The sequence below is a fragment of the Astatotilapia calliptera genome, chromosome 7 (genome assembly GCF_900246225.1).
Source record: "Astatotilapia calliptera chromosome 7, fAstCal1.2, whole genome shotgun sequence".
NCBI classification, from domain to species: Eukaryota; Metazoa; Chordata; class Actinopteri; order Cichliformes; family Cichlidae; genus Astatotilapia; species Astatotilapia calliptera.
This window is the reverse complement of record NC_039308.1, coordinates 7,187,741-7,764,456: the sequence shown is the minus strand read 5'-3', so window position 1 is coordinate 7,764,456 and position 576,716 is coordinate 7,187,741. Positions and strand designations below refer to the sequence as shown.

General features: G+C 40.4%; 19 protein-coding genes, 2 long non-coding RNA genes and 1 pseudogene across 41 annotated transcripts; 11 read left to right on the top strand and 11 right to left on the bottom strand.

Moving 5' to 3' along the window:
* Positions 1 to 2,316: 2,316 nt before the first annotated feature.
* On the top strand, positions 2,317 to 36,166 carry ogdhb (oxoglutarate dehydrogenase b). 6 transcript variants are annotated; one of them, XM_026172805.1, is made up of 24 exons: positions 9,438 to 11,341; positions 12,518 to 12,916; positions 14,488 to 14,676; positions 16,805 to 16,898; positions 19,191 to 19,306; positions 19,518 to 19,672; positions 19,804 to 19,950; positions 23,193 to 23,283; positions 24,143 to 24,322; positions 24,417 to 24,545; positions 24,878 to 25,057; positions 25,947 to 26,099; positions 26,664 to 26,766; positions 26,979 to 27,107; positions 27,205 to 27,355; positions 27,555 to 27,682; positions 27,873 to 28,051; positions 28,471 to 28,542; positions 29,239 to 29,364; positions 33,314 to 33,386; positions 33,467 to 33,630; positions 33,921 to 34,075; positions 34,427 to 34,452; positions 35,625 to 35,684. In XM_026172805.1, exons 2-23 carry the CDS (start codon positions 12,683 to 12,685, stop codon positions 34,440 to 34,442), a joined length of 2,964 nt encoding a protein of 987 aa, XP_026028590.1. In that variant the 5' UTR covers positions 9,438 to 11,341; positions 12,518 to 12,682; the 3' UTR covers positions 34,443 to 34,452; positions 35,625 to 35,684. The 6 variants fall into 6 exon arrangements, with proteins under 6 accessions (XP_026028589.1, XP_026028590.1, XP_026028587.1 ...); XM_026172804.1 differs by lacking the exons at positions 9,438 to 11,341; positions 34,427 to 34,452 and adding an exon at positions 2,317 to 2,333 and having other exon boundaries at positions 35,625 to 36,166; XM_026172802.1 differs by lacking the exon at positions 34,427 to 34,452 and having other exon boundaries at positions 35,625 to 36,166.
* Positions 36,167 to 37,198: 1,032 nt separating this feature from the next.
* On the bottom strand, positions 37,199 to 55,034 carry LOC113025254 (poly(ADP-ribose) glycohydrolase-like). Its single transcript, XM_026172800.1, has 16 exons — positions 54,839 to 55,034; positions 51,733 to 52,049; positions 50,617 to 50,706; positions 46,496 to 46,585; positions 46,249 to 46,320; positions 46,070 to 46,156; positions 44,209 to 44,369; positions 44,046 to 44,125; positions 43,894 to 43,966; positions 43,710 to 43,785; positions 43,470 to 43,617; positions 40,858 to 40,936; positions 40,654 to 40,762; positions 39,208 to 39,307; positions 38,490 to 38,618; positions 37,199 to 37,669 (listed from the first exon to the last, which is right to left on the bottom strand). The coding sequence occupies exons 2-16, from the start codon at positions 52,045 to 52,047 to the stop codon at positions 37,560 to 37,562; spliced, it is 1,719 nt and encodes a 572-aa protein (XP_026028585.1). The 5' UTR covers positions 52,048 to 52,049; positions 54,839 to 55,034; the 3' UTR covers positions 37,199 to 37,559.
* Positions 55,035 to 56,485: 1,451 nt separating this feature from the next.
* On the bottom strand, positions 56,486 to 72,125 carry LOC113025253 (poly(ADP-ribose) glycohydrolase-like). Its single transcript, XM_026172799.1, has 16 exons — positions 71,930 to 72,125; positions 69,874 to 70,190; positions 68,983 to 69,072; positions 65,815 to 65,904; positions 65,568 to 65,639; positions 65,389 to 65,475; positions 63,522 to 63,682; positions 63,359 to 63,438; positions 63,207 to 63,279; positions 63,023 to 63,098; positions 62,783 to 62,930; positions 59,802 to 59,880; positions 59,598 to 59,706; positions 58,847 to 58,946; positions 57,269 to 57,397; positions 56,486 to 56,956 (listed from the first exon to the last, which is right to left on the bottom strand). Exons 2-16 carry the CDS (start codon positions 70,186 to 70,188, stop codon positions 56,847 to 56,849), a joined length of 1,719 nt encoding a protein of 572 aa, XP_026028584.1. The 5' UTR covers positions 70,189 to 70,190; positions 71,930 to 72,125; the 3' UTR covers positions 56,486 to 56,846.
* Positions 72,126 to 77,855: 5,730 nt separating this feature from the next.
* Positions 77,856 to 81,416, top strand: LOC113025251 (uncharacterized). 3 transcript variants are annotated; one of them, XR_003272776.1, is made up of 5 exons: positions 77,856 to 78,486; positions 78,885 to 79,005; positions 79,701 to 79,799; positions 80,498 to 80,681; positions 80,946 to 81,416. XR_003272776.1 is itself a non-coding variant. In XM_026172797.1 (5 exons), exons 1-5 carry the CDS (start codon positions 78,237 to 78,239, stop codon positions 81,063 to 81,065), a joined length of 999 nt encoding a protein of 332 aa, XP_026028582.1. In that variant the 5' UTR covers positions 77,856 to 78,236; the 3' UTR covers positions 81,066 to 81,416. The 3 variants fall into 3 exon arrangements, 2 of the variants coding, with proteins under 2 accessions (XP_026028582.1, XP_026028583.1); XM_026172797.1 differs by having other exon boundaries at positions 77,856 to 78,262; positions 79,701 to 80,248; XM_026172798.1 differs by having other exon boundaries at positions 79,701 to 80,248.
* A 57-nt stretch (positions 81,417 to 81,473) lies between these two features.
* On the bottom strand, positions 81,474 to 83,983 carry LOC113025250 (uncharacterized). Its single transcript, XM_026172796.1, has 3 exons — positions 83,709 to 83,983; positions 83,318 to 83,599; positions 81,474 to 82,825 (listed from the first exon to the last, which is right to left on the bottom strand). Exons 1-3 carry the CDS (start codon positions 83,923 to 83,925, stop codon positions 81,795 to 81,797), a joined length of 1,530 nt encoding a protein of 509 aa, XP_026028581.1. The 5' UTR covers positions 83,926 to 83,983; the 3' UTR covers positions 81,474 to 81,794.
* A 9,967-nt stretch (positions 83,984 to 93,950) lies between these two features.
* Positions 93,951 to 94,869, bottom strand: LOC113027255 (kinesin-like protein KIF1B; annotated as a pseudogene).
* Positions 94,870 to 99,597: 4,728 nt separating this feature from the next.
* On the top strand, positions 99,598 to 102,859 carry LOC113027252 (glutathione synthetase-like). Its single transcript, XM_026176873.1, has 3 exons — positions 99,598 to 99,771; positions 99,915 to 99,996; positions 102,671 to 102,859. The coding sequence occupies exons 1-3, from the start codon at positions 99,598 to 99,600 to the stop codon at positions 102,688 to 102,690; spliced, it is 276 nt and encodes a 91-aa protein (XP_026032658.1). The 3' UTR covers positions 102,691 to 102,859.
* Positions 102,860 to 114,891: 12,032 nt separating this feature from the next.
* Positions 114,892 to 121,581, top strand: LOC113027251 (kinesin-like protein KIF1B). The gene is made up of 5 exons (XM_026176872.1): positions 114,892 to 114,971; positions 117,890 to 117,998; positions 118,117 to 118,183; positions 118,331 to 118,415; positions 121,466 to 121,581. The coding sequence occupies exons 1-5, from the start codon at positions 114,947 to 114,949 to the stop codon at positions 121,579 to 121,581; spliced, it is 402 nt and encodes a 133-aa protein (XP_026032657.1). The 5' UTR covers positions 114,892 to 114,946.
* A 717-nt stretch (positions 121,582 to 122,298) lies between these two features.
* LOC113027249 (kinesin-like protein KIF1B) lies at positions 122,299 to 123,939 on the top strand. Its single transcript, XM_026176870.1, has 6 exons — positions 122,299 to 122,310; positions 123,190 to 123,294; positions 123,393 to 123,526; positions 123,627 to 123,688; positions 123,729 to 123,745; positions 123,904 to 123,939. The coding sequence occupies exons 1-6, from the start codon at positions 122,299 to 122,301 to the stop codon at positions 123,937 to 123,939; spliced, it is 366 nt and encodes a 121-aa protein (XP_026032655.1).
* Positions 123,940 to 125,207: 1,268 nt separating this feature from the next.
* On the top strand, positions 125,208 to 125,976 carry LOC113027360 (uncharacterized). Of its 2 annotated transcripts, none has more exons than XR_003273031.1 (3): positions 125,208 to 125,416; positions 125,487 to 125,592; positions 125,758 to 125,976. It is a non-coding gene; the product is annotated as an uncharacterized LOC113027360 (long non-coding RNA). The 2 variants fall into 2 exon arrangements; XR_003273032.1 differs by having other exon boundaries at positions 125,685 to 125,976.
* Positions 125,977 to 129,522: 3,546 nt separating this feature from the next.
* Positions 129,523 to 139,296, bottom strand: LOC113027242 (probable E3 ubiquitin-protein ligase HERC3). Its single transcript, XM_026176862.1, has 23 exons — positions 139,080 to 139,296; positions 138,872 to 138,992; positions 138,671 to 138,747; positions 138,322 to 138,543; positions 138,071 to 138,162; positions 137,377 to 137,507; positions 137,051 to 137,175; positions 136,303 to 136,361; positions 136,057 to 136,175; positions 135,886 to 135,945; positions 135,687 to 135,792; positions 135,375 to 135,573; positions 133,385 to 133,533; positions 133,161 to 133,268; positions 132,933 to 133,031; positions 132,351 to 132,506; positions 132,114 to 132,254; positions 131,830 to 131,999; positions 131,571 to 131,634; positions 131,411 to 131,481; positions 131,131 to 131,314; positions 130,925 to 131,024; positions 129,523 to 129,740 (listed from the first exon to the last, which is right to left on the bottom strand). Exons 1-23 carry the CDS (start codon positions 139,294 to 139,296, stop codon positions 129,523 to 129,525), a joined length of 2,988 nt encoding a protein of 995 aa, XP_026032647.1.
* A 1,667-nt stretch (positions 139,297 to 140,963) lies between these two features.
* On the bottom strand, positions 140,964 to 150,027 carry LOC113027241 (probable E3 ubiquitin-protein ligase HERC4). The gene is made up of 23 exons (XM_026176861.1): positions 149,766 to 150,027; positions 149,549 to 149,669; positions 148,800 to 148,876; positions 147,750 to 147,971; positions 147,561 to 147,652; positions 147,075 to 147,205; positions 146,382 to 146,506; positions 146,224 to 146,297; positions 146,027 to 146,142; positions 145,841 to 145,900; positions 145,573 to 145,678; positions 145,171 to 145,366; positions 144,909 to 145,057; positions 144,681 to 144,797; positions 144,387 to 144,485; positions 144,120 to 144,290; positions 143,892 to 144,032; positions 143,558 to 143,724; positions 143,387 to 143,453; positions 143,220 to 143,290; positions 142,181 to 142,364; positions 141,950 to 142,052; positions 140,964 to 141,642 (listed from the first exon to the last, which is right to left on the bottom strand). The coding sequence occupies exons 1-23, from the start codon at positions 149,989 to 149,991 to the stop codon at positions 141,425 to 141,427; spliced, it is 3,033 nt and encodes a 1,010-aa protein (XP_026032646.1). The 5' UTR covers positions 149,992 to 150,027; the 3' UTR covers positions 140,964 to 141,424.
* Positions 150,028 to 151,544: 1,517 nt separating this feature from the next.
* On the bottom strand, positions 151,545 to 162,530 carry LOC113025249 (probable E3 ubiquitin-protein ligase HERC3). 2 transcript variants are annotated; one of them, XM_026172794.1, is made up of 23 exons: positions 162,267 to 162,530; positions 162,050 to 162,170; positions 161,742 to 161,818; positions 161,297 to 161,518; positions 161,108 to 161,199; positions 160,626 to 160,756; positions 159,644 to 159,768; positions 159,486 to 159,559; positions 159,289 to 159,404; positions 159,099 to 159,158; positions 158,633 to 158,738; positions 157,804 to 157,999; positions 157,558 to 157,706; positions 157,331 to 157,447; positions 156,240 to 156,341; positions 155,953 to 156,120; positions 155,705 to 155,839; positions 155,399 to 155,571; positions 155,229 to 155,295; positions 155,072 to 155,142; positions 152,786 to 152,969; positions 152,600 to 152,702; positions 151,545 to 152,268 (listed from the first exon to the last, which is right to left on the bottom strand). In XM_026172794.1, exons 1-23 carry the CDS (start codon positions 162,490 to 162,492, stop codon positions 152,051 to 152,053), a joined length of 3,033 nt encoding a protein of 1,010 aa, XP_026028579.1. In that variant the 5' UTR covers positions 162,493 to 162,530; the 3' UTR covers positions 151,545 to 152,050. The 2 variants fall into 2 exon arrangements, with proteins under 2 accessions (XP_026028579.1, XP_026028580.1); XM_026172795.1 differs by having other exon boundaries at positions 155,399 to 155,565.
* Positions 162,531 to 175,906: 13,376 nt separating this feature from the next.
* Positions 175,907 to 199,890, bottom strand: wt1a (WT1 transcription factor a). 4 transcript variants are annotated; one of them, XM_026172791.1, is made up of 9 exons: positions 198,611 to 199,890; positions 195,123 to 195,245; positions 193,973 to 194,075; positions 188,694 to 188,777; positions 182,563 to 182,662; positions 179,557 to 179,701; positions 178,122 to 178,211; positions 177,665 to 177,748; positions 175,907 to 177,410 (listed from the first exon to the last, which is right to left on the bottom strand). In XM_026172791.1, exons 1-9 carry the CDS (start codon positions 199,077 to 199,079, stop codon positions 177,289 to 177,291), a joined length of 1,320 nt encoding a protein of 439 aa, XP_026028576.1. In that variant the 5' UTR covers positions 199,080 to 199,890; the 3' UTR covers positions 175,907 to 177,288. The 4 variants fall into 4 exon arrangements, with proteins under 4 accessions (XP_026028576.1, XP_026028575.1, XP_026028578.1 ...); XM_026172790.1 differs by having other exon boundaries at positions 177,656 to 177,748; positions 198,611 to 199,887; XM_026172793.1 differs by lacking the exon at positions 188,694 to 188,777 and having other exon boundaries at positions 198,611 to 199,885.
* Positions 199,891 to 199,965: 75 nt separating this feature from the next.
* On the bottom strand, positions 199,966 to 253,649 carry ccdc73 (coiled-coil domain containing 73). Of its 5 annotated transcripts, none has more exons than XM_026172785.1 (23): positions 253,638 to 253,649; positions 253,372 to 253,466; positions 249,807 to 249,896; positions 249,515 to 249,655; positions 247,328 to 247,399; positions 247,175 to 247,246; positions 247,048 to 247,083; positions 246,789 to 246,863; positions 245,291 to 245,329; positions 243,898 to 244,033; positions 242,828 to 242,907; positions 242,481 to 242,603; positions 242,159 to 242,218; positions 241,856 to 241,960; positions 237,913 to 238,023; positions 237,597 to 237,737; positions 235,927 to 236,140; positions 234,187 to 235,823; positions 233,863 to 233,959; positions 233,559 to 233,698; positions 230,902 to 230,981; positions 230,167 to 230,382; positions 199,966 to 199,980 (listed from the first exon to the last, which is right to left on the bottom strand). In XM_026172785.1, the coding sequence occupies exons 3-22, from the start codon at positions 249,849 to 249,851 to the stop codon at positions 230,199 to 230,201; spliced, it is 3,588 nt and encodes a 1,195-aa protein (XP_026028570.1). In that variant the 5' UTR covers positions 249,852 to 249,896; positions 253,372 to 253,466; positions 253,638 to 253,649; the 3' UTR covers positions 199,966 to 199,980; positions 230,167 to 230,198. The 5 variants fall into 5 exon arrangements, with proteins under 5 accessions (XP_026028570.1, XP_026028571.1, XP_026028569.1 ...); XM_026172786.1 differs by lacking the exon at positions 199,966 to 199,980 and adding an exon at positions 211,511 to 211,525; XM_026172784.1 differs by lacking the exon at positions 199,966 to 199,980 and having other exon boundaries at positions 229,959 to 230,382.
* Positions 253,650 to 254,020: 371 nt separating this feature from the next.
* On the top strand, positions 254,021 to 262,877 carry LOC113027239 (DEP domain-containing protein 7-like). Its single transcript, XM_026176859.1, has 12 exons — positions 254,021 to 254,128; positions 258,247 to 258,432; positions 258,533 to 258,674; positions 258,771 to 258,866; positions 259,129 to 259,310; positions 259,774 to 259,972; positions 260,063 to 260,214; positions 260,342 to 260,503; positions 260,634 to 260,776; positions 260,862 to 260,987; positions 261,613 to 261,688; positions 262,456 to 262,877. The coding sequence occupies exons 1-12, from the start codon at positions 254,062 to 254,064 to the stop codon at positions 262,665 to 262,667; spliced, it is 1,743 nt and encodes a 580-aa protein (XP_026032644.1). The 5' UTR covers positions 254,021 to 254,061; the 3' UTR covers positions 262,668 to 262,877.
* A 2,528-nt stretch (positions 262,878 to 265,405) lies between these two features.
* tcp11l1 (t-complex 11, testis-specific-like 1) lies at positions 265,406 to 275,003 on the top strand. The gene is made up of 10 exons (XM_026172783.1): positions 265,406 to 265,737; positions 266,107 to 266,256; positions 268,453 to 268,585; positions 268,663 to 268,783; positions 268,878 to 269,098; positions 269,372 to 269,508; positions 270,770 to 270,939; positions 271,044 to 271,225; positions 272,737 to 272,909; positions 273,012 to 275,003. The coding sequence occupies exons 2-10, from the start codon at positions 266,115 to 266,117 to the stop codon at positions 273,233 to 273,235; spliced, it is 1,503 nt and encodes a 500-aa protein (XP_026028568.1). The 5' UTR covers positions 265,406 to 265,737; positions 266,107 to 266,114; the 3' UTR covers positions 273,236 to 275,003.
* Positions 275,004 to 277,254: 2,251 nt separating this feature from the next.
* Positions 277,255 to 315,417, top strand: hipk3a (homeodomain interacting protein kinase 3a). 2 transcript variants are annotated; one of them, XM_026172781.1, is made up of 18 exons: positions 277,255 to 277,647; positions 281,144 to 282,180; positions 282,384 to 282,575; positions 282,734 to 282,915; positions 294,534 to 294,657; positions 296,563 to 296,682; positions 297,247 to 297,333; positions 299,898 to 300,082; positions 300,233 to 300,395; positions 300,746 to 300,869; positions 301,010 to 301,104; positions 301,301 to 301,455; positions 301,751 to 301,912; positions 302,001 to 302,369; positions 302,535 to 302,696; positions 302,821 to 303,095; positions 304,264 to 304,412; positions 312,979 to 315,417. In XM_026172781.1, exons 2-18 carry the CDS (start codon positions 281,146 to 281,148, stop codon positions 313,507 to 313,509), a joined length of 4,110 nt encoding a protein of 1,369 aa, XP_026028566.1. In that variant the 5' UTR covers positions 277,255 to 277,647; positions 281,144 to 281,145; the 3' UTR covers positions 313,510 to 315,417. The 2 variants fall into 2 exon arrangements, with proteins under 2 accessions (XP_026028566.1, XP_026028567.1); XM_026172782.1 differs by lacking the exon at positions 277,255 to 277,647 and adding an exon at positions 278,491 to 279,507.
* Positions 315,418 to 316,002: 585 nt separating this feature from the next.
* Positions 316,003 to 321,741, bottom strand: LOC113025243 (uncharacterized). 2 transcript variants are annotated; one of them, XR_003272775.1, is made up of 3 exons: positions 321,148 to 321,741; positions 317,896 to 321,074; positions 316,003 to 317,823 (listed from the first exon to the last, which is right to left on the bottom strand). XR_003272775.1 is itself a non-coding variant. In XM_026172780.1 (2 exons), the coding sequence occupies exon 2, from the start codon at positions 320,888 to 320,890 to the stop codon at positions 318,161 to 318,163; it is 2,730 nt and encodes a 909-aa protein (XP_026028565.1). In that variant the 5' UTR covers positions 320,891 to 321,074; positions 321,148 to 321,741; the 3' UTR covers positions 317,832 to 318,160. The 2 variants fall into 2 exon arrangements, 1 of the variants encoding a protein (XP_026028565.1); XM_026172780.1 differs by lacking the exon at positions 316,003 to 317,823 and having other exon boundaries at positions 317,832 to 321,074.
* Positions 321,742 to 338,235: 16,494 nt separating this feature from the next.
* Positions 338,236 to 341,031, bottom strand: LOC113027238 (uncharacterized). Its single transcript, XR_003273006.1, has 3 exons — positions 340,974 to 341,031; positions 340,427 to 340,463; positions 338,236 to 338,256 (listed from the first exon to the last, which is right to left on the bottom strand). It is a non-coding gene; the product is annotated as an uncharacterized LOC113027238 (long non-coding RNA).
* Positions 341,032 to 345,186: 4,155 nt separating this feature from the next.
* On the top strand, positions 345,187 to 458,811 carry kiaa1549la (KIAA1549-like a). 3 transcript variants are annotated; one of them, XM_026172779.1, is made up of 24 exons: positions 345,187 to 345,416; positions 389,039 to 389,755; positions 392,411 to 393,226; positions 393,848 to 393,963; positions 397,569 to 397,791; positions 400,919 to 401,052; positions 401,944 to 402,112; positions 410,096 to 410,155; positions 411,113 to 411,273; positions 413,046 to 413,217; positions 416,094 to 416,254; positions 418,018 to 418,053; positions 424,335 to 424,528; positions 432,806 to 432,951; positions 439,414 to 439,538; positions 440,280 to 440,500; positions 442,749 to 442,881; positions 447,437 to 447,678; positions 447,946 to 448,111; positions 450,027 to 450,124; positions 452,311 to 452,456; positions 452,535 to 452,689; positions 452,790 to 452,850; positions 455,226 to 458,811. In XM_026172779.1, the coding sequence occupies exons 1-23, from the start codon at positions 345,305 to 345,307 to the stop codon at positions 452,817 to 452,819; spliced, it is 4,533 nt and encodes a 1,510-aa protein (XP_026028564.1). In that variant the 5' UTR covers positions 345,187 to 345,304; the 3' UTR covers positions 452,820 to 452,850; positions 455,226 to 458,811. The 3 variants fall into 3 exon arrangements, with proteins under 3 accessions (XP_026028564.1, XP_026028562.1, XP_026028563.1); XM_026172777.1 differs by lacking the exon at positions 345,187 to 345,416 and adding an exon at positions 346,699 to 347,269 and having other exon boundaries at positions 389,036 to 389,755; XM_026172778.1 differs by lacking the exons at positions 345,187 to 345,416; positions 418,018 to 418,053 and adding an exon at positions 346,699 to 347,269 and having other exon boundaries at positions 389,036 to 389,755.
* A 47,958-nt stretch (positions 458,812 to 506,769) lies between these two features.
* Positions 506,770 to 509,603, top strand: LOC113027247 (calphotin-like). The gene is made up of 2 exons (XM_026176867.1): positions 506,770 to 508,259; positions 509,594 to 509,603. Exons 1-2 carry the CDS (start codon positions 506,848 to 506,850, stop codon positions 509,601 to 509,603), a joined length of 1,422 nt encoding a protein of 473 aa, XP_026032652.1. The 5' UTR covers positions 506,770 to 506,847.
* Positions 509,604 to 576,716: the final 67,113 nt, after the last annotated feature.

The following is a 576,716-nucleotide window of genomic DNA, read 5'->3' as shown; positions in this document are numbered from 1 at the left end:
GAAACAGCTGAGAAGAGGGACGGGGGAGAAGGGCAAAAACCAAAAACCAACAGAATGAGCAGAAAAAGAAAAAAAAGAAGAAAAAAAGAAAAAAAATGCATATATCAATCACCTGGGTCACCTGCTGAGAAAGAAAAAAGAAAACAAGCAGAAGAGAACAAGAGTAATAGAATAAACAATATCACAATGATATATGGGAATATGACAGTAAATACTAAATATTAAACATTATTGTGCAGCACATAAGATCAACAGAACACAGTGTGCTTTGAGGTAGGAGCCAAAAAGGGTGTAGTTTGTGGGTGTGATCACCCGTGTGTACACCTGTGAGCATGGACGCGCTTGTTTTTTGTTTTTTAAAAGGTTCCTTCATGTAATGATCTGCTAGAGGGTGTGGGGGGGCCACAGCCCCGTCCTCCAGGGCATGAAGCAGGTATGGAGGAGATCAAAACTCCAGACATCCAGAGGCCCCCAGAACACAAGAGACCAAGGAAGACCAACAGAGGGGCAGCCGCGCCACTGGAAGTGGTTTTCAAAGAAAACTATAAAAATTTGCTGGTTCCAGCTTGTCACCTAATGGAGAAAGGAAACCAATTATCATGAAATATTAAAATATACATATATGATTTTATAAAGTAAACTAAAGAAAAATGTATTAGAAAGATAACTTTGTGCTTCTCACAACACTAAGAAATCAAACCTTAGGTACTAAGTGGTGTTGTAAAATACACCATCTACTAGGGTAAATGTATGGGCATACCAGCAATTCACAAGGTAAACTTCTCACCATCCATGCTATTCATGATGTAAAATAAAGAAATATTGCTTTCAAATACTTGTTGCATTGAATCATAAAAGTTAGAAGAAGATTTAAAAACAAAAACACATTAAGCACCTAAATTTGGAGAGACGCATGGTGAACTTGCCAAGCCAAGGCTGCGATTTAGTGTTTCACATTTTGCACGAGTAGTGTCTTCAACACATTATTAACAGTCATTCAAAACAGTCTTTTATTAATTACTAATTATTTACGTTATAAAATGAAATGGGGAATTATGCATCATCAGACACTCTTCAGGTTGTTTTTGTTTTTTTGTTTTTTAAACCATTAGTATCAGTGAAACTCCAGAGCTATGGCTTTAGGATAAAGCCATGAATTTCCCTTCCTGGTCAAACCAAATGTCAATGCTATCAGTACTTTAATTGGATTGGTTACTTAGAATTAGTGTCCCTCTTTGAAAGCTGTACCTTCTTACTTAATAGCTAGGTTTGGGCCTGGGTGTTAATCTTAGGCTTCAGCTATAAAGAAAAATTTAAATGTATTGATAGATCCTTATCATTTCTTCTTCTGTGTTCATGTGAGCAAGTATGATATGAATGATGATGATGGTGATGACTGTATGTGAAACAAAGCTTTTATCATGTACTTTTTGTATTTATTATATGATGATGATCAATATTAAAGTGTGATCAGATGTAATCAGTGTGTAAACTAATAAAATTGTCCACTCTACTATTCCGTCTTATCTCAACTCACAACATTAGAAAGAACCCCGTGTTGTTTCAGTTTTCCTTGTGTTTTTAGTGCTTTAAAATGTTACATGAATAAATGTCAGTATTTCCTCTAAACAGAATATTAGAATATTCCAGCAAGTATTTTTAGAAGGCAAAGTTTGAAGGGTCAGTAAAAACATCTCAACCACCACAGTGATTAAAGGAAAGTTCGAAAAGTAGATTTACTCATGAATGTTTTAAAGGTGTAAAGTTACTTCTCTTTTGTTGCATTTCAGGGTAAATGTCTCACTTATATATTATATATTTATAAATTTATTAATTTTGCAGACAAGGATAGAAAATGTAATCTGTTGTTAAACATTAAACATCATTTTATTTTGCTGGAATTCTTACTCTACCCATTCTCTTCCACTTATCCAATTTAGGGTCACAGTGGGGCGAAACCTATCACAGTTGCCATAGGGCAAGAGGCTAGGTACACCCCTAGTCTGACACAGGGCCAACACAGAGAGACAGACAACAATTCACAACTATGGGCAATTTGGAAATTAACCTAACCTCACTAAAAGCATGTGGTTGGACTATTGAAGACAGCCGGAGAACCCAGAGAGAACCTATGCAAACCCACGGCCAGACAGTGGATTCTAATCGAAGACCTTGCTGTGAGTGTCAGTGCTAGCTACTGTTTCAACATGCCATGGATTTCATATGAGTGTATATTAATGTAAGGTTTTTCAGCTTACAGAGTTAATGTCACGGTCCGGGGCAGCGGCCGTGTGGAGAGTGGAAGGAGGACTCAAAACGCAGCACTTATTCAGGTGTGAGGGTGATTTATTGATAATATCAAATATAAAGTGGGGATGGTAAAACAGAACTAAGGATGAACTAACTGGGAGAAACTACACAAAGAAATAGCAAACCTGAGCATGAAGGGAGAACAGCAGGGAGAGCACGCAGGGGATTACACCAGGTATGAACACAGACGACGCGACCAGGAGCAGAGGAAATCACACACTATAAGTACACGAAGAGACACTGGGAAATCACACACAGGTGGGGGAAACAGCTGGACCTGATTAACCTGACGAGACAGGGGAACACTAACACCAGGGACCAACAGAGGGAGCACAAACCCAGAACCCAGTGTCTAAAATCCCAAACACAAACCATCCCAAAACAGCCATGAATAATAATGAAAGTAATAACAATAGGGGACACAAACACAAAGTCACTCAGTCATGGCCGCAGGACCATGACAGTACCCCCCCCTCAAGGGCAGGCCCCTGACAGCCACAAAAACACACCACCAGACCCGGGCGGGTGCCAGGGGGCCCAGGACGGAGGGACCGGGCCATGACCAAAACGAAGGCACCAGAGTCCCAAACAAACGTTCACAAAACTCACAGGGGAGCAGAGTCCGAAGCACAGTTCAGGCGGCCGGCCACGAAGAAGGCCGTAGAGGCGCACAAAAGGTTCAGGAGGCCGGCCATGCGGAAGGCAACGGCGGCCACTCAGGCGAAGAGGGTCCGGGGGCCGGCCGTGCGGAAGGCAACGGCGGCCGCTCAGGCGAAGAGGGTCCGGGGGCCGGCCGTGCGGAAGGCAACGGCGGCCGCTCAGGCAATGGCGGTCCGGGGGCCGGCCGTGCGGAAGGCAACAGCGGCCAGTCAGGCAACGGCGCCCGGCCAGTAGCCCGGCCAGCGGTCCAGAAAACGGCCGTTTAGCTCCAGACCCAAACGAGGCTGGGCCAGGCGAGGCTGAGGGCACGGAAGCCGGGACCGCAGCAGGCGGAGATGATGATGCAGACACGAAGGCCGGACCAGACGATGATGCAGACACGAAGGCCGGACCAGGCGAGGATGCAGACACGAAGGCCGGACCAGGCGAGGATGCAGACACGAAGGCCGGACCAGGCGATGATGCAGACACGAAGGCCGGACCAGGCGAGGCTGATGAGGATGCAGACACGAAGGCGGACCAGGCGAGGCTGATGAGGATGCAGACACGAAGGCGGACCAGGCGTGGATGAAGCTGGAGATGAAACCGGGCCAGGCGTGGATGAAACCGGGCCAGGCGATGAAGAAGCTGTAGCTGAAGCCGGGCCGGGCGAGGACGAAGCTGTAGCTGAAGCTGGGCCGGGCGAAGCTGACGCTGTAGCTGAAGCTGGGCCAGGTGAGGATGAAGCTGGACCAGAATCAGGCGAGGATGAAGCCGAGGATGAAGCTGGACCAGAATCAGGCGAGGATGAAGCCGAGGATGAAGCCGGGCCAGGCGTGGATGAAACCGGGCCAGGCGAGGATGAAGCCGGGCCAGGCGAGGCTGCGTCCTCAGGCTGAGGCGTGGTAGTAGCAGGTGGTAGCGCTGCAGGTGGTGGTACTGCAGGAGGCGGCGCTGCAGCCACAGGTGGAGAAGCAGCCACAGGTGGAGAAGCAGCCACAGGTGGAGAAGCAGCCACAGGTGGAGAAGCAGCCACAGGAGGCCAGACGGGCTCCTCGAGCCCCCCAGCCGACGTGGCAGTCAGTGTGGCATGAGGCTGGACGGGCTCCTCGGGCCCCCCAGCTAGCGAAGCAGGAGGCTGGACGGGCTCCTCGGGCCCCCCAGCGAAAACAGCCGCAGAACCAGTAGGCACGTGGGCCTCTGGCACACATGAAACAAAACCAGTAGGCACGTGGGCCTCTGGCACATATGAAACAAAACCAGTAGGCACGTGGGCCTCTGGCACGTATGAAACAAAACCAGTAGGCACGTGGGCCTCCGGCACACATAAGGAGGGCTGCAGCTGCGCAGAGCACTGACCCTGCTCAGGCAGTGACAGCCCGGTGCAGTTCCCAGCTGGCATCTTGGCCTCCAGGGGTCCAGAGTAAGCTGAGGGCAGTAACCCAGCCTCTGGGGAAGCCCCGGAGTGAGCAATAGTCTCTAATGTAGCCAGCTTTTGAGGAACAGGTCCGTAGTGAAACAGTTTGTCTCCCTGCTCAGAAACAGCGGTGGAAAAACAGTGCGAAAATTGTGGCTCAGCCATTACCGGAACTGTGGGCTGTAGCGATGCTAGCGGTGGTGGTGGCTGAGTGGCTAACCGGAGCGGCGGCAGAACGGGTAATTGAGCCCTTAGGGAGGCTAACGGTTGAGCCACAGACCTGAGAGCTTGTGGCCGGACACAGAACTGAGCCGGAGAATGGTGATAAAGTCCTGGCTCAGAAGGAGCGGCAGAGAAACAGTCTCTCGGTTTTACAGAGGGTTTGTAGACGCCCACTTGCGAAGGATCCGTTACCACGAAGGTAGGTAAGCTATCTACACTGTCTCTCATCCCGCTCTGAATAGCCCCAGAAAACAGAGTCCCGGAATCTGGGGAAGCCAGAACATGTCGCTCGCTCACCGCCTCAGGCTGCTCGAAAGTAAAAGCAGACGGGGGGTGAAGTCCGAGGTCCAAAAGGAGGAACTCCCGCTCCCACGAACAAAGCGAGCCCAGAAGCCATGGGAGACCGGTCACCAGACGCTGTAGCCGCCTCTCTATAGCGCGCTGGGACGTGCCACCCGGGTTTTCCAGCCACCGGTCGATGAGCTCCTGTGTGGCATCGATGAGATTTTCCCGTAGCTCCCTGGACGGGTTAAGCGCTGCTGGGTCCATGCTGTGGTCGCGTCGTACTGTCACGGTCCGGGGCAGCGGCCGTGTGGAGAGTGGAAGGAGGACTCAAAACGCAGCACTTATTCAGGTGTGAGGGTGATTTATTGATAATATCAAATATAAAGTGGGGATGGTAAAACAGAACTAAGGATGAACTAACTGGGAGAAACTACACAAAGAAATAGCAAACCTGAGCATGAAGGGAGAACAGCAGGGAGAGCACGCAGGGGATTACACCAGGTATGAACACAGACGACGCGACCAGGAGCAGAGGAAATCACACACTATAAGTACACGAAGAGACACTGGGAAATCACACACAGGTGGGGGAAACAGCTGGACCTGATTAACCTGACGAGACAGGGGAACACTAACACCAGTGAAGGAAACGGTTTCCAGGGCCTAATCCGTGGATCGACTTCCTTCGAGGCGTGGACGTCTATCAGCAGAGAATGTACCTTCACCTATCAGCAGAGAATGTCCCTTAGTCTGTAACACAGTCAAATATATTCTCAAGTAATATTCAAGCATGCCATTCGGCGTGTTAGTACGAGCTCGGGAGCAGCTTGGGAGAACAAGAAAACAGAGACTGCTTTAGATTGTCTTCCCAAAGTGACTCAACTTTATTCACAAGTACAACAGTTTATATAGAGGGTAAAATTCATGAGACAGCAGATTTATCAGTTTAAACCAGTACAGACCAAGATAAGGCAGCGTCTTCCTGCCCTTGGGTGAAGAAGCATCCTTTGTGTAGTTTATCAGTTCAGCTACAATTGTGATTATCTCAGCGACATATTTTCAAGGCACAAAACAAAGAGTTCTTACATTAGTGAAATCTGAAACAAACCATTTGGCCTTCAACAGGCGTCTCCTAAAAGATTAAGAAACTAATGTAGCTGAGGGAGTGATCTCTGTGGTATTTCAACCTTGTACCAGCCTGTGATTCTCACACATCAATTCTTGGGTCAAAGAGAAAAATAACTAAAACAAAGGGGCCTTATTGAATGACAGAGTTTTCCTGTATAATGTCACTATAAAACAATATCCAGTAAATGCTACCATGGTACTAAAATACCTAACAACCAGGGACCAACAGAGTGAGCACAAACCCAGAACCCAGTGTCTAAAATCCCAAACACAAACCATCCCAAAACAGCCATGAATAATAATGAAAGTAATAACAATAAGGGACACAAACACAAAGTCACTCAGTCATGGCCGCAGGACCATGACAGTTAAGTTCCCTAATTTGGTTGCTTTTGTAAATTGGAGCTAAATAAATAAATCAAATTGAAATATATTAAATTTAGGGAGATAAAACTCACCTTTTGCAAATACCTTAATGTCACGGATTATAGTGAAATACAGTAGAAACATATTTAAAATTGCAGTAAAAAAAAAGTAGTAATTCACTAGCTGGGATCACATGCTTGTGAAAACCTACAAAAATGTTAGGTTTGCTAACATTTTTGTTGTTAATGGCAGATGGCTTGAGCATAAATTGAGGCTGTGGTTTGGGGACGGCCTCAGAGGGGACTGGTGCCAGTTCCTGGGTCAGGCAGATCCCCATAAGAAGTGAATTATTTGAAAAAGGGAGAGAGGGTGGGTACGAATCTAAGAGGAGACAATAGCGACCTCATTGTACAGGATACAGTAACCATCGCAAGGCAAGTTTATTTGTATAGCACAATTCAACAACAAGGTGATTCAAAGTGCTTTACAGAGACATTAGAAACAAGAACAAATAAAAAGCATGATTTAAAATTGAATAAAACAAGCAAATAAACTAACTGACTAGTTAACAAACAAACAAACAAACAAACAACAGTATATAAAATCAAAACAGATAAAATCAGAACAGTAGATAAAATCAGTAGTTAAATGTAAGTTTTGAAATTTAAGCTTAAAGTGTGGATTTGGTGCTTTATTCAAATGCAGCTGAGAACAGGTGAGTCTTCAACCTGGATTTAAATAAACTGAGTGTTTCAGCTGATCTGAGGCTTTCTGGGAGTTTGTTCCAGATCTAAGGAGCATAAAAGCTGAATGCAGCTTCTCCGTGTCTGGTTCTGACTCTGGGAACTGATAAAAGACCGGATCCAGATGACCTGAGGGATCTGGATGGTTCATACTGGGTCAGGAGGTCATTGATGTATTTTGGTCCTAAACCATTCAGAGCTTTATAGGCCAGCATCAGAACTTTAAAGTCTATCCTCTGACGGACAGGCAGCCAGTGTAAGGACCTCAGAGCTGGACTGATGTGGTCCACTTTTTTGGTCTTAGTGAGGACTCGAGCAGCAGAGTTCTGAATGAGCTGTAGTTGTCTGACTGATTTTTTAGGTAGACCTGTAAAGATGCTGTTACAGTAATCAAGCCTACTAAAGATGAATGCATGGACTAGTTTTTCCAGGTCCTGTTGAGACATCAGATCTTTTATCCTTGATATATTCTTGAGGTGATAGTAAGCTGACTTTGTTATTGTCTTAATGTGTTTTTCTAAGTTTAGGTCTGCATCCATCACTACACCCAAATTTCTCGCCTGGTTTGTGGTTTTTAGATGTATAGATTGAAGTTCTCTGGTGACCTGTAATCGTTTTTCTTTGGCACCAAAGACTATTACCTCAGTTTTGTTTTTGTTTAGCTGGAGAAAATTGTGGCACAACCCCATAGCTGTGATAGTTTATTTTGTTGTTGTTTATAATCTGTGCCAGTGGGAGCATGTAGATGTTAAACAGAAGGGGTCCCAAGATGGAACCTTGGGGAACTCCACATGTGATACTTGTCTGCTCAGATGTGAAGTTACCTATTGATACAAAGTATTTCCTGTTTTCTACGTATGTTTTGAACCAGTTTAGTACAGTTCCTGAAAGACCTGTCCAGTTCTCCAGTCGTTTGAGTAATATGTTGTGGTCAACTGTATCAAATGCTGCACTGAGATCCAATAAAACTAGGACTGACATTTTTCCACTGTCTGTATTCAGACATATGTCATTAAACACTTTGGTCAGAGCGGTTTCAGTGCTGTGGTTCTGTCTAAAACCTGACTGGAAGGCATCGTAGCAATTATTCTGTTTTAAGAAGTAACTGAGCTGTTGAGAAACTGCTTTTTCAATGATCTTACTTAAAAACGGGAGATTTGAGATCGGCCTGTAGTTGTTCATTTGTGTCTTGTCAAGATTGTCCTTTTTCAGTATAGGTTTGATTACAGCAGTTTTTAGTGATTCTGGAAACACACCTGATAATAAAGAAAAGTTGACGATCTGTAACAGGTCTGACTCTAAAGTCTTTGAGACCTTTTTGAAAAAACTTGTTGGCAGGACATCTAAACAGCAGGAGGAGGAGTTCAGTTGACCTAAGATGTCCTCCAGGTCTTTGCTGTTAATAGGTTGAAACTGTTTCATGGTGTTTAAACAGTTTTTTGGTGGACACAGTACATATCCTGGATCTGCTGTTGATGTACCAATTGCTTGTCTAATTTTTTGGATTTTTTCAGTGAAGAATTTGGCAAAGTCATTGCAGGCCATGGTCGAATGAAGTTCAGCTGCCACTGACACAGGAGGGTTTGTTAGCCTGTCAACTGTAGAAAATAAGACCCGAGCATTATGGCTGTTTTTAGTGATGATGTCAGAGAAGTAGGACCTCCTTGCATTCCTCAGTTGTAAATTATAATTGTGAAGTTTCTCTTTATAAATGTCATAATGAACCTGGAGGTTTGTTTTTCTCCATCTGCGCTCAGCTTTCCTACACTCTCTTTTTTCATTTTTCACCAGTGTGGAGTTTCTCCATGGAGACTTTTTCCTTCCAGAGATAACCTTCACCTTAATGGGAGCAATAGTGTCCATTACATTTAACATGTTAGCATTGAAGCTATTGACGAGCTCATTGACTGACCCTCTGGACAATTCAGGTGTTAATAGGAAGACCTGGTTAAAAATTGCACTACTGCGTTCAGTTATACACCGTTTTGTGATCACTGTTGTTGATATATTTGTGTGGGCTGAGATTTTACTTTCAAAGAAAACACAGTAATGATCAGACAGGCCCACATCAGACACAGTAACCTTTGAAATGCTCAGGCCTTTGGAGATCAGTAGGTCAAGAGTGTGTCCTCTATTATGTGTGGCCTCTGTTACATGCTGAGTCAGCCCAAAGTTGCCCAGAGTGTTACTCAGGTCTTTAGTCCCTTTGTCCTGAGGGTTGTCCACATGAATGTTAAAATCCCCAACAATAATTACACAGTCAAAATCAACACAGATCACAGACAGCAGTTCACTGAGGTCATTAAAAAAGTCTGTGCAGTATTTGGGAGGCCTGTAAACATTAAGAAACACAACTTTGGATGTAGTATTTGCAATGTTGCAATGCTGGTTCTGAGAGATTGATCTTGGAGGCTGCTGTTCTCTGCTCTTAGGTACACCAGCATTGATATTGTGTGATGCCTGTTTTCCTCAATGCTCTTCTAGCATTGCTCAATTTCAGCTCAGGATCTGCCCTTGTATTGTTATTCACTTGTAGCTGAAAGCACACCTTGGGATCTTTGCATGGATCTTTGGAAAACAGGCCATTTCTCGTCTTGGCTTCTGCTATGGAAATCTTGTTGCACTTTCTTATTCATCCAGGACCAGGTTTTTCAACCTGAAAAACAAGAAAAAGACTAGCACACCATAAAAAACAACAACAATAACAAAAAATAAAAAATAAAACATCACAAACAGCAGTACAGAACCAGGAACATGTGATCTGTCAGCCTGAAAAGAGATAGAGACACACATGCACACACAAAAAAAGATATTCCCAGCATCCATGGGATAGTACCAAGAAACTGATAAAAGTCATGTTTAATTAAAGACTAGATAAGGAGAATATATTTGCGATTTTTAAGGCTTTGTCGTTTTATTTAGTATTTTGTTTTCTTTACAAAAAAAATTGAGGTGTGAAATGTTCATGTGTTATACCCGGATTTGATTGTTAATGACGTCCATTGTTTTAAAGTACAGAGCCAAACAAGGCAAGAATTCTTCAGAGAAGAGGCAGTCAGCTGTCTGCAGTAGCTTCAGCAAGGCTGAAGAGCGATGATTTTTTATTAAAGGAAAGTTTAAAGGGCAAAACTTCTGTTATGTTTGCAATTCGTTTAATTAAATATTTAATTAAATAAAGCTTTCATGAAATGTAAAACATTTTCTGGCAGTGGTGTAAATGCATTTATTCTATTTTGAATGCAGAGTGGTATTACTATGTTAATTATTTGTGCTGTGAGATCCAAGTTTACATAATGAAGTGGCTGAAAATCTGTGTCACCACCACCTGAAGTATATGTGTGAATGTCTTTCTTGTCTCCTCTGTGTCTGCCTTTAGTGTTGCAAATACTTCATTAGCATCATGAATTAAGCTGTGTTGCCAAAACACCAATTACATGAATACATATTAACATCAAAGTCAGTGGTGCAGAGGTATCGGAGCCTGTCTGAGAACAAATTAATAAGCTGAGGGATAAAATGCTTTTTTACTTAAGGTCTGCTTTGAAGTACTTTGATTATATACTGTGAGCCATATGAATTAACCATCTCAGATTTTAATACAGGTATATTTTTCTTCATGAAACAAGATGCGATAATTAGAAATTCTGCTTTTTTTACCAACCAGACTGACAACATTGTGACTCAAACGGTGATAGTATCAGCCTTCTACACCAACACATAACTTTTAACACCTCTTTTTTCTTAGAGTTATAGTCATCTCTTGAGTGTTTGTATGTGTACTCGTGCGGTTTTCATCAGTAATGAAATTTACTGTAATCAGAAAAATATATATTTCTATGTAATAAAAAAAACACCACAAAAAATGTTTTGGTTTTGTTTAAATGTGACTACATTCGAGATGTAGTTATCCATTCATTACATCTCTGCCCACATTAGGCGCATTTTAAACATGCATATCATTTGAGTTGAACAGACAAAACTAACCCTGCGTTCAGCAAGGCCGAGAACACCAAAGAACGAAAACGTTTTCTTTGTTGCTTGCTTAAACAAGTATTTGTAAAGAGTTCACTATCAGGACGCTTTTCAGCACCAGGAACGAGACAGCGCTCGCGCGCGACACACACGCGCGCGCACAGACTTTAGTCTACGACAGGACCAATGACTTTCACTCATTTACAACACGGGAGCCTCCGGGGAAGGCGTCAAAAGCACCTACGAGACGGTGGAAAAGGTAACAAACTCGATACAAATGAAGTGTTATCCTAAAAGCTTTATTTAACGGGAAACTTTACTTTGAACCTGATTAATGCTTCATAGTGATAGTACGGTTTTTGAAGTGTTCTTGCTTTGTGTTTGGGATTGTATTTACTGAATGCAGATTTTAAGGTTACGAGGCTTGTTGTCTGTGTTTAGGCTTTATGCCTCCCTCAGTGAACTTAATTTTACTTTTTTTCCTGGAAAGACCCGTTAGATGTGTTGTTAACCCGCGCCAGTGTTATTTTTCTGGGTTTTCGTAACTAAATTCCCCTGTGTTGTCTTACTGCTTAACTTGTGCTCACAGAAACATTCAATTAGATTGCCATAAAATGCTAAAAAGTAATGACTAGGAATACACCAAAAGCCATACATTCTCTTTTTCAGTAAAATCTGCTAAAGATTAAAGTCCAGGTTTTAGGAACTACTAAGGTGTCTTTAAAAGTGAAAGCTATTATTTTTGACATGCTTTGTTGCTTGCTGAAATAAACTGCAACATTTTGCAGCCGTTAGAGTTAGGCCTACATTTAATAGGGGTATGTGCATATAGTGTGTGAATAGTGTCCCTATATTGTATAACATAATACTGAAAACCATAACTAAATCTAAGGCTTGAATATAATAGCTAAATGCTGAGTCTTAAACCTTATAACTAAGTCATAGGCCGTATAAACATGGGGCACATCTTGCCTCTAGAGATCCCCCCTAAACCTGCATTTTTCATTAATGGTGAGCAGGGGCCTGGTTGCAAAAGTACTTCTTGTTGTTCACCTTTTAAATATTGACCAAGATTTAGGGGTAAGGAAATCACAAATTGTTAGCCACTTTTCTGTGCTTGTTAGCAACCCTCTGCTTCTTTAGCATGTAATGGTAGTCTTGGACTCCTTCCCCAGTCTTTTCTGAAATAATTGAGGCCTTAGTCCATATGCTGCCTATGGTACATATCACATTTTCAGAATTTTTAAGTAATCTCTGCAGCTACATATGGCAAAATGCATACCTGAATTTACAACTAGCACTTCATTCACATACAAGTACTGAGAAACTGAATAAAAAATTTTTTGGCCCTACCTTGTGTTTTTCCACTAAAATATATTTAATATTAGCCTTATTGGGTTTGCTCAATTACAAAATCTATATTTGGAATCTGCAGGATCCATTGGACAGTTGAGAGAAGAAAAGGGGCAGTGTCTGCAGATAAGCCAATCTCTCCATTTCAGCAAGCCAGATGGATTTGAAGACGGGCAGCTGCTGATTAGCCTGGAGGATCTCCTTGTCCAGGAGAGTGGTCCTGCAGAACTGTGACTCATCTGCTGCTATGCACCGCTTAAGGACTACGGTTGTAAGGCTTTGGCCTTTAACGGCTGTACAAATGGCCCAGAGCCTATCAAAGCCTGTACCGTTGGCAGTTAAACAGGGCTTAAGGACATCTCAGCCCGCAAGGCACCTGAACACACCTCTAGCTAGTGAACCCTTTCTTAATGGCACTAGCTCTAACTATGTGGAGGAGATGTACTACACATGGCTGGAGAATCCAAAGAGTGTACACAAGGTACAGATGAATTTAATTCTGTGTTTGATGTCGTTGTCAATTATATATGTTTAAAATATGAAACTGCATGTAAAACCAACCAAGTGTCTTGGTCGGCAGAGATGACCTAATACATAACAGTGAAAAATAACTCCACCTCCATCAGTTACAGACAGGTATTAGGTTGCCTGGCATGGGACCAAAGTATGATGGTGATTAACCCATAACTGAAAAGGTGACTATGACACAGTGTTTAAATTTGTATAAAGGAGCAGAAATTTATGATGAAATTTAAAAAGATAAACAGAAACAGATTTTGAAAATAAATTGGGATGTTGGTGGTGGCTGGAGGGGAGGTCGAAAAATGGAAAATAATAATAAATAAGTACATAAATAACGACCACTAAATACACATGTAAAGAAAGAAAGTTGACAATTTTACTAAAACTTGAAAATACAAAATTTTCACACATGATCGTCAAGACACAAAATTGTCCACACCTGTACTTCTTGACATGTTGCACAGTGACAATCCACTGAAGACACATTATTAGTGGAAATCCTGGAATTTAGGTGATGGAGCTGCCTGAATAGAGTGTAAAGGATACATGACACACTCAGTGTAAATGCAATAGACAACTACCTGCACTATTCTCACTTAGACATCACACAGAGTGTGCACTATGACACCAGTCTACATGATGAAATGCAAAAAACTGTAGTTCCTGGAGTGGCAACTTGAAGTTGCCTGCATAAATTAGTCAGTTCACATAGAATTCCATGGTTAAGTGGCCAGCCGAACATTAAAAATGTTTATTGTCCAGTCCAGAAAACAATTTTGGTGTCTATTGATAGTTTCCCCCGTTATAAAAACTGCACAGTCTGAGATTTTGTTTTATAACTCATCTTGTCAGTTGAAAGTCAAGTGTGATGTAGTTGTAGCCAATAGCTGGCTCCTAGGCCTTACTGCATCTAATTTGGTCCTGCAGTAAGGTACAGATTATCCAGAAGTTTGTGCTTCCATTGAGGTGAGTACAGTTGTAGTTACTTAACACTAATAAGCAGATATGTGTGGGTGGAGCCATAGTTTCTCAACTTGTTTGGTAGACATGGTACCGTACCCTTGCTTTCCTCTCTGACTCTCCTCCAAAATAAAAGTATAGCAGCAACCAAAATGCTTACATTGATAAATTAAAATGTGGATTCCCTTAGTCAGCCTGGGAGAATCACTGTACGCTTTGCACTAAGTACATGGTGAAAAGCTCGTAATGTAATGACTCACACTAAATTGCAAGAAGTAGTCACTCTCCTGCCCTCACACGGATATTAACTTGGGGTACAATTCATTCTTAATCTCTACAGGAGTGTGAGTAAACTGCCTTCAAAAAGTTATGTGTTTTCATTTTACCTACACTGATTTTTGTAAATCTTGCCTCATTGCCAGTTATGGCAAATGCTCCCGATAACAGTGACTTGACTTGAGTCTTGCTTAGTAATCACTGTTTAACCTAACTACGTTGGTGACAGGCTATTAATTCATGTGACTAGTTAGCATATTGCTGAGTAAACTGTCTCTTTCTTTCTCTATGCAGTCCTGGGATGTGTTTTTCCGTAATGCCAGTGCTGGGGCTCCGCCTGGTGCAGCCTATCAGGGCCCACCACACCTCAGTAGGACTTCAGAAAGACTGTCCAGTGCCCAGGCACTGGTGGGGACTCAACCCAGTGTGGAGAAGCTGGTGGAGGATCATCTAGCCGTACACTCACTTATTCGAGCATACCAGGTTAACTGCAACCACACAGAAAATGTTTTGTCTCTCATTATTGTAGAGTTAGGGTTTTTTTTTTTTCATTTTAGTTTCTGGAAGTGACACAGACTGTGTTACAAAATGCAAAGATAGTAAAACCCACTTCACATATATCATCAGTTCTCTGCTATAATCTGCAGTGAAATGATAAGGAAGCAAAATTAAAGTAAGCCTTTTCAGTTTATTCATAAAGGAAAAAACAAAAGATTAACAACTTTCAGTCTGGTGTTTTACTCTGACACGGTACACTAAAAGTAATTCTACTTTAGTTCCTTTTGCCATTAACTACTGCACAATATTTTCTTTAGTAGATTGTGGAAAGTGCGAGGCAGGTGTTCAATGCCATGGTCAATAATTAAGTTGCTGTTTATAAAACCTTACTCTAAAAAATTCAAGGTGAACGTGAAAACTGACCAAGAGCAGCTATCACCACCAAATGAGGAATAAATGGTATTTGATTTTTCAAAAATTTAGATGACTGATTGTGGACATAATTTCAGCCTTACATCCCGAATTGCCAATGTTGTGACCTCAGATTCATCTGTAAATTGAATGCTTAGTTTCCATTATTAAGAACCCTCAAATAGTCCAAGACTACACCAATGCATTATGCATTATTGGACCATTGTTCATGCAAGTCTGAGTTGATAATGGGATATAAAGAGACAGTTTCTGCCTTTGGAAATTGTGTTAGAAACTCATCAGAATGGGGAGCTGTTGTGTTTTAAAATGACACAAACGTACATACAGGACCTGTGTACGTTTGTGTCATTATTTTTAAAGGTGCTATTGGCATGATATTCTTACCAGATGTCAATAATAATCCATCCAGTCCACACATACAAATAAAAGAAACCATAGACCCATAAACTGTGTATTAGTGAGAAATGACACAAGGAAAAGTATTGAACTGAAATATATTTACTACTTGAAAATGTTCCCTCTAAGCCTGAAGGGAAAAAGAGGGAACAAACACATGTAAGGGAAGCTCTTAAAACATGTGGTTATCCTAAATGGGTTTTCATCAAGTCAGCAAAAATGCACAGAAAAGAAGACACCAACTAGGGAGGATCAGAAAGACAAACGCAACAATATTGTCATCCCCTATGTAGCAGGTTTTTCAGAGAAACTCAGGAGAATCATCTCCAAGCACGACATCCCAGTGTACTTCAGACCCAGCCACACACTCAGACAAAAACGGGTTCATCCCAAAGACAAACTCCTAAACACAAGCTTAACAACATATTATATGCTGTACAGTGTAGTGAGGTTTGCTCAGACCTCTACATCAGAGAGACCAAACAGCCAAAAACACATGGCACAGCACAGAAGAGCCACCTCGATGGGACAAGACTTGGGTGTTCATCTGCATCTAAAGGACAGGTCACTCTTTTGAGGACACCAATGTTCACATCGTGAAAGAAGCCATCTATGTCCACTGCCATGAACAACTGAACAACTGCCATCTATAATCCATTGTTGAGATCCCTTCCCAGACGCCTTAACGCCCACTCACATTCTGGGCCATTTCACCTGAGGAAATCACATGATAGGGTTTCACAGTGGGTTCACCCGAAGCTTTGGCTGATTGTGACCTACACCCGTTTTTACACCTTAGTCTGTGTGATTAGGTAGAGGATCAATAAGGGGTCCATGACCCTCTTGGGGGACTCTAGGGCTTAAAATCTGGGACTCTCCACCAGTTGATCTTAGAACTGAAGAAGAATCTCGGATGAGACGTAAAACATCTTCAAGAAACGTTCTAATTATTGATTCATTTCCGCTGGTGTCATGACTTTCCATGCCTTTTTGCACCTCCCTTTCTTCATGTGTTCAGTACTTTTTGTCTGTGTCTTTTCAATTTACAGTATTATTAATGTTTTATTTATAAACAGATTTATTTATGTAGTTATTTATGTTAAGAATAAAAATAATTAATAAATAAATGGGGAAGAATACACATAGAAATACAAAAAAAAAATCAGTGAATGAAATAGCTGACATATAACCATTATAATTCCAATTTTCCCAGTGCACCAAAAACAGTAATGGACACTTTCAGTATCAATAATCGATGCATTGAGCCATATTCCCTTCTGTGTAGGTAAGAGGGCATCACATAGCCAAGCTGGATCCCCTGGACATCAGTTGTGTAGACTTTGACGATGCCCCCTGTACTATTGGTTTCCAGAACGTCGGTGAGAACAATAATCCTGTTGCATGTTTATTCATTTTCTCTTTTTTCCGCTGGCTTTTCTTTTCCTGTTATTTTTATACTTTGATCCTTTTTGTCATGATATATTTGATACCTTTAATTGTCCCACTGCTCTTTTATCACTGATCCACTCCTTATGTACCTTCACCGACCCATTTACCCTTTCAGTTTTCTTTATCAATGTGACAACCCTGCTTTCTTATCTTTTAGCCTCCCTCCTCTTTTATTTACTATCACAGGCCCACACTTTGTGTGTGTGTGTGTCTGTCAGAGAAAAAACATGAGTGTCAGTGCATGTGCATTTGCCATAAAACATACTTCTTTGATATTATAACTAACTATAACTAATAATAACTGTCTTGCAGCAAGTCACCCATGAAAGAAGGTGTGCTTGTTGGCTCCTGACAACCTTTGCTCAGTGGCCAATGAGGTCAAGCAGGACTTTTACAGGCTTATCTAAGTGTGCTTCAATAAAATGTTACTATGATTAGATTACAGGCAGAAACTACTTGATTATGTTACATCATCAAAGAAAACAAGGCTAGGTTTTTATGTGCAAGGTAGTTCAGAAAGGCAGAAAAGTCTAAAGATCTCCTATGTAACACGCTGACTGGGATGTATTGAATTAATAATCCCCCATGATAAGCAGAGTACTCTGTACTAATTTGCTGACAGAGATGCACAAAAAGACATAGATACAACAAGTTGCCCTGCCCCTTGTCTATCTAGTTTTGTCTTATCACGGTTTGGTGTGACGAGGACATTGCATGCTTAGATAAACACAAGCCACTCTGACGTCTTAGACCGTGTCTCTTCACTACATTGGCGCACCATTTGACCAGTAAACTTAACCTACCTTCAGCTTTAAGTACATTGCTTCTCATTATGTGTGGTTTCTGTGACTATAGATTGGAGCTTTAAAAAAGAAGGAGGGAAAAAAAGCATTAAAAAAATAACAGAGTTATGTATTTATGACAGGTTATCTGTTTCTTTCCAGGCAAGTTATTAGGAAATTACAGACCCATAAAACCAAGCTAAATGAAAAGTTAATATTACATAATGACCATGGTTCAGGAGTTTAAACCATGGATGCTGATATTAAGGGGTGATTTGCCTGACCTTGTTTGGCGAGTTAATTCAGAGCCTTGGGGTTTTGAGAAAGAAAGCTCTGTCATTTTGAGAATGTAATCAGCTGAGATTTGATGCTGCAGCTGCTGTAAAAGAGCTTTGGCCCCTGATGAATTAAAGGATAGAAAGAGAGATTTGAGATTTTAAGCTAAAATGTTCCTTAAAGGAAGACTTGACCAGTTTAATCCACAAAGATCAAACTGCTTTCGCTGCTTGTGAGATTATGTCAAGAGAACTGCATAATGGGAAATAATGGAATCATCTTGTGTTCAGGTCAGGTTGTAAGGACATATGATATGTCAGTCATTTTTAAATCAAATCAAATCCCTGTACAGCTCAATGCAAATATTATAGACAGGGGTTTAAGTTCATATGGATTCACACAGGGTAAAGATAAAAATCTTTGCAAAACTTACTTAAGCATTTTTCAGTCAAAGAAAAATTATTATAGCCACTTAATAAAAAAGATTGCAAACCATTGATGTTTCTTTGTGAATGAATTTAATTCATTTTGTTATAATAGTCAAAATGCCAGAGATAAAAAGCAATTTAAAGGCGTGAAAAGTGGCTTTACCCTGAACCTTTGAGTTAGGCAATTCAAAATGCTGTGTACTTTATAAGACATAAGATGTAAAGAAAACCCACATACATACAAAATTGATAGAACAAAGTGAAACAATTAAAAAATTACCCAAACTAATAAGATCACTAAAAGTTATGTGTAGCTGTTGTTTAACTAACAACTCTTCATGCAGAGTCTTCTACCTTAGTGTTTTAGCTGTCGCATTGTTGGTCTTTTGAAGCCAAAAGTGTTACATTTGGGCCAGAGGGTGGAAGGCTTGGTTAGGAAGCTGCGTTTACAAACTGTACAGATGCATCTTCTACATACACAGTTCTAAGTAACAGGCTAATAACAATTTCACTCACCTAAACTGGAATACTATATCTTGGATGGGCTGTATTGTTAAAATGTCAGAAACACTAACACGATACATACGTTTTCTGTCGACTGTACCATTGTTTGTCTGCCTCATTTTTCTATTCTAGAAGTTGCCATTTGGTTTTGTCCTATCAATTTCACAGCCTACATATATTGTGCGATGATGGGCTGAAAGAAAGATTTTTTATTTCATTGTTTACACTGCAGGCATTTATGGGCTGGCTGAAAGTGACTTAGATAAGGTGTTCCGGCTTCCCACTACCACCTTCATTGGTGGGAATGAAAGTGCTCTGCCTCTCAGAGAGATCATATACCGCCTTGAGGTAAGGATCATATATATAAATGCTTATTTTTTAAACACAGAATGTGATGATCCAACTTGTTTGATTTCCAATGTCTTTGTGGTATAGATACCCATATAGATGCTGATTTAGATACCCATATATCAGCAGATACACACAGCCAAGAAAAGTTGTAACAGGAACCTCTTTTTTATCCAAACTAATACAAACGTAACTTTTTTTTGTCTCTTAGAGAGCTTACTGTCAACACATCGGTGTAGAGTTTATGTTTATTAATGACATGGAACAGTGCCAATGGATCAGACAGAAGTTTGAGACTCCAGGAGTCATGCAGTGCACTCTGGAGGAGAAGAGGACCCTACTGGCCAGAATGATCCAGTCAACCAGGTGTGTCTGTGGTGCTTCACTTTCTTAGTACGCCTCAACAAATAACTAAAAGTTTAAAAGGCCTTTCTCAGTCTGATGGAAGTGTAAAGTTCCGAGCCACAGTGTGAAACACCACAACCAACTTTTTGCAGGTTTGAGGAATTTCTCCAAAGGAAGTGGTCTTCAGAGAAGCGCTTTGGCCTGGAAGGTTGTGAGTCGCTCATTCCAGCCCTGAAGACCATCATTGACAAGTCCAGTCAGAGTGGAGTGGAGAGTGTAATCATGGGAATGCCACACAGGTGCCATGGCTATGAATTTTACCTTTTGCATATCGATGACCAGCAAATTCAGTTCTAATTCAATTCAATTTTATTTATGTAGCAAAAAATCACAAAAACAGCTGCCTCAAGGCACTTTATATTGTAAGATAAAGACCCAACAGTAATAGAGATGAACTAGAGAAAACCCCAACGATCAGATGACCCTCTATGAGTAAACATGTTGGCAACAGTGATAGGGAAAAACTTCCTTTTAACAGGAAGAAATCTCTTCCTATTGCAGGGTAACTAAGGGAAGATCCAGCCCAAATTTTATGCTGTGTTAAAAAGGAAAGTTTTAAGCCTAAAAGTAGAGAGGGTGTCTGTCGCCCAAGTCCAAACTCTGAGCTTATTCCACAGAAGAGAGCCCTGAAAGCTCAAGGCTCTGCCTCCCATTCTACTTTTGAGTACCCAAGGAATCACAAATAAACCAGCAGTCTGAGAGCAAAGTGCTCTTTTAGGGTGATACAGTACTAAAGCAGAGATTTGCAAAGGTGTGCCAATATAAAATTCTGAGGCCTTTTTTGTTGGAGATGGTGTTAGAAGTATAGGAGGGGTAGAAGATGGGCAACAACAAAATTCCAGTGCAATACCTCTAAAATGCAGTAAGGTGGAAGTGTTGCAAGTTCCTCTTCTAAATTCTTGCAGGGTCTGGTTCTGAGTTCCTTGAGGGTTTGATTGATCTTGTTTTTTAGTGTGGGTAATCTAGACTCTTGGGGTAATCAGGACTGTGCAACACCAGGCAGAACACATTCCCTCTTAGGCAGAACGGAAAGAAAGGAAACACACACGCAAAGAAAGCTCTTAAATGCACAAGAAAGAAGGTCAGAAATCAACCAGGGAGAAACAGAATAACAAATGGAACAGCATTGTCATCCCTGCTGCAGCAGGTTTATCAGAGAAATTCAGATAATTTTTCCAAGCACTCCAGACCCAGTCACACCCTCAGATAAAAAGAAAAGGCTTGTTTATCCCATGGATAACGCTCCCCTACATACATAGGTCAGAGTGGTTTTACAAGTAAAATACCCAACAATGCAGTGGTGTAAAGCACACAACCTGTTCACTGAAGTGACGAATCAAGCTTCTCCATCTGGCAATCCAATGGATAAGCGTGGTTTTGTCAGTTGCCAAGAGAACAAAATTTGCCAGACTGCATTGTTCCAAGTGTAAAGTTTCATGGAGGAAGGTTGTTTTTTTTTTTTTTTTTGGCGGGCTCGGCCACTTCCAGTAAATGGAAATCTTAATGCTTCAGCATACTAAGATATTTTGTACAATTTCATGCTTTGTGGGAATAGTTTGAAGGTGCCCCCTTCCTGCTTCAAAATGACTCCATACCACTGGGCAAAGTAAGTTCCATAAAGACATGGAGAGCGGGTTTGGTGCGGAAGAACTTTGGTGGGGACTGGCCTGCACAGAGTACTGACCTTAACTTAATAGAACACCTTTGGAATGAATGCAAACCAGGCCTTTTCGTGCACAGTCAGTGTCTGACCTTAAAAAATATAGTGTGACTGCAAAGGGTGGGTAGACATCATATTAAACCCTGTGGATTAAGGTCTGTGAAGGTTCTCAGTCATCCAGGTCATCGTAGTCAAAGGAGCTTTCAAAGAAAAGCGTCTGGACTTCTTTAAGTTGCTTGAAGACGTTTCACCTCTCATCCGAGAAGCTTCTTCAGTTCTAAGGTCAAATGGTGGAGAGTCCCAGATATAAACCTAGTGGGAGTAACCCCCCACAGAGGGACAAAAGGACCCCCTGATGATCCTCTAATCGCCTGAGCCAAGGTGTGAAACTGGGTGTGGGTCCCAATCAGCCAGAGTTTCGGGTGTGTTCATTGTGAAACCTGGCCCCACCTTATCATGCGAATTCCTGAGGTCAGATGGCCCAGGATGTGAGTGGGCGTTAAGGCGTCTGGGAAGGGATCTCAAAACTGGATTATAGATGGCAGAGAGTTGGTGTCGTAAACCCCCGCCTCTGTTCAAAGATGGTCGCTCACAGTGGACATAGATGGCTTCTTTCACTCCTCTTTCAAACCATCTGTCCTCTCTGTCCAAAATGTGAACATTGGCATCCTCGAAAGAGTGTCCTTTATCCTTAAGATGCAGATGGACTGCTGAGTCTTGTCCTGTGGAGGTGGCTCTTCTGTGTTGTGCCATGCGCTTGTGAAGTGGCTGTTTGGTCTCTCCAATGTAGAGGTCTGGGCATTCCTCGCTGCACTGTACAGCATACACCACATTGTTAAGACTGTGTTTTGGCGTTTTGTCTTTCGGGTGAACCATCGGGCCATCTGACCTCAGGAATTCGCATGATAAGGTGGGGCCAGGTTTCACAATGAACTCACCCGAAACTCTGGCTGATTGGGACCCACACCCAGTTTCACACCTTGGCTCAGGCGATTAGAGGATCATCAGGGGGTCCTTTTGTCCCTCTGTGGGGGGTTACTCCCACTAGGTTTATATCTGGGACTCTCCACCATTTGACCTTAGAACTGAAGAAGCTTCTCGGATGAGAGGTGAAACGTCTTCAAGTAACTTAAAGAAGTCCAGACGCTTTTCTTTGCAAGCTCCTTTGACCTGTGGATTAAGAATATGATTTCACTCAAGTTCATAAAGTTGTGAAGGCAGACAAGCAAATACTTTTGGCAATGTTGTGTAACTCGACAGTTAGCAGCTTGCAGCTACCTACATCATAGTTCTTTCAGCAGGTGTTAAACGCAGAGTACAAGGATGTAGTGTACCATGTCCACATATTGAGAAAGAAAGGCCCCATGCACCAACACCAGAGCTGAACTAAAACTGTCTACAAGCTTCTGAAATTTTTTTCATCCTCAGCAGTTTACACAAATGATCCCCACTCTTACTGGTTGGTATTGTCTTTTGGTCATACTGGGCAAGTTCAAGTACAAAATGACCAGACTGACCACAAAAAAGACAGCTTCAACTTGGTTCTCAGCTGCTATTCCTCAGGTGCTAGTATAGCCTGACTGAGCTGCATTGGCCCCTCAGAATGGCGAACAGAGGAGCTTTAAGTGCTGTGCTGGAAGTGGAAGGCAGGGAGAACCAAAGGGCAGAATCGGGACGGGAACTACAGCCAGAGGAAGGCTGAGACTTGTCGTTCCATTCCTTGTTTTGTTCATATAGGTGATTGTCTACACTAATAGTAAGAGCCACAAATTCATTTTGTATCTTTATTGAAGTGTTTTTATTCCTCTTATGTGTCTTCAGAGGCAGACTGAATGTGCTGGCAAATGTGATCCGGAAGGAGCTGGAGCAAATCTTTTGTCAGTTTGACTCTAAGTTAGAGGCTGCGGATGAGGTTTGAACATTATTTAGTTAGATTTAGTCAAGAGCAATGAAACAGATTTACACAAAAAATATAACTATGACAGTGCTTGTGTTAATGATAACAACTGATGTTTGGAAAATGTGTTTAGGCACATGAATAACTTTAAAAATGATTGACACTCTTTAGCTGAGAAAGCCTCTTTTTTCCAACCAGAAGGTATCAATAGTAACTATGATGGGGTCCAGTTAAAAGTGGGGTACAAATTAGTAGTGCTCCCCATCTGTCACACAGAGACAGCAAAGAGGTGGTACTAACTAAACCCAGAGGTGAGAGGTGAACGATAGCTGTTATTAAGAAAATGTTATGTAATCAAAATCAAACAAAAGTGGAATCAAATCAAATCAAAACCTGAGAAAAAAAACAAAGTAAGACACCCGTTCAGCTTTTCAGCAGTTCTCATTCACTGCAATTATGGCTTACACAAGTACGTTGGTTAGGTTAGCTGTTAAGAACAAGCTAAAAAGCCAATGTCAGTATGCCATGCAATTATTAAAATATGTGACCTGCCACATGTATTTAACTCTAGCATATTAATTCAACTGTAGACTGATGGCTGCAGAATGCAGAGGTATATCTAAAAGGGGAACATGCAGTGGCACAGCACCTTCCTAAAATATAAATTTATTACATTAAGTGCGATATTACTATGTTTTTATAGATCAATAAAAGTAGCAGATTATTATGTTGGGTTATTAAATTCAGGTTAACATTAGCTCCACCTGCAATATTAAAATTGTGTAGGCCGTCTATTGAATAGCACATGTGCACATATGTTATTAATAAAAATAAATAAAGATGAAAGGTTCAGCATCTGACTTTGTGCTCTCAGGGTTCTGGCGATGTGAAATATCACTTGGGGATGTATCACAGGAGGATGAACCGGGTCAGTGACAAGTACATGACATTGTCTCTCGTGGCAAACCCCTCCCACTTGGAGGCCGTTGATCCAGTGGTGCAGGGAAAGACCAAAGCTGAGCAGTTCTACTGTGGGGACACTGAGGGAAAGAGAGTATGTTGAATTTTTTTCTTTACCATATAAACAGAAGACAATGTCTCCGTGGATGTTTTCCAATATGTTTGCATTTTGGTGAATCATTTTGCAGGTGATGTCTATTCTCCTTCATGGCGATGCTGCATTTGCAGGTCAGGGTATAGTGTATGAGACATTCCACCTGTCTGACCTGCCATCCTACACCACACATGGTACAATACACGTGGTGGTCAACAACCAGGTATGGACTGTTCGATTCAGTTTGTTACGTTTAAAATTCTTTCAGCAGTTATCAAGTTTATGGTATGGACAGGTATTTCAACAAATAGATCACTTAATGGTTATAATAATAATAATGGTTTTGTAACTGAATTAGTTTTCCCCAGATAAAACTAGGCTTCTGGAGTATGGATTATTGAATATACACTAAAAGTACTTTTGAATTGACCATAATACTGTGTATTTAACACTGCGTGTGAATTGCTAGAATTGCAGTTCCAGTAGTTAAAATGAGCACAGTGTCATAACTGTAACTGGTTTTAATATACATGTGTGTTACTCTTGCCCACATAGATTGGTTTTACGACAGACCCCAGGGTGGCTCGTTCATCTCCGTACCCAACCGATGTAGCTCGAGTGGTCAATGCACCCATCTTTCACGTTAACGCAGATAATCCAGAGGCTGTGATGTATGTGTGCAAAGTTGCAGCTGAATGGAGGAACACATTCCATAAAGATGTCGTTGTAGACCTGGTAAAAATGCTTGTTATTATAACTTTTTGTTAACCACCAAGTAAAATGACTCTGACTGAAACTGCTGTTATTTAAGAAAAAATACTTTGAAAACAGGAAACACTTTTACTAACTATAACCCGAAATAATGAAAGTAAATCTGTGAACAAAGCATAAAGTAGGAGTAAGCATGTTTCCAACATCTAAAAAGGGCATTAAGCCCCATCTGACCTTAGAAACATGACGGTTTAATTCAATTCAGTCCAATTTTTGATTAATCCAATAAAGGATCATTTGTTAGAAGCAGTCTAGAAAAACACAGACACACACACACACAAATGAACTAAATCAAGGTAAAAACTTTAAAAGTGAGGAGTTTAGAATAATGGGTAGTAGTAGTTTACAGTCAGGTGAAGCATGATGATACCCTAATGGCAACAAAGAATAGAATAGAATAGAATAGAATAGAATAGAATAGAATAGAATAGAATAGAATAGAATAGAATAGCCCTTTATTATCATTGTACATGTACAATGAAATTGTGGAGAATGAAATATTCATTCTCAGGGTGCGTTCAGAAAAGGCTAGAATACCTGTTGCTATCTCAAGGATTAGTTGGTTGCTAAAAGAAGCTACGTCTATTTGCTTCACTTATCTTCCAGTTATCTTAGACTTTAACAATACTGTGTGGATGTGAAATGAGCCAGTAGAAGAAAAAATAATAGAGTCAAAAGACTAATTAAAATGATAGATGGTGGGATCAGCTGTTGTCATTTAAATGGACTGTCACTTTACTGCACTGTGCCAACAAGTGTGCCAGTCAGTACTGACATACTAAATTTTCATACAGCATACAGGGTCAAATAGGTGATCAGAAAAACAAACATAAACATTTGCCTCTTCACTCAGGTGTGTTACAGACGGAACGGACATAATGAGATAGATGAGCCCATGTTCACACAGCCGCTGATGTACAAGCGCATCAAGAAGCAGAAAGGAGTCCTGCAGAAATTTGTTGAAAAACTCATTGATGAAGGAGTCGTCACAACTCAAGAATATGAGGTAAAGCTACCTGCACACCTGTGCTGTAGATGGTTATGAAGCATGCAAATTGTAGACAAAGACACAATATAACTTCTTCTGACCTCCAAGTGGATTTGATTTTTGGCTGCAGTTTTAAACTCTATCACACATTTAGCTTGAGCTTACTCAGTCCGAAGATGATGATCATTGTCAGGATTTTATACCAAATGAAAAAGCTCAGCTAATTCTTTGAGACTGATCAAGTAACACACAGATTTCTCATGTGGACAGCTGTCACTGACAGTCAACTCCAGTCTATATGACGTAATGGACCTTCTCAGCAGGTTGAGTGTTAAAGTGTGAATTTTAGAGAGCCATTCAAGAGAGCTAACCTCAAGTTTTCTGAAAATCTTGTGAATGCTAAAACTCGAGAAGGAAGTCACTTAGGATTTTGTAATTACCATAGGTGTGTCTACTAGGAGGCTGCCACCAGTATTTTACTTATACTGTTGCTATCAGTTACTAGATTAAAAATCACAATGAAGATAAAAAGAAAGACTAAATTTTCTCATTAGATGCCCAACTTGCATTGATCTCTTGCAGGAGGAAGTAGCCAGTTATGACAAAATCTGTGAGGAAGCTTATACTCGCTCCAAAGATGAAAAGATCCTACACATCAAGCACTGGCTAGATTCACCCTGGCCCGGTATGACTACATGTTGTTAATGAAGCTAAACCATTTCTGTGTGTTGTTTTTTTAACTCCCTATTTTGTCAAGAAATTAACATCAAACACAATAAATTAAGACAGAATACAATGAATACAACTGAATACACAGAATATTTTTGAATCTTGGGCAAGAAGGGCATCCCATGCATGCCTCTTGCTTTTAATGCTTTTGTGTGTCTGTGTATTTAGGCTTTTTCACACTGGAGGGTCAGCCTAGAAGTATGACCTGTCCTTCGACTGGCATCAGCGAGCAAGCGCTCAGCCACATTGGCAACATTGCTGCATCTGTCCCAGTGCAGGATTTTGCTATACATGGAGGTGCCCTCACGTCTCTTGTGACAAAAATGAAGATCCACTGAATGTACTTTCAAGCTGTTTTAGACCTGGATTTTCTGCATTGGTGTTCATGTTGTAGGGTTGAGTCGTATCCTAAAGGGACGTGCAAATATGGTGAGCCAGCGACTGTGTGACTGGGCTCTAGGGGAGTATATGGCCTTTGGCTCTCTGCTCAAGGAGGGAATCCATGTGCGTCTCAGTGGTCAGGATGTGGAGAGGGGCACGTTCAGGTAAGAAATAGATGTACTATCTATGTACATATTTATGTAGCCAACTTCCTAAGAATAAAATATCAAGAGGTGATTGCATCTAAATCTCTTTGACCTGTGCTTGTATTAATTTCTTCACCTGCATCTTATCTCTGAATTTAAAAAAAAAAAAGGACAAACTCAGTCATACCACTCATTTTTTTCTGGTTATATTTCACAGCCATCGACACCATGTTCTTCATGACCAAAATACTGACAAAAGGATGTGCATCCCAATGAATTATATCTCCCCTGATCAAGCTCCTTACACTGTGTGTAACAGCTCTCTATCTGAATATGCAGTGCTGGGTAGGTAACATAAACACAATAAAGGCTTCTAAAGTACCAAAATCTGGTGCGTTTTGCATGATTCTTTGCCTACCTCGCTCTCTCCCACAGTACCTGAAGTACAGTATTTCACAGTTGAAGTGTCACTTTTCAATTTGCTGGCATGTTTCAACATCAAGGCTTCCGTTTCATTCTTCTCTCCCATGTGCAGGTTTTGAATTAGGCTTTGCTATGGCCAGTCCCAATGCACTGGTTCTATGGGAGGCCCAGTTTGGAGACTTTCACAATACAGCCCAGTGCATCATCGATCAGTTTATCAGCTCGGGACAGGCCAAGTGGGTCAGACAGAATGGCATAGTGTTGTTGCTTCCTCATGGCATGGAGGGAATGGTAAGAATTTAATCTACCACATTCCACATGTATCTCAATTTGATTTGTCTCACCATCAGAGTTTGGGATTGTATTACCACCTTATAATGCAACGCCTGCCTTGTATCGATGTCTTCTTGATTTTACGAAATGTTATATTTTTAATACTATTCTACGGGGTTGCACTGTCAGAGCACAAATCACTTATGTCTCTGTGTGAAACTGTGGGGTACTGTGTTGTACTGGAACAAAATGTTTATTCTGTCCATGGTAGTAAAATTATTTTGATGCAAATGAAAGGACATATATGGATACATAGTGCCTTATGTGTTACTAATAAACTTGAGATCTGCAATATCACATATAAACAAACCTTAAATACACTACAGGAAAGAAAACTGCATCAAATTTGTACTGCTTCCATTTCGTTTTCATCACAGGGTCCAGAGCACTCATCTGCACGCCCTGAAAGATTTCTACAGATGTGCAATGATGACCCAGATGTATTCCCTGTGAGTTTGTGTCAGAATGTCATTAAGGAATCATAGTCTGTCAAGTAAATGATTTTCAAGTCTGAAAAGAGAAGGAATTTCAGAAGTTAAATCAGCATTCTTTTTAATGGCCAGCAGGGGGAACTCTACAGCCAAAAACAATCTGTCTATCTAGGGAATCTATGACCTAAGTAAACATACAACATTATCTTCATTTTGTGCATTTTGAGCATGCTTTAGTGTAAGCCTGTGTCATGGTTGATATGTTTCTCAGTTATATCAGTCCTTAATCAGCCCATCTGGTTTTAAAAAACTTAGTTCAGCTAGAGGCTTCAACAGCAAAAACAATGGGTGGCATCACAGTAACTACGTATGTTAAGGACAGAGTGGAACATGCAGTGCAGGTTGGATTCGTATTTTGCCACAATTAAAAGTATCTTTCTGTTTTTCTTTGGACTCATTAGTAATTTTCCGTTCTCTTCTGTCTTTGTCAGAGTCATATTTTTTATTTGATTAATTTACCTTAGTACCTAAACAAATTAAATAATTGGAACAAATAATTCTGTTCTTTTGAATTTTTGAATTAAATAATTGTATTGTGTACATTTTGTCATCAGGTTGACTAAACTTTTCTTATCTTTTTTAATCTTCCACGTAAAATTTTGTATGTTGTATTGTAATTTCTGTTTGTTTTTTTACTTCATTGTATGTTGGCAGAAACTGTCTGAAGACTTTGCCATGCATCAGCTTTATGACTGTAACTGGATTGTTGTGAACTGCTCTACTCCTGCAAACTACTTCCACGTTCTCCGCAGACAGATCCTGCTGCCTTTCAGGAAGCCCGTAAGACATATATACCAAAACATGCAAGATAAGAGTCAATTGAAACTAGAAAAATTTGCATTTCCTGCGAAAATGCAGTGTGGATGCTTTAAAGCTGAAGCTGTATGCAAAACCTAGCTGAAAAAGCTGAAAAGTTGCAGAAATTGTAAAAACTTTGCAGAAGCAAAAGAACTTTGCTAAAATGTAATAACTTTGCAGAACTGCAATATCTTAGAGGAAACATAATACCTGGCAGAAATACAATAGCATAGCAGAACTTAGCAGAAATATTGTAACTTGCCAGAAACATGATAACTTCTCAAAAATACAAGAATTTAGGAGAAATAGTATAAGATAACAGAAAGAATATATATTTAGCCAAAAATACTTAAACATTACAGAAACACTATGATTTAGAAAAATAGTACAACATAGCAGAAATACTGTGATTTACCAGAGACACTGTGATGAACTATGAATATTGTAATTTTAAATTAATACTATGTTTCAGCACAAATACTCTAGTTTAGCAAAAATATTACAACATAGCAGAAATACAATTATATAGCAGAAATGCTATATTTAGAAAGAAAAATATAATATAGTAGAAATACTATGATTTAGCAGAAATACTACAATATAGCATAATAACAATGATTTAGAACAAATACTATGATTGAGCAGAACAGTAATAACTTAAGTGAAAATACTGGAAAAGTAAAATGACAAGAAATAAAAAAAAAGAAAAGAAAAAAAAGAAATTCAGAAATGTAAAGAGAGAGACACACACACAGGGTCTATGCCAGTCAGCCATTCTGAATATATTATATTTTTATCAAACTATGAGATGCTGCCCTAAAGAGGGTCTTTCTCTCTCTCTCTCTCTCTCACTCACTCACTCACACACACACACACACACACACACACACACACACACACACACACACACAGGGAGAGAGAAGCAAGTTTCTAGGTCAGTGAAGCAGCCTCGGAGCTGCTGAATTTGAATCCACCAATCAGAGAGGCTGTGTACTTTTCCCCGCCAAAACAGGTGTACACACGCAGCACAGAGAAACAGGATTTTTGTAGTCTATTTCTCATAGTGAGGATTCCCCTCAAACAAATGGCCATAATTACCTAACCGTAGGGGTTAGAGCGGTCGTTCTTAGATCGTTTTGTTCAGAAGAGATGGGGAAATTGTCAAGTGTTGACAATTTATCATTAAAATATGAATTTTTAGAGATATATGACATGGATGACGGGTTGGTTTAGAAGCCACGAAGACCCCAATATGCAAATCTGAATGCCTCAGCCCACATATATGATTGGCTGGCTGGGAAGCCGTGCAGGCCCTGATTTGTAAATTTGAATGTCTCATCCCTAAGATATGATTGGCTGGCTGGGAAGCCGTGCACGCCCTGATATGTAAATTTGAATGTCTCAGGCCTCACAGAGGATTGGCTGCCTGGGGACCTGGCAGTAATATATAGAAATAGTATGATTAAGCATAAATACTACATTTACTAGAAATACTATGTTTTAGCACAAATACTATAAAAAGCAGAAATACTATATTAAGCAATATAAATATCCTATAAAAATCCTATAAAAAGCAAAAATACTATACTATGATTTGGTAGAAAAACTATAATTATTCAGAAATACTATATTTGGCAGAAATACTATATTTAGCACAAATCTTATAAAATAGCAGAAATAGTATGATTTAGCACAACAGTAATAACTTAAACAGAAAAATTGGAAAAGCAAAATGGACAGCTGAAAAAATGCTGAACATGCTGAGGGTCCCTCAAATATACTTGTTAAATGAAAAAAATCAGCAAAAAAAAAATATAACAGCCACACAATCACAAATATGTACACATAAGGAAACACTCATGCACAGAGACACACTAGAAAGTGTGTGTACATTATTGTACTTTATTGAGCCCCGTGGGGAAATTGCTCTCTGCATTTAACCCATTCACTCAGTGAAGCAGTGGGCAGCCATTGGGCGCCCGGGGAGCAGTGTGTAGGGACGGTACCTTGCTCAGGGGTACCTCAGGGTAGCTGATAAGGGGAATTGAACCCCCGACCTTCCGATCATGGGGCAACCACTCTACCTACTGAGCTATCCCTGCCCTATTGGTCCCCGTGGGGAAATCCCTCTCTGCATTTAACCCATTCACTCAGTGAAGCAGTGGGCAGCCATTGGGCGCCCGGGGAGCAGTGTGTAGGGACGGTACCTTGCTCAGGGGTGCCTCAGGGTAGCTGTTCAGGGGAATCGAACCCCCGACCTTCCGATCATGGGGCCACCACTCTACCTACTGAGCTATCCCTGCCCTGCCCTGCACACACAAGATCCAATTCAGTCAACCAGTCTACATATATTGAATTTAAATCTTACAATGAGATCATCCCATTAAAAGGCTTTCTCTCTCTCTCTCTCTCTCTCTCTCTCACACACACACACACACACACACACACACACACACACACACACACACACACACACACACACACACACACACAGGGAGAGAGAAGTGAGTTTCTAGGTCAGCCTGGGAGCTGCTGAATTTGAATCCACCAATTAGAGAGGCTGTGTACTTTTTCCCGCCAAAACAGGTGCATGCAGCACAGAGAGACAGGATTTTTGCAGTCTATTTCTCATAGTGAGGACTCCCCTCAAACAAATGACTATAATTTCCTAACCGTAGGGGCTAAAGCGGTCATTCTTACACCGTTTTGTTCAGAAGAGATGGGGGAATCTTCCAGTGTTGACAATTTATCATTGAAATATGAATTATTAAAGATATTTGACTTCTAATGCACCATAACTGAGTAGAGCGAAGCAAAAACTGCCTTGACTTGCCCTCAAAAAACGCTTTGTAACTCTAAATCTATTTGGAGTATCGATATCATTCTTTCACCGTAAGAGACAGCAGGCTTTGGTGAACAGTCATGAAAATTTTCAGGTCGCTGTGGAAATCCAACAAAAAGTTATGATGAAAGAAAAAAGTGGTTCATTTCCAGAGTTTGAAATCTGAGCGAAGGACGAATTTCCTACTCTCAAACAAGTCCAACTCATTTCAGAACGGTAATAGGTGAGAAAGAAATTCTTGAATTGTGAGCGTCAGGAGTGTCTGAAGATATACCGGGACAAGCCTCATGTTTTAACTTCGCTTCGTTAAGGAGATATGACGATTCGAAAATGCCTCTCATTACAGAAATGCAGCGGTGATTTTGAACAAACTCCATTGACTTTATATGGAGAGTTTTCCGACTTTGTGTTGGTCTGAGGAGATTTGCCAAAATTCTATAAATCCCACAACAATGATAGTGACATTTTCTGAAAGCCAGCAAAAATACCTACTTTTTGATGTATAATTTGTGGAAGTTGAGTGAAAATTGAGCAAGTAGCAAACAGTTGTTCGGACATGAAGAGAAGACTGCAAAACCTTCAGTGGCACACTGGAAGCCAAGAGCATAGCAACCATAACAACACATGTATTTTGTGAAAAATCACAATTTTGCAACTCAAGACTTTAAGAGGCATAAAAGTAAAATGGTAAAAGATTTGAAAAAGCTGATTTATACCTGAATAGCCCAATAATTTGAGAACATTTTAAAGTTTGAATGGTTGTTCTAGGTGAAAATATGAGGAAGTAGTTATATTTCAAAAACAAGAAAATTTTACCAGAATTGCAGAAGTTTCCCATTCATTTCAAATTAAAGGAAAAAAGCTTAATATTTTAAAAAGTATAATAGTGAAAAATACCAAAAGACATAGCCGTCATTAGCAGAAATAGCAGAATAGTTTAAAATTTGAACGGTGAAAATAGCACAAAAATTGTGGAAGTAGATCCACGGCGAAAAGTGTACGGAAACATCAAGAAGGAACTCAATAGTGTGGATGCTTAAAGCATCCACACAATTATGAACATGTTCTATGCTCTGTCTTTAATCGCAGCTCATAGTACTAACTCCAAAGTCGCTGTTGCGCCACCCTGAGGTTAAGTCCAGCTTTGATGATATGCTTCCAGGTGAGTACAGATCAGAAAAGTGCACAAGAACTTTTAAAAATATTTGGTTATTTTCTGTTTTTATGAATTCTGTCATGCAGGCACACATTTCAGGCGTCTAATCCCAGATAATGGGCATACAGCCACCAACCCTGAGAAGGTGAAGAGACTAATTTTCTGCACCGGCAAGATTTACTATGAACTGACCCGGGAACGCAAGAACAGAGGCATGGACGAAGCTATTGCTGTTGTACGCATCGAGCAGGTAATCAGTGTTTTGGTAAAACTGTTGTGTAAGTCTGTAAAAAGCTGAAACTGAATCTGAGACTGTGGAGTGACTCGTTTAGTCTAATGTCAAGGCAATTTCACACTTCACATACTTCACTGCTGTACAGGTAAAACAATGGTGGCATGGCCTTATAGTGTGCAGTATTTGTCTGCCTTAAGTCAATCACAGCACCTTGTTAGGCAACACCGCACAGACTTCCACACCAAAAGTAGCAGAAACTTGAGTGTTCATTCCAACCACATTGTGGCATCTTTCTTTTTTGGCAGCTGTCACCATTCCCCTTTGATCTGGTGAAAGAAGAGGCTGATCACTATCCAAATGCAGATTTGGTTTGGTGTCAAGAAGAGCACAAAAACCACGGCTACTATGACTATGTCAAGCCCCGCATCAGCACCACCATCGGTCACACACGCCCCATCTGGTAAGTTTGACTTTAGCTGACTGTACACCTGAAGACAGGGCAGTATACCAGTCCATTTACCAATATGTTCACTATTGTTCGTCTCCACATGTCTAAACCACCATGCTTGTCTCACTAACTATGTCTTTAAACCCTCAATCTAAACTGTCCCTCTGATATATCTAATCGAGTCCATTCTGGTCTTTTTGGTTGTCCCAAACCATACATCATAACAGGTCTTACTAGTCTTGTAAAACTTCCCTTTCATTTGTGCTGCCATTCTTCTGTCACATATCATACCTGATTTATCGTCCCTCTGATATAATCATTTCTAATCCTGTTCAACTCTGCCTTTTGTTTTTGTTTTTTTAGTGCCACCCAACTATAAAACTTAGCAGGTCTGTCTGCCATCTATTAAACATTTCCTTTCATTCTTACTGCTATCCTTCTGTCATACATCACCCCTGACACTTGCCTCCACTCACTGCACCCCACGTGCACTCCTATCTTCACCAGTCTTGCTTTGGATGGTTTACCCCAGATATTTAAACTCATCCACCTTCACTGTTACACTTGTCTCTTTCTAATTCACACACATGTATTCTTCATGTACCTTCTTCTCCCCAGTGCATACCTCTGCAGACCCTCGTTTCCCTGATGCCTACTTTCACTACAGGCTATAATGTCAAACATCATAGTAGACACAGCCTGACCTCATCTGTCAACCTGTCCAAGACCAATACAAAAAGGAAGGCGCTCAGTGCCAATCCCTGATGTAATCTCAGTCCCACCATGAACCCATCTGCATCTTCTACCACACACCTCACCACTGTCTTGCATGTCCTGCACTTGCCTCACATATTTCTCTGCTATTCCTGACTTTGTAGTACAGTATCACATTTCCTCTTGGCACTTATATGCTTTATCTAGTGCTACAAAGACACCGTGCAACTCCTTCTGACCTTCACTCTTTTGTAGCACACTGCTGCTCACTGATAGTCACCTGTCTTTGTCTTCATGGTCATCAGTTTTTATTTATTTGCACATTTATCGAATGCTTTAAAAAAAAAAAAACATTCACACACACTATCATTATACTTGGGCACATGGACAGGAGGATCCAGGGTTTGATCCCCTGACATTTTGACTGGTAAATGGATCACCCTACCACCTAAGCTACAGCCATCCTGCAGGACACATTGAATTGCATCATGAGCAGTGATATTATAGTAAACAGGAGTGAGAACTCATACATCATTTAGAGGCCATGTCAGTACACAAACACACAGCAGACGTTTAATGTTGTGACTTTTAAATGTTGAATAAACTCACAGCCTCATTCCACTGTTCTTCACTCATATTTTGTGTTTAATTTACTCCCAAAAAGAGGAAAAGGCATCTGTAAACAAAAAAGAAAGACCTGTAAACCAGGTTAAAGGTGATTGTTATTGGCAGTATTGTTCTTTTTTTTTTAATGTGTGTGTGTGTGTGTGTGTGTGTGTGTGTGTGTGTGTGTGTGTGTGTGTGTGTGTGTGTGTGTGTGTGTGTGTGTGTGTGTGTGTGTGTGTAGCTATGCTGGTCGTGAGGCTGCAGCAGCTCCAGCCACTGGAAACAAGCACACTCACAAGATGGAGCTGCAATATTTGCTGGACACAGCACTGAACTGAATCTACATTGATACTAAGGGCTGATGATCTCCCACCACTCTGGGATCTAGCCTATCTGCAGAGCTTCAGAGAATCCAGACCGGCTTCACCATTTTCCAGAAATTTTACGTCATTGTGTTTTTACTTCAGTATTTTTACAGATTAGAATTGTAAACAGATGTAATCTCAAAACACACAATGACTTTTAACACTATTACCAACTATTACAATCTCATGTTTACAGTGAAGGACGCCACTAGAGAAAACTCTGATGATATGACTGTAATCCATCTGTGAATTTAGACAAATTACAGTTTTAAGACTGTAATATTTTATTTTTCTTATATTCAGTCAGATAATTAATCCAGATCAAATCTTCAAATAATATTATTGATGTGTGGTATACTGTTTTGGGTCAAACAATCAGAAACATTCCCCAAAAGTTGATTCTGTTCATCTGGACCTAGTGTTTTCAGTGGGAGATGCATTTCCTTCGGTGGTGCTAGTTTCAGTCATTATGCAAATGTACTGTTTATAAAATTGGGGAAACCTGCAGTCAGCTGAGACTGAAGAAGTCACTTGACGAAACGTTTCTCCCACCAAAAACGCTTCGTCCAGATGAACAGAATCAACCTTTGGAGAATTACAAAATCAGAAACATTAATGATGTTCATATTTTAAGGAAGAAAACGAGGATAGTTCTTTTCTGGCATTTTAGTACACTTTGCTCCAGAGTGGCTCCAACAGATTTCAGAAACAACATCACAGGTCTGTGGTCCAGAAAAGTGCAGTCCTAAGTATAAAGAACTAACTTGTATTTTTATTATTATTATACACATTCTGTTTTCATTGATCTTGGCAAATAAAGCTTTTTGAATAGTCCTGCTTTTGCTCTTCAATATTTCACAAATATATAATTTACAATTTTGCACTTTTTCTTTTATACATGTAATCAAGAAGCTGCAGAGAAGTCAGTCACCATTGTAACCAAAGATCTTCTAAATACTCAAGATCTCCCAATCATGCTCACGAGAAAGCCCCGAATAGAATTTGTAGATTAACCTCATTTTTCTTTTGGACATTTTCTTTATACTTTCACTTCTTTCTAAAGAGTAGAGATAAGAATTCACAATGAGTCACTTTAGAATGCAAGGAGCTGCCTCTTGATCACTGTCATCTTCACCCACCACAACCAGCATACATGGCATACAAGATGGCTCAGGTGCAATTGTAGTCCTGCAGCAACATTAATATGATGTTGCAGGATCAACACAGTCCTATCACATACACCACATGGACAAACAGAGGCAAAAGAATGTAGTGGACATGGAATGGAGTACTCTGAAAAATATATCCCAGTCTTATCGTGCAAATAGTGTTTTATTAAGGTAACTATCCATGTGTATTTTGTGTATTTGTTAACAAATGTATGCAGCATCTCAAATACTGAAAGTTTCTTTCAGTCTAGTATTAAATAAAATTCCACACAAACTGGCAATAAATTGTCATATAAGTAATTTAATGAGATTGCAGAATTACAAGAAATTTCAAGAATTATGTCTTCAGAATGTTTTCTGACCACAACTCCTGGTGTATGGCAATGACCTCAAACCTCAGACCTCAAATGTAAATTTTAGCATAAAGCAGATTAGACCACTGTGCTAACTCTCAAAGCACACACCCAAATTATGCTATTTGGATGTTTATTTTGTTCCTGGCTGCTACTGTATAGTTAATTATCACGTAAACAAAGCACTTCAAAATAATTATCTTCTCAAAATGATTAAGTAGCTCAGTATTTTCTTCTGTTATAAAAACTACCCTCCAAGATTTTAGTGCAAATGTGGATACAGACTCCTTTACAGATGACTCTTGGAGTTTCTGTTTTTTTCGATGAAGTCAAACAGATCCACATGTGAATCACAGTGTTTGGCAGGGCTAAAGTCACGCAGAAGTTTGTACAGTGTCCCTGTCAAAAAGGAATAAAAAGGTATATTAGAAAAATTAAAGAAACACCACTTTTTACAGCCAAATTCTGAAAAGTTATATCTTAAAAAATTGGCATTCAGCTCTAAATAATTAAAGAACACAACATAGTTTCATTCTGATTATAGGGGTGTGGTTCTGGGAGAGGTAGAACAGAGGGCTCTAGGGACATGGGCATTATTAGAAGAAGCTGGTTTTCTTTACCTAGCAACCAAATGTAACAGGTCAGTAAAGCCAACATGTGGCAGGCGTGTGGCCTCTGGCTCTGCTGCAATGGGGGGGGGGTTACGGTAAACTCACAGGGTGGTGCCGGGAGGTCGGAGGGCACAGGTGACCCCTTTTAGTTTCTGGAGTCAGGAAGGGAGCGGTGTGTGGTGTGGGAAGTAGCTAGAAAGCTGCTGTGACCAACAATCGAAAACTGTATGGGTCCTAATCACTTCACATGACACTAACAAAATGCTATGTGCTTACTGTCAATGCGGAAAGTGAAGGCATTAAGGCAAGCATTCAGACACAAGTGTGATCATCCTTTGAACTTTACGAAAAAAAATTGCATCCTTCAAATAAAAATCACTGTCCAGGCTGTTAAAGGCATTCAAGAAGTAAGTAAAGGTCTCCATTTCGATTATATTAAAGGCCAGTGTCTGCAGGTTTTTAGAAATACCGCTTTCAGTCAGACACCAGCTAACCCTTTAAAGAAATTATTAGGTGTTCAGTAAATTAGCTGGAAAATATACAAGCTTTAAAGTAATGCGATGTTAGAAACTGGAGAAAAGAAAACTGCATGTCTTGGGAACACTCACCTACTGTAATCCCTTCTGCGAACATCAAGTCATATATGCGCTGTAGGCGTTGCTTCAGATTTTCATCCCCAAAGGTGAAGAAAGCCAAACCCCTCTTAGCCTTTGCTGCTGCCATCAGCTGGATCAGAGCTGCACATGAACAGATAAGAACTTACATACATTTATTTCATGTTGCACTGTGACAGACTTTCCAAGATCCTACTGTTGTGATTCAGTGCTATATAAATTAACCTGAAGTGAACTGAATTGTCCTGTTTTCTGTCTCGACCAATAAGACATGATTACTCTGTTTGCTAAATATATCCTCTTAATCTGTGTTAATCTGTGTATGGTAAGTGTATTTCTGTCTGACAACAGGGTAATAAAGATGTGGTGAGACCCTGTATAAATAGATTTCCTCTGGTTCTGTGAATTCCTCATTACACTGCTGTATGGACTAAATTCCTTCTTGTAAGAATAAAACTCTCCAGCAGCTGACTTTTTTAAAAAAAAATTTAATACACCATTAATTTCCACAACCAATGTTGCACTCAGTTTGTTCTTAACCATTTGTTTGGTTTGTAGAAATAGGTCACATTTATACATTTAATCAGCTGGCTTTCTTTGATGTCAGAAACTCCAAATCAAAGTGTAATCCTGCATATATGCTCAAGCATATCACTTTAGTCCTTACACTAAATTCAGAGACCTTTGCACTAATGAATATAAAGAAGTTCACCTTTGAGTTGTGGGTCTCCATTAAAGGCGCCACAGCCCCATTTTCCCGTAGCGATATCTGGGTTTTCATGCCCATCGTACCCTTTAAATCCACAGTAAGCCTTCAAAGATACATGAGATTAATTCATTTTAGATTGCAGTCATACATTATAAGCATGGGTTTACTTTTAAGTAGCATTATAAGCTTTACTATAACTTTTAAACAAGCAATATAAATATGTCACAGATGAAAAGTAAAATACAAGTATGCAAATATTAAATAATTAAATTTGTATGTATACATGCCCAGTCAGAGGGTTTGGACAAACCCACTCATTTATTTATTTTTTTAATTTGTTTTTTGTTGTTTTGTTTTATAATCATGAGATTAGGTTTTCAGTTCTTTGTAGAATTGCATTCATGTCTCATTTCCTGTTTACAATACAGCATGGTTACACACAAAAAGTTGTGTGTAACACAAAAGTTTTGTTAAGGCACAGTTATTCACTTATTCACATAGTTTTTCCCAATTGCTGTTACGGCCCTGGCCTGGGGAGCTGATTTGGACTAAGCACACAATCTTGCCACCATGCACACTGCAGCAACTCTGTTTTGTTGTGAAATTTCCTCACAAGTTGAATTCTGCTCACATGCTCTTCTAACTAATATCCAACCTGTGGGACATAGGCACTGGTAACATTTAACATCGACGTTTTTATTTCTAGCTTTAAACTCATGATGCTGTTTGACATTCTCATCACCTACACAACACTATTTACATTAAAGCGCTCATAAAAGACACTTAAAGCAAGACACGTGCTTCAATACCTAGGAGGAAGGGCATCTGGTGTAAAAAAAAAAGATCTGCCAAATCAGTTGAAATAGCTTTCAGCTAGTTGAAAGGTTGAAGATGAAGTTGAAAATTATTTACTTCAGAGAATTAGTTCATTAAAATTACCCCCCCCCCCCCCCCCCCCCCCCCTAGAAACTACCACCCAGCAAATTAGAGTATAAAACCACATTAGCAATTTGTAGGAGATTGCCTGAATCAGACTTTCATAGTGGAACTACCACAAATCAGGGACGCCTATAAGAAGAGAACTGCTGGGACCAAGACAAAAATTTAGACATTTAGCTATTTATTTAACCCTGGACTTTGGTTTGGTGTGTCCAAATGTGAGACTTTTGTGTCCATCCACCAAGAGAATGTAATGGTGATGGATCTCTTGTGTCAGTGATGGAGTTCTGCAAAATAGGATCAAGGCATCACTATCTGCCAGTAGTAACCCAGCAGAAATGGTTTGAGATTATCCAATCCTACATTGAGTAGTAAACAGTGTAGTATATGCTTCCACGTGTGTGTAAATGGAATACACAACTCAAGATGAGACTTTTCCTTCGTGCTTCTTTATTTTCTGCCAACAAAGAACAACCAAAGGAACAATAAATAACACATAATAAACTTCACCTTGTTCAGTTCTCGGGTAATATGTCTCATTCTGTACTGATCCACGCTGTGTCTGAAGTTCATAGCATCAATGGCCAGGATCTTTGTCTTACGCCGAGCCCATTCATCCCTAAAAATTGGATCAAAATGCATCAGAAAACTCAATAAAAAGTTCTAAAAAGAAACAAAAGTTCTAAAGGCAAATAATGAATGACCCCCTCAGACCTTTCAGACTGATCTTCATAAGGACCTGCCCACTCAAAGGAGTCTCCAAAACCTGAATAGGAGCTGAACTGCTGTGAGCCTGAGAAACAGACAACAAAAGTTGTACATTAATACAAATATTGATGCATATTCATTTTTAGTGAATAGATTTATCATGAATTTCTGTACTATATTCATTTTCCCCATTTTTAATTTCCTAGAGCTATTTATCTTAGCATTATCTTTGTATTCAAGTGGAGGCACTTCCAATGTTTCTGTGTGTATTTTATGTGTAATATCTTTACGTATGTTGGTAAACAGACTTCAGTGAACAGGGTTTACAAGTTGTTATATTTAAAATTGAAAAATTACTTGTTTTCAACTATCTTTATAACTCTGTGTTATTATACTTACATTATAACCAATCCGCTCCTTTTTGTCCACTTAAAATATGTTTACAGAACTATCGTTATATTTGTTGCAATTTCCACTGTCCTCTTGGCCAGATTACTCTTAAAAAAACATTTTAATGTCAATGAGATTTTTTTTAACTGGATAAGTAAAACATATATAAAAGTCACTGCCAAAAACTGATTGCGGCTTCTACCTTGTCACAGGAATGTTGTTTGTGGCTCAAGATGATTTGATATCATTTATGAAGCATACATTTGACATATGCTTCACATATTATACACCAGCAAGTTATTTATAGCGTTTTAAATCAGTTTTTGGCAAATACCGAAAAGAAGTTATTGGCAGACAGTCACTTTTTGGACACAACATCAGCATCTCACAGATTCTGAAGCTGCAGGTTTCGTCACTTAGACCAAAATTGACTGAAACAGCAGAAGAAGATCAAAACTACACTTCACTTCCACCACAGCTGCATTATTCACTTGCTTATTACGCACCAGTCTACCGCTGTGTACAGTGCTGCTGGTTTTTGTTGTTGTTGGGGTTTTTTGGTTTTTTTTTTCAAAATTGACCTCCGACAAGAAAACATTTTTGATCTTCTACAGAATATTTTTTAAGTTATAAAAAGCCAGGCCAGGAAAATTTCCTTCATGTTTTTCTGTGTTTTATCCTCAGTTACTTTGACACAACAAGCTGTGATGCTTATACCTTTGAAGTCTCATGATTGTAGCTGAAGAAGTAGAGCAGGTCATCTGCTGATTGGAAAGTTTGTGGTTCAATCCCTGGCTCCCCCAGTCTGCATGCCAAATATCCTTGGGTAAGATACTAACCCCAATGCTCCAAAGCATCCATCAGAGTATGAATGTGTGTGAATGGTAGTTAAAAAGCACTGAAAAGCATAGAAATTAGTGCTGGTGTGAACGAGTGAATGTAGCGTGTTGTATAAAGTACTTTTAGTGCTCGAGGAGTAGAAAAGTGCTATAGGAATCAGTCCTTTCCATGTATCTAACCAATATCTCATTTAAAAACATGAGGACTTACAGGTAAGCTTTAAATTTCTAGTTTATCAAATACCACTGAGCAGAACTTTAATTTAAATATGACCTCTCTTCCTCCTCTCCTGTCCTGTCTTTCTCAACTTTCTCCATCTCTGAATGAGAGAAAAGGTATCTAATATCCAAAGAAAAACTTTCAAACACTTTCACGAATCCTGGAGAAATGCTGTTACTAAGACTAATTGGAACAAGATAGAAAGAAATGAGGGATGGCTCGAGACTCTTGCACAGTATTTTGATTGTTGATTATCCATCCATCCATCCATTCGCTACCGCTTTTTCCTTTTCAGGGTCGCGGGGGGCGCTGGAGCCAATCCCAGCTATCGTAGGGCGAGAGGCGGGGTACACCCTGGACAGGTCGCCAGTCTGTCACAGGGCCAACACACAAGGACAGACAACCATTCATACTCACATTCACACCTAGTGACAATTTGGATTTTTCCAATTAACCTATCCCCACAAACTGCATGTCTTTGGACGGTGGGAGGAAGCCGGAGTACCCGGAGGGAACCCACGCAAACACGGGGAGAACATTGAAAAATTAATCAATTGATTGTTGATTAATCTGTCATTTTGCCTCAAGTGAAAGAAAATAGTTATAGTGAACTGTAATTTGCCAGAACTCAAAGCATCATCCTTACACTGCATTTAAGTAATTATTGTAAAATAACTATGACAGGATTAATTCACATCCCTTGATCTCCCTGTTTCTGACTTTCCATGTATACACACAAAAAGCTAGAAAGGTCCCAACACAAAGCTATGCTGCAATGCTATGATTTATTTGGTAACATGGTCCTAACTGAATTAGATTCTTTTTGTTGTTTTTTGATGATTATTTTAATTTCAAAATTGAAATATAACATATAATTGTTAATTTTATTTTCTTTATCCATCCTTACTATTTTTTTGTCTTAAATTCATGTTATAGTTGATTTTTTTTAAATAACCATTTATGTTTTCTGACATATGAGTGTGTCATTCACTTATTAAAATAGCTATGAATTTAAAAAAGAAATCTTTATAGTAGAAAAGATGGAACCAGTTGTTATTTGATATTTTGGCTTCAAAAATTAACTTAATTAATCATTTTAATCATTCAGGCAATTTTTGTATGAAATCAGCCTAATTTTTGTGAGATGATTAATCCATTTATGAACAAACCTGTAATGATCAGACACTCATTGTCTTCAAGTTTCTCTGTGAAGAGGCGAGCTACAATCAGTTCTGGATTTATAACGAACAGGATCTCCTCCTGCAACAGACCAGAGCCCAGCACACCTCCACCTATCAAGCTGTTAGCGAAGTCTACCTGCACATAGACATACATAGACACACAAATAACCAAATCCCAAACAAAAAATATGAAACTGTAAATCATTATTCATGTGGGACAGTTCTTACCTGAAGCATGCCTTTACCTTCAAGCTCAATCTGACCTTCTGAGGTGATATGAAGTTTAGACAGATTCGCCTTACAGCTATCACATGAACAACAACATGATTTAGAGAAAATCAAGGTAGTAAATCAAGGTGGTAACACAGCTGCTGCTTTACCACAGCAGATCTATCAATCTATCAGTTATTACCTTTCCCATGTGGGCATGTCCGTGTAGCTGAGGCACTCCCTCTCAAATGTCACCAGTCCTTTAGGTCGGGTACCTGCAATGACATTGATAAACACCAATGGACTCTTACTGAGATGTCTCACAAACGGGCAGAATGGGAGGATTCAACTTACTTTCATCTGTAACTTCTTTAAAATAATGCATGATGGCCCTCAACTTTTCTATCTTCCTCCTTGACAAGTTTCCAAATAGACTGTGTGGAGAATGATTATTAACAATTAACATACATTAGGCACACAAAATGAGAGACTACAGTGAAGGGATTTTTTTTTCAACCTGTTGAAGTTGATGCTGGGGTAACCAGAGTACTCTGCGTTGGGACTGGAGGTGTTACGGTGAGGGAAGGTGCAAAAAAAAGCATTGGCAAGTAGGCAGGATATCTGAACCTGAGACATTGTGATGGCTGCACTCTGTCCCTTTCGTAGAAGCGGGATAGCCTGAGAACATGGAAACGCATTTTGTCAGTCAGATTATTTATTTTCAGGAGAACTTAATTTTAGTTTTCTCATCGAAAACTATTCGTTTTAGAATACAAATGTCCCTAATAATTAATAATTGTTTCAAGTTAATTGGCATTAATTTGTCCAAAGGTGTCATGGTACTGAGTTAATTATATGAAGTGCTCTGCAGACCCACATATACATAACAGCTTAGTGTAACATTATAACGTTAACAACTAGCACCAACCAGGAATGATGTCTACTTTTGTTCATATTTATGTTCATTTTGATCATCATGCATACAACAAAAAGGCGTTAAAAGTAAACTTTTTTAAACCTTTTCACAGTAAGCTTTGCTGTTCTTCCCTGTTGTTTTAGACAATCAGCAGTCTACCTACTTACAGTATAGGATGAAAAGGTTCCTATTTTTACTGGAACCTTTTTGCCTTGAGGTGGCTGCTATTGTGATTTGGCACTATGTAAATAAAACTGAATTGAACTGTTATTTTGCAGAACTGCGCACAAATGTGTCTGTAGTCTCTGTGTTGTCCCACAGTCCCTATATTAAGAGACTTTACACCCAGAGACTTCGCAAACCAGTGGACTACAGCCTACTTTTATATCTATTGTTGAAAAAATAAGTACCTTTCAGATACTGAAAACATAAATGTGTCGGCTTTAGGTCTAAATAAGCATCCTGATCACAATCTAATTAAAGTCACCAAGGCATTCTTAATAGGTTATGTATCAGTGCCGCACGATTAGATATATTTTAATATCAGTCGCAATTTTGGCTTCCTACAACAGATGAATATGATTGAATGATACTGTAAATTTCTGAGGGGCCAGTGGAATACAAACCAAAAGCAAATCAAACACTGACCACACGCCTGCATGTTCTAATCACACACATGACAATCACAGTTGACTTTAGTTTGCTTCTCGGAGATGTGCTGAATGAGCACCTTACTGATCTTCAAATGAATGAACTTAAATGTAAAGGCGAAAGTAATGTCCTAATGACTTTGTGTTAAGATTTTGCACATTTTAAAATTTTATGTATTCTTTGAATTTTTCTCCAAAAGAGGGACTGAATTCAGGTGAACAAGGAGGAGCATTTTTATTTTAATCCAATAATTTGTACATTTGCAGGAATGCAGCAAAGCATTAATGTTGTATTGTTTAAATGACAGCACACCAAAAAGATTTTTGTCAATAAAATCAATGAATAATGATGATAACTTGAAGACTAGATGTAAGTGCAGGAGGCACAAAACAAGAGATGTTTATAGATAGATGCTTTTTAACCGCTTCCACCAACACCAGGTGCTTATTTCTTCATTCCTTTTCAGCATATTGTCATTCATGTAGTCTGAGAAGAAACTAGGGTCCTGCACCTTTTGCGCCCTAAGAAATATATTCGATTTCTGTTTAATTTAAAGAACTTTCCTTTTAGTGACATTTCAAGATAGTGACTCAGTATTTGGGGATACTTCAAAGAGACTTGGAGCATTTTCAACTGTTCAAGTTTCAATTTTACAATTTTTGGCAATTCATTGCTTATATGAAAATGCTATTCTCTTGATTTTAAGTTATAAGTCTTTTGGAGGGTTTTGTATTTCTTAGATTTTCCAAGAAGATAATTTATTTCAATAGTCAACACAATATTACTTGTAGAAGATAACTGGAAATGATACCTTATTCACAAAGCTAGGGAGCTTCAAGGCCAATGCAGCAATCTTTGGAAACAGTGTCTTGTAGTAGTTTTCTGTATCATGGGTATTCTGAAAAGAAAATATGTTCATTGCTTATTATCGCTCATTTAAATAGTCAAGTCACAAAACTAATAATTCAATTACCAAATGTGGGCATTCACCTTATCCAATGTGTGGAGGGCATCAAATGACCACTGATCTTTATATTTGGGGTTATACTTGATGATAGCTTCCTGATGAGAGAAGTTTTAAGACCACCTAATATGCTTATATAACAGTCATAGAAATTCACATTAAGCATGGTCAAAGAATAGCACCCGTTTAACTTTTCATGTGTCCTTGGGAACAAATTTCACATTATCAGTGTAAAAATGAACAATGATTCAATGTCCACTCTTGCCAACATACCTCTACATCTTTGACACTGGCTGTTTTCTTACTGGCCAGAGATTTCAGCTTTTTGGATATCACATCCCACCTTGACTTCTGATGTGCTACCTGAAATGACAATTACATTTATGTGCTCTGTTCCATTTGAGACAACATATAAAATCTGTATTACTTTTATATAAGCCTAAATGAAATACAATTAAAACACATTTAAAATGTGCTTCATGTTAGTCTCTGTCAGTGGGGGAAAATTTGTAAAACTAGCACACAACTGGAGACTGTGAGTCATAGTCCTGGGCTCCCAGCTTTTTGTGTTTTCAACTAATGGTACTTAACATTTAAGTATGAGTTATTGAGTTAGTCCAATTTTTGGTTATGGTTTTACGTTTTGTGGTTTTCCGATTGCTCACTGAGGTTAAGATGCCTCAGTTTTTAGTCCTATCTTTCAAAATACAATTCAATTTCATTTATATAGCGCCAAATGGGGCACAATTTGGGGCAGGGATAGCTCAGTAGGTAGAGTGGTGGCCCCATGATTGGCAGGTCGGGGGTTTGAATCCACTGAACGGCCACCCTGAGGTACCCCCTAAGCAAGGTACCGTCCCCGGGCACCCAGTGGCTGCCCACTGCTTCACTGAGTGAATGGGTTAAATGCAGAGAGGAATTTCCCCACAGGGATCAATGAAGTATACATTATTATTAAATCATCACAATAGTTGCCTCATTCTGCTTTATGTTGTAAGATAAAGACTTTACAATTGCAAAGAGAAACCCAACAAAGATATGACCCCTGTGAGCAAGCACTTGGGAAAGTAAAAATTCCCTTTTAACAGGAAGAAACATCTGGCAGAACCAGGGTCAGGGAGGGCAGCCTTCTGCCGCAACCGTGTGGGGTTAAGGGAAGGGAGATGGGGCAAAAAACACAAGTGAAGAGAGCATATTGAGAAGATGGGAACAAGTACTTTGAGAAGCTGATGAATGCAGAATGCAGTGGAGGATAGAAGGGGACAGTTAGTGAATTAGGTGGAGCACTGTGAATGAAGTAAATAGAAAAAAAATGGAATCAAAGGGATATGAAAAGATTATAAAAGATTATTTAAAAAAAGAAAAATAAGGAAACAAGCAGAGGACAAGGACCACATGATCTGTCAGCCCCAGATGAGAAATTCACTGCAATAAAAAATTAAAAATCCAGACTTTCCAGGATCCATGGGATAGTGCCAAGAACTTATACTGTGAGTGATGACATCCAGCAATGGTAAATGGTCTGTATTTGTAAAGCGCTTTACTAGTCCCTAAGGACCCCAAAGCGCTTTACACATCCAGTCATCCACCCATTCACACACTGGTGATGGTAGGGCTGTTCGATATAACGATATATATCGGATGACGATATAAAAACATCTATCGTTTCATTTTACACTATCATTTGTTTTGTGGTGTCGCAAAATAAACTGTTTACGGCAATATTTTTCATTGTTTTGATGGTCACTGTAGTTGCTACATTAATTTCTTAAAGTTCTCTCTTTCTCTTATATTTTATATAACCACACTATGGACGGAAAAGCGCCTGTTTTTATGCTTTGTGGTTAGCAACAACGACGGTAACACCATCGCCTGTCCGCTCGTTTATTTTCCACATAAACCTTTCACAATAAAGCTCAAAATCCTGTTGAGACTTTTCAAAATAAACTGAATGACGTGAAAGAGCTAATTATTTACGGATGAGAATTAAAAAAACCGCCGCCAGGTGCTAAAAAATAAACCTTAGACTTAAACGTTAGAACAGGCTTTTCCCGCAGCACGCCGTGTAATAAATACTCACAAAGAAAACGGTGGCCTTTACGACTTATGTCTAAAAATGTATAGTTTCATGCATCGGTTAAAACACTCGACTCCAGCTACATGACGCGCAGCTGGAAACACTTCCCACAAGACGAGCTGCCCGAGATTCACAGAAAATGTTATATTTTTGTGATTTATATCGTTATCGGACGATAGAATTCTTATATCGGGATATGAGATTTTGGTCATATCGCACAGCCCTAGGTGATGGCAAGCTACATTGCAGCCACAGGCACTCCGGGGAGCACTGACAGAGGCGAGGCTGCCGAACACTGGCGCCACCGGGCCCTCTGACCACCACCAGTAGGCAACAGGTGAACTGTCTTGCCCAAGGACACAACAACCGAGACTGTCCAAGCAGGGGCTTGAACCGGCAACGTTCCGATTACAAGGCAAACTCCCAACTCTTGAGCCACGATCGCCCGATAGCCGCAATCACCTGATGACAGAATGACAGAACTCATTTTTAATGAACCATTTGAAAGATATTTAAGATGAGATAAGAGATAATGGAATATGTTTAAATTAACAGGACGCAGAGATATACATGTTGTACTGCTGTCCACCTTGCTGAGGACACAGCTGTCTCTAAAAATGAAACTGTTGATTTACCAGTCGATCTAGGTCCCTCTCCTCACTTGTGGGCATAAACTGTGAGTAGTGACCGAAAGAATGAGATCATGGATACTAGCGACTAGTGACAGTTATTTTAATACATATATTTCAGTACCCTGTGGCTTGCTCATTAGTTTGAATTACTGTGTGAACAACATGCACGTCACTGTACATCAACACCAACTTCTTGCAGTCTTCTTATCTGGCTTTTCTCCTACCTAGATAATACACCTCTTGCAACCTACACAAAGCAATTCTTAGCCTCCAGTGGCTCTTGAATGCCTAAAAACCTGTATAACATGTCTCGTAGGTTTGAAAAACCTCTGACAGTGAACTTATCTCTGTGCCTGTCCTGCTAGACCTCAGTGCTGCATTCGATACTGCTGACAGTAATATTTTATTACAGCGATTAGAGCATGCTGTTGGTATTAAATTAATGGGCTGCAGTGGTTTGAATCATATATATCTAATAGACTTCAGTTTGTTCATGTAAATGGAGAGTCCTCTTTACACACTAAGGTTAATTATGGAGCTCCACCAGGTTCAGTGCTAGGACCAATTCTGTTTATTTTGTAAATGGTACACTTAGGCAGTATCATTAGAACGCAAAGCAAACATTTTCACATCTATGCAGATGACACCCAACTTTATCTGAAGTCATATAACACACACCAATTGCAGGAATGTCTTAAAGACATAAAGACCTGGATGACCTCTAATTTTCTGTTTCTAAATTCTGATAAAACTGAGGTTATTGTATTCGTCTTAGAAATATGGTATCTAACCAGATCCTTACTCTGGATGGCATTTGCTTGCCCTGCATAAACACTGTGTGGAATCTTGGCGTCATTGTTTTTTTTTTGTTGTTGTTTTGTTTTGTTTTTTACCAGGATATGTCCATCAATGCACATATTAAACAAATATGCAGGACTTCTTTCTTTCATTTGCACAATATCTCTATAACATCCTGTCTCAGGGATGCTGAAAAACGTCATACATATATTACTTCTGGCCTGGACTGCTGTAATTCATTAGTATCATGTCACAAAAACTCCCTGAACAGCCCTTAGTTGCTCCAAAATGCTGCAGCAAGAGTACTGACAGGGACTAGAAAGAGAGAGCATATTTCTCCTATACTAGCTTCTCTTCATCTTCTCTTCTTCCCTGTTAATCCAGCATTGAATTTAAAATCCTTCTCCTAACATGCAAGGTCTTGAATAATCAGGTTCCATCTTATCTTAAAGAACTTATAGTACTGTATCACCCCATTAGAGTGCATCGCTTTCAGACAGCTGGTCAACTTGGCTCCTAAAATATCAGAAAGTAGAATGGGAGGCAGAGCCTTGAATCTTTCAGGCCCCTCCTCTGTGGAGCCAGCTTCCAGTTTGGATCTCTACTTTTAAGATTAGGCTTAAATGGGCTTGCTGTGTGGCAGGAGGAGCAGGATCCAAATGTAAAACTCTTCTTGTAAAACACATCTGCTCATGGTCTTGAATCACAGTCTTGTGTCTTAAATTGACTTAATATTGCTATTAATGGCAGTTTAATTTTCTGAGGTCTTTATTTCTTTTAGTCACTTTGAGTTCTGGTTTGTGACAGCCACTAAACTTTACTTGGTTACTTACTTATTTCTCCTGAATAATAAGTGAATCCTTTTGCAATGAGGAAGCCATACTTGCCTGTGAACAAGGCATCTTCACAAAGTCGCTGTGCCATAGATCTCTCCCTTTCTGAGTTAAAATTTTCCGTTGAGAGTTGAAAGTATCCACCTGGAAGATAAAAAGTATAATTTCAAGAACACAACCAATACCTCTTTTCCAATAAATCATCCAATGGTTCTCCGTGGTTCTTTGACCATGGGGACTCTGTCTGGAGCCTCCCTCTTCCTTATGCAGGGATGGGCATGCAGTTATCATCATGACATCTGGCCTCAGGTCTTCACTGCTCTTGAGGGGCTGTGGACAGTGGGTCTCCTGGGCCTTTCTCTGTCTGCCGCTGACTTCCAGAGGACATTGTTGCAGTTTCTCATCAATTATGTTTCATGACTAACACACATGCAGAGACACTCATGGTCTCATACAAACAACATAGCAAGATTTGATTTTTGTGTATCAGTTTTTTTAACGTTTTGTTACGCAGGCAGTAGTTGGTGACCAATTGTGATTTTTCCTTTATTTCTATGTTTTTGTCTTTGCATCCTTTGTTCTCTTTATGGTAAATGGACTAGTTCTTATAAAGAATTCAAAGCGCTTTATACAACATACATCACTCACACAAACACTTTTTTCTATCTGGCATTCATCCATCCATCCATTCGCTTCCGCTTCTCCTTTTCAGGGTCGCGGGGGGTGCTGGAGCCTATCCCAGCTGTCATAGGGCGAGAGGCGGGGTACACTCTGGACAGGTCGCCAGTCTGTCACAGGGCCAACACACAGAGACAGACAACCATTCGCGCTCACATTCACTCGCACATTCACACCTAATGACAATTTGGATTTTCCAATTAACCTATCCCCTCAAGCTGCATGGATATTTATTCTTTACCTGCATTAGAGAGCAACTTGGGGTTATTGTTGTGATCAAGGTTATTTGGTATGCAGACTGGAGGAGCCAGGGATCAAACTACCAACCTTCCAATTTGTAGATAACCTTCTCTACCTCCTGAGTTAAACTTTTCCAGTATCACTTTGCCTTTGTCTTTGCAAATTTGTACCTGCCCACCTATCAGCTCTGGCACTGTAAAACTACATCAATACTAATAGGAATTAATAAATAAATAAATAACTTGGTCTTACATCTATGAGGACTGTGTGTCTCTTGTTGAATCTTAGGGGACCCAGCTTCATGTCTCCATGTTGAAGTCGCCTCATATCCTTCAGCTGACAGCAAGATGAAGTCCGTTCCTTCTGTTGACACTCTGCTTGTCCGTCTTTTACATTCTCTGCACTGCAAATTCTTGAAGAGGATGGCAAGAAGCTGTCTTGATTTGTGCTATCATTGCTGTGCTGTTCTTTTTCATGCTTTTCTTTCTCCTTTTGAGGATTTTGCTGTGTATCATGCTGGAGGGCTTCTTTCATCTGAGAGCTGTCATTGTGTTTCTGGCTCTTCATGTCTGGGATATTTAAAGACAAGACATGACATCAGGATATCAAGAAGAACTTTTGTTTTAACTCCAGGACTGAAGAAAAAAAAGATCCCGGATAAGTACTTTGAAGAAACAGGCAACCAAATACTTGTCCAACACCTAGTTGGTAAAATCACAAACCCTACAGTCTACAAGACACGATTAGACACACTATCATGTCCCGATTTAAAGAAAGAAGCACAGTAAAAAAGAAAGACAGAAGAAAAAAAACATTACTAGAAATTTGTGTGCAGATTAGTCTTTAGGTTCAATGAAACACTAAACCATCCATCCATCCATCGGCTTCCACTTATCCTTTTCAGGGTCGCAGGGGGCACTGGAGCCTATCCCAGCTGTCTCAGGGCGAGAGGCAGGGTACACCCTGGACAGGTCACCAGTCTGTCACAGGGCTAACACATATACACAGACCACCATTCGCACTCACATTCACTCCCACATTCACACCAAAACATTAACATTAAACATTAAACATTCTTTTAAAATGATATCCACTGACTTTGTTTTCTCCTGCCATATAGATTTACTGTTTTAACCTACATAAAGGTGCATTTAACTCTATGTTAAATCCATCTAATTCTGCATTGTTCTCAAGTCCTGACAGAATGGCATGACCACACAGTGGATCCAACAGACTGGGTGCTGCTGGGTGGGAAGCTGTAGAAGGACTTTCTGAGATTGTCTAAAATTTAAAAAAAAAAAAGACATTGTTATATCAGTGAGATTTTTTCTGACATGAAGGCTATTCTCATCATGCATCTTTGACTGCTTTACTATTCAAACATCTCTGATATTTTTGATTGAATATACCACATGGAATTGTTTAAAGAGATAAAGAAATCACAGCTTGCCCATTCTTCCCATGCCACACACAGCTCAACCTTTATCTCCAGCTCTTCATCCTCAGTGCTGCAGTCGCTCTCAAGCCACTATGCCATAGCTGCTCAACAGCTGCACCACCTCAAACTGAGGCTCCAGTGATAACTGGGAGATGGCTTAGCCTTTCAAGGCCATCCACCTACTGGACTTATGACCAGTAAGTGGACCCCATGCTCCCTGCGGTGGACGCAGCCATGATCCTTCTTACTGGACCTGGGACTGCCTGAGTGTGAGTGTTCTCTGCCGACACTACCCAGCTTTCGAACCCTGGCACTGCTCCAGACTGGCTAGTCTGAGATTACACTACCAGGGGATGCGTTCGGCTCCACCCTGGGTCCAGCATTCTTCCTCGCTGCTCCAATTCCTACACTTTTTTTTATACAAAATTATGATTCTCCCTTGCCTTGTTCTTGGTCCCCTCATGCCACACATAGACAACTCACTGCCACGGCAATCCCCAAGCCCATGTGGCCAGTGGGAGTCCTTGGTGTTAAGGTTTGTGTACAGTATCACTGTATTTAAAATACTGGCGTACGGAGACTTTGAAATCGTAATATGATCATAGAATTGTTTGAATGTTTTGTTAGGTAAGGACTTAGGCTAAAGATCACATGTCAGCTGTCCGATAGTCAGCATAGATAAAAGCATGGACAGACTATGCGGGAAGATTGCACTCTAGACTGCAAAGCAATAATCTTCAAAATGGTAGAGATTATATATTGGTGAAACCAATAATCCCATGTTCTTCAGTCTAAGTAACAATACTACAATGAAATTACATATAGCCAGACATAGGTTTATCTAAGTGTTAATATTCTACAAGGCCTGTAGTGAAAATGCCAATATTCATAGAAAAACTTTGAAAGACTGTCAAAGCCTGGAGATCTGTTGCTCAAGACCAATTAAAAAAAAAAATACAAGAAAGCCTTGGTCCTCAGAAGCAAAATATTGTAATGCTCTAATCATTAAATTTTTTCTCTTTGAGTAATCACTTGGGTTCTGTGGCTGGGAACCCCTGCAAACTGCACATTGCTTACTGAAGGACAGGTTGAATTTCTAATAAGGATTTATATATATATACATATAAATTCGAATGAATTTTATTCCAAGTAAATATCATTGTTTTAAAGTGTCTTGATGCATTCTCAATCATCCAGGAAAGTAAATCTCCAAAAGCTGATTCTGTTCATCTCTACGTAGCGTTTTGTCCAGATGAACAGAATCAGCTTTTGGAGATTGTTTTAAAGTATCAGGTTGCTTGATGGTCCGTCCTTGTCCTCTGCACACTTGACCAGATCTATTTAACAAAAGGTGCAGGCAGTAGTACCCCTCTTTCTGCGGCACTGTTCAAAATAATGCATGCTGTTGCAACATGCCTTGTGCTATTGTGCAGACTAACTCTGTGTGCTTAGGGAGGCCAAATACAGCGATTACTCTTTCCATGAGAAGGTAGTTGGGCTAGTTTGTTTCCAAACTGCTACAACGCTGGAAAAGTGTGGATAATAGAAACGGAAACGCTCTTGATCTCACGCGATTGGCTCCGAACTAATGATCTCATGTTCACTTTTTAAACTACGTATCCTCATAAATCATAATTCACACTCACAATTTAGCAGAAAGAAGTTCAGAATGAAACAATTTAACACTAAGAAAACCCCAGGGCTGCCTGGAGGGGGACATTAGGAAGCAGCTTAAGAACCTGTGTATGTGGTTTTATGGTAAGTATTGTCATTTACAGTCAAGACTGTGAGGATATTGGTTGCAGTCTGTAAAAAACAGTGTTTAAAAGCAAAACTAGCGACGTTCAAATCATATAGGCTACAAGACGAATATGCGAGGGTTAAAGGCTGAAGTCCTGTCATTACACACGGAACACTCACCTTTCAACGCAGACTTCTCCGAAGGTGTTCACATTTAATGTATTTTAACTGCAATGTTAACTGTTGGCTTTATGGGTTTAAAAACAGTCGTCACCAAACCAGACACGCTCAGCGTATGTGCCTTTTAGTTCACTTTCACTTTGACACGAAAACGAAAGTAAGGTTCAGGGAGCAGCTATTGGTTAAACTGCTACTACTTTCATTACTCAAGAAACGGCCGATGGTCAGTTTCCACAATGCATATTTTGAATACTTTGCTATTATAAGGTACAGTATTACCGTGTTCACTGAATGAAAAAATTATTACGGAGTTAACATGTAACGAGTTCCCTAATGCCTTAATGATTGTACTGTAGAACTCCAAATGTAAAACAAAAGGATGAAATGAGCTTAAACCATTCCCCTGATGATCCTGCCACAAGATCGTTATTACACCGTCATTTACATCGTTTTCCTTTTAAAGTATTCTTTTTTCGGTTTTTTTTCTACTAAGGTGATGAGATCTACAGTGATTAGGGAGTGCCATAGGTATTAAAAGTACTGCTGTGCAGAGACTGGAAGTATATCTAGGCTATCTAATAGACTCCAATTTGTGAATGGGGAGTCCTTTCTTTACAAAATAAGGTTAAGTATGGAGTTCTGCAGGGTTCTGTGCCAGGACCAATTCTGTTTATAATGTAAATGGTACCCTTTGGTAGTATTATTTAAAGGCATATGTAGCTCTATAGCCAGCCCTTATCTGAAAGCCAGATAACACACACCAATTAGTTAAACAATAAGAATTTCTTAAAGACATGAAGACCTGGATGACCTGCTTCTAAAGTCAGATAAAACTGAAGTTATTGTACTTGTTGCCCCCCCCCCAGTCCATAGACATGCAATTAGTGGGGTCACATTAATCAGTGATTCTAAATTGACCTATGGGCAATTTAAAAATTCGGTCTATTTGTGTTGGGCTTGTGGTCCAGCCAATCATGCATTCCAGATGCAAGAATCCATTTGAACTAGCCACTCAGCAGTCTAAAAACAACACATATTTACACCTTGGAGGGACGAGAGAGAAAAAACACACTCTGATGGAAGAAGCCAAACATAAAAACAACAGACATTGATTTTTGATCATAACAGCATGTTAAGCATGTAAACATGTTACTTGTTTAGGAGGCCACAGTGTCCAATTAACATATATTATATATGACCATGTGATAGGATGTTAGGTTGACTTTCTGACTTTACATCATGAAGTCATCGGTTTGTCTGCTTCATCTCCTTCTCTGCATGTATAAATCTTTGTTGGCAACAAATCTTATAGTGTTGAAAAGCCTGTTTGTTTACCTTGAAATGATGCCACAATTGTGAAGAAAATGCATTTGTGGGTTGAGCAGCAGTGCAACATATATGTGTGTGTGGCAGGATCAACACAGTCCTATCACATACACCACATGGACAAACAGAGGCAAAAGAATGTAGTGGACATGGAATGGAGTACTCTGAAAAATATATCCCAGTCTTATCGTGCAAATAGTGTTTTATTAAGGTAACTATCCATGTGTATTTTGTGTATTTGTTAACAAATGTATGCAGCATCTCAAATACTGAAAGTTTCTTTCAGTCTAGTATTAAATAAAATTCCACACAAACTGGCAATAAATTGTCATATAAGTAATTTAATGAGATTGCAGAATTACAAGAAATTTCAAGAATTATGTCTTCAGAATGTTTTCTGACCACAACTCCTGGTGTATGGCAATGACCTCAAACCTCAGACCTCAAATGTAAATTTTAGCATAAAGCAGATTATACCACTGTGCTAACTCTCAAAGCACACACCCAAATTATGCTATTTGGATGTTTATTTTGTTCCTGGCTGCTACTGTATAGTTAATTATCACGTAAACAAAGCACTTCAAAATAATTATCTTCTCAAAATGATTAAGTAGCTCAGTATTTTCTTCTGTTATAAAAACTACCCTCCAAGATTTTAGTGCAAATGTGGATACAGACTCCTTTACAGATGACTCTTGGAGTTTCTGTTTTTTTCGATGAAGTCAAACAGATCCACATGTGAATCACAGTGTTTGGCAGGGCTAAAGTCACGCAGAAGTTTGTACAGTGTCCCTGTCAAAAAGGAATAAAAAGGTATATTAGAAAAATTAAAGAAACACCACTTTTTACAGCCAAATTCTGAAAAGTTATATCTTAGTCCAGGCTGTTAAAGGCATTCAAGAAGTAAGTAAAGGTCTCCATTTCGATTATATTAAAGGCCAGTGTCTGCAGGTTTTTAGAAATACCGCTTTCAGTCAGACACCAGCTAACCCTTTAAAGAAATTATTAGGTGTTCAGTAAATTAGCTGGAAAATATACAAGCTTTAAAGTAATGCGATGTTAGAAACTGGAGAAAAGAAAACTGCATGTCTTGGGAACACTCACCTACTGTAATCCCTTCTGCGAACATCAAGTCATATATGCGCTGTAGGCGTTGCTTCAGATTTTCATCCCCAAAGGTGAAGAAAGCCAAACCCCTCTTAGCCTTTGCTGCTGCCATCAGCTGGATCAGAGCTGCACATGAACAGATAAGAACTTACATACATTTATTTCATGTTGCACTGTGACAGACTTTCCTAGATCCTAACCCTTCAACTGTTGTGATTCAGTGCTATCCGGTTGTTCAGTGATGACGCGACGAATCCTACTTCCGGGTCTAAAGTAGTCTGCGTTTAATATGGCTTTTGTGTTGTTAACATGTTTAATGTTATGTATTTTCTTCTATTTGATCTCAAAAAGCTCCTAAAACAGTCAGTGATCACTGTTGACCTCCCTCGGCTTTTATTACCGCTAATCATTTATTTAAGCTCAGTTTTTAAAACCTTAGGATGTAACTACAGCCCAGCCCATGCAGCAGTATATGAATGACTAACTTCGTATTGTGGATGGATTATCTCAGTTGTTCTCCTGGCTGAAGTTTGGTCCTTTTACAGCATCCTGCCATGCGATTACATTTGTTCCTGACCACCGAGAACACTCACGGTAACTTTTATCGAGTGGAAAAAAAGTTAGCTTGTTTATATTATGCTAACATAGCTGTGTCGCTAGCGGTCACGTAGCACAACATTATATACCAGGTAGCTCAACTTCAGTAACCCTACAAACGTCACTGCTGTTTAGTTTTCTGTCTTCATTTATGCTGGAAGTGATAACAGAGCTGTACGTTTTCATTTGTTTCCAAAACCCCGCAGTCAGGACATGCTATATTGTATTTAGATAGAAGCTAGCGAGCTAACTCCCTGCTAACTTCTAACTCCGTTAAATGTCACAAATTCCGTTTTCATGGATGCCTGAATGTTAAACTCAATTGTTACACCTGGTAAAGCAGATCGCTGATCATTTTATTAAAGATGAAAGACTTTAGACAGTTTTTCAACTCTCAGTAATGCCATAGTGATCGTTTGATATATGGACCTGCAGCGGAGTTTAGACCCAGACACGGCTAGTGACGTCAGACTGAACAACCGGATATAAATTAAACTGAAGTGAACTGAATTGTCCTGTTTTCTGTCTCGACCAATAAGACATGATTACTCTGTTTGCTAAATATATCCTCTTAATCTGTGTTAATCTGTGTATGGTAAGTGTATTTCTGTCTGACAACAGGGTAATAAAGATGTGGTGAGACCCTGTATAAATAGATTTCCTCTGGTTCTGTGAATTCCTCATTACACTGCTGTATGGACTAAATTCCTTCTTGTAAGAATAAAACTCTCCAGCAGCTGACTTTTTAAAAAAAATTTAATACACCATCAATTTCCACAACAAATGTTGCACTCAGTTTGTTCTTAACCATTTGTTTGGTTTGTAGAAATAGGTCACATTTATACATTTAATCAGCTGGCTTTCTTTGATGTCAGAAACTCCAAATCAAGGTGTAATCCTGCATATATTTTCAAGCTTTAGTCCTTACACTAAACTTAGAGACCTTTGCACTAAACTAATGAATATAAAGAAGTTCACCTTTGAGCTGTGGGTCTCCATTAAAGGCTTCACAGCCCCATTTTCCCGTAGCGATATCTGGGTTTTCATGCCCATCGTACCCTTTAAATCCACAGTAAGCCTTCAAAGATACATGAGATTAATTCATTTTAGATGGCAGTCATACATTATAAGCATGGGTTTACTTTTAAGTAGCATTATAAACTTTACTATAACTTTTAAACAAGCAATATAAATATGTCACAGATGAAAAGTAAAATACAAGTATGCAAATATTAAATAATTAAATTTGTATGTATACATGCCCAGTCAGAGGGTTTGGACAAACCCACTCATTTATTTATTTTTTTAATTTGTTTTTTTGTTGTTTTGTTTTATAATCATGAGATTAGGTTTTCAGTTCTTTGTAGAATTGCATTCATGTCTCATTTCCTGTTTACAATACAGCATGGTTACACACAAAAAGTTGTGTGTCCAAATGTGAGACTTTTGTGTCCATCCACCAAGAGAATGTAATGGTGATGGATCTCTTGTGTCAGTGATGGAGTTCTGCAAAATAGGATCAAGGCATCACTATCTGCCAGTAGTAACCCAGCAGAAATGGTTTGAGATTATCCAATCCTACATTGGGTAGTAAACAGTGTAGTATATGCTTCCACGTGTGTGTAAATGGAATACACAACTCAAGATGAGACTTTTCCTTCGTGCTTCTTTATTTTCTGCCAACAAAGAACAACCAAAGGAACAATAAATAACACATAATAAACTTCACCTTGTTCAGTTCTCGGGTAATATGTCTCATTCTGTACTGATCCACGCTGTGTCTGAAGTTCATAGCATCAATGGCCAGGATCTTTGTCTTACGCCGAGCCCATTCATCCCTAAAAATTGGATCAAAATGCATCAGAAAACTCAATAAAAAGTTCTAAAAAAAAACAAAAGTTCTAAAGGCAAATAATGAATGACCCCCTCAGACCTTTCAGACTGATCTTCATAAGGACCTGCCCACTCAAAGGAGTCTCCAAAACCTGAATAGTAGCTGAACTGCTGTGAGCCTGAGAAACAGACAACAAAAGTTGTACATTAATACAAATATTGATGCACATTCATTTTTAGTGAATAGATTTATCATGAATTTCTGTACTATATTCATTTTCCCCATTTTTAATTTCCTAGAGCTATTTATCTTAGCATTATCTTTGTATTCGAGTGGAGGCACTTCTGTGTTTTTTATGTGTAATATCTTTACGTATGGGTGGCACGGTGGTTAGCACTGTTGCCGCACAGCAAGAAGGTCCTGAGTTCAATTCCAACATCAGGCCGGGGTCTTTCTGTGTGGAGTTTGCATGTTCTCCCCGTGTTTGCGTGGGTTCTCTCCGGGTACTCCGGCTTCCTCCCACCGTCCAAAGACATGCAACTTGTGGGGATAGGTTAATTGAATAATCCAAATTGTCACTAGGTGTGAATGTGCGAGTGAATGTGAGTGTGAATGGTTGTCTGTCCCTGTGTGTTGGCCCTGCGACAGACTGGCGACCTGTCCAGGGTGTACCCCGCCTTTCGCCCTATGACAGCTGGGATAGGCTCCAGTACCCCCCGCGACCCTGAAAAGGATAAGCGGAAGCGAATGGATGGATCTTTACGTATGTTGGTAAACGGACTTCAGTGAACAGGGTTTACAAGTTGTTATATTTAAAATTGAAAAATTACTTGTTTTCAACTATCTTTATAACTCTGTGTTATTATACTTACATTATAACCAATCCGCTCCTTTTTGTCCACTTAAAATATGTTTACAGAACTATCGTTATATTTGTTGCAATTTCCACTGTCCTCTTGGCCAGATTACTCTTAAAAAAACATTTTAATGTCAATGAGATTTTTTTTAACTGGATAAGTAAAACATATATAAAAGTCACTGCCAAAAACTGATTGCGGCTTCTACCTTGTCACAGGAATGTTGTTTGTGGCTCAAGATGATTTGATATCATTTATGAGGCATACATTTGACATATGCTTCACATATTATACACCAGCAAGTTATTTATAGCGTTTTAAATCAGTTTTTGGCAAATACCGAAAAGAAGTTATTGGCAGACAGTCACTTTTTGGACACAACATCAGCATCTCACACATTCTGAAGCTGCAGGTTTCGTCACTTAGACCAAAATTGACTGAAACAGCAGAAGAAAATCAAAACTACACTTCACTTCCACCACAGCTGCATTATTCACTTGCTTATTACGCACCAGTCTACCGCTGTGTACAGTGCTGCTGGTTTTTGTTGTTGTTGGGGTTTTTTGGTTTTTTTTTTTCAAAATTGACCTCCGACAAGAAAACATTTTTGATCTTCTACAGAATATTTTTTAAGTTATAAAAAGCCAGGCCAGGAAAATTTCCTTCATGTTTTTCTGTGTTTTATCCTCAGTTACTTTGACACAACAAGCTGTGATGCTTATACCTTTGAAGTCTCATAATTGTAGCTGAAGAAGTAGAGCAGGTCATCTGCTGATTGGAAAGTTTGTGGTTCAATCCCTGGCTCCCCCAGTCTGCATGCCAAATATCCTTGGGTAAGATACTAACCCCAATGCTCCAATGCATCCATCAGAGTATGAATGTGTGTGAATGGTAGTTAAAAAGCACTGAAAAGCATAGAAATTAGTGCTGGTGTGAACGAGTGAATGTAGCGTGTTGTATAAAGTACTTTGAGTGCTCGAGGAGTAGAAAAGTGCTATAGGAATCAGTCCTTTCCATGTATCTAACCAATATCTCATTTAAAAACATGAGGACTTACAGGTAAGCTTTAAATTTCTAGTTTATCAAATACCACTGAGCAGAACTTTAATTTAAATATGACCTCTCTTCCTCCTCTCCTGTCCTGTCTTTCTCAACTTTCTCCATCTCTGAATGAGAGAAAAGGTATCTAATATCCAAAGAAAAACTTTCAAACACTTTCACGAATCCTGGAGAAATGCTGTTACTAAGACTAATTGGAACAAGATAGAAAGAAATGAGGGATGGCTCGAGACTCTTGCACAGTATTTTGATTGTTGATTATCCATCCATCCATCCATTCGCTACCGCTTTTTCCTTTTCAGGGTCGCGGAGCCAATCCCAGCTATCGTAGGGCGAGAGGCGGGGTACACCCTGGACAGGTCGCCAGTCTGTCACAGGGCTAACACACAAGGACAGACAACCATTCATACTCACATTCACACCTAGTGACAATTTGGATTATTCAATTAACCTATCCCCACAAACTGCATGTCTTTGGACGGTGGGAGGAAGCCGGAGTACCCGGAGGGAACCCACGCAAACACGGGGAGAACATTGCAAATTAATCAATTGATTGTTGATTAATCTGTCATTTTGCCTCAAGTGAAAGAAAATAGTTATAGTGAACTGTAATTTGCCAGAACTCAAAGCATCATCCTTACACTGCATTTAAGTAATTATTGTAAAATAACTATGACAGGATTAATTCACATCCCTTGATCTCCCTGTTTCTGACTTTCCATGTATACACACAAAAAGCTAGAAAGGTCCCAACACAAAGCTATGCTGCAATGCTATGATTTATTTGGTAACATGGTCCTAACTGAATTAGATTCTTTTTGTTGTTTTTTGATGATTATTTTAATTTCAAAATTGAAATATAACATATAATTGTTAATTTTATTTTCTTTATCCATCCTTACTATTTTTTTGTCTTAAATTCATGTTATAGTTGATTTTTTTTAAATAACCATTTATGTTTTCTGACATATGAGTGTGTCATTCACTTATTAAAATAGCTATGAATTTAAAAAAGAAATCTTTATAGTAGAAAAGATGGAACCAGTTGTTATTTGATATTTTGGCTTCAAAAATTAACTTAATTAATCATTTTAATCATTCAGGCAATTTTTGTATGAAATCAGCCTAATTTTTGTGAGATGATGAATCCATTTATGAACAAACCTGTAATGATCAGACACTCATTGTCTTCAAGTTTCTCTGTGAAGAGGCGAGCTACAATCAGTTCTGGATTTATAACGAACAGGATCTCCTCCTGCAACAGACCAGAGCCCAGCACACCTCCACCTATCAAGCTGTTAGCGAAGTCTACCTGCACATAGACATACATAGACACACAAATAACCAAATCCCAAACAAAAAATATGAAACTGTAAATCATTATTCATGTGGGACAGTTCTTACCTGAAGCATGCCTTTACCTTCAAGCTCAATCTGACCTTCTGAGGTGATATGAAGTTTAGACAGATTCGCCTTACAGCTATCACATGAACAACAACATGATTTAGAGAAACTCAAGGTAGTAAATCAAGGTGGTAACACAGCTGCTGCTTTACCACAACAGATCTATCAATCTATCAGTTATTACCTTTCCCATGTGGGCATGTCCGTGTAGCTGAGGCACTCCCTCTCAAATGTCACCAGTCCTTTAGGTCGGGTACCTGCAATGACATTGCTAAACACCAATGGACTCTTACTGAGATGTCTCACAAACGGGCAGAATGGGAGGATTCAACTTACTTTCATCTGTAACTTCTTTAAAATAATGCATGATGGCCCTCAACTTTTCTATCTTCCTCCTTGAAAAGTTTCCAAATAGACTGTGTGGAGAATGATTATTAACAATTAACATACATTAGGCACACAAAATGAGAGACTACAGTGAAGGGATTTTTTTTTCAACCTGTTGAAGTTGATGCTGGGGTAACCAGAGTACTCTGCGTTGGGACTGGAGGTGTTACGGTGAGGGAAGGTGCAAAAAAAAGCATTGGCAAGTAGGCAGGATATCTGAACCTGAGACATTGTGATGGCTGCACTCTGTCCCTTTCGTAGAAGCGGGATAGCCTGAGAACATGGAAACGCATTTTGTCAGTCAGATTATTTATTTTCAGGAGAACTTAATTTTAGTTTTCTCATCGAAAACTATTCGTTTTAGAATACAAATGTCCCTAATAATTAATAATTGTTTCAAGTTAATTGGCATTAATTTGTCCAAAGGTGTCATGGTACTGAGTTAATTATATGAAGTGCTCTGCAGACCCACATATACATAACAGCTTAGTGTAACATTATAACGTTAACAACTAGCACCAACCAGGAATGCTGTCTACTTTTGTTCATATTTATGTTCATTTTGATCATCATGCATACAACAAAAAGGCGTTAAAAGTAAACTTTTTTAAACCTTTTCACAGTAAGCTTTGCTGTTCTTCCCTGTTGTTTTAGACAATCAGCAGTCTACCTACTTACAGTATAGGATGAAAAGGTTCCTATTTTTACTGGAACCTTTTTGCCTTGAGGTGGCTGCTATTGTGATTTGGCACTATGTAAATAAAACTGAATTGAACTGTTATTTTGCAGAACTGCGCACAAATGTGTCTGTAGTCTCTGTGTTGTCTCACAGTCCCTATATTAAGAGACTTTACACCCAGAGACTTCGCAAACCAGTGGACTACAGCCTACTTTTATATCTATTTTTGGAGTTGAAAAAATAAGTACCTTTCAGATACTGAAAACATAAATGTGTCGGCTTTAGGTCTAAATAAGCATCCTGATCACAATCTAATTAAAGTCACCAAGGCATTCTTAATAGGTTATGTATCAGTGCCGCACGATTAGATATATTTTAATATCAGTCGCAATTTTGGCTTCCTACAACAGATGAATATGATTGAATGATACTGTAAATTTCTGAGGGGCCAGTGGAATACAAACCAAAAGCAAATCAAACACTGACCACACGCCTGCATGTTCTAATCACACACATGACAATCACAGTTGACTTTAGTTTGCTTCTCGGAGATGTGCTGAATGAGCACCTTACTGATCTTCAAATGAATGAACTTAAATGTAAAGGCGAAAGTAATGTCCTAATGACTTTGTGTTAAGATTTTGCACATTTTAAAATTTTATGTATTCTTTGAATTTTTCTCCAAAAGAGGGACTGAATTCAGGTGAACAAGGAGGAGCATTTTTATTTTAATCCAATAATTTGTACATTTGCAGGAATGCAGCAAAGCATTAATGTTGTATTGTTTAAATGACAGCACACCAAAAAGATTTTTGTCAATAAAATCAATGAATAATGATGATAACTTGAAGACTAGATGTAAGTGCAGGAGGCACAAAACAAGAGATGTTTATAGATAGATGCTTTTTAACCGCTTCCACCAACACCAGGTGCTTATTTCTTCATTCCTTTTCAGCATATTGTCATTCATGTAGTCTGAGAAGAAACTAGGGTCCGACACCGTTTGCGCCCTAAGAAATATATTCGATTTCTGTTTAATTTAAAGAACTTTCCTTTTAGTGACATTTCAAGATAGTGACTCAGTATTTGGGGCTACTTCAAAGAGACTTGGAGCATTTTCAACTGTTCAAGTTTCAATTTTACAATTTTTGGCAATTCATTGCTTATATGAAAATGCTATTCTCTTGATTTTAAGTCATAAGTCTTTTGGAGGGTTTTGTATTTCTTCGATTTTCCAAGAAGATAATTTATTTCAATAGTCAACACAATATTACTTGTAGAAGATAACTGGAAATGATACCTTATTCACAAAGCTAGGGAGCTTCAAGGCCAATGCAGCAATCTTTGGAAACAGTGTCTTGTAGTAGTTTTCTGTATCTGGGGTATTCTGAAAAGAAAATATGTTCATTGCTTATTATCGCTCATTTAAATAGTCAAGTCACAAAACTAATAATTCAATTACCAAATGTGGGCATTCACCTGATACAATGTGTGGAGGGCATCAAATGACCACTGATCTTTATATTTGGGGTTATACTTGATGATAGCTTCCTGATGAGAGAAGTTTTAAGACCACCTAATATGCTTATATAACAGTCATAGAAATTCACATTAAGCATGGTCAAAGAATAGCACCCGTTTAACTTTTCATGTGTCCTTGGGAACAAATTTCACATTATCAGTGTAAAAATGAACAATGATTCAATGTCCACTCTTGCCAACATACCTCTACATCTTTGACACTGGCTGTTTTCTTACTGGCCAGAGATTTCAGCTTTTTGGATATCACATCCCACCTTGACTTCTGATGTGCTACCTGAAATGACAATTACATTTATGTGCTCTGTTCCATTTGAGACAACATATAAAATCTGTATTACTTTTATATAAGCCTAAATGAAATAAAATGTGCTTCATGTTAGTCTCTGTCAGTGGGGGCAAATTTGTAAAACTAGCACACAACTGGAGACTGTGAGTCATAGTCCTGGGCTCCCAGCTTTTTGTGTTTTCAACTAATGGTACTTAACATTTAAGTATGAGTTATTGACTTAGTCCAATTTTTGGTTATGGTTTTAAGTTTTGTGGTTTTCTGATTGCTCACTGAGGTTAAGATGCCTCAGTTTTTAGTGCTATCTTTCAAAATACAATTCAATTTCATTTATATAGCGCTAAATGGGGCGCAATTTGGGGCAGGGATAGCTCAGTAGGTAGAGTGGTGGCCCCATGATTGGCAGGTCGGGGGTTTGAATTCACTGAACGGCCACCCTGAGGTACCCCTAAGCAAGGTGCCGTCCCCGGGCACCCAGTGGCTGCCCACTGCTTCACTGAGTGAATGGGTTAAATGCAGAGAGGAATTTCCCCACGGGGATCAATGAAGTATACATTATTATTAAATCATCACAATAGTTGCCTCATTCTGCTTTATGTTGTAAGATAAAGACTTTACAATTGCAAAGAGAAACCCAACAAAGATATGACCCCTGTGAGCAAGCACTTGGGAAAGTAAAAATTCCCTTTTAACAGGAAGAAACATCTGGCAGAACCAGGGTCAGGGAGGGCAGCCTTCTGCCGCAACCGTGTGGGGTTAAGGGAAGGGAGATGGGGCAAAAAACACAAGTGAAGAGAGCATATTGAGAAGATGGGAACAAGTACTTTGAGAAGCTGATGAATGCAGAATGCAGTGGTGGATAGAAGGGGACAGTTAGTGAATTAGGTGGAGCACTGTGAATGAAGTAAATAGAAAAAAAACTGGAATCAAAGGGATATGAAAAGATTATAAAAGATTATTTAAAAAAAAAAAGTAAGGAAACAAGCAGAGGACAAGGACCACATGATCTGTCAGCCCCAGATGAGAAATTCACTGCAATAAAAAATTAAAAATCCAGACTTTCCAGGATCCATGGGATAGTGCCAAGAACTTATACTGTGAGTGATGACATCCAGCAATGGTAAATGGTCTGTATTTGTAAAGCGCTTTACTAGTCCCTAAGGACCCCAAAGCGCTTTACACATCCAGTCATCCACCCATTCACACACTGGTGATGGTAGGGCTGTTCGATATAACGATATATATCGGATGACGATATAAAAACATCTATCGTTTCATTTTACACTATCATTTGTTTTGTGGTGTCGCAAAATAAACTGTTTACGGCAATATTTTTCATTGTTTTGATGGTCACTGTAGTTGCTACATTAAAGTTCTCTCTTTCTCTTATATTTTATATAACCACACTATGGACGGACAAGCGCCTGTTTTTATGCTTTGTGGTTAGCAACAACGACGGTAACACCATCGCCTGTCCGCTCGTTTATTTTCCACATAAACCTTTCACAATAAAGCTCAAAATCCTGTTGAGACTTTTCAAAATAAACTGAATGACGTGAAAGAGCAGATTATTTACAGATGAGAATTAAAAAAGAGCTGCCAGGTGCTAAAAAATAAACCTTAGACTCAAACGTTAGAACAGGCTTTTCCCGCAGCACGCCGTGTAATAAATAACACAAAGAAAACGGCGGCTGTTACAACTTATGTCTAAAAATGTATCGTTTCATGCATCAGTTAAAACACTCGACTCCAGCTACATGACGCGCAGCTGGAAACACTTCCCGCAAGACGAGCTGCCCGAGATTCACAGAAAATGTTATATTTTTGTGATTTATATCGTTATCGGACGATAGAATTCTTATATCGGGATATGAGATTTTGGTCATATCGCACAGCCCTAGGTGATGGCAAGCTACACTGCAGCCACAGGCACCCTGGGGAGCACTGACAGAGGCGAGGCTGCCGAACACTGGCGCCACCGGGCCCTCTGACCACCACCAGTAGGCAACAGGTGAACTGTCTTGCCCAAGGACACAACAACCAAGACTGTCCAAGCAGGGGCTTGAACCGGCAACGTTCCGATTACAAGGCAAACTCCCAACTCTTGAGCCACGATCGCCCGATGACAGAATGACAGAACTCATTTTTAATGAACCATTTGAAAGATATTTAAGATGAGATAAGAGATAATGGAATATGTTTAAATTAACAGGACGCAGAGATATACATGTTGTACTGCTGTCCACCTTGCTGAGGACACAGCTGTCTCTAAAAATGAAACTGTTGATTTACCAGTCGATCTAGGTCCCTCTCCTCACTTGTGGGCATAAACTGTGAGTAGTGACTGAAAGAATGAGATCATGGATACTAGCGACTAGTGACAGTTATTTTAATACATATATTTCAGTACCCTGTGGCTTGCTCATTAGTTTGAATTACTACTGTGTGAACAACATGCACGTCACTGTACATCAACACCAACTTCTTGCAGTCTGCTTTTCTCCAGCTACCTAGATAATACACCTCTTGCAACCTACACAAAGCAATTCTTAGCCTCCAGTGGCTCTTGAATGCCTAAAAACCTGTATAACATGTCTCGCAGGTTTGAAAAACCTCTGACAGTGAACTTATCTCTGTGCCTGTCCTGCTAGACCTCAGTGCTGCATTCGATACTGCTGACAGTAATATTTTATTACAGCGATTAGAGCATGCTGTTGGTATTACATTTTTCAGTGATGCTGAAAAACGTCATACATATATTACTTCTGGCCTCGACTGCTGTAATTCATTAGTATCATGTCACAAAAACTCCCTGAACAGCCCTTAGTTGCTCCAAAACTCCAAAACTCTTCTTGTAAAACACATCTGCTCATGGTCTTGAATCACAGGCTTGTGTCTTAAATTGACTTAATATTGCTATTAATGGCAGTTTAATTTTCTGAGGTTTTTATTTCTTTTGGTCACTTTGAGTTCTGGGTTGTGACAGCCACTGAACCTTACATGGTTACTTAATTATTTCTCCTGAATAATAAGTGAATCCTTTTGCAATGAGGAAGCCATACTTGCCTGTGAACAAGGCATCTTCACAAAGTCGCTGTGCCATAGATCTCTCCCTTTCTGAGATACAAATATCCGTTGAGAGTTGAAAGTATCCACCTGAAAGATAAAAAGTATAATTTCAAGAACACAACCAATACCTCTTTTCCAATAAATCATCCAATGGTTCTCCATGGTTCTTTGACCATGGGGACTCTGTCTGGAGCCTCCCTCTTCCTTATGCAGGGATGGGCATGCAGTTATCATCATGACATCTGGCCTCAGGTCTTCACTGCTCTTGAGGGGCTGTGGACAGTGGGTCTCCTGGGCCTTTCTCTGTCTGCCGCTGACTTCCAGAGGACATTGTTGCAGTTTCTCATCAATTATGTTTCATGACTAACACACATGCAGAGACACTCATGGTCTCATACAAACAACATAGCAAGATTTGATTTTTGTGTATCAGTTTTTTTAACGTTTTGTTACGCAGGCAGTAGTTGGTGACCAATTGTGATTTTTCCTTTATTTCTATGTTTTTGTCTTTGCATCCTTTGTTCTCTTTATGGTAAATGGACTAGTTCTTATAAAGAATTCAAAGCGCTTTATACAACATACATCACTCACACAAACACTTTTTTCTATCTGGCATTCATGTATATTTATTCTTTACCTGCATTAGAGAGCAACTTGGGGTTATTGTTGTGATCAAGGTTATTTGGTATGCAGACTGGAGGAGCCAGGGATCAAACTACCAACCTTCCAATTTGTAGATAACCTTCTCTACCTCCTGAGTTAAACTTTTCCAGTATCACTTTGCCTTTGTCTTTGCAAATTTGTACCTGCCCACCTATCAGCTCTGGCACTGTAAAACTACATCAATACTAATAGGAATTAATAAATAAATAAATAACTTGGTCTTACATCTATGAGGACTGTGTGTCTCTTGTCGAATCTTAGGGGACCCAGCTTCATGTCTCCATGTTGAAGTCGCCTCATATCCTTCAGCTGACAGCAAGATGAAGTCCGTTCCTTCTGTTGACACTCTGCTTGTCCGTCTTTTACATTCTCTGCACTGCAAATTCTTGAAGAGGATGGCAAGAAGCTGTCTTGATTTGTGCTATCATTGCTGTGCTGTTCTTTTTCATGCTTTTCTTTCTCCTTTTGAGGATTTTGCTGTGTATCATGCTGGAGGGCTTCTTTCATCTGAGAGCTGTCATTGTGTTTCTGGCTCTTCATGTCTGGGATATTTAAAGACAAGACATGACATCAGGATATCAAGAAGAACTTTTGTTTTAACTCCAGGACTGAAGAAAAAAAAGATCCCGGATAAGTACTTTGAAGAAACAGGCAACCAAATACTTGTCCAACACCTAGTTGGTAAAATCACAAACCCTACAGTCTACAAGACACGATTAGACACACTATCATGTCCCGATTTAAAGAAAGAAACACAGTAAAAAAGAAAGACAGAAGAAAAAAAAATTACTAGAAATTTGTGTGCAGATTAGTCTTTAGGTTCAATGAAACACTAAACCCTCCATCCATCCATTGGCTGGCCCGTGTGGCCAGTAGGAGTCCTTGGTGTTAAGGTTTGTGTACAGTATCAGTGTATTTAAAATACTGGCGTACGGAGACTTTGAAATCGTAATATGATCATAGAATTGTTTGAATGTTTTGTTAGGTAAGGACTTAGTCTAAAGATCACATGTCAGCTGTCCGACAGTCAGCATAGAAAAAAGCATGGACAGACTATGCGGGAAGATTGCACTCTAGACTGCAAAGCAATAATCTTCAAAATGGTAGAGATTATATATTGGTGAAACCAATAATCCCATGTTCTTCAGTCTAAGTAACAATACTACAATGAAATTACATATAGCCAGACATAGGTTTATCTAAGTGTTAATATTCTACAAGGCCTGTAGTGAAAATGCCAATATTCATAGAAAAACTTTGAAAGACTGTCAAAGCCTGGAGATCTGTTGCTCAAGACCAATTAAAAAAAAAAAAAATACAAGAAAGCCTTGGTCCTCAGAAGCAAAATATTGTAATGCTCTAATCATTAAATTTTTTCTCTTTGAGTAATCACTTGGGTTCTGTGGCTGGGAACCCCTGCAAACTGCACATTGCTTACTGAAGGACAGGTTGAATTTCTAATAAGGATTTATATATATATACATATAAATTCGAATGAATTTTATTCCAAGTAAATATCATTGTTTTAAAGTGTCTTGATGCATTCTCAATCATCCAGGAAAGTAAATCTCCAAAAGCTGATTCTGTTCATCTCTACGTAGCGTTTTGTCCAGATGAACAGAATCAGCTTTTGGAGATTGTTTTAAAGTATCAGGTTGCTTGATGGTCCGTCCTTGTCCTCTGCACACTTGACCAGATCTATTTAACAAAAGGTGCAGGCAGTAGTACCCCTCTTTCTGCGGCACTGTTCAAAATAATGCATGCTGTTGCAACATGCCTTGTGCTATTGTGCAGACTAACTCTGTGTGCTTAGGGAGGCCAAATACAGCGATTACTCTTTCCATGAGAAGGTAGTTGGGCTAGTTTGTTTCCAAACTGCTACAACGCTGGAAAAGTGTGGATAATAGAAACGGAAACGCTCTTGATCTCACGCGATTGGCTCCGAACTAATGATCTCATGTTCACTTTTTAAACTACGTATCCTCATAAATCATAATTCACACTCACAATTTAGCAGAAAGAAGCTCAGAATGAAACAATTTAACACTAAGAAAACCCCAGGGCTGCCTGGAGGGGGACATTAGGAAGCAGCTTAAGAACCTGTGTATGTGGTTTTACGGTAAGTATTGTCATTTACAGTCAAGACTGTGAGGATATTGGTTGCAGTCTGTAAAAAACAGTGTTTAAAAGCAAAACTAGCAACGTTCAAATTATATAGGCTACAAGACGAATATGCGAGGGTTAAAGGCTGAAGTCCTGTCATTACACACGGAACACTCACCTTTCAACGCAGACTTCTCCGAAGGTGTTCACATTTAATGTATTTTAACTGCAATGTTAACTGTTGGCTTTATGGGTTTAAAAACAGTCGTCACCAAACCAGACACACTCAGCGTATGTGCCTTTTAGTTCACTTTCACTTTGACACGAAAACGAAAGTAAGGTTCAGGGAGCAGCTATTGGTTAAACTGCTACTACTTTCATTACTCAAGAAACTAGTGATGGGATTTCCGGCTCTTTTTAGAGAACCGGCACTTTCGGCTCGACTCACTAAAAAGACCCGAATCTTTCGGCTGCGACTGACTCTTCAGGTTGTTTTGTTGCTTTAAACTTTTTAGCTGTAGCGTACATTGCAGTGAGAGTCCATGGTTTTTGATTATAGCAGATGATGTAGGAGTACCAGGACAGGGACAGACTGTTAAGAATGTATAGAAGTATGAGGACAGAGAGACACTGTTAAAAAGTTATGAGCTGTCTTGATGCAGAGAAAGTGGAGTTTGTCATCCGGGAGCTGTTGCCAAGATTGAACGATGCTCTGGCTCTGTGGTCAAGTTCAGACATAGGCTTTAAGCAACCATGAGCCACTGATAAGCGTGATAGATTAATAAGCATGTATAAAGTGGACTTGTTAAACAGTTCTGATAGGAGAAAGTCAATGAGCACGCAATAAAGTGGATTTGTTAGGGACAATTTACCATCAGCCTTGATAAAGTTTAACTTATTTTGTATTGAAAGACAGACTTTAAAGAAGATTCTTATTTGAAACTGGTGATAAAATCCAGGTCAGATACAGTTACATACAAGCATACAGTACACACTACTGCTCAAAGGTCAGAGGTCAGCTAGAAAAGACCCTGATTTTAATAGAAAATTGGCTTTAATGTAACATCACATGAAGTTTATCAGTAATGTTTCACAGCTTTAATCAAATCATTCATCATCCATAAGTTGTGATGGAAAAATGTCTGCAAGTGTGCAAGAGCCCATTTTTAGAGACAATCATTCCTGTGTTATAATGCTCATTGAAGTTTATCAGGTCAGACGACCAACAGATGATAAGAAATATAATCTTACTAATTATTAGAGTTGAAAAGTACTTTGCTAAGCAAAATTCAATGAGGTTAGGCTGGAGATTGAGACGTTAACATAAAAGGTTCAGTTGGTGATGCATGAAAGAAAATAATTTTCTTCTAAAAATCTATTGGAGAATTCTGATTGTAAGAAATGAAAAATATTCAAAGAGTGAAACTGTTTCACACAGTAGAAATTTGTATTCATCGTTTATATTGGGGTTTTTTCTGATTTTAGTGTTTATTTGTGAGTGTAGTTTTTATTTGCATGATTTTATTCTGTTTGTATCACATTGTTTCAGTGTGTTATTTTACATTGTTTTAATCCACTGTGGATTGGCTGGCAATGGGACAAATTAGCTGATAGAGATCACATGTTGAGGCATGGGTGTGTCCATAGGTGTCCTTTCAGCTTTTTAAAAGTCGTATTAAAAGGAAGCAAGCTGAGCACTGGAAGGAGACAGGCCCTAGATTGGAAGAGGAACGCATGAAGGCCAGGTGGAAAAGAGGGCGCGATGCGTGATCGTGGGGGGTGCGATGCCTCGTCTGGAGACCGGTCAGCGTGATGTGGTGACCCAGTCCCGACAGCAGGAACGGCGACAGTAGGAGACAACGCATGTGATTGACATCAGGGCAGATGTACACCACTGCCTGCATTTGTCAGTAGTGTCTCATTGTTGTTCACTGGGTGCAGCCATGTTGGGAGAGGGTCGCCATGGCTATAAGCCAGGGCCTCGCAAACGGAGGGCGCCCTTACTCCCAGCAAATGGGTGATAGAAAACCGATCGGTGCCTGTACCATTCCCAATATGCGCTGGCTGACGTCGGGGCAGCATGAGTACGAGCAATTTTTTTTTTTTTTTCTCGCCGATGCCCATGATGCCGCCCCCCACCAAGATGCCGCCCCGGGCAACCGCCCGTGTCGCCCGTTTAAAGAACCGCTACTGGCCGCGGTGGTATCGAGCGACGGACTCCAATGCAGAATGCGAACTGGGCTGGGATGTGATGGGCCCAGTGGTGGGATTTTTGTGCATGAAGAGAATTGTATTTTTTGCCAGTTTTAGAATAATCTTATCCAGTCTCAGTGGGAATTTTAGCATATCGAGAATATTTCATTATATACTTTTTTTCTTAGTATCTGGTTTGTTCTATTCCTGCTGTCCACCTCGTGGAATAAAAATGAATGAAACAATACTTTCCTGTCAAAAACAATATTTTAGTCAGGGCTAGCGGAAAGTTTCATATATATCATGAACATCTTTCCTCTTTGTCTTCCTATAGTTTAGTTTCATTTTCTTACCCCAACCGGTGGAGGCAGATGGCCCCTCCCTGATTCTGATTCTGCCGAAAATGGAGCTTTTCCTTCCCACTGTTGCCAAGTTCTTGCTCATAGGGGATCATTTGATTGGGGCTTTCTCTGTATTATTGCACAACCTTTATCTTACCATATATTTCAAGTTTATATGTTGTGAATTGGCTTGATTTAAATCAAATTAAACTCATTCAATTAAAACCAAATATAACTTGTAATCGAATCTATTCAAATGTAAAGTCCTCTTACTCAATTTGGACAACTAGCACTGAAAAATACACTGACATCCTCTGTTTCCCAATTAGCAGATCAGAGGTTGCTGTTTTATTCATGACTCAATACTTGAATGGTTTTAATAAACATTTAAAAAGGACATTGCTTCATTGTCTGATTCATTCTTTGTCTGTGTCAGTCCTTAATACACACACGTATACAATAATTCTAGTTGCCATAGTCTCCGGAGACGTGCTCTGTTTTCTCATACTTCACTGTTTACCTCATTCTGCCCAATAAAATGTACTAATTTTTGTAAACAATGACTTGTTTTATGCCATTAAAAAAAACTGTCTCCATATGAGGACGTACTTGAAAAGTAAAAGTCACCACTTTGCATTTTACAAATCAAGTAAACAAACACGGGGCTATTTATCATATAACTAACTTTTAGGTATGTGGGACAGAAGGATAGGAGCTTTAAATGTGCCTCCATAATTATTCTAGAGTCTTTACAGTGTTCAGCGCCTGCTGTGATTTGGTGCTACATACATAAACTTGAAGTGAATTAATCCACCTGTTCACAGGAGATCACAGGAAGATGACACCAAACATCAGAAGATCTTATTGTGCGCCACAGTAAAAGGCTGGTTTCTTGGGGCTAAAAGCACATAATAAACTACAGCAGAAGCTCACATAAAGCAGGAAATAAGCAGGCACCACTTGATCTGCTAATGCACGTTTCCCACTTTTATTGTTGCCTCATTCACTAACAGTTTAATGGTGCAAGATTACCATACACAGAATTAGGATATCTGCATGAGACATCTGGGGTTAACTGATATTAATTGTCAGAGGAGGAAGGTGGAAAATATCATGGCTAGTTTTGTTTGAAAGGCATCAACAGAAAAACACACACAGAAAAAAGTGATGAGGTGAAGAAAGACACAATAAGTGTGCTGTCGTTTTAGATGTCAGCAGCTACTTTGTATAGTCCTATATCTCTGGTATTAGAAACAATTTAAATGAGTTAAAATACACCTTTATTTTGATAGAGTTCAGATGGATGCCTAGCATGACTAATGAGTATATCCTCCAAAAAAAACAAGACTTCTAATTCACTCAAACCGCTTTCTAATAAAGAGGAAGCACTAATGTAACTCACCTCCTCAGTCGAGCTGCAGGGGTTACATTTTAGGTCTCCTTTTCCTCCCCCCCCCTCTCTTACATTCAAACCCTCTCTCAGTTCACACTAGAACAGGCCGCCACACCATCATTTGGTTTAATATGAGTGGAACAACTAAACCGCACAGACTTTATTTGATCAGTTAGGTCAACCTTTTATTAATATCAGGGTTCATGCACATCTTTCAGGGTCAAATTCAAGCACTGTTTAAGCACATTCAAGGTCCATTTTCAAGCTTTTCCAGCACATTACCAAAAAAGAAGAAAGCATGTTTCACTTTGCATCACCTCAGTAAGACCATGTAGAAATTTAAACAAATCATCTTAGGTCGACTTAAATGTCTTTTATGTCTGTTTTTTGTTAAAACAGAGAAAAATGCACCTCACAAAATACTGAAAAAGGAAACGGTTGCCTTACATGCATATAGTGTACAAACTCAACAAACACGTTCCTCTTAAAAATTAAGATGTGCAAATGTGAACAAATCAACTTGTTAGAGATCTTCATCTCCCCTGTAAATAAACAACAACCCAGAAAACAAGAAAACTGCACCAAACACCACAAACACCAACAAATTAATGTCTTCTCATCAGATATTGAAGCTTCTTTCCTGTGTGACATAAAAAATAGGAGACAGATGTTTGTTTGTTTGTGTTCTTTTTAACTAGTTAAGCACCCACGCCCAGAAAAATGGGGACATTTCATTTTCGAGCAGGAAGCTCCCCCTTTTTGTTACCCTTTAGATGAATAGAGTTTTTTAATTAAATGCATATTCTTTCCTAAATGTTATCTTTTATAAAAAGTAGGATAATTAAAACAAACTTGTATTGTAGTTCTATTGCGTAGAAAAAAAACTGTCTTGTTTTCTGTTGTCTGTTATATAATATTGGGGATGTTTGTGACAATTAATTTCTTAATTAATCAACTCCAACATGTTTCCAAGAAAAAAAACAACCAATTCAAAAAGATTACGCCGCCTCTCCTTCCTGGCGTGGCCGGCCAATTTCCCCAAATGGCGTCGTCTCATCCTTCCAAAGGGCATTAGAGGAGAGTAGGAAGGAAAACTACCATCTCCAGAAAAAAATGCAACAAATTGGAGAAGAGAAACTTCAACTGGAGGACAAGTGTAAGGCAAGGCAAGGCAAGTTTATTTGTATAGCACAATTCAACAACAAGGTGATTCAAAGTGCTTTACAGAGACATTAGAAACAAAAACAAATAAAAAGCATGATTTAAAATTGATTAAAACAATCAAACAAACAAACAAACTAATTAACAAACAAACAAACAAAACAGTATATAAAATCAAAACAGATAAAATCAGAACAGTAGATAAAATCAGTAGTTAAAATGTTAGTTTTGAAATTTAAGCTTAAAAGTGTGGATTTGGTGCTTTATTCAAATGCAGCTGAGAACAGGTGAGTCTTCAACCTGGATTTAAATAAACTGAGTGTTTCAGCTGATCTGAGGTTTTCTGGGAGTTTGTTCCAGATATAAGGAGCATAAAAGCTGAATGCAGCTTCTCCGTGTCTGGTTCTGACTCTGGGAACTGATAAAAGACCGGATCCAGATGACCTGAGGGATCTGGAAGGTTCATACTGGGTCAGGAGGTCACTGATGTATTTTGGTCCTAAACCATTCAGAGCTTTATAGGCCAGCATCAGAACTTTAAAGTCTATCCTCTGACGGACAGGCAGCCAGTGTAAAGACCTCAGAGCTGGACTGATGTGGTCCACTTTTTTGGTCTTAGTGAGGACTCGAGCAGCAGAGTTCTGAATGAGCTGTAGTTGTCTGACTGATTTTTTAGGTAGACCTGTAAAGATGCTGTTACAGTAATCAAGCCTACTAAAGATGAATGCATGGACTAGTTTTTCCAGGTCCTGTTGAGACATCAGATCTTTTATCCTTGAAATATTCTTGAGGTGATAGTAAGCTGATTTTGTTATTGTCTTAATGTGTTTTTCTAAGTTTAGGTCTGCATCCATCACTACACCCAAATTTCTCGCCTGGTTTGTGGTTTTTAGGTGTATAGATTGAAGTTATCTGGTGACCTGTAATCGTTTTTCTTTGGCGCCAAAGACTATTACTTCAGTTTTGTTTTTGTTTAGCTGGAGAAAACTGTGGCACAACCAGTCATTAATTTCCTCAATAGTTGGGTTGCGGTCACGTGGTTCTGATGACGTGCGGAGGCAGCGCGATTTTTGAGTGGAGGGCGGAAGTAAACATGGAGGACACTGTGGAGAGTCAGGAGAGCAGCTATTGTGCAACTTTAGACCCCGTTTCTCGGGAGAGATATAAACAGATAGTTAAAAAATATATCGGACGTGATCCGTATTCTTTGAAAATGTCCGAATACACCACAGAAGTAAAGGATTTGCCTACTATCGAGGCTGTGGATATCACCAACTACTTGGTCCTCCAGACTTCTTACTACACTAGGCAGCAAATGAAAGCTTTCAAGAGTCTGGAGGCGTACAATTTTTTTGTCAGCGGGTGGGTCCACAACCTTGGAACAAAACGTCTCCGTGATGGATACAGTTTGGTGTTTGCAAGGGTGAGTGTTTGTTCTTATATTGCTTTATCTTAAACACGCTAACAGTTAGCGGTAGCGGCTTTAACGTCAACAAACATGCCACATCCTTAGGACTTCGTTAGAGTGACAGTTGTTTGTTTCAAGGTAAACCATTCTCAGCGGTCTAACGAGACACCTCTGAAGACTTGGGTAATTGCAAAGGAGGATGGAGAAGTGATTGCAGCTCATTGCAATTGTATGGCAGGGTTAGTAGCCTAATTAAGTAGGATGTTATTGCAATGAGAACACACACATACACACACACATACGCATAGGGCACTGCTAGCATTTTGCAGGTGTACTTCAGTAGTAGTGGGGAGAGAGTGTTTTCTTTTAGCTAAGAATTCATCAGCTAAGAATTTGTGTGATTGCCTTAGATCCCTCATGACACTCAGATGCATTTTTCAGATAGAGGGTAGAACTATTCAGTCATGTCATCACCTAGATAATGATTTCTCTATAGGCTGTTGAGAAAGAGTTAATGAATAAACATGTTACTTCAAATAAAGTGCCATTGCACATTAGTATTAGTAAGCTATGCATCATCAAAATGTACTGTAAATATTGCATTTCATGTTAAAAAGATTATGTGCTCTATTTCCAGACTATCAGAATCATGCTCGCACGTTGGAGCTGTTCTTTTTGCAGTTGAAGCTGGGGTGAAAATGAGAGCGACATGCACATCAGAGCAGTGCAAGTGGCTGATGCCATCTCATGTTAAAAAGGTAAGCCAAAAAGCAAAATGTAGGATAAAGAATGTTATATTGGGACTTCATGTGACAGTAGGATAAAATATCTTCCCCTATACTGCTACCTTGTCGTGGTGGGGAAGCTTGAGTGCCTCAATGACCCTGTAGGCTATACCGGCGGGGGCTTCAAGCTCCTGGTAGATCTAATCAAGCCGGGCAGGTTGCAGGTGAGGGGTCAGACAAAAGGCAGTACTTTAATAAATGAAGAGTTCTATTCCAAAACGCTATAACAGCATTTAAAAGCCATTTCCTTTTTCATGACTAACATAACCATGACTGCAGAACCGTATACTGTATATCACACCCTTCTCATGCATGCCTCAACACCCTAGCACTTGTTTTCTGCGCACACACACACCTGACTGCAGCACTTTATATATTCACATTTCTCATGCATTCCTCAATACTCACAACTCCTCACACCACATTTTCATCAACATGGAACTGCTTACTTTCCACTCCTTTTATACCCAGCACATGGCACCTCCATCCCCACCCAACATACACACACACACTTCACTGCCAACCAACCACTATACCCAGCCTAAAACACACATACTCACTCCACTGCCATCACTGTTCAATTTCGAATATTTTTGGAAACGAATATATAGCGTTTTGGAAAAGAGCTTTTTAAATTTTAATGATCTTCTTTGGCTTAATTTTTCCAGATTCCTGCTTGCCCAGTAACTCTGATTGACTTCTCTTCAGCAAAGTCAAAAAAACGAAAGCTTGAGTGTTCCATTGATGGCTGCACAAGTACACAAAAGGTTGGGAAATCACTTCCATGCCCAAGAGTGCAGAGAGATTCAGAGACATACTGTAGGTTTTTTGAGAGTTTAAGCAAAAACTGTCCAAGGAATGCAGCACTGATGTCTAGGGAACCTTACCACAAAGAATTTGTCCCCCAGTCTAGCATGCTTCCTAAAACTGTGCCTGAGTACAGAACACCAGAGACACTGCAGCTCCCCCCCAAAGACCTTGAAGAGCTATGCCTGGACTTCCAGCTTGAAGAGCTCACCCTGTCCCAAGTCCAGGCTGTAGAGAGGGCGACTCGAAGTCAGAGTGCAAGCAGTATTTGGTTTAGGCAAAGAGCTGGACGCGTAACTGCCTCTAAGCTGAAACAAGTTCTTAAGACCAACCCCCAGCAACCATCAAAGAGCTTGATCAAGGCCATATGCTATCCAGAGGCATATAGGTTCACCACAGCTGCTACAAGGTATTTAGGGTTTGATGTAGGGTAAGGCAGAGTTAAGATTTGGGGTATGAAACTGTCCATAACTGTAACTAAAAAAGTGTTATGAAGATGGAGGTTAGTTATAGGCTTATACGGCTAGGGTTATACAGGGTAAGAACTAAGTATAGTTTAGGGTAATGGCATATTGTATAATACATCACTTTACTGTTTTACACATCCAATACTAAGTAATAATTTCCTTTTCATGTTTGGCATGTGTACTGTTTATAGTTATGGATGCAAACATGAAGCACAAGCCAGAGGAGCATATGAGAAGCTTATGAGCCAGGAGCATGCAGGCTTCTCATGTATGGACAGCGGTCTCTGGCTGAACCCCAAGTGGCCATACATGGGGTCCTCCCCTGATGGGATAGTCACTTGTGACTGTCATGGAACTGGCATCTGCGAGATTAAGGTATTGACTCTGTTGTAGTCAAGGCCATAGGTGTGACATCTTTCCATAAGAATCAGTGAACTGAGTAAAAATGCAGGAAATACCTTTTCTAATTTCTAATCTATTGTTCAATTAAGATAAGATGAGGCTTTATTGTCTGTGTCAAATAGACATTTGTTTTGGGCAATGAGAGATTATGATAACACAGACCACACCCATCATCTTTGCTTCTTCACTGTTTCATCAGATAAATCTTGATTGTTGTTCTCATCACTGTGATTTTAGTGCCCACACTCTCAGAAAGATGCGGTCAACCTGCGCATGCGTGCTGGGGAGAAGGGCTTCTGCCTCATCAGTGACGGGGATAATGTCACACTGGACCCAACTCATGACTACTACTCATGACTACTACTATTACCAAATTCAGGCACAGCTTCACATTGCAAATGCAGAGTACTGTGACTTTGTTGTGTGGAACCGCAATGACATATTTGTTGAAAGGATTTTGCCTGACCTTGAGTTTTGGGATGATGCGATTCCTAAAGTTGAGTGTTTTTTTAGAAACAGTATACTCCCAGAAATACTGGGACAGCAAGTTACAAACATACATGTGTAATGTGATAAAAGGACGACAACATAATGACATTTTGAATATTGTTATGACCTGATGGTAGTCATTATGAGTTCTGGCTATTGTATTTGCTCTGACGTAGCATTAGAGCACAAATTGTCATTTAATTTTATTGTACATTTAATTGTGTCATTTAAGTGTTGTGTAACACTACACAATGATTAAATGCTATTGAGGCAGCATAATAATACATTGGTGGTTTATTTACAAGATTAGACTTTTAAACAAATAAACAAAATAGATTGCAATCCATCTCACAGTATAATACTGTACAAACTGCCAGCACAATATGACAGTTGGAGAAAAATATTTCATTTGAAAACATTTACAGACTAATCAGGAGTCAGGACTTAGGTACTACTATTACTCTACCCTGTTCTACTTATCACCAGAGCCAAGCAGCAGATACTGGACACTACTCTTCCTCTCCACCCCCTTCTGTGAGCCGTGACAGTGACAAGACATTTAATTTTTTTTAACTGATTGATTACCACCCACCCCCCTTACTCCAGTGGGACAACAGACTCGGAGAGATTTGATAAGGCACAACAAATTACCCCAATCTTGTCGATCAATGCATGTGTCTCACCTGGCTTTGTGGACATGTTCTCTATTGGCATAGCCCTGCTCTGCAGAATTTGATATTTCCTCCTGACTAAACCTATGACTCGCTCAACATGGATACGCAAATTGGCTATTTTCCTTGTCTCTGCCACTTCATAGGCTGACAGCTGTTTTCTCCCTTTAGTGAATGCCGGTGTCTGTAGTGAAGCACAGTAAAACCCCACATTATCGCCAATATTGAACCCACGATCTGCAAGGACAATATCTCCAGGTAACAAGTTCTTTAGGAGGCCACTCTCTATTGTGATCTGCTTATCGCTAACTCTCCCTCCCCAGGCAGAAGATATGTAAGTGACGTAGCCTTGGGGGGCAACACCAATCAAAAATTTTACAGTGTGATGGTGCTTGTAGTTGGACCAAGTTTGAGCTTGTGCAAGAAGATTAGATGGTCTCTCAATAAAGACTTCAAAGCAATCAACAATCACAGCCACTTTACATCCAAATGCCTGTCTGAAACTCAGTGGCATCGTAGCTTGAAGAACATGTCGCTCTGGCCACTCAATTAGGAACTCTAACCTTTTATGAAGTATGTCAATTACTTTATGCCAAACTCTAGAAGCAGTGGACAGAGAAATATTGAACCTGAAAGCTAAATCTTTCAGGGGCAGATTTAGTCTCAGCCTCAGCAAAACTAGTATGAATTGTTCAAATTTGGACAACAAAGACATAGGTCCCGAGGTGATATAGGGCTCGCACAGTTCAAAAATCTGAATTAAAACTAAGAAGTTGGGGAGCCCTGTGTAGAACTTTGTCTTGTCTTCATTTTTTTCAAAAGCCTCCTGGCTGAACTGTGTGTCCAGAGCCTTGCTCCGAAGATCAACCAGCTCTGCTGTGTTCTGTCTCAAAACATCCTCCATCTTCTCGATGTCATCCATCGTCAGCTCTGTCTGGCATCCAGCATCCGCACAGCCTGCAATATAACAGTGGGGGAGCATAATCAGCATAATAGAGGCAACCTCAATTTTTACTCATTTTCACTGTAGGAGTTTTTTAGTGGGCTATTAGAATCTGGTGTAATGTGTTTAATTCACTATGTTAATTTAATGTAATTATTTTTTTTAATCAACAAAAAAACATGTTGCGTCTAAACAAAAAATATATTTATAGGTTTCTCACCACAGAAACCTTACATTACGGATATCTTTACTTATCTGTGAAAGGAGACTGTCTGGAATCTGGCAATATAAGAACCATAGCAGTGTACAAAAACCTGTGGTGTGTGCCTGACGGTAATAAGTGCCACTTTTTCTTTTTTTCTGAATAAAATGGTATGGATTTACTCTGTGATTAAAAAATCACAAACATGTAATATGTAACTTGGACCATAATCATTACAGATAATGGCATCTTTTTCTCTTTGACATGATTCTTGTTTGTTTTACATCTCAGCACAATATCTTACCTGGATAAGTGAATGTCTCATTCACACTGAAGTCTTCTGGTTGTGGATTCTCAGCTGGAAGCTGCAGTTCGGGGTTCTCCACTGTCACTAGGCTCAAATCCGGGCTCTCAGCCGTCTGTTGCATATCCAAAATCGCCTCTGCACATCGATGCTGTTCTGCCTTAAGCTTCATTCTTTTCTCTCGTTTGAGAACTGATTCCGATCTGGGTTTTCGTTCGTAGCCGAGATTGACCGTCGGAGCCCAGTCCTCCGACTCTTCGTCATCCAAAGCACTTGGGCAGCCTATAGTCCCAATCAAGTCAATATTAGACTACTAACTTAAAAGCACTAAGTAAACGAGAATTTAACGACAACCTAATGCTAATAAGTTCGTTTGCAAACATAACATTACCTCTGACGAAGTGGTCGCTGCAGACACGGGCATTGGCAGACTCTGCTCCTCCCGACTGTAAACGTAAATTTAAAATCCATTTTTTCCTACGTTTTTCGGTTAGAATTTTCCATTTTTCTCCTCTTCGTTGGGCTATTTTTGGTACCCTAAAATACCGTTTATCAGTTTCTCTGGTCGACCTACTGGAGCATCCGTAAACACAACAGGACATAGGCATTTTGCGTACTGTCTGTCTGTGATTTTGCGCTTATCTTTTTCACTTCCGACCGCCAGTCAAATTTAGCGCTTTACGTCGACGTCACGTCTACGTCAAATGAAACCTAGCTATACATTTACCAAGAGCCTGTACAGGGCCTCGGTCTCCTGGTGACATTGTGATATATATTTGTGTGTCATCTGCATAGCTGTGGTAGTTTATTTTGTTGTTCTTTATAATCTGTGCTAGTGGGAGCATGTAAATGTTAAACAGAGGGGGTCCCAAGATGGAACCTTGGGGAACTCCACATGTGATACTTGTCTGCTCAGATGTGAAGTTACCTATTGATACAAAGTATTTCCTGTTTTCTAAGTATGTTTTGAACCAGTTTAGTACAGTTCCTGAGAGACCTGCCCAGTTCTCCAGTCGTTTGAGTAATATGTTGTGGTCAACTGTATCAAATGCTGCATTGAGATCCAGTAAAACTAAGACTGACATTTTTCCACTGTCTGTATTCAGACATATGTCATTAAACACTTTGGTCAGAGCGTAGCAATTATTCTGTTTTAAGAAGTAACTGAGCTGTTGAGAAACTGCTTTTTCAATGATCTTACTTAAAAATGGGAGATTTGAGATCGGCCTGTAGTTGTTCATTTGTGTCTTGTCAAGATTGTCCTTTTTCAGTATAGGTTTGATTACAGCAGTTTTTAGTGATTCCGGAAACACACCTGACATTAAGGAAAAGTTGACGATCTGTAACAGGTCTGACTCTAAAGTCTTTGAGACCTTTTTGAAAAAACTTGTTGGCAGGACATCTAAACAGCAAGAGGAGGAGTTCAGTTGACCTAAGATGTCCTCCAGGTCTTTGCTGTTAATAGGGTCAAACTGTTTCATGGTGTTTAAACAGTTTTTCGGTGGACACAGTACATATCCTGGATCTGCTGTTGATGTACCAATTGCTTGTCTAATCTTTTGGATTTTTTCTGTGAAGAATTTGGCAAAGTCATTGCAGGCCATGGTCGACTGAAGTTCAGCTGCCACTGGCACAGGAGGGTTTGTTAGCCTGTCAACTGTAGAAAATAAGACCCGAGCATTATGACTGTTTTTAGTGATGATGTCAGAGAAGTAGGACCTCCTTGCACTCCTCAGTTGTAAATTATAATTGTGAAGTTTCTCTTTATAGATGTCATAGTGAACCTGGAGGTTTGTTTTTCTCCATCTACGCTCAGCTTTCCTACACTCTCTTTTTTCATTTTTCACTAGTGTGGAGTTTCTCCATGGAGACTTTTTCCTTCCAGAGATAACGTTCACCTTAATGGGAGCAATTGTATCCATTACATTTAACATTTTTGCATTGAAGCTATTGACGAGCTCATTGACTGACCCTCTGGACAGATCAGGTGTTACCTGGTTAAAGATCTCACAACTGTCTTCAGTTATACACCGTTTTGTTATCACTGCTGTTGATATATTTGTGTGGGCTGAGATTTTACTTTCAAAGAAAACACAGTAATGATCAGACACGCCCACATCAGACACAGTAATGTGTGAAATGCTCAGGCTCTTGGAGATCAGTAGGTCAAGAGTGTGTCCTCTATTATGTGTGGCCTCTGTTACATGCTGAGTCAGCCCAAAGTTGCCCAGAGTGTTACTCAGGTCTTTAGTCCCTTTGTCCTGAGGGTTGTCCACATGGATGTTAAAATCCCCAACAATAATTACACAGTCAAAATCAACACAGATCACAGACAGCAGTTCACGGAGGTCATTAAAAAAGTCTGTGCAGTATTTGGGAGGCCTGTAAACATTAAGAAACACAACTTTGGATGGGGCCTTCAGCTGTAAAGCCACATATTCAAAAGACTGAAAACTTCCAGGAGATAGCTGCTTACATTGAAATGATTCATTAAATAAGACAGCGACCCCTCCTCCTCTCCTGCTCACCCTGGCCTCACTGATAAAACTGTAGTTAGGAGGGGTCGTCTCGATAAGAACAGCTCCACTGTTACTTTGGTCCAACCAAGTTTCAGTTAAAAACATAAAATCAAGGCTGTGCTCAGTGATTAAATCATTAATTAAAAATGTTTTCCCAGCTAGAGATCTAATGTTTAATAAAGCCAACTTAAGTGTTTTAGAGGCATTACTTGTCCCCTCGTGTTTGGGAGCAGTCTGTGGCACACAAGGTATGTTTACTATATTTAAAGATCTTTTAGAGTGTAGCTCTCTGTGTTTTGACCAGGCCACATGTCTCCTTCCGTCACCTGAAAGTACAGAGATTTTAAAACCTTCTAGTAAACAGGGTCCCAGCTTCTCCTGGGAAAAGTCACCACTGCCATAATCTTCGCAGCCCGGACCCTCCACACATCACACATCAGACTGCAGGGACAGAGCACGAAGGTGGTAAGGAGGAACTAAGGGGGGCGAGGCTGGGCAATGTGGCTTCGATTGCTCTGTTGAGGGTGGGGCTCGATGGTGAACCTTTGGTTGCTCTGGTGGGGGGTTTATGGGGGACAAAAAGGGATTGGGCCGGGGGGTAGATCTGAGCCCAGCATTGACCCGCTCCATCATCTCCTCAGTGAATTTCAGGTGTGGGGAGGAGGGAGAAAGGGAGGGGGAGGAGGGTGATGGGGGTGATGGCCTGTCAGGGGTTTGGGGGACTGGGGAAGATCGTGGTCCCTGGTCCTGGTCGTTGGTGTTGTTGAGAGAGTTGGAGGCAAATAGGGACCCCTCTTCTAGTCTCAGATGTGTCTCCTTTCTGAGGCTCTTCCCGGGTGGGGGCAGATGGAGCTCCTCCTCAAGGTTTCTGCTGGGCTTTGTCTGTTGTTGGAGTACTGTTTGTTCCTCTTTATGAGATAACTCCTCGTTTATCTCAGCCTTGGCACCAAGCACAGATGGATGACGTATGGAATAAAACAAGTTGGACAGTTTCACCCCTGACTTGTTAAAATTAAATCCATTTTCTTTAAACAGATGCCTGCGTTCCCAAAAAATATTAAAGTTGTTGATAAAAAGCACTGAGTGGTCAGCACATGCTGATATAAGCCATTTATTCAGTGTAAACAACCTGCTGAATCTCTCGTCTCCTCCTCTGACCGGCGGTACAGGTCCACTGATGAATACAGCTGCATTCAGAGAGTTTACAGTATTTAATAATCCAGTAAAGTCCCGTTTCAGAACCTCTGACTGTTGTTTGGACACATCGTTTGACCCTGTATGCAGAACAATGTTTGTCACAGTTGGATATTCATCTGCAATTAGAAGAAGAATTCTCTCCTTCAGGTTGTTGACCATATCGTTAGGAAAGCAGAGGACTTTAGTGTTCTTAACGCACATCCTTTGTACATCCTTTACGGCAGAGTCACCCACAATCAGAGTTTCAGGCCTAGCCTTGAGCTTTCCCTGTGGCCTTTTACTGAAAAGTAAAGATTTTCGGACCTTACTTCGCTACTTTTAGATGGATGGTTGTCCGATAGAGATCCAGGGTCCTTTGATAGTGGAGCAAATCTGTTGTGCAGTTTCACATTCAGTTGTTTTGGAGGTTTGTTGTTAACCTTCCTATTCAAGTGTAGACGAATGGAAGCCCAAAATAAAGAGCTGGAAGACAGACAACAGCGCCAGCCGGACATAAAAATTATTAATGAGGGCTGGGGAATCAAGTTTGCTCAGACCCGAGAGCAAATTGTGCACCTCATTAAAGAAAACAAGCAATAGAGTGCAGAACTAAAACAAATGACCAACCAGCTCCAAGACAAGAAAACGATGACTGATAAGATACAATGGGATCTCCAATACATGGACCGAAGGAATCAGCTCCTCCAAAGACAGCTCCATGAAGCTGTGGAAGAAAAGAAAGAAATCCTCCAACAGAAGGAAGAGCATGACAAAAAGCAAAGAGACATGCAGCACAAACTGAAGAGCATGCAGGAAAAATACCGAATGCTGAAAGAAAGCCTGGATGAAACACTGCGCCAACATAAAGACCTTCTTCAACAGAAAGAGCAACAACAAGAAAGACTGAAAGAAGGAAAACATATTGTCCAGGACTTTGAGTCTAAAAATCTAAAACTGCAAGAGTTTTGTAATCAGCTGGAGGACAAAGCAACTAAAGTGGAAGAAGAAAAGGACAAGTTGGAGAAACGCTGCTCACAGATGCTCACAGGGATTTTGGTGGAATTCAATAACTTGAAGCGTGAAAACACTCAAATGCAGGCACAAAAACAACAACAAGACAAAATACGTGAAGACTTGCAGCTCACGCTCCAAGAAATCCAGAAAAGAAACGAGCAGTTAGAAGACAAGCACAAAGAGGTCCAACAGAGAAATGCAGACATGCACAAGGACAAGCTGATACAGGAGGCAACATCCAAACAACTCAATGACAAGCTTGAAGAACAACAAGCAACCTTAGAAGAGGTGGAACAAAGATGTGAGAAACTTGAAAAACAAAACACAGAAACAATCGATGAGTTGAGAAATCTCATCCTGGAGAAAAAAGCGCTCGTGGAAAAGTGAATGAAAAAAAAGAAAAAATGGTTCCACTTGTTCCGGAGGAGAGACGCTGAGGACGCTACTGCTTCCTCACCTGATGTAGCCTCGTCTTGCTCCACCTCTGTTAACCCCCCCCCCAACCAGTCCCGGCAGTTGACTGTCCCCTCCTGAGCTGGTTCTGCCGGAGGTTTCTGCCCGTTTAAAGGCAGTTTTTCCTCCCCACTGTCGCCTAGTGCTTGCTCAGAGGGGATTGTTGGGATTTTCTCTCCTCTGCCTTTTTTCTTCATTTACTTGTTTAACTTTTTTCATTATTACTTCGTTTTACCTTGTTTCTTTATTTACTTGCTTGTTTAACTTTTTTTTTCAACTTATCTAAAAAATAAACCAATTGAATTTATGCTTTGAGTATTTTTCATCTCATCTTTACAGAATTTTTCCAAATAATTTTCAAACATTCAGATCTGTCTTTTATTTTCTTCTTGAAACCTCTTAAATGGTGAACTAAAAACCCCGGAATATGGTTTGAAACATTGTTTCAGCTGAAACTGGCATAACATGCTTGAGTGAGAGTGTGTGTGTGTGTGTGTGTGTGTGTGTGTGTGTGTGTGTGTGTGTGTGTGTGTGTGTGTGTGTGTGTGTGTGTGTGAGTGAGACAGGTGCCAGGGTATCACTAGTTAGGTCATCATGTTTAGGCTCATTCACTCCAAAATTATTTAGGCTAAATCTTTAAAACAGTGTCATTGCATACACATTTTCAATTCACTCCAATCGCACAAATGCAGAAATAATTATTTGCAGTATCTTATTTATTATGAGATTATGTCATGACTGATCATTTGCACCCACACCACCAAAAATGGGAGCAAATCGAGGAGATCATGTTTAATCGGTTATAAGAAAAGGTCAGAAATATAAGTGCCAACATGAGCAGTGTCCACAGAAACCTCTGAATCTCAGCTCAAAGCTCAAATAAACCATTTCTACAACCACCAAACACAGCAAAGACACCAAACAGTTAAAAGAGCAGTGACGTCACCACGAATCTGTGGTCAGGTAATATCCATATTTTGATTGATGATTTTCTGGAGTTAAATGTGAACCGAAGCATATTTTCAAAGGTGTTATATGCTATAAAATACTTTTAAATAAAATAATCTCTAATTAATTAGGTGTGGGAAAAAAAAAAAATCTCATTTTTCTATGTTTGAGTCACAGTAACTTCACTGGGCTCACATTTTACTGATTCCATTCTTTACTCGCATGTTTTAAACGCTTACAGCACTTTCACAGGTTTTTATATTCTTTTGAAAATTCATGTGAACTCAAGCTGTCAGAATTGTAATGTAAGCTTTGATAATTGTCCACATTTGTCATTTTGACGATTATCCCTTTATTTTAATGAATACAGCAAACAGAAAAAAAACTAACAAATTAACAAACGCGGCTCCTAATAAGACAAAACCTGATGATGCTGCAAAACACAGTTAAGTGAGAGGAGGCTGTAAAATGGAATAACTGAAAAAGTGGCAGTGTACAGAGGTGGCGTTCCTCACCCTCTGGGTATCCGTAGAGGTTGTCAACAAAGTTGGAGATGGTGTAGTCGAACTCCGCAGCTGAGATGCCGTCGTTGTCCTCACTGTCGTCCACAAACTTCAGCCCCTCTCCCTGGTTCACTCCTATCAGGATGTCATAGTTTAGGAACTCCCCCTGGTGGAGAAAATAAGGAAGAACATGCTGAGTGCTGGAACAGAGCCTGTGTGCATCACAAGTCTACAACAGGAAGTGCAGCTGAAACACAGCTTTGGGAATTGGCAGCATTTCATTTCCCAGTAAACAAAAAAAAAAACATTAGCTGTTGGCTAAAATCCCTACTATAAACTGTAAATACTACAAATATGTGCAAAGAGCTGCAAACTAATATATATACATTGCAAACAATAAATACACATTCCAAAATAAAAACACCTCTGCACATGAAGTGGAAACGTTTGCTTTTGCAGCGCTTCGCATCAACATGTATATGAGGTACTTTTGAGATTTGATCTGTGCATAGGTGCATCTTTGATGTGCAGCTCAGAGATCCACAATCCAGCACGTTTCTGTTTCTCCGACCGCCAGGCTGCTGACCCGAGGTCACGTAAGAGCTTTATTTTTTATCTAAATGTAACAGACAGTTGGTAGCTCTCCTTCCACGCATTTCATACCACACAGCAGGCATACTTCTGGTTGGTTGACCAGAGTTTTTCAATGCCTGTCTGCATTAACACATCTCGAGAGGCATACGTGCCAAAGAGCGGAATGTAGCAGCTTCAGCACGGCACACAGAGCAAATATTTTCATGGGGTAGTATCAGAAATAAGACCTTTGAATATGTAGTCCCTTTAACTTCTTTCCTTCTATTAAACCCTTTGACAAACAGCCATCCAGTGTCCTCTGACATGTGCTCTTATCATTTGTTCCTGATGCTCAGATACAATCCTGGACTCAACATATGTGGCTGTGTCTCTGTCCTTGCTATAGATATGTGTTAATGTGCAAAATAAGGTTAAAAAACTTAAGAAATAAATGCCCTCTGTTACATTTCATAGAAACCTTCATGGTGGAATGATCAAAAGCATAAGAAAAAAATAACAATGTTAAAATAAAAAATATGAACACAATGAGAGTTAGATGAAGTTTTGATTCAAGAATAAGAATAAAAAAATGAACACATGGTTCCCTGTGATGCTGCTGAACACGAGTACTTCACTTCAGAGATTTCAGTCAACACTGGTGTGACAGCGAAGGGAGTCATGGGACTACATCGTAATCTGTCCTGTGGGCCATTTAAAAGCAGATTTGCTGGCTAACCACTGCTGTCAAAGTAAAACTAAAGAAACATTGCACCTTCATTCCTTTTTCCTTACGTCCTTCTAACCTTTTCACCGTGTTTTCTTTGAGTCTTAACAACAAGAGTGTAAAGTTAATAGCAGTAAATGTCAAGGCTTTCTGATTCTCAGTGAGATAGAGCGAGCTAGAGGAGCAGAGAGGAATGTGTTAAATGAGGGTTAACTACCACACTGATCCCAGAACAGACCGCATGTACAAATCAAGTTCTCTCTTTAGTTCGTTTTCATCCTCCTAGTCCTCCTCATCTCCTTGTAACCCTGTTTTTATTCCTTGGGATGAAAAAGCAAAAAGGGGCCCGAATCTAATCCTGCAGGAACAATCGGTCATTGTTTGTTTTTCAAACTGCTGAGATATGAAGCGATCCTCGCTTGTTTGTCTCTAGTTAGTCTGCAGTTTTTATGTTAACACAAATGCATGAGTATTTTACTGACTCACTAACTGACACTGGCACTATCGGCGGTTTAGAGATGGCGTATGTACACAGATTGAGGAGGATCTAAGTATGACGTGGATGACAGAGGAAATCGGGCATGGCCCTCCTGTCAAAGTTCATTCCCACTTTGAGTTTTTGTTTCAGAGACGGTTCAGCCTGATGTAAATTCACTGCCAGAAGAAAAATACCCTATAAATCTATTAGCAGCTATGGTTTAGGCAGCAGAGCGTAAACTAACACGTCACTTGGAGATAACTGTAGATTTTTCCTTCATGGTTTCAAATGTAAGCTGGCTGATTTGATTCATTTTTGTTTTTGTTTTAAACTGAGCAAACCTGGTCTTCTCCTAAGGACTGCTGCAGGTATCATGCAAGCATCTTAATTTAATAAAAAACCAACAACAACAAAAAAAACCCCAAAATAGAATGAAACTCATTTCCGGAGACAAATAACACTGATAGAGACATTTTTTTGTACAGATGATTGGCAAACGGAAAGTTTCTAAAGAGTCGTGCACACACAAGTAGACTACTACAACATGCTACTTAGTTAGGGGAGTTTGGGAATGACAACCAAGCGGAACAAAATTAGACCCAAACATTGTCATCGAAACAAAAACACAAAAAGCTGAGGGGAGGGAATAGAGAGGAGGAAAGCTGAGCTGGAGGCGGGGTTGCTGGAGGGAGGCGGGGAGGCAAAACTTAAACGTTTGAGTCGCATGAAAAGAGACTTAAGCCACAAGTCTACTTACAACAGAAAACTGTCAAGAATCACAATGATTAATAAGTTTTAACACTTGGTATTTTCGGTATTTTCAAAGGCTTTTCAGAAAGTCTATGACGTGTTCAGCAGGCCATCAGACTGCTGAACACGTCATAGACACCTCTATGGGCTCAAAATGTGGTCATAAATATTTTGTACTTGTAAATCGGTTTTGTACTTGTAAAAAAGATTTGTATGTGTAAAAAAAATTTGTGCGTGCGTAAAAAAGATTTGTATGTGTAAAAAAGATTTGTGTGTGGACTTAGCCAAAAACCCCTGCAAGTTACAACTACGAATTTTGACCCTATTTTTCTTCCTTTCATCTGATTGGTCAATGTCATGTCAATCACAAATGTAACAATCCAATCAGAGAACAGATGGGTTTGGCTGTCGGAGGGGCGCTTTTTTGAACTGCAGGTCCTTGAAGGGTAATCTCTATATAAATATCCGATAGTAGTTAGGTCCCCTTACTTTCAGCAGCTGTTGAAAGGATAAAGTTGTGGTATGTCAGTGGTTAGAAATACCATTATTACTTTAGGATTAGTGTAACACAAAGTCAGGGCTGACCCAGGACCATTGCTGTGAGTCACAGTGCGCAGCATAAAAGTCCTTTCACATCGGACGCAGGATGTGCTGCTAATGCTAATTGCTAACTAAAAGCAAAGGATCCAGAATTTGTTGCTGGCTGCTGGGCTCTGTGGGTTTTTGCAGCAGCTCTACCTGTACTAGATGCACCTGCTCCTTGTCGTTTTTATCTCTGACTTTATGTGAACTACAAGAGTTTGTGGGTTTTTTTGCTAGTTCTTCAAATGTTCAATAAAAACATGTATGCTAATTCATAACGAAGAAAGCTTTGTAATGAAGACTGTCATTTCCAAAACACTGCCCCCCCCCCCCCCCCGGCCGGCAAACAACCACAAAATGCTTCCCCCATGAGTTAGAGCGAGGCTCCACGAAGCTTAGAAAACCCTTCTTGGACACAACAGATCTGAAAAGAAGAGATTTTATTCATTTATTTATTTTTTAAGAGAGCGCTTGTTTTTCTGAGGAAGAAGCAGAGTTGGTTTGTTTCCAGCTGAAATCATCCAGGCTCAGGAATTTGAATCGATCCACATCATTTCTGCTTGAACTAGAGAACATGAGTGTCGACTTACATTTGGTCTGTGAGACACATGTCATAGTGACAGTATTTGGGTTAATATGGCATTAATCACCCTGGTCGCATTTCTTCAATATCAGGCACAAAGTTCAGGAACTCGTTCTTTGCAGCCCGCGCAAGGTAGGAGGTCTCCAGAGTGGGAACCATCGGGAAGTTTTCATAGTCTGAGCAGGAGGGACTGGAGGCACGTGAGCTGTTCTTAGGGGTCCTTTAACACAAATCACACCAAGTTAGAATCAAATAGATAACCTGTCAATAACCGTTTGCAGATCGAGGTCAATGTTCCTAAAAATATGTTTACTTCTGGCCCATTGAGCCTCAGCGGGAGTTCGACAGAGAGGGGCAGGTAGAGGAAGGGGTGAGGGTGGCACTGCTGAAGCTCGTCACGGATGGATCATGTCCGGTCGGTGAGATGAGAGAAAGCTGAAGTGAAACAACAGCAGGACGAGGTAGACGTTAATATATCAACTCCCTGATGTGACACAGAAAGGCTATTTTTTTTAATTTATTTGTATTATTTCTCACCTTGCAGTCACTGATGCTGTTCACCAGCTGGTTGTATTCACTATTGAAGGTGTGTGTCAGAAGGCGCAGGCACTACAACACAACAGGAACAAGACCGATCAGCTCCAAGCAGAGAAGGCAGCAACAAGAACGCCCACTAAGCCGACGTTTTTCTCACCTTGGTGGCCAGCTCCTTCTCACGATCCACCAGCTCTCGATGTCGGCGGAATCGTAGCCGCTGCTCTCGCTCGGCCTGATGGCGCTTTCAAAGGTGGTGCTGGAGATCTGCGAGGAGACGGAGGTGGACGTGGACAGAGTGCTGGAGCTCACGCTGGGGGACAGAGACTCACTCAGGGACTTGGTGGTGGGAGCTGTTCCCACGGGAGCCGCCTCTCCCAGAAGGTGACGGGTCTTTTCCACCTGGAAAAAAGATGGGGGCGAATGTGAGGTGGAGAGAAGAGGGGAGGGTTAAAACTTTTTAGAATAGCACTTTGGTCTTCGAGTTGAAAAGTAATTTTTCCCTCTACGATATTAAACAGAGATTTATTTCTTTATGAATCTTTTAAGGCCCCACCTCCTGCAGCTGCTCCATCTTCTCTAGCTCCCACTGGTGCTCTAGGATGAGGATATCTCCTCTGGGCCTCCAGCCAGCGAGGCTCTCCTCTCCACGCACGTAAGCCACTGATGTGTCCAGGAGCTTCCTCCTCCTCCTCTGCATCCCTGCTCAGGACATGAGCCCTAATGTTTCATGGCCGCTCACCTGGGCTTCCAGTGTCAGACGTCTTACACAAGCTCAGCTCGTAGATCCCAGTCACTCGGTTGCTATAATGAAGCAGAAGTTATGAAGAAGGAAACTTTGTAACAGGGCAGATATCTTTGATTGTGAAACAGAGATGGCCACAGTGCAGCAGCCCAGATTTACCAGTCAGGAGTTTTGGAGTATCCAGTCCCAAAGAGGTTCTTGAGAGAACGGGGTGGGGAAATCTTGGCGTCTCGGGAGTAAAAGACCGTGCAGTTTGGTGATAATGGCAGGCTGGATGCAATGATCCAACTGCAGAGAGGCGATAAAGGGTGTGTGTTAGACACGATGACATCAAGAGACTTAAAAACACGTACAAACAGGTACAACACGGCGGAGCAGCGGCTGACAAAGCAAAGGAAAGGAACCCAGGGCAGCACAGAGTTGGGCACGAGGGATTTTACTGTTGAACACCACAATCTCAGTCTATAGTGAGAAACAGCTGAGGGGGAAAACACTGATCTGGAAACGTCTGAGTGTTACAGAGGATATACATAGCACTGTGGTTCAGTGTCACACAATCACAAACAAATACAGAAAAGTACTAAAAAGGGTGTTGCCTCCAAAGATCGCTTTTACTGGTTTGGAGCTTAGGAGGCTTAATAACGACAGGCATGAATGAAGACAGATCAGAACAGCTGTTTTATCACAGCATCCAGTACCAACACAATCTGAATCGCAGCTGAATGTCTAAAATATCAAATGTCATTTTTTGGTCCATCAGCTACAGCATGAACTGCTTAAAGTGAGAAGCAGCCTAAAGCCCGACAGATTCATCTTTCCAGACTGAAAATATCAGTGAACCAAGTGTTGCGTTTTCAGTGTGATCTCACAAAGTCAAATCCCTTTAATGATGTTCTGTCCTGTCTTCCTCTATCAAAAGCACACAAACACTATAAAACATTGTTTCTGTGCTTTGGGGTTTTTGTTTTCTGTAGGCTGCTCACCTACAACCACCTCATGAACATCTTTCCAATGGAGCTCGCTGCCCTTCTCGTGGATGAGGGTCACTCTGATCCTCCGCTGGATCTCCTGCAGCAAACATAACAGGAGCTCAGGATCACAGTGAGCACAGCTAGAGCAACATTACACTTTAAAAGAAGATATTCAACTGTGTACAAAGGAAGCAGTTACCACTGTGTGAGTAGCTCAAGTAGTAGCTCGTGGCTCAAGAGTTGGGAGTTCGCCTTGTAATCGGAAGGTTGCCGGTTCGAGCCCCGGCTTGGACAGTCCCGGTCGTTGTGTCCTTGGGCAAGACACTTCACCCGTTGCCTACTGGGGGTGGTCAGAGGGCCCGGTGGCGCCAGTGTCCGGCAGCCTCGCCTCTGTCAGTGCGCCCCAGGGTGGCTGTGGCTACATTGTAGCTTGCCATCACCAGTGTGTGAATGGGTGGACGACAGGTTGTGTAAAGCGCTTTGGGGTCCTTAGGGACTAGAAAAGCGCTATACAAATACAGGCCATTTACCATTTACCATTAATAAGAAAACAACATGTGCAGCAGGTAGGTACCATGACAGGGCAGGCCTCCACTGTGATCCACGATGGCTGGGATGTACCTGTGCATGGAGGGAGGAGGTGACACAACATCCCAACTTATAATATTCTTCCTGGAGATAATTTTTATGGTTCCTTTAAAGCTTGTGCGTGAATATAACACTCATCACACACATTTGGTGATGGTGTTCAACTTGGTGGCTGCAACTGGCGCACACACGCACACACACACACACACACACACACACAAGCTCAATGTTATCAAGCTGGAATTTGTCTGAATTTAAGAGAAGATGAATAAAGGTGAGGAGTATTTTCTACATGCTTTGGGTGACTAAATGGAGGATGGATAGGTGATGTGAAAACACTACTGACCCTTTATACTGAGCCAATAGCTCACACACTTCTATTAAATCTGTCTAAAGAGCCAGTAATCACAGAGGATAGATACTGGAAACAAACTGAAATGTTAGGAGGAACTAAATCACACATTACAACACCAGTGGCAGCACCCTGCTGTCTCACACATCGGGATCACGGTCCTGTTGAAATGGGCTAATCGCTAAAGCTCACAGTTGCATTCGTCTATACTCAATATGATCGAGAGGAATATTATTACACTTGAAAACTGCTCTATTCACGTCTTCTTTTGCTGTGAATGATATGTCAGCAAGGTGCAGCACTCATAACCACAGCAGAGCTTTACCGTGCTACCGCCTGCAGACACAGAGCACTATAAGAGCACAGCACGACTCTAATCACTACAGCACCAGCATCAAATGTCTGGCTCATTAGCTACAACAGAGTCCACTGTACCAACCATGATGCTTGGGGACAGTTAGCACAGGGTCACTGGCCACTGGGAGGAAGGGGAAGTGAGAGAGCTGGTCAGCCTCGTCCTCCAGACTGGCCACAGCAGAGGACGCCAGGGAGTTGGTGTGCTCGGACAGCGTGTCCAGCACTTTGCCGTTCACATAGCCGCTCACAAGCTAGCGGATCAACTCCATCTTACGGGTATAGTCTGGATGTGCGATATTGATGAACGGTGAGAGCGATTGAAGGAGAAAAGAAGAGGAAGGAGGACAGAGTTGGGTAAGAGGATTATATAAATAAGAGATACATACATACATATCCAAAGGAGGTGAGAAATGACAAGGGGAAAAAAGTGGAAGGTCACACGAGGCATGCTTATGTAAAAAAAAATCAACATAAAATTATTGATGGCAAAGAACACATTGAAGTGACATGGAAACACTCGCCTGGTTTGGACAGAGGCATGGGAATAGGATAGTACTTCCTGGATGCTGTTGGAGGACTGTTGACATAATAAAAATACCTTTTATCTATATATGCATATAGAATTAGCCAATGTGATTAGAATACAATCGTTTACAAAATCTGCTGCATTAAATATGAATTATCACTGCACGACTGGATCTGCTGTTTGACCCCCACCAACCTGGTCCCGTCCTGATATTCTAACTCTGTAATATGCAACTTCTGTCAGTGTCCTGATACTGGAAACTGAATTTCCCAGAGGAACCACCCGAGAGATTAATAAAGTTCTATCTAATCTACATCGACAACAGAAAAAGAAAACCTGCTGCTTGCAACAGCATTGTGTTAGAAGCATTTTTACTGGAGTGAATGCATTTAACTGTACTTGCATCATCTGTTAAAAGTACTTATATATTGCAATAAGACTGCAAAAAGCAAAGGGGACTGAATTCTATAGTATGTGGTATGTGTATAAGGTGACACATGTATGCAGTTTCCTGCCATAATGTAAACTTGGAATCATCACATATCTACAGGTATTTGTACTGAATGGAATGAGCTGTGGTGATTAAAAGCATTAGCAAAAGCATACTTACTAGTAGTGGCCTTTTCTTCTTAGGTCTGGATCTCGATGCCTCTGGGACTGAAGATCACAGCCAAGTCACCAGTTTCATAAACAATAAACAAACAAAAAGCAAATAAACAAAACACTTTCAGAGATCGCACAACTTTGGTTTTCATCTTCATATGATAATGTTCCTTGAATCAAATCTTCCATACACACTCTACTACAGTGTATCAGACTATTCTAAATACTTCCACAAACAATGACATACCCATCTTTGTCTTTTTGTGGCTTTCACCAAAAACTCTCCCCCTGCTGGATCCTGTGTTGACGTACGTGATTTTGGGAGAAAAACAAAAACAAAATCATTTTAAATGGTTACATTAAATGTAATAATATCAACATTCAATAGATTTGACTGTACATGTATCAAGTGGTGTAAAATACATGTTCCTTGATCCTTGGTCAGGGAACATAAATTACTGTTGTTTCAGCCATCAGGTACTCCTCTAAAATTCAGCCTGGACTCCAAATATAAAGCATACAATACATACAAACATACAAATTACCTTTGCTGGTCTTGTTGCCTGCGTGCTCCACTTGCCCCTCTGAAGTGCTCAGTGGGTCATCCTGTCCCTTGTTGAGCTCAATCTTCTCCATCACATTCCTCACTTCCTCCACCTGCGTGGTCCTCCCCTCCCGTGCCTCCATAATCGTTGCCTCCTCCTGGTTGTTGATCATTCAAGTTAGTTTACACAATGGGTCAAACTTTTAACTTTATCCTGCTTTACGCCTCCTGGTTTGTAGCAGACTAAGCCTGGCAGGAACAGGAAACAAGTGAAAGAAAACTGGCGAGCATCCTGGAAGGAAAACTTAATCGGACATAACAAGTTAAAACAGTTTGCAAGTTTCAAGCCAAACTGCTGAATCTACCGTCCAGCTTCTCCTTGATAGCGTGACTCTGTGTTGTTCTCCTTCATTCTTCTGTCTCTGTCTGTCAAATCTCAGCGTATTATAAACCAACTGTTGTCACCCTCTGCTGGTCAGTGTGCTGGCTGTTTTCTCGGGAATCTCAACCACAAGAAAGTTTATGCGAACGAAGCTAAAAAACCTGTGACAGTTTGTGAAACGTCATTAGCAGCAGTGAAATAAGATTCCAAAAGTTAGTGAAATGATAGAGGCTGTCTTATGCTGGAAAAATGCTTCTAGCACAAAGTGGCCCAATAAACTGAATTTTTTAATACAGAAATACATCTAATGATAAAAAGACAAGCAGAGAATTCATTGTCTATTTTCAGTTGCAGAGCTGGGATGCTCGTCTCCTCATGGAGCGCTTTCGAGCTGTGAAGTGTCCAGATATCAGCGCTCACCTGGCTGGTACCAAGAAGGTTCAGCAAGTGCTCCCCAGACCTGGAGTCCTGGACAGATTCTTCCCAGACCAGCCTCAAGCTGTGCAGCAGATCCGAGCGACATTGGCTGACCTCTACACTCTAGACATGGTGAGAAAAAGGGCACGGTTTTTTCATTGTTTGGAAAATTTGGCATTAGATAATCCTCACCTGGGTGTTGCTGTTCAGTGTAAGCAATATCATTTGCATTTTATTCCTCTGATTTATTTCTCTGTGGTTGCGCTCGTCTACAGGGTCCAGAGAGGGACAAAACAGTATCAGTGGCCTTGTCAGCAGCAGAACGGTTTGTCTTGAAGTCTCAGCGAGAAGGAGGAGGTACAGCGGGGGGATAGAAGCGTCTTTAAAAATGTTGAAAACTTCTGTTTGTTGCTCACCATTTGTTAAACTAGGGAAGTTTAAGCAGTGCATGTGTGGATCTGCACACACATGCAGCATTTTCTTGCATTCCATGTATGAGCTAGCCTCAGTCAAAACAGTGACGACACATACATGACTGCCTGCTGTTTTGCATTACTGTGTATCTACTGTGATTCATGCATGCTGTACTGTGACTGAGATAATAGTGTATATGAGACACACTTGACAACAACATTGATCAGGATGTGAAAAAGCTACCAGATACAAGTTGTCAGCAGGGCCCTATTTCAGGAAGCCGGTTTAGAGCTAAATCTGAGTAAGTATACCCTGAGTTAACGAAAACTCTGGGTTTTCGGTTTCACAAAGCGAGTTTAGATTAATTCTGAGCGAGTTACTATGACAACACACTCCGTGAAGCTAACCTGCCCCCTAGCAGGTTTACTTCAACTAACCCTAACTTTCTCCGCCTCTTTGTCGGAAACCTGACTGTAGGAAGTGTCAGACATGACGTGCTCCTTCCTTGAAGAGCCAGTAGATGTTGAAGCCCAAATTCTCCGCAGAGCTCTCCGCCGGGAGAGAGTGATTAGAGCGCGTTTGGACATTTTATCATTTCCTGATGATTTCCTGTGTGAACGTTACCGTTTTTCAGCACAATCTATAATTTATTTGAATAACATCCTCAGGCCTAATATTGCTCATGTGACACATCGCGGACATTCTCTCAGTTCTGTACATATTATTCGTATTGCACTTCGGTTTTTTGCAAACGGGAGCTTTCTGTATAATATTGGTGACGCTGAGCACGTTTCCAAGGCTACCGTCTGTCGGGCAGTCAGGAATGTTACAGTTGCACTGAAACGTCTCCTGTACTCGTTTGTGATGTTCCCCGGTCATAGACCCACAAGATTTATCAAAGAGGGATGCCACAAAATTGCAGGTATCAGGATGAACAAAACTTAATTCATGATGTGGTGATATTTGAACTACTACTTAAATTTTACATTTATTCTCACGGTTCCCAGGCGTGATTGGCTGTATAGATGGCACTCACATTCCAATCATTGCTCCTTCAGTAAATGAAGGAGACTATGTGAACAGGAAGTCTTTCCACAGCATTAATGTACAGGTACATAGTTCCCTGTAGCATTTCAAACTAACAAATTATTTCATTATAGTAATGGATGCTAATTTGTGTTCTCTGCACTGTGAAGATCATATGTGATGCTGCCAACATTATCACAAATGTGGAAGCCAACTGCTCAGCCTCTGTGAGTGGTGGTGGTGGAGGACCCCCACCTGTTTTTCAGGCCTCCGCTTTTTTTCTGTTGGCTATAACGGGTCACATTTGAGCATACAGAGTAAGCAAATATGTACTTGTAATGTGCTCAGATAATTTCAATAAGTGCTTACAGAGGGGAAATTAATGTAGCCTCTAACTGCAATTGATTTATAGGACAAACAGACCAAGCACTATGGCTCATAATACAATTACACCTTACCTGTTTGGACTATATTTTTATATTTCATTTTTACTTGCTGCCAGGAACGTTTGGGGCCTGTTGGGTTGCACCTGCGCTCAAATCACATCACAAAATCAAATGTATGAAATAAAAAATAAAATAAAATATAATAAAATAACGTGTTAAATGGGTGGAAATCCCTAGATCAATGTTTAAATTAACACTCACGCATTGACTCTGTCGGCCATGTTTTGCCATGCATGCTCCCTTTCTTTTGCAGCTGAGGCTGTGTTACTTTTTTTCCGCAAAATTTGCATGTTATCGCCCACCCCCGTGACATCACGCTCCAAAGCCCTATACTGCCATCAGAATTTCGGCCTCAAGCGCTGTAAGATACATTGACCGCACCTTCTTTCCCTCCGTCTCCATGGTGACTCGCTTAATCTGTGCTCCACTAATCTAAACCGGCTTCCTGAAATAGGGCCCAGGTTATGGCTGACTAACCACCCTGCCTTACATCACTCTGGGTTAATACTGTAAAAAGCAATCATTAGTTTGTAATATCAGATCATTTGTTTTGATAAATACATAGTCCAGTATCAGGGTTCATATGAGCTATTTTAGCAGTAATTTTACACCTCCACTATGATAGTATTTAGCTGTTAATCATGTTAGCAAGGAAGCTCGGGTTTGTAATTCATTCATAATTTAGCCACGCTGCATGAATTTGGATGATACGATTTTTGAAAATGGCAGTTTCATTTATGGGGCGTTTATGAACTCGTATTTCTTAGGCTGGCTTTTAAGGAAGGAGAAAAGGTATGTATCAGTTGGCTGGGAAGAAAGATGGAGGTGGAAAGGATGTGCAAGCTATGGGACAAAGTTGCTGAGACTAGGTTAAAAAGAGGTGAGGATCAGTGAGCAGGAGTGTGGCTTTGTGCTGAAAAGAGCACAACAGATTGTTTGGAGAGAAGGTGAAGGAAAGTCAGCTGAAGCAAGACAGTTTGTGGAGTTTGTGTTGGACTGTATGTTATGCTGGGAGCCTGGGGATTAGTGCACTTTGATTCCAAGTTAATACTAGCTAGTGTTTCTCACTGGTTTTTGGGTGGTGGAGTAAAAGGGATTGGTTGGTGGCTGTTTCTAATGTTAGCCTTTTCTTGGTTTTCTTACAGGCAGGGTAAAGACATGGTGATGAATGAGTGTGTGGGCCGTCTGCTGAGGACCAAGAGCTCAGGACAGTCAGACGGGGGCGTCGCAGCAGGAGTCACCATGCTCCACAATCCTCTGCTGTTCTGAGATGTCACACTCCTGCCTGCACATACAAACCACAGTGAAGTCAAAGTTCCACCTGCGCCTCAACCTGTTCTTGCAAAAGCATGAAAACTGACAGAGGTGAGACAGCAGAAAAGTTTTTGTTTATTTTTTTTTTACTAAGTTAAGGAATTAAGTTAAGAAGAGTGATTAAATAAATTGTTTCTTGCATTTTTGGTTTAATGATTGTGTTTAGGATTATTTCAGAAACATGTTTAGAGGATCTTTGTAAGCCTGTATTTACTTTGAAAGAAGGGAAGCACTTCTTCATTCTACAGAAAAGGTGACACATTACAGATGAGTTCATAAAAAGTGTCACTGTCACTCTTTCAGGGCTCTGTCACTTTTTCTTTTTTACTGGAACAGCATGGTAAAGTAGGCCTAGGCTGCCATCTTGTGGCAGTGTGTTGTTACTACAACATATGAAATTGTGTTTCTATTGGAAATATAATTCAGCACCACCGAGCCGCTCTCTCAGTTACAAACTGAACCTGTTTTTTAGACATAAATTACTAAGTACAGTGAAGCTTTTGGTTTTGTAAAAGTGTTTCTTATTCTAAATGCATGTTGATTTTTATAAGGGTGAAGAGCAGTTAGCAGTGCATTCACGGACATCTTTAAACTATTAAACGAAGAATCTTTGGTCATGGTCAGATACCAAGGGCACAAAGATGAAGCAGGTCTGATCGGAAACCGTTTATTTCCAGGCCAGGGAGCACAAATAAAAACACCCTTAAAAAACGTACACAATAAAATGTTATCAATAACTAAAATCCCCCAGGAATAAACAAACCCGATTCTAAAACTAGTAAAAATACAATTTTCTATGTTTACTAAAATCCCCTGGTCTAATTATGCCACATGTTTATTATGGGTCCACCAGCAGGCCAGGAATTCCTTTTTTAGAGCGGAGTCAACGCCAGCCTCGTCCCCGGCAGACGAGGAGAAGCCTCCAATCCTCCTCTTGTCCCTTCACTGGGTCCATCGCATCCCAGCCCAGCTCGCGTTCTGCATCGGAGTCCGTCATGCGATGCCACCACGGCTGCTCTCGCGTCAGGGCCCTGTAAAATAACAAACAGGGGCCAGAACGGTCTGAGATCATGGTGGTAGGCTTGTGATGGACACACTTTTCATCCCTGGAAGACCAACATGCAAGATAAATACAAAGTTCCACTGTGTGACATACATATGCTAACACAAGCTACTGTAACTTAGAGAAGCTCAGTGAGAAGAGTGAGAATGTTCAAAAATACAGCCGCATCAACAACATGAACAAATATATTACCAGGTCACAATTACAGTGAGTCCGCAAAACGTTCAGCTTCAGTAGGAGACTTGAACGTGTTAGTGATGCTGTTGTGAACTACCCGAAGCTGGGCCGGGTAGTGCAGACTGCACGTCGCTCCGGAGGCGCTAAGCTTTTTCCTGACCGTATTGAAGGCCATCCGCTGCGCAAGGACCTAGTCGGGGAAGATGGACAGATTCTCTCCATCGCAGCTCAACGGTGCACGTTGGCGTGCCAGACGCAGGACATGCCACACGTCTTTGTCATGATGCAACTTGGCTATGATAGCCCTCGGTCGCTGGCCAGCCGTTGGTTTTGGTCTAAGGGTGCGGTGTGCCCTCTCCACTTTTATCGGCTTAATAAAGTTGTCTTTCCCCAACACATCCAGCAGCAGGGATGAAACAAAGTCCGCCCTTACCGCCCTCAGCACCTTCCTTCACTCCAACAATCCTAATGTTGGCCCGACGCGAGCGCGCCTCCATCTGGCCTAGCTTGCCACGCAGGTTATCGGTGGCCGCCATTAGTTTCTTGCATGTAGCTTCCAGCATACAAACACGGCAGTCCAATGTAGTAAGCGACTCATCGATAACATCTAGACGTTGTTCGGATGACCGGATATCTGCCTGGAGCTTAGACAGAATAGACTCAATTGTGTCAAGGCGGGTCTCCATAGAAGTTTTTAGGCTAGCGATAGCTGCTAATATGGCGTCGGTGCTCGCAGAATTTTCAGCTACTGCTTTCTGGCAGTGTGTTGCGTCTTTTTAGGCGGCATGTCGTCCAGTATTTATCGTAGTCGATGCAAGGCAGTAGTGCTGTTGACCAGTTAAGTAAAGATGCAGGGTGTCGCGTTAAATTGTTGGAAAATAAGAAGAAAAGTGCGGAGCTGAGAAGAGTGCGTCCTACTCCATCAGTGTACACGAGCGCCCCCATGAAGTTTAACTTTTAAAACACTAACCGAGGCCTGTAGTGTATATGGTTTTTCGTCGTTTCTCTGAGCATCGTATCGCCTGATCTTGGGAATTTCTCAGGACATCCACCTCTGGGAAGACAGGCAGCGGTCTTAAATGTTGTCGCTGTAGATCTGGATGTCAAATTGTTTGGAAATTACTTTATAACACTTTCGAGGTAGAGAGGCAGCGATAGTTGTGTCTGATATCTCCGGCGCACACCTGAATGCTCCAGACAAGCAAAGACTTTGCTTTTATAGAGCTCACTCTTACTGATAATCAGTTTGATTTGATTAGCAGCACCTGGCTGTTACTTACCCTCTGATACTCTATAGAAGCACTAAGTAAATAATGACATGGTGTAATATGTCATGTGTCATTCTTGATCTGAAGTTTTATTTACCTAATTTTAAGTCCTGATGAGGACCGGACACCTTCCCATCATGTTGTGTGTACCTCGATTGCTTTGCAGAGATGTCCAAAATGCACTGAAGCATCAAATTTGTGGGTCGATGATGCCAATTTGTGTGAGTAACTGGCCTAGCTGTGAGTCTATCTCGACCTGATGTGGATGGTTTCGCTGAGGTGGAAGAGTATTTGTTGACTGGACTATGTGACAGCTTAATGCAGCGCTTATATATCTCCTGGTGACATAAGAGAAAGAAAGTTAGCAATAGAAAAGAAGGGGAGGCAAGAGGTTTGTAATTAGAGCTGTGTATTCATGTTTTACTTTTAAAGTATAGAAGGATTCTGTGGCGTCTCTAGGACGCCTCTTTTCTCCACCCTGTTCTCCCTACATTACCTCCAGGTTCATCGTACCAGGCTCAGCTGTGCTCATGCACCACATCACTTCCTCATAAAGTGTTCATCATTCAAGATGCCTCAATGTCAACAGGTCGGGTTAAAAACAAAAAGCATGTCGCTGATTGTGATCCCGTTCTTGTGATCATCTCTCTGCTGTCCACGGCAGGCTGCGTGCCTGAGGTGTTCACTGTTTCAGGCAACCTGTCAAACCTCATGTCAAGGCTGCATCATCATTCTTATGTTCCTGCATGTGCAAACAGATGACTCATTGAAGCGCTGCATGGCAGTGTCTCTATACACTGGTTACTTGCTGTACCCGGGATACAGTGAATATGCCATACTAAAATACATAACGGAGACTCAAGGAGAACTCCCAGAGGAAATGTTAAACTATGGGCAAAAGACTGCAAAGTATTTCTGCAGGGAGTTCAATTCCGACAACATCTACCACTGGAAACTCAAGACAACTGAACAATATTTCCAGGAGTTTGGGATTGAGTTTGTTGACAAAAGAGTTAAAAAAAATTGAAGTCTCTGGATGAACTCTTATATACCGAGATCATTGAAGATGAGGATTATGCAGATGCAACTGCAAAAAGGTGTGATATCCTGATGTTTGTAGAAATGGTAAAGCACTTGCTTCACCTCAATCCCCAAAATAGAATGACACCCAATCAGGTCCTTGAGCATGCCTTTTCAAAACTGAGCCACCTTGCATGGATACGCCAGAGTAGCTCCTATGTTGAGTCCTGCTATGAGCACATCAACTACTTAAGGACAAAGAAGAAAGAGACGCCAGGACAGAGTCTCCATACCAGCAGGACAGAGTCTGCACACAAGCCCACCTCTGACACCAGACAATCTGCTCAAAGGAACTTCCCTCCCTCTGCAGCAGAGAGAAAAACACTAGTGATCCCCCACAGCCAAAACGGTTCTCCCCATTCAACTCAGAGGAACAGCCACAATTTAGTCAGGTGCTAATACATAAAACAGCAGGAAACTGTTCCAGTCAGAGTGAAAATTCTGAGACAATTCCAAAGAAAGCACAGTGTAAAAGAAAGCATCTGCAGGAAAATGAAAAGGATACGAGTGACCCAGATCTTAAAAGAAAAAAGACTAATTGGAAAGATGTGCGCAGAGAAACACTGTACCAACATGAAAGGTCAGATCATGACCAGCAGAAATGCCACGATTCTATGGCTCCATCCTGCGCAACCACTAGCTACAGGACACAAAATTCCATCTTGCCAATTAAGAGGAAGCCAGATGAAAACATCTTTGCGACATCAAATAAGAGGGCCAGAACCAACTGCGAAAACGGCAAGAGCCAAACCTTTAACCACAGCTGGGCCGAGGACCACCGCTAGAGAATTATTTTTTTGAAATAAAAACGAAGACATCTACATCAGAAAGCAAAATAAATAAATGAATAAATAAACAAAAGTCTCTTTCAGATTTTTTTGTTTAGATTTGTTTTCTGGAGATTTTAAGGAATTACTGAATTGTGTACACTGATGCTTTAAAGCCAAAGCAGTTCATAATGATTGGCCATGCTTGCCTTAAACTCACAGGGAGATTACAAATATATGATCTAAAGCCAACATATTATTATTTTTACACACAAGTCAGATTTTTGCTGTTATTTGACATGTTTCCATTAAAATAGGTTCAAAAGAATTGCACAGATTCTGAAACCAATATGCTTGAATACATGTGACTACTTGCTTTAAAAGTCTAACATTTCAGCCTGTAAACTCTACCATATGATAAGGCAGTAAACAAGTGTACATATAATGAACTATATACTTTTGTTTACCTCATCATAATACGTTTTATTTTTATTTTTGAGTTCTTTTCACAAAAAGACATCTTGGTATTTAGGATAAGTGTCTATGAGGAGGCAGGTAGCAGCACTAAAAAAATCATTTATTTAACATTTATTTTATTGCAACGCCTCACCTGTTTGATTTTTTTTCCTTTCATTTGAAAACACAAATGTCTGTCCTGCTCTATATAAACTGCACAGAACCTTCAAGCAATATGTTGGCAGCAGCCCTTCACTTAAAAAGCTAGAAAAGTATCATGATACACAGTCATGGACAGAAGGTTTTGGCAGTAGCACAAATGTTGTGTTTCATACAAACTTCACTGATTCTGTTTTTATTAACATGATTAACATGATCTACAGAAGAACACACATTAGCGTGTCATAACTTTCAAAGACTTTTAATGGCAATTAAAAATCAAATATATGTGCATTATGTTGTTGGCCATTGTTCTCGATAACTTGTGCTGGATGTCAGCTTCTTCTGTAAATCCGGACTGATGATCGTGATGGGCCGCCTTATCGGGGCTGAAAGTTGATGACAACCTGTGGGCCGGAAATCCCATCACTAGCCACCGTAAATATACTTTTATTTATTCACTCCACATGAAACGTAATAAATAAATCATAAAATACATAAATCAACTATTCACATTTCAACTTTTAACTATTTAAATTTTCAGCTTTTTCCTTTTACAAATTTAAAGTGAAACAACACAAAACACTGCAAACCACAAATATAAATATATATATATATATAAATATATATATATATAATATATATTTATTTATATATATTTATATATGTATAAATAAATATAAATTATAATGTGAAAACAAAAAGAACATGCACATTCTCTGTCATATAGACCTGCATGAATAAACTTTCTGAATCCTTTATCATCTGCAACTGAAAATAGTTGTGGATGATTACTATCCGATTGTTAAGTGATGACGTGACGAATCCTACTTCTGGGCCTAAAGTAGTCTGCGTTTAATATGGCTTTTGTGTTGTTAACATGTTTAATGTTATGTATTTTCTTCTATTTAATCTCAAAAAGCTCCTAAAACAGTCAGGGATCACTGTTGACCTCCCTCGGCTTTTATTACTGCTAATCATTTATTTAAGCTTAGTTTTTAAAACCTTAGGATGTAACTACAGCCCAGCCCATGCAGCAGTATATGAATGACTAAGCTCATATTGTGGATGGATTATCTCAGTTGTTCTCCTGGCTGAAGTTTGGTCCTTTTACAGCATCCTGCCATGCGATTACATTTGTTCCTGACCACCGAGAACACTCATGTTAACTTTTATCGAGAGGAAAAAAAGTTAGCTTGTTTATGTCTGTGAAGGTTCTCAGTCATCCAGGTCATCGTAGTCAAAGGAGCTTGCAAAGAAAAGCGTCTGGACTTCTTTAGCTTGTTTATATTATGCTAACATAGCTGTGTCGCTAGTGGTCATGTAGCACATCATTATATACCAGCTAGCCCAACTTCAGTAACTCTACAAACGTCACTGCTGTTTAGTTTACTGTCTTCATTTATGTTGGAAGTGATAACAGAGCTGTATGTTTTAATTTGTTTCCAAAACCCCGCAGTTAGGACATGCAATATTGTATTTAGATAGAAGCTAGCGAGCTAACTCCCTGCTAACTTCTAACTCCGTTAAATGTCATAAATTCCGTTTTCATGGATGCCTGGATGTTAAACTCAATTGTTACACCTGGTAGAGCAGAACGCTGATCATTTTATTAAAGATGAAAGACTTTAGACAGTTTTTCAACTCTCAGTAATGCCATAGTGATCGTTTCATATATGGACCTGCAGCGGAGTTTAGGTCCAGACACGGCTAGTGACATCAGACTGAACAACCGGATACCTTTCTAATGTGACGTTGGTGTCCCTGGCTCTTTCTCTCTCTCTCCCTCCCGCTCTGTTCCTGTGCTACTGATTTTAACTACCGCCCCTCCCCCCTCTGCCCAGCGCAAAGCAAGGCTCGCATGCTGAGTGAAGCGGGAAAAAAGTGCGAGAGAGAGGGTGAGAGAAAGAAAAAAACAAAAAAACAAAACAAAAAAAAAATCGGCTCGCGATAAGGAGCCGGCTCGCGTCGTTCGTTCGCAACTGACCCATCACTAACGGTGGCCCCTAGAGACAAAGCACGTACAAACTTCAAATCACGTACAAACCCTGAAGCACGTACAAACTCCAAAACACATAAAAAACACGTAAAAACAAGTAAAAACTCCAAAACACGTACAAACTCCGAAGCACGTACAAACTCAGAAGCACATAAAAACTCAAAACACAACAGAAGTGCTCCAGGATGCTGTTTTGGAAGTTCAGTTCATGCTAGAAATGTGTTTTGGAGTTCGTACGTGTTTTGTCTCTAAGAGCCACCGCATATATTTATATATAAACATATATAAATAAAACCACTTTTTTTTTTACATTAGTAATTCCTTTTGTGCATAATTTTATATTATTGTTAATAATAAATAAATTAAAGCAACAAAACAACCTGAAGAGCCGGTTCGGAGCCGAAAGAGCCGGTTCTCTAAAAAGAGAATACTAATACCTACAATATCAGAGCTGCTTCTAACTGCAATGGCCAGAGGCTCCATAGCTAGAGCAAAGAGCAGTAGAGATAATCAGCAACCCTGCCTAGTCCCCCGGTGAAGTAGAAACGGATGTGATCTATCAAAATTTGTACCGATGATCTTGGCCGTGCATAAAGCATACGTACCAAAGTTGTAAAATTACTACCAACGCCAAATTTCTCAAGTGTAGCAAACAGGTATTTCCACTCAATTTGATCGAAAGCTTGTTGGGAATCTAATGAAATAACAGCTGAATTTGGAGGATTTGTTCCATACAGTACATTCAATAGACAACGGGTATTAGAGAAAGCAAATCTGTCTGGAATAAAACCAGTTTGATCGTGTTGAATTAAAGTGCCCAAAAATTTATTAAGGCGTGAAGACAAGACTTTTGGAATGATTTTTTGATCACAGTTTAATAAACTAAGTGGGCGATATGAAGTCACATTGGTGGGGTCTCTGTCCTTCTTAGGGAGAAGACAAACGTGGGCATCATATATGCTATCAGGGAAAGAGCCCCGTGCAATAGAGCAGTTCACCATTCTGAGTAAAAGTGGAGCGATTATATCAATATGGGCTTTATAAAATTCTATGTTGAACTAGAGCTGGGCAATATAAGATTTTTTCATATCACGATATGTTTTTTTCATTTCAGGCGATAACGATATCTATCACGATATAAGCCAAATAACTATATTTGTAAGATTTAAATGTGCCATTGCTCACAAGTAAAATGTGAAATAATCAGCAGCTTGTTTTATTTAAATATTTATTTCCCATAATAAGTTCAACAGGGTAGATGTACTTAAGGAACATGAGACTTTTTCAGATAGATAAAGGCAAATATTGCAAACTACACAAAAGGCAGCCGCTAAAGCGTTTAAGTTTCAAAATAGAACAAACGAAACAGACTACTAAATTGTCAATTTCACTTAGAAACAAAATATTAATTCTAAAAATAAATCTTAGTTTGTTTTACCGAAGAACAGACAAAATTGACTAACTTTTGTCAATATCAAATAAACTGAGAACTAAAAGGAAATTCTCAATCTCTCCTTGTTGTATAGCTTAGCTTTTCAAACAGTTTTAACAGTTACTTTAGTCTGACAAAAGCCGAATGACGAATTAGTGCTTCCAGTCAGAGACTGAGGCTACGTCCACACGTACACGGGTATTTTTGAAAACGGAGATTTTCCGTTTTCGTTTTAAAAAATAATCCCGTCCACACATAAAGGGAGAAATGAAGGAAAACGCTGCGATGAACATGCAAAAGCAGCAGGTGGCGCTAGATTCCTAACCGTGCAGAAATGTTGGCCAATCAGAAGTCTAGAAGCCTAGAAGTGGGAAAAAGTAAACAAAGCTGGGGCATCGAAGCAGAACAGAGTCGTATGTGTGGAGGGACAGTAACTGTGTGTATATGTAAGCATTTAAACACTGCAGAGAGTAGAATTAACAGTAACATTATTGTAGAAATTCATTTCACTGAAACAATAACGTGGCACACAGTGTGACGTCAAAAAATGCGCACACCTTTGACGCTGCGTTTTCTCAGTTTTTCTGGTCCACACGTAAATGCAAAAACGGAGTTTTCAAAAATCTTCGTTTTCAGTGACCAAAAACGGCATTTACGTGTGGACGAAAGGTGCAAACGCATAGAAAAATCTGCGTTTTCAAAAATACCCGGGTACGTGTGGACGTAGCGCATGCACCAGTTTATTGTATTTCCAGACTTGCTTTCGGCACAATTTACAGTGCACGCTACTCTGTTTTTTGTCAGACTTGAAATAGCCGAAATACCTTCACACTACAGAACTTCTATGGCTCTTCCGTTCGACAATCTCTCCAGCATTGGAACCATCATCTGTTTTCTCTTCGGTAACCTTTGGTCACGCTCTGTTGATTTTTCTAGTCGGCACACTCATTTCCTCCATTACCCGGTGGCTGGCTGCTTCCCAAACAAATACACATGTGCGGCATGGCACTTGTGCTGTACGTAACAAGTCACGTGACGTGACGCTGGGGCTGTGATTGGTTCGGCTCTGCGCTACGTAATTTGGATTGGCTGTTCCTTTTTTTTTTTTTTTTTAAGAGGACAAGAGCGGCGAAGTCTATCGCGATAGTTTAATTTTTCTATCGAGAAAAAGTTATATCGCGATACATATCATTATCGTTCTATCGCCCAGCTCTATGTTGAACTCATCCGGTCCGCAGACTTTACCACTAGGGAAAGAAAGGATAGCAGCTTTGACTTCTGTGATGCTGAAATCAGCATCAAGCACTTGGGTGGCAGATTCTGTAAGGGTTGGAATACTCAGAGAGTTAAGAAAGCTAAAAAGCTCAGAGTGAGTGGCGTTCGATTTAGAAGAATACAGTGTGCTGAAAAACTCAACAAATCTGTCATTAATCAGCTTAGGATCAGTAATTAATTCACCGGTAGAGGAGGCAATTATGTGTATGGTGCGATGGGCTTGCACATCTTTTAATTGTCTGGCAAATAATTTATGGGGTTTATCTCCCAACTCAAAGTGTCTTTGTTTCAATTTAATAATATCGCTACCGACTTGGGTTCCCAAAATATGATTGTATTCGAGTTTTAGTTTCAGAATAGCATTAGATATGTCCTCAGTATCAGATTGGCGAAGTGCCTCCTCTAATGTTGACAATTCAGACTCAATATGGGACAGACGATTTAATGTAGTTCTTTTCGAAAATGTTTGAAAGCAAATGATCTTGCCACGCAATGCTGCCTTAAAAGATTCCCAAAGAGTGGAATCAGAGACCTCACCATTGTCGTTATGTTTTAAGAAATCTGAAATCTCAGTGAAAACATAAGTGGAGAAAGTTTTGTCTGACAGAAGGGTAGAATTGAATTTCCAATTAAAAATTCGAGGCTGTAAATTAAAATCTATTTTCATGGTAAGTGGGGCATGGTCAGAAATCAAGATTTGATGATTAGCAGAGCTGACAATACTGGGTAGTAGTCTAGAATCTGTAACAAAGTAATCTATTCTGGTAAAGCTATGACATACAGATGAAAAAAAGGAATATTGCCTGTCATTTGGATGCTGAAGCCTCCAAACGTCTACCATGTTGTGTGATTTTACCAGATTGTTCAAAACTGCCGTGGATCTAGTAGTAGGGGCTATTTTTGTAGACGATCTACCCAAAACAGGATCAAAATAGCAGTTAAAATCGCCACCAATTATTATACTAGACATATTATATTCAGAAATTAGATAAAATATTTTGGAAAAGAAGTCAGGACAGTCAAAATTAGGGGCATAGATATTTAGCAAGACCAGTGGGAAAGAGTTAATGGACCCAGAGACCAAAACAAATCTCCCACCCGGATCAGTAACGACGGATCCAAATATAAATGGAGTGGTTTTCCGTATGAGTATAGCAACACCTCTGGCCTTAGATGTGAAAGTGGACTGGTAAACCTGCGACACCCAATTTGCTCTTAAACGTCTCTGTTCATTGGAGTGAATATGAGTTTCCTGAAGAAAAACGATATCAGAAGATAAATGCTTCAAATGTGACATAACCTTCCCACGTTTCAAAGCTCTGCCTAAGCCCTTGCAATTCCAGGATGTAAACGTCAAAGGACATGTTCCTAAACCAGTAGCATTGTTACCCCGCATCTAAATGAGAGGTGGTATGACATATGGACTGGTGAAAAATAATACAAAGGACTGGCATAAAAAAGGTTAAAACAAAATTAACACCAAGAACACTGAACCCCACCCCCCAAAAAGAAAAAGGCCGCAAAAAAGAACAAGAACCACTGCGGCCCATCCCAGCGTGCATTAAGGGGACTGCCGGGAAGAAGAGCACAAAACCTTCATATACGGCAGCTCCGCACCAGACTCCATTAATCAAAACTATAGTTACACCCATAAATCGACTGATTGGGTGAAAAAAAAAAAGAAAAGAAAAAAAAGACGCAAACATATAAAATGACTTGTGTATAACCAAAGTTATAATATAAACGTTCTCAGTACTTCACGATAGAGAAAAGTTTTAAGACGTCGTAGCAAAAAAACAAAACAATGATAGAAATCAGATCACCACAGAAGCATTCAAAAAATGATTGAACGAATCGCGACTCTCACTAACAGTTCCAGGTGCTGGACTGTTTGAAGGCCCCACTTTGGATCACGTGAAGGACATTCAGTTTTTTGTTGCAAACTGTTTACAGAAAACGCACTATTGTCACACCACAGTGAGCCAGTTGCATGAACAGCAGCCTAATCAGACTTCTGTAGAGTCTCAGTTTTTTTGGAGTCTGCTTCTTGTGTCCAACAGGAAGAATTCTGTCCATAAACAAAGGATTTTAAAATGTACCATTTCTTTTTTTTCTTTTTACTTTTGTAAAGTAACCTAAAATTATTATTGCCTCAAAGGGATTTATACTCTGAGCTATGTTTTTTTTTGTATTTTAAAAGCAGCCAACGAATTGTTAATGCATGATTAAAGTGAATTGGATTGGAAGGAGGCGTTGTTGGTAAATCTGCTAACTTTGTGGTGGAGGCTGTTGGACACAATGTTGGTACAAGGGGGGTCCTGAAAGCATGTACTGATTAGCTTCAGTTTCTTCTCTGAAGTTGCTCTGTTTCTCTTCAGATGTCTCTCAGACCAAGATTGAATGTGATGACAAGGGTGATGGATGGTGTGACATGTGCTGCTGGCCCACAGAACCAGGTGAGTATGCTGTCCATGTGCTCTGCAACAATGAGGACATCCAACACTCTCAGTTAAGATTAGTTTTCATGATTGTTGCTTCAAGGCCTGAGATTATGGTGGTGGGCTTGTGATGGACACACTTTTCATGGCTGAAACCTCTCCTGTAGAGGCTAAGCCTAGGCTTGAAGCCACTGGGGTGTTCGTTGGCGACGCGATGTCACTGGTATGCATGAAGTTATTAAACTTGATACAGTCCAATAACTTCATCCTTACTCATCTTGTCGCTAATTACGTGTGTCTACCTTAAATATCTTCACAAACTCAAAATGTGACCTCAAGCACCAAACGCTTGCTGCAGTTCTTGGTGTCAGAGGTGACACACAAGGTATCAGGTTTTCGCTGCAATTACTTTTTCATATAGGACCAAGTATGTTTGGATAGCGTTTTGCCCTTGAAAACTGCCGTTTAATATTAGACATTCTGTTATGTGAACGGCTGTGTGCAGGCAGGAAAAGGACCCAAAGGCAACAAAACTAGGAATACAAAATACTAGTGATGGCCCGCTTGAAGCTGAAGCTCCGGTGTGTGTCAAAAAAATCAACACACTGCTTCAGAAGCACTGTGTCGAAGCTTGATTCGTTTGGCCAGAGTCACGTGATCAGTGACGTCCGAAGCTTCATTTAGAACCTAACTGCTTCGGTGTCTGATTCAATGGTTTATAAGGAAATGAATCATTCGTGGGATTTGTGGAGCGTTTTGATGGTGACAGATAGCAAACCACTGATATTTCTACTGAGAGATTTGGAGCCAGCGAGGAATAGAGGGGGTTCTGTTGTGTGGGAGAATTTTGAGTTGATTTTTGTCAATCGGGTGGGTTTTCCAGCTTTGTGTTCTGGCCGTTTGCTTTTGTTTTGTGCCTGTTTATTATATCTGAAAACGGGAAAAAGGTGAAATGTCAAAAATCTGCTTCCATAATATAAATATCATTAAATAACTTTAGAAAAACTTCCACTTGACTCTTTACATGTAATATTGTAAAAATATATATTTTATTGTTTAATTAATCTGAAAATGTTAGTCTGCCAAATGTGCAGCAATTGGATTTATTTATTCTCTTTATCTGATAGTTTGTGGGGCCCAGGTAGACTGTATAACTGCATCTCTACCAGTTTCTCTGCACTCCAGCCTCCTCTGTGCCATGTGAAGGGGTTTCCCTTAAGGCAGGAGAAATTATCTCCATGAAAAGGAACAGGTTCGGCCATCGCAGAGTGAAACAAATTCTCTTCTTAAATAAAAATGAAAAAGGGCTACTTTAAATGCATCATGTTTTTAATTTGCAAGTTCATAAGCATTTTCCTTTTCCATCTCACAATCAATTCTCCCCCCAGGTCAAAAATATGTCTGGGGAAATTTCCCTAATATAATATTATTTATAAATATACCCGTCTAGCGGTTAATTGCATAAGTGCATGGAGACAGGACCTCACAGCGGAAGCATACTCCATAATGTGTTGTACATTATCATATGTATATTATATGTAATGTGGTATTTTTCAATTATTTTATTTACCAACATCAAGAAGTCACAAGCAAAGAAAGACCACACAATGGTGCATGTTTAAACAAGGAGAGTTTACTGGTCAAAATTATTTATTAAACAAATAAACCACATTTTTTTAACCACCCAAAAATACACGTTTAAAGCAACACCGCGGCCCAATATCAGACAGAACTCCACTCTGTCAAGTGGGCAATCATTATGAAGCAACTGGTTTTATTTTGTGGATTCAAGCTGCTCTTAATATTTGTGGCCACCAGATGTCACCAGAGAGGACTGTGTTGAAAAGCTTTGAGTAATGAACCATTTTTCAACACAAGCTTCAGAAAGATTCATTTGGCCATCACTACAAAATACACTTACGCAGACAGAACACACAGCTAGATGGCTCACAGCACAAACACAGGGAAACACAGGGCTTAAATACACAGAGGGAGCAATCAGGGAATGGGTAACAGGAAGGAAACACAGCTAGGGCAAATCAGGCCTAACGAGACAAAGGAAGCAAAACCAGACGCATTTACATGAGACACCGACTTTCAAAGTAAAACAGGAAACAAAACACAGAGACGCGAACTTGACAAGGGGATACAGCTGACAGGGGAGACAGAGCAACTAGAGAACACAGAGACATAAACCATAAGACAGAACTCAAAGAAACCAAAGACTGGAAATGATCAATAATATAATAAACTCAAAACCCTGGGTCAACGACCCAGGCATCCTAACACGTTCTTGTCTAATGTTATAAATGTATTGATCTGAAACGTGTAAGTGTGACAAATATGGAATAAGATACGAAAGCAGAAAGGAGGCAAATACTTGTTCACAGCGCTATAGTCTGTAAATGGTCTTCTTTTGGCTATAGTAGATCTTTTACTTGTTCATTTTTTAATTGTTTGTTAAAATTGTTTTTTTCGATCATATTGAGTATAGAGGAATGCAACTGTGAGCTTTAGCGATTAGGCCGTTTCAACAGGACCATGAGGACCTGATGTGTGAGACAGCAGGGTGCTGCCACTGGTGTTGTAATGTGTGATTTAGTTCCTCCTAACATTTCAGTTTGCTTCCAGTATCTATCCTCTGTGATTACTGGCTCTTTAGACAGATTTAATAGAAGTGTGTGAGCTATTGGCTCAGTATAAAGGGTCAGTAGTGTTTTCATCTCACCTATCCATCCTCCTTTTAGTCACCCAAAGCATGTAGTAAATACTCCTCACTTTTATTCATCTTCTCTTAAATTCAGACAAATTCCAGCTTGATAACATTGAGCTTGTGTGTGTGTGTGTGTGTGTGTGTGTGTGTGTGTGTGTGTGTGTGTGTGTGTGTGTGTGTGTGTGTGTGTGTGTGCGTGCGTGCGTGTGTGTGTGTGTGGCAGTTGCAGCCACCAAGTTGAACACCATCACCAAATCCAACCTGGGTCAGTGTGTCAGCAAGTACGACCTGCTGGTCTGGTTTGAGATCAGCGAGCTGGAGCCCACTGGAGAGTGAGTATCCACCTGGAGTGTTATATTCACGCACAAGCTTTAAAGGAACCATAAAAATTATCTCCACGAAGAATATTATAAGTTGGGATGTTGTGTCACCTCCTCCCTCCATGCACAGGTACATCCCAGCCATCGTGGATCACAGTGGAGGCCTGCCCTGTCATGGTACCTACCTGCTGCACCAGGTACAGGATTGGTGCACATGTTGTTTTCTTATTACTCGCACAGTGGTAACTGCTTCCTTTGTACACAGTTGAATATCTTCTTTTAAAGCGTAATGTTGCTCTAGCTGTGCTCACTGTGATCCTGAGCTCCTGTTATGTTTGCTGCAGGAGATCCAGCGGAGGATCAGAGTGACCCTCATCCACGAGAAGGGCAGCGAGCTCCATTGGAAAGATGTTCATGAGGTGGTTGTAGGTGAGCAGCCTACAGAAAACAAAAACCCCAAAGCACAGAAACAATGTTTTATAGTGTTTGTGTGCTTTTGATAGAGGAAGACAGGACAGAACATCATTAAAGGGATTTGACTTTGTGAGATCACACTGAAAACGCACCACTCGGTTCAGCTGCTGACTCTGAAGCCAACAGGCTCTTGAGTGTGGATGATTGTGTTGGTACTGGATGCTGTGATAAAACAGCTGTTCTGATCTGTCTTCATTCATGCCTGTCGTTATTGAGCCTCCTATTCAATTCAATTCATTTTATTTATATAGCGCCAAATCACAACATAAGTCGCCTCAAGGCGCTTCATAGATACAGAGAAAAACCCAACAATCATATGACCCCCTATGAGCAAGCACTTTGGCAACAGTGGGAAGGAAAAACTCCCTTTTAACAGGAAGAAACCTCCGGCAGAACCAGGCTCAGGGAGGGGCGGCCATCTGCTGCGACCGGTTGGGGTGAGAGAAGGAAGACAGGATAAAAGACATGCTGTGGAAGAGAGACAGAGGTTAATAACATATATGATTCAATGCAGAGAGGTCTGTTAATACATAGTGAGTGAGAAAGGTGACTGGAAAGGAAAAACTCAATGCATCATGGGAATCCCCCGGCAGCCTACGTCTATTGCAGCATAACTAAGGGAGGATTCAGGGTCACCTGGTCCAGCCCTAACTATATGCTTTAGCAAAAAGGAAAGTTTTAAGCCTAATCTTGAAAGTAGAGATAGTGTCTGTCTCCTGAATCCAAACTGGAAGCTGGTTCCACAGAAGAGGGGCCTGAAAACTGAAGGTTCTCCCTCCCATTCTACTTTTAAATACTCTAGGAACAACAAGTAGGCCTGCAGTGCGAGAGCGAAGTGCTCTAATAGGGTGATATGGTACTACAAGGTCATTAAGATAAGATGGGGCCTGATTATTTAAGACCTTGTATGTGAGGAGCAGGATTTTGAATTCAATTCTGGATTTAACAGGAAGCCAATGAAGGGAAGCCAAAACAGGAGAAATATGCTCTCTCTTTCTAGTCCCTGTCAGGACTCTTGCTGCAGCATTTTGGATTAGCTGAAGGCTTTTCAGTGAGTTTTTTGGACATCCTGATAATAATGAATTACAGTAGTCCAGCCTGGAAGTAATAAATGCATGAACTAGTTTTTCAGCGTCACTCTGAGACAGGATATTTCTAATTTTAGAGATGTTGCGCAAATGGAAGAAAGCAGTCTTACATATTTGTTTAATATGTGCATTGAAAGACATGTCCTGGTCAAAAATGACTCCAAGGTTCCTCACAGTGTTACTGGAGGCCAAGGTAATGCCATCCAGAGTAAGAATCTGGTTAGCTACCATATTTCTAGGCTTTTCAGGGCCGAGTACAATAACCTCAGTTTTATCTGAATTAAGAAGCAGAAAGTTAGCGGCCATCCAGGTCTTTATGTCTTTAAGACATTCCTGCAGTTTAACTAATTGGTGTGTATTATCTGGCTTCATAGATAGATAGAGCTGGGTGTCATCTGCATAGCAGTGAAAATCTATGCTATGTCTTCTAATGATACTGCCTAAGGGAAGCATGTATAATGTAAACAGAATTGGTCCTAGCACTGAACCCTGTGGAACTCCATAATTAACCTCAGTGTGTGAAGAGGACTCTCCATTTACATGCACAAATTGGAGTCTATTAGATAGATATGATACAAACCACTGCAGTGCAGTACCTGTAATATCTACAGCATGTTCTAATCGCTCTAATAGGATATTATGGTCGACAGTATCGAATGCTGCACTAAGGTCTAGCAGGACAAGCACAGAGATGAGTCCACTGTCAGAGGCCATAAGAAGATCTTTTATAACCTTCACTAAAGCTGTTTCTGTGCTGTGATGAGCTCTTAAACCTGACTGAAACTCTTCAAATAAACCATTCCTCTGCAGATAATCTGTTAGCTGTTTGACAACTACTCTTTCAAGGATTTTTGATATGAAAGGAAGGTTGGAGATTGGCCTATAATTAGCTGAGACTGCTGGGTCTAGAGATGGCTTTTTGAGTAAAGGTTTAACTACAGCCAGCTTGAAGGCCTGTGGTACATAGCTGATCATTAGAGATAGGTTGATCATATTTAAGATCGAAGAATTAATTAATGGCAGGACTTCTTTGAGCAGTTTTGTAGGAATGGGGTCTAAAAGACACGTTGATGGTTTGGAGGAAGTAATTATTGAAGTTAACTCAGGAAGATCAATTAGAGAAAAAGAGTCTAACTTAACATCAATGGTACTAAGAGTAGCTGTAGATAATATTACATCTGTGGGATGATTACTGGTAATTTTTTCTCTAATGATAAAAATTTTATTTGTGAAGAAGTTCATGAAGTCATTACTAGTTAACATTAAAGGGATTGTTGGCTCAAAAGAGCTCTGACTTTTTGTCAGCCTGGCTACAGTGCTGAAGAGAAACCTGGGGTTGTTCTTATTTTCTTCAATCAGTGATGAATAGTAAGATGTTCTGGCTTTGTGGAGGGCTTTCTTATAAAGCAACAAACTATTTCTCCAGGCTAAATGATGATCCTCTAAATTTGTGACACGCCATTTCCTCTCCAGATTACGAGTCATCTGCTTTAGGCTACGTGTTTGAGAATTATACCACGGAGTCAGGTACTTCTGATTTGAGACCTTAGTTTTCACAGGAGCTATAGTATCCAGAGTCGTACGTAGTGAGGAGGTGAAATTATTAACAAGATAATCGACCTCTGTTGGAGTAGCGTTCAGATAGCTGCTCTGCTCTATGTTGGTACAGGGCATTGAAGATGATAACAGTGGGTGGATTATATTCTTAAACTTAGTTACAGCGCTTTCAGAAAGACATCTACTTTGATAAAGTCTACTCTCCACCGCTGTGTAATCAATTACTGTAAATGTAAATGTAAACTCCAAACCAGTAAAAGCGATATTTGGAGGCAGCACCCTTTTTAGTACTTTGCTGTATTTGTTTGTGATTGTGTGACACTGAACCACAGTGCTATGTATATCCTCTGTAACACTCAGACGTTCCCAGATCAATGTTTCCCCCTCAGCTGTTTCTCACTATAGAGTCTTTCCTCAGTAACAATGAGGCCAATGAGGCACCAGCAGAGCATATCTGGCTCTCAGTCTGTGGCTGATAGTGCCCCCTGCTGTTAATAACAGGAACAGTGTAACTTTGTATGGAGCTCATAGTGCTGGTCTTAAGATTGCTGCTTCAAGGCAGTAATTTGTATCCATGTGTGCTGTCTATTCTGAGCATATGCAGTTATGTGAGCTCTCTGGATTTATGTATCAGGACATAATTAAAAAAAATCAGGTCCTTAGTAGGTCTTAATATGAGGTAAATGCAACCTCAGATGAACAACACATAACACTTTATACCAGGTCATTATTTATTTAACACACACTGAGCTGAAATTCAGATGTTTCAAAAACTAAGTACATCCAAGACTATTTCCATAATTATTTAAGAGGGTCAGTATTAGCCAAGTGCTAATCAAGTGCACTAGATCATCAGTAAGTGTAACCACTACTGTCAGTTTGCTGGTGTGGCGTATTCAGGTAAGTGGTAACATACTGAGGAGGAGAGAAGCAGTTGTTGATACCCATGAATGTGGGAAGGCTTTGAAGTCGATCATTTTGCAGCAAGAAAATTTATTCGCAAGTTAAAAAAATCAAAGACTGTTTCCAATCTTACCAGGAGTGGACGTCCCAGAAAATTCACCCCAGACATCTGAGGCTCTACAGGCATGCTAAATGTTGGAGTTCATGGCAGTGCAATTAGAAACAGACTCAACAAATATGGCCTGTTTGGAAAGACTTCCAGGAGAAACCATTTTCCCTCTAAATACAACATGGCAGCATGGGTTAGGTTTGCAAAGTTGAAAAGCTAAGCCCTAATGCACAGCTTCAACATTGGTGAAAACCAAACACGGCATATCAGCAAAAACACCTCATACCAACGGTTTTGCTCGGGTGATGATTATTTGGGCTTTTTTTGCTGCCAAAGAAGCTGCAAAGTGTCCAGGTCACTGAGTGAGCCATGAAGTATTCTAGAGTCAAAGAGATCATCGTTGGGTCAGTGACTCCAGAGCGCAGCAGCAAAGCAACAACAGAGTGGTGCTGCAGTGGCTCAAAGTTGAGACTTCAACATAATTGAACGTTAAGAAAGCTGTGAATGAATAAATATCTGCAAACTTCAATGAACCGAAGAAACATTGTAAAGACAAACGGGCCAGAAATCCGTCCACACTGCTGTGAAACACTAATAAAAAATGATTACCTCAAGCTTTTGCTGCTAAAGTTGGTTCTATCAGCTGCTGAATCACAGGATGTACTTGGTTATAGTCATTTGTGCATTTTGGGTTGCTTTAAATAAATAATGATGTGTTGTAATCATCCAGATCTAGAACCTTAAACTGCTTTTTCACGTGTCTGTAAATGAATTTCTTTCTTATCATTGGTGTCGGCTGACACTTGACACTCTGTGGCTTCTGATTTGTCTGTTGTCAAGGTCTCACCTCAGTGTGATTCCTCACGTTTTGTCATGATTAAAGGATGAATGTGAACACAGCTTCAGTCACTGTGTTCACTTCCTGATATGTCAGAACTGCGCTCACGTCACTCACTTTTTTTAACAACATGACACACTGCTGTAAACAGAGACCCTGTAATGTTAGCACCAAGTAGGACTTCATAAAAAATAATGCTGTCAAGCTAACTTTTGCTCTTTCTGTCTTTTTCAGGACTTTGAGGCAGTGTGGGACAGCTCCCTGCACAACTCCCTCCTGCTCAACCGCGTCACTCCCTATGGAGAGAAGATCTACATGACCTTATCTGCGTATCTGGAGGTCAGCCGCTGCTCCGCCGTGTTGTACCTGTTTGTACGTGTTTTTAAGTCTCTTGATGTCATCGTGTCTAACACACACCCTTTATCTCCTCTCTGCAGCTGGACCATTGCATCCAGCCTGCCATTATCACCAAAGACATCTGCACGGTCTTTTACTCCCGAGACGCCAAGATTTCCCCACCCCGTTCTCTCAAGAACCTCTTTGGGACTGGATACTCCAAAACTCCTGACTGGTAAATCTGGGCTGCTGCACTGTGGCCATCTCTGTTTCACAATCAAAGATATCTGCCCTGTTACAAAGTTTCCTTGTTCAAAACTTCTGCTTCATTATAGCAACCGAGTGACTGGGATCTACGAGCTGAGCTTGTGTAAGACGTCTGACACTGGAAGCCCAGGTGAGCAGACATGAAACATGAGGGCTCATGTCCTGAGCAGGGATGCAGAGGAGGACGGTCCTGGACACATCATGTTATTTGTCTCCTGAAATGAGTTTCATTCTATTTTTTATTATTTTTTGTTGTTGTTGGTTTTTTATTAAATTAAGATGCTTGCATGATAATTTCCCCCAGGGATCAATAAAGTATTCTGATTCTGATTCTGATACCTGCAGCAGTCCTCAGGAGAAGACCAGGTTTGCTCAGTTTAAAACAAAAAACAAAAATGAACCAAATCAGCCAGCTTACATTTGAAACCATGAAGGAAAAATCTACAGTTATCTCCAAGTGACGTGTTAGTTTACGCTCTGCTGCCTAAACCATAGCTGCTAATAGATTTATAGGGTATTTTTCTTCTGGCAGTGAATTTACATCAGGCTGAACCGTCTGTGAAACAAAAACTCAAAGTGGGAATGAACTTTGACAGGAGGGCCATGCCTGATTTCCTCTGTCATCCACGTCATACTTAGATCCTCCTCAATCTGTGTACATACGCCACCTCTAAACCGCCGATAGTGCCAGTGTCAGTTAGTGAGTCAGTAAAATACTCATGCATTTGTGTTAACATAAAAACTGCAGACTAACTAGAGACAAACAAGCGAGGATCGCTTCATATCTCAGCAGTTTAAAAAACAAACAATGACCGATTGTTCCTGCAGGAGTAGATTCGGGCCCCTTTTTGCTTTTTCATCCCAAGGAATAAAAACAGGGTTACAAGGAGAGGAGGAGGACTAGGAGGATGAAAACGAACTAAAGAGAGAACTTGATTTGTACATGCGGTCTGTTCTGGGATCAGTGTGTGTCACGGACCCGGTTCCAGGGACTCGGGGTCCGTGTGCAGTATGGACTTGTTGTTGTTGTTATTATTATTATTATTATTATTATTATTATATTATATGTATGTGTTCTGTGCTTCTGCTGTCCTGTGTCCATGCTTGTGTTTTGGCAGGTGTGTGGGTGCAGTCATGGCAGGCACTTTCAGCTCTGGTGAGTGTGGCCTTGCCAGCTACCGGTCACACCCAGGAATCTCCACACATACCTGGTGTCATGGTCCTGAGTCTGAGGACTCGATGTTTTGTGTTTCTTTATATTCTTCTATATACTTGTTTATTCTGCCTTGTCTTTTGTTTAGGTTTGCTATGTGTTAGTGTGCTTGTTTCATGCCTGCCTGTGTTCCCTCTGTCTGTCCATGGTGTCACTGTGTCTGCTCGTGAGTCTGCCTGCCAAGTTCAGTGTCCGTTCTGGTTCTGTCTGTTAGTTTCCTGTTTTATTCTGAAAGTTCATGTCTCATATCAATGTGTTCAGTTTTACCTTTCTCCTGTCTCGTTAGCCTAATTTCTCCCAGCTGTGTCTCCCTCCTGTTGCTCATTTCCTAATTACTCCCCTGTGTATTTAAGCCCTGTGTTTTCCTGTGCTCCCTGTCGTGTCGTACCCTCATGCTGTGTGTTTCTACCTGTAGCTCCCTGTGTGTTTTGTTAGAGTCTTCCCAGTTTAGATTTTGTTGTTTTTTGTGTTCAGCAATAAAAGCTGCCATTTTGAGTTTCGTCCTGTCTCCAGTGAGTTTGCGTTTCGGTCCAATTCCTGCCGGCACACAGCCGTACTATGACACCTGGCGCCGATCTAGCTTCATCAGAGGAGCTTCAAAACAGTGTGGCTGAGAGCTCCTCGACGCTGGATCATTGACTTCCCGTCAGTCTCGGTTTATGTGCAAGGTCTGGCGTCAGGTGTTGTACTCACGGCTGCCTTTGTGTTTCCCCAGGAGGAATTGTGGAGACCAGGAAGCAGCACACGGACAGTACACAGGGAACGGGCACGGAGCACGGGTTAAAGGAGAAGACACGGAACAGGAGTCGGGATCGCACAAGGTATTTATTGTTGCTTGGATTTACACCACTGTAAATAAACGCACTGCCTTCATCATCAAGTCCTGCATTTTGGGTCCTCATTCCTCTGACAGCTTCTGAAGTCGTTCAAAGTTGCTTAGCCCTTTGAACGACTTCAGAAGCTGTCTTTTTTATGTTTGTCTTCAGAGTTTAGGAACTGTTTGCCTGTCAAACCATGGACCATGAGCATGGAGCGGGAGTCAGGAGCACGTTCACCAAAACCACTTCTTTCCTTCTGTTTCACGATTGTTCACATTTCTCACTGTAAATAAACACACCGACTCTGATGGGAAAATCCTGCATTTGGTCCCGGTTCTTGCCACACATCTTGACATAAGTAATAAACACTTTGATTTAGAAACTGCATTTTGTGTTCACTTGTGTTATCATTATCTAATATTTAAATTTGTTTAATGATCTGAAACAGTTTTTCACATCACTGTACGTACGTAGAAGTTCTACTCAAACTCTATGAACAGAATCATTCTAACAATGTGAACCAAGCTGTCACTGCATCTGTACTAATACTCAGTTTGTAAGTACAGACATGATGCCTCATGCTACAAAACAACCCTAAGAGATGCGGTTAATATATTGACCAGTTGGGTAAACTTGTCAACACTGTTCTTCAGAGGATAAAGTGCTGGTGCTATGCTCCACCACCAGACTTGCACACAATGTTGCAGAGATGTGCCAAGCAGGAAAGCACAAGAGCCTTAAGGCTAGTTCCAGAACTTTCTTTTTTTAAAATTGTAATTCTAACAATCATTTTATTAAAATACAGATGAATCACTGACTTGTGATGCTATTGTTTCTGTTTCTTCAGTCATATCTCCTCCTGTTTTCCTGCTTTAGTGATGCAGGCGTCTCTCTTACACCATCATCACTTCCTCCACTTCACCTTGAGGATCCGAAGATCCATAATTGGCCTACCTGGGGTTGAAAGTCTCGATAAATGCACGGCGTTTCAGCGGGTACACCGGCTTCCGCGAGTGTGGCGCTTATTTTGAGCGATGAAAAAATAATAAATAATTTTATTTTTATATTTCAATATCACAATAATCTTCCAATGTAGAACTACAAGTTGAAAAAAGAACTAACATAAATAAAATACACTTCAGTTAAATACTTTTAACTTATTTTCCCAAGCCACGCGGAGCCGCTCTATACGGACTAAAGAGCCGCAGGTTGCCGACCCCTGCCCTAACCCATCCAAATCATTGAAATTGAAATTTCCTTGCTATTAAATATTCCATAGTCAGCTGTTAGTGATATTAAAACAAAGTGGAAGTAATTGGAAATGACAGCTAATCAGCTGATTCTAAGGCTCATAGTGCACTTAAGTCACCAATATCTGCAGTCTGCTATTGTTACAGATGTCCAAACTTCATTGGTTTCCATGGCTGAGCAGCTGCATCCCAGCCTTACATTGACAAACACAATGCAAAGCGTCAGATGGAGTGATTTAAGCATCTCAACACGGGACTCTAAAGCAGTGGAGATGTGTTTACTGGAGTGACGAATCACACTTCTCTGACTGGCAATCCGATGGATGTGTCAGGGTTTGGTGGTTGCCAGAAGTACTTGTCTGACTGCACTGTGCCAAGTGTAAAGTGTGGTGGAGGGGCGGTTATGGTGTGGGGCTGTTTATCAGGAGTTGGGTTCGCCCCCTTAGTGCAGATGAAAGGAACTCTTAATGCTTCAGCATATCAAGACAATTTCATGCTTCCAGTTTGGGGATGGCCACTTTCTGTTCCAACATGGCTGGGCACCAGTGCACAAAACAAGGTCCATAAAGACATGGAAGAGCGAGTTTGGTGTAGAAGAACTGGACTAGCCTGCACAGAGTCCTGACCTCACCCTGATAGAACATCTTTGGGATGAATTAGAGCAGCAACTATGAGCCAGGCCTTCTCCTCCAACATCAGTGTCTGACACCACAAATGCACTTCTGGAAGAATAGTCAAAAAATTCCCATAAACACACCTAAACCTTGTGGAAAGCTTTCCCAGAAGAGTCGAAGCAGTTATAGCTGTGAAGGGTGGGCTGACTATTATATTATACTATCATACAAAGGTCTGGATTAAGACTGAGATGTGACTCAAGTTCATATTTGTGTTAAAGCAGCCGACTGAATGCTTTTGACAGTATGCAGTACACAGTTATTGTGCTACAGGACAGCTGTGAAACTACAGCCTGTGTCTGTTTGGCTGAATGTACCTGTTTGAACTTTTCCCAGTCATGCACGTCCTGGCCGACCAGCACTCCCTGCAGCTCCTCTGGTCGAAACAGCCTCACCAAATCCTGCTCACACACCAGGAAGAAGCCTCGCTTGAACTCCTGGAACACACTCTCCACTGATGTGTTGAAGGCATGATTCACATAGGCCTCCACAAACTCCTTCCTGTTTAGGAGGGAAAATGTTAAATTAGCAAATATTTCACAGAGACAAAGGTGCTGCAGATGAACCTCACAAACACTTCATGTTTTATATGCTTACTTATTTTGACTTGTCAGTGGCTTTCCAGGAGTTTGAGGATCCAGGTCAACATATGTTCCATCCCAGTTTATCTGTAAATTAGTTATAAATCAGATGAGTTTAGCTGCAAAACCTGAGAATGAGACAGATTACTGATCATCTTCTATAGTAAAACACATACCCAAAAGTCCATGTAGAGATTATCCAGAACATCATCTTCATAGTTTAAGATGGTCTGCAGACTCCTTTAAAGAAATTAAAACAAAAAGTTGTATCAAAAGAAGTTCAACTATGTACATTTTACAGCAGCCACAAGTTACTGTAACTTTTGACACACCACAACTTAAAATACATCCATCCATACATTTTCTTCTGCTTGTCCGGGGCCAGGCTGTGGGACCAGCAGCAGCATGTGTTACTGAAATGAAATGGATACTTACAGTCCTACAGTCGGGCTGAACTCCTTCATATCCTCCAGTGTCGGCTCTAAACTGAGTAGCTTCTTGAACAGAACCAGTGGGAATGGTAAGTGTATGATACACTGGTTGTACAAGGCCAAGCCACACAGTAGTCCAAACAGGAAGAAGTTTCTCTTGCTCTCCTCTGTTGCCTGCATTAATAAAAATTCACTTTGGTTTATTTTTGGTTCATTATTGCTTATCGTTTAAATTTGAATCTTTTAACCAATTTTATACAGTTGGTGGGTTCAGTTTTAAAGTCTTACATTGGAGGGAAACCATGCCAGGGTTTTGGAGTCATAGCGTGGGCAACGGCCTGAGATACTAATATTATCAAATAAAATCTGCACTTTATTTAAAGTAGAAATCATAATCATGTGAAGGAAACCTCAGACTGCAGTGTTCAGTGATTTATTGACACCAGGTAAGCAATGTTTAGTGTAAAACACACATTTTTATTGTTCAAACACATAACCAATGTTACATTTGTTAAATATTTATAACTGGTAATAATCCAACCCCACTAGGATTAAATAACACACAAAGAATAAAGTGATAAATAATACAGAAGTGATACTTTAGATTGTATTACACATAGTCAGATGTTTATAACAAGTAATAAATTATTCTGTTCATCTTTGTCTGAGCATAAAAATTAGATTTGATTCATTGGAATAATTTAAATTATTGGATAAATTATGACATATTAAGAAACGTTAGATAATTCTAAAGTGCCTTATGATACTGATGCTGTTACACAGCCATCTTATGTAGGAATGTTGAATTTTAAAAAAAAAAGAAATCTTACAAAGTCAAGTTGTGCATTTTCTATAGTGTAATATTATTGTAATACACAGTGTTAATTATCCTGAGGTACCACAGGAAAAAAAAGTTCCAAGAGTAAAAATAAATCTCATCCCTCCTCCTCAGCACAGACACAGTGCACGCTCCTTTAGAGCTGCATACGATCCACCATCACAGTGTGAATTCAGTATCTGCTAGCAGGGCCTCTGTCAGTCTGTCTCGCAGGATCTCCTTAGTTGAGTAAAAAGGCAGATACAGAATAGAGTGACATGTCAGGGCTTCAGGGAAGTGCTGATTACAGGTGCCGCTCTGAATTTGCTTAACCTGAACCTTCATCTTGACCTGGTCGATGCCAAGAATAGGAGCTCTCCTGTAACCAGTCAGGAACCCTGAAGAATAGCAGTGGAAGGAAAATCTTATTACAAACTTAGTGTAACAAATCTTGTTACAATAAGTACATAGGGTTTCTTCTGACCTAGCCACTTCATTCAAATAGACTAGAATGGTTACAGTACAGAACAGAATAGAACAGACTGTAAGCAGAAACGTAAAACTGTTTACAAGATGAGTTTAAATAAATTCAATCTGGTTAGTTGGTAATCAATATCAGTGTTTTGTGACACTGCTAATCAACATCCAAAAGATTCTCAGAATGTATCAAGAAGATGGAGCTGCTCATCATTTTCGTACAGTCTTTGTAAGGCAGTCTTTTTTCATGTTTGTCTCACTTTTATGTAAACTAGTAAATACACAGTTTTTAAATGATGATTTCATTTTTGAGGGAAAAAATTATTCAGACCTACCTGACCCCTATGTGACTGCCCACGAATCCCTTGGCAGCAAGAACTTTGATCAAGTGTTTATGCACTAACTGGCTGCTAGGGTCTTGGCATCTAGGACCCAGAGTTTTGTCTTTTTACAGCATTTTGTGATTTGTTTCTTTGCATTCACAACCCTGCGTTTTGGTTTCACATCTAGTTCTCTTCATTATATATTGTATTTCTTGTGTCCCTCATGTTCCTGTGTCTGAGCTGGTCTATTTGTTTGTCTTGTATCCCTTTGTGTCAAGTTAGTTGTGATTCCTCAGTGTTTATCTGTTTGATTTTGAGAGCCTTAGTTTTCCTCTTAGTTTAGTGTTTCTAGTTTTACACCTTCTTTATTTGCTTATCTGGGTTCTGTTTCCAGTTAAAGTTTGTTGTATTCTAGCTTTCTTTTTAGTTATCGTGCTTCCCCTGTGTTTAGTTACTCGCTTTATGACTTTTTTCATTTTTGTTAGTCCTTTGCCTTGTTTGCACTGTGTCTAGTTTAGATTCCCTTGTCTCTTCCTGCTGTGTCTATGAGCTGTTTTCCCCTTTTCTAAATACCTTGTGTAGAAATTGTCTGGATCTTCCCACGGTCCTTTGTCATGTCTGTTTTAGATCATGTCAAAGATTTAACTTTGACTATGAAGCAGGCAAATACTTTTACACAGCACTGTACATAACACAAGTCCTTAATATTGCCCACATTTTAATAACATATCACAGGGAAGATTTCAACAGTGAAAAGCTGTAGAAATTTGTCAAGTACTTACGAAGGAAATCTTTCCTCTGCTCTTCAGTTAGTTCGTCAAACACCTCCCAAAACATCTTTATGGTGGAATGGCGAACATGCTCCAACTCATAAACTGTGTTCTGTAGACAGTGAAAATTATTTTTTTGCAAATGAGTTGATAAAGTCAGGCACATATACAGTACACAGGTATTCTGTTGCAGCCTGTGTCTGTTTGGCTGAATGTACCTGTTTGAACTTTTCCCAGTCATACACGTCCTGGCCGACCAGCACTCCCTGCAGCTCCTCTGGTCGAAACAGCCTCACCAAATCCTGCTCACACACCAGGAAGAAGCCTCGCTTGAACTCCTGGAACACACTCTCCACTGATGTGTTGAAGGCATGATTCACATAGGCCTCCACAAACTCCTTCCTGTTTAGGAGGGAAAATGTTAAATTAGCAAATATTTCACAGAGACAAAGGTGCTGCAGATGAACCTCACAAGCACGTCATGTTTTATATGCTTACTTATTTTGACTTGTCAGTGGCTTTCCAGGAGTTTGAGGATCCAGGTCAACATATGTTCCATCCCAGTTTATCTGTAAATTAGTTATAAATCAGATGAGTTTAGCTGCAAAACCCGAGAATGAGACAGATTACTGATCATCTTCTATAGTAAAACACATACCCAAAAGTCCATGTAGAGATTATCCAGAACATCATCTTCATAGTTTAAGATAGTCTGCAGACTCCTTTAAAGAAATTAAAACAAAAAGTTGTATCAAAAGAAGTTCAACTCTGTACATTTTACAGCAGCCACAAGTTACTGTAACTTTTGACACACCACAACTTAAAATACATCCATCCATACATTTTCTTCTGCTTGTCCGGGGCCAGGCTGTGGGACCAGCAGCAGCATGTGTTACTGAAATGAAATGGATACTTACAGTCCAACAGTCGGGCTGAACTCCTTCATATCCTCCAGTGTCGGCTCTAAACTGAGTAGCTTCTTGAACAGAACCAGTGGGAATGGTAAGTGTATGATACACTGGTTGTACAAGGCCAAGCCACACAGTAGTCCAAACAGGAAGAAGTTTCTCTTGCTCTCCTCTGTTGCCTGCATTAATAAAAGTTCACTTTGGTTTATTTTTGGTTCATTATTGCTTATCGTTTAAATTTGAATCTTTTAACCAATTTTATACAGTTGGTGGGTTCAGTTTTAAAGTCTTACATTGGAGGGAAACCATGCCAGGGTTTTGGAGTCATTGAGCATGAACATCCCAGATTCTTCTGACACCATTTTAAGAAACAGGTGGTGAAAAAGGTCTCGTTTGTAGACATCTTTGATGTTTGGATCCTCATCAAAATGGACCTGAGAAATATAAATATTAGAGATGCTTCTGGAAAGAACAGTTGCAGAAGAATGGCTATGCATTAATCATCAGGTGAAAATCAATCAAATATTCACCACAAGTGGCTTCTTGAAGTCGCTGTGAGCAGCAGCTGCCAGCTCTCTGAAGGTGCTTTTGAAAAGTGATGCGCGCTGCAGGTGCAGTTTAAAAAATTTGGGTTTTGACTGGGAAATCCATCCGTATTGAAAATCAAAAACCATCTGTGGAGGCGCCTGCTGTTCATTCAAAACAAAGTATCATGATTTTAAAATAAATTCTCTATCTAAATTCCAATTGTGATATATATAAGGCAGCTGGTGAACCAAGTGAGCTAGACTGGCTCTTGCTTCTGTTCTGAGGTTCTGAAACTGACGCCTGCCTGAACTGTGAGTGAAAAGAGTGCTGAGAGAACTAAAACAAATAAAACAACAAAATGTTGGACTCTTCTGCACCACTGAGGGCAGCTGCTGATTTATGATTGTATTCTGTTAGTTTATTTTCTGTTGTGACTCCTTTGTTTTTTATAGATGGTTGTTTTGTCTGTTATATAAAACTGCTGAATAGTGTAGCTTTAAAGTGCGATCACTAATACACACTAATGCAGACTGGAAAATTACAAATTCTGCTATTGTTTTCCTGTAACAGGGTGGTGAAGTTACCTGAGTGAATGCAGAATTCATGTCAAAAACCAGTTTCTTTGATTTCAGATCCATCACAAATGGGTACTTGCAAAGAATCACAGGCAGATCATCTGCATTCTGGAAAAACAAAGAAACAACCCACATAAACAGTTAGTGAGCTTAACAGTGTGTTAACATGAATGAGTCATTTGGTGGGTTGACTGCCATCTTAGCAGGTTCAACGTACTTGTTGTCAGCTGACCTCACCTTGAGTTTTGACTTTGTTCGCCAACGTTTGAGATCCTCCTTTAGAAACATCTGGCTAAGCTCGAGGCAAAAAGTTGTTTCTGGGATTTTCTTGTTTATCTCATTGGTCTTAAAACAAGAAGTGGTAGTATTTGTTATACTGGCTGTGTGAAAATCCAACTTTTTTTGTTGAAAAGCTGAGCAGTAATACATTTAATTAAATTTTGATAATTTGTGATACTGACATAGTACATATGCTGGAGGATTAGCAGTACGTTTCTGGCTTGAGCGTCGCAAGAAACAGACTTAAAGATTGGAATCCACGAGTGGGCCGTCTTCCACACCTGAACATATCTGATCATGTCGGAGGGTGACAGTGAGGACCACCATTCCCCTGAGGATGACAAAGTTACAGTCAGCTCTTCACTGGCTGATATCATGGATTAAGAAGTCTAGAGTGTTCGTTAGAATAAAATGCTATCATTTAATACATTGATGCATTTAAACAGTATATACTAATCCAATAAATACACTTTTAATAGACGTGCTGAAGATTTTAAAGTTGTTAAAGTCTGCCTAAATACACTCAACAAAAATATAAACGCAACACCTTTGTTACTGCTCCCATTCCCCATGGGATAGACGTAGAGACCTAAAATTCATTCCAGATACACAATATAACCATCACTCCCAAACAGTGGTCACAAATCAGTCCAAATGTGTGGTAGTGGGCACATCTGCTATATTGAGATAATCCATCCCACCTCACAGGTGTGCCACATCAGGATGCTGATCTGACATCATGAGTAGTGCACAGGTGTACCTCAGACTGCCCACAACAAAAGGCCACCCTGGAATGTGCAGTTTTGTCTCACAGCAAAATGCCACAGATGCCACAAGCAATGAGGGAGCGTGCAATTGGCATGCTGACAGCAGGAATGTCAACCAGATCTGTCGCCCGTGCATTGAATGTTCATTTCTCAACCATAAGCCGTCTCCACAGGCGTTTCAGAGAATATGGCAGCACATCCAACCGGCCTCACAACCGCAGACCTCGTGTAACCACACCAGCCCAGGACCTCCACATCCAGCAGGTTCACCTCCAAGATCGTCTGAGACCAGCCACCCAGACAGCTGCTGGAACAATTGGTTTGCACAACCAAACAATTTCTGCACCAACTGTCAGAAACCGTCTCAGGGACGCTCAACTGCATGCCCGTCGTCCTCATCGGGGTCTTGACCTGACTCCAGCTCGTCGCCGTAACAGACTTGTGTGGGCAAATGCTCACATCCGATGGCGTCTGGCACGTTGGAGAGGTGTGCGCTTCACGGATGAATCATGGTTCACATTGTTCAGGGCAGATGGCAGCTGAGAATGTCCCAGTTCTTGCATGGCCAGCATACTCACCGGACATGTCACCCATTGAGCATGTTCGGGATGTGCTTGACCGGCGTATACGACAGCGTGTACCAGTTCCCACGAATATCCAACAACCTCGCACAGCCATTGAAGTGGAGTGGACCAACATTCCACAGGCCACAATTGACAATCTGATAGACTCCATGCGACAATGTGTTGCACTGCATGAGGCAAATGGTGGTCACACCAGATACTGACTGGTTCTGGGTCCCCAGACCCCCAATAGCGCAAAAAACTGCACATTCCAGGGTGGCCTTTTGTTGTGGGCAGTCTGAGGTACACCTGTGCACTACTCATGATGTCAGATCAGCATCCTGATGTGGCACACCTGTGAGGTGGGATGGATTATCTCAATATAGCAGATGTGCCCACTACCACACATTTGGACTGATTTGTGACCACTGTTTGGGAGGGATGGTTATATTGTGTATCTGGAATGAATTTTAGGTCTCTACGTCCATCCCATGGGGAATGGGAGCAGTAACAAAGGTGTTGCGTTTATATTTTTGTTGAGTGTATATGCCTGAACAACAGACTTTAAAATTGCTTTAAAAACAATTAAATTACATTAAATAATAATTGAGTTGTGACATAATTATGAGCTCTAAATTGCAAAGCTTCAGCAAGGTTTTGGACTAATTCCTCAGATTTGTTAAATTAGTTGTTAGTTTAGTGTTTTTTGCATAGGTGAGATTGTGTTATGGGAAATGCATTAACTGCTTTGAGAACTGTTGGAGTTGGATAGAATGATGTTGATGTGAGAACTGCACTAAAGTCGGGACAGTCAGTAAGCAAAATAGTAGGTGTCATCGTACCTAAAATCTGGACGCTTTCATTGGGGAGTCGTTGCATGGTAGCAGCAACTGCATCAGCAAGCCTTTTGCTCTGTTGCCATCTGCATTTCTGTATGCATGCATGCAGAAGTTCATTGAGAAGCAGGAAGATCCTCAATCCTTCCACTCCCACAGGGTTCATATCAACAGATGGAAGCAGCTGCAGAACAGCAGTCTCAGCCTGCTGATGCAACTTGTTATTAATTAAAGGTTTAATTAAAGTCCACTTCTTACTTTTTTAGTTAATTACTCATCAGGTTACAAACGTGTGTTAGTCACATTCCAGTTCAATACCTCTGCAAAAACAACATCTTGCATCACCAGCTTCTCAAAACTTTGCCGTGCAAGTGACAAGTCCAAACCGGAGTACGTTGGTGAAGTTTGGAAATGTTTATCTTTGCTGACATGAAGAAAATGACAAATGTGTATCTTCAAATGTTGAATTCAACAGATATAAAGAAGTCATGATCATGCTCATAAATGGTGTTCTTACCTCCTGTCAAGAAAGCTTTGATTCATACAGGATGGAGATGTGAGCATCCTGTGAATTTCCCTGCGAAGAGTTCATGAGGTTAGTCAGTAACACTAAGACTACAGTGTACATGCTGTGCAGCAAACCAGTTACAAACAACAACAATAACAGCTGCTTTTGTGTTAGACTTACTCTTTTAGATTTTTCCACAGCTTTGGATTATATGCAGAGACCCATTTGTCAATCATGTTATCAATAGAGTGTTCTGTCACCTTGTTCTTTGTGCCACTGCCTGACTCGTGATCAGCGCCCTGTGAAAGAAGCAAAGGTTCATGTTTGGTTTAGACACATGACCTCACAAGTAGATATAACTGGTAAAGCCATGTTTACATCCTCCCACAGGTATCCTTACTGCACTGTATACATTTGTGCTGGTACCTCATTAGGCGTGCGTGTTGCAAATGAAGTGTTTCCTCCTGCATAGATGTTAGAAATGTCTAGAATAAAAACAGATGAGAAATTATCTACCTAAGAGTCAACTGTACTGTATGGGATGGTTTTTCAGTTCCAGAAAGAAATATAAGATATAGCGACTTGCTCTTACAGTGGGCTTAATTTGTGACATTTAGTCAATAAACCTTTTTGTTGTTAACTGTGGTTAACTTGGTTATTTGGATCAAATTCAGGTCCAGTTTTATTTGCTTAAATTTTTTTTTCATCAGCACTTTAAAAACATACAGCAGAAAACCTAAAACCTGCCGTGAGTTCATGACATTTATTTTTTGGATTATTTTAAGTTTTCCAGTATTTGATGCGTGGCCAAACATTTTGTCTATGATTATATTCAAGCCCTTATAGTCAGAATTACAAATTATTTTAAACTAAGGCTTTACCCAATTATCTGTTGGGCTATTGGCTCATCCGTGTTACACCTGCAGCAAGTGCAAAGCCCAACAGTGCAGCTCCTCACTGGTTTCAGAAGACTCAGTACCTCTGAGTAGCACTTTTTATTGTTGCATAGTGAATATATGTGTGTGTGTCTTTGTCAGGTTTATAACCTCTATCTATACAGTTGGATGTGACACACCTTAATTATTACTCTAACAATAAAATTATTTAATTGTTACTGTTAGTTTTGTGTAATTGTAAATTGAATCGACTCTTCTGTTCAGATAAATGTATTTACCATGTGGCAGTTGCACAGGTAGTGGCACTGATGCCTGAGTCTCTTCTCCACGTCCCAGCTGCCCTTGTTCATTACACCCAAACGAGTACACCTTCTTGGATTCTGTCAGTACCAGTATGTGGTAGCTGATTGAGAAAAGAGTGCATGAAAAGGAAAGTCCACAATGTAAAACATGCTTTTTCAAAGGTTTTAAACATCTGTGTTGTTGGTGGACCTCAGTATGATCACTCTGAAGATATAAGACAGAAGTTGAAGTTTCCTGTTTGCTCAGCAGTAAACGCTTTTCTTTTTCAATTATTTATGATATAATAATAATTAAATGTTACCTTCCACATGCAACCTTTGTGACCTTTGCCCCCCAGAGCTCTGCAACAAGCCGAGGACGCTGTTCATTTTGTAACGAGTTGTGGCCAAGCTGTCCATATTGACCAGAGCCAAATGTAAACACTGCACCGTCCTGAGAACCAGACAACAGTTCATATTAATTTTTTCCATGTACATATAGTTATCTCAGGAGTTTGTGGAAAAGCAATTAGAAGCCAAAGAATAAGAAACAAAAAGGCGCTTTCATAATTAATGCAAAATGATCAATGATGGCATGAAAGTACTGGAATTTCTTTCAAATTAAAAAACAGACAAATAAAATAAACCTCAATATAAATAACTGGAGTCAACTTTAAACAAAAAAAAATAAAAAAGAACACAGATTGAGTGTATATCAAATATCATGCATTCATCTATTATTTCCTCCTGTAAAGCAACCTTCAAATTAAAGCGTAAAGTAATTTGAAAGATGCGCAAAGAAAACAAAAAACAAAGATTATGGAAATAAACATGGAAACAACGACAAAGACCACAACTGAAATACTGAGTTCAACACTTCACACAACAAAATACATCTTCTGACATCTATCAATGTTTTAATCACAGCTCATTTAAATCATAGTCAGCATTTAATTGTTTCTCTGCTTGTTCTGGTGGTACAATTTTATGTGAGCCTGTTAACTGTTGTTGACTCACCTTTGTCAGAGCAGCAGTGTGGTCCTTCCCACAGGAAATGGAAACAGTTTTCTTCATGTTTAGGTAATGAACCGGAGTCGGTGTATGTCTGTCTACGAGAAAAACAAAATACTGAATATTGCATGTATATTTTGATACCTGCACCTTGAGTACATATACATCAGATTCCTTCTGGGAACCACACTTCAGTGCAATATTGACAGATATTGACAGATACTGAGAGTGAGAGATTTAAACTTTCGTTGTAGTACCTTGTGTGTCACCCAGTCCAAGCTGTCCACAGTCATTTCTGCCCCAGCTAAACACTCCTCCAGAGACAGAGAGGGCGAAGCTCTGCTCTCCACCTGCAGCGACCTGGACCACTGGGATCGCTGACAAAGATCTGACATGCTGGGGTGAATTCACGTATTGCTCGTTTGTGCCCAGACCCAGCTGCCCCCTGGAGTCCTGGCCCCAAGTATACAACTGACCATCTGTGAGGAAAATCAACATAATACTTTTCTATCATATTAAACCCCTAAATCCACTAAACCTGTGAAAAGGATTAGTTTTCATTCAGGTTCACAAGCCTTTTCTTGCTTACTACATACTTCACGCTACCTTTTGTCAAAACGACTGTATGCTGGCTCCCACAAGTCACCTGAGACACCTGTTTGTTGCGCAGTGCTTCTGGTGTGCTGACAGAACACATGCAAGAAGTGATCAAACTCTTCTGTGCTTACAACGGCAGGTTATTGTGAATTCAACTGGAAATTGAAGGACGATCCCTTAAAAGCTGAAGCTGCAAATCTTTGACCTCACCTGGGACTGAAAGGAGGGCGAGCTTGATCCACACAAAAAACGATGCCGCTTTCAGACAGAATCCTCACCACATCTTCACCACAACTCACAGCCTCAATCTTCTCTTCGCATTTCACAATCTCTGCAGATTTACACACAGAGCAGGTCATAGTGGATCAACACAGGCAGAGAAGTGAAATTGAGACAGAGACATAAAGCTGATACTCACTCTGTTTCCCTCTCACTCTTCCCTCATCTTGGCTCTCAACTGTGTGAATGATGTAAACATCCCCATTTCTTTTAATGAAGGCAAGCAGTCTGTGACCTGCTGAAAGATCTGTGACTTGAAAGCTGAGGTTTAAAGAGCGTACTCCATCAGCAGGTGAAATATTTGAGGGTCTTTTCAAGCGAAAGCCCTGCTGCCAGTCCTCTCCCCATGAAAACATGATGCTAAAATGACTGTGCAGTACAAGCAGCTGCTTTTTATGACTCAGGTGGAAGTATGAAACGAAACCTGACTGGTTTATTGAGCAAAGTCAGCTGTGAGAAAACAAAACTTACAAACAATAAAAACACCACACCTAGTGAGTCACTGGCACGTGGTTTATTACCTTAGCTGGAAAACCAAAAACGAAACTGGAGTTGACGTGTGCAGATTTTGCATGACAGCAACATATTTACCTATACTGAGCAAGTCATTCGCATGAGTCACGAAGTTACTCTGCATTTGGTGTTTTCTGAAGGAGGTGTGGCTTTTACCCTAAATAACAAGAAAATGCGTGAGGATGTTAAATGTTAAGTATACCAGGTGTGCAAGATATCATTTATCCTTATCCTTATTTTCTGTCATACATACCATCACAATGATGGATGCTCATATTTAACATGACCTAAGATTCAGACAATGGTGTCATTATACGTACAAGTAATCGGTGTGAGCTAAAAGCTTGTAAGTACTTTGTTCCAGACTGTTTCTTTAAACTCTTGGCTCTGTATGATGTCAGTGAGACCAGGTATTCCAAATATTATCATCTTGGTGTCACGATCCTGGGTCTTATGACCCAGTGTTTTGAGTTTAGTTTATTTGGATGTTTATATGATTAAGCTCATGAGTTTTTCTAGTTCTTTGTTATTAGATTCCCCTTGTGTCTTCCAACCCCTGTTAAGTCTCCCTTGCCCTTCATGTGTTTCATGTCTGTTATGTTGTCAAGTTCATGTAGTCATGTCTGCGTTTCATTATGTTTCCTATTTTATTTTCTAAGAGGTTCTGTGTTTTGTTTTACTCTTTCCCTGTGGCGTTGTTATGTCCACGTTGTGTCTACTGTGCCTTTCTGTCCCATGTTTCAGGTCCCTATGTTCTGTCTTCTCAGTTGCTGTTAAGTTTGCATGTCTAGAGTTCAGTCAGTGTGTTTCCTGTTTTACTTTGAAGGTCCATGTCTCATGTGAGTGTTTCTAGTTTTGCTTCCCTTGTCTCGTCCAGTCTGATTACTCCCAGCTGTGCTCTCCTTCTGTGTCTCATTCCCTCGTTATCCCTCTGTGTATTTAAGCCCTGTGTTTCTCTTTGTCAGTGTTGTGGTCTCGCGCATAGCTGTGTGAGTTGCCATGTGTTTTCACGTATGAGTTAGTTGCAGTTTCCCCCAGTTTAGTTTGTTCTTTGTTTCCTTCCCAAGCCTGCAATAAAGCAGTGTTTTGAGTTCACTTTTGTGTCTGTGAGTTTTGCGTTTGGGTCCTTCTCTTGCCTGCACACAGCCGAAACATGACACTTTGGCACACAGCTGTGGCTGAGGATGGAGACTCCACCCACCTATTGTTCAAATCTTTTGTTTGTGGAAGCAGCCAAACAGAGCGATCCTGGTTTAAAGGGAAGGGGTTGGATTATTCTGAAGCAAGAATAACAATATTGAGAAGGAAATGAGCAAAGTGGGTCACTTTTCAGGTAACTCCAAGTAAAACTTTAATAGTAAATCCACATCTGGAACACAGAACAGTGTAGTTTATGTTGAAAACGAACATTCTTTTTTACATAATGCAAAGTTTTTCATAAAATGTTGCAAATCTTTACTTACATATGTTAACATTGGCAACACTGGCAACATTGTATAAGTGTGGCTGATTATGATTTAGAGAGTGCAGTTTATTTGTGTATTTTCTGAGCTGTAACATTTAGGGGAAAAAACTATGAAATACTGACAGACTTTCTCCAAATTTTATAATCTAATATTACCTATTTACACTTAATAAAAATATACACACAAGCATAGATCCCAACTCATCATCATAAATTTTTTATGTTCCAGAAACTAAACTAACAGGCAGAACACACAGCCCGAGAATGGACGAGATCATGACGCTGCACAGAGGGAGACACAAACAATATATACACACCCAAGAAGGAGGCAAAGATCTCAACCTCAGACTATTAAATAAATCCAAACCAAAAGTCCAAAACGCTGGGTAGAAGACGCAGGATCATGACAGTAACAGTAAGTATGTTTCAGTAACTGCAAATGCTAGACTTGATCAACAATTACTTTTTACTGTTCAATACAGTAAAAAACTGGCGTATAATACTGATCACTTATGGATCCTCTTATTGTTGCTCAGGGCCTCTGTGAGTTTGGTTTGCATGATCTCCTTAGTTGAGTAGAACGGCAGCTCCAAGGTCGAGAAGCACGTGTGTGTCTCAGGATAGTACTGGTCATAGGAGACGTCCTCGACTTCTTTAACTTTGACTTGCATCTTGATTTTGTCCATACCGAGAATAGGCACCCGGTCAAATCCTGTCACAAACCCTAGAAGAGGAAAAAAGCAGAAATCGATGAATGTCGTGAGTTTTTGTTTACTTTTCTGCATGTTGGGGTGCTTTATCCACAACCTCAGCTGCTGTGCAACTGATGTTTCCTACCACATGTTCACTGCATCGATTAGCAAATGTCAAAACATTCCTGAGTGATCAAAACTTTAGTAGTCACTGTGATGAAGCAATGTTGCAAATTTACAATGGTAAATTCCTGCTAATAAAGCAGATTAGTAACGTAACTTCCATTTACATGTTAAAATTTAACTAGCTTTTATGATCAAATCAAATCAAATACTTACAAAGGAAAGCTTTCTTCTGGTTCTCAGTCAGTTCATCAAAAACCTCCCAAAACATCTGTATGGTGGGATGGCCTGCGCTGTATTCACCTTCATAATGTGTGTTCTAATCATAGTGAAAGAGACTGTTAGATATATTGAAAATAATTCATTCAAACTGTAATCAAAGCATGCACAAGGATGTGATAAAAAAAATTGCAGACAAATTACATCTTTGTGTCACTAACGATTTACCTGTTTCAGCTTTTCCCAGTCACTGAAGTCTTTGCCCACCATCACTTCTTGCAGCTCCTTTGGCCTGAAGAGTTTCACCAAATCCCGCTCACACACCAGGAAGAAGCCTCTCTTGAACTCCTGAAACACATTCTCCACTGATGTGTTGAAGGCATGATTCACGTAGGCATCCACAAACTCCTTCCTGTTTGGAAGATAAAAGTAGTGATTAAAAGAAACACATCCACGCTTTGGTCAAATCATGAACTGTTCTGTTCCTTTTTGTTTAAAGAGTGGTCGCTTTATATCTCTGCCATGGTCATTTCCCATTAATTGCTTAAATTACTTGCCTATAAACAGGCAAACTGAGGGTGGTGTATCGCACTGGACCTTGTTACCTTTTCTAACCTTAGTAGTAAAAATAAGGAAATTGGTTGGTTGATTATGTCCTTGTTGTAACTATGCTTCTTGGCAAATAAACTTAGACTATTGGAAAGCCTGATTATTCACCCTCAAATTGTGTCACATTTGCAAGGAAAATGCATTTGTGGGTTGAGCAGCAGAGTTGAGCATGTGACTTTCATCCATGACAAACTTTCCAGATCATCTCTGCTAATGCCAAACAGCTTATTCTGCTATTGGCTCTTGTCTGGTGTTATTTGTTGGATTGATTGGATCATTTGCTGGCATACACCCAACACATCACACTGTTTCCACCAAAACCTAGTTTTATCCGCACTTTGACCCTGTGATCATACAGTAAAATTTTGTGGTGGTGTCTTCTTGATTCACCTGTCTCTGGCTGTTTGGCTTTGGCAGAGAAGATCTGGCATGTTTAAATGGGCGCCACGCACAAATGTGCACAAAAATGACCCAATTTTAGTGGAAAAAAACATTCCAATTCTTTCCAAGAAGTGCTGTTACAACAAAGAAATTATTTACTAAATATAAATATTCTTTTATGTTATGACTTTTTGTTATGTGTAGCTTCTCTCTGGCAGGATAATTCATAGTTTGCTTTTCAAAAACATGTTATAAAAAACACTTTAATTGTCCTCACTTATTTTGACTTGTCACCAATTTTTCCGAATTTTCTGGATCAAGATCGACATCTTTCCCATCCCAGTTGATCTGTTGGAAAAAAAAAGATTTTACTGCTTTAAGAATTGCGTATCCCAAGACCATTTTGAAAACTGTTTTGATTTAAGTTGTGTGGAAAACCCCTACCGAAAAATACATGTCCAGGTTTTCCAAGTCATCATCTTGGTAGTCCTCCAGAATGTACTGCAGACTCCTGTAAACATAATATAGTTTAGGATCATTTGTATAACCAATCAACACCTAAAACTACAAATTTGTGTGAAGTAAATATAACTGTTATTAAATTTTCTGCCTTACTCTCCAACACTTGGGTTGAATTCTATCAAATCCTCCAGTGAAGGCCTTACACCGAGCAGCTTCTTGAACAGCACCAGTGGGAAGGGTAAGTAGATGATGCACTGGTTGTACAAGGCCAATCCACACAGAACTCCGAACAGGAAGAAACGCTGGTCTTCCTGAGTTGCCTGGTGTCAACGGTGAGGACAAATTTAAATCAAAAGTTAGTTGTCAAAGACTGTATTGATGACTATCATCTGTACTAAACTATTGTTAGTTATATTGTATTATAATCAGTTAAAAGAATCAGAAAATTCTGAGTCTAATCTTATTTCCAATCAATAGGAAGGCTTACTTTTGAGGAGAACCATGCCATTGTTTCAGAGTCATTGAACATGAACATCCCAGATTCAGCTGAGACCAAGTCATGAAAGACTTCATAAAAAAAGTCTTTCTTGTAGACCTCATCCATCACACGATTTCCATCAAAGAAAACCTACAAGACACAGGGGCAAAAAAAGTTTAGATCAAAACTGCATGAATGCACGAGTTTTTAATGTTATCTGTGCCTTGCTGTGTTTACCACGAGTGGCCTCTTGTAGTCTCTGGGATTCGTATCAGCCAGTTTTTCAATAGTGTCCTCCAAAACTGACGCTCGCCTTAGCTTCACTACGAACAGAAAGTCTTCCAAAACTGAGGGATAGCAACCGAATGTCCCCCAAAAACTAAAAAAGACTTTTGTCACTTCTGTAAGCTGAAATAAAGTGAATGATGTCAGTTTTACTCTTTCTCAAAGAGAGAGAAATATTCTGTGTCACATAAACACCAGTTTTTGGAAGGTTTTTTTTACCTTGGCATGGTAAGCATTCATGTCAAACACTGTTTTCTTTGATTGCAGATCCATCACAATTGGGAACTTGCACAGGATGAGAGGCTCAGCATGTGAATACTGAAAGGGAAAAACCCATAGAGGTCTTTAAGGTTTGATTGCGCATAAAAACCCCCATAAATTTCTTCATGTTGTTTATTTGAACACTGGGTATTGACTAAAAAGTGACCGAACCAAAGATGAGAAGAATGGAATAACAAAGTATGACACAGTAGATTACACACAGACACACTACTTTAGACCAGAACATTTTACCTTTCGTTGTGACTGTAAAAGCCAATGTTGCAAATCCTCCAAAAGGAAATCTTCATCAGCTGACACACAAAAATCGCTTTCTGGTATCCTTCGAGTTTCTGCAACCCTTCTGTTTGCCTAACAACAGAACATCTCATTATCTATTTATCATCATTTAAAAGGCAGAGAAAGGGTTGCATTTCACTTTAGGAATGAGTGAAATGACTGTTTTAGGATATTTATACTAACATTGTACATATATTGGAGGACTAGCAGCAGATTTCTGACTCCAGAGTTGCGAGGTACAGGTTTAAAGGACAGGATCTCTGATAGGGCCTGCTTCCACACCTTAACATATCGCACCATGGTGGAAGGTGACAGCGAGGACCACCAGTCACCTGAAGAAAAACAGAGAAAAGATAAAAAGGACATGCCATGAAACTTTGAGCACTTTCTCACCTTCCAGATTAAAAAGAGTATTGTGATATCATGTAGACAGCTGTGACAGTACCTATGATCTTAAGACTTTCATTCGACAACCTTGTTACTGCACCAGCTACCGCCTCAGCGAGCTTTATGCTCTGTTGCCGTGTGTGTTTCAGCACTGCATGCAGAAGCTCATTGAGAAGAAGGTAGATTCTCAACCCCTCAACTCCAACTGGTTTCTGGTCGAGGGAAGGAAGCAGGCGTAGCACAGCAGCCTCGATCTGTTAGTTTGGCAAGGATTGCAAGAATCGATCAGCAGCAGTTAGGTCCAGGTACTGTTACATGTGTATTACGTTAGGCAGTAGAACGGGGAATTCATACATTATGGAGAGATGCTGATTCCTCAAATTATTAGTAGGATATTTATAAAATAACAAGCAAACAAGAAGACCTTTTGCTACAGATTGCATGTATTCTAGCAACATACCTCTGCCCAAACATTGTCCTTTGTTAACAGGTTCTTGAAAGCAAGCCGTGCATGTTTTAGGTTCAAGCCGTGGTACTTCAGTGAAGTTTGATAATGTTTATCACCGCTAAGAAGACAATGAACAAAGTCCACATATAAGTATGGCACTTATCCATAAGAAAACATTTACCAGCTAAAACAATATTTCAGTTCTTTCAATCCTGAAACACCAGATCTCCCACCTTTGAAATGAGAAAAAGAATGTTGTGCACAGAAACTGTGTATTTACCTTTGTTGAAGGAAACTTTTATTCAGACAGGATGCAGAGGAAAACGCCCCGTAGATTTCCCTGTGAAGATTTAATATTTTCATCCGATTGCAGAAAAAAATGTTTTCAAAGAAATAATTTGAATGACAGAAACCATACAACACCAGGCAAACCAACAAGCTGTGACTGCCAGTGCATCATACTTACTGTTTAATCTTTTTCCATGACTTTAAATCACATTCAGAGATCCATTTGTCAACCATGTTATCAAGACAGTGTTGTGATGCAAAGCCACAGTCTGTGTTTGAACCCTCGTCAATGTCCTGTGAAGGAAAGTAGTGACTGTTTACATATTCACACATATTCGCACCTCCTCCCATCACTTAATGTGTTAGTGTCAGTACCTCATCAGACGAGCATGTTGCAAATGAACAGTTTTCTCCTGCAAAGATGTTTCTGATTTTGGGCCCATTGGTGCCTTAAATGATAAGTAAACACGTCACTTCTTTCATAGATAAATTAATTGCATCCTCAATTTGTTTATTATCAGAGGTGTAGTTACCCTGTGGCAGTCGAACAGGCAGCGGCACAGATGGATTACTCTCCTCTCGATGTCCCAGCTGCCCTTGATCCTCACAACCAAAGGAGTAGACCCTCTTGGATTCAGTCAGCACTAAAGTGTGATTCCTGTGTAGATGATAATATACTAAATATTTAGACCTCAAACCCACACATACACTTTACTAACTGCTTTACTTTAAGCATTTTTATTTAAGATGCTTGATGTTGTCTCTGATATCTGTTAGTCTCTTCAGTGATAATATAATAACTTAAGGTGTTTTATATTAGCATGCTCATGAAACTGTATAACCAGTGATCTTTAAATTAATCTATTTTTTTTAACTCTATATAAAAACATTCTTCTAAGAGAATAGTGATACATTTAAAATGTATAATTGCTTCACATGGATGTAAAAGCTGAAAAAAATAAACAAAGAAACATTCCTTGTTAAAGGATGAGACTGATTCTGCAGGATCAGATCTCGGGTCAGGATGCATCTTGTTCAGATTAGGTCAGAACAGTCAGTGAAATGTCCTAGCTTTGTTTGTTTTTTTTCTTACTCTATATAAAATAATAAAATAATAATTCCTGGGATACATTTAAAACTTTAACCTCTGTATCTTTGATGTGAAAGCTGAAAAATATTCAAAGTAACCTGAATATTTCATGAATTAAACAGTATGTGTGTTGTACCTTCCACATGTAATCTTGGTGACCTTTGCCCCCCAGAGCTCCGCAACAAGTCGAGGACGCAGTTCGTTGCGTAGTGAGTTGTGACCGAGCTGTCCGTGTTGACCGGAGCCAAATGTAAACACTGCCCCATGCTGAGGAGCCAAACACACAACCACAGTGTAAAGTCCCACAGCCATTTACTTTTACATGACAACTGTTTTAATGTGTTTGCAAAAAATAAAGAATTAAGTTGCTTTTAAAATTTGTGTCCCAGTGGTAAGTACGGCATCAAAATCAAACTCCACAGAGCTTTTCATTCTCTTTCAGCTTTCTTTTTTCATGTTTAGAACTTGTAACTTCTATAGGAAGATGTTTTTGAGACAACATTCAAAATCCTTTTTTTTTTTGCATTCCTTGAATAATTTCATTTTTTTTGTTTAAATCCACACTCTTTACAATAATATATTAGTAAGAAAGGAGAGCATCAAAATGCTCCAGTTGTCTAACCTTTGTCAAAATGGCCGTGTGGTCCTGTCCACAGGAAATGCGCTGAGCTTTCTTCATATTCAAACACTGAACAGGAGCTGGTGTGTGTCTGTCTATAAGGAAAAGGATTGTCAGTGTTATTATGTTACCAGATTATAATGCTCATTAACATACAATAAAGGTAGGACATTTATTGTAAAGCCACAGTACCTTTTGTGTCTCCCAGCCCGAGCTGTCCACAGTCATTTCTCCCCCAGCTGAAAACACCTCCAGAGACAGAGAGGGCGAAACTCTGGTCTCCTCCTGCAGCGACCTGGATCAGGGGGATCGCTGACAGTGATGGCACATGTTGAGGTGATCTGCAGACAGACTTTCTCGTACCCAGACCCAGCTGGCCCCTGCAGTCCTGACCCCACGTATACAGCTGACCATCTGTGGGAGAATCAGCATGTCTCTGTGAAACACTCTCACTCCTGATATCTTCAACTTTTACTCAGAGTTTATGTTTAATGTCATGACCAAATGGAAATAAAATTTCCAATTCAGATTTCATATATAAATGCTTGTATGCACAAAAGATAATGCGTACCTGATGGAGAAAGTGAGACTGAAGTTTAAAATTCACCCGTCCTTCTAGGCTTTAAATGATTAGATCTTATTTTGAGTGCACCAATAAACTGCTTTAACCTGCCCACAGTAGCTAAACACACAGTGGCAAAATATTGTTTGTTCCTACATCTAAAATACTCTAATTACTCATTAGATAGATCGATACCTTTATTTGGTTGTTTACAATTGTACCATGCATGTGTTTTATAATTATACAATTTAAAATATGTGGAGGAATGTATATCTATATAGACATGTATACAAAGACAAATAACATGAACTACACGACAGATGTTGTTAAACTACAACCTTAGGGTCCGTACAATTATGAAGTGCAAGTTGGATAGACTGATTCAGGGTCTCTTAATTATTTTAGCTTGTTTAAATAACAACCTAAGATGAGATGGCTGCTGCTCCCTGACCCTGGTTCTGCTGGAGGTTTTTTCCTGTTAGAAGAGAGTTTTTCCTTCCCACCATCACCAAGTGCTTCCTCAGAGGGGTTCTTTGACTGTTGGGATTTCTCTCTATTATTGTAACGTCTTTACCGTCAAACATAAAGTGCCTTGACGTGACTGTTGTTGTGATATGGTGCTATATAAATAAAACTGAATTGAACTAAAAATCTTTAGCGCTTGCAAAATTCTACTGTACCTTTGGTCAGTGCAACTGAGTGCTGACTCCCACAAGCAACCTGAGAAACCTGCTTGTTAGAAAAAGCTTCCAGTGGCCTGAAAGAGAAAGAGCAGAAGAAGAGAACAGAGCTGAAACAGCCATTTATGACCGCTAACTATGAACCCAAATAAACATGAATCACACTGTATACACTCCTAGGACTACGATGGAGTATTAGGACCACATTAAGAAAAAGAAATTGTGTCAATTTTGAAAATAAAGTTGACACACCCACCCAGCACATCACCCGGGTAACCACAGGAGGGCGGCACAGGACAAAAAAAAAAAGCCAAACCAGACTGAAAATCATCACATATTCCAGGGCTGGAATACATATATACTGTTTATACTGTATCTAATTATTAGAAACTATTTAATATACGATTTTTACATTTTTTGCCTTCTGACCAGATGCAGCTGGTCACACACTGTGTTTATGTAAGGAAAAAATGTCTTGTAACTTAAACCGATTCTGTAACTCATCTACAAAAAGCATTTTGTAAAAGGTAGACTATAGCAGCACTGGCAGTTTGTCTTGAAACAGCTGTCATCTCCACATTATAACACATTTTCGACTTTTTTAAATAATATTTTTTTCTTAACGTGATACTAATACTCCTTCTCACAGGACCAATAATAATAATAATAATAATAATAATAATAATAATAATAATAATAATAATAATAATAATAATAATAATAAATGTTTGCACATCTGTATCTGTTACCTGGGAGTGAAAGGTGGGTGTCTGGTGTCCACACAGAGAACTTTGCCGCTCACAGACAGCAGTGCGACCACATCATTGCCACAACTCACAGCCTCTATCTTCTCTTTGTGTTTCACAAACTCTGCAGATTCACAAGCCACAAACACAGCAGGTGTGAGTGGACACAGTTCGGTTAAATGTAGCAGAGAGTGAACTTGTTAGTGACACCGATACTCACTCTGCCTGCCTCTCACTCTTCTCCCATCCTCGTTCTCGTTTGTGCGGATAATGAACGCGTTTCCATTACTTTTAACGAAAGCCAGCACGTTTCGACCTGCCGACAGATCCGCGATGTGATGGCTGATGTTTAAGTAATGAACTCCATCATCAGTGGTCGTGCTGTCGGTACCGGAGCCGTCTTTCACGTAAAACCCGCGCTGACAGTCCTCTCCCCAGGAAAACATGTTGTCGTGTGTTTAGGGGCAACAGCTGATCCTCACTGTGTCACTCTGCAGTCTGTCAGCCAGAAACGAAACTTAAACTTAAGCATGCCGCTGCACAGCATCCGGAAAGGAAACAATAACACGAGTCAGCTGATCTGTTAAAGTAACGAAACGAAAGTAAAACTGATAAGAGATAATCATAATAACAATAACAAGGAGAGGTCAATTGTGTAGCTTTTCATTTGGTTTCGTTTCACACGCAGGAAGTGGACAAAAATGCATGTTTGTATTGTACAATGTGGGAAATGTTGATACTGCGTTTAGCTGGTATCAACTTTTTATGTAACAAACCTTAAAAAAAAGAGAAAAAACCAACTACTGTATAAATTTAAAGGCTTGGCAAAAATCATGAAGGAGAGGTTTCTAAAAATAACATGATTTATTGATGCATGCAATTGAGATAGAGGTATTTGGCTCATACACTTCAATGGCCCGTCTTGGCATAACAGAACCCCAGATGTGATGGGCATTAGAGCAGGATCCCCCGGAGTCTGGACACTGGTGGTGGAGATAAAGACGGAGGCTTGAATGGAGCCTGAGTAATGATAGGCGGTGATGGGGAGTGGGTGGGTTGCACGAAGGCGTCTGCAAAGGAGAATGACAGATGCGAACTAAGACTTAAAGTGCTTCGTGTGACCTGAGACACGAAGAAGATGATTGGACAGGACCAATGATGTCATAAACAGGTTGACAGCGTGAACAAGTGGAAGTGACGTGAAGAACAGACTGGGAGCAGACAGACATCATAGATCTACCTTACTGAACTTATGTATAAGCTTCATAACAGTTTCAGTCCACCTTCAATGCTCCTGACTTTGCTTCCCTGGCCTCTCCTATGCTAAAAAAATTAATTCATTAAAAATATATATATTAACACTAGTACTACTACTACTAATAATAATAATAAATAACAATAACAGCAGTTACTGTTAAGCTTTGCCTGGCAGTGTGCAATATATCAAATATGCCTGGAAAAAATATATACTGTATATTTCATGTATAATATATATCTTGGCTCTGTATGATGTTGCTGAGAGCAGATATTCCCAATATGATCATCTTAGACCTGCAGCTGTATCAATGAGCTTGGAGCTCCATCCACTTACTGTTTGAATCGTTTGTGGAGGCAGACATCCACAAACTCGGCTTAAAGCCAAAGGATTGTATTTTGAACTCTGAGACTTCCACAGAGTCCAGCATTAACAATTTGGAATTGGAAATGAGCAAAGTGCATCGAATTTCAGTTTTAATTTATTCTAAGCAAAGCTTTAATAAAATTTAATCCACATCTGAAAAACTGAACAGTGAAAGTTTTGTTCAGAACGAAGATTAATTCTTTTATGGTGTAAATACTTTTCATAGAATTTTGATATTTAATAAATATCACACATGTCTACAATGACAACATTGCATAGGCTCAATATGATTTACTGAATGCAGTTATTTTGAATATTATTTGGATATTTGAATATTTTATGAGATGTAACAATAAGGAACACTTCCTCCAAACTATATAAAAGCATGTATCACATTTTTATTTTTAGTAGGTGGGATTTCTTTGGTATACATACATTCCATCTACATCACAATCAGCAGCAGTACAACTAACTACAAATGCTACTCTTTGGTCAGCAATTCACAGAGTGCAGCATTACAATGTTATGTCTTCTGTTCAGTACAGTAAAAAAAATGGCATTTATTGTTGCCAACTCATCATCATAAATTTTTTATGTTCCAGAAACTAAACTAGCAGGCAGAACACACAGCGCGAGAATGGATGAGATCATGACGCTGCACAGAGGGAGACACAAACAATATATACACACCCAAGAGGGAGTCAGGGCAAAGATCTCAACCTCAGACTATTAAATAAATCCAAACCAAAAGTCCAAAACGCTGGGTAGAAGACGCAGGATCATGACAGTAACAGTAAGTATGTTTCAGTAACTGCAAACGCTAGACTTGATCAACAATTACTTTTTACTGTTCAATACAGTAAAAAACTGTCTTATAATACTGATCACTTATGGATCCTCTTATTGTTGCTCAGGGCCTCTGTGAGTTTGGTTTGCATGATCTCCTTAGTTGAGTAGAACGGCAGCTCCAAGGTCGAGAAGCACGTGTGTGTCTCAGGATAGTACTGGTCATAGGAGAGGTCCTCGACTTCTTTAACTTTGACTTGCATCTTGATTTTGTCCATACTGAGAATAGGCACCCGGTCAAATCCTGTCACAAACCCTAGAAGAGGAAAAAAGCAGAAATCGATGAATGTCGTGGAAAAAGTGGAAGTCACTGAGTTTTATTTTGTGCATAACATTATGGCCTGATAGCCCTCTGAAGTCACACTGTCAGTTCATTCATGACTGCTCATCCACCTCAGCAGTTCATCAAATGCTTTTTCCTACTAAAGACCAGATACCAAATGCACAAATTAGGAAATGTAAAAACATTCTGGAAACAAATGAACTCAGCTCATAAAACACGAATATTTTACTTTATTAAATCCTTGCAATTTGTGGCTTTACAAGATTAGCACTCATTGTTTTATATGATCAACTCAAATACTTACAAAGGAAAGCTTTCTTCTGGTTCTCAGTCAGTTCATCAAAAACCTCCCAAAACATCTGTATGGTGGGATGGTCTGCGCTGTATTCACCTTCATAATGTGTGTTCTAATCGTAGTGAAAGAGGCTGTTAGATATACTAAAGATAATTTAAACTATAATAGAACTGCAGACAAATTACAGCAGTTTACCTGTTTCAGCTTTTCCCAGTCACTGAAGTCTTTGCCCACCATCACTTCTTGCAGCTCCTTTGGCCTGAAGAGTTTCACCAAATCCCGCTCACACACCAGGAAGAAGCCTCTCTTGAACTCCTGAAACACATTCTCCACTGATGTGTTGAAGGCATGATTCACGTAGGCATCCACAAACTCCTTCCTGTTTGGAAGATAAAAGTAGTGATTAAAAGAAACACATCCACGCTTTGGTCAAATCATGAACTGTTCTGTTCCATTTTGTTTAAAGAGTGGTCGCTTTATATCTCTGCCATGGACATTTCCCATTAATTACTTGCCAATAAACATGCAAACTTGTGGTGTATCTCAAGGATATCAGGGCTCTAGACTAACTTGTTGCCATGGGCACACCGGCACAAAAGTTAGGCACACTCAAATTTTTCAACCGCATCGCTTAACACCGCAGTTTTACATGTGCATCTTTTTGGGGGGGAAATTGCAGTCCATACATATAACATTCATTTCTAAATTATTAACTAACAATCTTGTGCTTAAAGTGCTTTGTCAATATTGTAGAAAATGTTAAACTTAATCATTATCTCGGCCTCCTCTGATGACCTGTTTGCTGTTGCATGCTGCTGAAAGGCAGTGGGGAGAGGGGACACTTGGGCATTTATCGCAGCATATAATGTGTTTTTCTGGATACACTGTGCTTTTTCAGCATTCAAAGATTGGTGGCAACGTGTCAGAGCACTGGCTATGAATTTCAGACGGATCAGGCCTTAACTTAACAAAAAAGTTATCAATAGTTCTTTTCATCTTTTCTTATTACCCAGAGCTACATCCACTTCTGTCGTGCCTAGGCTGCTCACTAGGGCTGGGTATCATCACTGATTTCTATAATCCATTCGATTCCAGTTCTCAAAGTCCTGATTCGGTTCAATTTAGCCTCAGACAGTCAGAAATATTATAATTCTGATCATTTATCAGTACTGATACATGTGAAACTTCATCAGAATTGTGAACATCACAGCAGATGCCTTTGTGTCAAAGTAACTGAGAATAAAACACCGAAAAACATGAAGGAGATTTTTCTGGCCTGGCTTTTTATAGCAGATAACCTTAAAAACATTCTGCAATATTCTGTAATTTTGCATAATTTTAAAAAGTTTAAATTTCTTCAGTATTGAACAACAGAAAAAACAAAAGGCTTTCTTGTCCGAGGTCATTTAAGTGAAAAAAAGAAAAAGAAAAGAAAAAGACAGCAGCCACAGCGCTGTAAACAACGGTAGACTGGTGGGTAATAAGCGAATGAATAATACAGAAAACAGAGATTGGAGACGGGAAACTGTTCTTGAAGTACAGAGAGAGATAGAGAGAGAGCTAGCTGTGCATGAAGTGTGATTTTAATAGTCGTGGAAGCAAAACAGCAAAATTCATGACAACATTGACCAAATGTGAAGCGCAGTTTGCTGCTTCTTTTGCTGCTGGCTCGGTGGATTTTGGTTGGAGAGACAAAACCTGCAGCTCAGAATCAGCGCAAAAAGACGTAAACACAGAGCGGACCCGATGCATCAGAATCGCTAAGCTCCGACAGCGTGTCCGTCTACGGGCCGTCGGGTGAGAAAGCCGAGAAAGACAAAGCTGATTCTGATGCGTCGGGTCTGTGTTTACGTCTTTGTGTGGAATCCGTGTACCTGCTCTCATTTGCTGTTTGGTTGTTGTTGAAATAGTTTTGTGAGCTTTAACCTGAGATTCTGGCGTTTCTGGTAAAACACATTTATATTTAAAAGTCAATTCAGGATTTAATGAATCGATATCGCTTTATTCAAACTACTCACCTCCCTCTTCCAACTGCACTTTCAACTGGACCAAGGCCAATCAGAGAGGTCCCGACCCCTGACTATCTCTGATTGGTTTAGTGACCACACGGAGAGTTGCAGAGATTTTTTTTTTTTTGTTACCTGAACAGTGCGACCAAATATTTTTTTAGGCGCACCACTGAAAAATTTGCTCGCATTTGCGACCAAATTGGTCGCACTCTAGAGCCCTGGATATACACCGAGTCTTGGTACTTTTTCTAATTAAATGCTTCTGCTTGGTCACAAAACAGTTTAATGTATGTTTCTTTGCAGATGATATCCAGTTATATCTTTCTGTCAGCTCCATTGTCACTGTCACTGTTGGTAGAGTCGTTAGATATTATGTGATGACTTGTTATTATCTCTAGCTTCTCTTTGGCAGGACAATACTATATTTGGTTTTAAAACGCATGTTATGAAAAAATGCTGCCATTGTCCTCACTTATTTTGACTTGTCACCAACTTTTCAGGACCTTCAGGATCAAGGTCAATGTCCTTTCCATCCCAGTTGATCTGTTGGGGAAAAATAGATATTATTGATTAAAGAAGCGAGTTGATATCAAAGCCGTTTTTGACTTAAAGTTGTGTTAAACACCTACCGAAAAATACATGTCCAGGTTTTCCAAGTCATCATCTTTGTAGTCCTCCAGGATGTACTGCAGACTCCTTTAAACACAAAATACTTTGAGATGATTTGTGGAACCAACCAGCACCTAACACTACAAATATTTGCACAATACAGCAAATACAAGGGAACTTTCTCCCTTACTCTCCAACACTTGTGTTGAATTCTATCAAATCCTCCAGTGAAGGCCTTACACCGAGCAGTTTCTTGAACAGCACCAGTGGGAAGGGTAAGTAGATGATGCACTGGTTGTACAAGGCCAATCCACACAGAACTCCGAACAGGAAGAAACGCTGGTCTTCCTGAGTTGCCTGATGCTGACAGTAGAGACATTTGAAATTGTTTTCTTGAATTAAGGAGTAATAAATCAGCAATCACAATTGTTAAATAGTTTTTGAAGTCAGTCTCGGTCTATTTAAATTATATTTTTAGTAACTTAGTAACTCTTACTTTTGAGGAGAACCATGCCAGTGTTTCAGAGTCATTGAACATGAACATCCCAGATTCAGCTGAGATCAAGTCATGAAAGACTTCATAAAAAAAGTCTTTCCTGTAGACGTCATCGATCATTTCATCAAACAAGACCTACAAGACAAAATTATAAAAAGTAAACAAAATTTGTTGTATGCCAAAATATTGTTTATATAACAATGTGTACACAACAATGCAAACATTTTGAGTTGGCTTGTTGTTTTTACCCTAAGTGGCTTCTTGTAGTCTGTGTCACAAGCATCCGCCAGTTGTTCAAAGGTGTCTTCCAAAATGGTTGCTCGCCTCAGGTCCAGTAAAAATACATCTTCATCGTAATCATCAAAAATGTACAAAAAGTCAAAGAAATTCTCCAAGTAGTAACTCATCTGCATTGTCTGGAAAAAAAAGTTCAAGATTCAACGTGTTTTTGTTTTGCCTACCTGATTACTTACTTTAAAGTGTATTTTAAACAGAGTATTGTATCACACCAAATTCATATAAGGATGTCATTTACCAGCTTGGTGTATTCAGAATTAGAGTCAAAAACCAATTTTTTTGATTGCAGGTCCATCACAATTGGGAAGTCACAAAGGAGAAGTGGCTCAGCTTTGGCATTCTAAACACAGAAAAGAAAACATACAGTTCTTTTGAGTTTAATAATGCAATTGTTAGCAATGCAGACATTTTCAGTTGGAACCACTCATTTTTTTATGATATGTTACATGCTGTAATGTGATTGTCATGATTTGGCTGTGCAGCAGGCAGGAAAGGACCCAAATGCAGACTCACGGAGGCGAAAGTAGACTCAGACACAGCTTTTTTTGCTAAATGGCAAAACAACACAAAACTAGACTGGAAAATTATATAAACCGGGCACACGGGGACACGCACAACCATGAGGGACATAAATACACAGGAGGATAACGAGAGAAGTAAGAACACACGGGGAATACAGCTGACACGAATGAACCTGACGCCACAGGGGAAGCACAACTAGACACACAGAACATGGAAATACGAGACTTTCACAATAAAACAGGAAATGTAGAAACATCACACAGGAGCCGACAGGAGGGAGCATGAGAGGGAGAGAGAGAGAGAGGAGACGAGAGAGACAAGACACAAAGGGCGACACAATATTCAAACATGACATGGTGACTGGGAGGACACAACACTCAGAGAAACGAGAAGGTCTAGGAAGACAGATAAACACAATAGATGGAGAAAATATGGAATGACACACAAGGATGGGAACACAGGCACAGAAGAGGGAAATAAGGCACAAAGACTAACACACATAAACACATACTGAACAAAAGCTAACAGAATAAACTCAGGGAACCATAACACAAAATGTCATAAAAACAGAAGAAACTCAGAATGCTGGGACCCAGAACCATGACAGTGACGGTAAATATAATGTCAGGCTGCATAATGGGATGTTAATATGAACAGATGGTGAAGAGTCAATGAATGATCACACCCAAGGCAAATGACAAAAGAAAAAAAGAGAAAACAGCCATCACAAAAGCAGACCCAAACACATGACAGACACATCGCTTTAGCCTAAAACAGAAACAAAAGGCAGGGTTTTGTTTTGTTTACCCCGTTTTCTGAACGTAAATGCCACTGGTCCAGATCCTCATTAAGAAATGCTTCATCCAACAATAAATAAAAACTGCTCTCCGGTATCCTTCGAGATTCCGCAACCCTGCTGTTGGCCTTTAAAAGAAAAATTTTACTTACAATTTATTTTTGTTTTCAGGTTAAAAAAAAGAGGCATTAAGGCTTAAGAAGGAGTAAAATGACTGGTTTAAGATAATAACACTGACGTTGTACATGTATTTGAGGACTAGCAGCAGATTTCTGACCCCGGAGTTGCGGGGAACAGGCACAAAGGACAGGATTTCTGAGAGTGCCTGCTTCCACACGTTAATGTGTCGAATCATGGTGGAGTGCGACAGAGAGGACCACCAGTCACCTGAAGAAAACAATAACGTTAGCAAAAGTAAAAACAGCAGATAGAAGGGCTTTAAAATTTCCATGTATAATAGCGGTGGTGGGTATAGGCAACATACCTATAATCTGGAGGCTTTCATTCGACAACCTTGTTACTGCATTGGCTACCGCCACAGCGAGCTTTATTCTCTGTTGCCGTTTGTGTTTCAGGACTGTGTGCAGAAGCTCAATGAGAAGAAGGTAGATTCTCAACCCCTCCACTCCCAGTGGTTTCTGATCGAGGGAAGGAAGCAGGCGTAGCACTGCAGCCTCGATCTGTTAGTTTGGCAAGGATTGCAAGGATCACTCAGCAGCAGGTAGATCAAAGGTGGACTGTTTTTGTGCAGGGTGGCGTTCAGAGGAAAAATGTTCGGATTATTTAGGTATCTTATAAAAACCAGGATTCTTACCTTGTCACTTAGAGTGTATCCAGTTACTATTAGCAAATATCCCCTAAATGAGTCATATGCAAGTGTTTTTTTAAAGGCGACTGTGCCTGTTCAATATGTGGCCACAGATAACAAGTACATTACAATAATATATACAATATATGAAATGATAATCATGTGTCTGCTTGATTAAGCTATATCAGGTTTTAGACTGTCTCAGTGATACAAATGGGTAGAAACTAGAAGACAGTCTAGACTGAGGCTTTGTTTTAGAGTTATAATTACATGTGAGTGTCTGAGATAGTCTGAGTTTTGTACATATTGCAACAGTCAAAATAACAATTGAAATACTCCCCTCCCCCCCCCTCCAAGTATAAAAAGGATCAAATGAATGATTGTCAACATAGACATAAAAACAAGGAGTCATGAGTCTTGACATTTCTCAAATTATTGGAAAGATTATTTATAAAAACAAAAACAGAGCCTTTTCCTACAGATTACATGTATTCTAGTAACATACCTCTGCAAGAACATTGTCTTTCTTTGCCAAATTTTTGAAAGCATGCCGTGCATGTTTCATGTTCAAACCGGGGTACTTTGGTGAAGTTTGGAAATGTTTATCACCGCTAAGAACACAAAGAAAAAAGTCCACATTAAAGCGTTTCTTCTTCTGCATCAGCAAATATATATAGCAGCTAAAACATTACCGCGATCACCCAGTTAAGTTAAGAGCATGTTCACATTTGCTAATTAATTAACTTTTAACACTGATAGGAATATCATTAGTTTGGCTGCTATTTTGACATCAACCAATGTACCAGACAAACCCACACTGTGTCCTCTTATTCATGCTAATAAGAATCATCGATATCATTACAAATTAGCACAGAATAGCCATAAATGGCAGCGCTAAATTTCTTAAGCCAAAACATATTAGACCTACCACCGACAACCTGCCATGACATGGACATTAACTCTGTATTTACCTTTTTTCAAGGAAACTTTTATTCAGATAGGATGCAGAGGAAAATGCCTCCATGATTTCCCTGTGAAGATTTAATGTTTTCATTCAATTGCAGAAAAAAAAACTTGCTTTCAAACGAATAATTTGAGTCACAAAAGCCATAAATCACCAGGCAAACCAACAAGCTGTGACTGCCAGTGCATCATACTTACTGTTTAATCTTTTTCCATGACTTTAAATCACATTCAGAGATCCATTTGTCAACCATGTTATCAAGACAGTGTTGTGATGCTATGTCACAGTCTGTGATTGAACCCTCGTCAATGTCCTGTGAAGGAAAGCAGTGACTGTTTACATATTCACACATATTCGCACCTCCTCCCATCACTTAATGTGTTAGTGTCAGTACCTCATCAGACCAGCATGTTGCAAATGAACAGTTTTCTCCTGCAAAGATGTTTCTGATTTTGGGCCCATTGGTGCCTTAAATGATAAGTAAACACGTCACTTCTTTCATAGATAAATTAATTGCATCCTCAATTTGTTTATTATCAGAGGTGTAGTTACCCTGTGGCAGTCGAACAGGCAGCGGCACAGATGGATTACTCTCCTCTCGATGTCCCAGCTGCCCTTGATCCCCACAACCAAAGGAGTAGACCCTCTTGGATTCAGTCAGCACTAAAGTGTGATTCCTGTGTAGATGATAATATACTAAATATTTAGACCTCAAACCCACACATACACTTTACTAACTGCTTTACTTTAAGCATTTTTATTTAAGATGCTTGATGTTGTCTCTGATATCTGTTAGTCTCTTCAGTGATAATATAATAACTTAAGGTGTTTTTACATTAGCATGCTCATGTAACTGTATAACCAGTGATCTTTAAATTAATCTATTAAATTTTTTTAAACTCTATATAAAAAATGTATTCTAAAAGAATTGTGATACATTTAAAATGTATAATTGCTTCACATATAATTGCTCCTTTGTCCCACACGCCATCAAACTCTTTAACTCCTCTCTGGAGGGGAGAGGGAGGGGAAACAGGAGGACAAAGGAGGGGGGAACAACTAAGCTGTAGTGCCTCTTCACCTCACTGTACAATACCTTGTGCAATACTTTTTGTAAATAGTCAACAGTGCAATAGACTCAATACTTGAAATGTGCAATTCACTTGTATTTTTATTTTTATTCCTATTTATTCTATTTATCCCCTTCGTATATTTTATTTATATTTGTCTCTGTTGTGTGTGTGTGTGTGTGTGTGTGTGTGTGTGTGTGTGTGTGTGTGTGTGTGTGTGTGTGTGTGTGTGTGTGTGTGTGTGTGTGTGTGTGTGTATATATCATTCTGTAACTCTGTAACTTCTGTCGGTGCTGTGCTTTTTGGAAATCGAATTTCCCAGAGGAACCCACCCGAGGGATTAATAAAGTTCTATCTTATCTTATCTTACATGGATGTGAAAGCTGAGAAAAATAAACAAAGAAACATTCCTTGTTAAAGCTGAAAAAAATTAGATCATGAATTAAACAGTATGTGTGTCGTACCTTCCACATGCAATCTTGGTGACCTTTGCCCCCCAGAGCTCTGCAACAAGTCGAGGACGCAGTTCGTTGCGTAGTGAGTTGTGACCGAGCTGTCCGTGTTGACCGGAGCCAAATGTAAACACTGCCCCATGCTGAGGAGCCAAACACACAACCACAGTGTAAAGTCCCACAGCCATTTACTTTTACATGACAACTGTTTTAATATGTTTGCAAAAAATAAAGAATTAAGTTGCTTTTAAAATTTGTGTCCCAGTGGTAAGTACAGCATCAAAATCAAACTCCACAGAGCTTTTCATTCTCTTTCAGCTTTCTTTTTTCATGTTTAGAACTTGTAACTTCTATAGGAAGATGTTTTTGAGACAACATTCAAAATCCTTTTTTTGCATTCCTTGAATAATTTCATTTTTTTTGTTTAAATCCACACTCTTTACAATAATATATTAGTAAGAAAGGAGAGCATCAAAATGCTCCAGTTGTCTAACCTTTGTCAAAATGGCCGTGTGGTCCTGTCCACAGGAAATGCGCTGAGCTTTCTTCATATTCAAACACTGAACAGGAGCTGGTGTGTGTCTGTCTATAAGGAAAAGGATTGTCAGTGTTATTATGTTACCACATTATAATGCTCATTAACATACAATAAAGGTAGGACATTTATTGTAAAGCCACAGTACCTTTTGTGTCTCCCAGCCCGAGCTGTCCACAGTCATTTCTCCCCCAGCTGAAAACACCTCCAGAGACAGAGAGGGCGAAACTCTGGTCTCCTCCTGCAGCGACCTGGATCAGGGGGATCGCTGACAGTGATGGCACATGTTGAGGTGATCTGCAGACAGACTTTCTCGTACCCAGACCCAGCTGGCCCCTGCAGTCCTGACCCCACGTATACAGCTGACCATCTGTGGGAGAATCAGCTTGTCTCTGTGAAACACTCTCACTCCTGATATCTTCAACTTTTACTCAGAGTTTATGTTTAATGTCATGACATAGACCCTGTGTGGACAATTAGTAAGGCAACCAAACGTGTTTCGTATAAATGTAAGTTGGATGGACTGACTCTGTCTAAATTATTTGAGTTTTTCATTTACATTTGTAGCAGTTTATTGCAGAACTGTACTGTACCTTTGGTCAGTGCAACCGAGTGCTGACTCCCACAAGCAACCTGAGAAACCTGTTTGTTAGAAAAAGCTTCCAGTGGGCTGAAAGAGAAGGAACAGGAAACAGAAGAAAAATCCAAATAAACAGGCTACACACTGCGGGGTTAAAGGCCTAATCATAACAGCCATAATAAATCATTTTGCACATTTCTATTGCCAGTCTATGGAACATACTTTTTTTCTTAATGTGGTACTAATACTCCTTCTCATAGGACCAATAAAAACAACAACAACAACAATAATAATAAAGGTTTGCACATCTGTATCTGTTACCTGGGAGTGAAAGGTGGGTGTCTGGTGTCCACACAGAGAACTTTGCCGCTCACAGACAGCAGTGCGACCACATCATCGCCACAACTCACAGCCTCTATCTTCTCTTTGTGTTTCACAAACTCTGCAGATTCACAAGCCACAAACACAGCAGGTGTGAGTGGACACAGTTCGGTTAAATGTAGCAGAGAGTGAACTTGTTAGTGACACCGATACTCACTCTGCCTGCCTCTCGCTCTTCTCCCATCCTCGTTCTCGTTTGTGCGGATAATGAACGCGTTTCCATTACTTTTAACGAAAGCCAGCACGTTTCGACCTGCCGACAGATCCGCGATGTGATGGCTGATGTTTAAGTAATGAACTCCATCATCAGTGGTCGTGCTGTCGGTACCGGAGCCGTCTTTCACGTAAAACCCGCGCTGACAGTCCTCTCCCCAGGAAAACATGTTGTCGTGTGTTTAGGGGCAACAGCTGATCCTCACTGTGTCACTCTGCAGTCTGTCAACAAGAAACGAAACTTAAACTTAAGCATGCCGCTGAACAGCATGAGGCAACAAAATCACAACAGTCGGGAACACGATAGTGAAACTGATAACAGATAATCATATGAGACAACAAACACCAGCGCAAGACGATTGCGCTGTTTTTCAGATCCATGAGTAATATTGATGGTATTAATGTGGCAACGGTAATGTTTATAGCTTTTATCCCCAATGTTCCATTCCATTCAATTCAATTTTACTTTTTGTAGGGCAAAATTACAACAGCAGTCAACTCAAGTACCCTTTTGAATGACAGCAGGAGAGAAAATGGAGAGAACCCCCCAAATAGACCAACAACGCTGAGACAGAGGAAAAAAAACTATGGCGGAGAGCTGACATTTCATTATCACCAATGATTAAATACTTGGATTACCACAATATGATGTAAGCTGGTATGTTTTGATCAGTGGTTTGAATTTCATTTAAGTTAGATTAATTATATTGTTGACAAAAGAGAAAGCTGATGATAATGAAAACTAAATCAGTTAAAATGTTGAGAGGGTCAGCAGATACATGCGCTTTGACACTGATGAAGCAAAGTGTGTGTGAATATTTCTGTTAACTTTGACAAAATGGCAAAATAGTAAAAAGAAACTTATGGGAACAACAACAGGTTTAGTATTAACCAACCGGCCCATTTAACAGACACAGCAGCGATTACATTCCTGCACTCTATGATACTGGCTCATAGTGAACACTCTATTACAAGTTGGTCCAATACGAGCTTTGCTGCTATTGGGCCAATCGAAGTATGCTACAAAAGAGCATTGAAAATATTAGATAAGAAACCCTTTTCATATCACCATTGTCAACTTTGAGATGAAGTTATACATGGCTGAGGGACACACAAACATGTGATCGTGTTTAATTAATCATGCTTCATGTTGGACGTGAAAAAGAGTTAATGTATTACAAAAAGGGAAACATAGCATAATGTGTCAGTGCAATATCACCACAGTCAGAGCATGTGTAATACTGGGATATGTGCAATATAACTGATGTGTTTCCGTTATTATTATCTATATTGTCCTCTGTTGTCCACTCCTCTTGTCATTGTTTGGTCTAATATGATGTGTTCACTGTTTTTGTCTTTGTCACATGATCTGTAAATATTATCTCTGTATGTTTTTACTAACTTGTGTGTAACACCAACCTGCCAGAGGGTCTGCAGATGAAAACTAGCCCAAGTCTATAATCTGGCATATTTGCATTTGTGTAAAATGCTTATTAATATGTGCTGCCCCTCTTTCTAAAATAAATAAATAAATAAATATATTAAACTGATGAGAAGCTGTGTTCACCCCAGAAAGCTCCCAGAAATTTGGGCAAATGTCTGCTGTGAAATTTTTAGCCAAACCAAATTGCAGGTCAGTTTAAAGCCGAAAAGTAGTCCAAACTCTAAACCGTTCCTGAGATGCAGAAATGTTTTCACATAAAATTCATCGACTGTACTTCCAAACAAATTACACTTACAAATGCTTGTAACACAAACGATGAAAACAGTAACTGCAAAGTTGAGACCGAAAAGTGTTACAGTTAAAGTGATGAGGTGATAGCTGCCATTGGTGATTGTAACAAATGTAGGTTTTATTATAGCAGAGGTTCCGAAAGTGTCCCTAGAGCGGGCCAATAATAAGACCTGGGAATTGCACCACATGGGAACCATTGTCAGCTATAAATCATATCAGACAGATGCTTTAATTTCTTTCATTATTGAAAATTTGATCATTCTACTTAGGGTGCTGATCCAGAAACTGGTGCTTTCAAGTGCTTTCAGCACCTGAACCTCTTGCTTTAAGGAAAGTGTGACCATAACGCCTCTGTTGGCAGATACAAAGAAGAGCCTTCCTATGTATTTGCATGCTGATCGTAACTGTTTTCATAGAGAAACACCTTATAAAAAGCCTTATAATTTAACTTATACCTTTGATTCTTACAAGTGTGGTGTGTATTTGACCTCTGACCTATCTATTTGACTTCTCATCTAGACTATAGTGAGGGTCTAAAAGATCCTAATGTTATTTAGAGCTATATGTTCCTTACTGCCATTGTTTGTTTTGGCAACATTTGGGAGATTATATACCAACATATGTGGATTCTACATATCACAATATAGTTTGCATACAAATATCCTGTCATCCTGTATCAATGTGAGTGATGTGATTTTGAATAGAATGACAAGCACACGTGTTCAGTCTAGGCTGAAAATGTAGACATTTGTGTGACAATGAAACATGCAATATTCACAATATAATCTTTTAGATAATTTTATTAAATTAATAAAATTAATAAAAACATATCTTATTGGGCACTTTAAATTAATAAACTCAATTTACAGTGCCCAATAAGATAAGTTATGTATTAGTTGACAAAAAAGAAAACCCCAATAATCTGACATTTCCCTCTGAGCAAGCACTCGGCGACAGTGGGGAGGAAAAACTTTCTTTTAAAAGCAAGAAACCTCCGGCAGAACCAGGCTCAGTGAGGGACGGCCATCTGCCTCGGCCGGTCCTGGAGTTTTTAAAATGACTTGTTAGCCAATTAAAAAAGTTACTTTGATGTCAACTAATACACTTAAACTGTCTGTCATGGTCCTGGGCCATGTTGGCCCAGTATTCTTAGTTTTCATGTATTTTTGTATTTTATTCCTTATTTAGGCCATGCTTCCTGGGTTGCTCTGTTACGTTGTTCCTTATGTGTTTTCCCCTTGTGACTCTTACCCCCGGGCTGCCCCTCTGTGTATCTGTGAGCCCTCGTCTCTCCTTGTGTTTTATTCCATGTTTTCCCCAGCCTGTTATGTCTGTGTTCTCCCCGTGCTCTCTCTCCTCCTGTCTGAACCTCTGTGTACTTCCTGTTTTACTTTGACAGTCTCCCGTCAGTGTTGCATTTACTCCTGCCGTGTCTTGTCATGATTATCAGTGTCACATGTGTTCCCCGTGTGCTCCCACTTCCCTCGTTAACCCTCTGTGTATTTATGTCTGCGTCTCCCTCAGTTCGGTGTCGCGTTCTCCCTCATTCATGGCTGTGTGTTTCTCCGTGCAATATGTTATAGTTTCCAGTTTAGTTTGTATGGTTTTTCTGTCCAGCAATAGAGCTGTGTTTTGAGTTCAATCCTGCCTCCGTGAGCTTGCGTTTGGGTCCTCATCCTGCCTGCACACAGCCGCAACCATGACACTGTCCTAATAAATTTAAACAAATATTTACAGGCAATCCTGATGGATTGCTTACAGAACATTCATTTTGTTTTGTTTGTGTGCGAACTCCGTATACCTCGACCCACATAGGTTTTAAACATAGGTCTGAATAATTTAATGTGAACACCGGCTTCTGCCTTGAATGTTTTCCACTCGTGAATAATCTCTCTTACTGTAGAATGATGGACTTTAAGTTTTTTGGAATGGTCTTATAACCCTCCCCAGATTGATGTGTAGCAGCATTTGCTTCTTCAAGGCCATCGCTGATGTCTTTCTTCTTTTGAGTTTTGTTAACAAACATAAAGCTTCAGACCAGCAAACTGGAAAACCTTCTGATTTTATTGACATGTTCATTTGCATTAAATTATTAGCAGCAAATGACTGCTTCTTACCCTTTTAACTCCAATGGAAACAGTAAGAGTGTAGTTTTTCACATACTGCTTCTGCATTTTGGCTCACCTTTTGCTAAATAAACATAGATGTAGTGCAATATGTGATGATCTGAGGCTGTGTTTACTCAGTTTAAAACCAGATCACTGATACTAACTCCTGAGCTGACTGTAAGTTAACATGCGCCACAAATAAGGGTCATATTTGGATTTAAAACAATCAAGAAGAAGCTACCACTGAATGCTACTTTCCCCTGCGTGACACTGGAATCAGTAACACATACTAAATAAAAGAAAAGTGAAAGTTACTCCCTCAAATTGAACCCTCCATACCCTGTAGGAAACTCACTTCCTTGGAAAATGGCAGTAATTAATTAACAATATGTGTATCAGTAGTGCTAAAAAGCTATTATATCAAAAAGTAAAGGGAAAACAGTCTGATGAGCTGAAACTGAAACAAAATGAAGCCTATCATTAGGAATGCTGACTTGTTGTAATGTCTGTTTGCTTTTTGCAGCTTCAGTTCTTTTTTCAGTCAGTAGGTGGCAGCAAACTACAAACAATGGTTGCAATTTACACTCATCTGTTTTCATTAGAGGTAGAACCCAGAAGCACATCCACGTTTACGTCTACTGCTTGGTGCTACACAAAAACAGGCTCAACAGACTGAAAATTACTTGTATTTGGATAAATCCAAATCAGACGTCAGTGAAGCTCCATAACCACTTCTGCTTTTTAGTTTTCTCAGAAATGGATTAAGCCTACACCCAAACCTACAGATGTGTTCACTGACTTTTTCTCTTAGTCTGGAAATAGACTTAATCCACCCATTACTCAACTGAATTGATTATCATGACCCTCACTAATAGCCACTTAATAAGTTAAGAGTGATGTGCAAAACCCATTAGCCAGAGTAGTATAAATATTTTAACTTTTAGCAAATCCAGCAGGTTAATTAAGTGATTTCACATCATATTTTCAAACAGCTTGTCCATTATCAGTCAAACAGACAAATTCAGACAAAAGCACTACTGTCAGTGACTCAAACTTTAACTCTCAATCTGGGGCAGACAACACTTGGATTGTATGCCAGATTTACACAAATCCTCAAGTTAAAAGAAGACAGATTATGTTCTCAGATAAAGCAAGCAAAGAGGGCGAAGCAGCGAAAGTACCTGCACAATACATCCACATAAATCATAATGGAATTTCTTTTTTAGAACGCAGGAACATCAGGGGAGTAAACATCTGTTTCAATGTCTAATCACAGATTGTGCTTTCTGTTGTAAACGTTTTTAGTAAGGCATAATTAACAAAAAGGCTAGAGAGATGAAAGGATGCCAAGCTGATATCAGGCCTCAGTCACATGCATTGTTTCTTAAATTCTGAAATTAAGTGGCCAAAACTGCTGATGATGTAGCCCATCAGCTTTCATTGGCATTACATGATTTACAAAAATGGCTGAATGACTCATGCCTTAATGTAAAAAAGACTGTATCCTTGTTTTTTAGTAAACCTAAAACAACTGTGGCTGCAGTAAAAGTTTTCTTGGGTGCACAAGAACTAGTTAATGTTGAGGAATTTAAGTATTTGGGAATGCTACTAGACTATAAATGATCCTTTAAAAAACACATTGAAAAAGTAGTGAAAACCGTAAATGTTAATATACAGAACTCTAGACATATCCGCACATCATTAAAGGGACCACAATAGCCTTATGATCCACTCAGACGTGTTACATTCAGATGGTTTCAGCCTAAAAAGAAACAATGACATTGATCAACCACAAGTGGGAGGTAGAGTTCCTCCAATGTCCACACATTGAACGCAGAGATACCAACAAACACAAACGCACACTTTCAAAATGTTACTTGGCCTTGACCTTCCTGAAACTCATGAAGCATCTGTCACTTTTACAAAGTGACTTATTTGTTTCCAAGAAAAGACTGAGGAGATAAATCTGATAAAATGCTGACTAAAAGGTGAAAAACTGACAGAAAGAGCCAAGATCAATGTGCTTCTGTTTAGCCCAGTGGAAGCTAAAAATGCAAAAGGTTATCTTGAGGACATTATTCGCTTTAAAAACAACAAGCCCCATCTGAAATGTTAGCTTTGGAAAATGCTCACACTGAGACAGAGGGCACAAGCTATCTTGGAATTCATTTCCTTATAGGAAAAAGATCCACTGACAGTGGCTCAGAGCATGTTTTTTTTTTTTTTTTTTAATCTTTACAGTGTCTTAAAGAGATACATGTTCCAAAGTAGCTGACAACAAAGAGGGAATTCAGGTGTTCGTGGACAGTGTCACTGCATCACATCCCTCTACTGAAACTCCCGCTCTCAGCAAAGAATGTAATATTCTCTAATAGTATCTATAAATATTAAATATTCTTTATTTATTTATAGACAACATGAGTATTTTTCCAGTTATTCCATAAGTTGCACAATTTGCATAAGTTTATGCAAATTGTGTGTGCAATTGCAGAAAGTCAAAGACACCAAATACCTCTTAACGTATTATTTCTTTATGTATTGAAATGTATTTGTATGCTTCTAAATGAAAGGAATTTGATCTATTTTCATTTTATTTTCAGTGAACTTCTTGCTGTACATGTAACTGGTGCAAAGGGTTGTGGATCAGATAGCCTGGACAGGAAAGCTGGTTTGCATGCTTGAAAAATTAAATGGGAACCACCAGGAAAGCCAAATGAAACAAGTTGCACACTTATGGCTGGTTCCATAGACTCCCATGATAAAATGGTTCAGCTATAAAAACAACATGTTCAGAAAACAGTTTTAGATCCGTGTGGATTTTGTTTTTATGCTTAAAGTTGGGGATGTGGCTTACTTTGATTGGCAGATGTCCTCCCAAAGACCGTTGAAGCTGCTAGCTATCTGCGAAACATGATCTCGGTTAATCTGAGTGACTGAACAGCCTCTCTCCACAGTGTTTGTGTTGCTGGTGCCTTTAGGTGCATTTTAATGGCATGCTGTGAGGTCCAGCCTGTCCAAGAAGTTTGTGCTCCACCTTTGGTGAGTCGCCACTAAAAAGCAGCTGAGGGTTGCACATAACGCCCATTATTACTTCACTTTGCTGAAGTTTGTCAGAGCTGCTTGGTGATTAGGGGTTTTGACTTCTACCTGTTATTATTTTTTTAGTCTGTGACTGTGCTTTTTGGGTTGTATTGCTTAAACTTTTACACTTTAATGATTAACCCTGGAGAAACCATGGGGTCAAATTTGACCCCATGGTTTCCCTAGAAAACCAATGGGGTCGGCTCTGACCCCATGGGTTCTCCAGGGTTAAATCAAGTGAGGTGATTTTTAATATGTGGATTTAGGTGCTAAATCCAGGGTGCTAAAAAATATTCTCAATCAGATGTATTGTCTTGTGTTACATTCATACACAGCAATCGATACACCTTGATAACCAAGCTAGCAAGCAATAGCTGAAATCTTAAAACCCCTTCTTCTGGTCTAAATATGGCCATTTCGCTAATATAATGGCTGTGAATCCAGACTAACTTGTGATGTTATGGTGGCTACATTATTCTTCTATATACAGTCTATGTGCAAAAAACAACAACTTGATTTTTTTTTTGAGTAATACACATACCAACTTTAACATTTCTCTTCAGTTTATAAAGAAATATATATAAAACAAAAATAATGCATTTCACCAGCTTTAAAGACAAAAATCTCAAAATTTTGACCCTCTTAGTCAGCCTAGACTGCAGTCCATTTCTTGTTTACACCATTTCTTGAAACGACTTTGTTGTTCACTTGGCTTCACTGGAGAGGATAACCAAGCTGGAAGTGATTTTACTCCTCTGGACGACCACTGCCAGAAACTGTCAAAAGCTTTAGCTCAGTCTGAGCTGGAGGAACATCATCTTCTTCCTGTTTTGTGCCATGAAGCAATAAAACAGATTCCCCTTTAAATCCTACCCAGAGGCACAAAATGTAAAAGACAGAGTAGATCTGCTGGTAGAATCTGACAAACATCACTTCATGAAGTCATTATTAATGTAGAAATGAACACGCTAAAATTCACCAGCGTGCAAAACAATAAGACAAGTAGCAACGGCGTGATAAGTGACTGTTTTTCTCCTGTTTATTCAGCACTTACGCTGCACTTTTTGATATTCATCTCTCCTGTGCCTGCAGCTTTGCTGTACTCATGTCAGGATTTTTATCCTCCTGAAGCAACTTGAATCTCTGACAGTAAGTGAAGGAGTGCAGCCTCTTGAGAAACAAACTGCACTGAGTACTTCCAGTACTGTGTGCATGCACGCATGTGTGTGCGTCTGTGTGCATGTACACGTGTGCTTTTCAGGGCTGTGCTGAGCCGTACCAGGACCTAAACAGTCACGGTATCGTCTCTGCTTCTTTGCTTCCACAAAATACGGAGCAACATGACCGCAGAGGATGCTATTTGTCCTATTTTTCCTCTTACTCCCGCTTTCTTTCTTCTTTCTGTTTCTTTCACAACATTGCTGCTTCTTTTTCCTTCAGCTCCAGAATAAGCGCTGCTCTCCGCTCTTATCTTCAGACACGAAATATGATTTAAAAACAATTTTCTTAAGTGAGAAAGACCCACGGGGCTGTGAATAAGACAATCAGTGCACTGTCAGCACCATGACTGGATTAACTCAAAAGAGGGCAAAAGTTTACTTTCTCAACACTTTATCACAAGCAGGGTCCTCATGTATGCACCCGATGTTTTAAATGAGATCAATGGTATGCTATTTAGGACAAACAGAAGAAGTCATAATTTTAAAGTGAGATTTAAATTGGATTTGCAAAATGCTCAAATATTCTCGTGCGCTTGGCAATAAAGTTCTGAAATATTTTATGTTTGTTTTTCTGGAAAGAAAAAGAAGGGGGGGGGGAGAGATATTTGTGTAATATGCAAATGGGTCTGGGATAGTCGTGGTAACAAGAAAGTACACCCTCTGTCAATTCTAAAGTTTTACATATCAGGACCTAATAAAAGATTATCTTGTCCTTACCAGCTCTGAAAATTAGGTAAATAATTTGGTGCACAGAGAAGTTCATGTTCAACTCAATAACTGCGAGGTATCCAGGTCCTGTGTCTTCAAAACAAGCCCAAATCATCACCACTCCACCACTGTGCCTGACACTCGGTATGAGGTGTTTGTGCTGATATGCTGTGTTTGCCATCCATTCGCTTCCGCTTATCCTTTTCAGGGTCGCGGGGGGCGCTGGAGCCTATCCCAGCTGTCATAGGGCGAAAGGCGGGGTACACCCTGGACAGGTCGCCAGTCTGTCGCAGGGCTAACACACAGGGACAGACAACCATTCACACTCACTCACACATTCACACCTAGTGGCAATTTGGATCATCCAATTAACCTATCCCCACAAGCTGCATGTCTTTGGACGGTGGGAGGAAGCCGGAGTACCCGGAGAGAACCCACGCAAACACGGGGAGAACATGCAAACTCCACACAGAAAGACCCCGGCCTGATGGTGGAATTGAACTCAGGACCTTCTTGCTGTGAGGCAACAGTGCTAACCACCGTGCCACCGTGCTGCCCATGTTGTGTTTGGTTTTTTTCAAATATGCCGCTGTGCATTATAGCCAGACATCTCCACTTTGGTTTCATCTGTCTGTTTGTTCAGATGAAAGTTTGCAAACCTAAGCTGTGTTATTTTTAGGGAAGATGCTTTCTCCTTGCAACCCTACCAAACAAGCCATACTTGTTCAGTTTTCTTCTAATTGTGCTTTTATGAACTTTAACCATTGCTAACTGAGGTTTGTAGAGTCTGAGATGTAGCTCCTGGTTTTTTTTGGGGGGGGGGGTTAAGTTTTTCTGAGTATTGGACAGTCTGACCTTGGGGTGAATTTGCTAGAACAGCCACTCTTAGGAAGACTGTGGCATTATGTTGATACACAGCTGAAAGCTCTGGTTTTATAGAGGCGCTCACACTTGCTGATGCAAACGCCTCTATAAACATGCACATGGCTGCTACTCAGCCTTTTAATTCCTAAAAGGAATTAAAAGTAGTAAGTGTGTACTTAGTTTTCCACACACTGCATCTGCGTTTTGGCTTAATATTTTTTAAATAATGATACACAGTAATATGTCATGTTTTGTAGTCAATCTGACGTTGTATTGTGCCTAATCTTCCTGCTAAGGACCAGATGTCCTGACACATAAAACCTCATAACCTTATTAAAGAGGATGAATTGCTTATTTGGAAACTAAATGGAACTTTGCCATCATCAAAGTTATTATTTCCACTTGTGTTTTTGCTGATATTAAAGGGCAAAACATTTCATGAGATCAGGGTATTTCTACTAATGTGTAAGATCACTTGTCCATAACACCTTTAACCTTTGTATCCTCCAGTATGTGATGTTTTTCTAAACAATGCTGATTTAAGCCATAGACTGTATATAAAAGATGGATGTAGCTACTGTGATGTTTAAAAATATATAAAAGAAGAAAAGAAGAACTACCACATTTGAATAAAAGGGCAGAGTTTGCAGTGTTACCAGCTAATACTAATGGTAGATCTGGTGACGTCCCATTTACACCCTTTGCAGAAGAAATCAGCTACAGAGACGTCGGCTGCATTTTGTTCTCATTGTCACTCATTGGCCAAGAACTTGGGACAGACAAGCTGCTAGCCAATGAGTGTTCCCTGGAAAATCATCCTTTATAAAATGTAGAATGACCAAAATGTAAAAAGTAGATTTAATGTTTTATTCATTAAGATCTGAGACAACAAACTCATCAGGAGAATGTCTACAAAAGTCTGCAACCAGGAAGATCCGTGTTTGACTCACTTTTCAGTGAATCAAAAACATCCATCTTTTATACGTTTTCTATGTTTTCTTGAAGCCTGATGTGGTCATTGCAGGGACTACAGTTGTCCAAAAGGACGAAGAGACTCGTTGTGCCATGACTAATGCTGTAACGCAAAACATTTACATCTCCACAATACAGCACCTAAATAGCTTGGACTAATACAACTTCTAGATTAAAATATCTGACTCTTTGATTACTCTGGATATATAGAAAACAAATAGTTTATCTTTTTTCTTTTTCAGTTAAAAGCATCAGTCTGCGGCAGCTCTACAGGCGGTGGCAGTCAGAGAGCAGTGAAATTAAACTAGAACAGTTTTTGCACCCTAAAATCAAAACTAGCATAAAAAACTGGTTGACTTGACCTCAGAAGCAACTCATTGCTTGACACTGAGCAGAACATTAGCTCAAACTGAGTAAAGACGTGTTTGCCATTAAGGAGCTAAAATGTAAAGCGCTTTACGTTTGAGAAGCACCGCGAGGCATGTTTTTCTTCTCCACCTCTAATGGGCCCAATCCCTGTTTTTTGCTAGGACATTTAGATATAGCATCGAATGTGGCTACTGCAAGTGGACACAAGTTGTTACACTGACCAGCTTTGTTACTTCAAAGGGCCTTAGCGGCATGAACGAACACACACACTCACACACACACACACACACACACACACACGCAGTAAGGGTAGAAGGAGAGATGAGAGATGTAGGTCTCGTCCGACAGCTGAGATATAGCACAAGAGCCCTGGGGAGTTTCAGGGGATTTCCACCGAGGGAATCGGACACGTTGTCTGATTTACTCTAACACTTTGGCTAAACTTATGATAAAAGTTCACAAAGGAAGCAGCATTACTCTGTCATTATCCGTCTCTACACTCATCTGTCTGCTTTTTCCTCCATGTTGTTGTTTTTTTCATGTGACTGTTGAGGACTGTCGTCTTTCTTAAATAATAATAAATAATAATAATAATAATACCAAAAAAAAAAAAGAACAAAAGAATGTCTTTTGACCTAAAAGTGAAGCTAATGGTGCACGAGGAAGAATGAGAGGAGTGGAAGCAAAGCAGCAGGAGAGAGGGGCTGAAAGAAAACACGTTCATTTTTATCTGGCTGCTTCTTCTTTTTTTCACTGAGAGTCAAGGAATGCAACCAGGAATCTGGTGAGAGATAAAGAAAGGAAGGTGGATGGTACTGTACTGTACTGTGTGTGTGTTTTCTTATTGTGCAAGTCTGCGTCAGCTGGAGCGCGTACACTCCATAATGTTTCATTCATTAAATTTTAAGTTAAAAAGTGTTGTTTTAGCCACAAACAGGGCAGGATGTATGTAGGGAAGAAGAAACAGGTCTCTTGTGTGCTCTGGGAGGAAACCCCGGTCAAGGTCAGCTAATGTATAGTCTTAGATTTTGCACATATTTCACTTTAAGTCTTTTGGGTCTTTCTACAACTTATTTTCTGTTATCTAATGTTTTAAAAAAAGACTTGTAGATTATTCTCTGTGAGATAATACCACAGCAGAAACTGGACACAAAATGACAAAAAACAACCACAGAGGCCAAATCTTACTGTATCAAAACAGTCACAAGACATTTAAACAGAGAGAAATTTTCAATCTCACACTTTGAGTACAAAATGTTTCACTGACATTTTCTGTTTTATGACTCCAATATTAATACACTTCAAAGAAAAGAAAGAAAAATATAAACAGTTTCTCGATTCATCCAAAGAGAAGTCTAATATATATCAGTTAATTTACATCTTTCCCCCTATGAAAACAGTTCAGTTCCCATGATGAAGAAGTATTATTTACATCTTGACCATAATGTCTCGGCCACAGAGCCAGTGTGACCCGGCAGACATATTTTAAAGCTCGCAGTGCTGAAAACACTGCCAAAGTCCAGCAATATTTACACACCACAGGGACAAGAGACAACTGAGCTCCAAGAAAAAAAAGTCACATTAATCAACAACAACAACAACAAAAAAGTTCAGCTTTTTAAATACAGCCGTAAAGTCATGTTTGTGGCAACGAGATATTTTATGCAGACCAGACAAAACACCAAAAGCTTTCACAGAGCGAGTGCTGCAAAGATGCAAGTTATTCTCTTGATTTGATTCTTTCAGATTAAAAGCAGCTTATTGTTAAAAGGACGACAAAAAAATCTCTCTCTCTGCTTTTAATCCGTCCAGTGAAAGCAGGTTTTATATGCAAAATGGTAACATGTGCGCCTTCTTAAAGTAGTTTTGCAAAAGAAATATTTACAACAGCTGAAAAGGCGCTAGGTTTGTAGGCCGCTGACTATAATCTTTGACCTCACTCTGCAGCATTGAACAGTTAAGATCTGGCGTCCTCTGGAACACATCCTGGGCATGGAAATGTAAAATGAAAGATTTGCATACATTTTTAGAACATTTACACCCAATGTTTGCCTGAAATTATATTTTATGCAGGTGGAAACACGTTTTACTTTCAAGCAAAACTATCAGGTGAAGCTTTTTGTTTTTGTTATCTCCTCTTGGTTCTCCTGAAACATGGGTACAGAGAATCTATATAAAACTGATTATGTATGTTATTTACTGTCAACAAATCCCATAAAAAACACCATCATCTGGGGAAGCAGGCTGCACTCAGACATTACTCCTCTGTGTCACAATAATTAGGCTACAATAATTAAACATACCAGCATTGCACTGACTAGCATGCGCCATAATTAGCGCCCGTTTGGAGAGAGTGCAACACGGGTTATTTTTTTATGGCTACAGTTTACGAACGTCCCCTAAAGGCATCACAGCCATGAAGTTACTGAGAACAGCTACAAGGATACACTCGCTGAAGGTGTGTGTGTGTGTGTGTGTGTGTGTGTGTGTGTGTGTGTGTGTGTGTGTGTGTGTGTGTGTGTGTGTGTGTGTGTGTGTGTGTGTGTGTGAGTGTGGCAGGTTGGAGCTCCTCCTCCAAACACAGAAGTCATCTGTGACTGGAAACCATAGAAAATAGAGCTATCTTTGTGAGAAGCATTTTAAGACCAACAGTGTGATGAAGGATTTTTATTTTTTTGCACCGTTCACACTTTTTCTGAGTCCGAGTTTTAAAGGTATAGTTAGAATTAGGGCAAGGGTTTGGTACTTGACTGTGAAGGCTGGAGGTAAAAGGGCTTTGGATTAGATTTATGTTAGCCATGTATATGTGGCCCTCCTCTTTAGACACCGAGTGGAGCAGGCAGCAACTTTTAGCTAATATATGAGGCTTAAACATCCAAGCAACCTCAAACGTGACACTGCAAATTATCACAGAAAGCAGCTGTCAAGCTATGCGTAGATTGACATACAGAGATTTCTTCATTTTTTAGTAATTTAATTTCATACACTCGCTGCTGAGCCAGATCCTCAACAGACATCAGTCTGAGAACTACGTATTGCTGTTTGAGAAAAACCTGCTAATACTCAGGTGTTTTAGGAAGTTATTCCACCTTAAAGAAAACATACATGGCCAAATGTTGTGAGTTTGGAGCTCAGAATAACATAGATATATTGCAGAAATGATAATATAGAGAGAGCATGAAAATATGTAGACGTGCTGGTGAAAACAGCGCGTTTGAAGTACTTTGTTTAAGATAAAAAACCTCAGTGGGAAATAACCATTGAGTACTCTACCAGGACTATGACTGGCCAAAGTAGCATCTTACCAGATGACATAGCAACTCTGCACGAGGGTGTTTGGGGAGGTCGCTGCGATTTTCACACATTGATGATTTTGTTTTTGGATTTTTTTGCATTTCTTGACAGAAGCAAAAACACATGTCAGTAAAAGAAGATTATCATTTCCATCAGCAGTGATTTATATAAGAAGCATGGCACTGTTCTGAGACACCTCCCTATTTCATGGTCACAGGACACAGCAGGTTTTAAGAACGAAGATGAGATGCTTAAGTCAGATACAGCATAAAAGGTGAAGCACAGTTATAGGTATGTTGCAAGTGGAGAGCTTAAATGAGAGAGTCAGCTGAATGGGTAAGGAAGGTATGAGCTGATCTGAGCTGGCCTTGAGATCAACTGAACTGATGAACTAAGTAATATACTGCAGTTTCCAAGACTACATCCCCTTTGTCAGAATTCTCCTTGATTTTAGACAGATTTGCATTTCACCTCAGAGTGCAGACTGTGGTGTGTAGCTCGTAAAATTTAAGTCCTAAATGTCAGATTAAGACTCCCACGGAGGCTTTTTTGTTTTGGGCTACGCAAAATAACATGTTAATATTTTAGTCTTGGAAACGGGCTGCAGAGACACACTCAGATGGACAGCTGGAGCTTGGTGAGGTTCCTCTGGTGCATATTGTGGTGTCGTACCAGCTCGTCGCTTCGGGCAAACTTCTTCTGACAGTTAGGCCACCGGCAGTTAAACGGCTTCTCACCTGAGAGAGAGGTGGGTGGAGGACGGTGAGGCAACGACAGGAGGGGGAGAATTAGCACCAGAGGGATTTAAAATCTGGGATTTCTTCGAATATTTTGCTGCTATATCTCTTCATGCATAGTAGCACCAGTCTATTAACATTCTTTTTATTTCATAGGAATTAAAATGAACATTTTCAGCTATAATATACATGTATATAAATATTAAATGGATGAAGAAGAAATGAAAAAATAAAAGTTTACGCACTTGTTTTACCTGTATGAGTCCGTGTGTGTGTCTTAAGGTGGTCAGACCGAGAGAACTTTCTCTGACACGTCTCGCATTGGAACGGTTTTACTCCTAAACACATGTACAGTAAGCATGCACACGCATTCAGCACGAGTTCACATAAACACATACGGAAAACACACATTCAACATCACACACACACACACACAGAGGGAGATAGAGAAATACAGTAGAGCAAAGGCTTGCAGAGAAGCCATTCCAAAGTTTGGCCAGCATTTAGCAACTTCATCTGAAGTGAGTTCAGTACAGTGCACCAATGAACACAAAACTTTAAAGACGGCACTGTCTTTAAAAATAAACAAAACAAAAACAAAGCTGTCATGCAAAAAGCAGAGGAGAGCGAGAAGAGAGAGGGAGAGAGCAAAAGGCCAGGAAGAAATAAAAAATGAAGTCAGACAGCCCGCGGGAGTAAAACCAGTCAAACCTGTGTGCCTCCTCTGGTGTCTTTTAAGCTGGTCAGAGCGCGAAAATCTGCGGCCACAGTCTGTGAACTCACACTGGTAGGGTTTCTCCCCTGGACAGAGACAAGAAAAAGAACACAGAGGATTAATTTAGACATCCTTTCAACTTATTTTATCACATACTCACAGCTGGTCACTCTTGCAGTGATGGAAAAAAGCAGGATCTGTACAGATGAAACCAACAGGCCAGTTTATCAGCCCGTCCAGAACATTGTGCAGCAGCTTTGAACCTGATTGTTGCAACGTGATCAGTCATGCAGGAACACCAACACTCATATTACCAAAGATCACTTATAAACATATTTTTCAAAAAAAAAAAATACAATCCAATTAAAACGCGTTGCTCAAAATATGATTTTGCATAGTCGCAGTCACTGTTCAGTCACACTGAATGAATGAGAGGTAGCAGCAAAAGATCCAGGCAGCTGCCTGACATGAAAGCAGAACAACAATATTTAACCACATAAGCAATTAAACAAACAAGCAAATAAACAACAAAAGAAACCAATAAAAGAGTCAATAACTTGATAAATAAAAAAATCAGGATCAGATGAAATTGAGGGAAAAGAATTAAGGAATAAATTTGCTGGTTCTGATCAAACTTTTGACCCGACTATATACAGCATATAAAGATCACCTTGGGCTCTGGGTATTTCCTGAAATCCAACAGACTAAATGAGTAAGTAAGAACACGATTAAAAAATGTATTAATGGGTAATTAACAAAATAATTATTTAAGCTATAAAATGTGTGTGCAAAGGTAACCACAACACAAAAACCAAAGCTTTTAAGATTTATATCAGGGTAAGTTGTGGACAACATTTTTTTAATACATTTTCAAACACACTTTGTAAAAATAAATAAATAAATAATAATAATGAATAGTATTGAAGAGATTAATGGTCTCATTATGGCTGTTTTATTGTTTATAATAACAAAAAAGCATATACTCAGAATAACACTGATTATTTTTAACTAGTGCTATTCTGAGAGTATGCACAGTGACATGTTCTAAAGTTTTAGGTAATTTAGAGATTATATGTAAAATCTGAAGGGCTCACATCTGTTAGTGCATGCACGTTTGGCTTTGTTTTTGACTTTTGAGTCATTGAAAATAAAATCACCACAGTGAAAGGTTCTTTTCTGTGCAACAGACCCAACTGAAAATCTCTTTCTCTATATTTCACCAAACAGGAAATATTTCCTGGCAAGAGGAGACACGGAAATCAGAGCCAATGGAAACTTCATTTGAAGAAGTTTGTCCTCCTGAAGCTCAAAAAACGTAAGCGAAGTAGAAAGCCTTTATTGAAGTTAACAGCACTGCTGGGAAATGTGTGCAGAACGCCGCTGCTGTCGGCAGTCATGTGATGAATGTGTCAGCAGAGCGTGCGTCTTCACCTGTGTGTTTGCGGCTGTGCATCTGCAGATGGGAGAGCTTGAAGTAGCGCTTGTTGCATCCTGGGTAGGCGCACATGAACGGGCGCTTCTCGCTGCTTTCTGACCGCACGATGGCTGGAGCGATGCTGGGCACCCGACGCACGTCCTGCACCCACACCCACACACACACACACACACACACACACACACACACACACACACACACACACACACACACATATTTAAAGCTAAACTGCTCAATGCAGAATTAACAAAAACTCTCCCAGGACATCAATAGCCGAAGCAACAAAAAAAAATTGCCTGTTTTCTAAATTACATTTAGAAAACAGGCAATTAAATCTGTCCTGCATGTAAATGAGTGCATGAGATCTCCATGTTGGGGTTCATTATGATGAAATGGTCATATATTCATTAGATGGGAATTAGCAGTAAAATGACCCCAGGCTGAGTGCAGCCCAAAGGGAGCAGTTAGTCACGCTTTTTAGACCGACCCCCTAACAGTGCCCCCCACTGCATCGCTCACAGCCGGAGGAGAAAACAGGAAAACACACGTGACCAAAGGGACAAATTCAGTGTTTACATTTATTTACACTACCAGACGTCTTGGCGTTTCATTTCACCTGCTGGTTATTTAATCTACATTGACACGGTAGTACACACTCGTCATGTTTCCTTTAGCCGTCCGTCTTCTGTTTCCACTTTACACCCCTCCACCTCATTCTTCCCTTTATCACTTTCTCTTTTCTCCCTCTTTCCCTCCACACTGCCTCCCATCTCTCCTCCTCCTCCCCTGTTTGCAGCATCTGCTCTTCATTTCCTCAGCGTTTAGCATAATGACCAGCGATTAAGAGGTCAGCCCTGTTCTAATTAGAACTGTTAACATTAGAGCTGTTAAGAGTCACCTACCGTGCCCATGTGAACATCGAGGCAACCATGAGCTGTAAACTGATCAGAATCCACAGTGTGTGACACACAATACAAACTCTTTGCACTGATAGTTTATTATGTGTTAATGTAGGGAGTCCTGATGCGTTTAATATTGGATAAATGCTTTAAAAAATATGTATATGGTTAAACATACAGCACTAAATACATTTGTTCGATGAAATCTGACAGCATTTTATGATTCTGCACTGAGATGATGAACATTTAGGATTAAGAATTACAGATCTGATTCTTCATTTTTATTTCGGGTTATAATTTAGTCTCACAACCCTGCATAGCGAGTTACACAGCTAGACAGTTTAAGCTGTCTGTGCAGTGGGTTTATTTACAGCAGTAGCCTCATTAACTTTGGTAAACGTTTTTGCTGTGGCTCAAAGGAGTTACCTGCTTACATTGGGTAGATATTGTTAAATCTTCAGAGATGTAGAGGACATGGCTGATTAAAAGGTAAACTGTCAAGAAAAACTTTTATGCAATAGAAGAGCATGAAAAAAATACACAAATATCAGCATAAAAAAACTATTTTCTTCAAATATTGATAATTAAATATTATTATTCTAGGTGTCTTTCTACCATTTAAGTCATGTATATTACTTTAAAAAATGTGATCTAAAATGACATATCCGTTTAATTAATTTTGACCACACTGGGCCTCCATACGAAATAACCCAGATCTAAGAAGTAACGTGTTTGCTGAAGGTCTGTTTAGCTAAATGGTAAATGGCCTGTATTTATATAGCGCTTTTCTAGTCCCTAAGGACCCCAAAGCGCTTTACATATCCAGTCATCCACCCATTCACGCACACATTCACACACTGGTGATGGCAAGCTACATTGTAGCCACAGCCACCCTGGGGCGCACTGACAGAGGCGAGGCTGCCGGACACTGGCGCCACCGGGCCCTCTGACCACCACCAGTAGGCAACGGGTGAAGTGTCTTGCCCAAGGACACAACGACCGAGACTGTCCAAGCCGGGGCTCGAACCGGCAACCTTCCGATTACAAGGCGAACGCCCAACTCTTGAGCCACGATCGCCCCACATTTTCACTCTGTGAAAATGAACAAAATTCGTATTGAAGTAGCAAATAACCTTTCATCTGATTTAATGTGAGACCAACAACAACGACTTTGTGCGACTAAAGTGTTATAGTTAGCTGATCAGAGGCTTCAGTTTTTAACACTCTGTGTAATAATGACTGCAGGCCATGAGGTAATATTAATGAAGAGTGAAATTCCACGGCTGTCATCTGTATTTCCTTTGGCAGTGACTGGGAATTAGTGTAATCCCTGTAATAAAAATATGGAGCAAAGCATCATTTTGCTGCTCAATCTGTTATCTCACTTTTTAGCAGCTCTTAAATTATACTTTAAAAAGGAACAGGAGTGAGATATTGTTTATTCTTTTGTACCGAGCAAGATCTCAGAGAAGGAAAAGGAACAGAGTGAGTAATGAAGCAGGCCCCAGAAAGAAAGATCTCAAAAAGTCCTGTTGTGGACTAAGAGCAGGTCTGGAGAATCTCCTGCTCCCTGTCCTTTAGAGCAGCTGACAGACAATAATTAAAATCTAATGATTTATTAACATGCTGATCCCTGCATGGAAACTGCATCGTTACCCAGCGTAACCCTGAGTGTGTGTTTCTCCACTGCTAATGGATTTGTGGAAAAAGATTCCTCTTGACTTTTAAAGTCGCCTTATAAGAGCCCCTGAATGTGTGTGTGTGTGTGTGTGTGTGTGTGTGTGTGTGTGTGTGTGTGTGTGTACGCGCAGGTATTTGTGTGTATGGGTTTGTAAATCTGTGCTCTGCTGCATATCAGTCCTCTTCACGTAGCCTGTTCATTGCATCAGACTCTCCACCACTCATCTTCTTTATTCCACCCATTAGAAAAATACGCTCTGGCTCAATCGTCTGTTTTTGCTCTTCCGTTTATCAAAGTGACCTCAGGTGTTTTTCAGTATTGTCAAGCATGTGGCTACACTCTGATCTTAACACATGACCTCAGGGTGACCTCTTGACAAAGAGTTAGGCGCATGCAGGAGAAGCAGTAATGTGGGTTCCTACCTGTAGTCCCCTGAAGACTCCATGTGTGTGTATGCGGTACTGCGTGCTGCAGCTGTATACCATCGGGGTGCTGGGGTCACTGTCATAACTGGCTGCGTGGCTGCAAACACAGATAGAGAAACAGACCGTTTTATTAGCTGCTGCTGTTGTGGTCTCTAAACCCACCAAGTACCAGACGTCTGTGAGACGTGATTTCTGAAGGTCTGTCATGGCCACACGTTTGATCTTAGATATTCGTCTGCATCACACCTCACCAGACAGTTTCCAAAATGCAAATGCAAGTATATTTGGTGTTTTATTGTTCTCTTTGGGAATAAACATGTCCATGTCATTTACATATGCTTATACATATAACCCTGTTTTCCTGGGGTTTCAGTGCATGGTGTGCTTATTAGCACAAGGATCCAGAAAATCAAAACTTACTGTTCTCAAACAGAGCGGCAGGACAGACAGCGGTTAGTTGCATCCCTGTTGCAAAGGAAGAAAGCTCTGGATTTGGATTTGCTGGTCAAATAAGGACCATGCAGAGGTGCTGGAGAGGAAGACCGTTCTTTTTAACCAAGTTTAGATGTAAAGAGTCTTTTTAAAGACCGGAGAAGACATCTGACATCTGATAAAGTCGTCTTCCAGTCAATTCAATCAGCTCCCATGTAGCTAAACTGGCTGGCACTGGTACAGTAAACATACTGGTATATGTGGTGTCCGGCATGGAAGCTGTTTTTTATACAATCGAGTTCATTTAGAAATGGCGTGATCGCAGAATGACTCAGACTGTGGCACAGAGTCAAGCGGTGTCGTTGTGTTAAATTAATGCCTATTTTGGACATTTCAAAATAAATGACAGCTTTATTTTTATTATTAATATAATACTAATATACCGTAAAAGCATAAGGAGCACTATTTCATTACTCCCGAAAAGTTGGCTCCAAAAATCAAGTGTCCACCGTGCTGCAGTATACCGTGCTACTAAATGACGGTAGAAGCTCAAAACCTCTTCAGAGTGAAGTCAGAGAGTCCAAGATGAATGTGAAGTGTACACACACCAGATTTTAAAAATGCAATAGCACGCAAATCTCTGTGTTGGCTGGTAACATTATTACCCTGTCACTGAGAGCCCATAATACAAAACACAGAGTCCACTGTACTGATGTCACCAGTGGTGATGTATGGTGCTGATTTCCTCGTTTGTGCACAGGCCTCTGCTTTTTGGGGAAAATATTTGGCCAAAAACACAAAGTTTTTGCCTCATACAAAATCAGCTGCACTACATGGAAGTGTCACATCTGAAATGATATAATCAAAGAATATACTTGCAACTAAACTTAACTTAGATGGCAAACACACTTCAGAAAAATGAGCGTATTAAATGCTAAACTATTTCTCTAAAGAGACTATTATTATTATATAAATTAAGATTAACCCATTAACACCTAGCATATCATATTAGATACAAATAGTTTTTGTGAGTTTTTCAGGCTTCTACATCATCAGTGTGTTTTTTCCCCACCAAAAAAATCTAATATATATAATATATTTCTAAGTAATAAATTGCAAAAGAAATGCCATATGTAGCAAATATGACACAAATTAAAACACATATGCAAATGAATATCTAGATTGTTGTTTTAATTGTCAGAAGATTCAATAAACACTCGATTTTTTTTAACAAAATTGAATTTTCTAGCAGTAATTTCATGGTTCAGGCTTTAAACGGTTAATATTTTACAGTTGATCAAGGAAAATAATCAAGCAGCTGCTACAGAAACTCTTCCAGTCACGTATTTCACATGACTTAAAGGGCAGAACAAAACCTGCTCTGTTTGACACAGCTGCCTCTCATATCTTCTTATCATAACACCCAGAGACACAGAAAGCTCTTGTCTATGAAATGTGTTATATTTCAGTCTGTCTAACCAAACGAGGAGGATGGGAGTTTGCATCCTGTGCCGCTGCAGTGGAAAACGCACACCGTACAGCCGAGCGCGTATAAGGTGCTCTTTGTCTGCCTCGATTATCCCAAAGACAGGAAGACAGTCACTGCAACTGAGTTTACATTGCACTGCAAGCTCCTTTGCTGCTCCTTATTCATTCATCTTTATGTCTATGCGATTAGTAATAGTGGGTGATGTACTTTACATAATGAGAGACCCAAGTCAGTCAGTCCTCTGACAACCACCTCGCTGTGAGGCTGGACAGCTGTGGATGTGACCGCAGACGTTTGTGGCATTTTACATCACACAGACGTAAAACAGAAGGAGATGACATCTGACAATATAAAAGATATAACTGTGTAATGAAGAGTTGTTTGAAAATATGTAGTTCTGTTAAGAGTGTAAAACCAGAAAACACTACGAGGTCCTTCAAAAGGCAAAATAAGACAAGGCTGTCCATTAACTTCATCTTGTCATGGCGAATGTACTTACAAGCTATCCTTTGGTGTTCACCCTTGAAGCATCAGGCTAGGGTATCGGTATCATGTGTGTCAAAACCAGAATACCTTCCTAACTGCCACATGTACTTTTTCAGAGCCCAAATCTAAGTAGCAAGGTGAAGCAAAAACAAAATCCGCGAGTTAAAAATGGAGAACAGAATGCAAAACACAAATGTCCTGGTGGGACAGAAATCATGGATCACAAACCTGCAACTCATGTCATCCTGTCAAGCTCACGAGGCAGACTCTGTAGGGATGGTTACCTCTTGGCAGCAAGAATGTCTCAAATATAAGTTAAATAAAGGATGTTTCATCTTATATATCTGCAGCTAGAGCAACAAACCACGGATGCTAAAGACCTGTAATGTGTCTAATGAGGAGATGCAGGAGGAATCTGAGAAAACAGCGTTATATTTGCTCAAAATATCAAGGTTACAGCAAAAAGACTGAAAGCAGAGAGAAATAATACTGTAACAAATAAAAGGTATATAAAAAATAGTGTTGTTACCCTACAGTGTTTCTGCAGAAAAGAGTCAGAAATGAGCAGACTAGCAGTTTTTGGGCTAATGCAATCTCACCAACCGGTAGCTCCAGCTTCATTTTTTGCAGCACATATCTGTGCAAACTTTTCATGTCAGGAAAAAGAAAACAAATGCATTTCTTGAATAAAATACTCACATTTAAGGAAACTTTCAAACAGGTTATATAGTTATAGCAATAGCTGGTAAGAGCTACAACTTCAGGCACAACTTTGAAGTTTGATCTGTGATGAATTTCAGATTGATCACATTATGAACGATGAGTGACGACGTGCTTCCACATTTCCATACGGAGTTGTTAGTGAGTGTCAGAAACTCCTGCAAGGACTCTTGTTTATCATTTCTAATCACTTTGATCCAAAAAGTGTTGCAAAGTCTAAAGAGGGTCAGCTATTCAAATTCTTCCTCCTTCATGGTTGTAGGTTGAGCAGACGTTAGTGCACACGCTCATCTGCAGAACCATGAAGGAGATCTTCCAACACGTGCAACCACTGTGTCACTCTCGATCAGGTGTGATGTTTGAATGCAAAAAACTGAAAACACATCTATGACGGGAACTAATGATTTGCTATGATGTGCTAAAACAATAAAACTAATAATAACACCACACATCAGTGCTTTATGATACTGAGAGAGTGTAATGGCAGATAATCAGAGTTGCTGAACCACATTTGAAATACGTGGTCTCATATTTCTACAGAATGTCTCTGGCACTACTGCAGGTCTTCTCCAGCCTTCACTCTTTCACACTGAGCAAACAGCTGATGTGCACTTTATCGTTTTAGTGTTTAGTTTCCAAATCGAAATAATAGGAAGGGAGGAATCTGTACTTCCTGTCTCAGCTCAGCTCAGCTCCCCTACACTTCCACTTCCTCAAATCCTGCTCCTCCCCTTCTTTCTGCTTTCCTTTCTCTTCCTCATCATCCTCATCACTCCTCAACCCTTCATTTCTCCTGCTGTCCATCACAGATGCCACAAAGTCAGAGACAGCCCTCTGAAACAGTAAAAATCACTCAGCTAGCATGAAGCCACAGGCAAAATGAAATATTTTCTATTTCAAAAGTTTATTTAAGTGAATAAAACCACATTAATACCGGCTTTAAAGAGCCTCGGCCCACCACACATACACACCCACACTGCTCTCACAAAACAGCAGTACCACACAGTACCACACCTTTATCCATATACAAATCTCTATTACACACACACACACACACACACACATTCATCTGTTAACCAAGATGAATGCCTCTTGGCTCGGAGCAGAAAGCTATTTGTGAGTCGACACAGATGCTGACCAGCAGTAAGCTATGCAGGTCACAGTGACATACAGCACAGCGCATGCTTTTCGGTGCTTTTAAGATCGTCTGAACAATGCTGACACTTCAGTGATTATTTCTGCATGGTTTCTAATTGGTGTCTGGCAGACAGGAATATAAGAAGCCGTGGGAAAATGTGATAGATACTCGACCCAGGATGAGAACAAAGACAAGCGCTGGCGCCAAAACCCCACTGGTTTTACAACTTTGCAAAAATTATCAGCATGTAAAATTTAGGAGCAAACATTTGCTAATATAGACGTCTTTCACTATATCCGTACTTTGACATTAACAGTATTTCTGTTAATTATCTTTTTGGCTGGTAAACCGCACTGAAAACACTTCTAAGGCATTCTTAAGTTACACTGCTTTCAAAAACTTAATTTAAATCAATTGAATTTTATTTATATAACACCAAATCACAACAACAGTTGCTTCAAGGTCTTTGTACTGTAAGTTAAAGACCCTACAATAATAAATTGATCTATATTTATTGTTCCTACATCCTTTTAGGAATTAAAACCCATGTTTGACCTTTAAAGCTATGCTTGTGTTTTGTTTCAAGGTTCTGTAAGATTATTCTCATTTATCAAACACTCAGTGGCTGTAAAGTTTATCACAGTGCACTAGCATGAGCGAGTCAAAAAACAGAGCAGTTGCAATAAAAAGTACCCATTACAGTATGCTGAGCATGGCTGTCAGTGAAGCAAACTAACAAATGGTGGAATGGCTTTAAACAGACATGTGCCTAAACATCTGTGTGTAACCACCTAAAACAGATCTAACCTCTAAACAACAATCAGCCAACAATCATCTTCTCTAAATATGCATCCATTCGCTTCTGCTTATCAGGGTCGCGGGGGGGGGCTACCACAGGGTAACATCTGTATTAATGTCAAGGCAACAATGCTTTTGAATATTTTGATCTGCAACACAGACAACCCCCACTGAAAAAGAGCACCAGTCTGAAGTACAGTGATCAGATCAATGGTTGCTGAGTTAGGCAAAGAACAGACGGCGATCAATTGACTAATAAGTGATATGAGATGATCAATGTTGCTCACCGGCTTTAATGCTGTGGCTGATCAGTGGTTTAAATGAATGTTCTTATCTGCTCAGTAGTAGATGCACTTCCATTTGGAACAATACTTCTAGTACTATAAGTTATAGTATAGCAAAAAGTAACTATTCCTGCTATTTATATTAGTAATAACAAAGGCAAAGTCCTGACAGAAGCGGGTCTTGCCATTCTGCTGTCATACTGATAAAACCTCCGGGCACTGGGACCTGACAGCAGCATGAACAGAATCACCAGTTAAATTTGAAAACTGCTTAAAAATTTGATAGCAAATCCTATTTAATGGCACATCTCGCTTTTATAATGTCTCTGGTAACAGGAAGAATAGATGTAGCATTTGAATTAAGTAAGGCTGGTGTATGTTGTAGGAACTTATGCTATTTAAACAAACGTCCTACAAAACTGGCATCCTTCTAAATCACAGAGAAAGTGGTTGCTGCGTTGTTTACATGCTAAGATAAAACAAATGAGCACATGAGTTTGAACCCAGTGTCTTGCCGTCCATGCAGCAGTACCTCAAACCTTAAAAACCAAATTGAAGCGTGTGTTTTATCGGCTTGTTCAAACTCTACATCACAGCGACGCAGCAGGTGGGAAAGACTAAAGATGTTCTTTCAGCGCTGAAAACTGCCGCTGCTGTTCCAAAAATAATGAGTCTGCTCACTCTCTTCGACCTAATCTTCCCTTCACATGACCCACTGTCCTATTCAGCCCAAACCTGACAGACTCCTGCTGCTTAAAGAGAGCGATGGATGAGTTCCTACCTCTTTATGGTGGATGCCAGTGTATTGACAGGGTTCCATGCCACACACTCCAACTGAGAGGTCATTTGATATAAATTTTCACCGCTGTGGAGGAAAGACAAAATGTAGAAGAAAAGCTCATGAGCTGTGCAGTGGACTGTCAAGCACCAGGACACGGTTGGGTGTATGTGTGTGTGTATTCACTCGCTTTTGTCGTCCGCTGTAGAAGCACGCTAATGAAAAATGCCAACACACACAAACACCCACACAGTCACAGGTGGAGCTGAGATTAAAAAATGTTCCTCGGACACCAAGAGAGCCAAATTATCTCATTACGGCCATCTTTCATTAAACACGGCAGACTCGAGAATCATTATTCAGAGCTGCCATGCGTTTAAATACCTCACGTGCACGCACACACACACACACACACAATGGATTTATAGCTCTCACCCCTAACACCACAGTCCCTCTATTACACCACCTGCAGGCACATAGCAGTGTGGATGGGGTAGATGTGGTGCCTGGTACCCTGCTCGTTACACAGCTATTATTTTACAGTACAACAGGGGCACACGGCCAGCTGGGCCAAATGGTATATCTGCTGAAATACTGCTGGGATGGAGGTTCAGAGCAAGATTTAAAGCAGCTATCCATGACATTTTCAAATAAATATGTCTGCTTTTCTTCTCTCACTGGATCCATTGCTGACCATCTATTTTATGACCATTATCGGTCCCCTCCCCCTTTTTTTTGTTGTTGCCGTAACACCCAGCGTGTGTTACAGCAGGTGTTTCCTGGAAAAACCCTCCACTTCACAGTTAACCTACAAAAGAATTTGTCTTTTCTTCAGAATAAACGAACAGAGAATTTATCTCAAGAAGTGCCACAGAGGATCAAAAACAGCACAATTACCAAATATCTATAATTTTGATAATAACTATGTAGGCAGGCTTTTTGGATAGGGATGTACAAATCCAACTTTTTCCCACTTCCGACACAATACAGACACTTTGGCTGATTTGTCTAAGCTAAAATAATAAACTGAAGTGACTGGGAATCTAGGTTTTATGTTGAAAAGTAGAAAACAAATGCATCCAAGAAGATAAAATGATCTGAAGGGGTAAATTAATAAAGGTGATCGCAGTTTGAACAACATAGAACTGAACTGTTGAAATGTTGCCTCCATCTCAGTGAAGTGGATGTCAGTGGAACTCAGCATGAAGCACTCAACAAAACATCCACTCATGCTGTCTTCGCAACAATGGCAGTAACCATATCCAACTTCTTAATAGCAATGAACTGGTCTGCATTGGTGCATCATATCTTTATTCTCTTCCCCCTCCTGCCCCCCCCCCCTCTTTCTTAAATAGATAACTATCATATCTGATATCATATCTCACAGTACAATAATATTGAATGGGTGCATTGTTGTATTTTGTCATGTTTCTCAGGTCTTTGTCTGAATTTCTACGAACATTATTGCTAAGGATTGTCTTATTGCATTGGAGTCACACTGGGTTAAATATGTACACTTGGGTTTTAAGGGGTATTTATTATTTTCTTCTTTTTTTGGGTTGTATGGAAGCCCCAAACGCAATTTCATTGTTCTTGACAATGACAATAAAATAAATACTATACTACTTTTCAATGCATATCAAGCCTCTTTAACCATCATAACTAACAGTCAAACCTGGACAGTCATAAAAACCTAACAGTAACTTTAAAAGCATCCATTCATCCCACTAATAATCATATCGGCTTATAATAATAATGGATTGGATTTACATAGCGCTTTTCAAGGCACCCAAAGCGCTTTACAATACCACTATTCATTCACTCTCACATTCACACACTGGTGGAGGCACCTACGGTTGTAGCCACAGCTGCCCTGGGGCAGACTGACAGAAGCGAGGCTGCCATATCGCGCCATCGGCCCCTCTGGCCAACACCAGTAGGCTAAAGTGTCTTGCCCAAGGACACAACGACCAGGACAGAGAGCCCAGGGATCGAACCGGCGACCTTCCGGTTACAGATATGCTTCCCAACCCCCTGAGCCACGGTCGTCCCTTATCAGTGCAACAAATCTGCCTAATGAGACATTGTATTGCAAAAAGCTATACAGATACAAATTGCCATAAACATTTAAGTAACGAGTGCAAAAAGAGCTTGTATTTCAAAGGTGTCAGAAGGAGGGGATTTCCAGACATATTTGAAAATGGTTCAGACAAACTGTGAATCGTGCTTCGGTGAGATGAAAAAACAAAATCTGCCTGAGCAAACCGAATAACTGAATATGCAAAGAGTGGCCCACTGCCACCCCCTCCACATGCACCGACTCCATGTGAGAAGTCAAATGACTCCTGAGGACACAAAAGTTTGGAATTCTGTGCAAATTGCCAAATTTCCTGTGTGTCCAAGAAGAGCCTGAGCATTTGTTTGCAGCTCAAAGATTACAGCAACTGTTCAGAACATGGTGTGCGATTTCATACACCTTGTACTCTTTTTTACTTTGATAAAAACCAGAGTGCCCCCCTGTCTGTATGCATTAATAAGGCCCGTGTTTTTATTTCATGTTGTTCCAGCAGCCTGCAGAGTAAATACAGGCCTGTTGGTACCAGGCTGTGAGATTAGACCACTGACTCATATGAGCCTTCCCAGCTATGAGAGCGCGTTCGAGTGGATATCAGTTATGTTTATGATTAAGACTTCCTCACAGGGAGATTCTGAGGACAGCCTATGACCATACGTCTCTCTCTCACACAACTTTCCCTGCTGTGATATTCACAGAGAATTTATTACGTTGGTCCATCGATGGGGAACACTGAAGCAATGGCATGTGAAGAATGTTATATTTAGAAATCAGAACAAGAAAAACTTTAGCGAGCACACAGCCAGGAGACATACCTACTAAAAATGGTTCATGTATTAACCTCAGAGGAAGCTTATTGCCGCTAGTTTTTAAATGCATCTGTAAAAGAGCTGCACAGGTAGCTCTGTGTGGTGAAGGCTTGTGGAATATTTACATTAACATCCATTTTTTTGTTTTGTTTTTCTGTACTAATCCGACTTACAATAATTGCAGTAAATTATCAGGTACAAAATGGGCACAATGGCTACATTTTTAAGAAACTAGGAAATATTTTTATTTCTGGAATGTGGGTGGAGTGAGGGAGTAAAGGATGGGATTAAAGGTTAAGTTTGGGTGTGGCTGAAGGTGAAATACTTGTTGGTGGAGGAGCAGACTCACTATATGTACATGCAGAAAATTGCACACTTGGTATGTAAAAACATACCAAATAGAGTATTGATATTGGACAGAAAATTTCTAATCTTAGAATTCAGATATTTTCAGTCCCATTGCCACAGCTGTATAAAATCAAACACCTGGCCTCGCAGTCAGCCAAACAACTGTGAATGAATGGGTCGTTCTAAAGAGCTCACTGAATTCAAGTGTGGTACTGAAATAGGAAGTGAGCGTAGCAGCAAGTCAGTTTATGAAGTTTCTTCCCCCTAAATATTATAAGTATTACTGCAAAGTGAAGCGTTTAGCACCCACGGGAACAGCAGTCAACGTTACAGGGTGCGGTCACTGAGCGCTGAGGTGCTCAAACCTCCTCTGGCATTGACATCAGTACAAACACTGCGCACCAGGAGCTTCATGGCAGCAGCCACAGCAAAGTGTAGGTGGCCCAGTGTTTTTATCCATATAGTTGAAGACAAGGTCTCTAAACTCAGAATGTGCTCATGCTTTGTCACGACATGTTGGCAGCACGTTTCTCATTTTCCATCTTCACCACTATAACCAAGATAATCATGGAAGAGCTTGGTTTTTCCCCCAGCTGTTAAGTTTCTTATTTTCTGTCTTTGCTTGGAACATAAGAGCAAGTTTCAACCAATATTCACTTAGACTCGACTGAGTCAGGAGAAGCTACAGAACATTATTACTGACACCCATAAATAACGGGGGGAAAAAGCTTTTTTTCTCTTGGTACTTTTGTCAAATTGATTATGGGTGTGACCACAGTCACCATGGCTATCACAAATACAAAACTTCCAAGTCAAACTACAGTGTGCTGAGACCTGTCAGGGTCCCACAAGGAACTACTGGGTAAAAAAGTCACTGCACCAGTCATGTTTTAGACGTCACACTGGACAGCTCATCTAATCGAAAGTGAAAAGCGAGTCTTGCGCACTGTTGCTAAAAAGTCCTTTCATTAAATGCTGCAAAGCCCACTAGGAAAGCAATGAAAGAAGGTAAACTGGCCATCAACCATCGGTGGAGTTTCATGACAAGAAAACAGGCTTATAGCTTCGGTTCGTCTCAGCGGCTTGTTGAGTGGAAATATTTCTAGTGTTCCAGTCATTCATCTACTGCAGCAAATCACTGCTTTTGGAAAATGGCTTAATGTGATTTAACCTTATGTGAAGCAGTCTGCTGTCAGTGAAGACATTTCCTTTATTTTCTTCATTTTCGTTTTTATTGGATGGAAACAAACAGTTTTAACTTAAATGTAAGCGCTGTATCAACACGAGCTGATTCATATCGTAAAGATTAATGTAGATCACTCTGCAAGGCATTATAAAAGCACAAAGCCCTGCGCTGTTTCAATCAAAAACTCCCGCTAATGTTGCAAAATGATGTCAGAACAGTCGCAAGTTTAGAACCAGAGGATCTTACGAAAGACTCAGTGTGGAAGAAGCTCAGCCTTTTCGCGTCTTGCCACAATGTAACTGCACTTTATGACGAATTCTGCTTGGACGTCATCTGTCCTTCAGAGGAAACACCAGAGTGTCTCACAGCAATTAAAACCCCAGAAAGGTAGACAGTAAATCACTGACAATTATCCTCACAGAATAAGCATAAAGGACTTTCTTTATTTTAAACAATCAGTAAATCAGCCCATGCTTTCCTTCTGAACGTCCTAACACCGTTACTTACGGACTAATCTACACACAAAGTCACGACGATACATACACTGAGGATTTTCACATCACTTGAGGAATACTTAAATACTCTAATGGGTGCACAAAAACTGAAACAACCAAGAAGCTGCTAAAGGAAGCAGAACAAAAGCAAAGAAGGAAACTGCAATGGCAGGCAGACCTGTCCTGAAGGTGAACATCCTGTTAAGAACTGCATCCTGCTACCTTTCACTGAATTTAGTGCAACACAAAAACAATCAACAATGGTTTCTGAAGTATTTCCAGATTTAATTGCTGCTGATAGTTTGGTGTAAAAATAGATTTGATGATTTTGGTGGGTGCGCACTGCAGTGCATGAGGCATGTGAGTGTTACCTGTTGTAAGGATTCCTCAGAAGCAGAGCCTGGCTGCTCGTACAGCTATCTGAAGGTGTGTGACACCCATAGACAGGAGGAGGTACAGGATACTGCTGCTCACCTATAATGCCCACACAGATACACAATACAGTATATAATGTGGGTAGTTATACATTAAAAAAAATATGGCTTTTGCAACAACAAAAAAGACATAATGTGAAGGTTAAATTCCTCAGCAGTGTTTCTTTTGTGGTCTCTCTTTTCCCCCAGATTTCTTCAAATGTTAAGATCTTTCTCTCTCTGTCAACGGCTCCCTTGACATTTCTGAAAAATCCCTCTCTCTACTCTAATTCCCGGCGTAATCTTTGCTGTAAAAATCATTGAAAATTTACAGCTACGGGTCCACAAAACACCCCTATTTAAATATTTACAAATACCATACAGAGGGGAGGGATTAAAGACAGAAGTGGGTGGATGAAAGGGGTTTGTCAGTCAGGATGTGGCTGATTTATACCTCCGACATGCAAGGTCAGGGCCGAGGGACCAGAATAGGGGACAAGACACTCCCTAGGTGAGGGCCTTTGGGCTGCCATACACACAGCTGTGCACTCACACAGAATTAAAACGCACTGAAACGTCTATTTTTGTTCCAACTGGCAGAGACTCTGATGCATTGTTGTTTTGAGAAAGATGGAAAAATAATGCATTTTTGGATCTGCACAAATGTTATCTGAGCAGTTGTCCTACAAAGGCAAAAGACCTGCAGCAACTATGTAACTATGTGCTTTGGTATAAGCTTGCAACAAAACTATTTGTAAAAATTATAATTGTGATTAATAAAAAAAAAAAACAGAAAGTGTAACAACTATGAGTCATTTAAATTTTCCCTTGCAATTCCCTGCAAATGGAGATATATATATGTGTATATATATATATAAGTCTGTTTATTTCGGGGGGGGGGGGGGGGGGGGGGGTTTAGAAAACCTAAAAGGTTTTTAAATATTTTCACTATAAATAGTTAGAATAAAATTAACTTACTTAAGCAAAACAAAAAAATTTGATTAATGAATCTCAGGAAGAAAACTCCTGTTTACATGCTGAGACATTTATCAGGAGAGACTGAATTCACAGGGCGCGTCGGCACGCCGAAAGCCACACTCGCACATACCCATCGTGTTCTGCTGAGTTAAAGCGTCTTCATGTTTGAAGGAGTGGTTGGAGAACTGCGAGCTGTGGTGTGTAGGAGTGTGACCATAATTACCGGCTCCATCGAATGCAACTGCGCTGTAACCTGCAACACAGAAAGAAAAATAAATACATAAAAACAGGCGGAAATCCATAACAGTGAAACACGATGACATGAAACTAAATACAACAGCATAGCTGCATTTGTGAATCTGGTAATAAAGGTAAAGTAACCAAAGAGCCGCATGCAGAACAAACGACTTATAATAAACTCATAAGATTATCACAACAAGGCCTTCATGATTAAAAACAAGAATTTTCTATATTAAAAAAAATTCCTTTTTCTTGTTTTTGCGATGAAGAAATAAGATTAATAAAAAAAATCCTCATAAATGACCATTTCAGCATATATCCTGCTACAAGCAAAATGAATATAGACTAAAAAATGCCACCAAAAGGTGAGTGCATCACTGAACGAAACGGTGATCATACATGATGCTCATTTTCATGAACATCAACGCTGATACTTTTATTATTGACAGTCTTGCAGCACAGATCACTAAAAGAGGAAAAGATCAAGGTAACATTTATGATGAAGACCATCAAAGTCAGCCAAAGTCATGAAATGTGAAGCACCGGGCAGAGATGTTCACGCATCAGTGTAAGGCGAGAGAAAAGTTTGCTTTGCACACATACGTTAAAAAGCAGTACAGACTCATTGCAATCATCCTACTTTGAGATTTTGAGATTCAGTAATATAATTATGTCAATTATTATTTATTCATTTTTTCCACTTTTTAGGACGTTGCAGGCCAGACTATGATCTAGAGGACCAGCTCGGGCACTTGGGTTGTATTTATGTATTTTCTCTGCTTTAAAAGATGAAAATAAATCACTCAAGTTATGATAAAACCAGTGAAAAAAGGAGGTGAAGAAGATTTTCTGGGTTTTTCTTTGTTTCTACACATAAAACATGAGACATGTTAAATGTTACACCTTAAGCTTCCCTTACTCGTTTTTTTTTTTATAAAGTTACAGAAAATTTGAATTAGCCTCATTTATGACTTTATTCTCCATTCGATTAATCTTATTTTCACCACTGGCATAATATGCACACAGTTAAACTGCGAGTTCAGTTTGAATAAATTTAGTTTTATAAAAAAAAAACCCCCAAAGAAACACTCAAACACACCGACTTCTGTTGAGAGAGATCCGTGCCCGACAACCCAGACTAGACCTGACTCATGACTTAGACTGGCCTAAAGGGCACGACACACTGCCATAAATCACCCATGCACGCACGCACACACACATTATCTCTCACATGCACGCCTCATTAATTAAAATACAGCACTTTTACCGACTTTACCCTGTAAATCGGTGCTTGAGAGGAGAGGCGGAGGGGGACGAGAAAAAAACTCATTAAACATCTCCATTTGTCTTCTTCCCTGTCTGAGTTTTCTCTCTCTGCATATGTTTGAGCGTGTGTGTGTTCATCCATGTATTGGGACATTTTTGTTGCCTCCTTGAAGTCTAGCACTGAGGTGAGAAGAGATGAGGTCAGCTGGAAAACTCTGGAAATGCCCCATATTGTCTTCTTCTTTTTTAATACTCAGAGTTGTAAATAAATCTTCAAATGGATGATTGTGGAAATCAGCTTTACATATTAGGTGATCGTCAGTATGTATTTATGTGTTATCTAAAGGTTAAATATATGGCAATAAGTACAGTAAAAGTTGTGCTGTAAAGTTGAAGTGTTTTGGTAAAATTTATTTTACTTTTTGTTTGTTTTGTTGTTCAAATCACACAAAAATGTCAGAACATGACAGAAAAACAGAAAAGCGGTGTGTGTGAGTGTGTGTGTGATGGTCCCTGTGTGACCCCACTGTGCTATCACGCTCTACTGTGTGACCCGAGTCCTGCTGTTGGTTTGTTTGTCTGTGCTCATCCAGCCACAGCGGGGAGCAGATAAAAACAGGTTAGAGGTCGGCTTGGCGCTTTGATTGCTGTGTTATTCCTAAACGATCTGCTTGATAAGCACGTTATTACTAATTAATCAGTTGGGTAATCACTAACAGATGAATTTTTCTGCCTGAAATGAACATTTACAAAAACAAGAGTTTAGGGTGTGATACTCAGAAGGTATGAATCCCACTGTTGACTTTGGACACGCTTCAGCTCATGGTTAATTACTGAACTCTAGTCTGGTTAAAATGACGGATTTTACTGGTTAAATGAGATGATGCACAAAGCGTGGTTCAGGTGAATATAATTCACAGAAAAATTCACAGAAAAAAATGAAACTTTATATAATTTACATGCGAACGTGAAAATAATAATGGAAAAATGTTTAAAGATGTTAACAGAAAAGTGTTTTTGTTCTCCGAATAAAACACAAATTGAAATTAAATCTAAACAACCAGGACTAAACTGAGATGTGAAAAACCCTCGACTCCAATGGCAAAAATTACGAATTCGAACTAACTCAGTGGCGTATTTAATTATAAGTAGATCATGCTGATGCACGTTGCTGCAGTCATGCATTTATTACACATTAAGCAGATGTTTAAAGAATTATAAATTACAATTGCCAAATCTTTGACATTTATTAGACCAAAATACTGTTGTGCTTGACAATCAGATTTTGTAAATGAATTAAAACATTTCAGACAAAATTTTATTTACCTTAAAAAGTATGAAACGGTAATTTTATATAAAATTTCATATGAAGCACTGCACCTGGAATTATGATATTTTCAGAGCTATATTATGAGTAACACATGACATGTTATTTTATATAAAAAGTAAACCTTCCAAAAATTAATTTATAAGGGCGTCAGACACAAAAGAAAAGAATGATCATAATTACTGTAACCCTATTTAAAAAATTCAGTGACTGCGATTAAAAGCAAGATCAGATCCAAAGAAGTTCATGGATGTGATCTTTTAATGGGCCATTTGCACAGGACACACATCTGTGTCTTAAACATTAATGCCTACAGCTCGAATGCTTTTAACGCCACCTTTTCAGAAACAAACAGGAGTCTTGTGTAAGAGTACTAGCTGGATCGCCTTTCTACAACTTGTGTGTGCTTTTAAGAAGATGTAAATGTTTGTAACGTGCTTGGTCGTATCAGGCCGAGCCAAGATTTCGAGCCAGAGAAGGAACACGTCAGCTGATTTAAACCACATGAAATCATTTTTGGTGATGTACTAATGACTGACAGATTTGTCAGAGAACTTCAGATGCATATACAGGGGGTAAAATTTGTAAAAGAAAATGTGCTAAGTTATAGAAAAGTGACCTTCACCTTCTGAAGCACCTTCTGCAGAAAGTAGAAAAGATTTATGTTGAATTGAATGATAAAAAAAAAAATGATACCAAGACTTCAAGCTGCATCTGTCAAAAGTTCTTGTGAAAGAATTGACAGTTAAATTGGTGATGTTCTAACACCCAGACTCACACCCTACCTGTCTGGTTGCGGGCCGCCTGCTGCGTGTCCATGCAGTTGGTCAGGTATGGCGGATTGCTGAACATCCTGCTGGGGGGCTGGTGGTGGTGCGGGGCGGCCACGGGTGGCGGTTGGCTCGGGGCCGGCGGAGGAGGTGGTGCCCCGAACGCCGCACCGTACCTGCAGGCCCCAGTCCCTGTGAACTGGCCCGAGAAGTGGACGGTAAAAGCACTGAGGCAATGGGGATCTGCATCGTGGTGGTGGGGGTCACCAGCGGCCCCCCAGCTGGGCTCCTGTTTGATGAAGGAGTGCGCCCCCAGGGAAGAGTGGGGAGCAGCCAGAGAGGTGTAAGGGGAGGGGGCAGTGTGGAAGTCCAGGACAGGAGCCCACTGAGGGGCCGTGCTGACGGGAAGGGCCGGGCAGCCAGGGCTGGGGCCCGCCGGGACCGGGGGCAGCAGGGAGTTTAGGTCGCGTACATCTGAACCCATCGCGGTCCAGGGGAGAGAACTGGGATAAAGGAAGGCTATTTTTAAATTCGATCCGTCTCCCTGTGTCCACCTTCTTAATCCTTGGGAGTCTTTCAGTCACTTTAAGGAGTACGTCTTCTTTTTCTCAGCTCTTCTCTGAATCAGTCGTCTACGACACCACACACAGGCGCTCTGGAAACTCATCAAGTCTGACAGAAGTACAGAAGTTCATGGCGACACAGCACAGTCTCTGCAGCCAAGTTTCTCAGCAAAAGAAGAAGAAAAAAGAAGAAAAAAAAACAGACAGATTGATCAGTGGTGATCTTCAGTTTTCGTCCACAACAGCAGAAAGCAAGTTTTGGCTCGGAGAGATGGGGTCCATTCAAGAAGGAGCTCAGAGCTTTCTCTGTGAATGGAGAAAGAGGAGTGAGGAGGAGTGAGGAGGAGTAGCCCTCTTTTCCCTCCACTCTCTGAGCTTGTGCATGTGTCTGTGTGTGTGTGTGAGGAGGGTGGAGGGGGTGGAGTCAGGAGGTGATGAGGGAAAGCACCCTCTGACTTCATTCATCTACTGAACAGTCACTCTGATGCAAACAAATAAAGCCAAACTTTGACCTCAGTCACACAAAAATAAAATTTTAACCACGTGCTTTTCCTGTATTTAAAAAATCTGGGAACAAAAATCTTCAACAAGCATAATTTTCTAACTATTTGTTGAAAGACAATAGCCCAAACTATAAGTCTATTTTATTGCTGACAGGCCGATACAGTAGCTATTTTGAATGCATTTAATCAAGCAGCATTAAAATGGATTTTATTCTGAAGACGACTTAAATATTTCGTAAAGAATAAACTCACCTGTGACAAAGGAGGCCCGGCCCGGAGTCCGCTTTAAATAGAAACGAATCAACCTTCCTCCTCCAGACTGAAAATAAATGCAGCATTTTACACGGATTAAAATTATTAGACAATACTAAATTATTATAACATCTGATTTATCTAATTTTTTTTGCTGTGTTTAAGTACAAACCGGGGCGGGGTTACGGTCTAATTTAAACGGTTGTGCACGAACGCCCCGCGCGCCAATAAATCATGTCTGACTGCAGCTTTTAAGGCCCGCTGCTGTATTTATCTGCGTTTTCCTATTTTATTTACTCTGTTTTCTTAATTGTATTCGTTGAAAAGCTGTCGACATATTAAAATCACACGAACACTAAAATAATAAGAACTGTGACGCCTCAGGTTTTCAGCCGAAAGGCCAGAAAAAGGGAAATCATCACTGAGAAATGAATAAATACATAATTAAATGAACGGAGACGCGCGTGTCAGTGGTTTAAAATTTAATGTTTCGTCCATACAACGAAAACACATTTTAACGGCTCACCTTACTGCTAACATTCATCAGTTTCCTGCTTGGGAATAATGCGATAAGAGTTTCCAAAGTGTGCGTGAAAAGTCCATTTATCTTCAACTCTCCACGTTTGCGCGTGCTGGTTGCACGTGGCAACAACGGCCTTTCCCGTAATGCAAATCTATGTCTTTTCCACCTGCGTCAAAACGACGAGAACACAGTGCTAACCGTGTCTGACCTCTTGATAGACTAACAAAAGTGCGAAAGAAAAAAAAAGGCAAAAATAAATAAATTATTCAAATTAAAATGCCGGTAATGTATTTTCCCTGCGTCAAAACCTTTTAAAAATGCACTTATTTCCGGTTATTAATCCGGTTATTAGCCATTAATACGACTTCCTTCAAGTGCTTTTGTTTTCAAATTAATTCGTTATTGCTCAACTGCATAAAAAACAAACAAAAAAATCTAACATCACAACTAACTGTGCAGGGGCGTTGTTAGCATTTTCTTTAAAGAATCAAGTGGCACAGGACACTGTGGGGAACCAGGAACAGAGTTTATTTTCTTCCACAGTGGAAAAAAACACAACTAGGCTTGATTTTCTCGCTGGTGTGCAGCCCTGTGCTCTCTTACAGGTGGTATCAAATGTGTGGGTGCACAAGAATTTAAACATTGCTCAGTAGTGAGTGGGAAGTTTTTAGATTTTTTTTTTAAACTCATAATGATAATATTAAGGACTATGACAAAAAATCATAATCCTAAAAAGAATGTTAATACTGAAATATTTACATATCAGAGACTACCAACTGAAGTCTCTGGGGACCCCGAAAATAAATTACTGTCAGCAGCAAATAAAATAAATTTAAAAACCAGAAGAGCAATTTAGTTGTGTGATTAATGAAATTGTAGTGAATAATGAAAACTATTATTATAGTAATATCAAGGCAAAGTTAAAAAATTATTGCACACACTTTTTTTAATTTTCACATTATTACTTAACAGCTTATTTACCGTCCTTTGAGTCTGGTATCACTGAGGTTTCACTCATTTCAATATAAATATTATTCCTGCTGTTTTTTTATTTTATTTATAAACACCAGACAGGACCTGACCTATTAGGCATCCACGAGGCATCCAAACCACCTCAGGTTGCTCCTTTAAATGAAGAGGAGCAGTAGCTCTACACTGAGCATTAAGCACCAAACTCTGCACCCTATAGGTCTGAGCCCAGACACCTTTCAGAGGAAACTCATATCAACCACTAATAAACACAGTCGTATTTATTCAGTCACTCATGACCACAGGTTGATCCTTGTAGTTCAATAGCTTAGCTTTTATCTTAAGCTCGCTCTTCACAACACACCTGTACAAGATCTTTCTGTCATTCTCCCACCCTGTTCTCCTCTCACTTGTGAACAAGACCTTGAGATCTTGAGATTTCCTCCACTTGGTGCAGCAACTCATCCCTGACCCAGAGTAGGCACTCCACCCTTTTCCAGCTGGGAACGGCGTCCTCAGACTTGGAGGTGTTAATTCCCATCCTAGTGCTTCATACTTACCTGCAAACCACCTGAGAGTAAGGCTACATCCACACTAGACCGGATAGATTTGAAAACGCTCCGCGTCCACACTATCAACTTCAGTCGTTTTCACAGAATTGTGCGTCCACATTGAAACAGCCAAAAACGCTTACGTTCCAGTACTGCACATGCATGAAACGGGAGACGATTCGACCTGCCTCATTTCTGTCTGCCGCGTCTTTACTTTCCAGCTCTTTGAAATGTCGCGGCAAAATGTTGAGGAAAAGCACAGAGTTTTTTAAATGGACTAACAATGAGTTGGAGTTGTTGCTGCGAGTAACACAAAAGTACAAAGTTGCAAAAGCGAGTGAGAATTAAAGAATTTGAAGAAAAGCTATCTGAAGCATGTACAGACTGATATTAATCTTTGATAGGGCTGTCAAAAGTGAGAGCAAACAAAACAACTGCTGTATAATGCCCTTGTATATAAGTTTAATTGGTCACTTGACTGCATCACATGACTAAAATGTGTCATAGTTTTCAAAAACTCCTGTGCACTGCCACGCGAGCACCGTTTTCAAATGCATGCGTTTTCGGGAGCGTTTTCAAAACGCTGCGTTTTCGATCAGCGAAAACGTCGTCTCAGTGTGGACGGGAGGCCCAAACGATGCGTTTTCAAACGAAAACGCATTAGTGTGGATGTAGCCTAAGTGGAGGTCACCACCTGATACACCTAAGAGAATCACATCATCTGCAAAAAGCAGAGATGAGTCCACTGAATCTGACACCCTACGCCTCTTGGATATGCTAAGAAATTCAGCCCATTAAAAGTTATGAATAGAGCCTCTGACAAAGGTTAGCACTGATGGAGACCAGTCTGACATTTTGTTGGCAACAAGTACCAGACTTTGACTCTCAACTAAAAACCGATGAAGCTAAAGACATGCTACAGGCAGGCAGAGCACACAGTTTGCCTCATGCTATGTCCAGGGCAAGCTGGTATGTGACAGTTGCTCTCTGTGTTTCAGGACCAAAGGTAACACCTTTATGATGTAAACCTTCCAGCTGAGAATTGGACAGCAACATCAGCACACGCATCACTCCCAGCAGGGTCACTGCCGCCTGGACTGGGCCTTGCAGTGTAACAGTACCAACTCTCTTTTTCCATGTGTGACATGACCAGGGCATGCCCCAGCTGTGCCGGGTAGAGTTGGTGGGGCCTTCAACCTTCTGATGATTTCCGTTTTACAATTTGAATTCTTTTTATATTGCTGGGTAGGTGTGTCTATGTTTGAAAATCTAAATAAAGTATGTAAAATGATTAAAAACTAGCATAAAATAAATAATATGGAGGACAAATGATACATTTTGGAGTAGAAGCAGGAAGAAGAAAATACTAAAAAGCACACAGGTATGACCAAATTTGTACCTTAGTAAAGTATTTAAAGTGAATGTAATAAATTACATTTCCACTATGGGCCTATCCATCCTCCATTCCACTTCAACGTCACTGTTTGTGGAGTGGGCTTTTATTTTGGGTGGGAGCCAGTGACACCCAAGGCCCTCCCTCTAGACGCACCTCTGTCACCACGTATTTGTTAATTTAGCTCTTAACGCCTACATCACCAATCAAAAACTAATATTGGCAGTTTACACTGCTATTTCCAGGAGAGAAACTCTTTTCTTCTCCCGCCTCCCACATTTCAGCCACGCCAACTTCCGCATGTTACAAAGTGCGCTAAGCCACAAGAAACAAGCTCAAGACCAGTTTATGACCCTGCGGCTATAATTTTGGATGACACAAAGACACAGAGGGGGAGAGAGAGGAGGACGACTGTGATGAAGTGCCTCCACACTGCAACAGAAAAAGTCATTCACAAAGACGGCGCTTCCCTATGCTAGCTCCACCCTGCATGGGATTAAGTGCAGAAAAATCTGTATGTAGTGTATATTTTGAAATGTTCCTTAATTGAGGTCAGGGTGACACAACACTGTTGAGTAGAGTCAGCTTGCTCACACAGATAAACAATTTTCTGTCATATGTGTGTCCTAGATTCCAAACGCTCATATTAAACATGTTCAAATGTCAAATTATGTCATTGCATGTGTAAGTAATCTGTTACTTGCACAAATAACCTGCGACTTCTGATTGCTCCAAATTGGAACAGAAATCCTGGCTCTATACGGTTCCTGTAAGAGCAGATATATTGTCATCGCAGGCACTGCTCCAGAAGCTCCGCCCATCTGCTGTTAAAATAATTTGCTTGCTAGAGACAGCCAATCTGAAGACACCGGCTTTGTCTTTGTTTCCGATAGTGGATTAACTGAAATCCTACTCCAATGCCCAGTATAAGATAAATAAGGATTATTTTAAAGTGTGAATCATGCAAAGCTACTCTAATAGCTCTACACCTCTGCTAATTATCGTGATAAAATATATCTACTGGGCCAGTGTATCCAATGTGAAATGTGAGAAGATTAAGAATATTGCAAATACGTATATTTTACTTTTATAATTTTAAGATAAAAACAAAAATTATGTATGATAATGGAGTGGATAAAATATCTCTTTTCAGCATCAGTACCACCAACTATCATTCCATAAAGTAAAAATCAACTTTCTGCGCAAAATTGTCAATAGAGACTGAAAACGCAGGATTTTGGAAAAGTATCGGACTGCACAGGTTGCAGAGATGTACCTAATAAAGTGGCTGTTGACTGAAGCTTCCAGCGAAGAAACACAACCATAAGACCTGTGGATCAATGGAAGGAGCAGATGAAATGAATAGCTATGGAACGTTTTCTCTGCACCTCCAGCCAGTCACGGCAGATGACTTCCCCTCCCTGAGCCTGGTTCTGCTGGAAGTTTCTTCCTGTTTAAAGGGAGTTTTTCCTTCCCACTATCACCAAGCGGTTGTTCATAGGGGGTTGTCAAACTGTTTGAGTCTTCTGTGTATTACTGTAGGGTCTTTACCTTATAATATAAAGTGCGCTGAGGTGACTCTTGTTGTGATTTGGCACTAACTGGATTTAATTGAAAATTGAGTTTCACATTGTTGCCATGGTTTGAGGACTGACTGGCACTTATTGGCAAAGCTACGAAATATTTATAGATGTAACCAGCCTGAAATTCAATTCAATTCAATTCAATTCAGTTCAATTTAATTTTATTTATATAGCGCCAAATCACAACAACAGTCGCCTCAAGGTGCTTTATATTGTAAGGTAGACCCCACAATAACACATACAGAGAAAAACAATCATATGACCCCCTATGAGCAAGCACTTTGGCGACAGTGGGAAGGAAAAACTCCCTTTTAACAAGACGAAACCTCCAGCAGAACCAGGCTCAGGGAGGGGCGGGGCCATCTGCTGCGACCGGTTGGGGTGAGAGAAGGAAGACAGGATAGAAGACATGCCGTGGAAGATTGAAACCAAATTGTTAAACAGAAACTAATGTTAATGTTTGTTTTCTGCATTGTGATTTGCTGTTTGCAGCACAGTCCATTTATTTGGTTATTCTTTGCATCACTGTCGCAAAGTTGGAGTGTTTATTCTTTCTTTTTTTTTAAATTGCTGACTAAGGTCAGAGCATATTTGCTAAATTTGAAACTGGCAGTTAGGGAATAACAGCAATACTTATATCTATAATCGAAGCCTTTATGCCTGTCAATCAAAGCTTCATACCCTTATCTCCAGTATTTGGATGGATATCTGATAAAGAAATTCAGCTGTTATTAAGGGGACATCGATCCATAGCAGGAAGTGTGTACACATGCTGCTTAATTCTGTAAAGTTGTACATATTAATATATAACTCTAAGGAGACTGACTCCCGTTTGGGAGGTGATGAAACGGTGGTGAGAGCAGTGGCCACCTCTTGGTTCCGGCCCTGCTGGCACACTTAATAGTCCCCTGCTTATTCGGCTGCAGCTTTGAGGAACTCAGCCGGACGACTGCTTATCACGATGACCTCAACCTCTAGAATTTGCATAACAGTGTAAGATAGAAATTAGTTTCCATCTTCGTGCTGATGGATTTAACTGAACGATGTGCCACATCTCTGAAGTCTCCTTCCATCCTCTCCATCTAAATAATGTGACCGACATGCTTCATGTAAATCAAACAGCTATTTTAAATATATTTATAAAAATCGTCATCAGCATTGTTTTTATTTGACTGTAAAGCTTGAAATCACTCAGCGTGCTGACCTTTTTGCCTGGTCCAGACTAAGAAAGTCTGGAGCCAACATGAAAAGAGTCACGTCATAGTACCGCTGCCTCCTCTCAGCTCCAGTGTTCACATATTCCAAACATACATTAAAATCTAAGATTCCCCCTGTGCTGTCTTCGGCGATACCGCCTCCTATTTATGGTTATCTCACTCTGACTGATGCTCCTGGTGTTGCCAGCTGTCTTGTTGTCATGACAACATGCTCATACACGGACACACAGTACCAGACACCAGTTTCGGTAAGTTTCTGTTTATTTTTAACAGGCTTCTCCAGAACTTAGACATTTTTTTCCTCCTCATCATCCTCGTGTAAAACAGACCACATCTGGACACAAACACGAGAAAAGAAGTGAAAACAAAGTTCCCAAAGCCACTGGAAGCTGATGTTTGGGTGCCAAACAGCTGCACGCATTTAGTCTTCAGCATTTATTAAGACACCTTGTTTCTCAAACAAGACGTCCAACTTTTAAAATGATGTCTTGATTTTGAGATGTATTTGTATTTTCTTTAGTCTGCTTGCTCTTCTCTTTGAAGACAAATGGATGTTCTGCAGGCCGGAGATGCTGGCAAACTGCCACCAGTGGACCCAAGCACACACACAGTTTGAAGCTTTAAAGTATCACAGTTAAAGTGGGTTTTCCCCCTCTTAACGGAAGTGTCCACTCAGCACTTTTCTTCCCATCACGCTCCTCCTCTGGAACCAATTATAGCACTGACATGACTCAATTTGCTTAACACCCTGTACATCAGAGTAAACAGACATGGTTAGACAGCAGCAGTGTGTTGTTGTTTACTCTCTGCGCACTGGTTAAATGTGGCTGCCTGCTGTATGAGTTTGGGTGTATCTGTGTTAAGCTGATGAGGAGAGATAGATGGTGACTTCACCATCTGGAAATCTAGTCTGGCTCTCTGTGCAAGAGAACTGCTGACCCACGATTCAACTCTTCAACTCCACAAGGAACAGAGAGAGAGAGAGAGAGAGAGAGAGGGAGGGAGGTTAGCAGGAGGAGAGGATGAGGGAGGCAGGAGGTGCGCGGTGTTAAAAGTGCTTGTCATGAGGAGAATTCGGCGCGTCAGACTACTTTGTTCAGCCGTCAACAAGAGTCTTGGAAAGAGGAGTAGATGTGCACTCATCCAGACGTGCAGGCCGACACACACGGAGTCGTGTTTCCATCACTTTAGAGAACATTAAACTGACTTACAGTCAAATCCAGGAGTTTTATCCCAAATTACCCACCCTAAAGTTTGTCGCCAAAAGAAAGGCGAGCCCCTGCTACATCATTAGTACCATTACACGCTGTTTAGTGTTTTGTTTTTGTTCTTATTATAATGGCTTATGTTCTTTCAGAGCAAACTGTGGCTGACATGTTGGGAATTAAAAGAATGGCTCGGTATTGAAGTGTGAGTCCGTGTGACTGTGCATTATCCTCTAAGCAAAATATCCGTGAATCTGTAAATAAGACGCAGGTAAGAAAACACATGTGCTTTACTTTGTCTCATTTCTTCCTTCTGAAGGAAAATTCACAATCTTCATCAGTGTTGTCATCTACACCAGCGAGCACCAAACCAAACAACTTGAAAACTGGCTGAAAAATCCTTCGAGTTATGATGAGTTTATTGGGTGCAGGAGTCCTGCCTCCGTATGCATGCATGGCTGGACCGTAACAATATAGCCACTGCACTGCGACACAAAGATTCAACTGCCTGATAATGGAGCTAATAAAATGCAGTCTAGTTTTAATCTTAACTACAGGATGTTTTATCCTACTGAGCGGTAGAAGTAAGGAAAGATACTTTAATTTTAGGTGGCCTTTTCAGGGTGAAGGAGGTGAGAGGGGGAAATGGTGTCTGTTTTAGAAAAATGCATGCTGTGATTAGCAGCAGAGGGTTAGCCATGCCCTGCTTTTACACTTTCATTATTATCCATCTTCCACCAGGATATTTAGAGCGTCACACACTTCATTTTTTGCATTCTGCTGGAGTATCGTGGAGTGACCTGTATCTTTTCTGCCCTGATTTATGGTAGAAATGTCTTTATTTGGGAAAAGTTTAATGAGTTCATAATTCTGGTTGAACATCAGGCAACTTTCATATTTTTGTTTGGAGTCTTCTGCTCAAATGTGCATCACCTGTTCCCACCTGATGTTTTCATTTCTGTTCTTCAGCAAGACTATTCATATTCAAAACATGTTGCACATGTAACTGGTGATTTAAGTGAATCGTGTACATTTTAACTTATTTGTTATTCTGACATGGGACCAGGAGGTCAGGCAACTTTATGTTAAGATTAGGTAGCAAACTAGCAACAGCTCTTCTGAACCTGAAAGTGTTTCTCCTTCTTCGTTTCTTTCTTCCTCTGTGTTCACACAGCCACACAGGAGAAGATGCTGCCGCTGCTAACTGAGATAACAATTCATAATTCACATTCATAGTTTGGGAGTAAGACTAATTATTGTTTCTTTTACTCTATCTCTGTGATGTAAATGAGAGGGGATCTCTTCTTGTCTTTAAGGGAGAGTTAAAGCAGCTTGTTTCGGACACTGGATGAACTAAGGGGGCTGTCACAGCTTAGTTTAAGATGAAGAAAGATTATTTTGAAAGAAGAAAGATTATTTTGTACTGTAAAATTACTCTTTATTTCCCCTTAATTGCAATTAATATTACTGCATCTTTACTTCAGTCAGTTGTAGTTTATCAGCCAAATGAGTAAAGCCATCTTTAGTGTTAGTGTTCTATTTATCAAGTGGTAATGATCAGAGCTGTCCATTAAGGCCCTAAATTAAACCAGCGTGAGTTTGTGGACATTTTATATCAGAGGTCACTCTTCTTGTAATCTTTGGTGTTAACATTCTCACAGTCTGAGAGTCCTCTCAGCTTCAGTGACGAACACAAACACACATTTGCGTCTTTTGTTCTGTGTTTTGCTGATAAATGTCCTCTGATCCATCATGATAAGCCTTCTGATCTTTGATAGGACTCGGGCTGAGAAAGAAGCCAGCAGCGCGCTACAGGATAGTCTCAGGAACATGTTCAGGTCAGTCTCCTCTACCTTGTCCCCTCTTTTTTTTCTTCTCCTGTTTGTTCTTTTTTCTTCCTTCACTTCTCACTTTCACTCTCCACTTTAACATGGCTGCCTCTTATCCCCGAGGAGCTCTCAGGCATCTGACCAGTCGACCAATCTGGTTTAAAGATTGATGGCCCCCGCGGCCAATGGAACACATTCCTGCTCCACGAACAACAAATTATCTTCAAATGAAAACTCGACAACCTTAGCCCCAATGTTTTCTCTAGAAACACAGAGATCCCAGTGACCCAAGGAATACTTTGTTTTCCCAGCAGACTGGCATTAAGGTGGAGCGTCTTTAAATTAAGAACTCATTTCAAGTTTTTCCCCTTTTATTTAAAGAATATGATGATGTTTTGATGCCATGCAGAATTAACTAGAACATTTAACTGTGTAAATCTGTGTGTGTTCATGTTTACTCAGGTGTGTTTTATACCTTTGTGTCAGATATTTATGCATATGAAGCCCTCTTTTGTTTCAGCAGGTTGTGTCTGGATTAGCCGGGGCCAAAATGTGTCCTCCCTGCTCTCCTACAGACGTGCTGCAAGTAAGAGTGTGTGTGTGTGTGTTTGTGTGCGTTCACCCTGGATCCTCCCGTTTGAGCTATTTACTGATATGGAGCAAGGATGAGCACTGCAGCATGCAGCTGGCCAGCAATATGGTAACTGATATCATTTTTTTTCATTATGACTTTGTTTCTGCCAATCGTCATTAATAAAATGCAATTTTATGAAAATTACGCCAACACACAAAAGGAGATACAATGGTACATATATGCAGTTCGTCTTAGGCTAACTACTGCACTCCTCCTTGCGCTTCAGGCGGAAGAAGAAGTTAGTCTCTGCCATATTGTTCTCCAGCTAAACAAAGCAGATTTCTCTCAAAGACGCATCCAGAGTCATGCAAAGGAGCAAAGAGCAACAGTAAAGCACAGCTGGTTACACAACAGGGAGTGCACCACATATTCATCAACTTGCATTTTGTTCCTCGGTGGAAAAACAGAAGTATCATCGAGAGGGAGGCAAGATGATGAAGAAAGATGAGTCACACGTGCTAAATGCAAAAAACTGACTCAGCAACAGTTTTGTAGGGCGGTTGGACAATTTGCATGTTAAAGTTGGCTTTGGAGTGTGCGCGTTTCTGTTGAAACTCTCCTGGGGTTTCATAACTTGCAGATTAGAGCAGTTCCTCTGAAAGTATTCGGCAAGCCTCAGAGTGGAGATTAAAACCACTGCAGGTGGGGCACAGTTGAGCCGGAGGTGGTGGTGGTGGGTATGGAGTGAGTGTGCTGTTACCTCGTTAAACATGAACTGCTTCCAGCTCCAACTTTGAGAACCACAAGAAGATGGGGAAAGGTCACGCACTGGTCGCACCTTTTTCTTTCTTTTTTTTTTTACTGACACTGGTAATTAATAGTTTTAAGTGAACTTAATGCCATTGCCATGACCTTTGACCTCCAAATAATGTTTTCTTTGGCCAATTCTAATCACAAATTTACAGGCCACAGTGGACAGGCGCTCCCTGCAAACACAGGTGCTGGACCAGACTGACCTGGAACAGAGTGAAGTCTCTGCCTCTCTGAAGCTATTTGAATAAACACCGGCCACTTTACAAATGATAAAGCAGGGCGCAAATAACGGCCCGGCCCCAGATGGTGGATATGCAGTCCCAGAATGCTTTAAGAGTGTGGTAGTACCAGCTGCGCTCTCAGTTTTTCATATTTTAGACAACCTTGAACCAACTGTGATCACACACACACACACACACACACACACACACACACACACACACACACACACACACACACAGAAAGAAAGAAATAGTAAAATGAATTGCAGCTCGAAATAACTCAACTGCTGGAATTCAGAGAAGCAAGGATCATTAAAGTTATGCTTGACACTGGCCTCTTCTAACACTGTAATGTATATCAGGTTATTATAAATAAAACAGAAAAAATTGGCAAGGGAGACTGTTTAAAATAATACAGTACATGAACATACATGTGTGTTATCTGCACATAACATAGAGAGCACAGACTAAAGTGTTGAACCAATGAAAGTTTATAGTTAGGGGTGGTCCAGGTGAGCCCAAAACATCCCTTAGTTACGCTGCAACAGGGCTGGGCTGCTGGGGGCTTCGCATGATGAGTGTTTCTTCCTTACTCACCTTTTTCACTCTCTGTGTTTATACACCTCTTTGCTTTCAATCATTAGTTATTATTAATCTTGTCCCATTTGTCCCGTCTTCCTCCCCTCAACCTTCAACGGGTCACAGCAGATGGGCGTCCCTCCCCGAGCCTGGTTCTGATGGAGATTTGGGGGTTTCTCTGTATTATTGTAGGGTCTTTTCAATAAAAGCAACTCAAGGCAACTTAAAACTGTATAAATAAAACTGAAGTGAATGTGTGCATGAACAGCTGAATGTGTAATTGGTCGATTGGTTTTTAAGACTAAAAAAGTTAATTTACCATTCATGCTCTTGAACGAGTGTAGAGTATGCACAGTCAGCATAAAATCCTCAATGGAGAAAAAATGTAAATGTGTGCTTTAAAACAAAACAAGAAGCCGAAAGACATAAAAAAATATAAATAAAAATAAAACCAAGCTGTGGCTGTCTTAGTGTTACACATAATTTGATTTAAAGATTATATAAAAATATTAATGAGGGCAACTTCGCTACTGACATATCTCACTCTTATAAGACCAGATATTCAAAGGAACATAAATGGTTCAATGTATTGTTACTTATTTGTAAGTTGTTCAGATATAATTAATGTATTCGCTGTTCCTGTGGAAATGTGGATTTCTATGAACACTTTTTAGATGTTTTTGCTGAAGCAGATGTGAAGAAGAGGACAGAGGGAGAGGTAGTGATATACAGACACAGTCACACGCACACACAGATGTTGGCGTGCTATCAGCTTTAGCAGGCTGTGTAAAGTAAGTTATGTTCTGGCTGTTGCAGACAATTCTTCAAAGATACTATCTCTGTCTCTGAGCAGACGGCTGAGGGAACGACTTCCAAATCAGTATGTATGTATATTTTCAGCATTGAATAGAAGAGCAACAAATCACTGCTCTCTCCTTAATATCCAGCCAAATCCACCGACACAATCTGAAGCTGTAGACATGAGTTAATATACATCTGAAAATAGATCCAAACATCTGACCCACTTGAGATGGCTTTGATTTAACTCGCCAGACACTAAAATTTGTCTGATGCTAAAACAGACTGAAAAGAACTGCTCATTAATCAGGCTCATTAAAGTTTTTTGGCCATTGCTGCATTTTTAGGTGAAATTGAGGAAACACTGCAGGTAGTCTGTGACCTTTACGCAGGTCACGTTCAGAGGAAATGCAGGCACTGGCATGGAGAAAAATACAAAAACAGCAGTTTTATAAACACACAAAACCAGAACGGACTCATGTCTGATAAGGCGCGTCTATGGGTAAAACACGTCTATAAAAAAGATAAATAAACAGACTGATATCAACCCCTCTGTGCCTTTAGCCAATGCTTGACCCTTCCCTAGGTTCACCAGGTTTAACAGGTACTGATAACTCTTGCTTGTACCCAAAACCACATAAAACCAGGATGGAGAAAGATAAAAGGACCGAGACTAGCGTGAAATGCAACAAAGAATACACAATGAAACTAGACCAGTCAAGGCCACAGTGGGATCTAACAGCTGGGTGCTGATGGAGTACGTTTTGATGTTGTGCTACAGTCAAAGTAACCTCTGATTCACGGCATCAAACAAGACCACTGTTGAAATGAGAAACACAAAGCGGGGGCGGGGGAAAGGTGCAAGAACATTTGAACTTTGACCTTGGTCTCCCAGGTGTCTGTGTTGTTACTCTGGCTCTCTGGGAGGGACTGGTGACCTGCCTGGGGTCTACCTGGCCTCTTGCAGGATTTCTGGGCTGTATTGCTTGTTGTCATGCATATATCAGCAAATTATAGACTCATGGGTGCCAATGTTTGGTAATAGTTCATAGCCAGCTTGTTTTGATGATCAGGTTTTTCTTTTATTTGCCCAATAATCCGACATATTATAAAGGAAATGAAAAGTAGGTACTCTGAAGTACCTTATATTAAATGGAAAATGAAGCAGCCAGAGATTTCTCATGTTTTTAATAATGATAACAGTGTTGATTGTAAGTTTTCATGTGCGCACACCTGTCATCTCCTTTCTCTCGCTCATTCTCATTGATATCTCATTTTTCCTCCCGTAACACAATTCTGTTTCCAGATGAGTTTTGAAACAATGTCGAGCAGAGAGAACATTTCTCAGAAAATAACTTTTTTTTACTTGAGAAAGAAAGAAGAAAAAAAATCCCCCCTTTGTCAAAAAAAATAAATAAATAAAAATAAAAATTCAGAAAAATAAAATATTAAAAAGTTACTCGCTTCTTTGGTTGTAAGGTTTAGTAGTAAGTAAGTTTCACATCATAATTGATCGAGGTAAATTGCTGCCACTCCCTGAGTCTGGTTCTGTGGTTTCTTCCTGTTAAAAGGGAGTTTTTCCTTCCTACTGTCGCCAAGTGCTTGATTACATAGCATATTGTAATATGTATAAAGTTCTCCAGATTTATAGTATTAATGCAAGTGCTACACTCAACACAGAAAACTAAATGTTACCCCCCACCCTTCCACACTGGGCTAACCAGACTGTAGTGACAGGGATCAAGCATTGCCCTCCATCCTCATCTTGTCCTTGTCACCTGCTCATAACGAGCGAGATTCAGTCAGCCAACCGGGACTATAAAGTAGCTAATAGGGAGTCAGACCAGAACAGATTACCCTTCTGGCAATGATACATTTGGCAAGTAAACTGGCAGAAACACTGAAACAGATCTCAGACAGAGGAAGGACTGCATACATGTGTTTATATGTGTGTTGGGTTCACTGGCTGGTCAACAAAGCGTTTTGTTTTAGGACAAAGGAAAAAAGCAACATTCCAAACTAGTATTATAAACTGTGGCTAATGCTACAGGACAAGTTTTACAAACCACAATTATCTAGTGTAGCTCTGAGCCTATTATACACAGCCATACCCCCCCCCCCCCCCCCCCCCACACACACACACACACACCAAACAAAAACAAACAGATTTCTGTCCTGTGAAAGACTTTACAGATATTTAGCAGTTTATGGCTTCTTCCAACTCAGCTCACTCTGCCAACAACCACTTGTGACTGGTTAGTAGATCTGTCATTAAAACACACGCCGTTAGGATCTTAAGGACAAGTTCAACTCAGAACTGGTGCCATTACTTACTACTTACCTGGTTTCAGGAATATCAAGCCTGATAGAATACACATATACAGGAAAAGCCCAAGTTGCAAATGTTCATAAAATGCAGAAGGAAGCGCGATGATCTCAGTCAACTGTCAAGGACAGCTGATCTAACAAAAGGTAACCACAGATGAACCACAAGGAAGTACACACAGCTTGAGGGAGAATGCAACAAAAAAACCAACATCTCAAAATCCAAAAGCGGCAATCACGAGGTCACAGAAAACTAAAAACATCCCAAAACTTAAAACCCTGACGATGATATCAGCACTGCAAACACTACCCTGTCAAAATTCACAATTTACAGAAGCAACCACGTGTTACATGAAGGTGTGGTACCTCTATGCATCTGAACTGAGATATAGGGTGTCTAAAATTCTACTAGTTTAACCCTAGGGAACCATAAATTACAATGCCATTATGACAGCTCTTTAGTCATACAAATCCAGTTTTCATTTTGTTGACATTGGTATATTTTTTTCATTGTCCACATTTTGAAATCCCTAAACTATGGATGTATATTCTTAGGCAGTAAATGCAGTGCGAGATCAGCCTTGGCATAGCAGTTAAAAACAAAAAGAAAATGATACTCGTTATATTACATACATATTCCTTCATACATTTAGAGATTATTGCCCAATAGACCAACTCTGAATCCATCACCACTGCCTCTTTTGACATCTTCATCTTTGTCTCATTACAGTTTAGTCTATTTATCCGGATTGCATCTTTTTTCCTGGGTTTTTTGTTGCAACATCTTTGAGTTGGTGGGTGAGAGCGTAGCTCGGTCATGAGGTCTCCCGCTGCAGAGTGACCGCTCAGCGACGCTCGCCATGATGAAGTACCAGACACATTCCAGCACTTTAATAACAAATGGGCTGACAGCGAACGATGATGGGGGGGTATGAGTTCAGTCATCAAGTGTAATAATAGATCATTTTAACACTGTTCTTTGGTGCTGCATAGTCTGTAAGTATCTCGTGCTGTGACAAAGCTTTGATAACTGAGGTTACCGCTGTTCTTTTACTTGAAAGCATTGACTGAACTCGGCACAGCAATAGCAGACTCCTTGCAGCCCAGTAGGAGATATTCTGCTTCCCTTTAGTTTTCTTAACATTTCTATCTTCTGTTTTCTTTCCATCAGAACTCCCTTGCAAATCTCAACCTTCTATTTCTAGTTCCACATGTTGCTCTTGGAGGACGGCCCGATTTCACTTCCGACACGCAGAAACCCACCAGAAAACAAACACTGTTTGTCTTTATCAGAGACACAGGGAGAGATGACCACAGTGGCAGCGGGCAGGAGCTCCGCTGATCTGATTCTGATGACCTCTGACCTCATTTTTTTCCTCCATCTGACAGGTCATTTCAGGCTGGACTGAACACAATCAATCAACTACTAACAGATCACTATCGACCCACATTATTGCCTCCCTCCAAATAGTTATTTGAAAGTAAAAACACTTTATCCATCATTATCAATTAGTTATCAAAACCGTGTGTGTAACAATTTTATCTCTTTGATCCCACAATTCGATGAAAATTATTGTCGAATAAAAATTCCATGACTGAAGAGTTATCAATTAGACAACATGGGGGGAAAAACAGCTATCTTCACTGAGAAATGTTTACCGGCTATGAAAAACCATTAAAAGAGAGAAAAAAAAACATGAGAACAAATAACAGGCAGGCACTACAGGAAGTGAGTAAATCAAACTGCTGACCTCTGTGTATCAGTAAATCAGCTCATGGAGCCATTTCTAAAATTACTGCTCTGCAGAATGAGAATGGTAAACTTCAAAAATAGAAAAATGAATCTTGGCTTCAAAACACCAAAAGAAAACTTGAAAAAAAACGTAGGAGCCTTGAAACACGGAGTTCTACAATAAAAACAGTTTAGACCACACGGCTGTAAACTCTATCTACAAAGCGCTCTCCCAAACACAAGCGTGCAGCTTCGTGCTCATTTGTAAACTGTAGGCTGGATAAGGAATTGTGAATTTAAATACAGCAGATAAGTGGGGGCCAACCGTAATGTTTTGTAGGTCTGGAGGAGTTGATGGGGGTTAGTGGGGGTTTCCCTCACAGCCAGAGGTTGCCAGACAATCACTAAAGACCCTTTTCCATTAGTACCTACTTCAATCGACTCGGCAAGACTTGCAGGTTTTTTCATTAGGTACAAGGACAAGGTACTAAAATGTGATATCATCAGACTACATGCCACTGATTGGCTGGTCAGTAGCGACACTCGATGAGTCATGAGAGTGTCTCATTCAGGAAAATCAAAATCGTCATGTTTGAAACTCGGCGACAAAGAAAATGGCTACAAAAAACAACACTGTGTTCCCCGAGTGTGACGAACAGCTACAGACCAAGCAGAAAGTATATATTTGCTTCAACATCCATCTTTTCTGTAGTGTTCGTGTTGCATATTAATGACGTCGCAGGATGTGCAGACACGTTGCTTTGACATGCTATGATTGCAACCAACCACAATGGTCAAGAAGTCTAAAAGAACAAAAAACAGAACAACTGTATTTGAACCACATCACTTATGTTTCTTTACAATGTGAAATCTACAGGAAAGTGAACTTTTTTATATGAATTTAAGATTTTAAGGTTGTTTTATGGAAGAAAAAAGAACAATCGACATGTTAAGAAAAGGGCTGAGCGGAAGTTTAAAAGTTTTGTTGCTCCTGTGGTTGTTACTGGAAACATTTGTAAAAAACTAAATCAGTTGCGACTGATTTCAGGACATGCACATTTCAGGACATCCCCAATGGCTAATGGCTTTTCAGTCACAGTTCGTTAGTCTGTTAGCCTGTGGTTTGAAACTTAGAGTGTGTGGTTGTGCAGTCAGACCCACACCTTCACTCAACACATTCAGTTTCAAACACCAAGAAGACAATGGGGAAAATGTTTGAGGCTTTAAGTGGGACTTCACAACCGATGGGTGACATCACAGCAGCGATGTCCATCTTGTATACTGTCTGAGGTGTTTTCACTGCCATATTGAAACCTTTTCATAGCTCATAATGACCACTTTTAAAAGATTCGCAGAGTATACAGGCTGAGTTCTACATGACACAAAAGTATGCCTGAATCAAGTTCAATTCAATTTTATTTTTATAGCAACAAATCATAACAACTGTAGACCCTACAATAATAAAGAGAAAAACCCAAAAATCAAATGAACTCCTACTTTTGCCAAGTGCTTGCTTGGCAAAAGTAGGAAGAACAAACTTCCTTTTAAGAGAAAGGAAGAACCAGCCTCAGGTAGGGAAAGCCATCTGCCGTGACCAGTTGGGGGTGAGGGGAGAGAGACAGGACAAAAAAACACACTGTGGATCTCTTTCTCCTTAATGTTGGCCTTTTGTACAAGATGTTGTAACTCTTTAGTGCTCAGATTGATGAATGCAGGATGTCAAACTACCGCATAAGGGGCAATGTGACCTTAAGTGGGCTGGACCAGTGAAACTCCACTTTCTGTGAGTGTCTAACTTTACATTTAATCCCTGACATATATTAATGTAAGAAAAAGAAGTGCAATCTCAACAATACATTTCAGTTTTCTTTATGATAAAATTGTAAAATCTATTGTAAAAAGCTCTGGTAGCTGGTTGACCAGGCAATGGCAGCTGTATTCATAATGATGTTCTTCTTTTAGATATAGTAGATACTGGAAAAAGGAAACTTTTCTGTCATTTAATCATTTCTCTATTACGTAACTAAAATATTTGGTGTTGCGTGAATGGCAACAAGGGAAGTCTTAATCAATAGAAAAATCTATAAAACTTATTTTCGAAAAACAGTTAAAAGTGCAAAATCTATGCACCGCTGCACATTTAGAAAGCCTTCCAGGGGGTCAGACATGGCGGGCTGATGTTTGACACCTCTAGGCCAATGGATCTGTGAATTCATATTTCTGTTCTGTTGTGGCATTGAGCTGATTTTTGTCAAGTCAAATAGTATTCTGAAGAAAAAAAATCACAACTCAAGGTCAAAACCGTTACTGTCACGTACACATGGACTTTAAACGTAGTCTCATAGAGCCTGGTTCCCTGTCATTTTTATATTTATGGCTTTGACCTTGTTCAAACTGTGGCAGTTGAGGAGAATAAAATATTTCCCTCGAGTGAGATCGTAAAATCTCCATTTTGGTTCTATTTGTTTTGTCCTTTTATTCACATTTTATCTCCTGGGTCTTGTCCCTCCAGTATACCAGGGAGGTCATCCAGACTTATCCCCCAGTAACCCACTCTGGAGGCAGAAGAAGGCAGTGGGTCTCTGGGCAGACTAGTCCATGGAAAACCACAGAGGCCATGAGCTGCACAGAGTGGGAAAATGACACTGTCTCTGTTAATGAAATCATAATAGAGAGAGACATTCATCTGTGTCGCTGCTGTGCTATCAAAACAAACAGAGCTGAGCTGTATCAGAGTGGTTAATGGGGCAGTGAGTGGGATGACGTCTAGCACTGAAACGAGACCCGTGTAAGATGTTCTGTCAGCACAAAAGCAGCCGTCAGATGAAAAATCAGAGGAAAAACAACACAAAAGTCATATTTACAGACAACAAAACATGCAAATGTGGACAACACAAAAGCCCCGGTGTGAAGGATCAACCTGAGACTTGAAGTGATTTGTGACTGAAAAACTGATGGATACGGGTTGTCAGCAACAGGTCAATCACACAACGAAGCATAACCAGGTTTATCCTCCTTTTTAACACTGATGGGACCCATAATTTTAAAAGCAAACAAAAAGGCCTGAAATCAACTACCAGAACAGTAAACTCATCAGGAAAAGGAAAGCTCCAGATGTTATGGCTGCTTAGAAAGAATGCAGATACTGTACCTCACATCTATCTTTTACATGTTTTACACATTTATCCCATAAAATAAACATTCAACATCTCTTACATCCTTTTCAAAAATAATTAATAAAACAAAAATGGAATGACTTCTTTCGTATAGATTTGGTTTAACATTGGAGAAAATGATGGATCATACAGACACGAATACAGGATGATTAGTCTGTATTTTTGTAGGGAATCAATTATGCAATCTAGTTAATGTGGCAGTTTAACAAGACAGGTGAGACATTAACAAACAATAGAAATAACTGACCAGCAACAAATGTAAATGCTAAATAAAGAGCTTTCACAGAAGACTAGTGAATTTGCACTGACAGGATCTTCCACAAAGCTGCTTTTTTGCATATGCGCACCATGAGGTGCTTTGTGGTTACCCAATGGTTCACCTAACCTCTTCCAGAGAATTAGTCTCACTATGGTAAATTTGACTGTGTTTATATACAGAAGGAGAGATGCTCTATCTTACAGCATAGCCTCTATGTTAGCCTTGCGTGTCTAGGACTTGACAGATATGAACAGATGCACCTTTTACCTTCCCGCTCTCCTCATAACGCCGCGTTATTCACCGCGCTCTGATAATACTTGTCTGCTTAATGCGCGCTGTTAAAATTCATGAACGTTCAGCCAGGACTTTGCACAAATCACGTGTTACATGACACCCTGGGTTTATTGTCTCAGCCTCGCAGGTCCCATTTATTTGAAACAAAATCTAAGAAAACAAGGTGAAACATAGCAACCGTTATCTATGAGTTCAAGCTGAGTTCCACGTTCAAAACAAGAAAAAAACCACACAGGGTTGTTATAGACCTCCAAGGCCTGACATTTAGAAGTTGAATACATTTGTACCAAAACGGAGCTGGCAGGTTGCTCTGGGCTGACGATTTAGAGGGAAGGGCATGTGTGTGTACGAAAGCGAGGTGCAGAACTTCTAATCTCGGAAAAGCTGTGTTTAGTTTTTGGGATTCAGAGACAAGGATGCTGTGAAGCGGAAAATAAAGAGAGTGAGAGAGAGAAAAAGAGAGAGACATCATGGCTGTGACAGGTTTATAGGATCCCCTGGAATGAAAAGAAATGCTCTGCAATACCGACCACAAGCAACCCGCTGAGGGAGGGACTCCCAGGCTTGACACTTAACATGGCGTGTGTGTGTGCATCTGCACACGTGTGTCTGTGTGACCCAGAGCCCAGATTTAGGCCCCTGCTCCATCAATTACAAAATGGCTTCATCTTCCAGAGTGGCGTGCACGTGCAGAGACAAGCACGTACGCATGCTGCGACATACGCGCACATTCCTGTAGATATATAGGCATCAGTGACAGTGTTAGTCTGTGGGAGGACCATGTACCCGTAAGAAGTTAAAGCCCTCTCAGGAAATCAGAAACGTATGTCTGCCGCCATGGTGGTCCTCCGTGAAGATAATTTTGGAGCTGGTAACAGTCCACAGAGTATCACAGGCCTGGCTGGCTTCTCTATCTCTCACTTCATCCCGTCTTTCTTTACATCGCTCATGTTTATCTGTTTTCCCCTTTGCCTGTGACTCTACCACATTTCCAGGGGTAGTAAGTAAATTATAGAGAAGTTTAGGTGCGAGCATGCTTTTACTGCCTCTTTAAACTCCACCAGCAGCTCAAATGAATTCAACATCTGATTTTCTCGTCATGTAGTATTTTATTTTCAGCTTGATAAGCAAATAACAGCAAGAGACCAGTCAGCGGTGGATCGGTCCAACTCTGGTGGAAATAATCAGTGTGTATCTTTAGCTTCTTTTATGTGTAACATCGTTCTCTGAAATCATCAGAAAATCTCTTTTGCCTGGTAGTTTAAGTTAAAAATGATTTGAAAGTGACCGATTTACACAGTTTATTATATGTTACACTATTAATGGACACCGTTCAACGGCAATGTTAGGGAACTAATTGTTTAGTAAATGTCCTAAAAAATGACATATAGACTTTTTCACATATAACAGACATAAGAAGCTCTTTGGTGGTCTTGGTTACTATGACAGGTGCAAAGGCGTCAGGTGGCATTACTGTAGAGCAACCATTATGTTAACTGTAACCTTTAGGTTAGAGCATTATTCAACCAATTCCACTATTCAGAGATTAATTTGCTGGGTAGGTTTTCACTTTGAGTGTTTGTTGTAGAATTATATGTCGCTTCACAGCTGGAGTCCCTGACATCTCTGGAGCAGTGATTGCTACATTTCATTTCTCCTCAGTTTTGCAAACCTAAACATTTTGTCACTAGGTTTAGCAACTCTTCACAGCCCCTTAACTTTGTTTTCACTCCAAAACGGTAGCATCAAGGACAGCAGACTACTCCTTCATGAAGTGAGCTCCCCTAGCCACACGACTACTACTCTTCTCTGTTCAGTGAGTGACTACAACAGAGTATTACAGACACAAAGCTTCAATGTTAGACAACGTCAAAATACTATTTTGAGAACAAAGAGGGGATTAAGTTGTCAAACTACAGCCACGATTGCTATACCCTCTGAAAAATCTGTAGAGCAAGAGTTAGTGAAACAACTTGATCAGCTGTCTTGTGATGCACCATACTCCCTCTTTACTGGACAAGGTTGTAACCATCAATATCTCAGCTTCAAGCTAAATAAGTTTGCACAAATCCAGCCAACTCTTCCAACTTTGTGTGTTTTGTCCTTTTGAAACGTCCTCATAGTTATCATCACATTCATCAAATCACAAAAGATAAATCATTTCCTTGTTACTTAAACTGATTCTGAAGTCAACTAAACAAGACATTTTGTAGAGGGTAGATAGTTCAACTTGAAACTACAACTTGAATCTATGAATTTCAACCTTATTCTCAAAATCAACTATAATAACAAAAGAAAAAGGAATGTCCTATTTCTTTCTTAAAGTGGCATTAATACTCCTTCGTAAGTAAGAGAAAAATACATTATTCAATATTATTAATCTCTGGCTCTCTTTCACAGGCGTGTCTTTGTCCCATCTTCCTCCCCTCACCCACAACCTGTCCCGGCAGGTGGCCGCCCCTCACAGACCCTGGTTCTGCTGGAGGTTTCTTCCCGTTAAAAGGGAGTTTTTCCTTCTCACTGTCACCAAAGCGCTTTCTCATAGAGGTTTATATTATTGTGGGGATTTCCCTGTTTTCTTTGTATTACTGTATGGGGTTTACCTTACAATATAATGTGCCTTGAGGCAACTGTGGTGTGATTTGGTGCTACATAAATAAAATCGGGCTGCATTAAATGGTAAGATTATGGGACAAACTGTAGCCTCTAGCTTTTATTTTTAACCTTAAAAAAGATTTTTTTTAAGGGATCAGAAAGTGCCTTGATAAGTTACTGTCTAAAACATGGTTAAACCACACCACAGGACCTTATGGAATTTTATTCAATAAACGACATATAAAAACATAAATAAAAAGGCGAAATGCAACACAAATACAATGTTGTGTTTATGTAATGTTGTGAAAACAGCAGGTGTTAGCGATATCTGTAAGAAAAGTTCTAGAAAATGTGATAAAGAATTAATATTTTTAAAAGTAAAAATAAGATCCCAATCAAGATGTTTAGTAGATCCCAAAGCCTCGATCTATCTTTTCATATTCTGTTTTGTTGTGTTTTGTTCTCTTTGCATTCTTTCTTCTCTACCATTGGACCCATCGCCAACTAAACCGATTTGCACATTTCACAGTCATAACTTGTAGAGTCTGATAACAGTTTGAAAGGGAGAGTATGCCAGAGTGTAAGAGCCAGTCTAATTTAAGAGCCTATAAATGATGCGCAGGGCGACCTTTCAACTCCTCTGACCTTTGACAGCAGGTCAGCATTTCAGAGATTATCTTCTCTGCTTTGCTCTCTGCATGCCGGTAAAAGCCGAGAGCAGCATCTGTGTGTGTGTGTGTGTGTGTGTGTGTGTGTGTGTGTGTGTGTGTGTGTGTGAGTATACCGTAGATGTATGTTGAAGACAAGTGATTCACAGCTGAGGACACACTCTCAGAGAGACTAGGAGTGCATTCAGTCATGCTAAGCCCCGCTAAGGAAAGGTGAAGCCTGTTATTTATCAGTGTCGCGAGGTCTCACTGCAGTAAAAATGCACAGAGATAGAAACCACAGAAGACAAACAGCACAACTATATTTCAAACCTAAGAATAAGAAATACTATGTGAAGAAAACAGTAAAACATTTGAGAGGTTTTAGTTTAAATGTCGGTTGTTTTCTTTTGTACTGATGACTGATTCCTCCTCTGATGTGTCCAGCTGCTTAAGGGGGTACCTAACTGATTTAGTGTGTGTACAAACTCATAGGCCATACTCAAGGGAAACTTTCATAGCTTTAAACTAGAAGCAAGGTGGTACAGTGGTTAGCACTAATGCCTCTTAGCATCTCAAATGTAGGCTGAGGCCTTTCTGTGTGGAGCTTATATGAGTCCAGGTGCTCTAGCTTCCACCCACAGGTGAGAATGTGAGTGTTTCTCCATTAGGCATGTGACAGCCTGTCGACCTGCTCTATGACAGCTGGGACAGGTTTCAGCTCCCCTGTGACCCTAAACTGGAAAAGATTTACTTTATTCTTTATTATTTGGAAAATTCTTTAAGGACAGTTGCATGTATCTATCTAGCCACCCATTTTCTACCGCTTACCATGGCTTGGGTCACGGGGGCAGCATTCTGAGATTTCCCTCACCCCAGTGTCCTCCCAGATTCCAGCTTATCTGGGGGGACACTGAGATGTTCCCAGGTCAGATGAGAGATGTAGTCTCAACACGAGTCCTGGGAATCCCCCGTTGTACCTGGAATACTTCACCTGGGAAGTGTCCAGAGGAATCCCAGTCAGTTGGGTCCTTTCAATGTGGAGGTCCAGTTGTTCTACTTCGGGTCCTTCTTGAATGACTAAGTCCAGCCGACCTCATTCTTTAGGTTACAAACCAGAGCTCGTGACCATAGGTGTGGAAAGGAGCGTAGATTGACTACTATACTGACTTTTAACAGGTCGCTTTTCACAGTAATAGCCTTCTGAAGAAGTTAAGTTCAAGATCAAAAACTTAAGTCCCTAAAATCAAAGAAATCATCAGATTTTTGAGTCAGAAATTGAATTAAAGCAAACTCTTCATGCCTAAAAAAGACAGAAACTTAAAGAAACACTCTGCAGAGTTTTGGGCCATTTACAACAGAGGAACAGTTTTAATTGTGGCTATTTACACTCCGTAGGTCACCATACATCTATACAATTAAATTTTATTGAAAGCAAAACAATAAGATGTTCTAATTGGCAAAAGGGTTATTTAAAACAGGGCCAAACCACATTTAACATTAATTATACTAAAGTAAGAAGTATACTAAAAATTAGCTACTATATATAGAAAATACAAAAAGGAAGCTCTATTCTACCAAGAGTGTAACAAGAGGTAAGAGGAGCCAAAGCCACCCTCTCTCTCTCTATAATAATCTGCTCATTTAAGTATTTTTACAGGGCCAAAGGAGCAGCTGCACTTTTTCACTTTAAGACTGCAGAGTACACTCAGAGTGCCAGGATTGCACTCAGCGTCCGTCTCTGCAGACATCTACTGCACTGTTTAATACGACTTCCCGGCTAGATTTACTGTGATGGCTTTTGAGGCAAAGAGGTATAATATGACAAAACATGGCCCTGTAACCCCAGGACAGTCAGCAATGTTTAGTGGTGGTGAGACCCATTTAGCTGGAGGATTGGCAAATATATAACTTTCCTCCCTTCTCATGTACAGAATTTCAATAAATGGGACTGTAAATCAGGGTTGAATTTAAACTTGACTACATTTTCTGTCTTTTTTTTTTCTTTTAACTGTACAGGCCACAATTTGGGAGGTAAAGGTGGAGGTGTGTGTGATTAAGTCACTTTATACTTTGCACCAAGTGGCAACCTCCAATACCGCCAGCAAGATTACTGATATTAGCTATATGTTAATCTTTTTGTATTAGCATTTATATCGGCTGATAATTTAAGGTTGAAAAAGTAACAAAGAGATGAGATAAGCATTCTTCAACCATGTTACGAGCGTTGACATTGCAGTTTGTCCACCAAAGACACCTTTGCTGTTGGAAACACATATTTGAAACGTCACAAACACGACAACCAGCTGATCCAAGTGAACTCAAGCAGAGTGTAAACAAGTAAAACAATAACTGCTGTGGAAACTCAAATATTGGATTTGTTTTTAATCTGGTATCGGTAAGATGCTAATTTAATTTGTATCCTGTATGTATTTGTATGCACTAATAAGCCTATATCTGTGCCACAGTAGTGGTTATCTGCCTCTTTTTTAGCCTGTTATACAAATGCCTTTATGGAGCATCCACATAGGAAGTGACTAGAAGACATATGGTGGCGACAGACCACAGAAAGTGATGAAATAACCGCCAGTGTTGTCCTAAGTTAAACTTTTCTCAACTTTGAAGCGAGCAATTGAAGCTACTACCAGTGAGAGCAAAGAAACCCGTTGATTGTCTTGAACTAAAGCAGCCAGCTACCAGTTGAGTCATGACCATAAAAAGACGCAGGACTGTGTGAATAATTTCTTTTAACAGTGAAGGAGCTACTCATCCCAAAAGTTTTTGCAAATCCCATAATGATTTCCAACTTTTTCAAATGAAATTATTTTCATTATTGCAGCGCTGCATAATAGGACTTTTGATAATAATATCAATTATTAGTTATTAATCTTTGGCTCTCTTCCACAGCATGTTTTTGTCTTGTCTTCCCCTCCTCACCCCAACTGCTCACGGAATATTGCCGTCCATCCTGTAGCCTGGTTCTGCTGTAGGTTTCTTCCTGTTAAAATTGATTTTTTTCCTTCCCGCTGTCACCAAAGCGCTTACTCATAGGGGTCTTATGATTATAAGGGTTTTTCTCTGTTGTCTTTATATTATTGTAGGGTCTTTACAATATAAAGCGCCTTGATGCAACTGTTTTTGTGATTTGGCACTATATAAATAAAACCGGAACTTTTAAAATATATTTTGCTGTTTGTGTGTAGCAAAGTAATATATATAGCCACGTCATCGATATAGTACAGTGCTTCATCAACTGATTGCAATCACTGCTATTACAGTTTCTGAAGTTTTTGTCACATGTTTAAAATCTTCCATGGCAACAGTGACCTCCACTAATCAGAGATGTATTTGCTTCCCTTTAGGATTATGGACATAGTAGATGTTTTGTCTGACATCACATTGGTTGGTTGTTGATATCTTATGGCAATTTCTACAAGACACATATCATTGTTTCCCAGTTTTGAAGAATATAGTAAGTCAACTTTAGATGGCTACAACATTATGGCTCATAATTAAAACCCTATATGGAGACGTATGAATGGCATTTTTGGCTCGAGAACCTCACTCTACTAAACAAATTAAAAGTTTACCAATATGACAGAAAGATGATGATACCTTTACTTGTGGCTTCAAAGTAGTGGTCCAATGTTTCCCACTATGTACAGTGTATAATTGCAACTAAAGATAACCTGGGATGAATTCAGGGGGACCAACTCATAACTCATAACAATGACAGGGAGATATAACAAAACAATAATAGACATGTATCATGGCCTTGATTCATTATAGTTATTATCACTGTACAGTCAACATGCATTAAAAACTGATGATCGAAGTTTATCAGATTCACATTTGGGACTGAAGACTGACTGTGTTTTAGGACTAAGGAGGAGGTTGGGGTAGATGGAAGGGTAAAAACAAATTGTGTTTAAAATGGAAGGTTGCCATTGCCAACCCCAGCTCAACATTACTATAAACCAAAATCTTAACTGCATATATTATACTGCATATCTGTGCAGGGGTACTATTTCAGGATTTAGTCTTATGAGGCAAATTCACTGGGAAACAGCATCTTTTTGGTCAGGTTGGAGGATTTGTACCCGTTCTTTCCAAAATGCTGTTTTCCCCATGGTTCCTACCTCACAAGGGCTATTTTAAACTCAAATAACACACACACACAATGCAGTGTGAGCTGGGGGACGCATTGATGGAATGTGAATGTCAGCGGTCTCTTTATTTACGCTCCATATAAAACACTGAGCAGTAATTAACAGCAGGTATCCTCCCTAGCCAGAGGGTAATTGACTGTTTCAAAGTGCCAACACTTCATAACAGAGACTGTATGTGTGTATGTGGCCATGTGCACGCTTATGTAAAAGAGGAGAGGCAAAAACTGTATGAGTGAGAAATATAGATCGTGTATGAGTTTTTGCGACCACGAGTGCATTAAAATTAACTCTTTTATATTCCACACCTCCCCCACCTCTCCTCCCATCATCTCCCGTCCTCCCAATACGGATATGGGTCAGCAGTGGTGGGCACAGCCACTCAAATGCTCCAGGTTTCTTTATGAGTGCATTAAGGTTCAGACGTATTCATTATCAGTAAGTGTAGTAAGATGGATCAAGCTGAGCCATTTTACCACCACTGAAATGTTAGCTGTTAATTTTAGCGTGCGAGTAGAAATATGGTGAAAGCTCGAGTCTTTTCTTATAACTTCAACAAGGTCTGCTGCGGATCTGTTGGTAGGCATGCTCTGGGGCGTGGGGGAGTCATAAGGGTCAATTACCACAGCCAAATGGTTAACTTTTGCTAACCTATGTTTCACAGCATAGTGTCAAAGTACAGTAATGAAAACAAAACTATATCTTTATGTGCTTCAAAGTCCCGTGTATCGGATTTAAAGCTAAAGACAGAATCTAATGTGGGGTGGCTGTAGCTCAGGAGGTAGAGCAGGTCCCCTGCTGATCGGAAGGTGGGTGGTTCAATCCCTGGCTCCTCCAGTCTGCATGCCAAGTATCCTTGGGCAAGATACTAACCCCAAGTTGCTCTCCGATGCATCCATCCGAGTGTGAATGTGTGTGAATGTCATTAGAAAATCACTTAGTTTAGAGTCCGTGAGAATGGGTGTAATTGGGTGAATGTGGCATGTTGTATACAGCGCTTTGAGTACTCTGGGAGAGTAGAAAAGCGTTATATAAGAATGAGTCCATTTAACGTTATGAACCAAAACAATTAGCCCTATATGAGTGATGCTCTCAGGCAGTGTCATGCAATTCTGTTGACTCGCTGCATATCAGGCACAGGTAAGAAGTTAAACGGGAAGCATTGCAACACTGAACTTTGCGTTATTCTGTTTATGCAGGTGAGATAATGAGGACTGGGCTTCTCTGCTTAGACGGTTGCCCCAGTGACCTGGCCCTAGATGAGTGCTGGAAAATTGACAGATGGGTATTATGTATTATGTTTGCATTATATTTACATACTATGTTGTTATGCTATATTAAAAAAAAAAAGATATTTTTTTGCATCAATATGGTGACCTACAAAAAGTGAGGTAATAAAAAAGTAATTTTTAAAAAGTGAAGTAATATATTTTTATGTCTTCACATTATCACCAAGTCAAAAATGCGTAACAGCACATTATAATGTTGAAATTATCTCGTCTTCTGAAAGTGATACTGTAAAAAAGCATTGTGTATCTGTGTGACAGCTGAAAATTAGGGCTACAAACTGCACTGATGTCAGTCAGATGTATTAATAGATCAGTTTGCTAATAGAAATTTGCATCTAGACAGTCTATATACTACAAAAACCTCTTTGTCCAACACTCTCAAACCCACTTAAACTAACCTGATGCGAGTGAGCTGAAGCCAAATGCCACACGTCTACAGTACATAAGCAGCAACCAGACTAATGAGAATCCAAACGTGTGGTCAGCTGCTTCATGCTCTTGTGGGGCCATATGCTCTTTCCGCCATCATCCTCACAGGGAACATAAAGTTAACGAGAGGCTTGTTAGTACGTGTTAATTGGACTGTGTGTTCACTAATTGATTTTTGGTTAATTAGGGTTGGGGTATTTAGTGCTAATTGTTATTTGAACTGTTATTTCTGTTAATTTAATAGGTGTAAACACAGTCAAACCAGAGTGTCCCGAGTTGTAATTGCCTCCAACAACAGCAGCAGCAGAAACAACATGGTGTAGACCAAAGGTGCCTCCACAATTAGAGCTCCTCTGAGACATGCCACACTGATTGGCTATGATGCTAATTAATGTTAATTAGCATGTTCCCAGCCTTTTTAATGGGCAACAGCGCTCTTGGTCCTTACTTATCCAGCTGTTTGCTGTGAATGCATGATTTACTGTGAATAATGTTTCCAGTAAAAGACATTCAACACATACCGATGTCCTGTTTGTGTGGTTTGATGAGTCAGTGTTGTGTCAGTGAGGCTGCAGAAACTTGTAGTGTATCTAAAGTCTTTGTATACAATATTTTGAAAACAACTGATAACCCTGTAATTTAATGAAATTACAAGAGATTGGAAATGTTGGATTTTTACACTGGTGACATCAGAGCCTTTTTAAAATTACTTAAATCACATGCAACTGTGTGATAAAATAAAATCTTACCAACGTAGCAGTAGTAGTATTGTATATTTGTCACTTAGAAAGGCTATCTTATCTTATTTTCATCTCTTCACTTAAAAACATAAAAATACACACGTGTGAAACAAACACACAAACTCTGCAGTTTTCCATTTAAAGCACAGAAATGTTAAAATAACAATAAAGTGAAGAATTAATGATTTGACCCAAAAAACTTTAAACTTCAAACAGCAATGTTAGAAGAAACTATACAGTTCAAAGGAATCAGTAACACATGTATATATTAAAAAGCAATTATGTTTCAGAACATTTAGACCTGCGCTAACAATAACTGTCAAACGTGTGCCACACAATGTCTCACCTAGGACAGCGAATAAAGACGACCAGCAGTTTCTACAGATTTGGTTCAGTTCGTTGTCTTTTGGGCAGACGGAGTCTCTCTGTCTTGAGGAACTGTTCGATTTTTGAGATCTGCGCCCTGAATGATTCCTGTTGATCGTCCCTCTCCTGGGAGCAGGAGAGTTCCCAGTTGGACTCTGAACTAGGTCCTGCAGCTAAGGTAGGAGCTCTGCTACACCTGATTCAAAGAAAACACTAGCATGAACTTGTTTGTAGTCAGTAATCATATTATTAATCATGTAATAATACACATTTCAAATTAAGCGATACAAATTCTCCTTACCATTAGACTGAAGTAATGCACTTAAATGAAAATGTTTAAGATAAGATAATAAGATAAAATAACCTTTATTAGCCCCGCACATGGGAAATTTGATTTGTTACAGCAGAAAGTGGACAGTGCAAAGTCACATAGCAAAAATTAGAAAAACGCTGGAATAGAATAAGATGATAAGAATACTTCTAAAACTTCTAAAATATCATTTTTAAACCAAGAAAAAAAAAAAAACCCTCTTGTTTTTTGTCAATACTTTTGTTAACTACTGAATGGGCCAAAACGTTAGTGAAGAACATTTTCATTCAGGTGTGTAGATACAAAGATAGGAGCTATGAAATTTGCCCATTATTACTTATTTACTTTGACATTTATTCTGGTTCAAATGCTGGTGTCTTCTTTCTAAAGAACAAACATACTCACTCTGCAGTGGTTTGCCATGACAGTTTGCTGCCTGTGCTGGAGGCTGGAAAAGAACAGCTTGGCGGAGGAGCTCTGCCATCCTGCATAAAAACGACGACAAACAGTAGATATCACCAAATATCCACTGTGAGAAAGCTGTGATCAGAATCAGAATCAGAATACTTTATTGATCCCTGGGGGAAATTATTTTTTGTTACAGTGCTCCATTATAAACCAACATAAACCAACATTAAGACAAGACAGACAATACGCTAACTAAGAATAGTACAATATATACATATATACACATACATAAGTCACTCATAAATAAATAGCTGGAAAAGAAACATGTGTAGTTGTAGCAGCAAACAGTGTGTTAAGTGGATGCGTTGTACAGGGAGATGGCCACAGGCAGGAATGATTTCCTGTGTCGTTCAGTGGTGCTTTTCGGTAATCTCAGTCTCTCACTGAACGAGCTCCTGTGACTGACCAGCATGTCATGGAGTGGGTGGGAGGTGTTATCCAACATTGTCTTTATCTTGGACAGCATCCGCCTCTCTGACACCACCTTGAGGGAGTCCAGCTCCATCCCCACAACATTACTGGCCTTACGGATTAGTTTATTAAGTCTGTTGGCATCTGCGACCCTCAGCCTGCTCCCCCAGCATGCAACAGCATAGAGGATCGCACTGGCCACAACAGACTCATAGAAAATCCTCAGCATTTTCTGGCAGATGTTGAAGGACCTCGGTCGCCTCAAAAAATAGAGACGACTCTGGCCCTTCCTGTAAAGTGCTGTGGTGTTTTTAGCCCAGTCCAGTTTATTGTCAATGTGTACTCCAAGGTATTTATAGTCTTCCACAATGTCAACACTGACCCCCTGGATTGAAACAGAGGTCAAGTGTTTCCTGGTCTTCCTGAAGTCCACGATCAGTTCCTTGGTCTTTGCCACGTTGAGCTGCAGATGATTCTGCTCAAACAACGTGATAAAGGAGTCGACCACAGCCCGGTACTCTGTCTCATCATCCCTGCTGATGATTGTGGTCACACAAAGTTTGTGTTTCATATTTATTATTCTATAATATAATAGTTTGAGATAATACAGTAAATAAGAAACACAAAGATTCTTCTATAGGATTTGGACTATTACTGGCAGATAAATCAAATGTATGAAAAGAGTGAGTATTCATAGTGTTCAACCTTCTCCTTCAGTTCTCTGTGGCATGCTTCTAGGCCAAATCCTGAGTGATCGCAATCTAGTCCTGATAAAGTGATAAAGTGGAATATCAAATGAACAATGTGGATTCACAACCCAGTAACTCCCCTGATCTGCAATCTATGGCCAATTCTGAAAATCAAGCGGACAAGCAGAAGCCCACAGACTGTGATCAACCTGGTGCACCTATAAGGCAGAAATCTATCACCACCATTTGGTCTTTTTTTGGTACAAAAATGTCAGTTCAATGCTTAATTCCTTCATAAGAAAAGAAAAGACAGATAAACAAATTCAGGGCAGACAATAAGCAGCAACAACTGATATTTGTATCTGTATCCAGCCCAGAGAGAGCAGCCAGAACTCTTCGCTTTGGTCTTCTTTACAATTTGTTAAACTATCAGATGAGTTTGTTTTTTCCCCTCATACTCGAGTCATGCTGCAGCCCATCTCCCTCAACTGCGAGCACCTGGATTGTATAAAACACAGAGTGACAGTGCGGTGATGGTGACAAAAGAGTTTGGGAGCGTGTGAGAGAGAAAAAGTGAAACAGAATTAAAAAAAAAGTGAAACAGCAAGAGGGTGGAGAAGGTGAGTGAGGGACAAATGATGAAGTGAGAGAGGAAGACAGAGCGAGAGTGGAGACCAGAGACTGAGTGAGTGAGAGAGGCGAGGTACCCAGGCATCATTAGGTACTTTTTCTTCCACAGGTCATTTGTTCTCTGTCTGTCTGGCTGTCTATGAGCTCAACATACATCAAGCCACATCCATTCGGTCAACACCTGACCGAACATTAATCAAAGAGCAGGAAAGTTTGAAACCTCTGAAATCTTTGTCAGATATTCTGCGTACTCTGTTAAACAAGTTCTCCTACATTCTAAATGTCCAGGACCACAAAAATGTTGAAAGAGCATTTTAATATCTAGTTCCTCTGAGGACATGTCAGGCTGTTGTAACGGGCATATTCATTCAAGCTCCAGCTCAAATTTCCCATGGGCTCCGCTCAGACACATTCTATAAAATGATGAAGCTCTGAATCTGTGGAACAGCAATGACCTCGACAGAGAAAACCCTTTTATAACGGTCATTCTGATGTCCTCTGAGGGGGGGGGGCACGCATTTCTATGTGAACACGACACTGTGGCCATTTCCTGCTGCTCAACATCAACTTGTACTAGAGAACACGATTAAAGCTTCACTGTGATGAAATGTACTTGGACACGGGCTTCAGCAGCTGAAATTAAATTTTCCAAAGTGCAGCTCGCACAGTGAGGACTCATCAATAAAGCTCTCAAATGTAAAGGTATGTAAATCATGAGCTGTGCTTTATCACTTGACTAGTGTTTTACAAGCTATTTTAAAATAACTTCTGTGACATACATATATGATTATTAACTCTCACAGTTATAAATGAGCCACCTTCTAAAGTGTCGTACCAGCAATTCCCTACTGCTTAACAACTGACCGTATCTGCTGCTGTTCTCTCTCTGCAGGTCTCCTGCACTGCTTCCCAGAGTCCCTGCTGCTTTCTCCTCAGGGAAGGTGCGGTCCCACAGACACTGGAGGCATTCAACAGGTCTGACGCCCTCATAATCACCAAGGGGACTAAGAGGAATGAGGTGAGATGGCAAGAACAGCAAGAAAGCAAGAATGAATGATGATTAGTAATGGTAAGAAACGCAGACGGACAATGAATTCACTGTGTAAGATGTTCCTAGTCATGCATCAGAGCAGTTTCTGTGCTCCTTAGTGAAATGATAAACCACCACCATTGTCGTGTTTGCTTTTGAGGGGCTTGGGTATTATTGTGCTGGCAGGATGTCCTGGGAATCCAGCAGTTGTATTCTGCTCAGACAGAGAAGATCCCTGGAAAAAAACACCAAGATTTTAACTGATATAAAACTAACCACAGCTTTAAAGCATTTCTACATCCGAATGTAAAAAAATTGTTACGATTACAAACTAAGATTAACTGCACTTCTCTAGGTTAGTGTAGCTAGTTAGTCCTGTATGAGCATCATATGACTTTTGAAACTGTTGTACATATTTTCATCACACAGCTTGAAAACGCTACAACCTTTTGATTCTAATACCTGGATTGGCTGGTGCGCTATGGTGACATCTGACTTTGTTCTGGAGTTTGACTTTCTTCTCTCGGCAGCGGCCCACTCAAATAATGGCCTGTAAGTCTTTTTGCTGGGCAGAGACGACTTGCCACAATCACTCAGCAGCTTCTCTCCTAACTCAGGCTGCTTGTGACCCAGACTTGTAACGAGTGGCAGCTTCGGATCTGTTTCACTTTTAGTCTTCTTTGTATCTTCTGTGTCCTTTATATGCTCACTTTTCACCTCAGAATCAAGGGTTATGGCACCCATCGTAATATTAACATTGCCATCTTTTAAGTGGGATTCTTCCATAGGTGTTTGATAGACATTCGTATCTACACTTGATTCATCTTTTCTTCTGTTCTCTACACTTGGATCACCCTTTCCTTCAACAGTTACCACAGACTTCCGCTGCCCATCTTTCTGCTCTAAGCTTTCCAGCAGCTGCTCAGGTTCTGCCAGTTTTTCACTCACAGGTACATCAAAGATTTCATCTGTTTGCGTCATATCTGAAATAACATCAGAAGGAGTACGTGTTTCTGTATGTGTCTGACATGATCCCAAGTTTTCAGCGCTGTGAAAACCATATGAGTGACCAGCTGATGCGGCATCGTCTGTCTGTGAGGTACTTGGCTGCTTCAGGTGTTCAGAAAGTCCAGCAGAAAGCTCCCCTGCTTTTTTGGTGGGAGGCTGACTTAGTGATCCTGTGTCTCCGTCTGAGCTTTGGACCTCGTTTTGACACAAATTTGAAACTTCCTGTTGTTCAGAGCTAACACTTTGATGTTCTCCATCTCTTCCAGTCTCACCATGGATCTTCAAATGTTTGCATTCAGCATCCTTTTCACTGACTTTCTGACAGAGACTTTGTGTGAAGTCTGAGGGTTTACAGACATCCACAGGCGGCTCAGCGCCCATGAAGTCAATGACCTGCAGTGTGTGGCTCTTTTCAGCAGTCATATCAGTGATCGTCTGGGCTCGTATCTGTGTTTGTGGTGTCTGCACTGCTGTCTTTTCTCTCTCCTTCGCTCCATCCGCTCTATCTTTTGTTTCTGTTCCAGCATCCTTTGCTGACCCCTCACTGTCCTCTCGCCTGTTTCTTCTATCTGTTGTTTGTGCCATGGCTGTTCCTCTCTTTTCTCCAGCACGTCCTCCCTCCTTCACATCTTCTCCTTGATCGTCTTCCCTATTCCTCAGCTGTCCTGTATTTTTCTCCTCTTCTTCTCTATGGCTATTTCCTTGTTTCCCGCTGTCCTTCTCCTCATGTTCTTTCTCATTCATTCCTGTGTCGTCTCCTTTATTTTTCATGTTTGTTGGTAAATCTGCAGATTCACCGAGAGAGCTGTAATCGGAGTTCGATGCAGTTATACTACTCGCAGAGCAACCTCTGATAAAGTGGGTATCATCATCAGACACAGAGAGAGCAGTATTAGTTAGATCTGAAAGCACATCAGGGTTGTGTTCACTTTTCGAGTTGTTAACCCCTTTGTTCAATGTTATGGCCTCTGTGGCTCCTGTCCCAGAAAAAGTACACGAGCTGAAATTCATGGTAAGTGGACAACTGGGCATTTTTAGGTGGCTTAAAGGCTCTTTTATTGTTTGTGACTGTTGTTTTGGGACTTTTTGACCTAAAAGAGAATAAAACGCGCATGAGAAAAAATAAGAAAATGACTGTCTCATAGTGTCTTAGAACATATTTATCGTCTGTATGTTTATATTTAGTGTGCTGACCTTCAGTTTCTGCAGTGGCAAGTATCTTAGTTCCAGTTGCTGTGTCCTCTAAACGGTCTGGAATTTTGGCCTGAGAGGAGACCGAGTGCTGCAGACTGCCAAAGCCGGGAAGCTTAGATCTGGAGATGCGTTCACTTACAGATTCCTCGCCTCTAACTTCCTCCACAGAGGTGGGATGGGTAGAAACACTGAGTGTCTGGCTGCTGTCTCTTACCTGTGCAAAGAAAAATAAACATGCATGCATTCACATGACAGTTTCTCTTATAAACTCACCTACTATACATCAGCTACACCTGCTGTTATTAACATTATTCCCATAGCTGTAAATCAGAATATTATGAAAAATATTATAGTGAGCTCTGTTCCTGGTTTCTTTATCCCTGAATGTTCAAGTGCTGACTCTGGTCTGTTTTGAAAGGTTTGTCTAATAAATGAGAGGACCGCTTTGCAGTTCTTAACGTTCTGCAAGTCAGCACATGTATTTCACTTTCTGTCAAAACTGCTGAAAACACAACCTGTTAATTTTTCATTTTAGTTATTTTTCATTTTTAATATAATCATCCAACACTGCAACAGTACAGATATTGGTAGAAAAAAGTGAAGGTCCCCTGTAAATACTTTAAACTTATCAATTGAGTAGTACAAAGTCTGCGTGATGAGTTTTTCCATGTAAAAACAGAGTTGTAGAAAAGTGTTTATTGTGTTCTGTTAAGAGAAACTCTCTTCTTCTTCATCTCACCCTATCCCTAGCATCCTCTACTGTCACACCAACATCCATGAATCTTCTTTTCCTCTTTTCCTCCTGCATGCCAGCCCCATATTTAGCATCCTTTGCCCAGTGTATCCACTATCTCTCCCCTGTACGTGTCCAACCGTCAGCCTTGCCGCTATAACTCTGCCTCCGAAACACTGAACCTGAGCTGTCTCTCTGATGTACTCAAATCAAGTAAAGTTCGTCTCTACAGGACATTTAAAAACAACAGCTGTTGAACAAAGTGCTATATATCTAAAATGATCAAATCAAATAAAACACAGGAGAAAAATGACAGAGTTAAATGAAATATAAAGCTGTGTAAAAACAGCACAAATGAAAGTACTTCAAACTCATTCTGATTTAAAAGCCAAAAAATACATACGGGGTTTGAAAGCATCTAATACTGGAGATGTCCTGATGTTAGGGACAATTTGCTCCACAGACCTGATCCCCTTTGTGCTTTAATCTGGAGCTCGGCCTCTTGTCCTTTTTCAGCACCACTGTCTCTATAGCAGCAGGTCTCACCGCCATCTTGCAAACCTTCCCTTTCACTCTTGCTTTCACAAATCACCCAAGACACTCATCTCCAACAACTGTACCCTGCCTACACTCTCTTCTTCACATTACTTGTGCACTGCCCATTGCTTTGAATGGTTAACCCCAGGCATTTAAATTCATCCACCATCACTGCTTCTTCTCCTTGGAGCATCCCTGTTACATCTGCTTGTTTTTACGAACTTTTATTTCTCTTCTCTCTAGAGCATACCTCCACCTCTCCAGGCTCTCTTTCATCTGTTCACTACTTCCGCTACAAATCACAGTGTCATTATTTGTCATTTGTTGCCCCCCGTACCCATCTTTCACTCCTGCCTCACATGACACGTGTAATCCCCTACATGTGTTTTTGGATACATACCTCCATTTCATGTATGTGCTGTTCATGTGATTTGGCCTGTAAGGACAGCTCAGCGTGTTTCTGATGAAGATCATCATAAGCCTCTTTCAGTGCTTGAAGGGCTTCTTGCTGTGTCTTGAGGTGATCCAGAAACTTCGTCTTCTGTTTACCCACACAGACAAATGAAAGATGTGATTTTAAATGAGCTTGTATGATTTTCTGGCATCTTCCCATATACACATTAAGTCTGCTATAGAAGAGTCCAGCCTGACGGACACTGTAAATATGTGCTACTATCATCACAATGCCTTCTCCCACAGCACAGTTTTTCTTCTACCTCTTTGTCCCAGCTGGTCTTGGAAGCAGCATAGCTCTCCATCAGTTGGGCCACCTTGTCTTCCATTGCCTTGCTTTGCTCTCCCATCACCTCATGTTCCTGTTTAAGGGCCTGCAGTAAAATTAATCGCCCATGTGGTTTTAGTGCAATACTAAATTTTTATGTGTTTATTTAATGTGAACAGGGGGTTCTAAACAGGGCAGGCAGAGAGAGGACTTCTTGCTAATACAAATCAGTTGGCTTGTGTCATTTTGATAATGATTTTAATAAATTAATGAATAGGTGAATTAAAATGAGAGGGGGTGGTATAGAGAGAAGAAAAGAGAACAATAAACTTTAAAGCTATAAATGCAGAATAAACACACTATCATTCAGTTGTGGAGCCGACTATATTCACACATGTACATGCTGTGATATACAACATCCCATTCATCAAGTTTATGGGAAGGAACAATGGTTGTCATTCATTTTGGTCTTTGCATAAATTTACTCTATAATCATTTAAATAGACCCTGAAAAATTTCTGATCTGTGTGGGACCAATGGGTGGTGCAGGGTTTTATCTGGAGACATAAATCACATTTTCTATCAGCCAAAACTCCAACGTGCATGAAAAGGAGGTTTCTACAAAGGTGAAGTGGGATAACAGACATGTCATTACTATAAGTTTGGCATTTATTTTTGTTTTTGCACACAAAAACCAATTAAAGTATTCTAACATAAAAGGACTGAAATCGCACTAACTTTAAAGTCCAGAGTCTGTAAGGATAAATTTCATTCGCCCCAAATTTTTTGTTAAATGTGGCTTAAATGTATGACTGTAATTTGTAAGAATCAACAAGATAAATTCTTCTATTTCTTCCTTATTATTGATAAACAAAGACACACCTGGAGCTAATTTTTTCTCTCCTGTAGGCAAAAAAAACTTTGTTATTATTAAATCAATTTTGCTTACCAGTGATGCTTACCAATATTTGTACTACATACAGTATATGATAGTTAACATGAATACACCAGTTAAAAATAAATCAGGAGATTAAGATGTGCTATTTTTTCTGATTTACACTTTACATTTCTATTCTTTTCTTCTTTGCAACACTTTTCTAAATGTGTGATTAAGGTTGAAATGTGTATTTGGACATAATTATCCAATCTAACACATTAATAAACAAGAAGCACTCCAAAATGTAGCTCTCTCTCTGGGCACTATTTACTTAGCATGACGAAAGTTTCGGCCTGTCTCAGCAATGCAAAGCCCCCAGCATCCAACATCACCATGGAGGAGAGGAAGACACTCACATCACTTAGTGATGACAACAACATTATCATCCTTGCAGCAGACAAGGGTCGGTGCACAGTATTGCTAAACCAGAAAGACTATCATGAGAAGATTTTGTCACTACTCAGTGATGAAAATACTTATAAGCCCCTGAAACGAGACCCAGGAAGTGGCTACAGGAAGAGGGTGATAGACTGTCTGAAGCAGTGAGAACAAGACAAGGCTATCGACCGGACCTCATACCACAGGCTGTACCCAGGGGAATCTACACCAAGTCTGTATGGTTTACCGAAAATACATAAACAGGGTGCACCTTTAAGACCGATTGTCTGTATGATCAACTCTGTCACCTATAACATCTCCAAGTTTCTGGCTTCGATCCTCAACCCGCTGGTGGGCAGCTCTGAACACCACATCCAGAACACCCTGGATTTTGTTGAGAAGGTGAGAGATGTCATTATGGAGGCAGATGAAACCATGGTCTCGTACGACGTTACATCTCTCTTCACTTGCATCCCAGTCACGAAAGCGTTGGAGGTAGTCCGTAAGAGATTAGGATGACCCCAACCTCAGCAACAGGACCACTCTCAGCATCGACCAAGTGTGTTTGAACTGTGTCTTCATTCCACCTACTTCACATACAAGGGTCAGTTCTACAGGCAGAAACATGGGTGTGCCATGGGCTCCTCAGTTTCACCCATCGTGGCCAATTTATACATGGAAGAAGTGGAAAAAAGGGCTTTGCTATCCTACCCTGGAACACCACCAAGCCATTGGTTCAGATATGTTGATGACACCTGGGTGAAAATCAAATCTCAGGACGTACCACATTTCACGGATCACGTTAACTCGGTGGACCGACACATCAAATTCACCAGGGAGGATATGAAAAGTGGCAGGTTAGCCTTCTTAGACTGTGAGATTTCCATCAGTAATGGGGGCCATCTAAAAGCTGACGTGTACCGTAAACCTACACCAGTATTTAAGGTTTGACTCTCATCATCCACTGGAGCACAAACTGGGTGTCATCAGGACGCTACAACACAGAGTGAACACCATCCCCACTGACACAGCGGCCAGGGAGGCAGAAGAACAGCCCAAGCGAAAACCTGTAGTGATCCCATATGTGTCAGGAGTATCGGAGCAGTTGAGACGCATTTTTTCTAAACGCCGGGTCTCTGTGGCTTTTAAACGCCAAAACACGCTGCGCCAAAAACTGGTCCACCCCAAGGATCGGCTCCCCCGACACAAACAGAGTAACATAGTGTACGCTGTTAAGTGCCAGGAGGATTCCCGGGATATATACATCGGGGAAACCAAACAACCTCTGGAGAAGCGGATGGCACAACACAGAAGAGCCACCTTGTCTGGCCAGGACTCTGCAGTCTGTTTACACCTACAGGCCTGTGGACACTCTTTCAAGGATGAGGATGTACACATCCTGGACAGGGAGGAACGGTGGTTTGAGCGCAGAGTCAAGGAGGCCATTTATGTGAAAAGGGAAAGACCATCTCTGAATCGAGGAGGGGGCCTAAGGATACATCTGTCACCATCTTACATGTTGTGATTGCAGCCATTCCCCAACTCTCTGTGAATGGTACTCATGGCCATTGATCAGTGGTCTTTGATCAGTGGGTTTTGGTCAGTGGGTGTTGATCAATGGTCATGAGAATTTGCATAATTATGATTAAGGAACTGACCTCCCAGCCCATTGTTCCTTCAGTGGGCTGGTTTCAGTCATTATGCAAATGTACTGTTTATAAGATTGGAAACTTGCAGTCAGCTGAGACTGAAGAAGTCACTTGGATGAGTAACGAAACGTTTCTCCCACAAAACGCTACGTCCAGATGAACAGAATCAACTTTTGGAGATTAGCATGACAGAATGGGGTGTAAACTCCACTCTACACCCCTACAGAGTTTCACCAGAATTCATTCTAAAGTTTTCAAGCTATTGTATTTACAGACAGAATGACATGCACACAAATGCCTTCAAACCAGAAACTCCTTGGTGGAGGTAATTTCAAGCCGGGCACTCAGATACGCATATTAGCTGTTTTCTCTCTTTTGATCTGTTAAAGTAAACTTCACATGCGTTTCATCATCGGGGATTGTAATTTAGGTCTGCAGAGACACAACAGACAGATCACACGCAACTGCAATGAGATGCTCAAAGCAAACAGACAAAAAACAGTTGCCCTTGAAAATAATAATAAATAGTTTGGTGTGCAGGAGGAACTGAAGAACACATCAAACTGGAACTGTCCAGAACACCTAGAAACTTTTTCTCCATCTTACCATCACATGAAGATAAGGAACTTTGGTGGGAATTTAGTGCAGAATACAGGTAAGTGAGAAGTACTTTTCACTTGCCTGTATTCTGTAAAGTGACTTTTCAAATGAGCTCATTATTATAACGCGAATGCAAAAAGAACCAAGTTTTTTTTTTAGACTGATCCACTTTTTGAATGACAGCAATTGTAAGGGGACTGAGTTATTTTTAAAATGCACTACATGTGAACCCCCACAGATGTAATCTCCTTGTCTGAAAAGTGAAGCCAATTCAGAAAAAGGCTACCAAGGCATGGCAAGAGGGAAGTCTTGGCTAACATGTATACATGTGAAGAGTTACATCCACAAAATAGTACAGGATGAAATACTCTGACCTCGCACGTCTGTCTTTGTGTCTGTAGCTCCAACTCTACTCTCCTCACTGTCTGCGTCTGACTCAGCAACAGCTGCTGGGTGTGCTGCAGAGACCGTATCACCTCCTAAACCACACACAGACACAAACACAATAATGGCGCACAAACTGACCGGGCTTGATTTTGGTTTATTTGAACCTTGACATCATAAAAAGTGGAAATACTTCAAAGGAGTTTCCAAAACAATCACGTTCACAAAATTTCACTGAAGGAAGAGACTCAACATTAAAGCTGTCTAGGTTTAGTCATGTTCCAGGTCCTTACCTGCTTTTCTGCTAGTTCAGTTGCATTTTCCTCCCTTAGCTTCTTGTTCATTTCAGTTTCCTAACCATACAAAAAAATAAATATTGTCTGTGTCAGAACTGGATTAGATTTTTCAGCATTAATCAATCGATCCATCTATCCTCTTCTACTTATTTAAATAAGGGTTGCAGTGGGGCTGGACCTTATCCCATGTACTATGCAGCGGCAAACACTTTTGCAGGGCTAACATGCAAACTTCACACAGAATGGGATTTGAACCTGGGATCATTTGGCTGTGAATTGCTAGAATAAAACACGATTTCTGTTAATGACCATCATTTACCAGCTTCAGCTTCTGGTGCAGCTGCTGTATATGCTGCTCTCTGCCTGTGGGACTGTAGGGTTTGGCCGGTCTAACTGAAGTCATCTTGGCCTTGCTGAGCTCATTACTGACTTCAGTCAACTCCTGACAGGACACCATAAGAATCACAGGATTAGTCAAGCTGATGCCTCACAAACTACTCAGGCCACTGGACAACTCAAATAATACCCTCAATATCTTCTAGTTTGAAACAACAATATATTTTAGTGGCTGATATTTAACTGATAACGCCAAATGGTACAAAGTTTAGAAGGAAAATCACAAAAATGCCTCAAACAATCTAAATGCTAGACCACTTGGCCCCATACCTTCTTTAGTGACACAATGGTTGCTGCTTGTTTTTCATTAGCAGAAGTCAGTTTCTTGTTTATTCTCATGGCTTCATCAACTGGAAATTGACACATAGTGCAGCATGAAACATACACAGCTTATACATGAGGGCAAACAGGAAGGATTCCCATCTAAATCACAAATTCAATGAAAAAACTAAACAACAGGATACAAGATGAAATGGATTTCCCATTGCAGTTGGTTTACCACTAATTGTAACAGACACTAAAATAATCCCAATATTTGGCCAGAAAATGCCTCTTGGACTTAAAAATTGAGGCTGGTGTTGTGCAAAAGGTCAGTTTAAGAACACACGTCTCATTAAACATGACTACATCTGGGCTTCATTGACAAAAACTCTACCTTTAGCTGACAGGAAAAAGAGGAAAGTATGTTAGATGAGTAGACAGCAAGGTTAAAAAGTTAAAGAGCAGGAAAATAATGTGATGGATCAATCCTGCCTGGTGTCAGCAGGACAGGCTGCCTGGTGTTGGTGGTGTGGGAATATTTTCTTGGCTCACATAAAGCCTCTAGATAGCAACCCAGTGCTAAACTAAACCTCACTGCTGACCTGGGAGATGTCTTCATAGTTTACTCTTATCAAAGTGTTCCTAGAGGAGCATTTAAAGAAACATGACAGTGACCTTTGCGCATTACCCAGATCTTGACCCCAAAACAAAGACGAGGATAAAGTGAAATGAATGATGTGAAGGAAGATTTTCTCAGGAATGAATGTGCTGTTGAAAATTCTGCATGAGCAGAGACATACTACTGTATCACGTCACGATGTACCAGGATCCCTGTGAACTGTTTCCAGCACCTTATTATATTTATAACCGAGAGAATTCAGGCTATACTGGGAACAAACCAGAACCTCTTCTGCTGAAAACAACCTAATAACACTCAGTAATGACAAACTGAAGCGGCACATATGTGAAATGCGTGATCTGATTTGTGTATATAATTGTTTGCATGGGATCATTAGTAAGCCTAGAGTGATCATCATACAGAACATTAATTTATATATCTGTCTTTCTGTATCTATTACCATTCTGCTCCAGGTTGTCATGGGCCTGCTTGACCATGGCACACTGCCTGGACAAGGCACTGAATCTTTTCTCCACCTCTCCCAGTTGGCTCAGGTGGCCGTCCTTTGTCCGGCTCTGTAAGGCCAGTTTCTGTTCCTGTGGAGGGGCCACAGTTAAAACAGACAAGAAGAAATATGTTGAGGAGGACCCGGCCCGTTAATGGACACAGATCCTGGGACTTTTTGTATATCACTGAGGATGATTATACATGTGACTGACATGTCTCTAACCTATGAGGGCCCTCGGTTTGTCAGTTTGATCCGCCCCTCACTTGTTATATCTGGTTTCAAATGATAAATGGTGACAGCAAAACTCCTTAGACTTTAAAGCCACCACCACCTGCCTGTCCCCAGCTTCTCTCCCCTCCCCCTTAAAAGTTAATTGGTCGATGAGATATGCCCATATGCAGATGTTTTACTTTTGTAGGGGTCAGATTAGCAATTTCACCCTGACTCCAGTTCTTCCTTTGCCCATTTTTTAACCCCTTATCTACCTTGGGGGCTTAAGAGAAAGACTTATCAAGTCGCCAGTTCATCACAGGGCAATACAGACACAGGTGACACACTTTCACATCCTACAGCCAAATAAGAAACACCAGTTAACGTAGCATGCAGGTCTTTGGACTGTGAGAGGAAACTAGAGCTTCTGGATGAAACAGGGAGAACAAACAAACTCATCACAGAACGACTACAGGTCACCAGGAGGTTCAAATCCAGAACGGACCCTCTATTCACCACCACGCTGCCCCTTTATTACCAGCTTGTAGCAGATTGATGGCTGTGGCTCAGCAAAAGGAGCTAGCTTATTTTGCAAAATAAAGACATACGACAGTGGAAACAGCTGTCAAGTAAAGTGAGGGTCACGCTTTGACAGAGTTAGTGCCTGCCTCTTTCAGTGAAATGTAAGAATCAAGTGGGCTCATGCTTCAGAGCGCTTTATCGCTCTTCAAACTGCCATTACAGTTTGATTGTGTGTATCAAGCTGAGCAGATTCTTTCCTTCTCCCGTTTTCTCACTCACTCCCTTCTCTTTCATTCTCACTCCCTTCAGTCAATCTGTCCGACTCTCCTTTTCGCCAGATCTCTACAACTCCCTCTCACTCTGCTGAGCCACCGTCATGCGAAGAAGGTTAAACTGAGCGAGGCCCAGATATAAAATATTTTAATAGAGATATTTTCTCTGCTGTGCTGGCAGTTCAAAGTGTCACACACTCCCTATCCGTTACTCCTGATGAGCTCTCCCCTCTAAACCCATCCCTCCTTAGCACCATTCCCTTATCCTCCTCTTTTAATTTTACTCCCCTCCCACCAACCTTCTGTCAACAGTTTGTATAAATGGAAAAATCCTTCCTTACCAGCTCACTTGATTTCTTCTCCAAGTTGTACTTCAGCAACTGTGTGACAGAAGTAAAAGAAAATTAGCGAGCCTGTTTTTGAGAGCGGCTTCTAGAAAATAGAAATAAGTGATGTTGCAATCGTACATGACAGTTTTCAACACATCTGGAATCAAGATGGCACATTTTTAATAACAGCAGCAACTGAGTGAAATTTAAAGCAAGTCTTGCTTTTTCCAAAGTTTAAAAAAAAACCTTCACATTTCAGCTTTGAAGCCTGTGTTGCAAAGACTTCCTTAACATGTTCAGGTAAACAAAAGCAACATAAAACATATTTAAAAAGAAATAATTTGAATCTACAATCTTTTAAAAATGCAAAAATTCTACCAACTAAAGATCATGTAATGTGACACAAAGCCCCATCTCAACATACGCGTTTGTTTCAGTACTGTAACTCTCTCTCTGCATCTGCATGTCCAAATGTTTTGTTTTGCCATCGTGTCATGCAGACATCTCACTTTCAAATACACTGTCTTTACGGGCTCTGTGATTAAGTCCCTCCACGTTTATAGACTTTTGGCATAGATTGTTACACAATGAACGCCTCACTGACAGGACTCAAAGAGGCCGTCCCACCCTGGATAGGGCCACCAGATGTTTTCTCATTTTGCCAAATTGTTGTGTTTTTTTTTTTTGCTTCTTTAAACTGTATACTTACTTCCACCTACAAACAACAAATCAAACAAAAAAACACTGACTTTGTCCAAATTACGTCTTAGGCCAGGAGAAAATACAGTTTCCTTTTTTATTCTTAACATATAAAATGTAAACAACAACAAAATATTTTGCCCCAAAATACAGAAAAAAATAGTCCTAAAGGTAAAGTTTGGGGGCAATAATACCCCATTTATCATTTGCATGAATTTAAACATTACTATGAATATGAAAAAAAAATTTCTACTAGAATTAAAATAGCTGGTGTATGAATCTTTTTATATTTCACATTACTTGAACTATACAACACCAGTGGTGTGCAGATAAGTCAAGGTACATGGCAATTAAATCACTTCAGTGCCACCTGTCACTTGTGTGATAATGTGTTAAATTAAAGAATCCACCAGACCGTGTCACAAGATTGAACACAAACGGGCTTCATTTTATCCAAACACAGCAGTCAGAGTCTCCCAGATAGAATATCAAAAACGGTCTCTATTGTCTCTGTAACACGGCTGGGTTGTTAAAGTGCGTTGGACCGTGAGTACGATCGTTTATCACCTCTGTGGTGTCAAGTCTGAAGATGAGCAGAGGGGAGCCGGAGCGGGCCAGGCTCATGCACCAGAACCCTTGACTCTGATCGAGCATGCCTTTTCTTTATTTACTTGTCTCTCTGAACAGTTTAACGATTAAACTGTGTTATCTTGCTCATTTTTAATAAAGAAGGGATAAAAGGTGCTGATGGTGTGCATGTTACAATAAAACAGAGATAGAGAAGAAAGAAGAATGTTGAACAACTCAGTACCTGCAGTGACTTCAGCTCTTCCTTTAAGTTGTTAATCTCCTTGTCTTTTAACTCAGCAATGACCTGATATTTCCCCTGAAATGTTAAATTCATTTTGAGTGTCAAAAAAGCAATAAAAGCCCAAAGCACAGCACAAAAGAATTCACTCCGAGGGCCAAAACTGTGCAACTGAGATGAGTAAATTTACTTCTCCTCTAAAGACATTTATTGAATAAAATGCTCTATCGTGGGGATGTTTGGGGGAATAAGAGTTCTGTACCTTTTCCTCCTCTGTGTTTCTTAATTTGGCCTGAAACTTGAGAAAAGATAATAAATTATTTGGAAAGGTTTTAATACATTGTTAAAAGTCTTGTTTAGAAATGAAAATGGAGGAATAAAAACCACACCTGTTTCTTAAGATTTGTGAGTGACTCAGTGTGCTGCTTTGTCACAGATTCAATTCGATGCTGTAGGGATTCCTGCAAATGAAAGGGAAGACGGAAGAAAGTTACTGATGATCTCATCTATTCTTTGATATTACTTGTTAAATAAAGCTGTACCTTCTCCCATTCCATCTCCTGCTTCTCCAACACCAGCTTACTGATCTGATCCTCAAAGCGGGTTTCTGCATCCTAAACCAAAAAAACTGACTCTCAGGCATCAGTAAGTTCACAATTAGACAAGCAACCAGGAAACACCTGATAAGAACATTTAAACGGGAAAGCTGTGACTAAGAAGGTGTGATTCAGTCTGAAAATCTTCATCTTTTTCACTCTGTGGGCCAGTGGAGTTGAGCCAAAACTGCAAAGTGCTTTAAGTTTCTTTGGTTCAGTCCTGCGTATCTTTTGTGGAAGCAGTCAGTGACGGGGGAACATTAGAAGGGAGGTGATATTTGTGGAAAACCATCCCTATCCTCCCTCTTCTCTTGGAGAAGGCAGGTAAAAGTCAAGTGCTCACTATATCCAGGGGACTTTTTTATGTGCACGTGGGAGCCGGTTAACTCAGCGAGCTTATTTTATAAGTTCCTATTAAAGTATGCTACCAGCGTGGCACAAAAAAAAGAAAAAAGGAGTACACAGGAGATAAAGCTGTTATTTTTCCACCAGGGAATAATTGCTGTGTGTATGTGTGAGTGCATGTGTTAAATGCACAGCAAAGCCTTTCTAAGATCAGTAATCCATGTAAATTAAAACAGGTAACTGTGTATCAAGAGAAGGCCGAAAAGCCATGTTGCACAATCTCATCTATAGCTTTTCATCTTTTTACCATTTTTACTGCTGTTCTGAATGGTCACCTTTTATTGGGCGTTAAAAAACAAAAAATGGCATTTGGAAGTTTGTGGGAATAAAAATTTGAGTTGGAAAAAGTTTGACACTGTTTCCAGATCACACTAAATCTCATATCACATGCATTTCATGTAATGTGACATTTCACCTTACTCGCAGTTCTTCCCCATTTATGACTCATCTTCACCAACTAAAGCCGCTGGTTACACCGCTTTAAAAAAAAGAAAGTGCTGGAATTTGACCTGCTCAGGAATGTCCGGCTCCATCATGACATCCTCTTGCCTCTCAACCTTCCCACCCCCGTGAACGACACAACTACAAAGTGCTACTTTGATAACGGCAGTGCCTGAGGAGGAACAGACTGATATATCATCTAATGTCTGTGTCTGAGTTAACATGACTATAACAATAAAAGCTCAACGACCAACATCCCATTTTTGCTCCTCTAACCTTTAAGCACACTCGGATTTAAAGTACTTGCTGGAGGGGAGAAAGCTTTATTCTTTTTGTTAGTTCTTTACAAACAAATTGACTTTGTGCTCATTGGTTAAGGGCTAATAGGCTTATATGACCCCCTCCCCTCTTTCTTGACATAATGTGCATCATATCCAGCAGGGTTAAATCCACGTAGCCAAAGGGGCACTTAGCTTTCTCTATGAATGCTCTAATACCAACATAACCAATATATTTGTGAAATTACACTGCTCTTCAGCCAAACAGAGTCATTAGTGTCTCAGTTCTACTCAGGAAATGGTGATATAATACAGAGGAATAGAGGAAGTGAGCAATACTAGAGACAATACACATAACAAGGCACCTCAAAGTTCAAACAGCTCTCATGTCAGCCAATTCCGAACCTAAACGAGCACAGCGTAATTCCCAGAAAGCCGCTGCTAATAATGACCAGTGTTGACACAGAGCATGTGCTCACGCATCTGCTTATAAATCTTTGCTTTTAGTATTGTTTGAAATTATGCATAAGTCAGTATCGTGTATCATTCTAGTACCAACCAGCTCAGATATTATTTAAATAAAATAGCTTCACTGCACTAATTTGGTAAATTGATATGAAATGTTCTGCTAATTTATGTGATCAGTATTTAAAGTATGGATGAACCTTGCTTGGAGCTGGTAGATTTTTTAAAGTTAGGAATCAGTGAACTCTGTCGCTAAGCTGCTGTTAATTACTGCTAATAGAAGATGGAGAAAGGGATCAAGGCATGACACTCAACGCAGTACTACCACTGCCCACGAAAGGGCTACATTGGATCACTGGTCTATTATACTTGTTACAGTTTTTTTTTAAGTACTTACGTCTTTTACCACCATGGAGAAACAGAAAAATGCCACCGGAGCCATGACACAGGACGTGATTTTGATTATGAAATTAAAATAAAGTATACTTCAAGGAGATGGTACCTTAATGCCTTCACAGTGACATGGTTACAACTTCAACTTTACCCTCCGAATATGCAGCTCCTGTACGGCTTCGAGCAGATTGGTTTTGAATTCCAGCAGCTGTAGTAAGATGTTCCCCCCACTCTCCGTCTGACAGTGTGAGCTGGAAAGATTCAGCTCATGTTCCAACACATCTTCTCCAAACTGAAAAAGAAGATCGAAATCTCAAACAAAGCTAAGATTGAAACAATATCATTCATGTAAAATGTATTTTAATCTCATCTTTTGTCAAGTAAACAAACCAGCTGATGGATGTTATTTACTTTGCCTTGCACTGTCAAAATTAGTAACTTACAGTGGTGTGGGTGGGAAGTGTCTCAGACTCTGTGCTAACATCCATCGAGTCGTTTCAGGGCAGCCAAAGGTCCCACTGGTCCTCTTCTGCCTGATAATCCGGTGGGGTGGGAGTGGGGCGCATTTTGTTGGAAAGGTTAATAGAATAGACGGTTTAATAAGCAGTAACATCTCTGCCTTTCCACTTATGAGCTTATAGGCTTATAATTACTTCCTCATCTGCAATTTTTACCCCTAAATGATTTTAGTAGAAATAATAGAGAAGAACATTAAGGCCTCGTAATACTTCTCAATCACTGCAGTCTGACCTAATGGCTTTGAAATGACTGTTAGGGCTTTTTTCTTTCTTTGTTTTACACCGCTTCCATTGCGATGAGAAGATAACACCTCGATAAGCCATCCAGGTTCAAATGAACCAGCCCATCGACACTAATAGGGGTCAGAGCAATAACACTGAATGGACAAATTGCACTGTCAATGCTTTTTAAATTACCTGGGTTATTTAATTTGACCTGTGGATAGTCCTCTGCAACTGTCCCTTCAACATAACCAAGAAACTGAGTGACACACACAGACACACACTGCAAGCACACACCTACTGAAAATATAACTATTTAAGTGGGAGGTCTCCACTAGCCAATGATCTCTTAATAGAACAGACCTTTTTTCTCCCATTTAACCTGCGCTAGTATCAATCATGTTGGAGAATTAAATGATCCCTGCTAGAATTGGCTACTATCATAAACTGACATTGTGACCCCCGGCTGAGCAGGGAGGGGATTTGTGCAAGCGTGCGTTAGTGTGTCGCTCTCCTGGCGCACTATGTGCACAGCCTGAATGTGTATGTGTGAATGTGGCAGGAGGGGAGGAAACTGCAGTGTCTTTATTTGCTTTTCCTGGGATTTAGTTGAGCAGGTATTAACTACCACCTCCAAGCCATGAAGGGACAAATTAAAAGAAGTGCCGTAGCCATTAAAATGGAACATTTCTGTCAAGTAACATGAAGTTTGCATTATCTTTGTGTGAGTTATGCTGGTAACTGTTTTGTAATACAACCATAAAAGAAAGTTAAAGAAGCTCTGAATCTGTAATACATGCAATCCAAGTGTGGATACTGCCAACTACTGCAACACAACAATTTGGCTTCTTTATTTTACCTCGTCAAGTAAAAGAAATGCAGGGGTTAAACTGATAAACTCTACTTATTTTCTTTTCATGCTGGCTTACTGTCACATTGTTAATGATATGATAAAGTAAGTGACCTGTGCTTCACCTCGTGTGACCAGTAAAATGTCACGCACACCAAACTTTCTGACTTTAAAAGGGATGTTGTGTTTTTAGTCTGAAGCGGCTTGTCTTTCTTTCTAAGTTGGAAAACTAATAAGAAAAATATATTTAAACATTATCACGGGGCGACCGTGGCTCAGGGGGTTGGGAAGCGTATCTGTAACCGGAAGGTCACCGGTTCGATCCCCGGGCTCTCTGTCCTGGTCGTTGTGTCCTTGGGCAAGACACTTTACCCTACCGCCTACTGGTGTTGGCCAGAGGGGCCGATGGCGCGGTATGCTGTCCTCCTTCCAATAAAATAGAATTTAAAAAGAATGTATCAATAATCATACCTTATTATTAAATCAACATAAGCTGTAATATACTGTGGGCTTATTTATGTGTGTGAAAAACGACGTACCCCCCGTGATTCAAGCACTTGTCAAACCTCCTTTAGCAGCAGTGGCTTAAAAGTAAAGGCCTCCTGTATGACTTTATCAGTCTCTCGCATCATTGTGGAGGAATTTTGGTGTACTCTTTCTTTGAAATGTTAGTTAACTGGATTTTGTGGGATTGGTTTATACAGTTCTTAAGGTCCCAGCACACCATTTCAATCAGACTGAGTTCTACACTTAAACCCACTGACGCACCTTGATTCTTTTCTTTTTCACTCATTCTGTTGTAGAGTTGCTGCTGTGCTTGGGATCATTGTTCTGCTACATGACCCAATTTGGACCGACAGATGACCTCACCTGTGACTCTAGAATATTTTAGGTATACAGAGGATTTCATGGTTGACTAAATGAAATGAAATGCCTTTTCTAGGCAATTGCTTTCTATCTAACATTCACACTCATTCATATTCCAATGGATGCATCAGAAAGCAACTTGGGGTTAGTATCTTGCCCAAGGATATTTGGCATCCTTGGGCAAAAGGCCACCAATCTCTCAACTTGTACATGACCGGCTCTATCTCCTGAACTGCCATAATGAGGCTGCATATTATGGATAAAAACCTCCACTTTGCTCTTGTTTGTCCAAAGGACAAGACAAAAGCACATTGTCCAACAGACAAAGCCATAGTTGTTCAGTCTTTTTCTAATTGCACTGTCATGAACTTTAACACTTAGCATGCCAAGGTCGGCCTGTAGGGTCTGATATGAAGCTCTAACGTTTTACGCAGTTTCTCTGAACATTGATCTGATCTTGGGGTGAATTTGCTAGGACATCCACTCCTAAGAAGATTTCAACTGTCCTGAATGTTTTACACTTTATCACTGTAGAAAAAAGGATTATTAAAATATTTAAAAATGGCTCGATAACCCTTCCTACACTGGTGGGAAGATATAATTGCTTCTCTAAGATCATTGCTAATGTCTTTCTTCCTTGGGTCAACACCTGAATACTCCAGATGTTAATTGATCATCAGTTGTTGATGATCAATTAATAAAGTACATATGATTGGCAGTAAGGGTGTACTTAAATTTTTAGACACCACTTGCGCATTTTGGCTTAATTTTGTTAAATCAATAATGGCACTCAAAAATGTGTTATTGTTCTGTAGTTCATCTGAGTTTGTATTGATCTAATTTTAAGACCTTGGCCCTGCACTACGAAAGTTCAGAGAACCCAGGATAACTTTCTGTTTTCTGGATCCAGTTACCCTAATACTGGCAATCAGGATACACAAATCTGGTTATGTGTAAGTAAAGGTACTGTATGAATGTGATAAGCACTTTTGGCACTTTAATCAGTAAGACTAGAAGAGAGCTACTATAATAATAAAGTTTAGTCTGTTTGAAGCCAGAGAAGAAAGCTGACAGTGTAAGACTCGTCAATATCAGGTGTATCTGATGTGCCCATATTGGTGGTGTTCCTGGATTATGATAACTAATGTTGCTCTAGGTTCAACTGTACCAAAATCAGTTATCATTATCCTGATGATAACTAATAATCTGGGTATTAACAAAACACTAAGGCCCAGATATGTTGATAAACAACACAATAAATGCAGAGCATTAGTTTTTACTGTGACTGTACTGTTGTTCTAAAGGTATTTCCAGTGTTATCAAACTCCCATGCTAACAGAATAAGCACAATAAGCAACTGTTTAGCCTAGCAAAAATGATTGCTAAAGCTAAAGCCACCTAGTTGTAGCTAACATGACTCTGCTGTTTAAACATACATTTCCATATTAATGCTGAAATACATATTTGTACACTAATTTAACAGAGAAATAAATTAGGCACTGCCATAAGTAAGTACTTCAAATAAAATGTTTGCTTGTTGTTGTAGCTTACCTTTAGCAATTAGCACAGCAAGCAAGATGGCGAACTACAGGAAGCGCACTGGACAGATGCTGAGAAGATTCTCAAAAATGTGAAATGTCCAAAAACTTTAAAATATATAAATACAAATTTTAATATGACAGTAGTTTTCTATAAAAATATATAATGCACAAATAAAACGCATGTATGCATAAATTAATAGAATAGAGTTCTAATAGAGATGTCCTATTTTTGCACAATAGTAATGTGACACAGGCAGATGGTCAAGATTTACTTACACCACCTGCAGGCACTCAAACGGAGAAGAAAAAAATGCATAACATTTGTTTAAATATTTAAATTAATTTGATATTTAAAATAAATGATCACTCCATCATTTAGTGCTTTTATATAAATTATTTTTTAATAAAGTGTTGATAAAGCTATGGCTAATGACTCCGCAGAGGATCAGAAGATCTGTTCCCATTATTCATTAGTTGAATCTATGAAAGCAAGTCAGTAAAACACAAAGTTCACATAGTTGAAGACCTCCATAGCCAGAGGTCTCTGTGTGACTGAGCTACTAGCGCCCTCTAGCGGTTTTATTACAGAGCTGCACACAAACGCCAGAGAGGGCGCTTGTTTGATTGGAGGCGCTTTCATTGATTGCTTCCTCCTGCTTTTATACCCGCCCATTCTCAACGTTTGTAATCCGTCAGAAGCATGGCTTCAATAAAAGAAAGAGCCGCAGCGCTGAACCTTGCGGAGAAATTGTGTGTGCGTAATCAAGGTGAGTTGTTTGCACCTGGCGGAGGCCTGAACTGAGATCTGATTGTTTTTTTCTCATGTTAAGCAAGCGTTGCAAAGCTACACTTACAAACAGCTGTGGCAAAGAATTTGGCAGTGGTCATTTTAAGGTTTCCGTTATTGTGCTTAGTCTAACCTTCCTCCTCAATCCTTGATTTCTCTCCTTTCCAAGGGCGTAGATTTGGTTTTGGCATTGGTGGGGACGGATGATTCATAGTTTTATATGTGAATTTTATAATGTTAAATTACTATTAAACAAATGACTAAGTATTTTAGGCCATAAAACTACTCCTCTAAGATTACCACAAAGTAAAAGATCTCTCAGCAAAATTATGCAACAGATTAGGCACTATTACCCCGATCAAATCAGTGAGCTGAGATTTTCTATTCTAAACATGAACTACTGTTACAGCAACAGACATGGACTACTGGTGTCCCACACAACTCAATGTCCACTATGTGAAGGAGCCAAACACGTGCCTGCTCCTCTCGTTAACTGAGATAAACTGCTGGCATGTTTGTTTTACATCTATACTGTCCAGTCTCTCCTGGTGGACATGCAGCAGCATTGTTTAATCTCATTTGAGTCATTGTTAACCTTAGCCATCTTTTTAGTCTTCTGAGAGCACTGAAGCTTCTTTCAGCCTCAATACCTGCGTTTTATCCTCAGATTAAAATTATTATTCTGTGCTTGATGTGCCTCACCTTTGGCCCTGGCTCTTCCCCTCTGTCTGCACTAGGACATATTGCCACCTGATAAAAAAACACATTGATTCGTGCCATATAAAAAGTGAGACATGTCAATTCAGATTCTTTGTCAAATATACACTAATGAATCAATTTACATCAGCAGCCTAACAACTGTCTTGACTCATCAGGAATCAGAATCAGAATCAGAATACTTTATTGATCCCTGGGGGAAATTATTTTTTGTTACAGTGCTCCATTTTAAACCAACATTAAGACAAGACAGACAATACACTAACTAAGAATAGTACAATATATACATATATATACATACATACATAAGTCACTCGTAAATAAATAGTTGGAAAAGAAACATGTGTAGTTGTAGCAGTAACCAGTGTGTTAAGTGGATGCGTTGTACAGGGAGATGGCCACAGGCAGGAATGATTTCCTGTGTCGTTCAGTGGTGCTTTTCGGTAATCTCAGTCTCTCACTGAACGTGCTCCTGTGACTGACCAACATGTCATGGAGTGGGTGGGAGGTGTTATCCAACATTGTCTTTATCTTGGACAGCATCCGCCTCTCCGACACCACCTTGAGGGAGTCCAGCTCCATCCCCACAACATTGCTGGCCTTACGGATCAGTTTATTAAGTCTGTTGGCATCTGCGACCCTCAGCCTGCTCCCCCAGCATGCAACAGCATAGAGGGTCGCACTGGCCACAACAGACTCATAGAAAATCCTCAGCATTTTCTGGCAGATGTTGAAGGACCTCAGTCGCCTCAAAAAATAGAGACGACTCTGGCCCTTCCTGTAAAGTGCTGTGGTGTTTTTAGCCCAGTCCAGTTTATTGTCAATGTGTACTCCAAGGTATTTATAGTCCTCCACAATGTCAACACTGACCCCCTGGATTGAAACAGGGGTCAAGTGTTTCCTGGTCTTCCTGAAGTCCACGATCAGTTCCTTGGTCTTTGCCACGTTGAGCTGCAGATGATTCTGCTCACACCACGTGACAAAGGAGTCGACCACAGCCCGGTACTCTGTCTCATCATCCCTGCTGATGCATCCAACCACCGCAGAGTCATCAGAAAACTTCTGAAGATGGCAGGTCTCTGTGCAGTGGCTGAAGTCTGTGGTGTAGAGGGTGAAGAGGAAGGGGGAGAGGACAGTCCCCTGTGGTGCCCCTGTGTTGCTGATCACCTTGTCAGACACACACTGTGGGAGACGTACATATTGTGGTCTTCCTGTCAGGTAATCAACAATCCAGGACACCAGAGAAGCATCCACCTGCATCGCTGCTAACTTATCACCCAGGAGGGTCGGCCTGATGGTGTTGAAAGCACTGGAAAAGTCAAAAAACATGACCCTCACAGTGCTCGCCGGCTGGTCCAGATGGATGTAGACACGATTGAGCAGGTAGATGATGGCGTCCTCAGTTCCGAGACGAGGCTGATAAGCGAACTGAAGGGGATCCAGGTGTGGTCTTACTATGGGTCGCAGCTGGTCCAGGATGAGCCTTTCCAGGGTCTTCATGATGTGGGAGGTCAGTGCCACGGGCCTGTAATCCTGGGGGCCACTGGGACGAGGTGTCTTTGGTACAGGGACGAGGCATGATGTCTTCCACATCACCGGGACCCTCTGCAGACTCAGACTCAGCATAAACAGTTTATGAAAGACTCCACACAGCTGGGGGGCACAGGTCTTGAGGACGAGGGGACTCACTCCGTCTGGTCCAGCAGACTTGCCTGAGTGAAGTCTCCTCATTTGCATCTCAACCTGGTATTGAGTGAAGGTGATGGGTGGGGGAGGGGTGTCAGGAATCTCACAGGAGGCAACATGTGAAGAGAGAGGCTGGCACAGTGGTGTGGCTCTGGATTCCAGGCTGACTACAGGTGAGGTTGTGGGGGTGGGAGCAGACACTGTGGTGTCGAATCTATTGAAAAACAGATTCAACTCATTGGCTCTATTCTCACCTCCCTCAGCTCCCCTGCTGTTGGTTGGCCTGAATCCAGTGATGGTCTTCATGCCCCTCCACACCTCTCTCATGCTGTTCTGCTGGAGTTTCCACTCCAGCTTCCTCCTGTAATTGTCCTTAGCCTCTCTGATCTTGTCCTTTAGTAACACCTGGACCTTCCTCACCTCCTCTTTGTTGCCCCCTCTGAAAGCCCTCTTCTTGTTGTTGAGGAGGGCTTTGATGTCCTTAGTCACCCACGGCTTGTTATTTGGGTAACAATGAACAGTCTGAGCTGGAACAATGGAGTCGGTGCAGAAAGTTATGTAGTCTGTGATACACTCAGTAAGCCCATTGATGTCCTCGGCGTGAGGCTCACAGAGTGTTTCCCAGTCGGTCACCTCGAAACAGCCCTGTAGTTCTGCTAAGGCCTCCTCTGACCACCTCCTGACAGTCCTGGTGGTCACAGGTTCCCTCCTCACAATTGGCACATAGCGGGGGGGGTGAGGTGAATCAGGTTATGATCTGACCTACCAAGTGGGGGGAGGGAGGAGGAGCTGTATGCATCCTTGACGTTAGCATACAGTAAGTCTGAAGTTTTCTCTCCCCTGGTGGGACAGTCCACATATTGTTTGAATGTTGGTAGTGTATTGTCCAGTGATACATGGTTGAAGTCACCCGAGATCACAATAAAGGCACTCGGGTGCTGAGTCTGTAGCCGAGCTATGGCAGAGTGGATAGTGTCACATGCAGCTGTGGGGTTAGCAGAGGGGGGAACATAAACAGCCACCAAGATGACGTGAGAGAATTCCCTGGGTAAATAATACGGCCTGAGTCCAACAGCACACAGTTCAGTGTCCGGGCAACAAATCCTTTCTTTGATTGTTATGTTGGCAGGGTTACACCACCGGTTGTTAACTAAAACAGCAAGCCCACCTCCTTTCCGCTTACCGCTAGCGATGCTGTCCCTGTCCGCCCGAACAGTGTGGAAGCCTTCCACGGAAGCATTCTCATCGGGAATGTCCTGGTGCAGCCATGATTCGGTGAAACACATCAGGCTACACTCTCGGTATTCCCTCTGACTCCGTACCAGTGCTGAGAGCTCGTCGATTTTACTTGCCAACGATCGCACATTACCCATCACGATAGACGGCAGACACGGTTTAAACCTCCTCCTCGCTTCGAGCCTCCGCTGTCTCACCGTCACCTTTTTTCTTCTCTTCTGTCCTGTTTGTAGCGTGAGTGCATTTTTAAAACAATTTGTGCAAACTGCACTACAAGGTGGAATTGCTCCTTTCCCTCATTCTCTTAGAGATATATATTCCTATAAAGGTGTTTAAGAGGTCTCTTCTGTCCTTTTGCATATATCTAATCGTGCCCTGCACAAATTGCCTGTAAAATATGTTAAGAGTTTGTTCTGAATGTGCCTTTTTTTTTTTTTTTTTTTTTTTTTTTTTTTAAAGCTCCTTGTGTGGCCTCCAAGCCAGTCCAGTCTTGCACCATGTGGAGCAGCCTTATCTCCCACCTGAAGTCTACTGTGACCGTGAAGCGCAGACGAGTCCTCTTGAAATCCCACAGTGACTGTTTCCTTGGCTCAGAGGGTGTGGATGTACTGGCAGAATACATTGTTAAAGCGAAGGGCTTTGAGGGTGTGTGTTGGTTTGTAGATGCTGTTTTATTCCCATAGCTTCACCTTCTAGAGATCATTTTATTTATGATATTCGGCCCTTCTATTTGATTAAATTTAAGGTGCCGTCGTGTCTCGGGACAAAGTGGTGTGTGTGTGCCAGGCGCTGTTGGAGTGCGGCGTGTTTGAGGCGGTGGGAACCAAAGTGCTGGGAAAAGACAAGAAACAGGATGCGTTTCATGACAGCAACAGCGCTCTTTACAGGTTGGATACATGAAACGAACTGTTTTAAAAAAAAATAAAAAATAAAAAATTTCAACCTGTGATGGCATTCCCTAAACATTTCATATAAACATGCAGGTTTGTAGACACATCTACTCCTTCAGTAGATGAGTTGGAAAAAGGTGTGCTTGTGAATGGGATCCAAAAGTTCTTCACCTGCGCTCCTTCAGACAGGTATCACCTCTAAAATATTTATTTATCTGTATTACAGGCACACTGCATATAAAACATCTAACCAAAGGTAGCATCAAGTCAAAATGTATCTCATGTATGAATATTTTATGAATTGAATAATAAATATTATTGTATACTCTCACTGTCCATATTATTAGGTACACCTTGCTTTTACCTTTGGGACTGGCTGAATTCTTTTGTAGCGTAGATCCATCAAGGTCTGAATTTACTGTGCCTGAAATCCGTGTCTCTTGCATTTCAGGCAGGAAGAGCAGACCTGTCCCCCTGCATCGCTTGTTGAGATGTCCACCCCGGTCCTCTTCACTCATACTTCCAGCCAGCTAGATGCTCCCGCCACTAGCAGCCAATCATTGGAGCTGCCGATGAACAGTCTGAGTCTGAGTCCGTGCAGGGTACAGACAGCCACGGGTTTACCACAATCATGTGAGCACAAATCTTTCTTTCGTATGCATCACTAAAGCAATCCTGAACAACTAAACTAAAGCAAATGTTTCTGCAATACATAATGCTGTGGTATACAAAGGACAAGCAGGAAATCTGTACTACATAGCTGTGATCATCAAGCAAATTGCATTCAAAGAGACATGTAGCAGATGGTACTGGATCAGCCACAATCTGGCATCTCTGAGGATAATCGGAGTACATTCATTCACATGGTTTGAGTGACTTGCACATCTGTTAATTTGACATTAATGCTGAATGATCTATTCAGCTTTTGAGCAATATATGCATCTATCAGGCAATGTTTGACGCCAAATAACATTACACATGTAGTTTAACAGCATGGATCCTATCATAGACTGCATTCAGCGGGACAAAAGGCAGCAATACACCTGCACAGGCTGCAACTCAATTAGAACTTGGTTCCTCTGGCTCTTTCCTGCAGTGGTGGATGAGGTGTGGCAGGAGCAGACCCTGCTCAGCCTGTTAAATCTGGTGGAGCTCCCTGTGCTGGAAGGCGTGCTTCAGTGCAGGCAGAGCCCATCCTCTCCATCTCCAGCCAACCTGGCACACAATAACCCAGATCTGATCTACAGCAGCAACCACCTGGACAGACAGATCCTCAAGGCCTTCCGAGACTCTCAGTAAGTTTGGATTTTTAAAAATCTTTATTTTTTTTTTTTATAAATTTGATCTTTTGTTGATCTCACTTGTACTGTTTCCTCATTTTTCAGGGAAGATGAGTGGCTCTGTGCAGCTTTGGACTGTTTGGACTTCCTGCCTGACCAGCCGGTAGTGGAGCTCAGCAGGGAGCTGCCTCATTGTTTCCCTCAAGATAATGAGAGCTGTGACCCAGAACCAGCTGGTCTCAGCGTCCAAGAAAGAGGCAAGTGGTATGATGAGTATCAGAATCGGGTAAAGCATGTAAACGCCACTGGTGAGCTATGGTGAGAGACATGTATAGCTTATGTTGCAAATGATGGCATGTTTAACAATAGCTTCAAAATACTCAGGTGACAACAGTGCAGAGCACACACATCTCTCCCCAAGTGGCTTGGCCCAGTGTAAGCTGCTTCTATATGGGACTCTGGTCAAACACTACAGCATCACAAACAGGCTTCCACTTCTGCCGCAGCACATGACTGACGTCTACACAGCCATCACAGAGCTGCTCGGTAAGAACACTGGTTCAGACGTGACGGTGAGATTTTTACCGCGTCTCCAACCATGCTCTCTTCTCCTCCAAAGATTTTTAATAACCTCACCACTTGCAGCACATTCTCTTTCATTCTCTCACCTTTTCAGTAAATGTTAAATTGGATAAGGCTCTCGAGGCTCTGCAACTGTGTCTGAAGCTGCTGCCGCACAGCTGCAGAGATGAGCTCCGTAGGCTGCTTATCTTCGTGTCTCTGGCAGCTGACCCACATGGGATTAAAGTGGACAAGGAGGTGAGAGAAAGTGGTGTTTTTATTTTTTTATTTTTTTGGGGGGGGGGGGGGTCTGACATCAAAGAATGTGCTCTGTCATCTGTAGATTGAGAACAGGCTGGCAGTGAAGAGGTCTTTCTCCAGGGCGATCCTACACAGCAAGGCTCTCTCCAAAGAGAAAGAAGATCTTATATTGGTCTTTATGCTAAGCAATGTTAAAGAAATCTTCAAGGTAATAGAATGCTTTTGGTCTGTGTGAGAAAGTGATGATGAATTTTTTTGCCTGATTTCTTGCCCCAGTGCAGCAAGAAAGCGGGGAGAAAAAATGATCAAAGATTTGTGCAAGAAATGTTTGTACATACGAACTAAACCCATTGTGATCCGGTCACTCAAACCACCGCTAAGGATGACCTACTGTAGTTGGCCATCCTTAATGTAATCAGTTACTTTATCTAGAATATTCTCTTTGGTAACCTCTGCTAAGTAAATCTGCGGCTTGTCCAACAACTTAAAATGTGTTTGCATGGGGCCCTTTTGACTTGTAGTAGAAGAGATGGCAATTATAAAAAAGCTGTACACAAGTGGCCACACAGCAGACACTGATGTAAATGGGAATGTGTCTCGAAGGTTCGCTTGGGGTGCTGTGAAGCAGTAGATATTACAAAGGAAGACAATGTGGGAAAATATGAATGGGTTAAATACAAATGTAAAGCTACACAGTTCTTGTTCTTCCAACTGTGGTTTGGGTTGTTTTTTTTTTTTTGTTTGTTTGTTTGTTTTGGGGGGGGGGGTGTTCATGGATTATGCGCAGCTTTGTTCTGTAAATTTTTTTATTTTATTTTTTTTCTCTGCTCCAGATACCTGGGGCTCTGCACAAAGTAGTGAGTGACAAGCTGGCTTGCCTCGTACAGGAGAAACAGCCGGATGTGACGGGTAAATGGCTTTTGATTACTTTTGGTAAATGACACAAAACATCAGTTTCCTTTTAAGATGGAGAAACTCCAGAACAGATCGCACAATTCCGTCTCACTGCAAAACACAAAAGGAATGGTATCTGTAATTCAGTAAAATACTTTTATCTTTTAACATTAACATGAAGTCTTTCTTTAACTCAAACAGGTCGCACGATCTTTCAATGCTCTAAATTCTTAAAATTCTCTCACTATGACTGTGTATTACTATGACAGTCTTTCCAAAAATCTTTAATTACTGATGGAGTGAAACAGTTTCTTCAACATGCAGTAATTTTCTTGGCGTGGCATCCTGAATATCTGCAACAGCAGATTTCCCTCATCTCCACAGAGTGAGGCTCTCTTCTAAGAAAAATGAGCACTGTTGGATCTGCCATAGACTAACTGGCCAGAACAGCTAAGAGGTCATGCAGCTAAAGAGCAGATGCTCCCTGGTGGAGACTATAATCTGCAGAAAAAACTAAATAATATCCAGACATTTCTATTCAAATCAATTTTAATTAAATTTTCCTCTTTATTGTTGTTCTCCTCATCCGTTGTGATTCATAAATTGGTCTACATCATGTGTAGGTTATTGATGTTTCACTGCCCCCTAGTGGTGGCAGAATCTCCAGATCACTTTATTCCCAGCTGAGACTGGAGGTCTGTAGTTACATTAAATTGGCAATTATGCAATGTTCATTTCCTTTAACGTTTTTTTTTTTTTTTTTTTTTTTCTCTCTTCTTCAGGTTCTACATTCTGTCAGCAGGTTGACAGGAACACTTTACAAAGCTCTACAAAAACCACCACCAACCAAGCGCTGTGGGTCCTCTTAAACAACATCCACCTGGATACCAAGATCTCAGCCAAGGAGAAAAAGCGTCTTCTTAGACAGTTTCACCTTTCCCACCCAGAAATATTTAACCAGTACTTTGGTGACTCTGCCTTCAGTGTGCTGTAGATCTGTGCAGATTTGTCTCTGCTGTTTTCTTTAAAGTGTTTTTTGCCTTTTTACTTGCTTGTTATACAAAAGTGAACCATCTCCACAGATGCATTTTTGACTGACAGTAAGTTTGTGTCTGTATATCAAATGTATAAATATTGAAGAATACTAAAGTATGTATGTGTATTTACTATTGAATAAAATGTCAATTGTTTACAAAATCTCAAATGCATCTCTGTAAAATGTGAAACATTCAGCTCTTTGCAAGTATATTCTGCCAATGAACTGTTTTCTGGAAGAGAGCCTGAGGTGGCCACGTTGGGAACTTCTACTCTAAGCATTATATGTGTTAGACTCTAAGCTGTTTAAATATTTCAAGAGGTTTTTTTTTTTTTTTTTGTTTTGTTTTTTTTTTTTAATCTTTAACATTAATAGAGTTTAAAAAAATAAATAAATAAAATAAAATAAAACGAAACCACTCATTCACACTCCTCAATTCTCTGTAGATCCGTTTTCTGACTGAAAACCTGAGGGGGTGGTTCCAAACTTTCATAACAATGGCGTGAGTTTGCATTAAAATAACCTGCTCAAAAACAATGTTCACTTTCTGTAAATCTGTTACACGTAACACGTCTGATATCAATCAGCATGTATGTTTTTGTTTTCCAAAAGGCATTCAACCTCATTGTACAGCAAATTGGATATAATATTAGATAGAATGGATGGTAATGTGGGGAAACATTTAAATAGATCAACAGTTTATCAAATACCCAGACCAGTCCTTTTGGCTCTTACAACCATGTCACATTCAAAGTCACTTAAATCACCATTCTTCCTCTGATGCTCAGTTTGAACTTTAGCAGCATCTCCTCCCTGTGTCTGCATACTTAAAAGCATTAAGTTGCTGCCATGGTGCTGGCTAGTTAAATATATCAGCTGAACAGGTGTTTCAAACAATGAGGTGAGAAGTGTATCTTTTGAAAATGTGGCAAAAGTACATACATTCTTTACTTGGATAGAAATACCGATACTTGTGTTAAAAAATACTCCAGTGAAAGTTACTGATTCAACTTCTTTACTCAAGTGAAAAAGTACAAGCTCTGAAATGTATTCAAAGTAAGAAAGTAAAACATAGGTCTTATATAGCGTTATAAATTATGCATAATTTATGTTTTTGCTCTTTCATCCCTTTGTGTGAGACAACCCCCCACCCCCATTTAGGCTCAAACCAGTTTGACCTTTGAACCTAAAGTAGCGAGCCTGTTCTGAAATTTTAAGTAAAAAGTTCAGCTATTTGTTTAAAAATGTAGGGAGTAAAAGTAAAAAAGATGGTTGAAAAAAATACTTAAGTAAAGTACAGATACCTGTAAATTCCTCTTAAGTACAGTAACAAAATATTTGTACCTTATCACTTCCTTTAGCTGATATTTTGTAACATTCTTGTGTATTTCTACCATCCATATATAGGAATGTATAGGAAGGCCAGTTATTGTCTATCAAAGAAGAAATTCATGTAAAATGTACTTTTGTTCTTTTGAAATCAAATCTATTTGGAAATGTCTGAGAAGGAAACTCTTCTTCTTCTTCACATCTGAGCAGCTAGACAATTACAATCAAATTAAAGCTGCGAGCAGCGTTTTGAGGGTCCTCGCACCCCAGGGCATCGAGACACGCCCAACACCTACACCCAGCATGTCCGATCTTATGTCACATGGATGGAATTCATGCGTAGAACCACCAGCTAAAATTTCATCTCATTCAATGATGATTATAGTCGTCCCACTAGGTGGCGCTCTAACTATTACTGACAAATGGCATATCAAATATTTCCGAGCTTGACTCTCGACTCATACATACGAAGTTTGGGAGAGACTGAACTTGGTTTCTGAGTGACAGCAGATTAATGCTTTTTGGCGAGTGATTGAAACTCCACGTGCCGCCATGACCACCCCGTTTCCCTGAACGTAAAAAGCTTCGCAATTTAACATCATTAAGGTCTTTAGATCCCCTGCACTGGAGATCGAGTCAATCTAATGTACGAGGTCTGAAAAGAAGGGAAGGTGTCGCCAAAATGACACTTTAATTTTGAAATGGCTGACTTCCTGTTGGATTTGGGATATTGCTCCAAGAGACATTTTTGTACATCTTGATAGCTTACATAAGCTTACCAGGTTTCAAAATCATAGATGAAACACAGAGCAGAGGCTGATGTTTTTAAATGTTGTAGGGGGCGCTGTTGAGCCATTTTGCAATATTCCATGAAAATGATCACATAACAAGAAAGCCTTCATGACATTAGAGGAGTGGGCCAACTCCTAATTTTCTCACTGAAGCATCATGAGGGACTGAAGTTAATATTCACCGCTTTTGAGGTGGACCTGATGAACCTGTGATAATCAGTATATCAAAGTGAAAGACATGACATTTCCTGTTCCCACTAGGTGGCGCTCTGCATATTCCTGACAATGGGCATATCAATCTGTTCAGGGCAGGTCTGTCATCACGCCTGAAAATTCTGGTACTGATCAGACTGGATTTCTTTGACTTATACTAATTTTTTTCTTCATCAATACTGCTGGGGTCACACCCTTAACAAAAACTCACACTTTTCACTGTAACCAAAGACCAACTCCTTAAAGCTTTCCTAGAGAAATTTGAGTTGCAGATGTCACCCATCACTCTCAGTGCTCGGGCCCTAATAAATGTAACGTTTCTGCCGCTGTGTCCGTGTGTATGTGCGTTTGGGAGGGGGGGCTCGGCTGTTACGTCACGCTAGCCCCACCCAATCCAGGAAGCGTCTCTTGATTAGCGGCAACCCGTCAGAGGAGGGCTGCGACGTAAATAAAAAAGCTGGAGTTTCCGAGGATAAACCAAAGCCTTTCTTCTCCTGAGCGCGGTGCCTGGCGGCGGTGAAGTTGTGAATAAACGTGTGTCTGGGTTATGAAGGAGTAGCGGTGTCATAAAGCTTTGTTGTTGTGTTGTTATTGTTAAACAGAAAGCGGCGTTCACGCTGACTATAAAGCTAACGTTAGATAAGTTGAGCTCCACATCAGACGCGTCTCTTCCCCCCGGGGCTGCCGAGGACAAGGTTAGTACCGTTACCGAAGCCTGCGAGGACAGCCACAGTACCCATGAGGCTTTGTTCTGTTTACTTCACCTCCTCAGTCTTAGCATCGCACTGCCACACGGATCCCCCCCTCCCCTCCCCTCTCTCATCCTCTACCAGTCCAGATGATGTCATCATTTGAGCACCACAGAAACAAATCTGCACATCTCTTTTTCTTTGTGCTCTTAAGTGAGGTCCTTTCACGTGACAGCCACTGCTTCCTGGTGTAGCCCTGCTATACACCCTTCTACAAAGACGTGGCTGTATCATAGTGATTGGGCTCTTAAAAGCAGACTCTCAGATTTCAAATCCCTGCACATTCAAATCTCCATGTCACCTGTTTTCCTGCAGACTCCAGAATGCCAAAGGAGGCAGACCACATGGAGGATGGAGGAGACAAGGAGTCGAAGGAGGAGCAGAGGCAGGGGGCTTCTGGGGAGACGGTTAGGAAGAGGGTCCGGGCGAACACTCCGAGTCCTCACAGAGGCAACACTCCACAAGGTGATCAGGCTTATTTTAACTGTTCAGTACTGTCTGCAGGCTTGCTCATTAACTAATGAGATCATGATCGTATAACAGAGACTTTGTAAAAGCATCAGATTTGTTAGACTTCCTGGTTAGTTTCTGTGAAACTTTGTTTTAATTCAACTGAATAAACTGGCTAAACACATGAATGTGATCTGGATTAAATGTGTCACAGCCTGTCATGTGACTGAAATGAAAACTGAACAATAGCACATCCTTGAAAGTAGTGCTGTGTCATACTGCATATCTTGGTATCCATCTGATACCAAGTAAATGCTGATACCAATGCCGATACTTTTAAACCTGTAAAGGCACCTTATTTAGGGACGAGCAGTGTGTCGTGATTTATGAGATGTATCATCATTAATTTACTCATTTTGAACACATTTGTTGACCACTAAATCACTGTGATTTACTGTGATTGTGATTACGTACTGCAATAATTAGTAATTACAACAAAAAACACTATTCAGCTTTTCATGTACTTTGAAACCCGGAATATAAATGTGCCCACCCGTAAAGCACTTTGGGTCAGCTTCTGTTGGTTGAATGTGCTATATAGGCTATAAATAGATGTGACAATCAACACACAGAGGTTCAGACATTGTTCATAGTGCATGCTTGAGGTGTATTCTTTCATTAAAAAAGTATATATACATACATTTATCGACCCTGTCACTCTAGTATTGCTCTGATACCGATACCAGCGTTGGTGTCGATACTATTGATATTTGGATCGATCCGCCCACCTCTACCTAAAAGTACGTTTTCAAAAAAGATTTACTGGTTCCTGCTGCTCACTGTCATTTCAGGCCTTTGCTTCCCCTGCAGGCCTGTGTTTCTGAGGGTAGGTCATCCATAAACATGTTGGCTGTGAGACCTTCTACATACATGTGAGAATATGTCCTGAAAGAGGCAGCACAGATGGTTTAGCAGTCTGGCTGGAGTTGGGCTCGGACCCCTTCTTCTTGCATGCTGTGAGAACAGCTCAGTTCTTCTGTTCAAACATGTGATCTTTGCCCTGTTTTTGACCACAGGAGTCAGACCATGAATGCTTCAGTTCACAGGCACATGCCTTCAAGCGTTGGCAGATAAAATCTTCTTGTCTGTGTTGCTTGCTTGTTTTGACCAACTTGGCTCTTGCAGTCACTGCCAGTGAGTCAATAAGTAGAATTGTCAGAACTATGTACAGAGACGCTTCATGTCAGTGAGGCTGTGTGATGGGTTTATTACTGATTGACTGATTTTTATCTAGAGCTAGCCAAATGTAGGTTGCAAAAAGAAGTAGAATGATAGATGTATACAAGCATTTGCAATTAGCAGTTATCGGTTACACTGTCCATGCAGTATATACATCATCCACCTCTGAAGATTCAGCTGTACCTTCTCAGTAATGACAACTAATTGGTTATGAATTGATTGGTAGGTTTACTAAACCTGGACACACCAAATTTGACAGACTACTTTGCCTCGTTGTTGTGCGTTCTGTATTAAAATGCCATGTTTTCTAAGATGCTTGGCAGGTAATATCATTTGGTTTGTGTGCTGAACACAGTAAACTGTGACACGGTGTACATTAAAAACCTTGCAAAGGGGTCTGGAAAGTCCAAACATCAATTCTAGCTCCAGCTGTGGAGGATGCTAGCCCTCGAAAATGTAAAAAAAACCTCAAAACAAAATACTCCTCCAAAGCCATATATCCACATGAGTACTACTAAATATGTGACACAGTGTTGTCCACTTAAAAACAGCTTGGACTTGTATAAGACGGAAAAAGATTAACTTTGTCAGTTCTGATGTAGAAAATGCTCTCATGTGTTTATTCCCAGATTTAGATTTGTGCAGATGATGACTTCACGAGAGTGGAACATTGTGACTTTTTGTTTTTGCTCATGGCCGTGAGCCACAACAACAGAGGCTTTGCTTAAAGGCAGGTGTGCTGCTGAACAGAGAGCTTTGTTTAGACTCTGACTGATGAATTGAGGAGATCAACGCTTATTGCACTTAGTGTTGCCTGCTTGTAAAACATTCACACTAAATCCATTTGGAAGTGAGAGATAATGCGCTCAGTAAATGGGTTTATATCCAGTGTGTTCTCCAGATGAAGGAAACTTTATCTTTTGAAAGAATGACGTGTAATTGTGTACAAATATATACATTTTCTCTTTCTAGCCAGCCCACCCAGGTTTGTCTCTGTGGAGGAACTGATGGAGACAGCTAAAGGAGTCACCAACATGGCTTTGGCTCATGAAATAATGGTGAACCAGGCTTTTCAAATCAAACCCGCGGAGCTTCCTGAAGGAAGGTGAGGACTGGATCTTTTCCTCAGTGTGAGTTCTTTCTTGCTGCAGATATAAAAGCATGCGTGTTGTTCTGGAACAGTTTGGAGCGCAGAGTGAAGGAGATCATGCACAAAGCATTCTGGGATTGTTTGGAAGCCCAGCTGAAGGAGGATCCACCGTCATATGAACACGCCATCAAACTTCTGGCTGAGATCAAAGAGGTGAGATGCTGAAGCCTGCATTCATTCGTATTCTTCAATCATCCTTCTCTAGATTTAACCAACCTCTTTTAACCTCTCGTCTCCCCTCTTTTAGACACTGCTGTCTTTCTTGCTACCAGGCCACGGTCGTCTGCGCTCTCAGATTGAGGAGGTTTTGGACTTGCCCCTGATCCAGCAGCAAGCTGAAAATGGAGCTCTTGACATCGGTCGTCTGTCCCAGTTCATTGTGTGGATGATGGGCTCACTTTGCGCCCCCAGCAGAGACGAGGACATCCAGAAGCTGAAGCAGATCACTGAAGTTGTGCCTCTGCTCAAGTAAGCCATGGAAGACAGGTCATCATTAGCTCTGCATGTTCCAGGCTGTGGTTTATTTTTAGATTGTGTAATTTCATTCCCATCAGACCATGCAGCTCTCAGCTTGTATAAGAGCGACTGTTCTTTGATTATAGCTCAAAGCGCTATTAACAACTTCTTAGTACAGATCCAGACTTACCAAGACTGAATTAAAAGTTTGGCTTGTCATGAAATGTGTATATTTCATCATCAGTGCTTAGAGTTTGCCCATTTTTTCCATCTGTCATGTTTTAGGGCCATATTTTCAGTGCTGGACCTGATGAAGGTGGACATGGCTAACTTTGCCCTGAGCAGCATCAGACCACATCTGATGCAACAGTCTGTTGAATATGAGAGGAACAAGTTCCAGGAGTTTTTGGAGAAACAACCAAGTAAGGGATACAACTTTCATATTTACTGTTATGAGCATTATTAGCTTTAAACATTACATATGATTATTTAAATAGCACAAAACCCGCAGTGTCTAATTCTACTGTATTCAGACTAATCACCTGCAATATGAAATACAGAACCCCAAAACATATCTCTCATTAGCTGGTAGATTTGTAGACGTTAACATTGTGCAATGTCCTTTGCACCATCTTGAGTACTGTGATACCCACTGATTACCTCTGTAGCAAGACTGAAACAGTTGCCCATTTGTCATTCAGAACATGACTGTAGGAGCTGCAGCTCTAATAAGATGTACTACAGACTGTATAAAACATGGATGTAGCTTCCAGATGTGAAAAGTGAAGCAAAGTCAGACTTTCCACTGAGGTTGTATTCTTTTTATTGGCCAGCAAAGGGTGACTCAAAAAGACTAGTTATGTGGATTTCTGTTGGAGTATGGCCCTCAGTTTTCTTGCTCTGTGACTCAGGACTGTATCAGCTCAACATCCAGGTTCCAGTCATATCAAATACAACATAATCTTTATTTTATTAATTATGCTCCTCATCAGAATCAGGCAGCGGGGGTCTTGACATCTGGATGCCAAAACCTGAACAAACGCTTGAGGCTTTGCAATCTGACTTCACAAGCCAACATTGTGACAGCTATATGCGTGTTTTATATATGCAGTTTGTGGCGTCCATTGTTTTCTAATTGCTCATTGCTGTTTGTGAGATATCCAAAGATCAGAAAGGATACAAAATTGCATTTTTCTGTAACCAAACATCTTCAAATTTGACTGTTTGCTTTATTAACGTATTTATTTTTTATTTTTTACAAAAGGGAAATACTCAATCTGTCAACCCACAAATACTGCAGTTATAAGTTACACAATGATTGAATGCTTTTAAAAAGCATGTGATGTACAGGGGTGTAGTCACTCCTGTGTGAATGCCACTTCTTTGTTATACTTTTTGAAAATCAGGTGAATTTCAGCAGCACGCAACAGCTTTGATTTGATGCAGTGTTTACACATAGACTTAATAATTCATCTTATACCACTGTGCATCTCTGCTCTACTCAAAATATTTGTATGTTTGCCCTTCTGTCTAGTGTAGTCTGAACCTTTTACATTTAACAATACAGAAAACTGAAAAAATCTTGGTTATAGACTCCTGTATTATATTCTATAATGATGTAATACCGCTGACTAGTACTGCTATTATTATACTGAATAATAACAATGATCGTTTCTCCTTCAGATGCCTTAGACTTCACTGAGAAATGGCTTGAGGATACAGTAAAAAGCCTGCAAGACTCAGCAGCAACAGGTGGTGCTGCATCTGATTCTTCACTCCACCCCCTCAGTGTTCATAATCATGCCTATCTTCGCCTGCTCAGGTGGGACCACGACTCAGACCCCTTCCCGGAGGTAAACCCAATAAATCCTGGTTCATTGTATCTCAGTGCTTGTTTAGATTTCACTTCTTGTGTTCTACGCTTCATCCTTAAATTCTCCTCTGCTTTTATCTACAGACGGTGTTGATGGATCAGGTTCGATTCCAGGAGATGCAGCAGGAGGCTGAACAGCTGGTTCTTCTCTCCTCTGTGCTGCTCATTGTCTACACTACAACTGGGGAGGCCATCTCAGGCCTGCCAGGACTGATGGAGACCCTCAAAAACACTGTTAACGTCTTGCTTGCAGACATGCATACACCGTAAGCACAAAGATATATATATATATTTTTATATTTAAAGCTACAGTGGCCAAATTTGCCTTCATTTCTTTCAGTTCACTTCCTCAAGCACTAATTATTCTCTATGTGAATAAACAAAGGTGGACAAATATGACTGAGCCAGAGTGGATTTAATTTGACTTGCATTAATGCGTAAATTGAACGACTTAGGATTAGTTTGAATTTCAAGGTAACTTTCTCTGGAAAGGTCCCATGCTGACATATTCTGCAATGTGCCTGATCTGAATTCAGCAAAAATAAAGAGAGACACTGTAGATTCCATCAGTTTCACAGATGTGGTGATGTGACTAGTTTAGCCTCATTTAGACAAGAGTAGTGTTGTTTCCACGAATTGTATATGAAAGATGGACCACTAATTTCTGGACAACTTTTTTGGACTTTGCTGTCACTATGTTAAGGGGGTTTTTGTTTATTTTTTTCTGGTCAACTGGAACCTTTCTGTGGAGTTTGTGTGTTTTCCAACAGTTTTAAAAGATGTGCTTTGTACTAACTATTTAAATGGTAAATGGCCTGTATTTGAATAGCGCTTTACTTAGTCCCTAAGGACCCCAAAGCGCTTTATACTACTTTCAGCCACACACCCATTCACACACTGGTGATGGCAAGCTACATTGTAGCCACAGCTGCCCTGGGGCACACTGACAGAGGCGAGGCTGCCGGACACCGGCCCTCTGACCACCACCAGTAGGCAAACATGGGGTTAGTACAGGGGTGGGCAATCTCACGAGGGCCGGTGTCCCTGCAGGTTTTAGATGTGTCCTTGAACCAACACAGCTGATTTAAATGGCTAAATTAGCTCCTCAACATGTCCTGAAGTTCTCCAGAGGCCTGGTAATGAACTAATCATGTGATTCAGGTGTGTGGACCCAAGGTGAGATCTAAAACCTGCAGGGACACCGGCCCTCGTGGACTGAGCCCACCCCTGGGTTAGTATCTTGCCCAAGGATATTTGGCATGCAGCCAGGAGGCAGCCTGGGATCGAACCACCGACCTGATTAGTGGCTGACCTGCTCTGCCACCTGAGCTACAGCCACGCCATTTATTCTAAATTGGCTTAATTTGTGAACATGAGAGCAAGAGGCCAAAGCAGTTACAATTTTTTTGAGACAGTGTTTGATAGATGGCTATGAAGTACTGATTACATACAGCTTTTTTTTGTAAAGTTAATTGTATCAGTAAAATAAGTTTATTATATATTAAAGGTTGTAGCTTTTCTCCAATGAAAAAAAAATCCAAGAAGTTTTGGCTCAAGACAGATGGGTAAAAAAGCACTTTTGTCCCACAATACTACCGACTGTCCACTGTTAGCCATCATAATGGAGTAAGGTTTTGCACACTAGGGTAGCGAGTTAGTTACATGACTGAAAACTATGGATAGAAGATGCATAAAGCTTGGCTTTTGTTGTGAAGCTTATTAACTTAACAACTTGTATTGTTATAAAACTAAAGCTTTTTTTTTGGTCTGTCCTAAGTTCATTTAGTGCACAGGAGGTCTTGGCAACCATTGGGGAGAAACTGTGTGTTGAGCTGAGTCAGTGTCTAAGCCAGCATGGCTACTCTCCATTCTCAGCTGACCGAAAGAGCGCTCTGAAGGGGCAAATCTCCGCCGCCATCCAACCAGACAACACAGTCCGCATGCTGATGGGTAAGAGCACTTACTTCTTACTTCCTTAGAGGCAACACCAGCGGTGCACAGTTCAGTGAAGGTGTTTGTCAGCGACAGTTAAACTCTCTTCTCTCCTCTCAGAATCTCGGGTTCACAACTACCTTCTGGCTTCCCTGGAGTCCAGCCAACATAAGACCCCTCCTCCTCTGCCAGGAGGTCTGGCTCCAGTCAGCAAGGAGCTAAAAGAGCTTGCTGTTCACTTCAGTCGCCTTGTCAACTACAACAAGCTGGTCTTCTCCCCATTCTATCAAAAGACCCTGCAGAAAATACTGGCACCAGGGGAGAGTCCCGGCACAGACACATAAACTCTGCAGGGAGGGAGAAGAGAAATGTGGAGAGCAGTCTGTGATTTTTTTGCAGTTTCCTCTCACTAGTAACGGTTAAGATTTAAAGAAAACAGTCACGGGAGGTGCCCAGAGAAGTATGCACCTTAAACCAAGTCGATTAGAAAATAGACTCACATCTCAGTTACATTAATCCACAAAGTTGTTAGCTTGGAAAAATGTCAAACCTCATATTTGTGACCTATTAGCAGCTGTCTTGGATGAGCCTGTATTCAGTATTATAGCATGGCAGGGTATCATTCGGAACAGTTTAATACCCAGAACTAATATTTTGGGGTATTCTGCATCTTTACCATACGTGGTAGAGTCCTTATGACTTAGTTTGCGCAATATTCAATTAAAGAAAGAATTCAGGAAGATAAAGTGTCAGCGTATGTATCATAAAAGTGTCCCAAAGTAGGAAGATATAGGATCTGAAAGAAGTTAGCTGCTGTCATTACCAGCAAATTAAACTGCCGACTTTACAATTGAACCCCCAGGTCTCCTGTTCTTACACAATCCTTTTTCCTAATTTAGGAAATTCCCCCCAACATCCAACAAGCTCCAGTGCTGCCCCCGCCTGTCAGGAGCTGCCAGGAGATGTTATGGTATTTCACAGATGTGTTTGCTTTATTACATTTATCAAAAAAGAGCCACAATCTCTACTTAGAAAGGGTCATTTAAGTATATTTGAAAAGGAATCTGTTTACTCAGGATAAACAAGTCACTGAGTATTTTTAAAACGAATTTGTGGGGGTGGGGGAAAGTGTTTTAGTGAATCTGCCTGAATGCTCCTTCCTGTTAGCTCCTGACAGGTGAGGTGGAGCTCTTCTAAAACACTGGCAGAGAGCTCCTTGATGAGTTGACAAAGCTGACCCCTTCAGTGAGATATGTGATGGGTAAAAGCCTTAAAGTATTTAGAAAGCATCAGTACGTTACGTTTTTTTAACTTACTGCTCGTGGCACCGTTTAACTGGCACTCTAAGCAGTTGTGTAGCTCACACAAGCGAAAGAATGAGCAAGACAGCAAATGCCTGCATGCTGTCTTTTACACTGGAACTGAAAGAGAATACAGAGGGTACAAAAACTATACACCTTAATCTTTTTGCAGCATTTAGTTCATGCATCTGTAAGTACTAGTGGATTTTTTTTAAACAGACAGGGGACTCCTTGCAGTAGCTTCAGAAATATGTACAATAACCCAGCTAAACAAATTCTTCACTATAAAGTAAATTAGTTTCCTTTAATGATGAAGGTTGGACTTAAAAAACCAACAAACAAAAAGATGATCTGAATCTCTTCTATACCTGCTCACAGAAAAAGAAAAGGATCCGTTTATCTGTTGGAAATAATGGTGTGCAGACTTTTTGTACCCGCAGTAAGTGAGATAGTTTCCAGCATATTAGATAAAATGAAAATAACCTGCATTATATGTTGTACTGTAATTTTTACCAAGGGACTTGTGTTGTTGACCAACTCGAACTATTTTAATTTAACTGATGTTTACGTATTGATTTTTTGATTGTTTTTAAGAAGCTGGAACATTTCATTTTAACAAGCACTTCTCGTTGGGGTTTGGCTTTTCTCGTGCATATTTTACAACTTACCACACAGCTGGTTGTAACACTGTTTCACTCCTTCAGGCAGAATGACGTCAGCCATTCCCCAAATGAATAACACTCTGACTGATCACACTGACTACACTTTGAATGTTCGTTGAACATGACAATAAAGCGTTACGTCCCACACAGCAGTCTGTGTTTATTTTTGAATCCATCTTCACATCAAAGAGCTTGATTGCGTTCATCAAAAACACTGTGAGGGAAATAAAACGTTTAAAGATTTTATAATAGAGCTCTCATTATTAACTCCAATAAGATTTGGTGCATTCTTCTGTGTATCGCTAGGCTGCTTGCATGCAATACACTTATATAGCGGTAGGTGGCGCCAGATCTCAAATTTAAAAACCAGTACAAGGCGTTGCGTTTGTGCAATAAAAAGCGTGCGATCAAATACTTGCATAAGAGCAATTTATAACCAGAGGGAGACTTGTACTTATTCTTCAAAACAGCGTGTGTTTGAATTAAGTTTTGTTGGCAATTATGACCACTATTTTAATGTTTTTGAACATGCCTACAAAGAAACCAAGAAATAAGTGCAACAGCATGATGGGAGCATGCACTTTGAATGCTTTAGAGCTGACTAAGTTCGCACTGTTGTAACGCTAACATGCATTGTCTTGTCCTGAACTGCACTGGGGTGTGTTTTGGCTAATCCAATAGCTAACTTGTTTCACTTATATTATGACTGCCTGGCTGCCATTTTGTCCGTAATCTTAATTACTACTAAATCTACATAGAGTAAGCTCTGAACGTTATTGGACAATTATAATTTTTTTAAATTTTCAGCTTTAATTTAAGGGTTTTAACAGAAGTGCAGGCCTGGCATAACATATCAAGGGAGGTGGTGCACTTTCAAGCAGTCATTGACTGCAAAGGATTTTCAGCCATGTATTAAAAACAATCTTCATATCTAAAATTATACACTATGATTTTAGATTTTACAGTTGCTTTTAAACCTTTCAAGAGGAAGGAATAACGAAAGAAAAAGGCTGACATTCCCAAAGAGTTCATGTAATATTTGAATTAAATTCAAATATTCTAAAAGTTAGTCAAAAACATTTGTTTTCATACTGTTTACGCCAAATCCAGACCCTACCATCTGAACGTCACAGCATAAAATGAAACTACAATTTTGTTGAGCTTGTGCAAATTGTAGCCTCTGTTTCTTGCTCCTATCTGATAGATGTGGCACCCAGTGTGGACTTCTGCTGTTGTGGCACATCTGTCTCAAGGCTGGACTGTTGTGCATTCAGAGACGCTGTTCTGCATGGCTTGGTTATTTGAGTTCCTGTTGCCATCCTATCCGCTTGAAGCACTCTGGCCATTCTCCTCTGACCTCTGACATCAACAAGGTATTTTTGCTCACAGAACTCCTGCTTAGTGGATATTTTCCCTTTTTTGGACCGTTCTCCAAAAACCCTAAAGATGGCTGTGTGGGAAAATCTCAGTAGATAAGCAGTTTTTGAAATACTGAGACCAGCCCCTCTGGCACCCACATCCATGTCACTTAATAAATCACCTTTCTTTGCCATTCAGATGCTCAGCTTGAAAAGCAGGTTGCTACAATGCAATGCTATTTGGCTTATATATTTGCAGTTGAACAGGTGTACCTAATATGATGGCTACATTCAGCAAAGTATTATGAAGTAATGTGCAAAATGACACTTGCAATTATTGCTTTCAATTATTCTGCATCAATATACATGTGATCTGATTCCCCCAGCTGTATGCATACTAACTGTGGATGTGATGGAGAAGAAAACAAAACATTTGAATTTACATTTTATTTAAGAATTAAACAACAATTAAACATCTTTGAGTGTTGTGTTTATCACTTTGGTGTGCAATCCAGTTATTACCGATGAGTGATTCTGTTTGATTCCCTAAAAAGACTCAAAAATAGCAGCACACAGAAGCTTCAGCTGATCACCGCTAACACAAAAGGCAACTTTAATTTAGGACCAGAGAACCAGAAGCAACCAGTACTCCTGTGTTGGTGTATTATTACATGCCACCGACTGTCCTTTGTGCCATTTTCTTTGTCACAGCTCAGCTAGAGAGTGTTTTATTTAAACATGGGGATCATGCCAGCACAGTGAGCTAGAATGAGCTAAAAGAAGTATAAACATTATCAACTGACTTGTGGTGAACATGGGGGCTGATGAAGCCATGCGTGTAAAAACAAAGCATCTTTTTTTGGAGTGGATACAAATTCATAGTACTGTAATAAAGTTCAAAAGATGATGAAATGAACAGATTGGTAAAAACAAGTTTTAATTCTGGCACATCTAAACAGAAATCAAACGTTGCAGCTCAGTCAGTGTTTCATGGAGACAGCACTGTTATTATTTTACTGTCCCCTCCCTCTGCCCTCCCCAACATTCCACACATGCGGAGAAGCAACAAGCTACCGAACCAGCAGCAACAGCTAGCCGCCCGCCAGCAGCTATCTCCGTGGGGGACGAGGCGTATTAACATGCAAAAGTTTAGAAACACGGATTCCTTGTCCTAAGCAGGCACAAGAGTGACGTTCGGCGCAACCCGAGACGGCTGTGGAAAGCATGGGTCACGTCGGGCTCTCGTAATAGATAGTTATTTGCGTTATTTAGTGCTTCAAATGTGCGAAAAGTCGCTCGGTGTGTCCTCGTCGTTGAACAAGATGGCAGCAGCAGCAGGAGCAGCACCGTTGCAGGAATCGACTGTGGTGCGGGTCCTCGTTGCTAGCCAGCTCTTTCACACCCTGGGCGATACGATTTACTGGTTTTGTTGAAGGTATGTCACCTTATCTGGCAAGGCTGGGCGTCAAATGGACTTTGTGTGCTGCGCTGGTGTTTGTTTCATATGTCCCTTTAACGTTGACAGTACTTCGCTCATGGCTAGCTTGTTTGCTAACAGCTGCTAACTTCGATTTGTCCCCTGTAGCTGGAAACTGTTGGCGATAAAAACGTGCTTAATTAGAGCTAGGGCACACGGTAGCTATTCAGGTGTGTGGTTTTAGTGTGCCCTTTCATGTGTGTTCATTTTTAAGTAACTTTAGCTATGCATTTTGTTAACTTATGCTAACTTGAAAAAGTTATGTACTGAAAAAACGACTTTATTTGACACATTTTTGTCCCTTAGTAAAGATATAACACCTGTAAAAGTTCGCACTTGTATTTTTGAGTGAGTTTGAGTAAATTACTTTGCTGCCTGTCAGTTTATAAGTTCCAACAGGTGTCTCGGCTGGTGTTGCCCATCCCCCAAACACGTACACACACACACACACACAGCCAGGCACACATCACCCTCCCCGTGTGCTAACATGCCTCTCTAGATTGATCAGTAACAAACTGTGGGGTGGACGCTAGCTGGACCCGTGAGCACATACAAACACGCAAACACTTGTGTGTGTCGTGGCTCTCTATTTCAGGCTTGGGTCTCGTCATCCTGTGGGGATATCAGGCTACCTAAGCCTGGCAGTGAGAAGGCAGAGCAGCACTGGCTGTGTCGGTGGCCCCCAGAGACTGGAATGACATATTGGCAAGTGTAGGAAGGTGGAGATGTTGGCATCAGCCATATGGTGGTGTCGCCTTTTTTTTTTTTTTTTTTTTTTTTTTTCCTGTAGCACCATCAGATTATTTTTAGTGTTTGCTAAATTTGCTGCTGTAGTTGTTGAATGAAGAAAGGTAGCGGTGAGGGAGGCAGTGGAAAAATATGGGTTTGGTTTTAGACTACAATGATGTCAGCAAGAATTTTAATTACAGCCACACTCCACAGCTATTTGCCAGCTCATTTCTGCTCTGAGTAATATTGTTGTTAACCAGAGTCTGAATACAGATCTATATTGAGAGAGAAAAGTGTGGTTGCAAGTGTTACTGTCCATCAGCAGTTTGTCTAGTGAAACACATCAGCCCTGCTGGTAATAAGAGGTGTGTTTTATTTTAATGTTGACTTTGAGGCACACCCCTCTGCTTGTCTCAACCTGCATTGGCACTTGGAATGAAATTTTGTGCTTAACGCAGCCGGCTTCATGAGCGTCAAACTGGAATCACCTGAGTCCCAATGTAACCCAGCCAAACACGGGCATTCAGGAAGTATGGCTGCAGCCTTTGCCTATGCCTGTTATCGCGGTGTACAGACTTGCTGCAATGAAAGGAAAGTTGCAGGAAAAGAATAAATGAAGGCAAATATTTTATAGTAGTGTGTAGCATTAGACAATGGGATGTTAAAATATGTATGTTACACAATGGCTAACACTGTTCTCTAATCATATCCTATTTGGTGTAAAACTAAATCAAGCATGTTTGTTCTTTGGCTGCATAATCACTTTCCTTTGTTTGTATATTCCTAACTTCCAGGGAGATGTGAGTAATGCCAGCAGTGCTTCATTAAGGTCTGAATAATTAATAATTCGGCCTAATGTGTCCACTCTAGTCAATGATTTAACTGTTTTGTGGGACAGATGGACATTGCTCACTTAAAAGAGTTTAAGGGTTAACAAAAGTCCTTGTTCAGCTTTGGGGGCATTAGGTACTTTTTCAGTTTGGAAGAGAAAATAAAGGATTAATTAAAAGATTGCTGTTTGTTTTCAGATATAAAAACGGATCAAGCCACAGTAGTCTTACCTGGTTGATTTCAACCCCACTCAGTGTGGTGAGACCCTCTTCTTATTCCACTTCTCCACCAGTTAGTCCTTGCTCACCTGATCTAGTCTAAAAGAAACCTGATACTGGCTGGTCAGAGCCCAGTGGTCATGGAACAGTCCTAATCCTATCAAGACAACTTGAATTACACTTTGCTGAAAGTTTTTTTTTTTTTCCCCCAAAAAAGCCTCCTGCCCATACCCCATCTCTTATAAATTCAGTTACCCAATAAAAACCATCAGTAAAATTTATGCTTTAGATTTCCATAAAATTATACTGCCTTTCTGTCTTTTTGTGAACATTGAATACACATCCATGTTGTTTGAATAGGCCTACATCTAATTTGAATTTGATTTGAACTGTCAGCTGAGAAAACTGGCCTAAACCTTGGTCTATAACGTCAGTGTCATTTGTGATTTAAAACATGTAATCCAATTCAACAAAGCATCTAACATTAATAAACATTGTAGATTGTGCTCCAGGGCTATCACAGTATTAAATTTTCACTCCACAATTATTTTGGTAAAAAAGAAACACACCAAAAAAGATATCTGTACAAAATCTTTAAGAAAAAAAGTCTGTATTCTTTTAGTTGGCTCTATAACTGAATGTGTTTGTTATCGTTTGTTTTGGGAAATTAAAATTGAAATCCGAGTGGATGGAGGTGATGAGTCTAACTGTAACTCTACAAAAGCATAAAAACAGTTTGAGAAAGCCTATTTGTGCTATAGGCATGACATGAATATTTAATACTTTAATACTATCAATACACAGTTATCATGACTCTCACATTGTGTCACATTGGTTTCTAACCATGTTATCACACTTTAGCTAGTATACGCCTGGTGTGCTACCACAGTGTTCTGACTTTAGAAATGTGAACTCTTACATTTTTACAGCATAGATCACATTGTTTGCTGAACAAATGTTTCCATTAATACATGAACATCAGTAATAGACAACTACCTAAAGTAGAAAGCACTGAATAGAAAAGTGAGTGCTTGACATGAAGATTGTGTAAGTTTCTTTAATGCATGTTTTGATCTAATATGCTTCTAGGATTTGGGAGTGAGGTGTGCCTTAATCAAAGAATCGTTGTTAGATCATTTGGATTACAGCATTGCAAAGGCCATAAAGTAAAGCAGTAGCTACTACAGTTCAGCGTCCTCTCTTACAGATGGTGTTACTTCTGATTTTGGTTTTGATGCTAATCTAAATAAGCACTGTTACTTCAGTATCATTGCCATATTTGTAAAATGTCACTGGTTGATAACTCATCGTGCCTTTATGGTGGATTATTTTCCCCTCCAGTACTGCTTGCAGTGTGGTTCTGCTTGTGTGAAACTGACCCTTGAGTATAGCATGCAGAGACAGGCCAGAGATGCAGCGGGCTTCCCCCATCTCTCATTACAGGAGGCCAGTTCCCCTTTCCTGTAATGGTGAAATGATGAGTTAATGTGTATTTGCTCTGGTGTCCTTTGGTATTTTTTTTTTCTTTTTGTTTAAAATCTTGGCTCGAGAGAATGGTGAAGGAGAAGAAAAAACTTTGGTTCTACTCTTTACTTTTTTTTGAATGTAGCATTTTGGTGTGAGTTTGTTTTGCCATGCTTTAAATGATTAATGTGGCTTGTGTTTCTGTTCTTTAGGTATGGCCTCACAAGTCTTGGTCTACCCATCACAGATGCACTCAGCTCAAACAAGTGCCTTAGGAACCAGCAGTAGTGGTACCAGCAGACATATAGGTGAAGCCCACCGCAGTAATAACACCAGCAGAGCCTTTCAGCACCGACCACCACCCAAAACCTATGTGATCGGAGTCAACTACGGTATTGCATATCCCAACAACGTTGTCCCATCCTCAGTCGGGGCTGATTCAGGGAGACTGCACGCAGGAATACAGCTCGGAGAAGGGGGGCTGTGGGCATTGCAGACTGCAGGAATACAGAGTGAAGAGAACCTAGGAGAAGGTCCAACTCGGACCCAGGATCAGCAGTCTCTTTGCCAGAGCAGAGGCAGAGGCCCACAGGAAGTGAGGCTTTATAGGGACAGTGGTGGTACTCCAGCAGGAGGAGGCCTGGACTGTGGGCTGCTGAGTAGGGCCTGTATCAGAACGCAAGAGGACGGTGGTAGAAACAGAAGAGTACCGAGGCCAGGAGGATACACCAAACTTTTAGACACAGCTGCCATCCAGAAATGTGAAAAGAAGACAGGTGAAAGTGGAGAACAACTGCAGGGAAACAACTGTGTCGGAACCATGCAGATAGTGGAGGAGGTATCTGCTCTGCCTTCACTTCCTCCTCCGGTGGCCATGTTGCAAACCAACACTGGGAACTTTGCAGACACTGTCAGATTAGGAGGTGGAGGGATGCCTGCTCAACACAACAGGGTGGAAGGTGTGACAGACATTGGAATCAGGGTGGATGGATCTGAAATCAGGCCAAATGGCAGTAACGAGGCAGTGGCTGGAGCTACAGTGACTAGAGCTGGGTCAGGAGATGGTGACTACCAGTTAGTTCAGCATGAGGTTCTGTGTTCCCAGAAGAACAGCTACGAGGTTTTGGAGTTTCTGGGTCGTGGCACCTTTGGCCAGGTGGTAAAGTGTTGGAAGAGGGGAACGAGTGAAGTGGTGGCTGTTAAAATACTGAAGAACCATCCGTCTTATGCACGTCAGGGACAGATTGAGGTGAGGAACTGTGAATTACTGTCTGTTGTTAGTGTGTTAGCTGAAATCTGCTGCTGTGTTACTCTGTGCATGCCCACAGTTTTGTTGCAGCATCACACCAAAACCGAACAACAGAAACGGTTCAATTTGCCTTTTTTTCCTCTCTCTCCCATAATCTTTTAACAGCTGATAGTCTGAGCCTATGTTATTTCCTTTTGTTCCAGGTTGAGATATTGGCACGGTTGAGCAGTGAGAATGCAGAGGAGCACAATGTGGTGCGTGCTTTGGAGTGCTTCCAGCACCGCAGCCACACCTGCCTGGTGTTTGAGATGTTGGAGCAAAATCTGTATGACTTTCTTAAACAGAACAAGTTCAGCCCACTGCCACTCAAAATCATCAGGCCTATTCTGCAGCAGGTAAAACAAACTTTTCTTTTCTGCCATAGAAACACATAAGATACAGGACATATTGTATGATGATGCTTTTAGAGCTGGCACACCTAGTTTTTAATGGGCTAAAAAAAATGCAGAGCACCATTTTGAATCATATTTTGTATTTGTGTTAATTCCTGCAGGTGGCAACAGCCCTAAAGAAGCTCAAGTCTTTGGGTTTGATTCACGCTGACCTGAAGCCAGAGAACATCATGCTGGTTGACCCCTCCAGACAGCCCTACAGAGTCAAAGTCATTGATTTTGGCTCAGCCAGCCATGTCTCCAAGGCTGTCTGCTCCACTTATCTGCAGTCCAGATACTACAGGTGAGTGCTTTCACTCAATTCTGAATCATTCTTCAAGACTCATGGGAGTCATTCACCAGTGGGTGTGGCGTGATATGATAGACATTCCTGTTCATACTTTGAAAGACATTTTGAAGCTGTTCTAAAATAATTTGCTGTGTAAACTTGCTTTGTTATTGTAGATCAGAATGCAGCCTTCACTACTCCCTGTAGTTTTAATGCAGCGTTATCTGTTACCATATCATAAGAGAAGCATGATGTTTAATTTTGAGATAAATGTTTATGGTAAACATTTTTATTTCCTGTAATGTGACAATTAAAGTTTTAGTTTTACTGTAATTATGGGCTTTTAAAAATTTTGAATAGGACTCACATTTGTCAAAAAGGCCCCTAAATATGTTTAAAAAAACCAATCAGTGCATGCATCAGACTGAACCCAGCTGGTTTCCAGTAGTACAAAGTGTTCAGAATAAGCTTCACATGGTAGAATATTTTTAGGAAGATCAGATATGTCACGAGGTGAAATGTCATGGTATTTGTCTTCATAACATGCTAGCACAGTGATTTGACTTATTCCCATGGGTAATGGTTGTTTGTGTGTTTCTCCCCGTTTCTCACAGGGCTTAGTGAGGTCTTGCCTGAGCATTGTGTGTTTAGGCCTTCTCTGTTATGTAAAATGACGTGGTCTGTAACAACCTGCACACTCTCATTGGGAGTTCATTGACATGTCTTGGGAGCTGTTTTTTCCCCCTTCTGTATTTGTATGCATTTTTTATGTACATGCCTGGATGGTACATCTGAGTAGTTCTCAGTGCATCACGCCCTTAACTTGGCTGATCTTGCATAATGTGCAGAGGAACTGAAATGTTTATATGAGGAACAGCGTCATGAAATATTTGGCTTGTCTTTCTGGCCTCTGTGAAAGCAAGAACGTGCTTATGAAACAGCTTTCCCAACCTCAGGACGCATTGTTGAACTGAAATGTAGAACTTAATTACATTGTTAAGCTGTAAGCTTACATGGTCGCATTATGACACAATAAATTTAGGACTTTCTGTACTTAAAAACAAAGTAGACCACAAGGTCGACTAAAAAAAACAACCTTGTCTCTCTTTGGTATATAGCCGTCTCATTGTGGACTCGTAGGCTTGTTTGTGATACGTATAATGATATCCAAGCTTGTTTCCAAAGCAAAAGTATTTGCTTTTTGCTAATCACGGGACAGAACGCTGGCAATTTTATTCATCACAGCTCCGACTAGCAAGTTTCAGCAAGCAGGTCATTTGGGTCGGGTGAACTGTTGCAAACTCTTCATTGTGCAATTCTTCAGAGGCTGCTGGGATAAGGGGTATGCCAGCAGCTAATGGAGCACACACACCCAACAGTACACTCTCTGCAGTTCTGATTTTATTGCCCTGTAAGGAACGTAGCACATTATCAGTTATTTCAAAAGTGTTTCTGGTAGTGGTGTTGAAATGGGGATACATAAGTCTGGGTTTCCTGAGGTGAAGAAACTTGTGTAAATGTAAAACTGAGCCTTAGAGCACAAACATTCCACCAATAGCTTTGTGCAACTTCTCTATTTTAGATAAATCTAGCCACTCCCCAGCCCCCTCCTCTACCAGAGCTGAGGTTTAGTGTGGAGCTACAGCTGTTACATAACATAAAGGATTTGCTCCTCATTTGACCTGTTTAACTGTGGAGAACGTGTGTGTGTGTGTGTGTGTGTGTGTGTGTGTGTGTGTGTTTGTGTTTCATCTCGAAGCAGCAAAAGTGAGATCATAGTGCAGTTAAAATGGGCTGCTGGTGGATTTCAGAGAGGTCACTCAGGCCAGTGAAGAATGTGGTATGTGAAAACCCACATTTAGATCCAGGAAAAAACATTCAGACATTCCTGTGTGTGTCTGGGTGTGTTCCTATGTGGTGCCCCTGTCTATAGAACAGCTGTTGAGCCTGGATATAAAATGTGCCCTAACATGCCTGACAATAATGCCACATGAATGTCACAGAGGGGCTTTGCTGAGTATTCAACGTTTGTATGTTGAGATTTTGTACCTTTTAACTTGACCTTTATCTTAGCTGGTGATGTATGGCTGAAAGAATATGCTGACTCCAGACACAGTCTTATTTTTAAATAAACCAGTACTTCATGGCTTTCTTCTCTTGCTGTATATCCCACCTGCTTTCCATTGTGGGTTTGTGTGAGGAGGAGTTGGCTTAGCCATGATGATAGCTGGTACTGCACGTGCAGTGTGCACTGGTAAGCATGTATGTAAGCTTGGTTGGGGGAATTGTCTGTATTCAAACTGAGATGTCATAATAATATTTTGCAGTGCATTTTGTTTCCTATACGTGTGGAGCAGATGAAAGTAGCTGTTGCTTCTTATTGCTGTTATACAAGACCCAGTTCAATGAGTCAGCTCACTCTGTGCGAGTGTTACGTTGTTTGTAAGTGAGGTTATGTGGAGAGTGGTTTGAAGGATATAGTGTATCATCTCCCATGCTCATGTTACATAATGCCTGTGCTGTATTGTTACCATAGCGAAGCTCTTAATAGATACAGCCTCACCACAGTGGTTGGATGGATTTTTCTTTTTTCTGCTTTTTTGCTTAATGTTTTTGGGTTTTCCCTGGATTTTCCAGCACCATGGATAATGGCATTGCCAACAGTGTGGCTTTGATGAGAATTCAGATTTTTAAAACACAAAGAAACCCTGAAAATGGCAGTAAAACTGAGGTCATTTTAATGAGGCCCAGTATGAATGTTTTGTTCCTGGTGTTTACTGGCATGACAAAGAGTCTATATTTATCCACAAAAAAATGAACAGATTGGTGTTTTGTCTAGTTCTAGTCTTGAGAGCACTGACCATAAATCACATTAGACACTCACTGAAAAGAACTTAGTTTCAAGGCATTCACATATCACCTAATGTCAAAGTGAGGGCAGACAAATAGCATAGCCATAACTGCTTGTATAAGTACTAGGGCTGCCACAAACGATTATTTTGATAGTCGACTAGTCACCGATTATTTTTGCGATTAGTCGACTAATCAGATCATCATCCATTGGACGTACAGCGTACAGCTTATTGCACCAGCAGTATCTGGTCTTATATAACTATCATTAGCTTACAGCTTGAAGTGTTTGTGCTAACTAAAAATAAAGACAAGATGGTGGTTTATTAATTTTTAATGAAATTTGCAGATTGTTTCGGTGAAGTTTTAATAAACTCCTTGCTTTTTAAAATATAACAGGACACCGGAGTATATTCTCCAGCGTCTCACACTTCTGATAATCAGCTGTCTGCTTGACAGTTTTAGCTGTGCAAAAACTATAACTTTAATCTCAGCCAAACCGATTTACTCAGGAACAAATAAAATACTAAAGAAAGCCAAACAATAACATTTTTAAGTTATCTAAGTGACTTATATATATGTTTAACCTGACTAGCAAAAGACGGCGGTGGGTTTGAAAACGATTTGCCAGGAGTCCGGTGTTCTCACGGCTCTAGTTAGCCTTGCCCCCGCCTAGCTAACGAGCTAGTGGGTAACAGACATCTCCGAAAACATCGGAGCGCTTTTGAAAATATGTGGTGTCTTGATAAACTGAGCAGATATTTGAGGTTTACACAGCTACATTCTCGCCTGAAAATATGTTAAACGTTTATTTTGTGACCCAGAAAGAATAATAAGAGTACAGTTAAAACTAACTAGCTGCCGCCATTGTTGACAACTGCGCTGGGCTGCGCTATGAATTCTGGGACACAGCTTCTTCTTCTTCGGGGTTTAACGGCAGCTGGCATCCTTGTACATGCAGTGCTGCCATCTTCTGTTTCAGTCCGTTATTACACTCTTAAATCCTACTACTCATTCCTGCGTCCTTTGTGATCTTACAAAGCTTCAAACGATGCGTCGACTATTAAATTAGTCGTCGACGATTTTGATAGTCGACGTAATCGTGACTAGTCGACTAATCGTGGCAGCCCTAATAAGTACATTTTCTTAAATGTAAAGTTAGGGCCTTTTGTGACTAGCTTATGTAATAAGATTATTGTGATTTGAGATATTATATTGGGCCGTTATTAGCAATGTTTGTGTAAATTTACGGTGAACTTCCTTTTGGATGCTGCTGCTAATTGCGTTGGTAATTAAACAAAAACTTATGACTCACTGGGTAATCTGTGGTTCAAGTGGTAGCATGTCCAGTAATTAAAGGTTGGGTTTTTTGATCCTCCTGTTTGCATGTTCAAAAGCCTGTAAAGGAATATGCATTCAAGTTGGATAGACTTTATAGGATCGGAAATTATATTCTTATAAAGATTATCACATCCATTTTACATAATTTGTGAGTGTGTACATTTTATTTTATCTTTCACTGTCGGCGTCAAAGGCGCAATATGTCAACATAGTTTGGGTTTATCTGGTAGTGAGCACCGTGCTTGAGTTGAGAGGGTGATGGTATGAACTTGAACTTTATTGATTTCCCCTAAGCCTTGCTCTGTAACTAGAAAGTTGTAGCTGAAACCTTTGTGCTCATCATGTGCTTATGTGATGTTGCCATAGTAGCATGACACAGCAGGGCCTGGTGAGGTGACTGTTCTGTGCTGTGGGGGTTGTTGACGTAAAACCACCTCCCACAGTGAAAATGGAGCATTGGGCTATGTGAATAATTCAGCTAAGCAGCTCAGGTAGAAGTAAAGACTGCTATCATCTTAACACAGTTGCAGATCGGGGCAGGGTGTGTAGCCTTCCTTAAGCTAGGTGTGATGTCTTTGCCACTGAAGTGATGTTTTACTTTGGCGCCTAGTGTCGTACATCTTGTACATGTAGATATTCAGATGTGTCTTTGTCGAGGTCTAATTTGACAGAGTCCTAGGCAGATCTTGAGCTTCTTTTCAAAATGCAGTACCCATATGTTGAGTTAAGTTGCTGCCTCACCCACGTTGGCACAGTTTTACAAAGTAGGGCTAGAAGATGACTTTTTTGTTGTTGTTGTTGGGTTTTTTTTATTTGCCGTTCTCTGTGGAAGTAAAACTGTGGAAATCAGTTGTAACCATGTTTGGTATCATGTTTCCTAACTGACATTTAGTCTGCAGGGAAACCTGCCAGTGAAGTCCATACCTGATTCCATGATACGTTTCTTGTACTTTGAGTGAATAATATATGATACTCACATTAAGTGTATGTATATGATAAAACATTAAATACATTCCCTGTCTCTTGTTTGCTGGTTCCTAATTTACCTGCACTTCTCTTTTTATATACTGACCCCTTTTTCACCTGTGTGCGCTTGTTTTTGTGTGTATGTGCTTGTGTACACACATCTGCGTTAGGATTGTGTAGCATAGACTCAAAGTTGTATTAAGATATTTGAAGGAATTTTGTGATGATACTTCTGATTAGGGCTGCACGATTTTGCATAAAATGAGAATCACGATTTTTTTGCTTAGAATTGAGATCACGATTCTCTCACGATTTTCTTTTCCAGTATAAATATTTATTGCACTTATTAACTGCACATCAACTTCGTAACAGTTGAGACTGAACATAAAAACAATAAATAAACATAAAAACAACAAATATCTCACGTTTTGTTGTTGCCGCAAAATGTTGTACTGCTTGAAATTCCGTCTCCACCATTGCTCGACACTGCGTGTATAGAGCAGGTAGTGCAACAATAAAAAAAATAGTTGCGGGACGGCACTGTGTAGCGTTTGTCTAGGGTGTTGATCATTTTCCTAAATCCCTCGTTTTGCACAGTGTTGATGGGAGCCATATCTTTGGTCAGGTGATAAGTGATAGCCTCCGTAATTTCTTTGTGCCTGCGGGAGTTCGACGTGTATAGGGAAGCGCTGTATAAGGTTCCCGTTATTGATGTTTGGGTGGTTGACCGGGATGGATTTTCTCCTGTCACTTTCTCGTCATCCCTGATGTGCTCTCCGTTGTTTTTTCCCTGCTAATTTTAGCATCGCACAGCTTCTGTATCACGTGGTATAAGGCTCCGCCCTTGTCATTTGTTGAGCAGGAAGAGTGAGCGCTTGTTTTCATGCAGATTACGTCCCGGATCAAAATGCGGTACAATCGTCGTCGTCTTTTTTTAAATTTTTTTTATTTATTTATTTTTTTTGGTTGTTGTTGTTTTTTTTGTGTTTTTTTTAAAATCGTTGTCATTTGGAAATGAGATCGCACATACGTATGAATCGAGATCGCGATTTTCTAACGATTAATCGTGCAGCCCTACTTCTGATGCTATAGAAATAAAAACAAACGTACTTAACTGACTTAGTTACTGTTAAGTAACTAACTTAACTTTGTAGCTCTTATGCAGCCTGCTCAATATTGTCACATAATAAAACTGAACCTAAAAAACATTTTGTACCTGGGAATCTTGAGTTGGGATTTTTAACTAGCTGCTTAAAGCCCTGCCTTTGCCACCACATAACCAGTCATTTCCGTCCACCGTTTCCACTTCCTGTTATATGGACTGCCAACTCCAGCAATGCTTTAAGTGATTTCTTTACTTTTGGGTTTCGCATCACCAGGTGCCAGCATCTCTAGTCTTCGTTGAAACTAATTTGTTGTGTCTTCCTTTAGCAGTAACGGCTTTCTTGCATATTTTGCAACGTACTGTGCTTTGTTAGAGGTTGTCTAAGTAGCTGCCTTTTTCAGTATTAAATCATCGTTTTGACATGCCTGGGCTTATCACATTCTGTGGATACTAGGGAATGTAAACACACGGCATCTCTATAACACTGATTTCGTGATATGTCAGTTTTTTATCACGTAAAATTGTACACCTGTATTGTATTATATGATATGATAGTACACACACCTAATCTGCGTAGCTGTGTGTCTGTGTGGCAAGCTTATTGATCTTTCTGGGGACTCCAGATGGATTATTTATGCTACTGTGTGGTGAAGCAGCTGTTTGTACAAAAATCTGAAACTGGTGTGTCCAGAGCTACACTTAAACACAATTAAACTGTTACACTATATTTCTAATAAGCTAATAAGATCAGTTTTGTTGTTATGGCTATTGATATTATTATAAACACTGGCTACTGTGTTAGTGTGAATGTTATAATAATCAGCCGCATACAAATGCAGTTTGTGTAGATAATAAACAAAATCTAAGTGAAAATTATTGTGGTGTTTAAATGCTAATGAAGTAAAACAATGATAGTGGTTACATTCTACAAAGCAGTGAAATGTAATCATGTGAACAGGTGAATAAATGTCAGGTAGCTGCCATTGAGACGATATTCAATATATCTGAGGCTGATCTGGATGACTAAATAATATAATTGTCATTTTATTTGTTAGTTGTTCCTCCTTACTAATCCTGTAATGTAGTCTGCCATAAAGTCACCACACCTTTACCATGGCTGATGATATCTGCTTATGTCGAGTACCAGTCAGTCATGTCAACTTATTTGGCTGCAGTTTTGCAGTTTAAAAAACTCCTACAAAATACAAATAAAAACTTGGTGTAGCTAAAGTGAAATGCCTCAAAGCTGCTGTCACTTTGCTCATTTGCTTATTTTACACTGCCTTAGCTTTCCCTCTAGCAACCTCTGTGCTGCTGACATTTGGTGTAGTACACAGTGTACTGGATTGGCCACAGATCACCTCATTGTCAGTTTTGTTTGAGCCAACTTTTTTTAGTCCAAGATCTGACCAGCGTCGGGTAATTTCCTCCCCACCAATCCACACATTTGTGCAGAAATTGTGTACATATTGTCACTAGGTAGGATAAAGCAACTGTGTGAGTAGTATGGCCTTAAGTGTGCGTGTGCATGTATCACAAATATGGCCTCGTAGATGCTTGATGGAAGGAGGAAGTAGCAAAAATCTGTTAGCATGTGTTAGTTGTTGTCACAAATGAATGACAGGCATGCATCCATGTTTGTAAAGGTGTGGCCTGAGAACTCATTGAGTTGCCTTCATATTACTTACAAGTTTGTTTGTTTGGGTTTTTTATTTTATTTTTTACAAATTAGAAGCAAAGATCAGTTAGTCTTAAGGAATTGTTACAAACATTTTGAAAATGCAACAGAAAGCTTCAAATGTTGCTGCTCTGGTTGACGTGTTTCCTGCAACATGAAATGCTGCCGTTGTTTGATATGTAATCATGATGAATCAGCTCTGCTTGCAGTTTGTTCAAGCACAGGGTTCACGTGTCCTGTACCAAGTCCCATCACATCAACATCAATTAAACACGTGTCCAGAGAGAGTGTGTGTGTGTGTGTGTGTCCATAGTTATTTCTGTTCTCTGAACACCGCAGCAGTGTGTTGCCATACTGTATGCACTGTTTATTCGTGTCGTAGCTGCTGCTTTCTAGTGAGACTAGTTAGTTCTGGAACCTGGTTTGCCTGCCAAACACCTGTGGGTGTGGGTGTGTGCGTGTGTGTGCGGGAGTGTCAGCTGTGTGTTGTGTGATGAGCTTTTATAGATCTGGAAGGCTGCCGCTATTGCTCTGGGGGGCAACAACAACACATGCATGTGCACATACACACTCCTCTCTTCAGGTTTATTTTTGTGTCTCCATCTCTCCCTTGACCATATGCATGTGGACTGTTTATTTTTGCTATAGGCCTGTAATGCACAGCTGAACTGAGTTTTTGCTTGTGTAGTTGGTGGAGAATAGCATCTTGTATCTTCCTTAGATAAAGTGACAAAATGAGTGGTCTTAATACTGACTAAAATTTAAGTGCAGTTGAAGCTTACCAACATGGGCTGTACTGTCTAAACTAGAGAGATTGACTCTTCCGTTTCAAAATGTCAGCCTCGAGGAATCACTTTCAGGTGTAGTGGAGTCTTTCCCATTTACCATACCATTTGAGCATCAACACTTGGGTAGTTTATAATTACTGTAAATCATTACTACTGACTCTAGATTTAATAGCAGCTAAGAATAGACACAGTCACCGAAGACTTTTCAGTTACTTACTGGTACCTTTACAGATGCCCTTTTACCTTCAGGACTGCCTTGATTTTGTTTTTTTTGTTTTGTTTTTTGTGGCATGGTTTGAACAAGCTGTTGTTGGTGACGATTTGTCTGTTGCACATTTATAATGAGAACCTCCTGTTCCGCCACATCCCAAAGGTGCTCTATTGGATTGAGATCTGGTGACTGTGGATGGCATTAGAGTACAGTGAACTCATTGTTATGTTCAAGAAACCAATTTGAACTGTGTGACGTGGCATATTGTCCTGCTGGAAGTAGCCATCAGAAGATGGTTATGTTGTTGACATAGTTTCCAACAATACCCAAGTAGACATTTACACATTTGCACATGCTCAGTTGGTACTAAAGGGCCCAAAGTGTGCTAAGAAAATAACCTTCACAGCATTACACCACCACTGGACTGACCTGTTGATACAAAGCAGGATGGCACCACACTCTCATGTTGCTTGTGCAGATGTTGCAGCAAAAATTACGATTTCAGGAGACAAAGCAATGTTTTTGGTGAGTTCATACAAATTGTAGCCCATCTGATTCAACATTTTCACAAGTGATTATTTAAGTTACTGTTGTCCTCCTATCAGCATGAAACCGTCTGGAAGTTTTTCTCTGTTGATTAATAACAAAGCATTTTTCTGGGTCCTTCTCAGACCATTCTCTGTAAAGCTTAGAGATGGCTGTGTTGGGGGAAATCCCAGTAGACCAGCTGTGGGACACTGCTACGTTCAGTGTCACTAAACTCTGCTTTCTTCCCCTTTCTGGTGCTCAGTTTAAACTTGACTGTGTGTACGTGTCCAAATGCATTGAGTTGCTGCCGTGTGATCTGTTCTTGACTTTAAGGAAACAGCAGAAGCACATGGGTGTGATGACAGTTAAAACAAGAACCACTGTTTCCTCTTCCTACATCAGAATAATACACTGGTTGTAATCTCCAGCAGCATTGTCTTATTTTATGACTGCAGTTTCTCAACAAGGGACATTATGTATCTATTTTTATTTGTTGTTTCAATAAGTATGAATCATTTTTTAATTCATTATTTTAGTAAAGATTTTAAAAGTATTTTATTAGCCTTTCTGTTTGTTTGAAAAATGGTTGGTTTTTGGTTTGTCAGATAAAATCAACCACTTCAAGCATGTTTAGAACAAGGAAACCCACAATCACCGTCTTATTCCCTGCTACAGGACTGTTCTGTAAATGTTTGAGGCCATCTACCCCAAGGCTCTTTTTGGTGTTGCGTAACTGAGCTTCTTCCTCCTGAATGAGCAATGGGAAATGGCAAAGTGTAATTTCCTGCAAGCCAAGGAGGGCAGAAAGCCTGGGCTCTGTAAAAATGAACTTGACATATGCGTTTGTGTGTCTACACACAAGCAGACAGTCTCACAGACATGTACACACAGTGCGATGACTGATGGCCCCATTTATCACCCAGTAATGCGGTTACATTATCGTCCTGCGTCCAGTTGTTGCTTGGCAACAGTCATTTTCCCTGTGGTCGTCACAGCAGTGGTTGCTGTTTGCAGCAGTGTTTCTCAGCTGCTGTGTCCAGGCCTGATAGAGCATTGTTTTCATCCACCAGCTCAAGAAACTACTGCAAGATTACGAGACCCAGTAAATTGCGCAAGTGGCAAAGTCCATTCTTTGAAAGAGATTTAGTTCTTTTGTTGCCGGAATGAATGCATGTCATATGGATGTATTTGGTTTAAGTTCTTAGAATATCCTGCTGACAACATGGTAATTGGTTCCTTTTTGACAGTCATATGCTAGGCAGCATGGTGGTATTCATAATGTTCCTTATGTATAATACAGAAAGATTCATTGTTGAAACAAAGTTTTTAACCATGTCTTAGTTAAACATGCCAGGGAAAATCGGTGCTTGCTTGGAAGTGGGGGGGTTCGCTGTAAAAAGAAGTTTTCTTCCCACGCACAATGCTAATGGACGCTAATGTTTTTGTCACTTTTTATGGAATCAAACTCAAAGTAAGCTCAGTACTTCCACTCTTTAAACGCTGCACGCTCATACTCCCTCCCGCACTTGATATATGATCCATTGTTGATCTGCACACAGCTGTTGTCACAAACGTCGCACTTGCTAACGTCACTGTCATGAGACATTCTCGCAAAAAATCACGGTTTTAGTTTTAGTTACTGCCCATCTCTGGTCATCAATGATGCTAAAAATGGGTACCAGCCATAAGAGATCTTTTTGCTGAAATACCAGAAAATTGTTCCAAACAAATAACAATTAGGCGCCAAGTTCTTACAATAATCTGTTTTTCTTGAATGGTTTTCATGGTTCTGTCTTCCCACATTGCCACAACGGTCTTAGTTTCAGAAAAGTTCATTGTGTTCTAAATGTAACGGTTAATTATGCAACTAAACAGACAAGTCCAGAAGTGCAAGTTTCTCATCCACTAGTCCCTGGGCTGTCTTTAATGCCCTGGGTGTATGCTTGGTGTCTGCTGAGCTGTTTTACCTTTTTGTTCTCATAAACATTCCTGTTCAACCTCTTTTGAGCTCCATCCAACAAAAGCTGCAGCGGTCCCAGCCTTTCCACTCTTGTCAATCCATACTTATTTTGTTGTTCTCTGGGTTGTGTCAGTATGACCTGTTTGTGATTATACTTGGTGAACAACTCCCAGGCGTAACCTTTTCTTTCTCTTTTCTCTCTGCAGGGCTCCAGAGATTATTTTGGGCCTGCCATTTTGTGAGGCCATAGACATGTGGTCGCTGGGATGTGTGATAGCTGAGCTCTTCTTGGGTTGGCCTCTCTACCCTGGAGCGCTGGAGTACGACCAGGTGACTTTCCCCTCCCGCACACACGCACACAAACGCGCGCACACACATGCACACTCTCAAGGACAGAAAGCCTGAAGAGGGAGACCTTTCATAAATGAAGGCGGAATAAGGTGGAGAAAATAAAATTAAACCTCATTTTTGCAGAAAATAAATTTAGTGTGTATAATTCATTCTTGGCTGTGTTTTCCCAGGAGCCTAACGATAGTATTTTTATTACACAGTTAAACCTTCATTTGTTGTTGCTTCCCAATCTCTCTCCTGCTTTATGACTGTGGTCCAACAAATCCTTGATGAAGTCCACCTAATACTAATCTGGACTAAGTGAATCAGGAAATTGTTCCTGGCAGTGTGTGATTATCTTCCCACAGGGTTGGGCGATCTAAACTATACAACAGGGACCCTAAACGGAGTCCCCCGGCAAGGGAGAGGGAGCATGGGAACAGGCCCATAACACATTCACAGACTAGTGCAGGATTATCCTGCATTTGACCATAGTCAACTCATCGAGGTCCAGGATGAAGGCCGTCATGGGTTTAGAAATTTGAAGGGAAAAAAGTGGGACACCGTTGTGTGTTTTGACATGAATTTCAAACATCAAATAATCAAACGTAGTTGTTTTTTTGTTTTGTTTTTTTTAAAGAATCGATTGCTTGGTTTGGCAACCAAGCAATCGATTCTTTAAAATCGTCCCTGCTTTATTGTGTGTTTCTCAGTGTTTTTGGAGGTCCTTGTTCCTCTATAAGAAGCTAATGCTTTGAACTGTCATCAGTCACAGAGTAGCTGATAGTCATCCGCTGAGCTTTGACAGCTCTGTATCACAAGGCCATGCCAGGACACACACTCACGCGTGCACATCGAGTCCCGAAAAGCATGCTGTCCTATGCCAAGGCTCACTGCAGTTCCACTCTACACAGCAAAATGTATTTATAAACATAAGCCTGATGGTAGACAAGTGCGCACACTCACACGTGCACACATAACACACACTTGTGCACACATAGACAGTGTGGTTGGCGTTCAGTGCACCATCAGCAGGTTCTCAGTCCAGTGCTCTCTGGCAAGTCGGTGTATTTGTTCTAGGCCGTAGACATGACATGTACACACATACACACTGTAAAATTGTTACTGTAGGATTTGTGTTTTTCATGGAATTTCTGGAGTATCGTAGTATTTAAGATGTTTAATCAAGCCTGGGGGGTCAGCTCAACCAATCTTGGTAAAAGACATCCTACATCAGGGCACGATGGTTTACTTCTGTGTTATCACACTGCGAAGGTAATCCCACCTTCAGTGGCATTTTAAAATGTCTCACAAATTAGTAAAATTAAGCATGGGCTGATAAATAGAAATGGATTTTCATGCTCATTAAATAAACATCAGATAGAGGCCTACACATCCCAATAAAAACATTGTGAAATTACATGATTCAGCTGTGTTAAACTTTGTGATTTCTTGCAGTCAACTACAAAAAGTTTGGACTTGTTAGTTAGAGGGGGAAAGGGTAAAAGGTGGCCATCCTTTCTTACACATGGACTGAGAACATATGAATCTGTCACTTAACATTTGAGCCTTTGATTACATTTTGTGGGTGAAGATTGTTATTAATAAAATGGTTTCTCCAACATGCACTATGGGATACATGTTGGAGAAAGTGTTTCAGTCTACCTTATGTTCTTTTTAAAGAATAGTCATATACATATTTACACAAGCAGACTGCATCAGCTGATTTAAACTAATATAGAAACTGGGTAAAATTCATTACATTCGTGATGCTCATGTTGGTGTGGTTTTATGCAGTGATTATGTAAGTTGTTGTGACTGATTGTGACTTTCCTGTTATTTTCTTCCTCTTCCTTCCTCTGCCTCTTCCTCACTGCGTCCTGTCTGCTTTCTTTCACCGCTCAGATCCGGTACATCTCTCAGACTCAAGGCCTGCCTCCCGAGCAGCTGCTCAACAAGGGGACCAAGACCTCTCGTTTCTTCTCCAAAGAATCAGATTCTCCCTATGCATCGTGGAGACTAAAAGTATGTGCATTCAGATCCTACAAAAATAGACACATATATGACACAAACACAATGTCTGCCTCTTCCTGCCAACTACACATCATTAAAAGTCAGTAATTGTTTATTAAAATTTTTGAAAAAAGTCAAGTGAAAGATCCTTGCAGTCATGGAAAAATAAGAAGTGGCAGTACATTCCCAATAGGAAACAGCTGCATGATCTTTTCCAAACAGAACAAAGCCGGCAAACCCGGAGGAAAGCCGAAGGAAATGTGAAACTGTGTTTAGACTACCTGCTGAGCTGACTTTAAATACAGTTTAAATGAATGTAAGCCGAGTGTTTATCTGTACGTGTACTTTCCAGCAAAACTCAGTTGGAACAAGTTGCGCGTCCAGATTTGCATGCTGACGTGTATAGTTTGCTCTCCCTGCTATGTAATACTCTAACCTTTCATCCCTCATCTCTGAAACAAATCCAGTAATAATTTCCAAAACACAGAGATGCAAACCCCTGCTTATACAAAAGTCTTAACATATTACATTTATGTGTCTGAAATATTTATCTTCATGTTCCTGTTCATCCTCCAGACAACAGAGGAGCATGAGAAAGAGACAGGACTTAAATCCAAAGAGGCCAGAAAGTACATCTTCAGCTGTCTGGATGACATAGCCCACGTGAGTCTTTATAAACCAAATCACTTGCATCAAATCAAACCACACCAGACTAGGGATGGGTACCGGTGTCCGGTGCCATGATGGCACCGGTTCTGACATAAACGGTAGTAACCAGACCGAAAAGCAGCGCACATTTCGGTGCTTTATTTCGGTGCTTTTTTTTCCTGAGCTGTGATACACTTTAGATTCTAGCCAATCATTTTACGTTTCCGAGGATAGTAGGCGGGGCCAGGTACGTACGTTCTGTTAGAGCAGAGCTACAGATTAAAAATGCCCAAGGCGAAGCGGTCAAAAGTCTGGCTGTACTTCATAGCAAAATATGCAAACTCAGCAGCAACAAGTGCTTTAAGCTGATACTGTGATACTGTCAAAGGAGGTAACACCTCGAATCCGATGAAACACCTGGCGACGCATAGCGTTTTTTTTAAAAGCCCAGAAATGCGCCGTATTTGATAGCTTGCTGCGAGACCTCACACCGAGCACATCTACTGCGGGTGGGTTGCCTGTTATGTAGAGCTGGGCGATATGAGATTTTTTCATATCACGATATGTTTTTTTAATTTCAGGCGATAACGATATCTATCACGATATAAGCCAAATAACTATATTTGTAAGATTTAAATGTGCCGTTGCTCACAAGTAAAATGTGAAATAATCAGCAGCTTGTTTTTATTTAAATATTTATTTCCCATAATAAGTTCAACAGGGTAGATGTACTTAAGGAACATGAGACTTTTTCAGATAAATAAAGGCAAATATTGCAAACTACACAAAAGGCAGCCGCTAAAGCGTTTAAGTTTCAAAATAGAACAAACGAAACAGACTAAATTGTCAATACCACTTAGAAACAAAATATTAATTCTAAAAATAAATCTTAGTTTGTTTTACAGAAGAACAGACAAAACTGACTAACTTTTGTCAATATCAAATAAACTGAGAACTAAAAGAAAATTCTCCATCTCTCCTTCTTGTATAGCTTAGCTTTTCAAACAGTTTTAACAGTTACTTTAGTCTGACAAAAGCCGAATGACGAATTAGCGCTTCCAGTCAGAGACTGAGGCTACGTCCACACGTACACGGGTATTTTTGAAAACGGAGATTTTCCGTTTTCGTTTTAAAAAATAATCCCGTCCACACATAAAGGCAGAAATGAAGGAAAACGCTGCTATGAACATGCCAAAGCAGCAGGTGGCGCTAGATTCCTAACCGTGCAGAAATGTTGGCCAATCAGAAGTCTAGAAGCCTCGGTGGGAAAAAGTAAACAAAGCTGGGGCATAGAAGCAGAACCGAGTCGTATGTGTGGACGGACAGTAACTGTGTGTATATGTAAGCATTTAAACACTGCAGAGAGTAGAATTAACAGTAACAGTATTGTAGAAATTCATTTCACCGAAACAATAACGTGGCGCACAGTGTGACGCATGCACCAGTTTATTGTATTTCCAGACTTCCTTTCGGCACAATTTACAGTGCACGCTACTCTGTTTTTTGTCAGACTTGAAATAGCCGAAATACCTTCACACTACGGAACTTCTATGGCTCTTCCGTTCGACAATCTCTCCGGCGTTGGAACCATCATCTGTTTTCTCTTCGGTCACGCTCGGTTGATTTTTCTAGTCGGCACACTCATTTCCTCCATTACGAGCTGGCTGCTTCCCAAACAAACACACGTGCGGCTTGGCACTTGTGCTGTACGTAACAAGTCACGCGACGTGACGCTGCGGCTGTGATTGGTTCGGCTCTGCGCTACTTAATTTGGATTGGCTGACCTTTTTTTTTTTTTTTTTTTTTTTTTTTTTTATTAAGAGGACAAGAGCGGCGAGGTCTATCGCGATAGCTTAATTTCTCTATCGAGTAAAAGTTATATCGCGATACATATCGTTATCGTTCTATCGCCCAGCTCTACTGTTATGCAACATCCCCCAAAAACACGAAGAGGAGAGTCCTGGCCCCTAGCCCTGCCAGTGTAGCAGAAATGATGAGGATGATGGTGGCAGCAGCCGTTCTTCTCTGCGTGAGTAGCTAATTTACGTTGAGTAGGCTAACCACGTTATTACATTAATGCATGTAAGGTGAACTAGCAAACACCGTCGTAGCTACATGCGGCTGTCTTCTTGTTTGATGGCAGATACTCCCTTCACCCTGGCTAAAAAGGCTAAAATGACCAAAGAAAAAGTGGAAAACAGTTAAACATGAGAGGTTTAGGACAAAGTTTGTGTTTTTTCCATTGTTTAAGCACTGCTTCCAGCCAAGAGTGATACCATATATGCCCCATAGCTGCAGAAAAGGCTAACATTGTTATATTTTTACAAAAAACAGCTGAACATGAGAGGTTTTTGGACCAATTTTGTGTTCTCCATTCTTTAAGCACCGGTTTGAGCACCGTTTGAGCACCGGCACCGTTTCAAAAGTACCGATTTGGCACCGGTATCGGATAAAACCTAAACGATACCCATCCCTACACCAGACACAAATAAAACACCTTACAATACAATACAAGTCTTACCTTCACAAAATATATATTTAAACCTAAGTTTGTGGCTGTGACTTGCTCTGTCAATTAGGTGAACTTGGTGCTGAGTCCTGATAACGCTGACATGCAAGCAGAGAAGGCAGACAGGCGGGAGTTTGTGTCTCTGCTTAAGAGCATGCTTTTGGTCGATGCCGAAGACAGGACTGTTCCCACCAGTGTCCTCAGTCACCCCTTCCTCACTATGACTCATCTTCTGGACTACCCTCACAGCAACCAGTAAGACTACGACAGCTCACAAGATGTGTTGATTTTCACATTCCTGTGTGCTTCCTTTCTCCTGTCTAACTTAGAGCACACTGGCATGGTAAAAATACAGTATGTACTCGTGAACCACAAACGTACAGCTTCCCTTGTCACCCTTACCAGTGTGCAGTCATCTTTCCGCATCATGGACATGTGCCACACTCGGTCCAGCAATGCAGTTTTTGACGCTCTCAACCAGAACACCATTCATTTCTCAAGGCCACCTCTAGCTCCCACTGCCTCCTCTGGCCTCCTGGGCTACAGCAACATACCAATCCACACTCAGGTGAGAATGTGCTAGGAATAGGTTTAGTCTGTCATTCAGCACAGCAAGTGCATAAATGCCTCTAAACATGTACAATTAATTAACATATTGTTTCTGTTGGCATATTCTTTAATGTTGACCTGAAGTTGCTGTAATGCATCACTGTAGTAAACTGGATTAAATATTTCTGTCACATTGACTTCACTGGCACCGCTGTCGTTATCTTCTTTTCATGGCTAACCTTTGTTGTGTCTCTTTGTCACCGCTCCTTTTCATTTCCTCTCTTCTCCTCTACCTTCTCACCTGATTTCTGTCTATCACTCACTGCTCTCTGCTCTGCCGTTGCCTCTGTGTACACGTACCTGAAGCAGGCTATCACCCAGTCGGCTCCATCAGTGTTGCATCCGGGGATAGCTCTGACAACCGGAAATGGTCAGTTTGGGTGCAGTGACTCATTCCCACCTGCCCTCCTTCTTTGTCCTCCAACCATGCAAGGTATATCGAATGTTCATAGCTTCTTTTGGCAGTTACACAACATTCATTTTATATTTTCTAAGAAGTAACTTTACCCAAATGGCATAAAATTTAGTTATTGTGTAACAGTTTAATTTAATTAAAATTTTCTGTTTTTTAAGGCAACCTTAATCAGCCAGCAGGTTATTCTGTCCCCATGGCAACTCAGGCACCTCCTATACAACCCTTACCTGTGAGGCCTGGTGTAATAGCTCAGGTAAGCTCTGTACATGCAACAATAAGTTGAACTGTTAAAGAAGCAGTGGCAGACACACCCTGAGTAACTCTCAGCTCCCGTCGCCCTACTGCTGATGCGTCACTGAGTAGAAGTTCCTCAAAAACCACTTCTGACGCCAATGGAGATCAAAAGAAGATTACATAACATCTATGATTTGACTCCTTTGTCCCTGTAGCAGGCCTGGTCTAACCGGGGGCAGCAGCTCCTTGTCCCAGCAGCCTGGCAGCAGATGACTCCAGTAGGGCCTCCTCCCTCTCACCCACCACCACCACCACCATCCTCCCTAACCAAGGACACCACAGCTGGACCTCAGCGAATCAGCGACTGGGGGTGAGTCACAAAGACTTAAAGTCTGGGGAAAGTCCCTGCTTGCAAGACTTGCACTGGTCAACATTTTTCTGTCACATTCTTTATTGGCATGTGTGCAAAAATGATAAGATTCATTTTGGGAATTACCAAATTATGTGCAAAGCAGGGTTGAAATATCATTACTGGAGTTCTTGTCATGAGTTGTAACTGTTTTTCTTATCATGTCACAGCATGTTTTCTATTCTCTTTATGATTTTACCCGAAATATGGAGCTTCATGTTTCTCTTTCACCCTTTACTCTTAAAATCTGTAACAGGAAAGTGCGTCCACACAACAGCCACTATAACGCAGTGATCAAACAACCTCTTCTGACTAATCAGATGCCAGCGCTCTCGGCCCATCAGCCGATCAACATTGGCATAGCTCACGTTGTGTGGCCACAGCCAACCAATAAAAGGAATAGGCGCAGTCACAACAGGTTGGCTTCTGCTCCTTGTGCACGTCTTTGGATTTTAGATTCTCTGTCACTGATATATTAAACATTTATGAAATAATTCTGTTTAAAGGAACCTGTCTCACTCCAGCAACGTCCACATCACTGGATGTCGGACCCCCAAAATGGCTGATGCTGTTGAACAGGCAGTGGCAGGAAGGGAGCAGCCTCAAAGGGAGGTGCCTTTAGTGGAAACCAGGCAACCAGAAGTTCAAAACACAGATGAGGACGATGATGATGCAGAGGAGGAAGTGAGCTGCTTCAAAGAGGTGGCGACGAACGCTAATAGAGAGTCGGACTTGCTCAGGCAGCGAGATGTAGCGGTTCTGATGGCCGGCACTGACGGGAGCCCCACGCCCAGCGTTATCAGCATCCACAGTGATCTGACAGATGCAGAGGATGAGGGTGGGGAGGAACAACCACTGAGGTGCCGTCTGAATGAGTGAGTATAATCAGGAAAATTAACTCGTTCAAGCTCACCCTGCTTATGAGGGAAAACATGTCAGCTTCACGTACAACATTCTGTGAAAGTCCCTGCATTATACAAGAGACTACCTCTAAATTCGGCTGTTTCAGACTAAAAAAAAATCTAAAAACGTCTCCTCAGGTGCAAAGAGAAGTGTGTGTGTGAGGCTTGCGGAAACACCAGTTTGTCTATGGAGAGAGTGTGCTCACTGAGCAGCCCCGACAGCAGCCTCAGCACCAGTTCGTTTGCCTCCAACTCTCTTCAGTCCAGCCCTTCAGTCTCACCATGCAAGAGAGCCAACAGGTAGCAGTTTACATCCTTCAGTAACTAAAAAAAAAGTTGCTCAACAGAAAAACACTGAAAACACTTTTAAGTAGCGGTTGCTTGAATCTTCTTTATGTTTGTTTGTCCCTCCCCTCCCGTTCAGCATGTCTGAGGATGATGGTCACGAGAGCGGCTGTGACACAGTGGAAGGCTCCCCCTCATCCGACACGTCGACTTCCCCTCGCGGCAACAGTTCCTATCGTTACCTTAACAACAGTAACCACAACAACCACCCATCTTTGGCTGCCGTAGTAGCGCCACTACCTTCGCCTACTGTGCAGGGCAGGAGCCCACGTGGCATCAGGACAATGGTAGTTCCACCAATGAGAGTGCAGAATAACAACACTCAGGGGATAGAGGAGCGTGTCCAGAGAAACGGTCAGTGAAATCTGATTCTTCAATGCAAAGTTTGTCTATGTGTATAATTATAATCTGAGGTTGTTTTTGTTTTATTGTATCTTTTTGTTTGCTTTTTGTTACACGTACAGAGAGCTTTGCGCTGTTTTTGTTTTTCTTTAAAAAGTGTATAAAAGTGGAGTTTTTAAACAACCCACCTGAAATAGTGGTGGGGGTGGTCATGTTTTTGGCCCAGTTGTGTGGTCTGTCACCTGTGCTTTGGTGGTGTTTGCTTTACAGGTCATTTGGAAGCAGTAGGGGCTTACCGCCCCCTAGTGGGTCATAGAGGCTTTAACAGGTGATCAAGAGACAACAGCAGAAGACTTTCTTCTAGTCTAAGACCTCAAAAGATGCATCCATTGTAGGCAATGCTAACATTGCCTCTGTTATGGCTTTCCCTCCGTTTGAGTTGAAACGTTCCTCAAAAGTTTTTCTTCTTTAAATCTGCATAGTCTTCCATCAGTGATCCACATTGTATTACAGTAGTTTCTAAAGGTTTACATAAAGACAGGACAGGATACTCTGTTGGATCCTACGTACGGAGGGGGAAAGGAGGATGCATTTGGTTTGGTACTGGACCAGAGCTTGAGTTTTTGCCGTTGGTTCTTGCTGTGCAGCAAAAGTTATCCTAAGACACTGACATGAGATCAGTTTCTATACCCAGAATATAATTTGGTATTATAAATGTGTTAATTGTGCAGTGAGTTTAAAACTGATACAGATCAGAGTCTGAGGATCAACTTTGCTCAGATGCCATTTTCTGAGTGTCCATTTTCCCCTTTGCCTGATTTTATGGATTTTCTTATCTGTTTAATGGTTCTGTGTTGTATGTGAAGATTCCCAGCTGTTTACATATATTCAGGAGTAAGGCTTTTTTTTCTCTTTTTTTTTTTGTTTGTTTTTTAACATTTTGAGTCATGACAGGTTAAAATATGTCATGTTAACTTAAATTAGTAATGGTCACATTTTGAGATGCCAAAAGTTTCATGTTCTTTAAACAGAGTAAACCTACTGTCACTCTGGTGTGCATTCTTGTTTGAAGTCATTGTGGTTGTTGCTGTTACTTTTTAGTCACACAGACTAAACCTGGAGTCTATTTTTGGTTTTGTATATGCTTTTGTTTGAATAATGTGTCTTCTGTCTCTTCCAGTCTTAGAGTCCTGGTCCCGGTCCAAAGGGCGATGCAGCTTCGTAGGACAACAGAGCACTCCCTCCTCCATCCCCCTCCTCCCATCTGCCCCCCTGCTGTCCCGACAGCAAAAGGTGACTGGGCAGCAGCACCCTCTGGGCTTTGGACAGGTCAGTTTGTGTCCTTTCTCTTGTTAATATATAGGCCGTTAACAGGTTTGAACTAAGGTTTGCTTCTACTTAGAGGAGATCATTCCAGGAGGACTCTGTGTTTCCCACACTCTGTATGTGGTACTGTGTGTTTGTCTATGAGGCTGACTGTAACAACAGTGAACAGCTGGAAGGGAAAACCAGGGATCAGGACTAACTTGTAAGAAGCCAGTGAACTTTCAAAGTAATAGTGAGGCAGATTTTAATCGACTACTAAGTCAATTGTAAATTTCATTTTTCTTCCCGATTGGAATTGAGTGCATGTTACAAAGTTAAACAACCCACCCCAAGGATTAATGGCATATACTGATTCTGATATTGTCAGCTTGTGCAGTCAGCTGTATGTTTATACTCAAGAATCTGTCTTTTATGCTGCCACTGTTTACCAGGAAACTGCTGTTTCTGAGTGGCGGTAACATAATCTGCATCTCTGAAGCTTGCGCGCGTGTGTGTGTGTGTGTGTGTGTGTGTGTGTGTGGTCGCGTACTGGCAAAAACTTGAAAGTTTCTGCTTTCAGCCAAGAAATGGTTCACAGCATAGATTACATGGAAAGACAATGTGCAGTTTATACACTTTGTCTGCGATGGATTACTTACAGAGGTGCTGAAAGTTTTTGTTTCCCTTTTCTGAGCTCTTCTAATCTCTGTTCATGAAATGACTGTCGAGGAGGGAAATTATTTTACTGCTATTGTTAAATAATTGTCATTGCATTAATAATATAATTTGCAGCATGGATATTGCATTCCAAGGTTTAAACAGTGTCTCTTTCAGAAAGACTGAGTTGCAGGCTGACAGGAAGTTGTATGCAGAAGTGAAACCAGGAAGTTATTTTGAGCCGCAGGCTAAGACGAGACTTTAACAATGTAACAGATAGCTTTAAGAAGGCCTTAAGATCAGATCATTTTATATTAAGGTTTTAGTAGAGGTTCTTGATTAAAACATTTATTTAGTAGAAGACATACACATAGTCTCAGTGAGCTTCTGGTCTGGTAAAAGGTCAGAAGTGCAACAGGTGAATTGAGAAAGAGCATGTGAGGTCAACACACACACACACACACACTTTAAATTAGATTTATTTAGAGGAAGAGGTTAGTTATGTTTGGTTGTAACTACAAAATTGTCTCGGTAAAAGAGGAACCGTTTCTTGTTGTCTCGACAAGAAAGAGGAACAATTCATTTTAAGATAAGAACGGAAAGTACCAAGCCATGAAAATAGGAGATGATTTTCTGGGTGAAAAGTCATGATGATGTTGATCTGATCTATGTATAAAATGTGTCTGTGACGTATGAAGGGGCGTCAGTAAACAAACCCTGATGCTATAAAATATCTGTTCATGCTTTGATTAAGTTGAAGACTACTGGCTGTCTGCGTACAGAGTGTCTTCCCACGCGTGTATTCATTAAAATCATCGTTTGACTTCACCCGGCCGGATTGGTGTGGTTATTCTTCGATCACCTCTTGTACCCTTCCTCAATAATGAATCTTAACATTTGGGGGCTTCGTCCGGTTATTGGGGAAGGAGAGTTGGAGGTTTGGACGGAGAAATCCGGGGTCTTAGGTGGTCTGACGGGCAGACATGAATTCCAGTGGTCTAAGTGAGTGGGCATAAGCCGGCTTATCCAAAAGGTAAGGCACTACCTGTTGAATTATTTCCAAAGTGTGCCAAATTGGACATGATAAAATTTAAGTCTACTCACTGAAGTTACTGGTGGATGTCTGTTTTGATTTTGATGAAAATCTCATGAGTTGAAGCAGTTAGAGTTCTGCTAAGAAGAAATGAAAGTAGTTAAGAGTCTGATAAGAAAAGTTTAAATAATGGGTTGAAGTCCCAAAGAAATTGAGTTAGAGTCTCAAGTAGTTGGTAGGGAATTGGTTATTGTGTTGGTTAGAGTCCAAATTTGGTCATAAGAGTGGACCTGAGCGGTCAAATTGGCCACTAGGTTGCACCTGCCTCAGTTATACACTTGTTTCGGGTGTTGATTGTTGTTTCAAAGTATTATAAATTATTCTAGAACGGCAGTTCGAGTCTGCTAGGAAGCGCAGTGCTCAGAGGTAACGCTTGCCAATGTCAAGGACGCTTAGACATTGTCCTCGAAGAGGGATAGTCAGTTGGTCACTGTGGAGTTTGGGGCACTCCAGAATAACTAGGAGTTAGAATCTCCTTACCGTTTGCAACGGTATCTGCGCTTTTTTGGCCAGCAGAAGTGGACTTCGGGCGTGTAACTTTAACCTAAAACTTCAAAAAAGTTTGGGTTGGTTGACGCTTTTAAATTGAGTTAGGGATTTTAGAAATGAGGCCAGAAACAGTTAAAGTCTTGATACTGGTTAATTGGTGGGCGGTTATTTTAAATTTGTCGAAATTGGTTAGGCGCTAAAGCTGACAGATCTGACAGTAGTTGTAAATATAAGACGTCTTTGTAATAAGAGATCTCTGTGTGAAAGGAGTCTGAGGCAATGCTGCTGCTATTTTTAGACGGTGTGTGTGAGTGAAAATGCAAATGAGTAAGCAGTGAACTGTTTAAGCCACAGTTGGTTTTACAAATACTGCTGCAAACAGTGTTGAGTGTGTGTTTAAAATGCCATTTATGTTTAGTAAAGGACTATAAATAAAGTTTTGAGTTGCCGTAGGGGATGCATAGTAACTGACTGAGTTTGGATGTAGATATATAAATATATTGAGTGCACTGTATATACTTAAGACTAACACATCACTTTCAGTAGTAACTTTTCTCCAGCATTAGTTGCTGGTGGGTTTTATTTTTTCAATTTCTTGTGTGTGCGGTGAGAATTAATGGAGGTTTCAATTTTTTGTTTGTTTGTTTTTTACTTGCTTTTTTGATTATGACAAGCATGTCTAAAATACTCTTAGGAAATTGTGTTTTGAGTTATATTCTTCAACTCTAGTCACAGTTTAAGTGTGAATGCGGTGACTAGAAGGTTTTGAATGATGAATAAAGGTGTGAGAGGTATTTCTTTGGTGATGTAAAGTAGGATGTCTTAAAGTTTGGAAGTGTTTTTAACTTGAGAGAGGCATGAGTGATGTTATAAGAGTTTGAGTTTCTTTTTCTTTCAGTTTAAAACACATAAGTACATACACTTGGTACACCGGTTTACTCTTTGACTTTATTAAAACAAACGGTGTATTTGAGTTTGAATTTCAGTAATTGTATGTTGATATGGTAATTTAGTTTTATGTTAGGTGAAGGAGATGTCTATCTCTGCGTCTTGCAGGATCGAAAGTGAAAGTTGAAGGTTGTGATGTGAATGCTGTGAGTACTCGATTTGAATGATTCTGTGTGAGGTGTACAAAATACTAAATAATAATAACACTATGAAAGTTGATAGTAGAGTGAGTGCAAGGTGATGTGTGAACAGAGGAAGTCTGAGAGAGAAGTGTGTGCGTAGGCAAAATGCAGAGTGTGTGCGTGAAATAAGGGAGTATTGTTTTTTACATCAAGGTTTAGTAGAACTAAAGTAGAACGTTACAAACAAACAGATAAATAAAGTAAAATGAAGAGAGAAAATAACTGACAATTACATTAATGAATAGAAAACACACATACACAAAGTGCCATATGTGAAATTATTCTAGGAAGGAGTCAGAATTGAGATAGCTTATTATAGAGATAGTTTAACATAAGATGCAATGAAGGAAGCAGCTTACATTCCTTTAATTCCCAGAGCCAGTGTGTTCCCTCCCCTGCCCACTTGGGCCCCGTATCAGGCGAGTATGGAAGGCTGGATAGCCCATGACGGGTAAGATCCCACCTCGAAACCCTGGGACAACCTAAGGCAGGCACAGTCACGAATACTCTCGGACCTGACGGGTAAGACCGCTGGGCTAGGGTGGAGGTGGAAAGTGGCAAGTGGAGCCCTACCTTCTGGCTGAGGACAAGGAATGCTGCTATTTAACGTAGGAAATCAGAATTTGGGTTAGTAAAGTTGGGGAGGAGAAAATTGACTGTTTAAAGGCAAAATTATGAAGGAGTCTGACACACTGTAAAAGCACCATGTGCAAATTCACACACACAAACAGGAAATGCATTAAACTTATAAAGACAAGACAAGCTCATGGAGTTTAATGCATAGACACTGATTAAACCTGGCTAAGAACACAAACATAGGCAATGAAGAACAGCTTGCTATTTTGTATGAATGATACAATGGTGTGAATGTTTAATAAAATACATTTGAGTTTGTAATTGAGGAATAGAATAAGCCATATGACAAAGGGAGTTATGAAAACGAAAAAGGGATTAAAGTAGTTTTAAAAAAAGAGTGACTTAGGAGTGCTCTCGTACTGAGTGATCAACACTAGTGATCACTGTTGGAAGAAATAAAATGATTTAATGAGTTGGGAATGTTTAAACATATGTTTCTGTTGTTACAGCTTCTTGAGAGATGATTCAGTATGCAAATTAGCTGGAGTGTGTGGTGACGAAAGAACTTCCTGAGTGTGTGTGTGACTGTGACTTTCAGGAAGAGGAAGCATAGCAGAGACGAGAAGTGCAGATTGGGGTAGGAAATTTATAGTTTAGTGATTATATGATGTCGTAAGGGGGTTTTATGCTGAATTGAAGTATGTTATAGAGCATAAGGGGGTGATTTTTGTGTGCAAATTGAGTGGTTTTAATGAGACTTTTGGTGTATTGAGGAGGTGAAATTATGTGGTGGCAAGATTTGTGTGTTTAAGGTTGTTGTGGTGATGGGTTGATTCTGTCAGGTAGGTTGTTGTTGTTGTTTTGTTTTTAATAGAGGGAGTTTTAGGAAACATGGACATGTCTAAAAAAATTGGGCCCATTATTTTGTAACAGTGCACTTAAAGAAAACCTGTCAGGTGATTTTGTTTTGTTTTTATGAGCTAACAATCAGCTCTATTTTTCATTTCTGTTTTAAGCAGGCCTGCAACAGTGAATAACGGCGCTGAAAATTCTCGGGAGGAGCAAATATAAGGGGGCTTTCCAGATTACAATTGGCTGAGGAGAGCTACCTGTGGGGACTGATCAAGGTCGTAAGTCCCTGTAAAAAGGATTTTATGCGAGTCAATCCAGTCCAAAAGCATGAAGAAATATTTTCCTATGGAAAATAAAAATGACGGAGCTCATTTTGCTGAGGGTGGAGAATCTGACGCGGGAAGCTCCACCATTAGCAAATACATGGTGTGACTGCATGTGAGTGAATGTGAGACTGTATGTGAGTGAGGATGAATTAATGTGGACAAACAATTTGCTTTTACCAGAAAAATTTCTGTTTTGCTTTGTTGACTGGGGTTAGATTATGAGATTATAGTATATTGTTGGGAGAATGCCAAATGCTAAAAGGGAAATATTTTTTGATGTAACTCAGTTACCATTACTTGTAGAAACACATGACTGATAACTGTTCTGTTTTAAGTTTATTTTTATGACATAGATTGGATCATGAGTGGGGAAAACTGAGCAGTTTTAAGTTTTGTATAGTATCTTGACACATGAAATGTATCAAGATAAAGGGGGGTTTAGGGTTTAATAATTTAATTGTTTAATAATTTAGGATCATTTTAGGACCTTTTGGGTTTTTGATCATTTGGATATGGTAAAACTGAAACTGGTATTTTTAAGTTAAGGTTAAAGGATTAAAAGTGAACTTGTCACGGTTTGCGAGGCAAGCCGTGTGGAGTTGTAGAAAAGGACCCAAAAGGCGGCAGCTCTGGTGCAGGTGAATATTTATTTACAACGGTGGGCACAAAACAGCACTGGTGGAAAAACAAGAAACCGGAAAACTGGGTAAGCTAATAACACAAACCAGAAACAAGGATGCAGGGAGGTCCGGGGAAATACACACAGAGAACACAGGGAGATTACACACAGGTGGAGAACACAGGTGACACTGATAAACATAACGAGACAGGGCAGGAGTGAACACAACATTACGCATACTGACGAGAGACTGTCAAAGTAAAACAGGAAGTACACAGAGGTTCAGACAGGAGGAGAAAAAGCACGGGGAGAACACAGACATAACAGGCTGGGGGAAACATGGAATAAACACAAAGAGAGACGAGAGCTCATAAATACACAGAGGGGCACAAGGGGGTAAGAGTCACAAAGGGAAAAACACTTAGGGAACACCACAACAGGACACCTCAGAAAACCTGGCCTAAATAAGGAGCGAAAATACAAGGAACCAAGAATACTGGGCCAACATGGCCCAGGACCATGACAGAACTGAATCTTGTTTAGAAGATACAATGCCGGTTTTTCAAAGCTGTGAATAATTCTTAGAGGGAAAATTAGTGAGGGTTGAAGGGGTAGAACAGCTTTGATTTCTTTTTGATTTCTAGAAGTAGTGGTTATAATGTAGGCTTACACATACAGATATTACATAGGAGGTATTTTTAGGATAAAAGGGGGAGCTTATAAATAGAAATGATTTTTATACATATTGCATTTTGTGCTTTTAAAGGAGTTGTGGCTCAAATTTGTCTCTGGAGGGTCACGAGCCTTTGGCTAGCGCTATGATTAGCCAATCTACTGTGAGGATAATATGAGTTCATGAAGGATTGCACACGCTTACAGACACAGAGTTAAGAAACACACATGACAGTATTGATTCCAGGCAAAAGGCCTTAAATTCATTTAGCTTTTAACTGAACTTAAAGAAGGACCAAAGAGGAAGGAAAGCATATATTTTGGTTAAGTCTGATAAACTAGAATTAGGAGGTATTGTTACATTAAAAGGAGCAAAATGAAATAAAAAGGCTATACCGAAACAGGTGATAACATAGGAAATGTGAGGTTTTAAAATGAAGTTAGTGTTAACACATAGGAGTTGTTTCAAGGCAGCATTTAGTTATGATGAAATGTATACAGGAGTAATTGCTTATATGCTTGAACTTAATTGATTAAAGTGGTTGTTTTCTTTTGGAGTAGATTAACTTGCAGCAGCGACAATTTGTGCACAGGATGTTGATGATCAGATAAGGGAAAATAGAGCGAGCAACCGGACGTGAAACCAGCGCTTAAAGGGATTTTAAAGTGATGAGTAACGTTGAAGAGTATACATAAATACAAGTCAATAAGTTAAGAGCATAATTAGGATCATGCTTTTAATTAAAGAGTCCCAGATAGGATAAGTTAGGGAGATGCAAGAAAAGGTGTTTTGTTTCCTTTGCAGAAGACTGATCTCGGCGACCACAGGAGGGGCGAGGATCCTGGAGATCTCGAGGTTCGAGACCACCAGAGAAGGGTCTGCGTGAGGACACAATGTATTGTGACCTCTGGTGTTCCAGAGGTCAAAAGGGGGAGTGTCGAGGAGGGAAATTATTTTACTGCTATTGTTAAATAATTGTCATTGCATTAATAATATAATTTGCAGCATGGATATTGCATTCCAAGGTTTAAACAGTGTCTCTTTCAGAAAGACTGAGTTGCAGGCTGACAGGAAGTTGTATGCAGAAGTGAAACCAGGAAGTTATTTTGAGCCGCAGGCTAAGACGAGACTTTAACAATGTAACAGATAGCTTTAAGAAGGCCTTAAGATCAGATCATTTTATATTAAGGTTTTAGTAGAGGTTCTTGATTAAAACATTTATTTAGTAGAAGACATACACATAGTCTCAGTGAGCTTCTGGTCTGGTAAAAGGTCAGAAGTGCAACAGGTGAATTGAGAAAGAGCATGTGAGGTCAACACACACACACACACACACTTTAAATTAGATTTATTTAGAGGAAGAGGTTAGTTATGTTTGGTTGTAACTACAAAATTGTCTCGGTAAAAGAGGAACCGTTTCTTGTTGTCTCGACAAGAAAGAGGAACAATTCATTTTAAGATAAGAACGGAAAGTACCAAGCCATGAAAATAGGAGATGATTTTCTGGGTGAAAAGTCATGATGATGTTGATCTGATCTATGTATAAAATGTGTCTGTGACGTATGAAGGGGCGTCAGTAAACAAACCCTGATGCTATAAAATATCTGTTCATGCTTTGATTAAGTTGAAGACTACTGGCTGTCTGCGTACAGAGTGTCTTCCCACGCGTGTATTCATTAAAATCATCGTTTGACTTCACCCGGCCGGATTGGTGTGGTTATTCTTCGATCACCTCTTGTACCCTTCCTCAATAATGAATCTTAACATGACTTAACCAGTGGCTTAGGACCAGCAAAAAAAACTTGTTGAGCCAGTTGACTGGCTGCTGGTGCGTTCAGGCCAGTAATGGTTTCCAACATGTCCAGATATCACCCAGAGTTCACCTGTGAATCAAAAAGCTAAATCAGTAATCTCTAATATTGTTTTTTGTTGCTGCCAGTTGAAAGTAAAACAAGAGTTTGTTTTTTTTTTTTTTTTTTAGTGGAGTGGAAAACTCAGCAGCGTTAGGCTGTGTATCTATGAGCTCATGTTCACAGCAACAGACACGAGTAATGTCAGTGTTCTGGTCTTACTCTGAGAGAGAAGAGCATGTGCATATATCAGAGGTCTCAGACTGCTCCTGTGTGAGTTGCGCCTGGTGTTAAATGAGTCTTCTTTGTCTGTCCTCTCCCTCAGGTGCAGCCGTACGCTTCAAACCAGAGCAGCAAAGAATGGAACGGCAACTATGGGCCTCTGCGGCCGCACGCCTACATTCCCCCTACTGTCCACACGCACACCTTCAGCCCCACACACACCTCAGCCGCCCCCCACACTCTGCTGTCCTACCCTCCCAGCGGCCCACTCACCACCGCCCACCATCCCCACCCCATCCTGCCTTCTCGCCCACCTCCTCCCCCTCTCCTCCAGCATGGCTACGGTCTTTCCCACCCCCAAGGAGGCGCTATAGTTCACCAGGTGACCCTGAGCATCAGCGCCCACCCTCACCACCCTGGACACCCCGCTCCCCACCCTCACAGGCTCCTCCCTTCCCCAACCATCCACCCGCACCACCAGCCTGGATACGCCGCCCACCCCCACCAGTTCAAGCCTCCCTTCCCTCCTCCACCACCCCCTCCTCACCCTTACATGGCCTCCCCAGCCGCCTACACAGGCTTCCCTCTGAGCCCCACCAAGCTCAGCCACCACCCCCAGTTCTCTTATATCTGAGGAGCAGGGCGGGGCCACAGCAGTACCTTCTGGTCAGGAAGGGCCACGGGAAGTGGACAGGGGCATCAACCTGGGCCGGGAGAGCTAGCAGCAGAGCACAAAATGGACGCATGTAATGATGAAGATGAGCAAGAAGAAGATGGGAAGATGGAAAACAACGTATCATAGCAGACAGAGTAAGAAAAAAAGTAACAATGCCGAAGATGACGTTAAAGTTCGGAGGACAAAGAAATTCCCAGCCTGTAATCCCGATTCATTGATTATGTTTTGATTGTCGGAGCATCTTGAGCTCTGAAAGACTCTCCGTGAAATCGACTAACAGAAGTAATAATAGATTAGAACCGCAAAGCTTTAAAGAGAGCGCAACGGGAGTGAATGAATTCATATGACAATAAGGAAATTTTAATTAAGAATGTGTCCTTTGCATGTTACCTCCCATCAGTGGTTGTTTTTCAGAGAGTATGATCTAATTCACGGCTGGAAATCAGTAGTTGTTGCTGTCAGGCGGCCCAGCCTCTCTCCCCCTTTATCCTTATTGCCTTGTAGCATGTACAAGCCGGTCAGATTGTGTTTGTTAAGCCATCCCAGTGTGTATCGATGACCGCTGATAGCCCCCCACCCCCTCTTTGTTTCGGGCAGACTGTACTGCTGCCCTCTCTTAGTGCCTTAAAACGAGTGTCTCTGACGTTACTTCAGGAGCTTATACAGTAGATTGTACATTTAAATAGTCTTGCAGCACTTAACCTACAGAGTTTAAATAAGATGGGCTTATTGGATACATATGAGGTTAATCCTTGTTTTCATGTTATAATATTGGCAAACGTTGGACTTGGGTGTGCTTTCTAAGTCAGAGTATGGATTTCTTTTAGCTAGAGGCTGCACACATAGGGCTTTGACTGAATGAGCTTTTTATGTACATAAAGAGTGATTTGATATTTTGATAATCGTTTTCTATTCACTATAATACTTAATTCACAACAGTATTGTCACTGTTTACTGTAACTGCAATACAATCTAGATAGACTCTGGGTTGCTGTGTTTTTATTATTTGGCATTTAGGCTAGACTTGCATTAATGCATTTTACGTTCTAGATTTTGGGAGTGGCATAGACTTTAAAAAAACATGAATTTTTATGTTTTTACTTTAAACTGCTTTTCAGTGTTTGAAATAACCTATCAACTTACAGTATCAGTGCTGGGCTATCGAGTATTAGAGTTATAATCGTTTGAAATTATTCATGTGAGGCAAACCTTTTTTTTTTTCTTTTTTTTTTTTTGGTCCATGTATTGAAGCCTGTTGTCAGTTTTGATACATTCCTTCAGGGTGGATGCATAGCCTTGATTTGTGTGTTTCTAGTGTTTTTCGACTTTCTTTTCCCCCCACCGTGTAGTAGAGCTGTGTCTTTACCCGTCATATCAGCTGGTATTTTACTCCAATCAGCACCAAAGACAGTTTGTTTTTAATAATTACTGAAGCATGGTCGACGATATTTCTCTCTTTTTCACTTCCAGCATACTTGTTGCGGTTGTCAACATTGGAATATATTGTGAGATCTCTATTTTGAGTGTTTTGGTTGAGGTTTTATTATTATTATTATTATTATTTTCTGAGCTGTGTTTGGCAAATTGTTTTTTGGAATGTATTAGATAATAAGCTGCTATGTACTGATTATCTGCCACTTCGTAGCTGTGAATTTCGAGGATTAATCTCATTCTAGCCTGCATTCTCGTTCCTATATTGTAGTTCTGACAGCTAGATACAATAGAAGTGGGGTTTATTTTGATCCTAGAGTATATTGAATGCTACTCTATATGATAGTGCCTCTGTATATTGGCTTTGTTGTTTTGAAGTGATTGTAAACTGCTGTAATGGAAGTTATGAGTTTTCCTTTTCTCCCCCCCCCTTTTTTTTTTTTTTTTTTTTTTTTTTTTTTAAATTCAGTGCTTTTTGGTGTGTGTGTGTGTGTGTGTGTGTGTGTTTTGTGCGTATGTATTTAGCATCAGTATTTCAAACGTAGGCTGGATTCACTCTTTGATTCTGTGTGCTGTTGACGTATTATCGTTTTCTTCTTATTTGCGTTATCGGACTGTATTCGCAATTCTTCGTACTGTACAACTAGTGCCTTTCTTCATACAAATGGCTGAGAGATGATGTCTCGCATCAATATCAAAGCAGTCACGCGTTAAGACTAGTTTTCTTTCTAACGGGATCAGATCCTGTTTTCACAAAAAAAGAAGAAGAAAAAAATCCAAAGTTTGTTTGTTAGACCGACATGACGTCTAAAAACAATCTCTCTTTTCACAGAATCCTAAGAAGGTTCAAGTCAGGGAATGTTTCATCGTGCTCACCGTACTTGTGCAGTACTCCAGAACATAGGGCCTGAACATACACAAATGCAAAGCTTTACTCTCAAACAGTGAATGTATTTGTGGAACTCGACATCTGTTTGTGGTTTTCAAATGTTGTTGCGTTTCTGTTGGCTGCACAGCTTCTTTTTTTTTTTTTCTTGCTTTTTTTTGTGATTGGGATGTTGATATGCAGCTATTACCATAGGCAGACATCATGTGTTTCAGTCAGGGGCTCCTTCAAAAGGCTTTATCTATCAATTAATATTCAAAGGTTTAGCTCCAAAGTTATCCCACCCTGATCTGCTTATTGTATTACATCATATGGGTTTTTGCTATGTTGCTTAATTAATGGGTGTATCCTGTTTGGTTTTTTTGTCTACTATTCTACCGCGTTGATGAATTTTAAGTGATGCGCGATGGTGCGCAGTTTGGCTTGGAGTGCAACTGCACCGTAACATGTACTCCACTCCAAGGAAAATCAGTTTTTAAATCCTGCGGCGTGCAGCCCCTGTGTGTATTCTTTGTCAGCCACGCACAGGTGATGAGATGTACCAAATTCAGCAACATCGCACGCCACAACCCCCCCCTCTCCATTTGAGGTTAACAATCTCAAAGGCACTAGAGGGGTTGCACAGCCCAGGATCCAAAAGCACTCGGTGCTCAGCATCCTCGAGCAGGCCTGAGGACTGCTCGGACACCAATAAAACACAAGGGGAAAGCTGAAATTTCTGTGACAGAGTTCCTCCTATAGGCATTGTAACTAACGAGTCCCTCTTATTAAAAACAAAACCAAAAAAGCAATAATCCAAAAATGGCTCCACTCTTAACACTAAAATTTGGACCCCCAGGCCTGCCGTTATTGGCGCTATATCAAAGCTACCAAACATCCTCTCAATGTCTCATATGGACTGAAAAATAAGCAGTGTGAACACATGAATTTTTGTATGGCACCTATGAAATTATCGGGTAAACATTTGTTGTACTTGGACACAATTATGTAGACATGATTGCTAAATTGAATCTGTTACTGTTCTAAATGTGTAGATTTGTGTGGCTTTGATTTTTCATTTTGGTTTTATTTTTTATCTTAAATGCTACACTTGTGTGACATGTAGCAACTGCACTGTGCAATATACATCAATTTGAGGACTGGGGAAATGATAATTGTTTGGTTGTAATTATGTGTGTCTTACCAGTTTGCAGTCGTTTTCCTGCCCCTCGCCCCTCCTCTAGTTCTCAGTGAGTTTCAGTGTGACCAAGCCGTATATACTTTGTCACAAAAAGCGGGTTCCTTCTTGGTGACTCTTATTGGTGAGTGTCAAATTATGAAATGATGGTGTACCATGTCAAGATTCACTTGGAATTAAAAAAAGATCTTTTGCTTCAGTCTGTGTCTGCCTCTGATTGTACACTGATGATTCGTGAAAGTTTATTTAAAGGGATTAAAACACGAAATGTGTTTGTTGGGATCTTATTAAAGTGGACCCATTGTGTTCATTTCTAGTTCCATATTTTTATCCCTGAACTGTACTACAAAGGCTTGGCCTGACTGACAATATTCCTCATTTCTCCTATACTGGCCTTTGTGCTCCCTCTTGGCTCATCCAGTGTCTGAAATCAGTGCAGAGCAATACTGCAGCATTGATCCAATACCAATTCAACACAGGGCCAGTATTTCCAGTGCTGATTCTGATACTTTACACCAATTATGTAGGGGAGAGCAGTGTGTTGTGATTTATCAGATCATCATTAGTTTGCAAATTCTGAACACATTTGATTAAATCACAGATTTTCATGTATCTTAAAAATGGGTGTTTTGGAGGAAGGAAGGTTCAGGGTTTCAGTAGTCGTCATCATGGGCTCATCCGATTAGAATGAAAATAAGCAGTCATCAATCATTTGCAGGTTTTGTTGTTTTATTGTATAACGGATAAAGGAAAGAAAGACACACATGGACTGCTCTCTCTAAAAAGGACAAAGTATGATTTAAGTAACTCAAATGATACATGAACTCAGGAGACTCAAAGAGAAACTCACCTCAGCTGCCGCCCCATGTGGGAGTGAAGAAAGAGTGAGGGGTAGGTGAGTGCAGTCCTTATATAACGAGTGACAGGTGAGTGCGATTAAGGCCAAGCACCACACCCAATCAAAGGTGAGGAAAAGAAACAAGGTGCATCTGGTGAAGTGAATGTGCTGAAAGGTGAGCCTTTACAACAGCCGCCCCCATATTTCTACTGAGAAATATGTTCAAAGGATTAAAGATGCTCTTTTTCACGAAGCGGGGGCAGAGGAATCAGACATGCTACAGGTCTAATATAGGTTCAGGGGGTCGACCTAGAGGTCGACAATGCAGGCCAGACAGTTCAGGGGGCCGACCATGTAGCCAGCGGTTGCGGCAAAGCAGGTCCAAATGCCAACCGCGTGGGATGCAGCGGCAGGCCCAGACCTGCAGACCGTTGGGCAGTTTTGCAGGTGCTGGGGGCAATGTACGGGGCTTGGCAGAGGCAGGACCAAGTGATGCAGGAGCAGGCAGCGCCCTGACCACTGGCGGAATGGCAGCCACAGGCGGTGGAACTGGTGATAGTGGCACTGCCGGTGACGACATAGGTACTGCTGATGGTAGAGTATGAGGTGGCTGAATGAATTCAGAGCCATCAGCGGACACAAGGATGTGCTGGAGCGGTTCTCCTGAACCTGAACTGGAAGATGTGAACAAACATTGGGCATGCGTGGAACTGCTCTGGGGTTGGAAGTCTGTGATTGGACCTTGGAGTGTCCATCCTAAGCGGGTTTTGACTGCTGCAGGAGATCCAAATGGTCCATGTCTAACTGGTGCAATAGGCGTAATAAGGTGGGTATGATCAGAGCCTATGAGCAGTAGTGGAGCTGCTTTGTTAATGAAGGTTAATAGGATACCTTGAAGATGCTTGTATCGCCGTTGAAGAGAGGATACGGGGTAGGTGTGGTCTGAAAGTGCTAAGTGACTTGTAGCGAAGGCATTATTAATTGTGTAAGTTTTCTCTGGATGTGCGATGGGAGAAATCTGGAAACTTACACAAGAACCTTGAATGGTTTCAACTTCTTGATGGACAGTTCTGAGTGATAATTTTTCAGCTTTCCCAGTTAGGTGGAGATGCTTAGCTGCAGATGTCAGAAGCATGGTACGTTGGGAGCCATCATCAAGTATTGCATATGTTTCCAGGGTTCTTTTGCCATTACGCAGGAGCACTTTCACAACCTTTAATAGTACACTAGGACAATCGCTAGGTCTATCAAAGTACAGTGTCCTCACTACAGGATTAGTTTCAGTTCTAGGTCTCTGATTCACCTCACATAGGATCTGTAGATGTCTTTCCATGCAGGTGGCACATGCTTTCCTCAGATCACACTTCGCAGCCTGATGAGTTCTAGCACAACGCCAGCACCGTTTGTTTCTCTTTATCCAGTTTATTTTCTCATCCTTTGTCTTGTTAATGAACTCAGGGCACTTGCTAATGTGGTGTTCAGGTGAGCAGCAATATGCACATCTAGCCTTAGTCATTATGATTGGTTGTGCTGCCTGTACAGGATCGGATGCATTTGTTCCATGTAATATTGTTGTGAGTGGAGAGGTGTACTTATGGGCAGGTCGTGGCTGGTTAAAGGATGAAACAGGACTGTCCTTTCTTGGTTGACACTTGCATTCCATTTGCAACCAGGATGAGAACAAAGGTAAGTCATACATCATATCTCCTTGTTCCCTGTAAATGTGCCGTTTGAAGCGACTGGAATGCTCTGCGGGCAACTTTTCAAGTAGGCGATCGACATGGGAGCCACAATTTAGTTCTGTCTGTCCTTGATCACCCATAGTGGTAAGCAAGCCAACTAAAGCTTGCACACGAAGAGCAAAGTTGTCCAGAGTCCGACCATCACCTGCTCTGATAGGAGGAAGCTCCAGTATATTCCGTAGCTCTTTCAATGCTAGCTGTCTTGGTTGCCCATAACGCTCATCAAGAGCTTTGATGGCTTGAGTGTATGGGTCAGGAGCATAGGAAAAGGAAATAGCTAACCGTTTAGCTTGGTCTACTTTCAGGTGATCAAGAAGGACATGATATTTGAAATGCTCTGTCTCATGAGGGTCAAGCAGGTTAGTAAGGGCCATTCGTAACAGCCTATACTGGATTTCATCTTCTCTGGTAAGGTCTGGGAAAGAAGGACCCTCAAGTTTATACACATGTGTTCTAGTGCTAACAGGGTGACTAGAACTAGCAGTAATGGGTACCGAAGGTTTTTGTGCATGCAAACCATCAGATGTAGCTGGTTGCTGCTTTAAAGGAGGGTGCTGCCTTGGTTCTGGAATGCAAACGAGAGATTGAGCGGGGTCTTCATCTAGAGGAACAGCAGGTTGAACACATGAAATCTGGTGGGGACCTTGCAGTGGCGTGGCCAGGAAATTAAAAGGAGTCTCATCTGGTGTAGGAAAAACTGGTCTAGGCAAACCACTTGAAGGAACTGCAGCATCTAATATTGTTGAATTAGGGAAAGGAGGGCTAGCAGCCAGAACTGCACCAGAGTGACGGCTAACCTGGGGGGGCTGAGAGGGTGATTGACATGTTGCTGGATCAATCACTGGGAACTGCTCATGTTGCTGATGTGTTTGGGGAATGGCTTGTAAACCGCAAACAGAGGATTTGCTTTCATCAGAGACAATGTGAATTGAAGATCTGGAGGAACTGCGAGAATGGGGAGGAGATAACTGAATCATGATTTGCCTAATCTCCCTCATTGTCATCAGGAGTTCCCTCATCACCTCATCTTGATTGGTGGGTAAAGGAGCAGGCGATGTCTCTGGTTGTCTTTCTGACTCTCCATCAGGATCCTGCAGCCCATGTGTGTCTGTGTCACTATGCTGGCATTCTGTTTGACTCTCTGTATCACATCGAGCACTTCTACTTCCAGGATACTGAACGTCATACTGCTGCAGGTGGGCCGGAGGTCGACTATCACGACCGGAACGTCTCAAATCTTCGGTCAATGGCTGCTGTGAATCCATGACGCTGACGCTACTCCGGCTCGGAGGACCATATTTTGGAGGAAGGAAGGTTCAGGGTTTCAGTAGTCGTCATCATGGGCTCATCCGATTAGAATGAAAATAAGCAGTCATCAATCATTTGCAGGTTTTGTTGTTTTATTGTATAACGGATAAAGGAAAGAAAGACACACATGGACTGCTCTCTCTAAAAAGGACAAAGTATGATTTAAGTAACTCAAAATGATACATGAACTCAGGAGACTCAAAGAGAAACTCACCTCAGCTGCCGCCCCATGTGGGAGTGAAGAAAGAGTGAGGGGTAGGTGAGTGCAGTCCTTATATAACGAGTGACAGGTGAGTGCGATTAAGGCCAAGCACCACACCCAATCAAAGGTGAGGAAAAGAAACAAGGTGCATCTGGTGAAGTGAATGTGCTGAAAGGTGAGCCTTTACAACAATGGGTATTTTGGAGACAGGGATGCAAATGGGGCAGGCCCAGGACACGCTGGAGAGATTATATCTCTCGGCTGACCTGTGAACGTCTTGGTGTTCCCGCAGACAAGCTGGAGGAGGTGCCTGGGGATAGGGGGCTTCTCTGCTTAGACCTCTCCCCCGCGACCCAGCTCTGGATAAGTGGAAGAAGATGGATAGTTGGACTGTAAATGTGCCTCTCTCTAGTGAAAGTAATCAAAGTACTGATCCTCCCACACTTGTATCAATCTGATACAATGCCAATGTTGGTATTGATGCTATCAATATTTGTCTTGATCCGCCCACCTCCTTCTGAAACAAAGTGCCTAACACTACATTTAACCCTGCTGTTTCTCTGTTGTACGCATTTTTAGTAAGGCATAATTAACAAAAAGGCTTGAGAGATGAAAGGATGCCAAGCTTATATCAGGCCAAAGTCACATGCATTATTTCTTAAATTCTGAAATTAAGTGGTCATCCAATAAAGATCTGGCACTTCATATGTATGCTCATGATACTGTAATTTTTACACAAGCCAAAACTGCTGATGATGCAGCCCATCAGCTTTCATTGGCATTGCATGATTTACAAAAATGGTGACTCATGCCTTAAGGTAAAAAAAGACCATATCATTGTTTTTTAGTAAACTTGCTGCCTGTTGCAAAGCTATGTATTCCTCACTGAAGAGTCCTTTTTTTTTTCTCAGGCATGGAATAAAAATGTTCTGCAACTCAATACAAGTCAAAGAGTTAAAGGAAGGTAATGTTACAGCCTACCTTTGGCCTTTTCGGGGGGTTTCGGCTTGGACTTTGGGCAGGTGCAGTGACTGCAGGCCCAGGAATTGCACCATATACGCATGGGAACCATTGTCTGCTATAGATTATATCAGACAGATACTTTCTTTCGTTATTGAAAGTCTGATCATTCTACTTAGGGTGCTGATCCAGAAACTGGTGCTTTCAAGATTAAAATAAAAAGAATAGCACCTGAACCTCTTGCTTTAAAGAACATTACAGGTGATCACGCGCGGTGAGTTACAGCCAATAAGGAGTCACGCAGTTTTTGTGTGCATGTCTGTGCACGTGGTCATTTATTATAGCTTTGTTTTGTCTTCACAGAGTGGTTTTATCATTCATTCAGCCCACCACCCACTCTTTTTATTCATTTATTTATTTTAGCTTTTTAAAATGCTGATGGAAACACAACATTTGGCAGGTTCCCCCAACTACTTTTACTTTGAAAGAAGGCCCGGAAGTTTTATTTTTTGCCTGCAGTAGTCCACAAGTCACATCGCTGCTTGGTGCCAGAATAATTATGATGATGCACTAACCAAAAATGAAACTCAATGCTTCACAGTCCAGTTGCCTCCATATGAGAACAGCCCTTTAAGGTTAAACATTCAAATCTCAGACACGGATTCCCTGTCAGAATAAATGTTTCAAGCTTTCTGTTAACCTGTCACCAAATTTACATTTTGAACATTTGATTTGATTGTTCAGGTTTAGCCAGCAAAATCTATAGATTTTGCATCTCTATCATAGATAACATGGCTGAAAGTCAAGATCTTTGGTCCTGAAAAATGTTCCCCAAGTGACTCCTGAAAAACAGCAGCACAGAGAAACTTTCAGCACCTTTAGCAGCAGTAAGTTGAAGCAGTGGTTTTTTGTATGATTTCATTACTGTTTCACATCACTGTGGAGGAATTTCGGCCCACTCTTCTTTACAGTGTTTCTTCAGTTTATTGAAGTTTGGGTGTATTTGTTTATGCACATCTCTCTCTTACGGTTGCACCAAAGGATTTCCATCAAGTTGAACCAGTGGCAGATGACAAACCAACCGACACACCTGAGTCACTCACTTTCTTAAATGCACTCAGTCTCACTGGCTCTGTTTATTACTAATCACTGTGTAACTGCTGTAAATTGACAGTAACTGCCATGTCCTTATAAATGTTTATTGGATTAACCACACGTATACAGACTGTATATGACTACCAACTCTCTCCAGCCATGTTGATGTATTACCCATATACATCAGACACAATCAGACTATGCTTACAGGATGTGATGTTACATGTTATTATTTGATGTTATTGGAATCATCATGAATGGGTGGTGATTTCTATAACTTTGTGTATATAATTTGGCATTTCTTACTGATGTAGGCCAAAACTAAATAGATAGTACCATTTCATTTATTTTAAAGGTTTATTTGCAAGACACAAAAACAGACAAAACAGAAAGTTCCAAATGTATTGTGCATGAATTCAAACGTGGCGCTAGAGCCAAGTGCAGATGTGCGTCACAAGTTAATCTGGCTGTAGGCTATGGCACATGGCCACAGGTGGAGCTAGATGACTCGACTCCATTTGAATGCACACAAAGTAAACTGCACGCTTTAGTTGTGCAGCGAAAACGCTGAAATTGGAGTAATAAAACGTAAGAGGGGAACGATAACGAAGACAAGACTCTCCCGATCGTTTACTCTTGCTGCCCCGTGAGCACCATCGGCGTGGTGTTAATTGTTTGCCGTTTTCGCGATCGCCTCCTGCATGACAATATCACCAGGTAAACTCGCGACATTTTTAAACATTTTATTGTTCAAGAGCAACAAGACTGACGGAGTGTTCCCTCTAAGCTGCGCGCGTGCGCAATTGCGCACTGCTGGCACGATCTCTGCGCACAGAAAATCTGCGTTGCGCACAAAAAAAATCTAACCTGAATTGAAATTAAAATGAATATGTTAACAATTCTGTTTTGCAGTGTTAGTCGGTAAGTGACTGGCTGCTCCCTTATGGGATTAGCACGATGCCTCCTTATCCCATAGTCCGGCCAATAATGCGATTCACATTAGTATATATTCAGCTAATCAACGTGGTTTACAGGCTATGACAGGCAGCGTCCTTATGTGCCGACACCGGTGTTTTAGCTAGCAAAGCGGCGTGGCTGATGTGGAGTGAAGCCACGTTAATGACAACGTGTACAACCACTGGAGATGTGAGCAGGACAGACGGAAAAAGTGTGGACTTTATATCAGTTTTAAATTTTGTGTTGATAGGCCACGTAAAACCAGAGTTATGATAAAAAAAATATACGCAATGTTTGGTTTTCTTCCTGAATACTATCGTTGTTTATATTTACTGCGGGAAGAAACGGTAAAAACGGCGTTTTATAAGGAAAACGCTTGAAAGCCTGTGAGCAAAAACAACACCAAAAACCCCCCACCCTTTCCTATTGGTGGAAAAATGTACCATGTGGACCAAACAAAAAAATGAAATGGCAATATGGAATTTAGTTGTTTATGAAGGGGGGAAGTTTTAGGAGTGACAGCGGTGTTTTGAGATGTGAGAGATTTGCGATGTTTAGCGCACATCTTGTGTAGTTAGTTTGTAGTGTAGTCAATAGTTTTGTTGTGTGTTTCAGAATAATGAGGCGACGTTCCCTCGTGTCTGAGCGAACACACAAACTCCCTGAGCAATCCCTTGGACCACTGTGAGCAACAGCAGACGTGTGCAATGTGGTCACGCCAGCATCGAATCCATCCAAGTTACATGGTTTATTAAAATAATCAAATTACAGCATTTACATTTATGTTAGACTAGTTTTAATTAACTGCTTTACCCCACTTCGAATGAAAATGTTAAAAAAAAATCTAGTCATTGACCTGTGTAGTATGCTAACACTATTGGAAGTAAAAATAACTTGAACTCCAATTTTGAAAACACAACTTTCTTTCTTTTTAAAAAAAGCTCTGTCTTGTATTATGAGTCTGTGGTCTGGGAGAGAGTTCTGTAACTCTCTGTCTGCAAAATACAGTATATAATGACCAATGCTGGGCAATTAATTATATAGTTACTTGTCAAAGGAGCTTGCAAAGAAAAGCGTCTGGATGTAGAGGTCTGAGCATTCCTCTACATTGGAGAGACCAAACAGCCACTTCACAAGCGCATGGCACAACACAGAAGAGCCACCTCCACAGGACAAGACGCAGCAGTCCATCTGCATCTTAAGGATAAAGGACACTCTTTCGAGGATGCCAATGTTCACATTTTGGACAGAGAGGACAGATGGTTTAAAAGAGGAGTGAAAGAAGCCATCTATGTCCACTGTGAGCGACCATCTTTGAACAGAGGCGGGGGTTTACGACACCAACTCTCTGCCATCTATAATCCAGTTTTGAGATCCCTTCCCAGACGCCTTAACGCCCACTCACATCCTGGGCCATCTGACCTCAGGAATTCGCATGATAAGGTGGGGCCAGGTTTCACAATGAACACACCCGAAACTCTGGCTGATTGGGACCCACACCCAGTTTCACACCTTGGCTCAGGCGATTAGAGGATCATCAGGGGGTCCTTTTGTCCCTCTGTGGGGGGTCACTCCCACTAGGTTTATATTTGGGACTCTCCACCATTTGACCTTAGAACTGAAGAAGCTTCTCGGATGAGAGGTGAAACGTCTTCAAGCAACTTAAAGAAGTCCAGACGCTTTTCTTTGCAAGCTCCTTTGACTACGATGACCTGGATGACTGAGAACCTTCACAGACATATATAGTTACTTCTTTAAAAAAGTAACTCAGTTTAGCAAACAACAAATTTTTTTGCAGCTTTCTTTTAATGCAGCCAAGGCGTTTTTAAATAAACATTTAAACTATTTACAGAACAATCAGCTGTTCTGCATCAAATTTGATGCCACACAAATTATTCGTGCCACTCCAAAAAAAAATTTCTGTCCACTATGAGATAAAGGAGAACAACAGCCTGGTACCTGCAGGCCTGACAACAGGGGCCCGTTCTTCGTACCTCGCTAAGTAAGTTAGCTGGATTTGATTGTTGACGATTTCGCGTGATCTTGGATCGTTCGGTTCCCCGAAGCTCATCCGGGACTTGCTGTCATAGCAACAGAGCCGTAAGCGTAAACCTGCTCGGGAGCAGGTTCACTTTATGTAAACAGGATTAGATCGCGGCCACGCAGGTATGTCCGCTTCATTTATACGAAAGCAACAGCGATAAATAAATAACATCAGTGTAACTGAAGATAATGCAGCACTTGATCCTTTTATTGATTTCACACAGATACATACAGGTCATTTCCTAAAAAAGGGAACTGTACTATTAACATCCTATTACATGTATGTGATTATTACAGATGTAATTCATATTTCAGAGTAGTAATTGTAAATTACTTCGTGTAATCAAGATGAGAGACCACGGCTATAAAAGCGAAGGTGGATTTGGGAAGCCTGTCGCAGCCATGTCCTGTCCGTTTACGCGAGCAACCCATTGCGGAAGGTGCAAGATTGATAAGGAGAGTCCTCAGAATTCAGCGTATATTGCGGGACAGACAGGATCCTTTAGCTCAGCGCGACAGTGTGCTCATTGAGAGATATCGATTTTCCCGTGAGGGTATTATTTACTTAACCAACTTGTTGACGAGGGGGTGCAGGACCACCACCTGTCTTTTTTTGCTCTGCCCTTTTCTTGGTTGCTGTTATAAACAAACAAACAGATTATTTCAGGGTCTCTTTCCAAGAGACTAAAAGCAATATAAGTGATAAATATTACCATTCTGTAGAATATTCTTATATTTCACTTTTACTTGTTCCCATGTTCTAGTGGGTCCTGTTGTGGCTCTAATGTGAAAGGGGATATAATATAACATATTATAATATAATGTAATATAATATTGGATAATATGGTGTGATATGATAAATCTACCCTACCGCCTACTGGTGTTGGCCAGAGGGGCCGATGGCGCGATATGGCAGCCTCGCTTCTGTTAGTCTGCCCCAGGGCAGCTGTGGCTACAACCGTAGCTGCCTCCACCAGTGTGTGAATGTGAGAGTGACTGAATAGTGGCATTGTCATGCGCTTTGGGTGCCTTGAAAAGCGCTATATAAATCCACTCCATTATTATTTTTATTATTAAATTACTTACGAGTTTAATTTGTCAGCAACTTTCTGCCAGCCCTCTCTCCTTGCTTTTGCAGCCTTTGCAGTGTTCCCTTGCGTTCTGATTAAACTCTGAAACTCCTGAAATCCCTCACTCAAGAGTTCTTGCTCTGCTGCCGAAAAATACCGAGCCGAGCGCGCTCCGACATTTTCGCCGACCAATCAGAGGGTTTCCAATCAATGTTTCTACTATCGATGCGTAGCCCCTTTTACGACACCCAGTGATCTCACATTACTTCATCCAGCTGTACTGATCGTCAACAGCGGGTGTGTTCGGAGAACCGGATCAGCGAGCTCACGGTTAGCGCGATGATTTGGCCTTGGATGTGTCATTTGATCTTGGATGTAGTAAGCGACGTACGAAGAACGGGCCCCTGGTCTTCCTGGTTAATGCTGTCATGCCTGTCTTGTCATGTTTTCCTGTTTATTTTGAAAGTCCAGTTTTCATGTGGTTGTGTTTTAATTTACATTTCCTGTGCATCATTATGTTCATCCTAGTCAGCTGTTTCCTTACGTGTCTCCACTTTCCCTGATCACCTCATGTGTGTATTTAAGTGTTTTGTCTCTTACTGTTCATTGTCAGGATGTCTGCCAATTTCCCTCATGTCATCTAGTCACAGTCATAGTTTTACCTTTAGTTATCATAGTCAGTCATGGGTTCATCATAGTTTATCATAGTTATGTTTTTTTTTTTTTTTTTTTACGTGAAGACAAACATTTGATAATGTTGCTGAATGACAGGGACCCGGTATTAAAAAACTGGACGATCCGGATAATTAAAAAGTACTTGATCGAGTCGATGGAGAATCCAGCCCTTAGTGCGGCTGAAGAGGTTCAGAAATACAAGTGTTCTCTGGAAATCTGTATCAAGGACTTGGTGAAGCATGTTGTCGAAAATGCCGACTCACCCTGCTCTTCTGAAAAAGCCGATGCCATCTCCAAACGGCTGTTCAGTAAAGTCTGGCTTCGAATGAAAAAAATTCAAATCCCTGCCGAAAATGTGACATTCCTCAGTAACATGGTCTACAAGTCTCTCATAGAGAAATGAAAAGACCCAGATGTAATTCTGACATTCATGTCATTATACCACAGATACGTTCATGAGGTCATTATTAACAAGAGTTTGAGGCTAATACATTTCCAATGCTGGGGGAAAAAAGCCCAAAGGCGATATAAGGGTGGCGGCTCACAGCAGTTTTTGTTTGCTACATGGATCATTTTAGTTCAGCTGGGTGTCTTTCAAAATGTGTTAATTACATAAATAAAATGTAACTTTCTCTGTAGCACTTCATGGATTTCATTCAACACATGGATTTCAACACACCTTAGTTGTTCACACAAAGCATAAAGGTAAAAAACAATATATACAGTAGCTGTGTCCCAAAACGTCGGCTGCATCCTTCGGAGGCCGCATTTGAAGGCCGATTACGTCACAGCTAGGCGACGAAGGCTGTCCCAATTCGTCGACTCCTTCAAATGTGGCCGACAAATGCGTTCTTCATTTCCCCGAATTTGAAGGATGGGTCGTAGTGATGGGATTTACGGTTCTTTTTAGAGAACCGGCTCTTTTGGTTCGGCTCACTAAAAAGAGCCAGCTCTTTCGGCTCCAAACCAGCTCTTCAAGTTGCTTTAATTAATTTGTTATTAAAAATAATATATAATTATGCACAAAAGGAATTACTAATGTAAAAAAAAAAGTGGTTTTATTTATATATGTCTATTAGGGGTGCAACGATACACAAAATTCACGGTTCGGTTCAATACTTTGGTGTCACGGTTCGATATTTTTTCGATACAAAAAAATGTTCATGCCTTTTTAATTTGTCATTTATTAAAATTATAAATATATATTTTAACTCAAAAGTACAGTTTTTTAATTTAATGTTGCTGAAACAAAAGTAATTAAAAAAATAAATATATCTCAGGGCTCTTAAAATTTCAAAATCCCTGGTAGCCCTTCGGGCAGGGACTCTTCAGTTTTTGGTAGCCCAAAATAAATGTAAGTAGCCCGAATAAAAAAGAGAGCAATTTTTTGATTGATGTTTTGTTTCCTGTTTTCTTTCCTTTACAATATTATACATTAAAGTATAATATTGTAAAGGAAACAAAACATTAATCAAAAAATTGTTGAAAAACAAATTACAACATTGTATAAAAATTACAATCATCAACTCAAATACTTGGCTATAATTGAACAGAAATTTCTATGAACTTGTAAGAACTGTGTATGACATGAATCAGTCTGTGTCAGATCCTGAATTTGAAATTTCCACTGAAGTCACGGGTAAGAGACAAGTGGAACCAAGATCGAGGCCATTTGCTTTTTGAAGTTTGCAAAGACTGCTACATTTTGCCAGTGGTAGTTCACTCTTTGCAACATAGTAGCTGTTCTAAACAGATTTTTCAGGTTCATTTTTAGTATGTTATTTGCAATTGGTGTTTGTTCTGGGAAAGATATTGCAGACTGAGCAATAATGCATTTCTTGCATTTCTCATGGGTTCTAATGGGGGCCTTTCTTAAAATGACTGGTCCCAGTAACAAAGGCGCTTGTCGACACAGAAATCGAGAGAAAACCAACAACACACCCGGCAGAACATTATGTTATTTACACGGGTGCACATAAGTGGTCCGCATGTGCGCATTCGCTGTCAAAACGTATGGGGCGCCGTTTGTAAAGTGAAACATGCTGAAATTAACGGCAACATTTTTCCACATTTAGCTGAAAAACAAGTCATTTTTTACAACATTCAGTAAAATATTTGTAACTTTTCATATTTAAAACAGAATTTTAAATGTTACATCTAAGGCTACGTTCACACTGCAGGCGAAAGCGCATCAAATCCGATTTTTTTGACCCTATGCGACCCATATCCGATCATGCTATGACAGTGTGAACGGCGCAAATCCGATATTTTCAAATCCGATCTGGGTCACTTTCGTATGTGGTACTGAATCCGATACATATCCGATGTTTTAGAAAGCGACTGCTGTTTGAACGGTCAAGTCGCATTAAATCCGCCTTTTACGTCACCGACACAAATGGTAAAAAAATGGTAAATGGCCTGCATTTGTATAGCGCTTTACTAGTCCCTAAGGACCCCAAAGCGCTTTACACTACATTCAGTCATTCACCCATTCACACACTGGCAATGGCAAGCTACATTGTAGCCACAGCTGCCCTGGGGCGCACTGACAGAGGCGAGGCTGCCGGACACTGGCGCCACCGGGCCCTCTGACCACCACCAGTAGGCAAACATGGGGTTAGTATCTTACCCAAGGATATTTGGCATGCAGCCAGGAGGCAGCCTGGGATCGAACCACCGACCTTCTGATTAGTGGCTGACCTGCTCTGCCACCTGAGCTACAGCCACCCAATTATCTGACTGAAGCCAATTATCAGCGCCCGAGAAGACATCGCGAACGCTTCCTAGCCATCCAGTGTAGATGTCAGTGAAACTGTTGGGAAGACAACGTAAACATTTTATTTGTTCTGTATAATCTGCAGATTCTGACAGAAATCTGCAGCTATCCTTTGAAGCACCGCTCCTCTCTTAAACAGCAATAAGGATCATTATTAGGTTATTTACATTATTATGTAAATAACAAAATAACTTAAAGCAAAAATTGGGAAACGTAAAGTCCGAAGTCTTTATATTAACGGCCATCAGTCAAACAATACTGTTTGTTCTTGGTCTAAACAGAGCGCGTTGTGTGTGACATCTTCTTTTGCGCATGCGGGCCGCTTTGAGCGTTCACACTAGAGCACGTTTGCTGTCGCATTTTATTTGTAGTGTGAACACGCAGACAAAAAAATCGGATTTGATCAAAAAATCGGAATTGAGCATTAAGACCTGCAGTGTGAACGTAGCCTAAATGTTAAATCTAAATGTTATATTTAAATCTAAATCTAAATGTTAAATCTAAATGCTAAATGTTAAATCTAAATGTTTAGGCTAACATGCAAATTTATTGCAGGGATCAGCGGAAATACCAAAATAAAAGCTTTCCGAAAACCTCCGGTGCAAAAGTGTGCCGGTAGTGGTCAGACACGTTCTCACTCCCAAAGCGTAATAATTTTCGCTAGGTGACAAATTGTCAACATTTTATGCTTTCGGGCAACGGAAAAAGGAGAGCACATGAGAACCGTTTGGACTCAATCTACACATGTTCGTTCGTTTTCTAAAAATTGCTTTGGAAAACACTATTTTACGTCATTTAACTGCTAGTAAAGGTTAGGAATAAGGTTATAGTTAGATAAGGTTAGGTTTAGGGCTGGAACACATGGCTGGAACGTCTATTATGGCGGGACCGTCATTCCACTGGAATTCAGCCATAACCCGACCATGAGAAAGCACATCCGGCGATTTAGCTGAAAACATCGGAAGATCCGTTTTGTCGGCCATCCAAAGGTTTAGCAGTAGTGCACTCTTAGCAGCTGCAGTCTCCACTTCACAATCACTGCAGCACATGTCCAGCAAAATCGCTGGACATGCTCGTAGGCAAGAAGTGAAGCAGCACATGGCGGGGAGAAGCGAGGAAGAGAACAGACACAATTTTGCACCGGAGGTTTTCGGGAAGCTTTTATTTTGGTATTTCCGTTGATCCGTACAATACATTTGCATATTAGCCTAAACATTTAGGTTTAACATTTAACATTTAGCATTTAGATTTAACATTTAACATTTAGATTTAACATTTAGATTTAAATATAATATTTAGATTTAATATTTAACATTTAGATTTAATATTTAACATTTGATGAAAAGTTACAAATATTTTACTAAATGTTGTAAAAAATTACTCGAAAAAAATATTTTTTTGTAAGGTTTTGAGCTAAATGTGGAAAACTGTTGCCGTTATGTTTCACTTTACAAACGGCGTCCAATAGCAACGCGCGTTTGCGTCCATATAAAAAGCACTGTTTTTGTCCGCTAGAGTGGGATTTTCACGGCACATTCCGCACCACATCTCTGTGCGTTCATCATTTGTTTGAAGCCAGCTCACCTCCTGCAACCACTTTTCCGAGAATACGTGCTTCTTTTGTGGTTCGGACTCCTTCTGACATTTGTTTGGAGGTGGAGGAACACCAAAGTAATTGCTTAAAGGAGCTTCTTTAAGAGTTTTAAACAAATGTCTGTCCTCCTCCAGAAAATCTTATGTATGTAAACACGCGTTGCAACTTCATATCTTGTGCGCGGTTTTTGGTTTTTTTTTGACAGCGAATGCGCACCTGCGGACCACTTATGTGCAGCCCCGGTTATATAGCTCGTCATATTGCTGCCACAGAAATTCTTTTGTCCATGAAACCATAAAGCTGCACTTTCTTTTTGCCTTATAGTCTGATTTGTCATAACTTTTCCGTTTTGTGGTAAGCTTTTCTTTGGCTGTCACTTCTTCACCCTGACCTGTCTTATTTGGCTCAGCAGAACTAAAATATATATCCAGCTGCTTTTACACACACACACACAACGGTCAGCGATTCTCTGCGCGATCAACCTCTCATATGTTTAAGCTTGCTGCGGGAGATTTCACTTGTCATGTTTGCATAGTAAGCTAACGATTGATAAGACGATGTCAGAGGAATTGGTGCGCAAATTATCATCACTCACCAATCAGTACTGTCGCTCTCTATACACAGTTCGCGCGATTGCAAAGTGAAAGCAAAAAACAAGCGCAAATTCAAACGCGATTTCAACATGTCACATAGTGGCAGTGGCTCACCGATGCCAATGACATAATTACCCAGCTACATTTCCGAAAGAATGCAAAAGCATTGACATATATTTTTCCTTCCTACAATAGCCCGACGGGCAGGGCAGAGATAGATTTTGGTAGCTCGACTGGAAAAATCGCTTGCCCCGGGACGTCGGTCTAGCGATTTTGCAAGCCCTGTATCTGATTGAGGAATCACTCATCTTTGGAAAAGAGAGTTTATTACAGAGAAATGGCTCTTTCCAAAATAAAAGCTATACTATAGCTTCTTCTGGGCTATATTCTCAGCAGCATATTGTAGTGGGTCAGGGCTGTTCGGGGTTCTGTTTGTACAGTTATGTTTTGTTTATGTTGCCATAGTGACGGGTGACGCCCTCTCGCTGCGACGGTGTGTCCTTCCAGGGTCAGAGGGCGCCCTGTGTGTTGTTGTTGTTGTTGCTGTGCGGTTGCCGCGCTGAGCAGTTAGCTAGCGGCAGTGTTCTTCTGCAGATGTCAATAAACGGCTGTGCTCCCTGGCTAGCTCACGGGAAGCAAGACCAAACGACACCTCTGTCTCCTCGTTGTCTGAGCTCGCCACATTGGTGTCAGAAGTGGGATGATGGTGGCACCCCATGTTCCGACCCGAGTGACTTTTCCCCCGCCGGTCGTGACCGGCCGGTGCGCCAAAAGAAGGCACCTGGACATTTGCAGGACTTTGTGTGGGGTAATGGGGTCGTCGGGGACGACTGACCCATGGGTGGGGGCTATGTAGCGGGTCAGGGCTGTTCGGGGTTCTGTTTATACGGTTATGTTTTGTTTATGTTGCCATAGTGACGGGTGACGCCTTCTCGCTGCGACAGTGTGTCCTTCCGGGGTCAGAGGGCGCCCTGTGTGTTGTTGTTGCTGCGCGGTTGCCGCGCTGAGCAGTTAGCTAGCGGCAGTGTTCTTCTGCAGATGTCAATAAACGGCTGTGCTCCCTGGTTAGCTCACGGGAAGCAAGACCAAACGACACCTCCGTCTCCACCTTGTCTGAGCTCGCCACAATATTAAACATATCAGGTGCCCATAAGGAGAATCATGTGCTAACGGCTGTCTAAATGACTCAGGTAAAGTTTGTAGCATGCATGCTTGTTGTTTTTGTCTGCTTCCACTTGTCTTTGCACTAGGATGATGTCGGCGTAAATGTGCAGTCATATTCGTTGTGTTCCCACTAGTGCTGTCAGCGTTAATCTCGTTGAAATGACGTTAACGCCACAACACGGCAAATCTCCGTTAACGAGCTACCCCTGATCGCCCTGTGCTGGGGCTAGACGGCCAACACGTTAACGAGCTAACTGCGCTAACACACTAGTTCCCACCCATGTAATTGAGCATTGCGTGGCACATCTAACATACTGTTTTACTTTAGTCCATGACGAGCTTACCTTCAGGGTTATACGTCACATGAAAACCAAAATAATTCCAAACGCCAGATCTGAATGAGGGTGGGGGAGGTTCAATTTGCCATGTTGCAAGGAGAGCTTCTGTCTCACTAGCTTGCCCTGCGCTCTTCCTTCTGACAATGCTGTCTGTGTTGAACGTGGATCTGCGCTCGACAGTGCAGCCTGGGCGGAGTAGTCGAACGCAGATTCACTGAGCGCTCAACACAGACAGCATCGTCAGAAGGAAAGTTGATAAAATAAATTACAAATTTTGTATTGTTCGATACATATGCGTACCGAACCGAAAGCACTGTATCGAACGGTTCAATATCGATACGAGTATCGTTGCACCCCTAACATAGTACATATACATATATACACATATACATTGCAAAAAGGGTGTAGCTCTTGCAGTATACAGTGTGTTAGATGGAGGAGTTGTAGAGGGAGATGGCCACAGGCAGGAATGATTTCCTGTGTCGTTCAGTGGCGCTTTTTGGTAATCTCAGTCTCTCGCTGAACGTGCTCCTGTGACTGACCAGCATGTCATGGAGTGGGTGGGAGGGATTATCCAACACTGTCTTTATCTTGGACAACATCCGCCTCTCCGACACCACCTTAAGGGAGTCCAGCTCCATCCCCACAACATTATTGGCCTTATGGATCAGTTTATTGAGATGTCAAATGTAACAAATATGCGATTTAACCCTCCTCTGTTAGTTAGTGAACTGGACTTGAAAATGGCAGGGCTTGTGGTGTCTGTCTTCAGTGAACTCAAGCTTTCTGGCTTTACATGATGTGGACCAGTGACTGAGCCCACCAAGGACTCCAAAACAATGATTCCTTTGACATGAATCGTTTGAGTGAAACTAGGAAAACTATAAAATCCAAAATTAGGGACTTCTTTATGAAAATAACAGAAGACCAGTGGCGTGCACTGAAAACAGGGTGCGCTCAGATGAAAACGCCAAGCAGGCACTTGGCAGGTTTACATCAGAGTTGTTTCACATCACCATAACTGAAGTCATGCCAATGATTAGGCACTGTGAGGGTAGTGTCTACCAAGGGGAGACAATTTTACAGGGAGTCGGGGAAAAATGGAAGCACTGTGCGTGCTGGCCCCATTCGTGCACCCAGCAACTGAATCAGGAGGATCCACAGTCAGCTGGTCTGGAATCAGTTTCAGAAGTAGCAGAGGGGCCAAAAAGTGGACCAGTGGCTGAGCCCAATGAGGACTCAAAAAAAGAGTGACTCCTCTCTGGAGTGTGAGGTGTGTGAGGCTGAGCCCACTGCCCCTTCTGGTGATGTGACTGTGGAACCTCCACTGTTGGAACAACAGCGGCTCGTTAAAGAGCTCATAAACGCTGTGATTATACGCGCCTCAAGAGAGGCAAAGGTGCCGCCGTCTAATGAGAAGCAACAGCAACTCTTCATATCTTTAATATAAAAATTTAATAGGTCTTGATGAGGCCATTTACCGAGAGCTCCGCGACAAAACATTCTGTGAAGACAAACATTTGATAATGTTACTAAATGACAGTGACCCGGTATTGCAAAACTTGACGATCCAGATAATTAAAAAGTACTTGATCGAGTCGATGGAGAATCCAGCCCTTAGTGCGGCTGAAGAGGTTCAAAAATACAGATCTTCTGTGGAAATCTGTATCGAGGACTTGGTGAAGCATGTCGTCGAAAATGCCGACTCACCCTGCTCTTCTGAAAAAGCCGATGCCATTGCCAAACGGCTGTTCAGTAAAGTCTGGCTTCGAATGAAAAAAATTCAAATCCCTGCTGAAAATGTGACATTTTCATCATCATATCTCCACCACTGTGCTTGACAGTTGGCTTGTGTAGCTACTAACAGTGGGGTGAATAATTTAGACTGGCTTCTGCCTTAAGTCTAATTGTTGAATGTTAACATTAATAATAATAATGGATTGGATTTATATAGCGCTTTTCAAGGCACCCAAAGCGCTTTACAATGCCACTATTCATTCACTCTCACATTCACACACTGGTGGAGGCAAGCTACGGTTGTAGCCACAGCTGCCCTGAGGCTGCCCCTCGCTTCTGTCAACACTGTCAACGCCTCTGGCCTCGCCTCTGGCCAACACCAGTAGCCAGTAGGGTAAAAATATAAAAAGGCTACGAGGACAGCTGCTCTTCGAAGGATTTGGGTTTGGAGTCAGGTGAGGAGCGTGAGCTCCAAGAGCTGGTTCTGACCCAAACTTCCCTCGTCAGCGAGTTAAAAAGCCGGTTGAAGATGTTCTGTCTTGTTTTCCGCTCTTCCTGAGGAATAAGTCTCTAAACTAGCGGGGCATGTGGAAACACAGACCCAACAATCATACATAGTCATAATGTTTCCACTATTAAACCTCTAATGTTGTTTCATAACTGTCACCAATAGTCCTTAATCATCACTTTCAGAGCCTTGCAGTGTGCAGGTTACAGTGATGGTCTGTGCGAGAATCATCAGGCAACGCATACAAGCATCTGCACACGAAATGTATTTTAAAAATATGTTTTTTTATTACTAAGCAGTTTTTTGTACAGTGACGTAATAACGTTTCTGAGATGCATGGAGTTTCAGCAACAAAGGCATTCTAGTGGGACTCTGGTGTAACAGTGACTCCAATGTAGCTCGGAAATGTGGCGCTCCAGACGTCCAGAAACATGCGAATGTACACTCATCAGACATGTTGCTGTATGAAAATCTGATCAGTAACCTAAAAATGTTCGGTAACTCAGTACTGATGTTTTGAATAACTACCTGCTGCCTGTTTATTCTCACACAGACCTTCACTGCAGCCTGGATAAAGCGAAGGTTTTTAGAAAGTGATGATTTGGGACTATCGGTGAGAATTATGAAATGACAGGAAATGTTTAATCAAGGAAACAGGATGAATGAACAAACCACAAAAAGAAGAGTTTATCATCAAACTACATCTTGACATTTGCAACTTGACCTACTAACTTTGTGATATAAAGACAATGCATGCAATGTAAGAACTTTGTAGAACAATGGGTGTTTTGTTTGAGCTTGTTATCAGATAAGCAAACTGATAATGAGTCCCTGAAACTTCCTGTTATCTCATGGTACAGAAAAACTCACTCTATTAACCAACTTTGGGGTTGTTGATTGTTTTTCCACTTTCTTTAGAAGTGCATTGAATATGCAGATGAGAAAGCGACTTAAAGCGGGGTGATCGGACACTTGCTTCAGACATCTTCTGAAACATCAGGATCATCAGGTCTACAGTGAAATCAACATCACTGTCAGTGAGACATGTCAATGTATATGTGTATATATGTATATGTATGTGTATATATATATTGTGCTATTTCTTACTTAGTGTATTGTTCTGTCTTTGTTACTGTTTGTACTGGAGCACTGTAACCAAAATAATTTCTCCAAAGGGATCAATAAAGTATTCGCATTCTGATTCTAAGTGAAACTAATAAATGTAAAAAAAAAATGCAGAGATGGAGGCCAATTTATTGAGACTATACAATACAATACAACTTTATTTATATAACAGATTTAAAGAACCAGCGGTACACCAAAGTGCTTTACAATAGAAACAGGAAAATTAAGACATGATTAAATAGGCTTGTTGGGGCCTGGAGCCTGGGGCTCGCTCGGCCACTTCGGGGGTGGGGTGCCCTCGGCCTGGGGCTCGGTCACTCTGGCACAGCTGGCTGCCGGCGATCTGATACCGTCGTGTTGGTGTTGTTCCCAGATCACCATATTAAATGTTGTTCCAGGATCAACATTGCAAGTGACCAATCAGAATGTTGTGACGTCATACTTTTTGACATCTAAAATTAAGCTCTCTCTCTCTCTGGCTGTGAGCTGAAAAGGGAACATAAGAACAGATATAGCTAAAAGATAAAGTACACAGATAAAAAATTGAGCCCAATATAAAATAGGGACACTAACCAGATGGAAAGCTAGGTTAAATAAGTATTGTATTGTATCTTTATTTATTTCAGACATAATAAAACAAACAACCAAAAAACAAAAAAAAAAAACAATATATACTCGTCTACATGTACTTTCGTTTACGGATACAAATATATGTGTAGATATACACACACACACACACACACACACGTATTTGTACAGACAAGCAAAAAAGAAATATAATAAAATAAAACACATTCGTCTAACATGAAATAACAATTGTTTGGTCTGAAAAGGAGTAGGAAGAAGTATACACATACTTATTAACTCCTACCCCTGCTCAACATCTTATTAATCCCACATATTTACCTAATTCTCCTCATCACATATTCTATTTTCATTTGTGTCGGGAATGCACCAGTTTGTATGGACAAATTGCAGATATGTGTTAAGGGTTTAGAAATGCCCTCTATCACTTTTTTGACTATTTCCATATCTATATCATCAGAGTCTGTAGAGTTTTTTGTTTGTAATTTCCCAACAATATCAATGATTTCCTTTTCTTCTACTGCCGTTAAGAACATTGAATGAGGATTGCGATCAATGAATCTGGTTTCTTTCTCTACCGAATCTGTCATATCAGGAATTGTTTCAGCCAAATTTGGCCCAACACTTACAAAGAATTTGTTGACGTCATTTACCACATCGCTCAGATTAGTAATATTTCTATCATTATTTGTGAAATACGAAGGATAGTCTGACTGTCCAGAGCCCTTTTTAATAATGGTATTTAATGTTTTCCAAATCCCTTTAGTATTATTTTTATTCATAATCAATAATTTCTCATAGTATTCCTTTTTACATAACCTCAAAATACTCGTTAATTTGTTTTTATATTTCTTATATTTATTTTCAGCTTCTATACTTCGGTTCATTATAAATTCTCTGTATAAGGTATTTTTCTTCTTACATGCATTTTGCAATCCTTTTGTAATCCATGGGCATTCTGCATATTTTTGTTTTTTACTGTATTTCCTTACTGGGCAACGGCTATTATATAACATTTTAAATTTTCCTAAAAAAATCTCATACGCTTTATCAATATTTTTTTCCCTATACAGCGTCTCCCATTCTTGCTTGAGCAAATCATTTTTTAAATGCATTTATTGACTCTTCTGTTCTCATTCGTTTGTATTTTACTATATTTTCCTGTGTAACCTTCCTATAGTTTTTATTATACACTATAAAAACAGGTAGGTGATCACTGATATCATTTATTAAAAGACCACTTATGGATCTATTTTCTATTTCATTTGTAAATATATTGTCTATTAAGGTTGCCGATTGTGCTGTGATCCTGCTGGGTTTAGTGATCATTGGACAAAGTCCCAAGCTATACATGTATTAATAAACTCCTCTGTCATTTTCTGTTTGCTTGGATTTAATAAATCTATGTTAAAATCCCCACAAATGAACATGACTTTTTGGTTTGTCCTGGTGAATGTTTTATCTACCCACTCCTTAAAAATTTCAGTATTTGAACCTGGTGTTCTATATATACAGCTTACAAGTGAGTCTTTAAACAGGATTTAAAAGATAAAATGGAGTCTGACGCATGGATAGCGATGGGAAAGTTGTTCCACGGGTTAGGTGCAGCCAGGACAAAAGCACGGTCATCCCTAGATTTAAGTCCAGATCTAGGCTGAGCCAAGAGTAATCGGGCTGAAGACCTGAGGGCTGCCCAGGGACATATGGACTAAGGAGATCAACAAGATAGCTAAGGGCTAATTTATTTATAATTTTAAAGGTGAGCAACAATATTTTAAATTCAATACGATATTTTATGGGTAACCAATGCAAATTAGCACGACCGGGGGTGATAGATATCACATGATTTCATTGTTTGCATGGAGCTATATGCAGTTATATGCAAATAGACTCAAAATGTATTTTTCTCACTCATTAACAAAGCCTGATTAAAAGTTTAGGTTGCAAAACTAAAGTTCAGAAAACAGTACAATATGATTGAATCTGATCTGTCTGAACAGCAAGGCTTAACACACGTAGTTTAATAGTACAATGAAAAAAGTTATAGACAAAGAACATGTACAGTACCCACCTGGTGATTCAGGGTCAGGTCCCACACTTAGATTGTCCTGTATTTAAAACAAAGAAGGTAAAGTTAAGGAAGAAAATAAAATGCACAGGTGTTCTTGTTTTACTGCATACACTTAAAATGGAAATTAATAATGTTATAAAGGTAAATCAGTCTGCAAAAAAAAGAAAGAAAGAAATCAACACAAAGACAGTGACCTGCAAGCACAAACTCATCCTTTCTTTTTAATGTCAGCTTGTCCTTTAAAACATCTCTAGATGGTGTGTTTATTGAAATGACAGATGAGTAAATGGGCATAAAAATGCATATCAGATGGACATGAGAACAGGACAAGAAAGTGAAATTATTCTACATTATTGTGTACATTTCTTTCGTTTTAAAGGTCACGATGATTATATTTGCCACATGTTTTGTTTACTTTTGCAAATAATCTGAACGACCCTCAGTACCTACAACTGACAGGTTACCAACATCAGGACCTTTGTTGATTCATTAAACAATGAGCTAAAGCTAGAGGTGACTTCAGGCTTTCGTGCTGACTTAAACACACCTTTGCTGATTAGTAATCACAGACATCTACAATAGCTCTGTTCTAGGATACCCTCTGGACCCAGTGGAGGTGGTGAGTGACAGGAGAATGGTGGCTAAGCTGTCATCCCTGTTGGACAACATCTCCCACTGAGCAGCTCCTTCAGTGGCAGGCTGCAGCACCCACGATGTGGGTCTTTCCAGGTCTTTCGCAGGTCTTTCCTCCCCACTGCTGTCAGACTCCACAACAAAGACTTCAACTGATCAAACACACACATCCACACATGTGCAATAGCAATAACACTAAGTGCAATACTCTTTCTGGCATTGTTGTATTATACTCATATTGTATATAGCATTCACATCAGTGTGAATGTGTATGAATGTTAGACAGTGAGCACTTAACAACTTAGAAAAAAACGTGCTTGTGTGATTGCGTGAATGAATTAGTTGTATAAAGCGCTTTGAGTGCTCAGAGTAGAAAAGCGCTACAGTATATAAGAACCAGTCCATTTACATCAGCCAGGTTTGCAGTCACTATCTATGCAAATGAGAGATCACCTCTGAGGTTACTATACCACCAGCCTCACTGGAGGCAGACAGGTGGGGGTGGGGTATAGTTAGTGTCTGTTTATTAGAGATTATTATTGAAGTGCTGCCTGTCGCAAAGCTATGTATTCCTCACTGAAGAGTCCTTTTGTTGCACAGGCTTTGAATAAAAATGTTCTGCAACTCATAAAATACAAGTCAAAGAGTGAAAGGAAGGTAATGTTACAGCCTACCTTTGGCTTATTTGGGGGGCTTCAGCTTGGACTTTGTGCAGGTGCAGTGACTGCAGGCCCAAATATGTTGGTGGTTGGTCCACCTGGAGGTATGGGTCTCTGTGGTTGAGCAGCAGGCTCAGGTTCACCAGATATTCCACTACTCTTTCCACCTACAAAAGATTAACCAACATATCTTATAGTGACACGATCTTCTAAAATAATACAGCAATGGTAGAAAACAAAATGTTAAAATTGCATGCCAAACCATGCTACCCTTGTAAATGTGAAGTACAAGCATACTTTAACAGCTATAAATAAGTGGCAAATCATCTTACCTTTGTTAATAAGACCTAGAAACATACTCTGGTACCGAAGAGTAATGAAATGGACACAGAGATTACCGTCAGACGTAGCACCTACGCAGTTTAGTATCACGTACTGTGTGCACTTGCTAAATGGCAAGAATGTTCTGACCATTTCAGAGAAAAAATATTTATGACTATCAGGGCAATCAAGTACCATGAACTGTAAATATACTCAGCTGTACCAGAGTAATATGTGCAGGCACAGAGAACAGCCAACATGTTTACAGTGGAATTATAACATTGCAGTAATAGTTTTCACACTCTGAACATGGATTTGCAGAGACAGACAAGCTAAAGCATCAGCTGCCAGCAGGTTAATCTCACCTGGAGGACTGGAGCGTCTTGGTGCACTCTGGGGTTCCTACAGCTACACCCTACAGATGAACATACAAGTTAAATCTTTAATTCGTTGGTTGCTCTGCCTCTTTCTTTGATCCGGAAAAGCAAAGTGCATGCTGACATTTGGATACTGTGCAGACAACACAACAAGGATTCCATCTATCAAGCAGAAGAACACTCGCTGGCCTGAAACAGAACTTTTTTATGTGATGCAACTCTGCAGGTATTTGTTAGAGCATCAGATCTCAGCCCACCACGGAGCCTGCGCCCTGTGCCAAACCAAACCTCCTGACTTTATTAGGCAAAAATTTAGATAGAACAAACAAACACACGAATATCCCTTTCCCTTTGAATTTTTATTACCAATGAAAAAATGTGATTAAAAATATGATTAACTGCTGTAAAGAATTATTTGTGGAAAGGTTGTCATTACTAACAATGGTGCACTTTCGCTACAACAACTCAACTTGTCACCTGGACCACAAAAGCTGTCATTAGTGAAAATATTTTATCACTGAACCCAATTAGATCTTCTTCTTCGGCTTCTCACCAGAGCGGATCATCTGCCTCATCTCACCCTATCCTTAGTGTCCTCTTTGTCACACTACGTCCATGAATCTTCTTAGCAGTCTTCCACTTTTCCTCTTGCCTGGAAAGTCCATATTCAACATCATCTCCGCATCGCCTCTTGATTAACTTTTATTAACTAACTGCTCGACCTGTTAGTTAATATGTTTGAATGAATGTTTGATTGAATGTTTAAACTCATCTACATTCACTGCTTCTGCTTCTTCATCTTTCAGCCTGTCACACTCATTCAAACACATCTATTTTGGGTTGCTTCCTCTTCCCTCCAGAGCATGCCACCACCTCTCCAGTCTCTCTTCCACCTACTCCCTACTCTTACTACAGATCACAATGTCGTCTGCAAACATCAGCGACTCCTGTATGACCTCATCAGCTACATTGCCTATCACCATCACAAGAAGGGGCTGTCACATCTGTCACTTCTACACCTCATTGGTGTTTCACTGCCCTCAAACATGTACTGCACCATCCTCACATACTGTTCTTCCTTGTCACACTTGACTTCTTCATACAGCACCACAGATCGACTCTTGGGACCCTATCACATGATTTCTCTAGATCCACAAAGACAGAGCGCAACTCCTACTGACCTTCTCTGTACTTCTGCATTAATACTCTTAAAGCAAACATCATGTGTGTAGTGCCTTTATCATGAAACGAAGACATACTACTGGTCACTGATCATCACCTGTCGTGTTACCTTAAGTTCCCATAACTTCATCAGCATCAGCCTTCTGTAGTTTCTACAGCTCTGCACATCACCCATAATGGCTGCTGTATTTCTGTAGGTTTCTGTAAATGCAGCTAGTTTTGCACTGAGTTATCACTCACTTCTAAACTGATGATGTCTCTTAAACCATAAAACTTAGCATTTTATATCAGTGTTTGCATCTTCTGGATATCTCCTTCCCCTACTCCTTGTAGTTTAAGTGCCACAGTTACTCCATTGCTTTTCTAATAAAGGTGCAAAAGTGTGCAAACAGAATGAACAAAACATCAGATTTTTCTCTGTCAGAAAAAAGCCAGCAGTTGCACTTTTAATTTATTTATTTGTGTGATTTGAGCTGTGTGCAAACAGGCCTACCAGGTAGCTTCTCTGCAGGCCTCAATCTGTGCAGGTTAGATGATGATATATACAAATGCATGGTCCTGGAGTATGACTGGCGGGAGCTCTTTCACTAAAGTAAAACTTCACTATTATTTCTATAATAGAAATAATGAATATAAAGTTTACAGCATCTTGTCACTGGAAGTTGTTTGCACTGTTTATATATTTATATTATTTACTGTAGGTATTGGTGAAAAAAGCTTTATGTTGTGAAAAACTGATATCTGAAAATTAGAATTGTTGTGCCTAATTTTCTTGATCTTTTTACATATATTCCTTTTGAAAATACTGAAATTTGTATTTCTATTACAGCGAATTGGGCACAGAGGGAACTGTAACGATGGAGTTCACTTTGAGGCCCTTCCTCCGGCTGCCACCAGGGGTCGCCTGCTTCCAGCTGAACTCAGCCACAAACACTGCCCGTCCGGGGTTTCGGTCCTCTTTCGGAATAATGCGGGAGTTAATCTACTACTAATACAAAAGTTTCATGTCTCATCTCAGTTTTTAGACGGGGGGATAATTAGTCTGTTAGATCCAGTGTGTTCCTGTCATTTCCAGCGTAATTACACCAAACACACAGGCTGTTTCTACCTGCAGGAAGATGCGTCAAGGTGGCCGCAGTTAGCAGAACACGACCGGAAGTGAGCATCTCGGAAAATCTAAACTTGTATAAATTGGTTTTACAAGAACAAAAAGTGTTAAATGAGTAGCTGGACCAGGCAAGCCTTAAGGAAATTGTAGCTTTATCATCCTAGAACCACGTTTCACCTCCGGAACTCTCTTTTTGTTACATACATATTATATTTAATTTGTCACTGTCATACTATTGACTTAAACTGGCTATAGCTTATTTATTTCATTATGTGTCATTATTTGGAAATATAATGAAAATAAACAAATACGTTATTTTCAAGAAGTGTATAAATTATCTGGCATATGACAAAAACACATGTATAGTGTAGCTGTTGGCATGATGACATTGTTTATATCATTTAGATTATTTCTTTATCTTGTCAAGGTCCATGTCATCATTATAAATTGTTTAATAGTACATTATTTTATGTTATTTTATTTTATGTTAAAGTTTTTTGTGCTTTTATTTTGAAGGTCAAGTTTGTTAAAAGTGGCGCTGGTTTTCCTTTTTGGGGAGAGAAAAAAAGGAGAAAACACCTGTAAACACGCAGCAAGAATGGTTTTTATTGAAAGTCATGTTACATGGGATGGACTTCAGATACACACGGTTAAAGGAAAGCTCAGAAGAACGGCGGCCAATTCCCTTTTTGGAGCATGCGACCAACGAGGTCTTTATTGATTTATCGTGTTTTGTTGTTTATTTTAGATGACACATTTGGCGTTTTTTTTTTTTTGCTGGTTTGTCGATAGCAGCTCGTGAAACGCAAATCTGCCACACGTCTGTTCGACCAAATCCAGTTAATCTGGAACACCGGAAACCCATTTGCGTCTGTCTGTGCTTCGAGGGAATTATATATAGATACGCATAAAATCTGATAAACCTCTTTAAAAGTTTCTTGATTTCCCCCATAAATAAGTTTGTAAAAGGACATTTTTCTTTACTCTGGAAATTCTTTCCCAAAACATTTCAATTCAGGATTCTTTGAGTGTCATTGCTCTCCTAAAAGGTCTCTGAAGGTCTGGCCTGCGACCCATTTTAACCTCAGGGTGCAACCGACTAATAAAGGTAGGTTTAATGTGTGGAATCTCCCAGGAATGCAGACTTCTTTTCAATTATTTGGATCTAATGCATTTGAGGTATGTTTGTACCACAGATTGTTGACCATTACTCTGAACTTTAGGCAAAATATGCAATTTTTAAAATAGACCGTATACATAAAAGGGAAATTTTAAAAATTTAATAGACAGAACACCCAAATCAAAATATGCACAAAAGTTAAGGGGGGAAACAGCCTGGTGTCTTATTTGCTACAGGGACAGAACACTTGGTCCATTGCGAACTGCGCTACACTCTAGTGCACTGAAAACCTCCAGTATACCCTCTATCCTGTATGAAGTAGGCTGGCTCAGCAGGCTGCAGCATCAAGTATATTCTGACCTGCAGAGGGAAATGCAAAATGTGACCAAGTATTCTGCTGAATCTTAACTGAGCAGCAAAAGAATATCTACTATAAACGCATTGCTTTTAATCGAAACCTTCTTAAATCTGGGCAATAGGACATACCTGCAGTTGGGATGTCTTGGAGCAGGTTATTTACCAACTGGAAGGTTGGTGATTTGATTCCTGGCGGCTCCAGTCTGTATGCCAAAGTATCTTTGGGCAAGATATTAAAACCCCAGTTGCTCCCAATTCAATAGCGATAGCAATCAGTTAGACGTAGAAAAAAGGTGTTTGTATAAATGTAAATATGTGTGAATGAGGGGTTCTGTATAAAGCATCTGAAACGCTCAAGTAAATCACTATATCAAGAAAAATGCTGGTAACCAAAATTGGTTGCATAAAAAAAGACTTCTTCTTCTCAATTTTAAATTTCAGAAATTGACTTTAAAAAAAAAAAAAGAAAAAAGAAAAATCTGAAAAGGTAGTAGCCTGAAGAATAGCTCGTGTATACAAAGTGCACGCGGTTTTATTTTGAAGAGAACTTCGGTTGATTTCCGGGTCTGTATCTGTGCATTGACACAGCTGCCAACAGATATGGAGAGCGCCTTGCGGACGCAGTAGGGACATCAGACTTCACGCACGCACACAGAAACTGACACAGCCAGACGCGCAAAAGGAGAAAACTAACGCTTCTTTGTTTCCTCGTCGACCTTCACAGCCTCCAGCAGGCTCATGGAGAGCGGAGCCCTGCTTGTCCGAACCGGGGGCAGGTTGATCGGATGCCTTTCATCCCAGCAGCGCCGTTAGATGTTTCCCATTCAGGATTAATTGGTTAACCAATGGCTCCCAAACATGCGCGCCTCTCCAGCAGCGGTGGCCCCGGGGTCGGAGGGGTAAATAAGAAAGAAGACCCCTGCTCTTCCTCCTCGTCGCTATGGATCCTGGATGCGGGGATGGTGGCCGTCTACTCGCCGAGGATCGGGAAGAGGACGCGCGTGCTGAATGGAATGGTGGCCCGGTGGTTTGTGACCATCGGCGCGGTGCTGATGCTGATGATGCAGAGCTCCCTGGCCGCTGACGGTAGGACCCCGATGCTCTCTTTTTCCTGTCACCGAGAGGAGCCCTGTATTCTTATTTTAATCACGTAAATAAAGCATAAACCTCGCGATCAGCCGCCTGAGTCGCGCTAATGTTTTGAATCCACTCTCGAGCTGGCTCCATGAAAACAGCGATGAAGAGCCAGTGGAGAGGAAGACCTAATGAAACTCTGTTAGACAGGAGATGAGCTGCAAAAGCAGCAGCAGCTATGTTAATGCACCCGGAGGTGTTGTGGCGATTTCTGAAGGGGTTCCTGTTGTTGTTGTTTACATTTACCGTATTGATTTATTTGTCTGACTGATTTTAAATCTCTTTATTTTGCGTTTGAACCGTCGGTGTAGTGTCACAGAGGCCCTAACCGATGTCACGGCCCCAAACAGGCAGCCGGAGCGCACTGTGGACCGCAGCGCTGCGCTCACCGCGGCCGCTTCTTTGCGTTAAGGAGGAAACTTTTTATTCATTCATGGAAAATTGGGCCCCGAGGTCTTCAGCCTCGATTAAGATCCATAGGGGACGTTTCGTAGTCGGCACAAATTAATAATTTAGGATCTCTATGTGCTCACAGACATCCGAGGATAAAAAGCAAAAAATAAAAGCACCAGTCCTCATTCAGAGAAGCAATAATTAATGCAGGAAGCTGTTTCTTTATTACTGACAGCAAAGCCTCCGTGTAATCCTTTGGGATATGCATATACTGGAAATTACTGTTTCAGTCCCTTAAGAAGATGCTGTTTCTTTTTCTTAAGGAAATAATTCAGGCCTTAAGTTGGGTCATTTTGTGTCAGAATGCCTTCATACACTGACATGTTCCTGGGCTTTGGCTGGAACGACCGCGCAGGCATCACTGCTCATCTGTTAGTCATGTTTAGACTGATTACAGGTTTGATAAAATCTTATAAAAGAAGAGAATTAAATACACCGAAACGGACTTTGGACGCATAGCAACAGTAAACCTCGTCTGATAAAGGGAGAAATCTGCAAAGCTGTGCTTAAAAAGTCACAAACAACACAATTAGAATTTATTTGCTTCAGTCAGATCCAGTGGAGATGAGAAATAAACGGCCATTTCATCCAATTTGCAAAACACATTTTCTAATTTAATCGGACTTTTTTTTGAGCTTTTAAATCTTTAAGTCAAGTCTGTTCAGCTGAAATAATCCACAACACGTGTATTAGCTACAGCTGAGATGTGAATGCCTGTACACAATAAATATTGTTAAAATAAAACACAAATGTGCCAACACACAGCCCGTCTGAACCGCAGTTTATTGGTGGTGCTCACAGCTCCGAGGGTGACATTTGCAAAAATGTCAAATGTCCTGTCGCTTTCCAGGAATAATGAGTCAGTGTGGCCAGCCCCAGTGAGAACAGTATTAAAATATCTTTTCAAACTTTCAATTAAAGTGACACACGAATAATTATAATAAATATGTCGGCCCTCTCCCAAGATGGCATGTACACTGTAGCAGTATCTGGGAAAAGACAGTTAAAAAAAAAAGAAGATAAGGAATAAATGAGCTTCAGCTTAGATAAACTCATTCTTCTGAGGTGCCAACCATATTACATCAGACAAATACAAAGAGAATATGCTTCTTGTTATAATTAAATGCAGCTGCAAATTTATTTGAACTGTATTATTCATCTGTTCATATTTGCCTTTATCGAAAGCAAATAACGTCCCATGAAAATTACAATATAAAGTAAGCCTACTGGACACGATGTCAATGTAAAAGCCCCAAAATACAGTGCAGTGGTGTAATAATGTGAACATTCAATGTAACGTTTTGGTACGGTTTCTGTGTTTGAATGACAGGTTTCCCTGAAATGTTGTGCAACAGCGGGCAACAGGCATGTAGTTGATATTTCTCTGCTTTAGTGGCTACGTAGGAAGTGCTACACAATTAGTGCCAACATGTGTATACAAACCCTAATTTTCATTTACATGGCTCAGGACCTAATGAATCAGATGTCACTGGTGCAATGCGTGGGTAACGACAGAGTGCACCTCTGTTTCTGTATTTTGTACAAATGACAACCTCCAGGTCTAAAAAGCAAAGGTAGTGCTGAAGCACCAAACTGCAGTTCCTCTAATGGCCACTTGAGGGTGGCTCCAAAAGTGAGTGGGGAAAAAACTCCTGTGGGAAAATATTAAATGCTATCATTAAAACGCATGTTTTACAGCGCGCTACAAAAACACAAGACAGAAATTCTTTTACAAATAAAACTCGTACATTTAGATATAAAACACATAAAGTTAGGGGTACTTTGACAGGTGTGTCAGGAGAAGCACCTGCAGTTAGTTTGGGGTTTTTCACATATTTTTGTTCTTCAATATTGGTGAGTGAAATTATATTATAATAATCTGTTACCCATGTGTTTTTGTCTGTGTATAGTTGTTGGACATAGCTTGCTAAAAAAACTCACAAACATTAGCCGATAACTTAGCACTCTACCCTGTTTTCCAGATATACAGTCATTTCTAGCTCCAAAAACCCCTGACAGCAGCAGCCAAATTGTTAACAATGAAATTTCAAAATGCAGCAACGATTGCTAGATTTAATTGCGTTTAAATCTCTGATCAAAAAATCAACAATTTGTATTAATAAAACCAGCAAAGCCCTAAAAATCTCTAGTTTCTTTTGGAGAGAAAATGGTGACCAGGTTGCTCCATCTGTGAGCATGAAGAAATAGTGTGAAGTGTAAATTTGATTAAAAAAAAAAAAAACAAAGTACTGCAAATGTATTCAAGCCCCAGTGTATTTTGTGCAGAAGGTGTTTCAGCCTCACCAACATGGGAATCACGGCAGTGAAAATTGCCTTCAGCTTCTACTTCACAGAGTTTCAACAAGTTAGACTATATTGACAGCCTGTGTTCGACAAAGGCCTCAAACAAACCACACAAATCAAACAATCAAACTTAAATTATAGGACTATAGGATTTACTGCCATCTTTTATATACAGTGAATGGTTTTGTCTCACTTCCACGATGTTGCCACACCTGCAGCTGACAATGTTGCTCTAAAGGAGTGACCTGTTCTGGTCTAAGTAGTGCATCAGAAAAGATAACTTCATACGTGTTCATACATATATGGTGATGTTATGGGAGATCAGACGCAGCACATTCCCCGGTACACTCCTCTTCCTCATTTTTCCCTAAAACGAGTAATTAAAGGACAGGTGTGAATTAATGGAATAGTTTAGTAGCAGCTCTGTTGGCTTGCTGCTGGTTTATATTTGCATAATAATTTAAGCGATTGTCTGACTGACTTGCACACTCAGTGCCATGTAGTTAAAGGAAGATTGTCCCTCTCTCTCTCTTTCTCTGTCTCAGTGCCACTTTACCAACCTCACTTCCCGATCAAACTGGAAAATAATGAAATTCGGGCTCATCTTAATAACAAATGCTGCCACTACTCAGGGTGTGATTAGAGGGTAATAAAGAGAGACTGCACCCCTGTGATAGGAACATCTTCATTAGATGCATAAACCTGTTGTTGGGTAAAGATTTGAGAAAATGGAGACGATTGCCAAAGTATTTAGCAAAAGAGAGTTTATCTGCCCAGCCTCCCCGGTTAAATCAGAGCAAATCGCCCACTTGCTCTGGATGATATATCCTCTTTTATGTCATGCTGCTGTGCCACTTAAGAGTGAGCTGTTCCATAGAATGGCTCAGGGAGATTTGACTTTCTCTCTTGTACCTGGTTACTCAAGCCTTTGGCTGTTTTCATTTTTTTTTTTCCCAGAGAGAAAATGTTCCCATTGTATTTTTGTTTTCTGCATTTAGAACAGAAAAAAGATGCTTTGAAGGCTGATGCCCAGCTGGTGTGTGTATGTGTGTGTGTGTCTGCAGGCTCATACAGTATGTGAATGTAGGCGTTTTCTTTAATAGGTCTACAGAGATCTTCATCCTCAGTCAATAGCTGAGATCTATTGGTCCACGTTACCATGGGAACAGATCTGCAGCTAGTACTTTTTCTCACTGTGTGTCTGTTTGTGTCAGTCAGGGATTGAAAATAACATCTGAGTAAGTGCCAGGTTAGAGTCTGTTGCCTAATGATCGGCGTCTGATGACACACCAGCGGAGATGAAACGCTCCCCGTGCTGCACTGTTTCAAAATCAACTCAAACCTTCTGCTTCCAGCTGCTAAACATCCGGTTTTCTGGTCGTCTGAGTCACTGCATCCTGCTGCTGTTGTTTTCTTAGTGTTTAACATCATATGCGACTGAATCTCTTTCACTTCAGGATGCTTCACAAACAGCAACGTGACAGCTGATGTCAGTTAGCCGTGTCTTTTAAACACAACACAGTTTCATGGACTGAAGGCAGCTTAAGAGATTGGGCTTCATTTGTTCGTTGTGGCATCATGATACATGTTCTAACCTTTTTCACGGGACGGCTTGGTGAATTTTCATGGCTGTTCCTTTCAACTTTAAATGGATCCAAGCCAGCTCTTGTAAAGTGTAACATCTTCTTATGAACATTAAAATCACACACCTGCTTGATGTTCTGCAGATCTACCACATTCTGCAGAAACAGCTGTAGCTCTGTGATGTCCTGTGGTGCCTGGCACCAGATCCTTAGGTTTTAGTGAGTTGCAGGGTGGGGCCTAAGAAGGTCAGACACTCATTGTGTTGGGGATTGTCCTGCCGAGAGAGACAGCTGCCATCGGGGAGTGCTGTTGTTATAATATGGGTTGATTGGTCTGTAGCAGAGTTATAATTCATAGTATGTGTCAAAGTACCAGATGTGATCAGGATCAGAGGTTTCCCATCAGAATATTACATAGCAACAATAAAAAGATCAGTGTTATTAACTTTACATGTCAGGAGTTTTAATTTCGATTTGCTCGCTCAGATACAAATATTCAGAAAACCAAAAGCTGCTTGGTCATTTCGGATCTTTAGTAAAACGCCGTGTCTTGGTGACTTGGGCATTAGATGGCATGCTTATATTTTTTGGTCTATAAATAGCTGAATCAGATAAAGTCCGGGAATCTAATAACCAGGAGCCGGACTGTGAGGAATTGAATGTCTGGCCACAGAGTCATTGATAAATTCTGATGCTACCGATCATGTATCTGCTGTCATCAATTAAAGCAATCGATTGTGCTGATTACATAGAGGGAAACTGGGCTCCTCCCCGCCTCCTGTGGCTTCAGAGAGAGAGGAGGAGGAGGAGGAAGAGGAGCTGGCTGAGCATCAGAGCCCTCACAATCAGATTAAAAGTTTGTGGTGCTGCAAAGGAAAGACGAGACAGAACGAGGAGGAGGAGGTAATCAGTCGGTCCCTTAGTGAGGCTGATTTAAATGTGACTTTAGGCTCAGTGCAATTTCAGCTCAAAGCAAAGAATAGCGTTCAGATGGAGAGACTGCTTTTATTAATACTGCTGCTTCACTTACGTCAGTGAACTTTGACAGAGCTTTGCAGCCCCGTTACCCACTGTGTAACAATGACACATACTAAATCTGTGGTGGCACTGAAGAATAATAAATAAGATAAAATCTATAAATATTTATCTGTAGCTTTATCAAATGTGAAAGGAGAACGACTTTACCGTGTATTCTTCTTCTGCATATGTCAATTTTTAGTACATTTTACTCATAATTGCGGTGAATTCCGCCCGCTTCACAGAGCACTTAAGCTCCGAGCTCGTGTTTAATGCACGGGGAATGTCGGATGCGATACCTCTGAAAACTCTGATGACGGCTGACAGATGAGAAGGCTTGCTGCGCTACAACCTGCTGTATTTGATGCCAGTTACTTGGCTTCATAAGGATTCCTGCTCACACACGATCGCTCGGTTCATCCGTTTAGAAACCCTGACAAATCAAATGAACGGCAGCGCTGCACGCTCCAATGTGTCCTCTTCAGCTCTCAAGTAAATAACATTTCCGAGATTCAATCCAAAGAGGTTTGCAAAGCCACAGTTCACATCTGCTCAATTTATTTGGTGTCAAAGTATGTCTCATAAGAAGTATTAAAAAAGGGGATGTAATCAAACATTGGGGAAATGAAAACCGGTGCTTCAGCAGCTTTGCTCCAAGGGTTTTGAATCCTGTAGTTATAACAAAAGCCATAATCTATAGATAGGGATGTAAGGAGGTCAGAGGGAATGTTTTAGATAGCCTTACACTCAGATTATTCCTAAACTGTATAAAAAAAGATGGATGTAGACAGCATGAAGTCGCAGTTTTACATGGGACTCAAGCTTTTTACGCTTCCTGTTGGCTTCATTCTTCCTGGACGGTTGCCGCTTGGTTTTAAAAGATGGACTTTTGACGTGAAAGATAACCATCAACAAAATATAAAGAAACTCAGCAAAGCCCTTAAAACCAAATCTGAGTAGAATTTTTGCCTTTTAGTTCAGCGATCCCCAACCTTTTTTGCACCACAGACCGGTTTATGTCTGACAATATTTTCACAGACCGGCCTTTAAGGTGTTGCGGATAAATACAACAAAACAAAACCAGTACCGGTACCCCCCCAAAAAAGATTTATTCATAACACAAGGGAAAAGACCCAGGGAAACAGAGTTAATGATTAAAAAAACGCTAAAAACTGGTAAAAACCCTGGAAACCATGAGTTCCACACCTGAGCCTCAACTCTTGCGGCCCGGTACAAAATGACCGGTCCGTGGCCCGGAGGTTGGGGACCGCTGTTGTAGTTGACAGGTAATTCTGCAAAAGGAGCTTCCTTCTTTTTTGTGTAAAAGCTCTGAAATTAGCTCATGAGTAAAATGAATTTCCATCATTAAGTACCAAAAATGTTCCCTGCTTCCAAACAGGGATAGAAAACCACTGCAGTGGATGAGACACAATGACAAGTATGAAAAGGTCATTTAAAGATGCTTGCATTGGGTCTGCATAGTTGTAAATGAAATCCCAACAGTCCCAGATTGTTCTTGCCAACTTAACCTTCAATAACATATGAAGGTTTTCTTAGCCCAGGTCATAGCTGACCTTGAACACACTTGTGAAGGCATGAAATATGAAAAGTATGTAAATGTAAAGGACATCCTCCCTTTGAGCCAACTTTATTGTAAAGGCTGGTGGGACTTCTCGGCTCACTGTCAGAGCTGTATGCCCGAGATGACCTTATTAGCAGAGGCTTCGATTTTAATAGTTACTTCAGCCCTATGGGAGGTATTAGCAGATATTTCATCAAAACGAGTGACAACAGTTGGAGCAGAAACCCGACTCACAGCATGGAGGACAGGGCCATCAAGACTGCTCTGGCCTCAAGGATTAAAGTTTTGAGTTGTAGCTTAAATTAACACTGCTGCTGCTCATGCTCAGACCCTAGCTGGCTGTCTTTGCATCATAATGAGACGGTAGCTTTTCTTTGCTCTGCCCCCCCCCCGTATCTAAAGGGCACAGGTGATCAGAGGTGTGGCAGCACATCTAAGAAGAGGATTCTGCCTGCAATGGATCCAAGGCCAAAGATCCTGCATTTGGTCCCAGAGGCTGGAGCGGTGTGGGAGTGGAGGTGGGGTGAGGGAGTGGGGTCACTGCATCATCCGAGCACATGTTCTCAGCATTAAAGCAGCAGTGGCTCATTTTGCATCGCTCTGCTTGGCTGCACTCCATTCTGTGCTTCTCTGATTATGCACTGCTGGAGCTTTTCACACCGACAAGGAGAAAAAAAACACACAACACAGATTTAAACCAGCACCATGGTCACTAAATCATGAGATTAAAAAGCCAGCATAGTTTTAAAAACTGATAGCATTATTTTTCAAAGTAAAATGCTTATTATGGATTTGCCAAATATTTTCTTGTGAGTCCTTTTAGAGTTTTTTTGTCATTCACGATTATTTTGTACCACTGAGGCTTCTTTTTAGTGCAGATAGAGTTTGTAGTGATGCGTGCTGTCATGTTAAACGTCTCCTCTGGCTGCGCTGTCATACCTCTTACTGTTGCCAGGCAGAAACGCAGCGCAGCTTCAAGGAAGTGCTGATGAACTCTAATGATATGACTGACACAGCTCTATTTTAGCTGTGCTCTGGCGAGTGTTTTTGTGACTGTGAGCAAGCTAACCAGGCCAAACATCTCTCACAGAGAGTCCTTATCTGATCTGTCCTTCCTTGACGCGCACGCACGCACACACACACACACACACACACACACACACACACACACACACACACACACACACACACGCAGTGGCACAAAGTCACATTCAGTGCAGAGCATCAGTGTACCAGACAGCTCCTTTCTGCAGCACTCTGAAGTTAATAATCTATTTCAGGAAAGAGCGCGAGTGTGTGTGTATGTTCGAGGGAGGAAGAGTGACTTGACATGAGAGAGAGGGGCTTCATAGGCCGACCATAAATATTGCCTCAGCTTGTATATTAAACACATTATGCATGGAAGGACTCTCTGAAATCTTACGGGTAGGCAGAAGCTCTTTTTGGATAAATTGATTTTATAATCCCAATTAGCCACACTTTGTATTTTTCTAATCTTGTGGGAGGTTGCATGTTTCTCCGTTGGTTTGTTTTGCAGAAGCTTTTTCCTATTATTATTATTATTATTATTATTCCCCCCCCCCACTCAGGGGGAAATATCCAAGCAATCTCAGAGGGAACCAAAATGTGTCATTACAAACCATGTGAAAATGATCAGACCGCTTAGTGGCCAGAAAAGTAAACACAGGAAGAAGGTGCTGTGTTCTGGACTGTTAGAGACTCTGGAGAATTTACTGACCTTTTCACATCTGTGGTACTCTCCTGCATCCCAGACTGCAAAGTATATGTGCTAACGGGGAGATGCTTAGTTCAAACTTGCAACATACACCATTACCAAAACCCCATTAGAGTTTGTTAGGAACCAGACTGAGACCACGTCCCGCAAGGGTCTCGGTGCAATTGTTTTGGTCCGAACACAAATGTGACTGTGTTCACATCTGCACTAATGAACTTAGTTTATACTGGACCTTCGTGCAGCCCTTTATATTAGGGATACCAGCAGTCACTAACACCATGCAAAGCTAAGAGTAGAAAAAATTGCCTGAAGCCTGAGCATCTGTCTCCGGGATTATTTGCAGCCCCAACTGGTTACCTCACGCTTGCCTGAGCCTCGTTCTGCCGGCTTTTGTTTGTTCCTGTGAAAAGGAAGCTCAAACAGCTTCATAATTTACATAAATCAAATTTCAAACAGTAATCAAAACTAGTAATAAAAGATCATCAACTTACTTTTAACAATAGAATATATAGAAAAAAACTGAAAAGCTGGATCAGAAGAAGAAATGCCTTGTTGCTAAAAACGAGCCCTTTTGCACTGATTTAAGTTATTTCATCTTCTCTAGATTTTACCTCTTTACAATAGAGACATCTGTGTGATCATGCAGCATGCTTATCATGCTTCCTCACTGTGGTCATGTGATGTGGGACAGGTTCTGCATATCGATTACTTCGTGCTGCGTAAAGCATCTCTGCAGCGTCTGTAGTATGAGACGACAACTGTTAGCTGGTTAGTTTCCCCAAATTACACATAGATCCAACATGTGTGTGTCTGTAACTTTAAGAGACCAAGAAACCACCTGAGGGCTAAAAAAACGAAGCCAACTCAAAAATGAGCCAGTAGTCCGTACCTGTAAGGCCTTGGTCACATGTAGATGTAGCAGTCAGAGAGCACAAATCTCCAGCAAGGTAGCTCAGAAGGCAGTATTTACTTTTAAGGAAATAGGATTGTGTTTTTTATTTTTTATTTTGTTTTCTTAATTCTTTTTGGAGGTGCTTTGAGACGTTTGTGGTGAAAAATGAAACTTAAAAATCAGGTGGATTACACAAACACTATCAAGGAGTATGTAATGGATTATAAGTACTGATTTGTTGATAAGGAGACATGATTAACTTGAGCTTACAGTATATCTTGAACTAGCAGCTCTTTCTTTTGACAATAGCCTCTTTAAAGACATATTTTAGGGTCAATTTGAAACAAAGGCAGTTGTAAAATATATCATCCCCTATGTGCCTGTCTGTTGTCAACACAAACAAAGACGGTAAGAAACGGTTTTAAATGGCTCTATACAGCATTATCACTGACCTTTAGATACCTTTCTACATGCTGAAAATACACACCACATTTGTGAGAATCACAGTTTCTAAGTTGGAAGGCTTTGTGTCAGGTTTCAACCAATAAATCACCCCTACAGTGTTGTACAGAATTAAGTCAAAACTTTTCATGTTTGCAGACAGAATGATGACTTGCATGCAAACACTACTAAAAATATTACCTCCCTTATTGGAGGTAACATGCTTGTATGCTAATCATACCTCACCTTTTTGTTGTCATGTGGTGCTTGTTAGATTTTTGGGTCCAACACCTATTACATTTTTTTTTAAAACACTTGCTTCTCTGTGGAAACTGGGCTGAGAGTTAACACTGCTTATAAACTATTAGATGAACTTGTAGCGTCCTGCACACTCAGTTGTTGAAATGTCCTTGAACATTAAAGGGCAGAGCATGAGGCGAGTATAACAAACATTTGCAAGCAGTCTGATGGACACGGTTCACAACTGAGTAAATTTAGTAAATGATCCAAATATGAAATGTCAGTCATTATTTCATACCTCAAATGAAACGAATGGATTTTTTGTCCCCAGATCCCATTTCTGATTTCCAAGGTCAGGAAATTAATTCAGTAAAGGTAGCCAGAGAGAAATATTGAGTGCTGGTGGAGGTTTACTTTTTTAGGGGTTTTGTATGGCAGCATGATTGAACTGATCAAAATAAAAAGCATGTGGCGTGACCACATCAACCGCCAAGTTTCATGAGGTCTCGAAGCCTTGTACATGCAACAAATAGATAAAACTGCCTCTCGATGGAGAGTGCACCCTGCTGAAGAGATGAAAGGTAAATCCTGAGATTGGAAATTTCCCCCCGGACTTGGCAGCAGACAAGTATGGAAACAGGTGTTTGTTTGTTTTTTAAATATCAAGTGATGGTAGAGAAAACATCAAATCTGGGCAGACGGAGAGGGAATGATGCCGGCTGATGGCCTCACTTGATTTAGCTTGTCATTAGCAGCACTGTCATCATTAGGACTGTAATGATCATCTAATGAAAATAAGAATGAAAAGCAAAAGATTTAACTCGTGTGCAAAAGGTAGAAAGGGAAGAAACAATCTATCTGGCATCTACTTTTAGAGTCAGCCTCGGGGCTTGTTAACAAGAAGATTTATTTTCTGTCACTAAAATAAAATGAAATGTACAAACTACTTTGCTTTTGTCCACGCTCCCTGCTGTTCCTGTAAGGATATTATGCAACCAGACCGATTGTGGAGTGTGCCTTCAAAGGCCTCTGTGTTTTTCCGCCATTACCCACTCCATCGTCTTCATGTTCGTTTGCTTTTCTGTTTAAAATCAACTGTGCAGAAAATGCAATCCAGCTTGTGATATCTGTGAGAAATCAATTTGTTCAGATGAACTACTACAGTATTTATTTATTTTTTAGCAAGTTGTTGATGAACTGCTTGTACTGCAGGAGGTTGTTTCAGGCTCCAAACCGGCAGACAGGCAGGGATTTATTTCTGCTGTAGCAACTGAAAAAGGAAAAAAATGGGGAGAGAGGAAACAAAGCAGGTGAAAGAATGAAAATTTAATCAGGCTGTGCTTCTTAAGGTTTGACTGGGAGAGGGTTGGATTTATAGCTGCTTGGCCTTCCCTCTTTCAACTCACCATGTATCACTCCAGCTGCTCACCTCCCTCCTATCACTCACTCACTTCTGTGTGTGTGTTTGTGTGTGCATGCAAGGGCCTTTCCATTTGTGTTTCTGATGTGTCATTTGGCCTTGAAGCCAATGATGTGTATGTAACAGCCACATTTTGTTCACGTCTAAGGATGCTGTTCTGCTCTTTAGTAAGCTTCATTCACTTCAGCTGTTGTCTGAGCAATCCTGGAAAAGTGGCCGTACAGAACAATAACCTACTTTTGTATTTGTGGCCAAAGTCCATCTGGCAAAGATATTCACGGTGTTAATCGTTGAGATCTGGAGTTTCCAGCCAAAAGAAAAGGGTGGTCAGCTGACAGATGTAAAGCAAACCTCGCAGTTCGCCAGACCTGTTTAGAAGATAAATTGAGGGCACAATGCTTACCCAAACTTTTATATTGCAAACATCCATCACAGTTTAATGCAGTTCAGTTTTCTTTATATAACAACAGTCATTTCAGTGCCCTTTATATTGTACGGTAGAGAACAAAGAACCCCATTTGATGCCCTGTAAACAAGCATTTGGCAACAGTGGAGAGAAAGAACCCCCTTTTACAATCTGGACAAGAATCAGGAAGGGGGTTTACAAAGTTTACAAACTGATGCTTTTGTGAATTTAGGTCGATATGACACAGTGACATGAATGATTTTATTTCATTTTTTGATCAGGTAAGTTATCAGTTCAATCCAGTTTTATTTACATAGCATCAAATCCCAACAACAGTCGCCTCAAGGCAGGGCTGTTCGATATAATGAGAGAGAGAGATAGATAGATCGGATGATGATGATATGAAAACGTCTATCGTTTCATTTTGCGCTATGGATTGTTTCATTGTGTCGCAAAATAAACTGTTTACAGCAATATTTTTTTTCATCGTTTTGATGGTCACTGTAGAATTAAAGTTCTCTCTTTCTCTTATATTTAACCTCCTATGATCACATTTTGGGTTATTTAGACCAAAACAGTGAATTTTGCTCTACAAGGGCCTGATATCCACTTACATTATACTGTCCTATCAAAATTTTAAACGAATATCCTCATATGTGGCTCTTATTTTTCTTAAAAACAAATATACAGTGGGGCAAAAAAGTATTTAGTCAGCCACCGATTGTGCAAGTTCCCCCACTTAAAATGATGACAGAGGTCAGTAATTTGCACCAGAGGTACACTTCAACTGTGAGAGACAGAATGTGAAAAAAAAAAAATCCATGAATTCACATGGTAGGATTTGTAAAGAATTTATTCGTAAATTAGGGTGGAAAATAAGTATTTGGTCACCTCAAACAAGGAAAATCTCTGGCTCTCACAGACCTGTAACGTCTTCTGTAAGACGCTTTTCTGTCCCCCACTCGTTACCTGTATGAATGGCACCTGTTTGAACTCATCATCTGTATAAAAGACACCTGTCCACAGCCTCAAACAGTCAGGCTCCAAACTCTGCCATGGCCAAGACCAAAGAGCTTTCGAAGGACACCAGGAAAAGTATTGTAGACCTGCACCAGACTGGGAAGAGTGAATCTACAATAGGCAAGCAGCTTGGTGTGAAAAAATCAACTGTGGGAGCAATCATCAGAAAATGGAAGACATACAAGACCACTGATAATCTCCCTCGATCTGGGGCTCCACGCAAGATCTCATCCCGTGGGGTCAAAATGATCATGAGAACGGTGAGCAAAGATCCCAGAACCACACGGGGGGACCTGGTGAATGACCTGCAGAGAGCTGGGACCAAAGTAACAAAGGTCACCATCAGTAACACACTACAACGGCAGGGAATCAAATCCCGCAGTGCCAGACGTGTTCCGCTGCTGAAGCCAGTGCATGTCCAGGCCCGTCTGAAGTTTGCCAGAGAGCACATGGATGATACAGCAGAGGATTGGGAGAATGTCATGTGGTCAGATGAAACCAAAGTAGAACTTTTTGGTATAAACTCAACTCGTCGTGTTTGGAGGAAGAAGAATACTGAGTTGCATCCCAAGAACACCATACCTACTGTGAAGCATGGGGGTGGAAACATCATGCTATGGGGCTGTTTTTCTGCCGAGGGGACAGGACGACTGATCCGTGTTAAGGACAGAATGAATGGGGCCATGTATCGTGAGATTTTGAGCCAAAACCTCCTTCCATCAGTGAGAACTTTGAAGATGAAACGAGGCTGGGTCTTCCAACATGACAATGATCCAAAACACACCGCCCGGGCAACAAAGGAGTGGCTCCGTAAGAAGCATTTGAAAGTCCTGGAGTGGCCTAGCCAGTCTCCAGACCTCAACCCCATAGAAAATCTGTGGCGGGAGTTGAAAGTCCGTGTTGCTCGGCGACAGCCCCAAAACATCACTGCTCTCGAGAAGATCTGCATGGAGGAATGGGCCAAAATACCAGCTACTGTGTGTGCAAACCTGGTAAAGACCTATAGTAAACGTTTGACCTCTGTTATTGCCAACAAAGGTTATGTTACAAAGTATTGAGTTGTATTTTTGTTATTGACCAAATACTTATTTTCCACCCTGATTTACCAATAAATTCTTTACAAATCCTACCATGTGGATTCATGGATTTTTTTTCACATTCTGTCTCTCACAGTTGAAGTGTACCTCTGGTGCAAATTACTGACCTCTGTCATCATTTTAGGTGGGGGAACTTGCACAATCGGTGGCTGACTAAATACTTTTTTGCCCCACTGTAAGTTAAAAAAAAAAAAAAAATCAGGTAATTCTTTGTTTTTACATTCGTCGGGCCCCAATATGCCCAAATATCAAAGAGAAGTTAAAAATGTATGCCGTGGAGGAGTTCGGGTCTTAGGAGGTTAATATAACCACACTACTGACGGACAAGCGACAGTTTGTATGCGTTGTCATTAGCAACAAGATGTTAAAACCATCGTGTGGCTCCGTCGTTCCACATAAACCTTTCACAATAAAGCTGAAGATCCTGTTGGGAATTTTTTCAAAATAAAATGAATCACGTAGTATGCACGTTACGGACGACAAGCCAAAAAAGAGCTGTCAGGAGCTAAAAGAATAAAGCTTGGAACAGGCTTTTCCGTGTAATAAATACTTACAGAGAAAATTGCAGCCGTTTCAACTTATGCAACACTCGACTCCAGGTACATGACACCCAGCTGAAAACATTTCACGCAAGTCGAGTTGCCTGAGATTCACAGAAAATGTAAAATTTTTGTGATATATATCGTTGTCAGGACGATAAATGTCTTATATTGGGAAAAGAGATTTTGGTCATATCGCACAGCCCTACCTCAAGGCAACCTCCCCAAAACTGTTCATGTAAATTTGTAACTGCCATCAGACCATGTGCATGTACAAATTATGAAAATGTAAACGCATAGTTGCCTAAAGACAGTTAATACTGTAATGTAAAGACCCTACAATAATACAGGGAAAATCCCAACAACCAAATGAGCCCATTTGAGGAAGCACTTGGTGACAGTGGGAACGAAAAACTCCCTTTTAACAGGAATAAACCTCTGGCAGAAACAGGCTCAGTGAGGAGCAGCCAAGAATGAAAATTTCCCTCCACTTTGTACTGCGTTTTTATCTGGAGATTAAAGATCAAATACATCCACTGCAGACTCCTGCAATACACCAGCAACAGACATTATCTTGCAAATATAGTATGAAATGATCTAAACTTGATAAAAAAGCCATTTCCCCTATCATAACACAAAATATAGGTTCCCTTTAAATCCATTTCTTTTGGCATATCAATGATATTTGGAATCTTCTTTGAATGAACACTTTTTTTTTTTTAAACAACATTAAAAAGCAGCGTATATGATATTCAGCGTGGTGGGCTTAGCCTGAATGTACCTTAAGTTTCTTGTTACATAATCTCATATTTATAGGATTACATTTTTTTTTCTGTTTCCATAGCAATGTTTGAAATATTCTCTTTGGTCGTATGTGATGAGAATGCGAAGGTGCACATAAACCGTATCCTGAAGTTGACCTGAGCCTCTGGTCTGTTATCTCTTATGTAAATAGCTAAATTTAAGTGCCTTCAACACAGGGATCAAAACTGTTTGGACATTAGATAAAGGATTTAAAAAAAAATACAAGACATTCCTCCGCATGCATCAAAAGCAACTTAATTTCAACAATTGGCTGCAATTAGGGGAATCAATTTCCACACGGCAGCTCCTTTTCTTCATTATGTGTGCCTGGTGAACCGAACTTAGATTGCTGTGTAAATGGAACAATTGCTTTCGATGGCAAAGGTAATTGTTCCCCCTGGGTAAATCAAAGTCAAACCGCATGGCTCTGACCCCAGCACACACACTCTGTTTACCAGCCTCAAGAAAAAAAATCTACATAAAATATTCATAACTGTGCATAATCAGACATGCTGTTCAAGACCTAGTTTAGGTGTTAGCGAGCTGTAAGGTCTCAACAACCTAGTTTAGATTCCGGGTTCGTGAGCAAGGAATATTTAAAAACCAGTGCTCCCGCTGGTTCGGATGGCTTTATGAAGATCAGAGGTTAGTTAGCAGCAGGCATTATGAAACCAGCACCTCGCTGTGAGCACTGAGATACTTGTGATTGAAGGAGAAACCAGTGCAGCACCATATCTTTGGTTTGTGTGTTTTGCACTTTAGGATTAAAGTAAAGTGCCGTCACTCAGACTAGTGCTCTAATCACTTTTTAGGGACTTCAGAAGTCTGTTCGGTCTTTTTAACTGGCAAACTGTTAGCGATGATGTTGAACTCTGCTCTGGGTGTCTGTGTAATATGGTTCAGACCGTTACATAACAAATGATGACTAATTGGCGCACAATTATTCTCTTTCTGCAGTTCCTTAAACGGCACAAGATTTTAATTTCATCAACGCCGTCATCGTCTCGTCATCGCTGGGTGGAAGCACTGACTGATAGGAGTTAGGTTAAAGATAATGATGAGGACACTTAATCAGATTAATGTCTTATTTCCACACCCGGTAATGAAATGGCACTCTTTGCTCACACCATATGTGTTTTATGCACTCACACGGATAATAGTGTGCCACCACAGGGGACACAATAAGGGCAAACGCACATCAGGTGCTCCAGGCCAATCGAAAGCACTCAGCTCACTCATTGGCTTGCTCAAAGTCACATGGTACATCTTGCAGCAGCTTTGGCTTGTTTTCATTTCTTTCTTTCTTTCTTTTTTTTTTTTCTTTTTTTTTTTTTAAACAGTAAAAAATCAATACAGCTTTACACACAAACACCCACACTGTGTACAGACTCACACACTGGCACACAATGTTCAAAAAGCATCAAAGTACCACAACAATCCACTATGATTACATGTTTGTGTAAGTGCGCGCGTGAGTATGTACGAGTGTGCACTTGTGTGGCGACAGGAGTGCGTCATGTGTTCTGTTTTGAGTATACTTCAGCTAATAGGAATTTATAAGCGAATTAGAGCTCCCTCATTGAGTGTGTGCGTGTCACACTACAAAGAGGCCTGTCCTGTTTCTGACATTCCTCAGAGGAAATGGTTGTCTTTAACAATTTGACTTTTTGTGTTTAGTTGTCGAAGGCTTGACAGCTGTGTGAAAACACAACCTGATGAGATTTTTAGCCAGAAACTGGAACAAAAATGAAAGCAAAGTTGTGTAAAAGTGAGATGAGCTTACAGTAATATGTTGTTTGTAAGTTTTATGTGATGCACTGTTTTTGTGTCGTTCACACAGAAGCACACACTGCAGTGTGGATATTTGAGTATGTAATCTAAGTGGAGCCATGTTGTTATGATCTCTTACAATTCACTTCCAGCTTTTGTAGCGATTTATTGTCTTATTAATTAGGAAACATCTTCTGTAAACTGATACAAAATCTCAGTAATATCAATATAACATAATGTTATTATTATTGTGATATATGTAAAAGTGACATGATTTCGATATTCCATTTTAAATACCTCAGTTTTTCCAAATATATCCCAGAACAACATCCCCAGTTATGTACATGAATTTCCAATTAACACCACACCGTCACAAAACAAGTTTTCAGTCAAATTTCAAGTTCCATTGTTTGAGTCTCTGTATTTATCAGGCAAAATCAAACTCTCAGACTCTTTTATTGCTGTGTGGCTTTTATATTGTCGTTCTGATTCAATAAAAGTAGATTGTATATTTCCCTAGTGACAGTTCTCTGCTCCAAAAAACAGACGCTACCTAATCTATCAGTCTGTGGCTCTCCATTTTACCTTCACCAGGGTTTAAAATTTAAATCTAAAAATAAAAATAATTGCAGTGAGTGTGTGTGGCTGCAGAGCACTAAAAGCCTCTAAGAGGTATTTTGGGGTGGCCAATGACCCGAGTGTACTACTGGGACTCATGCCCTGCTGTTCTCCTGGATTCATCAGATACTGTCAGTCGTAGCTTGGAGATGTGCAGCTGCAATTTTTCAGTTCGACTTGAAGATTTTTAAAAAGCACAGCTGATGTACTTTGTGCAAAATTCATAAATACAGCCAATGATAACTTCACGAAAAGTGAGAGGCCATAAATAACAGTGACAGTTGAGCACTGTTGCTTGACGACATGAAGGTTGCAGGTTCAAACCTGCCTGGGGTGTTTCTGTGTAACGTTTGGATGTTCTGCCTGTGGCTGCATAAAGCAGAATCTATTTATATTTTTTGTTCAATAATAAATACCAGTGGAGTCTGCTTTTGTCTCATCTAGATCACTTCCCACTGCGGTTCAGTAGAAGCACTAGAGCTGGCACTTTGTGTGGGTGGAGATGATTTCCCACCAGTGACCATTCCTAGCACCAGATTTAAATCTAAGTAAAGTAGGCACTGCTTTGCTCTGTCAGCTGGGCAGGAATGGTTCCATAAAACCTCTCAAGTGCTGGCTGGTAAAAGCTTCATTAGTTAGAAGCTTCACATATAATAAACTGATAAATTATGCTTGTTGTCAAAAAGCAGCTTAATCCAGCGGTTATGGAGCATTCAATCGAGGCTGTTTCTTCCTTTAAGTCTAACATTTAGTTTTGTTTTAACTCAATTTTGATCTCCACAAACATTTGATAAAATTGTGACTTTTTTTAAACTCAACATTACACTCGCCCTCTTTTACCTTCAGAACCGCCTTAATTTTTCATGGCATTGATTCATCGAGGCGGTGGAAGCATTCGCCAGAGATTTTGGTCCATATTGACATGATGGCATCACGCAGTTGTTGTAGATTTTTCGACTGCTCGTCCATGATGCAAATTTTCTATTCCACCACATACCAAAGTTGCTCTATTGGATTGAGATCGGATGACTGTGGAGCTCATCTGAGTGCCTACAATCTGAATGTTGCTGCAAAACATTAAAAACACTTGTCTGCATCTAATTTTGGTGAATCTGTGCAAACTGTAGATCATCTTTTGTTAAAACCATATACATTAGATGGACATAGTCACAATGATAGTTTGGCATTTTAGCGCTTTCATTTTTTTTTTTTTAAAACTCAATATGAACATATATACACAACAAGGTACACTAGCTGCCATTAGCTAACGCTTGCACTATTGACTAGCTTAGTTAGCAAGATCTATGCCTAAAGTTGTGATATCAAGTGAGATTATGTTTTGAAATGGTCTACAGTTGCTTCTCTGACCCCACGGTATTTGTCCTGCTGCCTAAAAATACACCTTCAGAGGATCCACAGACGTCATGGGGCTGACCCATGATGCACTGGACTTCTCTTTTCTTCTTAGTTAATGCTTATTTTGGTGCTCTGCTTTTAAACCAGTTATTTTATTCTGGTGTCAAAAAATGTGCTCATTAAAAATTCTCCCCCGTGTTCTAAACCAAGTTACATTTCTAAGACCTTTTCACGCAGCTCTAGCCTTCTGCTTTAATTATGGCTGTTTACACTTTGGTTGTTAAGTTGCATTTTCTTTAATCCATTAAAAAAATCTAAATCATGGCCTGCTGAGATAAATTTGTCTGCAATGCCTTGTTGCCTGACAGATTTATTGTTACCCAGCAGTAGATTGGCTTCACATGCTTTACAGTTCTACTGTGAGATCGTTGGCTAGATCCAAATGTGCGCCTCATATCTGTCCTGGCATTTTATTGGCTCCCTGTTTGTTTTAAAAGGGACCATAAATTTTTGCACAGACTTTTGATTTATTAAAACTCCTTCCTTTTGAGTTGAGGTTGATTTAATCTCTTCAAAAAGCAAGAAAAATTTGTATCTTTAGTGTTTCTGCGACAAGGTGAAGACATCTATCCATCTTATACACACTCCCACTACACAAACGCGCACTCATATGCACGTTTCCACGGTGATCCGTCATCACAGACTTGCTGTCACGCCAGCGAGGCCTCAGCAGCAGGTTGGCTGCGGGAAATGAAGCGAGAGATGGGATCTGAACTGGCGTCTGTGTGTGTGTGTGTGTGTGTGTGTGTGTGTGTGTGTGTGTGTGTGTGTGTGTGTGTGTGTGTGTGTAATTTGGGTATGTTCGGACTCTTCTATCTGCACCCCTGTCGGGACTCAGTGGACCTATTTTCCAAGTTTGTCTGCAGCGGTGTGTGTCACAGCTTGTTTGTGTGTCGTGCGGTGACATCAGGGTTTCTGTGCGCTTGTCTGTGGTTCAGCTTTGGGTGTGTTATTGTTTCTGTCACTGTTTGCGTAGCTCTGTGTGTGTTTGTGAAAGGGTAAATGGACTTAGGCAGATGATGTAATACTTTTTGTCCCCTTGTGTGTCACTTCACATAAGCTAATGGCTTTGGAGTTCAAAGAGTGTGTGTGTGTGTGTGTGTGTGTGTGTGTGTGTGTGTGTGTGTGTGTGTGTGTGTGTGTGTGTGTGTGTGTGTGTGTTTGTTTCTGTGGGGGAATTTCATTGGATGCATCTTGTCAAAGACAGGAAGGTGCTCAGCTTACTAAAGCCATAATCCTTAATTGTTTAAAGTGCAGCACCGAAGCAAAGAATCGGTGTAGGACAATGTTTCTGGTTTATTCTTACACAACTGGACTCGGTGGGACACTGTATTGTAAAGATGGATTTTACCATGTTTGATCATTTCTGGTGCCAAAGTGTTTTTTCTGAAAATATCGAAAAAATAATTTCCGAATCCCTTTTAGCTTTTTTTTTTCTTTCTGTGTCTCTAATACATACAGTGCAGTGCAGCATTCCCACATGTCAAATAGAAATATGAATTTATGGAGTGGTTTAGAGCACACTGGATAACAAAGAATCAATTGACCTCTGCTGCTCCCATTTTCTAAGGCAATATGAGCAACATTTCCTTGATGCTGCAGTACGGTATTGTAAAACACGAGAGCTTTTTAACTGTGAGAACATGAAATTTAAAATGAACCTGTCTCTTATGATGAAAAAATATTGGAATAATAACAGTGGGAAGCTTTGGCGGATCAGCCAGCCTTGTTTCTGTGCGTTTGTGCATGTGGTGGCGCGGATTCTGCGTTTATTCCCAGTGTGAGTAACGAGTATGGGTAACCTGACACAAGCAGGAGCTGATCTTCGGTGAGCAGCAGTATTCTTATCTCCATTGGCCGATGGCATGTTTTCCATCTTTTGGTTGTAAAATCCTGCAAAACAAACAAGAACCTATTTGCTCTTATGCTGCATGCATGAGTGATTTCAAACACCACCTCTTCCTTTTTCCACACCTTAACAACTAAAGAATTTATCTGATTTATCTTTCCCTGATGCATTTTTTCCTCTGAATTTAAGTCTAGTAGCTGGGAACCATGGCAACATCAAAATTATTGCAACCAAGGGCAGTGAACTTGCAAACTTTGTCTATGAAATGGTTGCTTTAAAATCACAACCCAGGTCTTCTACTACTTGCAATCGGTTGCAAAATGGGGAAAAAAATTAAATGAAACCACTGATTTTTCATGGTTGTAATAAAAGCATTCATACCAATGAATCAAAAATGCACTATTTTCTTAGTTATATTATTAAATTCTGTTTTATTTTTATGTTAATTCATTTCTTGTTTTTATTTTAAATAGTCTTGATAAAAAATTATGTAAAAATTTTTTAAATGTGACTTATTTGGTAGTAAACAGACATTTACGTCTTCTATGAATTATTCTATAACAAATTAACATTGCAGTAGGGACATATTTGGGGTCTTTTTATCTTGCTAAGGAAACGCAGACTGAAGGAGCCTGGGTTCCACCAGCAACCTTCTTGTTAGTAGTAAACCTGAATGACAGCGTCCCCATGATTCCCTGATTGACATGCAGTGAGATAACCAAGGTCTCATCTTTTAAGGGGGTTATAGCGTATTTGTATGTGTGGGATTGGCTTGTTCCATAGAAATTCTCTTAAAATCCACACCTGAAACTGAATATGGGTAAATAAGAAAATGATCTTGAATCCATTCTTTAATTGTGCTGAAAATATCAGGTGTACTCTGATATGGTGCTTATAAAGTCAAATGTGTTCCGCTTTTTAAAATTTGCCCTGGCCTTCTCGGGGCTTGTGTCCAGAATCACAGTGCTATAATCTCCCTGCTTCATGGTCAGAATCACATTTGAATAGGATGCAATGTTTTCTTTTGGTTCTTCAAAATCCGAATATGCTCAATGCAAGTGTGAAGGCCCCCACTGTGTCCAGGATTACCATAAACAAAGACGATCACACTGGTAGACAGTGATTTGTGGGCCTCTCTGCATGCCTGAGATGGTGGTAATGCCTGTCTCCAGAAACCAATGAATAGCAACAAGTAAAAGTTTGTGGGGGGTTTTGTCTGTAGATGTGAAAATGGAAAAATTCAGCTTTATAATGAAATATTGACCAAAAACAACTACAATAAATAAGCCTAGACCTTTAAGTGTCCAGAATAGGATGGATTTAGCTTTATGCCCACTCTCCACTGACTAAACATAAAGGTCGTAGTAATATATTTGGCAGTAGAAATGACTTCATACTACACAAGCTATCCACATATACCCAACCTGAGAATATTGAATGCTACTCAATCTTTACACAGAATAGGAACTTATTGTAATGCATGAAGAATTTGAGTGCAACATTCGGTCTGTTTTAAGCTCAGTTTTGATTTCCAACAACTGCTAAACACAATATGTCATCAAGCTCGCCACTAACTTTGCTCTGAGACATTAGCGTCGGCTGATTTGAAGCTTTAAGTCTGACATTATGATCGTCACTGTTTTGGTTTTCTTTAAAACTGGATGTGACCACATGTGAAGGGTAGCGCTGGTTAGTTTGCGGTATAATTTAATGATGTCGGTGGCTTAAATGTCTGTATGAACCTCTTTATGTGTTAAAAAACATTTCCACATTAAATGTCACAACACTGCACACTGGGTAATTCCATCAATGTCTGCAGAATGTTGGCAGACTTATGTTAACTGTGCATAAGGGGCTCAAAATGTGTGCGATGGAGTCCACATGCACTTGAGGATTTGACAGTGGGACTTAGCGGGAAGGTGCTTCAAAGTCTGCGGGTGTGGAGATTGGGACTGTGTCATATTCCATACACTATTTAGGTCAGCTTCAGCATAAAGGAGTCAGTGAAGGAAGAAAGTTGTAATTCAGTGTCCGTCTTGAATCAGCTGCTATTTCTTCAGTTGATCTTACCTCATCTTTTACGTCACGTTTTGTTTTATATACAGCTAAGCTAATTATATAGAGCACAAATAAATTACAATAATTTGTACAAATCCTGAAAGTTCCTTTCTCCTTTCTTCAGTAGCCTATTTAAGCAGTACGACAAAGCCGACAGCAAAGTCAGCTTTTGAAAGTGATTGAGCGCTTCACTGTGGTGACAATGATTCTGCTGTAGGAACAAATACCTGTAGAAATGTACAATGCTAAAAGCCTATTGATCTCTACTTTTGTCACCTGGTGAAAATAAGCTTTAGCCCTCTTGGTTGGGGTTGGCACACAGTCCCAGAGGGTCTCGCTTTGTTAAAAAAATCACAATCTCAAGCACCGTCACATGCAAATGAAATGCTCCAGAACAAGTCAGTGAGCTCAGATAACTTTAAGTGCAGGAAAAACTTTTCAGCTGCTGTATCAGACAGAGTAAATGCTCAGTTTTCTGCAGGTATTTAGTGAATTTTGCAGCCCGACTTGACTGAATCGTGCATGTTTAATGTCCTGCTGAGAACCAGCAGCTGTGGGAGTACCAAGAGGCCAGTTTGGCAAACAAGTCTTTTTTTTTTTTTCTTTTATAATTTCTTTTATATAATTTATTCTTTCAACCCAATCTCGATTTTTTTGAATTCAGAATAACCAAATCTAACCAATCAGATCACTGCATTTAGCAAAGACTAGGCTTGTTGCTCAAAACGCACACCGGTACTGTGTGCACAGTGAGATGGAAATAGTGAAATAATCCTGTCTTACTTTAGGCACACAGATACTCTTCCGGCTCTCTGAAAGGATTTCTCTGCATTCTCAGATGTAGTCTGTTACGGACCATCTAGGGGTGACCCGACACCCGCAACAAGAGGGATGATCCACCCCCCGTTCGACCCCAAGCAGCACATCACACCATAAGTTAAAAATAGGAAGTGGTTTATGTACAGGAACGGAACAAAATGGAATTCACAGGAGATGCTCAGGCTTCAGGGCGGACCCACACCAAAATAACAAACAAAAGGAAACTAACTCAGAGGAGCGACTGCTCCAAAAGAAACATAACCAAACAACAATCACTTACCTCCCTGACTAACACAACATGAGAAAACTGTGACCAATTGAAAAGGCGATCCACCCCTACTTCCTCCTGGATTCACAAAACAACACAGGGCATGTTGCAGCCCCAGCTGGTTGGGGTAAAAACGAGGATGGATGGATTGCCGTCGTCAACCGTGCTGTCATATACTCCGCCTCCAGGTCATCATCCAATCCGAGCACACCATCTTCGGGATCCACCTCTCCTGTAGGCGCACCTGCACACTCAAATTTACATTTCAGAACCCCAGCCCATGACGGCAGCTGTAACAGGTCCAAACTCTGCCACTGACATCCTGAAATATGGACGAAAGCGGCCATAACGCAGTTTCAGCTCCTGGATCAAACATGGAAACTTTCACTGCTGTTGCCTTTTCGTGGGAACTGGATGGACCGAGAAGTTTCTTAATTGTCTTGTTTAGAAACATCAGGACCAGCTCGTCATTGCTTGCAGTCAACTTTTTTTCACAGAGCATCTGTTGATGGTTGAATTTGCTGCAAAATCGCAGTGTGTTTGGTTTGTAACAGCCTTTATGCTCAAACTAATGTAGCAATTAGTGAAAACTTGGGGTTTTATTACTGACAAAACCGAAAAGGGAGGTCTGTAAATGCACAGACAGCTAATTAAAAATAAGTGGCTCTAATCAGGCAGTGGGTAAGAGGAAAACTAACATTCAAAATAAAAATAAAAAGACCACAAATTACAGAAACATGAAGACAGAGACAGACAGTTCATTTCCCCTTAACCTCCTAGGACCTGGCATCCAAATACATGTGGACATCATAATTTGGGTTGTCTAGACCATACTGAATTGATATCCACTTATGAGGAGATTATACTGCCAATTTTCTATCGAAATTTAAAATGAATGTCCTCGTGTGTGTGGATATCAGGCCCTTGTAGAGCAAAATCAGGTGAAAAGATAAGTCTTTGGTTTTACATTCATCAGGTCCCAATCAGCCCAAATAGCAAAGAGAAGATAAAAATGCATGCCATGAAAGAGTTCGGGTCTTAGGAGGTTAATGATAAGATAAATGCAACATCTGCAGCGGAGCATGCTATAATAAACCAGAACTTAAACCCAGAATGAGAAAAAAAAACAAAAAAACTCTCAAATATTTTGCTTTTCTGTCTCATCTGTGACATGCTGTCAGTCTATCTTGGGGAAGTATTTCAGGTGGTCATCAGACATGATGGTTACAGCATAGCAGCTGAAAAAAACAAAGCAAAAACTGGGGCCAGATGGGTCCTTGTCACACACAGCTACAGCGTTAGCTTTAGCTGTTGGTGCTGCCAACTGTTTAGGAATGTATGCAGAATCTGTTTCTGCATACAACCTCATCTCCTCTCTCTGCTGGAGACTGATGTTACTTTGAAATACGCTCAAGCCAACCTTCCTGACTTTCATGTTTTCATGGTAGTTCTCATTAGCATGTTGATGTGCTTCGTGATCTTTGTCACGTGCATTTTTATTCCTGTAGTCTGAAAGATTTTAATGTAATCCAAATACCGAAAAAAAGTATTTTCGAGTTATCACACTGATTGAAGCCTGCTTTAAGCTTGTCGGTGCCATGGTTGTCTATGAGCACAGTTGGTTTGTGTTGTGAACAGGAAGGAAGAAAGAGTGATGTTTTATGTATGTCTCTGGCTATATTGGTGTATGAATAGTGCCTCTACTTTTGCCACTGAAAATTTTAGTGCTTGTGAGTGCTTGACTCTTCCTGTGTGTCTCAGAATAACATGTCTCCTGGTGTGTGTGTGTGTGTGTGTGTGTGTGTACACTTGAGTTAAAGCCTGTGTGTGCACATGCACAATGCAGCAGCCCAGGATGTCTCCCAAGTTCTGTTTATGCCAGACTGACTGACCTACTGAGAGCCCCAGAGCTAATCACATGACTGCGTAAGCCAGTCACAAGGGACTCTGCGACAGAGCAGCACAGATGAGGCGCCATGCTGCCTTCCAAGTGTGGTTGTTTCTTAATTATTGCATGAGTGCATACTTATTGCCTTCCTCACCCAACCTCTCCCTGACTCTAAAGATGTGTGAGACTGAGCGCTTGTGTTTACAGACATTTAGGTTGCTTACAGCTACTTTGGTTCTTAGTTTAGTTTAGTGGTGCGCATCATTTCTCATGATCGAGCAGATGTGTTAATACACAACATAATACAAGCTGAAGGGTAAAAAAATGTGCTCTAATGTTTTACTGATGGCGATATATCTTACATCCCTCTAGGCTGACATAATTGAATAAAGTTTGTTCTTTCTCACAGTGATGCAATTAGTTCCTTAAAATTCAATGTGTCGCTGAGAATGAAAAACTGCGGGCCATCAGACTCTAACATTGCTGTGCGTGCACTTAAGTGTTGCAGTGAAGTGATGTCACTCGAGCAGACAGCAAAATCAATTTCCAGAGAATGAGTTTTACAGTGAGACTTCAAAATGAACTTTAAGAAATGACAAGCTGAATTTTTCACACATACACTTGCTCAGTTTGGTGAAACAACTAGTTTGGCTTTAGGTCAGATATTTTAATATAGAAAATATATTTTTAATGTAAAAAAATAAGTGCTTTGGGCTTAAACTGTAAGAAATAAATATGGAAATTTACAGTAAAAGTTTGTTTAGCTTGTTGTGCTGACTGGCCCATAGTTTTAAGTGAAAAATTGTTGTTAATTTGTTGTTTATTCATGATTTATTCATTTGTTTTATTTATTTGATATTCATTTTAATTTTTTTTAACCCACTGTAAAAATCATACATTTGAATAGTCGATGTAAGTGAAAAAAAACAGGAATGTTCTGTCATTTAATGGCTTATGTACATCTCTTTAACTTGTGTCGTATGAATGGCTGTGAAGGAACTGTGGAACTTACAAAAAAACAGTTAAAAGTCTAAAATGTGTGCCTTGCTTCACAATCCAATCCTCTCCAGATTGCTGGGTCTTTATCGGGTCAATTCTGGCCCCATTTTTCTTGTAAAACAAAGGGGGCCTAGCAAAAAATGTTTGGGAACCACTGCTTTAGATCACAGATTGCATGGGTATAGCTGCGATGGTTGTGGACACTTGTTTTTCAGATCTTGTCTTTAATATTTTGGTCACTGCTTTGTTGTTGTTGTTTTTTTTCACACCAGCATAGATGAGATTGTGGAGTGCTACATTATCAGCTAAGGTGAGCAGGATCAGTGAGCAGGCTGTATAGGTGCAACTCACAGACACGTAATAATGGTGGTTAGCACTATTGTCTCACAGCAAGAAGGCCCTGAGTTCAGTTCCAGCATCAGGCTGTGGTCTTTCTGTGTGGAGTTTGCATGTTCTCCCCCTGTTTGTATGGACTCACTCCAGGTACTCTGGCTTCCTCCCACAGTCCGAAGACATGCAGTTAGTGGGGATAGGTTAATTGGAAACTCTAAATTGTCCATAAGAATGTGAGTGCGACTGGTTGCCTGCCTAAGACTGGCAACCTGTCCAGGGTGTACCCTGCCTCTCACCCTAAGACTTAGGGTTAGGTTCCAGCCCCCTCGCAACCCTGAAAAGTATAAGCGTCAGAGAATGGATGGAATCTCGATGAAATTTGCTACATAAGCTTTAGAAATTCTTTTTATAAAACTAAAATTCGGACAAATTACTACGTGTAGTAGCTGATCTGAAAGCCAAGACATTACATCTGTATTACGTGTACATTGTTGACATTACGTGTCAATGTTCATCAAAAAGTAATGAGCCTGTAATTTTTAGAATATTGTAAAAAAGAACAATAAATGTGTGTTTATTTTTAATTAATTTTGCCATCTCACTGTACACAATGCTGTAGTTAAAGGAAAGGAATAATGTGATTAATGTCTGTGTTTTCATACATGAGTAAAAGCAAACAAGTACTGAAGGCCTGGTAAAACCCCCTTGTGCATTTTTGCTGGTAATACTAAGAATAATTGGTATAATTATAATAATATCTTTACTGTGGATACAGATAAAAACACTTAAATACATGTCTGTGTATAGCAAGACTATAAAAATGTCTTCTAAGAAGTGATTTAAAGAAACTTACTGATCCTTAGAGTTGTATCTCTCCAGGCAAGTTGTTCCAAAGTCAAGCCTTACAAAAAGCATCGTTAGCTTTTAGTTTGGACTTTGGCATAGCCAGAAGGGACTCACCCGAGCATCTGAGGCGGGCTAATAAAGGGTCAAAACTTCTGCTTGTAGTCTGGGGATCGACACATGCTGTGCAAAAGTGAGAATCTGAGCTGTGAAATCTGAACTATTTGAGCTGAGAAAGACATTTTTCATTTATGCCAGAGAGGAGGTAGCTGCGATAGCCGAGCCTCGGGAAAATAAATGTGTGGATGTCTTTCTTCAGGTATGAGTGTGAATTTATTATTAAACGCAAGTTAAAAATAAAAGTACCAGTTTCTTTGAGATTGAGGCTCCTTCTGTGAACAATCCATTCATTCTAACAGGCTAATAACAATTCCCATGGAGGGAAGCAGTAGGTGTAGGTAGCAGGCAGACAGCCTAAATATTGCAAGACAATGCCAAATTCCTGATGAGAAGCAAAGCAACACAGAGGCAGTCTGCCAGGCAGCTACAATATGAATCAAGCAATTAGATTTCCCAACTGAGTGCCCTGGATTATTTTGCTTCCTGTTAGTCACCTGGCATCTTCTAACGATCTACAAAGCAACATTAAGAATACTTTTCTGCCAAGTTTCTGACATTTCTTGAATACCGTGCAGTAATGACTCGCCATGAGCTGTTTTACACTTGTATTTACACTGACCAACAACAGCATGTCGTTACCTTAAGTAAAACTGCAAAACTGCACTTTGACTTTCTTCCTGCATTCCTTCTGACACCTCTTTCACTTTTGACCTTTTTTGGCTCTTGTCATCCTGATGCTTACATCCTTTTTGTAATGTGTTTGATAAAAACACTTACTGTGTAGCAAAATCAGGACATCTAGTCACCCTTTCTTGCAACGTTATCTTTAATGACTTTTGGTAGTCGGAAAAGAGTGAAGTGCCCACTCCGGGTCAGGGACAAGTTCCTGCCCCAAATGGAGTATCTTGGGATCTTCTTCGCGAGTGACAGGAGGGAACGGGAGATTGACAGACGGCTGCAGTGATGGAGACACTGTACCGGTCCGTTGTGGTGAGACAGGGTGAGAAGTTCAGCCATCTTGGAGGGGCTCAGAGTAGAGCCGCTGCTCCTCCACATCCAAAGGAGCCAGTTCAGGTGGTTCGGGCATCTGACAAGGATTCCTCCTGGGCGCCTCCAGGAAGAGTTGTTCCGGGCATGTCCCACCGGGAGGAGGTCCCGGGACAGACCCAGGACATGCTGGAGAGAGGACTTTTAGTAGTTTTTGAGGATGTGACGAGGTGATTGATTCTCACTTTAGGGTGTCAAATGTTGTTGATTTGCATATGGTACAAATTCCACAGGACACCTTGTTCGAGCACACGGGAATGTCTACATGAAAGAGATCCTGCGTGCATGTATGCACCAGCATATAGAGAGCCCCCCAAATATCTTTAAACCTGCGCTAATTTTCCAAGGCTAAGACTACATCAAAACTGTGATATTGCATAATGTGATAAATGCAATCAATGGTTATGGGTGACTGTGCTATGGATTATGTGTTGCTATGATTTTAGCACATTTGAGTTTGTGTAACATTTTAACTGTATCTCCAAAGCACTTTGAACCTTTGAACCCAGAAATCCAATTTGATACGAGTTGATGTGGTGTAGTCCGTCTGTTGTGTGTTGTTGTATTGTTGATCCTCTTCACCGCAGAAGAACAATTTGTCCAATCAAATATGTGCTAAACCCCACAGTGAAACGGAACTTAAAGCGCCTTTATCTTCAGTAATGCAGCATATTTCCACATGAAATCCTTTAGATATGATTGGATCAGTCAAAAGCGGGCACGGATTACCAAATATGCCAAGAGAATATGGAAATAGAGGCCAATGCAGGGATAGAAAGATGCAGTGACCTCCACATTCTCCCCATTCAGCTGTGCTCTGAAACCAGAAGCGTGTCCATGCAACAGGATTTGCAACTTCATATTAGTAATGATGGTGGTTCAGTTCTTACTAGAAAACATTGCAGAGGTAATTTAAGCTGCAGACCCAGCAGGCGCCAGACCAGGTTATGAGCAAAAAATCAAAGTGTGCAAAACTAATCAGTTCTGCAAAATAGCTTTAAATTTGGTCCTCAGTGAATCACCTTGTTGTTGAATTGTGCTATACAAATAAACTTGCCTTGCCTTGCCTTGCCTTCAGTGTGCAGAAAGTAAGACAGTATGTGTTTTTAAGAGGACAAAAAATATAGATTCCTATTTGTTTTTTTCCCCCTGCTACAAACATTTTTCTTTATTTCGAGGTTTCTGCTGAACAAATATGACTGATATTGTCTGACACACCTCAAAATTATTAAAGCAGCACATTAACTTAGCAAAATACACAGTTGTAAAACCAGTCGAGTCTTCCTGTGTTTTATGGGGCTGAGGCTATCTCCAGCCTTTCTTCCTTTATATAGCATTTTTCCAGGCTTATCCTTTTTAATATTTTTTTTATTTTATCTACATTTTTTTTTGTAAAAACACTGTGTGAAAATATAGCATAATTCAGTTTTTCTATTTCTTAGTGTAGTACATACAGGCTGAGGCGGCAAGAGCACCTATATTCTTTTCTGTAAAGTACCCGACCCTCAAAAAAACAATAAAGAAACCGATAAATGACAACATCAAAACACCAAAAAATATATATCTTTGTAAACCATTCTTTAAAACACACACACACACACACACACACACACACACACACACACACACACACACACACACACACACACACACACACACACACACACACACACACACACACACACACACTAAATTTGTCAGCATCCTACCACAATTTACACATTAATCTCCTTTAAACACCCTCTTTTTTTCTTTTAGTCACATTGCAGATCTCTTTCAAATCATATTTGATGTCCAGAAGTACAAAATCATCCATCCAGCTCTGGCTTTAAATATCACTTGGCAGAGATATACCAATGCTACTGCATATTTCACATCAGTAATGTCTAATAATATCAAGTTTGTAATGGCTTCCTATATGGTGGGTTAGGTATTTTAATATAGGCCACACAGCAGGGAGACAAGCCCACAGGCCTCTCACATCAAACACCAGCCAAACCGCTGGAGGTCTAAATTTAATCCACATGTCATCCGATTAGTCTGATTTTCAATCAGAACTAATAAATAGTAAATAACTTCAAACAAAGCAGCCATATTATTTTCTCTGTTGAGGGGTCTGTTCATGCAGCCAACTAGTGCATGTAATTCCCCAGTGATCATAATTGTATTATAGATAATTCAAGGTTCTTTTTATCTGTAAACTGTTGGCACAGTACGATAAGCCCTCATATGCATTTTCATCCTGCCAACAAAAATAATGTCTAATGTTGCCTCTTACGCCAAGCCGTGAAACTGCAGGGCACCACTGTGACACGCAGGTGGGACTCGATTTCATTTCTGTAAAACATTGTGGGTGACTGATCACATAGTGTAACTCAGACTAGAAGCTAGAGGCTGTCTGTCAAGCAAAAAAAAAGAATGCCGAACATCACAAACATGCTCGCTTTTGCCTTCATTTATCAGCAGATATTTGCGGTGCATGAATTCCTTATCAGTGTAATTTTCTGTGTTTACGAAACAAGAGTTCATTTTGTGCTCTGTTCACTTGTGAAGTTGTTGCGTTAAATATGTTATTGTGTTTGTTGTGATAACATCATACTTCCTTATCGCTCATTCTTATTGTTACAGCCGCCGTTCAAGGTGATACACAACAGACGTCTCAGACGTCACAAATAACCAGAACGCTCTGTGTCTTTCTTTATCCGTTCTAATGGTTACCCCGGTGACAGCATCCCTGTGGTTGCTGTGGAGACCCAGCAGCAGAGGAAGCCCAAGCTTGTTGTCAAGCTGAACGAGGCTGTTGATTTACTGTTACCTCAAATAGGTTTGGGCTCCTGCTTTGCTTCTTTTCATCTAACGACTGACTTTGGTATCACTTTGTTGCGCTGTTTTGAAGTGCAAGGTTGACGTCTTGTAGCAAAAGGAAGTCTAGTAAGTTTCTTTTAATGCGTGAATGTATAAGATGGAATCTCTGCAGATTAACATAAAAAATTTTTCTTCCATGTTGTTTTCTCTTTGTCTTTGATTTAGAGGATATCAGGTTATCAAAGCCATGTTAGGCTGAATGTGTTCTCATACAGAAACTGAACACGGACGATTCAAAAATCGTTCTGAAAGCAGAGGTGACAAAAGTTATTCCTTCGTTTTTCTTTCATTTTACCTCTCAGTTCAAACCATCTGACACAGAGAAACTTGACAGGGTAATTCTTTTGTATTGACCGGTCTGAACTGACCCAAACACCCAAAATGTTTGACTTTAACAGCTGTGAGGAAATGACATTTCAGCTTGACATTTTGTGACTTTCTGTGCTCTTTCATCATAAGACTACACACACACACACACACACACACACACACACACACACACACACACACACACACACACACACACACACACACACAGCAAATATAAGTATATATATATAAACAATTATGGAAGTAGGCCTAATAATGATAATGATTATTGTAACTCCTTGTACTATGGTCTTCCCTCTTCTCTTCTTCTTAGACTGCAAACAGTCCAAAATGCAGCAGCCCGCCTTTTAACTGGTACCAGGAAATTTTGCCATATTACCCCTGTCCTAGCTAGCCTGCATTGGCTGCCCATAAAGTACCGTATTCAATTTAAAATATTACTTCTTACTTTCAAAACTATTAATAAATTAGCGCCAAGTTATCTTAGTGAACTTCTCAAACCACATACTCCTGCTAGAACACTCAGATCTGCCACTCAACTACTTCTGACCCAACCCAGATCTCGACTGAAGTCTCGGGGTGACCGTGCGTTTGCTCTGGCTGCCCCGGTACTGTGGAACACCCTTCCTCTCGACCTCCGCGCATCTGATTCCATTGCACTGTTCAAATCACGATTAAAAACCCACTTATTCAATCTTGCCTTTCCCTCTAGTTAATATTTCTTTTATGATTTTATATCATGCACTTTTATGCTCATTTAAATTCTTGTTTGCTCTGTACCTGTTGCTTTCCTATGTATTAGTGACAGTTATCTGCTTGCATATTTAGTACTTGCTTTGGTCCTATTTCTATTATCCTCCTCCTATACTCTATTTTACTTGTTAAGCACCTTGGCATACCCTTGGTTTTTAAGTGTGCTTTATAAAGTTTATAATAATAATAATAATAATAATAATAATAATAATAATAATAATAATAATAATAATAATAATAATAATAAGATGATTATTTGGAAAAAAAACCCCAACAACAAATACTGGAGCCCCGTCTATTTGCATGTACTGATTTCCACTTTGGCTCCAAACTTTATGTTGTTGTTTTTCTACTTTTTCACATATTAATATGCCCCAATAACCAAGCACCTCTCCGACTGTCAGTGTCTGTAGCTACAATCCAAGTGATCACACTTTCTTGGCTTTTGAAGTGGAATATTGGCCAGTTCCAGTCTGGCCCCTAAACCCTGTCCCTACTCATTTTCAGTCCGTTTGATGTTCACATGGAGGGTCCACAACATTAAGTGATGTTCCAGAGCAGATAGCCTTGAGTGGAAGTGGGCTATAAAGCTTTCATACCCTGATTCTGCTCTGCTGCTGGCTAACTAACCAAACTTGGGCCCCATATTTACAGATATATTGCATTTATAAACACAATTATGTTTGCACGTAGTCTTTTTGCATGCCACTTCAGAAGTCATGTTATTTTTATTCGTATAACAGCAAAGAGCAAGAAAGAAAAAATGAAGTGAGACCAAACAAACATCTGAATGAAACTGAAATAGGCTGGATCTCCTAATTTAAACTAGCTGTAAGTGAGACTGCATGGAGCTGAACACAGGGGGGTGTAGGAATTAGAGCGTGTAGTTCCAATCCATATGTAATATACGTTATATAAGGTTTGCATTTTCATTTAGAGTTTACTGGTGGAGAGGATGCCGAGGACATAAAATAATCGTAATCATGAGTAATGCTACAAAAAATAAAAAGCAATAGAAAAACAAGTGGAATTATTGTTCAGGCTTTGAGCATCTCTCTGAGATTTTATTCCTCGTGTTGCTGATTGACAGCTCTTGGCCCTCATTTGGAAATGAAGTGCAATCTTACTGGGAAAAGATTAATGAATGCTGGCACAAGGACTGTAAAATATGTCTGGAGTGCTGTGGGATTAAATGAGCCGGTGCTTGTGTTTTTCGATAGTTTCGATAGTGCTATTTTTCACTTTCTGTGTGAACTTTATTAGTGTAGGATATTTCAGCAGTGATCAAACATCAATTTAAACTTAATCTCATATTCTCCAATGGCAGGCTTGCAGCCTTGGCGAGTCCAAAGCAGCTAGCTCATGGCGTTACACAAGTTGCAAGCAGAAAGCAAGTGATAAGTTGAGGAAAACAAGAATTGTATTATATGTAGAGGGTTTCAGCATATTTACTGCTTACAGCTTTTCATAAAAACATAGAGATATTTATGTTATAGCCCATACTACTGTTTGGGCAAGGATAGTAGGCAGCACTAATAATGTATGAATTTAGAATATTTATGAAACAAATATAAAAGGGAAAAATGTCTAAGCTACAGGCACAGTTTCCTCTTATTTGTCTTGTGTGCACAAATCTCCTGATTTTTAGAATTGATCACATGGACATGGATGCCACTACTACAGTGCAACTATATATGTGTAGCAAGTCCATTCCCCCATGAAAATAGAACTGAATAAATGTAACCCATTCAGATATTGACAACAGCTGAAATAGCAGCCGTTGCATTAATACTCACTGATAAGCTGCATTGTGTGTGTGTGTGTGTGTGTGTGTGTGTGTGTGTGTGTGTGTGTGTGTGTGTGTGTGTGTGGATATGCGTGTGGATATGCGTGTCCTCTTCTAACTGTTTAGTGATGCAACTTTCAGAAACCAAAAAGCTTCACCATTAGCCACAATTTTTTATTGTGTGCATTAAATCCATCACTGTACTGTGTGTGCATGTAACTGCTGTTTCAGTTCAGCCAGAAATAGACAACCAGAGTTGGAAAGAGCAGTGAGGCAGTGGCAACAGATCCGATGCTAACTGGAGCTGACGTGATGCTGGGTTGCAAAGTAGGTTGCAGATGTGCAGAAAATTGTCTGCGAACTTGGATGCCTTAAATGGTTCCTTGCATAGGATCGCCACATCAAATCAAATGTTTAATGATCAGCTGTATTCTGGAGGTTTCCACAATTTGGTTTGGCTTAAAGGTGTAAATGAGGAAAAAAACACAAACAGTACATATTTACATTAATTTAACTATAAATCCTGAGAAAAGTAGGCCTACTTCCCTGTTATCACACTCTTTAGTCGGTGTGATATTGTGCTGCACTCAGCTCACACAATGGGTAGTTGTTGTTGTCAGGCAGTTTTCTTACACTTTGGCAGCTCTTAGCAGTATTACTGAGAACACGGCACACTTTCCAAATGCTGCTTTCTCCCCTTCAGAGAATAATAAACTTCTCAGAACTGCTGCTGCATTACTTTTGTTTTGCACATACACATTATGAAAGACAGATTGTTTTAAACGCTCAAGAACCTAAATAATTGCATTATATCACATGAGCATTTTTTGCATCCTTGTGGAAATTTTGGGCTGTTTCTCACACAAACAGATGGAGTGTCTGGGTTGCTTCAGTGCTGTCAGATCCTGTCAAAGCAACAGTCCTGGTCATACTAATATGCTGGCAGACATCACTAAAGAATTAAACTAAAGACAGCAACTCAAATATTAACATAAAAGCCACCTTTTGAGTACGATTTGATTAGTACGCCTCTTTTTATTATCACTGACTGATTTAATTTTTTCTAAATATCTATTTTTTTTTCCAACAATCTATCCAAACTGCTTTCTGTTCTTGCCTCCACACAGACAGATGGATGTCCTGAATAGTCCCAGGAAATGGTTACATGTCCATCCTGTTGGACGGCCTCACTGTGTTGGATAGAATTTATTGGCTTGAGACTACCATTACGCCCACTGAGTCTCGTACCACATCGAGTACATGAGTGCTTTGTGGTTAGAGTGGGAGTCCTGGTAGCAAGTCAAACACTTTATTTTTTAAAAGGAAAAACAATAGCATTGAGAAAAAAAATTTCCATGATCCTCACAGTCTCGCTTTACACAGAGACCTTGGACCTCATTCACAGCACTGTGTAGAGACAAATATGTAGATAGGTGCTTAAACCATGCAAATGCTTTAAACACCAGTCCACAAAAAAATTCAATTTTGTCCCATGAAGTTGTTCTTACTCTGCACAGAAATGTGCAACTCCCAACGGTTTGTGTATGTGCAAATGATCAAAATGTAAACACACATGCATTGTACAAATATTAATTCATATAGTGCCAAACGAGGAAAAAAAAGTTGCCTCAAGGCACTTTTTACTGTAAGGTAAAGATCCTAGAGTGTTCAACAATCAAATAACCCCCTATGAACAAGCACATTGTGACAGTGAGAAGGAAGAATTTCCTTTTAGCAGGAAGAAACCTCCAGCAGAATGAAGGACCGCAGAAGGCAGTCCAGAATAAATCTGTTTCATTATCCTAAACAAAACTTTAAGAACAACATGCACACTCGTTTTGTTTGCAAATGACAAACACTTTTGCACACATATTAGTGAATTTGGCCCCTTAGCATGTTGGTTGTGAGTGTGACCTCTATTTGTCTTACATTTTAGAAATTACCTTAACTGAAAAATCACCACCAACTGGTGAGCTTTGAAGCTTTAGACAACAAATGAATGTAAAAATACCCCTGCCAATGATCTGGATTAAATTCAGCTGAATCAGTTGTACATACACATGCTCTGAGGGCAGTTGCAAATTTGTTTTGCGTATTCAGCATATACCTGTAATTCTCTGGCAAACTGTCCAGTGTGTACCCTGCCTCTTACCCTTTGACAGCTGGGATAAGTGGATAAGCTGTTAACAAAATAAATAGACCATATTATTCAGTCCAAGCTTGATTTCCAGCGAACGAGCTAAAATAATGTACCCTACAGTAACTACCCAGTCTGGAACAACAGTAAGTAAGGTAAAGACGGATGATTTTCATTAAATGCATTTATATGATAGAGTTCACTAAACACTTAAAGTAAAAATTCAGGTCATTTAAATGCTGTTTTTGCTCTGTGTTAGCTAGATATGTAAATGCACAACTGTACATGCTGGGAATACCAGATTAAAATAAAATAGACTAAACAAAAAAAGAAGAAGCTATAACCGCAAGGGTAAAGGTCATGACAACCAATTCTTAAAATTTTGCAATAAAAATGGTAACATGTTAACATTTAGCCTTTCACCACTGCTAATTTAAGAGATAAAGATGCAATTTGCAAGCTAGTTTTTAATTACATTAAATACATTAGTATTAGCTCAGGTAGACCAACTAAAATATACACTAGATCACCAGTGATTCATTCCTTGGAAACTTTGATAATTACAACAAAGTTTCAAGTAAATATTTTAATTTGTGAAAGTGAAATGGAAAATTGTCCCTCACAGCAGTGCTCAGTGTGCCTCACTTTGAGATAAGACTTGTAACCATCCTGAGCAGCTTTTGTGCAATCGTTGTTGATAAATGAATTTAATGTCTTTATAGAACACCAGGCTGAACGTGACATGATGACATCTTTTGCTGAAGGTCCCGGCATTGTGAGCGCATCCACTGATTGCATTGTGTATGTGAAAAACGCTCTGCCTGTTACTAACAATGCTATTTTATTTGGCCTAATGAGTTGAAACTGCAGTGTCTTCATTAGTGCACATAATGTGACACTCTTCTGTACTGCAGGGTGGTACTGCAGATGTACTATGTAGTTTAGTCACATAGACAAATCTTGCCTGCAGCTCTGAGGTGGAGATCAAGACATTTAGATTTTTTTTAATCCAGCATGTGTGATAATTACCTGAATGAAAACCAGCCACCAGTTGGCTGGTTGGCAGACTGAGCTGCCACACTCCCCCTCCTCAGTTTTTCTCTCCATGTTGACGACCAATTGGCTCAGTTCTGTTCTCACACTTCCTAACCACCTGTCCTGCTCAGTCAGAGCGGCAGCATGGATCAACTTTTGTTGGCCGGAAGCTTTGAGCATGGAATACAGGAGTGAGGAAGGCAAAGCCCTGACCAAAGAGATTATACCCGGATATTATCACAGGCACCTGAAAATAGCAAGCCGAAGTGGTCAGAAAGCTTGCAGTGACCTGGCAAGGTTTTACAGGTTTGTGTTGGCATCTGCAGAGATGCAGTGGGACATCAGCAGAAACAATGCCAGCTGGAAACTCGCTATCGTCAATACATAGTACGACCTAAACGGCCTGCTTTGTGCATCGTTTTCATGTGATGATTCTCATAATCTGCTAAAAGCCGAATGTTCTCACATGGACATGCTCAGTGTGTCTTTTCCAAATAGAGAAAGCATATCATGTCTGGACAGATCTACATTTATCCATCTTTAATCCATATTTTCTGTTCCGCCATCCACCTACCATCTATCCATCCATCCTGTCCATATTTGTTCTCAGTAGAGGTTCTTCTATCCTAGTGTTTTGTCAGAGGTCTGATGGTAGAGTCGCATATGTTGCTCTCAGCCTGAGCAGGTGGCCAACTGTTGGCGGAGAAAACACTCAAATCACTGCTAACAGTTATGCATATGGTAAAGGCCTTCCATCCTCGACACCGTCCATCATTCATTCATTCCATGACCATTCATTCATCCATTCAAATAAACAGATTCCTGTTAGATACTTAAAGAAACAAAAAGTTGACTATGGAAAGAAAACACTCCTCAATAAGTATTGTGTACTTGTGTTTGTACAAATTACAGTAAATTAATATGCTCTGTACCACTTTTACTTTTAAACATTATCAAGAACTATGTGCCAAATGTCAACTTTTAGGGTAGATTTACTAATCACATTCCTCTCAAGGTTATTATAGTTAACTAAAACGAAACTAATAGCTAAAGCTAGATGTAAAAAAAACAAACAAAAAAAACATTTTAGTTAAAATACAAATTTAAAGGAACTCAAACGATTTTTTAAACCTATAAAACAGATTAAAATAGAATAAAAATCAGAGCAGAAATATCCGTTGTTTAAGTATCAGCGTGTCTTTTATCCTGTCTTCCTTCTCTCAGCCCAACCGGTCGCAGCAGATGGCCACGCCCCTCCCTGAGCCTGGTTCTGCTGGAGGTTTCTTCCTGTTAAAAGGGAGTTTTTCCTTCCCACTATCGCCAAAGTGCTTGCTCATAGGGGGTCATATGATTGTTGGATTTTTCTCTGTATCTATTATTGTAGGATCTACTGTATAATATAAAGCCCCTTGAGACGACTGTTGTCGTGATTTGGTGCTGAATAAATAAAACTGAATTGAATTGTTAGTTTGTATCGAAATTGTATCAAAACTTGCCTGATGAGTTTTTGATGGACATGTTCATTCAGACTTTGGAGGTCTACAAGACTGAGACACCACTGCTTTTAATAATTTCCTTTTTTATTGTAATACCTGTACGGATTTTTCAAATTCTCCCATTTACTGAAAACAATAAAGCTACCACAAAAGACTAAGCTAAAATGAAATATTAAAAATAAATAAATAAATAAACTGAAACAAGAAAGGACATTAGAAACTAAACTTAATTAAAAGCAAAGATTGCTATTGGAGCTTAGCTTGCTATAACATAAAGCAGCTGCAATATAAATTGCAGTAGCTTAACTTCCACTTTAAATGATATTTATAGTATGACATCCTTTTAATGAACAGGAACAGATTGGTGGTAGTTAATAGTGCAGTGGTTGAAAGGCTTTCTAGCAGGTGTCCAGAGGATATACAGCAGCTAAGCTCAGAGCTAGTTCTATAAAGCTTCTCTTGCTCAGAATCACTGTCTTTTAATTAACCAATCCTCCTTAGAGACATGGGGAGCATGGGAAGTGTGCGTCACACATGCACACTTAACACACAGGCTAAAATGAGTGTGTGCTGAAAAAAAATCTATCCAGATTTACTTCTCTTATAATCTTTTGGCTGGAAACCAAAAAAAAAAAGAAAAAAGAAAAAAACCCTCCAAAAACATGCAGCATCTACCTGGATTGAGGCCAAAACCAAACCTTTTGACTTCACAACAAATGAGCAAATGCAGTAAACCGTACCACCCACTGAGACGTCCAGCAAGCCAATCAGACGGTCAGTCTTGTATTTCTTCCTTGTTCATTTCCACTAAGGCAAGGTGCCTTTGAGCCTGAATGTATTAGGCAGGATGATCACCTTTCTCTGCCAAACCTTCAGGCTTTGTTGAGAAGATGAAGACAGTTTACAGAATGGAGATAAAGGCCGGAGCTAAATGCTTTGACTGAATGTTATCTTTGTTGCTCCATTTCCACGTATCATCTGATGTTTACCAAATGAAAAATGACGCCACAAAACTGTGATTACTTAAAAATAAGCCACACCAAACGTTGCCTGGAAAACAGATCATTCTCATCATTTGACTTGTGAGCTGAGCGCTTGTGTATGTTCTAGGAATAATAACGCCACGCGTAGCACAGCTAACCTAACAGATCAGATTAGTATCTGTGAAATCACAGCTGATTAGGATTTGCGTGTGTGTGTGCGTGTGTGTGTCCTAATGCACTCTGGAACATCTAAATTAATTCCCTATGCTTTATCCTCTAAAAACATAAGTGACCTACTTTAGACATTATTACTATTTTCCACAGTTGCAGTTTTAATCCCTTTGGATAAATGTGTGAGAGACAGAGGGGTGTGTGTGTGTGTGTGTGTGTGTGTGTGTGTGTGTGTGTGTGTGTGTGTGTGTGTGTGTGTGTGTGTGTGTGTGTGTGTGTGTGTGTGTGTGTGTGTTTTGCAGAGAGTGAGGGAGGAACTTTTATTTTTTCCCCAGTGATGAGCAAAACAGTTAAAATCTCCTGGCATCTGGAAAGTTGTGATGGCATTATGAGGACTAATGATCTGAGGATTCCAGCTGTGTGTGCTCACAAATGTGTGTTTGTGCATGGACGGGAACGTGTTACCATAAAAGTAATTGTCTAGCTTGTGGGACTGATGAGTCAAAGACTGCTCACTATTGTGCCGTTGTCCAGAACTCCTAATTAAACTCTATTCTTTCTTTTTCTTTCCCCATTTCCTTCTCCATCACTCTGTTTCCAGCAGCTGAGGGAGGTCATCATGAGTCAATGAGGCAGGCTGACTTGCTTCTGGACCCCGCAGTGACTTCCAACCTCTCGGCCACCCCTGGGATTGGAGACAAAGCTGGGGCTAACAACAAGGATACAATGGATGGGCCTCACACTGGTCCTGATGCTGGGTCTGAAGCTTGGCCTGAGGCAAAAGTGTTTGCTGAAGCCAGAACAGCAGTTTGGACAGAAACAGAAGCAGGAGTGCGTGCTGAAGCAGGTGGCAAAGTCTTTACCGAGACTGGGATTATGACAGGAACTGGTGCTTGGGCTGAAGTCGGAGCAGAATGGAGGCCCGTAGACACAGAAGGGGAAGACCTGCCGAGCATGCCTGGGGACACAGCTCCCTGGCTGGGGCAGCGGAGGCTACAGACAGATGGAGAGGAAAGAAGAGAGCAGGCAGCTTTCTCATCTGTCCTAACCATGCTGGCAGAGACAGCAGAGCTGCAGGCTCCAGTGGTTGGAAAACCTTTAGGGCTGCTGTCTAAAGCTGCTTGGACCAAAAGCTCCTCTTCATCATCGGCCAAAGCCACCTCCTCCTCTACGACAAAAGCATCCTCTTTGCCTTCTTCCTCCACATCCTCCTCCTCTCCAGCTAGTACACTACAAGACAGTCACACAGCAGGATCACAGAATATATCTGTGCTTGTTGTCAACACTAACTACTCCAACAGCAACAGTAGCCCCACCATTGGTATGTAATATTTCTGCCATTTGAATATGTTTCACATTTTTACAATGATTACGTGTTAGCAACCATAACTAGACACTGCTGACTAAAAAATAGTTTTTTCCTAAAAAGGAAAAACAAGAGAAACAGTGTAAGGAGTTGATGAAATTGTGTGTTCATCAGCATGAGTATTTTTCACTAATTATCTTGGTAAGTAGTGGTTAGACTTCGAGTACAACAGGGAGCAATGCAATTTTGAGGAAACATAACTGAGATGAAGTGTACTGTCTTCATCTTCGCTTTCGTCATTTCTCCTACAAATATAATACATACAGTTAAAAAATAACTTTAGTTTAAATATAAAAAAAAATGTTTTTTTCAGTAAGCATTGATTTGCATACACATCATGATATAAGCTAAAATACATTTAGGTTTTTTTTTCATTAAACTAATCGGTTCTAAGATTTTTGAATTAGCATTAAGCGGCTAATTAGTTATAGCTAATTAGCCTGCTAGCTTAGCTTTCATCTAAGATCCACTGCTGTTAACAAGAAATCTGGGCCTGTTTTTGCTCCAAACACTGGTTCATGGGTTACATGCAATGCAACGGTGTCCTGTATACAAAGTATAATTCATCTGCTGTGGTTCATGCTACATAATGAAAAATGCTAGTTTGGGTGGATGTTTCATACTATAGCCTGACCCTCAGGATTCTGGTATCACTTCAGTGTAGTTAAAAGAATGAAATGAAACAACCCATGCAGTCTATACAGTCTGCTTAGAGAGGCAGGAAGCATGCTATTTATACTAGCATAACAAAGCTGTTTGACCCTCTGACTCCGGCCAAACTTTAAACTAGCATAAAATAGGATCACACTGTTACCCACCCACCAACATTTAGCTACTGGAGCTAAACGTGTGTGGAGCTGTGTGTGTGACTTGCAAATTGTCTCAGCAGTTTCTCACCTTTCTGAATAGCAAGACTCCTCTGAGGATTATGTGCCACTGAACGATCATGCACAACAATGTAGTATTGTATTTGGCATCCCGTGAAAAGTAATCATAAAGAGACTGCTTTAATGTGATCACCTGATTGCAGGGACTGTGGAATTTAATTGCTCCCCCTAATTGAATAATGGCATGCATTAACTCTGCTTACGTCATTGCACAAAGGCCTATTGTGGCAATAATAAGTGAATAGCAAACAGTCAGCTAATTTTGCTCAGCTTTTGTTTTTTTTAAGCCTACAGCACACTTTCACACAGCGAAATCGGCTTTGATGTCATCTTTTATGAATCGTCATTCTTAACTACTTTCATCAAATTGTAATTTTCAGCATTGCTATCATCACAGCCACTTAGGCGCATCATCTTCATCATCCCATCATCGCCCTCACTATTTTGTCAGCATCCTTCATGTCCTGTCCCATTTCATCACCTTCGTATCTCCCCTGCTTCCTGTCATGCCATCATTATCTATAGCGCTGACATCAGCAAGGTAAATCCTTCACATATATTTTAGCTTCTGATCAACGAGTGAGCAGAAAGCTAATATCCTGTTGCTCAGAGTTTTGTGTCACATAACAAGCACAATATTTGAAGTCGTCAGGTGTTGATAAGAATGAATCCGCAGCTTGGTCTGAAAAGGTTCATTGATCGCCTGGCTCTTGTTTACTTTAGCTTCCTCTACACTCATCAATATGCGTCTCGCATCAGTATGTAGATGGATTAAACAAACCCCTTTCATTTAAATGCCTCTCTGGTTCACATTTTATAATTGGATTTCTATTTCCCATTCAAAATTGAAACTATCATGCAGTCCATCTAAGTGCTTTCAATTGGACAAAAACCTCATCTTTTTCATTCATGACAAAAGTGAAAACTGAGTCTTGCTGGTTTGCTGTTATCAGGCAACTGGTTCCTTTGCATCACTTTATTTAGATTTAAATACCCCTATGGCAGTGCTTTAATGAGGATTTAAGAGACATTGCTCTAAACTTGGTTGCTCAGGGGTCTTTGCATATATGCATATAGGTGTGGTATGAGTAGGTTAAAACTGTGTTTACACTTTTTAAGAGTCAAATATTACAGATTCAGGTCAAAGACAAGTGTAGCTGCATTAGTGTTTGCTATCAGCCTGTAGTCTCTTATGTTATATATTGCATACGCTGTATGTAGGTCAGCAGATGATATAAAATACCAAAAATAGCACCAATACTTTCAAGTGTCTTATCTTTCTGCAGTTCATGTTTGACCTAATATAAGATGTATGGTTCATTCAGGACCACTATAATCAACAGATGAGCGATACTTCTGTATGCAGCACACTGGCATTGTTTATGGACCTCTCCATCCTTTGCTGTGCACACATGGGAAAACTGTAGTGGGGGTGGGAAAAAGCAAGACCCCCAAACAGAACAAAGCAGGCATCACTGACGTCAGACACAGCATTCATTTAAGTTAGAAATACTGTGAAAGGAAGTGCTGAAGTGGTGGGTCACAAAGTGGCTTGCAGATCTATAGCAATTGTTGCAGCTTGAATTGTATACCCTGTTTGAGATGAACTAGCTGAACTAATGCTGTGCTCCATTTAAATCCGAAAAAAGGCTGAGTAGTTTTTATATTCAGAGTCTCTGGAAATCCTTTATTATGACTGATTTTCATGTTTTCTGCCCTACAGAGGACTCAGTGAGCAGCCTGCCGGCCTGGGATCTCCCTACAGTTCCCGAATCACTCCTGTCCACAGTGGGTGACCATGATGTCACACTTCCTGCCAATGTCACCAGCCCTTTCTCCACCCACCAGTGGAACACCACTGCACCTGTGCGCACCAGAAACGCCTCACGGCGTCCGACCACCACAACAACCACCACCACCATAAAGATGCCTCTGTCTCCCACTACCAGCTCAACTTTACCATTCCCCACAACTGCAAGAGCACAAACACCACCAGAATCCAGCACGGCTACACACATCACAAGCCAGGACACTGTGACCAATGACAGTCTTCAGCTGACAACAGTAACTACAACAACACCCTTAACGACCACTCTTACTGTGACCACCGATGATATGATGAATCAGGCAGCAACCACTGGGAACAATGCAACGTTATCGCCAAATACCAGTGCTGCAACCACTACGCAGCAAACAACAAGCATCAGACTTACCACAACAACTCAACCTGCAACCACTACAACAACCACACCTGCCCCGACTACTGCTTCTACTACTACTCTTCCCCCGACTACTACCACCAGCACCAGCACCACCACCACAACTACTACCACTACCACCCCTGAGCCCACTACTACTACCACCATGGCTACCACGACTACTACAGCTCCCACTACTACTACTTCTACCACAACAACAACAAAGGCGCCTGCTACCACTGTGTTCATCCAGACTACTCCATCTCCTCCTCCATCTAGTACCAGTGCAGAGGAAAGTCCTCTGCCATGCAACATTACTGAAAAGTTTTGGGTTAGAACAGGTAAGAAACCAAAACATCACCGGTAAGCGATAATGAGATAATGATGGATTTCTTAACATTTATAGAAACTGTGTGAAAGATGAGGAAGAATAAGTAAAGCTAGTAAGATGAATGGCTAGGACATCAGAGAGCTCTCATAAAAATAATCTAGGTACTGCATGTCCTTTAAATTACATAAAGTACACTCAGTGTTAAGTACAGGCAGACTTTACCATCTTATCTTCCAGAAAAAATAATGAAGTAATAATGAATGCACACAAAATGCCGCATTTGAGAGTCAGGCAGAAAGTGCCTATTATGTGGCCAACATGTCAGTAGAGGTGCACAAATTAATTAAAACTTGGATAAAAGTAAGTACAGCCTTTCCCCATTAACAAATATAAAAAGCCACACATCACACATTAGTGAGCATTTGATTGCACATAGCAGCGATGCTGTGGTTTTTTTTAAAGCTTTTAATAGTACTTGAGCTTGTTCATGATATATAAGTAAGTATACTTTAAGTTTACAGCAGAAGCAGTGCTGATAGATTTATTAAAGCATAAAAATTATGTAAATGTGCACATATGAAGACATAGTGCACGGTGATTGAGAACTAATTACATTTTTTCATCTTCACAGTGTTATCTATTGAGCTGCGCAGGAACCGCTTAGACCTCATACTGAAACATCACCTCTCCAAAGGTCTGAGTCATGCCTTGCAGAGAGCCCTGAATGACTCCACTGTTTATGCACAGGTCAGTGTTTCTTCATCATCGTCTTCTTCTTTTTCTATAAGCTCTATAAGCTCCGCTCACTGGTTTTTCATGTATGACATGTCTGAGGGTAGCAACACGGTGGGGAGGTATGTGGAAGGAGTGAGAAATTGGTTCAAGGTGGGGTGGGATTACATCAGGGATCTGTTCCAAGCCCCCTCTTGTCTGCAGTGGTAATGGACAGGTTGATAGAGGAGGACAGAGAGCTCTATAATGTTTGCAGATGACATTATGATCTGCAGTGAAAGTAGGAATCAGGTGGCAGAGGAAGAGGAGTGAAAGTCATTAGAAGCAAGACAGAATACATGTGTGTGAATGAGAAGAAGATGGATGTTACAATGAATATATGAAGTGAAGAAGAGAGTGGAGGCAGGGCGGAGTCGATGAAGATGAGTGTCAGCAGTGATAAAGATAGCAGAAGAGTGAAGGAGAAGCTTGACAAGATGCTGGTGATACATGCTATCATGTATGCTTCGGAGACTGTGGCATGAACGAAAAGACAGGAGTTCAAACTGGAGATGAGATCGTTTGGAGGTGTGCAGAGGAGAGAAAGTGGATATTCTGGGCAAAGGATGTTGAAAGGGTGTCCTGCCAGACACGAGAAGAGAAAGAGCACAGACAAAATTAATGGATGTAGTGAAGGATAAGGTGAGATGGAGGGGGACGATCTGCCGTGGTGTTTCCTAAAGGGACTCTAAAAAGAACCAACTGTGTGCTTTCAGCCCCCTCCTAAAAGCTCAAACTCCCTTGAAGTTTAGTTCAGCTTCATTCAAGGTGACCGAAGAGGCTGCGCTTTTTTTTTCTTTTTGCCATTACTGTAACCACAGACATCTGTTTGTGTAATAAGGGTCCAAAAGAAAAGGTCAATAATGGCAAGGCATTTGTTAAATTATTACTAGTAAAGATCAAAAACATAATAAAAATCATAAAAACAATGATGTTGGGTTACTTCCTGTAATCCCTGGTTCTCTGATAGCAAAGTAAAGGGTTTCACTGTGGGAATCGTCGTGGTGTGGCCAACTACGGAAGCTCCAGTGACATCATGTCTCTCTATGACGAACCTGTGCTCAGAGCTCCGCCCCCTCATACTAACACAGCTGACCAGCCCATAACTACCAAAGACTGTACATAAAAGATGGACATATCTAGCGTTGTTTTCTGGACATTTTGAAGCATCAAACATCTTTTTTTGGAGCCAGTAGTGATCAGAGGGTGCTAAGCTAGCAGCTAACACTAGTATGCTCAACTAATAATTTGTATTTTGAGCAATTCACAATAATTAATTATTGCTAATTAGATCAGAAAGATCAGACCACAGCAGCAATGGATAAGTGGCTAGAAGACATATGTCAGAAGCAAATAAAATGGCTATTAAGGCTAATACAAGTTTTTTGCATACACATTATTAATCTTCTAGTGCATTTAATACTGCAGAAGAAATTTTGTAGATCTATAAATTATATTTAAAAGGACCACGCCGCAATGCTGCAGTCAAATCTTTTTGTTGTGTTTCTGTTTTGCCATGATTTTTGCTCTTCATGTGTGCTCAGATATTCTATATGTGAGTGTGTCATCAGTTTACAATACTTTTCATCACATGCTCCTCCTCATTCACTTCATAAGGATTCACATGAAGGGTGCTAGAGAGGTGACTAATGCAGACTGTGGTTGAGTCTGAATTGTTATGACCTGCTGAATATCGAGGCAGTTTACTCAGAGGTTATTACGCACCCTTGTACTGTCTCTCTCTCTCACATGCGCTACAATGTAAAACAAATTAAGAATGAGCTATTACGTTTTTTTCATTCACATAATTTTCCCATTCTGCTGTTTTTTTTCTGTATCATGTCTCTGTTCTGACTTTTGTTTCCTTTGCATATTTCTCAGTGTTTACATTTTGCTCCCTTTCTCCGTCTCCCTCCAATCTGATTGTTCCCTGGGTTTAAGTCGATTGATTTTCTGCCAACCTGTCTGTCTCACTTGTCTGTTTGTACGCCTGTTGGGCCTGCCCGGCTCTGTCTGTCCACCTGCCTCCCTTCATCTTGCTGTCTGTCTGTCTTCATCTTTTTTTTTTTCTTTCTATTTTTATCCAGTTGTTTGTGAGCTCACGCTGGAGTGACTCAGTATCTCAAAGCTGCAGTCCACTTTCATCTAACCCTCCTGCAACACATACACACAACCTCAATCTCCTGAGTTTTCATCCTATCCATCAGATAACGTAAGCTATTATTTGGCAGTCAGGATCAGTCCTTTGACAATAGCAACAACAAGAGGAAGGAAACAGATCTTTAAAAGCAGTGATACGCAGGCGAAACATTGCTTCAGCGTGGGCAGGGATTGTCAAACAGCATGAAATTAACTTGCAGGTTACATTTAATATGTTGTGTCATTGAACCATGTCTTTTAACATAATTGCTTTTTCAGCTACTGTACTGGAATCTCCATAAATGAGTCATTAATAGTTTGTGTGCTTCTTTAGTAAATAGGTGGGCAAAACAAAGAATACAAGCTAACAAGCTGACAGTTACAGAGTGCTTATGGTTAGAAGATTGCGTCACAGGATCGAGTTGACTTTCACTTGTTTTCCTTGTAGCCAGGAAACCAGCCGTAACACCGGAGGACATGAGGACAACCAGTCTGTTCCTGCAACCGCACATAATATCTGCAAGAAATACTTTGACTTTCCCACTCTTCTTCATTTTAGCCCTTAAAATGAGAGCTTCAAAAGCTCTTTTTTGTTTTCTAATGATATGCAAAACCCAAAGGTAGGGTGCTGGAATAAAGGAATGTGTCGCTGAGTATAATTAAAAACTAAAGAAGAAACTGGGGCTAAAGCTTTGACGAGAACTTAAAACAGAAAAGGGCTTAAACAAAGATGGCAGGTAGCTATAGTTTGAAAAACTGTGTGAACTTTCTTTCGTTTCTGTTTGCATGGAAAGTAGAGGGGATAAGAGTAGGAGAGAAGGTTAATGAGATACAGTTTCACTAAGAAGGATGTGTTATTTTTGAGAAATGGACTAGCCGGGGAAGCCAGGGAAGAGAGGAGAGGAAAAAGAAGGATGAAGAAAGAGGAAGACGCCATAGTAACACAAGCTACAGCAGCTCAGTGTGGTTGAAGGTAGAGGAAAGTGGGCAGTGTATAGTTCCAGAAATACAAGCCTTGACTCACCGCCGATTGTTGTCTGTGTGTGTTTTTCCGGGACACGGTTCATCAGATTCATGACTGGTGAGGGCTCAAGCTATAAAATTCCCTTGAGTCAGATTTGACTTAAAAAAAAATGCCAGGATTATAAGTATTCATAGTCTGATACATTTATATTTGAAGCCCATCGCTTGAGAACAACATGTATCAGACAAAGATGCTTGGTGTACAGTGTAGTTTTCTAAGCTCGTGTCACCTGGTAGAGTTGATTTCTGCTCTGATATGGTTTCTGCAGTTCTTTGCAGTGTGTATGCTTTAAAATGAGCACACAAATCCACTAGGTAAACAATGCTTTAAAGACAGTCTGCCTTGAAATACAGATATAAATGTAGTTTTAAAAAACAAACTCCAACCTGTATTGTTCTCCTCTGCATCTCTGTCACAGGTGGAACACGATGACTGCAGCCCCCACAACGTGACGCTGGGATACTACGTGACCAACGGGAAAACTGTCTACATTTCCGCCATGGTTGTCAGAGCCCTGAATGTTTACGGTTTTGACAAGCTGCTGTCGGACATCAGGCAGCACACGCCATTGGTTAAGGCTGTTCTGGTTCCCGTGGCAACCTGGGTGCCTGCTCCAAATATTCACCTGCAGCTGAAAACAGGTGATGAAAGCAAACAAAAAAATGAGATATGATGGAGCAGTTTTACTCAAGCGGCTCTCACAGCACCAGCTTGATTAGGATCTGGTGATGGAGGTGGAGTATGAGAGGATAGCAGAAGTTAAAGATGTATAGAGAAAGGGAGGGAGAGAGAACGCAGGGAGGAGGACACAGAGGAAGAGTAGAGCTGAGTCAAAATTAGAAAATTTTGATTACATGTCTGCTCTCCTTTACTCTTCTCTGATACCCTAAATCCCATACAAACTTCCACGACTGCAGAGCAAAGGCAAATTGCTCCATTCATTCAGACAGCCTGGTAAGCCTCTTAAAAAAACACATTTCAGCATGCCCACCCAGACACACATCGAAACCTCATGGGAGCAAAAGTAGGACAATGAATGCAATTATTGAATTGTTAGTTAAAATATACATGCACAGATTAGATTTCCTTAAATAAGTATTGTACTTTTTAAATCTGTAGAATTTTGTAGGTTTTGAATTGGTATCACTAATTCTATTATTAATTTTGGTTCAGTTGTATTTATATAGCAGCACTGCATAACAGCAGGCACCTTTAGCCACTTTAGATTAGATTAGATTAGATTAGATAGAACTTTATTAATCCCTCGGGTGGGTTCCTCTGGGAAATTCGATTTCCAAAAAAGCACAGCACCGACAGAAGTTACAGTTTATGTTGTAAAGTTAAGACCCTCCACAGTCAGATGATTTCTTATTAGCAAGCATATGGCAAAAGTGGTGAAGAAGAACTCTCACTGCATCGTGGAAAGTATCCCAGCAACCCGAGGATAATTAAGGAACTGTACAGGGTCACTGAATCCAGCCTAACTATAAGCTTTGTAGCCTCATTTTATAAGCAGAAGGAGTGTCTGTCTCTCGAATCCAAACTGGGAGCTGGTTCCACTGGAAACCCCAAGAATCACAAGTAAGAGAGCAAAGTGCTCTATTGGGATGACGTGATATTATGAGGTCTTTAAGAAATGATGGGGCCCGATCATCAAGAAGCATTTTAAATTCAGCTCCGGTTTTATGGAACTAATGAAGAGAAGCTAATAAGAGAGAGATTTATTTCTCCCAAGAAAAGAAGGAAAGACAATTTACTGTCTATAATTAATCCTTTTCTTAAACTTGCATTCATGAAAAAGAAACATATTAATAACGGGGAGGATAAGAATAATGATCACCTCTGAAATTCTCTTCATTTCGCTGAGGTAATATTGTTTCACGGGCTGAAGATGGTAGTTGTTAATGGGCAGAGAAGGCATTTTTCCATGTAAAATAGTGGTTTAATCCATCCCCCTGCCGTAGAAACTAAAAAATACCAATCATGTTATTGCAGTTTTTTCCTAAGCTTTGTGTACAGTGATACATATCTCTGTACATTTTATACAAATCTCTGTGCATTTTTATCTGTGCATACATTTTTTGGTATGTATGCGACATCTTTTTGTTCCTTTCTAATTAATAAAATTATTTGCAAAAATGTGCAAAAATCTTTGGAAACAAGCTCCCACTATGGTTTTGCTTTAAAAATGTTTTTAGTGTTAATTACAACTTTGACTGCTGTTTATCTAATGTACACTTTTGCATTAGCAACTAATTAGATGTAAAACATTTTCTCAGCAGTCTCATCAGACACACAGTTTCAATTAAAGCTACTTGTTCTGTATTTCATGACTGTAAATGGGCAAACTGGCCCGCTTTGTAAGAATTATTCATTTAAGATATGATTTCTTTTGTATGCAAAGATGAGTGTGTTTATGAAAACCATTACGACTATTCAGTGTATTTAGTGTATGTTCATGAACCCTACATAGTGGCTTTAAGCGACTGAGAACATCTATTTTTTGGCTTTCACGTTTTCTGTAAAAACAACTACAGCTCTCTGCCAATTCCCACACTTTAGCACTTGTAGTGATGTTTGCTGTGTTTGTTGTATCTACTCCTGGATGTGAAGTAGGCACTTGAAGCAGAAATTAAAACCCATTTCTGTGTTGTACAGCTTTAATCCATAAATGTATAGTATATGCCAATTTAGCAGCCACAGACCCATTTACATAAGATTACCAACTGGGTCAGCAGTGTTTGCGCCTGCACAGTGTTGCAGGCTAAGACACCAGTGAATGATGTAGTGTCTTTTTTTTTTTTCTTTTTTTGAGAGATGTAGCCCGCACTCATAAGCATCACGGCATTTGAATTTAGGTCAGAATATTTTTCCACCTCTCCTATCCCAGTCGCTACAGAGCTTTTTTTTAAAAAACAGCAAAGAAAGACAAGAGTGCAAGGCGAGAACAGAGGGCGACAACATTAATAACATCTGCTGTAATCTGATAGACTCAATATTGCTTACCCTGTGCCTCCTCGGTGCAGGACTGTGTGACGCTAACATAGAAATACTATTTTCAGTTGTTCTAATTCTAGATAGTGATGATAATCCTCTTTCTGTGTCTCACTGCTTAGGTTTATTGATCACACCGACATTTATATAGGGCACTAATGCCTAAACCACAGCCCCAGATACAGATTCTAGATGCAGCGTGATGAAGTGGATTGCTGAAGAGTTTTTAAATAATTTCTCTTTCCATGATTCTTGTGGTGCAGTAATTCAATTTGTAGCTACAACATTGCCATGACAACAGATTAAACTCTAAATGAAAGTCTGTTATCTGAAGAGCCAGATTTTGGAGCTGGTACCTGAATACGTAGGTTTCTGCTAAAGAAATCACCAGAGAATGGCATTAGAGGCACTGGACACAAGGTTGCCACCCATAAATCAGTTATAATAAATATGAATGTGTCTGACTTTCAAACTAAAGAGTTTTTGTTCAATAATTGGTTTATTTTATCCTTTTAATGACGAGAGCAAAATGAAATACACTTGATTGATAGAGGAGTAAAAAAGCTATCTGCACTGGAAGAGGCTCCCAGGCTCCCGGGCCATTTCTCTGTCTCATCCTGCTGAGCTAACTGCCCATAAAGTGAAAAATTTTAAAGCATCTTACCACCGGTTCATGAAGAAAAAAAAAAAAAAAGGGAACATTGTCAAACTTTGTAGGTTTTTAAAACTGCAGTCTATAAATAATGTTGTTGTTTTTTATGGTTTGTTTTCCAGTATTGAGGTTTGTTGGCCCGACAGACAACATCTACTCCTGCAGTTTTGTTCAGATGTTGGAGCAGAGGCTGGAGAACGCCTTTGATGAAGCTCAGGACAAAGTGCTGGAGACCTACAACACACTCACTGTTGAGGTGCTGCGTGGGGCGTTTTTTATTAGAAAAAACAGACGGACAAATAAGCAGTATTTGCATGCTGCATGCTAAGAAGGTTTACATGAATAATAATAAAGTCGTCACTTACCAGAAAACAAGCTTTCTTGATTGTATCCACTCTATAACTAGTCAGAATACCTTATTTCAGGCGTGTGTTTCTTGTGTTTTCTGTGGTAATTGCCTGGTATAAAAGGTCAGACAGTTTTGCAGCAATTTAAAAAAATAAAGAAGAAAATAGCTGTTTTGTTAAACAACTGGAGACACAATCAAAGCTCATTTGTGTGCAATGCTGTTTTATTTTTATTTTTTGAAGCTCTTCTTTCCTCTTTCTTATTTCCTGTCTCTTTCTCTCCATCTGTCAATGTACCCTCATGAATGCAGGATATACTGCACATGCACACACCATCACAATCAGAAGTAGGTCTCAGCATGAAGAGACAGATATATAGGCTCCATTCATAATTTATCCTCTGAAATATTAACACTCATGGAGGAATGTGATGGGAATCCCTCGTACCTTGTATTGCCATCCACTCGTTTACGGTGACTCATTCACATAAGGTTCACAGCACCACCTAGGTCTTATTATATTGTGCTCACTCAAAGTGTAATACTGTGTCTGAAGCTCTGGTATGCATTCTTTATGTGGATTTTTGACATTTGGCATGATACGCTTAGATATTTCAGCAGAAATATTTGAATTATACATGCAGCCGTAGCTGGCTGTTTGTGTGCCCGCTATAAAGTATTGAAGTCATTCTAATATGACAAATATTAGAATGACTATGGGGCACATAGTGTACCATATTTGACAGGCGGATTCAAATAAAAATAATAAAATGTATTTTGTGCTTGTGTGTTTATCCTCAGATCCAGAGTGTCTCCCAGGAGCCTGACTCCCCCTCAGTCACTCTGGTGTATGTGGTGAAAAATCAGGATTCAATACTTAACGGGACAATTTCCAGCAGTCTTCTCAACCAGCTCACTGCTGAGCTGGTGGGGTACTTTCTGTTCTACCCACCGCTGGTCATCGCTGAGCGTAAGTGCATCCATAATACACTCAATACACTTTTATCCATTTAGTTATTTTTTGCACTTACAGCTAAAGTGCTGTACATACATACTGTACATTGACACACAGTAATCGATTATTCATTGTAAGATAGCCATACAGATGCTTTTGGTTTTATTTTCCCCCATTTATGTTTATTGAAAGTTTTAGGTTTATGGCACCCAGAACAAATAGTAATGAAATTTAATTAGTGCATCTGCCATGTTGATTAGCAGAAACAGATTTTGTGAGCATTAAAGCATGCTTTACATCACTTCCAGTGTGGTTTGCTGCAGGTAGGAATCCCATTTTTGAGCAACCGCATTAACAGTTTATGGTACCCATAGACTGTATATAAAAGATGGTTGTAGCCACTGTAATGATCACCACAGGTGAAGTTAAACTTTGTGGCTGATCTGCACTACAAAAAAGCCATACATGTATTCAGATAATCCTTTAAAAATGCTCCAAAAGTCAGAGCCCGTTCTCACTCCCGAGGCGTAATGTAGTGACGACCTGTCAAGTCCAGAGGCCTTCCTGAGGAATGTGAAAGGTGACCTTCAGCGTTCTTTATGCTACGTGCCGGGTTATGGATGAAATCCAGTAGAATGATGCTCCCACGGTAATACACGTTCCAGCCATGTATTCCAGCCCTAACCCTTACCTTATCCCTAACCTTACCCAGCACTTTAATGACGTTAGATAGTGTTTTTCAAAGCGATTTAAGTAAAACAAATGTACATGTGTAGATTCATTCCAAACAGTTCTCATGTTTCCTCATTTTTCCGATCTCGTGATATATGGACGTGTTGGGTGCCCGGAAGCGTAATATACAGACGATTTGTCACCTAGTGTAAAATGTTACGCTTTGGGAGTGAGAATGTGTTGGAAGCCACCAACAGCACAAATGATGTCGAGAGGTCTTTTAGAATCACTCCAGTTAGTGAAGGCGATGCTGATTGGCGCCATCGACCAATGAAATCAGTTACGCCACTCAAAGTTGTTATGAAGGGTTAAACTCTCTATTGTAGCATATCAGGCTAGAAACATGATGTTAATGGTGTTAGTTTTGCATTTAACAAGCAAATTGACTCACTTTTGGAGCCTCAAGTGGCCATTGGAGGAATTGCAGTTTTTAGTATTTCATTATTAATCACTGAGATTGTTACTTTGTGCAGCACACAAAGACTTCAACAGTCTAATTCAGAATAAATGATGTATAACCAGTAAATTAGAGTTCAGTTAGGGTGCTCAGTACTCATTCACTAGATCTACCTTCAAGCCATCTTAGAGTCGCGGCTGGATGATTATGATGCATTTCTAATCTTTTATAAAGGGCTGCAAGGGGAAATTAAAATGAGAAATTCATCATCGGGTGAGGCATGTTGCTCTGACAATTTAGAAAATATTAAGAAATATTACATTCACACTTTGCAATGTTTAGTTAAATGTCGCAGCAACACTTTAGCTGTATATGTCAATGCACTGTACCAGAGCTTATTATAACACTATCAAAATCAACCTCATCCACAGCTGCCATTGTCGGAGACTTAGGAGTGACATTTCAGAGTTTGGCCCGATTTGGCAAGATTGCTTTTGACATTATACTGACTTGACGTTATATTGCCCTAATGGGTGTGGTTTTTGTTGATGTTGTTGTTGTTGTTGTTTTTTTGTTTTTTTAGCTCATTCTGACAAATCAGAAGGAGCCTCCTCTGCGTTGTCAGGGATAGTTTATAGCTGAAAAGGTGACTTTGTAGTTTTTGTTTTGCTGGTATCTTCATCACCTACTGAGAAGAACTTCAAATAAATAAATACGTTACATTTTTTATTTACCTTGCTCTGTTCCACTTTAATCAATATATCACCCCGAGGTAAATTTGAGGTAGGTTTGAACATGTTGTATATCTGCCTCAAAGATCCGAAACCAAGAAAATATCAGGGAATGTTTTTATTTATTTATTTTTTATGACTTGCTAGAGTGTTACACTCATTCTGGCAAGGCTGGAATGAAAACACAACAAGAACAGAGATGGTTCCCACATCCATGTGTATTTTTTGTCAGGTTTTAAGCAGCAGGAAGGGAACATGGGTGCAGAACATGACTTAGACAAAGGTTGGAGGCAGAGTGGAGGACTGCCTGTGTCGGATATCAGTATTGACTCAAGACGATCGAACACATGCAGAGCAGAAAGAGGCGTCAGAAGATGATGCTCTTGTTTGTTTTCTTCCCATAAAGCAGTTGTGAGTTTCTTCACGCTAATTCCTTTAGTCTTTACATAACCATTGTTCTTTTACTTAATCTGTGCTGCTTTGTGCTGCTGGCCTGAAACTGACATGGCATATGTAGGGTACCTTCGTGAACACTGACTACTGAGAACCAGTGAGTTCACTGCAGGGCGTTGCATGTTTCGTGACATAACAAATGTCTGACCTGCTTCTCTACGGGGGAATTAAGGATTGGGTAACACTGATAAGAGGCATTTTCTAAAATATCATGGCTGATGCAGTTATTCCATTCTCATTATCAGAACATCCGATTCTGCTGTTTAATCAAACCTGCTGGGGTTTCATTTTTCCTTTAGCATCTGGTGTTGTGACGCGTGTCCTGCAGCAAAAATGAGACGAGTGAATGAAAGCATGGATAGGAGCAGTAGAAATGTAACTAACTACTTTAATGCAGTAGAGTTTTAATGTTATTTATTTATTCCATAACTATTCCTATGTCATGCTATATTTGATGCTTTTTTTACTTATTATTTTGCAGTTAAATTAACTAAAAACTCTCATTATTTGTTATGGTTTTTATGGTTGCTATAATGTGACATTAGCAGCATTCTGCATAAACAGTAAGATTATTTTAGGTACTCCTACAAAATGCAAGGTGCTACTCATTTTTTCCCCCCACATGCTTCAAAGAGCTCTCACCTAAGGCTTTCCTTGCAATATTTATATTTTTTCTAATTCAAGAAGAGTGATGGTCTTTTATCACATATATGTTAACAGAAAGAGGTCAAACTGTTTAGTTAGAGAGAAGAATAAAACAAACACCCAAAACAATGTTTGCATAGGACTCTGTGAAAGTGCATCCACGCTGCTTACATAGGAATTAAGAGGGTAAGTAGCAGACAGGTTCTGCTAATGAAATGCGCTTGATTAACTGATCATGAGCAAATGTGCCCACCTCTATAAAAGTGCTGGTTTTGGCAGCTTGCTCATCTGGAGCATTCAGGTCTGTTTTAATGCCAAGGAGGAAAAACATCAGCAATAATCTGGGAAGGCTTATAAAGTAATTTCAAAACAATTTGAAGTTGAGTGAGAAAGATTATTCACAAGTGGGAAACATTTAGGGCTGTTGTCAATCTTCGTTTGATGATTTGGGCTTGTTTTGCAGCCACACAATCTGGGAATCTTGCAGTTATTGAGCTGATGATGAACTCCTCTGTATACCAAAGTGTTCAATGTGAAGCCATCTGGCTGACAGCTAAAGCTAAGGAAAAAATGGGTCATTCAGCAGAACAAAAATCTCAGGAACAGCAGCAGATATACAACAGAGTGTGTGTGAAAAAGAAAAGAATCAAGGTGCTGCAGTGGCCCAGCCAAAGCCCAGACTTCAGCCTGAATGAAAGACTGGCCCTAAGAGAGGCGTGCATAAACTAATGCCTGCAGGACTTTAATGAAGTGAAGCAACATTGGAAGGAGTGGGCCAAAAGAAATGTGATGGACTGATAAAGTCATATAGGAAATAATTATTTCAGCTTGTCATTATTATTAATAATTGAATTTAATTGAATTTAAATGTATTTAAATGTATTTTATTTGTATTTATGTATTTATATATTTAGCTACAAATACCTGAAGGTAGGTAGACTACAGGAAGGTGCTAACAAGTTAAAGAAATGATTAAGTTACCTGACTATATCAAGCATTACCTTGACAAAGGCCACTTTAGGGTACTATAGAGTAATTTGTGTTCTCTACTCAAATGAATAACCTGCAGTCACCTCTGTCACTTCAAGTGTTTCATTCAGTTAAAAAAAACAACCCAAAAAACAGTGCAACTCCTGAAGATCTTTACGGTAAACATTAATTATTGCAGTAGCTGACGCAGACTCTACAAACATATATAAATGACCATAGACCCCAAAGATGAGCCACAGGAGCTCTGTTTGTATTCCGGTCTTGTCTCTACTGCCATCTGTGAGATTTTGAAAGGGCAAACAGCTGTACAGCTCCGATCATCTCGATCGTGCCATCGGCAGTCTGTTGACCACGTCCCCCGAATGAGCTAATTTTAGCCCGGTGAGATTAGATTAGTATCTATTTGTGCATGCTCTCAACACCCAAAGGGCTCAAGCATCACACTTCACCTAGTCACATGCAAACCCACTTGGCATCACCACGGAAACAGTGTCTGTTCTCTTAAAAGCAGCATGTTTTTCTACGGAAACAGTGAGCGAATGGTTTTGTATATAATAATCTAAAAACATAATTAAATGAACAAATGGGCGGAAATGATCATATGCAGGTCACTGTATTGGTCAGAAAAATTAACTATAGTTATACTGAGATTCATATGAACAGTCTGTTTGCATACAGAGGAGCATATAGTCATTTAAGTGTTTGCATTTTTGAGGATTAAAGGGCAACCTTATAGTATAATTATATTTTTTAATCTTTCACCAGGTGTATTTAATTATTCTTCAAAGTACAGGCTAAAGTATGCTGCGTGCCTGTAAAGCAGTGAAGGCATGTGTAATGTGAATTTAATTAGCTGCCATAGGGAATGACTGTGCGTGTTTGAGCCTGTCTCCTTATAGAGTGTCTGCATTTGCTTTGGTGTGTATCCTTACCTTCAGGTCAGTGAGATGTCTAAATTATTCTCATTATAATGTTGTCTAAACTGAGATTAATTTGGGGGGAAAAAAAAAAACCCAACACCTTCCTGTGCTAACTATAGGTTAGCGTGACTGAATTTTGGCAGCGTACATCTGAGGGAGCTTTGATCTCACGTGGTTATTATATCGTGCTGCTTTAGCTGTCAGTCAAACAAATGATGCAATTCTTTGCGAATCCTTGTTTTCCCTCAAACAAACTTGCTGTTCAGAATATAAAGCACTTCATCCCCTGGATTCAATGGGAGCAGGTGTGGCTTGAGCGATTGATAGAAATAAAACAGAGAAACAAAAGATTTTAGGTTTCATATTAAGAATTCTATGTCTGCGTTCATAAGGTAAACAGATGAAACTGAGGCTAAAAAAGTATACACATGTCCATGTATTACCATGAATGCAGAAACTAGTTCAATTAAAACAATCCAATAGACGCCAATCTGCTCACTATCCTCTGTGTCTAAACCCTTACTGTGGTTGCTGATAACAACACAGCGCCCTCAATTCCTCAGTTACTTTCACCACTCACTCGTAGCATCTGGCTTCAGAGAAGCAAAATGATTACGGTCATAAAGCTCTTTGTCACATTTTAAAGTGACAGTGTTAATGTGAGGATGGCTGCATCTGTCTTTTATATATAGCCTATGGAAAATGCTCACTCGATAATATGTCAATCTACAGGTGAAAATAGTCCACAGGCAATAATATTACACTTGTTGAGAAATGGCATTTTTCTAGATAGTAGAAGTAGCTTTTTGCTTTTATTTTTTCATCTGATTCTTCTTCAAGTTTCTTCCTCTTTTTTTCCAGCTGTTGTGTTGATGAAATCAGAGCGCTGGAGTCATCTGCACATTGAGCAGGTTCTCAAAGTGAATGAGTCTAAACTTTCACACTTCGGTGCGGATTGTCTTATGTGTTTACGCGAACTTGTTTAACTCGAGAGGACAGCGCAGTGAATATGAACTCGTTCAGATACAGAGACGTCAGGCAGACAGGACGCGGGCTGATAACAGCTACTGCATCATGTAATGCCACTGACTCAGGCTAAACACTCAATGCTCGGCAAGCAGCCAGCTCAGAGGAGTTAGGTGGAGACAGATGGTAAAACAGGCAGATGGGAAATAAGGAGGGAGAGCTTGACGGATGAAGAGGACACAGAAAGAGGTCGACAGGCTGAGGGAGTGATGATGTGTGTGTATAAAAGCAGAAGGAGACGGCCGGGTGGACAGAAAGGAGCCGGCGTTTTAGGAAATGAATACACTGACAGGTAAACAAGCAGAGAGTGAGTTGCTAACAGAAGCACGCGAGCGGGAAGGAAGACTGAAGGCTAGTGTAGATGTGAGAGGTAAAGGAAATCAAAGCATATAATGAAACCTGACCTACACTGCTGTGTAATAATTATAGTACATCAGCAGAGGAGATGTGTAGCTCAATTATTTATTAATTATGATTTAATTGTTACCCGGGAAAATAAACTTGGAAGTAATAATAATAATAATAATAATGGATTGCATTTATATAGCGCTTTTCGGGGCCCTCAAAGCGCTTTACAATTCAACTATTCATTCACTCTCACATTCACACACTGGTGGAGGCAGCTACAGTTGTAGCCACAGCTGCCCTGGGGCAGACTAACAGAAGCGAGGCTGCCATATCGCACCATCGGCCCCTCTGGCCAACACCAGTAGATTTAATAATCTATTAAAATACATAGGATTGGGCACCGGATCGTGGAAACTACCTGCTTCCCCGCTATGTTTAATAAAGTAGCCAAGACAGACCTCACGAGAAGCGGGCCACATATGCAGTACGCCTTATAAGTAACTTTTAAAAGATCATAATATATCTCATTCAAACTATATATGTCTATATGACATTTATACATATATATTTATATCATCTCTTTCTCATTGTCTTTCTCCTCCACTGTTCTCTATCCTTGCTCATTTCAAACCTCTTCTGAAGGGCTCTAACACACAAAAATGTCCATAAATTTATTATCAGTATTGTCACAATCATTTAGCGTCAGCAGATTAGCCATGTGACCCTCCGGTCTCCTGCCAGGTGACAAGAGCTTGCAAAACAACAACAACAATAACAGCTGGTTATATGCTAACACTATAGCAGCTGATGTTAGGCTCTGGTGTTCTAAAAATCAGAGTTTCTCTCTGATAAATAGGTTGATTACATTCTCACATCGTATTCGCTGAGCCCGCAATATTAGATCTAAGATTCAGTAAGGCTGGCTAACTAATAATGGCAAAAACCAGTTCGGGATATCCTCAAAAACTCATTTTAGTATCGCTTTCATCAGACAGCAGTGAGCTTCACTAACTCATTAATTCATATTAGACTCTTTTCAAAAGGTTTTACAGCCTCCTCCAGAGTAAATAGACGTTTACTGCTGAGGTAAACAGCAGGCTGACAGCCTACACTCTCTACCGATGAATGGTGTCCAGGGTTTTTGAGGTGACTTAGGGGTGAAAAAGTAAAAATACTGCAAATTGAATCTCTCTTGGAAGACTAAAATATGTTTTTACTACAGTGGCTATCATTGCTAGGGTTATGCATTTGAATTGGGAGGGCTAAGAAAAAACAATTCAATTGACTGCAGTATACAATCTACTGACATCCAGGGGTGAACGTTTTCAAACGTTACCTTTAACAAAGGATTTTTTTCTATTTCTGTTCCACATGGGTTCAACATCCTCAATAGTTTAAAAACAAAAAACTGCAACTCACGCCATAAAAGTGTAAACCAGAAATAAATAAATAAATAAAAATACGATCTTAGGGAACTGTCAGTGTTATTATTTATAGAAAGGAGCTCCATCCAAAATCAGAAGTTCTGGTCTGCATGTGTGTATCTTTAGAAAATACTAAAAAATATCCCAAAGTAAATTTTAGATGGTAAAAAGACTCAAATGAGACTTTCCAATATTTCTATGAATTTTGTTATTGTTTTTACTTCAGATTAGATGGCAAACTGCATTTCATTGTTTGTGTTAGATACTTTATCAAAGACAATAAATTGAATCTAATCTAATCTAACCCCCTATTTCTGTCTCTCTGTCTCCAGCTCTTGAGTATCATAATCTCAACACGTCTGCAGCAACCAAGAACTACTGGGTCATAACGGGTAAATTGCACGCATGCACGCATGCACGCACACACACACACACACACACACACACACACACACACACATGGACTGAGGTGCTGCTTGGTGATCAGTGGTAATCAAGAGCTGCATCGATTGGACAAAACAGCAGTTAGTTAAATGTCTGCCGCGTGCTGTTGTGCAATTCAGCACAATGGTATTGGATCTTTACATTTTCCTTTCCTCTCCTCTTGAGCCCCCCCCCCCCCCCCCCCCATTCCCACCTCCCTTTGCACCCCCCCCCCCCCCCCCCCCCGCCCGCTTAAGCTCTCCGTGTCAGAGTGTCTTTAGCTGCTCTGTTCCCGGGAAAACCTATTGATGTATAATTCACAGCTTCCTGACCGGGGCAGAGGGAGAGATCACTTCACATCACATCATGGCAGGGTGTGAATGATTCTGAAGTGTGTGTGTGTCTGTGTGTCTGTCCACAGATTCATCTCACTTATGGCCTCTAATAAGAGACGCGCACTCAAGATCAAGATTGATGCAAGCACCTTCATCTGTTTGTGCGTGTGTGTTTGTTTATATGTTTGTGTGTGTGTGATACAGACAGACTGTTTGCTCTGTGTGCCGCTGTGTAGCCCTGATAGAAGTTTCAAGATGATCAGCTATTAAATTGCAGGGACAATCACCCAGTCCTCTCTGATAGCCCACTCATCTCCTGTCTGCTTGTTTCTATTATCTATTTTCCTTCTTTTTTCTCAAGTATTAATACTGTCTTCAGCTAATTTGTCTTTACACTCTCATTCTCTCTCTTTATCACCTCCTCACACCTATTTTCTCTTTTCCTCCCTTTGCTCTTGTCCTGTTTGTATTTTCCTTCCTGTCCTCCATCTCTTCACTTGTCTCCGGTTTCTCTTCTCTTTGACTGCCTGAACCCCCCCCCCCCCCCCCCTTCAAAATCCCTCCTCTGTCCTCTCTTGTCTCAACTCACAGTGATCCAGGATGTAGACAGCTCCTCCCTGGAGGTCAACTACCAAAGCTTTGCCAGTCTTATGGAGCAACGGCTAGCTGAGCTCTTCCTGGTGGCTGGCAGGCAGGGCCCTCGGACGGCGAGATCCCGGCGGGCCACCACTGTGGGGGGCTACACCGTACAGGTAGGTGGAAATGGGATTTGTGGATCTCAGTGTGTGGCTGTGATGATGGCGTCTTCTGCTTCCTCCATACGGGAAGAAAAACACTTTGCACCTCTATAAGTTTCATCACCTTTTGTATTTAGAAACTGGTACACAGTGTTCACCTACTCAGGTTTATTTTCTTTAGAGATTCAGGTTTAGCTTTAATCTTTTATTAAGATAGCTCTAGGTATTGGGATTTCACATTCGGTCTGTAGACATCTACCTTTTTCCAGAAAATGTTGGACAGAGTCTCAGAAGCTCACAGTAGAATCTGGTTTCTAAACTCCTTTCTGTGCTTCAAAAACAAATTAATATGTATATTTACTGGAAAAATATAACAATAATTATAGTCATGGTTGTCTTTGATATGCCTTCACTCTGCTTATACAATCTGTAATTTACTGTAATTCACATTATGTCTTTGCTGTACTAACGATGCTCAAAGTGGTGATATAGAGGACCTACTATGATAATTTCAAGCAACATAATTTTGTTCTTATATTACACTTTGGTAGCTTTGCACAACTCACAGTTCATAATAATCAAAAATCTTGGTTCCTCTGTTCATCCTGAGTTTTAAGTTTCTGTTTCCCCTCCCTCTAAGCCATGCAAAATTTCAATGTAATAAATAACATTCACATTTGCCCTGGAAGAACTATCAATGAACATAGTGTCAGTATCATTCCCTGAACCCCCTTCTGGCAGGGCTTTGGGAAATTGCAAACTTACTATTTGTGAAAGTCTGCATGTCCCTGGACAGCTCCAGATTTAGCACCCTGGACAGCGCTACTGACAGTAGTCAGCGGGGACGGGTTTCAAAACTGTTGTTGCGTTCAAGAATGCTGATATTCTGAGCGCATAAACTGCAGGGGAGCATGAAGTACGCTGCCAGAAAACTGACATGGAAAGGGCAAACTTTATGAAAACTGAGACACACTACAATGTCAAACCTTTAAAAGCAGTACCCAAATATTTAAATAAAGTCTTAAATTTGTCATAAATAGGTCTCAAGTGCCAGTAAGTTAATTTTCATTGTGTTTTTCTAGTAAAACCCTGTGTGTGTGTGTGTGTGTGTGTGTGTGTGTGTGTGTGTGTGTGTGTGTGTGTGTGTGTGTGTGTGTGTGTGTGTGTGTGTGTGTGTGTGCATGACTTTTGGGGATTTGTCACCTCCTGGCTCCACTGCTCCATATTGTGCAAATTAAGACAATGTTTGACTCTTCCTGGGCCTTATGCCTTACACACCCGTAAGGTTTTATGGTTGCCATGGATGACCGGTTTTATGCTTGCAAAGTGGAGGAGGGAGAGGCTGGCAGAGAGAGACAGAAAGGGTGGTGCGGGGTGTAGCCAGTGGAGAAATCATCCAGCCATTTAATAACACACATCCCTTCTTCTTATGACAAAATCAAATTACCGGACTTTATTAAACCGTGTAATGTTTGTCAAATTAAAAATGGTGTTTGATGTATGATGAAAGGAAATTGAGATTTCAAGTGACTCAGTTATCCTCGAGTGTCTTCCCCAAGTGTAGTTATCTTCCACCAAATGCTCGACTTGATTAAAGCAACTGAGCTGATTCAGAGTTTTGATTGGGCCACCAGCAAGAATTTTTAATCCTTTGCTCGGTAGAGAGAAAGAGAGTTTGGATTTTGTGTTAAATCTTGCCATATAATATGTTTTATGAGTATGAACTGTGGTAAAACATTTTTTTCTCATATTACTCAAGGTTTTATGACATCCCCATTCTCTTGCAGATGGTGAGCATGCGTAGACTTCCCGGTCCCAAGAACCCAGCAGAGATGACCTACTATGCCCAGCTGAATGGAGCACCCATCTCTGGAACCACAGCTGCTAAGACACTGAGCAGTCTGGACTCCCAGACCATGGCTCTGACCCTGGGATACTTTGTACAAGTCCAGGCTGAACGTAAGCTTCTCATTATACTCCTCCAGTATTCAGTTACATTGTCATATATCATGAATATCAGGGACCAGGCAAGTCACACAAAAGAGGGCTTTATTTATCCCAGTGTCACTATGCATAAAAGCTATTTTAATGTAACAAAATGTAAATGTCAGTTTTTAGGACTTTGGCTTAGTTTTTCATGCCTGCAGTATAACACTAACATTAGCTTTAAATTGTGTGTATCTTTGTGATAAAAAACAAAACAAAATGTAGAAGGACTTTATTTGTAAATTTGTGAACTAGAGTTGATACAATTGCTTTTCTTGTTACCTCTCCTCTTACAGTTGCTAACTACTAAGTATGCTCGCAAAATATATGCTAAATTAGTAGTATAGTATTGTTATCAACTTAAACCATAGTGGGGTGCAATTTGGGAAATATTTTTTTTCCTTAATACCAACTGTATATTTATAGCATAATTATGAGCTTCCAACAAACAGGTTCAGAACCTAAATATATAACCAGTGTTTACAAGAATATTTATATAATAAAAGGTGTCTGTGAAGGTTCTCAGTCATCCAGGTCATCGTAGTCAAAGGAGCTTGCAAAGAAAAGCGTCTGGACTTCTTTAAGTTGCTTGAAGACGTTTCACCTCTCATCCGAGAAGCTTCTTCAGTTCTAAGGTCAAATGAGTTTCCTCCCCAGACGCCTTAATGCCCACTCACATCCTGGGCCATCTGACCTCAGGAATTCGCATGATAAGGTGGGGCCAGGTTTCACAACGAGCTCACCCGAAACCCTGGCTGATTGGGACCCACACCCAGTTTCACACCTTGGCTCAGGCGATTAGAGGATCATCAGGGGGTCCTTTTGTCCCTCTGTGGGGGGGAAACTCCCACTAGGTTTAAATCTGGGACTCTCCACCATTTGACCTTAGAACTGAAGAAGCTTCTCGGATGAGAGGTGAAACGTCTTCAAGCAACTTAAAGAAGTCCAGACGCTTTTCTTTGAAAGCTCCTTTGACTATAATAAAAGGTATTTTTTTAAAGAATTAAATACACAATGTAATAATTGTATTTAGTAAGTTTTGACAAGAAAGATAATGTAAGGAGTTTCAAAACAGGTTTGCTGGTTGTTTGTGGCATTTTTTGGTTTTGTCACAGCTTATTGAGGTGGAAATGCAGTTTTTGGGACAAACACAAGCTTCACAGCCTGTTAAAAAAGCAGCTGTTAAAATTTTTCGGGGTGTTCATCAGGCTGAAAATCTAGTTTTACAAGCAGTGATTTTAGCTCTCTGTAGTTACCTGCTTAGGAATTGCAGCTGCTATAGTAAATTTTGATCTGTTGTTTTAAATCCTTGATGTAAAGGTCCTAAATGAATGCATAATTTGTCAAAGTTGAAATGTGTAATCCAAGTACATATTGATCAACTATTGATGTTTTTGCACAGTAGACGGATTAATGACGGCTGCATTTCACTTTGGAGCGGCTCTACTGTCATGCATGCTGGTTCACTGTCACGGCTTACGGGATCACTTTATGGCAGAGAGTGAAAGATGACTCCATTAAGTTATTAATGTTTCATTAAGTGCTTTTCCTGCTGTGACAAGTCAAAATGTCTGGTGTAAAAAAGATCTGTTCCCATTTGTTCTAACACTTGCAGATTTTAGTCTAGAATTTAGAATTAATTAGCATAAAAATAGGAGCAATGAAGTACGTGGACCTTTTTTTCTTTGAATATTAACACAAATCTTGTCAGTGTGAGATATTATAGACGCAGAATCAACTCACAGAGCACATTTCTCAGTTAGTAGCAGTTGTAGAGACCCCACACTGCTAAAACATTCCTCTTTAGGAGAGATCTGCTAAACTTGGGCACAGCAGTGTTGGCTTACTGTGACATTTGGGTTTAAATTAACTTTCAGTTATACTCAGTGCATCTAAAAGAGCTTTGAATGAAATAGAAATAAAATAACGCATAACAGGATTTTCTAAATTAAGAAGACGCTGTAGTTAGATATGCTTTTCAGGTCAGTTTTCTTTGAGTAACTATTGTTCGTATTGTTTGTGCTGGAGAGGACAAAATGTTCCCCCTTACCTTTTCTCCCTCTGAGTTATACAGAAACTGGAAAGACACCAACAACCATGTGTGCCCTTCACAGCTCCTCCACACAGTGTTTGGGCAGGGAGCTGAACACAGTGTTCCTGTAAAATTCATTTGCTTTGCTTTCATGGCCTCAGTGGAAACCATCTACATTAATTCTTGTAATGGAGATGCATCCATTTGGTAAACTGCTGTGTTGAAGAGAAACTCAGAGAAATATGTTATTAGTTCAAAACTCTGGTGAACTTCAAGTTGTTGCCTGATTTTGATATTGGATATACATTCAAAACAAGCAATCCCTGTCATCTAAAAGCTCAGGCTTCAGACTCTCTACACGCTTTATTTTCCCACAGCTTTTTATACTCCTAGATTTTTATGACGTCATAGAGTAGTGATGCCTTTAATATGCTCATCTCTGGCAGACAGCATTGACTGTGTGATTTTAATTCAGTGCCACGTCTCTCTCTCTTAAAACCTCTGGGTCTTATGCAGAAGCCACACCCACCTGCTGTTTAAATTGTTTTACTTGTGCTGAAGAGCCAATCAGATGTTGCCTTGTTTCAGGCAGTGGCTTAGCATCAATGTCCAGCATATTTTGAGCTGTGAATCATGCATAGCCTTGCTAGTGAAGTCCAAGAAGGAAAAACATGGAGGTGGAAAAGAGATTGTTAATGAGGCATCTGGGAAAACCGCCTGAATCAGTTTACCTAATAAGCTCTTGTAAAGATATTTAATTAACTTGTTATACAGTGTATTGTTTTTAATGACTGAACCCATTTGTGTTCGTGTGCAGCTGTGGTAAAGACACCGCCCAGCAACCTGTGGATCATGGCCGTTCTGACGCCTCTCTTCTTATTGATGGTGGTGATCGGGATGGTGGCCTTCATTCTGTGTAAGAGAAACAGGGTCCTTTTTAAAACGGGCGCCTTCAGGACCTTTAAAACTCGATCCAAGGTAAGATTTTATCCCTTTCTCCTGCCTTTATTTATTGCCCTTTGTGTTTGTGTCTGTCCACTTTTTCTCTCCCTTTGCTGCTTTTTCTGCTCCTTTCTCCCCTCCTGCTATAAATACTGCAGCTCAACTGTTGCAGTATTTATAGCAGAAGAGGAAAAAAATAATTAACCTAAAATATCTAAATGTCATTGCTTCACTTTAACAAATCCCAATACTAGAAATTGGATCTTCTAAAATATTACATAACCCTGTTATGAGTGACAAACTGCGCAGAGTAACGAGTGTGTTAAGCCGTTCCTTCAGGTCAGAAAAATGAATCCCATCTGTCCCGGAATTACTCATTTGTTTTCTCACTGCCCAATAGCCCATGGTTACTGCTAATCATGCATGCTGCAAAGACCAAATGACCAAAAGGAAATGGGCAGGCCCTGTTGTGCTAGAAGTGGACCTTAGGGTAATGTTGGCCCTTTCACAATAATAGCATTCAGCCAACATGAGCCAGTGTGAGGTTAAGTAAAAGTCAATCATTTGCAATGGGCATGTTTGTTATGGATTGCTACCAGCTGGGTTTGATCGGGTCAGGTTGACACCATGCAGCACATGACGCCAGAACAACAGCTGCTGGTGTCACTGCAGTCAGTTAAGTGCTAAACAAGCAGCGAGCCCGCCAGCCTTATTTCTTCAGAAAATTCTTGCAGGGGTGTTCAGAATTTGATCGCCTTTAAGTTCAAATTCGATATCATCATTAGGTCTCCACTCCAGCACATGCATTGACTTGACTTATGGGATGTGGCTGGTTGTAAATCCACGTGAACCATGTTCACATTTCACAGCCCAAAACAAAGCGAAGTGACTCACTGAGTTACTGGAAAAGCCTGCAGATAATTTCCATTATTTGAATTGATTGCAGCCCGTTTGCACCACAGTAGGCTACGGATGTGCACATTAAAGGATAACGCTGACTGATTACAGATATTTCATCATATAGCGTTGGCCATAAATTCAATTCTAAAACTTCTGTACCCACCAAATAGTAAGAAATGAGAAAAAACACTTTATTGGATAAAACTAAAGCTTCATTTGCCTATAATGTTGTTATAAAGTGGCACATAAGTACAGTTTCCAGGGGTTTGTAGACTGTGTTAGGTGGAGGGAAAGTGTAAAAGTTTGCCTTTTATTGTTGCTTTTCCAACCAAATAGGTTTGAATAACCTTGGTTTATAATTTTTCCTACTCTTTGCTCTTTATGATATCAAAGGGAGCTGATATCCCTACAATGGGCATCTCAGGCACACACATCTGGGTGTAAGTGCAAAGCCCCACCCAGCTACTTTCCATGGACAGTCCATAATAAAGCAGACTGCCATGTTAAAGGGAGATGAGCTAAAATTCCTTTTTTCACACATTGAATGTTCTTGCCGTGGGTAAAACTCACCATAGCATGAGGTGTTTAGTGATCTTTCACTTAAAAAAGTGTTCAACATATTTTCTTAAATTGAAATACACATTTTTTTTTTATAGCTCGACATGGTAGGCATGTCAGAAGTATCCTACTTTGATTGTTTTGCTACTCTTGTTTCATTCTGAACTCGGTGAATACAGCCTTATTAACCCAGATTAGAGTGATGGCCAAAACCGGAACATTTGATGCATTCCTTCCTCCCCTATCCACCTGTTTTCTATTCTATTCTATTCTATTCTATTCTATTCTATTCTATTCTATAATAACCCTTTCCTGACCATTTCCCTCTCTTCCCTGTTTAGACTTCATATCGAAGGGAGGGCAGTTACCACCACCAGGTATTCACTAAGACGCCTGAAAGGTGTATAGCTGACTGATAGAGTCAGTGGATGAATGAATGAGTTGCTGTTATTCTCATTAATTGATTGGGTTTGAACAGTTGCTTGAACTGCTTTGTTGGCTGCTTATCACTCTGTGTTCTGTGTGTCCTTGTTGCCGGGTAAATTCTTGCATGCGGCTGCTGTTCTGTGGACATCACTTTTTCCACCATTCTCATTGGCTACGAGATATCAATAGGAAATTGGAAGGGGGAGCATTGAGAGCAGGTGAAGAAATATCTAAAGCATGCTCAGTGAGATTTAAAATGTTTAGGTTTGAGTTGATAGGCTGATAAAATGCTGGCTCATAAAAACAGCCAAATGAGCTTAATACTATTGGCCTGAAGAAGAATCCATTTTTAACCGGGGCCCATAAATTTGAATTGCAAAAATGAAGCTCAACATCTGCGAACCAAATTGATCTATTTTTATTTTTGTAGCATCCATAAAGAGTGACACAAGCTTGTGTCATCAGCCTTGGCTTATTTGCTATTGCCATTCCCTTTCAGACCGGTTGTTTTATCCTGCTCACATTCTGCAGTGGCACAGCAGGATCCCTGCACACAGACCTCCAACCCATTCCCTTTTTTATATGTGGTTTTTCCACTAAATGATATGATCATGAACTCAAAGCAGAGCAGCAACAGAGCCAACAGATAAAGATGCTTAAAAATGCCTTAAATGACAAAGAACTGTGCAGAGGCCATCAGTGTGGTTAGTGTTACTGCGGTGGAACATATCAGGGTTATTTTGGTCCAGCCTTTCTCATCCTCATCCCTCAAGATGCAAAGCGAGCCGAGGGAACGATGCATGCAGGGGTAGGCGGGATGTCTTTGGTTGGACACGGAGCTAGTATGTGTAGACTCCTCGGAAAATACATGTACGTGTTGGGTTTGAGTGTTTTCCACTTCTTTTAGTATTATATATTAACATTCAAATTTTCCAGCTTCAAGGTTTGTTTGCTTTCGTAACTGTTTGTAAACATTTAATGGGCTGTTTCACAAGAGAGCGCATGAAATATTAAAGAGGCCCAAAATATGAGGTTTTATAAGTGGCGCCGTGAAGCTACAACCACTGTATTTACTCTCTCCCAAACCCGAGCAAGATGTGCATTCAATAAATCAGATAAATATTTAACAGGAGTTAAGTTTGGGAGCTGAAAACTAAAGTTAGAGACTTTCAGTTAGTTTTGGTCTTTTTAAATTATTCTCATGGCGGCATGTATACTGACCAGTCTACATTCAGTACTGGCTGGTGTTTTTTTAAAATCTTTTTTTTTTGTTGCTTACATAAGAAAGGCCAGATGTTAGAAGAAATGATAAAAAAGAGAGTGGGAATGGCGTGCAGTTCTTGTTCTATGCAATCAAGCAGCAACCTCCGGGTTGCCAAAAACTGAAGGTCTTTAAATGGCAACTCGAGGGTCCACAATCTGCCCAGCTTTACAGCAAAAATACACGCTTATATAGACTGTTCCAAAAAACAGTTGTGATTTCAATAACTTACTTTAATGAGATGTAATCAAGGTGGAATATTTTAACTCAACAGTTATTTCATTAGTCGGGTGCCTTGTTCATAATTTTATTGCACTTTGAGGAGTCAGCTGTTTAGTTTCTCTGGTATATACATTTTGATTTGTTTCTCACCACCCAAAGCTAACATCCCAGATGTTATACCTGTGCCCTAACCCTGCATTCTGTCTAATGGCCTGGAGAGGGTGAGGATTGTGGTTGCAACGAAAAACCCCCACTTGTATGAACGTCTCCTTGTTTACCTCAGTGAGCACTTTTGTAATGACTTCATGATCTCAGTTGCTAGTTTCAAGTCTTACTGAATACAATAAGATGTTCATTTTGAAAATTATAGTCCCCATTAGAGTCCAAAAGGAGCATAAAGCACGGTACGCATTACTGAGATTAACAGCCTAGCCAGTCCTGCAGAGTGAGTTATTGTAGCACCAAATTCCCTCAGTGTGTTTCCTCATAGGAAGTGTTGTCTTGCTGAGCTACAGTGGGGAAAAAGAAAAACACAAAAGGCAGTTATAAAGTAAAAAGACTGAAATGCTAGAAGACGACTGCTGAATTTGATTAATTTAGCTTGAAAATGTCTAATTTTCAATTTTCAAGAAGAAAGAAGCAGAAGAGCTGATTAGAAGTTACTGGCTGGATTTGTGGTCACACCTTGCAGATCGCATTTACACCCGGCAAAGATCCAATGTTGTCATTTCATTTTTTTCTACAACACATTCTAATTTTAGTGTTTGTGTATACATCTTGAATTTTCCTCCACGGGACATGCAGATATAAATCCCATACAAATTTCAGGCGTAAACGGAGTCCGTGTCTTAAGCTGGCTTGCGTGTGTGTTCTGTTAAGTCATCTGAATACCAAGCAGACTCCATCAAGTTGACCTCCTGTGTGCAACTGTGCCCGCGTGCGCATGTGTGCGTGAACTATTCCCACACTGTGCAGGACAAGCTAAAGCTGCTGATCAATAGTGTGACTTATATTAGGTCTGCATGTGTGTTTAAGCATTAAAGAGGGATTCTGCTGCTTCCTCCTCACTTTATCACTCTGCTGTGCAGCCGGAACATTCTTCAAAATGGCTTTTCCTCCCTCTGTGCCGCCTTGTATACGCATGAAAGCCTCAGATAGCTGGCCTCCATGTGGAGTACAATAGAGGTGGAATCAGCGAAAGTAGAAGAAATCCATTTTTCATTTGTAAGGTGTTCAGTGAGTGCACAATGCAGTGGCTGCCATTTAAAGGACTGAAGGTAGTTTGCATTTTGCTGCATCATGCCTCGACTGGCCCCCTGAAGGAGTTTATCTAACCGCTGCAGCACCTTGTTGATGTGCAATCAAGCCTTACTTTATTTTTTTTATTATGCATCTAGTCTCTTTTTTAAAAATTTTTTTAAGCGCATCTCTTGGCTGTGCTTCCGCCATCAGCCCTGCTGGAGCTGAATTTAAATCAATATGGCCACAGGGGGAAAAGAGCATATCTTATCCATCTGCTGCACCTCATCAAGCTGCTGTTGGGTATTGCTCTGAGTTAAAATTAGACAAGAGGAGAAGCATCTGTGTGATACTGAAGGGAAAAAAGGGAGGATAATCTGGTGGTGCCACAGAGTCGTGCTCAGAGTGACTTCATATGACATCCTCAAGTGGAAGAAATCCCGGACTTCTTGCTGCTGTCCTCCTCTCTCTCCTCGCCTTCTTTCTTCTGGTGCTGTTCTAAATGGATGTGGAGAAAAACACCATCCATCTCCGACAGAGAGATCAGAGGATCACCCCATAGCACGGGCTTCAAGTCTTCATTAAACTGGGCCCCTCGCGTAAGATGAAAGACGGCCATTTGTTAAGTCAACACACTGTCAGTGGACGTAGGAAATGAGGGAGCGAGATGACAAGGCAGGGAGAATGGGAAAAGAGAAAGTCCTGAAAGGAAGAAAGGGCAGAGACAATTTGAATAGACAGATGTGTGGAAGTGAAAAGAACAGAGAGAAAGAACGATCATGAATCAAATGTGAGCGGTGAAATGTCAGCCTGCTTTTCAAGGTTACATCCCCTCGGCTTTGTCATTTCTGAGAATTCATACTGTCTCCATGCATGACTTTACCCATCACCTGCAGTTCAGTGCCATTTCAGCACCCGTGGCATGAAACCTTATGCCTGTGCTGTGATAATCCACATGCATACTGGTGGAAGGACATATTTGCAACAGCACATCTTGTGCTCCTACCTTGCACGTTGCCCTTTCTTTTCTCCTCATAGGTTATAGGCAAATGAGTGTTTGCACTCTCCATAGGTCTTTCACATGAAAGAGTCAGCAACTGTCAACATACATCAATTCAGTTGGTAGAATATGCGTGTAAAGATGGACTCAATCCATATATATTTATGGCATGGTGAGAGGGCCTACGGTGTAGCGCTCTCTTTCCGTCTCTATCTGAGCTCCTATCACTTTCCCCGGCACTCATCCACGTCTGCAGCCACGTGTGTTGGAGCTTGCTGATGGTACAGCGGTGTGTATGACTGATGAATTATTAACAACGCCGTCAGCTGGATGCACGCATTGCCTAACCTCACACGCACTCAGAATTTAGCATGCATCATCAAATGCATTAGACGTCCCATTTTAGAGCTGCTCGAAATAGAAAAGAGGCGGCAATTTTTATTATTTTTTTCAATCTGGGTTTCATTTACGTGGTTGTGTAACCTAAATTAAAATTTTCTTCCCCCCCCCCCCACGCTTTAATTTTTTTCACTCCTGCGCGCTAAACGCTTTTTCTTAATTTGAATACAAAGATTGTGTCCAGGCCTCGGAGGCTTTTCAGACTGCTTTTGCTGCCGCCTCTTTTTATGTTCTGTCTCTTTATGCCAAAACCCACTTCAAAGGTGCTGTTAATCTTTTTTTATTTATTTATTTTTCAACTTTTCATTATGCCAGCTCTGGTGTTTGGAGACTGATAAAAAAAAAAAAAGGTTCAGGGAGGGATGTCCATTCAATTACTTTTATCTGAAATAGAAGCAACACCTATCTGGAAATGTTTCTTTAGTATTCAGGAGACCATGTCGTGTCAGCTGGTAGAACTCTGAGCGCTGTTCACCCACATCAGGTTGTTCAGTGCTGCAGCTAGCGTGAAAAGCTCAGGGTGACAACGGACTCAAAATGTTTTATGAATTGAAAAGTGAGTTGAAGTCTTTCATCTATCAGTCCAGTCAAACAAAGGCAGTCCCATCGCTGGCGTTCATGGTGTTTACTGACATATCTATTCACACAGAGGTTAAATCTGAAAAGGAAAAACATAATAAACACACTTTAACATTTAAGCTGCAGTAGCCCAGCTTGTGAAACAGAAGGTTTTAAACGGATAAAAAAAAGTATAGAAACACACAAACCCAGTGAATAGACTGTATCAATAATAGAGTTGAAGCTGCAGCATTATGCTTCTGCTTTAATCACAGGAAATGGCTACACCAGGCATGTGATAGGTGTGTATGTGCCACAGAGATCAACTCCAGCTGGTACTGCTATTGGGCTTATTACATGATGAGCAGTCTATAAAAAAAAAAACAACCCAAAAAAAACCCCAAACTCATGGATCAAAGCTTAAGGTTACATTCTCGGAGCAGCAGTATTGAGTGGGAATTCAAAATTTAAAATTAGAACCCCATGCACAGGGAGTTTTTGGATCCTGTGCAAGGCTCAGAAACTGAAGGCAAACGACAACAAGGAAAAATTAAAAATTTTTGCTGTCATAGCCAGAGCCCTACATAGAACATGCGCAGCAAGTCTATCCAAGTGTTAGAATTTGCAAATAGTTGGCAAACGTTTACAAAGTAAAATTCTATATGTGTCACTTAAGTAGCTCTTATCAGTAAAAGAAGGAGCCTTAACTTTAATTTCTGTGGCATGCCATAAAAACTGCACGTATGGTATTGCCTGTCAAATCCAGCGAGCTTTTCTAAAGTGTGGTGACTTCTCACCAAATTAAACTTTAAGCTTTTGCTTCTGCTGTAAGTGTGTTACCCAACATTATGGCTTCAATTACCGCTCAATCCAGAGTGCTTATATCAGGATAAAAGGTGTTGTGCACTGAACAATGCAACAATGGGCAACTGATGTCACAAAACAGTAGGCAAAGACAATAAAAAGTGCAGATGTATTTATGTTTTTGCTATGGCAACAGGCAGAAAAGACATCTGCCACCACACAGCTGAAACTGTTATGAACATTAGTTGTATGCATGCTTCAGCTGGCTATTGGCTCTATTTGTTTGCTTGTTGAAATGCATCAGTATAACATATATAATTAAACTGAAAACTAGCTTACCAATAATGTAAATGGGAAAACTCTGATGTTCAATTCTGCAAGAAATCCTGCCTCGCACTTTTGATTCTTCAGTTATTCTTTTGGTGTCAACTGCTCTTTTCATTCATGCTAGATCTGCACATTCTGTGGCTGATATATTGTTATATATTGTTAATTTTTTGTGAGTTTTAAAGTAAACTGACTTCCAATATTTCCCTCTCATCAGCGTCTGCCATGTACAGCATATCAGAAACGGTTGCATTGTCTTTTTTGATGTCTTTGCATGTGCTCTACAGTCGATGTTTGTTTTCATGTCTCAAGTTGCTTTTGGTCCATCAATCCAAAAACTCCTGACTGGATTGTGCTAAAAGCTGGATTAGCTTTGACTGTGCAAATTCAAACATTATGTGTTGTCCTTTCCCCCCCAACAGCCTGTCCAGGGCTTCGACTATGCCAAGAAGCACATGGGTCGAACTGGCGATGAGGCAGTCTCTGTTACCAAGGAGACGCTGGTTTTGGGGCTGCCTGTGCGAGACGCTCCATTGTCGCTGTCACTGGATAAGAAGGTGCACCAGGATGGGACTGCCAATAAGAGGCCTCCGTCTGCTGACATACACAAAGGAGGGTAAGAAAGTTACTGACTCATCTGCTTTAATGTACTGGGAAAACTGACCTTATATAAATGATTTGGATGTTAGCATTATTGTGCTTTATCATTGCATCTGTTTTTTTAGTTTGTTTTTTTTTTAAATCATGAAGACAAGTAGCACAAAAATCTTTATTTTGGTGTGATCATTTAGTCAGGTGTTACCTACCAAACCGAAACAGAGACATGCACAGACATATGCTACAATTTGGATAAAACATTAATTATATATCATTATTTTTTTTATGTGGACTGAACTCAAGTTCTAATGGCAAAATCTCAAGTATTAAATGAAAAATGTTCACCCAAATAGACCTCACAGACTTCATTTGTGTTATTTTTGATATATTATTAATTTAAAAAACATATTTGGTGAGGTTTAGACAATAAAATTGATTTGATTAGGGTTAGGTATTGATCATGGTTTGGGTTTAAATGTCTGCTGGCTGGTTGCCAGGGCGACTCGTCCCCACAGAAGAATCTGGAAAACATAAACACACATGAAACTTCAAAAGTCCTGTTGACTCAAATTTACATAAAGAAGTTTTAAGAATACAATTTTTGTCACATAATATTGTGTTACCCATTCAGCTGATATGCATCTACTAGGTATGAATTAGGCTTGATCAGCTGTGATGCAGAGAGGGTAACACACCCTCAGCTGTATTGTCTGTTTTAAAACATTGTTTTATGTCCAACAATAGCAGCAGTTGGCTCAGAGAAATTTGAGCTTGACGGTTTGCTTTTGGGTGTTTAAGCAAAGCATGTCGTTAACACAAAAGTGTAGTCTGACCCTTTCACGGACCAAAACCCAGTAGAGGAGGTGTCTTATGTCACACTGCTGCCATCATTGTGCATAATTCATTATAGATGTGGATGTAAAGGAAAGCTCTCCCTTGTTCATACATCACTATACGCTGTGATTGAACACAGGTACAGTGCTGAGATAGCGAGCTGATCCGACATGCTGTTCCCAGCTGGAAGTCTTGTGAAGGGGAAGAACAAAGTTCTCGAGCATCTGTTTCAGTCAGTGAACAAGGCGGTGACAAAACCAGAGCTTTTCAGCAAGTCCAGACATCAGTGCTTGTTTGTGCATCACAGTTAAGCCAGAGAGAAGCCCAGAGTAAGCAGTGCACAGTCTGACAGATTGACATGATTTTAAGATAAGTCCAATGTTAACGAAAGGCTGTTTGTAGACAAAAGAAGGGAAGCTGCTTCTGTTTGCAGCCAAAACAACGGATGGAGTGATGTACTAGGCTGAAGTTGAGAGCGCTGAGTCTAATAGTGGTGTTAGGTGTGTTGCTATACAAATACAGATGATCCCATTTAAGTGTGAATAAATAATTGCTCCAGTAATTTTCAACTGTTAACAGCTTAACACCTATCTGACACATGATGTGACACAAAAGATTTGTGTAAATTAACAGGAAATACATTTAAACGACTGTGCCTTTCATCTACTGATGAGCAAGATCTACTGTAAACAGCGTGGGACGGGGTATCACTGGCAACGACGAGCATTACCTGTTTAAATGACTCATTATGGGGCTGCTGGACCTGTGAAAAAACTAATTGGCCAGTAGACACACCGGTGTGTCTCAAAGTCAGAAATTAATAAACGAGTTTAAAATAAAAAATACAGATAATCCACAAAATCAATATCTCTCTCATTATACTTTATATGTAAGAATATACATAACATGTGTTTAGGAAAGGTGGAGGGCCAGACACCCCTCCCCCTGATTATTTCAAGCATCAGACGTTTCATTTCCTGCATTCTTGTCAAATGTTACGCACCATTTTGTACCTTTTCTATGTCAGTTTATGGGGAAATGTGAACATATAATGCAATATAACCCAATAAGGCACTCTAGGATTCCATATGGCTTTCAATATAAAATATTCTCAGCTTCTCGTATTTAAAATCATCCCTGCTGAGTCAAAAAAACAAACAGGCTTCATCTTAGTATTTTTTTTCAAAGCTCAAATGTGTTTCAAAGAGATTTTTGATTATCTACAAATTTAAAATGTTGTGCATAGTTATAACTTGTTACACAAATCAGTGTTTTATGATGATTTTTAGGAGTTTCTACATGTTACTGAGTCTGAAAACTAGAAAGTTTTCATTTGTCTTTGATTTGTCTGGTTATCAGTTTGCTGTCAAGCTCATGGCATCAAAGGGGAATCTGCTGCCTGAGATTTCACCACTGTGTTTGTTTGAGGCGCAAAGATAATTAAGTTTCCTACAAGTACTGAGTGGTGGTATGAATTCATAATTCCTTCAGATATTTCATTAGTAAAAAAAAACAAAACTATCTATCGACACAGACATTCATAAACGCACTTTTTTCTACAGTTTTTCTATCTAACATTCACATGATGCACACACTAGGAGCAATCTGGGGTTCAGTGTATTCCCAAGGATACTTTGGGACTGTTTCCAGCCTGGGATCGGATCGCCAACCGTACAGGTGGTGGGGGTGGAGGTGTCTTACGCACAGCTAGTCTCACTGAAACATACGAATATCATATACATTTCTTTATAGATATCAGAGATGGCTTCGCAGCAGAGGCGAACAATTTTAATTTTTTTATAGTTACTGAGGCTCTTTTTGTGTTGGGATTGGTGTCTACACTGGAGAGAGTACAAACCCAAAGTCATCTGTTTAAGTAACATTTAAATAACATTTTTTGGATGAATAATTTCATTGTCGTTTTAGTGAGCAGAGAGACCGTGTCCTCTCATTAGCAAAAATGGCCAGTACTGGATTTTATACAAACTCTACACTAATGAATGTCACGTCTCTTCTCATATTTTTAAATACGCTGATGACATGAGTCCGATGGCTTCCTGCTGCACTAATGTGGGTTCATTAGGTCGTTCACAGATAATTATCTGCAACTAAATGTCTCCAAAAATACTACTAATATTAAAAAAATAGAATCCGTGCAAGCTTAAGCGCATTTCCTCCAGTCTTCTACACACTGGGGGGTGTATTGCTTAAAGCGTAGTGTCAGGTTTGAAAGATTTGGATCATGTTTCGGCATGTGGCATGAATCATAGACTGATTTCAAAAGTTGGGGAGCAATAAAGTAAAAAAAAAAATGCATCTGTACCCAGTGAAATCAGGAGGAAGTTCACTGTTGATTAAAAAGTTTGTCTCAGAAACTGCAGCTGAAGCCTGTCACTATGATCCACGTCTGTAAAAAAACATGGAAGAAACATTGCAAAAGCATAAGGCCTCAGTCACACAGGCCTAGAGACCAGTTAGTGACCTCCTCACACCTTCTCACAGGTCAGCTCACTGCCCAGCGAAATGATTTGCAAGTTGGGTTCTGCACCAAAAAGCTCCCCGTGAGATCCCTTGCAAATTGCTACAGTCGCCTGTAGTTTGCATGAAAGCTGCAGACTTTTTAGCCTTTTTACTCTTCAAGCTGTAGATAAAACATGAAAAAAGTTCACACAAAATGGAAACGGATAGCATGCGCCTTCACAGTAAAAGTTCTATCTTACCACTTCAAACAATACATTTCAAAAGGTGAAACTTTGTCTTTGAAGGTAAGCGGTAGAAATTGCCAGTTTTGATCGCACTTTTCACAACTACTTGTTGAGTATTTTTTCTGACATTCACCGTTTTCCATATAAACTATGGGGAACAACAGCAACCTGCTAGCATTTGCAAGCATGCTTTTGCTGCATCAACATATCTATACCTCCCCAACCAGTCTGGAAATACACACTATTAATTAGAGATCAGAAATTTGCCATTAGCTCACTGACTGGTCTCCACACCCTAAAAAATGTTTTGAGTGCATGCCTGTTTGACTAACATATGACAGCAGAGGACAAACGTGACCATACAAACACAAAGAATATAATTAAAAACTGGAGAATATGCAAGCTACAGCAATAATCGGATAGAAAAATCACATCAGGACACAAGATAAAACAAAGCAGCCAGAAGAAACCTATCAAAGTCAAACAGGAAACAAACAAAAACCATGTTTAACATGAAGGCGACAAGACTCACAGTAAACATGCCACACAGAAAGCAGACAGACGAGACAGAAGGAACACGGGAAGCGCTGGGCAGACAAAAAGTCAACACCACTAGAATAACAATGAAAACAAGAACCAAAACTCAAAGACGTCACCAAAACCATCACAAGCAAGCCGGAACGAGCCCGTTTTGAAAAGTTGGGCACTATTTTGGATTAAAGCTCTGAAGCTTGGCTCTAGTAAAATGTTATTTCTACATTTTTTTTAAAAGTTGAGCGAAATACTGTGTATTAGATTTATGGTGATTTTGGAAATGGGAGCTCATGGGAAGAGACAAACTGATCAGACACAATCTGCTCTCAGTGAAAAACTAATGAAATCCATGTAATGACCCAAACACACGGCTAAACAGATGGTCATTTGTCTCCACAGCCACTGGGCTACTACTGAGGATTAGACATTTGAGTGTTTGATTGTATTTCTGTGATTTCAAATCAGAATGAATAATGTTAGAAAATGAAAGTTGCATCTATCTGCTGCTAATCTTCATGTTTTATGCAGCTTGTCTTTATTTGGTAATAAATGAAGTCTCTTCCCCATATATTTTCTCTTTTTTTGTTTCTAATCTTCCTTGTTATTGTCCCTGCTTTTCACGCATGAGCGATGAATGTGATTTGCAAACATCTGCCGGAATCCTGCCATTTAAACACATTTCCCAAAATGTACCAAAAGGTCTTATTCCCGGTAGATTTCACTAGACTTATGACATAATCTGTTCTATGCATAAACACTGAAAAGATTTAGAACAAAATATGAAAACTGTTCTTTTTGTAAACGTTTCCATCCCCAAACATTTCTCTACTACGAGCGACACCCACACCCGCGCCCACAGTCAATTGCGACAGCTTTCCCTTGAGGAAGTTCGGGAGTCATAAATGAGATGCATCATGCCTCCTCTCACATTAATGCAAATGCAGAAATGCACATAAGACAGAGCCTCACATTTATACACCGCTAGATGAAAATGAATGGAGGTGGGATTAGTTGTGCTTTGCCTCTCAAGGATGATAAACACATGTATATTTATAACCCTGGCTGTAGCCAAGCGAGAGGCAGCCGTTCTGTGTGACGGTGATGACAGTGTAAAGGACTGGAAGCGCTGGCATAGTTTGATAATCAGCTTTACCAACCGGCACACACATTCTCAAAGAAGGTAACACTATTCACATTATTCTACCACCTGGGTACATACATATCTCACTGTCGAACCGATGCAATGTGGGGTGCAATGGATTTCAAACCCAAACAACAACCAAGAATGCATTTATTGTTGTGCTTTGTGGTCTGTGTGCAGGCAGAACCAGGTGCTGTGCTTTATCATAAAGGAAAAGTTTCCGACTTGCATTAGATGAAAAGTTGCACGATTGTCATTTTCAAATGACTTTGCATTGCTAAGCAGTATACATGTTATTGAAATCACTTTGCACTGCGTTCCAGTTTGGGCTTTTTATTTTGTGCGTGCATTTCAAATTCATTGACGCTGCCCTCGGCCCTAACTGGTTGTGGTATCACAAGTGGGTAGATTTGGGTAGATGATGTTGTTCCCACCCATCACAAAACAGCAGATTGACTACCATCTATGGATGCCTATCTGTCAATCTTTTAAAATAATTAAGAATTTTTGTTAAATACTAAACAGGCCATGTCAGAGGTTTTTTTTTTTCTTGGCTCTGTATGATGTCTGAGAGTAAATAATAGTATTTGTCTTGTATTTGAATTCAACAGTTCCTTTAATATTATTGTTTGCTGTATATTATAGTTATTTGTGCTAATGAGCAGTGGAACAGGTGCCACATGTTTGTGTTTTAAGAATATATATTTTACTCCTGCAGCTTTGTAATATAACCGTTTGTCTTCAACAGTGACTAAATTGCTGTCAGCTTTTTGTGTGTGATTGCGTCATTGTCTTGACACGAGTAGAGTGATGTGATCATTTTCTGCTTCATTTCAAAATGGTTCTTTGTTTAAACCATAAAAAATTGAAACAATGTGAGAAACAACGGCGGTGATTATTTTACCCGCTGAACATGCTCTGGTGTGAGGAAGGAGGAAGACGCAGTCTGCATGCTAACCATGGGGCAACACTGTAGGATGGGTTCACAGGGGCAGCATTTATTCTGCTCACTTCAGCCTCCAGAGAGCTGCAGTTTGTGAGGCACAAAGAGCGGCACGGAGATGAACGCTAGTCTCCAGTAGTGTGATTATTGATTCAGCTGCTCCTCCCTCTGGCCTTCACAGATTTATGTGGAACACACACTGTATTTCTCCTTCCATCCCAGCGGCTCTTTGCCTGATTCCACATGACTTTTACTTTGACTTGGCCAGTCACCGGACACAGCACTGGCTGCATTGTGTGTGTGTGTGTGTGTGTGTGTGTGTGTGTGTGTGTGTGTGTGTTCACAGTGTTAGCCTCGCCTGTGGTTCTGTAATGTCGGCTCCGGCTGATTTGTGCATCTCACACCACCTGTAGACCGGCCTGTCACGTTGTGTAGCTGCTGTGTCTTACATGCCTCAAGGCTGTGCGCATGTGTGTTTGTGTACCCTGCACGTGTGTGTGCGTATGTGTGTGCTCGGTATATAGATTGAACTGACTAAGTGCTATTTTTGAATTCGTACATGTTTATGCACGAGATTTTTTCACACACACACACTGGACATAAAGGACATAAAAGTGTTTAATACACTGACTTGATGTTACCTTTTGGGGACAAAAGCAAGTCACTATAATGTAGATCACTATTTGGTTTAAGGTTATGATAAAGCCTGGAGGTTGCTGCTATAACAGGAAATAAATGTCATCAATATAATTTCCTCTGAAGTAAAGGGAAATGACTCTTTGAGTGGGAAATATATGCATGCTGGGCTGTTTTCCATCAAGGTCCCTGGCCGGAAGCCAGGCTATCCCAAAAAATCAGCATGCCATTGTTCTGCTTGTCCTTCACATTTGCACTGCATTTCTTCATTTCACGTTTTTTTTTTTTTTACAAGGTGCATTCAGCACAAGTCTAATCACCATCTCTAAAAGCACAAACACCGTATGACACAGTACAACAGTAAAAGGTGATGTAATTTGTCTAGTTAGCTGCTAACATCACATAGGTCAAGCTACTGTAACTGCTGATTATCAGGTGTGGAAGCTGGCATGAAAATGCCAGGAGTCAGGAGTGTTATTAGTTTAGGTGCACAAGATAAGATAAGAAATAAATCATTTATCATTTAAAAAAAATGCTATGACATTAATTTGACTCTAAATGATCAGGCTTGTATATCTATAATGTTATCTTATTTGCTGATGTGATGTCATATGCCATCAGTCATCCTTTCACTTAATGGCTTATCCGGGCAGCACAGTGGGTTCGAATCCGCCAGCAGGCCGGAGCCTTTCTGTGTGGAATTCATGTCTTCTCCTGGTGTCACATTCCAAAGACATGCATGTTAGGTTCATTAGTTCTTAGTTATCTGTAGATGTGAATGGTTGTCTGTGACAGTCTGGTGTTCTGCCCAGGGAGTATCCTGTAGCTCCAGTCCCCTTTGACCCTGTCAGGAGGGACAATATGAAGCACAAAGAAAAAGTTGGGGACTCAAACTTTTATGACTGACAATTATATAATTTGGTGATGACAAGTGATTAGCTCAAGATGAGACAAAAGTTGAGTCAGTGGTGTTGACAATTGGCAGGTAGCACGATGTGTGACAATGCTAATCTTCACCTTTCAGATCAAGTTGCTGCTGCAGATTTGAATGTTTTAGACATCTCTGTCTTTGTGACTAATGATGTCACTTATAGTTAAACAATGCCACTTGAAAAGTAGCTTAGATTTTACAAAGTTTGTTCACCTTCAGTTCCCGTAGACTATACAGTCCTTACAGCCAAGCTTTTACCTTTTTTCTCTCTTTTTTTGGCATTTCCAGGACAAATTAAATTGCATATAAACTTCCAAATCTGCTGGTTTACCTACACGATTGTCATAAAATGCGCACACTCACATACAAACACCACACCACATGTTTTTGGCTTGTGAAGCACTTTTGGGTTTTTTTCTTTTTTGTAATGAGCCATTAACATTTTTTTAAATAGTGTGTTGGCAGTAATAACTGTGAGATGATGCCCTGTTTGTGTACACACTCACAACCCTCTTCGCCCCTCCCTTTTCCTCTCTCCCTTCGCCTCCTTTCTGTTGCCATGGCTACTACAGGAGGTTGCCAAGTGATGAGGATGGCTCGGTGTCGAGTAACGGCTCCGGGAAGCTGAACACCAGCAAGAGCTCCTCGGCCCGGAGGACTGCGACTGGCAGCAGCAGCAAGAACGGCAAAGAGGAGCTACACAAGAGGGGTGCCAACGGTGAGGAGGAGGAAGGAAAGAGAGATGAGGAGGGAGGGGGTTAAGAAGGTAGACAAAGAATGAGATGATTCCAGTGAAGGAGGAAGAAGGGAAGGTATTAGGAGAAGGACACATACAAAGACAGATGGATGGATAGATGGAAAAAAATCTGCCTCTCCTTATGTTTGTGCCCATCAGAAAGTCTTTCATTGCTAATAAACAAGTGCAGATCACCAAAAAACTGACCACCCCCCGCCCCTCCACACACACACTCATGCTATGATGTTTTTACCCAAGGATAATTATTGTGAGCTAATGAAGCGCAAACACACTCATGCTTACAATGAGTCAGCCTGCTACAGCATCATGTAACTATCAGGGACGACACATGTACTCATCAGATATTGTCACATGTCCGCTCATATGCAAACTGGGATATTAGATCAGTTAGAAGACACATGAAGCATTCACGTGTTGCTATTTAGGCTGTTTTCAATCGGCTTACCTCATTCCAAATGCTGCATGGAGATAAAAGCGAGTACATATTCCTTAAGCATTGCATCAACTTACTTTGGAGCAGAACCACAGAGAAAGACAAGGAAGTGGGAGGAAACAGTTCTGACAGCGTAGTGTCACCTTAGGTGTTATTCAAATCCATACAACCCACTGCATATGTTCTATGCTGTAGGAAAGTTACTTGTTAATCCTTGATGCCTGTCCTCTCCATCATTTTAAATGAGCTTTTAGATATTGCACTCACACAGAGTGCAATATTAAAAACACACACACACACACACAAAGGGTATGACTACTTAAATGCCAAGTTATAATTGAATTACTATTAAAATGAGAAGGTTACTTGTAATCAAGAGTCACATTTCTTTTTTTTTTTGTTAAAGAAGGGACCTGATGTAGTCTAAAATCTGCGATGACATGCTGTAGCTTAGTTTATTGATGTTTTATCGACACTTCTTGGTTATAAGGACATCTTTATTTCCATGTTGTTTTCTACCTTTTTATGCCGATTCTGATATTTTTCACACTACTACATCAATTAGACAGACGGTTGATGACTAATTATGAAGAATGCATTATTAATTTAAAAGCATTTGTTAAAAAAGGTCATAAAAAGAGGAGACTGGTCCATGATGATGACAAACACGTACTTCACATTATTAAGTTCACTTTAAGCAGCTTGAGGCAACTGTTGTTGTGGTTTGGTGCTTCATAAGAAAAATTGAATTGAACTGAATTGAATTCAAGAAAAAAATTAAGCAACTTTAAAGTTGATATAAAAGTAAAACAACACAAAACAAAATTAGCATAGGTGTGCTTGTGTTGGGAGTAAGCATGGTATATGTGAGCAAAACTATACACAAAGCCCATGTTAATCTGTGGGAGCTGTGCTAAATCTGTCATATACACACATTTACATTTGGGTACATCTATGAAAAATGAATCCAGCCACTACGATGTCCTCCAATAGCTATTTCACTTCCCCTTCCCCTTTTCGGACCAGGAAGCTACTAACATTTTTCTTTATAATCACTCTTTGGCTAAATCTATCCAGACTCTTGAGTCAGTGTCAGTTAGGACTCAAGTCAAATCTAGAAATGACAAAAACTGAGGCTTCATAAAAAAATGAGCTTACCACCTTCTGTGGTCTTCTCGTCATTGCCTGAGGCTACAATAGCTGGTTCTAGCATGATGGCGCAACTTCAAGTGAACTCCTGTTATGAGTAATGGTGGTGCCAAGTTTAAACAGAACATGTGAAATGAAAAAAGACAATGTCTGTTTTCTACTGCATCATCTTTGAGCCTTTTGAAATGTTCTCCATCATTAATTCAACAAAGTAGCTGGCAGGTACTGTGTCATTTTAAAGAAGAAGGTTCTTGTTTACAGCCATATGACAATCTCCGCTGCTGAAGTAAATGACAGTTCTCCTAATAAAGCTTAAAAAAGCATGTTAGCAGGTTGTGACAATAAAAAATGTTGTAGTTTTCCATAGATAGGCTCACTTCTGGTAATTTGGACCACTCCACTGCAATGGACTTCTCAACTGTGTTTGCCCCTTTAGTCCCTTTTTAGCATTTTAATGGAATTATCTATTTTAGTAGTCTGCTACTTACTATTAATTAATAAATATATATGTGCTGTAGCATATTGCTAATGGATGCATCTTGATGAAGCTAAATAGCCTTGTATGGTTTAGGACTTCACCCGTCCATCCAACTAGTTTCACTTATGGTCCAAAAACTTCAACATGGGACAAGCAAGGCAAATGTTGAAGTTTCCAAATGCAGTGTAAACATTGCACGGCAGACTTGATGATGTTTCCATGAACATGCTTTTCCGCATCTTTTTACTAAGCTGCTGCAAACACACTCAGTCGGCTGCAACTTTCCAGCTCAAAGCCCGACTGCGTCAACAACAACAACAACACGACCCTCAGGACCCAGTGCAGATTTTCAAGCCAACGAGGCATGGTTGCAGATGCCTTGCAGGTGCGTCCATCGCTCCTGCAGCGGCATTGCAGACCACGCCCCGCCACATACAGATTTCATAACTAATGGTTGCCATCTTGGTGGTCAGTCCATCTTTTATATACAGTCTGTGGGTTGAACCTGCTAAGCTAATTTAGAGGTCCAAAGATGCAAGCATGAATGCTTTTGTCAGCCCTTGCAATATTTGGCAACCTGTAAACCTAAAACATATTTATAAAATATTATATAAATTACATAGTTTGCAGAATGTGATAAAATGATAACATTATTCGCTGTCTGCACAGATTCCTCACTAGCGTTAAATTAGCAGACATCACAGGATTAAAAACAAACATTTTGTCAGACATGAGATAATAGACTGTGCCTTTTGATCTACATCACCTGTAATCAGTAGTGGCAGTGAATGCACTGCATCTTTGAACTGTTCAACAGATTATCAGCCCAGTTTTTTTTCCAGCTCTGCAGTTTCAGAATTGATTGCCTAAACATTGCTCTGATCACTGGTAACACTGCCACGTTGCTGCTGTTCAGTGGCATTCTGGGACACTGTGATTTTCAGATCTCTTTTGCATCAGCAAACTAATGTTCACAGCAATTTAAGTGATTAATAGTGTTTATGCGAGCGAATGAATGCTTACCCAGAAGAGACAAGAAGATGAGTAATTGTTTCATTTTCTCACTAGAGATTGCAGAGAGCTGGAGATGGACAGGAATAGAGTTTTCAGAAAAAAAGGGAGAGAATAATGCCGGTATGCTACAGAAATGATAAAAACACCTGCTTGCTGCAGTGGGTCACACATCTTCAGGAAGTTTTACAGGTGTCAAAGCATTGGCTAAAGAGAATTTTGTACTACACCCGTAATTTTACTTGCGAGAGTCAGCGAAAGTGAAATGAAAATGCAAACACTCAAGAACTACATCTCAGACTCCACAGACCTCAGTTAGCATGTTAAAAGTTAAAGTTCCTTGCAAAAAAACTAGAAAAAGACTGAACAAGTGTGGCTCGTTTCGAAGCATTATCAGGAAAAGCATCTTCTTTCTCAACAGAACAACACAGCTTAGAATTGCAAAGTTGATTTTGAACAAACCACAAGACTTCTGGAGCAATGTCCTTTGTACAGATGGGATACAAAGTGGAGATGTTTGGCCATAATGCACAGTGCCACAGTTTGAGAAACATAACAGCATTCCAGCACAAATGCCTCATAGCTACTGTTGAGCACAGTGGTGGAGGGGTGATGATTTGGGCCTGTTGAGGTGTAGTTGAGTCCACTGTGAACTCCTCTGTATACTCAAGATAAAGCTTAGTCCAGATTGCGTCGCGTAACAAAACAATGACCCCAAGTGCAGCAGCAAATCTGCAACAGAATGGCCAAAAAAGAAAACAATTGAGGTGTTCCAGTGTTTCAGTCAAGAGAGCTGTGATGAACAAATACATGCAAACTTCAATAAACTGAAGCAATGTTGTAAAGAAGTGTGAGCCAAAATGAATCTGTCAGATGTGAGACATGTAGAAGATTAGTTTCTTATATATGAAGATACAGCTTTCCATATAAGTACGGCCTGGTTCCATTGTTCCGGTGAATCCTTCAGGGCAGTGCCATCAGTGCCTTGTGCTGACTAAATTCCTTCTTACAAGAGTAAACCACTCAAAAGACAGTGGGACTTCTTTTATTTCGCACGCTAAACTTCCACAACAAGAGACTAAAAACAGTGTTGTAGTTTTTTACATTTTAGAATGATTTTAGAGCAACTGTTCAAGAGAAACAGACTACATCTAACACTGACCTTAGTATAGCTAAATGAACGTTTTAATGTTCCTCAGATGTTCAGGGTTCAAATCCCAAAACTAATGGATAACATGATGGTGGTTTTATATGTAGTCTATGGATATACTAACTTTATTGTTCATCTGTTAAATCATCTCCATAATAGTAACCAATATTGCTGCAAACATAAAGGAGTAAACAGCAAAAGTACCAGCAGATTGTTGACTGACTCATACTGTTTACCAGAAGACACACTGAGTAACGGGGGCTCTAAAATGTAGTTTATTCAAATTATGCAACATGTAGTTTCTACATTCAGTCAATGAAGCCACATGTTTTAAAATGTATTTAACCACAAAAGAAGAAGAGAAGAAGGACCCTTCTTTGTTGATCTGAAATGTGTAGCTGTGAGGAAGCAAAACAACAACACAGCCATCATGCTGCCGCTAAATTAAATGAAGGAACAGACACAACAGGAAAGTAGAAATTTTTCCTAATAAGGAAAAAATTAAAAAGCAAAGCCTACAAACTTTATATTTGTAATGTTTGTAATGTTCCCATTTATGTAGACCAAACCAGTCAGTGCTGTATGAAAATAAATATGATTCAGTTGCTACTTTTTCTTCATAGTGAAACTTAGGCAAGATAAGTTATTGTAAAATAAAATAATATAAAATAGCCTTTGTTGAATTTCACCCTCGTTTTGGCCTCTGTCTTCCCTGAGTGCAGGAGTGCACATATGCAGCCAACCAGCCAACCAGCCAACCACCCACAGCCACACATACACACACACACTCGTTTTCATGTCTTAGTGAGGATATCTCATTGATATAATGCTTTCCCTAGCCACTTACCTTAACCCTAACCATCAAATATGAATGCCTAATCCTAACCCTCAGCCTAACCATAACCTAATTGTAACCCTGACACTAAAACCACATTTTGAGCCTCAAAAATGCCTACAAACTTGGGGACGGGCATTTTGTCCACATAAGTGACTGTTGGTTCCCAAAACTATAGCATGCCAATTTTTGGTCCTCACAAAGATGTCTAAACATGCACACACACACACTCTCCGTGGCACTCACCAGATGTAACAACCTTTGTGGCAGAAACCATGTACATGTTCAATTCAAACACCAGTACAGTGTTTGCCACTTGCTGTGAAATGGTTCAGGGTTCACGTTAGCTACAACACATTGTTACCTGTGTCCATTCAGGTTCACAGCCCTCTGCTGCTTGTGATGCCACCTGTCCTGACCTGAGCTGTCACACTCTGATAGGCTGAACAGTTTCTCCAGCAAATGAGAGCAGACGAAGCTGGTGCCTGGACGAATGTAACATTGTGGGTTTGGAGCAGAGTTAATGGCATACTGTCGTAGCCCTACAAAGAAGCAGTCTGCCATATGATGTCAGTCAGTCAGTGAGTCACTGTGAAGCAACATAGCACTATCCATCTGCTGCTCGCTGCTGTAACATACAGTCTCATAAATACTGAGATTGTGTTACTGTGCGAAGCAGAGGACCAGTCACATACAGCGGATGTTTTTCATGAGACAAAACTCAATTCTTATTGGATTTAGTGTTTATTAAAGTTGTAGTTTCCATGACAACAAGTAAATCTCACATTAGAGGATAAAAGCAATTATTTTGGAGTGGAAAACAGTGGAGGAAAGTACATGTGAGCAATGAGACAACGGAAGGTAGGAAATTGAAAAGCTGATAACCCATTACTGATCAAATTCATCTTATGGCTCCAAAAAACCCCAACATAGCACAAGCAAAATCATACAAATTAAATCCTAGAGTGCTAATGTGTTAGCTAACAATAGCTTGCTTCATTAGTAAGTTCAAAAACTCTGTGGGTGCAATGTAGACACACACACCAGCTTATTAGTGCTACATGACAGAGTAATAAATACAGAAATTTCCCTCACCAAACCTGAAACACAAACTTCTTCCTTGGTCTGTACGTCACAGTAAACTATAAGATTGCAAGTGGATGTAAGGCAAAAAACAGGCATATCATTCATTGGTTCAAAAATAGTCCACCCAAGCTTAATATAAAGCTTACAGTATGCGAGAAATGAAAAGTAGCTCCATTAGTAAACCTCTGTATCCATCTGTTAATACTGATTTTTGATTTATTCTACCTTGAGAACTGGTACTCTTGCTTATTACCAAGTTGTGTGCTTTCTTGTCTTTCCAGATCCCTATGAAGACCATACAGGCTCTCTGCGTCTCATCACTATCAAGCCCATGACAGCCCAGCCAACCTACTCGTATCCCTCTTCCTCTTCTCACAGCCAAGATTCTGTGGTTGTCAATGGGGACGTGAGTTGGCAAACAAACATTTACACGCATGTCTTCAAAGCTTTCCTGGACTCGGAAGTGGTGACAGAATAGGGCAGAGTAAAAAGTAGGACACCATGAGTCACACAGACAAGTGCAGCATTTGGTAACCACGTTTCGTCTCCCATTGTTTAAACGATTGATGATGTTGGACTGCATCCAAATTGATATCAATCAACTCAATTGATTGAACAAATATTAATGGGTGGTATTGAAGAAGTAGTTTATCAAGCTCTTTAGGTGCATCAACTCAGAAAGATGCTTTTCCATTCTGTTATACTACCCCTCCTCCACCATAGTAGTAGTAACATAACATCTCCTCTGGGACAAATTGTACTGTTACTGAATATAGCTGTTGTTGCTACAAACACTATTCCTCTGTCTCTCTCTAATCTCTCAGTCAGCCCATCACATCTCATTCTTATTCTGCCTCAACCTGTCTGCACCTTGCTGCAGCTCAAACAGCAACACACAGGCTCATGATAAATCCACCCTCAGTCTATTAACATAAGACTAGAAAACCCCATGATTAGAGTGTGTTTCATAGTCTGAATATCTGGATGTGAGTACTAAAAAGAGGCCAAAACAGTAAAAATAACAATTGTGTGTGTGTGTGTGTGTGTGTGTGTGTGTGTGTGTGTGTGTATATGTATATATATATGTATATATATATGTATATATATATATATAAAATAATAATAATTTGATTACTTGAATTTGCAGGCTAACCATAGTGGGCTTAAACAGAAGTCCGACATTGAGCACTACAGGAACAAACTGCGTCAGAAGGCCCGGAGGAAAGGCTACGGAGAATTCTCGCTCTCCGAGACTGGAAGCCACGGTTATAGCCACCGTGACACGAGGCACAGCCGGCACGACAGCGCGGTGAAAGAGCCAATGACTGCCGAGGAAAAGAGGGCGTCCTTTGCAGGGTGTCACAAGAGGTATTGTAATATAAATATAATTAAATATGCATATTTTGGAATATAATTAAATGTTTGTCTTATCACTGACTTGATTTGCTGCAGAAAGTGAAATAAATCTCAATGACCAATCACAAAATATGTATTACGAGGATTAGACCTTATTATGAAATTACAGTTCTTACACATGAAATTTTTGTTTCATGCCATTTAAATAATGAATGTTCAAGTGTTAAACTACTACAATGATGAACAATAAAGGCTAAATCCATTTTTTTTTCATCTGGAAATATAAACTTAATGTGATGCTGTAGCTGTAAAGCATAGTTGCTAAGCAACACGTAACAAGTGAGTGAATAGAGAGGGGTGAGATTAGGTCAGCATATTAATATTTCACAGGTCACACTGACAGAGTGTCGGTTTTGCTTGTTTTTGTCACTAAGTTTAATACATTCAGCCTGAGGACATTTCACAAATCCTTTGACATCAGACAAAGAAAAGCTTTTATTGCCTTCTGAAACTTAAACTTCAGCACTTCAGCAACTTCAAACTTCTACCAAAAACCATTCAGATTTAGAAGAATTTAGGTCATTTTAAGCAAATCAAAAGAATACAAAAGAATTGTTTTGAATATGACAAAAACACTTCTATAATATTTTTCGTTAACTCCTTTCAGTGAATCTTACCAGAAAAACAAATGACACTCAAATAGTTTAATTAAAATATATGGGTGAATTCCATAACTGCAAACAGGCTGGAAAAAGTATAACTTATTGACTTATGGAGGAGGGGGAAAAAAAAGCTTTTAAAACTTTTAAAATTTTAACTTTTTTTTCAATGCCAACATACCTGTACAGCAGTTTTTATTAGATTTAACTGGTGACTCTGTACATGCAGCTATTAATCTTATGTTGACCATCATGTCACAAAAGGGTTACCAAGACTGAAAAGAGTTGATCTTATTTACTTTTGTGAATTTATTTATCTTCATTTTAGGCCTTTTCCTTTTTCAGAGTATGTGTATCAGGTAAAAAACGTCCATACTGGCAAGCTAACATTTTTAGCTTAATCGCTATAACCACTAGCTTCTAGTAACTAACTGGCTCTTTACTAATAGTACGGTAAATACTGGTATTTGAATACTGTTAGTAGAAGTTGACGACCTTATTGGGAGAGGGAGGCAGTTCCAGAGTTTAGGATTTGCAACTAACTGTGTACAAGTCAGTCAGGAAGGAGACATTAATTAAAGTTATTGTTCAATGGATCTAAGCAAGAGGCAGACTTATGCTTCTGACATTTATTCATAGAAATCTTAATTTTAAAAAGCTGGCATGTTTATGGTCACACAGATGAGTCAAATTTAAGCAAAGAATAAAAAATAACACAGAAGTTGTTTAGCTGAGTTTTAAACATGATGCCAAGGTGCAAAGACGTGGTCCCAAGTATTGAGAAGCTTCATGTCCTGTGATAGCAAATACAATAAAAAAAACAATGGGAACCAGAACGGAACCTTGAGGTACACCAGGCCATTTTAAGAGTATTTACCAATGCTGATTATCAAGGACCTCTTACTCAGATAAGAGTAGAGCAATACAGGGCAGTGTGACAAAGTCCTCATGATGGAAGATCAAGCTCTCATTTCACACTGCATCAAACTACTGTTATAGCCCATCTAGGTGCGGCTAGACCACAACATAAAGGGTGATCCATCCCCGTCCAACCCCAAGCAGCACGTCACACAATTAACACTTTGTGACAGTGATTTATTTACAATGAGTGAATTTAAAAACAGAGGAAGGGAGCAAATTATAACTTCGGGGTGAACCCAAGGCCAAAACAACAAACAAAAGGTAGCCTATCTCAGGAGTAAATAAAACTTACCTAGTCAAAAGAACTAAACCAAACGACAATTACTTTCCTCCCTACCTAACAAAAACAGGAGAAAACGAATCAAACAAAAAGGCGGTCCACCCCTACATGCTCCTACATTAAACCAACATAGTTAAACAGTGAACACACGGTCTGCCGGTTGGGTTGGGCCGAGGATGAATGACCTGGCAGTCCCTGGAGGTGTCTTCTTATGCGCTGCCTCCCGATCATTAGCCAATCAGTACGATCCGTCCACCCTGGATGCACCAATATTAAAATTACGACAACAGTCGTAACACTACCCTAAACATAGATGTCAAAGGACTGGAAAAGGACCTCAGTGCCATCAGGAGTAATTGTAGTAATGACACTAGGCTGGTGTTGTATTTCTTTCCACCAGGTACTCTCACCCACGAGAGCCTACATATTGGAGCCGGCAGTCTCTGAGCAGCCCCAGTCCAGTAGAGACGGAGATGGACCTGCTGGTGCTCAGGGAAAGATCCAGGAGGGGCATCCGCAACAATGGCTATGATGTAAGTGACTGGACAACAACCTTCTGAAACAGTAAACCAGGAATGGGGTCAGTAGAGCAGATCCAGAATAAAGCCAGAAACTATAGCTTGACCCAAATTGTAATATGTGAGTATAGGTCTATATAACCTGTGTATTATAACCAAGAGTTCAGACTTAACCAAGGTCTGTGACTTGAGGATGGAGGATTTCCGATAGATCTTTTTGAATCTCTGGACTCAGATAAACTTACTGAGTAGTAAGAAAAAGCAAAGCTTTTAAGTCTGATTCTGTAACGAGCTGTAATATAGCAGCTCAGGTCCAATATCAGAACAACTGAGTGCCATAGAGCGATGACGAAATGGGTCACTTGATAGTTGTAGGAAAGTAAAGCGCTGCCACTTCGTCACACTAATAAAATAATCTCTTGAGAGCATTCTAACTTTAATCCTTCCCTTCCTTTCCTCTCCGATGCTTTTAGCTCTGACCCAGTGGATTAACAAATTACCTTCTGATGAACCTTATAAAACTACACAGAGATGAAGAAAAATAAATTAGATAGAAAAGAAGAAAATGACAAAAAGATTAGAGCACAATTCCTTCATTTTTACAGTAGCCAACAGGGGTGAAAAGTCAGAGAGGAGGAGATAAAACGGGGACAGGTAGAGCATCGTGAGTGAAGTCTCTTTATGCTGCTCCTCTGACGCACCATAGTAACAGCATCGACCGTGCTACCTACCTGAATGTCAATGACTCTGAATATGATTATAGCCTATTCATGGATTCAGATGGGAGACTTGATAGCAGTTAATAGCCTCGGATGCACCAAACCAGGGCTGCCCAATCCCGGTCCTCGAGAGCTACTATCCTGCAGCTTTTAGATGCATCCCTACTCCAACACAGCTGAATCAAATGGTTTGATTTGATGGTTTGATGGTTTGATCTGTGTTGGAGTAGGGATGCATCTAAAAGCTGCAAATGAATGGCTTGTTATCAGGCCTTTGCCAAACATGATGGCAAACTCTTCAGCATGCCATCATGTTTGGCAAAGGCCTGATAACAAGCCATTCATTTGATTCAGGTGTGTGGGAACAAGGATGCATCTAAAAGCTGCAGGACGGTAGCTCTCGAGGACCGGGATTGGGCACCCCTGCACCAAACGGTTTGGAAGGAGAACATGGTGTGTTTCTGCATGAGCGTGTGTGTGTGCAGACAGGACAGAAAAGCAATGTGATCAGAATCCCTTATCACTTTTGTTTTCATGCTTTAGAACGGTTGAGACATATTAAAGCGGTATTAGCGATGTTTGGATTTATGAGTGGCTTTTATGTGGTTTGTGGAATTTATTCCTGTGGTTTTGTACAATGGTTAGGTCATAATTTAATAATATTCTTTATCCAACTTTTAATGGAATCCTGATGTGGTGATGTGATTATGTTTTAATGTCTTGTTATTCATTCATTCATCTGTTAGTCTAATTAATTAATGCAAAATTTAATTAAAAACTGATACAGTGGGTTATTTTAGTTTCTGTTACACACGTCTTACATTTATCTGATGAAAGTCTTTTTTCCTATGTGACGTTTTAACACAGCATAGTCACAAATAGCTGCAGTAGAGCTAATCTGAAAATCTAAAAAAAAAAAAAGCCAATTTTTATAAGGTAATAAATATATTTAGATATACAGTTCTATTTGGGAAAAAGGCAAAGAATATTAAATATAGATTTGATACTGATCTTTACCCTGTTAAATGTCAAATTTTTTTTTTACTGCTATTAAAAACTAATTTGTTACATTTAACCACATTTTTGTGCTCCCAGAAAACAACTGTTTCCATTTATCTTTGCATATGTCCGTAGCAGTTACTGACTTACATTACTGCATAGTGAGTTGATACTTGTAGTATTTCCTCCACCACAAAACCAGCAACAGTCTTGCTGCTCCTGATGTTCCTTGGAGAGTTTGGGCTAAAATCGAATTTTAGAGCTGCAGCACCGCCATCTTTCTTCTTCTCAATGGACTTTACAGCTCCACAATAATGTGGGTAATTAGCCTCAAGATGCTTCTTCAAAATTATAATAATTATTATCATCCTTGCATGAAATGAAGTGTGAATACCTTCCCAATATAATAACCATCTCGTCTCCCATGACAACCTTTAAATGCACAATGACACAACTGTAAGATTTTGCTACAGCACAAATGAATTACTAAAATAAAAGTATAACTTATTTGCTTGTGTTACCAGAGAAATATTCTCCTTTTTTTTTTTTGTCATTATATCAAGACTAAGAAACTGATTATCTTTGTTAGGAACTATATTTTGTGCTTGCAGCACGGGGACATGAGCAAGCAAATAAACGGTCTTTGGATACCTGGTAGTCTCTGGTGTAAGCAATGAGAGGATCCATTTCACCACCAACTCCTCCATTCATTCCTGTAATTGTGGAGCATCTTTCGCTCTAAAAGCACAAAATATTAATTCAATATACATGGATGCAAATCCGTCCATATGAGATTGGACAGGTTTGTGTTTAGGAACATAAAAATAACGCTAGGAAATCTGTGTCCAGGGACAAGAAAAATAGTAAAATTCTAGAAAGAAAAAAAAAAATCAATAGATGACAGCTGTGAGACTTTTTTTGTTGACTAGTACACGACTCCATTGCAAGGAGTCGAGAAGAGACAAACAATGAAACTGCATCAGGATTTTCTCTTTTTTCTTTTTGTTACAACAGAAAAGAGCAGAGATATGTGGTAACAGTGCTGGACTGATTCTTTTTAAATATAACTAAATTTTCCAGATGTATGTTACAGTACTTGTTAAGAGCGAAATGCAATCCCTGCTTATTAGCATTATTCTGATACTGAAGATGGTGCCGTTTCTGAAACTCACTCTTCTAAATGCAACGAGTCTTACGCTGGTTTTGACTACAGCATGACACATTTAGTGCAGTCCCTGTATATATATGAGTGAATGAGAAGACTCCCAAGATGCGGCTAAAGATCAAGAAGGCTGACTTCAGTGGAGGTAACAAAACTAAAGGGTAAAAAAAGGTAAAAAAATTAAGAGGAAAATTGAGGTCCAATAGAAGGAAAGATTACCAGAACACTTGATTAGTGGCAGACAGACAATCTTGGATAGAGAGGAGGAAAGAAAGACCAAATGTACACAGGGGAAGGAGAGTTAGACCCTGGTGCAACACGAAGAAGGGGCAAGAAATCTTATCAGTATGAAGCTAATTAGAGCAGGAAATGCAACAGGTATTGGTTTTTCTTGAATTCTCAATTAAAGCCTGTCTTAAGTTCTCAAAATACCAAAAATAATTCCACTTGTTACATATCTATATTAAACAAGCTTTTTTTCACAAAGGGGACAAAGTCAAAACAATGTTTTTGTCACTATTACAGCTAATTTGTGCTTTCTTGTGCATTTTTTTGGCCATTTTGTGGTACATGTGGACCTATTTCATGCATACTGAGTTCACTTCATTCACTCCTCTGTTTGAATACCTGCGGTAGATCAGCAGGATCCATACCAGCATTTCCAAAGCGATGAAGTTGCACATACAGTATTTACACACAAGATGCACTGACTTTTACTGACAGACTGTTTTTCTATTCTAAGTACTCATAGCACTTTTTACTACAAGCAACATAATACCCATTGATATTCCTCTATACCCACTTATGCACACACAGCGATGGATAAATCAGGTGCAGTATTTTCAACATGTAGACTGAAGGAGCCAGGGATCTACCTCCTGGGCATTGGCACGTACCAACAGAAGCACCCTGTGTTCTTGTTGGCACGTGCCAGAACAGCATTGAGAGCAAGAGGTAAACCAGCTCTAACACCACATCAGAATCTAGACCTTTATTAACAGCAGATGTTTCTTAAAATAAGATTTCAGAAACCTAAATAAGAGTTGAGTCCACATGTAAAAATGGTCTTTAATGTAAAAAATTCCACCTGTGCTTTTCCTGCATCAAAATGTTTGCCCTGAATAACCCACCTGGAGCAGTTCATTGACTGCACGTGACTCATGAAAACTCATTTCATGCTTGTTTTATGCTTTGTAGACAGCAGAATAATGGAAATTCCTGTCATTTTTTTTTTAGTTTTAAATGTTTTATGAAAATAGGATAGGGACAGGAATAAAAAGGACTAAAAATAAAAAGATAGAAAACAAAAACAAGAAGAAACGATATCTATGTCCATGTGATTGAGTTGAAAACATCCAGTTGTACAGTTAGTGCTATACAGTTATAACTATACAGTTACATTTCTCAAGGATTGATGAAAGCACTCAACATAAGAGGAGAAAAACACGAAAAACAAATGTTTGTGAGTGTGGCTCGTTTTACTGCTTCTGCAATAACTGATGAAAACATCGGCACCAGAATGTTTATCACTTTGGGTTTGTTTATAAGGAAGCCAGGAGTGAAAGGAGGAATGTTATGAGCTTTAAACTGTGGACACATGACCTTGGTGTTTGTGTCCTCGAAACTTATTGGAAAAGCTGATAAACTGCTTTTGTACTGGTTGCTAAATGTTTGTGTGTTCACTCCACAGGGTGAACCAGAACCCTTTGAGGAGACCAACGTGGACCGTCTGATGAGCTCTCTGGGTTATGGAGGTGGATCTACTGGCACTGGGAACGGCAGCTTGGGGGTGAAGGCTCACCGTGGCTCCGACTCCTCCACACTCAGCTCCCAGCCGTCCATTGACGAGGTCCGTACGCAGATGCATATGTTGCTAGGCAACGCTTTTAGCCTGGCACCTCCGGACCATGACCCTCCTTCTCCTCCAACCAAGTAAGTTTTTATTTTTCACTGAAAACTCTTTTCTTTTATAACATCTGCATAATTTACAGTACTGTGTGGGAAAGAAAAGAGAGAGGTCCCCTGATACGCACTTTGAAAGCACATACATCCCACTCCCAAGCTGTTTCTCAAAATCACAGCAGTTTTATCTGATGTCTGCTTGCCTATGCAGTGTGCGCTGGAGCAAGACTAGAAAAATAAAGAGACAGTAGGTGTGTGTGAATTGACTCTATTTCATTTTTTTTCTTCCTCTCTCAGCCATCGCCTTCATCATCACCACGCTCACAGCGCCTACAACCCTTCCAGTACCAGCCACTACAGTGACGGAGTGACCAGTGCCCCCGGAACCATGAACCACCCCTGTGGAGGCAGGCAGAGAAGCATAGGCTATGAGGACATGCACCAGTGTAGCCTGCCCAAACCAGTAAGCACTTAAAGGAAGATTAAGGCTTAGAAAAATACAATTAAAGCTACCAACAGCCTTTCCAATAACTTCACTGTCACCATCTGTTTTTAATAGGTTCTATTTTTGAGTAGAAAGTAGTTCCAATAAAAACCAACACATTTATAGCCCTGTCTAAAATTGGAATCAAGGTCTGGTAATAACAGGGTGTAATAGTTTTAAAGAAATTTGCATTTCAGGAACTTTACCTTTTGATAATACTCTGACACTCTCACAGAGCTCAAACTAATCTCACGCCAAGGATGACCAATCCTCAGTGACTTGATCTCATAAACAAGATCAAGTCTCTCTGAACATTTCAGCTTTCATGTGGCAATTAACCTGGCCTTTCATGTGTGTTGACTTTAATTAGAGGACCTAGGGATGTTTTTGTTGCTTCAAACTATCTGTCTGTCCCCTGAGTTTATTAAGTACCAGTAGCATCAAACAGCAGCAGGATCCATACGAGCATCTCCAAAGCAAGAAGAGTTGAACACATTCATGCACAAGGCAAACAGCAGTAAAATAGGTGGATCGGATATTATGGAAAATCTATATCTGTACTTTTGTCCAATTCAGGCAGGTGACTCATCACAAACATGGTCATAGTTTAGCAGCTACAGTGCTTGAGTTGATTGCTTACCTCTGTGACAGGTATCAATATATTCTGATTTTAGTAAGTAAGAAAGTCTTCAGTAAGTCTGATTCCTGGAAAGCCAGAATTTTTTGTTTTATTTTTTGTATTTTTCTGTTAGAATTTGAAGGCTCACAGTATTTGGAGTATTGATTTTTGGATCCCATAGCTTTATATAGTAGATTCTTCACTTTTTTCTAACCATTACCCACCAAAATGCAGCCACAGGCAACCTAGCAACCTAACATATTGCAGATAGGTTTAAGTTGTTAAGAATTTTCACCAGTCAGGCAATTATAAATAAATTAATAAAAAGATTTAGGCTCAACATTAATGAATAATTTAGAATAAAACGAGTAAACAGGGTGCCTGTCTGGACCTCAGGCTTTAGGTACACTGTAGCACCTTTCCTCTTGAGTGCTTAAGTGGTCAATTCACCCAAATAGCTTAAAGTGACTATTTCCTGAATAACCTCTGGTTATAGGCATATTAGGCCTAATATGTGTTAGTAATGTGAAGTCCACTGCCTTCAGCTATGAGACTGAACCAAAACATAGAAACATACTGTCTGAAAACCCAAAATAAATAATTGAAAGCTACAAATGAATGAAAGAAATGTTTACACACAAAAGATGCTCAAACAGAAAAGTGGAGACATGGATAGTGATTACATTACAAAGATAATGATGACACCTTACACACAGTAATTTCTTCCAGTAATTTTTCTCCGACATGCATTAAACTACTTGAAGTATAAAAAAGAAACTCTGCATAATGGATGAGAATGTATAATATTGAGCTTTATTATGCCAGCAAATAGATACGTAAATCCCCAAAGAGCTTGATAAGGTCATGCATGTGTAGTAAATAGTTGCTCATGTGGGGTAATTATCTATACTCGTGTAAGTCACATTGCATTATCTGCCAGATGACTAAACAGCTAAACTGGCTGCATGCAAAAGTTAAAATGTTGGCACCAAGAAACTGACACCGAGAATTTGGACAGTCAAACTGCGTGCCGTCACCAGCTGCTCTGCAAGGAGAACCTTGAGAATGATTAAAGAAACTGAGGACTGAACGCCTTCCAACAAATAAAGTTGCTGCTTGAATCTGAATCTGTATTTGATCTTTCTGTTCCGCTCTGATCAGATATCCCCTGGTTTCCTTACCCTATTTATTTCTTCTTTTTCCCTTTGGATTAAGGTTGTTTTGTGTTCATACTGAGCTGAACAGATCTCTAAATTGCATTTGTGGCTCCTGCAGGGTTTCCGGTTCACCCAGCTTCCTGATATGGGCATCGGTTCTCCACCTCCACTGATCCCCTCAAGACCAGGACCGCCACCTGCGACCTCACTGCGACGGTACTACGCACATTTATATAATCAAACAGTCAAACACATTGCACTTCATATATGGAAGGGAAAACATTTTTAAAGCCTAAAATAAGGAGAAAAAAACATAAAAGCAAGAAACACTCAGTCCCTTCAGTGAAAGATAAAAACATGCAGTGTTGAACATGTGGCCCATAAATATATTTAGACATCAAACTTGAAGGAAATGCGATTTGAGATTGGTTCTCAGCCAGTCACATGGCAGCACTGGGGCTAATCACTGGATCAGACAGATAGTGGAGAGTACACTGGAGAATACACAAAATGTATCAGAATTTTAATCAGCGTCATTTCAAGAGTGCCCTCCACGTGCACCCTCGGTTTGTGCCACTCACTTCTCTCTCTTAGGCCCATATGCTAGTCTGCATCATTTGAACTGAATATTCTTCTTCATTTGAATGCTGCTGCTGTGTGCACTGTGTTGCTGGGCACTTTAGCACTGCAGAGAGTGATTGAGTCTGTTGGTTAGCAGTGAGGAGCACTCTCGCCATCTAGTGGGCAAAATAAATAATTAACACTTGTGGGAAAAGAAGGTGCTGCAGAGTGGCAGGAAAAAAAATTATGCAATAAAATAAAAAAAGACAAACTATAATTTACAATCAATCTACTAATAAAAATATATTAATTCTATATATAAATATAGATGTATTTATATATATATATATTTAAAATGTTCTGCTTGACAGAGACAGCTTTTAGTTGGACTTCTCTAATTACTGCTAATTAAATTTTCAGATATGGCCACGGGTATGTGACCATTATTCTTGCTTATTACAACCAGAAACGGTCATATTATGGCGGTTAATCAGTCAGCTCGTCACACATCAGCTCCACTGTGCTCCCAGGGAGAAAGAGTGCAGCACGTTAATCCCTCTTTGCTATGCACTGTGAGGCATTAGTGCGCACAGTGCATCATGGTCCTGAGATGTGCCAGTGACATCATCTGTCCTCCGGTTCTTTACTGTAGTTAACATGCACTGTAACACGTGTCTGTACGATGAAGAGAATGGTGCTTCAGTGCAGAGGTGGAGAAAGAATATGACTGCATGGAGAGCTCTAATAAGGCTCAAGGTGACAGGATGGGATTTATGATCCGTGAGGTCATGTGTCCTTCACTGCAGTGACCCAGAATGCCTGGAAATTTCAGCCAGATGTTGAAAACAAGTCTGGGAACCTCTGTACTGTGCATGAACATCACCCCAGAAGCTGTCATAGGGCAAGAGGCAGGTTATACCCCAAACAGGTCACTAGTTCTGTTGCAGGTATAACCCACGGAAGTCTTTGGAAGCCCAGAGTTCCCATGCAGACACAGGGAAGAACATTCGAAGTGTATACTTAAACCAGGACTTTCTGAACTTGCTATCAGTACCACAGTCTGATGTGACTTAAGATGAAAAGATGTCTGATGGACTTTATTCTTGTTTTATAGATTACTAAAGATTTTATATCTTTTTATGTTGTGTAACTATGTCTTTTCCCATAATATTTAATTAAAGCTGCAAGCCATTTCTACAAACATGTTTCCTGTATCTTTGTTAAACCGTGTTTAACAAAGATCAATATTTGTTTGGTTGTTTTTTTTTTCCAAATGGTGCAGATTTGACCTTTAAACTGATACAGATGAAATTTGGACTGTATATAAAAGAGAGACATAACTGCCATCATATCACCCATTGGTTTATGACTGCATTTTGAAGCCTCACAGCCAACTCTGTTTTTTTATTATTTAAAGTGTCAGACAGCTAAGTCTAAATGCAGCATCTGATAAATAATGGTAAATAGTTAGAAAGTAAGGAAGGGAGATTTGACCAAATTATGTTATTTAAGGTTTTGTCATATTATAATATTCAGTTTTAATGCTCAGTTTATTATGTTATATTGTTGGTGGTGACGCGTCAGTGATGTCTCTGATTTGTTAACTCCAACTGAATTTAAACTGCTTTTATTGCTCACTCTTGAACTCTTGAACAGATTCCAGTTGCTATTATTTTTGCTCTTCTGCCAACAACTTTTAAACTCGGGTTTCAAATGTTTTCAGATTCTCTTAACTGCTTTATTGAATTGTGTCCTGTGGGCACAAAAAGCTATAGTTGTTATTTGCAGGTGTCTGTTTGCTGTACATCGGGTTGATTTCTGCCTCTCCTCTCCACTGACAGTTCCACCCCTGATGTTAGTCTGAAGCCTCGCGTGTCAGAAGCCTCAGAGCTGCAGGCCCAGCAGCACAATGGTGCCCCCTACCTGCCACTCTCCAGGACCCCCTTCCCTGCTGTCACTGTTGACCAGTCCATCAGCACCTACTCAGGTACGACACACTGACAGGACGCTGAATTTCTATTGATATGTTATTTCCGTTCAATCTAAATCTATTTACATCTCACAGGAAACCCAATAACAGCAGTCTACGCTATATCGGCCAACCGCCCAGGTTACTCAGACTACTTCGTCATGTCACCGCCATCCTCATACCGGAGTCCATCATGGATGTCTTATCCACCTGAACCAGAAGACCTGCCGCGGCAATGGAACGACACACCTGTGAGACACTGTTTTCCTTTTTTTAAGTACACAATGTGCTGTGAACACTTTGCAGGAAGTTTCAGTGTGTGTGAAGCACTTCCCCCACTTCTTCCCGCAGAACTCACGTCACCTCGAGACCATCTGCTGAAGTCGTCCGACTGTGACACTGATTTGAAACGGTCAGTAGCTCGGTGGGTCACTTTTTCTCTGCACTGCAGTCTTATACTGTCGTGGTTCTTTGGTGAATTTTGTTTACCTTTTCATCTTTGATTTAGCTGATTTTAGTTTATTGTACAAGTTAAATGTTGTATTCCATCTATAGTTCAACGTATATTTCCATTTTATTTTGGATTTTTGGCATCTGTAGTGAAAATATTTTGTATTTAGTTACTATTTTGTTGATGTCTTAAAGGTAAAAAAAATTAAATATAAGAGTATAATTGTGGCATTATGGAATTGCTTAGTGTCTCACTGTAGACCTCATACTAATTTGGACATAAAATGAGTCGAAGGCCAAAATTTGACTGAAGAGTTGACATTTCAACTGGCTTTTGAAGATTTCCAGAGACAGAGCTTTGCAAATCTCTCAGGGGAGCTTGTTCCAGGGAGCAGCACTGCAGCGCTGAAGGCTCTGTCCCTGAAGGACTACGGTTTGATGTGGGAAATGGAGAGTAGGCCTTTAACTGAGGAACCCAGATGGGGTGTAGGGGAGGAGAAGGATTTTATAGGACATATGGGACTTGACTGGGAGCCAGTGGAGGTGTATAAGGGTTGGGGGTGATATGTTGCCCGTACTTAGTTTAGGTGAGAACTCGGGCAGCTGAGTTCTGAACATACTGCAGCTTGTTAGGCAGACGAAAGCAGAGACCACTGCAGTAGACCAGGCGGGAGGTGATGAAGGCATGAATGAGGGTTTTACTTGCTGGGTCTGAGAGTAGAAGTCAGAGTCTGGAATCGTTCTTCAGGTGGTAGAAGAGATTTAATGGATTTGGTATGTGATGAGTTTGAGAGAGCAGAATTCAGGATGATCCTGAGGTTGCAGACCTCCAGAGATGGTGATCAGGATTAACTATTTGATTTGTGTGTAAATAGGGGCATATGTTGCCTGGCAGGTCTTCCACTAATTGGATAATCCATGGTTTCCTTGGTCTATGCGGTGAAATTTACTTGGGGAAAATACTAAACGGCAGATTCCCCAGATAGAGTCATTGGTGTGTTAGTATGTGTGTAGACAAAGCAGATATTCATAGACTGAATCTCAGTGTGTCATGACAAAGAGCTTTGAATAGATGAGTAATACAGGAAAGGCACTGTATAAATCAAGGCCATTTACCAGATATACAAAAAGTAGAAATCTCATGAAAAAACATGTGAATCCTTCAAAATACTGTTTAAAAAAAAAAAGCTTTGCTTTGTTGACTGTTGTTTTCCTGGCCAAACAGCCTTGGGCAGGTAATTCTACTTTGATAGCAAAACCATTATCTGCTTCAGAGTTCAGACTGCATGCCAGCCTGCAGGCGAAAAGCTGACAGGATCAAATGTTTGCTGTAGTGTTCAGAAAGCAATGCAGTGCTGTACCTGGACCAATACCGTTTCAGGGTTTGTTTGTTTTTTAATTTGTGCAGGGTAAAATATATGAAGCTGATATGGAAATAGTTAGACTTTATCTGTGACACTATTAAGTTCAAAATACACACATTTGAGAGAAATAGCTAGCAAATACTTTCAAGTTAAATGATAAATAGCTATTTGATGATCCACAAATTGAGCATAGGGTTGGTGACTCCTGTGACTCCTCCTAGTGCAGCTCAGTCAGTAACACTGGCAGCTGATCTTATTCAGCTGAGCAACTGTGCAACTTCTTGGCAAGACTCATGTTGAATGAGACTTTTTAGTTGCTTCAAACTGGATAAAGTTGCTGCTGCCACTCCAGCCTGCTCTGCCACCCACCTCCCGCTACTGTAATAGCTATTCAATCTATTTATAACTCCTGTTCCACGAGGGGGTCCTGTTGCTGCTCCTCCTGCCTTCAGGCTTTCCACTTATGCATGTGGAAGGCTCAGTATGGCCCAGAACACAGACATAGTGCCAAATGACTAAAATAATAAAATAATAATCCAGTTTTGAGTAAAGCTGTCCTTAAAGAAAGCAAGTCTTTAAAATTAAAAGTTACAGCCTTTTCTTTTGAGTAGAAAAAGCCCGTAGATGTGATTATGAGATCAAGCAGCAGTTGCACTGTAAAGTGAAACAGATGAATGAGCGAATGGAGTTGTTAAAGTTTGAGAGTTAGAGATTTTCCATTTTATTATTTTATTATGTTTTTGTTCTTCAGCAGTAAAAGGCTGATGGGATTTTAATGTTGCTGTTAATTACTAAACAAAGAAAAAAGTTAAAATCTAACTCTTTTTTTATAGCTTTAACATCAAGCTTTGCTCTGATTTTGCTGGTGTTTCTGGACTTTCATCCTGATGTACAAAGAGATAATCACATACAGTAACTTGTGCTGTGGTAGCAGGTCTGTCATGCGTGGCCACTGTCTTTGTGTTTTGTGCAGGTGTCTCTTCAGATGGGCAGAGGACCTCCTTCACACTCAAAACTCTTTGGAGCTTCATCACCCCTCCTTGGCTCCGGCACAGCGCTCCTCCTGTATGATTCATTCATCACCAGTGGAACCCCCCCCGCCCCCTGCCCTCACCTTTTCCCACAGCTCTCCTCTGCCTGCCCTCTGTCTGTCCTCTGTCAGCCCACTTCATCTGCAGCTCAAAGCATTTCACATCCTCCAGAGCTCCTCTGCCCCCTAATCCCTCTTCACCTCGTCTTCGATCTTATGCCAATGAAAAGCTCAGCCATAATTTTCTCTTTCTGTATTCTGAGCCCCCGGCCTCACAGGCCTGTGCTGGCCCCTCTGGGCCTATAGTCACTATCTCCATGTAGACTGCCTCTTCTGTGGTGACCACCACTGTACAGTCCGAGGCCCCTCACACTGCTGAGCTGAGCTGCTGTGCTGTGCCTCCCTGCCTAACAACACAGATGCAGAGTGGATGAACAGGGTGATTACAGTACAGCGTGACAAGTTCTGTGGCCCAGCAATCATCGTAGAGTAACTGCCATCTGCCCAGCACACGATGGCAGGCAGCGCTGCGTTATCAGTACTGTAGCGCCCCAGCCGTTGCCAGTAGTCCTCTTCTGAACTGGACTGGACTGGGCCATCGTGGACTTGCCCCTAAGGTCCACCGTAAAGCCAGGAAAGCTGGACTGACTTAAAACTGTGTAAAACTTTTTGTTTTTTTGATCAATCCAAATTCCTATGTAAAAACTCAACAGCTGGTTAATATGTGTATTTTAAACTTGAGTGAAAAAAAATAACTAAGGAAAAAGGAACAAAAAAAAAATCTCTTGTCTTGAGCTGTCTCTATTTCAGTTTTTGGATATTTGTGTGCTTTTGTCTTTTACTTTTGTGCATTGATTATTATCAATGGATTATTGTACAAAAAATGTTACTCCGAGGCAAAAAAAATATAACATTCTTTGAAGCAGAGAAATCGGTGGCTTAGTTGTCTGTGGTTATGACGGCATTTCTGTACTTTTTAAAAAGAATTACTTCGTTTACCTTTTTCCTTCATCCGACTCAGCAATGAAAACAAGAATTACTGTATGTCACTATGTTCTGTCAGTCATCTGATTATGACGTTTTTGTCTGCTAAACATTAGACAGACCTGAGTCAGAGACACTCACCGAAATCCTGCTCAGCATGATTTTGGTCACATGCCGTTTCTTGAAAGGCACAAAAGGCACCTTGGATAAAAACATACTTAGTATGAGCTGCTTTTGAAGGGGTTTCAGTTGTGGTTTGACTCAGGTCTCTTACAGTTATGTGAACACACCAGTATTCTTAGAAAAAAAAAAGTTCTTTTATTTGAAAGGTGTCTACTGTATTCTACTGTAACTTTGACTTTTGGTTCTTTTGAGGCCGAGGGATTATTATTTGGTCGCCGGACTATGGTTTAGTACTGTTCAAGAGACTCGCCGGGCTCAGACGAGCCGTATATGTAACGATTACATGTATTACTGTATATAGCAGATGATTTAATGAAGAGATTTATGCAAGTAGTGTGGGAGGGAAACTTGACATTATCACGATGCCATTCTTTTCTTTGTTTTAGTCTGTTTGGGTTTCAGATGAAAGAAGGTTGTAACTTCTTGACTTTCTGAAGGTGGCGCACATTTCAGTATCATATTATGTCATAACACAATGCATAAATCATTACATTAAGAAAGAAGAAGAGAGTTTATAGTGATGTGCAGCAAGATAATTTACCGCTGTAATTGCAGTATTCATTAAGTAGAAAAGTTGATAGCCATAATAATAGAAATAATGCATTTTTTTTTTTTTATTATGGGGAATGTCTAGAATATATTTAGCCTCATTTTTACTGAGGAAAACTGGAATTCTGTGACCACACTGTACGTAAAGCTCCTTATCATTTAGATGGTATTAAAGGAGATTATAGCCATATATTAACTTTATCGAGTGGATATAAAAGATAAATGATATGTCAAAAAAGTAAATGATACCAAATGAGAATATATTAGACACGGGTGGGTGAGTGGGAGAGATATGGTTGGGGGTCGGAGACAGAGGACAGAGAGATATAGTATAGATATAATAATGTAAAGACAGGATAGTAGGTAGTTAAAGATGAAAGCACTTTTGTGACAAGAAAAGAGCAGAATCAATGCAAAAATGTCAAATGTGTAACTGCACAATTAACACGAAGTTTGAAATACTTTTGCTCAGCAGTAACTAACAGTGAAGACTCCTAACCCAGGACCTTTAGGAAGTTTATATTACATGGTAATACACACGTCTTACAAATTAACACTTTATAGCAGGATTTTGATATTTTTTTAAAGTTAGAATTCTTACATTTTGACAGTCATGGCTAAAAACAAATAGACTGGCTTTAAAGCAACATCTCAGCCACTGAAATGGTCATGGACTGAGATAGATTTTAGGGAATTTACACAAATGTCTAAAAAGGGGAAAGGGACATTTGTAGTCTGCAGACACGTAGACAACTCTTCCTTTACATTTATGACTTCAAGCAAGACATTACAGGCAAATACGTGGATGGATTAACTTTCCAAGTTGATTACTGAGAAGTCAGAATTAAAAAAAACAAAAAAACTTTTTCACTTTCATTTTGTTCTTCCAGAAGGAAATTTGGATTTGGATATTTCTTTTTCACAAAAGAGAAAAAACATTAAACCTTGTCGACAGCTAAAAATAGCTGTGAGTAGTTTGTGTGCAAACGCCTCTTTAAAAAACTTGAAAACATGAAAATGTTTTGTTAAAAGTTTAGGTAACAGACAGGGATCAGTTAACTGTCCTGTAAAATAAGCAACAAAGTTTTTGGACATTTTCTTTGCAATAATCTGAAGATTTTACTATGAGAGAAAAATAACCCCACAATCCCAAAATCGTCAGTTTTGTCCTGTACTGTCTTGCCTCAATCTGCTAAATGAAACCCAAGTGTGCAGCAAGCAGTACAGACTGGTTTTCTTCCAGTACAGACGATTATTAACAGCTCTCCGCTTCATAAATCCAGGCCTGCACATGATGAATATTAGTTGTGTATATTTAGCGATAGGAAAGCAAAGGTGTGAGAAGAAAGTCCTGATGCATTGTGGGAGCACACGGTGTGTTTTGGAATGCTTTGAATTGTCAGTATCATTACTGGATGACAACAGGAACCATCACATTTTAATTCATCCTCACTGTACAGACGCACTTTTATCATTTCATTTGACTCCATGCAAAAGAAAGGGGTGGGTGGGTAAAAAGCGAGGCTTGATGCGATGCTCTAAGTTGATGTGCAATGTTTGTGTTTTACACGGGTAGTGGCGAGACGCTTTGATTGATGACGGACTCCGGGACGGACTTAACTATCAGTAGTATTTTTCTGCCGTTTAGGGCATGTCATGAAGCTGTGACATCTTGGCGGCGCTGATGATGTCATACTATCGTCACTCGGGTGTTGAGGAGGTCACAGTGACGACAACCATGAATGCTGTTGGATGTAGTTATGCAGAAAACTTTTTGGTGAATTTAAACAATAAATACAAATTACAATTCTCAGCCTGTGTGTTTTGTTTGTATTTGTGTGCAGTGAAACAGGGCTGCCGTGTATGAACAGTATAAACCACTAGAGGGAGGCAGACACACGTTACAGGTTTAATCTTTATCCAGCTTATGAAAAAGTTGTCAGCTGTCAGATAGTGTTTGTGTTGTTACCGCTGGCAGATACCTGCAAAAGATAAGGAAATTATTTGTGTTTTAAGGTAAGGCAGTTAGGTAATGAATAAAACATGCACGGGGAATCCTTTTTGAGATGAAAGATGCGTTACCGAAACAGCTGCCTGTCAGTGACCTTCACATGCTTTCAGTTAGAACGAGATGTCTCTGCGGCAGACTTCAGCTTGTAAACTGCAAAAAACACACAGCCCTGGATCACAGTTCAAACTCCCCTGTTGTCTTACCTGACTGTAGCCTGAAGGAATAATCTTTTGATTTGGATTTGGGATGTTCAAAAAAAGAATCAAAAGAATAACTCAGTGAAAAGTCTTCTTTCTTCTGTCTAAACAAGATATTTTCTGGGCTCGACATATTTCTGACAGGCCAGTTTTACCCAAGAAGTTAATGTATCTATCTTTGATCACTTCAGGACATTCTCAGATATCAATGGCATTTCTTTTACTAGCTCACTTGGAAGAAGTAATCGATGCTTTTTTTTTCTCCCATCTTTTTACTGGCTACACAGAATATCTCTGTGTAGCCAGTAAAAAGAAAACATTAATGACTTTAAGTTGCTCCTAAATGCAGCAGTTGTACTTTAACTAATTTAATCCAATTTAAAATATCATTAATCCCTCAGAAAGCTTTGAATACTTTGATTGCAAATCCTGCCTTTCATCTTCTAGTCTCTTACACTCGGGATGCAACCTAAGAACAAAAGCTTGCACAGAGGGCCCAGACTTCCAACAATCAACCTTATGCTTCAAACATTCGCTATAAAAATACAAGTTTTGTTCATCTGTATCTTTCCTGGTTACATTTTTTACATTTTGCAATGTCCTTTGACATTTCTAAGCTTTTTTATTTTAACTGAGCATTGGCCTAATATCTCCACTTTGGTGTCAGCTGTGCAGAACTCATGTGGTCAGATGCAACTTGGCAAACCTAAACTGAGCCGTCATCTACTTTTGAAAGAGAAGCGATTTTCTTCAGCCAATGCTTCCAAATCATTTATACATGTTCAACCCTTTTCTAATTGTACTGTTGTGAACTTTAACAATTAACATGCTAACTGAGGCCTGTAGAGTCATAGATGTAGCTTGGATTTTTTGTAGTTTCTCTGAGGACTGTCTGACCATGGTGAGATTGGTAACTGTTATGTTTTCCCACTCATTACTGATGAATATGGAGAATAACTTTAAATTGTTTGTAAATAGGTGTATAATCCTTATTGATGGGCAAAACCTTTTTTCAGAGGTGCCTACACTTGCTGATGATCAGTTATGTGCATTTTAATATCAGCAGCCTGCTGTATGTTTTTCCTCTCAATTACTATAGTTGCACAAAAAATGTACATAGTTCCTCACACGCTGCTTTTGCATTTTAGGTTAGTCTTTGTTAAATAATGATATATTGTAATATGTCATACGTTTCCATGTTCCCATCTCCAGCCTTGGTAGCCTGGGCTTGGGCTGCCAGCTCCTTCACCCTTCACCCAGCTCATGCTGCACCCGACTCCTACGACGCCTCCTGCGGGTGGTGGGGCATGGCCAGAACACTTCACACATGTCCCTTCATTGGACTTGTGGCTCCAAGGCGGGGCACCAGTAACCATATCCTGGGTATGGTGAAAAGGACGCAGTTGAGGTGAGGTATCTGATGAGGATGCCTCCAGGGCACCTCTTGGGCAAGGTGTCCTGGGCACGTCCCACAGGGAGGAGGCCCGGGGCAAATCCTGGACACACTGGAGTGATTATATCTTTTGACTGGTCTGAGAACACCTTGGTGTTCCCCCATTTAAGCTGGAGGAGGGATCTGGGGAGAGAGAGGTCAAGGCTTCTTTTCTTAGGCTGCTGACCCCCCAACCCCACACGGATAAGTGGAACAAAATGGATGGATGGAGAGCATATGAGGTCATATTTGCCTAATTTTAAGACCTGACAAGGACCAGATAGCTTTTCACTATATCCTGACAATAAATCCTTAGAATTCTTTTTCACGTAAATGCATAAAAAAAAAATTATTTGCATATACATGCATGAAAATGTCTGTTTGAGAAGAATTATAAAGTTTAAGCTAAGAAGCTTGAGCAGCATAATCTAACAAAGTTATCTAAGAGGAAACTTATGTATTTACGCTTTGATCGTCAGAAACTTATGATCAAATTGACATAAGATACATTTTTTCTATTCATCTGATGAATTAAGTCCAACATCTCCCCCGCTTTTAGCTTGGTTTTGGTTTCCACCAATGTTTTTTTTTTTGTTTTTTTTTTTTTTTGTTTTGCCTGTCCTGTTTGGCTCTTTTGCCATCAGAATTGTTGTCTAAAGGCAAAGAAAGATGCCCAACGGATTTACTTTACCAAATTGACCATCCCAGCCTTGCCGTAATGGTCCATTTGATTCACCTTTTATTGTTCATTTTATTTTCACTTACTGAATATGGGACAGACTTGACTGGGGGAAAGAAGGGGAGAAAGAAAGAGGGAAAGAGAAATAGCTGAGAAGAGGGACGGGGGAGAAGGGCAAAAACCAACAGAACGGGCAGGAAAAAAAAGAAAAAGAAAATGCATATATCAATCACCTGGGTCACCTGCTGAGAAAGAAAAAAGAAAACAAGCAGAAGAGAACAAGAGTAATAGAATAAACAACATCACAATGATATATGGGAATATGACAGTAAATATTAAATATTAAACATTATTGTGCAGCACATAAGATCAACAGAACACAGTGTGCTTTGAGGTAGGAGCCAAAAAGGGTGTAGTTTGTGGGTGTGATCACCCGTGTGTACACCTGTGAGCATGGACGCGCTTGTTTTGTTTTTTTTAAAGGTTCCTTCATGTAATGATCTGCTAGAGGGTGTGGGGGGGCCACAGCCCCGTCCTCCAGGGCATGAAGCAGGTATGGAAGAGATCAAAACTCCAGACATCCAGAGGCCCCCAGAACACAAGAGACCAAGGAAGACCAACAGAGGGGCAGCTGCGCCACTGTCCCGGAAAGAGCTGAGGAGAGTCCCAGATGAGGGCTCACTCAGCAGCCGCGGAGCAGAAGCCAGGGGGAGTTGCAGTGACGCGCCCGTGAGCTCCGCCGGCAGCCAGCCGTGCCTGAGTGACCGAGCCCCAGGCCGAGAGGCCGGGGGCACCCCACCTCCGAAGTGGCCCGAGCGAGCCCCAGGCTCCAGGCCCCGATATGCGGCCGCCAAGGAATGAGCCGGTGTGTACCTGGACGCCCATCCCCGGACACAAAGAACCACCAACGCACCGATGTCTGAGGGAGTCCGCCACTGGCAGGGGAAGTGGTGGTAGGGGGAGATAGGCCTCCAAACCTTGGAGGGCCTGAGATGTCCCCAGAGAGGTGGCACCTGACACCCAACCTGACATATAGACACAGACATACAGGCACACACATATACAAACATCCATTCCCACCCTCATGCTCTCATATGCACTTACTCCACACTCAACCAACGTGGAGACAGACATAAAGAGACGCTGTACACACGATCACACTCCCCAAGCGTACTCTACAAACCGGGTCTAGGTACCCTTGCCCCTGGAGGGGGGAACTGCACCCAGTCCCAGGTGGTGTTACCCTTTTCCCTGCGGTGGGGGGAGGCAGACCGCCCCGACTCCGCAGCAGCAGGGAGGCCCCACCCTCCAGACCGCAGTCGGACGGCCAACTCCTCCTCCTAGCCCCCCCGCTCCAGCAGGTCGCAGAGAATGGGGGTGAGAGAAGACTCCAAACCTCCCTCCACCCGCTCATTGTAGTGTTGATGCATGTGTGTTCTAAGGTGCATTTAATGTTTGAGAGAAATATGTAGCTCATTAGCTCCTCAATACTCCACCAATGTTTTACAGAGTAGTGCCAAACGTCTGTGTGCTGCTTGTTGCAGCTAGTGTACATGCAGCTCATTAGAGCTTTAAATAGAAATCTAGTGTGTGAGAAAAATATATGATTAATGAAGGATCTTTAGATTTGAGCAGTTGTGGTGCAAATTAAAACCAAGAAATCTAAAAAAATATTTTAAAAATCCACCATAAGCAATGCCTTTTGCATTACACATTGTATTTTAATTCATTTCTAACAAAAATAGTGATTAGCGCCACGTTAAAAATGTTTTTTTTTTCTACTTTGGGGAAGAGCAAGAAGCTGTAAAAACGCAACATGTATTATAATAACTGCATTTCCAACAGATTTATCAAATTCTGCATGCATTTTAAGTTATTGGCCATCAGGCTAAGGTGTTTTCCTGTTTTTCCTTAGAGCCCAGACTTTATATAAAAGACAGACATAACAACTGTGACATCAAGTCATGTTCTTTAAAACTTCAAGGTCCCCAGCTGTTTGAAATGCGAAGATGAACTCGAATGAGTCCCATCTCGACCTTCTGGATACTGATTGAAACCATACTTTGCATAGTGATCAGGATGTTGTATTCAGTAAGACATCAAATTAGCGTTTTAATTAGTCATTAGACCATGAACTAGGAAAGTAAGGATGCATTTACCTGTACTTACCTATCAAATCTGACTTCATTCTGCAACCAGAGGAAATATCATTTTTCATAACTAGACGTTACATCCATTGTTTGCATACAATGTTTTGATAAAGGCATTTAAATGTAATGCTAATAATGGATTGGATTTATATAGCGCTTTTCAAGGCACCCAAAGTGCTTTACAATACCACTATTCATTCACTCGCATTCACACACTGGTGAAGGCAGCTACAGTTGTAGCCACAGCTGCCCTGGGCAGACTGACAGAAGTGAGGCTGCCATATTGCGCCACCGGCCCCTCTGGCCAACACCAGTAGGGTAAAGTGTCTTGCCCAAGGACACAAGGACCAGGACAGAGATCCCGGGAATCAAACCGGCGACCTTCCGGTTACAGATGCGATTCCCAACCCCCTGAGCCACGGTCGACCCTGTATGTAATGTAATGTAACTGCATGTGAGCCTCTAAGTATACTTTTCTATGAGAAACCTCGTCACTCATTTATTCCAGTATTTTTGTGCCATATCCTCCAGACATCAAGGGCCACATTTAGAGTAATACAGAGTTAGACATGATATAAAGGCCTTTTGAAACCAATGATGGACTCTGTGAAAATACAAGCAGCCTGCCTTTGTGCCAGCTCAGGTGTCTTGCATTTGTAATATCATTCATCCTGTCTTGGCTTCAGTAAACTTGTCTCTTTCAGGTGCTAATCCCCTGCATTCCCATATGGGAGGTTAATGTTACAGTCAGCTAAAACCTGCCAGATTTCCCCTGGAACAGCAGCGTTTAGCTGATTGTTACCCCTGCCAGCTCTGTGTGTGTAAGCTCTGTTAGACAATGCTGTCTCAGCTTTCTCTACCTTTGGTAGGGCCGGTGTAATGAGCTCTATTTAACAGCTCTATGCTACGCTACACATGTGCACGTATGTGTGTGTTGCGTATGTGTTGTGTGTGTGTTGTGTGTGTGTGGGGGGGAGATTTCTCTAGTCGGTAATTAATGGCTAATCTCTCTAAGTCAAACAAACGGAAATTAAAAGAGCAGGCTACTCAGCTGAAGATCAGAACATGATTTCAGGGCTTATACCGCTCAGTGGAATTAGATCCTCTCTCACATACACATAGACATACTCACAACTTGTTCAGACCAGTGTGTGCTAATTTACGCAGCTACACCAGGAAGTCCCCAGTGGTTGTTGAGTGTTGTCTGAGTCAAGCATGTGTCAAGTCCAGCTTTCATTTTCCTGTGCAGGGCTTTCTAGTATTTATCACTGACTGGTTGGCTCCTTCTCTCTGCTGCTGTCATTGTCTAATGAGAGGCAGGGAGACAAATAGAGAGAGACAGAGGTGAGGACAGAGAAGAAGACGGAGGGAGAGAGGGGACTGTTTAGCCAGTGTTAATTAAGTTTGGACAGGCTCTCCAGGGAACCATTATGAAAGTCTTATCTGCTAATAAGAAAAAGAAGACACTGTAATTATAGTTCTATATACAGGAGAGGAAAAGATGGTGAGAGGGAAGGAAAGTGCAGCCACGAGTGAAATATTGCTCATACATTAAGCTTTTGGTTCTTGCTGAGCAGCCCTTTCTTTAGCTACGACTAAGGGGCCAAAATGGACGGTGGTTTAAAAGTAATACATAAGGACTATTGGAGGTATTTCAGTGAGTCATTACATCATAAAAAACCAAAATTAAATATTCAACTGTGTAGGTTTTTTTGCACTGCGGGTTTGGGGTTCTTTGCTGAAAATAACTACATAATTGGATGTTAATTGTAGGTTAAAATGATGGTGTCCCGAAGAAATCAATTTAAACTCAAGAAAACATGAATCCATTATTCATTCATTATTGGTATTCTATATAAATGTTGGAATGTGTAGCTGATCTGCTGTGCACTGATTAAAAGACTTCATTAAAGCAGCAGTTCACTAGTAATGCATCAACTGAAGACGGCTTCAATTTTCTCTTTATAATAAATCCCAAATGATGTCCTTCCTTACAAGAAACTTTGCTGAAATTAATTATAAAATATTTAGGAATGAACTGAATTAAAAGTTGATGTGTTTTGTTCTTGTTTCAACGAGGTGATAAAAGTTAGATATTTCAGTGCAGCGGTGAGAAGACAAGTTCTTCTTGTTTGATATCCGGCAAACCCTCATTCATCGATTTGCCTCTGATTTTCTTCTTTTGTGTCACAACTTCCAGAATTATCACCTGGTCATCTCACTTGCACCATCTTTCCAGAATTAATAGAAAAATGGTTCATCAGACTGAATAACTTGCACTGTCTACACTCATTGACTTTGTGCTGTTCTTTTGGCCCAATCCCAAGAACGAAGAAGTTCAAATACACATATGAACACACTTATCACCACTTAACCGTTTGTCTTACGGCATAAATTTAAAAGGTGTTTTCATCATATCACAGGGATGCAAGATTAATATGTTACCAACGTATGCTGAACCTAAAGCTGCAGTTATCAGAGTCACAAAAGTGGCTCTATGAATGTGACAGGAATCTCCATGGTAACTCAAGCTGCTAATTTTTTATTTTTTTGAATATTCAGCGCTGTTCCTTCTTGAATCGATTCTTTACAACCAACTCATAATGAAGCGAATGAATGATATATGCAAACCTATATCATTCTATCAGTGGCTGTGAACTGAACTATTTACAGTAAAGTAGTAAAAACTTTGTGACTTCCACCAACCTCTGTTACAAATGAAGATAATACAGTTCCTCTAACGTCCATTAAAGCCATTCATAGTGGGTGACTTATTTATTTTTTGTAATTTTCCTATTAATTGAACTGTGTTACCAAGGCTTTAAGTTATACATTATTCTGACAACTATGACTGACAGCTGGATGCTTACGGGCAGCTAGCCCACTTACTGGAAGCACTGATTTGGACCTCTCAACCATATTTATGCTGTTGGCGTCTTTTAATTGTAAATATTAAAATAATGTGGCCTTGTTTTACCTCCATCCAATAAGTCTCTGCTCTGTTTCTGATGTGTGAGATTTCAGTACTTTTCTTGTGTGTTTCTTAGCACTAATGACCAGTTATCTGTGTCCGTGTGTTTTGCAGTCTATGGATGCCCATTGCTCACCATGCCTGCTAGTGTTAGCTGATTACTTAGCACTCCATCTTCTCCTTTAAATACAGTGACTTCTGGCTCTAAAATGAACAAACAAACTACAAAGCCTATCAGCTTTCTTTGGTACCCATTTTCTCACTTTTTCAGATCAATTGATGCAAAGCATGCCTCTATTTATCCATTCTCTTCGTCTTATCCAATTCAGGGTGACGGGGGCTGAACCCTATCCCAGATTCCATAGAGCAAGAGGCTGGGTAGACCCTGGATAGGTTGCTAGTCTTTTGCAGGGGTAACACAGAGATACAGAACCATTTACAATCATAGACAATTTTAGAATTGCCAGTTAACCTAAGCCCACTAACTGCATGTCTTTGAGAGGATGTCATAGTACCCAGAGAGAACCCATGAAAACACAGCAATGAGATACAGTGGCTTGCAAAAGTGAACTTTTCCACATTTTGTCAAATTACAGCCATAAACATGAATCAATTTTATTGGAATTCTACGTGAAAGACCAACACAAAGTGGTGTACACGTGAGAAGTGGAAGGAAAATCATACATGATTCGAAAACATTTTTTACAAGTAAATAACTGCGAAGTGGGGTGTGCGTAATTATTCAGCCCCCTGAGTCAATACTTTGTAGAACCACCTTTTGCTGCAATTACAGCTGCCAGTCTTTTAGGGTCTGTCTCTACCAGCTTTGCACATCTAGAGACTGAAATCTTTGCCCATTCTTCTTTGCAAAACAGCTCCAGCTCAGTCAGATCAGATGGGCAGCGTTTGTGAACAGCAGTTTCAGATCTTGCCACAGATTCTCGATTGGATTTAGAGCTGGACTTTGACTGGGCCATTCTAACACATGGATATGTTTTAAACCATTCCATTGCTGCCCTGGCTTTATGTTTAGGGTCGTTGTCCTGCTGGAAGGTGAACCTCCGCCCCAGTCTCGAGTCTTTTGCAGACTCCAAGAGGTTTTCTTCCAAGATTGCCTTGTATTTGTCTCCATGCATCTTCCCATCAACTCTGACCAGCTTCCCTGTCCCTGCTGAATAGAAGCACCCCCAGAGCATGATGCTGCCACCACCATATTTGACAGTGGGGATGGTGTGTTCAGAGTGATGTGCAGTGTTAGTTTTGCGCCACACATAGCGTTTTGCATTTTGGTCTCATCTGACCAGAGCACCTTCTTCCACATGTTTGCTGTGTCCCCCACATGGCTTGCGGCAAACTGCAAACGGGACTTCTTATGGGTTTCTGTTAACAATAGCTTTCTTCTTGCCACTCTTCCATAAAGGCCAACTTTGTGCAGTGCACCACTAATAGTTGTCCTATGGACAGATTCCCCCACCTGAGCTGTAGATCTCTGCAGCTCGTCCAGAGTCACCTTGGGCCTCTTGGCTGCATTTCTGATCAGCGCTCTCCTTGTTCGGCCTGTGAGTTTAGGTGGACGGCCTTGTCTTGGTAGGTTTACAGTTGTGCCATACTCCTTCCATTTCTGAATGATCACTTGAACAGTGCTCTGTGGGATGTTCAAGGCTTGGGAAAGCATAAGCCTGCTTTAAATTTCTCAATAACTTTATCCCTGACCTGTCTGGTGTGTTCTTTGGACTTCATGGTGTCGTTGCTCCCAATATTCTCTTAGACAACCTCTGAGGCCGTCACAGAGCAGCTGTATTTGTACTGACATTAGATTACACACAGGTGCACTCTATTTAGTCATTAGCACTCATCAGGCAATGGCCCTTTCTCAGTTCTAAGTACACAAGTACGCACTCACGTTCTCGGTGAGACTGGACTTGCTGAGACTGCACGGGAGTACGGACTTGCCGAGAACGCGAGCACGGACTCGCGATTTGTACAATTGGAACACCAGCGTACTTGATGATGTCACAGGTCCGGAGTTTTTACTGCCGTCCCCTCTTAATTTAACTGTGAGTAATATGTTATGAAGCTTAACTTTAATCACAGCCAAACTGATTTACTCAGGAACAAATAAAACACTCAAATAAACCAAACATTAACATTTAGAAGTGATCTAAGTGACTTATAGATCATGTTTAACCTCAGTAGCGAAATCTCTATTAATAAAAATAGTGTACATGTATGTCCTAATAAAAACAAGCAGGTGAGATGTTAGAATGCCTTTATTTTTATTTTAGTACTATAGACAGCTGCTGGGGTTTGGGGTTTGTTTAACCTGAGTAGCGAAAAGACCGCAGTGGGGTTGAAAACGATGTGCCGGGAGTCCACTGTTCTCGCCGGCTCTAGTGATCCTCGTCCTTGCTGTCTGCTAGGGCACTGGCAGGTCACAGACGTCTCTGAAAACGTCGGAGCACGTTTGGAAATATATGATATCTTGATAAATCGAGCAGATATTTGAAGTTTACCCAGCTACATTCTCGCTTGAAAATAACTTAAAAGTTCATTTTGTGACCCAGAAAGAGTAATATTTAAAAGTTTTTAGCCCCACTCATCCGCCATTGCCGCGTTTGAGTTTTGGACGAAATGAATTCTACAACAACAACAACAACCTTAATTCTGGGATATTTAGCTGTACCAAGTACACACAAGTCACCACCGATGCATGCTCGATAAAACAGGCGGAGCAAGAACACACCCGGGATTTTTTTGCGTTCTCGGCTTGATGCGTACTTCGGATTGGAACAGTACTTGGTCTCCGACTGATGACGTATCACGAGTACCCGAGAACGCAAGTATGCACAAGTACGCATATTGAGAAAGGGCCAATGTCTATGGGCAACTGACTGCACTCAGACCAAAGGAGGCTGAATAATTACGCACACCCCACTTTGCAGTTATTTATTTGTAAAAATGTTTGGAATCATGTATTATTTTCGTTCCACTTCTCACGTTTACACCACTTTGTGTTGGTCTTTCACGTGGAATTCCAATAAAATTGATTCATGTTTGTGGCTGTAATGTGACAAAGTGTGGGAAAGTTCAAGGGGGCTGAATACTTATGCAAGCCACTGTACAACTCCACCCAAAAGGCAACGGTCAGGTTGAGGCTCCAAATGCTCCAAATGAACCAAGGAGTCTAATGCTTGACCCATTGAGTCGATGGGTCTTACAAAACTCCCAGGTACAAAACAAGCCTGCTATACAAAACTAGAAAGAAAACAAAAAGAGTGCAAAGCTAGTTTTGGATCATCAAAATAATAATGGATTGGATTTTTATAGCACTTTTCAAGACATCCAAAGCACTTTACATTCACACACTGGTGCAGGCAGCTACAGTTGTAGTCACAGCTGCCCTGGGGCAGACTGACAGAAGCGAGGCTGCCATATTGCGCCATCGGCCCCTCTGGCCAACACCAGTAGGGTAAAGTGTCTTGCCCAAGGACACAACGACCAGGACAGAGATCCCGGGAATCAAACCGGCGACCTTCCGGTTACAGATGCGCTTTCCAACCTCCAGCACCACGGTCACCCCAAAATAAGGTGCACTTACATTTCTATATAAGCTTTTGAAAGCTACCACAATCACTTGAGTGGACATTAAGACTGGTCCATAGTCTTGGAGCTTGTTTTTACTTGTCTTCATGCCTATCGTATGCAAGACTTTGCAGTCTACATTTATGTGACTTTGTGTCATGCATTTAGGCCAGTTATTGAAAACTATAGAAAGAAAAAAATCCCCATTATGGTTCAATTTAAATTAGATAAGAAGATTGATATTACTTTTATAGAAGATTGATACTTTTTATGTGCCTAGAAAGAAAAATAGCTTGTGACTTTTTTGAAAAATAACATTATTGACCATGCAACATAAGCATCGGACAGCTGGGGATTTGAGACAGAAAACAAATATTGCTGAGTACAAAACTGTGTTATTGTCTGACAGAATTTTGATCTTAAAAGATACATTTTAAGATAATAAGATCAAATTAATAATGTACAACCATTTGGCTTTGGTAGAGCACCCGGCCACTCAAATCATCAAGCCTCTGGCCACATATCGCGCAAGCTTGCCTGCTCTACATTATTTACAAAAATCCCTGGGGAAGATGCAGATGTGATGCTCGCTGTATTTCTTTGGACAAATTCAGGTATTCCAAATGTTGTCAGATGCTCCCTACTATAAGTACTATAAGTTGCCAGGCAACAGAAGATCTTATTTCTTGTTAAATAAATCTTCTTGTATAATATATGATCCATTTACAGAACATGATGAACAGTCTGAGCAAACTGCAGGCAATTTCAAAAATATGTTTCAATTTTGTGCTACTCGCATTAGTTGTAATAAGAACCTGCTTTCATTACAATTTACAGATCACAGCGGAAAGGTACAAAAATGATTGCTCAACTGTAAATTGTTAAATGACTTATTTCCTGCAGATGGAGAACCCACAGTTAAGCATTACAGTAGACAATATAGATGTATGGTTTCTCTGTAGCTCCTGAAATTAAAGTCTCAATCCATTTCCGCCACCTCTTAGTTCTATAAGCTCAGAAGTCCTCCGTGTCTGACCTTCTCCAAGCTTCCTCCCTCCTCCTCATTCTGAGCTTCCGTAGGCTGCTCTGTCAACAGTTTGACCTTCAGTGTCTTCCTGCAATACATTCTCACTCCTAACCTGTCACATACTGACACGTCTACCTCCCTGCTGTGCAGTTAACCTTGCAACCCCACATCCACCTTCCTCCCCTCCCTCTCCAGGTGAACTCCCCTGCAGGTTTTTTTCCCCTGCACAAATGAAAATTAAAGCCTCTGTGAGTTATGACCTCCCAAACAGCAGACTTCTCTGTTGTCTCTCTGTCAGAGCCTTCAGTCAGCCTGTTCCACATCCCTCATCAATAAACCCGATGTCGTAACAAAGGGAACATACCTGCTGTTATCCTTAGAGGCAGGTTCCAGCCTGCTACCCCTCAGTGTGTGTAACATGGCTGGTTGGAAGGAGGTTTTCTCTTCAGTTATCTATGAGTGGCACAGACACAGTGAGGTGAAACTGCTCTATTCACTGGTTGTTATCACTTAACTTCCCCTTTCAAGGTACTTGTCAGGAAAATCTTGGTGAACTCGCCACAGTTTTTCTGTAGATCTAGAGGCTCCTCTCTTTTTATGACTGACATCGTGGCTCTGTACTGCTAGTCTGTACAGAATCGCTTCTTCAGTTTGTTAGTGAATGTAACACTAGTCATCTTTTTGCTTCAGTGCCTATGCCAGCTTGTTGAAGACCCCTATGGCATCACATTGAACATAGTGGGCACCTGTTTTCAGTTATGAACAGGCAAGTTTTAAGCTGATTTATGGTCTTTTTTTCAGTTCTTAATCTAACCAAACAGTGAGTGAAAGTAAAAGAAAATAAGAGATAAAGACTAAATTAAACAGCTAATTAAAACTAAAATTGCAAAGCAAAATTCCCACAGAGGACACAAGCTACAGTCTTCTTAATGACATTCTGGTGATTCCAAAACAATGGGTATCAATCTGCTGCTGTAAGAGCCTCCAATCTTCCTGGGAAGGCTGTCAACAAGAAATCTGGCTTGCAGTCAGTGTTGCAATTCATCCCAAAGGTGTTGGTTGAAGTGAGGTCGGAGTTCTGTGCAGGCTTGGTCACATTCTTCTACACCACCCCAGAAAACCTATTTGGAGCTGACCTTGTGCATGGGGAAGCTGTATTTTAAAAGAATGGCCTGCATCTGATTGGCATCCTGTCCAGGGTATACATCGCCTCTCGCCGTATGGTAGCTGGGATAGCCTCCAGCCTCCCCATGACCCTCATAAGAATAAGCGCAACAGAACGGACAGATGGATATTTATAATTGCGTAGATTGACATTTTTTGCTATTACTGGACACTCAAAGCACTTTATGCCTTTTGATATATTCACATGACATTTTACTCTATGCACTATATGACAAGTAATGTTATGTATCCCGTCTGCATCACAGCCTAGGGATGTGCATTTTACCCACAACCGGAGGTCTGACGAAAAGATATTATTGTAGACAAAGTAGTAAACAAAGGGGGAAGAAAGGTCCTAAAATCAAAGTTTTATTAATACAGTTACCCAAAAATAACTAATACTTAATGTGTAGTCAATTTAGTCACGTACCATTAAATTGTGCCTCAGTTTTAGCAGGATGGAGATTGTGGTTGACAAATGTGTATTTATTGTCACAGTTCTGGGTCGTTGAGGCAGTGTTTTGAGTTTTGTTCTGTTATTGAACTTTCATTTCATTTCATTGCTCTTTGATTTCTAGCTCCATGGTTCTTTAGTATTTCCTGATTTCTAGTGTTCAGGTTTGGTTATGTGCCTTCCTGCCTCACATTTCAGGTCTCTGTTCTCTGAGTCTTCCTTGTCACTCTTGCCTCTGTGTTTCTGTTTCCTGTTTTACTTTGACGGTCCGGGTCCTATCTCAGTGTATTCTGTTTTGCTTCCTCCCTGTCTCATCATATTTAATTAGGTTCAGCTGTGTCTCCCTCATGTTTGTCATTCCTTGTTTCCCTTCCTGTAAATATAGTGTGTGTTCTCCTTTGCTCCTTGTCGGTCCGTTTGCGTATCATTCTGCCTGTCATCCCCTGTGTTCCATCTGCATTTCATGGTTTCAGGTTTGTTAGTTTGTTTTCCCAGTTTAGGTTTTTCTTAAGTTTTGGTCCCTGCCATCTGTACTTTTGTTAATTTTGTCATCACTTGTAAATAAAGCTCACTCACAGTAAAATCAGTGCCTGCACTCGGGTCCTTGTCTCACCACGTCTGCCACTACAGCCGTGGCATTTATTCGGCTTTATTTTGCTTTGGGTTACACCACTAGATTCCTGTATCCACCCATTCTCTTCAGCTTGGTTATCTAGATTCCAGTAGTTATTTTAAATTACAAATAACTACAAATAGTAGTAAATACTAACAAAAAAGAATAATGTAACAGTTTCAACAGCACCAAAAGGGAAACACGGTTACATAATAGTATATGTTGGTTTATTAAACATTAGGTCTCTTTCTTTCAGGTCCCCATTAGTAAATTATGTAATTGATCAAAATATTGATTTCTTTTACCTCAGAGAAACTGAGTTGCAACAGGATAAATATGCTGGTTTAAGTGAATCAGTGCCCTTGAGTTACACTGTGAGAATCCCTGAAGGAGGAGGAGGAGTGCCTGTAATCATTGACTCGAGTTCATCAGTTAACCAAAGACCTTATGATTTATTTAAAAGCCTTAATCTTTGCCTTGTACACCCACAGTTTTATTTGTTGTTCTTTATCACTCACCTGGCCCTTACTCAGAGTTCCTTCCTGAGTTTTTAGTGCCTAGTTTAGATAAAATATTAAATAGGCGCAACTATAAGAAAATAGCATCCTGAATGCTGCTTTAATTCATTGTTAGACTTCTCTTAAAATGAAAATGAGCAGACTCAGCATCTTAACCACACTCTCGGTTTTGTCCTGAGTTATCGAGCAGAAACTGAACATTACATAGTTTTTCCCGAAAACCTTTATTTTATCTGACCATGTCCTGATAACTTTTAAATTTACAATAATGGATTGCATCGAGAAATAAATGTCATTACAGCAGATATGTCTCCAATTGCTGAAACTAAATTTAAGGAAGTGATTTCTCCTTTGTTATTTTCTACCTAACTTTAGTCATGCAGACTCAGAGTCACAGTCTCTGTAGCTCGTCTGTAAAAGAAAGGAACAAATCAGAGAGCCCTTTACTGGCTCACAGTGAAATTCTAAATCCTATTGTCAACATATAAAGCTCTACCTGGACAGGCCCCTAATTACATATCAGAGCTACTGAGACCTTATCACCACAACTGACTTCTCAGATCATCTGGTTATGATCTAACTTTTCAATGCTCTTACTTTAAAACCAGAGATGATCAAACTTTTGAGGCTGTAGTGCCCAAATCTTTGGAACAGTCATCCTTAGCCTATCAGGTAAGCTCAACCTGTAATTTGCTCTATAGTCATCTTTATAAGTGAACTTCCCCTTAATATTTCTCCCATTATTTTGGTCATAGTTTTTAATCTGTTTACGTGGTTCGAAGAGTGTCTGTTGATGGGGGAAGATGGACTCAAACCTGAGGCGTTGCTCTCCTGTTGAACGTGGTCACCTGCTCACCCACTGAGCTAAAGTAACACCCAAACTGTGAAGCACTTTTTACTGTGTTTAAAAAAACTTATTTAGCACTAAAAACTGGAGCTGCCCTTTAAGAACTAACCTAAAATTAAAAACATTAAAAACAAAAAAAGCTTCAGGTAACTTCTTTACAAAGGAACTGTGAACCCCTCTAACCCCACTCTATTCATATATAGATATAATTAAACACGCTGTACTGGGTAATACAACAGGACCAATATTACTTTAGCCAGAGCTCTGGTGGATTTTGGCCTTGAGGCCCTTTTTCATTTTGATTGCTAATTTTCGATTATGATTAAACCTGCATACAAGCTGTGACTTTTAGGCTCCCCATGGCACCTGCTCCATTAACCCTCTAAGTCAGGGGTGGTGCTTGAAATTCCTAGCCAGAGTATGTGGTAGTAGGCTCAACAGTGGAGAAATAACAAGATACAGGAGATTACCAGAAGATGGCACTGTGTGATACACTTGGAGAGATGACAGATCTCAGTACCATCAAAAACATTCAGAAATGTTCTCAAAACTCTTGTTTACAATCTTATATAACACATGTAGGGGTTTACAGAAGATTAGATTCTATCACATTTTTTCATTTTTCACATCAATGTTTTGTTAAAAAGAGGAATATACGGTCCACCTGTTACATAACATTGGAGACGTGCAGCTCTTAAAGTTCTACTTCTCAGGAAATAGGTTATCATGTTTTTGTAGTTATTCTGAGTTGGTGTAAAATTCTCCAGAATCAGATTAGCGGCTGCAGACAGTGGCATAATGCAAGCCGTGACTTTATAAAAGGCATGAGAGGGGTGGCACTCTTAAGCTAAAATTGTGAACTTTAAGCCCTTTAGAGCACCGAATTCTGTGGAAACTATGAAGGACAGCAGGACAGAAGCAATGAAGGATGATTTACTTCCCTGACATCATACAGCACACCCTGACTGACAATGTGCTACGGCCAGTCTTTCCATTCCTGTGACAGCACCATATAAAGCAGCCCAATTTTCCCATGATCTCCCTGAGGGGTTCCCTCCACTCCATCTCACATCACCACCTCTCTCTTCTAACCATGCACACATATTATCTTTTCATTTGGCACTCCTCTACTCTTTCACCTTTCTCCATTTATCAGTCTATCAGCATTACACTTCATTTTCCTCTCCTCTATTTTTGTATCTGTTTCCACAGCTGGTGTTCTGACAACAAGATGGAGGTGTGATCGTGTTAATTGGTGTCAAATCATTACCTGCTTGACTGGACATGACTTCACACGCACACACTCTGACACACACACGTAAAAGAGAGTGTTGAATTAGCTGTAGATCAGTGGCTGTAACCGTGTATAACATTTGCCATATGGTCAATTAAAAGGCTAATTATGAAACAATTGAATATATTTTAAAAGCAAGCATTGATGTTCATTACCCACTTAATCATTTTCCAGGTTATATAATATATTCCAGAAGGCATTGTCTTGAGGAAATGCTCAGAAGGTCACCATAGAGCTAACACACACATACACGCACATCCACTGATACAATCCATGTGTGCTGCACATGTTGGCATTGTGGAAAGAAAGAAATGCACTGAGTACACATCACAAGAAACACCTGGTTTATCTTATCAGAAGGAAATGCAGGAAGCATCTGTGCAACATCAAGCAAAGTCAATTTAGTAAACTTACAGCTGATCGAAGGCGAACAGCAGCAGTTAGCCTGGAGTGAACAGCAGAAGAATCGCTGCTAATTTGCATGTGTAGTGAAAGACAGCGGTGCGATTTTTCATAGCTAAAGCTAAAAATTAAGTGACAAATACACCAATTCAGTTTTATTTATATAGTTCCAAATCACAACAACAGTTGCCTCAAGAGGCTTAATATTGAAAGGTAAAGACCCTACAATACAACAAAGAAAACAAAAAACCCCAACAATCATATGACTCCCTATGAACAAGCACTTTGGCATTGTCATTGTACATTTACAACAAAATTGTAGGTGCTCCACATCAACTGTGCTGAATAAAGTATAAATAGTAGACAGCAGGAGTAAGTAGCAAACAGGAAAATATATACAAAAAGGGGAAAAGCACACGTTAGACAGCAAAATAGTTGCAAAGTGCCTGGAAGTAGTGCAAAGAAAAGACTTGGTATGAGTTTAAAGTCCATGTGTGATTGGCTGAGTGATGAGGGTTACATGGTGAGGTGGGTGGGCAGGGGTGGGGTGTTCATTAACAGTCGGAATGACCCAGGGGAAGAAGCTGTTTGTGAGTCTACAGGTGTGGAACCGGATTGACCTGAGGCACCAACCAGACGGCATTGAGTCAAACAGGTGATGGGTGGGGGTGTGAGGAGTCACCTATGCTGGCCCTGGTATTTCTGATTCAGGAGGATCTGGCAATGGCCTCCAGGGGTGGAAGAGGGCAGACGATTATTTGCAGTTTTAATTATCCTCTGTGCAGCCTTTCTGTTCTCAGTTGTAGCTCGTTGTAGCTCTTGCGTACCAAACACCAAGGCAGGAGGAGAGCACGCTCTCCACTGAGGAGGGGTAGAAGGCCAGTGGCAGCTTCTGGTCCACTAGGACTGCGCTCTTCTGGACAGAGATCTCGGATGTTGTTCCTTGGATCGCCTAGCTTGGGAGTCACTGATCGGAGTGCTCTGATTACCACTGGGACCACTGTTACCTTCACACTCCACATCTTCTCGAACTATTCTCTGAGCCCTTGGTACTTCTCCAACTTCTTGTGTTCCTTCTTCCTGATGTTGCTGGCAATTCGGTATCGCTACGTCTATCATTACAGCTGTCTTCCTCTGCTTGTCCACCCCTACTATATCCGGTTGGTTAGCCATTACAAGTTTGTCCGTCTGTATCTGGAAGTCCCACAGGATATTAGCTAGGTAATTCTCAACCACCCTTGGGGGCATCTCCCATTTTGACCTTGGGACTTCCAGGCCATCCTTGGGACTTCCAGGCCATACTTGGCACGGATGTTTCTCTATACTATGCCGACCACTTGGTTATGGCGTTCCATGTATGCCCTGCCTCCTCTTGTTAGATAACAAGGGTCCTCCTCTTGCTCAGGTTTCTGCTGCCTCAGGTATTCACTATCGGTCGTGGCCAGCTTCCTGATGTATTAGTGAATGTTCGTTGTCTCATCCTGGACAGACAACATTGGTCCCCGGCCTCCTTCCTTCTGCATAGTGTACAGTCTCAAGGTGCTGGACTTGGAGTAAACCCCTCCATGCATGGTAAGGAGCTTCCTTGTCTTGATGTCAGTGGCTTCTATCTCCTCCTTTGGCCAGTTTATTATCCCAGCAGGGTACCTGATCACGGGCAGGGTGTAAGTGTTGATAGCCTGGATCTTGTTCTTACCGTTCAGCTGACTCCTCAGGACTTGCCTGACCCTCTGCAGGTACTTGGTGGTTGCAGCTTTCCTAGCTTTTTTTTTTTTTTTAGCCTCAATGCTATCTTCATCTTATCCTGTGACACACAACAGGAAAACACATCAGCAGTCGGGATTACTTTATTTAAATAATGAGTGGCAATAGTAGGAGGATTGTAGAATTAGAGTCTAATTAGAGTCTCTATTCCTTTCTTTCTCTCTGTGTCCCAGAGTTGTGGATTGAAGGAGGCTCCACAGTGCGTTTCCACATCAGAAAGCTAATAATGCAGAGCAAGAGAAAACAGCTGCAACTGCCAGAACACAGCAGAGAAGAGAAAGAAAAACAACTACTGCCAGTAATGAGGGATTTATTACAGAGGAGGGTGGCTTTGTGGTGTGTGTACATCTATACGAGTGTGCCCTAATAGTCACCAGAAACAAACTCAAACAAACATTCAGATGGATTAACAGAGGAAACAAGACCCCATAATTGCAGGAAGGGGGTAAATGGATTCCTCTGGAGAGAGTAAAGTGAATTACATCCAAGTGCCACAGCTCCCTTCTAAACCACATGAACTCTATCTCTGTCCCTCCCTTTCCTTTTCTGTCCCCTCTGGGGTTTGTTTGTTTGTTTTTTTTCCTTTATGTGGTTCTCAGTCTGGGTGGCTGTTGGTAATTTACTTTATGCCTCCTTCACCACCTCCTTCTATGTCTTTTCCTCTTCCTCTCTGTTCCTCTCATCTCTGCAGCTTTCCTGGTGACAGCACATCAATATCAGTGACATTATCGCATTGGGTCTTGGTTGTTTCAGGAGGCAGAATAAAATGCTGGACAGCACCACACAGTGAGAGAGAGGTAGATAATGTGAAATGTCAAGTCAAGAGTAATTAGAGGATGTAATGTTGTAAATGGAAAATACAGTTTGAAAGGCGGAATTAGGAAGCACTGGCTAAGGTTCCTGAAGGAGAGCCATAGCAGTCCTGTTGGCTTACCTGGACTTAAGGATCAAGAATAGGAATGGCCCAGCAAGATCTGAGTGACCCTGCCTATTGACAGACCCAGGAACAAATTGGGTGTGGGCTAATGTAGGAACAAGTTGAATCAGTACTTATACTGGAGTATTTTTAACACTACTATATGTACTTCTGCTTAAGCACAGAAAGTCTGTATTTTTGCAGCCTCTGTCAGGACCAGGCCTAAGAGAGGCAAAAGATGTTTTCACTTGTTGTCTCTGTAGTATGTTTTTCATCTTCTTCAGTACAGGAACTAGACCAGATATTCTGTAACACCGGTATCTTCTCCTGTTTCTTACTTGGGTTATAAATGTGCCTCATGATCACACGCAGCTGGTTATTACAGATCCTCGGAAACTTGAAGAAGCCTTTTCCCTGGTGTAGTTTTATCCAACTCCCTCTTAATCTGGTCAGAAGTCAGTCATGTACAGTGAGGTGAGGAATGGGAAGGACGGATCCAGAGTTCACTAAGGATGAGTGCAGCACCATGTTTATATTTTACATACACTTTTCCATTTTGGGGGCCCCTGACAGGTAAGGTAAAAAGGATCGATTTTGGGGTCCATTTCCAGGATTCAGCACTTGCCACTTTCACATACTGCAAATAGGTTATCCTTGATTACCACAGAAACTGTGTGACTGTCTCAGGAATCTACATTCTAATTTACACCCACTTCATCCTGAAACCTGTCACGTTTCTCAACCAATTTACATCTCCTGTTAGCTTGGTCCCAAAGATCAGCTACTGTACACAGAGCAGAAACATTGTAATCTAACAGTCAAAATGTGCAATGTGGGTGTAGTCTAGAGAGATACCTAATGTGGCACATATCACCAAGCACAGCCAGTGATATCTCCAGAAAGAAGTTTGGGAAGATTGTTACTGTAACGTGAAAACTTTCTGTAGTCATGGAAACCCAAGGTTTGATAGTTACTGATGAATATGTTGTGTGTAGGGTACTCTTCATAACACCATTTGCTAGGTATGTTACAATAACAATGAAGTTTAAACTAAAAAAAGTATCTCCTAAAGTTGTAGAAATGTTTAAACTTTCTCATCCATCAGATGGTAACTTTAAAGTCTATGGCGTAATAGTTCATCTTTAAATTTGAAATGTACAGCATAGTGAAGGTTTTGATGAGAAAGCTTATTTCAGTATTTCAGTAACATTCGTACTCACTGGCCAACAGTGAAAAAAGCCAAATAATCAGCTGAATGCCTCAGCTGGTACTGATCCATGTCAGGAGCCCTGCATCATTAGTCTGAAGACTTCAAAACAGCTAAGAGTGAAATGCACATGATTCACCTCCCTCCACTTGCAATGTGGTTAATGCATCCAGTCATGTTCTGCTTGAACTCATTGACCTGGAGTCTGATTCACTACAGGCGGAGTCAGTATCACTGCCAGATTTTCTTTATTCTCTGAAAGAGGAGAACTTTGTACACATAAGGAAACATGCTCAGAAGTTTCTCGTTGGATCTACCTTCACATGTGAACAAACATTTTCAGTTTAACAAATACAGATACAGATACTGTCTCAGTGATAGTCAGCTGTCTGCTGTCCTTAACACTGAACCTTACTTTAACGCACATGCTCAAGACCAAAATAGACTCGATTTCTCTGACTCAACAAGAAAGTAAGAACTGAAAAACTCCAGATGAAGTAATTAAACTACAAGCAAAATAGTAATAGATAGTAATAAGACTTTTGTATTTTGTATGTTTGAAGTGTTTTGTTCACAACAGTTTTCGGGAAAGCTGATTAAATAGTGATAAAATGTTAGCATTTTTACTCCACTCATTTCACTTTTTTAGTGCTATAATTCAATTTTGTAAGTAAAGATTTGCAAGTTGGTAGTGAGACCTGGTATGATTGAGAAAGTAAACACGATTAGAAATTAATATAATAGGAGGACAGCTCAGTTTGAATGGTCTGGAGACAAAGAGAGGCAAGGCTGAAATGGTTTGGGCATGTGCAGAGGAGGGATGGAGCTGAAAACGGAGCTGTCAGGCAGGAGGAAAAAGACCAGAGAGACGATTCATCGATATACTGAAGGAGGACATGGAGAGGATTGGGGTGAAATGGAAGCAGATTGTTGTGGTTGTGGTGAATCCAAAGTTAGCAGCCAAAAGAAGAAAAAGATTACCTACAGTCACTCTAACATCTACTTTTACCAGTAGCAGTTTCATGAAAGGATAAAATTCATACTGAGCAGAACTAAATCCAGTTTACTGGTTTGTCTCTTGACAGCAGTCCCATTTTCTAATTTGGCCCTTTGGGAAAATGATGTTTCAGTGTAAGATGGACTCTGTCTCTTGTAGTCATTGCTACACACCAAGGCTACGTCCACACGTACCCGGGTATTTTTGAAAATGCAGATTTTTCTATGCGTTTGCACCTTTTGTCCACACGTGAATGCCATTTTTGGTCACTGAAAACGGAGATTTTTAAAAACGCCTGCCAGGGTGGAGATTTTCGAAAACTCAGTTTTTGCATTTACATGTGGACGAGGAAAACGGAGAAAACGCAGCATCAAAGGTGTGCGCCTTTTTTGACGTCACACTATGCGCCACGTTATTGTTTCAGTGAAATGAATTTCTACAATGGGGGACTTAGACAAAATACTGTTACTGTTAATTGTACTCTCTGCAGTGTTTAAATGCTTACACATACACACACAGTTACTGTCCCTCCACACATAGGACTCGGTTCTGCTTCTATGCCCCATCTTTGTTTACTATTTCCCAGGCATCTAGACTTCTGATTGGCCAACATTTCTACATGGTTAGGAATATATCGCCACCTGTTGCTTTGGCATGTTCCTAGCAGCGTTTTCCTTCATTTTTGCGTTTACGTGTGGACGGGATTATTTTTTAAAACGAAAACGCAAAATCTCCGTTTTCAAAAATATCCGTGTACGTGTGGACGTAGCCCAAGAGTGCCGAAAGCATGCAAAAACAACATCAAGCTTTCTGTAAAACACGACGATAACCTACTTTTAACCTGTCTGGACTGTTGGGTCTGATGTTTATGTCATAATTGCAAAATACTTGTGTGATCAATGAACCATCAAAAGGAGGGAATGTAATGAAAGTTTTAGAGACGCTGCTACTTTCCTGTATCAAGCTGACCTTACAGAAGAAAGGGCTCTGCATCATATTAATCTGTTTCCATGTAACTGCCAGCTGTACCACATGTTGATATGTGAGTTCTTGTTTGTACACAATGTTCTGACTGTGTTCTGTGACCCTGGCAGATAGAACACTTGTCTCTATAAATATTCTAGGTTTACAATCCCTCTGTCCCAAAACAATGACAAAATTTAAAAGAAAAAAGCAAACTGTCAAATGACTGCGTAGCAGGCAGTTAGACCAAAAATGCGGGATTTGGAAATGAGGGGTAAACAAACTAAAAAGCAGCCTTATTGCCGAGCTTTTACAAAAGCACAAAATGACAGCAGAACAGAAAGAAGGAAACCAAAACTATACCTCAGGGAGGAACACAGCTATAAGTGAGAGAAAACACAGAGCTGATGGAGGCTAAGACAACTGATCCTTACAGAATGAGGAGGCAACAGGTGGGAACACAGCTGAAACTAACTACAGATGGTGAGAGAGGAAGTAGAACTAGACAAAGCACAAGAGCTTTAAAGACCACCAAAGTAAAACAGGAAGTCACAACATGTAGACCTGACAGAGACAAAAGACAAAAACAGAGACGAGACTGAGGGAACAGAATGGGAACACTAATGGCATGAAATCACATGAGATACTGCAGATAGTCGAGCTGACCATGACTGCCTGAGGACTGGCTTTGCACTACCCAGGCAAACATGGGACACATGAAAGAGAACATCTACAGAAACAGTAACTGAGAATTCAAATAAAAATCCAAGAATTAGTATTCAAAAACAAAGAGAAACTGTAAGAGGCGTTTGAGAAGAATAACAACAACAGCAGCAACAACAACTAAGACCATAACAAGTACCAGTCTAATGGGTCAACATTAACATTAACTTATTGATCTGCTTATTTCTTACAGAATGACCCTGCAGTTCATTCCATAATTAATGTAGCAATTGCTTATTCTAATTAATTTATTTGCAAACTTCTTGCTCTACTTTCTAAATATCTAGTTTTTGCACTCATTTAAATGTAATTAAAAGCTTGAGTGACATTTCTTTTTTTTTTTTAAGAAAACAGGTACAGAACATTACCTCACTATTGTTTAAGTTTATAATGGGTGGGAATACAGGCCCCTACCTTTCATTTGTATGCAGGGACCTTGCCGCTGCTGGAGGTCAGCTGGAAGTTGGGCAAAGAAACACAGAAATTAGGTGACAAGATGACTGCACTGAATAAAAGCTGTGAACAGGTAATTATTTCTAAGAAAAGCATGAAAATGTTCACAGGATAGTAGACCCTTAATAGAATAAAAGAGCTAGTGAAAAATGAAAGGGTGGCAGTGGTTAGAGAGGCAGGCTCCATTTCTATCACAACACAGCCACGACTTACAAAGGAGAAAAACAGAACAGAAAAGTAGAAGATGAGAGGATACAAAAAAAAGAAAACACAGCAGAAACCTGCTTTTTTATTTTTTAAGGGTGTAAGAATTGTTTTGTGTTCTGCTTTTCAAAAGAATCTCTTTATAAATATGATGTGGTACACCATGTGCTAAGAGTAATGTGCACACTCTTTCTCTGCAGCTAAGCATGTGGTCTCTTCAAAAACAACATTATCCCAGTACTAATATACATAGGCTCCTTTTGCTGTCATATTTTCTGCTAACACTGAAATGTATGATTTGTATATCCAGTGGGTAGAATGGAAAGAAATCAGCTCTTTTTTTAATTCAATCAATATTTATTGAATTCCCTCATTAGCAGGTGTAATGTCACCACATACATGGTATTAAGGTTTTAGTCTGCAGTATATCTTCTTCTAGTCTACCTACCTCTGCAGATTATCTCCTGTTCCTTCTGCCTTGTTTGCTAGGCAGCCATGCAAGCCTTAGTCCAGGGCCTCCTAGTGTGCCATGGGCAGTTTGTCTGTGAAGGTTCTCAGTCATCCAGGTCATCATAGTCTAAGGAGCTGAAAGCAACTTAAAGAAATCCAGATGCTTTTATTTGCAAGCTCCTTAGACCCTGGGCAGTTTGGTTACACAGTAGCAACAGTTTACAATTACAGCATGCATTTCAAATTTACTCAGCATCTGTCCAATTATATTCATCTATGTCTCCTAGGCTGAGCTCTGCAGCTTACAATAGACTCACATTTGTATAGAACTTTCCTATTTGCACTGTACTCAAAGTACTTTATACTATATGTTATATTTAATCATAGTTTTACTTTATTCTCAACACTGGAAGTACTTTATATACCTCACTTTATCACAAAATAACTCAACACGCACATGGCATGCACATTCTGGACTATGGGAGGAAGCTGGAATAACTGGAGGGAACTGATGCAGGCACAAGGAGAAAATGTAAACTTCACATATATGTTGAAAGTGAGCATGATGTGCTACAGTTTATTATATATGAACTCATGTGTTGATATACGTATTCATGAAGGGAATACTCATGCTCCAAACTTCTGCTTATAGGTGCACATCATTTATAAACAGAGCGATGACCATGTCCCATGATGCATTGAGTATTTCTTCTTCAGTCACCTTTCTTACTCTCTATGTGTTAATAGACCTCTCTGCATTGAATCATCCTTGTTATTAATCTCTGGCTTTCTTCCACAGCATGTCCTTTATTCTGTCTTCCTCTCTCTCCTCAACCGGTCTTGGCAGATGGCCGCTCCTCCCTAAGTCTGGTTCTGCTGGAGGTTTCTTCCTGTTAAAAGGGAGTTTTTCCTTCCCACTGTTACCAAAGTACTTGCTCATAGGGGGTCACATGATTGTTTTTCTCTGTATGTATTATTGTAGGGTCTACCTTACAATATAAAGCGCCTTGTGGCGACTGATGTTGTGATTTGGCGCTGTACAAATAAAACTGAATTGGATTGAATTGACTCACTTTTTAAAATATTCTATGAAGTGAATAATCTATTAACACTGATGTTACATTTCACACTTAAATAATAAATAAAAAAAATAATTGAAATTATTAACTGTGCTTAGATTTGTTTGGTTGATTAGACTGACAGCTGTACAAATTTTACATCGACAGTGGGTTACCTAATATGTTGTAATTTCAAAGGTGTTCCTTGTAGTTACAAAGCTCAGTGGACCATTTTATTATCTTTCATGATATTTGGTTTTATGGTCTGCAATGCTTCACTTCTTCACTGTTGCAGTTCTCATTAGTCTCATTTACAGCTGCTATTTATGTTCCTTTTGGGAATATCATTTAGAAAACCAACCATCCTCTGAAGACTGATGAATCTCATGAGCACAGAAACATACCCCTAATTTTCAGTGATGATTTTCAAAAGATGACATGGAAACTATAAAGAGTACAGTTCCACCATCATAAATGCTAAGAAAGTCATCACTAACAACCTGGACAGCAGATACAAAGATGTTCAGGACTATCTGCACAGATTTAGTGTCCTGGATACAAGATACAAGTCTCTGCCATACCGTCTATTCTTTTTAAACTGGACAGAATACTTCTGCAACATTTACCTTTTCATTCTATGTAACAATAACCACAACTGTATTATCTCATCTGCCATGAACTTATTTTTGTTATAATAATAATAATAATAATAATAATAACAACAACAATAATAATAATAATAATAATGATAATCATGTGGAGAGCTCCATGCAACAGAGACTAGAGCCCCAAAGCCTTTTTTCACCGTCACTCAGGAGGAAATTATAGGCTGCGTTTCTGTCGTTGTTGAATTTGAGAATCGTATAATTTATGAGAATGCATCAATTTGCTGCAAGATCTAATAAAACACATTATTATTATTGTATATATAATATTTATGAGTACACTATTCTCTCAGAGAAAGAAAACTGAAAAAAAGTTTATTTTAAAGAAAGGAAAGTATAGTGCTGCTTGATCTTATTGTTTACCTTATACTGATGGCCTGAAAATAGCAATAAAGGTCTTTTGTTTGCACTAATTATGAGATCACAACATTGAGAGCCATTTCCTTTTGATAAATATATCCTGTAAATATCAGTCAGTTCAGTCTTTCTGTGCTGAACTTGCACAAAACATCTCAAAGACAGCAGTCACAGTGTAGTTTAGCATCAAGGAAACATATTCTTTCGTTAGGATTGGAGGGTGAATAATTGATCATTCACTGTCAAAGTGAATTTAAGGCAAACAGTTTTAAAATATTCTAAAATTAGCAATATCTCCACGTTTACTGCGCAAAAGTCTCACCTAGCTTTAACTTAACCCTGATGCGCTTTACACCAAAGTGCCTCATTCGTTCAGGTTTTGTGTGACTACATGACACGTCCTTGAGAGTAATGGCATGTTCTTGATATTTTAAAAACTGTGAATGGTGGATTATCAATTTATAGCATAAAATACAAAATATTAAAAAAAAGTACACTGGACCAAACCAAAAACCAAACCAGTACAAACCAAACCGTTGACGGTGTGTCGTGGCGGGGAGTGCCCACGTATTTTAAACGGACGCTAGAGCAGACACTACAGGAGATGGAGCTGGTTTGTAAAACAAAAGCGAGGTTTATTAGGGATGAATAAAGGCAACAAGAACGATAAGGAGAAAAACAGAAAACGACAACTAAACTTAGTACAGGCAATGAACAACTATGAAACTGAAAAACTGTGAACACTATGACGATTACAGAGTGAAATAACAGATGACCTGAGAATGAGTGAACGGAAACACAGACTAAATACACACTTGGGGTAATCAGTGGAAGTGGAAACACATAAGGAAGCAGCTGACACAAAAGAACCTGAACTATGGTACAGTTGAAGTGAACCTAAACACAATAATAAAGACACAAGACTCTTTTAAAATAAAACAGGAAACACTGAAAACATGCAATAATCAAAGAATGAAACTAAAATACACAAAACACTGAGTTGCAGACCCAGTACCGTGACACGTTGCGACTCTTTCCACTCCTATGCATAGGGACATTTAGCAGCTCTAGCGCAAATTTTGGATTAATTTTCTAATTTTCATTACATGAACCGTTAACTGTGACCTTCTGAAGAATTCATTTAATATAGTTCTTGATTCATTCCTCATCCCCTTGCTAGTTTTTGGACTTAAACATTTTCAGGAAAGCATGAAAATTATAGTCAACATGGGCTGTGTAGCAAACAGGAGTTGGGACCCAGATGTAGGAATCAGAAATGAAGAAAATTAATCTCAAAAGCTGCTTTATTGCCAGACTCGTCAGGAACAAATGATCTGCAATTCCCCTGTAAACACAGAAGGAAGGACACGGTCATGATGGAGAACATAAGAAAGGACAAGGGATCATTGAGAAAATATATAAATGTAAAGGTTAATGAGGGAACAGGCAACAAGTGTGAGGACAGCTAAATATAATTATGAGACAGGGAAATAGGGCCACATGCAAAGCACACGTGACAAGAGGCTATCAAAATAAAACAGGAAATAACTGATATATGGATACACATACTTGACACAGAGACAGACGATGAAGAATGGGAACACAAAAGGGGGTAAATAAACTAAAGTAACAGAAAACAGGATCATCATAAGCCCCAGGAATATAAAAATAACACCAGAAGACTAATAAATAAAGAATTTGAAAGCAAAACAGAAAATTATCATAATAAATACGAAACTAGAAAACCCTTACACATCTCCTTCAAAACCCTGCATCAGTGACACATGGACCATTACACTTACTGTCTCACAGTGTTATGACCTGGAGACTTCAGAAATGATACGTATTTCACTAGTGCATACAAGTCAGAGCATGGAGCTGCTTCTGGGCAAGAGAATGAGGAGTCATTTTTTTTCTACTAACAGCTGTGAATAAGTGAAGTACTGAAGATAGCTTGAATATAAGGCTGGGACAGAAGTGGCTAGAAGGGAAAAAGGAACAAACAAATGAACAGAAGCCAGACAAAATATCCATCTTTTGCTCACGTTCAATTCCAGAAAAAAGGAAATGGACACGGAAAGGTGACATGTACTCAGCTACATCATGCTCATCGGTTCACTCAAACCTTTTATGCCTCATTTCCATAATCCAGTACATCTTCTCACCTGCCATGATTTATGTGTACTGCAGATTTTACCATCCTGGCAGTCATGTCATCGGCTGGTAGAAGGTCAGACCCACAAATGTAGTTCTACAATGTCCTTCTCTTTTTTTTACCCTCTGTTCACCATTTCTTGTTTACTTGCATTTGTAACAATTTTTCTCTTCGGGCTAATGCACCCAAATAGAGAAAAATGATTGTGGTTATTAAATGAATAAATCACAAGTAATGCCTTGGGTTTTTCCACATGCTTGAGTCCTTTTTTAGGTGTGTGTGTCTGTGTGAGTCTGTGTGAGTGACTCAATAAACAACTTCATAGAGGATGCCTTTAGCTCTTCATGTCAAAAGATGAAATAAAGATGAAATAAAGGCTTCTCTGTGTTGATGTGAGCGTTGTGTTTTCTTGCTCAGGGGGTTATCTGTTGTTGACAATTTTTAAAGGTAGAATGTTCTTAAACATTCTAACAACATTAAATAGCAGAAAGGCAGTGGAGGAAAAACGACAGATACTAATGTAAATGTCAGGTTTTGGTGTCAGTTGCTCAGATTCAAAGAGTAACAGCTTGTTTAATGTCTCACTGGACTCAAATCCATCATAGAAGAAAGAAAAACTATTTTTTCCACCAGCAGCCTCATTACTCAGAGCGCAGTGCAGCTCTCAGACATACTGTGGTTTGAAAAATAGGCAAGGTTGTACCATAAACTGTTTATAAAAGATGGCCATAACTTCTTTGAGTTCGGAATTTTGGGCATTTTTATTCTTTGACAAAAAAAAAAAAAGTGACAATATTTGCAGGGGTTGAGTGCCAAAGCTGACATGCTTTGCAATAATCATCCATAAATTGTATCCGGACAGATCTAGACAACTGCCACATACAGAAGTGCAAACATGAAAATTAACTTGAAGAATTGCAGTAACTAACTCTATCAGGTGAGCATAATTCAGCACCAAAATATGTCAGAAAGGTCCAGTTCAGTGACTCAAATTCCTTAATGTGTGTTGGCATCAACCTGACACCCAAACCTGCCAAGCTCCAAACAATGGAGTAACTTAACATTTCCCTTGTGTGGCAACTATAAAAAGTACTACAGTCTGTCTCCTGCATCTCAAAAATATTCAATATATTTAGAAATTTTGAGCATGTGGTTTTCGGCCATTACTCCTTGCAAAAACACAACAAAGAGCCAGATGAAATGCACTGTGAAGCTTTAGCATGAACCCATAACACCCACATGATATGAGTAGAATATTGGAGGCGTGCTATTGTTGGCTGTTCAGCTGATGAAATGTGCTTCCAAAGTCTTCCAGGAGATGGAAATGTATATCCAGAATGGCTGAGTTTCTTTGGAGACGATCTTCCCATTCTTATCAGCATGTTTGACAAGCATGGATTCTGATAATATCCTGAATAGCTTGAACTGGGGAGGTACACTTTAAATCAGATTAGATATTGTGAGTAATATAAATTCTGTGTAAATAGTAGAACCCAGCTGATATATTGGCCAGCTGATCTTATCAGCTTATATTAGTTATTTATTTTAGTAATTTTCATTTATCTGTTGATAAAAACCCTTCAATCATTTCATGAGTGTTGATGTTGCATAGTTAGTCCACTAACTAACACAAAGGCACCGACTAATCCTGTCTTGGGAGTGAGTGGGGATTTTCCAGGGTGTGCAAGAGGTGTCCAGACCTCTGGTGGTAACTCGACTTCCTTGGTCAGTTCCATGGTCCTTCTGTCCTGTATCTAATGCTGCTCTCTGTCCTCAGTTCCTACCAGATTTGCCTACTGCCATGTTCATGCTTCAGTGTTGGTCTGAACTGCTTCAGCTACTACAGTCAGATCTAAGGACTTCCATAGTCACATTGTTCACCCGGCTGCCCTCCTGCCTGTCGTCACTCCTCTGGGACTAGATATCCTCCTTCACCTTGCTCACCCCACTGGACACTTTTATGGACACCTCCCCCCAGTCTGCAGGTAAGCACACCCCAAGGCCATACACACTCACCTCTTGGCTCTCCCTGTGCTCCCTGTGTTTAAGTATTTCTCCGCCCTCGACCTTCCTCAGCTCTAGTTCCCCAGTTTCAGTTTCTAGCCATGTTCTTGTTTAAAGTCACATTTTGTTAAAAAAAAAACAACAAAAAAAAGAAACCTTGCAAAACATTCAACTTGGGTATTGAGTCTGCTCTTGGGTGCCATTTTCGTATTTCCATCAGTACCTGACAAATCTGTGCAGAGTCAGGCAGGGTGTAAATCAGTAATCCACAACTTCTTACAATAAAAATTTTTTCTAAAACATGCATCGTTCAGTTCAATATAATTGTATTTATATAGTGCAAATCAAAACAACAGCTCTTTCTGTATTGTAAGGTAAAGACCCTACAATAATACAGAGAGAACCCCAAAAATTAAACGACCCCCTATGAGCAAGCACTTGGAAACAGTGGGAAGGAAAAACTCCTTTTTAACAGGAAGACCTCTGGCAGAACCAGGCTCAGGGAGGGGCACCATCTGATGTGACAGTTAGGGGCTGAGGGGAGGGAGACAGGAGAGCCAGTGATAATAAGTTACTGTCATAAATGATTTCACATCAGCTCAATATTGATCAATATATTGTATTTTTTAAGATCACCACTATCCATGTTAAAAATCTGCTTGGGCTAGGCTAAATAGCTTTTCAAACAGCTAAATGAAGGGCTGGTGGGAGGTTGGGTTATAAGCAAATATGGGTTCAGTAATTGATTTATTTAAAATAGACCCAGTATTTAAATTATATATAAAACTGGCATCCCTGGTCTCATAATCAGTTTTGGGCAAGTTACTTTGAAAAAGTAATTAATTATAGTTAGTAGTTACTTCTTCAAAAAAGTAACTGAGTTAGTAACTGAGTTACAATATTCTAAAAGTAATTAATTACTTGAAAAGTAACTATTGCATTACTTTAAAAAAAAACGTTTAACCCTCTGGGGTCCAGGGTATAATTGACCATTTTTAACTACTTTTGATTTTCCCTCCACATTTTCCCTTTAAAAACTATTTACTTTGCCTTGTTTGGTATCATCCTTTTCAGCACAACCTCACGTGTCTGAATTTACAGTTATGTTTTCATTTTGACATACTGTATTAACACAATTGATTTACAATCAGACAAAAAACATAAAATCAGAGTAGAAAAAGTTATAATTTTTACTGTAACAACCACAAACATGTTTAATGAATCATATTTCATAACTTTGAATGCAAATATAAATTGTCAATTTTAAAATCCTATGCACAAGTTTTGCAAACAACAAAGTTATTTGCATCCATTAACCTTTTACCAATAACCATTTCAAACTATTTACATAACAATCAGCTGTTCTGCATTCAATAAGATGCAACAGAAATTATTTGTGCCACTCCAAAACAATAATTTCTGTCCACTATAAAGGAGAACATCACAGCCTGATACCTGCAGGTCTGACAGCAGCAGGTGTATCACTCCTTTTTCTACCTGGAGACAGCAGTCGCCTCATTGTTCTGACCAATGACTGTAGAAAAAATGGACGACGCGACAGCTCCCCAAAAATGAAGCCAAATAGTCTCTATCGTCCCCTGGGCCCTGTTTCAGGAAGCCGGTTTAGTGGAAAAACTGAGTAAGTATACCCTGAGTTAACGAAAACTCTGGGTTTTCGGTTTCACAAAGCGAGTTCAGATGAAGCCTCAGTGAGTCACTATGACGACACACTCCGTGAAGCTAACCTGCCCCCTAGCAGGTTTACTACAACTAACCCTGACTGTCTCCGCCCCTTTGTCGGAAACCTGACAGTAGGAAGTGTCGGACATGGCGTGCCCCGTCCTTGAAGAGCCAGTAGATCGTGAAGCCCAAATTCTCCGCAGAGCTCTCCGCCGGGAGAGAGTGATCAGAGCGCGTTTGGACATTTTATCATTTCCTGATGATTTTCTGTGTGAACGTTACCGTTCTTCAGCACAATCTATAAGTTATTTGGATAACATCCTCAGGCCATATATTACGCATGTGACACATCGTGGACATCCTCTCAGTTCTGTACATATTATTTGTATTGCACTTCGGTTTTTTGCAAACGGGAGCTTTCTGTATAATATTGGTGACGCTGAGCACGTTTCCAAGGCTACCGTCTGTCGGGCAGTCACGAATGTTACAGTTGCACTGAAACGTCTCCTGTACTCGTTTGTGGTGTTCCCCGGTCATAGACCCACAAGATTCATCAAAGAGGGATGCCACAAAATTGGAGGTAGCAGGATGAACGAAACTTAATTTATGATGTGGTGATACTTGGAGTACTACTTAAATTTTACATTTATTTTCACGGTTCCCAGGCGTGATTGGCTGTACAGATGGCACTCACATTCCAATCATTGCTCCTTCAGTAAATGAAGGAGACTATGTGAACAGGAAGTCTTTCCACAGCATTAATGTGCAGGTACATAGTTCCCTGTAGCATTTCAAACTAACAAATTATTTCATTATAGTAATGGATGCTAATTTGTGTTCTCTGCACTGTGAAGATCATATGTGATGCTGCCAACATTATCACAAATGTGGAAGCCAAGTGGCCAGGCTCTGTCCATGACTCACAAATATTCCGTGAATGTACACTGAGCACAAAATTTGGACATGGTGAGTTGAGAATACTTTAAAATATATAAAGACCAATTGCTTCAGGGACATTTGAACTGAAGTGTATCCTTCTGTCTTAGGAGAGTTCACTGGCTACTTGCTTGGTGATAGGGGGTATCCATGTTTACCCTATTTGCTTACCCCTTACCCTGACCCTGAACCGGGCCCACAGCAGCGATATAATCTGGCTAATTGCAGGACAAGAGCCAGAATCGAAATGACTATCGGAATTCTTAAGGCCCGGTTCCAGTGCCTGCAAAGACTCAGGGTCACCCCAGAAAGGGCATGTGACATTATTGTGGCATGTGTGATTCTTCACAACATTGCCACAATTAGAGGAGAACACTGTCCTTCTGAACCAAACATCAGCAGTGATCCAAACCATGAACATCCTGACCCTCCCACGGACATACAAGATGGAAGCGCAGTCAGAGACACCATATGTCACAATCATTTCCTTTGACCCATCACCTCAACATGTTGAAAGAAGAATAAACAGATTTTTGGATCAACTGGCTTTATTGGTCGCCTGTGTTTCCTGTACACAAAGTATTAAAAGATGTAAACCTCATAAAGTGTCTCTGTTGCTTCCTCCTCTGTAACAGCTGTCAATGTTTCTTCATTATTTTCCTGTAGTAAAGAAATAAACAACATTGCTGTTCTACTGTAAACTCATATAATCTGTGGAGTATTACTCACAACTGCATGTTGGTCTGGCTCAACAGGAGGCTGCACCAGATGCAGTACACCACCACCATCAACTGATAGAATATGAGGTTTATACAGGTCACTTATAACTTACAAGGGACCAAATGGCAATTAACAAACATACCAATCACCTTACACTTCATTGTCATTATGCTCTCAAAGACAACCAAGACTGAGGGAAGGCAAAATCAGTAGGAAAATAACTTCACTACAAAATAATCCATTATGGTAAAGAGTTTATCAAATGAATGAGTAGCACTGCAAAGGTGACTGTGAAGAAAGGATGTATGCACATCATGTATTATTTTGAATTTACCCCCTATGTAGGCACTTGTGTCTTGCGGGGTTATTGACTCAGAGGATGTCCCCGCAGAGATGCCTTCAGCCACAGGGCGCCCACTGTTTTGGCTGAGGGCCAACTGCTCAGCCTCTGTGAGTGGTGGAGGACCCCCATCTGTTTTTCGGGCCTCCGCTTTTTTTCTGTTGGCTATAACGGGTCACATTTGAGCATACAGAGTAAGCAAATATGTACTTGTAATGTGCTCAGATAATTTCAATAAGTGCTTACAGAAAGAAAATTAATGTAGCCTCTAACTGAAATTGATTTACATGGGACAAACAGACCAAGCACTATGGCTCATAATACAATTACACCTTACCTGTTTGGACTATATTTTTATATTTCATTTTTACTTGCTGCCAGGAACGTTTGGGGCCTGTTGGGTTGCACCTGCGCTCAAATCACATCACAAAATAAAATGTATAAAATAACAAATAAAATAACATATGATAAAATAACGTGTTAAATGGGTGGAAATCCCTAGATCAATGTTTATATTAACACTCACGCATTGACTCTGTCGGCTATGTTTTGCCATGCATGCTCCCTTTCTTTTGCAGCTGTGGCTGTGTTACTTTTTTCCGCGGAATTTGCATGTTATCAGCATATGCTGCCATCAGAATTTCGGCCTCAAGCGCTGTGAAATACATTGACCGCGCCTTCTTTCCCTCCGTCTCCATGGTGACTCGCTTAATCTGTCCTCCGCTTATCAGGGCTTTATGTATCCTCGTCCGCGCGCTTCACTTGGGGTTGACGCAACTCCGCGTTGATTGAACTAATTGTTATCAGCCTTTCTGAAACCGAATATTCCGAGTTGGACAGTTCGGGGTTACTCAACCCTGCGTATCGTTTTTCACTCTGAGTTTTCTAAACCGGCTTCCTGAAACAGGGCCCAGGTGTCTGGCTGCTGGCTTTTTTCCAAAGATTCTTTCTTTTGTTTTCAATAGTTCTCATCACGCTGATTGATGTCCAAGGGGTCTCCTTTCTTATAAGTTTGATTCTAATTCCTACAGCGGCGATGTTAAATTGGGGTGAAACATCATCATAACAGCTTTGACTCATGCAATAGTTTTGCCCCCTTAGCTGCAGGTGTTGTGCTAGACCAGGGGTCACCAACCTTTTTGAAAGTGAGAGCTACTTCTTGAGTACCGATTAATGTGAAGGGCTACCAGTTTGACACACACTTCTCAAATAACAAATTTCCTCAGTTTAACTTAATTATGTGTTATCATTAATAATTAATGATATTCATCTATGTACGGACACTAATTATGTTAATTATTTTTCACCATAATTATAAAGAATGCAATTAGGAAACAAGGTAGGAAACATAAATATCAATATGCAACGCTTTATTTCTATATATCTCTGCAAGTATTTACATTTTGAAGTGATCACTTCTACAACATTTTCACTTACCACTAACAAATTTTAACAAATCATGCACTGTTACATACATTATTTTTCAGTTCAGTTCAGTTCAGTTCAGTTCATTTTTATTTCAAACATTTCAAACATGTGCCTTCACAATCATTACAAAATATCATTCCAGTATTTGTTTGAAAAGGAGTAGGCAGAAGTATTTACTTATTTGTCCCTACCCCCTCAAGTTTTACCTCTCATTCATTTAATTTTTTTTTGTCTTAAATTAAACAAACAACATATGAAACATATGAAACATATGAAGTAAAACAAAACATAACATACATAAATCAAAAACAAGAAATTAGCAAGCCCCACCACAGTATAGTTTCTTTCATATGAAAAATACAGAATGTGTATATTTGCAGATACACAAGTTATGGAAAAACAACAAACCAAAACAAAACAAAAAAACAAACAAGAACCGCAACACCATTACCAGCAACATTACCATCCTGGGTTAACCCCGTTTTCTTCATTCTTATACTTATTTAAAATTAGGTTTTTATATTTTACTTTAAACTGTTTATGTTTTGACTGTCTTTTATTTCTTCTGTTAGACTGTTCCATAATTTAACTCCTGCAATTGAGATAGACATAGTTCTTAAAGTTGTTCTAGCACTTTGTATTTTTAAATTCCATTTCCCTCTTAAGTTATACCCACCTTCTCTTTCTATGAACAATTTACAGATTTCTTTGGGAAGCAATTTATTTCTGACTTTATACATTATTTGCGCTGTTTTAAGCTTCACCAAGTCTTGGAATTTAATAGCTTGCATTTTGACAAAGAGTGCATTTGTATGGTCCCTGTACCCTACATTATTTATTAATCTAATGGCCCTTTTCTGTATTATAGTTATTGTTTGTGTGTTACTTTTGTATGTGTTTCCCCAGACCTCTACACAGTAGCTCATATATGGCAGTAATAAAGCACAGTATAAAATGTGCTTTATTTTTGTATGTATGTAACATACAAAAAATCTACTTTCAAATTTTACAGAACTTTTCACCAAATTGGCAGCATTTTAAAGCAAATTGTCACATGTTACACTTAACAAACACATTTGTTTTTCAATAATTAAATTCAACTTTGACATGACACTGTAATGTTGCCACTGAGAACATCTAATATGGCTTTCTTTGTCTGTTAGTGGGAAACCTGGCATTGCATGCTGTTCACCAGTGTGTTGTAATCTGGGGTATAACTTGACACTGCAACTCTGAGTGAGTCTTGCAGATGTGCATCGGAGAGGCGTGTTCTGTGTTTGTTCTTAATGAAGTTCATGTCAGAAAAGGCTGATTCACAAAGATAGGTTGAACCAAACAGGCTGGCAACCTTCATAGCTGCTGTGCACACACCACTGTACTTTTCTGTGTCAACAAGGCACCAAAAGTTTGGTGCACCCAGATAGGCTTTGAGGTGGACATCATTTTGCAATGTTACAATTTCGATTTCCACCTGTCCAGCATCCAAGCTGAACATTGAACTTAGTTGCTCAGCAATGCATGTTGTGTCCACATTCATGAAAGGATTGGAAACAAATGAGACACATGGCTCAAGCTGATCAAGGTCACAAAACCTGTTCTCAAACTCTTGACCAAGTCGGTTTATGACTTGAGTGTACTTTTCTGCAACTTTGTCAAAAGTCTCAGATGCAGAAGCATTGTCTTTCAGCACCATCTGCACAGAGGGAAAGTGCAGCACCTTTTTTCTCTGTAAATGCACAGAGAAAATGTTCATCTGGGCTTTAAATCCATTTAAAGCACTTATCATGTCAGCAACAGTCTTACCTTTGCCTTGCAGCTCACAGTTCAAATAGTTCAGTTTCCCAGTAATGTCTGTTAAAAACGCAAGGTCAAGTGTCCACTCAGTGTCCTCCAGCAGAGATGTGTCTTCCCCTTTGGATTGCATGAACTCCTTGATTTCACCCAAAAGTGACAAAAAACGAAGCAAAATCCGTCCCCTGCTGAGCCATCGGATTTCCGTATGTAGTAGAAGGTCACCATATTCAGCTGACAGCTCCTCCAATAGAACCTTGAATGTTCTGTGCTGTTTAGCTCTGGAGCGGATGCTGTTTATGATCTTCACGACGGGAGTCATGACGTGCTCGAAGCCGATCACCTTTGCGCATAACGCCTGCTGGTGAATGATGCAGTGGTAATGCATGAAGTTTGGGAACTCTGTGTCACCTTTACAGTGAGCGATGAATCCCGTATGTCGGCCGATCATAGCAGGAGCCCCGTCGGTAGTCACTGATACCAGCTTTTCCAACGGTACCTTTTTCTTCGCGAAAAACTCCTTCACCGCGTTATAGATGTCAACTCCCTTCGTTGTTGTCTTTAGCGGCAGTAGTGTCAGAAGTTCTTCTTTTGTGGAGAAACCATCAAATACCATCCGGATAAAGACCATCAGCTGTGCTGTACTGGTGCTGTCGACAGACTCGTCACACTGGATGCTAAACCAACTGCACTTTGCCAGATCCTGATCCAACTGATCGGCCAAGTTCCCAGACATAGCCGACACTCTTCTAACAATTGTAGTTGCCCCCAGCTGGACATCAGAGAGAGTGGAGATTACATCGTTTCCATATTTCTCGTCTTTAAGCACAGTTTTTGCAATTATCATCATTGCTTCTTTGAAATACTCCCCGTCTAAAAATGCCTTCTTTTTCTTAATCATGAAATGTGTAGCTCTAAATGAGGCTTCGGTTGCTTTTTGAGAGTTTTTCACCGGTCTCGTGAAAAAAGACTGCTGTTTGCTCAAACCTGCCTTTAATTCGCGGGCCTTTTCCGCTCGCAGTGTTCTGCCCTTTGGGTAGTTAGCATGGTAGCTTGTGTGACACGTTCGGAAATGTCTCTCCACGTTGTGCCGCATTGCCGTTGCCACAGTTGCCCCGCAAATGAGACACACGCATGAATCTTTCACAGTGGTAAAAAAGAACTCTTCCTCCCATTCACTGTGAAAATTATATGTTTTCTTCCTTTTTTCCGCCATGTTTTCCTCATCTCCTCACCTTTGCCTTTGCTGGTCTTCACGGCAACTGTTTCCGTGGAGACCAGCTAGCACTAAATATTATATCATGATCTAATATTTAATAATAAACATTTTTTTATATATTATCTCTAACAAATTAACGCAATGCAATTGTGATTAAAAAAAATAGCAAGAAAAAATAAAAATAGATGCAGCTTACTGGTAAGTTGTTATGGTGAGCTATTTTTAGAACAGGCCCGCGGGCGACTCATGTGGTCCTTGCGGGCGACCTGGTGCCCGCGGGCACCGTGTTGGTGACCCCTGTGCTAGACAGTGATCGTGATTACCGCCCGCGGGAGCGCGCACAGCTGCTTAAAGCTGTAGCGCCCAGATTACTTACACCTACTTCTGTGCAACTGATATAAGATGCGGTAAGCTGAACACAGCTTCAACCGTCTGTTTGTTGAAAAATAGTAACGTACCGCATTTTCTTGTTAGTAACTGTAACGGTGTTGTAACGATAGGAATAGTAATTAGTTAGATAGTAACGCCGTTACTTGTAACGCCGTTATTCCCATCACTGCTCATAATGTGAATAAATATGAGAATTGGTAAAAATAAACAAACACTTTTCAATTCTTTACTTCTTTTTTTGACCATTACAAGCTGAGTTCCAGGTTCTGGGAAGACCAGTCCATGACTAATGATGTTCCTGTGTGTATTTCTCTAACCAGGTATGCTTATATTGCATTGACATGTGTGTTTGGGATCACTGACATGATGTTATTGCATGGTAGATGAAAATCTGACTGTACTTTTGTGTTTTCACAAGTTCATCAGTTCTCAAAAATCCCCAGTGGCACTAGTTGGGGATTTAACCCCAAACCATGAGAGAGTCTCTACCATATTTTACAAACACTCACTGTTTTAGCGCTCTCCTTACGGCCTCCATACACTTCTGGTGAAGCTTTTTGGTAGCCAAATATGAAGAAATGAGGGTGTGGACTCTGGAGAATCCGAATTTTACATAGTACCGTACATAATTTGGCATTAATTAAATAGTTTCCAAGTTCGAAGTAATGTGGGCAGGCTAAATTAATGTTTTAGCCTGCCCACAGGTGCTGAAGACCTGCAAATTGTTTTGCAACCCAGCTAGACTGGACATCTTGACATAAATGTCAGTTTGGTGCAGCAGTATAAATTACTGAAGGTGGAAATATCTTCTTTTGATTATCTTGGTCCTCATTGGACTAGATTTGGATGACTATTACTGTTATTAGTGCTAAATAGCACACTTTAATTTAAAAGATTCCTGGAAAGTAGCTGTAAAACCAAGCTTCACTTTCCTTTTTTTGACTCTCTGTAGAAATAGTCACTGTATGGCAATATGAAAGAAACTGCTCTGTTTTTTCAGAAGCAGCAGTAACGGCAGCAGCAGCAGCAGCAGAAAAAGGCGAATAATAATAATAAGTATAAGAATTAAAGAAGGAGAAAAATCAAATGAAGTAGAAGAAGAAACCACTTCATCCGAATACTTTAGTGCAGCTTTTCATTTTCCGATCTGCAACTTTTCAACCTCATGCATGAAATTAAAAAAAGAAAAAAAAATTTATTATAAAGAATTTTTCGTTTAATGGGGAAACAATCAAATTAGGTCCTGACAGCATTAGTAATGTGTAAGAGCATGTGTGTCATGTTTTTGTACAGTGCAGCAAGCCATTCTTCTCCCAAATGATTTTGTAGCACATCATACATAATTTGTTGTTGAAACAGTCCTAAAATGTTCTTTGTATTATAAAGCATATATTGCCAAAGTCAAATCTAAATAATTGACAGAGTTAACATGGCTCTTGGTGATGAGTTTCAGCCTCCACCTGCAGTGACTGTGCATATCAGATACCACCTGGAGTATTGTGGAAGAGAGGGGAAATGAAGACCATTAACAAAGCAGAGCTAGACATGACTATGAGCAAGGATGCAATTATATCAGTAGCCTGCTGTCATGTTTCTGTAAGAACCTGCTCTCTGCATAGTCCAGGTTATAATTGTGGGTGTCAGGGACGATGATGGATGACGGCAGATAGTCTCCAGTGCTGGGATGCAGGTAATAACTTGCATTAGCGTTACTTCATTCAGCAAGGTAATACAAACAGTCATGCTGGCACATATTGAGGAACTTGCCCATTTTACTTTATGACAAGTAGTGTGATATATTTCATTATCTTTTCTGCATATGAGTGATTTTATAACTCCCACTTTTATTTAACTTTGAAAATAACACAAGCATAAAGATGGAAGTGGTTTTTAATAAAGCTCAAGAACTTAAAAATGTCTGAAAAAAATAATATACTCAACAATGCACTACTCATACTGTGAGTAACCATCAAACAGTATGTCAAGTATGTCAAATATGATGGAAGGCAACTATCAACTCTTTAGGCTGGACTTGAGGGTTTGTTTTCCATGTTAACCATTTTGCCAGGTAAGCACAGCATTAGTTCAGATGGGTTACAAACTCAGTCTCAGTTCATCCAAGGACATCAGCTGAATTTAGTTCCAAGCTTACCTCACCTAATGGCTCATCCGATACACTTCTATACATTCAACTGGCAAATGTCAGGTAGAGTGTTTAGCTACTTTACACTGGTGGTAGACTTCCGCAGGCACAAGCATTCTCCACTGCAACCACTGAACATCCAAGGTATGGACATTGAGGCTGTGGACAGCTACAGGTACCTTGGTGTTCATCTGAACAATAGACTGGACTGGACTCATAACTCAGACGCCCTCTACAGGAAAGGGCAGAGCAGGCTGTACCTGCTGCGGAGACTCAGGTCGTTTGGAGTGGAGGGCCCACTCCTGAAGACCTTCTATGACTCTGTTGTGGCTTCTGCTATCTTTTATGGCGTGGTCTGCTGGGGCGGCAGCATCTCTGCTGGGCACAGGAAGAGACTGAACAGGGTGATCCGAAGGGCCAGCTCTGTTCTAGGATGCCCTCTGGACCCAGTGGAGGTGGTGAGTGACAGGAGAACGGCGGCGAAGCTGTCATCCCTGATGGACAACATCTCCCACCCCATGCAGCAGACTGTGACAGCACTGAGCAGCTCCTTCAGTGGGAGACTGCGGCACCCACGGTGTGGGACGGAGAGATTTCGCAGGTCTTTCCTCCCCACTGCTGTCAGACTCCATAATAAAGACTTTAACTGATCAAGCACACACATCCATACATATGCAATAATACTAAGTGCAATAATCCTTTCTGTCATCGTTGTATTTTTACTCAGTTGTATATAGTATTTGTATTTGTATTCTATTTTTATCTTATTGTATATTTATTTTATTTTATTCTACTGTATATAGTATTTTATTTTATTCTATTCTGTACAGTTGTGTACTGTATTTATTCTTATTGTATTCTAATTTTTGCCTCATAACTTTTGCACTGTCCACTCCTGCTGTGACAAAACAAATTTCCCACGTGTGGGACTAATAAAGGTTATCTTATCTTATCTTATCTTATCTTATCTTATCTTAAAAAGCCTAAAGATCATGTAATGGCTAATAGCATAACTGTCACGACCGCGGTGGCAGACGTGTGGAATTGGAGATAGGACCCAAAATGCGGCAGCTCTGGTGCAGATGAGTATTTATTTAACAAAAGAAAATACAAACAGCAATGGCGTGGGTGAAGGTGAAACAGGAAAACCTAAACTGGGTAAAACTAACAAAACAAACCAGAAACGAAGATGCAGGGAGGTCCGGGGAAATACATACGGAGAGACGCAGGGAGACCGAGGGGAAACAACACAGACGAACCAGCAACGACTAAGACAGAAGACAAGACTTAAAAACACTCAGAGAACACAGGGAGATCACACACAGGTGGGGGACACAGCTGGGAGTGATTAACGTGACAAGACTAGGGAGGCAAACCAAAAACACTCACATAAGACGCAGACCTTCAAAATAAAACAGGAAACACATACACCCAATGACACAACGCAAAAACTTCACACAGACTGGGGAACACATAGGAACATGAAAACAAAACCCAGAATAATAATAACTACACGGAGTCACAAACTCCGGATCATGACAATAACACCGATAACATACTTTAAAGGTAAAGTGTATAAAATATCACCATTAGACTGCAAATTGGAGTCAACTGAGTTTTGTGCTCTTACACATCCCAATTTAAGTTCATAACCCTGGCTACGGTGGCCACTGTAGGACAAACAGCTCTGGCTGCCATTCATCTGTAGTGAGTGTAGGCTGTCAACATACTGTTTACCTCAGCTGTCAAAGCAGGTGCTTGTGTCTATTTACTCTGAGAAGAGGCTGTAAAACTTTGTGAAAGGAGTCCAATACAAGTTTATGAGTCAGTAAAGCTCACTTCTTTCCGATGACAAATACTGAGGTTAGTTGTTGAGAATATCCCAAACTTTTCTGTTGGTACAGGTTGCTATTTTTGCTACTGGTAGCCTCTGTTAGAGGCTGTTAGCTGGAATCAGTGAAACGTAGTTAAAAGTTGACTCTCTCAAAGAATTTGAGAATGTCAAACTGTTTATCAGAGAGCTTTTATGAGCAAGAGTCCACATCGATTTATTTTTAGTGGATTCATTCAAAGTTTCTGAGAATGCATGAATTGGAGGAAGATGTAATTACACACACACCCAATGGATACTTATGAGTAAAATATTCATTTTCTAAAAATCAAATAGCCCCCCAAAAAGCTGACGTTTAACAGAGATTAGGTGGTGGTGGACTCAAATACAGACAATGTCCCACACAAAAAATTGAGGTAATGATGTATGCAACTATCTGAGGAAGCAGCTGGTCAGTTGTAAGGTAATCTAGCATTAGGTTTCTCCAGGTGAAATGGTGGAGGGTGGGCAAGGACGTGTGGCTCCATAGACCTAATCCCAAGCTCTGCATTCTAATAACTAGCAGGGAAACGCAGGTAATCAGGGACATGAAGCAAGGAGACAAGTATAAGGTAAATAGAGGGAAGAAGAGACAGTCAGTCTTACTAGCTGACCTGAAGGACCTGGAAGGGCATTTTACCACCATCAGTTAATGTGTAATTGAATCTGGCAATCAGGTTAATGCATATTACAATTGAGAAATGTTTTATTTGCTGTCACCTAGGATTGCTTGCTGAAACTTAAGCATGTAGCTAGCTACAGTTCAACAAAAATCATCAAACACAAGCTGTTTCTGCACATCTTTCAACAAAATGTAATTGTGAGCTAAATGTACACTTGGTGCATTTCCCAAGGAGAGAAAAACGTCTCAAAATACCGAGAGCTTGCTGGTGAAAATGCTCAGCTTAGGCCAGTATAACCAGACTTGAAATGAATGGGTGACATCAGTGCCTTTTGCCAGCATCACGTCAAAAGGTTTCCCCATTGCTTTTTCTCATCAATGCAATTTAACAGCTATGATATCAGTTATGTTTCAGTCTTGTCAAAGAAGCTTTGAGTGTTCAGAGCATCCATTCTTTTTGTCAGCACAGCCTTATCTCAGTGGGCTCACGCTCACACAGGAACTAAGCACTATTAGTAATGGTGGCTGGTATGAGCACTTGGTCTGTGTCTGGCTCTACTTACTCAGTAGTGTTTCAAATGAAAAGGGACCTGGCAAGTGGCTGAGGCCTCCATAATAACCACAATAATTATTTGAATTGTTCAGTGACTGCGGCAAAGTGTTCATACTTTACATAATAATAGAGAGCCAGGCGTTAATGGCTGCAGGCAGTGGAATTTTGAAAAACGGTCATAACCACATCCCAGTGGAGCAATTGTGAATAATTTATAGTGTTTGTTATTCTGGGAATTCAGAGATTTAGTGCTATTAAGCAAAGGAAAAATTAAAAGATACAGTTTGACCCAATAAAATTATATTTTTTAAAAGAGACTTTCTTTGTATTGGGGACTTTTGGACTAAAATAGGTTTTGTGTATGTGAACAGTTGCAATCTGTATAATTTTCTTTAAAAGCAAAAGAGAAAACTTGGAGACTGCAAAGGGACCAATCTTCTAACCCCTGGGGCAGGTGCTGATGTGTTTACTCATTTACCTCACTGTGTGAGTTTGACTATTACTTTTTGCTGTGTGGGCTTTGTATTAGCTAAGAAATAAGCAGCTTTTTAGCCAGTCCTCACTACCCACAGGGCTGGTTCAATACAAATTTATTTAGTCTTGTCAGTTAGAGTTTTGCTTGGGGTTGAGTTGTGGATCACAATGACACTTTTCTTGCAAAATAGCAAGACAGACATTTTCTTGGGGGCGTCTGGAGGGGTGGAAATAACTGGCAGCCAAAATTATGGCACATCCAGATGATTCCTACAAAGCAAGCCATGGCAAATATCGCTGATTAAGGTGGCAGTGCAATTTTAGTATATACTAAGTCAATGTATTTTTAAAACCCAGAGTTACTCTTTGGAAGTACAAGTAACCACTATTAAGCCCAAACAGTCTTCTTGTCCAGCAGATGCTACAAATAAGTATAAATGTGTTCATATGATCTGTAAATCTGTCAAATTCAGTTTTGTCCATTTACAACACAACAGTAACAATACACATAACAACCCAATATTAGGTAACCTTTTCCATTTGGTTGTCCACCATGTGTCTCTGCCCATCACACAGGCTGTGTATAAAAGATGAATAGGTTTTATATACAACAAGTGCCTTAAACCTGCATCCTTTCTAATGGCCTGTAGGGAGCAAATCCTCTGGCTCCAAAAGAAGAACTCTTTATAGGCTCAGTTCTTATAGTTGCAAAATCATATAGGACATAACATGGTGCACATTATGTACAGATTTCCATTAGAGCATGGGAGGCAGAGCCTTCAGTTTTCAGGCCCCTTTTCTATGGAACCAGCTTCCAGTTTGGATTCAGGAGACAGACACTATCTCTACTTTTAAGATTAGGCTTCAAACTTTCCTTTTTGCTAAAGCATATAGTTAGGGCTGGACCAGGTGACCCCAAATCCTCCCTTAGTTATGCTGCAATAGGTGTAGGCTGCTGGAGGATTCCCATGATGCACTGGGTGTTTCTTCTTCAGTCACCTTGTTCACTCACTACGTGTTAATAGACCTCTCTGCACTGAATCATATGTGTTATTAATCTCTGGCTCTTTCCCACAGCATGTCTTTTATCCTGTCTTCCTTCTCTCACCCAAACTGGTTGCAGCAGATGGCCACGCCCCTCCCTGACCCTGGTTCTGCCGGAGGTTTCTTCCTGTTAAAAGGGAGTTTTTCCTTCCCACTCTCCCCAAAGTGCTTGCTCATAGAAGGTCATATGATTGTTGGGTTTTTCTCTGTATGTATTATTGTAGGATCTAGGATTGAGGTGACTGTTGTTGTGATTTGGCGCAGTATAAATAAAAATGATTGAATTGAATTGAATTGAATTGATTCTAATTCAGTCCAATCCAATTTAGTACAGGTTTATTTATTTAATCCAAATCACAACAACTGTAGTCTCAAGGTAGTTTACATTTGAGGTTCCTTACCCTGCAATATTACAATAAACAAAAGAAAAAACACATGGGAATGGTCAAAATAAAATTTAGCAAGCCTAGGAGGCAGGATGAACCAACCCAGAATCAAAACCAAATTGGATTTTGGAGCTGCATCCATCATATCACTTAAATGATGTCCTTTATACAAAGTGTATTAATGTAAAGTATAACAATTTTCTGCCATCTAATCTACAGAAAACAATGCTTAAAAGCTTTACTGCTAGCTAGTTATCAAGAAAAAATGAGCCAAATGCTTAGTAAAGTGTTACATCCATGTTTGTCACGGACCCAGTTCCAGGGATTCGGGGTCCGTGAGCAGTGTGGACTACTATTGTAGTTATTATTATTATTATTATTATTATTATTATTATCATTATTGTGGTTGTTGTTATTATGGTTGTGTCTGCTGTCCTGTTTTTCCGTGTTGGTGTACTGTCAGGTGTTTAGGGGTGTGTGCTTGTGTATGTGAGGGTGCGGTCGTGGCAGGCACTTTTAGGCCTGGTGGGTGTGGCCCTGCCAGCTGACCGGTCCCACCCAGGAATCCACACACACCTGGCGCCGATCAAGCCTCGTCAGAGGAGCTTCAAAACAGTGTGGCTGAGAGCTCCTCGACGCTGGATCGTTGAGTGACTTCCCGTCAGTCTTAAGTGTATTGTGCAAGGTTAGTGCAAGTCTACTGTTAGGTTTTGTACTCACGGCTGCCTTTGGTATGCGTGTTTCCTCAGGAGGAATTGTGGCGACCAGGAGGCAGCACACGGAGAGTACACAGGGAACGGAGACAGAGCACGGAGCACGGGATAAAGGAGAAGACACGGAACGGGAGTTGGGATCGCACGGGGGGATTTATTGTTGTTCGGATTGTCACCACTGTAAATAAACACTGTTGCACTGTAGAGTCCTGCATTTTGGGTCCTCCTTTCCCCACATCCCCACGGTCTGCCAGCGAGACCGTGACAGAACGATCCAGCCATTATGGGCCCAGCGGACTCAAGGACCGTCTCACAGGAGGAATTGCTCGCCCAGCTCTGGAAATACTGTCGGAGCATTATCCAGGCAGCGGATCCACATCAGAGACACATGCAGGTCGTATTTTTTGATTCCTTCTTATCATCAATCACCTCATCTGTGAGCTTTTTGGACATTAAGAGACTAATTTCGATTATAACCACGCTGAGGGAAAGTTCCTGTTTTGAGCTGTTTGGTTTGGGCTGTCCGGGCGAGGAGGATATGGCAACCTCCCTGGGAGCCCTTGCTGCCTATTTCTTTTTTCATAGGCTGATAGCCTCCCCGCCGTCGCTTGCAGCTCGCTTGTTGGACCCTCCATTGCGGGGGAAACGTTTCACACGCCCTCTGCACCTCACCACATCTCCACTCACCTCTGCGGCACCTGCTGAGTCAGCAGACCAAGGACCGGCAGCTCAAACTCACACAGCTGCTCTCCTGTCCGGCCGGCTGGTGGAACCTCAGCCTGATACGCTGGCCCCGGCATCGTTAAAGAAGCGACGCTTGCGCCGCCGGCGTGCCTCACCGCAGTCAGACTCTAAAACTTTCCAACAGCCGGCTGTGGTGAGTCATATAGACAATTCATCTTCATTCACCTCATCTGTTTATTCACGGGACTGTGTGAAAGCTAACCTCGTAGCACTGCCAGCTGCCCAGCCTGTAGCCGTAGCACAGCCAGCTGCCCAGCCTGTAGCCGTAGCACAGCCAGCTGCCCAGCCTGTAGCCGTAGCACAGCCAGCTGCCCAGCCTGTAGCCGTAGCACAGCCAGCTGCCCAGCCTGTAGCCGTAGCACAGCCAGCTGCCCAGCCTGTAGCCGTAGCACAGCCAGCTGCCCAGCCTGTAGCCGTAGCACAGCCAGCTGCCCAGCCTGTAGCCGTAGCACAGCCAGCTGCCCAGCCTGTAGCCGTAGCACAGCCAGCTGCCCAGCCTGTAGCCGTAGCACAGCCAGTCGCCCAGCCTGTAGCCGTAGCACAGCCAGTCCAGTCAGCCTCTCGTCTTCATCCTCAGTTGGAGGCTGATATGCCTGCTGGAACTACCCTGCCATTATGTCACCCGCCTGTTGTTTCTACATCGCTGTCCAGTCTACCACGAGTAGCTGCCGCACCATTATCACCTCCGCCCTTTGCAGCTACTTCTCCACCAGCGTCCCATCAGACTGCAGCGACCGCAGAACTCTCGACTTCACCATCCACATCACCCGCTCGACCGTCATCTTCGCCACCTGCAGCTTCCGCATCGCCATCTTCACCTCCGGATCAACGACCATCTATACCCGCGTCGCAGCCGGAGGAGCGGCTCAGCGAGCGGGAGGAGCCCGCGTCGCCAGCTGTGGAGCTCAGCGAGCCGGAGGAGCTCAGCATGCCCGAGCGGGAGCTCAGCGAGCGGGAGGAGCCCGCGTCGCCAGCTGTGGAGCTCAGCGAGCCGGAGGAGCTCAGCGAGCAGGAGCAGCTCAGCGAGCCGGAGGAGCTCAGCATGCCCGAGCAGGAGCTCAGCGAGCGGGAGGAGCCCGCGTCGCCAGCTGTGGAGCTCAGCGAGCCGGAGGAGCTCAGCATGCCCGAGCAGGAGCAGCTCAGCGAGCAGGAGCAGCTCAGCGAGCAGGAGCAGCTCAGCGAGCAGGAGCAGCTCAGCATGCCCGAGCGGGAGCTCAGCGAGCGGGAGGAGCCCGCGTCGCCAGCTGTGGAGCTCAGCATGCCCGAGCCGGAGGAGCTCGGCGAGCCACCAGCAGAGGAGCTCGGCGAGCCACCAGCAGAGGAGCTCGGCGAGCCGGAGGAGCTCGGCGAGCCGGAGGAGCTCGGCGAGCCACCAGCGGAGAGACCGTGACAATGTTGTGTTTAAATAAAAAATTAAAGTGGACTGACGTGGTTTTCTGTTTTTATTTCTGTTTGGGTTTTGTAAAGAACTAACCATAAAACTGAAAATTGTCACAGCTGGGACTATATTGAATGTAAAAGTTTTATTAGTTTGCCACTTCATTATTTATTTAAACTTTTATGTTAATAACCCAAAATAACAACACCTAAGGACTCTTTAAGTTAAAAAGAAGTGCTGTAGTTAATAGATTATTTAACATCTTCAGGCAGATGGAAGTAAGGCTCCGGTGCAGGTAAGGTCCCTCCAAATCCACAGGGGAATATTTCGTTGAGAGTGTGAGTGTGTCAACCAGACACACCAGGACAGAATCTGCAACAACGGAGGATCGGTATATACAAAAGCAGCAAGCGAAGAAGCCTAAATTACTCTACTGCCAGAATAACAATCATAGAAATGGATGGGATATATGTAGATGGTTGATGACATTTGGGTGGGTTGGTGGAAACTGGGGTCGACGTGTCTCCTTCTGGGAGGGGTAAGCAGAGTTAATACTCACATCCACATGTGCACGATAGAGAAAGGAGAGATAGAGCAAGCAGAGGAGAACACAAAGAAGGAAGATCAGAACCTGAGAGGACAAGGAGACCATGATACAAAATGTATCCACATGTGTAGGCTTTTACAGCCAGGCCCTAGCTCAACTTTGGTCAATAACTTTTTAGCACAATAAGTTTTTGACATGAAGTTAGAAACATTTTTTCATTCTTCAAATTCGGCCAATAGGTTCAGTTAATGGATGGCACTAAACCATGACAGAAACGGACTAAACACCTATATGTTCAGATACTGAATAAACTAAGGGGCTGATATAGTCTAAGAGTAAAAGTAATATCCTCCTTTTCAGGTTAGAGTAAAGCGCCAGCATCCTCGGCATCCTCTGGAATTATGGAAACATGGCAGAGTGTCTATATGTGTGTGTGTTTTATGCATTTTGAATGTGGACCGAGTTGGAATAGATGTATGTGTGTATATCTGTATGAACATGTCAATGTAGAACTCCTGTCTGCTGCGTGCTGATAAATGCAGTGCCTGTGTGCCTTTCATCAGAACTGGGAGTCTATTTGCTGTCGCTCTCTCTCTCTCTCTCTCTCTCTCTCTCTTTTTTATTTGCAGCTTCGACTCAAAGAAGAGTTTTGCCGAAAGCAAGAAATGATTTAACTGAGTTGTCTACGTTTGTAGATCGGATAACAGGATGACAGGAATTTGCAGTGAATGCGAAAATTATATGTAGTCAAAGAGTGCCTGAAAATACTTTTGCTCTAACTACATTTGCATAAGTGAATAAAAGACATTGTTAAATCTTCATAATAAAATGCTTTTCCTTTGTGACGGGTAGAAGTAAGTGAATTTTGGATACGTATAATATTCTGCACATAATAAGGGTTCCATTGACCAAGTAAATCCCCAAAGATTTAAAGGCAAATAAAAGTTCAGGTGAATCATTTTCATCTCAAGGTGTCAGGGAAAAAATTACAATTATAACCACTGTGAAAGAGAGTTAATACCTGAGGTGAGACTTTAGCAGAAGTGCATACTATACTTAAAACCATGAGACACAAAGTGTCAAGAGAGGCTGTCTTAATGGTTCTCTTTTTAAAATATGTTTAAACACTGGGTTGCTTTCACACTAGGTCCACATAGCAAGCAGGTCTGGCCTGGATCTGGTATCAAGCCGGCACTGCTGGTTGACTTCTGGCATGATAAGACGTATGTCATCCAGATATGGGCCAGGCATGACATAGATGGCACTGTCTATGTGATGGCATGCCACATCTGGCCCGATTGTGGTTTGGGTTATGTGGCTCAGGCTCATAGAAAACAGGTCTGGCCTGGATCTTGCATCACTTCTGACTGACCGGTGTCATGGCAGGGTGTATGTCAACCAGATGTGGGCCAGGTTTGGCAATGATGGCACTATTTATGTTCCTATTTTCCTATTTTAGTTAGAAGACCTAAATGCCATGTTGCAATACTATACTGCTATAGTAGCCAACGTTCCAAATGCAGGTTTGACAGGTTTGTGAGTGTACACTATATCCAAAACCTGGTGACGATTTACTCATCTTTGCCACCGGGTAGCTGTAGCTCAGGAGGTAGAGCGGGTCACATACTGATCGGAAGGTTAGTAGTTCGATCCCTGGTTCCTCCACTCTGCGAGAGCATGAATGTAGTTAGGACACACTCAGTCTAGAGAAAGTGTGTAAATGTGGCATGTTATGTAGTGTACTTTGAGTAATCCGGAGGAGTAGAAAAGTGCTATATAAGAATCAGTCCATTCACTCTCTGAACAGAGTTTCATCATGTTACTTTTGCACTAATATGTTCCGGCACATGTTGTTATTACATGGCTTGATTAAGGTACACATTAGGCTGACATCTGGGCCACCAAAGGGCCGTCATTCTTTGCAGTATGTGGGCCATGTGTAAGCACATTCTGTGGCCAGATCGGGGCCATACCGATGTTGCTATGTGGGAGGCATGATTGTTCCCTCTCCCCATTTCCTTGTTAGCCCACACTCACACCACAGTTGCATCCCAAGCCCTGAAGCATGTTTCACTTTTTCTCTTTTGCTCAAAATATTTCATCCCACATCTTTTTTTCTCCACCTTTCATTTACCCCAAACTGAAAGACACATCTCAACCACCTCATTAAGATGTGACAGTCTGTGTACACGAAAGTGCTCTGCAGGCGAATTCATCATTCTTTGTAATTTATTCCTTATTTAGATCAATTTTTCTTTTTTTCACATCCATGGTGACTCATTGTCCTCGCACCGTGTAGATTTATTAGTCATTTGTGATTTTTAGAGGCAACTGTTGTGGCAAAAGAATTTGAGGTCTGTGAATGAGCATGGTTAGCAATCACACCAGATGCTTTTTCCAACTGTCCGAGCCACCCTTCTGTAAGTGCACCACAGCATGTCACACAAAAAAAAATCACAGGAGCCATCTAGGCAGGGCTGAAAATAATAGAGGAAACCAAAAGATGAACATGAACTGACAGTAAGATGATTTAAGAGGATGTACAGTGGGGCAAAAAAGTATTTAGTCAGCCACCGATTGTGCAAGTTCCCCCACTTAAAATGATGACAGAGGTCAGTAATTTGCACCAGAGGTACACTTCAACTGTGAGAGACAGAATGTGAAAAAAAATCCATGAATTCACATGGTAGGATTTGTAAAGAATTTATTCGTAAATCAGGGTGGAAAATAAGTATTTGGTCACCTCAAACAAGGAAAATCTTTGGCTCTCACAGACCTGTAACGTCTTCTGTAAGAAGCTTTTCTGTCCCCCACTCGTTACCTGTATGAATGGCACCTGTTTGAACTCATCATCTGTATAAAAGACACCTGTCCACAGCCTCAAACAGTCAGACTCCAAACTCCGCCATGGCCAAGACCAAAGAGCTTTCGAAGGACAGCAGGAAAAGTATTGTAGACCTGCACCAGACTGGGAAGAGTGAATCTACAATAGGCAAGCAGCTTGGTGTGAAAAAATCAACTGTGGGAGCAATCATCAGAAAATGGAAGACATACAAGACCACTGATAATCTCCCTCGATCTGGGGCTCCACGCAAGATCTCATCCCGTGGGGTCAAAATGATCATGAGAACGGTGAGCAAAGATCCCAGAACCACACGGGGGGACCTGGTGAATGACCTGCAGAGAGCTGGGACCAAAGTAACAAAGGTCACCATCAGTAACACACTACAACGGCAGGGAATCAAATCCCGCAGTGCCAGACGTGTTCCGCTGCTGAAGCCAGTGCATGTCCAGGCCCGTCTGAAGTTTGCCAGAGAGCACATGGATGATACAGCAGAGGATTGGGAGAATGTCATGTGGTCAGATGAAACCAAAGTAGAACTTTTTGGTATAAACTCAACTCGTCGTGTTTGGAGGAAGAAGAATACTGAGTTGCATCCCAAGAACACCATACCTACTGTGAAGCATGGGGGTGAAAACATCATGCTATGGGGCTGTTTTTCTGCCAAGGGGACAGGACGACTGATCTGTGTTAAGGACAGAATGAATGGGGCCATGTATCGTGAGATTTTGAGCCAAAACCTCCTTCCATCAGTGAGAACTTTGAAGATGAAACGAGGCTGGGTCTTCCAACATGACAATGATCCAAAACACACCGCCCGGGCAGCAAAGGAGTGGCTCCGTAAGAAGCATTTGAAAGTCCTGGAGTGGCCTAGCCAGTCTCCAGACCTCAACCCCATAGAAAATCTGTGGCGGGAGTTGAAAGTCCGTGTTGCTCGGCGACAGCCCCAAAACATCACTGCTCTCGAGAAGATCTGCATGGAGGAATGGGCCAAAATACCAGCTACTGTGTGTGCAAACCTGGTAAAGACCTATAGTAAACGTTTGACCTCTGTTATTGCCAACAAAGGTTATGTTACAAAGTATTGAGTTGTATTTTTGTTATTGACCAAATACTTATTTTCCACCCTGATTTACGAATAAATTCTTTACAAATCCTACCATGTGGATTCATGGATTTTTTTTTTCACATTCTGTCTCTCACAGTTGAAGTGTACCTCTGGTGCAAATTACTGACCTCTGTCATCATTTTAGGTGGGGGAACTTGCACAATCGGTGGCTGACTAAATACTTTTTTGCCCCACTGTGTATTATATGCACACACTACAGGCTGATAGGGAATTGCAGACAGGTGGGGAGCTAGATATAGCTGAACTTGTTTAATAAAGGCGGGAATAATGAGTTCAATGACAAGGAGGAGATATAACAACACAAAAAACACAACAAAAAATATACACATTAAAAACACATAATAATACCCCTTTATAACCATAAGACACTAAAGATGGAGACAAGAAGGCTTACAATAAGTATCAAAACAGGGTTGTAAATCAGCAAATTATTAATAAAACCATCACTTAAAACCAAATGTGAACCTCTGGCACCTCTAGACTTTCAAAGTTTTAATCAGTTGTACAGAGACACAGATGAAGCCACAAAAAAAAGAAAAACCTTCAGTGATTATGTAGAATCATATGCATGCCTTTATGTGTCAGTGCCCTGGCATTTTAATCAGTCTGTTTGTCCCAAGCTGCCAATGTTGATTCAGAGCATGTTTGATCAGTCTGCTTTTTCTAGCATCCAATATGTCAGCAGATGATAACACTCCCCCACCGAGTGGGCCTTATCTGAATCAGTTCAAAAGTTTAAAAAGGGCAACCCCCCACTGCATGAGAAAGACAATCAATTTCTTTCCCTATCAGAGATAAGATTAAGATCTGAGATGAGATATTCAAACTTGGTGTAGAGCTGCCCCGACATACTGATTAGAAACCGATTTGTTTTTATGTTCTGAGATAGTCAGCTGGTTAAATCCTCCGGCTCTCAGACTGTGAGCTTATCATCTCTTTCTGTCCATGCTGCCGTCTCCTCTCTCTGAAAGAAGAACAAATTGTCTCTCTAGACACACAATGCCACCCACTTAATAATAAAATGTAAATTATGAAATAGAATTACAATAATGTGACTGGAAAAATTGATGTTTTATATAAGTCTGGCTACTTAAAAAGAGAAAAACTTTTCTAAGAATCACTCCTTAAATACATCCATCTTCTTCCACTATTCCAATTAAGGGTCGTAAGGCGGGGTACACCCTGGACAGGACGCCAGTGTGTCGCACGACCAACACAGAGACACCTGTGACCAATTTAGAATGACCAGTTAACCTAACCCCACCGAGTGCTTTTCATTGAACTATTGTGCTGCCCAGTTCAATTTCATTTTATTGACACAACAGTGTCAAGGTGCTTGCAAAAAATCAGAACAGCCTTTCAGAGAGCTGCTATATTGAAAAGCTACACCAAAAATAGGAGCAAAGACTTTAAGTTAAGATGAGAAATCTAAACTGTAAATGAGATTAAGTTAATGAAGCATTACAGATTGTGCAGGAATCATTTTTGATTTCATTTGAAAACCCCACAGTGGCTTCCTTAATGAATGCCATTTTTTATACCATTTGCCCAATTAAAAAAGATTCAAAACTTGAATTAAAAGAGATTAAAACAAATTAACTTAAGCCTTTGCATTGAACATGCAGACAGGATTTTATTTTCTTAAACCTGTGCCCCGATTCCTTGAGTCTCTTTCTCACATGTTTTGCTCACATATTTGGTGGGAGGGACTGAAAGGATAGAAATCAAGGATGTGCAATGTGGGAAATGTGAAAGAGGGCCAAACTAAATGCCAGGAAGAAGGGTATTAGGTAACAGCTGAACTTCATCTGACACTGACATGGGTTGGGAAAAAAGAGGGGGGCGGGTGTGTAAAAACAGAAAATACACGAGGATCTAATTTTCAAAATAAAACTTAGTTAAAAAGGAAAACAGTCACTTTAAACCCCAGGGTTTAAATTTGTACAATATTAGTCAAAATAGACTAAAGAGAGCTTTTATGACTTCAAATGTTGCTTCATCGCTCTATGCATCCCTGCAGTTTAACAACAATTTTCATGGATTTTTACTCAGCTGTGTGCATTTAACATCTTTTGTGTGTCCATCTGGCTGCATCTGATGTAGTTTAAACCCTTTTTAAATTTCCCCTTTGGGCTATTTTTGTGTCAAACTTCTCTTTAGAGGTGGAACTGAATCACAAGCAGTACTTACAGTGAGCACTGTGATGTGATGCAAGTGATGACGTTCTTTGAGTGAAGCAAGACTCTGTGTGAAAATAATTTCCCAAGAACCAGATTAGGATGATAAATTCCCTAAAGATTGTGAAACAAAACAACACAACCAATTGCTCTATAGTCAAAAACATCCACAGAGTTGTAATTAATAACAGAACAGGTGATACTTTCTATAAAGAGTGCATTCTCTGTCAGGATGCCAGCATTTGAAATTAATAATAGCTGCTGAAACACTTGAGCTGAAACTGAAGGAATGAAATTAAAGAACCATTACTCTCTGACATGTGGACCACTGCTGAGAAGAAACCAGCCTTGTTGTTATGAGAAAGGCAGCCCGGGCAGAACGCTAAATAAATCCAACACGCAGAGCTTGATAGCTTCCAAATCACACATGTCATGGATGCTCGTTCCTGTAGTGATCTACTTTCCTTTCATGAGATAACAAAAAGCGTATTTTCCCCAAACAGACTGTGTAATCAAGCTCTTACCTGCATCTGTCTCATACGCACACACAGATATGCACACCTTCATACACCAAGTGACTTTTTGCACAATACTCAGCCTTTTGCACATTTCTATTGCACTGTTGTGTCTGCACTGTCTTGTGTCTATATCGTTCTGTCTTCTGTCTTCTGTCGCGCTGCCTCTGCTTTGGGTTTTTTCGCACATTGCACTTTATGTAGTCCTCTGTTGATTGTCTGTTATATGTCATATGTAGCACCATGGACTCGGAGGAACGCTGTCTCATTTCACTTTACCACTGCACATGTTTGGAATGACAATAAAGGCACTTGACTTGACTTGACTAATTTTTCTAAAGTTGGAGTCTAATTTCCAGTACCTAAAAATACAACAACTCAATACTAACTAAGTTTTCTTTAAAGAAATTGTATATCAAGTATACTCTGAGTATATAAGTAGTGTTTTGATGTATTTTAAATTATTTTAGATGACAAACAGCAGCACAACACAACACCTAACATTTTGTAATGTAAGAAGAGAGAAACATTGTTCTGTCCTCTAAAATACCCTGAGCTACTCTCTCCTTAAAATTATGAAAACTTCTCTTCTTTCCTGTAAAACCTCCAAAATCACCAGAGGGTATACAGTAGAACAAAGGGGTAAGTATTTTTAGGGACTGAAAGTTACATTCTAAATTCAGAAAGAAGTCTTAGAGATTACACTGTAAGTCAGAGACTGTAGTATGAAATGCTTATTCTCATCTCACAAATCCTTGCTCCTGTATCCCTCCATTCTCTCTTAAATGCCTGCCCCCATCTTCCTTCTATTTGCAGGATATATATGCTCACAAGTTATATTTTATACCTCACGATTCTGCACCCTGACTGCGTTTGGAGAAGTTCCAACATCTCCCAAAAGGCCATGAAATGCACCACTATGACAGTCTCAAACTTTCACACGAGTGGGTTATATTTATGCGTAATGATTCACACTGTAGCTGACTACCTTTTTGGAGATGTTCTGCCGTTTTCCCAAAAGGCCTTGGGAAGCATTTTTTTTGCCTCTTAGATTGCATCCAGAAAGTTTTTCCCTCTTGTAAGCAACTTTATGTAACAAATCATTTCCCCTGATACTTTATTGATGTGATGAGAGGAAAACAGGGCAGAAGAGGCAGCAGAAAAAGTGTAAACCTATACCAATGCTTTATTTGTTCACTTACTAACATTCAATTGCATGGAGCTAAAGTAACAAAGCAACCCAGAGAAAACATCTGAACACAGCTGAACTTAAATGATTTAGTACTCGTGACAGTAAAAAGGCGATACAGGGCATAGCCTGGCTGGGTTTAAGATCCAATGCTCCCCTCTGCAGTTCACACAAAGATTTAAGGCAACACTGCAGTTTAGCAAAAACTGAGCCTCTAAATCAGGGGTGGGCAATTTCAGTCCACGAGGGCCGGTGTCCCTGCAGGTTTTAGATCTCACCTTGGGTCAACACACCTGAATCACATGATTAGTTTGTTACCAGGCCTCTGGAGAACTTCAGGACATGTTGAGGAGCTAATTTAGCCATTTAAATCAGCTGTGTTGGTTCGAGGACACATCTAAAACCTGCAGGGACACCGGCCCTCGTGGACTGAGATTGCCCACCCCTGCTCTAAATTGTCTGTGTCCACAGGCATTGCTGTCCTATATACAGTATTTGAGGGTGCAAACATGAATCTGTCCCCTCAAGACTCAAAACTGTCTTTCCCACAGAACGATCACATGTGTTCATAATTTCGGTCTTATGTCCCAGATGTTGCAACAGCTGAGTTACACTGTGGGTTTTATCTACAGTACATTTATATTGTTTGTGGGCATGTAACTGAGCATGTGTAAGTTTCACAACTTCCTGCTTAACTCATTTTAGTTTTCAGACACATCAGTATGAATAATCGTGTGAATTATGACTGAATTCCATTCAGGTGCTGTGGACCAGGGTCCATGATGGCATAGCTTACTGGCACACCTAAGTGGAGCAGAGCCACGTTCACCATGAGTGCTTACAGATGTGCGTTTCCCTGCCATGACATGTCAATATCTGCCGTGAGAAAGGTCTGTTATGCTCGTGTCTGTTTGTGCAATGTGAAACCAATTAAATCCAGCTGGACAGTCTATTGTAATTTCCAAGCTGCGGATGTGATAAGTTGGGCTTGTTACAAATTGTCAAGCTGAACTGGGGGGGTTACAACTGTAATTCAGTAACTTCAAAATAGTCTAAATATTGCTTTCAATTGCAAAAGAGTGAAACAATTTATTCTTATGGGAAGGCAATCAGCTTTGTTTTATGTACATGTTTTGTGCTCATGCGGTTGTATTTTTATTGCAGTTCTATGGGATTACGTTAACTGTGAGTTTGTGCATTAAACCCAATTAAGGCTCTCACATTTATTTCTCACTGCTTGTAATGAGAGCTTGGTGAATGTAGTGTATCTTGTGTTAATGATATCAGTGCTACTGTCTATTTACAGTAATGAAGATTTATTCATTCAACTTTTTTAGTGTATAGAGGGCTCGTCAATATCACATTAAGTTTATATCATTAAGTGTCACATTAAATGAGAAATAGTTTTATAATAAACAAAACTAGTTGATGCTATTTGTTTTCTAAGACGGTAAAGTAGATCCTGTGTTATATTATTGTCAGGATAACTGGTCACGGCTGCAGCCCAACACAACATGATCCAATAAACAGGTGTAATAAACTTTCCAAATAATATTCTCAGAAAAAATAAAACTGCTATCATGATATTTAAAGAAGCCTTTAAAATGGATGGAGAACTATTTCAGCCTCATATGACGTCATACTAGTGGAAATAAAACTAAATAGGAAAAACTGACGGGTGTGATTTGGTGCACCCTTGGAAACTAGTTTTGATTTACCCTTCTAAGCTGAGAAAATAGATTTAATTACAGTGTAAATTAGTGGGGAAATTCACACAAATGAACACCAGGAGAAGAGCATTGAAAGTGGATCTTCCCAAATTAGCCCTGTTATTTGCATTTAATGATGTTGCCTTCCATCATGATGGTTACAATGTGTGTCCTCAATGAGGCTTAATTTATAAGATTTGAGTGCTTAGAGCTGCATCACTTTTATCTTCAAAGAGGGGATGAAATTGACAATCAAAAGTTAAGAAAGGTTTTGTGCATTTGTTAAGAAAAAATAGCACTAAAAATACAAGGAAACAATTTTAATGTCTGACTGAGTGGGCAGCCAACAGACAGCCTGCTGCACACCATCTTAGTGCAGACTAGTAGAAAGTGGAAGCACACTTTTTTCTCTCTAAAGAGTTGAAGGAGTTGAGGCAAATAGAAAAGCATGCACATGTGTTTCCTACAGTGCAAACTCATGTATTTACAAATACATGAGTATATAAGGGGAAAAAAAGCAAAAGGGAAAAAAAGGCAAGACTATTTATATCCAGAGACAAAAAGCAAGACGCAGGTGAAAATAATCAAGAAAAACACAAGGAGACAGACAGGAAACAAAACCCCAAGGAAAGCCAATCTTCAAAATAAAAACAGGAAATAACCAAAAAACAGACAAGAGAGGACTGTCACAGGTGTCACAGAGGTTGGACCCAAACACAGGACTTGAACACAAAGGGATTAACTAAGGAAGGTGCTTTATATTGCTGAACAAAATACCCAAACAGTACAAACAAGAAAAAGAAAGCCCCACAGTGGTAGCCCGATATCACGCAGAAATGTCACATGATATTAAACAGAAGCTGTCAACTCCGCTCGGTAGATTGGGCAAACGTAACGAAGCCGTTCATTTCAAGTTATAGATTCAAGCTGCTCTTCACACTGCTTCTGCTTTTCGCCACAAGATGGCACCAAAGAGGACTGTGTTGAAAAGCTTCGAGTAATGAACCCTTTTCAATACAAGCTTCAGAAAGTTTAATTTGGCCATCACTAGAAACTGGGAACTAGGGGCAAAATTGAGAACTGAGGAGCACAGGGAGACACAGCTACACGGGACAACGTGACACCAAGCAGAGAAAGACAGAAGACTTATATACACAGAGGATAAGCGAGTTTAGGCATTATAAATAACTTGGTTAGTTATAGGCACTTAAAATACAATGAAATACAATACAATACATCAGGCCATCTTCAGATGTACCTTGGTCTCAGGTCCCTGTGGTGTAAATGGTTTGTATCTTTTAACCAAAGTGGCTCTATAATGAGGCAAGGTGCTCACCTGCACTCAGGAGTCTTGTCCAAAAGTCAGTCCAAACAACAACCTGCTCATGTACTTGTTATTGTGCAGGGATACACAATATTATAGATACAAAAGATGTATTTCTCTTATCTAACTAATGTGATCTCTTCATTATGTGATAAACCTGTTCCTTGGGCTGCAACAGAAAGATAAGGTTCACCATTATTACATTTGGTAAGGGAAGTAAACAACAACAAAAGAAGATCAGAGACAGCTGACATTTTACTGCTATCGCTCTTTTCTTTGGGCCATCAGACTGATTTTATCTAAGAACAGCATTCAGGCAGATACCACAACTCAGCTTTCAGCACAGAGCTTGCCAAAAAGGTCAGAGAGAAGCTGAATCAGAAATAATGAAAGTTTGGATATGAAAAGAATGAAATACGAAGATTCAATTAAATAGACTTTTGTGCAGCGTAGGCCGGTGTAGGAAGAAGAACTTTATCTGAGTGTATGGAATCTATTCACAGCTAACATGAAGAGCAAGACACTGATATCCTTTGCTATTTTATATGTAGTTCGTTCCCAGAGTTGTCACCCAAGGAAAATCAAATCAAAGTACTTTTCAAGTCCTTTGTGATGAGATCTTGGTGAGTTCTTTGTAGCGGCACATGAACCAGTCCTCTACTTGCAGCATGTTCTGTTTAGAGTGGACCTCTAGAGGACTACCGTCGCTAGGTATGGTGCAAGACAGTATGAATTTTAAACCATACTGTTCACAACAGTATGGTCACCATATGTATAGAGGAAGAAAAGAGAAAGAAATAGTGAATGTTAACTTGAACTTTCAAAATAAGACTGCGGAGTTGTTTATTGGCAAATTAATGTGTATGAAATATTACATACACACAAATCTGCTTGATAACAGTAAATCTTAGACTGGCTTTTCCTTATTTAGTGATGGTGGGTATTAAAGTGTGTGTTAGCAGCACGCATAAAAACAGTCGGGTATGCAGGTCATAACAACACATAAAATATTTCATATTCAAGCATAAGACCATATATTTATACATAATTTGTATCTGTGGATGGTTATATTGCGTGCAGTGACTGAAGCAGGCAGTTATTGTGACACGTAAATATCAAACTGATCACCAGATTGAGCTGTTGGTATTTACAGAGAGTATAATTCTGTCAGTTCTTTAAAACTGTGGGCATCAGTGGGCATCGGTTAGAATGCAGATGATCTTTTATTGATAATAATAATACATTTCACCTCTAGTCTATATGTGTGTGCGATTCTACAATAAGAAAATAATGACATCATAAATACAAGTTGTCGTCTGTTGAATAAATACGCAGTGTAGTACATGTTTATCTTTCTGTCAGCTAAATAGAGAGAGAAGGAGTCAGAATCATCAGCTTTAAATTTGCTTTAGTTTATGCTGGAGATAAATAATAAGTTTCCTTTATAGCACAGTTCGATCGCAATGAATAACTTTAACTAGTATTGTAAGAAAGATATTACCAATTAAATATCCAAAAGCACTGCATTTATCATTTAAATAGATGACCCAAGAATTATTGGGAAATGATTCTTCTTCACATAACGGGCCAAGTGTGAAATGTGTGGAAATGTAAGTTGTAGAAGAAATAAACACCTTTTTACAAGATGAACAATTTGCTGGGTGGATTTTGTAAAAGTTTGAAATCCCATGCACAGTTATGCAGGAACAGAACACACAAACATTCACACACCTTGTTTGGAACGATAAGGCTTTTGAAGTCTGCAGCACATCCGCTTTGGAGAAAGAAGAAGGGAAAAACTGACAGTCTAGCAAACATCAGTAAACAACTGATTTTCCCTTTGTGTTTGAAGGTGAGATGTTCTAATTCTGGAATGGATCAGCATCTATTAGCTAATTCTCACATTTTAATTTTTACCTTCTGTGATCACTCCGTTTCAACTGCTGCACATCTGCTGCTTGTAAGAATTTGTATCTCATTGGCCCTTCAAGTCACATACTGATTTCTTAAAGTGCTTCTTTTTGACATGGCAGCTTTTAATATAAAGCATGACACTGTCAAGTGATGAGTTGGGAACAGAAATATTCATATCTTCTCCTGAACTGATTCCATTTCACTGTTAGCACGTTTGCGTGTGTGCGCTACTTCTTGTGCGTGCTGCAGCATTGGTAGGCTGGATCAAACCCCAGTGCAATCAGTTTTTAATTTCCCTGAAATCAAATTACATGGAAGGGCAATAACCAGCGCACTGGACTGTACGCAAGTCATCTTGGAGATTATAAATCGACCCCTGAGTGTGTGAATGTGTAAGTGCATTCAGTCTATATGTGCCGATGCCTCTCCATGTGCACTGCACGTGTGTGTGTGTGTGTGTGTGTGTGTGTGATATACATCCAGCATTAAGTCAGATTGCTAATGATATACGTAGAAAGTTGAATTGGGAAACTAATATCAAAAATGGATTCTGAGCAACTAATCAGTCCTGTAAAAATTTTCTTACTGTTTCCTGTAAACTCCTCACAGCACCGTGGCCATTTAATTAGGTTCTTAAAGTAAGAACTACTCGAAGTCAACGGTCTGCACTACAATTTGTATCGATTGGCTACAATGAGCTTATATACGCTTTACCAAAAAGATTGTTTTCCCTCCACATGAGTGGATGGAGGGGGTTTGGCTTGCTCAGTTACACACAGACGTACATATTTTGTGTGGTATTTTAAACCTGGAGTTTTTTCTATGCATTTTAGGTCAATGGAAACTGATCTTGACAAAAAGTCTTTCCGAGTTGAAGATTTTCAGAAACTCAGTTTCTCAGACACAAAAGTAGATTTTGTCTTTCAGCATGAAAGCTGTGCACCTTTATCTCCTTTTTTGATGTTAGTCTGTCGTTTAGGCGTCTGACTGACCAACATTTCTACATCATTAGGGTTACATCAGCAGTTCTGCTTTGCAATGTTCTTGCCAGCTCGTTACATTATTTTTTGCATTTTCATATAGACAGAGATATAACACTTTGGACCTGGACTAGTCAATCACTGGCCTTTACTACCAGTAAGCACACAGAGAAATAACCTGAAATCTTAAAGCTGTGTGAATGTATTTCTGCCATTTGGGGGCAGCAGAACAAGCTGTTAATGTAGGAGGTGAAATCAAATCCTCTCAAGATTTCCTGTTGCATAGGAATGAAGAGCAAAGAAGTCATGTGTGGCAGCAGGTCCAGGAATCGGCATTCTGTATGGTGTACAGTACCTGTGTTGCTAGTGCTCACCTGTGTTTTTGTGACATGTGATACTTTAGCCTTCATGTTGAGGACCATCATGTCTGGCTATAATCCACAAACCAAACCAAAGAGAAATTCAGAGGCATGCTTATTACCTGGCTTTGATATTCTCCGACATTTGCTATAAATTCATTTAAAATCTGCTGTAACATCCCGATGAGTGGGAGGGAAAACATTCAGCACAAACAACCTAAACTGTGGTGCATTTGCATCCAGGGCTCCATTGTGACTTTTCACTGTCTCACCCAATAATAGCTGGGTTTGTCAAAGTACGAACTAAACGGGACTGAAAGAATGGATTCAGATAGCATTTGGCATATTTAAATGGTTTATTGAAAGTGTTGATAATGTGATGTGGCAACCGAGGAGGGAAGCAAGTGAGCAGCTTCAGGTCAGGGGATCATGCGGCAGTTCTGCCAGATGAGAGAGATTATTAAAGAAGGCTTCAAAATGAATAAAAACATGATACTGAGTCTTGGTTTATTTGGGTGGCCTTAGTTGAGAAAGAGCAAGCAAGAGCTAGGAGGGGTTGCAGGCCTTGCAGGTGGAAATCCACAGATTCCAGGGTAGAGCAGAGAGTTGCTGTCAGGCCGGCAGTCTCCAGTTCACAGGTGAGCTGAGGTTTAGTCAGGTAGGTTACTGCTTATAATTAAAACCACCGTACTGTTCTTCTAGAATATCATTAAATTTACATAAATAGACTGTGATTTTACATTTCAAATGTAAATTAACATAAACTCACTGTAAATGTAATAAAACATAATTTTCTTGTTTTTTTTAAATGTATTTGTCTGTACATATGCATATTTAGATTGTTAAAATACATTCACAAATGTATCATAATTTCACAAATATTTGTCCGTTATTTGAAAGATTGAACTGTTAAATTCAAATGTAATGCTATGGAAAAGTATATAACATGATTCTTATAAACTTGTAATCAGAAGGTTGCCGGTTCGAGCCCCGGCTCGGACAGTCTCGGTTGTTGTGTCCTTGGGCAAGACACTTCACCTACCACCTACTGATGATGGCCAGAGGGGAATTGTAAAGCGCTTTGAGGGTCTCAAAAAGCGCTATATGAATGCAATCCATTATTATTTAAACCAACTGTTAACTGTTAACTGCTAACTGTTAACTGCTTGGAGCTACTGCTCCAAGCAGTAGCTCACATGGCCCAGAAATATCCTCCCCAGAACCAGGACATGACTCATCACGTGACAGTGACCTGTTATTCCTGAGCATAGGAGCTCCTCAAGTAAATGTTTCACCATCTTACAGCCCAGTGGCAGTGATTCCAAGTAGCCCTGAGTTGTTGCTCCCGCCAGAAGACCTGTATGTATATTGTGGACTGGTGCCAGCTGAACTACCTCCAGATCAACGCCAGTAAAACCAAGGAACTGGTGGTAGACTTCCGCAGGCACAAGCATTCTCCACTGCAACCACTGAACATCCAGGGTATGGACATTGAGGCTGTGGACAGCTACAGGTACCTTGGTGTTCATCTGAACAACAGACTGGACTGGACTCATAACTCAGACGCCCTCTACAGGAAAGGGCAGAGCAGGCTGTACCTGCTGCGGAGACTCAGGTCGTTTGGGGTGGAGGGCCCACTCCTGAAGACCTTCTATGACTCTGTGGTGGCTTCTGCTATCTTTTATGGTGTGGTCTGCTGGGGCGGCAGCATCTCTGCTGGGGACAGGAAGAGACTGAACAGGGTGATCCGAAGGGCCAGCTCTGTTCTAGGATGCCCTCTGGACCCAGTGGAGGTGGTGAGTGACAGGAGAATGGCGGCTAAGCTGTCATCCATGTTGGACAACGTCTCCCACCCCATGCAGCAGACTGTGACAGCACTGAGCAGCTCCTTCAGTGGGAGACTGCGGCACCCACGGTGTGGGACGGAGAGATTTCGCAGGTCTTTCCTCCCCACTGCTGTCAGACTCCACAACAAAGACTTTAACTGAACAAACACACACATCCACACATGTGCAATAACACTAAGTGCAATAATCTTTTCTGGCATCGTTGTATTTTTACTCAGTTGTATATAGCATTCGTATTCTATTTTTATCTTATTGTATATTTTTATTCTATTTTATTCTACTGTATATAGTATATTATTTTATTCTATTCTGTACAGCTGTGTACTGTATTTATTCTTATTGTATTCTAATTTTTGCGTCATAACTTTTGCACTGTCCACTTCCTGCTGTGACAAAACAAATTTCCCACGTGTGGGACTAATAAAGGTTATCTTATATTTCTGTACATTTAAGTATTTTTATTCTTGCATTCATTGACCTTGTTTATAGGTAATTTCATTGTTTAATCACATTAAAATGTTCCTAATTTAATGTTTAAAAGCACTTGAAAAAGGCAAAATCCCATGTAAAATTAGGGCAACAAACTGTATTGTCATTACTGAAAATAATCGTATTTTTATGAGAAAGTTATTTTCTGTTATTTTCTGGTATTATTTTGGTGCCCCAGCTGCCGGAATATTTTTTTACGGTGTAGGGCATGTCACTGATGACAGTTTAAAGCCTTGCTATTTCTGGAAGTGATTTGAATTTTGCCTTGATTTACTACCAGATAAAAACCAGACTCATACAGAGCTGAGCTTTGGTGAACTGCTGCTTCTCGGCAAGAATAAGAAGGTTGTCTCCTGCTACCAAAGCTTGGATGTTGCTTGGATTAACAACATCTGTCTCAGGTGTTGAAGCAACAGGACATATTGACTTGAAATGGGCTACTGGACTGAGGAGGTGTAAGCGGACAAGAGACGGGAACAGGAAAATGAAAGTGCTTACGTGAAGGGTGTGTGAGACCTGAGGATTCTTCGACACCCAACATCTAGACATTAAAACAACTAGCTTGGCATTCCAATATCTGCGGGACGCAACTGAACACGGCGTATAACCCTGATATTACATCTACAGGATGACATTGCTCTCTTGTATGGAAATCACATTTATAATGACATCTTTTTTATTTCTCTAGCTAGAAAGATGAAGAATAGATGCTACAGAAAAGGTAGCATCATACATATGAATCAGTTCATTTCTAGTTTCTAGAGCTTATGAGGCTTTTAGGGAAGCATTGTACATCAGCTGAGATCATTGCTTGACATTAGGAATAGCTGCTCTATACCTGGCATCGTATTGAAGCATGGGAGTAATTTGCAGATAGATTGAATGCATTCCCATGCATGTTTAAGGAACATAGGCAGACGGGGAGAGGAGAAGGTGATTGAGTTAAAGCTGTTCGGAGAGGACATTTTGGATGCGGGTTGCAAGAGATTTAAATCAATCAGCATATGCTCCACAGGGAAATCAGAAGGAGACAAATGATTGATAGATTAGGAACAAGACATGTTCTGTCAACTAGTCACAGCCTGCTTCCAAATCCGGGACATAATGCATCCAAGTAGCTTGATATTCATTATCTGTTGAGGCTTAGTCCTTTTTTGTGTGGAGCCACAGAGAGAAAGTGAGTGTGTGTGCGTTTGTGTTTAACCAAATCCTCCTGCATGAATGCAGCCAGAAGGATTTGGTTTAACATTTAGGATGTGACTTGTTTTGAAGCAAGGGAATTTTTCATGCCATTGATCCTCGGCTTAGAGAAAGGCTTTTGATATAGAAAAAAAGTTTAATTGGCCTATTGGTTTCTGAGCTTAAGAAGCCCACTGTCTCGGATTAGTGTTAAACACAAAGCAAATTTTATGTTCACAAATACCTCCATGTACATTCCTTTTTTCTGTCTGAACACAAAACTTTGGCACACAAATTGAATTCGCACAGCATTTATTTTTATCTGTATTCATGCCACAGGCTTTGTAGAGTGAGGCAGCTTTTTCTCGTAATTGTAGAGAAAGTATCCACTCCTGCCTCTGATAACTTTAATCACTATAATCACTCTCGCATTGTCTGAAAAAGCTTTTTTTTTCTTTTCAAACACCATCTTTTGCTGTAGTCTGACTCAAAAGCTTCTATTCTGTTTTTTTCCTGTCACAGCAAAAACATAAATCGATGTTCTCTAGTCACCTCTCTTAAAAAACAAAATAATTATATTTAAATGAATGCAATTAATCACTGGTACAATTATCCCTTATGAGGCTTGACGAACATATTGTGTCTGCATCTGTGTGGTGTTTCAGTAAAGTAATCTTTCTGTTTTAAATCTTTTTAATGAAGAGGTAATTCTTTGGAAAACTTTCCCCTAACATACATTACTGCCACTGTAACACCTTGATTGCAGGCGGCTAGTGTTAAATCAGCTGTTAATGTGCCCCTGATTAAAACAGATGCCACGTAAGGCTAGAGGCAGCTGGTATTTTCATTATACTTTTCACCAGAGAAAGACATAAAAGCAGCCCTGAAGCCGTGCTCAGAGCAGGCGCACAACCAACCTTTGGTGAACACAATGCAAGGACTCATGAATTATTTCTAATTGGTCTATATAAGCCAATATTTAATATCAGTACTGCTAATATAAACCTTCAAAAGGGATATAAATTGGGCAATCATTAATTAATTAATTAATGATACCCAGGCAGTGAAGTTGAAAAATGTAAACTTTCTACATTTTTTACATTTTAACTAACTTGAGAGGCGTCTTTAGAGCTGCTAAACTCTCTGACTTTTCAAAGTCTGTGGTAATACTCAGCTATGGTCTCTTCTATGCAGCAGACCAAAGATCTGAAAATGAAGCTAATTGATGTTTACAAGGCAGGGGAAGGCTATAAAAAGATGTGTAAGTGCTTCCAGCTCGCAATTTCTACCGAGTGAAATGCTATTAAGAAATGGTATTTAAGGACAGCTCTGGAAGCCTGTCTGGTGCTCACCTACAAGTAAGGCAAAGTAACCCCTAAAGATTCAGGAAGGTGTAGGTGCTCACAACATGAAAGAATTGTCAGAAGGAAACCGCATTACAAAAGTCAACCCATTAAGTATGCAAAGCAACATCTGGATCAGCGGTAGTCATTTCACAAAGAAGTGCTATGAAGTTTAAATTGAGCTCTGTGGCCAAAATCACCACGCACCTTGTCAGTTAATAAGCATATGACTGAAAATAGTCTTCTATGAGCTTCTGTTGCAGCTAGCAGCAAGAATCTTTGCATGAATCAAGGAAAGAACAGATTCCAATACATATAGTTCCATCTGAGAACTAACCAGTCAAAAAACTAACCAGTCATTTTCATCTGTGGAGACTTTATTTTAGATCAGACGTAAAAAATTAGCCCATAGGAGTTTATCAGCATGAGGCTCAATTTTCTGTTTTATTCAATTTTATTTATATAGGGCGAAATCACAACAACAGTTGCCTCAAGGCGCTTTATATTGTAAGGCAAGAACCCTACAATAATACAAAGAAAACAGCGGAAACTCCAACAATCATATGACCTCTCTGAGCAAATGTTTTGGCAACAGGTGGAAGGAAAAACTCCCTTTTAACAGGAAGAAACGTCCAGCAGAACCAGACTCAGGGAGGGGCGGCCAACTGCCACAAATGAGCGGATGAAGGATGGATGGATGTGGTAGTAACTGAAAGAATTACAAATCCTCAAAAACTGCTAAAGTTTTACTTTTGCATAAATCTGGAGACAGATGTCCAAAATTGCATTGATATTACTATTTTAGTGTTAAAATGTTATTGTACTGTTACCAAACATTGTTCTTCTCTACTCTTACTGCTCTTTTACATGACTACCTTGTTAATATTACTTAGATATAACACTTTTAATACTAAGTTGTTACTTGATAATTTATTTATTTATTCATTTAATACCTCTTTGATTAATTTTTATGCCACTATTAGGAGGCGGAGTTTTTAATTAGTTTTTTTCATTAAAAAGTCCTCCATGAATATGTATTAACATAACATAATTAATATTGCCATTATTTTATTAATACCTTCCAAAACTGCATACAGTTAGCTTCATAAGTTAGTAAATTGTTTAATATTTTCTTTTCTGACAGCTTTTAAGTTGAATGCACGCTCACTCTTTTTTTTTACTTCAGCACCTGTGTTTGAGATGCCAGGCCTGACCTCCTCTTCCTCTTCACTTGTTTTCATACTATCAGCCATGTTTGCTTATCCAGTCATTATCCACAAAATCTAATGTCACTCCTAAAGCAGATTCCTTAAGGTTCTTCAGATACACAATACAATCCACTCCTGTAGCAGATTACTTTGATAACTGCCTCCATTCTCAGTTTCGCACTGATGCAACGCACGAGGGAGTACATACCATTCAATCAGTAGATGTGTGCTCTCCCATCAGATCTTCTTTGCAGCTCAAACCTACTCCTTGTTGTTTCTGGGGGTGTTTTTTTTCAGATGGAGTGCTTGTCTTAGTGGAAGAATTCTTTGAAAGGAGCTGCTCATTATCTAAAGCATACCACATTTTCTGTCAACCACGGTTCAGACAATGGTATGGCACAAGTATGAACGGTTTCCAGTGGAACCAGGTCACTAATGTTTATTGATCATGTGACTGCTGATAGAAATAGCAGGATGAATTCTGAAGTGTACAGAACTATTCTCTCTGCTCAGATTCAGCCAAATGATGCAAAATTCATCATGGTAAATGGACTGGTTCTTATATAGCGCTTTTCTACTCTGTCTGAGCACTCAAAGCGCTTTATACAACTAATTCATTCACCCAATCACACCCATTCATACAAGCATTTCTAAGCTTAAGTACTAAGTATCTAACATTCATACACATTCACACTCCGATGGATGCATCGGAGAGCAACATGGGGTTAGTATCTTGCCCAAGGATATTTGGACTGGAGCAGCCTGGGATCAAACCACCGACCTTCTGGTTAGGGGCTGATCTGCTCTGCTACCTGAGCTACAGCCACCCCACCCTCACAGCAAAGGTATATCAAATCAAATCATACTGCAAAAGTAACCCGAGATTTTCACGGCGAAGAAATGAGATGTCCTTCACTGGCTCAGTCAGCCGATCTTACCTCAATGGAGCATGCTTTTCAAAACTGAAAGCTGGAAGACATCTTAAGGGAGGAAAGATGGTGCTGTCCATGTGTTCAAGAATTCAGACAGTCTTTGACTTCAGAGGGTTTTCATCCAAGTGCTGTCCTGATATTTAAGATTATGTTACTGTTCACAATGCCTTTGAGCCTCCGAAAATAGGAACCTATGTCTGTATAAACATGGCTGTGCTTCCTTAACAGTTAATGTGAAACTTTTGTTGCTTGAATTAAAGCTCAAGATCTGCACATATATTTTAGCTTGACTGTTTGACTTAAAATCTACAGTCTTAGTATACAGAGGAAAAATTACAAACATTCGTATGGACCTAACTGTTCATGTAATTATTCAGCATTTTCTGGAAAATGGCTAAGAGATCTCATTTAGGGAGTTATGAAGGTTGTTCTCAGGCAGCCTTTGTATCTGATTTTAATAAACGAATGTAGGATTACACTGGTGCAAAGATAAGCCACTGTTGGACTGAAACACGAGGACACGTGTTGTAGTGTTGTAGTGCACTAGTGAAGGTAGAAGATTGCATGATGAAATGAAAAATCAAGTCACTTTAAAAAACCTTGATAATAATAAGGTAACTTTTTCTATAGCAGCTTGTTGAGTTAGAAAAGCAGCACATTGCTAACTTACGACAATCTACTAGCAAATAAAATATGGATGACCATAATGCTAATTATATTCATCTTAAAAGAATATTATTTCCACCTGCAGTAATTTATATCTGGCAAGAGTCTCTGTTAGCAAGATCAAGTCCATTAGCACAGGTACCTTCGAAAGTTTTGATCATCATCTCGACTTTCTATATCTCTATCATTTGGCTTCCCCAGCATCTGTCTCCTCTGATCGCTTCAGCTCCTTCCTTTGATGATGTTACTTCTACCACAGATAACTCTGCTGCCACCAGATTTATTGTCTTCACAGAGCAGGGCTGTCGATTGATTAGTGTAGAGCTTGTTGACCCACAGCTACAGGAAAATTCTTTGCTTGAAAGGCTCAGAGTTAATACTGACTTTCTTCTTGTCAATCCTCTGTGACACTACAATACACAACCAAGCAATTTGGCACCATCTGTAGAATTCTTACATTTATATTTTATTTTGTTGCTGTACAGAGGTTATGGCCACGAGTACTGAAAGGCTGTTAACTCAACTCTTAACACATTGCCAAACTCACCCGTCAATATCTTGGTGACATCATGCAGTGTTTAGCACCATTAAGACCAAAAAATAAATAAATCTCTATTAACTATTGCCCTTTTACTCATCTAATACTTCTGTGGGTGAATAATATACTACTACAACATTGCTGTTGTCAGTGCACTGTTATCATCATTTAGGATTTATTGTTGCTTTCAAATTTTCAATACTCACTATCCCATCTTTGAATACTCCCTTCTAAATCTGGTAGGCTCTGGTAGAGGTGATATGAACAAGATGCAAACAGCTTTAGGTCCAATATCATTGCCTTCTGACAGTAGTAGCATATTAAATACCATCAGTTGACAGTAAAAACAAGTAAAAATATAGTCCAATATAAACTAAATAGCACTTTGAAAACACATATTTTAACAGGGGAAAAAATCCATCCCACTTTGATCTTAAGTGGGCCGAGCGAGTAATACTCCCTTTTCTTTCATTGTAAAGAAGGTTAACTATGCATTTTAACCCTAATATATTTAAATATAGGAAAAAGAAGTGCAGTGGCAAAAATAAATCAGAATCTGAAACTTTGCTGTAGAAAAAGAACGAGGTATGTCAGCACAGCTCTTTGGGCATAAATTGTACTAAATTGTAAAATTAGACGAAAAAAAAGTTCCACTGGCTCATCGTACAGACTTACTGTGAACTCACTGTAAAATAAAAGCAGATGGTAAAAAACAGCGACTTTCTGTCGTATGAATGGTAATAGAAAAGGTCTTCATTTATAGAAAAAAGCTGTAAAACTTATTAAAATACAGTTAGAAGTCTAAAATGTATGCCTTTCCTGACATTTTCCAAGTGGTCCATTGGGCTGGACTAGAGTCTTTAGCGGGACAATTATGACCCCTGGGCCTCATGTTTGACATTAAATAAGGACTGGGTACTATGTTAGGAAAGAAAGGATGCTGGCTTGTCCATTTTGCTGAAATTTCATTGCATTATCTCAGGATGTTACTCTGTAGTTTGTATGGCTTCCACATTCTACTATGCATGCCTTGCAACACTGGGGCATGCTCTGAATGAGATAACAGATGGTGTTCTGGGGATCTCCTCCCAGATCTGGACCAGGGCATCAGTAAGCCACATGAAGCCAGAGTAGCTGTCCTGTTTCCTCAGATTCTTGGTACTTTGGGGAGCTTAATGGAGGCTTACAGTTCCAGCTGTACACTGCTTCTGTAAGGGAAAATTCTTACCTGTAAGTCATCTACCTGCCCATTCGCCATCTCCAAATCCTTCTGCCTGACAGCTACTCCTATGAATCTCCTGCTCAAGATGCAAACAAAGATGGTATCAAAATCAAATCACAAATACTGCAAGATCCACCTCTGACCTTTGCACTCCTCTTTCGCAGAAACACTAGTTCCAGTCATGTATAAATAATAAAGGATTAAATAAATACAAACACTGGCAGGGCCACCTACCTGTTCACTGAATAGTTGTTTCATTTTTACAATAGAAGCTATACAAAATTGATGGGTTCTGCTCTTTGAGTCCAATCTTCAGAGAAAGAGTTCAGGGAGTGATGTATAATTAAGGCTGTTACACCAATTATTGACTTAAATGCTCTATTTCCATGTCAGCATGTGTTTTCAAAAATGCTTCACCTATCTATACCTATAGTTCTATTTTCCTAGCAAAATATAAAGAAAAGAGGGGTGTGAAAGACTTGCACAATATTGTATATAAAACTCATATTTCAAACTATAACATTCCACGTTTCACCTGAAACACATTATATATTACAGAAGTAATTGCAGTGACTGAAATACTGACAAATGGGAAGATAGGAATCAGAAAAACATACGATGATGTCAGACAGAAGTTGGAACAAAGACAGTAAATCTAACCTTATGTTTAACTTTACAGACGAATTCTGCTCTGGCATCCTTTTATTCTCTCTCTCACTCACATACATAGTGGCAACGATCCCAGTATGGCCACTGGCTACTGTCTCACATGGTTCATTATACTGAAGGATCATTATTCCTTCCCCGTAGGTTGCTTTACATGCTGCTACTCTGCACATGAGTGGATCCGCCTGTGTTAAAGTGCTTATGTGCCTATGTGTGAGAATCCAGCTTGTTATATTAAAATGATTCATTGCATCTTGCATTCAAACCTGTATCCGGCGGGCGCTTTTGAATGGCTCTTTTGTTTTGGACTCTTAAGGTGCTGTTTGCTCCGGCAGCACCTAATGGAAACGCCTCCTCAGCGCGTTTACAGCCCGTACACAAAGGACACTCCACCTCGGAAAAACAGACCCTGATCATTCAAGGCACACAATACACTTTAACTGCATCAGCACTCTGTGATGCTATAAAAACCATTTTGAATAGAGGGGAGCATCGAGGTAGTCATTCATAATGGATAATGAACCTTCCCATTTATCTCTCTGCCACTGTCCCGTTCCCATCTTCTGTCTTTCTTTCTCCATAATGGATAAAATATTGTTGGGATGAATATTGGTAGTGTTATTCTTGTTTTATTGAGCAGAAACGGTGGAGATGGGCAAGAATTGTGCTTCCTCAGCACTAAGCAACGTGGTGTGTAAATCAGAGCTTACAGCAGGAGGAGCTCATTAATGTGGATGAAGCGGGACAGATACACTACATGAGGCCCGAGAATATGTGGAGACGGAGACAAGGCAAGAAGACGTGTTAATGGAGGCTGTAACTAGGCACGAAAAAGCAATTTAGTGACCTGAGATGAAGTATTCTGCTTTTCAAAACAGCGTTGTTTGTGTGTGATATTTAACCCTTAAGAACCCAGACCCACTTTTACTTTCAGGAAAACTAAGGTTTTGGTCGATATTAAAACTCGAACAGGAACTTTCCTCAGTGCGTAAAGGTGTGGTGACACCTGTGTCACCGTGGGTTGTCCTCAAATAGTGGCACTTTTTATTCTCAGCTGCTGAACGGGGTTTATATGAAGCAGATATATATTAGAGGCAGGCTTTAATTTCCTTCTGCTGGATTCATGTCATTTGCCAAATTTCAGTAAGCTCACTTGTCCTCGTACATGTTGTTAAAGTTTAAATTTTGCAGTGTTTTTCTCTGGGTTCTGCATAATACATATTTTGGCAGCAAGCAGAGCGGCATTCTCAGTACAGGGCACCTGCATTAACGTGGAGATGGTCATCGACTACACCTACCTACTACACTTGCAGTGTTGCAACACGAGCAAACAAACTATAAATCTCCATTCATTTTCCTACTGCAGTCTGGGACCCCCCTTTAAGATACAAGTGCAAGATTTCCTATAATTGTGTTCAATTTCTCCAGAGCTACTTTTACAGACCCTGATTGATAAATGGGAACTGATCCCTGCATGCCCATTATATGTGATTTATTAATGCTGTCCATATTTGTTCTGTCTGAATTATTTTCTGGTTCATTTTGTATTGTGTGTTGTTGGTGTATTTCATGCATCTGTTGGCCCTCATATGATTTATGGAAAAAGATGTCCAATATCCTGCAGCTGAACCTGTCTGTTATAGCTATAGAAAAACACATCAGTGTTAGACATGTTGAAAAAATTACATGAACAGAAACAATTAGTGTATAACATTCTCAGTGAAACTAAAACTGACCCATGATGAAGGTCAAAACTATGACAAAAGCAGTTTTAGACAAAATCTTCAAAACTAAATGCAATAAAACCAATAAACCTTATTATAACATGAGCTATGGGATCAAAGAGGGTGAAGTTCCTGTGTGTAGCTAATTGTTTAAAAAAGCTGGCTTGAACATGAAAGTCAACAACAGCTAACACCAGATATAGAGTAGCTATAGTGCTGGAAATGGTGCAGAAAAAGACAAGAATGCGACCTTGAAAGGAACTGCAGCCAAATTCATATCAGGTAAGGTTTCAGTTTCAGTTTACTTTCGGATGAGCATTCAGAACTTTTAAATGTGTATTTATTTATTCACTCATTCATTGTACATTGTATTTAAAATGTCTTAGAAGTGGAATGTGAGATGTACTTTGTGATTTATTTGATTAAAACTTTGAATGTATTATTAAAGCTGAACAGAAGGCGTATAGTTGGTTTGGTTTGTAGCTCAGCCACCTGACTGCAGTCTCACAGAAAGGTTTATAATGGGGGGGCAGGTAAACTCATTTGCAAACCATTACAAGACTAAACTTAACTAAACAAATAAATAAATAAATGAATAAAATGTGTCTGAAGTGATATGTGAATGTACTGCTCCACTTATCCCACATGGTCTTAAGTCCTTACCATTTCCATGGTAATAGACTTTATATGACAGACCTTTTATAAGAAAGGACACTGGATGTGCACTTAACACCCAGCATCGTAGCACCAGAGCCTAGCAACACCTCTCTTGTTTAATGATGTTTGGAAAGAACTGTGGGCAGTTTTGAAAGTGCCACGTCTGTTGGAGTTTTACAGAAGCGTACAGAGAGTTTCACAAACACTAAAATTTAGAACACTTGGATGACAGTTGCATTATCATGAATTAAAAAAGACATTCAAGCCATTTAGCTCTAGCATCACCAGCTTCATTAACAAAGAGCCACTCTCTTACACAAAACCAAAACAGGAGCACACATACTGTAGCTACAGAAAAACACTGTTAGCAAAGCCATATAATCCTCTATCTTCCTAACATCATAATACTTCCTTCACAAGCTACTGGAAAATTTTTGTTTGAAGTCTCTGGATCAATTATGGAATAATAAAAATAACTTCAAGGGGAGGTATGGACATGTGTACGCTACTGTGTGTCACATTGTCTTGTTTTTCTACCGACTGACTGAGCTCTGATTTAATATCAGGTTTATAGCAGCTTCCCCTGTGTTGTGTGTGTGTGTGTGTGTGTGTGTGTGTGTGTGTGTGTGTGTGTGTGTGTGTGTGTGTGTGTGTGGTTGTGCAGCTTTAATTGTCTTTTGGTTCACTTTCATTAGAATCAACAGTTGCTATAGGTCAAATATGAAACAATACCAAGCAGCTTCTTTTTCTTTTCTGTTCTGCGTTGTTTGGAAGGTAAACTTTGTTTCACTGTATTTCGATGATGTTATCTGTTATCAATAATGTACTACAGAGTGCTTTCCGGTGAAGAAAAAAATGTGACTGTCGTCACATCTTACCTAATTTAGTTGCTCAAACACATCCTGAGGCACAATCCAACACATTTTGCCCTCAAAAGTCTGGTGCTAAGGTTATTCAAACACCTCGTTCCTGCAGGAGCTTTTTTAATATTTGATAAGGTGCTAATTGGAGTGAACTTGTGTGACTTTCACGCATGTAGCCATATGGCATTATTCCTTGTCTGAATGTAGGTGACACTAATTAAAAACTTTACTTTTCAAATAATGTCAGGTACAATAACTGGAAAAGTTGACGTCCTGTAGAAGCCACTTCCTCCAGTATTTCTTGCAGCTCTGTGTACTTTTTGATAAATACTTCTCAGCAAGTCAACATGACTTAGCTGTCTCGTCTTTGACAGAGTGGCACACACGCTGATGGTTGCATTCCTTTTCGGTCATTATTTGAGATAATTTGTCAAAATTTAACAGGGACTCTGGCTCCAAAACCACACACTCTTATGTTAAAATCTGCACCTTTACGATAGTAGAAACCATATTAAAAAATGCAGTACTGGCGTTAATGGGTATTGCCTGTACTAGGCCTCACCTGCAGTGGACCTCTCTGCTGTGTGTTTGGAACATTTTAATGATCTGACAAAAACACGGCCTGCTGTGTGGCACAGCCCAGGCACTTTGTGCTTCAGTTTTGCTGAGCGAAATTCTAGTATTTTAGTATTGTAGTACGTTGCTAACCAACCTTGCAAGCATTAGCTGATAAAGACTCCGCTCTCTCATCTAAACATGGTCATCTCTGGCTCGTTTACTACGTACATACAGATGGTAACTGTCAGGCTCAGGAGAGACTTTATTTACACACAGACACCATGTCCGGATATATACAGGTGAGGGGGCACAGGAAGAGGGTCTCCGGGGAACACAGGCACGGGAAGGGGATGGCTATGTACACAATCCTTCACTGAAGCTCAGGTAGCTCGGACTCCGGCTGTTTGCAGGTGTCCGAGCCAGGGGCTGGAGCCGTCATGACTCCGCCCCGGTAGAGCGCAGTGCGCGGGAGGGGAGAGAGATGCAGCACAACAAAAACACTTGTGGCCATACAGAGTCAGCCGAGAAGGCACAGGGTCATGCCAGTAACTGACCTCAGAGTGGTGACACAAGAGCAGGTTGTCTGGCACACAAGTTTTCCATCATCTTCTTGTCAAAGACCAGAGGTTTGTCCCCAATCTCAGCTTGTCCAGCTTACCCTTGTGTTGATGGGTCCATAAAATCGAGACAGATTTAAGTGGAATATAAATAAAAATATAGCACAATAATTAAAAGAATATTCTATCAAAGTACAAACAAATTCTTACAAGTTCTAAATTCTTACCACCGAACACAAAATCGCTGATCCAGCCTATAAATCAAGGTGCTATTCACACATTTAAGCTACTTTGTATACGAATCACCCTGTACCACCTTGTCGAGATATATATAAAAATATATAAAAATAAACATTTGGTCTCTACTTTGCAAATTTTCACCTATCATGGGGGGTTCTGGAATGTCACCCCTGTGAAAATCGAGGGAATATAAGTTCAGCACTAGATATCTTTGATGTCTTTGGCTTCACCTATCCCAATACTGGTAAGCCTGGAGTCACACATAGATGGTTTTCCAACTCATGATACTGCCAGCATGAATTGGAAACACAAAGAAACCGTCTGGCATCATATTTGACAAGTGAAGACATAACTATAATATTAGAAACATCCAAACATTTCAAACACAATACAGCTGCTGCCTAAGCAGGATTGAGTTACTGTATGTGATGGGAAAAGCAGTTTTTATTTATTTTTGTTAAGGTTTTATTGTTTGCCATAGTAACCAGTAAGACTGGAAAATGCAGTGTTTAAAGGCAGGAGGGAAAGCTGGGATAAATGCCAACCTGACTTATTTGCAACAAAACAGAACAGTGGTCAAATTTTATGAAACTAATAGAAAAAATGCTTTTAAGAATTTATATTTATTGTTGATTGTCAGGAACATGAGACAGTGTATTTTAGACCCGGTATTTATGCACAGAGCTCCCGGGAACTTCCAAGAGTGGGGACAATATTTTTCAGAAAACTGAGTGGTCAGCAGACTAAGGTTTTGTTTTGTTTTGTTTGTTTACATGCTGACTCTTTGGAGCATCTTATGTTCCCGATCGTAACCTGGAAAGCAGTAAATCCTCTTTGACACAATTAAACCCAAATGTTAATTAGGTAACTATGTTACCCCACTAAGCCCTTGTTTTAAACAGTACTCTGCTGAATATATGAAAGTGAGCTTCTGTCAGGTTCAGTGCCCAAACTAGTGATGTGCGATACCACTGATTTCCTTTCCAATCCGATACAAAGTAAAATTCAGGATGGTATCGACGATACTAGTCCGATACCGATACTTTGTACAAAAACTTTTTTTTTTTACTGTATCTTTCATTTTATCTCATATTATACCTTCATTATGATTACAGGACATCAGATTACTTGTTCTTATCACTTAATAATGCAGAATTATCATATAGAAATAAAAAAAAAACTCCATACAGGTGATCCAGGTGTTTTGTTTGTTTTTCTTTCTTTCTTCCCCCCTTTCTCACCGTCTCTTCTCCCCTCTGTTTTTCTTTGTCATGTCTGTCCCGTCTGTAGCAACCGAAAATAAAATAAAATAAATACATAATTATAATAAAGGTCAATCAAATGGACCAATATGGCAAGGCCATGATGTTCCACTTGGTAAAGTAAATCCGCTTGGCATCTTTCTTGGCCTTAAGACAACAATTCTGATGGCTAAAGATCCAAACGGGACAAATAGAAAAAAAAAAAAGAAATAAAGAAATAAAAAAATAAAAAAAACTGAAGTTTTGTGCCATTTGAGCATGTTGCCTGGCTGCAGCACTAAAGGACTCCGCAAGAGACATCTGTCTCGACCTAGCAGCACCTGTCCCTGTCCTCTTCTTCAGTTCGCCTCAACATACGCTCGTCATATTCTGTGATATGATTTACAGTGAGGTGTTTGACGAGGTTTGTGGTGTTGCCACAACACCTCACTGTCTTGCCACATGTATCGCAAACCGTGTCTCGGCTATTTGTGGAGGTAAAATACGTCTGCACATGACTCCGTTTATGCTCAGCCACTGTTGTGAGTGCTCACGCCAGGGCCTGCGACACATTTCATAGTCATTCACATGACTATGAAAGGCGGAAGAGGAAGTAGTTCCTTCCAATGTAGACAATCCGAATGATATAGTTTCTTTCCACTCTGTTCCTGTTAATGATAAACTACAAATTTACCCTAAATTAATAAAATATCGATATTTTCATATGAGAATCAATTCTAGAACACAAATGAGTGGTATCGGAGGAAGTGATATTTCAGTATCGATCCGCACATCACTAGCCCAAACCCAACAGTAAGTAAGTAAGTAAGTAAGTAAACTTTATTTATTAAGCGCTTTTCGCAGACAGGCAATCACAAAGCGCTGTACACAAATATTAAAATATTAAAATAAACAATAAAATCAATAGACATTATATACAATGTAAAAGATCAAATGTAAATAATGTAAAAAAAATAAAATAAAATATGTAGATCAACAAAAGGCTTGTTTGAACAGAAGAGTTTTTAACTGTTTTTTAAAAGAATCCACAGAGTCAAGCAAACGTAATTGTAGTGGTAAACTGTTCCACAGCCTTGGTGCAACAGACTGAAAGGCTCTGTCCCCTTTTGTCTTCAATCGTGTATGGGGAACAACTAAGAGACTCTGAGTCTGTGAGCGGAGATGACGAGCAGCAGTGTATTTTAAAAGAAGCTTGGATAAGTAATCTGGAGCCTGGCCATTTAGTGCTCTGTATGTTAAAACAAGAATTTTAAAGCGAATTCTAAACTCTATTGGGAGCCAATGTAAAGAATATAAGATGGGAGTGATGTGAACACGCTTGGTAGAGCAAGTTAGTAATCTGGCTGCTGCGTTTTGTATTGTCTGGAGGCGAGAGAGAGATGATTTATCCAAGCTAGTAAACAGGGAATTACAGTAATCTAAGCGTGATGACACAAATGCATGAATGAGTTTTTCCAGTTCAGCTGAGGAAACCATATGTCGCAGTTTAGATATGTTTCTTAAATGATAGAAACAGGAACGAGACAAAGATTTTACATGAGAGTCAAGGCCCAGAGAAGAGTCAAATATTACTCCAAGATTTCGAATATTTGACTTGACAGATGGACAGAAAGAGGCAAGAACCTGACTGATTTTAGAATGTAGCTCAGGAGGAGCTATGATCATGGTCTCGGTCTTGTTAGTATTTAGAACAAGGTAGTTGCTTGAAAGCCAATCAGAAACCTGGGTTAAGCACTGGACTAGGGTGGACAGCCTATCCAGCTGATGAGGCTTAAAGGACATATGGAGCTGAATGTCATCAGCATAAAAATGATAAGACAGGTTGCTAAAAGATTGAATGATACTAGCTAAAGGAAGCATATAAAAAGAAAATAGTAATGGACCTAAAACTGAGCCCTGTGGGACACCACAGGTCAGGGCAGCAGTGTTAGAGGAGAACCTATCAGTCCTAACAGAGAAGGTCCTGTCTGATAAGTAGGAAGAAAACCAGTCTAGGGCAGAGCCAGATACACCAGCCAAAACCTTGAGCCTGTTAAGTAGGATTTTGTGGTCGATGGTGTCAAAGGCTGCACTAAGATCAAGCAAAATGATCACAGAACAGTTCCCTGCGTCAGATGCCATTAACAGATCATTATAGACTCTTAAGAGAGCGGTCTCTGTAGAGTGCTGCTTTTGAAAGCCAGACTGAAAAGGGTCAAGAATCTGTAATTGACATAATAGAGACCTGAACTGATTTTCAACAATTTTTTCAAGTAATTTACTGACAAATGGCGATTTTGAAATAGGTCGGTAATTACTAGCAGAGCTAGGATCGAGATTCTGTTTTTTTAACAGAGGAGTTACCTCAGCGTGTTTAAAATAAGATGGAACACAGCCTTGCCTCAGTGAACTGTTGATGATGGATAGTAATGTGGGACCAATGCTGGTAATAGACCCAGACAGGACAGAGTGAGGTAATATATCTACAGAGCATGACGAGGATTTCATTTTACCTAAAACTATAATTAAGTCATTTAGTGTGATTGGAAAAAAGGAGGTAAATGATCCAGAACAACAAGGGGTATCTTCATAAGGGGAGGCACTTGAGGAAATTTTAGATTTCAAGTCCATCACCTTATTTACAAAGTAATTAAGGAAAGTATTACAATCTTCATCAGAAAGCAACAGAGCATGCTGGGTTGGAGGAGAAACAATACTGTTGATGGTATCAAATAGAATTCTTGAATTATTTTTATGACGGTTTATAAGATTATTGAAGTAAGAGGATCTGGCCTCTTTGACTGATTCATTATATATGTAAAGTAGTTCTTTAAAGTGCTCACGATGGACAGTCAGACCGGTGGACTTCCACAGACGCTCTGCTTTTCGATAGGAGCGTCGAAGACCACGAGTCTGATCATTTAACCATGGTGTCCGGGAGCTAACAGAGCAGTAACTGGTTTTGAGAGGAGCAACCTGATTTAGAATGGCAAGACAGTGTTCATTAAAAGAATTAGTTAGAAACTCAACCTCATTAGAGGAACTTTTAAAATTAAAAAGAGAGGAAAACTCAGAAATTATAGAATCGTCAATAAAGCGCCTGCGCCTAGTAGAACCTTGAGGATGGGACTCTGAATTAACAGATACAGTAAAAGAGACTGACTTATGGTCACTAAAAACAACTTCATTTAAATTCATGTGGTCAAGGGAAACACCATAGGTGAAGACCAAGTCCAGAGTGTGCCCAGCCCTATGAGTAGGCCCTGCTACATGCTGAACAAAGTTGAAAGAGTCCATAATGCTCAGAAACTCCTTAGTGGTACTGTTTGTTGAGTCATCCACATGAATGTTGAAATCTCCAACGATGATAACCTTGCCCATTTTAATAGTGGAAGTTAAAAAGTCTTGTAGGTCTGACAAGAAAGCTGCAGCAGACCCAGGTGGACGATAAATTAAAATGCCGTATATGGGCTGTTCTCTTCCAATTTTTATCATAAGCATCTCAAAAGAGTTGTAGCAACTTGAAGAAATCATTTGGCATAAGAAAGTATTTTTAAAGATTACAGCTGTTCCACCTCCTCGTCCAGATATCCGAGGTGCACAGAGAAATGAGCAGTCAGCGGGACAAAGCTCTAAAAGATGTGAGACTTCATTCTCACGTTGCCACGTCTCAGAGATAAACATGAAGTCAAGCTTCTCAGAGCAGAACAAGTCATTTAAAATATAAGACTTATTGGCGATTGAGCGAGCATTAATTAACATCCATTTAAGGCTGCGACTCACCAGGACAGGGGTAGAGTTTCCAGGAACAGAGTCCGCGCTATGCGGTAAGCCACGCAGCAAAACAGGGTTCCTGCCGCGATGGGGCTTGGCTTTCCATGCTTTCAGATAGAGCTGGGCGATATGAGATTTTTTCATATCACGATATGTTTTTTTCATTTCAGGCGATAACGATATCTATCACGATATAAGCCAAATAACTATATTTGTAAGATTTAAATGTGCCGTTGCTCACAAGTAAAATGTGTAATAATCAGCAGCTTGTTTTTATTTAAATATTTATTTCTCATAATAAGTTCAACAGGGTAGATGTACTTAAGGAACATGAGACTTTTTCAGATAAATAAAGGCAAATATTGCAAACTACACAAAAGGCAGCCGCTAAAGCGTTTAAGTTTCAAAATAGAACAAACGAAACAGACTAAATTGTCAATTCCACTTAGAAACAAAATATTAATTCTAAAAATAAATCTTAGTTTGTTTTACAGAAGAACAGACAAAACTGACTAACTTTTGTCAATATCAAATAAACTGAGAACTAAAAGGAAATTCTCAATCTCTCCTTGTTGTATAGCTTAGGTTTTCAAACAGTTTTAACAGTTACTTTAGTCTGACAAAAGCCGAATGACGAATTAGCGCTTCCAGTCAGAGACTGAAGCTACGTCCACGCGTACACGGGTATTTTTGAAAACGGAGATTTTCCGTTTTTGTTTTAAAAAATAATCCCGTCCACACATAAAGGCAGAAATGAAGGAAAACGCTGCTATGAACATGCCAAAGCAGCAGGTGGCGCTAGATTCCTTTTTTTTTTTTTTTTTTTTTTCTAAATGACATCAGAAACAGCAGTATGCGACATTACGTGATGGCAGAGCTTCAGTTCATCCTTTGTCATTTTTTTTTTTTTTTTTTTTTTTTTTAATAAATAGGACAGGGGGAATGAATGAGAGAGAGAGGGGGAGAGAAAGAAAGAAAACCAAAGGGGAGAAGAGACGGTGAGAAGGGGGGGGGAAGAGAGAGAAAAAAAAAAACTCCTGGGTCACCTGTATGGAGAAAAAACAAAAACAAACAAACAAACAAAAACAAACAGAGGAGACAGCAAACAACAAAGAGCAACATAATAATAGAGAAAACAAAGCACCATCACAATAAACTAGCTAGTCATAGATATCAGTATTTACTAAGTAATAAACGATATTGTGCAGCACGCAAGATAGACAGCGCACAGTGTGCTTTGAGGCAGCAGCCAAGAAAGCTTTAGTCCGCGTCTGTGAATACCCATGTGTGCATACCTGTGTGGATCAGCATGCTTGCATTCCAAAGGTTTCTCCATGTAATGATCTGCTAGGGAGTGTGGGGGGGCCACAGCCCTGTCCTCCAGGGTGTGAAGCGGGTATGGAGGAGATCAAAACTCCAGACATCCAGAGGCCCCCAGAACACAAGAGACCATGGAAGACCAACAGAGGGGCAGCCGCGCCACTGTCCCAGTAAGAGCTGAGGAGAGTCCCAGATGAGGGCTCGCCCAGCAGCCGCGGAGCAGAAGTCAGGGGGAGTTGCAGTGACGCGCCCGTGAGCTCCGCCGGCCCCCAGCTGCGCCTGAGTGACCGAGCCCTAGGCCGAGAGGCCGGGGGCACCCCACCTCCAAAGGGGCCCGAGCGAGCCCCAGGCCCCAGGCCCCGACAAGCGGCCGCCAAGGAGTGAGCCGGTGTGTACCCGGACGCCCACCCCCAGACACAAAGAACCACCAACACACCGACACCTGAGGGAGTCCGCCACCGGCAGGGGAAGTGGTGGTGGGTGGAGATAGGCCTCCAAACCTTGGAGGGCCTGAGGTGTCCCCAGAGAGGTGGCGTCTGATACCCAACCTGACATATAGACACAGACATACAGGCACACACAGACACAAACATCCATTCCCACCCTCATGCTCTCATATGCACTTACTCCACACTCAACCAACGTGGAGACAGACATAAAGAGACGCTGTACACACAATCACACTCCCCAAGCGTACTCTACAAACCGGGTCTAGGTACCCTTGCCCCTGGAGGGGGGAATTGCACCCAGACCCAGGTGGTGTTACCCTTTTCCCTGCGGTGGGGAGAGGCAGACCACCCCGACTCCGCAGCAGCAGGGAGGCCCCACACCCCAGACCGCAGTCGGACGGCCAACTCCTCCTACTAGCCCCCCCCGCTCCAGCAGGCCGCAGAGAATGGGGGTGGGAGAAGACTCCAAACCTCCCTCCACCCGCTCATTGTAGTGTTGATGCATATGTGTTCTAAGGTGCAATTAAAACCCAGGAGGGCATGGAGCTACCTGCCAAGGAGCAGCAGGTAAGCGCATAGTCCCTCCTGCTAACCCTCAATGACTAAGTGTATTTAAAATTGAGAGGTGGGCAACGACGTCAGGGGTGAGGTATACACCCTGATGGTGATTTGGACTCCGTGATTGTGCCCACCCCCAAGATCCTATATGTATGTGTAATGAGAGTGTGAATAATGTGAATGTCTAAGTTGTGGGATAAAATTGAGGCAGAGGCAGCCAGAAGGGGACGGGGGGGGGGGGGGGGGTAGCCTCCTCTGCACCCTGGTGACATACCCCCACTCCAAGGCCCTGCATGTGTGGGTGGTTGTGGAGGAGCGGGAAGAGGGAGGCAGCTGGAGATGGGGAGGGAAGGAAGGGAGGGGCAGGTAACCCCTCCCTGGGGCCAGCTCCCCCGCTGACCCCAGGGACCCCAGGTGGCGCTAGATTCCTAACCGTGCAGAAATGTTGGCCAATCAGAAGTCTAGAAGCCTCGGTGGGTAAAAGTAAACAAAGCTGCGGCATAGAAGCAGAACCGAGTCGTATGTGTGGAGGGACAGTAACTGTGTGTATATGTAAGCATTTAAACACTGCAGATAGTAGAATTAACAGTAACAGTATTGTAGAAATTCATTTCACCGAAACAATAATGTGCCGCACAGTGTGACGCATGCACCAGTTTATTGTATTTCCAGACTTGCTTTCGGCACAATTTACAGTGCATGCTACTCTGTTTTTTGTCAGACTTGAAATAGCCGAAATACCTTCACACTACGGAACTTCTATGGCTCTTCCGTTCGACAATCTCTCCGGTGTTGGAACCATCATCTGTTTTCTCTTCGGTCACGCTCGGTTGATTTTTCTAGTCGGCACACTCATTTCCTCCATTACCCGCTGGCTCCATTACCCGCTGGCTGCTTCCCAAACAAACACACGTGTGGCTTGGCACTTGTGCTGTACGTAACAAGTCACGCGACGTGACGCTGCGGCTGTGATTGGTTCGGCTCTGCGCTACTTAGTTTGGATTGGCTGTTCTTTTTTTTTTTTTTTTTTAAGAGGACAAGAGCGGCGAGGTCTATCGCGATAGCTTAATTTCTCTATCGAGTAAAAGTTATATCGCGATACATATTGTTATCGTTCTATCGCCCAGCTCTACTTTCAGATGACAGCCTGGGTTGTAAACATAGTGATTTGTGGGGATTAATCCAGTTCCGACAAGTTTCAGCCGAATCTCACCGGTAGCAACCCAAGAATAGAGCCCCCGAAGGTCCATCTCTTTCCGAAGACGACGGAGCAGAACGTGAAGGCCGGCTCGCTTCCCCCGCTTTCTCCGACGAGGCCGCTGAAGCAAAAATGAGCTAGCCTGCAAGAGTGGAGGTAGACCTGGTGCTGCGTCGCGCTCTAACGGCGGTAGGAAAACAGCCTCGTTTCGTTGACTCTGAAAGCTATCCATTGCAGATTTGATCGCTAGCAACGCATGACGATCATAAATCCGAAGGGAGGTAACACCAGAAAAAACTGTAGCAAAAACACTTCCATAGCAAATAAAATAAACAAACACACGGACGAAGGCAGCGGCACAGCCAAACACAGGCGCCATCTTGACCTTCTGGCTGTAGCAGAAGGTTCTAAACAGAAAGGAAAAATTATATCCAAGACAAGGAAAAAATGTTAAAATATTGTGACATTCAGCAGTTTTTTGTTAAGCAAGATGGTACAACCCCCATTAAATGATGCACTATAATAATAGCCATTAAAAAGGCTGGTAGCAAAAAACCACAAAACAAAACAAAAAAACATGATTCTGTGTACCTAAAATGTAAGTCTATTTCTAATTTCTGTTTCTTGCAAATTTTACCAGGTTTTCCTCCACTGAAATGTTTTATTTTTATTGTTTGTTGTAAGCAGGTAGAAGGAAAAATGGTTTGATGTGACATTTTAGCTACATACAAGATAAGCAAATTTTCTTTATGCTTACAAATAACAGTGAAAACAGACGACTATCTTTTGTGTCTGTTCTTTTATTTTACTGTTTTTATTTATTTATTCATTTTTACTAATTCTGTTAAACTTTGTATATTGTTTTTAAGAAAAAGGAAATTTAAAACATATTTTAGGAAAAGGTTACAGTGTAAATCGATTAAACAATAGGAATATCACCCTGTCACACTATTTATTAACCATTTCTATCAAGCATACAACCTAATAATTAAGTTACTATAAAACATAAATGTATATTTATGTCACAGTTTGCTAGGAAACAGCTGAAACATAAAAAAAAAACCTGAGATGGGGACCACAGAACATGGATTCAGGAACATGGGAAAAGTGATGGGTGATACAGAGACGAACCAGCAACCAATGGAGGAAAACACAGGATTTAAATCAAGGGCGTAGATTTGGTTTTGTCATTGGTGGGGACGGATGATTCAACCACCGAACTCTGCCCTGTTTCTTTTTTTTTCTTTTTGGCTTTGCTTCTTAATAAAAAGAAGAGAAATATACTTTCCTACATATGCTATTCTACTTGCTTTTAAACCATTTAAAATCACAATTCATAGTTTTATATGTGAATTATATAATGTTAAATTACTATTAAGCAAATGACTAAGTATTTTAGACTTTAGTTTACTTCAGCTATAATCCATATAAATCAGGTATCATCCAAAAATAAAAATAGCTTCAAATACAGTCATGACAATAAAAGGATATGACTTTAAGGACTTAACAACATCACTTCAGTTATAGTACACCAACATCTCTGATAAATTAGCACTAAGGGAACACTGAATGACCTGGTGGTTTTTGTCCATAAAACTACTCATCTAAGATGACCACAAAGTAAAAGATCTCTCAGCAAAATTAGCAACATTTTAGGCACTATTGCCCTGATCGAATCAGTGAGCTGGGATTTTTTATTCTAAACATGAACTACTGTTACAGCAACAGACATGGACTACTGGTGCCCCACACAACAACTCAATGTCCACTATGTGAAGCAGCCAAACACGTGCCTGCTCCTCTCGTTAACTGAGATAACCTGCTGGCATATTTGTTTTACATATATACTGTCCAGTCTCTTCTGGTGGACATGGCAACACGTTATTCACGGTTATATACATATATACAAAAAACTTGAATCTTACAGTATTTATTTATCGGATAAAATAAGTTAAATGTCACCGTTATTATTGTCCGGACGGAAACAGGCTGGGTGTGTCCAAACTCAGAGGCTGCGTCCACCTGAGGACCCGGCCTTCACGGTCTAAGTGGGCCGGGTCCTCCGAAAGCCCGGTGGGCCGGAAGTGAGCGACTGTGATGTTCTAGCCTTCAGAATGACGTCACGAGCTCTCTCGGTGGAGTGAAACTCAGCTGTCTGCTCCTTGCTATCTAAAATATAACTGCCGTAAATTTTCGACCATCTCACACTTCTGTTTAATCAGTTTTCTGTTTTTTTTTTTAAATCAAGTGTTTATTAAAGTTATGCAAAAAATAAAATGAAATGTACAATATTTGATGGCTTCCTTCATTCTTAGACTCATATATACAGTAGTGTGGATGACCGCCATCACATCAAGTTCTTTTTCTACACATGAGTATGAAAGAAAAAAAACAAAGAAAGAAAAGGAAGAGAAGACAAAGCAAAACACACAAAACAAAGAAACATACGTACAGACAGGTATAGTAAGTAACTATATACATCCAGAGAGGGGGCAACTGAAAAGCCAACACTTTCAGCAGCAGATGGTGACATAGCATTAGTACATGTTATTATCAAAAACAAAATAAGCAAACAAAGATTTACCCAACCATTCCTCCAATGCTGAATATCAGCGATATCTGGCCTTATAGGACTCATATTTCTCGTACTCAAAATTCACTAAAAAAGTAATCTTTTCCATCTTGTAAATTTCAAAAGTTACATCAATCCAGCTGTTTAATGTTGGTGGATCCTGTGTCAACCAACTTTTAGTCAGTGCCTTCTTACTTGCAGCCAGCAGCACACCAAATAAGTATTTATCTATACCCTTTATGTCTGAGGGTATGTACCCCAAAAATATGGATTTAAAATCAAAGGGTAAATATGTACCAAATATGTCTTGCAGCACTTTATGGACTTCTCTCCAATAGTTCTTAATATTCTTACAATCCCAAAATATATGGTAGTGGTGTGCTGTTTCGTAGTTCCTCCAACATTCACAACTTCCTTCATCATAATGTGCCTTTACAGGGAGTGCAGAATTATTAGGCAAATGAGTATTTTGTCCACATCATCCTCTTCATGCATGTTGCCTTACTCCAAGCTGTATAGGCTCGAAAGCCTACTGCCAATTAAGCATATTAGGTGATGTGCATCTCTGTAATGAGAAGGGGTGTGGTCTAATGACATCAACACCCTAAATCAGGTGTGCATAATTATTAGGCAACGTCCTTTCCTTTGGCAAAATGGGTCAAAAGAAGGACTTGACAGGATCAGAAAAGTCAAAAATAGTGAGATATCTTGCAGAGGGATGCAGCAGTCTCAAAATTGCAAAGCTTCTGAAGCGTGATCATCGAACAATCAAGCGTTTCATTCCAAATAGTCAACAGGGTCGCAAGAAGCGTGTGGAAAAACCAAGGCGCAAAATAACTGCCCATGAACTGAGAAAAGTCAAGCGTGCAGCTGCCAAGATGCCACTTGCCACCAGTTTGGCCATATTTCAGAGCTGCAACATCACTGGAGTGCCCAAAAGCACAAGGTGTGCAATACTCAGAGACATGGCCAAGGTAAGAAAGGCTGAAAGACGACCACCACTGAACAAGACACACAAGCTGAAACGTCAAGACTGGGCCAAGAAATATCTCAAGACTGGTTTTTCTAAGGTTTTATGGACTGATGAAATGAGAGTGAGTCTTGATGGGCCAGATGGATGGGCCCGTGGCTGGATTGGTAAAGGGCAGAGAGCTCCAGTCCGACTCAGGTGGAGGTGGAGTACTGGTTTGGGCTGGTATCATCAAAGATGAGCTTGTGGGGCCTTTTCGGCCTTTTCGGGTTGAGGATGGAGTCAAGCTCAACTCCCAGTCCTACTGCCAGTTTCTGGAAGACACCTTCTTCAAGCAGTGGTACAGGAAGAAGTCTGCATCCTTCAAGAAAAACATGATTTTCATGCAGGACAATGCTCCATCACACGCGTCCAAGTACTCCACAGCGTGGCTGGCAAGAAAGGGTATAAAAGAAGAAAAACTAATGACATGGCCTCCTTGTTCACCTGATCTGAACCCCATTGAGAACCTGTGGTCCATCATCAAATGTGAGATTTACAAGGAGGGAAAACAGTACACCTCTCTGAACAGTGTCTGGGAGGCTGTGGTTGCTGCTGCACGCAATGTTGATGGTGAACAGATCAAAACACTGACAGAATCCATGGATGGCAGGCTTTTGAGTGTCCTTGCAAAGAAAGGTGGCTATATTGGTCGCTGATTTGTTTTTGTTTTGTTTTTGAATGTCAGAAATGTATATTTGTGAATGTGGAGATGTTATATTGGTTTCACTGGTAAAAATAAATAATTGAAATGGGTATATATTTGTTTTTTGTTAAGTTGCCTAATAGTTATGCACAGTAATAGTCACCTGCACACACAGATATCCCCCTAAAATAGCTAAAACTAACAACAAACTAAAAACTACTTCCAAAAACATTCAGCTTTGATATTAATGAGTTTTTTGGGTTCATTGAGAACATGGTTGTTGTTCAATAATAAAATTATTCCTCAAAAATACAACTTGCCTAATAATTCTGCACTCCCTATATAGCTGGGGTAATGAAAAAACGAGTGAAACTTTTCCAGCAGAATTCCTTCCATACATGTGATTTTGTACTTTTCCAATGAAAAGAACAGATGTTCTGCCATTCCTCTTCTGTGATTGTCTGACCTCCCTCTTTCTCCCATCTTTCTTTTATATACTTTGTTGAATAATTGCTGAGATCATGAACACTTTTATATATTTGTGAGATTACGCCTTTCTTAGTTTCTGACTTATAGGCATTTACAAAGAGTTGGATAAGTGGCCTTGCTGAAGTGGGTGTTTGGTTTTTGATGCTTCGGGTGTAGAAGTTTCTTAACTGCAGGTATCTATAGTGGTCTTGGTTTTCTAAATGAAACATTTAGTTTGGAAACTCATGATTTCATCCTCCTTTACTATACCACATATCGATGTGATTCCTTTATCTATCCAGTTTATAAAACTAGGGTCCATTTGATTTGGTGTAAATTTTGAATTGTATGCACACCATTTCAATATTTTTATATCCTTCTCCAACTTATTTTCTTTTACCACCATTTTCCAGACCCCTAGTGTGGCCTTTACCAAGGGATTTCTTATTTCAGAAATGTAGTCCTGTAGATTTTTATCCGCTAGAACTGCCTGTATATGCATATTGGATAATATTTTGCTTCCAATTTCCTTCCATGCTGCTTTGTATGAGGGATCGCACCAGTGCAGCACAGCCCTAAACATTGCTGAAGTATAGTATCTTTTTAAACCCAGCCGCATTCTCTTTAGGCAGTTGCAATGTTTTGTATCGTATTCTGGGTTGTCTCCCTTGCCATATGAATCTAGAAATCTTTTTATCCCATTCAATAAACTCTTTTTGATTAATCTGGAGTGGGAGGGTCTGAAACAGATATAAAAATCTTGGTAAACCATTTATTTTGATGGTTTCTATTCTAGAGCTTATGCTCAAACATGGCATATGATTCCATTTTGTAAGGTCCTCTTTGACCCTTTGATATAAATGGTTATAGTTTTTGTCAAATAGTCTACTTGTATCTGTCACGGTCTGGCTAGGGCAGACCGTATGTTGCAGGGAAGGACTCAAGCGCAGACCGAAATGAGATGTGAATAACAAAACAAGCCGTTTATTAAGGCAAGAAACGAGGGTACAAAATAATAGGGAATCGATGAAAACTAAACAATGACCTAAACTGGGTGAACTAAAACGAAACATACAAAACTCTAAACATAACGAACTGACAGGGATACCTGGAGCGGAGACATAGGAACAACGGAGCAGTACAACGGTTGAATACAACGGACGACCTGACAAAGAATGACTGAGAACACACAGACTAAATGGACACAGGAAGATAATGAGGGAAGTGGCAACACCTGGGGAAACAGCTGGCACACATGAACATAATGACGTCACAGTGGGAGAGTAAAACTGAACACGATGAACACAGAAACGCCAGACCTCTTCACAATAAAACAGGAAACAGAGTGAGACATAGACATGACAACCTGAACTTGACAACATAAGCCACAGACATGAAATACATGAAAAGCAGGGGAGACTTAACATGGTGGAAACACGAGGGGAAAATAACTAGAAACACCTAGGCATGAAAACGATGAACTTAGGAAACCTGAAGGCTACATAAACTAAACACAAAACGCTGGGTCAGCAGGCCCAGGATCATGACAGTATCTTTAGTAAGTGTTACCCCCAGGTATTTAATTGAGTCTGTGTTCCATTTCAATGGATGTGTTTGTTTAAGCTTTTCAGATGGACTATAATTGTATGGAAGGGCTTCAGTTTTATTTAGATTCAGTTTGTATCCTGTCATTGGGCCAATGTTTTTAAGACAATTCATTACCTCCAGCAGAGACTCCTCAGGTGTTTTTAGGAATAAGAGTACATCATCGGCATAGCATGCTATTTTATGTTCCACATCATTTATTGTAATACCTACGATCTTTCTGTTTTGCCTAATATGTTGGGCAAGTGGCTCCAGAAAAATAGCAAAGAGAAGAGGAGACCAGGCGCAGCCTTGTCTCACTCCCCTCTCCAATGTTAGAGATTGAGTTCGGTGGCCATTAATCCTAAGCCTTGCAGACGGATTATCATATAATGCCCTTACGTTATTTATTATCGGCTCATCAAAACCAAATTTATGCAATACTCTATATAGGTATTGCCAAGAAACAGAGTCAAATGCCTTTTCAGCATCAAGACTGAGGATCACAGCCTGCTCTATATGTTGTTGTATAGTTCATAATGTGTAAAATGCGTCTTGTGTTATCCTGGGTTTGACGTTTATGTATAAAGCCAGCCTGATCATTATGTATGAGGTTAGGGAGTATTTTTTCCATTCGTTTGGCCATTATGGATGTATAGATACGGTAATCTACGTTAAGTATAGAAATCGGCCTGTATGACCCACACTCATTCTTGTCCTTGGCCTCCTTCGGAATAAGAGATATAATTGCTTCTTTCCAGGTGGGAGGGATTTGTACCTTTTCAAGTGCCCAATTGCATGTATTTCTCAATATAGGAATGAGATCCTCTTTGAATGCTTTATAAAATTCGGAGTTGAACCCATCACTTCCTGGCGATTTGTTAGCTTTCAAGTTTCTTATAGCATTTTCTACTTCCTTTTCTGTTATTTCAGAGGCTAGTTGTTTATTTGGGGTTTCACTCATGGTAGGTAAATTGAGCGTTTCAAGAAATGTGTCCATTTGATCAAGTCCGACATCTATAGTTTTAGAGAAGAGTTGTTTATAAAAAGTTTCAAAGACCGACTGGATCTTGTCCTGCTTACTTTCCAATGTGTTTTTCTGGGGGGTCTCTTATTTTGTATATTGTATTGTCCACTTGGCGTTTCTTGAGTTTCCATGCCAACCGTTTTGTGAATTTAGGGCCATTTTTGTAATATCTTTGTCTAGAAAATAGCATCTTCTTTTCAATTTCCCGAGTGTACATTAAGTTAATTTCGTTTTGTTTTTTAATTCGTTCTAGCCTAGCTGGATTTTGGTTTTGTTCATGGCTGCTTTCTAGCTGTTTCAGTTGTTTTTGGGAATCCTGTAGTTTTTCCTGGTAAAGTTTCTTTTTCCTTGAGGCAGCTGCAATGATTTTTCCTCTTATCACCACCTTTGCTGCATCCCACAGTATCGGTACCTCTTCATTATCATTTTCTTTCATGTACAGTTGGATTCCATTGCTCATTTCTTTCCTAAAATTAGCATCATTGAGTAGGCTGGGGTTAAATCTCCAGGGTGGGGTGGGGTGGGCTGCTTTTAACCATGTAAAGCACTTTGTGCTACATTTTTTTTTGTATGAAAAGTGCTTTATAAATAAAGATTGATTGATTGATGGATTGATTGATTGATATTATATCTCTTTTGTTTCCCTCCAAGTCAACTACAATATGCATTGGAGCATAGTCGCTAAGATCTATTGTTCCAATGTCTGAGTCAATAATTCTTGAGCTGTCTCTGCTATAAACAAGGAAATAGTCTATTCTAGTGTATGTTGAGTGATGTGAGGAATAGTAGGTATATCTTCTTGTATTGGGGAACATTTCCCTCCATACATCAATCAAACCCATGTCCTTCATCAGCTCTTTCACTTTTTTTTTTTGCCAATTGCTTTGTTGGAGCCTGTTTGTTTTGATATATCAAGGTTTGGGGTTAAATGTATATTCAGATCACCTCCACAGACCAGGAATCCTTTAGACTGAGTAATCATCAACTCTATTATCTTCTTGTAAAAAGAAAAAGTGCTACCAGGTGGAATATATACACTGATCAGAGTGAAAACAGATCCTTCTATCATTCCCCTGACCAAAACATATCTACCGTCCTCATCTTTCTCTTCATACATTTTTTCAAAAGAAACCCTGTTAGATATCAAAATTGCAACTCCCCTCTTGTGCTTTGATTTATGTGATGAGAAAAACACCTTAGTGAAACCCATCTTTTGTAGTTTTTTATGTTCTGTGTTGTCTAGATGCGTCTCTTGTAAATATCAGCCTTATCAGCGTTTGATAGGGTTGAGTATTCCATTGACATTGAAGGAAAGAAATTTCAGTCTTTCATGTACCATATCTAGCAAGAAACAGTGACCCTGCTACATTCAGCCTCTCTGGAAACAGTGCCCTAATAACTAAGGGAAAGTAACTTTGGAGAATGTTTGACGTTTATTCAGCTGTGTGAAAACCCCAGAGGAACCCACCGGAGGGATTAATAAAGTTTTATTTAATCTAACCTCAAGTCAAGTCAAGTAAGTCAAGTATTTATTTATTGTCATTGTCAAAGAACAATGAAATTGCGTTTGGAGCTTCCGTACAACCCGTAAAAAAACAAAAAAAACAAATACCCCTTAAAACCCAAGTGTAAATATTTAACCCAGTGTGACTTCAGTGCAATGAGACAATCCTTAGCAACAACATGAGAACAAGACAGGTAATGTTCATAGGACATTCAGACAAAGACCTGAGAAACATGACAAAATGCAACAATGCAACCCGTTCAATATTATTGTACTGTGTGATATGATGGTTGTCTATTTAAGAAAGAGGGGGGGGGGGGGGGGGGGAGAGAGAGAGAATAAAGATATAATGCACCAATGCAAACCAGTTCAGTGCTATTAAGAAGTTGGATATGGTTATTGTCCGTGAGAGGGGGGCAGAGAGGGGAGGGGGGCAGAATTCAGGAGCCTCACAGCCTGTGGATACAGGCTGTTGGCCAGTCTGAATGTTCTGGCCTGTATAGACCTGTACCTTCTCCCTGAGGGCAGCAGGTGGAAAAGGTGGCGCGCAGGGTGATGTTGGTCCCGCAGGATACTGTGCACCCTCCTCAGACAGCGAGTGGGGAAGATATTACTAATCTCTGGCAGAAACCTAATCTAATAACTTTAATCTCAGCCAAACTGATTTACTCAGGAACAAATAAAACACTGAAAAAGGCCAAACAATACCATGTTTAAGTTATTTAAGTAACTTCTATATCATGTTTAACCTGAGTAGCAAAAGACCACGGCGGTTTGAAAACGATGTGTCAGGAGTTTGCTGTTCCCGTCGGCTCAGATATTTGAAGTTTACACAGCTACATTCTTGCCTGAAAATATGTTAAAAGTTTATTTTGTGACCAAGAAAGGATTATAAGAGTAATATTAAAACTAAGTAGCTGCAGTAATAGTAGCTACTAGTAATAGTATTGTTGGAAACTGGAATTGGCCAATCTGGGATATGGTTTTTCAATTTTGTTGTGGTGGAAAATCGGGAGAATTTGGGTGGTGGTGGCTCCAGGAGATTTTCGGGAGGGTCACTGAAATTCGGGAGTGTTGGCATGTATGGCCTAGCATAGCCTGTAACGTTATTATGACGGACACATTTTATGAGTGAACTTGACTTTAAGTGACTTACAGGTTTCTTTGAAAAATACTTTCTTGTATCCAGGTTCTTCCTTTTTGCTATCATCCTCTCTTCCTTGCAGGCTTGCCGCTGCTAAAACTAAACAGAGCTCCCTGAAAGGCACAGCCAATCACATTGGCCATATTTGTCATAGGACTCCAGTAGAGAACGTAATTTGACTCTTTGTGTACCGTGGGTGAATGAGACGTTGACAGATCGGTTTTTTTCTTGCTATCGGTTTTGTGATACAAACAACATGGCGCCGAGTATGGCAGCCTCGTCGCGAGCTCCCCCAAGCAACAGCTTTTTTCTGTGTTTAATTTTACTTTTCCTTCATTTTTTTCGCGAGTAGCAGATGTCTCCTTGTGTACGACCGACAAACCTTACTGGACATAAAAGACGGTCTTTCTTATAACTTTCCAGAGTTCAAGTTTTGCAACACGGACGCTCCGTTTGCAGACCCCCCATTCATCTCACCTGAGACGCCTTTGTTCTCTGGCCCTGGAGGCCGCAAACGCCGACGCAGAGGGAGAAGATCTGGCGTTCTGGTTCGACTGAGACGGCACACTAACAGACCACCGTTACCCAGTTTATTACTGGCTAATGTGCAGTCTCTGGAGAACAAGCTGTGCGAGCTTCGGGCACGGATCTCATTCCAGCGAGAGATGCGGGACTGCTGCGTGATCTGCCTCACAGAAACCTGGCTATCGGACAAGGTACCGGACTCCACAATACAACTACCGGGGTTCTCCGTGCATCGCGCGGACAGGTCACAGGATATTACTGGGAAAAGCAGAGGCGGTGGTGTGTGTTTCATGATCAACAACAGCTGGTGTGATTATGCGAACGTGCACCCGGTCAAATCCTTCTGCTCACCGGACCTGGAGTACCTGATGATTAAGTGCCGGCCATTCTGGCTACCGAGGGAATTTACAGCAGTGATTATTACGGCTGTTTACATTCCCCCACAAGCCGACACTGACCGAGCACTCAGGGAACTGTACAGCGCGATCAGCAGCGAGGAAACCGCACACCCAGAGGCAGCGTTTATCACAGCCGGAGACTTTAATAAGGGAAACCTGAAGAAAGTCTCACCCAAACTCCACCAACACATCCATTTTAACACTCGTGGAGACCGGCTACTCGACCACTGCTACACCTCTTTCCGGGATGCGTACAAAGCCCTCCCCCGCGCCCCATTCTGCCAATCAGATCACCGCTCCATCCTGCTCCTGCCCGCCTACAGGCAGAAGCTGAAACAGGAAGCTCCAACCCGGAGGGCGGTGCACTGTTGGACGGACCAATCGGAGTCTGCGCTGCGGGACTGTTTTGATCACGCGGACTGGGAAATGTTTCACGTGGCTGCTAGGGACATTGACGAGTACACAGACTCAGTCTGTGGATTTATCAGGAAATGCGTGGAAGATGTCGTCCCATCCAGAACAGTTAAATCCTTCCCAAATCAAAAACCCTGGATTAACGGAGATGTTCGCGCGGCACGGAGCACCGCCTTTGCCTCCGCGAACACATCGGACTACAAACACGCACATTACCAACTCCGGAAGACGATCAAAGCAGCCAAATGTGAGTACAGGGACAGGGTGGAGCAACAGTTTGACAACCCCTGGAGTATGTGGCAGGGACTAAACACGATCACAGACTTTAGAGGGAAAACCAGCACACCGCAGACCACGGCCTCTCTGTGTGAGGACCTAAACGTATTCTACGCTAGATTCGACACAGCGAACACCATGAGACCGGACAGTGTGCGCACCGCGGATGACGTCAGTGCGCACACTGTGTCTGAGGAGGATGTGCGGAAGTGCTTCAGGAAGGTGAACGCACGCAAAGCTACTGGTCTGGACGGGATTCCCGGCCGCGTCCTCAAGTCATGCGTGGCTCAGCTGGCTGGAGTGTTCACACACATCTTCAACCTTTCCCTCTCTCTGTCTGTAGTCCCAGCCCGCTTCAAAATGGCCTGTACCCAAATCCTCCACCATCTCCTCATTGAACGACTGGCGACCTGTAGCTCTGACCCCCATCGTAAGCAAATGCTTCGAGAAGCTGGTCAGGGACTTCATCTGCTCTGCACTACCCGACTCACTGGACCCTCTACAGTTCGCATACCGCCACAACAGGTCCACTGATGATGCCATAGCCCTGACACTACACACTGCCCTGTCACACCTGGAGAAGAGAGACACGTATGTGAGAATGCTGTTTGTAGATTACAGCTCAGCATTCAATACCATCGTTCCCTCGAAGCTGGACAGGAAACTGCAGGATCTAGGACTGAGCAGCTCCCTCTGCAGCTGGATCCTTAGCTTCCTGTCTGACAGACGCCAGGTGGTCAGACTGGGCAGCATCACCTCATCCCCCGTCACACTGAACACTGGTGCTCCACAGGGGTGTGTACTGAGCCCTCTCCTATACTCACTCTACACCTACGACTGCACAGCCACTAACAACTCCAACATCATTGTGAAGTTTGCGGACGACACTACAGTGGTGGGTCTTATCACCAATGGTGATGAGACGGCTTACAGGGAGGAGGTCAGCGCCCTGACCCACTGGTGTCAAGACAACCATCTCACCCTCAACGTCGCAAAGACAAAGGAGTTGATAGTGGACTTCTGGAGGTGCAGAGAAGCACACACCCCCATCACCATCAACGGCGCTGCTGTGGAGAGAGTGAGCAGCTTCCGGTTCCTTGGTGTACACCTGGCTGAGGATCTTACGTGGTCAGTACACACAAACAAAACAGTGAAGAAGGCGCAGCAGCGCCTCTTCTTTCTCAGGAGACTGAAAAGATTCGGCATGAGCCCCCGCATCCTCAGGACCTTCTATCACTGTGCCATTGAGAGCATCCTCACTGGATGCATCACCACCTGGTATGGCAACAGCACCGCCTACAACTGCAAAGCTCTCCAGCGAGTAGTGCGGTGCTCTGAACGGATAATTGGAGGTGAGCTTCCCTCCCTCCAAGACATCTACAGGAAGCGGTGCCTGAGGAAAGCGGGGAGAATCATCAAGGACTCCAGTCACCCCAGCCATAAACTGTTCAGACTGCTTCCATCAGGAAGGAGGTTCTGCAGCATCCGGTCCCGAACCAGCAGACTGGGAGACAGCTTCTTCCATCAGGCCATCAGACTGATGAACACGTCATAGACACCTCAGCTTCACTACTGGAACTTTAACATTATGCACTCCATACTGTACAGTAATGCCACTGTTTTGTACATGTCTCAACTCTGTATATTTTTATATATTTTATTTATTGTTTACTCTATTTAATTTGTAAAATATGTGTACACACACACACACACACACACACACACACGTAGAAAAATATTTAGTATACACATCCAGAAATGCATATACTATTATATATTGTACATATATTTATTAGCCATTCTTGTATTTGCTTGTTTACATTATTGTATTTTGCACAACTCTGTTGCTTGTGAAGCTCGCACACAAGAATTTCACTCACATGTGCTGTACCAATGTACCTGCACATGTGATGTGACAATAAAAGTGATTTGATTTGATTTGATTTTGTTTTTCTTTACTGGAAGAGATCAAATTATTGGTGGGGACAATTTAATAATCGCTCAATATTGGCGGGGACATGTCCCTTCCGTCCATGCCAAATCTACGCCCTTGGCTTAAATACACAGAGGGATAATGAGGGAATGAGACACAGAAGAGGGAAGAGCACAGCTAGGAGTAATCAAAGGCTGTATCTCAATTCAGGGGCTGCATCCTTCGGAGGACCCGCCCACGGAGACTGCGAAGGTCCTCCGAAGACCAAGACGGCCGGAAGTGCGAGGCTGTGAAATGGGATGCTCTAGCCTTCAGATTTGCGACACCACTGTCTCGGTGGAGTTTAATAAACTCAGCTATGTGCTCCTTGCTATCTAAAATATAACAGGACACTGGAGTAAATTCTCTACCATCTCACACTTCTGTTTAATCAGTTCTCGTCAGGGTTTTAATAGTTTTGCAATTTTCATTAGTTTTTATTTTTATTTAGTTTTGACTTCAGATTTTCAATTTTATATCAGTTTTAATTAGTTTTTACCAATTGTTTGCTAGTTTATTTTAGTTTTTATTTTTTTTTGAAAATCCTTAGTTTCAGTTTAGTTTTGATTAGTTTCAGTTATAGTTTTAGTTGTTTGCAATAATTAAGTGTAACAAAATCCCAGTTTCATCATATCAGTCATTCTCTTCTGCTTATCCTTGGGTATGTTGCTATTCCAGCTACCAGACCCTGCACCCTGGACAGGTCGCCTGTCTGTCGCAGGGCTAACACGCAGAGACAGACTACTCACATTCCCACCTATGGGTTCTTTAAATAAATAAATAAAGGCAGATGAACAACCATTGATACCAGGCAACTATAAAATGTATATCTTGGCCGCAATGAGACTATTAACTCTTGAAGAACCGGGTGTTCGTAATTTTGGTTCAAGTGAATTGATAAACTTTTTGAAGGCAATTGACTCACACAGTTATGTAGATATCCCCGTCCTGTTGTCCCGGGATGCATCACGCTGCCTTACCTGGGGTTAGCTTCTGTTTCTGGGGATGAGGGTTGAGTCTGCTCCCTTACCTTCTCAAGGTAAGCTAGGTTAGCCTTCTTGTGTGAGCTTTTCAAGTGCACTTTAAGGTTTGTGGGATTTTTTTCCCTTTAGAAATGTCCCTCATAATTTGTCTCTTTCCACTACAAGACACTTGCTTTATCCAAAACACAGTCATATTCAAAGTAATCCCAAATTGGACTCTGGCGCTTTCTCCCGACTTTTCCTGACATGATTCTGTGCGTGGACGGAACAGCAACACAGACGACTCGACTAACGTACTGCCACCTGCTGGCATAATGAGACACAGCAAGAAAAAAATCTGGAAACTAAACTTCATTTTCACCCTTGACTATTGTATGACACGCACACATCAATGAAAACTAAACACATTTTTGCTATAAATTCAGTTAATTTTAGTTAGTTTTGTGAACACTCATTACAGTTTTAGTTAGTTTTCCTTTTTTTGTTTTTATTTTTATTTCCGTTAACGAAAACGTTTTTTCACTTCTAGTTTTCGTTATTTCGTTAGTTTTCGTTAACGATAATAACCTTGGTTCTCGGTTTGACATTTATTCAGCTGTGTGAAAACTATAACTTTAATCTCAGCCAAACCGATTTACTTGCAAACAAATAAAGCACACACAAAAAAAGCCAAACAATAACATTTTTAAGTTATCTAAGTGACTTATATATCATGTTTAACCTGAGTAGCAAAAGACCGAGGGGTGTTTGAAAATGATGTGCCGGGAGAGCGCTGTTCTCGCTGGCTCCAGTGAGTCTTGACCTCCCAGTCAGCTTTTGAGCTGGTGGGTAACAAACGTCTCCAAAAACATTAGAGCACTTTTGCAAATATGTGATATATTGATAAATCGAGCAGATATTTGAAGTTTACACACCTACATTCTCGCCTGAAAATATCTTGAAAGAGTAATATTTCAAACTCTTCAGCCGCGCTCCTCTGGGATAGTTTAGGCCATGAAGGATGCACCCGACTCATTCTTCAAATTCGGGGAAATGAAGAACGAATTTGTCAGCCGTATTTGGAGCAGTCTTCAAATTGGGACAGCCTATGTCGCGTCGCTGTGAAGTAATCAGCCTTCAAATGCGGCCTCCAAAGGATGCACCCCTTGAATGACGAGACCAAGGGGAAGTAAAACTGACACAGATGCAGACTGTCAAAGTAAAACGGGAAACATAACACAGAGACACAAACTTGACAAGGAGATATGGATGATAGGGGCGACAGAGCAAACATGGAACAGAGAGACAGAAACCAAAAGACTAAGAACTCTAAATAACACTGAAACCAAAGACAAGAGACTGTAAATAAGACAAAAACAAAGACTATTAATAATAAACAACACAAAACACTGGGTCACGACCCAGGACCGTGACAATTTAGGGAAAAAATGTGCAACTTATTTACACATTCAGATGAAACTTTCTTACAAGAATAAAGTTTTGTTTATTAAATTCTTTCAGTGCCTGATAGAAAGCTTTCAATATTCTCGGCCCAGATTGCATCGTTGAAACTGATGAAGACCAAGAGACAGTTCAATCCTCATCATCTTGTCCTTTTGTGACCATTAACAAAGCAATCTTGATACAGTTCTCGTCTACAAGATGATGGGTGTTTTGAGCAATCATTATCAACACAGCCAAGACAAACACAAAGCAATACTGTAATCAAGTCTTTTGTGTGCAGATGGCAGACGTGCATATCCAAAGACGTGCATTTGTGGCAGTGGGTATCCAAATTGTAGTCACTTGCTTAATCTGAAGCTTTTGAATCAGTGTAACAAGATGACAGCTGTGCAGCAGAATATAAAGCAGTGTAGAGAATGATGCCGTAAAATGATATAATACCAGCGTCTACAGTTATCAACATGGCGACGTTCCAATTTATGAGGACTGAATCATTGTTATTACATGAAAATTGGGTACTCATCGGTCACACCACACCCACTTTTGAACAAACATGCTACTTTCAGCTGCTCCCATGTGACAAGAGGTCACCAGCAACGACACTGCTTGTTTGATTTGGCATTGTTTTAAGTCGGATAACTTTCCTGACCCAACTGCAAAAGGAAGCATATATATGACTGTGGCCAAATGGTGGCAGATAGAAGGATGGTGAACCAGTATATACAGGACAACTCCAAGTACCCGTATTCCACAAATGTCAACATGAATGATACTAAAAGCGTAGCCACGGCCAAACAGCTCTAGTGAGTAACACAGGTGCTGAGAAGCTGGTTAAGCCACATGCAGAGATAGATGCCACTAATGTCAAGACAGAAAAACAAAGCACCGGGAGTTCCACTCAAAGTCCAGCAGCCTGAAGCTCTCAGAGCAATGAAAAGAGGGAGGGCGATGATTGGTGAGTGTCAGAGCCACGATCCAGGAAAAAACAAATAACATCTAATATATCAGGAACAAGGCCTCCCCTTAGATGGGCGCCTTAGGCAGCTGAAGACAGACAGTGACAATGAACAGAAGGAGAAACTAATCCCCTCCACTGGATGTGCCACTGACAGACCAAGGAAGTTCCTGACATCAAGAACAGCAGTGGCAAGAAAAGGTTGGCCTAACAGACAGCACAAAAGCTCTGATTATGGCTACACAAAAACAGGCCCTAAGCTCCAGCTTCATAGAGGCAGGACTCTATAACAGCTGACAGTACCCAACCTGCAGGCTATGCAGAGGTGTACAGGAGACAGTCCTGCACATAGTAAAAGTTTATAAGATGCAAGCTCGGATATCAGTGAAAAAGAGACAAAGATGACATCTTTCACTGTCAAGAAGGACATCTCAGTAATTTTTAGAGATGGAGCAGATGCATGGGACAAAAGAGAGAAAGCCCTTCAACTGTAGAGTTGATAAGGCAGCCACTCTGCTGACCCTTCAGACGTAACAGCTATCATAACTGGACCTGTTTAAAAAGTGGCTGAGAAGATCGAAATGAAAGAGAAGGGCCCAGAGGCAGAAACACAAGCGCAAGGAAGAATGTGCAAGACAGCGCATCTGTATGGACTGCAGCATCTTCACAGAAAAGACAAGCACTTTGAGAAATGGGCACCTTAGCAAAGGGTGGACTCCAGAGGAAGATGAGGCTGCGGGAGAAGAGATTTTGTAACAACATAAGATCTTTTTTTTAAAATCCATGAACCAACACACAACCCTGTCCAAAAGATGCGACTCTTCAGACTCCCCGTGCTTCATGGTCTCTGTGGACAATATTTTCTAATTACTTTCACTCCCATCTAGATGGAACATTTCTGTGCAGAGTTTGCATATTCTCCACAGCTGCTTGGATTTTCTCCCACATTCTCCAAACATGCATGTTAGGTTAAACCAGACCTTCCCAAAGTGTGGGGCCCGCCCCCTGGGGGGGGGGGGGGGCAGAGCCGGGTGCGCGGTAAGAAAAGGAAAAAAACTAAACGCTTGGACACTGCTAGCACGGGGCTCCCCTAAGCATAGCTGAATATGTTTCCAAACCAACTTCATTCTAAGCCAAAGACTAGAAAATATGGTGAAGCATATCTTCCCTTTGGTTTCACCTGCACAAGTGCCGAGGTAGGTCTCCCCTGCAGAATTGGTTTTCCCTTTGTTGGGAGCATGGGCTGGGCTCTTCAAATCACAGACAAACAGTATCCCACATTCTTGATTTTTAGTTCACAAACACTTCTTGTAATGACTAACTACTCCTGACTTTTTGGAGATGTTAGCTCTGTATACAGTAAAGTTACAGCGGGATACAAATAATATCAGGCCGATCTTGCCACGATTTGTTCAAATCACGGACAAACAGCATCCCACAGTTGTTCATGTTTTTAAACCCATTTTGCACAGAGAGGCATTTTTTGACAAATGTATTGATAGCAATGTTGAATATTATTACACAGAAGAAGAAAAAACAACTACATGTAAAATAATCACATGGTGACGCCTCTGCCTTTGTAAATGGAGGGACAGTAACTGCATGTAAAACCTGAAGACAGTCAGATTAACAGTAACAGTATTTCGTCTCGATCTGCCATTCTGCAATTCATCTCATGTAAACAATAACGTGGAGCACAGCCTGACGTGAAAAGAGGCACATACCTTTGATGTTGCCAGACAAACTCTGTATTCCTTGTCTGCAATAAAGGAGTTTACGTGTGGATGAAACAGCTGGTTTTCAAAAATACCTGTGTAGGTGCGGACGTAGCGTAAAAGAGTTAGTAGTTTATTTTATTACTACCTGTCATTTATTGCAGGTTACTTGTATTTGCTTAATTGTTTACTAAATGTTTGAGGTGTGAAATAAACCGCAATGGAGCAAAATATGAGTGTGTGTGGTTGGAGGATGTCTTAGTGCATGTGCGTGCGTGCAGGCGCAGGGGGATGGAGGGGGCGCGAACGTTTTTCATGTAAAACAAAGGGCCCAGCAAAAAAAGTTTGGGAAACACTGGGTTAAATGATGGCTCTATAATTCAAGGTTTGCTTTAATTACACCCAACAGACATTACTACATCTTTACATGTCACTGACTGTCTGTCCACAAATACACAGACAAAGACATACATCTGCCAAAGGGCGCAAAATACCACTGTTGTATTTTCTGCTACAGTTTTTAAAAATGTTAGATGTTAGACAAACACAAAAATGAAAAACACAGTTAAAATAGCACCAGCTGTGTTACCACATGTGATGAAGTGAGAGCTTCTTAAAAGCTTATGTTTTCTCATAAGCAATAGCCTAGTCATGCTGAATCAATTTCCCTTTTTCTTTGTTGTCTCCTCATTTTTTCCTGCTGTTTGTTACTAATTAAAAAGAAATTAGTAAAAGGGAGCTTGTGCATTTAAAACCGAGAGCCTTTATCTCATTCTTTAAAGCGGTTGCTGTGCAATCACTGATAATCCATTAACAGATTAATTTTCTTGGCCAACCAAGGCCAAGAGATTAGACAAACGGCAATGCATTTTGTAAATAATCCATTGTTTTATTTAGATTAGACTGGTTGATGGTACAGGAGGCAAAATTGGAGGAAAAAATATGGGTCTTGGTTTCAAACCCATGTGACCATTAAAAAATTGATTTTTTTTCTCACACTCAACTATTTCTCAGCAAAGTTAAATGCATTTTCAAATCTCAGCAACTAGCTTAATGTCTTACCCATCTTCAAATTCAGCCTTCGGTTTGCTCTAAGTTATATATCTGCAAAATTTCTTGATTGCACAGACAGACAGATCTGATCTGCCCACAGACATGTAAACACCTTTTGTAATAGTATCTGCTGCTGTAGCTGGACACAATCAGCTACACCGTCCACTTTGGTACTGGAACATGCTGAATTATTGAACTGAACTACTGTTGACTTATAAGGCCTAAAATAAAATTAACAGCAAAAATTCAGAATTATTGATTAGTCTAAGGAGTAAAAGAACAAGTGAACACAAAACCAAAATATTACTGTCTGTAAACACATTTTTGGCCACTTGGGAGACTGATTTGCATCAAATTGGCCTCTGAGATGAGATTGACTATTTGCAGAGAGCTCCTTCATGGACAGCAGCTATTTCTGTAGATGAGTACTGTGAGAATGAACTGAAACAGTTGTAGGTGGGTCAGCTAAATGACTGTGAAACATTAAGAGCCACAAAGATCTGAATCATTACTCTCAGTATATTCCTCGCTGCAACCAACCCTTCTTTGTTTCTTTAGACATTTGTTAAAGTTTTTTTTTTCATTCATTCTCAACAATCATTAGGTTGGGCTCATACTCAACCTTTGTTTCACTGTCATCTAAAATGCCTGTAAAGGTTCAAGATCACCTCAACAACAAATGTAGAAAGTTTGGTCATTGTATGTCATTGTATGTCTTTCACTTTCATGTTGACAAAGTCAGCCCACAGACATACAAACACCCACCACGTGCAAAGGTCTTTTTTCAGTAAAAACACGCTTGCCACATACAGGTGGACAAAGTGAATAAAATACTGGACTTTATCAGACTTGCCGAGCAAAGACCTCCAGCTGGTATGGGTGGTTTGCAGCCAAGTCTGAAGTGGCGTGAGGTCTGAAGTCCTGGTCCTCGTACACCAAAAGGCTGGATTGTACACTCGGGTTAGAAATTAGTTACAAAAGGAGGAGTTCAAGTATCTTGGGATCCTGTTCACAAAGAATGAGTGAGGAGTGAAGGATGGACTGGATCAGCATCTGCAGTGATGCAGAGCCGAGTGAGAAGGTGAGGCTGACGATTTATGGGTCAAGTACACCCATATGGAAAAGTTATATATAAATCTTATAAAGTTTGTACCTGTCTTGTGTGAAACTTGTATGAAAAGCATACAAGAGTAAAAACAGATATAAGATCCCTTGAAAAATTATATAATGAAACTTGTATGTTTTGGATACTTACTAAAACAATATATGAAAGTAATGAGAAAGTGGCCACTTTCATGAGTAAATCATGTAAGCCTTATATGATTTACTCATGAAAGTGGCCACTTTCATGAGTTAAGTCATATAAGTTTTTACTATTTCTTTTCCATATGGGCATTCCTGCACTCATAACTAAAAGCGGCAGAGGGGAGATCCAGATGAGGTGTTACAGCATCTGCTCAGGTTGCCTCCATGATTTCTTCTAAGTGAGCTGTTGCAGGCATGGCCGACTTAAAGATTACTCCAGCTTGGCTGTGCCCACCTAGAAGAGCTGGAGGGAGTAGAAGATCTGGGCTTCTCTGATTAGACTGCTGCCTCTGTGACCTGATCCAGGGTGAACTATGTAGGGATGGAATTTATCAAACACTGTTACTGTAATAGAAAAATGATAACAAGTTTGTCACTCTGAAACATATAGAATATCAAGCAGTTGCTTATTTGGTGCATAACTGAGGTCTAGGTCACCATTGTGATGACTCTAACACTATCCTTTCAGAATGTGTCATTTTTCTTCTTTTTAAATACTGTTCATACCCAACATGCACTTAGAACAAAAATGTGAAAAGATAACAAAAGTCACATGCTACATGCTCCCTACCACGATTGGTACATTCAACCTATCTTATCCCCAATCTGCAGCCCCAGGAAGTGGGCAAGTTTGAGCCACTTTATTATAAAGTTGTTTTTAATTCAATTCCAGACATGGAAAATATTCTAAGAAGAGTTTGGGCAGATAGTAAATGTTGGAGCTATTAGCTGAGTACACTGCCTGAGAGTATCATATTGTGCTTTATTCACCGCATCCATCTGAATGTATTTAATGACAAAATTGATGCTGTATTCCGAAACAACTTTTCCCCAAACTTTTTTTTACAAAATCATGACAATGTGCTCAGTTAGCATTATGCAGGGTCACTCACACTGGAGACATATTGGAGGCGTTTATCTATATCCATTTACAAACACCAGAGCTGTGGACAAAGGCGTTTGCTAATGCAGGCTTGAGGAAGAAAAACATATCAGGTACAGAAAAAGGAGGCATGTCTTGGCAGGAAATCTCTCGGGACACCAGGGTTCACTGAGCGCTGGTGGTCTTTAAACTCCCTTGCTGCTGAGGGTGTGTTTTGCTGAGACAGTGATTCATTAACATACATATGAGAGAAGTGTACTCACAGGAGAATTAGAAGATTTAAGTTTTGAACTGTGTAAGGCTTTGACAGGCGTGTGTGTGTGTGTGTGTGTGTGTGCTCTTGAGGTCATATTGAAAGTGTGTGAAAGAGCGTGTTCCCTATTTGTCCTTGATGCTTTATTTCCACAGAAAGTGGTCAATTAGTTCCAAAAGTGTATCAGGTGGATTTAAAAATATGATAATGCATGCAGCAAAGTGGACGAGTTTGCTTAGGCACGATGCTAGGCAATTTAGTGCTTCACAGCTATTGTAGCTGCTTTAAGACTGCAAAGCCTTAGGCTCTTTACAGAGTAATAAAGGGTGGTCAGTCTGTGCATAAAAGGCAGCAAGGAGTTGAGTGTTTAAATACTTAACCGCTATGCATATACATGCAGGTTTTGTAGGAATTTAAATGGGATTTAATGTTTCTATAAAACAGACACCTAGGGGTTGAAAATATTCATCTTATAAACGGCAGTCTTTATTTATGTTTTTCTTTGAAGTTTTTGGGACATGCTGATAAATTATCTAGCTAAAAAAATGAAAAAGTAATTCAAGGATACAAACTATTTAAGGTTGATGCCAGGCAAGCCTCACTTGGTTAGTGTTTGCAAGGGAAACACAGCAGAAGTAGCTTACAAAGCAAATAAGAACATTGTTATGGATTCTTTGCTATACGTAAAAGCATGAGTAGCTGACAGTTACACACCAGTTCATGTTGGTAGTGTTTACTTTGTTATTTGTTATTTAGTTTTGCTTCCCAGTATTCCGTGATTACTGTTGCCTGTTGATAGTTACTTCCACTTTCTTATTTGGGTCTTAATTATTTACACAAAGCATCATTATGTCATAATATTCTTTTCATTATTTAATTCCTTTTTTAAAAAACATGTGTGACCAAATGATTGTACACCACTGCTGCCTTTTTGGTCAGGACACACTTTTAAAATACATTTTTAATCTCAATACTTTCATTTTTTTTCCCTGGATATATAAAGTTTGAATAAAATAAATTAACACTTCTGTATTTTCATATGTGAACCCAACTCATTTACTTAACAGCTGCAGCTTTTTCTTCTTTAACCTTAGTGCATGGGTTGTAATTAACTAGCAGAAACAAATCTGTGATACAGTGACAAATTCAGCCAGTGCATTTATTGGCATTTGTAGCAACAAGGCCAGTGGAGGAGCTGGGATCAAACCACCAACCTTACATTTAATTTAGAACGCATGATGCCTCCTTTACTCCAACTAGATTACCAAATGTATTTATTAAAAAAATAGTTAGCAGTGTGTAACATAATAGCATTTTCCACTGAGCGAGCAATTACACTCCTTTTTAATAGCACCACAACAATTAAAATTTGTTTCAAGGGAACCTGTAAAACCAAATTGTAAATAATTGTATCCAGACTGAGAAGGTTCATTCAAAACTGCAATAATATTACAGTTTTTTTTCACAAAAATATTTCTGACAGTATTTATGACCAAAAAGGCTTTGGGGGGCTTTCAACCTGGAAGTGCAGGATTCAGAGGCTAGTGTTGCTAAGCTCGTATAATACCCACATTGTGTTGTAGTTTATTTGTGTTGGGTAAATTAAGTTTACATTTACAAATAAGCTGACTCGTCCACTTTGCCATGATAAGAGCAGGAGCAAAGCCAACACATGACACCATCTGCTGCCACAACAAGCATCACCTGTAGGCAGTGCTGTGAGTGGCAAACACTTGTCCTTTAATCAAAGCAAAGGGCTGCCAGTTAATAACCAAGGAAGAGGAGGTATAGATGCCAAAAGCAAAAGACAACACCTGTTGTAACAGGCTAAAACCCTGCTAGCAGCTGTTATAAGGAGAAGTAAGAGTGTGAACAAGCATGCAGACACTTTCTCATACTCATGTAGGTGGAGGTGTTAAACGGTTTGACTGAAGGGTGGTACTAGAAGAAAGGTCACAGGGTTGTTTATCCACGAGGATTGTTTAAGAAAATATTATGTGGCGATTTTGTGTGCAAAAATGGTATTTTGGCCAAAAGGTGAGGGAGATCACAAAATCAATATTTGGTATTTGGCGAATAAGGTGATTACCATTGGAAGGATCATAAGTAGGGATGGGTACCGGTATCCGATGCCATTATGGCACTGGTTCTGACATAAACGGTAGTAACCAGACCGAAAAACAGCGCACATTTTGGTGCTTTTTTTTCCTGAGATGTAATACACTTTGGATTCTAGCCAATCATTTTACCTTTCCAAGGATAGTAGGCGGGCCCAGGTACATACGTTCTTTTACAGCAGAACTACAGATTAAAAATGGCCAAGGTGAAGCGGTCTGAAGTCTTGCTGTACTTCACAGTAGTGATGGGATTTCCGGCTTTTTTTAGAGAACCGGCTCTTTTTAGAGAACCGGCTCTTTCGGCTTGGCTCACTAAAAAGAGCCGGCTCTTTCAGCTCCGAACCGGCTCTTCATGTTATTTTGTTGCTTTAATTAATTTATTATTAACAACAATATAAAATTAAGCACAAAAGGAATTACTAATGTAAAAAAAAAGTGGTTTTATTTATATATATTTATATATAAATTAGTGCTGTCAAAATTATCGCGTTAATTGTTAAGATCAACGCGAAATGTTTAATGCATTAAAAAAATTTAACGCTGATTTTGTTTTTTTATTAATTTCCTGTAATCTAAGACCTTTAAATTCATGAGCACCTCTGGAGGAGGGGGCAACAGTGTGCTATGCTGGCATTTGGCCTGACAGAAATGATTAGAAGAAGAAGAAGAAGTGACACCATGCTACTATCTAGCTAACACTAGCTAACACACGCAAGCGGACTTTTGGGTGGAAAGTTTCTCTTTAAGAAGTTGCCTGATGGCTTGTTGGACAAAACGAGAGTAAGATGCACAATTTGCAACGCTGAATTCAAGTACCACAGAAGCAGTTCATCACTGGTGTATCACCTGAGAGCAAAACACCCAACTGAATCCACCTCTACGGGACCTCGCCAGTCTACGCTTCAGGAGTATGGTGCTTGTGGACGAATAACAAAAAATGTGAGAGAAAAGGTAACCAATTCCTTGGTTGTTTGGATAGCTAAAAACTGCCGACCAGTTAGCATAGTAGAAGATGATGGACTGAGAGAAGTCATTCGTGCTGCATCAGGAGATGAGTGTTACAATCTGCCCTCGAGAGGAACCATTGTGTCGAGACTGCACACTTTGTATGGGGACCAGAGGGCTCAGCAGTCCAGCAAGCTTGTGCAAGTAAGGAATGTCGCTCTCACCGGAGACCACTGGACTTCGGTGAACAACGATAATTACTTAAAATATAAAGAATAAAAAAATGTAATTGGAGCCAGGCTATTAATAAAGTAATTGAGATTAATCGCAATTAATAACAGAAAATTGTGAGATTAGTTAGTTAATTTTTTTTAATCTATTGACAGCACTAATATAAATATATGCAGTGGCCACTAGAGACAAAAAGCACGTAAAAACTCCAAAACACATTGCTAGCGTTAACTGAACTTCCAAAACAGAGCTACCTAGATCACTTAAATTAAACAATTGAAAGCATATGTGTATTGTTTGTGTATTTATACACAAGCACTCATATATATTCAAACAATTTAAAAAAAAATGTTCATTTACCTGTTACTACCACACACCAAATCCAGTCGTTGGTACTTGCTGGGTTGTTTAGCTACTAGGCAACAAAAGCTCAACACTGCGCCCAGCATCCTGGAGCACTTCTGCTGTCTTTTGTACGTGTTTTGGAGTTTTTACGTGCTTCAGGGTTTGTACGTGTTTTGAAGTTTGTACGTGCTTTGTCTCTAGGGGCCACCATAAATATACTTTTATTTATTCACTCCACATAAAATTTAATAAATAAATCATATAATACAAAAACCAACTATTCACATTTCAACTTTTAACTATTTAAATTTTCAGCTTTTTCCTTTTAAACAAATTTAAAGTGAAACATACGGTGGCCCTGAGAGGCCAAACGGACTGCAACTTCAGAAAACACTTGCAAAAAGAAAAATGCTGCAAAAAGAAAAACACCTGCAAAAAGAAAAACACCTGCAAAAAGAAAAACACCTGCAAAAAGAAAAACACCTGCAACACCTGTTTAATCCGAGTGACCACCTGGTCAGCTGGTGGGTAACAGGCATCTCCGAAAACATTAGAGCACTTTTGCAAATATGTGATGTCTTGATGAATCGAGCAGATATTAGAAGTTTACACAGCACCATTCTAGCATGAAAATATCTTAAAAGTTTATTTTGTGACCCAGAAAGAGTAATATTTCAAACTCCACCACTCTGTGTTTCTCCACCACTGCCTTGTTTGAGCTTTGGTCGAAATGGATTCTGGGATATTGCATTTTGTCATTTTGAGCTGATTGGAGACCAGAACAGCCAATCAAATATTTTTGCATCCAAGTCTGTGATTGGTTGGTTTTGTGGCACAAATATAACGGTGTACAGAAAGAGTTGAGCATGCACGGGCAGAAATGTTGAGAGCGTGAGCAACACATTGCGAGCGAGCGCAAGTGCAAAAAACTGAGCAAGAGAGGCTGCTATTGTGTGTGTGTGGATAATAGCAAACACTGAAATACATTTTTTGCACGCAGCAATGAATTTTGTTCACTCAAATTCAGCTTTTCTTCGCTCAAAATAAATTTCTCCTCAAAATGCAACACTTGCATCTGCAATTTGTTTTTTATGTGCGCTCAGAATAGTGGCACAAAAATAACGCCATATAGAGCTGCAGAAAAGGCTAACGTTGTTGTCTTTTTACAAAAAAAAAAACAGCTAAACATGAGAGGTTTTAGGACAAAGTTTGTGTTTTCCATTGTTTAAGCACCAGTTCCAACCAAATGAGGTATGTTGTATCAACAGAAAAGGCTAACTTGGTTATCATTTTGCAGAAAAAAAGAGACTTCTAAAAATAAAAACATAAGAGGTTTTTGGACAAAGTTTGTGTTCTCCATTCTTTAAGCACCGTTTCGACCACCGTTTAAGCACCGGCACCGTTTCAAAAGTACCGGTTTGGCACCGATATCGGATAAAACCTAAACGATACCCATCCCTAATCATAAGGTCACTAAACAGACCACATCATCTACATGTTTGTATGTGGCTCCCGATGAAAGAAAAGGTGCAGGTGTTAGATATCATGGTAAAATTGTCCACTGGGGATAATCAATAACCAGAGTTACCATTCTCTGAGTCTGCGCTTTCTAATTTTTATGAATGGCCACACCACATTCAAGATGTTGATGGACAAAAATCTGTCATGAGCCACAGCATGATGTTAAAGGGAATAAAATAATGTGATAACCTTTTTCATATAAAATTAGAAATAAAATTGCAAAAAAAAACCCTAAAACAAATCCTTGTCAGATGCCCGAACCACCTCAACTGGCTCCTTTCAATGTGGAGGAGCAGCTTCTCTACTCTGAGCCCGTCCCGAATTGCCGAACTTCTCACCCTATCTCTAAGGGAGAGGCCAGCCACCCTTCGGAGGAAGCCCATTTCTGCCGCTTGTATTCGCAATCTTGTTCTGTCGGTCACTACCCACAGCTCGTGACCATAGGTTAGGGTAGGGACGTAGATCGACTGGTAAATTGAGAGCTTCGCTTTTACATTCAGCTCTATCTTCACCACAACAGAACGGTACAGCGTCCGCATCACTGCAGCTGCTGCACCAATCCATCTGTCGATCCCCCGCTCCCTTCTCCCATCACTCGTGAACAAGACCCGGAGATACTTAAACTCCTCCACTTGGGGCAGGGTCTCGTCCCTGACCCGGAGTGGGGACTCCATCCTTTTCTGCCTGAGGACCATGGCTTCAGATTTGGAGGTAAAAACATGAAAATGGAAATAAAACATGTTATATGTTATTGTATGCATTAAATTTTTTTCACACACAGCAAGAGCTACAGAATCTTACTCAGAACCAAAACCCTGCCCATTACCCTTATCTGTCCTTGATTTGGAAAATGTTTATGTATTCACATAGCTGACTAGTAGGTTAACCCTAGGTTTAACCTGAAGTATTTCCATGCTTTTCATGGAAGACACAAACTTATTAAAGAATAGTTAGGCTATTCTTTGGCGACTTTGAAGTTTACTTTAGGTACTTAAAGATATATATTTTGCATTTATTTGCCCCATTAAATACTTAAATAGGAGTCTAAATACTTGGAAAATAATTATCAAAACAAAATTAGGTTTAAACCCAGTCTAGTGAGCATCTTCTGCACGTTGTCCTGCTTCCAGAAGGACAATGTGACCATCTTTACAAAGCAGAAGTAAAGTGTGAATTTTTAATTTTTATCATTAGTAACCAGATCTGGCAGCACGGTGGTTAGCACTGTTGCCGCACAGCAAGAAGGTCCTGAGTTCAATTCCTCCATCAGGCCGGGGTCTTTCTGTGTGGAGTTTGCATGTTCTCCCCGTGTTTGCGTGGGTTCTCTCCGGGTACTCCGGCTTCCTCCCACCGTCCAAAGACATGCAGCTTGTGGGGATAGGTTAATTGATTAATCTAAATTGTCACTAGGTGTGAATGTGAGTGTGAATGGTTGTCTGTCCCTGTGTGTTAGCCCTGCGACAGACTGGCGACCTGTCCAGGGTGTACCCCGCCTCTCGCCCTATGACAGCTGGGATAGGCTCCAGCGCCCCCCGCGACCCTGAAAAGGAGAAGCGAATGGATGGATGGATGGATGGATAGTAACCAGATCTCAATCCAACAGAGCACCTTTGGGATGTGCTGGAACAGGAGAGTCACATCATGGGTGTGCAGTCAACAAATCGGGAACAACTGTGTGACGCTATCATGCCTTTTCCTGAATTCTTTTCAAGCATCAGACGCTCAGGATGATGTCCCTGGCTCCGCTCGTGTAAGATAAGATAAGATAAGATAAGATAAGATAACCTTTATTAGTCCCACACGTGGGAAATTTGTTTTGTCACAGCAGGAAGTGGACAGTGCAAAAGTTATGAGGCAAAAATTAGAATACAATAAGAATAAATACAGTACACAACTGTACAGAATAGAATAAAATAAAATACTATATACAGTAGAATAAAATAAAATAAATATACAATAAGATAAAAATAGAATACAAATACAAATACTATATACAACTGAGTAAAAATACAACGATGACAGAAAGGATTATTGCACTTAGTATTATTGCATATGTATGGATGTGTGTGCTTGATCAGTTAAAGTAACAAAACAAAATGAAATACTTATTATTGATGGGAAAAAAACTACTTGGTGAACAAAGTTTGTTGTGCTAGGAGTTTACAAGAGTACAGCAGTTCATCAGAGATATTCTAACAGTCCCCCCCCCCCCCTTTTTTTTTTTTGTTTTCTGTCTTATAACAAGATTTTGCAAGTAATTTTTCTGCCCATTCATCATGCAATGATCCAAACCAGGTGGAGGAAATTTCTGCTATTCCCAAAACAATGGATTGTGAAACCTTTAAGTGAACTGCGACAAACATTACCTTGAATCCTGAAACCAATTATGTGCTGTTTGTAGCAAAATCCTTATATGCATTCTTGCAGGAAATATACAAAATAAAATCATGACTGAGCAGAAAGAATTACAAGCTGGCATTCATTTTAAGTGAGATGTGTGCAGGACAGCAATTCTAGCGTGTGTGTGTGTGTGTGTGTAAGGTATACTTTATTTTTAGCTGAGATCTGTTTGTTCAGGGTTTCAGTTTTCAGGAACAAGAAAAGATGTCATGAACTTTTCCAGTTATATATTCGTGTGAGATTCCTCTGGATGAACCCTACAGTAGACAAATCCACGGTAAAAAGACCACCAGAGGCAGTGACCCACATGATGAACAGCTTAATTTTTTACCTTCAATCATTCTATACTCATTCTATTATTGCACATGGCAGAGAGATCAAAAGTTCATTCAATATGCTCGAGTATGTTGGCCACAAATGCAGTCTGA

Coding starts and splice junctions, on each gene's coding strand:
- ogdhb (XM_026172804.1), top strand. CDS start 12,683: ATGCACCGCTTAAGGACTACGGTTGTAAGGCTTTGGCCTTTAACGGCT. Junction 26,100..26,663: donor TCACAACTCAAGAATATGAG/GTAAAGCTACCT, acceptor GATCTCTTGCAG/GAGGAAGTAGCCAGTTATGA. Junction 28,052..28,470: donor CTCATGGCATGGAGGGAATG/GTAAGAATTTAA, acceptor TTTTCATCACAG/GGTCCAGAGCACTCATCTGC.
- LOC113025254 (XM_026172800.1), bottom strand. CDS start 52,047: ATGAAGAGCCAGAAACACAATGACAGCTCTCAGATGAAAGAAGCCCTC. Junction 44,370..46,069: donor TCCCTAGCTTTGTGAATAAG/GTATCATTTCCA, acceptor CCATGTTCTCAG/GCTATCCCGCTTCTACGAAA. Junction 40,937..43,469: donor TGAGTGTCTGATCATTACAG/GTTTGTTCATAA, acceptor TCTGTTTCTCAG/GCTCACAGCAGTTCAGCTCC.
- LOC113025253 (XM_026172799.1), bottom strand. CDS start 70,188: ATGAAGAGCCAGAAACACAATGACAGCTCTCAGATGAAAGAAGCCCTC. Junction 63,280..63,358: donor TAAAGAAGTTACAGATGAAA/GTAAGTTGAATC, acceptor ATGTCATTGCAG/GTACCCGACCTAAAGGACTG. Junction 57,398..58,846: donor TGGAGACCCACAGCTCAAAG/GTGAACTTCTTT, acceptor GTTCATGTGCAG/CTCTGATCCAGCTGATGGCA.
- LOC113025251 (XM_026172797.1), top strand. CDS start 78,237: ATGGATACAGTTTGGTGTTTGCAAGG. Junction 79,006..79,700: donor TGCCATCTCATGTTAAAAAG/GTAAGCCAAAAA, acceptor TAATTTTTCCAG/ATTCCTGCTTGCCCAGTAAC. Junction 80,249..80,497: donor TTCACCACAGCTGCTACAAG/GTATTTAGGGTT, acceptor TACTGTTTATAG/TTATGGATGCAAACATGAAG.
- LOC113025250 (XM_026172796.1), bottom strand. CDS start 83,925: ATGCCTATGTCCTGTTGTGTTTACGGATGCTCCAGTAGGTCGACCAGA. Junction 83,600..83,708: donor CAGCGACCACTTCGTCAGAG/GTAATGTTATGT, acceptor TTGGGACTATAG/GCTGCCCAAGTGCTTTGGAT. Junction 82,826..83,317: donor TGAGACATTCACTTATCCAG/GTAAGATATTGT, acceptor GTTATATTGCAG/GCTGTGCGGATGCTGGATGC.
- LOC113027252 (XM_026176873.1), top strand. CDS start 99,598: ATGGAGCGCTTTCGAGCTGTGAAGTGTCCAGATATCAGCGCTCACCTG. Junction 99,772..99,914: donor ACCTCTACACTCTAGACATG/GTGAGAAAAAGG, acceptor GCTCGTCTACAG/GGTCCAGAGAGGGACAAAAC. Junction 99,997..102,670: donor GTCTCAGCGAGAAGGAGGAG/GTACAGCGGGGG, acceptor GTTTTCTTACAG/GCAGGGTAAAGACATGGTGA.
- LOC113027251 (XM_026176872.1), top strand. CDS start 114,947: ATGTGCTGCTGGCCCACAGAACCAG. Junction 114,972..117,889: donor CTGCTGGCCCACAGAACCAG/GTGAGTATGCTG, acceptor TGTGTGTGGCAG/TTGCAGCCACCAAGTTGAAC. Junction 118,416..121,465: donor TGTTCATGAGGTGGTTGTAG/GTGAGCAGCCTA, acceptor TGTAACACTCAG/ACGTTCCCAGATCAATGTTT.
- LOC113027249 (XM_026176870.1), top strand. Junction 123,295..123,392: donor CCTTATCTGCGTATCTGGAG/GTCAGCCGCTGC, acceptor TCCTCTCTGCAG/CTGGACCATTGCATCCAGCC. Junction 123,527..123,626: donor TACTCCAAAACTCCTGACTG/GTAAATCTGGGC, acceptor GCTTCATTATAG/CAACCGAGTGACTGGGATCT.
- LOC113027242 (XM_026176862.1), bottom strand. CDS start 139,296: ATGTTTTCATGGGGAGAGGACTGGCAGCAGGGCTTTCGCTTGAAAAGA. Junction 137,508..138,070: donor ACACTGCTGCTCTGACAAAG/GTGAGTCAACAA, acceptor TCTGGTTCTCAG/GACGGTGCAGTGTTTACATT. Junction 132,255..132,350: donor ACTTCAAGAAGCCACTTGTG/GTGAATATTTGA, acceptor TATATTTCTCAG/GTCCATTTTGATGAGGATCC.
- LOC113027241 (XM_026176861.1), bottom strand. CDS start 149,991: ATGTTTTCCTGGGGAGAGGACTGTCAGCGCGGGTTTTACGTGAAAGAC. Junction 147,972..148,799: donor CTCAGTTGCACTGACCAAAG/GTACAGTAGAAT, acceptor ATTCTCCCACAG/ATGGTCAGCTGTATACGTGG. Junction 142,053..142,180: donor ACTGGGAAAAGCTGAAACAG/GTAAATCGTTAG, acceptor CACTATGATTAG/AACACACATTATGAAGGTGA.
- LOC113025249 (XM_026172794.1), bottom strand. CDS start 162,492: ATGTTTTCCTGGGGAGAGGACTGTCAGCGCGGGTTTTACGTGAAAGAC. Junction 160,757..161,107: donor ACACGGCCATTTTGACAAAG/GTTAGACAACTG, acceptor TTGGCTCCTCAG/CATGGGGCAGTGTTTACATT. Junction 157,707..157,803: donor TGAAAGCCTCCAGATTATAG/GTATGTTGCCTA, acceptor TGTTTTCTTCAG/GTGACTGGTGGTCCTCTCTG.
- wt1a (XM_026172790.1), bottom strand. CDS start 199,079: ATGGGTTCAGATGTACGCGACCTAAACTCCCTGCTGCCCCCGGTCCCG. Junction 182,663..188,693: donor CTGGCATCCACCATAAAGAG/GTAGGAACTCAT, acceptor CTGTGTTTGCAG/CCACGCAGCCAGTTATGACA. Junction 178,212..179,556: donor GCACAGCCGCAAACACACAG/GTGAAGACGCAC, acceptor GTCTCTGTCCAG/GGGAGAAACCCTACCAGTGT.
- ccdc73 (XM_026172785.1), bottom strand. CDS start 249,851: ATGGATGTTAGCACAGAGTCTGAGACACTTCCCACCCACACCACT. Junction 247,400..249,514: donor AGGAGCTGCATATTCGGAGG/GTAAAGTTGAAG, acceptor TTTTTGGTTTAG/GATGCAGAAACCCGCTTTGA. Junction 246,864..247,047: donor GAAACACAGAGGAGGAAAAG/GTACAGAACTCT, acceptor TTAACATTTCAG/GGGAAATATCAGGTCATTGC.
- LOC113027239 (XM_026176859.1), top strand. CDS start 254,062: ATGGCTTCAATAAAAGAAAGAGCCGCAGCGCTGAACCTTGCGGAGAAA. Junction 258,867..259,128: donor ACCTGCGCTCCTTCAGACAG/GTATCACCTCTA, acceptor CTTGCATTTCAG/GCAGGAAGAGCAGACCTGTC. Junction 260,504..260,633: donor AGCCATCACAGAGCTGCTCG/GTAAGAACACTG, acceptor TCACCTTTTCAG/TAAATGTTAAATTGGATAAG.
- tcp11l1 (XM_026172783.1), top strand. CDS start 266,115: ATGCCAAAGGAGGCAGACCACATGGAGGATGGAGGAGACAAGGAGTCG. Junction 271,226..272,736: donor CTTGCAGACATGCATACACC/GTAAGCACAAAG, acceptor GTCTGTCCTAAG/TTCATTTAGTGCACAGGAGG. Junction 272,910..273,011: donor CACAGTCCGCATGCTGATGG/GTAAGAGCACTT, acceptor CTCTCCTCTCAG/AATCTCGGGTTCACAACTAC.
- hipk3a (XM_026172781.1), top strand. CDS start 281,146: ATGGCCTCACAAGTCTTGGTCTACCCATCACAGATGCACTCAGCTCAA. Junction 282,181..282,383: donor CACGTCAGGGACAGATTGAG/GTGAGGAACTGT, acceptor CTTTTGTTCCAG/GTTGAGATATTGGCACGGTT. Junction 297,334..299,897: donor GTCTGGATGACATAGCCCAC/GTGAGTCTTTAT, acceptor TCTGTCAATTAG/GTGAACTTGGTGCTGAGTCC.
- LOC113025243 (XM_026172780.1), bottom strand. CDS start 320,890: ATGGATTCACAGCAGCCATTGACCGAAGATTTGAGACGTTCCGGTCGT.
- kiaa1549la (XM_026172777.1), top strand. CDS start 347,029: ATGGCTCCCAAACATGCGCGCCTCTCCAGCAGCGGTGGCCCCGGGGTC. Junction 397,792..400,918: donor TCACCTGCAGCTGAAAACAG/GTGATGAAAGCA, acceptor TTTGTTTTCCAG/TATTGAGGTTTGTTGGCCCG. Junction 402,113..410,095: donor ACCGCTGGTCATCGCTGAGC/GTAAGTGCATCC, acceptor CTCTGTCTCCAG/CTCTTGAGTATCATAATCTC.
- LOC113027247 (XM_026176867.1), top strand. CDS start 506,848: ATGGGCCCAGCGGACTCAAGGACCGTCTCACAGGAGGAATTGCTCGCC.